Source organism: Rana temporaria, chromosome 1 (assembly GCF_905171775.1).
Source record: "Rana temporaria chromosome 1, aRanTem1.1, whole genome shotgun sequence".
Classification (NCBI taxonomy): domain Eukaryota; kingdom Metazoa; phylum Chordata; class Amphibia; order Anura; family Ranidae; genus Rana; species Rana temporaria.
Window position 1 is genome coordinate 453,667,148 of NC_053489.1, and position 576,716 is coordinate 454,243,863.

A 576,716-nucleotide genomic window follows, 5' to 3' on the forward strand; every position below is an offset into this window, starting at 1 on the left:
AAAAATAAAAAAAAGAAAGAAATGTGTAGCACCCTCTACCATAGGTAGGTGCTAGAAGTGAGGATTTTTGTGTGGTAGCTGCCAGGAAGGTAACTTTAGACAGACCTATGCTTCAGGCTAGGCCTGCTTGTTTTGATCTGGGGGCAGGGAGTGGTTAGTGTAGCAGTGGGTGTAACCACCTGTGCTTCAGTTCTTGGCCGCCTCCCCTGCTTCCAGGGAGAATGTTCTGGAAGAGGGGCAGGGCTGGGAGCTGGAGTGACAGGGAGCTCATGTGAGGCGCCCTGACCAATCCCCACTTGGAATTGACAGGGGGTATTCTTCATAAGCTCTGGTCCAACCCACTGAAAAGAGTTGTTGGCTGGGAGACGTGAAGAATGGAGTGCTAGATCACAGCAGGAGGCTCCCGCATCGACAGAGGAGCCTGGGAGAGCTGGGACAGAGCCTCATCATTAAACGGTCATGGAAGAGGTGTCCTGGAACAAAGGGGCTGGAGAAGTGATTGGAACGCGTGTCCGGTTAAGTTATTCACCAAGACAGGAGAAGGTCAGTGAGTGAGGCACAGTGGATATCTGGAGAAGGCATGCCAGGGGACCTGGGTGCAAGGCCAGAGGAGAGACTGTGGGGTTTTGTGTCAAATCGCTGTGGCCTGCGGATACAGGATTTGCAATTCGGGCTAGCTGGGATCAGTAGTCCACCAACAATTGCAAGCTGCTAAACAACTTGGCTGCAAGAAGGGGTACTGCAGTAACCAATTGCAATAAATAAATATTTAAAGGTTAAATTGTAAAAAAAAAAAAAACACTGACACTGTCTTAAAAAAGTGGTATTGGTGCAACCTTAGTAGATAGGTTAGGTATGAGGAGGTAGGTGGACGGGTCAGGTCTATGAGGAGGTAGATGTACTGGTCAGGTATAAGGGGGTAGGTGGAGGGGTCAGACCTCAAGATTCATCCACAGCCAATTTATTCAGGCACCCTTGTCCATGCTTTGGCCCTCACCCTCCTTCCTCCGCTCACCAGGCCCTCAATTCAAGGGCTGTCCCCTGCAACTAATCACTTGAACCAGGAGAAATTGCAGGTTATATAGAAGTCAACTGTAGAGGAAATAAACCTGATGAATTAATTCTGAATGATACCAGAAACGTCATTAACACAAGCTGCAAGCATGTCAACACAGGCCCTTAGGGATCTTACAGAGCAGCTAGAAGAGTTATTCCCTCTTCCAGGACAGCATTCAGCACATCAATACTGGGATTCCAAGCCTAAGGCTCCCCCTAGTGTACAGATCAGGGAACAACCTCTCTCTGGTCATATTCACAGAATTCATACATTATAGGTAAAGAGCAAAGCCTCGTACACACGATACGATTGTTGGCAGGGGATTGTCTGTTGACAGACTGTTGTTTTGAAATCTGATCCTTGGTACGCTCCTTTTGACAATTGTTGTCCAACTTTCGGCCAACAAATGTTGGATGACATGCTAGTAAATTTTCGGTGGACACGGTTTGGTGTCAGATTTTCTGATGGTCAGTACACAAAAGTCAAAAGTACAAACACGCATGCTCGGAATCAATGCTCACTAAACACGAAATTAGCAGAAGGGGCCCAAAGGGTGGCGCTCAAGAGCTAAAATTCCTTGTAGTACGTCAATGCGTTTGTGTTTGTTGGCTGACAATTGTGTACCGTTAGTATGCAAGACAAGATCCAGGCACACGCCCTGAAGGCAAAAATCTGACGCTCGGTTGGCCAACAATCGGATCGTGTGTACGAGGCTTTCGAGTGGGAAGAGTTACCAGTGTAAGGTAGAAGTGATATTTTATTGTCAGATTCGTTTACTGTATGTGGTACTGGCCTGATAACAAATCATTTGTTTCTATTTCTATTTTTTACCACACTGCTATTTACAGTCTCAGAGGTGAATGGGAGTGCCTGCTATTTGTGGAAAACAATGGCCCGGATTCAGAAAGAATTGCGCTCTATTTGCGGAGGCGCAGGGCAATGATTTTGCCCTGCGCCCCCGCAAATATTTTGCGCTGCCCTCGCTTCACGGAGCAGTAGCTCCGCAAATTGCGAGGGCGTGCCGGCAAAATTGCCCTGCGTAAGCGCGCGCAATGTAAATGATCCCGCCGGGGGGCGGGAATCATTTAAATTAGGCGCGCTCCAGCGCCGAGCGTAGAGCGCATGCTCCGTCGGGAAACTTTCCCGACGTGCATTGCGGCAAATGACGTCGCAAGGACGTCATTTGCTTCAAAGTGAACGTGAATGGCGTCCAGCGCAATTCACGATTCACTTACGCAAACAACGTAAAATTTGAACGTCGCAACGCGGGAACGCCGGGTATAGTTTAGCATTGGCTGCCCCTGCTATTAGAAGGGGCAGCCTTACGCTAAACACGTAACTTGCGTACGCAGGGGGCGCGCAACATTGTGAATCGGCGTAAGTATGCAATTTGCATACTATACGCTGACCACAATGGGAACGCCCCCTAGCGGTCATCGCAAGAATGCAGCCTAAAATCTGCGTGGCATAAGAGCCTTATGCCACGCAGATTTTAGGCTGCAGTCGGCGTAACGAGTTCTCTGAATCAGGAGAACTTGTTACGCCGGCGCAAGTCAGCAATTGCGCTGCCTAACTATGGTTACGCAGGCGCAATTGCTTACTGAATCTGGGCCAGTGGATTTAAATGTGGAGGCATTTCATGGTACATTTTGGTTAGCGAGATGCTATATAGGGGCTCAGAAGTAAATGGTAGTGACTGCTTTTCAGAATAAACAGTGGTTTTAAATAAACCTTAGCCATCTTATTAGCCAGTCTGGGATGTTGTATATGCTCATGGTAGGGTGGCCACGTGTCCCGGATTGCCCGGGACAGTCCCGCATTTTGCAGGTCTGTCTCGCGCACATTCATTCCAGGACAATACAGTGTCCCGGAATGAAACCGACACAGCCACCCCCCGGGCCAATCTGATGCCCCCAAAAAAGGCCGCCACATCAACACTTATCACCGATACACTGACAGTACTTGTCCTGGCCGGGAATGCCTGGAGGAGCACAATCCCGCTCCCTGCTTGTGATTGGAGAAATCATAAATACCGCCTCTTGTGTCCGATCACTGTGCTGTGATTCGTTACAGCACAAGCTGATTTTTGGGAAGGGAGGGTGTCCCTGAATGGTCGTTTGGAAATGTGGTCACCCTAGCTCATGGGCAATAATTATCATCTTGCAGAATAGACATAAAGGCCCGGATTCAGGTAGATTTGCCCCTTATTTCCGGAGGCGCAGGGCAGCGTTTTTGCCCTGCGCCCCCGCAAATTTACTGCGCTACCCGCGATTCACGGAGCAGTAGCTCCGTAAATTGCGTGTGCGCTGTGTAAACTTGCCCTGCGTAAGGGCGCCTAATGTAAATGATCCCGTAGGGGGCGGGAATCATTTAAATTAGGCGCGCTCCGGCGCCGAGCGTAGAGCGCATGCTCCGTCGGGAAACTTTCCCCGACGTGCATTGAGGCAAATGGCGTCGCAAGGACGTCATTTGCTTCAAAGTGAACGTGAATGGCGTCCAGCGCCATTCACGAATCACTTACGCAAATTACGTAAAATTCGAACGTCGCGACGCGGGAACGACGGGTATACTTTAGCATTGGCTGCCCCTGCTATTAGAAGGGGCAGCCTTACGCTAAACACGCCGTACGGAAACAACGTAAATTGCGTACGCAGGGCTCGCGCAACATTGTGAATCGGTGTTAGTATGCAATTTGCATACTATACGCTGACCACAATGGGAACGCCCCCTAGCGGTGATCGCAAGAATGCAGCCTAGATATGCGTGGCATAAGAGCCTTATGCCACGCAGATTTTAGGCTGTAGTCGGCGTTACGATGTTCCTGAATCAGGAGCATTCGTAACCAGGGCCGGCCTTTGCGGTGTGCGGAGAGTGCGATCGCACAGGGCGCCATAGCAACATGGGCGCCTGGCGACCGCACAGATTCTTAAATTCGCCCGTGTATTAAGTAGTGGGCGGGGGGCGTGCCGCACACTGGGGGTGTCAGGCCGGCGCCCCCCCCCCCCCCCGCGACGGAAGAGGACCTTGCTGGGTGGGATGGCGTGGTGCCGGGTGCCTGGCTTTGCAGGGGGGGGTGCCGTGCAAGCCGCATCCCAGCGAGCCGTCGGCACACCCGGGACCTGGCCGCAGTGATCCCCCTTCTGCTTAGGCAGCTCCGCGGGTCTGAGTCTCGGCTGCCTGTGACTGTCTCAGTCACGCAGCTGAGCAGTGAAGCTGCCTCCCCCTTGTCTGTACTGTGCTGTGTGTGCAGCACGCGGCAAGCAGGTTATCTGAGCCTGCTTGCTTTACAGGTCTGAAGGGGGGGGCGGGGTGTGTGTGTGTGTGTGTGTGTGTGTTCTAGCTGTATTGTGGGGTGGGGGGTTCTTTATTGTAGGGGGGTCACTCTGCACTGTAGGGGTTTATCTGTATTGTAGGGGGGGGGGGTGTTTTCTGTATTGTGTGTGTGTGGGGGGGGTGGGGGTTCTTTATTGTAGGGGGGGTCTGCACTGTAGGGGTTGATCTGTATTGTAGGGGGGGGGTGTTTTCTGTATTGTGAGGGGGGGTTCTTTATTGTAGTGGTGTTCTGTATTGTGGGGGGGGGGTATTTATTGTAGGGGGTCTGCACTGTAGGGGTGGTCTATTGTAGGGGTGAATCTGTATTGTAGAGGGGGTTCTGTATTGTAAGGAGAGATCTGTATTGTAGGGGAGGGGTATGCACTGTACGGGGGTCTGCGTAACATGCAGGGGGTCCAGAACTGTTAGGGGGTGTCTGTGTAACATACAGGTGTCCGGGGCTGTGTAATGTAAAGGGGTCCAGTGGTGCAGGGTGCTGTGTAATGTAAAGGGGTCCAGAGCTGTGGGGTGCTGTGTAATGTAAGGGGCCCAGTGGTGCAAGGTGCTGTGTAGTGTAAAGGGGTCCAGAGGTGCAGGGTGCTGTGTAATGTAACGGGGTCCAGAGGTGCAGGGTGCTGTGTAATGTAAAGGGGTCCAAAGGTGCAGGGTGCTGTGTAATGTAAAGGGGCCCAGAGGTGCAGGGTGCTGTGGAATATAAGGGGCCCAGTGGTGCAAGGTGCTGTGTAGTGTAAAGGAGTCCAGAGGTGCAGGGTGCTGTGTAATGTAAAGGGGTCCAGAGCTGTGGGGTGCTGTGTAATGTAAGGGGCCCAGTGGTGCAAGGTGCTGTGTAGTGTAAATGGGTCCAGAGGTGCAGGGTGCTGTGTAATGTAACGGAGTCCAGAGGTGCAGGGTGCTGTGTAATGTAAAGGGGTCCAGAGATGCAGGGTGCTGTGTAATGTAAAGGGGTCCAGAGATGCAGGCTGCTGTGTAATGTAAAGGGGTCCAGAGCTGTGGGGTGCTGTGTAATGTAAGGGGCCCAGTGGTGCAAGGTGCTGTGTAATGTAAAGGGGTCCATCCAGAGGTGCTGTGTAATGTAAAGGGGTCCAGAAGTGCAGGGGGCTTTGTAATGTAATGGGGTCCAGAGGTGCTGTGTAATGTAAAGGGGTCCAGAGGTGCAGGGGGCTGTGTAATGTAATGGGGTCCAGAGGTGCAGGGTGCTGTGTAATGTAAAGGGGTGCAGAGTGATGTGTAATGTAAAGGGGCCCAGGGGTGCAAGGTGCTGTGTAATGTAAAGGGGCCCAGAGGTGCAGGGTGCTGTGTAATATAAAGGGGCCCAGAGGTGCAGAGTGCTGTGTAATGTAAAGGGGCCCAGAGGTGCAGGGTGCTGTGTAATGTAAAGGGGTCCAGAGATGCAGGGTGCTGTGTAATGTAAAGGGGTCCAGAGGTGCTGTGTAATGTAAAGGGGGCCAGTGATGCAGGGTGCTGTGTAATGTAAAGGGGCCCAGAGGTGCAGGGTGCTGTGTAATGTAAAGGGGCCCAGAGTGATGTGTAATGTAAAGGGGTCCAGAGTGATGTGTAATGTAAAGGGGTCCAGAGGTGCAGGGTGATGTGTAATGTAAAGGGGTCCAGAGGTGCAGGGTGCTGTGTAATGTAAAGGGGTCCAGAGGTGCAGGGTGCTGTAAAGGGGGGCCAGTGATGCAGGGTGCTGTGTAATGTAAAGGGGTCCAGAGGTGCAGTTGTGGAGAGGGGGTACACAGTAGTGACAGAGATATTGAAGGATGCAGGGGGCACAGTGGGGTGTTTTTACATTTTACGGGGGGCAGATATAGGATCCGCCCCGGGTGCCAAATGCTCTAGGTACACCTGGCAGGCCACAGGCGGATTCTGCAGGAATGACAGCGTGGGCGGCTGTCCTTGCCTTGCTATGAGGAGCAGGGATGAGGAGCTCATATGCCATGCGCACTGAGAAGACAAAGGAGGGCAAGAATCCACAGAAGCAGGCAGCAGATGTAAAATCTTTTTTCTGTAAGTAAATTCTTTTTTTTATAAATGCAGTGTACTGCTTAATGCCTGTTTTTGTATTTTCTTTTTTAAATAGGGTGTTTCTTAAAGGAACGGTAAATACAAAAGTTAAAAAATACTTTATTGTAATTATGTTTGATATTTGATAGTAAATTTACAGGTAGTGTTATTATACCATGTGATTTACTTTATATGTGGCGTTATTATAGAGTGTGATTTGCAGTATATGTGGCGTTATTATACCGTGTGAATAAAAGTTGTATTTTTATCATAGCTTGTAATCTTTTTTTTGGGAACTTAACGGAATGGAAGGCTTTAAATGGAGCTTGTATTGGAGAAATGGGTGTGGTTACCGAGGGGTGTGGTTACTAAGGGGCGTGGTTACCAGGGGGCGCTGTAAAGCTTTCTCGCACAGGGCGCCTAAAGGCCTAAGGCCGGCCCTGTTCGTAACGCCGGGGCAAGTAAGCAATTGCGCTGTGTAACCTATGGTTACACAGGCGCAATTGCTACTTGAATCTGGGCCAAAGATTCTCTTCTGCAATGAAATATTACCTGTAAGCTTTTTTAACACTTTATATATACATAAACTGTATATATATATATATATATATATATATATAGTGTGTGTGTGTGTGTGTGTGTGTGTACATACAGTATCTCACAAAAGTGAGTACACCCCTCACATATTTGAAAATATTTTATTATATCTTTTCATGTGACAACACTGAAGAAATAACAATTTGCTACAATGTAAAGTAGTGAGTGTACAGCCTGTATAACAGTGTAAATTTGCTTTTCCGTCAAAATAACTCAACACACAGCCATTAACCACTTCCCGCCTATAGCAAAAAGATGGCCGGGCAGTGGTTCAGTTATCCTGACTGGGCGTCATATGATGTCCAGGGCGGCGCGCAGTGCGCCGATTGGTGGTCTGACACACCGCATCACTGATCTTGGTATTATTACCACGTGATCAGCCGTGTCCCATCACGGCTGATCACAATGTAAACAGGAAGAGACATTTATCGGCTTTTCCTCACTCGTGACTGACAGACGCAAGTAGAGGAGAGCCGATTGGTGGCTCTCCTGACAGGGGGGGTCTGTGCTGATTGTTTATCAGCGGATGCACTGAGGACACTCACAGCTGTGGAGATTGCCTGCTGTGTCTTACTTTTATACTTGGGATATTCACCATACTCGGCCTATACTTTTTATGGACCAATGAGGTCTCTATGGATACATCACTATACCCACGCCATGCCTGCTCTCCGTTTGGCCTCTGGAGGGGTCCCTTCCTGACTCCACCCCCTCAGCTCCCGGGTGAGGCACCTGCTGCTGCCGTCTTGGGACCGCACTTTTGTAGTCATGGTTAAGCTCAGTGGTACAGTGTTACACACCCCTGAAGAGCGAGCTGGATCTTGCGAAACTAGGCTAGTCGGGTAGTACAATGCCCGTGTACTCTGTCCACTATTATACTTGTGTACTAATATTTACTATTTATGTATCGTTTCAATTGGCAATTGTTGGTGTTATCCATGTATGTAACAATTTTACTTTACAGATGTAAACAATTTTACTTGAATAAATTATATACTGTACAATTACTGTTATCTTTACTGGCAGAAACGTTACCCACTTCATTTAAAGTCCCAGGGCGAATCCTTTTGTTTTGACTATCAGCGGATGCCCACTCAGGACCACCAGGATGCCGCCAGAACCACCAGGAATGGCCACCACACAGGACCTCCAGGGATATGCCAATCAGTGCCCAGGCAGCTGCCAATCAGTGCCAATTAAAAATGCCTACCAGTGATGCCTATCAGTGCAATCTATCAGTGCCAGCCATCAGTGCTGCCTATGAGTGCCCACCAGTGCAACCTATGAGTGCCCATCAGTGCTGCATATCAGTGCCCATCCGTGCTCATTGTCAGTGCCACCTAATCAGTGCCATCTCATTAGTGCCACCTCATCGGTGCCACCTTATCAGTGCCCGTCAGTGCAGCTTATCATTGCCCATCAGTGAATGAGAAAACTTTAATTTTTTTCAAAAATGTAATAACAGAAACAAAGGTAAACTTCTTTTTTTTTTTTTATCTAGTTTTTTTTTATTTGTTTAGCAAAAAATAAAAACCGCAGAGGTGATAAAATGCCACCAAAATGAAGCTCTATTTGGGATTACAAAATTCTAAAAATTTTGTTTGGGTACAGTGTAGCATGACTACGCAATTGTCATTTAAAGCGTGACAGCGCCGAAAGCTGAAAATTGGCTTGGGCAGGAAGGGGGGTAAGTACCTGGTATTGAAGTGGTTAATGTCTAAACCGCTGGCAACAAAAGTGAGTACATCCTTAAGTGAAAATGTCCAAATTGGGCCCAAAGTGTCAATATTTTGTGTAAACACCATTATTTTCCAGCACTCCCTCTTGGGTATGGAGTTCACCAGAGCTTCACAGGTTGTCACTGGAGTCCTCTTTCACTCCTCCCAGGGCCAGATTAAGAACATCATGGGCCTGGTGCTGAGGATTTTGGTGGGGCCTTTTATAAATAATAAATAAATGCGTGGGAATGACATGAACGCAGTCCGGCCAAGGGAAGTGACCAAAGGCACAGAACCCAGAAGGAAGACCGGGTGAAGATGGAAGTGCCCGGGCCCCGCCTGATTCATTACAGCGCAGCACTGGAGGGCTCAGTCTGAAAATGTAAGTGTACATTAATGTGCTAATATGCTGTGCATACTTGTACGTTGTGGCATAACCTACCCCAGGGCCTCTAAAAAGTAGAAATGTCAGGAAAGTTTACTACCACTTTAATATCACAGGATCCCAGGAGCCTCTCATGGGGCCCCTACTGACCCAGTGGCCCTTGGGCAGTGCCTAAGTGCACAGTTGGCAACATTTAAAAAATATTTTCAGGGACACTTTTTTATATAAGTGCTATATTTAGAGTAGCTGAGATCCCCTATGTTCCTCTATACATCATAGTAGTAATCACAAAATTAAAAGAGTACTAACAATGGGGCAGAACAAATATGAGAACTGAGATTTGCTTTAGTTGAACTAACAAAAATGTGTCCATTCTAGAGCTGGTAACATTGAGGATATTCAGTATAATTTTAAAGAACTGGTTTTGTGGGTAAGCGACATAGGGGAGGAGTATGGATGGTATATAAGTGGGTAGTATGTGCAGGTGAGGGAGAGGAATGTGGAGGGTCTAACAATGGGCACTATGTACAGGAGAGGAGTGCAAAGGGTACGGCAAAAGGCACTATGTACAGGAGAGTGTGGGGGTATGACAGAGGGTAGTACGTACCAGAGAGAAGTGTGGAGGGTATGATGGGGAAGTATGTAAAGGAGAGGAGTGTGGAGGGTATGACAGTGGGCAGTATGTACAGGAGAGGAATGTGGACGGTATGATAGTGGGCACTATGTATAGGAGAGGAGTGTGGAGGGTATGACAGTGAGCAGTATGTACAGGAGAAGAGTGTGGAGGGTGCGACAGTGGGCACTATGTACAGGAGAGAAGTGTATGACAGCAGGTACTATGTACAGGAGAGGAGTGTGAAGGGTATGACAGTGGGCGCTCTGTATAGGAGAGGAGTGTGGAGGGTATGACAGTGGGCACTATGTACAGGAGAGGAGTGTGTAGGGTATGACAGTGAGCACTATGTATAGGAGAGAAGTGTGGAGAGTATGACAGTGGGCACTATGTACAGGAGAGGAGTGTGGAGAGTATGACAGTGAGCACTATGTACAGGAGTACAAGCATGAGTGCGCTTTTTGTGCTGGTGCTCACCCGGTATCCAAGTGCTTTCGTAATCTTCAGTCTCACCCAGAAGAGGGTTTTTCAAAAAGCAACTTCACCAGTGATGCTTCCAAGAATGCTTCCATGGCTGCAGGCTTACCCAAACAAGCGGATGGCTTGCCAATTAACTGAAGGTTTCTCGTCAGGTTTTATGTTACCAGCTTTTGACGGGTCGGGATGCAGTTTAGTAGAAAATTTACAGTCAGTCAAAGCCGCACCTCAACTGGTAAGAGCAAAATTATTGAAAGAGGTAAAAGCTGGAAGGATGGAAGGTCCTTTTGAGCTACCCCCCTTTAATTTTTTTTGGATTTCTCCACTTGGCCTAGTTCCTAAGAAAGAACCGAATGAGTATAGGTTGATACACCATCTGTCATTCCCTGTGGGTGCTTCCCTAAATGACCAGATTGATTCCACCGTGTCATCGGTATCTTATACCTCTTTTGATTCTGCGGTGGATATGATTGGCCGTTTGGGTGAGCATGCGCTTCTGGCAAAAGCGGATATTCAATCCGCTTTTAGGCTTCTCCCTTTGAACCCAAGTTGTTTCAATTCGTTAGGAATTCATTTTGAGAACCAATTTTATTTTGACAAAGCCTTACCAATGGGCTGTTCATTGTCTTGTTTTTATTTTGAAGCTTGTTCAACTTTTTTGGAGTGGGTGGTGGGGCAAGTGGCCGGTTCGGTTTGTTAAATCCATTATTTGGATGATTTTTTATTTTTGGGTCCAGCGGATTCTGACGGTTGTTTGAAGTTATTGGAAGCTTTCCAGTCGGTTTGTAAATATTTTGGGGTTCCTCTTGCAGAGGACAAGACAATTCTTCCTACCACCTGTATAAATTTTCTGGGAATAACACTAGATACTTTGGCCATGGAGTTTAGATTACCTGAGGACAACATTTATGGTCTGTCTCAACTTCTCCAGCTGTTCATAAGGAAGAGTAAGGTGACCTTGCGGGAAATGCAGTCATTACTGGGGCAACTGGCATTCGCTACGCGGATATTACCCATGGGCAGGGTTTTTTCTAGGCGTCTGTACTCAGCAATTTCAGGCTTGAAACATCCGGCTGCTCATGTCAGGGTATCGGCGGAAATCAAAAAAGATTTGTTAGTCTGGATTCAATTTTTAGAGCATTACAATGGGAAAACAATGTGGCAACAAGAGTTTGTCTTGGATAGCGATTTCATGTTACAGACAGACGCAGCTGGTACGGTCGGGTTCAGAGCAGTATGGGGATTCCAATGGTGCGCGGAGGTTTGGACGGACAGGTGGGTTGCAAATGTTTTTTGTAAGAATATAGTTCTGTTAGAACTATTTCCTGTGGTAGTGTCTTTAGAAATATGGGGCCCTTTGTTTGCCAACAAAAGGCTTCTAGGAGGAAACGGACAATAAAGGAGTGGCGTTTGCGGTGAATAGTCTTTTATCTAAATCTCCTTTAGTAGTAGTTTTCTTAAGACATTTAGTTTTCCTTTGCTTAAAGTGGAACATTTGGATTAAAGCTAGGTATGTCCCGGGAAAGAATAACGAGATTGACGACTCTCTTTCTCGTCGGCAGATGGATCGTTTTTTCAAGCTGCTGATGGTGGCAGAGAAGGTCGGGGTGCCTCTCCCTTTGCACCTATGGGATCTAATCTGATTTATCAGAGCATTAAGAACTCAGTGGCCCCATCTACTTGGAGGAATTATGTTTCTTCATGGTTTTCGTAGGTGACATTTTTAAATTCAATGCAATTATCTGTGTCTGATCATTCAGAGCAGTTAATTCTTTCTTTTTTACACTCGTTGATTTTGAAGCGTTTTTTCTTGGTCCCACATTAGTAAGACTTTATCAGGTATATCCTTTTTTCTTCGCCTTTACAATTTGCCGGCTTGTCATGATTTTCTTCTCTGTCAGGCAGGTTTTAAAGGGGTATAGAAGAAGTTGGGTTACGCATGACAATAGGGTACCCATCACTCCGGACATTCTGTCTCGGATTTGTGGGGCAACCTCGTGAATATGTTCATCTGGTTACGAAGCAAGTTTATTTTCTTCAATTTTTTCTTTAGCATTTTTTGGAGCATTTCGTTTATCAGAGATTCTTCCTTCCTCGGGAACTAGTGGTGCGGGTATTCTAGTTTCCGAGGCCATGGTTTCTCGGGACGGGATTAGAGTGTTTCTGAGATTTAGTAAGACAGATCTTTTGGGTTTGGGGACATGGGTCCAATTAAGTAGATGCCAGGACGGTAGCATTTGTCCGGTGGCAGCTCTGCAGGCTTACTTAAGAATTTGCCCCCCCCCTGTCAGATTTTTTGTTCATTCATGAAAATGGAGCCCGGGTGTCGGTGTACCAATTTTCTGCTGTGCTGAAGAAAATCATTGTGTTTCTTCAGTTAGGGCATTTAAAAATAACTACCCACTCATTTAGGATCGGGGCGGCCACAAAAGCAGCAAGGATCGGTCTGGAGGAAGGTACTATTAAAAAGATTGGTGGATGGAGGTCAAATGCTTATACAATTTATATACGCCCGTATTAATTGATTATTTTCATTACAGGATACCAGCGCTCTGTTTGGATAGTAGGGCATTCTTTTATTTTCTGGGCTCAGAAGTGAGCAGCAAATAGAGTATATTTGGAAAATTTAGGACTGGACCCTGCAGTATTTTGTGTCTTTTGGTATGGATGCAGGGGTATGTTATGGGAGGATTTGATTTTCGAATTAGGTAGGTTATACTCAATATATTCTGCTCTGGATATTTTAATTTTACATATTGGTGGGAACGACCTTGGTAAAAAGAAGACTTTTGACCTAATTTCTGAAATGAAAGATACATTTAGGTTTCTGAAGCTGTCTTCCCCAAATTCGGTCCTGGTATTCTCTGAAATAATACCAATGTTACGTTGGTTGGAATCACTGGTTTTCAAGCCCTTGGAAAAACTGCGAAAGCGCATTAATAGATGATTGATGGAAAAATTCCTCGCCCCAGATCTGGGTTTTTCTTTCCGCCATTTAGAATTAGAGGGTGGTCTGCAAGGTTTGTATAGGAATGATGGGGTACACTTAGCGGAGATTGGTTTAGATATTTTTAACATGAACCTACAAACATGCATAGAGTCAGCTGCGGTCTGGGGGGGTGGTGACAGAAGGGCTGCAAATGGCACCCCTTCTGTCGGTTGGGAGATTTGAGTCAAGTTTTGATGCTTAATGATGGATCAGCTCGAGTCTCAGTGGCTGGGCTGGATTTGATGGTTATTAAAGTTGGTGTTTCAAGAGTTAAAGTTTTAAATAAAGTTTAATATGTTATCAACGGATTCAAGAAACCAGTGAATCAGGCCGTGGCCAATGTTATTCCAAAAAAAAAAATATATATATATATAACGTTTATGTACTGTATTTCATGATGGTCATATATGATGTTTAATATATGGACTAATTAAAGGGTCACTAAAGGAATTTTTTTTTTTAGCTAAATAGCTTCCTTTACCTTACTGCAGTCCTGGTTTCATGTCCTCATTGTTCGTTTTTGCTTTTAATGTTGCTGTAAATCCTCTCTGTTCTGGACACTTCCTGGTTGCCTGTTTCCTGATAACCACAGTGCTGGGAGATTTCTCACGGTGGTCACTAATGTGATTATTGTGTGTAAAACGAAACTGGATTGGTGCTGAGGAGTTTTAGACAAAGTATCACTGCTCTCTATTGGCTGACTGCCCTCTAGTGGCTCTCTGTACATCAGAGAACCAGGAAACAACAACAAAAACGAAACTACACTGCAGGCACATTATATGATTGTTTTTTATCTATTTTTTAATCATTTTTAAAAGGAATCAGTTAACTATTATGTCTCTATGCCCTGTAAACAATCATTTCAGCTAAAAAAAAAAATTCCTTTAGTGACCCTTTAAGCACGTTAATAAACATTTTATAAATATATTGGTTCATGGTGTTTTTATTTCTCTATGCATGTTTGGGTTTCCTTTTGCGTTTGGTGCATGTGATCCCATCCATCAGCCTGCACATTGTGGAACATACTTCATTACAGGTGTGTAATATAACTAAAGCTTTAGAGAATATATATTTTTAAGCTAAACTTCATATTTAACACTTCTAAAAAAAAACATAACTAATATATTAGGGCAACTGAAATCCAGGTTTGTAATTATTCCTTTATTTTTACGCAGATACAAAGATCTTACAAATATGTATACTGATCAGGTGTGGCAATATTGGTACATTAAAAAGAACAGAAATGTACACAATGATATTTTGTGTTTTAAACTCCATTTAGGGTGGAACTCCAGGCAAAAAGTTAAATACACATTTGAAATATATAAGTGTGAATTGTTTTACCTACCAAAGGATTTGCAACTCTAATTAATCAGCTGTGAGATGTGTGGTATACAGCACAGCAGACAAACAAATTTACTTGCAGTTTCTCCAGTCTGCTCTCTGTCTACAGGTATGTGAATCACAACTATGCTCAACAAAATTACAATAGGTAAAAAAAAAAACAACAACATTTAGGTATTTTAGTTGTGTAATTAGCTGCTCCTTATTAGGTATAAATATGGTTGCTTTTTCTTTTAGTGCAGTCCAAATAATAAATGGAGAACGGCCTATGCAAAGGTTTTTTCATAAGTGTATTTTTTGATCTGGTCTGAAATCCACTCCTTGTAGGCTGACACTCTGGTGAAGACCTGAGGCTTTCTATCTACCAGACAGTTCTTGGGCCCAAAGCTTGTGATTCCTTGAAGTTCCCAGGCAGTGCCTGTAGTAGATTTACAAATCAGAGCTCCTTCTGCGTCACTCTGAAAAGAAAGTTAGCACATAATACATTATATAAAATGATACAATGTAACAAAGCATAGTTATACCCCCCACCTTACACACACACACACACACACACTTGTTTGCTGCACGGAACTTAATCATTTTAAAGTCATTCCATTGCTAGGTTTTAAAAACAGCAGGACATGCAAAAGATGAGGTTTTATACTCGGCTGTCCTGCCTTTTGTTTATCTGATCTTTGCTTTGTTCAAGAGCTATGTGATGCATCCCCTGCCACGTGTTGTGGTTCCTTCCCCGATCCCTACATCACTGTTGTGTCATAGGAGCTGTCAGAAGGAACCACAGAATGCAGCAGGTGATCAGGTTGCTAATTGACAAGACTGTAAAGACTGGGACTTGTTTTGAGCTTCAGGCATACGGCGTTTCGGCGTTCGGCGTGGAGATGTGAACCATCTCTATAGCCGACAGTGTTAAATCACCCCTCCGGCGTATTGCAGGCTGCAATAGCGTCGCGCTACAGGCGACAATACGCCTAGGTGTGAATGGACACTAAAACAAGCTCTCATTCACCTCTGTATCTATAGGCATTGTATAGACATGTTTTATTAAAAAAAAAAAAAATATTTGACACATAAAATCTAACTACATGAATATAGTAAAAAAAAAAAAAAAAAAAAAAAAATAATCTATCCCTGCAATGATCACCCGTCTCTGCCCTTATATCACCCAATCCCTCCTTCAAATTCACAAGCTTGGCCCCCCTTTATATAACCCCCTCCTCCTTCACATTCCTGTTCTCACCACATCTTTACTACATTTCTGTCCTCAGCCCCCTGCCCTTATATCACCCCCTCCTCCTTCACATTACTGTCCGCAGGCTCTCTTCATATCACCCCCCCCCCCCTTTTTACATTCCTGTCCTCAGTTCCCCGGCCTTTAGGTCACCCCCCCTCTCTTTTAGATTTATGTGCTTGGCTCCCCTTCATATTATCCTCGGCTTCCCCCACATCCTTCACAGAAGTGACATAGCTCTCTTTCATGTCCTACCTACACAGAGGCAGTACAGCTTCAGATGGACAGTGGGAGGCACATCAGTTTAGAGCTGACATTGGAGGCAGGACAGTTGCAATTGGAGAGTGGGAGCTGCACAACTTTTCCTGGTAACCAGCTAGTTATTGGTTGCTACCGGTTGACCATCTGGAGCTGTCCTACTTCCGATGTTAGCTCGATCAGGATGAAAGCAGCTATGGTGGCTGAGCGGAAGAGTCGTCTCCAAAAGGAGGGACTGTGCCCAGTCCAGATGGCACTGGGACGCAGTCCGCCATTTACTGATTTCTGGTATAGGCGCGGAGGGTTAAGCTGAAAATACTTACCTTATTACTCATTTCAGCAGGGTTCCTCCAGCAATGCGACCAGTCCCCCGCAGCTGCTACCGTGTTTCCCCAAAAATAAGCCCGGGTCTTATATTAATTATGCCAACAAAAGACACAGTAGGGCTTATTTTCAGGGTAGGTCTTACTATGTAATGTGATGTCTTCTCCCCCCTCTCCCTCCCTGCCTGTCAGGATCCCCAGTGTGAACTGAGTTAAAATGCTTGTAAAATCCTATAATCCACTCTATTACAGTATTATATAATGTACAAAGTGTGTGTTTCTGTAATATAATTGTGCCAAATACCTTTGTTATAGAGCCGCTCTCTGCTTCTGTTACCCGCCGGAGCTCTCTTCCCCCGCAATTATATTACAGAAACACACACATTGTACATTATTTACTACTACAAAAGAGTGGATTATAGGATTTTACAAGCATTTTTAACTAGGGCTTATTTTCAGGGTAGGGCTTATATTGCAGCCCTCCTGGAAAATAACGCTAGGTCTTATTTTCAGGGTAGGTCTTATTTTTGGGGAAACAGGGTATGTAAGCTACAATACAGGGTTAATGTCCCTGATGATACTGAGGCTTCACCCATAGACCACCAAAGCTTTGGACAAATGAGGAGGGTGCTGGAACCAGCTGGAGCAGGGAGACAGATACATGATGCACCAGTTTTTCTATCAACGTGACATAACAAGAATTCAAGAATTTACCCTTGCAGTGTGTGTGGAGGAGGGGGACAGCATTTAAAATTGTCAGGGAGTTGGGCTTAAGGCCGTATTCACACCTGTGTGACTTAACGTTTTTTTTACTGAGTTTTTGCTGTGTTTTTCAGGCAACAGCATAGGACAGCCCATTCTCTTGACAGACAGCCCAAGAACCTGTGTAAAATACATGTTTTCCCCCTTTTTGAAAGCCTTGGAGATTACATATTGTTGACAGCACTCATATTGCCTCAAACTCTCAATCATAAGGCCATAACTGCCAGTGGATTCCCATGCACATCTTAGCGTGGTGCTAAAATTCTTAACAATTTGCAATATGCAGAACTAATACAATACAAGAGGCATACTAAAGCAGGCTACTAAGCATTGCACTGCAGCACACTAAAAATTGTAGCCAGTGAATGGTGGCCATGTAAGTACAACATTTCTACCCGATCATCAGTATCCCTAAGATATGCCTCTTGCTGTTACCACTAGGGTAGTGTACTAGGTAGGCCTATGTGTTACCATATGTAGGGATATGAAATAAGGAACTATTCTCCAATTGGCATGGAAACCATAACCACTTAAGGACCGCAGCACGACTATATACGTCGGCAGAATGGCACGGCTGGGCACATGGACGTATATATACGTCCCCTTTAAAAGCCCAGCCGTGGGTCACGAGCGCTGGCAAACCGGTTCGAAGCTCTGTGACCGCGCCCGCGGGACCCGATCGCCGCAAGTGTCCCGCAATCGGGTCACAGAAGCTGAAGAACGGGGAGAGGTGAGTGTAAACAAACCTTCCCCGTTCTCTGTGGAAATGTCAGTGATCGTCTGTTCCCTGATATAGGGAACGATGATCACTGACATCACACGTCCAGCCCCGCCCCCCCACAGTTAGAAACACGCATGAGGTCACACGTAACCCCTACAGCGCCCCCTAGTGGTTAACCCCTTCACTGCCATTGTCATTTTCACAGTAACAGTGCATTTTTATAGCACTTTTCGCTGTGAAAATGACAATGGTCCCAAAAATGTGTCAAAAGTGTCCGATGTGTCTGCCATAGTGTCGCAGTCACGAAAAAAATCGCTGATCGTCGCCATTAGTAGTAAAAAAAAAATTATTTTATAAAAATACCATAAAACTATCCCCTATTTTGTAAACGCTATAAATTTTGCGCAAACCAATTGATAAACGCTTATTGCAATTTTTTTTTACCGAAAATAGGTAGAAGAATATATATCGGCCTAAACTGAGGGAAAAAAAAGCTCTATTTTTGTTCATAGCACAAAAAATAAAAACCGCAGAGGTGATCAAATACCACCAAAAGAAAGCTCTATTTGTGGGAAAAAAAGGACGCCACTTTTGTTTGGGAGCCACGTCGCATGACCGCTCAACTGTCAGTTAAAACGACGCAGTGCCGAATCGCAAAAAGGGGAAAGGTCCTTAACCTGCATATTGGTCTGGGTGTTAACCGGTTAAAGTGGTTGTAAACCCCCCATACACCCGGGTGAAGTGAACAGCCTCAGATGATACACAGAGATTAACCAAATCTTCCTACAAAGGTTTTATATGTACAGTATATCTGCTGTGTTCACATTTATATACTGTTTAGAAAGTTGAGATCTTGTTAGGAGATTTTCTCTTCCTGGTTAACAAAGAGTGTGATGTCTGGGCATACAGCCAAGATAGCCAACATTGCTGATTGGAGGAAAGGCACACACCCCCTCTCTCTCCTCATAGGCATAGACTCTCAGAGCTGTTTTGTAATAGGAGTTGCTCTCTGTTAATCTATTTTAGCAACCTCCTTTGACAAAAGATTCTGTCTGCTTTTGTCTAAAAAGTAAAAAAATATGTCAGGAGTTCTCAGGCTGATAACAGAGGAACCGTTCAGAAGAGAGCAATGAGACATAGCTCATTGAAAAGAGATAACAAAATACTGCAGATATATGTGCCCAACTCAAATTTCATGAATCGGGTTTACATCCACAGTCTGGCTCGGGGTGGAATTTCAGGACCAAAAGCGGTAACCCCGAGCCTGACTCGGGATTGCCTCGCAGTGTTCGCAGGCATGGTTTACTTACCTTGTCCCTGCGATGCCGCCACGCTGGGTGATCGAGCGGTGTCCTCCTCGCTCGATTCACAGTGCCCGTGTGCCGCCGAGCTCCGTTCCCTGCAACGTTACGATGCACGGGGGTGGAGATCGGCGCCAAATTAAAAAAAGTAAATACACACAATACATACAGTATACTGTAATCTTATAGATTACAGTACTGTATGTAAAAAATACACCCCCCCCTCCCCCTTGTCCCTAGTGGTCTGCCCAGTGTTCTGCATGTGCTTTTATAAAATAAAAACTGTTCTTTCTGCCTGGAAACTTGAGAATGTCCATAGGAAACAAAAAGTATCCCTTTTTATGTCAAAAGTGGTTTTAGACCAGCTAGAAAACAGCGATAGTAAATTAGAATCACTTGCAGAATTAAGCGATAGAGATTTGTGGGGAAATTCATCAAAATATTTAAAGTAATAATTTGTATTATTATTATATTATTTTTTATAATTATTTATATTTATTTATTGTATTATAATTTATGATTTTGTGTTTCAAATTGTATTATACCTCGGATGTCTACTAGACTCTGGTTTGGACAGATTTAAGTCAGTTATTTCTAATGCCGCGTACACACGGTCGTTTTTCGGCATTTAAAATCATCGTGTGTGGGCTTCACATCGTTTTTCGGCTTCTAAAAAAACGAAAACAATTAAAAATGTTGTTTTTCGGGTTGTAAAAAATGATCGTGTGTGGGCTAAAACGACGTTTTAAACCCGCGCATGCCCAGAAGCGAGTTATGAGACGGGAGCGCTCGTTCTGGTAAAACTACCGTTCATAATGGAGTAAGCACATTCATCACGCTGTAACAGACAAAAAAGCACAAATTGTCTTTTATTAACAAGGAATCAGCTAAAAGCAGCCCCAAGGCGAATAGAACTTCCCCTTCAGAGTGCCGTCGTACGTGTTGTACGTCACTGCGCTTTGTTCATCATTTTTCAAAAATGGTGTGTGGGCAATGTCGTTTTTAATGATGAAGTTGGAGAAACATCGTTTTTTGGACATGCTGAAAAATTTCTTTTTTTTTTCATGCCGAAAAACGACCGTGTGTACGCGGCATAAGAATTACAGGCCTACAATATAAAACGCCAAATTTCCATGCAAAATAATGGTACCGCTTTCAGCACCTAAAATCTGAATTAATCATACGGCTAGGGAGGTTAAGGAAATAACTATTTACAGAGGAAGTTTTACTGCAGAAACAGACACAAGAGTCAGGAAACAAAGTGGCGTTTGTACAATGTTGTATCCTTATACTGGATCCACATTTGCAATCACCTACCAGGCAGTAAGTTCTAAATCAGGGATCCTCAAACTACGGCCCTCCAGCTGTTGCGGAACTACACGTCCCATGAGGCATTGTAAAACTCTGACATTCACAGACATGACTAGGCATGATGGGAATTGTAGTTCCTGAACAACTGGAGGGCCGTAGTTTGAAGACCCATGTTCTAAATCGTAATCATTAGGTAGCTAAACACAAAGTAATCCGCTACAAGGAAAAAACACCTGTTTTGGTAAATCAGATATACCAAGCTTAAAATAAAATTAAGCTACTGGATGTACAAAATGTACTTACTCTACAACTAGACTTAAGCTTCGAAAGTGAGTCAAATCCAGTGCATAACATTGATGTAGTTAGATGGTTCTCCCAATATCTGGGCTGGCTACAAATTTCAAAAGGCATGATGGGTATTGGAGTTTGAAACCTTGCCTTGGATGTAGCAGAATCCAGTCCACCTGCAAGCGTACATAGATTAATACCAATGCATAACAAACACAACATCTTCGGATTAGTTATATTAGTGAAAAAGACTAAAGTTCTATTCTTTTACATTACAAAGTGTCATCAGCTGTCATCTGAGCTTCATAGAAAAATATTCATACATAATAAAAATGTAATATATATAAAATATATTGCGCTAAACTGTTACAATATTGGATGGTGATGAATATATAAATGATCCGTGAATGATAATGATTAAGGCGGCCAACACACCAATGGATAAAAGATAAAATAAAGAGAGAAAAAAATGCAGCGCCAAAAAAAATAATGAAATAAGTGATCCACCAATCAAGGTGGTACTGAAGTGTAGTGAAATCACCTTATGGGATAGATCTCACATCCAATCCCAAGTGGAAGTGTAAAAAACACTGTGCAGAGAGAAAGATCATATATCAGCAAAATTGCTATATGAATAAAAATATTGTGAACCAAAACAATAAAATGAAAAGAATCAATCACTCTTAGGCCCCATACACACAATAGAATCCATCCGCTGAAAAATCCCAGCGAATGGGTTTCAGCGGATAGATCCTATGGTGTGTACACTCCAGCGGATCTGTTTCCGCGGATATTTATCCCCTGGGATGGATTTCCAGCGGATAAATATTTGATGACATGCTATCAAATCTATCCGCTGGAATCCATCCCAACGGATGGATCCACTGGTCTGTACAGACTCACCGGATCCATCCGTCCGAAGGGATCCCCCGCATGCTTCGTAATGATTCGACGCATGCGTGGAATTCCTTATATGACTGCGTCGCGCACGTCGCCGCGTCATAATCGCGGCGACGGCGCGACACGTCATCGCCAGAGGATTTCGGCGCGGATTTCGATTCGATGGTGAGTACACTCCATCGCATGGAAATCCGCGCAAATCCTCGAGAGGATTTATCCGCGGAAACGGTCCGCTGGACCGTATCCGCGGATAAATCATCTCGTGTGTATGGGGCCTTAACACATCTATGCTGAAACAGATGCAGCCAAAAAGTATAGTCCCATATGTATATGAGGATGGTCTTAAATTAAATTAAAAAAGTTTTAATTTAAAATCACAAAAAATAAAAACAAGACTTATTGCACTTCAAAAATATCCAAAGCGTGAAATACAAATGGGTATATGTAAAAAGAGTCCCAGTAAACAGCGCCACAACTTCATGCAAAAAAACACAGCACAGAGTAATCAGGTCTAATGTGCAGTAAAATGTTGAGAGTCCAATAAACCCGACCGGTTTCGTCTTCACAGACTTCAACTGGGTCATGAGACTGATGAGTCAACATCAGCTGGTAAGCGTATTTAAACCTTATTTACATGCCAAGGAATATCTGCCTGGAGATTTGATGTGTCTGACAGAGGGGATTAAGGACCTTTTATGCATCCATGAGAATTTAAAGACCATCCTCATATACATATGGGACTAGACTTTTTGGCTGCATCTGTTTCAGCATAGATGTGTTAGGCCTTGTACTCACGACCGGATCTGTGCGCTGGAAACTGTCTGCCCGACAGTTTCCGGCGTACAAGGCTGATTTGTGTTTTGTTCCGCTGGCGTGTACACACCAGCGGACCAAATTCCCGTCGTACCGGAACGCGTGCACGTAAACTACGTACGACGTCACTATAAAGGGGAAGACCAAAGTTAATGGCGCCGCCCTCTGTTCCTCTTTTGCTAGTTACGTGTTTGCTCGTGTTAGTGAAGGTTTGGTTAGAGCTGATTCGCGCTTCTCGGTCTCCAGGCTTTGACAGCGTGTATTCACGGGTTCAGTGCGTGTGCTTGCGGTAACGTAGTTGTCATTCGGCTATAGGCAAGCAGGTTGTTTCTGCTTTAGCAGTTGCATCCTGTGCGCTCGTATCTGTTTGTCACGCGTTTGTCGCAGGTAGTGCTGGATTTGCGAGTGCTTTCTGTTTCAGTGTGTTCTTGACTGACCAGCCGGCCGGTTTGAAGCCATGATGGAGCAGCAGCGTCAATTTTCGCGAGTTGGTGCTGTTTATGGGATGGCTGCTGGATATGTTCATTTGTCCAGTACTTTGGCCAGAAACAGGGGGCGGAGGCGTTTCTGGACCAAGAATTGGTTGCGCCAGCGTGACCAGTTCTCACATATGCCTCTGCTTAGGGAACTCCAGGAGAATAATCCTAATGACTTTAGGAATTTTCTCCGCATGACGGACCCCGTATTCAACCGTCTGCTGGATCTTCTGTCCCCCTATATCACGAGGCAGGACACTGTGATGCGCCAAGCCATCACGGCCGAGCAGAGGCTTATTGCCACGTTGCGGTACCTGGCGACTGGGAGGAGCCTGCAGGACCTCAAGTTCTCGACAGGCATCTCTCCGCAGGCGCTTGGGGTCATCATACCGGACACGTGTGCTGCCATCATCAAAGTTATGCATGAGGAGTATATTAAGGTAAGTTTCCTGGCTCTAATAATGTGGCCAACTAACTTTCTTTTTATTTTCCCAGATATGCTGTGTGTTTAACTAACGTTACCTTTTCTCCCTATGCATGTTGATATCAGCTTTACATGTTTTATTCTTGGCCTACCTGCATATTTGTCCCTTACCCAATATTAACCTGTCCAGCATGCTATCCTAGGGACAAACCCACCTTGCCATTTTTTCAAACAGGACTTTTTGGTTTTTGTGCCCCCCCCCCCCCCCTTCAAACTTTTATTGTCCCCATCAGAGGGCTGTGGAGTCTCTTAATGAAGTGGCCCTATATATTTCATTTCCCAAATTCTCCATGCACATTTTTCTAATGCAATTTTAATACTGTGAACTGTCACAAGGATGCTTGTAGGATGTATTTGTTACAAAGTACTAAATCTCTAATTTTGTTTGTCCCCACAGCTACCCTCCACACCACAGGAATGGCAGTCTGTGGCTTCCCAATTTGCCCAGCGGTGTGATTTTCCAAACTGCGGTGGAGCAATAGATGGGAAACACGTCCGCATTGTGCCCCCACCCCGCTCGGGGTCGTACTATTATAATTACAAGGGTTATCATAGTATTGTGTTGATGGCGGTGGTGTCGGCACAGTATGAGTTTCTATATGTGGACGTGGGGAAGAACGGCCGGATGTCTGATGGGGGAGTGTTCGCACGGACTGATTTCTATGATCGTCTCCAAGCTGGTGGTCTGGCATTGCCACCAGATGAAGATAATGTGGAAGGACTTCCGTTTGTGTTCCTAGCGGACGAGGCTTTTGGGCTTGGTCCTCACCTCATGCGGCCTTTTCCCCAGAGGACCCTCACCTCAGAGAGGAGTGTGTTTAATTTTCGGTTGGCCAGGGCTCGGAGGGTAGTCGAGAATGCCTTTGGGATACTCACCAACCGGTTCCGCCTGTTCAGGACATCGATACATCTGGCGGAATATAAATTGGACACCGTTGTATTTGCCTGCTGCATTTTGCACAACTTTTTACGCAGGCACTCCCAGACGTACCTACCCGACATCGGTTCTGAGGCAAGACTACCCTCAGATCCCCTTCCCGGGCTGGACACTGGTCGCGCTGGCTTGGCCCCCCAATCAGCTCGTGAGGTACGCGACAAATATGTTGAGTACTTCATGGGTCGGGGGGCCATTGCTATGCCAGATCATATTTCTTTCTAATTCGGCCCCCAAAGAAAGGAATATTCTAAAAAATAATAAATAATTAGACCATTGGACTTTATACAGTTGTTTGTCATTAATGCTTTTTCTCTTTTTCTGTCTTCCTGGTTCTCTAACTAACTTCTTCAATTGTAATGCATAATTGATTTCTCCACTTTTAGTAACTAACCACATTTTGCACATTATTCACTCATCTACAAACAGGGTATTGAGTCTAGAAATAAGAAGCAACTCCATTTGTAAATGTTGAGGTCAATTTTTTTTAAATTTTGCTTGTTCATGACCCCAAAAATAATTTTATATTTTTTTCATTACTCCCTGCTTTTGTACTTAGGAGTCTTCAAAATTTTTTTAAAATTTTCTTTTTTTTTTCAGGTAATTCAACCAAAAATATTATGCAGATTATACATTTATTAACAAGTTCACTTTTTTTTTCATCAAATATAGTTAGATTTATTGTTTACATATATATATATATATAGATTATATTTGGTGGGGTGTTTACCGCCTTAATTTTTTTTTTGGCCATATTTTTTAGGCACAAAAAACAATAATTTTTTAACCATTTTTTTTTTTTTTGGTGTGTTTTTATAAAAGAAAATTTTTAGGTGAGAATTTGGAGTCAAATCTCTACTTCACTAAATTCAGTGATTAGAGAGATTTATAATTCTATATATATATTTAAAAAATTTTTTGGCGTTGTTTATTCTTTATGGTCTAAACTTTATAGTATCCCAAAATGTTCAACATGGTCAAAAAGTAACAAAATCCAATTCAAAAAATATAAAAACTCACAACAGCAGTCAGTCATGGTGTGCTTTCACACTGGAACACGCCAAAATTGGAAGATACACACATTCAGTGCAAACTCGCCAAATGTCATTGGTTCAACAGACAAATGGCCACATGTGCTATCTGACATCATGGGTGATCAATGTCTGTGTTTTGTGGGAGCAAACCCTTCCTCTCAACTACTTGAGGATGGAGGAGGGGGTTGGACCCACAAAGCACAGACATTAGATATTCTGTGATGGCAGATAGCACATGTTGGCACACTGTGTGTGTATATTCAAATTTTGGCGTATTCATTATTCAAACTGTAAAAATGTTTGTGGGGGCGGGGGATGGGCGGGGGGTGTTTCAGTCTTTGACACGGCCCATCATGTCAATAATGTTCTTAAAATTAGATTCGATCACCATCATTCTTTGCCGCATATTGTCCATTTCCGTGCTGCATTCCAAAAGGACATTTGTTACATTCTGTTCCATGAGAAACATCCTTTCACGCATATTGTGCATTTCAGTGCTGCACTCCATTACCTGCTGAATAATTATAGCAGCACTTGCACGTGAAAATATTGGCACACCATCCTCCTCCCCTAAAACCACAAAAAAAAATGGCATTTACAATATTATTTTTCAATGAGGCCTATCTACATATGTTTTTTGGAATCAAGCTAGGGTGACACTGACCTGATGGGCTTCTCCTTTCCACCTCTTCGACATCTTCTATCACTCCTCCTTCTTCCACCACCTCCCCATCATCTTCTATCACTCCTCCTTCTTCCACCACTTCCCCATCATCTTGGACTCCTCCTTCATCCATCAATCCACCTTCTTTCAATTCGCCAAATTGTTCTTCCGCCACTTGCCCTTCATCTGCTATGACTTCTAAGTCCAAAATTACTTCTTCCTCCTCTCTTCCTTCCTCCTCTCCTTCCACATCCTCCTCTCCTTCCACATCCTCCTCTCCTTCCACATCCTCTTCTCCTTCCACATTCTCCTCTCCTTCCACATCCTCTTCTCCTTCCACATCCTCCTCCTCCTCCACATGTTGAGATGGCAGATTTTGGCCTTGTCTGGCCCTCTCTGCCTCCTCCAAATGCTGGCGACTTCTTTCCCCTGAAATAAACCAAAAAAAATGTAGACTCATCAGCACACAGATATTGGAGAGCATAAATCGCACACATTGCTTAGAAGAGGCTTTCATTTAGTTACTTTTATCTTTCACCAAACCTACATTTTGCAATTACTTCTATATGGCAAGCTCTGATCCTGCCCCTTTTTAGCAAAGTGACACACATGGATGTCCCCCCTAAACTGTATTTCTGGGAGACCCTACCAAAACCCATTTTTGATTTGGGGAGACACAGGTGCTCTGCATTGCAGATGTGAAAACATCTGCTTTATTACCACTGTTTTTAGAATGAATCCTGTTTGCCTTTCCCATTCTCATACTTTTTTTTTCTAGAACTAGCTTTTACACAATGTTTACAAACAAAGTTTTTGGCCAGTGAGCCATGTCCAGGTGTGTTGTTCCTGTAATAACCGAGCCTTTCTGATAAACTATGTGATGTTACGTTGTTTACTAAGAACACTGTTTGTAAATATGTAGTTATTTATGTTCTAAAAAATAAATAACAACATGTCTTTAAAATTACAAGCTGGCCAAGGAGGCAGATGGTGAAATATACATGGCAACACATTATTGCAGACAATCACCACCCCCCCCCCCCCCAACCCCAATATATATTTACTTACTTTTACGCAGAATTTTAAGTATTTTCTTCATCTGATGTGGCTCCCTCAATTTTAAGTCTGACCATCGTTTCCTCAGCTGTTCCTTGGACCTGGTGATCCCAAACATCCTCTGCATTCTCCTCGCCACCTTGTCCATAATATGTGCCTTTCGGCGGTTAGGGGTCTTGTATGGCCCTAATTCCCCATCATAGTCCTTCTTTCGCATGATGTAAACTAACTCCACCATTTCCTGGAACCGCATATTAGTGGCTTTATATCTTCTTTTCCTTGATCGGGACGTCCCTGCCTCTGTCCCTTCACTTGTGGCATGAGAGCATCGTGCCCGCTCGTGTGACATCGCCATCTTTCCTTTCCCACAGAGATTATGGGCGTGGAAAAGATGAATTCTTACGCCATGGGCGGAGAAGAGGGCGGCGTTTAATACATACGCGGAGTGTAGAGAATGCAAACAACGTGTTTACGTCCGTTACGCGGAGAATCTTCGAGCGCATCCAGAACATACACAGTTAACGCCATATTTCCTAAACTCATTGATTAGGGGCCTCGCAAAGGTGACGAGGGCGGGGTTTCATAAATACGCGGAGTGTTTAAAAGGTTTACGCCGTGATTACGCATCTTACGCGGTAATTAGGCGAGCGTGAGAAACGAGGAGCGAGAGACAGGAAGGTAAGGAAATTAAAAATGTGATCAGCAGAGGCCTTGAAAATGTAGACACATGGGATGGGGGTTTGGGCTGTTGGTTGCACCCTTTTTAAGCTATTCTGTCTATGGGGTACCACAATGTTATTTTGGTATCCAAATGCTTTTGGACACCTCACAAAATAGAGATGTGAACAATGCTGTACCTCATTGACAAGTTTTTGAATGGTGTATTCAGATCAGGCAAAGTATTGTTCAAGTGTTGGTTGTACAGAGGTCATTAGGAAGTGTCTTTTATGTCATCCATTGTCAGGGGCATGAGATTTACACAGGAAAGAGTGCCTAGATGAATACTGTCATTTGTAAGCATTGTTTATTTTTCAATATTAAAAATATTTACTGCAATGTTAACAATGGCTCTGCATCTAGCAAATCAATGTTTGGTACAACCAATGCGGCCGAGCTGACAATCATTGTTTAAACAAGAGAGACTGTGTTTGTAATTAGATATAGGTAATAAATTTAAAGACACATATTATATCAAGGTCAACGCTGATCCTTTTGAATATTTATTTTTCTTTGGTTTATGTTTTTGGAATCTAGACTCAAAAAAAAATATCATATTTCAAAAAGTAAAATGGACCAACTACAAACCAAGGAAGCTATAGAGGCCTTACTACAAAAATATCAGGACACGCCCATCCTGTGGAATTCAAAACACGCATTATATTGTAATAAAGATGTACGAGCGGCAGCACTAGAAGAGCTAGCAAACTATATGCAAACATGGGTGCCAGGATGCACTGCCAACATGGTGAAGGATAAACTTGCCAACCTCAGAAGCACATACAGGAGAGCATACAAAGCTAATAAAATCAAAAAATCGGGAGCAGCAGCAAGACAAGCAAAGGAACCCAAACTGTGGTATTATAAACAGATGGCTTTTTTGCGGGACGAAATGGAAGGCAGGAAAACGATGTCCAGTCTTTCTTCCAACCTTTCCTCCATGCTACCTTCCAGCGGACCTTCCCCAGATGACCACAGCCCTGCAGAGTCGGAGGAAGAGGGCCTGGCTGACAGAGATGCAGATCTGCCACCCTTCGATGAGGAGGTATAGTAGTTTCCTCTATATTTATGGCGTAAATAATTCTTGGTGGATTAATGATTAGATATTGTAAAAATAAAACCAAGCTGGAAAAAAGCAAACAAAAAGGTGTACAGACAAATAGGTGTCAGGGATGACAACTGCAGGGGTCAGAAGTAGAGTGTATTCAAGTAATAATGAACAGAAAATACTGAACGAAAAACATGAAAATGAGTGTGGTTTTATTTAGCGAAATTGTAAAAAAATTCTTTTTTTTTCCACACAGGAAGAAGAGATCAGCCAGGAGGTGGCAGATCCTCAGGTGTCTGTCAGCCAGGAGGAGGCCGGGGTCAGTGGCAGCCAGGAGGAGGCCGGGGTCAGTGGCAGCCAGGAGGAGGCCGGGGTCAGTGGCAGCCAGGAGGAGGCCGGGGTCAGTGGCAGCCAGGAGGAGGCTGGGCCCAGTGGCCTGCAGCAGGTCCACCCGGCCAGGAGAACCACCACCAGCCAGTCTTCTCCCCCCCAGGTGAGGCCATCAGGCCGAAGGAGGCAGTTGAGGCCTGTGGAGGAGGCAAGCCTCCGCATGATCCAGGAGGCAAGCGCCATCATGAGGGCCCCCCTCAACCCCACAGAGGCCTTCAGTGCCTCATTGGCCCATGATTTAAATGAAGGGGAGGAGGACCAGAGAAGACTGGCAAAGGCCCTGATGAACCAGGTCCTTTGGTGGATGCAGAGGGGCCTGCTGACCCCAGACACTGGGCTATGTGACCCGGCCCGGCTTGCGGAACACCATCCTCCTGCTGCCACATCAACCCCACCTGCAAGACCCCGTGTTCGATCCGCTGGAAGGCTGCCTGGAGGGAAGGCTGGAAAGAGGAGGAAACGTTGATTTTCTGCCTTCCATTTCCTTCCACATAAAGGACATCGTGTTTGTACTACCACAGTTTGGGTTCCTTTGTTTGTGTGCTGCTGCTTCATATTTTTGTGTTTGGCTACTGAGGCTTGGAAGTTTATCCTTCACCATGTTGGAAATGCAAGTTTGCATATAGTTTGCTATCTATTCTAGTGCTGCCGTTCTTTTTATTTTTTTGTGATGACATTTGCCTGAATAAAAGGCCTTTTGCTTTCATTTGAAAACATGTCTATTGTTTGATATACTGTGGGGATTATTAGGCAGCAAACCTTTAATAAATATACAATGGGTAATTTACAAAGGACACACTCCTTGGGGGGGGGGGGGGACATTTGGTGTGCCAACATGGTTTAATATTCTCTAATGAAACACCAAAAAAAAAAAAAAATTTTCAAAAAACATGTAAAAAAAAAATAGTTTAAATGGTGACATAACTAGAAACAAAAAAAAACATTAAAAAAAAATGCACATTCCTTTACAAAAATGACTACTCTAAATTATGGAGGACCACCAACCAAAACACACGTCTGGCATAGAAAACATTATTAAAGGATTACATCACAAGCAAGAAATGTGACATTTCAGTATGGGACAACTCTATTGAAATTGCATCAGCAAGAGAACGGGGTTATTCTAGCAAGAGAAGAATTAATAAAACGAGGCTTTAAAATGTGGTTTAGTGCGCCTTTTTAAGACATTGTTCTCTTGCTAGAATAAAAGGTTTCTAATGACGAATGTGCCATATCCCAAAGAAACGCGAGTTTTACCTGAACGAGCGCTCCCGTCTCCTCATTTGGACTGAGCATGCGCGGGGTTTTTGTACGCTGCTTTTGTGTACAGACGACCGAACATGTCTGACGGACACGATTCCAGCAGACTGTTTTAAAGCAAGACCAGGAAACAGTTGTTCGTTGGAAAACGGTCTGGCCGACGATTGTTTGCTGGAATTCTGTACGTTACTGCCTACACACGAACGAACATGTCCGCTGAAACTGGTCCGCGGACCAGTTTCAGCAGACATGTTTGGTCGTGAGTACGAGGCCTTAGAGTGATTGATTATTTTCATTTTGTTGTTTTGGTTCACAATATTTTTATTCATATAGCAATTTTGTTGATATATGATCTTTCTCTCTGCACAGTATTTTTTACACTTCCACTTGGGATTGGATGTGAGATCTATCCCATAAGGTGATTTCACTACACTTCAGTACCACCTTGATTGGTGGATCACTTATTTCATAAATTTTTTGGGCGCTGCATTTTTTTTCTCTCTCCATAATAAAAATGTATACAATATATTTCCCCGTAAGGCCCGTACACACGGTCGGACTTTCGTCCAACAAACTTCAAAATCTGTACGTTTTCACATTTGTCCGACCATGTGTACGCTCCATCGGACCAACTTTTTGGGGTTTCGTCGGACAAAAAGTTTGGTCTGCAAACGGACGAACTTTACGACAACAAAAGTCCGATGGTGCCTAGTCTGACCGTGTGTACAGCAAGCCATCGGACTTTTGTCCGAAGTACAAACACGCATGCCCAGAAACAATGTTAAAATCAACCAACAATAGCAGAAGTTAACCAAAGGGTGGCGATAAAGAGCAGAAAAACCACGCGATGTTGGTAAAGTATTAGAACCGTTTTCAGAAAAGTCAGAGCGTGTGTATGCTATGGGTGTGACCGGACAAATCACTTCAGACAAAAATCCAAGGGAAAGCTTGTCGGATGTCCGACCGTGAGTACGAGGCTTTAGAACCAATAAATTACCATTCTGAGCCGAAATGAAAGAACAAATTTTACATGAATTAAAATGTCATCTTTAAGACAAAAACTGGACGTTTGTGTAGATAGCATAACAGATTGGCAGTACCCCTTCATACATTATACAGTAGAGTCAGTCACTCTTATTTCTGTTCTAGGTAGATGCTGTCATGCCCCGTACACACGATTGGGATTCCCGGCGGTAAAAAGTCCGCCAGGAATCCCGGGGGGAAAACCGAGAACCTGCTCGGTCACTTTCCCTGTGTACACACCAGGGGTTTTCCTGTTGGGAAAACTGCGGTGAGAGCTTTGGCCGGGGATCCCGGCCGTGTGTATGCTCCACCGCCGTCTTTTTCATAGGGAAACTGCCTGGAAAAAGACCACCGGTAATCGCCGCAGAAAAAAAGAGAACATTTCTCATTTTTCCTGCGTTTTCCTGACTGCATACACACGGACAGTTTTCCCGGCCAAAAGCCGTCATGGCAGTTTTCCCTACGGGAAAACTGGTCGTGTGTACGAGGCATCAGACTAAATCACGCACCTGACTTTCCTAAGTTCCCATGGCTTTTAAAAGGGAGTTTTTCTTTATTAATATTAGGGGCAATTAGCTAAGCTAAGGATTATTTGCCTTAACCACTGTTATTTTTAGTAATGAGAGATATAAATAAACTCTGCATGGTTGAAAATTACCATGATAACAATTAAAATATCAATTTTTAGGTTAGTGGGCCTTGTTTTAATTCACTTTTACATTACAACGAGGAAGAGAGGAATGGGACACCAAATAGGATGTGGTCGACACAAATCTCATGGTGAATATCCCCAAAGGGGACACATACAACTATAAAAAAATCCATAAAATACATATACAAATACCACTGTTTTATGCTAAATGTTTTTTTGTGCCTTCCTGCATACTGCATTTCATTTTAGGGAAGCCAATTCATTTCAATGGGCTGTCCTATGCTATTGAAACACGCAAAAAAGGTACAGACACAATTTTTTTAAATTGCACTCAACAAACTGCATGGTACTGCGTTTCCACGGGTATTGGTGGGCAGCAAATTTCTGTGAAGGAAAACAAGCAATTTTGCATATGTTCCTGCGCCTTAACTGGCATGACCGAACCCTATAAAAAAAACTCACAGTAAAATAACATTGTATCAAAATAAAGAATTTGTGAAACAAAATGAACTCAAAAACATCCAATTCCAAACAATCAGGCCGCGTACACACGGTCGGACAAAACCGATGAGAATGGACCGAGGTTCAGTTTCATCGGTCCAAACCGACCGTGTGTATAGCCCATCGGTCTCTTTACCTTCGGTCCAAAATTTAAAACATGCTTCAAAACCGAACCGATGGACCACTACCTGATCGGTCCAAACCGATGGTTAGTACAGAAAGCATCGGTTCAAAACCCTGCACATGTTCGGAATCAAGTCGACGCATGCTTGGAAGCATTGAACTTTGTTTTATTCAGCACGTCGTGTGTTTGACGTCACTGCATTCTGACCGGATCAGATTTTGGACTGACGGTGTGTACGCATATCAGGCCGTCAGGCCACTTCTGCGGTGAACCGATGAAAACGGTCCGTCGGACCATTCTCATCGGATATATCGACCGCGTGTACGCGGCCTCACAGCTAAAAGTGCATGGACCTGCTTCGGTATGACACATGTAATATACGTATACAGTGAAGCCCTGTACACACGATCGGTTTGTCTGATGAAAACGGACCGATGGACCGTTTTCATCGGACAAACCAATCGTGTGTGGGTCCCATCGGTGAAAAAAAAATACAACATGTTTTAAAATTGTCCTATGGATAAAAAAACTATAGAAAAAAACAATCGTCTGTGTGGAAGTCCATCGCATGCTCAGAATCAAGTCAACGCATGCTCGGAACCATTGAACTTCATTTTTCTCAGCACGTCGTAGTGTTGTACATCACTGCGTTGGACACGGTCGGATTTTTGACCGATGGTGTGAAGGCAAGACTGATGAAAGTCAGCTTCATCGGATATCCGACGAAAAAATCCATCGGATTAGATTACATCAGATATCCATGTACTATATGTACAGGGCTTAATAGATCCAAGTGCTGGAATGTTCTGTTACATGAGCTACGTGTCTCACTGTGTCAGGACAAGGTCATCTAGCACCCAGAATGCCCCTCCCCCCAAGATATATCAGACATATGTGCCACCCATTCTGCCCCTTCCTTGTCCTGGCCCTGCTCTCACCTACCAACTGTAGTCTGGTGGGTGAGAGACACAGCTCGCTCATGTGTCATATCAGTGCTGGTCACATTTATATGTGAGTGCTCTGGTATTGTTTTTAGAGTTTTAATAAATGTGTTTTTACATTATAACACTATATGGAGCATTTTTTACATTGTATGAGATGAGCTAAAGTTGTGGAAGGGGTTTGGAAAAGATTAAATGACAGTAAGGTCTGGTGAATATGTTTGGAGCACAGGTCTTGGACACATTCTCTTGGTTACATTGACGTGGTAATGTGAAGAAACAGAACATAAACGCAGAAACTTGGATGTTTTGGACTTGATTTTGATTCACATGAACTTTATTTTCAGGTTTATTTTACCTTGAGTTTTTTATATTTAGTTTACTTTTTTGTTTTATAGATACAATTGCTTTTGATACATGTTGCAGAGTTCGAAAATGTATTTAATTTTGTTTGTGGGGATTTATAGGCCCTTTTAACTCAAGTGTTGTGTCTAATTTACTGTATATACATTTCACATTTCAAGTTCTATAATTCCAAAATATCACAGCTTGGCAGCCATCTTGTAGTTACCCTGTAAATAGGGAGGAATTAAAGTATACAGGTATGTAAACCCTCGCCTTGTAAAAGAACCCATTCAGTTTAAGAGCCGGTTCACACAGGGGCGACTTGGGATCCGACTTGAAGTCTCCCCAAGTCGAGCTGTTGAGAAAAGCAATTGAAGTGAATGGAGCCGTCTTAATGTACACTACTGAAGTCACTCCGACTTCAGAAAAGGTTCCTGTACTACTTCAATCCGACTTGTAGGCGACTTGTACCCATTGATTTCAATGGAAGTCGCCTCAGAAATCGGATCACTGTCTTAACTGAAGCAACTTTACAGGAAGAGAACATACATTTCTCAGGCAAACCCCTCCCTCCCCTCCCTTTGATTGGCCACTGGAAAGCCTCCTGTCCTGGAGGCGACTTCAAGTCGCCTTGTAAGTCGCCCCATGTCACGCTGTGGTGCGCGCTCAGGTAGTTTTCAGGTCCCCTTTGCAAAGTCGCGGCCAGAGTCGTGTCGCCCCTGTGTGAACCGGCTCTAAAGCAGAAATGAAAGGAAAAACATTTGTGTCTAAATATAAAAACATTCTAAATAAAATAGAAAATAGATCACATTCCCTCTGTTCTCAACTGCATATGAGCCAGGGAAGAAGAAGCAGCAGTACACTGATCTTCCCAGTGAATGGCTGTGCAATAGGGGTGTGTCAGGACAAGCCTGATTATTAAAAAAGAGCAAGCCGAGGTCCCAGCACAGCTAGAGAAATGACCACGGTCTGCTCTCATGGACTGTTGCAGTTTTTTTGCAGGTAACAAAAGGTGCATTTACTATTCATTTATTTTTAGGCGCCTGGAAAGCATTGCACCAGTAATAAGCAGATGGCTGGTGCTATGCGGGTCTCCTGCAAACTGTCAGTATAAGTTGTCTGCCCATACATTGTACAGGCAGGCATTTTCACACTGACAGGAAGAAATCAATGAACTACCAGAGCGCTCAACAGGACCGCGGTAGTTCCTTGAGAATTACAAGCCGCAAAGGATGTCGGGAATTTTAGTTCATTAGTTCCTTGAACCCTGTGAATGAATGACACGGCTGTGTGGGCGGAGCCCCACATGGCCGCATTTTTTTTCAAAACGTGACAGCTGATACAAGGAACTACTGCTGTTACATGGAGGCAGGTGCAGGAGCGGGAACATGTTACATGTTCCACCCTAAAAATGGGTGGGACATGTAACATGTTCCCAAAGGTGCACTTATTCTTTAAAGTCCATCAAAACGTCTTTAACCCAAAGTGCTAGAATTTATTTCTGAATTGTAAATCACCTAAATCTCCTGATTTTCAGCAAGTTTATATGGTTGTCTACATTCCCTTTGTGTGCAAAATCGAATTTCCTGTTTGTGTATTTGGCTCACTGCTTTTTTCAAGAAATTCTTCACAGAATTTCAGACATTCCCAGCACTGACCTTTAGGATTGGCACAGTGGATGAGGGAAGCAATATTATTTTTATTTTATTTTATTAAAGTGGTTGTTAACCCTCACATACACCCAGTGAAGTGACTAGCCTTAGATGATACAAAGATATGAAACAAAGCCTCCTACATAAGTCGTACCTATTTATCTACAGCTGTCTTTCCCCTACACCCATTCAAAGTGCATAACTTGCACAGGATCTCTCAGCTATGAAAAGCAGGGGGCGGAGAGCTGGAGTTACATCAGTGAGGAGAGCTCTGAGAGCTGATTGGATTGCAGGGACACACCCCCTTCACACAGCACACAGGAACAGAGCTGAGGCTGTCAAACTTTGGCTGTGCCCTCCCCTGTCACCATTTTTCTCTTGGTGGCAGAACATTTTGGCAGAAGTGACTCATGCTGATAGCAGAGGAACAGGGCAGCAGACAGAAATAACACTTAGTGCTCTGGACTGAGGCAAGTACACACTATAGAGGGATATGCTTGGTTCATGTCTGAGTTTTACAATCACTTTAACCGGTTGCCGACCGCCGCATGTACATGTACGTCCACAGAATGGCACGTACAGGCATATGGGCGTACAGGTACGTCCCTGCCTTTCTGCGGGTCGGGGGTCCGATCGGGACCCCCCCGGTACATGCGGCGGGCGGATTCCCGCGGGGAGCGATCCGGGACGACGGCGCGGCTATTCGTTTATAGCCACTCTGTCGCGGAGCTGAAGAACGGGGAGAGCTGTATGTAAACACGGCTTCCCCGTGCTTCACTGTGGCGGCTGCATCGATCGAGTGATCCCTTTTATAGGGAGACTCGATGGATGACGTCAGTCCAACAGCCACACCCCCTACAGTTGTAAACACACACTAGGTGAACCCTAACTCCTACAGCGCCCCCTGTGGTTAACTCCCAAACTGCAACTGTCATTTTCACAATAAACAATGCAATTTAAATGCATTTTTGCTGTGAAAATGACAATGGTCCCAAAAATGTGTCAAAATTGTCCGAAGTGTCAGCCGTAATGTCGCAGTCACGAAAAAAATCGCTGATCGCCGCCATTAGTAGTAAAAATAAATTAATTAATAAAAATGCAATAAAACTATCCCCTATTTTGTAAACGCTATAAATTTTGCGCAAACCAATTGATAAACGCTTATTCCATTTTTTTTTACCAAAAATAGGTAAAAGAATACGTATCGGCCTAAACTGAGGAAAAAATAAATTTTTATATATGTTTTTGGGGGATATTTATTATATCAAAAAGTAAAAAATACTGCATTTTTTTCAAAATTGTCGCTCTATTTTTGTTTATAGCGCAAAAAAAAAACAACGCAGAGGTGATCAAATACCACCAAAAGAAAGCTCTATTTGTGGGGAAAAAAGGACGCCAATTTTGTTTGGGAGCCACGTCGCACGACCGCGCAATTGTCTGTTAAAGCGTCGCAGTGCCGAATTGTAAAAACGCCTCTGGGCATTTAGCGGCGTATTGGTCCGGGGCTTAAGTGGTTAAAGAAGGAAAGATTGTGTGCACTTATAGCAGACAGACACTGCTCACATTTGTTTAAGGATGTTAACAGAATTGCTCAGAAACTACAGAACAGAAACCACAATGTATATAAATGACCTGGAGAGAACTGATTTTTCTCATTAGTGGAAATGTCCTTTGCTGCCAACAGACATTTTAAAAACCTATAGCACACAGAGGAATGCTATCCCTGAATAAAACATCCATACCTATGGCAGCCCAACCTGCCCAGTAGCAGAGCTCTCCTGGTGATGGGAATTCTTCTGAATCAGGAAGACAAACTGGTTGCATGTTAGTCACCTCCCTTGATAGATGCAGTAAAGCTATATCAAAAGATTGGTCATTGCTCTGTGGATAGTTGTAGTTCTCGTGTCTGATAAGAGCATCAATTCCAACACACATCTCTGCCACGTCAAGTCCAAAGCAAACCTTCAATGATTCGAGCTTCTGGTCTCTGCATGGAAATGATACAGCTGTTTAAAATGGAATACTGAACTGCATGTCTTCAATCAAGTTTTGTTGTTTCCAGTCAAAATGACAAATTATTTGAATCCCACCATGCCTCACAGGTATTTGTGTTTTTAGAGCATGACAACTGACCTGTTCAGACAATGGTGTCCTTAGTAATATATAATAACACACCTGACTGGAGGGGCTTCTATTTTACTTTTAAAATGGACCAGTAGCTTAAAAAATATACTTTTTACCTGAAAGACGTAATTACAACATACGCAAGGGCCAAAACAAATGAGTTTGGATGGTTATACCCTACCTGTCATTTTAAGCTACAGGATGCTTAAACTCAATGGGGCAGATCCACATACAATTAGATGGGCACAGCGTATGTGAGATACGCTGCGCCGCTGTAACTTACTTTGGCAGCTTTGAATCCACAAAGAATTTGCGCCGTAAGTTACGGTGGCGTAGTGTATCTCTCGCGGTGTAACGTCGCCTAATTTAAATCGGCGAGTAGGGGGGCGTGTTTCATTTAAATGAAGCGCGTCCCCGCGCCGAATGAACTGCACATGCGCCGTCCCTAAATTTCCCGCCGTGCATTGCGCGAAATGACGTCGCAAGGGCGTCATTGTTTTTTTTTTTTTTAAAGTGTATTTTGTGCGTGTACTCGAGAGAGGAGCCGGACTGCAGGAGTTGGGAGTAGGCAGGCCTCCCCCAGAGGCAATCTGCCACCTTTCTCCATGCCCCGGGTGGCAATGGCGGGTGTGTGAGGGGGTCCTCCCACACAGCCCACCCTACCTGCTCCGCTTTGAAGCCCAACGGGGCAGAGGGACTCCCTATAAGGGAGTGAGAGGATTTGCCCGCTCAACCAGCCCCGTTAGTCCTTCGCCTCTCTTTTTTAGAGACCGCGTGGTCAAAGTGCGTGCATGTTAACCCAATTTCAAGTGCGTGTAAGTGTGGTGTTTTTTGTGGGAGGGGGGTGGGCGTACTAAGCACAGGCTTACCTCGCATAGCACACCCACCGGGAGCCGGGCTGAGACCACCAAACTCAATTCACATGTAGCCGAGACCGGGATCCGAACCCCTAGCTGCAGAGGTGAATGGCTTATCAGCGCAGTGCCAATCGCGTTGAGCCACCGCAGCTCCAGGACGTCATTGTTTTGACTTGGACGTAACTTACGTCCATCCTGCGATTCACGGACGACTTACGTAAACGAAAAATAAAAATTCAAATTAAACGGGGGAACGACGGCCATACTTAACATAGCAGATCTAACTATACGCCATGAAACAGCAGCTTTAACTATACATCGGAAAAAGACGACTAGAGACGACGTAAAAGAATGCGACGGCCGCTCGTACGTTCGTGGATCGTCGGAAATAGCTAATTTGCATACTCAACGTGGAAAAACGTCAGGAACGCCACCCAGCGGACGCCGAAGAAATGCATCTTAGATCCGAAGGTGTACGAAGACGTACGCCTGTCGGATCTAACCCAGATGCCGTCGTATCTTGTTTTGAGGATTCAAAACAAAGATACGACGTGGGAAATTTGAAAGTACGCCGGCGTATCTGATACGCCGGCGTACTCTCTCTGTGGATCTGCCCCAATGACTGTCTTGACAGACTAAGGTCACGGCCAAGACAGGTTGCAGTGCAAGGTCAGGCAATAAGAACGGATTTCTAGACAGTACCTGCTTATGGATCAGGTCCTTAAACACAAGTGCATCCTCCTCTGGGATGGTCAATGCTTTGCTAAGATGGGATACTGCCAGGTCTACAGAGAGGGCAGTCTACTTTTTAACAAATGCCTCCTCAAATGGATACATGGCTGGTAGATGCTTGGGAGGGACAAAGAGCCTGTCAATGTTTTTGTCATAAAGAAAGACTGCAAATATCAGGCGCATCAGGAAGGTGTTGGCAGTATTTGGAGCCTTTAAAATAGTGTAGACTGAGGACAGTACTGGTATAGGCAGTGGTGGTGCCTACTGCCTCAAATATTGTCTGTTTTAGTTTAGGATGAATGGCATACTCCTTCGCTATAGGTTTGTCTGCCAAGGCCTCAAGCAGATTGGATAATGTTTTGGCCCATATAATCCTGCATTACTAGTATTACAAATCTCCCAGGGAAAAGCAAAGGAGGCTGCCATGCCCAATGGAGCTAAGGAAGACTCAGAGAATGGCGTGGATTCTAGCAAACGGAAAAGTTCCAAGCTGTGTCCCACACCTCAGGGAGTACACTGCAGACAACAAAGGAAGTGCAATGTGAGCTGAAGGCACCTAGTACAGTGGAACTGTCCATCATGTCTAGTTTAAGACAAGTCAGAACATAATGTAACTCAGGATATGAGGCTAAGCCATAGATATTTATGATCCTGATTGCTTAGGTAACAGGAGTAGGGTCAGGCATCCCAGGGTGACCAAGTTACTGTAGGTGGGCAGCAGGAATAATCAGATGACAGTTCATTGTGTCCTTTACCAATCTTTCTCAACCTTCTCCTCAAGTACCCCCAACAGGCCATGATTTAGAATTTTCTTTTAGATAAAATAGCTGTCCAAAATACCAAGCCATTGATTTAAAGCACCTGTGCAAGATAAAGGAAAACCTGCAAAAATGGGGGATACTCGAAGACAGGGTTGAGAACCACTGTCCTATACAACAAGGAGCAGCAGCAGGAAGGTGCTTCCTTGATTCTGACAAGGACCTTAAGTGCTGGGTGGCAACTTTCCAACTAGCAGATGACCTCATTGATCAATCCCTCAGCATTAAACCCTTCTGTGGTGAAACTGCTGGAAAGTGTAAATTTTACAGGCACCCAGTGGCCCTAGGTAACTCCCTGAGCTACAACCATGGTTCTAGACCTGCAGCATGACTAACTTTTACCAGTACACTCAGGTCTAGATGTGGCCACAATGCACAATGCAGGGATTAGGAAAAAAATAGAGTTATGTCTCGTACACACGACCAGTTTTCCCGTCGGGAAAACTGCCATGACAGCTTTTGGCCGGGAAAACTGGGCGTGTGTAAGCTCCATGGCAGTTTTCCCAACAGGAAAACCACCGGGAAAAATGATAACATGTTCTCTTTTTTCCTGCCACGATTCCCGGCGGTCTTTTTCCCGGCAGTTTTCTTATGGGAAACACTGCAGTGGAGCATACACACGGCCGGGTTTCCCGGCCAAAGCTCTCATGGCAGTTTTAATGTATGAGGCCCCGTACACGACCGAGTTTCTCGGCAGAATTCAGCCAGAAACTCGATCGGAGCCGTATTCTGCAGAGAAACCCGGCCGTGTGTACACTTTCGGCCGAGGAAACCGACGAGGATCTCGTCGGGCCAAATAGAGAACATGTTTTCTATTTCCTCGTTAGTCAACGGGGAAACTTGGCTCGCCGAGATCCTCGGCGGCTTCACAAGGAACTCGACGAGCAAAACGATGTGTTTTGCTCATCGAGTTTCTCGGCCGTGTGTATGGGGCCTCAGCCAAAACATAGCAATTATTCACATGAGCATATGGCATGATCATTTAATCCCGATGATAATGTACCCATTCACTTACTGATCCATACAATGAGCAGGGAACACAACCCATTGTGAATTTATTAGTGATCCTCCACACCTATGCTGGAATGGCAGGAATGGTTGGGTTTGACTCTGAAACCAGAAAAGAAAAACAAGCATGAACTTGCATGTAATAATGTTTTACGTTCTAACTCCAGTAACAGCTTCACTCGTAAATTGGTCCATCCAGTAATATAACCTCTGGTAAAAGCCTCCTGTTGGTAACATATTAATGTTTTCCTATGATACTGTAGCCTCCCCGGAAACACAATTCCTCACTTGTAATGTGGCCCCTTAGGTAACATAGCCATTCCTGTAATGTGGTACCTCTGATCAGATAGCTTCACTGGTAACTTAGAGATAATAGTAGGGGATTGGTACTAGACTTTATAGGCGCTGAGGTACACAATGTTATAGATAAAAATATCTTTATACAATGATTAAAAACGATAAACAATCAGACAAACAATGGTTAAAAAACTTTGCAAATTAAAGATTGCCTTGATACTGATGCAGCACACAACTCACTTTGGTAACATATGCTCAATGGCAATGTGGTCCCTGTGGTAACTTCTTCACACACCGATAATATGGTCCCTCTGACAACATAGCCTCACTGGTAATGTGGTCCCTTAGATAACATATGAAAACAGGTATAAAGGAAGAGGTATGGGGATTGGGAAGTGAACTAAGTGAAGATCGAAAATAAGAGAAGGGGTTACTAATGGCAACAATAAATGATCGAAAGTGTATTGATACAAATTGTTTAATTATGGTATCAAAAATTGAAAGTGTATATACAGTCACGGGTTGAAAGTATATGTCTAAAATTCCTATGGCTACAAAAAGGCTATTTTAATACAAATAATAACTGACAAGACTCACAAAAGACAACATATAACGACAACACCTGTCCGAAATGGTGTCGGCCTTCCTCGGCCACTTTTTTTTTACATCCCTTGCCTTCCCTCCCCTCCCCCCCTCCACCCCCCCTTTTTCCCACACACCAGTCTCAGTCACCAGATATTGCACCATTTGACTCCATAAGGTTGCGTTACTTGACGTGACATAGCTGATTCTTCAACTATTCTCACCCAACAACCTATTCCTATCCTATACCTAATACCTATCCTGTATTCACAGATACAAAATTATTTTTACCATTTTTTCATACACCACGGTGCATGTTACTGGTGCCTGATACATCTCAAACGTCCGGACAGGTGTTGTCGTTATATGTTGTCTTTCGTCTTGTCAGTTATTATTTGTATTAAAATAGCCTTTTTGTAGCCATAGGAACTTTAGACATATACTTTCAACCTGTGACTGTATATACACTTTCAATTTTTGATACCATAATTAAACACTTTGTATCAATACACTTTCGATCATTTATTGTTGCCATAAGTAACCCCTTCTCTTATTTTTGATCTTCACTTAGATCACTTCCCAATCCCCATACCTCTTCCTCTATGCCTGTTTTCATATGCCATTATGGTTACAGCAACTAACCATCACTTGATGAGTGATCAACTATAGATAACTGAAGATCTATAGATATCCAAATATTAGTGGTTTAACTTGCATCTCCCTCCCCTATTCCCCTATCCTTAGATAACATAGCCTCCTTAGTAAAGTGGTCCCTCTGGTATCATAGTCTCACTAGTAATGTGGCCCCTCTGGTATCATAGTCTCACTAGTAATGTGGCCCCTCTGGTATCATAGTCTCACTAGTAATGTGGTTCCTGTGGTATCAAAGCCTCACTGTCAATGTGGTCCCACTGGTATCATAGCCTCACTACTAATGGGGTCCCTCTGATATCATAGCTTCATTGGAAATGGGGTTCCCTTGGTAACATAGCCTCACGGGTAGTTTGGTCCATTTGGTAACATTCTCCTGTTGAAATCCTATGCTTTTAGTAATGTTACATTTGTTACTGGGTTGCGGTACCATTCATTTGGAATGACACCCCAACGCACCTCCAAAACGCAGCTACTTGCCGTGTACTGCAACACACAGTAATGCAATACCATGTGTTGTGGTGCGCTGCTTTGGAAAAAAATTGCGCTTGTTCATTTGTTGTGTGTTCTGGTGTGTTGGCAACCAATTCAAATAAATGGGCCAACATAATGCACAATTATAATGCACTTAAATATACCAAAATTATAATGTGCCAAAATAATGCACAACATAATGCTCCTTCATCCAAAGTGGATGCACTCTAATACAGGAGGTTTGTTTCTGGCCAGATCACCAGGTGAAAACAGAGGGGGAAAAAAGCCAAATAAAAGAAAACCGATGCAGCCACAACATCTAATGACTGGTAAGCTGTAATATATGACATTTTTGTTTTTGGGGTTTAATACTGTTTTTTGAAAAAATTACTTTTAAAAAAGATAAAAATAATCTATTACTCCCTGCAGTAATACCACATCACCAGAAGATGGAGACAGTGCTCACCTGAACAGATACTTGCCACATTGAAGAAAAGTGTTGCAAAGATTTTGTAGCCACAGATGGTTTGGATTGTGCATCACAGTTGCTTAACCAATCTATAAACAGCAATTTACAGTATTAGTTCATATCAAGCAATATATATTTTATATTGGTGTATTTTCCTAAGTAGAATATCTTTTTTTACCTTGTACTCATTGGAAATTGATTGTGTAGAAATTGAACTTTTCTGGGCATTGCAGGCACCTATCACATAATAGTAGGCTTTATTTACACAGCTAAAACCTGGATAAGTAACCCTATTTTTAAAGTGGCTGTAAACCCTTTACAACCACTTTAACCTACAGGTAAGCCTAGATTAAGGCTTACCTGTAGGTGCTTGAAATATCTCCCAGACCTGCACGGTCTAGGAGATATTTGCAAATCGGCGTATGCGCCGGATTTAGAAAGGGCACGCTGTGCCGTTTCTATCTCGGGTCATGCCGTTAAAGAAGGCGCATGCGCGGGAGTGACTTCACACAGAGCCGGAGTTCGTGGCCCCGGAAGGAAGAGGGGTGAAGAATGAACGCTCGCTACTAGTGAGGAAGACGGGGACATCGCGAGCTTCTCCTGCAGGTAAGTGTCACATAATGGACTACTATGCGATGCATAGTAGTCCATTATGCTTTACTTTTGCAGGGAAACAAAGAGGAAGTAACACCCAACAGGGTTTACTTCCTCTTTAACATGCCTGTTATTTTTTGCAAAGTCCATGTGTTAAACTACTAAAAGTACCCACCAGTGCCGCCTATGAGTGCCCATCAGTGCCGCATACCAGTGCTACCTATCAGTGCCCATCAGTGTTGCCCATCAGTGCCGCCTATCAGTGCCCATCATCAGTGCTTATCAGTGCCACCTCAGCAGTGCCACCTCATCGGTGCCTGTCAGTGCAGCCATATCAGTGCCCATCATTGGAGAAGAAAACGTACTTGACAGAAACAAATAAAAACTATATATTTTTTTCAAAATTTTTGCTTTTTTTTATTCGTTGTGCAAAAAAAAAAAAAAAAAATCGCAGAGGTGATTAAATACCATCAAAATAATGGTCTATTTGTGGGAACAAAATGATTAAAAAAAAATTTGGGTACAATATAGCATGACCGCGCAATTGTCATTCAAAGTGCGACAACGCTGAAAGCTGAAAATTGGCTTGGGCAGGAAGGTGCGTAAGTGCCTGGTATTGAAGTGGTTAAGGAAGCCAGTAAAATTTGTAAATAACAGTCACATGGCTGAAAATTCACATCCCCTATCCCTGGGTAAAGCCTAGTAAATTGAGCACTCGTGTATTCTAAAACTCTATATACAGCAACTACTTCCACAGTATTCAGTTGCAGCAACTTGTTAGAATGTGGGCAGATCCTATAATCATTTGTAATGCCGCGTACACCCGACTGTTTTTAATGTCATGGAAAAAACGACGTTTTTCTCAACGTGATTCTTGTCAAGCCTACCTTGCCTACACACGAAAAAAATACTTGAGCAAGGCGCGGTGACGTACATCACGTACGACGGCACTATAAAGGGGAAGTTCCATTCGGATGGCGCCACCCTTTGGGCTCCTTTTGCTGATTTCGTGTTAGTAACAGTTTGATGAGAGACGATTTGCGCTTTTCAGTATATGTGCTTTTCAGTCTGTTACAGCGTGACGAATGTGCCATCTCCATTACAAACGCTAGTTTTACCAAAACGAGCGCTCCTGTCTCATAACTTGCTCCTGAGCATGCACGTTTTTCCCCCCTCGTTAAAGCCTACACACGACCGTTTTTTTCATGACGAGAAAAAGTAGAGCATGTTCTAAATTTTTAATGCCCATTTTTCACTTCGAAAAAAATGCTCTGGAGCCCACACACGATCGTTTTTAATGAACAATTTAAAAAATTGCATTTTTCACGTCATGAAAAATAGTTGTGTGTAAGTGGCATATGATCTGTTTCTGCTTCCTGCATCAGGTGCTAATCCTGCCACTACAAATGAATGCCAAGGAACATCCAGACAGAAAGTGGTGTTTTGCTGGCCTGACTTCAATTTTGGGGGAGGGAAATTTTAGCATTTTCTACATTTGATCCTAAGGGAAAAATAGCCCCCTAAACATTTAACCATAATGCCTCGTACACACGACTGTTTTTCGGGTTGTAAAAAATTATGTTTTTAATGGTCTAGAAAAAACAATGTTTTTTTCAACCCGATCGTTAAAACGGCCTTGCCTACACACGATCGTGTGCTCTAGCAAAGCGCGGTGACGTACAACATGTACGACGGCACTATAAGGGGGAAGTTCTATTCGGATGGCACCACCCTTGGGGCTACTTTTGTTGATTTTGTGTTAGTAAAAGACGATTCGCGCTTTTCAGTCTGTTACAGCGTGATGAATGTGCTTACATTACGAACGCTAGTTATACCAGAACGAGCGCTCCTGTCTCATAACTTGCTTCTGAGCATGTGCATTTTTTTCACTTTATTAAAGCCCACACACGATTATATTTTTACAACGTTAAAAACTACATGAAAAATTAGAGCATGTTCGAAATTTTTAATGCCCATTTTTTACATCGTGAAAAAAGGTCTTGAGCCCACACATGATCGTTTTTAATGACATTAACAAAAAAACTTCATTTTTTACAACCCGAAAAACGGTCGTGTGTACGCGGCATATGAGTCAAAGAGCATTCACAACGGATGTCACTATCCACTTCTTATTATACTCCATTATGTTACGCACACTGCAGCCTGCATCTTGTAGCGGGCTGCGGTGTGGAGATTGTATTGGCCCACAGTCTTCTCTGTTCAAAATAGCACAGAGGGTTCCGTAATTGGAGTCCATTCATAGTGGAGCCATTATATGATTAGGACAGGTCACGTGGGTTCTCCTCCAATTCATTTTTTTATTGCGCTCCGCCAGCTCTAAAATTTTGAAGCCGCAAGCTGTCTTTTAAGATGACAAAACCATGCATTCTGAGTTTGCTAGAAATCTTTGCCAGGGGGATAACGGGGGCTTAAAATGGCACTTCACACTATCTGCATGCTGAAGACATTTAGAAAGTATAAAAGCTCTTCAACAATCAATACTGTATGTATCCCATACCTTGTGTACTACATTAACAACTGAAATAAATGACTCTTATATGTCAAATCTCCACCTGGCTATTCACTCACCCACTTTAACATTGTCCCATGGTTTGGGCTGCCTTGGGGGAGAGTAAGGGACATCTGTCAGATTAGTTGTCCAGTACCCATAGAAGCCTTGCTGTTGTCGCTCATTATTGCTGACAAATTTAACAACTGCAGTATTGCCTGTTGTGATCAGTGTTGGTGGAATTGTAGAACCGCAAAACTGACCTGAAAAAAAAAAAAAGAAAAAGAAAATCACATTATGAAGCTTTTGAATATAATTCTACACTGGTTTTATAAAAAAAAAAGTCCAGTTAACAATTTGTGAGGTAGAACTCCACGCAGGGCAGCCACCACAAATTTTTGGGCCCTTTACACAGCTCTAATTAGGCAGGGCCCCCATGGAGCAGAGAACCGGGGGGTGCTGACGAGAAAAAGTGTAATCTCTCCTCTCCTGACGCGAAATAATAAGCTGGGTGGGAATGTGGTCCCTGGGGACCAACGGGCCCCTTACAGGTGTAATGCAAAAAATAAATAAATAAAAACGGGAGGGGGGCCGGCCGGGCCTGTAAGGGGCCCTGAGGACCATTGGGCCCCTTACAGGTGTAATGCAAAAAAAAAAATGAAAAAAAAAAAAATGCGAGGGGGACAGGCCGGGCCTGTAAGGGGCCCTGGGGACCATTGGGCCTCTTTATAGGTATAATGCAAAAAATAAATAAATGAAAAAAAAAAAACGGGAGGGGGGCCAGCCGGGCCTGTAAGGGGCCCTGGGGACCATCGGACCCCTTACAGGTGTAATGCAACAAAAAAAAGGAGGGGGGCAGCCGGACCCCTGGGGACCATCGGGCCCCTTACCGATGTAATGCCTGTACCCCCCTGATGGCTGCCCTGACTCCACAGGTACATCTAAGTACTTGATTGAAAAACATACAGTACGCAAATGTTTTTTTCTATCAAGAAATGTTTGTGTTCAATGCTCAGTAAGCAGACTGGAGTGGGGTCATCCTTCACCTCACAAGACTAGCTCAACAGAATGATATATTTAGCATTTTTGTCTGGGGGTTAGTTTTAAAAATAAAGCATTACCTTTACACTAGTTTAAGAAGGATACCTTACATATTTAAAAAGCAGTTTTTGATCTGAGCGTAGTATGACAGAATCTGAGAGTGATCAGAAGATTTCAAAGGTTTCATCCTATTTCTGTGTAGCACCCTCTAGTGTGCTACTAGAATAGTGCAGGGAAATTTATTGGCTCATGGAAAAATTAGTCTTGAATCAAGGTCAAGTGTTTATTGCAGGTCAGGCAGGATGACTCATACAGGGAGGTCTCTGGTGCCTCCCCCTGATTCTGGAAGGGTCGAGGTCAGGAGGGTTAATCTGCATACTTAGGGGAACTTGGCCAATCCTCAGGCAGTGGGCCTGGCAGGGTGGCTGAGCTAGCCCTTAAATATGGAATAGCCATGACAGCAGGGGAGTTGGATGGAAGATAGAGTGCTAAGGAGACTGTCGGTGGCCCTAAAGGGGAACCCCTGGACTGGAGGGGGGTAAGTTTGGGCTCTGCCTCGTGCTGGAGCTCGAGGTGGCTTAGGAGGATCTTGACAGCAGTGCAGTTTGAAAGGAATCTTACCTAAGTAGCAGCAGGAAAAAGAAGGTCAGTGTGAGTACATCAGCACAATCTGGGATTGACTGCCACATGCAGAAAGCCTTTTTGGAAGACAACAGTGGGCCGGATTCAAGAAGCAATTGCGCCTGTGTAACCATAGGTTACACAGCGCAATTGCTTACTTGCCCGGCGTAACGAGTGCTCCTGATTCAGGAACCTCGTTACGCCGACTGCAGCCTAAGATCTGCGCGGCATAAGGCTCTTATGCCCGCATATCTTAGGCCTAGTACACACAAGAGGATTTATCCGCGGAAACGGTCCGGAGATCCGTTTCCGCGGATAAATCCTCTGGCGGATTTTGATCTCATGGTTGTACTAACCATGAGATCAAAATCCCTGCGGAATTCCGTCCGCGGTGAAGTGTCGCGCCGTCGCCGCGATGATGACGCGGCGACATGCGCGACGCTGTGATATAAGGACATCCACGCATGCGTCGAATCATTACGACGCATGCGGGGGATGGATTCGGACGGATTGATCCGGTGAGTCTGTCCAGACCAGCGGATCAATCCGTTGGACTGGATTCCAGCGGATCGATTTCTTAGCATGTCAAGAAATTTTGATCCGCTGGAAATCCATCCCCGGGGAAAAAAAATGCGGAAAAATATCCGCTGGATCGTACACACCAGGGGATCTATCCGCTGAAACCGGTCCGCGGATCAATTCCAGCGGATCGATCCTCTCGTGTGTACGGGGCCTTAGGCTGCATTCTTGCGGTGGACGCTAGGTGGCGTTCACGTTGTGCTCAGTGTATAGTATGCAAATTGCATACTAACACCGATTCACAACGTTGCGCGAGCCCTGCGTACGCAATTTACGTCGTTTGCATACGGCGGTTTTCGCGCAAGGCTGCCCCTGCTATTAGCAGGGGCAGCCCATGTTACGTATACCCGTCGTTCCGGCGTCGCAAAATTTTAATTTTACGTCGTTTGCGTAAGTGAATCGTGAATGGCGCTGGACGCCATTCACGTTCACTTTGAAGCAAATGACGTCCTTGCGACGTCATTTGCCGCAATGCACAATGCAAATTTGCGGGGGCGCAGGGCAAAAACGTTGCCCTGCGCCTCCGTAAATAATGCGCAAATCTCTTTGAATCCGGCCCATTGTGTTTAAATCTTTCCTTTCCCTTGCCCTGGGAGATCTTCAGTAGCAACCAGGTGGGATGGTGAAGAAGTAGCCAGGTGGGCTGGTAGTTCCTGGGACCAGTGTCTACAAAAGAGTTGGAGATACTCCGGTATGCAACCTACAACATTTTGTTCTACTTCCCAAGGGACTGAGAGTTCCTAGTCCTTAAGGGGCTTTTGGTTTTTTTTCTTTAGAGACTGTCAGTGTCTAGAATGGAAGACAGTTCATGATCTTGTACATAGGGAGGAAGTTGTCCCTGTTTTTTGTTATTTGGTTCAAGTTGGATACCCCATATATCCCTTCACCCCATCCAAGTTGTTACCCCTAATAAAACATAAAAACAAAGCCAAAGGACTGACTTCTTGTGTTTGGATGCAAGTGGGAATGCGTGTTGCCTGGCGTTGCAGGAGTAGGAGAGCCAGTTATTAGCAGCTCCAGCAGGGGTAGTGCTACAGTATTTTGGCATCCACAGTATAAATTCGGAATTACCTGGAAGACCACTTACCCAACATTTTTGCTCCAAGTTTGTCTCCATCAAAAATTTCTACATAGTCCTGGCAGCTCCCTGAGAAATTTGCAACCTGCAGTGCAAAGTTTTTGAAGACAAAATGGATTTGTTTGCCAGTCTGAACATTAATTTTCCACGTGCAGGCTTGGCTTGCAGGGTAGGAGGCATTAGGCCAGTTTGGTGACATAAGCTCCCCTTTGTCAGAGCTGAAATGACCTCCACAAGAAGTAATGCCTGGCGGGAAATAAACACAACACTGAGTTGTTCATCATCCATTTGTAAAAGACTTTAAAGCAGATATGTCGCACCCAAGCCCAAGGACATGCCAAGCCTTCTATGTTATCCTGTGTGGCCATGCACCCATAGGCGTTTAAAAGGCATATTAGAAGAGGAATGTTTAGAGGCTAAAATGATAGGACCCCAGCGCATTCAGGAAAGGAGCATTTGGGTAGAAAAAGGGCTGAACGTGCCTAAACGTGAATAAATGAGCATAAACGTTTAGCACGTTTATTTATTCCAAATGGCCAGAATGAATTCATATTCTAGCTAATGGAATAAATGGACGCTTAAATGCATCTAAACTTGCCTAAATGCATTTTATGCTGGTGTTTCCTCCCCTGGAGGAAAGGTATCCAGGGGAGGAAAAAAAATAAAAAAATGTCCTGTGTGCCTAGGGCCCAATTGACTGGAATATGCACATTTTTTTGCGCATTATTGTCCTACACACAACAGGCAGCCCATTCATTTTAATGGGCTGCCCTATGTGTGACACATGTGGCAAAGTAGTTCATGCACCTCTTTTAACAGCGGAGCTTTGTGTGGTTTCCGCGTGAAAAATCACATCTGTTTGTCACGGTTGGTGTGCCACATTTGTGAATGCAGCCTAATTAACAACAACTTTGATGCAAATATTGTAAACTGTGAAGTAAAAAAATGTATAAAAAAATAATTTTAAGTGCGGCGGTCCACACAAAAAGTGAACCTCCGCTTTTTGTAACCCTCCGGTGTCACATTTGGATAGCCACAGAATCTGCGGCTATCTACGCCACTCCCCCCCGTCCCTGCTGTGTTCTGGGAAACACAGAGTTCCCAGAACACAGCAGGGACCAGTGAAAGACGTGCGACTCGCGCATGAGCAGTAGGGAACCGGGCAGTGAAGCCGCAACGCTTCACTTCCTGATTTCCTCACCGAGGATGGTGGAGACATCGATTGCTACTCTTCTGCTGCCGACATCGCAGGCACCCTGGACAGGTAAGTGTCCATTTATTAAAAGTCAGCAGCTGTAGTATTTGTAGCTGCTGGCTTTTAATATTTTTATTTTAGGTGGACCTCCGCTTTAAACTCCAAGCATGACAGCCTATAAAACACTGGTAATTTTGATGGCAAATTTCAATTTAGTTTTAGGCATTTAGGTAGATTCACATAGATTGGTGTAAACTTGCGGCGGCGTAGCTTAGCGTGTTTAGGCTACGCCTCCGTAAGTTAGCTAGGCAAGTACTTGATTCTCAAAGCACTTGCCTGCTAAGTTACGGCGGCGTAGCCTAAAGCGGGCGGGCGTAAGGGCGCCTAATTTAAATGTGTCTAAGGGGGCGTGTTTTATGTTAATGGGGCTTGACCTTACGTTTTTGACGTTTTTCTTAAACTGCGCATGCGCCGGGCGCCTACATTTCCCAGTGTGCATTGCGGCTAAGTACGCCACACGGGCCTATTAATTTAGACGTGGACGTAAACGACGTCACGGACGACTTACGCAAACGACGTAAAAATTACGAATTTCGAAGCGGGAACGGCGGCCATACTTTAACATTACTATTCCATCTATTAGATGGAATAACTTTAGGCCTGATAATGCCTTACGGAAACTGCGTAAATGTACTGCGGCGGCCGGGTGTACTTTCGTGAATCGGCGTATCTACTAATTTACATATTCTACGCCGACCGCAATGGAAGCGCCACCTAGCGGCCAGCCTCAATATTGCAACCTAAGATAGGACGGCGCAAGCCGTCCTATCTTAGATATGTTTAAGCGTATCTCTGTTTGAGAATACACTTAAACATAAGTCGGCGTAGATTCTGAGTTAGGTCGGCTTATCTACTGATAAGCCAGCCTAACTCTTTCTGAATCTACCTAATAGTCTTTTGACTAAAATGCCATTTTGGTTTTAGTCGTTTTTTAGTCATCTGAATTGTTTTATTTTTATTCGTGTTTTAGTAGACTAAAATCTGCAGTACATTTTAGTCGACTAAAATATCCTACTTTTTAGTCGACTAAAATATCCTACTTTTTAGTCGGCTAAAATATCCTACATTTTAGTCGGCTAAAATATCCTACATTTTAGTCGGCTAAAATATCCTACATTTTAGTCGGCTAAAATATCCTACATTTTAGTCGGCTAAAATATCCTACATTTTAGTCGGCTAAAATATCCTACATTTTAGTCGGCTAAAATATCCTACATTTTAGTTGGCTAAAATATCCTACATTTTAGTCGGCTAAAATATCCTACATTTTAGTCGGCTAAAATATCCTACATTTTAGTCGGTTAAAATATCCTACATTTTAGTCGGCTAAAATATTCTACATTTTAGTCGGCTAAATCTCCAGTGCATTTTAGTCAACTAAAATCTAATGGGTTTAGTTAAATTTTAATGCATTATTCAAGCATTTCTCTAGAATTTCCAAGCTCATTATATACTCTATAAATCTAATAATATGTTATTATTTATGGTATTATAGTTTGAACAAACTACACAGACTTAGCAGTTATATAGGGCCAGATCCACAAAAGGGCTACGGCGGCGTATCTGCTGATACGCCGTCGTATCCCTGTTTCTATCTATGCAGCTGATTCATAGAATCAGTTACGCATAGATATCCCTAAGATCCGACATGTGTAATTGTTTTACACTGTTGGATCTTAGGATGAAGTACCGCGACCGCCGCTGGGGGCATTTTTTCGTCGTAAACCAGCGTCGGGTATGCAAATTATCACTTACGGAGATCCACAAAGGTTTTTCCCTTCGTGAAGTCGCCGTAAGTGTTAGTTTGCCGTCGCAAAGATAGGGCTGCTTTTACAAAGTGTAAAGTTAGTTCACCATGTAAAAGTATACCTGTCTTTCCCGCGTCGCTGTCAAATTTTTTTGTAAAATTTTTTTTCCGCCGCATCTCTTTTTTACCCGTCGCCATTCACAAAACTCGGCGCAACGTAACGCAAAGCACGTCGGGAAAATAGCGTCGGGAGCATGCGCATTACGCCCGGCGCGGGAGCGCGCCTAATTTAAATGGGACTCGCCCCTTTTAAATTGGCCCGCCTTGCGCCGGACTGATTTAGGATACACCGCCGCAAATTTCCAGGTAAGTGCTTTGTGGATCGGGCACTAACTTGGGCAATTTGCGGCGGTGTAACTTAAATCACAAAAGTTACGTTGCGCCCGCTGGTTGTGGATCTGGCCCTTAATGTCTTTATAAGTAAAATGTTCCTCCCTCTCATTTTCGTTCTATTTTCCTTCTGAGTCATTTTGGTTTAGTTTTCGTCACTGGAAAAATGCAGCTGACGAAAATTATGATGAAAATATTTTCATTAACGAAATTAACACTGCTATAAAATCTAGATTTTGCTGTACTTACTTGGAATAGTAATGGGGTCCACAAATTCCCAGGTTGCAGAAAATCCAGTATCCACTACCCTGTTGTTGGAAATAAATGTCACTGATAATGTGTTGCTGTAACTAACAAGATCTCTTGGCGTAAATGCTCCACAGTGTGCACCTATTAAATCAGAAGAATTTGTGATGCGTTAGAAATAAAAATAATCCTAGTAATCACAAATCATACAGAGAGTAAAAATTTGATGTTGTCTTGCTTATGGGGCTACAAGTCTACCTCTACCAGATCATATAGGTGACCAAGGACTGCAGAGGGTTCTTGTACAGAAAACGGGTTCTGTCACTGATTTTCCTGACAGGCGCATGTTGTCCATAGTCTGCAGTGCTGCCTAGTTAGTGTGTATGGGCCAGATTCACAGAGCAGATACGACGGCGTATCTCCTGATACGCCGTCGTATCTGTTGTTCTATCTATGCGACTGATTCATAGAATCAGTTACGCATAGATAGCCAGAAGATCCGACAGGTGTAATTGTTTTACACTGTCGGATCTTAGGATGCAATACCGCGGCCGCCGCTGGGGGGAGTTTGCGTCGTAATACAGCGTCGGGTATGCAAATTAGGAGTTACGGCGATCCACGAAGATTTGTCCCGTCGTTACGTCGTCGTGAGTGTTAGATTTCCGTCGCAAAGATAGGGCACCTTTAACATTGTGTAAAAGTACTCCACCATGTTAAAGTATGCCCGTCTTTCCCACGTCGCTTTTGATTTTTTTTTACATTTTTTCTTTTTCCCGGCGCAAGTCTTTTTTTCACGTCGCGATTCACAAAACGTCGGCGCGTCGTAATTTCGCGCAAAGCACGTCGGGAAATTTGCGACGGGAGCATGCGCAGTACGTCCGGCGCGGGAGCGCGCCTAATTTAAATGGTACCCGCCCCATTTGAATTGGGCCGCCTTGCGCCGGACCTGTTTACGATACACCGCCGCAAATTTCCAGGTAAGTGCTTTGTGGATCGGGCACTAAATCGGCGGTGTAACGTAAACGGGTTACGTTACGCTGCGCCGCCGGACTGTGAATCTGGCCCTATTTTCCTTGTGTCCTTTCTTTGCATTGTACCTACAGGTTCTGTCTACTTATCATCCTATAAATGGTAAACAAGCAGTCATTTATGACACTGGCCACCCCAGTTTTGTGAATAGCAGCTATAATCAGCATTTAAGGGACCTCACTGATTATGAAATAAATATTGAATGGTTATAATCTGGTCTTTCTAAGGAAAAGCCCAGCCAAAGGGTAGTCAGTGGATGAAATATGGATGGTTTTGAGTGCCTCTAAGCAGCAAACTACAGTGGGAATACTTTCGCATATTAGTATTGAGGTACAGAAATGCATCTGTGAGTCATTTACAAAAATCTAACCTAAGACTTGTTAACATGGGTGGCCAGGGGGGTGTAAAAGCAGGTGGATGAGCCACAGTTTTAGGCTGCATTCACACCTTTGCGTAGGAGATATGCGGCGTATTGCGTTTTTGAGCCTTGTTTTTTGCTGGAGGGGTGATTTTAACATTGTCGGCTATGCCCGAACGCCAAAGCCGCCCGAAAAAAAGGGTCCGGGACTTGCTTTGAGCTTCAGGCGTTTCGGCGTTCGGCGTGGAGATGTGAACCATCTCCATAGCCGACAATGTAAAATCACGCCTCCAGCGTATTGCAGGCTGCAATAGCGGCAGGCGTCGGGCGTGAAAACGCCTAGGTGTGAATGCAGCCTTACCATTAACCTAAACAAGGGCAAGCAGACAGTCAGGGCTGTACACGTGCTGTGACTGTGATGATTTGGCTAGCGTCAACAATTACATAACATGTTGCATTTGATGGGTAGTACTAATGCTGAACACGACCCATTCAAGTCAATGGTGCTCAGCCGCAATTTCCCATGGAGTTCAAGTACTTGCAGCATGGTGGGTTGGCCTTTTCATTGTTATAACAGGTGGTGGTGAGAAAGTGACATATTGCTTGCTTATTGCATGTTCAAAGCAATCCATCACATATCCCTTTAAAAAAGAGTGGCAAGGGCTTCCGAACATACAAATGAGTCCTTTAATGCAAAGAAAACCTGCACTGGAAAAAATACAAAGGCTGCCATTGCTGACGTCCTTCTTAGAAAAAGGAAGGAGAGGGGGATTGGGACTTTAAATGAGGCGCATATGTAGTACACCTCCATCCCTGGTTCAAAGACTAAAATGGGGGGAATTGTGGGATTTTGCATGATAATCCTTCTTTAGCTTTTTTCTGCTTTTATCCATTACGATTTTGTAAGTGCAACTTTTTATCTATTAAATGGTAATACTGGTAACGTACTTCACTATGTGGGTCCTGTTATTCCTTTCATGTATCCACTGAATATACACAATCGGAGGATTCTAGGACATACTAATTACAGCCCAGGATTTTCAAAGGCCCTGGCTAGGGTTTTAGCCACATGCTGTTTTACTAACACGCTCTGGTAAGCCTCCTAATTATAGGGTGTTGGTGGTGGTGGTTCCATAAGTCACATTTTACCTCATGTGTGTGCCGGTTCTTGTCATACTTCACCATTGAGTGTTTTTCTTGTGACACGCTTCAATACCGTGGATTCGTTGGAGGTCTCAACATTCATCCCCCCCCCCCCCCTGTGAGGATCGTTTAAAGGCCCTGGCTGGGGTTTGCAGCCGCAAGCATTTATTGCTTGCCATGTGGTAAGCCTCCAATTTTTATTAATTCGTGGTGGTGGTTATCGCATATGGTCTTCTCCAGATCATTTATTCACTACAATATGGACTATATCTATTGCGGATATACTGGGACTGAGTTTTCTATTTTCACAGCTTTCCATTGATTTTGGGTTTATTGGCATCAATTTTATACATTATATCTTACACCAATTTTACTGTTTAGTTATATATATTTAAATCAGCGCAACTTCTCCTTTTTTCCTAAAATGTGTTTTGTGTCTGTCTTTGGCTTTACAACTTTTTGAGTCAGTGGGGGAGAGTTAAAATTGGAGCACTCAAAATCTGATGCAGCTGTTCATGGTAGCCAATCAGCTTCTAACTTCAGCATGTTCAATCAAGCTTTGACAATAAAACCTGGAGGCTGATTGGTTTCTGTGCAGAGCTGCTCTGGATATTGCAATCTCCAGTTTTAGCAATTCTTCCCTTTTGCAAAGTGAAACCCAAATACAGGTGGTCCCCTACTTACAAACATTCGACTTACAAATGACTCCTACTTACAAACGGAGGGAGACAACATGAAGTGAGAGAAAATCTACCCCTAGGAATGGAAATTCTCTTCTGTAAGGCGCCTTTCACAGGGACGGCTGTTTTGCCGCAGTTAAAAGCATGTAAATGTTCTGTGAAATTCAAGGCTCCAGGTACTGCGATTAGCTGCATTTGTACATTGCGATTACGTGCCGGTTACATGCAGCCGCATTTAGCTGCAGTAGTCATTCCCATAGCAACCCTTTTTATTTTTTAGATTATGATGTGCTTCCTGTTCTTTTTTTTTTTTCTCACGCTGCTGTCCGCAGTTGACACAAAAGACTGCGATTACCTGAGGTTATGTGCATATAGCTGCGCTAAATCGCTCCTGGACGCATTAAATGCTATTTTTTATATTCGCACCAAACCGCATGCAACGAAATCGCAGCTAAATGATGTGTGTTAATGGGGCCATAGGAAAGCATTGTGTGCTTTTAGCTGCAGTAGAAAACTAGAAAATACGTAGCTAAAAGCACCATTCTATCCATCCGTGTGAAAGGGGCCTAAGAGTTATTATGGGAAAAGGGTGTCTCCATTGATGCTTTAACACCAAGTTTTGTTTCCACAAAAACCCAAAATGTTCAAAATCCAATTATCATTGGGACAGAAAGTGAGGTGAAATCTCCTGAACAGGGGCACAGACAGCAAAACAAACTTTACATGGGTGTTAACCCTTTCATATGCTTTCCAAAAAGCTTAAAGTGGATGTAAACCCAAATCATCTGTGCCCAGTCTTGCCACACAGAGTTAATCCAGCTCTGAGCAATCCTCTTGTATTGTTCAGTGAAAATTAACAGACTTCCAGATAAAACCCTGTCTAAATACGAAGGCCTTTCCTCTCTCCTTGCTTTGAGTGACAGGCTATTTACATATCTAGCTTGGACATGTTTATCATATGTTATGTTAATCATAATATGAGGTGATCCACAGTATAAAAAGTGAGAAATCCACCCCTCCCCCACATAACACATCCTGGTAATATACAATGACCTGTGGATCACCTCATATTATGATAAACATAACATAACATATGATAAACATGTCCAAGCTAGATATGTAAATAACATGTCACTCAAAGCAAGGAGAGAGGAATGGATTTTGTATTTAGACAGGGTTTTATCTGAAAGTCTGTTAATTTTCACTGAACAATAAAAGAGGATTGCTCAGAGCTGGATTCACTCTGTGTGGCAAGACTGGGCACAGATGATAGGAAATCTTATACTCTACATTGTGACATAAAAAAAAAAAATTGGGTTTACATCCACTTTAAGCTTTTTGGAAAGCATAGGAAAGGGTTAACACCCATGTAAAGTTTGTTTTGCTGTCTGTGCCCCTGTTCAGAAGATTTCACCTCACTTTCTGTCCCAATGATAATTGGATTTTGAACATTTACTGGTCTGCAAAGCCCAGGTTAGCGTTGAACTCCATGCTAAATACTAAATATTGGCTAAATACAAGAGCTAGAAGAGTGATTGAAAATTAACCACTTCCCAACAGCCGTACGACTATATACGGCCGCAGGGTGGTTCTACTTCTCTGGGGCGCCGTCATTTGACGTCCGTCCCTTTCCGCGTTCCCCGCGCTCCCGAGCACGCAGCGGGGAACTTCTGTGCTGGCCGTGTCCCTTGGACACAGCCAATCACAGATCGCCGTGAACGGCCAATCGGAGTGGCCGTTTGCTAGACAATCTGTGCGGCCAATGAGAGATGATCTCATATGTAAACATATGAGATCATTTCTCATTGCCGGCTCTCACAGACAGCGGTGCTGTCAGGGAGAGAGGAGACCGATCTGTGTCTCTTGTACATAGAGACACAGATCGGTCACCTCCCCCAGTCACCCCTCTTCCCCCGCAGTTAGAACACTATATAGGGAATACATTTAACCCCTTCCTCACCCCCTAGTGTTAACCCCTTCCCTGCCAGTCACATTTATACAGTAATTAGTGCATATTTATAGCACTGATTGCAGTATAAATGTGAATGGTGCCAAAAATGTGTCAAAAGTGTCCGCCATAATGTCACAGTCACAATAAAAATCACAGATCGCCGCCATTACTAGTAACAAAAAATAATAAAAAATAATAATTCTGTCCCTTATTTTGTAGGCGCTATAACTTTTGCGCAAACCAGTCGCTTATTGCGATTTTTTTTTTTTTTTTACTAAAAATATGTAGAATACGTATCAGCCTAGACTGAGGATAAAAATTTTTTTTTAAAAAAAATTGAGCTATTTATTATAGCAACAAGTAAAAAAATTTTTTTTTTTCAAAATTGTTGCTTTATTTTTGTTTATAGCGCAAAAAATAAAAATCGCAGAGGTGATCAAATACCACCAAAAGAAAGCTCTATTTGTGGGAAAAAAGGACGTCAATTTTGTTTGGGAGCCACGTTGCACGACCGCGCAATTGTCAGTTAAAGCGACGCAGTGCCGAATCGCAAAAAGTCCTCTGGGCAGGAAGGGGGTTTAAGTGCCCAGTAGGGAAGTGGTTAATAAGGCTTTACATCTGTTCAATAAGAAAACGCTTTGCATTTATTCTGAAAATGGCACCCATGCCAAATTATAGCTTGATGCTTTTCAGATTGCGTTCTGTAACCAGCAGGTGGAGTGCTGAGTCTTTTGTCCTGCTGGCAATGCCAAAGCCGGTTGACTTTAGGTGGGTGAGGTGCATCAGACAGATCTAGCCTTTCATTTTGCAGACATGTAGATCAGTAGGAACTTACCAAGGCTACTAAGCTCATCTGAGATAATGACTCTGTCATTGTTGCAGGCAGTGCTTTGCTCAAGTAGGAAACTGCTGAAATGAAGATGAATGACTTTGTCTGCTGGGGCTACAATATTCCAAAGGCAGCTTGCATCGTTCTTGTAGAAGGAAGGATAACTCATTGACTGGAAGGTGCCCTTGCTGTCACTCAGGTCTTTGGGGCTGTAACAGCCAGATGCTATTTCCAAAAAAACAAATAATAAAATATTAGAAAGATCACCTTTTTTTTTTTTTTTTTTTTACAGCCGAACGGTCTTTTTTATATAACAGAAGGAAAAACTTTTGAAAAAGTGCACGTGCAGTAACGCCATTAATTAGTAACTAATCATTGGCGAATCTTTGAAATACTTTTAACACAGAACTCCAGTTAAAAATATTAAGATACAAATTAAATATTAAAATAACAAAAACAACTTTTGCAGCAATATTCACCTTCGATACATACATTTTCCCCGCAGTGCTTTTTTCTGCTGCTAGTGGTCCTCTGTCTGATGGCCAGCATCATTCAACCAACTTCCTCTGACCCCAGATCCTGTCCCCAGCCTGTGACTGGACAGTGAACGTAGAAGCAGTACAGTGAAGAACTCATCTCTCTCACTCTGCTCTCGCCTTTTATTAGCTTGTTTCCTGTGAGAACATGAATATATTGGCTCCATGTACTGCTTCTTCCGCCTATACCATCTCTGCTATATAGGGATTGCAAGAGGCTGATACCAGGTCAAATTCAGCCATACACATGGAATGTGCCAAGTATACCCGGCACACCCTAATCACCCCAGGTGGCACTGATTCCCCCTGCAAAGGGGCTGGGAAATTCTCTGTCTCAAATGTGAGGCATCAGAGGTCTGTTTAGACCCCTGATATTTCACCAAAGCCTCCAACAAGGGTCCTAAAAATAGTAAAAAAAAAGTTAAAAATAGTATAGTAAAAAACTGAACTGCTGACACCATTCTCTGCCCTACTGACACATTCCACTGCTTTACTGACTGACACCATCCACTTTCCTACTAACACTAACCTCTGCCTTACTGACACGTCCACTGCTCTACTGACACCATCTACTGTTATATTGACTGACACCATCCACTTTCCTACTAACACTAACCTCTACCTTACTGACACGTCCACTGCTCTACTGACACCATTCACTGCTCTACTGACACCATCCACTGCTCTACTGACACCATCCACTGCTCTACTGACACCATCCACTGCTCTGCTGACTGACACCATCCACTGCTCTGCTGACTGACACCATCCACTGTCCTACTGACACTAACATCTTCCCTACTGACACGTCCACTGTTTTATTGACTGACACCATCCACTTTCCTACTAACACTAACCTCTGCCTTATGCCACGTACACACGATCGGTTCATCTGATGAAAACGGACCGATGGATTTTTTCATCAGATATCCGATGAAGCTGACTTTCATCAGTCTTGCCTACACACCATCAGTTAAAAATCTGATCGTGTCCAACGCGGTGACGTAAAACAAAACGACGTGCAGAGAAAAATGAAGTTCAGTGCTTCCGAGCATGCGTCGACTTGATTCTGAGCATGCATGGATTTTTGACTGATGGATTTCCCCATAGACGATCGTTTTTTTCTATCGGTTTTTTAACCATCAGAAAATTCTAAAACAGGTTCTATTTTTTTTTTCACCGATGGGAAAAAAAACAATGGGGCGCACACAAGATCGGTTCGTCCGATGAAAACGGTCCATCGGACAGACCGATCGTGTGTACAGGGCATTACTGACCTGTCCACTGCTCTACTGACAAACACCATCGACTGCTCTACTGACACCATCCACTGCTCTGCTGACTGACACCATCCACTGTCCTACTGACACTAATATCTGCCCTATTGACACGTCCACTGTTTTATTGACTAACGCCATCCACTGTCCTACTAACACTAACCTCTGCTCTACTGACACATCCACTGCTCTACTGCCACCGTCCACTGCTCTACTGCCACCGTCCACTGCTCTACTGCCACCGTCCACTGCTCTACTGCCACCGTCCACTGCTCTACTGACATTGTTCTCTGCCCTACTGACAAAGTCCACTGCCCTACTGACTGACAAAATCCACTGTCCTACTGACACTAACCTCTGCCCCACTGACACATCCACTGCTCTACTGACTGACACCATTCACTGTCCTATTGACCCTAACCTCTGCCCTACTGACAAAGGCTTTCTTTCTTCTATTTACATCTGATGATCCTGCCAGCAAGTCTGTTTTTCTAAAGAACAAGTTCTCCAGCAGTAAGTAGCTGTTTACATGGATGAGACAACCACTTAACACTGGCAGCGGTACTTAAAATGATCAGCTTATTTATTCATGTAAAGCCTTTATCCCAAAAGGATCAGCTGTAACTGAATATAAAGTGTGAGTTGGAGGATGGCTTCTATTGGTTTGTGTAGTTAAATCTGCTAATACATTTAATATGCCCCTCTACCTCAGACTAACAATGCTGCTGCCTGCTGTGCCTCCTCTGCTCAGAGTTGTGTCTCACTAATACAGGAGGTGTGTTACTGGCCAGATCACCAAGTGAAACCAAAGGGGAAAAGCCAATAGGGGGAAAAAAAAAAAACGGATACAGTCACCACATCTAACGATTGGTAAGGTGCAATATATTACTTTGATTTTGGTTTCCATACCGTTTTAATATTTTCTCAGTTTGTCCTAACCCCTGTCTGTCTCTTTTGCTGGACAGCTTGGCATTAGCGTAAGTTTAAAGACATTTAAAAGAAAGTTTAAAGAAATAGGAAAAAAAACGTTATTTTTTTATTTTTTTACTAAATAATATAATTTCAAGCAATAACCCCATAAAAGTAACCAATATTTTCTATAATACAGTCACACATATATAGTACTGTATGTCATTGGTATTTATTAGGGTTGTCCCGATACCGATACCGAGTATTTGCGGGAGTACTCGTACTCCCGCAAATACCCTTGATGCCTAAATAGAATACTTGCCCCCCAGTCCCCCCCCCGCCGCCGCCGAAGCCGCCGTATATCGAAAAGCCGCCGCGTTAATCACCGCGCGGGGAACATTACAGTCAGCTTTCGTTTGAATAGCCGTTTTCCCCGCCGCGCATAGACACTCCCCCTTGCTCGGGATTGGACGGATCTGTCCAATCACGAGCAAGGGGGAGTGTATACACAGCGCGGCAGGGAAAACAGCTATTCAAACGAAAGCTGACTGTAATCTGTTCCCCGCGCGGTGATTAACGCAGCGGCGGCGGCATCATCATTTAGGTACGGGGGACATGACTGCATGTGGGGGGACATGGCTGGATATGTGGGGGACATGGCTGCATGTGGGGGCACATGGCTGGATATGTGGGGGACATGGCTGGATATGTGGGGGACATGGCTGCATGTGGGGGGATATGGCTGGATATGTGGGGGACATGGCTGCATGTGGGGGGACATGGCTGGATATGTGGGGGACATGGCTGGATATGTGGGGGACATCGCTGCATGTGGGGGGACATGGCTGGATATGTGGGGGACATGGCTGCATGTGGGGGACATGGCTGGATATGTGGGGGACATGGCTGCATGTGGGGGGACATGGCTGTATATGTGGGGGACATGGCTGCATATGTGGGGGACATGGCTGCATATGTGGAGGACATGGCTGCATGTGGGGGACATGGCTGCATATGTGGGGGGACATGGCTGCATATGTGGGGGACATGGCTGCATATGTTTGGGGACATGGCTGCATATGTGGGGGACATGGCTGCATATGTGGGGGACATGGCTGCATATGTTTGGGGACATGGCTGCATATGTGGGGGACATGGCTGCATATGTGGGGGACATGGCTGCATATGTTTGGGGACATGGCTGCATATGTGGGGGACATGGCTGCATATGTGGGGGACATGGCTGCATATGTTTGGGGACATGGCTGCATATGTGGGGGACATGGCTGCATATGTGGGGGACATGGCTGCATTTGGGGACACATTTAAAAAAAGTATCGGTATTCGGTATCGGCGAGTACATAAAAAAAGTATCGGTACTTGTACTCAGTCCTAAAAAAGTGGTATCGGGACAACCCTAGTATTTATGAGTATTTCCGTTGTGGTTTTCTTCTCTTATATAAGCCAGTGCTGTTTCCTCCTTAGCGGTTATACACAACCAGTGAGATGTTATTGGAAGTAGTTATTCCCAGGAGCCAGCGGTGCAATGACTGCTCTATAGGTGAAATATTATACTCTCCAGAGTAGGTCACAGATTTCATACCATAAATTACAACTTCGGGGACGGGAGCCTTGTTAACATGCACAAGCGTCATACATAGAAAATAAACAATCTTTATTTTAGGCTTGCCTGATACTTATATACTGACATGAAGCTTCATTCTAAGAGAAAGCACTGACTTGCCTCTTCTAATTTCATCTGTCAGCCGTGTGCTATTTTTATCATACGTATATACTGGAGACCAAGCCTTCTCCCCTATGATTCATGCTACGGGGACACAAAGCAGTGTTTCATTTGCAAAGTTAAGATTTCATAGGAGGAACTCCCAAGAGCAATTCTGACTTTTAGAAGACATAGTAACAAGACATCCCTCAAAACAACCTGTCTCTTGTTTGATTTATATATTTGATTTTCAACAAAACATTGTCACTGTTGCTTGGTATATCACAAAAAAGTGATCCCAATGACATTTCTTGATGTGTTTTGAAAGTTGTCAAAACCTAACTCTTGACTTACTGGCTATGAAAAAGATAACAAAATGCAATTTTTTAGGAAACGTTTTTTTTTAATGTTCTAATCACTTCCTAGCACTATGATGTAGAGCTGTGGGCATGTTTTACAAATATACCAAGCTAATATTAATTGCTTTCAAGAAAAAAAATGTTTACAGAGCTCAATAGCACAATCTATTTACAAACACAGGTGAGTCTGAAGAGCGAGTTATACTCCCCACCCTCTCTCTGCCCATGGGCGCTCGCTGAAATTTTTTCAGGGAGGGGCGCTTCAGCAGCAGCGATACACAGTCGCATTTAACCCTTTCTTCAAATGCTAGCAGAGGTTAAAAGCGCCCCGCTAGCGGCCGAATAGCGCAGCTAAAACAGTGCCGCTTTACCGATAACGCACCAGCTGGCAGTGTGAAATAGCTCTTGAGATAATTCAGCTTCACTCCATGCCCATATAAATATAGCCTAGAGAATGTACAGACCCCCCTTCAGCACAGATGGACCCCACCTTCAGCACAGACCCCCCCTTCAGCACAGACCCCCTCCATTCAGCACAGATGGACCCCCCTTCAGCACAGACCCCCCATTCTGCACAGACCCCTCCATTCAGCACAGATGTGGACTCCCCCTTTAGCACAGACCCACCCATTCCACACAGACCCCTCCATTCAGCACAGATGGACCCCCTTTAAGCATAGACCCCCCCTTCAGCACATACCCCCCTTCAGTACAGACCCCCCCCCCCTTCAGCACAGATGACCCCCCATCCCATTCACTACCTCAGATCAGCCATCAGCATGGCATAGGCACAGCAGGTTTCCTCCCCTTGTGTACACATAAACACTGGAGGGGGAGGCAGCTTCACTCTGCTCGCTGTGCCTGTGTGAAATCCGGCCCTGGACCACTCAGGCAGCCCGCAGCCGCAAAACTCTTCAACACCTTCTCAATTTTCTAGGGGGGGGGGGTCAATTGCCCCCTTGCCCTATGGAGCGGACGCCCATGTCTCTGCCTGTTTTTTTTTTTGTGGCTATACACAATAAAATATATGACTTTGACAACATACACTATATTAACAAAAGTATTGGGACACCCGCCTTTACATGCACATGAACTTTAATGGCTTACCAGTCTTGGTCTGTAGGGTTCAATACTAAGTTGGCCCACCCTTTGCAGCTATACCAGTTTAAACTCATCTGAGAAGGCTGTCCACAAGGTTTAGTGTGTTGTTGCTGTAATCACTATCTGTTTTTGACTTATGTCTATCAGTACATTGTGTATTACGGCAATTGAGTAGCTGTTTTATTTTTGAATCCTGCTTTTCCATGATTGTTTGTAAACATTTACCCTTATTTAATAAAATGTATACTTTTTTTATATAATCCTCTTACTTCTTTATGGTATACTGTCTTGGCTTCCTGCCCGTACTATCCTTTGGGGCTTCTTTTCTTTTCCCAAATATTTTGGGATGTGGCAGGAAGTTTCAGGATTAGCCCAATCTCAATTTAGTTTCTCCTTTATATAATTTTTCACACCCATTGCAGCTATAACAATTTCAACTCACCTGGGAAGGCTGTCCACAAGGTTTAAGAGTGTGTCTATGGGAATGTTTGACTAGTTTTCCAGAAGCGCATTTATGAGGTCAGGCACTGATATTGGACGAGAAGGGCTGGCTCGCAGTCTCCGCTCTAATTCTTACCAAAGGTGTTCTATTGGGTTGAGGTCAGGACAGTCAAGTTCCTCCACCTCAAACTCGCTCACCCATGTCTTTATGGACCATGCTTGCTTTGTCCACTGGTGCGCAGTCATGTTGGAACAAGAGGAGGTCATCCCCAAACTGTTCCCACAAAGTTGGGAGCATAAAATTGTCCAAAATGTGTTGGTATGCTGACACCTTGAGAGTCCCCTTCACTGGAACTAAGGGGTCAAGCCCTATCCCTGAATAACAACCCCACACCATAATCCCCCCTTCACCAAATGTTTTGGACCAGTGTACAAAGCAAAGTCCATAAATACATGGATAAGTGAGCTTGGGGTGGAGAAACTTCACTGGCCTCAACCCAATAGAACACCTTTGGAAAGAATTATAGCAGAGATTGTGAGCCAAGCCTTCTCATCCAACATCAGTGCCTGAGCTTACAAATGTGCTTCGGGAAGAATGGTCAAACACATAGACACACACTTAAACCTTGTGGACAGCCTTTCCAGAAGAGTTGAAGCCAAGGGTGGGCAACTGAATATTGCACCCTACGGACTAAGACTGGGATCCAATTAAAGATCATGTGTGTGTAAAGGCAGGTGTCCCAATTCTTTAGGTAATATAGTGTAGGTGTTTCCTATATTCAATGTTTACCTTGCTGCAGTCCTGGTTTCATGTCCTCATTGTTCGTTTTTGCTTTCATGTTGCTGTAAATCCTCTCTGTTCTGGACACTTCATGGTTGTCTGTTTCCTGATAACCACAGTACTGGGAGATTTCTCACGGTGGTCACTAATCAAGGAGGTGTGATTACTGTGTGTAAAACTAAACTGGATTGGTGCTGAGGAGTTTTAGACAAAGTATCACTGCTCTCTATTGGCTGACTGCCCTCTAGTGGCTCTCTGTACATCAGAGAACCAGCAAACAACAGCAAAAACGAAACTACACTGCAGGCACATTATATGATTGTTTTTTTTATCTATTTTTAATCATTTTTAAAAGGAATCAGTTAACTATTATGTCCCTATGCCCTGTAAACAGTCATTTCAGCTAAAAAATTTTTTTCCTTTAGTGACCCTTTAAGAAGTAGAGACTCTTCACTTTGTAAACTCGGGTGAAGCTGTGCTCACATTAAATTCCCAATAATGAGCAAAATAAATTAAAAGTACAAGATTTTTGCTTGCACTTGAATGGTATATTAAAGCGTTTGTTACCCGAAAAAAATAAAATAATGTATCCTGTCCCTTTAAAGCATGTTATACAGCACAGTGCTTGTGCTGTGTAATTTGGCCCCCTGTATCACCTAAAAAACCTGGTTGATCCTGACAGTTTCTGCCCTCCCCTCTGTAAACTGACCACGGTATATCATGGCTGCTGAGCCCTGACACCGTGCTCAGTTTACGTGCCTGCGTCAGCCGCAGCTCCCCTGTCTGCTCTCCTCTCTCCCCCTCCATACCTACCTGTCAGCTCGTAATAGTGCCCCTCCTGCTGCTCAAATAACATCTATATTTTCATACTATCCACTCTGTGTCCCCTCTGTGTGTGATTTATAAAAAAAAATGCATATTATATCTCATTTCAGAGCGCCTCACTGTGATCACATGACCAGCTGCCTATCTCTCTCCTCTCCTCCCCTCCCCTCGTTCTGTCTGACATCAGTGGGAGAATCTGGGCCCTGCCCTCTGCAGCTGTCAGACGGGAAGAGGAGAGAGCCAGCCAGTCACATGAGCACGGAGAGGCGCTCTGAAATGAGGTATAATCTGCATTTTTTTTATAAATCACACACACAGGGGGACACAGGATTAGGACACAGAGCCAATAGTATGAAGATGTTAGAGTGGCTTAACAACCACTTTAACATAAGTCAAAAAAGTTAAGGGAACCTTCATTTTGTTATGTGAACAGCCTCTACTCCGATAGTATCTCAAGCCTGGTATCTTTTTCTACTTAATGCATGCGAGATCCAGCTAGATGAATCTCCTCTAGCTAGTTGAGATTCACTACCATTTCTAAATCATACCTCTAAAATGACAAGCTACTGGTGCTATGCTCCACAAGTCCTTCTTTGTAGAATAAGCTAAATACAAAAGTGTTAGGGGTGATAAATTGAAATGGGGCCCAGTGAATCACATGGCTAACATGATAAGTTAATACTTACAGTATACATCAAATATATTCTTTTTGATGGTGTCGTCTATCCAGTCAAGATGAGCAGATGCACGGGTGAACACACTAGGTTTTTTATCCATAATACACCCTATAGGGCCAAAACTGGTAATTCCATGAATTTCCCAGATTGAGCTGTTGGTAGTTGAAGGGCAGACAAGTGGTCCACCAGAATCCCCCTGGTGCATAAAAAAAATAAAAGAATCATACATATCAAAACATTACCTTAAGGAAAATAAAGACACCAGAATAAAGACAGAGATTAGGAAGGTCTTGTTTACACTTGTGTTGCTTATTTAACCATTTGACTTCTGGAAGATTTACCCCACTTTATGGTATACGGTGGTATTTGATCACCACTGTTTTTTGTTTTTTTTTCTGCGCTATGAACAAAAAAGACAGGACAATTGTGAAAAAAAAACAACAATATTTCTTAAATTCTGCTATAAAACATATCCAATAAAAAAAGAAAAAAAAAAACGAATTTCTTCATAAATTTAGGCCAATTAAATCTGAGGGTAGATCTAAAATGAGGGGAAGCTCTGCTGATTTTATCATCCAATCATGTGCAAGCTAAAATGCTGTTCTTTATTTTCTTTGCGTGTCCCCCTCAGATCTACAGCGACTGCACTTCCAGTGCAATTTCAAGTGCACTTTGCACTTGTAGTTTGCACTTGTAGTGCAAAGTGGATTTGCCTTTAGTAAATAACTCCCATACTGTCTACAAACTATGGTGTGTATATATACTGGAATTTTTACATTTTATTTATACTAGTAATGGCAGTGGTCAGCAACTTATAGGGGGACTGCAAAATTGCGGTGGACAATCTCACACTGACACTTTGTGGGAATCAGCGACACTAATACAGTGATCAGTGCTAACATTATCTACTGTCACTGTACTAATGACACTGGCTGGGAAGGTATTCATCAAAGGGTTAAATGTGTGCCTAACCAGTGTTGTTGTGAGTAGAGTGTGGTGCTTTTACTAAGGGATGTGCTGGATTTTATTCCCAGCCTTGCAGCAAAACAAAATACAACACATCCCTGCTGACAGGATTGAGCTCTGCATTGTTTACATGTGCAGAGCTCCGTCCAGTATGTCTCCTCGCCGATCAGCGGGTGCCAGTGTTCATCCACTGGTTGGCACCCGCTGATCTACTTCTGCTCTGGCTAATCACAGCAGAAGCAGCGGGCCCAGAGCATGCACACCCCTATCCAGAAATGCAAAATCACATATATATATATATATATATACACACACACACAGTATACCAAAATAAGCCCTACTGTGATTTTCAGCAAGGGCTGCAATATAAACCCTTCCCTGAAAATAAGCCCTATTATTAAGTGCTTCTAAAATCCTAGAATGTACTGTATTACAGTAGTATATAATGTAATCTGTGTGTGTTTCTGTAATCTATTTGTGATAAATACCTTTGTTACAGCGCAGCTTGGCGCTCAGCTGCCCTCCCAATGCTCTTTTCCTCTTCTCCCAGCTGTCAGCGGGCGATCTCGCCCCCCCATGCAGTGCTCGGAGCAGGGAAGAAAGGTCTGGCCAGTCACGGAAGCGCCAAGCAGCGCTATAAGAAGGTATTTATCACAAAAAGATTACAGAAACATACACATACACACATTCTAGGATTTACACCCACTTTTACTCAGTTCCACTGGCCACTGGGGATTCCTGACAGGCAGGGAGGGAGATAGGGAGAGAAAACAGCACAAGACAAGCACTACCCCGAAAATAAGCCCTACTGGGTCTTTTGTTGCCAAAATTAATATAAAATTAATATAAGACCCAGGCTTATTTTCGGGGAAACACCTGATGTGTACGTGATGCTGCGCAGAGCGACTGCCCTGTAGCAGTAATCTAATATAGGGCGGTCGGCAACTGGTTACGAACGATCAGCATTGAATCACTTTTCAGAGGGCATTTTACCGATGGTGAGGAAGAGTTCTATTGCTTACTCACTGCCTGTTTTAACACCTTGAACCCCACTTCAGCACACCGTAACTGCATGCATGCAGTTGTGGACATCTCAATTTTTTTGAGTGGGTTGCATTTAGTGGGCGGTACTGCCTGCTGAATGAAACAGTAGGCATAATTTTTATACACCCCCCTCACCTTTCTTTGCAGCTTAAAGGGGAGTGGTTGGGGGTGGTAAAAATGAGGCTTAACTGTATGTTTTTACTGCCCCCAACCACAAGTGCAAACGAAGTCTAGGAAAAACTATGGGTATATGCATAAAAACACAAACAATAAACTCACTCATCCCTGTCTTAATGGACCTTGCTTTGTGCACTGGTCCAAATCATTTGGTGGAGGGGGGATTATGGTGTGGGGTTGTTATTGAGGGGTTGGGCTTGGCCCCTTAGTTTCAGTGAAGCATACTCCTAAGACATCAGCTTGCCAAGACATTTTGGACAATTTCATGTTCCCAACTTCGTGGGAACGGGTTGGAGGTGGACCCTTCCTGTTCCAACATGACTCTGTACCAGTGCACAAAGCAAGGTCCATACAGACATGGATGAGCGAGCTTGGGGTGAAAGAACTTGACTGGTCTCAATCCGAAATAACACCTTTGGGATGAATTAGAGCGGAGACTGCAAGCAAGGCTTTCTCATCCACATCAGTGCCTTACCTCACAAATGCGCTTCTGGAAGAATGGTCAAACATTTCCATAGACACACTCCTAAACCTTGTGGACAGCCTTCCCAGAAGAGTAGAAGCTGTTATAGCTGCAAAGGATGGGCCAACTCAATATTGAACCCTACAGACTAAGACTGGAATGCCATTAAAGTTAATGTGCGTGTAAAAGCAGGTGTCCCAATACTTTTGGTAATATAGTGTATCTGTAGGGCCAGATTCACAAAGAGATACGACGGTGTATCTCCTGATACGCCGACGTATCTCTGACTTACACTGGTCGTATCTATGCGCCTGATTCATAGAATCAGTTACGCATAGATATGGCTAAGATCCGACAGGTGTAACTGTGTTACACCGTCGGATCTTATTTGCAATTTGAAAATGGTGCGGAGGGCGTTCCCGCTGATTTACGCTGAATAATATGTAAATCAGCGAGATACGCGAATTCATGAACATACGCGGACCCGACGCAATGTTGTTACGACGTTTCCGTAGCGGTTTTCCCGGCGTATACTTACCCCTGCTTCTATGAGGCGCAGCCAATGTTAAGTATAGCCGTCGTTCCCGTGTCGATTTTGAATTTGTTTACGTCGTTTGCGTACGCCGATTCAGAAACCCACGCGTCGCAAGTTACGCTCACGCCGAAACCACTGATGTCCTAGTGACGTCAGTGGGAGCAATGCACGCCGGGAAATTTCGCGGACGGCGCATGCTCATTTAAATCGGCGCGGGAACGCGCCTGATTTAAATGGTACACTCCCCCTAGCCACGGAATTTGAATTCCGCCGGGGGTTTTACGATCCGCCGCCGCAAGTTTGGAGGTAAGTGGTTTGTGAATTACCCACTTGCCTCTCAAACTTGCGGCAGCGTATCTTAAATCAGATAGATCAAGCGGATCTAAAGATCCGCTGATCTACCTGAATCTAGCCCGTAGTGTTTACTTATCTGTCTCCAAATCCCAAAGTGTGGGTTCTCTCTGGTGCTTTGTTCCTCTGTTATCAGCATGAGTCACTTATGAGAAGTTCTGACACATGAGATAACAGTAGCTGAAAATTTGTGTCGGGGAGGGAGCTTGTCTATTCATCGTACAACTGCATGTTCCGTTCCTCTGCCTTTGTGGGGGGGGGGGGGGGGTGTCCCTTTCTCCAATTAGCTTTCACACAGTGCAAATACAGTCTCTCCAGCCAACCCTAGGTACTGATGAATAATGAAGAAAGATTTTTAACATGATCTACACTTTTCAAAGAATGTAGAGAGGGCAAGACAGCAGGTATACAAGTAAAACCTATGTAGCAGAATGTGTTTAATCTCTGTGTATCATCTGAAGCTGTTCACTTCACTGGGTATACAGTATGTAAGGGTTTACAACTATTTTAATAAGGACATACACCATTGGGACATTTTCCCCCCCAGAAAATGAATAGTAACAGTTTTTGTAATCTGCAGAAATACATCAAGTATAGGTATGTACCCTGCAGAGTTTTCACTTACAGATTTTACAAAACATGCAATTTGACAGCTGGATATAGAGCTTTGTGTTGCTGCAGATAAGAACAGTGTTAAAGCAGAACACAGATTCCTAAGTTTCCCGCAAAGGTTTTCACACAGTGAAAGAAATTGGGGACATTTTATGAATAACACCGCTTCATAGCGTTCTTCTTTAAAGTTGTTCATTAGATTCAAAGATGTAGGCTCAAATGATAGACATATCTTGACTTTGTAAAAGCCAAGCTTGGCTCCTGCTTACTCCTGCATGCACTCTGTGTAAGTGCCGGTCTCTTGTCACATTCCGCTCCCTATCACAGATTGCTCCGGAAGTGACGTTTTTTCACCGCCATCTTGCTACACCCCAAAGTCCTGCACAGTAATGATAGAGTGAGAAGGGGCAAGCGGACATCTTGTTACACCCACCAAAGTTTTAGATTTCACAGTTATTTTCAACACAAAATGGAGTTTATATGCTTAAATACAGTATTTGGAAATCCGACCCACTGTTTACATGTTAAATGTGAATATAAGAGGTGTTCTGTCACATTAGCAACCATGTAAGGTCAGCGGGTTTACTGCTGCTTTTAAAATTTAACATGTAAACAGTCTGTCGGATTTAAAAACACTGTATTTAAGCATATAAGCTCCGTTTTGTGTTGAAAATAACTGAAATCTAAAACTCCGGTGGGTGTAACAAGATGTCCGCTTGCCCCCTTCTCGCTGAGGGAACCACCATCATTGAAAACAATTACCTTTTGGATGACATGCGAATCTAGTTTGTGCTTAACACATAGCATTCGGTATCAAATCGCACACGCGTGAACCGGCACTCAGTCAATGAAGCCACCCATGATTTTGCAGGACCAAGAAGTAAGATTGGGAGGCAGGAGGGACTTGATGTTGGCTAAACTAGAAGAGTTGTACATAACTTCAGATACCCACATTTCTGGTCTACTGATAATTTTGACATGCCGTTTTATTGAAGGTAAGCTCTGCCTATGCATTCCTAAGCTTAGTTGCCCAGATATGGAATGAATTTACCTAACAGTGTTTACTTGGGTTGGATGGGGTGATTGTTCATGCAGCTATTCCCTTTTTATTCCACAGCTTAAAAAAAACACCCAATGGATTTTAAAAACCTATGTTCACCTAGTCTGAATGTTGAGGCATTTCTTGTCCCTAGATTCTTAAATGTGATACACTGAGCAAGGAAAAATATACAAAATCTGGTTAAAATTATGGGTATGCAAAAATGTTAATATGTTGCACACAATAAATGGACAGTTCATTTGACAAATAAACATTACAGTTAACAAGAAAAAATGAATAAAAAAGAATAAAAATGTGATAAATGCTTTATATTTTTTTCATGCTGAATGTTAAAAAGGTTCCTTAATAATTGTCATCCAGTATTGTTTAGTGTCTTGATTTTTTTTTTAAATAAGCCTTCTGTATTAAAAAAAAACAAAAAACACTCACCTGACATACAGACTTAAGCTCATCAGGGAGAGCATAACCAGCACAGATCATAGATTCCTTTATTTGGAACCACCAATACTGAGGAGTTTTGCAAACTTCATAACCAATAACAGGTAGTACCACTTGATTTAATGCCTCAGCAGCTTTGGGAGCCGTTGAATTTCCTGAAACAGATTTAACAGATTTGTGATTTCAGAAACCATCTGAACTCATTGATTATATATATATATATATATATATATATATATATATATACACGCTTTAAATCATCTGTATGGTATATTATTTTGAATTGATATTCGCCTTGTGGCCTTTTTTGCACAGCAAGGTATGGGAGATGGACTCAGACTGGGAGATGGAAGGTCAACTCTATTGTACATGCTAATCAAGCTCTGCTTTAGGCTCTGTTCACATCTAGGCTTATGAGGGCGAAATCGAGGTAAAATCGTGCAAATAGAATTGGACGCCCGCAGGGCCGGACTGGCCTACCGAGATACCAGGAATATTCCCAGTGGGCCAGCTGCCTGGCTGCTCCTGGGGGCCGCTGTGAGGGCAGCGGCGCCTGAAAAAAATATGGCTGCGTAGCCGGCCGACATTCAACTGCGCATGGGCCAGCGCAGTTCCGAAGCTAGCCGTGCTCGGGAAAGCCCTACATGCTTGGAAATTTTCAAAAAGGCGGGCTCATGCACAGTGACACGGTGGTGCCGAGCGGCGTCATTTTAAAAAGTTAAGCAGTAGCGCGCCGCTCAGTAAGGTCTCATCTGGCGTGTGCCTCTTCCTACGTCCATCCATCCGCAGCCTCTGACCTCCTGTCCCCCCCTCCATAGCCTCTGAACTCCCATCCCCATCTCCACAGCCTCTGACCTCCCATCCCCCCCTCCGCAGCCTCTGACCTCCTGTCCCCATCTCCACAGCCTCTGACCTCCTGTCCCCCCCCTCCGCAGCCTCTGACCTCCTGTCCCCTCCTCTGCAGCCTCTGACCTCCTGTCCCCTCCTCCGCAGCCTCTGACCTGCTGTCCCCCCCTCCGCAGTCTCTGACCTCCTGTCCCCCCTTCGCAGCATTTTTACCGCGATTGTCGATTGACGCAGGAAAAGCGCACCACATTGGGTGTGCTATTGAAATCGACAGGAATGCACGGGCGTCCCGCGATTTGCCGTTATTGCGTAACGTGGGCAGAAACGTGGAGCTGTGAATGGAAACCTTAGGCACAATGTTCACAAGGCACATGCTGATAGCAGTATAGAGTGAGTAGAATTGATGATTTATTATTGTTTTTCCTTAATTGTCCAAACAACAGTCTGTGGACAGGGAGGTAACACCACTGTATTCCTTCAAGTTTAAATCTAACAGATATAAAAGACATATCTGAATGTAGCTCTGTATTTAATAATATATCATTAAATATATTTTAAGGCAAGCCGTAGCTAAATGGATAAAATGAAATTGGTATCAGCCTTTTTGTACAGCAGAGCTTAAACTTGCAGAGGGAGAAGAAGCATAAGGGGCCAGTCACTTGTTCTGCAGGGCTCATGTCCAAATAAAGGATCTAGGCCCCTTTCACATGGGGCAGACTCAGTTTTGATCAGCAAGGGAGTGTTCTGCTAACACCCTGCTGATCAGAGCAGAGCAGGCAGATGACAGGTTTTTAAGCAGACCGTATCAGATTGGAGGTAGGCGGGTGTAAACGGGCACAAGTCGGTTTACACCCGCCGTTGCACAGGGGTGAATGGATAATCAGATCAGGTCAGCCTGAAAAACTGGCAGGTGCTTTAGGGTAGAGCTATGTAAATCTTCAAACTGGAGGACAGAAATACAAATCCTTGACAGGTAAAACAGTTTCATGTATTTCATCTTTGTATTTATTTACTTGCCTGGATTGCAGATTTAACTTTAACAAACAAATCAGTATCACCACTCTTAAGCCTGGTACACACGATCAGATTTTCCGTGGACAAAGCGTAGGACTTATGTCCGAAGGTCGTTGGCTAGGAATTTGTCTTACAAACGGCACACAGTTGTTGATCAACAAACACAAAACTATGGGCTAGATTCAGGTACATTTCCTTAAAGTTACGTCGGCGCAGCGTATCATATTTACGCTGCGCCACCGTAAGTTAGAGAGGCAAGTGCTGTATTCACAAAGCACTTGCCTCCTAACTAACGGCGGCGTATCGTAAATGGGGCCGGCGTAAGCGCGCCTAATTCAAATGAGCATGAGGGGGGCGTGTTTTATTTAAATTAATGGTGACCCCGCGTATTTTACGTTTTTTACGAATGGCGCATGCGCCATTCGTGAAAGAATCCCAGTGCGCATGCTCGAAATTCGCCATTGCTTTTGACGTGAACGTAAATTACGTCCAGCCCTATTCGCGAACGCAAACAACGTAAAAAATTCAAATTTCGAAGCGGGAACGACGTCCATACTTAACATTGGCTGCGCCTCCTAATACCTGTAGCAGGCATAAGGTTACGCCGAAAAAGCCTAACGTAAACGACGTAACTAAATTGCGCAGGGCGTACGTACGTTTGTGAATCGGCGTATATAGGTCATTTGCATATTTTATGCCGAAAACGACGGAATCGCCACCTAGCGGCCAGCGTAAATATGCACCCTAAGAAATACGACGGTGTAAGAGACTTACGCCAGTCGGATCTTAGGCTAATGTCGGCGTATCTTGCTTTCTGAATACAGAAAAAAGATACGCCGGTGCAGCTTTGAATTTAAATCAATGCTGAATCTAGCCCTATGTGTTTTTTCTGCTCTTTAGCACAACGCTTTGGGCAACTTCTGCTAATGTTGTGTTATGGTTAGCATTGCTTCTGAGCATGCGTGTTTGTACTTTGGAGTTTTGTCCGATGGACTTGTGTACACACAATTGGATAATCCATCAACACACATTTGTTGTCGGAAAATTTTAAAGCATGCTATCCAACATTTGTTGGCAGAAAATCCGACAACAATTGTACGATGGAGCATACAAACGGTCGGATTTTCCGACAACAGCCTGCCATCACACAATTCCCGTCGGAAAATCTGATCGTGTGTACGGGCCTTTCCTGTGCTGGCTGACAATAGTGCATAGATCCCCTAACTAAAGTGCCAAAAATTAGAAATTCTTTAGCAGACCGGATCGTTCATATATATGAATTTCAACTGTGCATTTAGAAATCTGCCTGAAGTCTGGCTTTAAAATATCAACACATTTTTATAAAAGCTTTTGTGTCAAATGTTATTTTTAATATTAGAAGATGAAGTCGTTACTTGCCTGTTTCGTCTCCCCATCCAGTTGCATGGCATCGGTAATTTTCAGCTAAGACCTGATCTTTTGGTGGAAGACAGGCAAAATCGATAACATCATTAGCCACCACCTCACCATCCAGCCTGACCAAGGCAATATCATACTCCAGTCCTAGAACGGCAGGGTAGCCAAAGCCTTCATGGCGGTAGATGCCAAGAATTTTGAAGCATTGCTCCTTTGGCTCCACCAGTGTTAGGTTATGTTTGCCAATACACATTTGCCAGCGATATAACTCATCTGCATAACTTGAAAGATAAAAATCCAATGTAGTTACATCTACAAAGAGTTTGCCTAATATACCCATGAACACATAAACACCCATGTATGTGCACACACATCCACACACATTTGTTGACATATTTTATCACTTGTATATTAACAAATATGCAAATGATAAAATAATACTTTTAAATAATAATTTACGCCCAAACCTCCCTGTAGAGCAGTGGTTCTCAACAAGTACCCCCAACAGGCAATGTTTTGGGAATTTCTCTCAGGCCCCGTACACTCGAGAGGATCCATCCGCTGGAATTGATCCGCGGACCGGCTCCAGCGGATAGATCCCCTGGTGTGTACAATCCAGCGGATCTGTTTCCGCGGATTTTTATCCCCTGGGATGGATTTCAAGCGGATAAAAATTTGAAGACATGCTTTAAAATCTATCCGCTTGAATCCATCCCAACGGATTGATCCGCTGGTCTGTACAGACTCACCGGATCAATCCGTCCGAATGGATCCCCCGCATGCGTCGTAATGATTCGACGCATGCGTGGAATTCCTTATATGACAGCGTCGCGCACGTCATCGCGATGGGATTTCGGCGCGGATTTCGATGCGATGGTGAGTACACTCCATCGGATCCAAATCCGTGGAAATCCTCGAGAGGATTTATCCGCGGAAACGGTCCGGTGGACCGTATACGCGGATAAATCCTCTTGTGTGTACTAGGCCTTAGATAAAATAGCTGTCCAAAATACCAAGCCAAGGGGCCAAATTCACGTAGATCAGCGGATCTTTTGATCCGCTCGATCTACCTGATTTAAGATCCGCTCCTGCAAGTTTGCGAGCCAAGTGGGTAATTCACAAACCACTTACCTCCAAACTTGCGACGGCAGATCGTAAATCCCCCAGCGGAATTCAAATTCCGCGGCTAGGGGGAGTGTACTATTTAAATCAGGCGCGTTCCCGCGCCGATTTAAATGAGCATGCGCCGTCCGCGGAATTTCCCGGCGTGCATTGCTCCCACTGACGTCGCTAGGACGTCAGTGGTTTCGACGCTTACGTAAACGACGTCCATCCGTATTCGAGAACCACTTATGCAAACGACGTAAAAAAAAATTAATTTGACGCGGGAACGACGGCTATACTTAACATTGGCTGCGCCTCATAGAAGCAGGGGTAAGTATACGCCGGGAAAGCCGCTACGGAAACGTCGTAAGAACACTGCGTCGGGTCCGCTTACGTTTGTGAATTCGCGTATCTCGCTGATTTACATATTATTCAACGTAAATCAGCAGGAACGCCCCCGGCGCCTTTTTCAAATTGAAAATAAGATCCGACAGTGTAACACAGTGTAACACTGTCGGATCTTAGCCATATCTATGCGTAACTGATTCGATGAATCAGACGCATAGATAGGACCAGTTTAAGTCAGAGATACGATGGTGTATCAGGAGATACACCGTCGTATCTCTTTGTGAATCTGGCCCAAGGACTCTGATTTAAAGCACCCGTGCAAGATAAAGTAAAAACTGCAAACATGGCCTGTTGGGGATACTTGAGGACAGGGTTGAGAACCACTGCTGTGGAGCATATGTCCCAGCATTATTTTCCCATAGTGAGAAATTCACCAGAATTTTAACTGTTTTTTAGGGACAGCGGCTATGAGCTCAGTTCCTATTGACGTAGGCACACCACCAGAAATTAATCTCCCAACAACGCTCCCTATGCATTGTATGGGCAAGCTTTTGGTATTTAAGGCAGCAGCTTTGTTTTGTGCAGAAAGAAACTGATATATACTTATAGCACCCTGAGGTTTAGGCAGGGTGGCTACTGAATTTATCTGCCAAGTAATAGTTGTCTTGGTCAATTATTAAGAGGTCAATTGATTTCACTCTAATTCTGGAATTGTTGCACTTTTCTCTTTTGTCGCTAGGTGGCCGGGTACTTGGTGACACTAGATAAGACAAGGGCATTGCAAGGACAGATTAATAATGAATGGGGTATCTCAGCCAATGGGCAGGGATTTTTTTCTCCCTTGACCTGCTGGGAGAGCCTATTTATTTGGGTGAGGTCAGGTCATCGGGGTTCTGTGCCACCTGGACAGCTGTCAGGGTGGACATGTGTTGTGCTGCTTCGGGCTGCTCGGCTAGAACCTGAAGCCTATCCTGGGACATCTTGCTGCTAGGCTGTCTATGGGCCTATCCAGAAGCAAGAGAGCAACGTAGGGTTGGGATTTCGGCTTGCAGTCCAACCAGAAGAGACGGTTCTGCCGGGCCAGAGAACCTGTCATGTTCAGAGGTAGAGGGGATGCTGTTGCCACTAAGGGACCATCCACCTTATTACCAGGGACCACAGTGAGTAGCTGAAGCAAGTACCAGAGCAGTATTCTCACCAACCGGGGACGGTGAAGAATTGGGAAACTTCAGCCGGTGTCAAGTCAGGGACCTAGCCAGCAGAGTTGACGCTTGCAGAGCAGTATTGTGTGCCAAGCTAGAGACACAACAGGGAAGTAGGGGTGACTCTTGAGGAAGATACTGAGTGAGAAGTTTGGAAGATCTCAGGAGATCCAGTGGCAGTGGATCAGCAAGTCTAGTGAAAGACTGGGAACTTAATTGAGTGAAAATCTACAAGAGGAGATTGTAGAGGGAGTAAAGACATTTGTTACAAGACTGTTACCATAGGAGACAGCGGTCCTACTCATGCAGATGTGGTGTCTTGCTGGATGCCTTTCCCTGCATGGCTGTCTGCCTATAGAAGTCTTGAGTCTGGCAATTAACATTGCAACTACTTAAGGGTGTCCTGACCCTAAACCCTCTCTCCCACAATTCTGTTTAAGAGACAATAAATCTTTTTGCATTCAAGAAGTGTCTGGCGCCCATTAATCTACCTTGCATTACACCCACCATGCCTTGTAACCACACTCTACACAGAAGGATGACAGCTGTCTCTAACTCTGGAGGTCACCATTAGACCTTGCTACATACTGTATTCAAAAGAGGGACAGAAAATGGTTGGGAGGTGAAATTCTGCAGTCCAGCAGGCAGGGCTAATAACGCTAGTTGGGATTTCAGTGCCGGACTGTGTTTTCAGCCCTAACTAGAAGTTAGATTTTTTGCAGACCAAGAGGTATTTTTCTGTATTTGCTGAATTTTGTAATGGTTAAAACATGGGAAATCCAGCCCCATGCTGTGTGGGGCCCTTTCCCACATGACCCCCATTTATCCTATCCTTTCCATTTCCTGTCACCCCCCCTCTTTTCCTTTTCTTAGAAATGTTTACAGGTGCCGAAACCCATGCGTAACATGGTGTATATGGTAAGGTATTTTCCTCCCTTCGGTATGTAATTAGACAAGCTCATCATTTCATTTGCCATGCTTTACAAAGTTTTGTCTTTGTAATATTTACAAAGTTGCATATGGTCCTTGTTCTCTGTTTTAATTGTTAAAGTGGATGTAAACCCCATTCATGAAATCTGATTTGGGCACATATATCTGTAGTGTTTACTCATCTCTTTTCAAATTTCTAAGTCCCATGTCTTTCTGCTGCTCCGTTCCTCTGTTATCAGCATGATAACTTCTGACAGTGTAGCCAACCGCCCATAGATTTACCGGCAGCCCATAAAAAATCTGTAGCAGGAGAAAAGTGGCAGTAAAAAATGGTGGACTATCCACCACAGAGACCAACTGTATCTGAAAGAGAACCGCCCGCTGAAGAAGAGTATACCTGCTGCCATAACAACGGTATTCCTCTTCAAAGGGCCCCCCTCCCGCCGCTCTTCGAAGCCGTCGGCAGTGGCGGAGGCAATCCGGTCCTGTCCCTACCTGGGTATGGAGACGAGTGAGGGGAAGATGGCCAAAACGTCACTTCCTCCCAATGCTCCTAAAGGTAATGTTTTTTTTTAATTTATTCTTTTTTAATTGCATTATAGTGTAAATATGACATCTGGAGTCCTTTTTACCCCAGATCTCATATTTAAGAGGAACTGTCATGCTTTTTTTTCTATTACAAGGGATTTTTATATTCCTTGTAATAGAAATAAAAGTAACCCAAATTATTATTATTTTTTTTAAAGCGCCCCGTCCCGACAAGCTCGCACGCAGAAGCGAACACATATGTTAGCAGCACCCACATATGAAAACAGTGTTTAAACCACACATGTGAGGTATTACCGTAATTTTTAGAGCAAGAGCAAAAATCCTAGCCCTAGACCTCCTCTGTAACTCAAAACATGCAACCTGTAGAATTTTTTAAACGTCACCTATGGAGATTTTTAAGGACAAAAGTTTGTCGCCATCCCACGAGTGGGCGCAATTTTGAAGCATGACATGTTGGGTATCAATTTACTCGGTGTAACATTATCTTTCACAATATAAAAACAATTGGGCTAACTTTACTGTTGTCTTATTTTTTAAATAAAAAACTTGTTTTTTCCCCCAAAAAAGTGCGCTTGTAAGAACGCTGCGCAAATTCGGTGTGACAAATGGTATTGCAACGACCTCCATTTTTTTCTCTAGGGTGTTGGAAAAAAACTGTATAATGTTTGTCTGTTCCAAGTAATTTTCTAGCAAAAAAAATGTTTTTAACTTGTAAACACCAAATCTCAAGAGTCTTGGGGCCAGATTCACATAGAAGAGCGGCGGCGTAACGTATCGTAGATACGTTACACCGCCGCAATTTTTCATCGCAAGTGCCTGATTCACCAAGCACTTGCGATGAAAACCTACACCGGCGGCCTCCGGCGCAAGGCCGGCCAATTTAAATGGGCGTGTGCCATTTAAATTAGGCACGCTCCCGTGCCGGACCTACCGCGCATGCTCCGTTTCCGAACTCCCGTCGTGCATTGCGCGCCGTGACATCATTTTTTCGAACGGCGACGCGCGTAGCGTAATTCCGTATTTCCGGACGGCTTACGCAAACGACGTTATTTTTAAAATTTCGACGCGGGAACGACGGCCATACTTTATACAGCAATACGATTGCTGTGTAAAGTTAAGGCCCCAAAAAAAACGACTAACTTTGCGATGGGAAACTAGACTAGCGGCGACGTAGCGAACGCGAAAAACCGTCGGGAATCGCCGTAACTCCTAATTTGCATACCCGACGCTGGTTTACGACGCAAACTCCCCCCAGCGGCGGCCGCGGTATTGCATCTTAAGATCCGACAGTGTAAAACAATTACACCTGTCGGATCTTCTGGCTATCTATGCGTAACTGATTCTATGAATCTGTCGCAAAGATAGAAACAGAGATACGACGGCGTATCAGCAGATACGCCGTCGTATCTCCACTGTGAATCTGGCCCTTGGTCCTTAAGTGGTTAAATAAAGAATTGGGGAAAAAAACATGTGAACATATGCACGTATTGCAGAAATGTACTATATATACACATTATACTATATACAGTGTCTGGAAAAATTATTCATACCCCTTGAAATTTTCCAAATTTTGTAATTTTACAACCAAACACGTAAATGTATTTTATTGGGATTTTATGTGATAGACCAACACAAAATGGCACATAATTGTGAAGTGGAATGAAAATGATAAATGGTTTTCCAAATATTTTTACAAATAAATATGTGAAAAGTGTGGTGTGCATTTGTATTCAGCCCCCTTGAGGCTGGGTTCACACTACTACACTACTTTCATCCTACTTTGCTCTGCTACATTGGTCCTACATTTATCCTACATTGGTCCTACATCCATCCTACTTTCATGAACAGGATACTACTTTGGTCCGACTTCAATGATATTCAATGGGCCTGAAGTAGGATCAATGTAGGACCAAAAGTAGTACAGGGAGCATTTTCAAAGTCGGACCGACTTGTGTAGGACGCTACAAGACGCTCTCATAGGGAAACATTGAACACAGAGCAAAGTAGGATGAAAGTAGTGTAGTAGTGTGAACCCATCCTTAGGTTGGGTTCAAAGGTTTAGAGGTTTAAAGCAGGGCTAGCTTATAAAAAAATATCCCAAGCTTTGAACATCTCACGTGCAATCCATCATCTGAAAATGGAAAGAGTATGGAACAACTGTAAACCTACCAAGACATGGCCGTTCACCTAAACTGACAGGCAGGGCAAGGAGATCATTAATCAGAGAAGCAGCCATGAAGTAACTCTGGAGGAGCTGCAGAGATCCACAGCTCAGGTGGTAGAATCTGTCCACAGGACAATTATTAGTTGTGCACTCCACAAATCTGGCCTTTATGGAAGAGTGGCAAGAGTAAAAGCCATTGTTGGAAAAAAAAAAGCCATAAGAACTCCCATTTGCAGTTTGTGAGAAGCCATGTGGGGGACACGGCAAACATGTGGAAGAAGGTGCTCTGGTTAGATGAGACTTTTTGGCCTTAAAGCAAAATGCTTTGTGTGGCAGAAAACTAACACTACACATCACCCTGAACACACCACCCCAACTGTGAAAAATGGTGATGGCAGCATCATGTTGTGGGGATGCTTTTCTTCAGCAGGGACAGGGAAGATGATCAGAGTTGATAGGAAGATGGATGGAGCCAATTACAAGGCAATCTTAGAAGAAACCTGTTATGCCCTGTACACACGATCGGTTCGTCTGATGAAAACGGACCGATGGACCGTTTTCATCAGACGAACAGATCATGTGTAGGCCCCATCAGTTTTTTTCCCATCGGTATAAAAATAGAACCTGTTTTACATTTTTCATATGGTTAAAAAACTGATCGTCTGTGGGGAAATCCATCAGTCAAAAATCCACGCATGCTCAGAATCAAGTCGATGCATGCTCGGAAGCATTGAACTTCATTTTTCTCTGCACGTCGTTGTGTTTTACGTCACCGCGTTGGACACAATCGGAATTTTAACTGATGGCGTTTAGGCAATCGGTATCAGGATATCTGATGAATAAATCCATTGGTTCGTTTTCATCAGAAGAACCGATCGTGTGTACAGGGCATTAGAGTCTGCAAAAGACTTGAGACTGGGGCAGAGGTTCACCTTCCAGCAGGACAACGACCCTAAACATACAGCCAGAGCTACAATGGAATGGTGTAGAGCAAAGCATATTCATGTGTTAGAATGTCCCAGTCAAAGTCCAGACCTAAATTCAATTGAGAATCTGTGGCAAGACTTGAAAATTGCTGTTCACAGACACTTTTCATCCAATCTGACAGAGCTTGAGATGTTTTACAAAGAAGAATGGGCAAAAATGTCACTCTCTAGATGTGTAAAGCTGGTAGAGACATCCCCAAAAAGACTTGCAGTTGTAATTGCAGAGACAGGTGGTTCTACAAAGTATTTGACTCAAGGGGGCTGAATACAAATGCACGCCACACTTTTCACATATTTACTTGAGAAAAAAAACTGAAAAGCATTTATTATTTTCCTTCCACTTCACAATTATGTGTCACTTTGTGTTGGTCTTTGACATAAAATCCCAATAAAATACATTTACGTTTGTAACATGACAAAATGTGAAACGTTTCAAGGGGTATGAATACTTTTTCAAGCCACTATACATTATACTATAAACATATATATTTTATGTATAGATATACTGTTTATATAAATAAACACACACACACATATATATATATATATATATATATATATATATATATATATATATAGACACTACGGGGGAGATTACCTAAAACTGGAGCGTTCAAAATCTGGTAAAGCTCTGCATAGAAACCAATCAGCTTCCAGGTGGTATTGTGAAAGTTTAATTTAACAAAATGAAGTTAGAAGCTGATTGGCTACCATGCACAGCTGCCCCAGATTCTGAGTGCTCCATTTTTATTAACCACTTGACAACCGAGGACGTCCATTGACGTCCTCGACTTTGTGCGGTGATATCTAAATGATGCCTGCAGCTACAGGCATCAATCAGATATCACCGTCTTTAGCAGCCGATTCTCTGCACGATAAGAACGATCAAAGCGGCAGTTCCACAGCTTGATCGTTCTTATAGTCAGCGGGTAGGCCCGGAGAGAAAATCGGCCAGTGCTGGCTGGGAAGCATAGAGATGACTGGTGACCAGATGGTCACCAGTCATCTCTATGACCGTCAGAGGTCCAGGCGTGACGTTATGACGTCACGCCCGGTACCCGGAAGTAAACAAAGCCGCATTCGCAGCTGTCGGCATGAGATCAGTGAATTTTCTTTCACAATCTCATGCTTGTAAGCCTGGAGGAGAGATGTGGGGTCTTATTGACCCTACATCTCTCCATAAAGAGGACCTATCACAGTGATTCCTATTACAAGGGATGTTTACATTCATTGTAATAAAAAAAAAAAATGTGATCACTTTTTTCCTAAGTGTAAAAATAAAAGAATGAAGTAAAATAAAAATAAATATATATTTTTTAAATGCCCCTGTCCCCGGTAGCTCAGAAGCGTACACGCATGCAAGTCCCACCCACATATGTAAACGCCGTTAAAAAACCCCACATGTGAGGTACCGTCGCGTGCGTTAGAGCGTGTGCAACAATTCTAGCACCTCTTCTGTAACTCGAAAATAGTAAACTGTAAAAAAAATTAAAGCGTCGCCTATGGAGATTTTTAAGTACCGAAGTTTGGCGCCATTCCATGAGTGTGCACAATTTTAAAGCGTGACATGTTAGGTATCTATTTACTCGGTGTAACATCATCTTTCACATTATACACGCATGCAAGTCCCACCCACATATGTAAACGCCGTTAAAAAACCCCACATGTGAGGTACCGTCGCGTGCGTTAGAGCGTGTGCAACAATTCTAGCACCTCTTCTGTAACTCGAAAATAGTAAACTGTAAAAAAAATTAAAGCGTCGCCTATGGAGATTTTTAAGTACCGAAGTTTGGCGCCATTCCATGAGTGTGCACAATTTTAAAGCGTGACATGTTAGGTATCTATTTACTCGGTGTAACATCATCTTTCACATTATACAAAAAAATTGGGCTAACTTTACTGTATTGTTATTTTTTAATTCATGAAACGTTTTTTTTTCCCCAAAAAAGGCGATTGAAAAATGATTGCGCAAATACCGTAAAAAAATAGCGAGAAGAAAAGTTGCAAGGACCGCCATTTTATTCCCTAGGGCAGGGGTCCCCAACCTTTTGAATAGCGAGGGCCACTTAAGCAACTTGGTAACCAGTCGTAGGCCACAATGAGCGAAGCGGGCAGATGACAGGTCACGACTACTCTATGGGCCCTCCGATCTGCCCAGATGGAAGGGGATGAATTCCCTTCTGTTTTTTGGATTGGAGGTAGGCGAGCGTAAATGGACATCTGTCGCTCTGTAGAGGTGAATTGAGGGTCCCATTTGGTCGGGCTGATCATGTGAAAAAGGCCTAAGACTGCTTTTAACTGATGTGCTGTAGTTTACCCACACCACGGGTGCAGTGTAGTGCACCTGTGTCTATCCTGCGGGTTAGCTGAACTATGCCATAGACTCCTTCTGTGGCAAAGCCGGCGCTGTAGAGGAAACATCAGCTTATGGGGCTCTGGGGTCTGCAGCCGCTTTCTACCTCTACCACCATGTTCATTCACAACACTGATGCTGTGGTATGGCAGATCGGCAACCTGCGATCTGGGCTTGCCAACCCGCTATTCCAGAACAGGAGGTCGCGGGCCACATCAGAGGGCTCCACGGGCCACATGTGGCCCCCGGGCCACTGGTTGGCCACCCCTGTGTCTGCTAAAAAAAAAATAATGTTGGGGGTTCTGATTACGTTTCTAGCAAAAAAATTGTGATTTTTTTACATGAAGGAGAGAAGTGCCAAAATAGGCCTGGTGGTCAAGTGGTTAATAACTTGTGGTTCAGTGAAAACCACATGTCAAATCCACCAGGACATTCAGAGACACAAGCAGCTAAAATTATGTACAGTTCCTGACATTAACTATTAAAAATAAAAACACAGCTACGCCCCTCTTGCCTCTCAAGTCTTCCTGTTGATCTCCATTCCATCCTTTGAGCCTTCTGATTTTTAGGACTGCTTTACATATTAAAAGCCTAGTGGGGAATGCTTGAGAGATGGAAGGTGGAAGATCAAACTCCTTCTTTACGGGAAAAGTTGAGATTTGAATATGGCTTGAGCCAGCTATATCTTTGGATCCACTGTTTGTTTCAATGCACACTTTCACACTGACTATGCATTTTAAATTATAGGCTCAGCTGGAAATGCTCAGGGTAACTTCAGAGGACTCTACATAAAAAGGTAAACTTTTTCAACACACCCACAGAGCTATTCCATTATTTTATAACCCTCAATTCTTCAGCTGCCATGGATCTGGGTTTTAGGGGATTTCGTGACATATGTATTCACAAAAACAAACAGGTATTTCTGACCGAGCTCCCCTAAAAATCTATTTATCTTGGCATGGTTGAATTTATTAGTTTGATATAGTTTTTCTTATTTCTTTACAATTGTTTATATGTTTCCCCACATAAGCAGAAAGGTTAGAGTAGATGCTGTAATATAAAGCCCCTTTCATGATTTTGTCAGGATTTTTGCCTTGGCTTTGATGCGATTTTGTCACGACTTTGACATGGCTTGCAGCAATGGCTGTGTTATATTGAGGTCTATGGGCCAGATTCACGTAGAATTGCGGCGGCGTAACGTATCGTAACCGCAAGTTTTCATCGCAAGTGCCTGATTCACCAAGCACTTGCGTGAACACTTACGCTGGCAGCCTCCAGCGTAAGCCTGCGTAATTCAAAGGGGCGTGTGCCATTTAAATTAGGGGCGCTCCCGCGCCGGACCTACTGCGCATGCTCCGTTTTAAAAATTCCCGCCGTGCTTTGTGCGAAGTGATGTAATTTTTTCGAACGGCGACGACGTGCGTAGCGTACTTTCGTATTCCCGGACGTTTTACGCAAGACAAAAAAATGTTTACATTTCGACGCAGGAACGACGGCCATACTTTAAAAAGCACATACGTGTGCTGTGTAAAGTTAGGGCAGGTCAAACGACGCCTAAAATTGGATCGCCGTTACTGCTAATTTGCATACCCGACGCTGGAATACGACGCGAACTCCACCCAGCGGCGGCCGCGGTATTGCATCCTAAGATCTGACAGTGTAAAACAATTACACCTGTCGGATCTAAGGGCTATCTATGCGTAACTGATTCTATGAATCAGTCGCATAGATACTCTGAGAGATACGACGGAGTATCTGAGATACTCCGTCGTATCTCCGCTGTGAATCTGGCCCTATGAACCTCAAGTTGCATCAAAGTCGGACCAAAGTAGTACAGGAACTACTTTGAAGTTGCCGCGACTTAATGGTACTCATTGGAAATAATGGTGTACGTCTGGTCATGCGACTTTGCAGTCCCAGGTCACACAAGTGTGAAAGGGGCCTAACAATTAAAGCGAATCCTCTACTATATCAAATCTTATAGTCAACTACTTTGGAGCAATCAGGGTGAGTGGAACTTGGATTGTGATTTTTCCTTTGTAGCGCCAAGGAAGGCAAATACTATATTTGTTGTTTTGGTGATACTTTACACAGAAATGTTCACGATGGGTCACATTTACTCCCCTGTCTCCCAAGATCAAGTCATAAATCCTGATATGTATTTCATTAGTGTACTTAAACAAGCCCCAAATAACTCTATGCAGTTTTAAATAATACTCTTCTATGCAGGATCTAATTGGCAGCTTCTGTTAAAACAGTAAGACTATGTGATGAGCCATGTATTAAGCTATTTATCTTTATGACACACAAAGCAGTTGCTAAGCTTACAGAAAGGAGTAATATTAGAAACATAATCTAGTATGAAAGATGTTTATGTCAAATGAAGGACAGCCTTACTTAATAAAACAGTGGGCTGCTGTGAGGACCCAGTTCTTATGGATGAGAGTGCCGCCACATGTGTGGAAGAAAATGGTTTCGTTACGAGAACTTGGCCAAACCTGAAAATATGACATTGAGAAAATTGTGACAATAAACAGACATTAGAATGCTAACTATGGTATATATGCTACATATTTGTAACCTAGATTTATTTTCAATTATTATTCTTTTTTTTCGGCACAAGGGCAAGTATTTAGGCCTGATTCACACTTGTGCAGATTGCAGGTGCGTTTTGCATTTTTCAATACACATCTTTGAACCCTGGCCCTTTCCATAAAATGCACAGATGGGATCTACATCCTTAGGAAACCATGTTAACTGGACTGCGGTGGGTTTCGGTGAGGCCTGAATCACACTAGTGCGTTGCGTTTTGGAGCTCCGTTGTCTTTGCGAATTTCTCTATAAGGTGTTCTGCAGATCAACTACGTTTTAGCTGCAGATCAGGTGCGAATTTGGAGACCTGGGAGAGGGGAGGGGGAGGGGGGAAGTGTATTGAACTGAATGAGACAAATACTGAAGAGAAATGAACACATCTGCGAATTCAGCTGCGTACCCATAGAAGATAATGGGACTGAATTCGCACCTGAGCCGCACCGCAAGACATAAAAACCGCACACGGTTTGGAGGCAATGCGCAGTGCGGATGCATTGCACATATGTGAACCAGCCTCATTGAAAACAATGTATTTTGAAATGTCCTGCGAATTAGATGCGGTTTAAGCCGCACTCAATTCGCATAGGTGTGAACCTGGCCTGAAGCTGAAAATGCAGTAAAAAATGCATAGGTGTGAACCAGGCCTCAAACTGACACAGTGTCACTTGTGGTGCTGTTAGTTGAAACCCTCTGTCTTCTGACCCCCCTACTCTCTAACAAAAAAAAGACACAAGGCCATCCAGTTCAACCAACAAACAAACAGCAGCGGTAAACTTCTTGTACTGTGGGGATTAATACAGCCGCTTGACCTGTCATGGGCACTGGTCTAGATTCTAGAGCAGGGGTCTCAAACTGGTGGCCCTCCAGCTGTTGCGAAACTACAAGTCCCATCATGCCCCTGCCTGTGGGAGTCATGCTTGTAACGGTCAGCCTTGCAATGCCTCATGAGACTTGTAGTTTTGCAACAGCTGGAGGGCCGCCAGTTTGAGACCCCTGATCTAGAGCAATGTTTCTCAACTCCAGTTCCCAAGGCACCCCAACAGGTCATGTTTTTTGCACAGGTGATTTGATCAGTTTCACTGCCTTAGTAATTACCACAGCCGTATCATCTGAGGGAAAACCTGAAAACATGGACTGTTGGGGCGCCTTGAGTTGAGAAACACTGGTCTAGAGTACCAAATATGCTCCCTCTTTCTACCCCACCCATTCATAGAAGTTGTCCTATATGGAGGGGGATTTGGGGGGATGTGTGGAGGAACGAAAGGTCTGCCTCCTCAATTCATAGAGCGCTTTTTAATGATGTAAGCTATAAATTACCACTTGGGGGGCGGGTAGAAGACAGAGGCCCGGATTCACAGACACTGGCGCATATTTATGCCGCCGTAGCGTATCGCCTTTACGCTACGCCGACGCAGCGCAGAGAGGCAAGCATGAAATTCACAAAGGACTTGCTCCCAAAACTGTGCTGGGTTTCCTCGGCGTAAGCCGGTGTAGGTGGAAGTAGGCGTGAGCCATGCTAATGAGGCGTGACCCCATGCAAATGATGGGCCGAGCGCCAGACAGATACGTATTATGAACGGCGCATGCGCCATCCCGTGGACGCATCCCAGTGCGCATGCTCACAAATACGTCGGAACAACTGCCTAAGATGCGACGGATCACTGCCTACGGCGTGAACGTAACCTACGCCCAGCCATATTCACGTCCAATGTAAACTTTGTAAAATACGACGGCTTGAGTTCCCTGGTGCAGACCTTTGCATGTCTGCTGCTGAGTTACACCTCCTTTATGGGGAATAACTTTACGCCGGGGGTACAACTTACGCAAACCACGTATAGCATGCGCCGGGCGCACATACATTCGTGAATCGACGTATCTCCCTCATTTCCATATTTGAATAGAAAATTAATGGGAGCGCCACTTGCGTCCAGCGTAAATATGCGCCCACGATACGACGGCGTAGGCAAGTTACGTTGGTGAGATGAAGCCTATTTTTATGCGTATCTCAGCTTGTGGGTCCGGCGCACAGATACGACGGCGCATATTTGCACTTACGCGGCGTATCTCGAGATACGTCGACGCAAGTGCTTTGTGAATCCGGGCCAGAATATTTTAACTAAAACAGGGGACACTTCTGATCCAATGTATCTTGTACAGATTTATTTATATAAAAAATACTTAAACTAAAGCCTCGTACACAAGGTACAAATATCAGAAGGGCATTGTCGTTTGACGGGCTGTTGTCCAAAATTCTTACCGTTCTTACGCTTCTTTTGACAATTGTTTTCCAATTTTCGCCCAACAAATGTTGGATGACACAGGCTAGTAAATTTTTTGCAACCGACGGCTCCACGTACGATTTTCGGATGGTCAGTACAAAAATCCATCACACAAGTCGAAAGTACAAACACGCATGCGTGGAATCAAGGAACGACTGGGAAGAGTTTGGTCTCGTAAACTACCGTTTGTAATCTAGAATTAACAATTGTGACGCAGCAATTGATGAAATGTCAAAATTCTCATCTTCTTTAATGGGATAATAATGAAGCTGGTGGTGATACTGATGTAGTTATGGCAAATGTATTTTAAAAGGCATTTGTTTTGTACGATCTGAAAATCGCGAATCAACGTTCATCAAACTTCTACTAACATGAAATTAGCAGCAGGGGCCCAAAGGGCGACGCTTGAGAAATGAACTTCCTATTAATTGTCAAATAGGAAATTATTTCAGTAGACTCGTATAACATAAAAACTGCCATCATCAAAGAAAAGGGTGCCAAATAACTTTTCAAAATTATTTGTGGGGGGGGGGGGCGTCTGATTAAAGCACATGATTAAACTGAGGCTCTAATTGGCTTAAAAAAAGGGTGGGCTTGGGGCTCAGGGTACAGTGCAACAGCCCAGCTCCCTCTCATGCCTCGGCCCCTTTGTCTTGTCACATGCAAACTCCCGCAGTGATCGCCGCCTTCCATCAGTCTCTTGCGGGGGGTCGTGGCGTTAGTTTAGCACCAGTTGCCACTGATATCAGAAATATGAAATGTTGTGGTAACAAACGCTTTAACTGTAGTAAGGAACAATCAGGTCTCTGAGATAGTTATGCTATCTGCCTGAAATGTGTACATCTCAGGACTGGATAAACAGACATACAAATCCTGTGGCAGGTAAACAGCTTCCTTATGTGTTATTCCTTTGTGTATTCAGCCTGGAGTTTAGCTTTAACAAACAAAGAACAGAAATCTGAGAATATTGTAATGGTATAATACTTTCAAAGTGTCTTGATTTAGTAAATAGTAAAGCCTGACATAAAGGATGTAAACAGGAAAGCTCTAATATTCAGAACTCTGATATATATGCTTGACCTTGTCAGGTGTTTTAAAGTATCTGTTCATGAAGTGGCAGAAAGTAATTACACGTAGTGTTGTGAAATCCATGTAGTGCTGGTCATTAAAAATGATTTTTCTCCAGTGCACTAAAACTTCTCTGCATGTTAATGCTAATCCTTCCCTGGAGATAGGCAGTTAATAAGAGTTAATATGAGTTATATCACGGCCAAGCACTTGTGTACTTTGCATTTTAATTTTGTGATTAATCTCTTACCTGCATGGACACTTGCCAAGGCCAGGTGTGAGGAACAGCACGTTCTCCATTGACTATTCTGGTATTGATCTGGGGGGGATAAGTGGGCAGTCCACACTTGGATGGCCATTCTGCAAACAATAGAAACATAAAAGAAATTACAAAAACAAAACGACAGTACATGAAGTAATATGGGTATACATCTAATACTACATGGTGGATTGAAGTAAAGATTAAAGTAAAGATGACCTTTCTGGGACAAAATCAGTCATGAATCATACCATGTGGGGGTACAGGGCTTTAAAGAGAAAACATTTGTAAAACCTCAATTAAGCTATCACATAAAATACAGAAGAAATTGTTATATGAATTGATGTGTTGGACATGCTATGTCTTCTTTTGACAGCAATCATTATTTCAAGTAAAAACAGCAGGAATTTGTGGAAACTATCCAAGCCACCTCTGGCCTCCTCAAATGACCTGCTGTTATATTTTGTACCATATTCTATGCTGCCCAGTGAAATGTGCAAAAAAAGTCTTTATACTGGATGAAAACATCCTGGCAGTTTATCATCTGCAATCTCTTTTTTAACTTTCTCAACATTTTGAACCATTGCTTGAATTACAGACAGTTCTAGGTTACATATATACTGTATATCTATCTATCTATCTACTTCCTCAAACTAAATCTGTCCTCCTAACTTCTTCAATGGCACAACTATTAGTACCTCCCGAAATGCTAGGTTTAATCCTGGGCTCTGAACTCTTCTTTCGGCCCCACATCCATTTACTGTCCCAATCTTGCTTCCTCAACCTCCATACCATTTCCAGAATATGACCCTCAATAGCAAACAACACCACACAACTACTAATTTTCTCCCTGTTTATCTTTCACCTTGGCAAGTGCAACTCCCTTCTCCTTTTCATCCACCTTACCAACCATTCTGTGTCTGCTACCCTTCTCTGCCAATCTTTCCATTGGCTTCTGCTCACCCAACGAATAAAACTAAAATACAAACATAAACTTTCAAAGCCATGCACAACTCGGCCCCCAGCTACATCAACAACCTTTTCTCAAAATACCAACCAAACCACACTCTTCACTCTTCCCAAGACCACCTGCTCTCTAAAAACCCTGGTCACATCCTCCCAAGCTCATCTCCAGGACTTCTCCAGAGCCTCTTCCATCCTCTGAAATTCCATACGTCAATCTTTCCGACTATCTGCTACTCTGTTTGCCTTTACATGATCCCTGAAAACACACCTCTTCAGACAGACCTATTTTGTCTCTAACTAATAAACTGTACTATTACTTTCTCCGCCAGCACTAGTTTCAGTTATTACCTTTTGTATCACTTGACCTTACCTTTTAGATTTTTAGCTCTAACAACCAAGGCCCTCTGATCCCTCTAGTATTGAATTGAATTGTACCCTTACTATTTGCCTCCATTTTGTACTGCACAAAGTGCTACACAAACTGTTAGCGCTATATACACCCCGTATAATATTGCTGCATCAAACTGCAGGTTTGCAGTGGTAAATAAGTTAATGGGTGTTACCGATTGTTATATTATCCCAAGGGTTGGGTGTTTCCGGTGCATCTGTGGGAGGTGCCTGCAATGGATTGGTAGTCCAGTAGCCTCGGAATCCTGATCCTTCAGTGAAGAGGTCGCTAGAAAATCTGATTGTGATGATATTGCTCTGACTAGAAATGGTGCTTGGGATTGGAATTCCACAGAAAGGACCTAAAATGAACATAAAGCAAACATTCAAATATTTCTTTTTACTTACCATTTTCTGTCACATGAGGCAATATGCTAGTCATTAACTGAAATGAAATAAACTGGCAATCTTACTCAAATAGCTCAGTAAACTTTCATGACAAGACACAGTCTGAGCCTAAATAAGAAAAGCCTATGGGTGGTTCAGTCAAAAAAAAAAACATACAGATTACCAAAATAATTTTAATGTAGTAATCAGTTTTAGTATGTCTCAAATATTACTTTGAGCTACTGTATATCAATAAATTTAAGAAGTGTAATTCTGCTGTATAAAATATTTTAGACATCAAAAGATTTAAAGTAAACACACTTGATTTGCAATGCCTGCGTTTTCCTGTGTATACATCCTTCGTAATACATATATTTTTTTCAGCACAATGTCTACATTTGACAAACAGTAAAAAAAATATTTTATATATATATATATATATATATATATATATATATATATATATATATATATATATATATATATAGTTGATGAATTTATTATGATGATTTGAACCACAGGTATAAACAGTTTGTTGAATGAATGTGACAAACATCCGCTCAGCTACAACAAAAATGGCTACATTCTATGTTCTAGTGTTATAGTGCTGTCTTATACAATTGAGGTCCCCAGCTGGTGGCCAAAATTCCTTTATTTCCTGATTTAAAAACAAATACCGTATTTTGGTTACTGGGTGGCACTTTAATTATACTAAATAGTTCAATAACATGGAATATGGCAAGTGTCATTGTAGCTGAGCAGATGTGTGTCACATTCAGCATACTGTTTATACATGGACCCCTTTGCCAAAATATATTTTTTATTTTTCTAAAAAAAAAAAGCAGCTTTTTTTTGCTAGAAAATTGCTGTAAACCACCAAACAATTACATGGTTTCTGAAAGCAGAGGCCCTGGAAAATAAAATGGTGTCAGTTTCCATTATTCATGTCGTGCAATATTTGTGTTACCGTTTATCAAATTTATATCTTGAAGAAAAATGCACTAAAATGAATTAGTAAAAGTGAATGCATACCAAACATGTTAAGCCTTAAAATGATGTGAATTCCATCGGAGTTTAGATATAGAACATGTTCTATTTTTTTCCGATGGAATTCCATCGGAATTCCAATGTGATTTGGCCAGGCAAAAACATGATCGTGTGTACGCGGCATTAGGGTATGTTTCTTGCTGGTAAGGATAAGTTAAGAGTAAAGCCATTTGCTTCTCCAAACTACCATTAGTCCTGATCATTTTTCTCAATACCTAAGCCATTGGTTGCACAGTCTTTGAAAAAGTGAAAGATCAGTCAACCTGAACTCTGATCTTTCTCTTTTTTTTTTTTCAAAATAATTTTTATTAAAACTTTTTTGTATTGAATTACAAAACAAGGCCATAGCGGCATTCCCCCGGCCAGTCATTGCACATAACTACGTGCACAACAAAGAAAAAAAGAACATAAAAAACATCACACCTTAAAGCTAAGCATGTCTAACTATACACAAACTAAACACTCCTCAGGTCACCCGTGTCAGGACTACAAAAGGAAATGTTATTTCTGGAATAATCTTATCCCATTCCTTAACGTTGGGATTGAGAGCTACAGGAGCATTTGGGAGTAGATACAATTGTCTAGTTGTCTATGCTTCCCCTTCGTTCACCTATTCAGAATGAGGACCTCAGCTCCTAGTGTTGCAGGCGATTACAAAGGGGGGCCTATCTGAGTTAATCCCCAGAGGGCTGGTCGTCTGTGGTGGACTCCGAGTCTGTCCACAGGTGCCAAACCTTTTCATATTTGTTAGGGCATCCTTGAGACAGATACGTCGCTTTATAGAGGGGAATCATTGTATTGACTATCTGTTTCTTGCTGGTAAGGATAAGTTAAGAGTAAAGCCATTTGCTTCTCCAAACTACCATTAGTCCTGATAATTTTTCTCAATACCTAAGCCATTGGTTGCACAGTTTTTGAAAAAGTAAAAGATCAGTCAACCTGAACTCTGATCTTTCTCTTTTTTTCAAAATAATTTTTATTAAAGCTTTTTTGTATTGAATTACAAAACAAGGCCATAGCGGCATTCCCCCGGCCAGTCATTGCACGTAACTACGTGCACAACAAAGAAAAAAAGAACATAAAAAACATCACACCTTAAAGCTAAGCATGTCTAACTAAACACAAACTAAACACCTCTCAGGTGACCCGTGTCAGGACTACAAAAGGAAGTATTATTTCTGGAATAATCTTATCCCATTCCTTAACGTTGGGATTGAGAGCTACAGGAGCATTTGGCAGTAGATACAATTGTCTAGTTGTCTATGCTTCCCCTTCGTTCACCTATTCAGAATGAGGACCTCAGCTCTTAGTGTTGCAGGCGATTACAAAGGGGGGCATATCTGAGTTAATCCCCAGAGGGCTGGTCGTCTGTGGTGGACTCCGAGTCTGTCCACAGGTGCCAAACCTTTTCATATTTGTTAGGGCATCCTTGAGACAGATACGTCGCTTTATAGAGGGGAATCATTGTATTGACTATCTGTTTCCATGCACTCAGGGTGGGGGGGTGGCCGACTTCCACCTTAAAACTATGGCTTTTCTTGCATAAAAAAGAAGGATACCTATTAGAGTACGTGTTGCCTTGGCAAACGCCAGCTGCTCCACCAGGCCAAGGAGGCAAACACTAATTGTCAGGGGAATAGGGATGGTGGTTAGGCTGCGGATAAATTGAGTTACCTCCCGCCAAAAGTCCTGAATCTGTGGGCAATCCCAGAATATATGCGTGAAGTCCGCTGGAGTGCCAGAACACCTCCAGCAGCTGGCCAACAAGGCCGGGTATATACGATGAAGATGGGGCGTGTAGTAGATCCTGTGGAGGATTTTGAATTGGATTAAGTTGTCCCTAGTAGCAACCAGCTGCTGAAATGGATAGTCCCACATATCTTCCCAGTCTTCATCATCCAGCTCCTGCACCTCCGCCCGCCACAAACCACGCAGACCATCCATACCAACCTGGACGGATGGCAGGAGTGCTCGGTAAATTTGGGATAACGGCTTGGAGAGATCAGCATCACCTAGGAGAGTCTCCAAGTCATCAGGTTCCAGCCGAAGCTGAACCGACCCGATTTGTGAATTAAAGGCATGGCGGAGCTGCAGGAATCTGAAAAAGAAAGAGTTCGGGAGCTGGAATTTGTTTTTAAGCCTTTCAAAAGTAAATAACCCTAACTCATCACATATATCTTTCAAATACCTGATGCCCTTGCTGGCCCACAAACCGGGGTCCTGCAGAGAGTGGAACTCCCGCAGCCTTGGATTACACCAGAGTGGTGTATTAGGGGACCATCTGGCCTTCACCAAATTAGGTTTTATCACTACCGTGTACCATGCCTTAACAGTCGCTTTCATAGCCAATGTTAAAGGTACCTGGGAACCCCCCGACCCCCTATAGAGGGCGTTGCAAAGGGCGTCAAAGGATCCCAAGTGCGCTGCCTCCCGGACAACTGATGCATTGGTATCGTCCGACACCAGCCAGTTATGTGCATGGGTGAGCATTGCTGCTAGGTAGTAGTCTGGGCAGGCAAGTCCCCCCCGGTGTACACGGCCTACGCAGAATCTTCTTGCTGAATCTAGTTGGGCGAGATTGCCACAAGAAGGAAGCCACTGAGGAGTCCAGCTGCCGGAAGAGAGATTTGGGAATCCAGACCGGAGAGTGCCACAGGATATACAACAGGACCGGAAGTAGCTTCATTTTAATTATGTTAATTCTCCCAATAGGAGATAATGGAAGATTCGACCAAGCCTTTAATCTTAATTTACACCAATGCAGGACCTGAGGACAAGTTAAGTTTAATAAAGTACTGGGTATTGGAAGAGATATTAATCCCTAGGTATCTAATGGTGTCAGCCCACTGCAGAGGTGAGGTAGGATCCCTCAACTTCCCCTCTCCGGGGTCTATGGGTAAAATGAGCGATTTGTTTCAGTTGACTCGGAGGCCAGAAAGAGTCGCAAAGCTGTCCAGGAGCCAAAGGGCCCCGGCTCGCGAGGGACCAGGGTCCCTGAGAAAGAGGATTAAATCATCCGCGTACAATGCCAGTTTATTGTAGAAAGAAATGTTTGGACAGCCACACTCTGGAAAAACCTTCTCGGTTGCCTTTTATTGGTAAAAGTATTCAAACACCACACATCACAGCAAACACAGGGGCATACAGCTGACGTTTCGCACTATCGATCAGTGCTTACTCATAGCTCACAATGCCAGTTTCTCGACCACCGAGCCCACCCGTATGCCAGACACCTCGCTCGACCTCCGCAAGGCCTCAGCCAGGGGCTCCATCACCAGGGCAAACAACGCAGGGGACAGAGGACACCCCTGCCTTGTCCCCCTCCTAATTGGGAAGGAGGCCGAAAGCCTGCCATTTAATTTGATACGGGCCGTAGGGGCCCTGTATAATAAGCCGATCCATTTCCGGAAAGTAGGTCCAAAGCCTTCCAGAACCTGCATCATATAGAACCATCGGACAGTATCGAAAGCCTTTTCGATGACCAGGGACACCAAGACCCGGGAGGCAGTCTCATCAGGTGGGAGTTGGAGATGGGCAAAGACTCGTCTAAGATTTATATCCGTAGACTTGCCGGGCATTAAGCCAGTCTGATCTATATCGACAAGGGATGGCAAAACCTTCATGAGTCTGTTGGCTAATACTTTGGTGTGTATCTTCAGATCGTAATTCTGCAACGAGATTGGTCTATAGGATGAGCAGCAAATTGGATCCTTCCCTGGTTTGGGCAACAGCACTATATGGGCCTGATACATGCTATCTGGCAGCCTATCGAATTCTAAGCAATCTGCAAATAACAGAGTCAGTTTGGGGACCAGTAGAGCAGCATGCGCTTTGTACCAGTCCCCAGGTAGACCATCAGGGCCCGGAGATTTATTGTTAGGCAAGGAGTAGGTTGCATCCTCTATTTCCCGACATGACAGGGGTTTGTCAAATGTGCCCCTTTCCTCCTCAGAAAGAAGAGGCCAAGTGGTTCCCTCTAGTTCCTCCAACCCGGCATTTGCCGAGCCAGAGAAGGGGTCATCGTACAGGTTGCTATAGAAGCGATGAAATTCACTCAGTATACATTCGGGGTCTGTAATCTGGCAACCATCAGAAGTCTGAATTCTAGGGATTACTGTCTGAAGCGTGGGTTCTGCCACCAGGTTGGCAAGTAGTTTGCCATTCTTGTCCCCTGAATCGAAAAGCTTGGCAGCAAGCTTCCGAGCGTCAGAATGCACCAGCGAGGTGTAGTGGAGCTTCAAATCCCTTCTTAACTGGGCCAAAGTGGAATAATTCTCTGGCGTTGGATGCCCCATAAAGAGCTCCAATGCCTCCCCCTCACTCCGTTCCAATTGGGTGGTCTGCGTCAGAAAGCCGGCCCTCACCGCCTTGATAGAGGAGACATATTCCCCTCGGGCATGAGCCCTGCCCGCCTCCCAGACCACACCAAGGGAAGCTGACCCTTCGTTTGTCACCCAGTATCTGATCTTTTTCTTTAGAAAAGATCACATATCTAAGTACCTAGGCATTCAAATGATTGGATAGGATTAAAGGGAACCTGTAGGAGTAAGTATTACAGGAGTTGATTTACTAAGACTGGAGAGTGCAAAATCTGGTGCAGCTCTGCAATAAACCCAATCAACTTCCAGGTCAAAGCTTGATTTAACAAGCTGAAATTAAAAGCTAATTGGCTACCATGCACAGCTGTACCAGATTGTGTATTCTCCAGTTTTAGTAAATTAACCCCACAGTTTTTCTGAAACCATTCATATATCCATCCCAGTGGTACCTTTTGTAAAGCTTTTTCTTTCCAAAAGCATGTTCAAGGACCTACCAAGGTCAGCAGCATTTACTTGATATTCTGCCTCAGAGATGGCACAATCAAGTAAACCATGATGCCAGTGCACTTCTTGGCTGTATTCACAAATGTCTGACAGATCAGCCCCTGCTCCTGCCTCTCGCCTTGTAACTCGCTACAAAGTTAAAGTGTTGCAATCTGATCATTGAGAGAAACATGCACTAATATATATTTTTCTTTGTTCAGTCTATGGGCTGAACCCCCGACCACCCCCACCCCCCCAAAAAAAATAATAGGTAACTCCTCCATCCTTGCTATAAAGCCTGGATGGATGAATTCCCCTGCTGGATCGTTGTATCCTGAAAACCACCACCGGCAGCGTTCAGAATACATGAACAGTGGCTTCATCTGATTAAATACAGCTGCAGTTTGACTGAAAACTTCCCACCGGGATCCTTTGATTTTTCAGTCAAAGGATGTTGGGCAAAAGGGAACTGAGAGGGCCACCTACTATACAAATTATGGCCTGTTCATCAGGAACTAGCTGAAATCTGAACAATGTATGGCCAGCTTTAGGCAGTTTCTGCCTGTGTCTCCAAACAAAATAAGTATAACAAGAAAAAGGGCTACTTCGTCATGGTTCTTATAGGTGTGAGTACCTAGTAACTCAAGGTAAAGATCTCACAGGCACCAAGAAATGTTTATTCCATCCACCAGCTAATCAAATCTAAAATATCAGCTGTGGCCACTCACCCTTTAAGATCTGACAACCTAGCCCTCAATTTAACCATTGAATATTAAATGTGTTTTGATCAGTTGCTCATTTTAATAATACTATCATAATTTTTTTTCCTGGAGAAAGATTTGTCAGTCATAACTAGGAAAATGGCAAAATACATACTTGCCTTGCAGTATACACTTCCAATTATAGCAATCATTAACCTGAACAAGAACAATTAATTTAAAGGAGTTGTAAAGAAAAAAAAATGTTCACCTTAATGCAATCTATGCATTAAGGTGAAAAAACATCTAATGTGCGCCCAGGGGTGGGGCCGAGTGATACAGTGAGCGGCTATGGCCGCTCGCTGTATCACAGAGCGCGCCCGCAGGGACTCCCCACCATGCGAGCTCTCTCGCATGACTGTGGTGAGTTCTTGTGGGGAGGACCAGAGACAGCCGCCGAGGGACCCCAGGAGACATGGATCGGGGCCACTCTCTGCAAAACGAACTGCACAGTGGAGGTAAGTATAACATGTTTGTTATTTTAAAGAAAAAAAAAACCTATAGTAACTCTTTAAGGGGTAATTATTAACAATACAAGGACAGTACCAAAACCAGCAGATGACATGGCTCCCCAAATCATCACGGGCTGTGGAAAATGTTGCTATTCATTTGGAAATCAAGGTCCCAGAGTCTGAAGGATGAGTGGAGAGGCACAGAATCCAAGTTGCATGAGGTCCAGTGTGATGTTTCCACAATCAGTGATGATTTGGGGAGCCACGTCATCTGCTGGTGTTGGTCCACTGTGTTTTATCAAGTCCAAAGTCAGAGTAGCCTTCTACCAGGAAATTCTAGAGCACTTCATGCTTCTCTTTGCTGACCAGCTTTATGGAGATGCTGATTTCATTTTCCAATAGGACTTGGTACTTGCCCACACTGCCAAAGGTACCAAAAATTGGCCAGCAAACTTTCCTGATCTAAACCCCATAGAAAATCTGTGGGGTATTGTCAAGAGAAAGATGAGAAACACCAGACCCAACAATACAGAAGAGCTGAAGGCGACTATCAAAGCAGCCTGGGCTTCCATAACACCTTAGCAGTGCCACGGGCTGATTGCCTCCATGCCATGCAACATTGATGCAGTAATTCATGCAAAAGGAGCCCCGACCAAGTACTGAGTGCATACTATACTGTACATGGACATACTTTTCAGTAAGTCAACATTTCTGTAGGAAAAATACTTATTTTATTGGTCTTATGTAATATTCAAATTTTCTGAGATACTGAATTTTGGGTTTTCACCAGCTGTAAGCCATAATAATCAAAAATAAAAGAAACAAATGCTTGAAATATATCACTCTGTGTGTAATGCATCTATATAAAATATATGAGTTTTAATTTTTGAATAGAATTACTGAAATAAAACATTTTTTTTGATGATATTCTAATTTTATGAGATGCACCTGTGTGTGTGTGTGTGTGTATATATATATATATATATATATATATATATATATATATATATATATATATATATATATATATATATGTATATATATATATATATGTATATATATATACACACACACACATTTTCTATTTTTTACACTTTGTTTTTTTTGTACTGCGCCGTAGAAGATCACTTCTAATAGTGATCTATTGGTGACTGCATATAGCAATCTCTATAATTTAATAGCTTCCATCTCACATTCTTTTGGTGTAGATTGAAAACACTCACCGTATTTTACTGTCTTTTCTGAAACCTCTTCATACGCAGCTACATAATCGAAGCACAATTTGGTGGTCAGGTCTGGATCTTCCATGTTAAAATTAGAGAATTTAATGGTCACCCTTTTTCCTTGGGGAACCTGTATGTGCCAGAGACACAGCTGGTTGGGCTTATAAGAATAGGGCCAGTTTGGAGATGTAAAAACACCATTCTCTTCAGTGGAGCTCCCACCACAGGACTGAATTTCTGTAATAACAATATTGAAACATACACATATTTATATATATTTTTAATGTACTAGCAGAATGAAAGAAATTAGCAAAAGAATGCTACACAGGGTTAGGTATTGATAGAAGCAGGAAAATATAGAGTTAAGTATCATTTGTTGGCTGAGTAGATTAGTACTTAGACATCTCAGGTCTCTTTTTTAGACACAGTAGGTAGCCATGAACTGCCTTGAATAGTGGTAATTTTCATTCTGCCTGGTCAGAGGTGTGTAACATCGAATAATCGTGTTGTTTCATGTACAGCCAGCGTTACAGAAAATAACAGATTTATACAATAGACAGCAGCAATCAATAATCAAAGAATATTCAGTACATTTTAAACTGTATTTAAAGACAACATATTTACTTGTAGTTTTGGATGGGGTATGGAATGGTAAGAAAAAAAAAAACCTTGTCAGGTTATTTGCACCCTGTAACTCTTTACTTCCTGTCCCAAAGACACAGGGGTGTAAGTAAGAGATCTATCCAAAGCATAGAGATGTACCCTCTTAGATGTCACCAGAATAGGTTTACTCATTGACAGATTTCCCCTCACCTCCTGTTTCTGTGGCAACTAAAAAATAATTGATTTATCATAAGTTTCTGTACTGCAGACAACAGTCAACAGGGCCAATATAGGGGGACACAGACAGCAATAAATACCCAATAGATGTTCTAGCCTTTCTTTTTATCCAAAACTGAAAAATACATTTTTGACTTTCTATACACATTAAAGTGTTACTAAACCCACAACAGTAAAATGAGTCTGTATATGCAGTAAAGCATGCCTGTTATATACAATGTGGAACCTAAGGGGTTAATCCTCTGCATTGTGTAAAAAGGCTGTTTGATCCTGTTTGCACATCTTCTTCCACTGACTCCAAAATAAATCCTGATATTTACAAAGCCTGGGGACAGGCTGAACATGCTCAGTTTGGTGTGTATTGCTAGAGAGTTATTTTTTCTTCCCTGGGAGAGTGCATGTGATTAGGGGCTCTTTCACACGGAGCGGACCGTTTCCGGGTCCGCTCCGTGTGTCTCCGTCGGCTCAGCGGGGATCCCCACTCAGCTGTCGGCGGATAGGGCGGTCCCCGCACACAGTGTCTCTGCTCCGCTGTCCCCTATGGGGAACCTGATGCAGACGGACCGTCTGTCCGTCTGCATCAGTTCCGCTCCGCCGAACAGAAGAAAAATAGGGTTTCTTCCGTTCGGAAAAGCGGATCCCGACTGACGCGGACGCTAGCGGATGCTCCATCTGCTAACGGACGCGTTCCCATAGGGATTCATTACAAGTCCGTTAACGGACTTGTAATGAGCGGACCAACGGTCCGCTAGTGTGAAAGGACCCTAGCACTGTCTAGGCAGAGGGTCAGGGGTCCTGCATCCTGATAGGACAATCATGGGAGAATGATAACTCCTCCTACAAGCTTTAAGCAGACATTCATAGAAGTCACAAAACTGCTCTAACTGCTGATAAAAAAAGGTTTTTAGCAATTTATGTTTACTAAAATATTTGCATTTATATGTTCTGTGTACTGTGGGGGGCCAGATATAGTGAATGCATGGTCCTGGGTTTGGTAACACTTTAACATAACTGAATGCTATACAGAATTCAGAAATATCTTCTGAAACTCCGAAAACTAAAGAGCTACAATAATAATAATTAGCATAACATTGTGGTACATAGTGCCTATGTGAAATTTGATGCTATAAACTATAAAGTGATTGTGCTTTAGTAAGCACCTTCAATGTCATCCGGATAGACCTCTTGCCATTTGACTTCAAATCCATGATCTGATCTCACAGTGTCTGTAGAAAAATTCAGGAACAGTTTGTTGCTGGAGGTGATGATCGTAGGAGGCTTCAAATACCCACAGTAAGTCCCTGAAATGAAAAGGCAGAGAATGCTGTAATAACAAAAAGACAGCGCGTCAACATTAAATGCAGTCTACCCAACATTAATATTTTGATTACTGGTGAACGATGGCATCCTGAATTTTTATTGCTTTTACTGTTAAATTCGTATTCCAGAACACTCCAGCAGCTTAATCTTACCACCCAAAGCTTGAATCTCCATGTTGCACTAAACGTTTTGATTAAGCCATATAGATGGTGATGTTCCACAAAGGTAAAATGAATGGCAGTAAAAGCAGTGTTTTATGTAAAATTGAAGAGAGTAAAGTGGATCTAAACTAACATAAACACTAAATTGGAAAAGTGAAGATTTGCTGTTATTTGTTCCTTAGCAGTTACCTGAAAAATGTATATTTTGTCTTAAAGGGGTTGTAAAGGTAAAAAAATGTTTTCCTAAATAGCTTCCTTTACCTTAGTGCAGTCCTCCTTCACTTACCTCATCCTTCCATTTTGCTTTTAAATGTCCTTATTTCTTCTGAGAAATCCTCTCACTTCCTGTTCTTCTGTCTGTAACTCCACACAGTAATGGGAGGCTTTCTCCCTGGTGTGGAGTGTTGTGTTCACCCCCTCCCTTGAGGGGGGAGCAGGCGAGTAGGAGAGTCAGGACGCTCTCTACGTTGCAGATAGAGAAAGGAGCTGTGTGTTAGTGGGCGTCCTGACTCTCCTACTCGCCCCCTCCCCCCTCAAGGGAGGGGGCCAGCACCATACTTCACACCAGGGAGAAAGCCTGTGTAGAGTTACAGACAGAAGAACAGTAAGTGAGGATTTCTCAGAAGAAATAAGGACATTTAAAAGAAAAATCGAAGGATGAGGTAAGTGAAGGACTGCACTAAGGTAAAGGAAGCTATTTAGGGAAAATATTTTTTTACCTTTACAACCCCTTTAAATTCCTCATAAAAGGTCAGCAATAGGGCAAAGATCAGCTGCAGGAAAACCTCATGACTAGTCCTTCGTCCTCTACCTGTAATTTTTTGGCACTTTGAGGCCCGAAGTCCAGTTTCATCGGTCCAAACCGACCGTGTGTACGGCCCATCAGTCTGTTGTCCTTTGGACTAAAATTAGAGAACTTGCTTTAAAATCGGACTGATGGACTGATGACTGATCGGTCAAAACCGATGGTTAGTACACAAAAGCATCCGTTCAAAACCTGCACATGCTCAGAATCAAGTCGACGCATGCTTGGAAGCATTGAACTTCGTTTTTTTCAGCACGTTGTGTGTTTTACGTCACCGCGTTCTGACACGATCGGTTTTTGAACTGATGGTGTGTACGCACATCAGACCATCGGTCTGCTTCAGCGGTGAACCAATGAAAACGGTCCGTCGGACCATTCTCATCGGATGGACCGATCGTGTGTACGCGGCCTAAGAGTTAATTTTTCTTCAACAGTATTGTAGCTGTATTATTGCTTTTGCACGTACACAGTTGAGTATTGTCCGCAATACTTTTTTAATTTGAACAAATAACAAAATTTTTCAGGAAAGCTATCAGAGGGTCTACTGCCTTCTTCTAGGTCTAAGCAGTACTGATACATAGAGGTTTAGCAAAATGTTGAGACAAATCTGCAATTACGATATTCTAAGAAAGGGTCAAAACATAGAATAATAAGGAGTAGAAAAGTGGGCTAAGGAATGGCTGGGGTTGGGGAAGTGGGTCACAGAGGTTAAAATAGTAAATAAACAAAAAAAAAACTAAACTGTCTGGTTGCAGTTTGGGAAGCTGAGATCAGAATTTAGTCCAGTCTTTCGTCTAAAGGTAGTTGTTTAAGATACTTAGTGATTAGGAAACGTAATGGCATCCAGTTAGGGTTTACATCTATTTTAACCAATTTGATGCTGATCTGTTTCTATGTAATATCATTGGCTTTTTTATAGTGTTTAGTAGAAAAATTTACAAAATTTTACAAAAATTCTTTGTAAAATCTAAAGTTTGGACTCTTTTCTGTCACTGGATTAGAAAAGACAGACCCGTTAAAACGTTTTATGAAATCTCCAGTATCATTTATTATTAAAATATTGGAGGCAATCTGTGGAGATCTTCAGGTTTCATCTGTCCTTCACTGGATCATTTTGTCTGTATAAACCTGGTCCAAGGAGCAATAGTCTTTACAACATTACACATTTAGCCACACTCTCTGATTGAATCTAATAGAGATTCCTAGAAAAGGTATTGGAAAAAGGGGATTCATGGAGATTCCTATGGACAGATTCTTATGCTGTAATTGTTAACTAGATTTTCCTCTCAATAGGTGGCTTTGTAGTTAGGTGGTTTCCATTGCATGCATGTTTGAAGCCCTGCAGCCATTGATAAATTTGGCTGGTATGGACCACATTGTCATTTTTTTTGTTTTGTTTAAACCCTTGAGAAAGTAATATTAACACTACCAACAGTGGCGGCTGGTGCTAAATATTTATGGGGGGGGGAGGGGGTAGAGGGACGGCGATCACTGCAAGCACATTGGGAGGTGGAAGGCAAACAGGAAGGTGGAAATCGTCGCAAGCAGCCAACTCCCTGGCGTTAGACAGACGAGAAGGCCGCAGCGATCAAAACCCACCCTCCCACGGGAGACAGAGCTTACCTTAGGAGGCTGGGGGAAGGAAGAGCCGGGGCTGTTGCTTCTCCTCTCAGATGAACAGGAAGTATGACCTGAGACACGATTGGTCAGGGATTCCTAAAACTCCCTGACCAATTGAGTCTCAGGGCTCGCTTCCTGATTGGCTGGGAGGAGAAGCAGGAAGACTATAGTGCACTGCCCCCTGAGCGTACACTTTTTTGAAGCAAATAAGAGCCTCATGTTCTTAAAAAAAAACATTGCAATCCATGCATTCGGTGCCCTGCATGTAGATTAGAGGCCAGGTGCATAAATTAGGGGGTTGCGCCCCTGCGCCCTTTGTGGACAGGCCACCACTGACTACCAGTTTAAAATATCAGTAGATATGAATGCAGCGTGTCAGAACTTGTAAAGAGATCGGGCTAATTGACCACTGAACAGATTTTTTTTACTTTTTTATTTTTACACTGAAGATAACTTGAAAGAAGTTACTGTACTCTGCCCTTTGACTCACTGAGTAGATAAAAGAGGAGTGTGTTCACAGTTCTCAATTTGATCATCTAGTGGACTATGGGCCAACTCATGTTTTTTTATAATGCCTTTTTCACGATTGGGTATTCAAAGTGAACACTACATGTCAAACGAACTTACTATTCTTTTAGTAAATCAACACTATAAAATAATCCTGAAAAACCTCCAGAAACAGAAGTCTTCTGATGCTGCACTGTCATGATGTAAATGTAGTCAAATTTGTATTACATTTCATTAGGCTCGATTCACCCCTATGCATGTTGCTTTTGAGCGTTTTTGCAATGCTTTTTGCGGTGCTTGCTGCGTTTTTTGACGTGCGTTTTTACCGCGATTTTTTTTATTTATTTTTTTTAGCCAGTAATTTTTAGTTTTTTACATTTCCTTTAACAACCAGCTATAAACAGGTTAAAAAAAAACGCAAAACGCAAATCACGGCAAAATCACGGCACTTGCGTGTTGGATGCAGGTCCATTGAATTCTATTGCATGCAAAACGCTGCTTTTTGCAGGAAAAAAAGTCCCTGACCCTTTCCAAAAACGCAGAGGCACAAAAAAGCATTGATGTGAACATGTTCCATAGGAAACCATGTTAAAACAATTTCCCTGCATTTCTGCAAAATGCAAAATGCATAAAAAAAAGCATTAGTGTGAATGGAGCCTTAATGAACCGACTAATGATTTTTACAAATTTAGCAGATTTCTTGCATAGAGAATAAAAGATAGGTTTTGTGCTTGCTTTGTTGTTTTACCCCTAGTTTCATAGTATTTACCTATGGAATCAGCACTATCAGATATCTCCAGTTTGTCATTGCATGATCCTAGTTCCCCATCCACAGCAAATTGGGTAAATGCCAGTTTAATAAGAAAACCAGGAGTAACAGAGATAACCCAGCTACAGTGGAGATTCGAAGGGTAGGGGTCTGGATAGTTCATGGAATGAAGTAAGCCTTTACGACCTACTTGTAGAGAATTGCTTCCACAACCAGAATCTGCAAAAAATAAAACATAGAACATGTTTTTCAACTGTGAAGAAATTATGTTATCAGGCTTTATTGTTGTAAATTGATGGAAAACAGCATGTTAAAAAACATTTAAATTATAAATTAAAATGTCATAAGTATGTAAAAAATCTAGTAAATATATCAAATTACTGACTACTGTACTCAGATAATAAAAGTGGATACCAGTTTATAGTAAAGTATAACAGAACTTTAGACCAGTGGTCTCCTATCTGCAGCTAATATGCAGCCCTTTACTTGCCTTTATCTGACCTTTGAGGCACCTTTTCCTCCCACTGATACGAGGCACTATTCCTCCCACAGATCATATTCGCCAGCACATGACGGATCATTGAATAGTGTCCAAAATACTTATTTTATCTGCTTGTCCACCGCCCGCCTTCAAATGACGCTGGGAGACAGACCCTCTTGTTCTGGGCGGACGTCATTTGACGTCGCCCGGAACGTCACTGGGGACACGATGCGCGCGCCCGGTGGCCGCGATGGCCGCTGGGCACCTGCGATTGCCCAGTAACTGAGCAGGACCGTGTGTAAGAGGCCCTGCCTGGTGAGAAGTCATTTTCGGCCACCCACCCGCTTCTCAACTCGCTGGCTGCATGAGAGAAGAGGTAAGAAGTCAGCACCCTCGGCTTCTCACTTTAAAGTAAGATGTCATTACCGACAGCGCCCCCCCCCCCCCCCCGTTTCTCAACTTTAATGTGACATGTCACTTTCGGCAGCCCCCCCCCGCTTCTCACAACTTTAATACGACATGTCTTTTTGCTTTTTTGCTTAGGGCCTCAGGGAGGTCAGGATCGCAGGATCGGCACTGGGGAGAGGAGACCGATGGTTTGTCCCTTGTACATAGGGACAACCATCGGTCACCTCCCCCAGTCAGTCCCCTCCCCCCACAGTAAGAATCACTCCCCAGGGAACACATTAACCCCTTGATCGCCCCCTAGTGTTAACCCCTTCCCTGCCAGTCACATTTCTACAGTAATCAATGCATTTTTATAGCAGGGATCGCTGTATAAATGTGAATGATCCCAAAAATTTGTCAAAAGTGTCCAATGTGTCCACCTCAATATCGCAGTCACGATAAAAATCACTGATCGCCGCCATTACTAGTAAAAAAATAAAATAAAATAAAATGCTATAAATCGATCCCCTATTTTGTAGCTGCTGTAACTTTTGCGCAAACCAATCAATATACGCTTTTTTACCAAAAATATGTAGAGGAATACATATCGGCCTAAAATGAGGAAAAAATTTGTTTTAAAAAAAATGGATATTTATTATAAGAAAAAGTAAAAAATATTGTGTTTTTTTTCAAACTTGTCCCTCTTCTTTTGTTTATAGCGCAAGACATAAAAACCACAGGGGTGATCAAATACCACCAAAAGAAAGCTCTATTTGTAGGGAAAAAATGATACAAATTTCATTTGGGTACAGTGTTGCACGACCGCGCAATTGTCATTCAAAGTATGATAAAGCTGAAAGCCGAAAAATGGCTTGGGCAGGAAGGGGATGAAAGTGCCCTGTAGGCAAGTGGTTAAAATGATCACATCACAAAGGACATAGTGTAACTGTCAGGAGTCTGTGGTAGTGAGCTTTTGTAGATCGCCAACTCAGGGTTCCCCAGGGCACGGAGTCTAAGCCCCTGCCTGGTTCTTCACCAGAGCCTCAGATGGTGAGGATGGACTTGCAGCAAGCTGGAACCAGGCCCCAGCCCCAGGTACACTGATGGTTTGGAGACCACTCGCGTGCGCAGAGTACAAGCAGCAGATGAAAGGAAATCTAGAAGACAAGCCAAGGTGGAGCTGCGGTGGCTCAACGCCATTGGCACTGCGCTGATAAGCCATTCACCTCTGCAGCTAGGGGTTCGGATCCCGGTCTCGGCTACATGTGAATTGAGTTTGGTGGTCTCAGCCCGGCTCCCGGTGGGTGTGCTATGCGAGATAAGCCTGCGCTTAGTACGCCCACCCCCCTCCCACAAAAACTACCACACTTACATGCACTCGAAATTGGGTTAACATGCACGCACTTTGACCGCGCGGTCTCTAAAAAAGAGAGGCGAAGGACTAACGGGGCTGGTTGAGCGGGCAAATCCTCTCACTCCCTTATAGGGAGTCCCTCTGCCCCGTTGGGCTTCAAAGCGGAGCAGGTAGGGCGGGCTGTGTGGGAGCATGGAGAAAGGTGGCAGATTGCCTCTGGGGGAGGCCTGCTACTCCCAACTCCTGCAGTCCGGCTCCTCTCTCTCGAGTACACGCACAAAATACACTTAAAAAAAAAAAATGTGCAAAAAAAAAAGAAGACAAGCCAAGGTCAGGGCAGGGGCAGCAAACAAGCACAGACAGTAAACAAAGCCGGGGTCGGTACACAAGTAGTCAGACAAAGTAAAAACATAATAACAACGTGAGCTCGGAGAACTGTGAGGTATAGGTAAGAAAACAGGGAGGTGACCCAGGAAGTACTGTAATAGAAGGGAAAAGGATATAAATCCACAGTGGAGCAGGTGATGCCCAAAGCTGAACAGAGAAGCCAAACACCATATGTGAAATGGAGTCACAGATCTGCAGCAAGGAGGTAAGAATTTCACAACAGAAATCTTCAGGTCAGACTGTGACAGCAACATTTGGGAGCCTAAAAAATAAAAGGAAATCCTGCGAGCCACCACTTCCTAGATGCTTAAGCTGAATAAATTACCTGAAAAGCTGCTAGCGTTACACACGTCACATATATCGTGCAAAGACAGAATAATAAAACTATATACACTGCGCTAAAGTGATATAAATAAGCAGTGCACAGTAAATAATTTATACTCTATCCGAAAAGAAAATAATGAATACGTAAAAATATAATAAATATTAATACTGTATATTATAAGGTGAAAAACATAATTAAAGTGCCTGGTGCATAAAAGATAAAAGACAGTAATGTATCAAAGTGCTCCTGTGCTTTCATACAGTGTCCAAATCTGCCAATGATGACCGTGCTGAAAGACAATGCAATAGGTGAGTTAGGTCATATGACAAGGTGCTCATGTGCATACTGTATGAGTAGCAACTAGCTGTGTCACTAATCCTGTGATAATAAAGTCTGTGTAATCCAAAAGACTTAGGCCCCTTTCACATGTGCGGACCGTATGTCCGCATTTTCATCCATCCGTTTGCGGATGAAAACGGGACATACATTGGTCCCTATGTGATTGCGGGTGTCAGCGGATGAACATCCGCTGACACCCGTAATCACCCGCCTCCGCAAAGCTCCGATTTTGCGGACGGAAGAAAATCCTATTTTGTCTTCCGTCTGCGCATCGGAGGAACACGGACACACGGTCCGTGTTCATCCGATCCCCCCATAGGGGAGAGTGGAGAAAAGACAGGGCGGTCCGTGCACAGTGTGCAGGGACCGCCCTGTCAGCCGACAGCTCAGCGGGGATTTTATGGAGGATCCCCGCTGAGCTGACGGAAACACGGAGGCGGATCATTACTGATCCGCCCCGTGTGAAAGGGCCCTTAGGCCTCGTACACACGACCGAGGAACTTGTCGTAAATGAAACATCGTTTTCCTCAACGAGTTCCTTGTTAGGCTTGTCGAGAATCTTGACAAGCTTTCTTTGCGTACACACTCTCAAGACAAAATCATGTAGTTCTCAAACGCGGTGAAGTACAACACGTACGACGGCACTATAAAGGGGAAGTTTGATTCCACTAGCGCCACCCTTGGGGCTGCTTTTGCTAATCTCATGTTACTGCGTGTTAAGTAAAAGTTTGGTGAGAGACGATTTGCGCTTTTCAGTCTGTTACAGCGTGACGAATGTGCTATCTCCATTACAAACCCTACTTTTATCGAAGGTGCGCTCCCGTCTCATACTTTATTCTGAGCATGCGCGGGTTTCTAAGCATACACACGAACGTGTTTCTCGTCGTAAACCAGCCTGACGAGGAACACGACGAGGAAATTGAGACTCCCGACGAGGAAAAAGAGAACTTGTTCTCTTTTTTTCTCATTGAGTTCCACGACAGTTTTCTCGACGAAAAACATACACACGACCGTTTTCCTCGGCAAAAAAGCTCTGCCACCAAGATTCTTGATGGATTCTGTCGAGGAAAACAGTCGTGTGTACGAGGCCTTAATGTGTGATCCAAGCCGTGCTAATGGGTCATCACTCAGGTGCCCCCCTTAGGTAATGAATGCACACCTTGGAGCGTGCGACTTTAAGCAAGGTCAAAGCACGCATGTGAACCACCTCTGGACTCTTTAATAGTGTTAGGCTCCCGGTTTCCTCAGCATAAACAATCCTGGATATATGAAACAGGAAAAACTCGATAGTGCAAATAAAGTTTTAAACCATTTATTAAATAAAGCAAAATCCCCTTCAGGGTACTCACACAGATCAGGTGCGTCAGTGCACCATTCTATGATAAGCCTATACTGGTGTATACCAATGATGGTATCGGGATGATACAAGCGTCCTCCTCAGTACACAAGATCTACTTCAGGGGGAAATAATGCCAGACAAAGGGGTCCTGACTGGCTTCCGTCCCTTGTGATGTGATCATTCTACAATAAATATTTTGGACACTATTCGATAATCAGTGGTGTGCTGGCGAATATGTGCACTTGATCTGTGATGTTTCCAGTACCTGCTGGTTGTTGCTTCAGCTCCCGACAATTCTAAGCCTTATTTGGGAAAGTGTGCAATGGGAATATTGACCTTACTATTCCTCCCACTGACACTTAAAATGGTGCAAAATTCCTGCTACTGACATCAACAATGGAGCACTATTTCTCCTATTGATGCCAACAATGGGGCATTATTCCTCAAATTGACTCCGCTGGGCACTATTTCTCCCACTGACACCAACAATGGAGCACTATTCCTTTCACTGACACCAACATTGGCAACTATTTCTCCCACTGACACCAATGGTGGGGCACTATTCCTACCACTGACACCAACCATGGAGCACTATTCCTCTCACTGACACCAACATTGGCAACTATTTCTCCCACTGACACCAATGGTGGGGCACTATTCCTCCCACTGACACCAACAATGGAGCACTATTCCTCTCACTGACACCAACATTGGCAACTATTTCTCCCACTGAGACCAATGGTGTGGCACTATTCCTCCCACTGACACCGACAATAGAACACTATTCCTCTCACTCACACCAACATTGGCAACTATTTCTCCCACTGAGACCAATGGTATGGCACTATTCCTCCCACTGACACCGACAATAGAACACTATTCCTCTCACTGACACCAACATTGGCAACTATTTCTCCCACTGACACCAATGGTGGGGCACTATTCCTCCCACTGACACCAACAATGGAGCACTATTCCTCTCACTGACACCAACATTGGCAACTATTTCTCCCACTGAGACCAATGGTATGGCACTATTCCTCCCACTGACACAGACAATAGAACACTATTCCTCTCACTGACACCAACATTGGCAACTATTTCTCCCACTGACACCAATAGTGGGGCACTATTCCTCCTACGTACCTTTCATTGATGGGGCACTATTCCTCCCACTGACACAAAAAATGGGGCATTATTCCTCCCTCTAGTACCAAAGATGTATTGTAGCCAGGACAATTTCTATTTTCCAATGGCCACAGTCCATTGTTTAGAAGGTTTGGAGACCCCTGCTTTAGACCCCCAATTTACCTTGTGCTCCTCTATGAAATATTTCTAATCTCTATATATGACTATAATGATTATCTGGCCAAATTACAAGCACAGATCAGTAGTTTTTCTGATAATCTCAACTTTCTCGTTTGCGCAGATGAATTTGTCTTTCAGATCCAGCCTATTGGTTCGTAACTTATTGGTTACCAGGTTATTTTTTAGGTTACACTTGATGAATATAGGTCTTTATTTCAACCTAACAAATCTATTCAACCCAAACATTTTTTTATACTTCTTAAAAGTGATTTTTTTTTTAAATAAGGCTTTCAGCAAATAAAATGATGCTTGTTTTGTTCAAATGTGTTATTGAATTGCATTTCTATAATTCCCTAAGAATAGTTACTGAGTTTGATAATTGTAGTAATTAGCAAAGATAAAATAAATGTATAATCACCAATATAAGCAGTAGTGGTAGTAGCGGAGGCAGACGTGGTAGTAGCGGAGGCAGACGTGGTAGTAGTGGAAGCAGAAGTGGTAGTAGTGGAGGCAGAAGTGTTAGTAGTTGGAATAACACTCCCTTGAAATCCAACGTATTTAGCATGGAATATTCCTCGAGTCCCTTGTGGATTTGGTCTATAACGGACAATCATTCTGTTTCCAGAAGAAGCAACAGGATCAGGAATTTCTTTTCCACAAAAGTGTCCTGTAAGTAATACAGTATCTAGTTTAATGTATACAGGGAAAACTGTATTTATGAACTATAGTTCACACAGACGTTTTAGTAGTTAGTAGTGGTTTCTTTGCAAACAGTCTGTTGGGGGAGTCAGCAGTGATCTACTGCTATCCATATATGATAATCATCAATTATTTCATGACTATAAATCATGGTAGATCTGTCTGTCCTCTTTTTTTTTTTTCAGGTAGTTCTTTATTGAATAAGTTTAGGTGCACCTAATAGTACCAGCATACAGATTTGACAGCAGAAATATTGATTCTATCCTACAGGTAGATGTGGCACAAGTACAAGCCATACAAAATATTGTTTCTTTTTGATGAACAAATAACCAAAAGCAAAATCCTTACACGGCAAGGCATACCATGATAGATGTATAAATAATTTACATAATTTATCCAGGACTATGTAAACAGAGTGAAGCAGCCCATAGATTATGCAATGGAGATGGAAATATAGTCACCCCTCCCATAGTGATACTGTGTTCTGCCAGTGGGAAGCCTTCCCTGCCAGCAGAACACAATGATCACTGTTGCAACTGTAGTCTCCAGCAGTGATTGCATGAAAAAATTCCATCAGGGTGGTTGTACTGAAGTTGATCAATGGATTGACTTCAGTACAACCAGCCTGCCCATAGACTGAATCTTGGCTGGTTCCTGCTGAACCAGGTGAGATCCGATCCATCTATGGCTGGCTTTTGATATAAAGTACTGTATCTTATCCCTAGTACTATCTCCATAAATCATGGAGAATCAACTGAGCAGGAGTTAGCCCTGGAGTATCCAGCCAATTTTTCCAGGTAGACATACATTTCTTTGGGGAGTTGCGGTGTTGGTCGGTTAGTTTTTCCGCATATTAGGGTGGAGTTCACCTGTTCACCAAATGTGAGCTATCATTTAAAGGGCATTGTAAAGAAGCATTACCACTGTAATATGACTTGAGGGAGTAAATAATTCCTTGTCTACTGAAGGCATACCACTGGGTCTTGTGGAATAAGAGCATTAAATACGGATGATATTGTATCAATAATATCATTTCAAAATCTGATTATGAGAACATGTGTATTAAATTACCCACATCTCCATTAGATTTGGGGTACAGAGTGGAATCCCTCCTGCCCCATCGGTGTCATCTCCGGGCTGTCGCAACTACATTACTGTGCGACTGTTGGCTGAGGGGCTGAGCTGTGTGTCTCTCTCACACACAGCTCCGCCTAAGACATAATGCTTGCTGACAGTTCCGCTGTGTGCTCGGAAACTGCTCCTCCTCTTCCTGCCTCTCTACTCCTGTCTACCGCGCCCACACCCCAACAATTAACACAAGATTAAAAGCTGCAGGCAGCCTGCTCCTGAGTCTCCATCCTGGAGTGAGTAAGATCACCTTCTCTCCACCAGTGTATATATAAAACGTATTTAAGGAGGCTCAGTGAGGACTCTGATGTAAGGGGGGTCTGTGCGGACTCTGATGTACGGGGGGGGTCTGTGCGGACTCTGATGTACGGGGGGGGTCTTTGCGAACTCTGATGTACAGGGGGGTTTGTGCGGACTCTGATGTAAGGGGGCTCAGTGAGGGCTCTGATGTAAGGAAGCAGGGATTGGGAGGAGCTGGAGATCTGCACAGTGAGTAGAGAGTAAAGGGGGGGCATGATTGCAGGGACACTGTAATATAAAGGGGACTGCACTGTAAAGGGGCACTGTAATCATTACAGTGCAATCCCCTTTATATTTATATCACAGTGTCCCTGCACACTACAGCTTGGAGGACCGACATGAACCCCAAGCCCTGGAAAAATTGGCTGCTCAGTTTAAAATGCCAGGGCCTATTTTTTGTCCCAGTCCGGGCCTGGTCATGGCTCCCCAAGAGTTAAGCTACCTTAACTCTTGGGGAGCCATGACCAGGCCCGGACTGGGACAAAAAATAGGCCCTGGCATTTTGGGTGGAGAGGGAGGCACATGGCGCAGTTGTTGATACCCAAAAAACTGCCCTCTTGGCATATCAAATTCTGTTTGTAAAGTAATGAAGAATTTCAATTTATTCAAGGAATAAGTTTAAGAAAGTTTAAGAAATACAGGGGACTCCCAAGGCATGGCAGGAATGATCCAAGTTTCTCCTTGCATATGGAAATGTTGCACCGTGGCACATATATTGTGAAGTAATCGTTTCTTTTTTATGGGAAAAGGGGAATAACATTTTATTTGTCATAACAAATATATGCTCTTATTAGAAAAATAAGTCCCACTTCAGACATTCATGCCTGCTTTTCAGACACTACATGAGTTTAATTATGATTGATGATACACTAAATACAGGGGTTTCTAAGGGTTACTACTACATTTATAATAAAAAAACAAAACACACCTAATTTTTGTGCTCCTTTCTCTTCTCCATCAAAAACTTCAACCATCTCTGTACATCCAACTGATCCTGCAGTTGCAAGGTCAAATGTTGTAAAGGATAACTTAACTCTGTAGCCAGTATCAACTGTGATTTTCCACTGTAAAAATATAAAAAATATAAATAGAGAACAAATAAATCTTTAAAATGTATAATTACTGATGGCTTTTTATTAAATAGTAAGATAAGAATTGAATCATTTAAGATCACTATCTGGAAACAATTTGGCTCAAAACAAGGCTTTAGGCAGATCGTAGTTAGAAACAACACCACAAACTGGAAAAAACTGTGTTTCTGGTAACTCCCTCACCTCTCTGCTGACATTTTCCTTAAATAGTCACCTTGTCCCTGTTAACATTTATTTGCCCTCAGACTAAGGTGACCAGATTTTTAAAATGAAATCCGGGGACATATTTTTTCCTTACTAGTAATGGCAACAATCAGCGACTCTTTGCCCGTCGCCGCCCGCCTCACAGCCTCTCAAGTCTTACTCTTCGGGCCCCGGCTACTACTGGATGGGGAGCGGAGGAAGATCACTCTGCCAGGGAAGGCAAGGAGATAAGCAGGTGGCTGGCCAGGATTTGAGCCAAGGCAGAAGAACATGCGAGTGGAGATGAATGGGCATGCGCCCGAAACTGAAGAAATATTCCCTCCGCTCCGACCAGCACATGATCATCAGAAGGGGGCACAGATAATGGAAAAAATACAACCCCCTATGCTAGTAGGCACGATGGAGCGCGGGGGGGGGGGTGTAATTCTAATTTTTTTATTTTAATTCTGCACTGATTGTCTTTGAAATTGCCCCTGTCCCCTATTAAATCCAATCTGGGGACAAAACCAGGGACAGACTTGGTCCGGGGACAGTGTCCTCAATCAGGGGACTGCCCCCTGAAACTGGGGATGTCTGGTCAGTGGTCACCCTACCTCAGACATGACACCTCTACTGCAGCCAGCTTCTGCTGCAGGTACAGCCAGTCCACCCCTCTCCATCAGGTGTAGACTGCAAGAAGGAGGCAGGCACATGTGGGCTCATCTGGCATCTGACAACAGTGTGTAAGTGAGCTCCAGTGGCAGAAAGATCTGCTTAGGGGTAATGTGTCTTAGGTACGGTGGGCAGCAGAAGAGCGTGTATAACTCCTACGATTGTGCTCTGCCATTGAGTTGGCTGGGGTGGGGGTGAGTGTTAGAAAGATGAGGAATAGTGGCTTCCTTGAGATACAGGAACCCAGAGTCAGGGCTATACAAGTTCAAAAAGGCACAGGCACTTTCTGTCAGGGGTGCTGTATTTAGAAATTGTCCAAACTGTGTTTGGTTGCTAGGACCACAAACAATAGTTATTTTTTTGACAATCCAGTATAATCTTACTTGAAAAATCTGCTTTTATGTTTGTTGTCTGTCTGCTGACCATCTCTTTCCTCAACTTTCTGGATTCCCTGCATGCTTTGCAGCTTTTCCCCTGCTGTTTACTTTCAATCTCTAAGGACTAAATATCCCATGGTACTGTCTTCAACAGCTGCGAGTGGGAAGTCTGATTCAAAGCAATAGAAGACTAATGCCGTGTACACACGATCGGTCAATCCGATGAGAACGGTCTGATGGACCGTTTTCATTAGACCAAACCGATCGTGTGTGGGCCCCATCGGTTATTCATCCATAGGTTAACATTTTTTAAACTTGTTTTAAAATGAACTGATGGATACCTAACCGATAGAAAAAAAACGATCGTTTGTAGGCACGTCTATCGGTTAAAAATCCAATTCAATAAGCTTGAATAAGCACTGAAGCACAGTGTGAAATGCGTTAGCCTTTTCCTGATTGTTTGCTGTGGCGTGTGATGTTCTGTGACCAGTTTTAATAAAAAGGAACGTTTTTGGAGTGCGGCTGTCGTAGCTTCTTCTCTTCAATTCTGCAATTATTGCATTGCCGGCACCCACGGTTTGGTCCAGTGAGTAAAAGTTCCTTGGTTCATCTGAGCGGTTACTTTTCTTCTCATCCATGCTCAGAATCAAGTCGACGCATGCTTGGAAGCATTGAACTTTGTTTTTTTCAGCACGTCGTTGTGTTTTACGTCACCGCGTTCTGACACGATCGTTTTTTTAACTGATGGTGTGTAGGCACGACTGATCATCAGTCAGCTTCATCGGATAACTGATGGAAAAATCCATCAGACCGTTCTCATCGGATTGACTGATCGTGTGTACAGGGCATTAGAGTTTCCACAGCCATTCACAGCCGCTTGCATGTAATCGAACATACAGCATTTACCTGTGAATAATCGGCACTGGATGTAGAGTGTTTCCTTCCAGGGCAATCATCCACAGGTAATTGCAGCATGTTTGATTATATGCAGATAGCTGTAAATGGCTGTGAATGCTGTCAGCCATCTATTTCTTTAAATGGGGTGTCTGTTCACAGAAAAACTTCACTGAGTTCTCAAAGGAAATTATAGTCAGCCCAAAATGCTGGGGTGAATAAGGCTTTATATGTAATTATATATTACTGAGAATATTATGTCCACTGTTCCAACACAAGGCAGGCTTTAAGTGAGCGTGTATTAAATATTTTTATTGTAAGTGATAATTACATTATTAAACAGCCACGGGTGCTATAATTGGTAGTTGTGATTGATTTGAATGCAGCTGCATTCTTATTTCCATAAGACACAAAAGGGCGAAATAAGGTCACACCTGGTCTCAATTCCCATATCTAGACAGGCCAAGTCAATACAGCATTTCATGAAAGCCTTTCAGCGCTCAGGGAATGAGAGGAGAGATTAACCACATCACAAAGGACAGTCATTTGTCACACTTGTATAATTACCTGATACAGAACATCATTCGAGCTTCGATATATGCTTGGGGACTGGAACTCCCCAGTGTTGCCTTGTAAAATGCCTCCTCCTCCCACAATATCTGAAACAATAGATTAACCAAATATAATTAATCATAAATATACTCACAGGCATGACTACATTAAGTTTTTTTTTTAAGCAAACTGCTAGCACATGCTGTAATTTAATAAATTAATATAAAAAATTACTATAAATATATATGAACTAAGCTAACAACTATCAATGTGACACTAACAGAGCTTGAGATATTTATGACATTCACTGTATCCGTAGCTGACAACACAGTCCTAATTAAAACCTCATTAAAATAATAATAACAACAAATGCCCGCATTACTATTCCTGGATTATTTTTTTTTACCTTTTGTAAGTTCAATTTTTTACTCAAAGGGTAATGCCACTTGCCTAAATAAAAAATATAGCAAATAAAAAATATAGTATTTTCAACTGCGTCACAAGCCATATTGTTTAAAAAACATGAATGAATGGCACACTCTGAACAACGCTAAGTGCTTGGAATGTAAAGAACGGGCTCAGCCACAGTTTCACCTGATAGGCCATGCCCCCGACATGTTTTGCCCTGAAACGAGGCTTAGCCAGGTGGTGAAGCCTATGCGTATTACCTTCCAAGCATTTAGAGCTGCATCTGGAGTAGCATAGATGCCAGCACCCCATCCAGAGCGGCATAACAGAGCTATTATTTGAGCACTGCTCCATTAGGCATATAGAAGGTCACAAGCCATATTGTATTTTAATGTTATTACAAACTACCTTTCCTTTTCAATCTGCAGCCGCTGTAATTTTATGTAAAATTCAATGCGATATGGCAACCTGGAGATCTTCTGTACACATTTGATACAGTGGTTTGTGTGGTTAGTGACTGGCTGAGGGAGAAGTTGAACACAACTTCTCACCTTTGCTGCCTAAGTCAGGGCCAGCCCAAGACATTGTGCTGACTGGGTCCAAGAATGAAATGCTGCCCCCCCCCCCAAAAAAAAGAAAAAATCACACCCACAAAAGGCCACCACCTTCATTATTTTATAACATAATTAAAACCAAAATTAAATTTATCAGAAAATCTGATTTACATGCCACAGCACAAATCGATTATGAAACTAAGGCCCTGTACACACGATCAGTCCAAACTGATGAAAATGGACTGAAGTTCAGTTTCATTGGTCCAAAACGACCGTGTGTGGGCCCCATCAATCTGTTATCCTTCGGTCCAGAAATTTAGAACTTGCTTTAAAATTAAACTGATGGACTGCTAACCGATAGGTCAAAACCGATGGTTAGTACACAAAACCATTGGTTCCAAACCCGGGCATGCTCAGAATCAAGTCGACGCATGCTTGGAAGCATTGAACTTCGTTTTTTTCAGCACGTCGTTGTGTTTTACGTCACCGCATTGGACTTGATCGGTTTTTGAACTGATGGTGTGTAGGCACATCAGACCATCAGTCAGCTTCATCGGTGAACCAATGAAACTGAACTTCAGTCCGTTTTCATCAGTTTGGACTGATCGTGTGTACAGGGCCTAATTGTAAGTTGCAGCCCTATACTGTACATTATTATACACTGGAACTGATCTCTGAGGAAAAATCTCCTCACTGTCCACTCCCCACTATGCCACACTTTAACCGCTTGAGGACCAGCTGCCACAGTTGTACTGCAGCAAGTAGGCTCTCCTTGGCGAATCGCCAAGGAGAGCCACCAGAACATAGACACGGCGACCGGCTGCAACACCTCAGGCAGTGGCAGGTGCTGTGCAGGTGGACTGTGGACAGCTGCTCAGCTCACACTCACAGGCAGGCAGTTCACAGGCAGAGGCAGGCAGCTCACAGGCACAAGCCGAGGCAACGGTAGAGGCACAGGCAAAGGCAACTCTCTTCAGACGTGCTCCTTTCCCTCAGGTTCTGAGCCATGCTAAAGAAGATGGATAAAGGTGGATGGAGAGAATTTACTAGACGCAGAGGCTGAGAGCTCTGAATGCTGGGGCGGCTGCAGCCTCTGAGGCCACTGTTTGCCAGACGCCAGGCGGCAGGCAATTCTACCAACCAGTGAAGCGCGCAGCTGACCAGGATCGGACCTGCTGTGTACCAACCCATACCTGACAGATACAGCTACTAAGTGGCTACTACTGGGACCCTTGGTTGGGCCGGCCCTGACCTAAATTACTAAGAAACTGAAGATACAAACACAGATAATATTCTGCAAAGGATTAGAATTCAATATTTCAATCATTGCCAATATGGGGTATCTCTTCAAACTTTCTGTTTCTGCTGTCTAGAAATAAATAGTTGTTCAGGTTATTTCTATAAAGATATTAACAACCATGTTGTTCTGCTAACACCCCAGTGAAAGAACCAGCGCAGAGCTGGATGTTCCAGGAAATTACAGACAAGTGAACTGGGCCATTACAATGTGGCATATCATGCCTTCTACATATTATTGGCAGAGATTTCTGAGTAAATAGTGTTACATACATATACAGTAAGACCATGGCTCATTCCTTCTCATGTTCAGTCAAGACTTTAAACTTTTACAAGATTTTCCTCTCCAGATGGCTGAACAGAGTGATGAGAGTGGTGAGGGAGAGAAAGGTAGGGTGGGTATGCACAACTGACAAGGGTCGCTTTTAGGAGAACTTTTTTTTTTGTTGCAATGTGTAGACAAAGCATAGGTTTACTTTATGTCCAATAGCTACATTAAGAATGAAGTATGAAATATTAGGGAGGAAGGTTTTTTTTATAGGGTTAAAGGCTAGGATAAGTCTTTAGGGTGTAGGAAAAATGAACGGTGTACTTTAGTGGTGGAAAACCTAATTATGGACATTATGGGAAACTGTAGGATTCCATGTTGGTTTAGCACCTAAAACATTGTGCCAAGAATTATTACCCTGCACACCAATAGGTCCATGTACTGTACCCGTAGGACCAATTTTTGGGTGGAATCAACTTCATTTACTAGAGTGTTTCTGTACTGTAAACCTGTTAAAACCTTGGAAAGTGGCTCTCAATGATTGTCTTTTCAAATGGAAACATTTAACATTGACTACATATCAACTTCTCATCTGCCAGCTCTTTGAGAGGTCAAGAACACAACCTCGTATCAATAAGAGAGCTAATTGCCCTGCAAGAGAAAGTAGATCAGAGAAATAGGCAGCTGGGAAGGTGAGTATAAACACTGTTCTTTTGCAGATCAATCATTTTGACATTTTAACCTTGCAATAGGGTTGCTTTATCCATAGTTACAACACATTTAATAATATAGCAGGGCAGAATACAATGCATAATACAACTTGCCTACTGCTCTTACTAGTGTGTACTTCATCTGTATAATACATTTGTTCAGCAAGAACATTTTTTCCCCACAATCCAAAAATAAAAGAACTAATAAATTATAGTAGAGTTGTAATAATTATTCTTGGGCATCTTTGCTTACAGGATTTTCAAAATCTTAAGAACAAAGATGGATCTATGGGCTCAAATAGGTTAACTATTTGTCTTTATTCTGTAGGGATGCAGTATACCTCTATTCCCTCCCTAGAGGATTTGAATTTTTCCAGGCTTTTCCTTATTATCCCATAAAATATAGTGCCAGTTTACTAGCACACTTGTGTTTTATCTATGTCATTGTTTTTTTTTTGGGGATTTACTAAATTAAAGTTTACTTATGCTGGCAGAAAAAAATAATTCAACGTTTCGCACAACGTTAAAATATATTCATGCCTCTCCTTTGTGGCTATTTTTTTAAATAGATGTAGGCAAAGAGAAATCTGTCTTCTGAGACCTGAAAATATGTTAACAGCTGAGTTTCATTGGCTATTTATACTAATAGTTTTGCACATGTGTATAGCACTGGAGTAGTACAAAAAAAAATGTATTCTTCAAATCAATCCCTTCTACAGTTGGGTAAGACAAAATATTAGAGTTGGGCTTGAAGCCACCAGCATGTTTTTTGGATTGTTATTAGAAACTGGACGACAGAAGGATCTAGAGGAGCGTTAGTCAGCACTGGGTAAATATTCAAACCCCAAAGCGTAATGATTTAGATTGGATGTGAACTAAACATTTCAATGCTTTAGGTGAACATTTCGGGAGAGTAATGTTTTAAGGCTTTCTCACCCCTCAAATTTCCCTTCCCTGGACTAAATAAATAAGAGGTGGACAGGCTAAGCAACCTGTGACCAGGAACTGCTTTGGATCCAAATCTTATACATTTTTTGTTCACAAGTTCTTTTTGCACACTTGATATTAATTTGACTATGTTGTGGGACTGCGCTTTTTTTTTTTTTTGTAGCTGGGTTTGGATTGTTTTAAATCTGTGTTGCTTTAAGTGTTTATACTTGTACTCACCTGACACCTTGTTTGGATCCACAGCCTCATAACTTGCCCGAAATCCCTTGTCTGATGTTTTATCATTAGTAGTAAATTTTACAAAAAGCTTGTTTCCAACTGAAACTATAGGACCAGGAGTTAAGTGCCCACAGTATGTGCCTGTGTACAAATAAATAAAACATTGAATTACAAATGATATAAATGAAGAAAAAAAATTAATGTCTTTCATCAACATATATTTCAGTAGTTACCCACAATAGCCCTTGGCTAGGAAAGGGGCTAAAAGAGACAAAGGCAGACAACCTGAAAGTCACATAAATACACACTTTGCTGGCGTTTACTTTTATCCTATATCCATACAGTAAGTACAATATTTCACACCAAAACTGTAGAAATCAGGCGGCACATCAATGACTTTTCATCCAGATAATTTATTCAACATGTTTCACCCTTAACACGGCTTAAGCCCTGATTAAGCATGATTAAGCTCTGTTAATGGTGAAACACATTGGGGTTGTGGTTGAAGGTGGAAAGGATTGCAGCGTGAGCTGTTATTGATCTGCTTGCTAATAAACCACCTGGATGAAATTATATTGATGTTTCTACAGTTTCAACATTAAAGTGGATGTAAACCCACTCTCATCCTTTCTAGACTACTGCCATAGTGCTGATCTATAAGGATATACATGCCTCCTGCATGTATCCTTACCTGTCAAATGTCTCCCCTCTGTCTGTTATAAGAACTGAAAAACTGCAGATTCTGTGGGTGGATCTGTTGTCTGGAGCTCTGTGGTGGAGTTGTGATGTCAGTAGACTCCCCGCCCTCCTCTACACTCCCCTTGTCAACATGCATTTTGTCCTATGTATCCCTTACACTAAATTCTGCTGTGATCACTAACGTCCAGTCAAAATCCAGAAAAGTAACCACATGACTTCAGAAAAGTGGGGTTGGGAATTAAAAAATGAATGCCTGTCTCCAGGCTAGTGCATGAAATATGTAAATAACCTGTCACTCACAGCAAGGGGGCGGAACGGACTAAGGGCCAGATTCACGTACCTGCGCCGTGGCGTAACGTATCCCGTTTACGTTACACCGCCGCAAGTTTTCAGCGTAAGTGCCTGATTCACAAAGCACTTGCCTGTAAAATTACGGCGGTGTAACGTAAAGGCGTCCGGCGCAAGCCCGCCAAATTCAAATGGGGCGTGTACCATTTAAATTAGGCGCGCTCCCGTGCCGGACATACTGCGCATGCTCCGTTTTGAAATTCCCGCCGTGCTTTGTGCAAAGTGATGTCATTTTCTTGAACGGCGATGTGCGTAACGTACTTTCGTATTCCTGGACGTCTTACGCAAAAAATAAAAAAAATTGAAATTCGACGAGGAAACGACGGCCATACTTTAACATGGCTTGTCTAAATTTAAGCAATGTTAAAGCAGCCATAACTTTGCGACGGGAAAAAATTACTAGCGACGACGTAACAAACGCAAAAACCTTTGTGGATCGCCGTAAATGCTCATTTGCATACCCGACGCAGGAAAACGACGCAAACTCCACCCAGCGGCGGCCAAAGTATTGCAGCCTAATATCCGAAGGCGTACGAAGCCGTAAGCCTGTCGGATCTTAGCCAAAAGCCGTCGTATCTTGTTTGTGAATCACAAATTAAGATACGACACGGCAAATTTGAAAATACGCCGGAGTATCAGTAGATACTCCGGCATATCTCGTCTGTGAATCTGGCCCTGAGGTTTTTCTCTGTAAGTCCGTTTTATTTCACTGAACAATAAAAGAGTATTGCTCAGAGCTGGATTAACTCTGTGTGGCAAGACTGGGCACAGATGATAGGAAATCTTATACTGTACATTGTGACATCAAAAAAATAAATACAAATTTTCGAGTTTACATCCACTTTAAATAGAGTGGACTCCTTAAGCTTTGGCACCCAGATTGCCTTATGAAACTGAAGTGAATGGCATAGCGGCAAATGAGCTTCTCAGTATTGTACTGTATTTCACACTTTTATTGGTAAGTCTGAGTTAATTTATTACAATTTGTACAGAAACACTCTTCTGTATTGCAGACAGATTCCCAGTGATTTACAATTAAAAATAATACTTTATTGCATTAAGAAATGCAGACAACTCTCCTTTCTAAAGCTTTGATGGATAATTTTCTAGATAATCACTCAGTGGAAAGCCCTCTAGCTGGATTGCAGTGTCCCTATTAGTGTTTGTCATGCACATTTTAAGGCCATTTTAACTGCTTTCAATTAGATTTTGGCTGCAAAAATATCTGAACTTGGTGGCAGGTAATCTTGATCATGAAATTGGTGGAAATTACCGGAAAATTGCTATATGTGTGTCTCCAACATCAGAGCTTCAATAATTTAAGAAATATTAAATCCTGCATACTTTATGGACTAAGAGTGGGATGCCATTAAATTTCATGTGTGTCTTTGAAGGCAGGCGTCCCAATACTATTGGTAATATAGCATATATTTTGCTGAGAAATCACTTTGAAAAAACACCCCCCTAGCATTTCTGGCTGTGGTCATCTTGAGTAAGGGCTGATGATTGTAGCATTTACTCCCTGGAATACAGATGCCCTTAGCTCAGGCATGCAGGCAGGAAAGAGGGCTTAAATGAGAAACTCCCTCCTGAAGACTCCTGGGATGTATGACATCATTTACCTAGGCCTGGAAACCAGAAAGTAACTAAAGAAATGTCTATTACTGATATATTGCTAATATCCTATCTATTTACTAATGCTAGCAGCATAAGAATTAGAAAAGCAATTGTTTATTGAGAGAGAGAGAAGTTTTGCTCTTAGATACCAAGGTTGTTCACTAGTTTGTTCAATAGTTTGGACTAATTTTTGTCTCCAAGAATTTATAACTATGTAAGATATTGTTCACTTATCTGAGCTCACTCTAGTCTCCAAAAAAACAAATTACTAGATAAATTGTTGTTCCCTACTCTTATCCTCGCTTCTCGGCCTTTTGGCTAAGATCAAGTGTAGTATCTGTTCTTATCAGTTGCCAGGAGGTGGCGCTATGCTAACCGTCCCCAGTACACGGCGGGGTGGAAAGGGATGGCGGTGGCAGATGCAAAACCTGCTGGTGTGGAGGCGAAAGCCTTCTGATGTGGACGGAGAATCATGCGGTCGAAGCTGAAGGGTCGGGTCCCTGGCCTAGATTTTGTGGTGCCTGCCCCGGACAGTTTTTCGGGAGAGAACACTGGCTCCTCCTTCCCACCGGGGGAGCGGTTAGTATTTCCCGAATGTGATCAGGAGGGAGTGATGGGAGTAGTGGGAGTAGCCAGCTGACAGGCTCTCCCCAATCTCTCAGAGCTCCTACCTTCCTGACTGGGATGGGTGTTGCATGGTCTGGGCTGTTGGTCAGGGTTGAGAGAAAAGCCTGTGGTGATTGTGCCCTTGGAGTGGCAGTCCAGGGGTTCCGTACTTGCACAAGTGTTGAGGGGCACTTAGAGTATTGGCACCATGGTCACGTCACCAGAACACACTTTTTTCGCACCTGCCTCTAGGGCCGAGTCTTTTAACTGGGACCAGAGGAATTTTTGATTCCTGGCCAGAGGGCCGGCCATCGTATTGCACGATGGTCACTTTTCCCTCTTCCTCATCTTCCTTCTCCCCCACTTTCTTTATATTACCCCAGTGTGCATCACTTTTATGTCTTTTTTTGTTGGTTTGTTACACGTTTTGTCACTGTGTGATTGGTAGGGTGTAGGTCCTCAGGCCTGCCCTGAACGTCTTGGGAGTGGGTGGACATGGCCTTCTGACTTAGTTTGCCTGCTCTCCCTTCGGGGTAGCCCCACCTAGTACTTGGGTGGGTCTCTTTCGGCAGACCCTTCAAAGAATAGGGTCCGTCTGGTTTCGGCCAGATGGACCAAGTGAAGTACCTCAGTCCCCGTCTGGAGCCTAACGCCCGGGGGATCAGGGTTAGGTCCTTCCTTGTGGAGGACAAGTGTAACACCCGTTGCACGTTTTTGTGTTTCACTCTTTATGTGTGTGCAATTCTTTTTTGCACCGGATGGAGTTTTTGGGTGTGTTTCACACACCATGGGCGTTTAAAAAAAAAAACTCTTATCCTCCTCTGATTCCCAAAAACGAGTAACTATGCAAACCATTCCTCATTATTGCTCCCCCTGAAACAAGTACCAAAAATAAAAGTGGTCAACAAATTAACCCAAAGTAACCCAAAACCCATATAACATACCTTCAGTATCAATTCATTTAAAATAATAAACTAGAACTGTGGTCTCACATTAAAAACATGTGCTGCTACACTTGAACATAAGTGCATCTGCACTCATGTTAACTATTAGTCCCCCTGGAAAGTTCCACACATTTTATTACTAAAATTATACAGGATTTATAAAGTGCCAACAGTTTTTGCAACGTTTTACATTAAATTTTATATCTATATGTGGATGAGGAAGGCCCTGCTCAAATACCTGTTGATCTTGCCAGTGATCCCTAATGCACCTTTTTGTGATGGTGTGGCAAAGATGCTGCACTGGTCCTGAATTTAGAGCACAGTTGCCACTCTCTGCCTACACTACAGTGGGAGAAAAGATGTTGCAGGGGGTGTGGCCAGTATCAATATGGCTGCTGATTAACAAGCCTGAAGCTTGTCAATCAGCACCTGGCCACACCTAGTCCTGCCCACTGCATTCTGAATTAACAGCACTACCTCTTTTGTTGAAACCCCCCTACTGTGAGCTGCAGTGTCTGGGAGGGGGACTATGTGAGACACTATTAAACGGAGGATTTGACTTAGAGCACATAGTAACTGGATTTGGTACTTGTTTAATCTATCATAAAGGAACCTTTAGCTGTAATTTAGGTTTTTATCTTATTTTTGTATTCTTTTGATATTTGAAAGACCCGCCATAAAAATACTTATATAGAGCAAAAAGTTTACCTCTGTAAAATATGTAAGGTCATTGCAACACAGCTAATCAACATAAGTATGCCACCTCGAAAAGCTCATGGGCATATTATTATTCTTTAATTCTGTCTTTGTATCATTTTATACATACCCAGAACGCCCACATTATCTTCAACAGTGATGTGATCTGAACTACAAAGTGTGCTGCTCTCTACCTGGAACTCTGTGAACCACAAGTGGACTAGCTGAAAAAAACAATTTGTAGAAGTCAAGTAATCGCTATTTTATACACATGCATATATAGTATAATAAACTAAGAGGAGATCTTCAAAGTGAGAAAAAACTGTAATCATCTTTGTTGGTAAACCTTCCATTCATAAAAACAAGGAAAAGCAGCAACAGCCATATAACCTAGTTTTCAGGCCTAGATTAAACATGTGGCTGTGAGGCAGCAATAATAGGTAACCATGGTAAGTAATGGTTTTACTGCCCCCTCCAATTCCCTCTTAAAGCGGAGTTCCAACCACAATTAGCATTTTTTAAATGTATGTCCTTACATCCTGCGTTTTTATAATATAAATCCGGTCACTTACTATTTTACAATCCGCCACCGATCCGCATAGATATTCAAAAAAGATAGTTTATAAAACTATATCTACACTGTTGTCATTTTGCTTGTGGGCATTGTGAAGCCTACAGGCACTTACTTCCTGGAAGTCTTGGATGGGGAGTGATAATTGGACAGCGCACTGCATCCTGGGAAATGATGACACACATTTCCCAGGAGCATTAGAGGGAGATGATGTCAGAATCCTAGGTGCTTTCAAAGGCAGATTTTGTGGGACCGCATAGCAACAGGCATTTCCAGATGAGTAAAAAAAACAATTCTTTTTTTTTTTTTTTTACTTTTTTAGGTCTAATGAGCACAATAATGAAAACAAATTTTTGGGATGGAAACTCCACTTTAAGCTGCAAAGGCAGCTGGACGGAGTTGTACACATGCCATAGCTGTGATGCTTTCATTAACGGGTTCATCACAAATGATATCTTTTGTAGCATTTGACATTCAATACCATCAATGAATGTGACCCATTCAAGTTAATACGGACACGCCACATCTGGTGCAGTTTACACTTGCTTCAAAACATAGCTTCGGACACGCTTTTTTAAAGCTCTCTGAACACCAGTCAAAGCTCATGTCAATAAATAAAATGGTTAGCTTACAGTCCTGTTTGTTTACACCTGCTTTTGCTTTGATGAGGCTTCAGTGGAGCTTCGGTGGAGCTTTGACAGGGTTTACTTTAAACATAAAATCCCCCTTTAGCATCAACATTTATTAGATACAATTTCAGGTACACTATGAAGACAGGATTTATCAGGATGTTTAGAGCAAGCCAGATCTGTCTATTATCAATGATAACAACTGTACAAAGATCAACTGAACAGATACTGTATATTGGCCCATAACTGTTAGATCAGCAGGCCTGGACTTTGGTAGCCAAGGGCATTTATGATACATGATGTGTAGCACAATACTTTATTTACGTTGGTATTAAAGAATACATAGTAGGGTTGCCTTATTTAAAGCGGGATTCGGGGGCATAGTTTTTTTTTTTTTTGCAATCCACATTATATTACATTCAATATATTTTTACAATTATCAAAAAAAAACATGATTGGTACATAAAACAGTGTAAACACTTACCTGATATCTGGTCAGCGATCTTGTGGCCGTTTCCATGTTAGCTGTTGTCATGAGAAGCCCAGTTCCTGTGTCTTCCTGGATTTCCCTAGAGAGGTGCATGCTGGGATTTAGGCACATTAATGCCCAGAGACTCCTGGGAAATGAGTGTCATCATTTCCCAGGAGGCACTGGGGTCTTAGGACAGGAAGTTGAACCACCGCGGACTAGGAACTAGGTAGATTACGAAATTTGCCTAGTAACAGCCATATACAAGTGAGTAAAACATTTTTTTTTTTAAATTGTTAATAAAAAGTTTGTTTTTAGGGTGGAACTCCGCTTTAAGTGATAATTTAGTGGTGACTAGCAAAATTCCCAGAATATTTATACCTAAAAAAATGTTAAGGTTTGTCATGGGGCTGAATACAAATGCCCTGCTGAAACATGCATGTAGGGCAGGGAAAGAACCTGACAAACCAGCGCTTGCATGAGTTTGATTATAAAGAATTTCCTATTAATTGTCAAGAAATTTAATTTGCCTTTAAATTGTTTACATATTTGGGGATGAATAGCCACTAGATGAAGACTGACAAACTGTGAACTTTAGCTTTTGTCAAGAGGTATTGAATGTTTTAGTATATGTTTAAGTAATAGGAGATTCTTTGGGCTGCTCAGTCTTATATTTGATGTGAAGGATTTACATTTAATAAAAAAAATTCATTTTTAAAAAAATCTATTAGTCTCATTAAAAAATATTGGTTGCTCCATTGCGTTAGGGTAAATTTGTTAATGTACATATTGTGGTCTGGTTTGCCATAAGTATCAGAGTTCCAGCCTAATTCTAATTGCCCCCCCCCCCCCTAAACCACAGAACCATTATTTAAGACAATAACGATTTCATAAACTTCTTACATTGTAAACCTTTTCATGGTTGTTTGTTTGAAATCCCCTATTCTTGGCCCCAAACAATAGGTCTCCAAAAATAGATATATTACTTCAGTAATGATACATTCTATATTCATTTCAGGTTATTCTTCTTCTATTATAAATCTGTAAGCACTTACTTTGCCATCAGGAACTGTTATTTCCCACGCACATATTTTATTGTTCTCATAGCTTGAAGGGTAATTTAAACTGGAAAAGCTTCCCGAAGATCCAGAGAGATGATATATGGAACTGCAGTCTGTATGACACATAAAAACAGAAATACAATAAAAATCTATTTATGTTTGTTTGAGGAAGAGCCGAACTGTGGAACATTGGCCCATAAAGGCAAATAGAAGGCAAAGGACTAGTCCCTGCAGCAAATCTTTTATCAATTTTTGAATGTCTTTGTGTGTGGGTGACCATCCTAGTAGCAAGGCATTGCTTCCTCATGTCAGTACTGCTCCTCTAAATACTGGTGATCTGATGACTTAGGGTGAAATAATCAAGTAAGAGGTTAAGGTGGAAAAATTGGGTTACTCAAAAACTACCTGAAGCACTTAATAGTTCAAGTGCCACTGTGTTGTTACCAAGAGCTGTAATTTTATGCCATACCCACCAAACAGATTTTGCAGTGGTAAAATGTAGTGAAACGTGTCTGTGTTCCAACTCCCGAACGAATGGATGCAAGCAAACATTAATTTCATGGGCGCTGGTGAGGCTGCATTTGATGGGTGCTTGTGAGGCTACATTTGATGGGCACTGGTGAGGCCACATTTGATGGGGCCCTGGTGAGGCTACATTTGATGGGACCCTGGTAAGGCTACATTTGATGGGGCCCTGGTGAGGCTACATTTGATGGAGCGCAGGTGAGGCTACATTTGATGGGGCCCTGGTGAGGCTTCATTTGATGGGGCCCTGGTGAGGCTACATTTGATGGGGCCCTGATGAGGCTACATTTGATGGAGTGCAGGTGAGGCTACATTTGATGGAGCACTGGTCAGACTACATTTGATGGAGCGCTGGTGAGACTACATTTGATGGAGCGCTGGTGAGACTACATTTGATGGAGCGCTGGTGAGGTTGCATTTGATGGGGCCCTGGTGAGGCTACATTTGATGGGCCCTGGTGAGGCCACATTTGATGGGGCCCTGGTGAGGCTACATTTGATGGGGCCCTGGTGAGGCTACATTTTATAGGCGCTGGTGAGGTTGCATTTGATGGGGCCCTGGTGAGGCTACATTTGATGGGCGCTGGTGAGGATGCATTTGATGGGGCCCTGGTAAGGTTGCATTTGATGGGGCCCTGGTGAGGTTGCATTTGATGGGGCCCTGGTGAGGCTGCATTTGATGGGCGCTGGTGAGGCTAAATTTGATGGGCCCTGGTGAGGCCACATTTGATGGGGCCCTGGTGAGGCTACATTTGATGGGGCCCTGGTGAGGCTACATTTTATAGGCGCTGGTGAGGTTGCATTTGATGGGGCCCTGATGAGGCTACATTTGATGGGCGCTGGTGAGGTTGCATTTGATGGGGCCCTGGTGAGGCTACATTTGATGGGGCCCTGGTGAGGCTACATTTTATAGGGGCTGGTGAGGTTGCATTTGATGGGGCCCTGGTGAGGCTACATTTGATGGGCGCTGGTGAGGTTGCATTTGATGGGGCCCTGGTGAAGCTGCATTTGATGGGCACTGGTGAGGTTGCATTTGATGGAGCCATGGTGAGGCTACATTTGATGGGCGCTGGTAAGGCCGAATTTGATGGGGCGCTGGTGAGGCTACATTTGATGGGGCCCTAGTGAGGCTACATTTGATGGGCCCTGGTGAGGCTACATTTGATGGGGCCCTGGTGAGGCTACATTTAATTGAGCTCTGGTGAGGCTTCATTTGATGGGCGCTGGTGAGGCTACATTTGATGGGCGCTGGTGAGGCTACATTTGATGGGTGCTGGTGAGGTTGCATTTGATGGGGCCCTGGTGAGGCTGCATTTGACTAGCACTGATGAGGCTGCATTTCATGGGCACTGGTGAGGCTACATTTGATGGGCACTGGTGATGTTTCATTTGATGGGTACTAGTGAGGCTGCATTGTATGGGAGCTGGTGAGGCTGCATTGTATGGGCGCTGGTGAGGCTGCATTTGATGGGCGCTGGTGAGACTGTATTGTATGGGCTCTGGTAGGCTGCATGTGATGGGCGCTTATTAAAAAGGTGGTGTATGCATGAGCAGGGAAAAGGGGGTGGAGCCGGGGGGAGTGTCAGGGTGGAGCCAGGGGGGACGGCATTATGAGGTTTCGCCTAGAATGTCAAAAATCCTTGCACCAGCCCTGCTTCTGATAGTCAAATGTATACAATTTTAAATACTAACAACATCATACAAAGCCATCACCAACCTCAACTTGAAATATCACCAAAACCATTCCTCCCAAGACCTCTTGCTTGCTAGCTCTCTCATCACTTGTTCCCATGCTTGCCTCCAGACCTTATATAGAGTCTCTGCCATTCTCTGGAACTCCCTACCCCAATCTGTCTGACAATTTCATACTTTGTCCATCTTTGGCAATCTCTAAAGACACATCTCTTCAGAGAGGCCTATCCTGCCTCCACCTATAAAACGGTACTTCTACCTTCTCCACAAGCTCATCCCTCACAGTTATTACCTTTAGTACCACTTGCCCTTCCCTTTTAGATTGTAAGCTTTCACAAGCAGGGCCCTTCTAATCCTCCAAATTGTATTGTAGCTGGTTCCCAAAAAGTGTCACTTGGTGTCACCGTCGCCATTACTAAAAATTATTTTACAAAAAACATGTAGCAGAATACATACAATAAGCGCACCGTTCAGGAGATATTTACTGTTTACTGCGCCAATGATGTCATTGTTGCATGTGCTCAAAACAAATGGCCACCTGTGCCATTTCTTCTGGTGAGTGTGCCGTGACCAAAAGCTCCCACGCGCATGCACGGGAGTGACGTGATGCGGCTCCAGCCAGCCACAGAGCCAGAGTACGCGGCCCCTGCAGCCTACAGCGGGGACGACGCAGGCTTCGTTTGCAGGTAAGTGTCACATAATGTGCTAGTATGTGATGCATACCCACACATTATGCCTTTACTTTGCAGTGATGAAGAAAGGAAGAAAAGCCCACCAGGGTTTACTTCCGCTTAAATTTGAGACTACAATCAGGTTTTAAAAGTATCACCCAGGTTGAATTTCTCAATAAGACAATGGTGTTATCGCTCTGCTGCTGCCAGTAAGAATCAATTTCTCAGACCCCATTGGTCACTCTGACTGTAACTTTACAAAAAAAAAACACACACAATGAGGAGAAGCAAAAGAGCTGATCTATGAGTGACATGTGTATAAGATATTAAGGTTTCTGCAATTTCACCAGAATTTACATGACTGTGTGGCATCTAGATACTTCTTATGCCCCGTACACACGATCTGGCTTTTGCCCGGCCAAACTAACATCGTAATTCCGACGGAATTCCATCGGAGCAAAAGAGAACATGTTCTCTAAACTCTGATTGAATTCCTCTGAAAAAAAGTCACATGGGGCATATACACGGTCGGAATTTCAGATGGATGAAGTCAGTTGGACTTTTTTCATTGGAAATTCCGAGAGTGTGTATGGGGCTTTAGTGCAAGAAATAAATGATGACCCTGAAATGGATGATCCCTGATCAGAGACATCACTGGCATTGTCATGAGAAATACTGTGAACTCCTTGAGAGGTAAGAAATACATGTACCGGTAAGTATTTACCCACATTCCACATTACACACCCCTTAGCATGCACATAATAAGACAAAAAATATCTCATATAACGTGGTGATAGTTTGGTCACATGTCAAACTATAGATCAAAGTATGCTTCCATATGGGTGTAGAAACATGGAATGATTTTATACCACTCTTTTATCATAAAAATATGTAAATGGAGAACAGAAGTCCAAAGTAGAGATATACATAGGTCTACCCAAGATAAGAAAGCTTATTTTTGACACCGTGAAAGAATGTCAGCAAAATTCAGATAATCTTTATCTGTCAACCTTGGCTATTCTGAACATGAAGCAAAAAAGGTCAACCAAAGATGTTGTATCAGTGAGTTGCCGGAGAAATTTTCTGGAAAACCTAAGTAAAGTGCAGTTAAATATTAATATACCTCTATCTACTTGCTTTTTTGGAAGCTACAGCAGTCATTCCTGAACTCCAAAATACAGTCCTGATCAAAAGTTTAAGACCACTTGAAAAATGGCAAAAAATCATATTTTACATTGTTGGATCTTAACAAGGTTCCAAGTAGAGCTTCAACATGCAACAAGAAGAAATGAGAGTGGGACAAAACATTTTTTGAGCATTCAATTTAATGAAAACAACGAATAAACTGCAACAGGCTGTTTTTCAGCTGATCAAAAGTTTAGGACCACATGCCTTTAAAAGGCCAAATCTGAGCAAAGATGTGCATTCATTGTCATTTTCTGTCAGGTAGTCACACAATGTGATGGCAAAGGCAAAACAACTCTCCCTTTTTGAACGTGGTCGGGTTGCTGAACTGCATAAGCAGGGTCTCTCATCAAGACACTGGACGATCCTCGACCCAAATTAAGGCCCTTACTGGTGCTGACTGCAGCCCCATAACCATCAGACGGCATCTGAGACTAAAGGGCTTTAAAAACAAAAAACCTCTTCAAAAACCTCGTCTCCTTGAACACCACAGAACTGCTCGTTTGGACTTTGCAAGAGAGCACCAAACATGGGACATTCAAAAGGTGGAAGAAAGTTTTATTCTCTGATGAGAAAAAATGTAACCTTGATGGTCCTGATGGTTTCCAACGTTACTGGCATGACAAGCAGATCCCACCTGAGCTGTTTTCTACGCGCCACAGTGGAGGGGGCGCTATAATGGTCTGGGGTGCTTTTTCCTTCAGTGGAACAATGGAGCTTCAGGAAGTGCAGGGGCATCAAACGGCCGCTGGCTATGTCCAGATGTTGCAGAGAGCATTCCTCATGACTGAGGGCCCTCGTCTGTGTGGTAACGACTGGGTTTTTCAACAGGACAACGCTACAGTACACAATGCCCGCAGGACAAGGAACTTCTTCCAGGAGAATAACATCACTCTTTTGGCCCATCCTGCGTGTTCCCCTGATCCAAATCCAATTGAGAACCTTTGGGGATGGATGGCAAGGGAAGTTTACAAAAATGGACAACAGTTCCAGACAGTAGATGGCCTTCGTGCGGCTGTCTTCACCACTTGGAGAAATGTTCCCACTCACCTCATGGAAACGCTTGCATCAAGCATGCAGAAACAAATTTTTGAAGTAATCAACAATAACAGCAGAGCTACTCATTACTGAGTTCATGTTTGGAAGTTGGATTTCTGTTTTGGGGGGGTTTCGTTTTTTTTTGGAGGTGTGGTCCTAAACTTTTGATCAGCTGAAAAACAGCCTGTTTCAGTTTATTCGTTGTTTTCATTAAATTGAATGCTCAAAAAATGTTTTGTCTCACTCTCATTTCTTCTTGTTGCATGTTGAAGCTCTACTTGGAACCTTGTTAAGATCCAACAATGTAAAATATGACTTTTTGCCATTTTTCAGAAAAGTGAAAAGTATACTTACCTTACATTAGGCTTCTGTCTGTCTTGTTGCCTAGTAGAATGTGACATCACAGCCTTTCAGATGAGATCATTAGGAAAGCTGGCGGTCTTACATTTCACCTGAAGATGCTCCAGTACTGCACTGGATTTGGTCCCTCCAGAGTAGTAAATGCTTGGAATAGACTTCCAGCAGGGAGAATAAAGAGAAGCCCAGAGTTAGGCCCCGTACACACGACCAGTTTCCTCGGCAGAATTCAGCTTCCGACCGAGTTTCTGGCTGAATTCTGCCGAGAAACCCGGCCGTGTGTACACTTTCGGCCGAGGAAGCCGACGAGGAGCTCGGCGAGGAAATAGAGAACATGTTCTCTATTTCCTCGTTGTTCTATGGGAGCTCTCGCCCCACCGAGCTCCTCGGCGGCTTCAGTGCTGAACTGGCCGAGGAACTCGATGTGTTTGGCACGTCGAGTTCCTCGGCCGTGTGTACGAGGCCTCAGACGCAGGCTAGGCGTAGGGCTGGCATTACTAGGCAGCAGGACAAAATGGCAGTGAGAGGGGTTAAAATTAAGGGAGTGTATCTGGCCAGGGTAGGAGGTGGCCTAGGAAGTTTATTCCTGGGGGTAGGAGGGGCCAGGGTCCGGAGGTCAGTCCAACCCTCCCGCCCTATTTTTTGTGTTGTAATGTACTTATGTCGGTTTGGGGGTAAGGGGTAGCGTTTGGGGATCTTTGGAGGCATTCGAAATTAAGACCAATATGGCATAAGTGGGGGAACCATCATAGTATGGGTTCTTGGTTTAATGCTAGTTAACCAAGGTTTAACTGGCATTGGGAGATGGGTATCACTCAGCGTTGGAAGGTCGAGTCTGTGTGTTGCGACTGGGGACCTTGTGTGGCCACGCTGATACGATGAAAAATTTGGTGAGTACCTTCAATGATCCTCAACATGGTTAAGATGTATCTGGGGGAGTATTGTTTGTAAATAAATGTTAATAAAATGGCCGGTGTGGTCAATTTACTCCAAAATGGGTGTCGTCTGGTTATTTAAGATGGGATGTAGGGTATATGGTATTATAGGTAATAAGCAGTTTGTATCTGTCTTACCATAGTCAAGCAATCAGCACAAACTTAATGTAAACATGCTTGGCATAAATATAGGTCTATCCACTGGCAAAAAGGGGGAAAAAATGGAAGACTTAATAGATCACTTAGATCTCTTCTATGATTCTGTGTTCCTGCCACTTACTACTTACTACCGCAGCTTAGGGTGGAACCCGGGGTAAGAGAGAGAGGTACTGAGTTGCTGCTGTAAAGAGAAAGTGTTGAGGAAGAACATAGCCACCAGGCCAAAGATGTACCCAATTCCAGGCATTTCAGCACTTATAGTAGGCACTTTACCTAGCCAACAGCAGAGAGAACAACCTGGCCCCGTTGTTTTGTGATACTCACATGCCTCTGTCAGTAAGTGTCCATCAATGTTCATCAGTCAATTTTTAATGTATTAAAAGAATAATATATCCAAGCTGTCAATAAAACAGATAATTGCCTAATGCATTTATAGAATCATTACACTCCTGTGTGAATCCTAATATGCCTTGGGAGGCAATGGGTATATTGTTCCATATAATATTATCCAGAGGTGTAGCTTGAAGCTTGTGGGCCCCAATGCTGAAGTTGACCTGGCCCCTGAGCTGTTCTCACCCTGTGCTCCTCTCCATTCAGGAAATGGCTCACAGCTTGTACCCAGCCAATGAGAACGGAGGGTTGTGGACCGTGGATGGCAAAGTGGAAGCCCTGGAGCGTGGTTATGGGGCCCTTGGGCAGTTTGGAACTGGACTTTGTGGAAGATATGATAATATGACAGGGAGGTTGCAGGGAGCTAGAGGTGGGGTTGCGATTGTGACCCCTGCAACCACTTATGCTACGCCCATGATATTATTGTTAGTGAATACTTTCAATATTATGATTATTACAAATCACATGTATTTTGATGAATACTCCTGTACTAAAAAGCAATGGCCCAACCTTTCCTGGCAAAGATTTGATCTCTATTCCCCAATGACCAAATACCATATGAACTCTTTAATTTTCATCCATCATTCTTAATGAAGCACATTTAGAAGTGCCCAAAGGCAATGATCTACACTTAATTTTTCTCACCTTCCTAAATTGTATTCGGGTCAGTGGTAAAGAGGAGATCATGTTATACCCTGACTGCCCTGTGATTATGACTACTATTTTAGAATGACTGCAATGTCACCTGCTATTGTACGAGAGTGTAACTTAAGCAAAATATCCCTATTCACAGAATGTGTTTATAGTACATTGTTTTTTTTAACGAATCCGTTGTATAAAGAATCTCTTGTTTTATAATAGTTGCCTAAAGATTTTCTTCTATTACAATGATTGCCATGGTATATTTAGTTTTGCCTCTGCACAAATGAATTGTAGAGTAATTTGTGATTAAAATCTTTATTAGAAGTTTCTTTTTGTAACCAGCAGATGCCACTCTCTTCATTTATACTCATAGAGAGACCGTAAAACCTTTTAAGTACACAGTTAGTGGAACATTTTAGTTACAAGTCAGTAGTGGAAACTTTCTATTAACTGGCTAAAGTGCAAAAATTCATGTACAGTGGAACCTTGGATTACGAGCATAATCCGTTCCATCAGAATGCTTGTAATCCAAAGCACTTGCATATCAAAGCGAGTTTCCACATAGAAGTCAATGGAAACAAAGATAATTTGTTCTGCATTGAATTCTATTGCATGCAATACCACATGTGGCCAGAGGTGGAGGGGGGTGCTGGAGAGCCTCGGAAATACTCGGGGGCAGCTCGGCTGAACTCGGAAACCCTTGGAAAGGTGAAACACTCGGGACTAGAGTATTTCCATGTGTTTCCGAGTATTTCCGCGTGATTCCGAGTATTTCCGAATGGCTCAGAACTGCTCTGAGTGTCACCACCCCCCCTGCACTTCTGGCCAAATGCGGTACTGCACACCCCATTGGCTTGAATCCTGCTGGTTTTGTGAGACAACACTTGCAAACCGAGTCAGGATTTTTTTTTAAAGTTGCACGTCCTTCAAAACGCTTCTTAACCGCGTTACTCGTTAACCAAGGTTCCACTGTACTTAGTGGTGCCTGCTCATACCTCCAAAATGTGCTCTTAAGCACCTTGGGAGAGTTAAATTCTAATACACTCAAATAATAAAAAAAATTACATTTACTACCAGTTTTAAATGCTGGCCCACCACTCCTGCCTCTAGCACCTTCCCATTGACCATTAAGGCCACACATTCGAGCAGTAGTGGTGCGTCCATTAAGGGTGCACGGGTTGCCACCCCCTCTGTCACACCACCCCTTATATGACTAATGAATAGATTTATGCATTGCATGAATCTATCCATGACTGCCACCCCCTGTTCATGAATCCGGCCCCTTTTTGGATGCCGGGCACCTGAATTTCAGCGGTGGGGGTGTTTTTTTGGAGCACTTGATAAGAGCCATAGGCTCTAATAGGCTTAAAAAAAGGTGGACTCAGAGCACAGAGCATTGCGTTCAGAGCCCACCCAGGTGTGTTAGAAAAGCAAATGAATATTTGCTTTTCTAACACTGAACCGCCCCTCCGCCAATCAGGAAGCGCCGGTCTAATACCCATCACCTGATTGGCTGAAGGCAGAGGCGATCCTATTGGATGCCTAGCAGGATGGAAGAAGAGACGCAGGAAAGCATGGAGGACCCGCTGCTCATCCCACACAGCTTACTGCCATCACCTGCTGCCTGATCTGCCACCAAGATGGGGTAAGTGTCGGGCAGACAGCAGGCGGGCTGGGGTCACAGTGGCTGCATTTGATGGGGCACAGTGGCTGCATATGATGGGCACAAGAGGCTGCATATGATGGGGCACAGTGGCTGCATTTGATGGGCACAAGAGGCTGCATATGATGGGGCACAGTGGCTGCATTTGATGGGCACAAGAGGCTGCATATGATGAGGCACAGTGGCTGCATTTGATGAGCACAGTGAGGCTACAATTGATGTTCTTTTTTACAGTATTTTTCCATTTGTTTGCGCCCCCCTGTAAGGGTCTGACAGCCTGACAGTGAGCTGTCACTGCTACTGTAAAAATAACAGGACACATCATTTCCTGAGACCACCTCTATTAGATTAACTTGACTAATACTTTGCCTATTCTGGGCAAAATAACAGGCTCACATTAGCAGAAAGGAGCACATACCTGCTCTTCACAAAACCAGTAAAACATAATACTTATGATACTTTTAGATACAGGAGATTAATAGAGAATTTGAAAGTTATACACTAGGTTTAGTAAAATGAGTGTTTACAGGGAAATGCTGAAAACTGCAGTTTTCTTGCAGGATGGGAAACACTATATACAGTTGAAACTCACATAATCCTTGGGTATTACATTTCTCACAATAACAACTGGTGCCATGAACTACTACATACAAAGGAGGTTTGAGTAAGAAATGTTGTTCATTTCTATTATCAGAAATTACTATTCCTACATCAGCACTTTTTTTTTTACCTTGAACTAGCATAATAGGGCTCACAAGGCCCTTATGTAGCGCCTGGTTACTTAAAATACCGGTGCTTTTTAAATTTAGAGGGAGATCAGAGTGTAGTTAGACTCTGATCCAAATTCTTATGTTCAAAACAGGGTCTCTGTCTCAGCTTGGCTGTGCTGTGGGCTCATTCTGTTGTACTGGGGTGTTCTTCCCACCCCAGTGCAGTAGGTGGCAGCAGGGGAGTTTGGGTGCTCTTCCCCAGCAGCCAACCAGGAGGGTTGAGCCTCGCTGTGCATGCTGGGGGAGGGTATTTATGGGGCAGACGCCATTGGTTCTGGGTCTTCTTCGTCCAGTGTGGCACCCACCTTTAGGTCCAGAAACGTTTGAGCAGCGACGGGGACCCAGTGATCAACTGGGTTCCCACATTTGAGGATCCCAAGCGTTATAGCTGTACGGTGGGGAGTCCGTCTGAGGAGCGCCAATGAGAGGCTGGTGGTCCAATAGGATTTCGACAAACCACCAGGATCAAGGTAGCCAGACACTGAAGGATTGATCACCTGTCAGTCGGTACCTGGGCAACGTGAAGAAGGAGATCCAGGCGTAATTCACTTAAGGAGGATTGCCTCCGTTACTGCAATCAGAGAGGGCCTGTGGCAGAGGTGTCTCCCTGACGTTCATTTCAAGGAGGGTCTGTGGCAGAGACTTTTCCTCAAGTCCAAGTTCATTCAGGAGGGTCTGTGGCAGAGACTTTATCCTACAAATGTTCGAGTGATACTCCGGCTGCCAGGTCAGTGAGAGAGGCCTGTCCGGGTACACTAAACCCACTCACATAGGAGTGGCGCAGAAAAGTGTTACATGTGGGAAGCTTTTCCAAATTCTATGCCTGAATCTGCTGTTCTCCTTCTTCTTCCAAACTCTATCCTTTCATCACCAGTTCATTGTTTTTACCTGGCTGGGTAATAAAGAGCACAGAAAAGACACTTGTTGCCCACATTCCTTTACTATTGCTATATGCACCATTCACCCCTAGGAATTCGGAAGAGCCACAAGGTAAATGTGCCACCCAAAACAACCAGCAGCTCCTCCGGGGGTAGTGCTACACTTACAATTTCTTCTGAGGCTGGGTTCACACTATTGCAAGTTGGATGTTGGTTCCCGTCATCAAATTCGCAATAGCAGGAGATTTTGACCCACACTCTATGAAGCCGGTTCACTTATCTCCGCTGCGGCTCTGGTGCGAATTTGCACAGGGGTCCAGTGCATCTTTTGGTCCGTTTTAGGTCATAATTCAACCAAAAATTCAGGCTGCAATCGGACCTGAAACACTGGACCCCTGCTGTGAGTTGCATGCAAAGATAGCGGGAACCCGGCCTGAAAGTCCACTATTTATTGCAGGTTGAAGCTCTTGTTAGGAAACATTATAGATAACAGAAGGCTGAAGTATGATAACAGTAGCTTGATTATTTTTTCTGTTCTGAAAATACACACCGTCAGATGGTAATCAAAGTACAACTGTTGCTCATAGAATCACATATATTTTTTATGTTAGCTATGTATACGGTGCATCTTGTGAGTTAAAGGTCATGTAGTACTTTGTAAAACAGATTTCTTCAGTTAGAAGGGTCTATGCTTACTTGTTCTGGCTTTCTAGGTGTAGCTGATTGGTTAGCAAACAGGCACCAATGACAAAGGCTCTTTGTGCAAGTTTTAATTAGAGTGTTACTAAACCCACAACAGTAAAATCAGTCTGTATATGCACTTAAGCATGCTTGTTATAGTCACTATGGAACCTAAGGAGTTTATCCTCTGCAATGTGTAAAAAGCCTGTTTGATCCTGTGTTCTCTGATCCTCCCTTATTTTACTGTCCCCTAGCCATCTGCTGCTAGCACATGCTCAGTTTGGTGTGTATTGCTAGACTTTTTGTTTTTGAGGGTGCATGTGATCAGCACGGGGCCAATCAGCATTGTCCAAATAGAGGGTCAGGGGTTATGCAGCCTCATTGGACAGTCAGAGGAGAATGAAAACGCCTTCTACAAGCATTAACCAGACACCGATAGAAGTCATAAGACTGCTATATAGCTGATGACAAAGGGTATTTAACAGTTTATATTTGCTAAAATAATTGCATTTCCATGTTCTGTGTACTGTGGGGGACCAGATATAGTGAATACAGGGTCCTGGGTTCAGTAACACTTTAAGATCCCAATGTGTTAGGATTGTATTTAACCATAGACACTTAACTCCACCAAAATGATAGATGTAAAGGGAACATACATCGATAAGTGATGTCTATCATCTCTCTTTAATAAAGATAAGGGCCCGGATTCACATACATCGGCGCATAGATATGCCGCCGTAGCGTATCTCTTTTATGCTACGCCGACGCAACGCTGAGAGGCAAGCATGGAATTCACAAAGCAAATGCTCCCAACGTTGCGCCAGCATAACGAAAATTCGTAGGCGTAAGCCGGCCTAATTCAAAGTAGGTGGAAATGGCGTGCTTCATTTAAATGAAGCGTCACCCCATGCAAATGATGGGCCGAACGAACGGCACATGCGCCATCCCGTGGACGCATTCCGGTGCGCATGCTCAGAATCACGTCGAAAATACTCCCTAAGATACGTCGAATCACTGCCTACGACGTGAACGTAACCTACGCCCAGCCCTATTCACGTACTACTACGTAAACTACATAAAATACGACGGCTGTTCCCTGGTCCATACCTTTGCATGAGTTGCGCCTCAAAGATGGGGTTAACTATACGCCAGGACGTAAGCCTTACGTAAACCGTGTATATTAATGCGCCGGGCGCAAGTACGTTTGTGAATCGGCGTATCTCACTCATTTGCATATTCAAATCGTAAATCAATGGGAGCGCCCTCTGTGGCCAGCGTAAATATGCGCCCACGATACAACGGCGTAGGAAACTTACATCGGTCGTAGGAAGCCTATTTTCAGGCGTATCTAGTTCTGTGGGCACCGCGCACAGATACGATGCGCACATTTACACTTACGCAGCGTATCTCGAGATACGTCGGCGTAAGTGCTACGTGAATCCTATAAGTCTGCAGGGACTAATTAGGCAGAAAGGCCAGGCAACCTATACGTTTCCCAGCAAGCACTATACAAAAAGGGCCTGCATGCCACTAGGGGGCCCCATCAGGGTTGCCAGGCTCAGTAAAACCAGGGACAGTAAAACCTGTGTTTTTTTTACATCTGTTCCTGATATGTCCGAAACCAACATGCTTTTGATGTGAAAATCCCGAGATTTTAGCTGCCCCGCCTCTGCACTGCCTCCTGGCATGGTGGCCATCTGTAAGCCCGGGGGGCCCATAATCTTCTATTGCCTGGGGGCCCCATGAGTTGTCAGTCCGCCCCTGCCTGCATGTACTGTACTGGAATATGTTTCTAGACTCTGAAGGTACAGTTATACGGAAAAAGATTGACATTGTCAGTTTTTGAGTTAGTTTTTGAGTTAGTATGGCAAAACAAGTGACTACTTTATTTAAAACCCAATTGAAATGTACTCACAAGGAGAGTGCACTTTCCAATCCAGCGCACTGAATACAACAGTTTTACAATATCCAGAAGTATCCTTTTACATGGAGACATCCATCACGTGGAAAATGTAGAAAGGCCACTTGCCTCCTATTGGGCGAGCTGGCATCACGTGGCTCCGCCTCTGGTACATTTTATCACCTGATACATTCATATTCATAGGAATATGGGGGTCTCCAGATGAGGTAAGAGACAGCTTGAACAGGTGGTGGAGCACAGAGGTGATCACTATTGGGCACTTAATTCTAAGAGAGCACATGTATATGGTCATTTAATTACCTGCAGGCTACATTCCATATCCTTCCCACATTGCAGCCCTATTATTTCCAGCTTGCATGGTCTTTGTTTTCCACGCCTGTTTTTCACTATGTTCAATCAGTCCAGGACAGAAAGGGGTTTATTTCCAGATGCTACAAAATGTTGCAGACATCCTATTTAGAAGGTTACCCTTGCAGAGCTAACGAGAAAATGTAGGTCTTTTGGAAGAGGATTTATGCCATAATGCTCTAGAATCAGTCATGCAAAGCTCACTTAATACCACTCAGAGGCTCTCGCAATTATACATTATTCTTCATGCCCAATATACGCCTCTGCACCGTATGGGTATTCTGCAATCCCCCTCTGTGCTAAATGTGCCACTGTGCAAGGTGGCCTCATTCACCTTCTATGGCGGTGCCCTAAACTTCATCGTTACTGGGTGGGAGTGCTTAATACTATGTATATGATTTTTTTAATCACTATTCTGATTGAACCTACCTGGTGTATTTTAGGCATACTTGATGACCTCCCACTGACTGAGTTCCAGAAAGAAGCCATATTCCAAGCCTGCAGACTCCTCCTACAACAGTGAAAAACTGACAGGGCTTATACCCACAGAGAATAGGTAATCAGCATGGGAGACACCCTTAAGCCTAGTACACATGGCTGGATGTCGGCCAGCATTCAATAGAAACAGGCCAACATTTGGCCTGTGTGTACAGCAGCCGGTCTGACAGAAGCCAGTGACCGAAAAATGTCTCCCCCCCCCCCCCCCCCCTGTCAGGATGCAATAGCACTGCAGAGGAGATTGCTGTACTGCAATCGGATAGTTAGTACAGCGGCTCCTCCTGAGCTGTCAGTTTTTTTCCGTTCAACCCAGTGGTGTGTATGAGTATTTAGACTTGAAAAGGTAATTGTTCAGCATAGGGTATGCCTGGGAAAATTTGACAAGCTCCAGGGGGACTGGCTGGGAGTTCTGAGTGTTGCACCTGTGGACTTGGTGCTTGATAGAATTTTGGGCTGACCTTATTATATAACATATTATGGAGCTGATGGGGACCTCACCCCAAGTTGTCATACTCCTGTTACTGTATCCTACATCAATGTCTGTATCCTTTGGAATTTTTTATCTTTATTGTGACTATGTTCTATGAGTGATTGCTACTCTCTGGATGTACCATATCTTGTATAGTTCACAGGTACTGTGTTACCCCACTTCTGAACTGTATATTGGTTATAACTGCTTTGTTTGTTTGTTGAAGTTCAATAAACTTTATTTCTGATTAGGCCCCACGACTTTGAAGTAGTGTGAAAAGGGGCCTTAAAGGGTCACTAAAGGAAAAAAATAGTTTTGCTGAAATGACTGTTTACAGGGTATAGAGACATAAAAGTTAACTGATTCCTTTTAAAAATGATTACAAATAGATAAATATCAATCCTATAATGTGCCTGCAGGTTAGTTTCACTTTTAAACTGGTTTCATGTTCCTGTGAACTAGATAGACACACAGAACAAAAACAAACACATCCAGGGCAGTGTTTTGTTTTTAAAATGAATCTGATTGGTTCTGTTAAGTTTTAGACACACAGTAATGACAGCTTAGACCATCGTGAAAAGCTCCCAGTACTGTGGTTATAAGGAGCCAGACAACCAGGAAGTGTGGAGATCACAGCAGAATTACAGCAACTTCAAAGCAAAAACGAACAATAAGGACATGAAACCAGTACTGCAGTAAGGTAAAGGAAGCTATTTAGCTAAAAAAAAAAATTCCTTTAGTGATCCTTTAAAAAAATAAGTTGTATTATAACATTTATTTCAATGTTTTTACTTGTGTTTTACATGTATGTATTTACTTGTGTTTTATATGTATGCATTTACTTGTGTTTTAAATGTATGTATTTACTTGTGTTTTACATGTATGTATTTACTTGTGTTTTACATGTATGTATTTACTTGTGTTTTACATGTATGTATTTACTTGTGTTTTATATGTATGCATTTACTTGTGTTTTAAATGTATGTATTTACTTGTGTTTTACATGTATGTATTTACTTGTGTTTTACATGTATGTATTTACTTGTGTTTTACATGTATGTATTTACTTGTGTTTTACATGTATGTATTTACTTGTGTTTTAAATGTATGTATTTACTTGTGTTTTACATGTATGTATTTACTTGTGTTTTACATGTATGTATTTACTTGTGTTTTACATGTATGTATTTACTTGTGTTTTACATGTATGTATTTACTTGTGTTTTACATGTATGTATTTACTTGTGTTTTACATGTATGTATTTACTTGTGTTTTACATGTATGTATTTACTTGTGTTTTACATGTATGTATTTACTTGTGTTTTAAATGTATGTATTTACTTGTGTTTTACATGTATGTATTTACTTGTGTTTTACAAGTATTTTACATGTAAAATAATGTAATGTAAATAAAAAGGACAATGGTTCAATACAGAACACATGACCATGGCATCTTTTGCTGTATCATTTAGCAAAATGAGTAGACATGAATCATGAATCAAAGTCTTGAGTAAATTAGCAACATGCTGCCTATTTGCATAATAATCTATGCTATTTATCTTTAGTGTGATCAATCTTGATATGAAATTCATTTTTTTTTTGCTTTGAGCTGTGCTTTAATAGTTGGTTTTTTTTTTTTTTTTTTTTTTTTATCTATTTTTAAAATTCAGGGAATAGTACCCTGTCCCTCCAGTGGAAGTTAGGCTAAAACAACCCAAATGATCATGATCTGTTCAAATGGTCCATGATCAAATAGTTCACCATCCGACTGATGTTCTTTTAAACTGCTGCCATTATATCAAAGGACATATCTTCAGTTGTATTTCAAACAGGACAACCATATATCATTAAGTCTGCTGACTTTAAAGTTCACCTACAGGCTCCATGGACAATGTGGTAAAAACACACCTTGATGTATTGAATGTAAAATATTTTTTTTTAAATATGTCCTAAAAAAATGGCTAAAAACCAAAACAAAAGATCTTGATTCGGCTGCTGCCACATCCCCTGCTATGTGTCAATTATAATTTGCTCAAAGCGAAGCTCTTTGTGAAACCAGTCCATGGAACCCCACTGATGTGGAAGCCGTTTTCATGAAAGGTTATTTGATCTTACTAAAGGTTTCTTGGAACAAAACTAAAAAGATCTTGTCTGCGGTATGTCTTCTAATTACACTATACACATATATTACATTTATGTTATCATAGGATATAAAAATGGATTGAATAGCCACATTTTTTGCCTTGATAGTTTACAGTATATACCGTAAGAAAAAACACAAGGTGTCCCATATGACAACAAGATAAAGTAATGTAATAACGGCACCGAGGAGACACTCCCCCAATGCGGGGTTGTTTACCGTAACCAAAATCTACTGAGCAAATACACAAAAACCTGGGAGGGAACCCTTCAAGGGAAAAGGTCACCCCCAGAAAGGGGCTACTGTTGGTAAATCAAGGTCTATACTCGGTGGTACAAATAATCTCAATAATTTATTAAATATATAGTACTACAAAACAAGATAAAAAATGTCAATACATGTGATGACATAAAAAACGTGGCAGAGCTGATGGGTGAAAAGGTATGCTATCGCCTCGGCAATATAGTATGTCAGACTTACAAACAAAAAACATATAACAAACATATAACAATAAAACTCAGACAGTCCGGACACATGAGTGCTGCTTCTGTGATGGTTCACCAGGGTAAACCCCTATTGTAAATATTTTGATAAGTTATACTGTGGGTATATGCCTAATGAATGGGTGAACAAATCACAGAGGTGACACTGCGGGGAGGGGGAACAGGCTGAAATTGAAAATGCCCTGAATAGGTCTAGAATGAAGATGCTAAGTGGGCTGCTGTTGTATGACACAGCGGGGCACAAGTAGAGCCCGCTATCTGGCAAGATATGCCTTGCATGCAGTATCCAGAGCAATCAGTGTAGATGTTCAGGGTTTGAACAGGAATTGGGAATGGCAGTTCTACTGGTAGTAGTTGAACCCGGCGGGTTAAATGTATATACAGTCCCACTCCTGTGTCATGGACTCTGAGAGATCGAGGCAGTTCCCAGTATAAGTCACAGTTCCTGCGAGGAGAGTTCAGTGACGAGATATACTAGTCTGTGAAACTTGGCACAATTTGTAATTTGGAAAGATCTTACCAGCTGTGTGAGCCGCGATATGAGAAGTAACGGATGCTCTTCCAATTGCTTGCAGGGATTGCATTCAGATGTCTGACATTCCCAATAGATGTGGGGACATGTCACTGTGAGATGAAATCCTCAGAAGTGCGGCATAGGAGGCAGATAATTCACTTTGTTGTGTTTGTAGGCTATTGCCTGTGTCGGTGCACACTGAACCGGCCAAGATCGAGGAGAGTCCATTCAGCCGTGGAGATTTCCTCCGTCACCCGCCCCCAGCTGGGAGGGGGAGTGTGTGGATGTGTCTAGCGTCTGAGCGTGATGACGTCAACGCGTTTCGCAGATGACTTGCGTAGCTTCGTCTGGACGCTTGGAGGTGGGCAGTGCATCGCTCCTTCTTATGTGTGTTGTTGTGCACGCCCACTCTCCTGAACTGAAAGTTCAAATATTGATCTCGGAGTGTATGTTTGTAACAACATGTAATGTCCATAGAGACTGACAGATACAGATGTGGAATGCAACAAAAAGGGGGACGTTTTTTATATATCGGTGAGACTGTTCTGCTTGAAAAGTCATTGTTGCAAAATGTGGTCGTAGTGTATACTCCGCTTTATTATGTATACAGATAAGAGAGTAAGTCATTGCTCCTATAATAGGGTCTTTTACCACCGGACTATTCAGCCCGATATATATTTAATTAGTATAAGGGGAGACATTGACATGAAACGGAGAAGACGACCACATAAGCAGACAACAGGACGGACCCGATACAAGTAATAATAATGTTGATCAATCTCCTATCATGATTAGGGAGCGGAGGGATTATAAACAGATCTCCTTGGGAGGTAAGATGATATCAAGGATTGTGCTTAGATGATAACCATAGTGAGCAGGGGGACATAAGTTGTACAGTGAACGTCGCTGTATACAGTGAGTACAGTGGTCAGCGAGGTAAGTTTAATCTCACATGATCTCTCAGTTATATGTTAAGTAACCAACATACAGAATAATTATGGCCATTTCCAGTGGACATAATAAGCCATATGTAAAGTATGATAGAAAATAACGAAAAAGGTTTTGGGTGGGTGTGGTATGGGATGATTAATTGGAATGGAGATAGCTAGAGAAAGGATTGCATACTGAGTTCAGTGTTGATTCCCAGTGGCGCCAAAGATTTCAAAGTGTATATCCACCACTTTTCTTTCTGGACCAACACCTTATCGAAGTCACCTCTTCTCGCCGATAACCTCAGGGCATATATGCCTTTTACCCTAAGGCCATCGGGTTTGCCCCCATGATATTGTAAGAAGTGTTTGGCTATTGGACTGTCATGGAATTTTTCCACATATCCAGTTTTTTTGCGTTTCTCCTCCTCTTTTTCTTCGTTTTTAATGTCCCTGATATGTTCACCTATCCTCACTCTAAGTTGTCTCTTAGTCTTGCCCACATAAATTTTCGGACATGGGCAGGTGAGCATGTAGATAACTCTCTCTGTGGTGCAATTGATGAGACCCATAATCTTGTAGGTATTCTCACCCTTTGCATCGCAGAAGGTGTCTGTCCTCTCAACAAATGGGCACATTTGGCATTTGCAACATGGGAACATTCCATTACTGCGGGGGTATTTTGACAGCCAAGAAGTCTGTGGCTGTTTGGTAAACTCAGAATGGACTAAGAGATCCCCTAAATTTTTTGTTCTTCGTGCTACCATTTGTGGGCTAGTGCCAACAATTTTAGCAAGCATTTTGTTGCCGGTGAGAACCCCCCAGTGTTTCTCCAAGAGGTGTCTCAAATTCTCCCATTGAGGGCCGTATGTGGTGATAAGCCTCACTGGGTTGTTGTCACCACCGGCAATTGTCGGCATCTTAGTTTTAGTCCTAAGGAGACTGCTTCTGCTACGTTCAGCAGCTTTCTTTTTGGCAAATCTGATCTGCCTGTGGGAGTAACCACGCTCTCTGAACCTGTTATAGAGTTCCCTGCTTTCAATGTCATAGCTTGATTTGTCAGAGCAGTTCCGCTTAATCCTAATGAATTCCCCGATGGGGATACTATTTTTTTGCCAAAAAGGGTGGTGGCTGTTGGCCTGTAACAGGGTGTTGGCTGATGTCTCCTTTACAGTATATACAGTGGGGATCGAAAGTTTGGCCACCCCAGGTAAAAATTTTGCATAACGAAGACAAGGAAAGATGGAAAAATCTCCAAAAGGCATCAAATTACAGATTAGACATTCTTATATGTCAAAAAAAGTTAGATTTTATTTCCATCATTTACACTTTCAAAATTACAGAAAACAAAAAAATGGCATCTGCAAAAGTTTGGGCACCCTGCAGAGTTAATATCTTGTACTGCCCCCTTTGGCAAGTGTCACAGCTTGTAAACCCTTTTTGTAGCCAGCCACGAGTCTTTCAATTCTTCTTTGACGTATCTTTGCCCATTCTTCCTTACAAAAGTCTTCCAGTTCTTTGAGATTTCTGGGCTGTCTGTCACGCGCTGCTCTTTTAAGGTCTATCCATAGATTTTCAATTATGTTGAGGTCAGGAGATTGTAAAGGCCATGGCAAAACCTTCAGTTTACGCCTCTTGATGTAATCCCCCGTAGATTTTGAGGTGTGTTTAGGATCATTATCCATTTGTAGAAGCCATCCTCTCTTTAACTTCAGCTTTTTCACAGATGGCATCAAGTTACCATCCAAAATTTGCTGAAATTTTATTGAATCCATTTTTCCTTCTACTCGTGAAATGTTCCCTGTGCCACTGGCTGCAATATAACCCCAAAGCATGATTGATCCACCCCCATGCTTAACAGTTGGACAGAGGTTCTTTTCACTAAATTCTGTGCCCTTTTTTTCTCCAAACGTACCTTTGCTCATTCCGGCCAAAAAGTTCTATTTTAACCTCATCGGTCCACAGAACTTGTTTCCAAAATGCATCAGGCTTGTCTATACGTTCATTTGCAAAGTTCAAGCGCTAATTTTTGTGGTGAGGACGTAGAAGAGGTTTTCTTTTGAGGACTCTTCCATGAAGACCATATTTGTACAAGTATCTCTTTATAGTGGAATAGTGTACCACAACTCCAGTGTCTGCCAGATCTTTCTGGAGGGATCGTGCAGTCAAACGTGGGTTTTGAATTGCTTTTCTCACAATCCTGCGAGCTGTTCTGTCTGATATTTTTCTTGGTCTCCCAGATCTTGCTTTAACTTCCACTGTTCCTGATGACTGCCATTTCTTAATTACATTCCGAACAGAGGATATTGACATCTGAAAATGCTTTGCTATCTTCTTATAGCCTTCTCCAGCTTTGTGAGCGTCAACTATTTTCAGTTTCAGTTTTCTAGACAACTGCTTAGAAGAACCCATGGTGCCTATTGTTGGGGCAAGGTCAGATGAGTCTGGGCATTTAAAACCTTAGAGATTGACATCACCTGATCTTCCCAGACGATGATTGAGAACAATCCATGACACTAGCAGGTCTCAGCTTTGCAAAGGGAGCGGTGCATGCTATAAATTCTGCAGGGTGCCCAAACTTTTGCAGACGCCATTTTTTTGTTTTCTGTAATTAAATAATGGAAATAAAATCTAACTTTTTTTGACATATTATAAAAATGTCTAATCTGTAATTTGATGCCTTTTGGAGATTTTTCCATCTTTCCTTGGCTTCGTTATGCACATTATCACAAATTTTTACCTGGGGTGCCCAAAATTTCAATCCCCATTGTATACTTAGAAATCTCTGGTCAAATATAGAGCAAACAGACTGATAATACGATAAAATAAACATAACACAGTTTTTTTTGTTATTTCATCAACTACCGTATATACTCAAATATAAGCCAACCTGAGTAAAAGGACACAATTTTAACACAAAAAACTGGGAAAACGTATTGACTCGAGTATAAGCCTAGGCAGCAGCTACTGTAAGCGGAAAAGAGGGTCAACAATGCCCATTTGCACGCCTCACTGTGCCCATTGCAACCTCACTGTGCCGATTGCAGTCTCACTGTGCCATACCTCACTGTGCCCATTGCAGTCTCACTGTGCCATACCTCACTGTGCCCATTGCAGTCTCAATGTGCCATACCTCACTGTGCCATACCTTACTGTGCCCATTGCAGTCTCACTGTGCCATACCTCACTGTGCCATACCTCACTGTGCCCATTGCAGTCTCACTGTGCCCGAGTACCTGAATTCTTGACAGGCGTCCATTTTTTAAAAGTCGTGGCTTCCTTGTGGCGTTCCGTTCCGTGATAGGCATTTGACGCTGTGCTCTGCCTATCACAGAGGTCCTCTCATCCTCGGTCTCAGTTTCCCAGCAGACACTGTGTTCAGTGTTCCGCCAATAACCGACATTCTTTCATCCTCGGACAAGAGGGTCTCCGTGATTAAAAAAAGGGGGGATAGGGTTGGGACTTTACATGAGGCATATGATAGAACTACCACAGGCCTCCATCCCTGTAAATGGATTGAAGGGGGGAGGTTTTGGGGACTTTAGATGAGATGCGTTTTTAGCAGTATGCGATTAAATATATATATGGAATATAAAAATGGTTCCATAATAGCCAGGCTCAAAGTTACCAACCAAAGAAGCACTAAACCAAAATAACTTGTCTAGCTGTATGCATTAAAAACAGAGGTTTAGTTGCATGTATTTGCAAATACATGTGTGAGCTGCAGGCCCCGTCAAGGCACTCCGTGTACTGCAGTCCTAACTATGGATTTGAAAGTCTCCTAAATAGGAGCACATGAGTGCTAATAAATAGATAGGGGGCAGGTGATCACCTGACCATGCCCCTACCTATAGTTGGTCTAGCAAAAAAGATCACTGGAAAAACAAAAGAAATGCAAGAGTGGAACCAAACATGCCTACCAAACCAAAATACCACCAAACTAAAGGCGGACCACATCAACCTGGGTCAGCTAGTCAAAAAATGACAATGCATAATTAACTGTCGGTGGTAGATCTGTGGAGGCACTTTATTCCACTCCTGAAACGCATCTCCATCCCTGGATAGTGTTAAGAAAAAGGGGGGATAGGGTTGGGACTTTACATAAGACATATGATAGAACTACCACAGACCTCCATCCCTGTAAATGGATAGAAGGGGGGAGGGGTTTGGGACTTTAGATGAGATGCGTTTTTAGCAGTATGCGATTAAATATATATATATGGACAGAGCTTTTTTTCTCAGAAAATAGGTGCAGGAACTCAACCACGACCCCGTTCAGATTTCAAAAACAGTACAAGGGTCTTAAAGGGGCATTAAATACCAGGATTGCATTACATACAGAGTGCAGAGTTCAGGGGGTTACACACAGAGTGCAGAGCTGTCACTTGTAAACACAGAAACCAGACTTCTGTGTTTACAAGTGATTGTGGTGAGCGGGCACCAAAGGGTCTGAGCCAGAGGTGGTGGAACTGAGTTCCCCCAAGTTCCCCCTGAAAAAAAGCCCTGTATATGGAATATAAAAATGTTTCCTTAAAGCGGTGGTTCACCCTAAATTTTGACTTTGGCTGTATTAAACCACCAGCCATCGACAATAACTGATCCGTTTTTTTTTGTTTTTTTTAATCGCGATCCTTACCTTTGTAATGCAGCATTTTCGGTCCTGTCAATCACTTTTCCCCACGGGAGTGGGCGTGTATCACAATTTCCCCCGACCAGCGCTGTCTCCTGGGAATGAGTTATGAGAATCCCAGGAGACGCGCTGTGCTGTAATCCCGCGATATCTCGCGGGTCACGTGACTCAGCAAGCGGGTCATGTGACGTGGGCGGCGACGAGAATTCTCCATTTTTTTCACCGTATCCCGGAAGGACAAGCTGCTGGGCCTCACAGTGCCCACAGTAAAGATGGAAACGTCCATCTCGGGATTTTAAAACATATAGTTTTCGTGAGAAATGCAATGCAGCGGGCTGAAAGACTGGGAGACACGAGTGCTTATTTGAACAAGATAAGCGTGGCAGAAGCACCCAAAAAAAAAAAAACGAAAACCCGCGGAACCCCCGCTTTAATAGCCAGGCTCAAAGTTACCAACCAAAGAAGCACTAAACCAAATTAACCTGTCTAGCTGTATGTCTGTGATTGGCAGAACACTGAACACAGTGTCTGCTGGGAAACTGTCCGAGGATGAGAGGACCTCCGTGAAAGGCGGAACACAGTGTCAAATGCCTATCACGGAACGGAACACCAGGAGGAAGCTGCGACTATAAAAAAAATGGACGCCTGTCAAGAATTCAGGTACACTGACTCGAGTATAAGCCGAGGGGGGGGGGGGGTATTTTCAGCTCTAAAAAAAGGGCTGAAAAACTCAGCTTATACTCGAGTATATACGGTAATTTCATTGGATGGATGACCATAACATATAGACATAACTATACATGATGTACCCCCCCTCCCCCCATGCCAGATCATTAAAGTGGAATGACAGAGACTCTCCTGGCCACTAATGCCTGGTAAACACAATGTGATTATCAGACGAATGATCATATGTTTTTTTTTGTTGCATGCTAATCTCATATCGCAAATGAAGAGGTTACTAAAGTTACGTAAATTCTTGTACGACAAAATAAAAATTCATAAGTGATAAAATATATTGCATTTTTTGGTGAAAACTGAACTAATTAAACAAAAATCGTACGATCTGTTATCATACGCCAATTTTTTTTGTGCTTGTCCCATAATATTGAATGAACTGTCATGATCGGCTCTCGAAAGCTGTGTACTAACAATCAGTTAATCGTACGATTCATTTGAAAGTGGTATTTTTCATGCGATTTTCTGATTCTGTGTACAGTGCATCTGGAAAGTATTCACAGCGGTACCCTTTTTCCACATTTTGTTATATAACAGCCTCATTCCAAAATGGATTTCATTCATTATTTTCCTCAAAATTCTACAAATAATGATTTTGTTTGAAATCTTTGCAAATTTATTAAAAATAAAAAATGAAAAAAATCACATGTACATACTGTAAAGCCCTGTACACACAATCGGTTTGTCCGATGAAAACAGACCAATGGACTGTTTTCATCGGAAAAAACGATTGTGTGTGGGCCCCATTGGTTTGTTTTCCATCGGTGAAAAAAAAAATAGCAATTTTTTTAAATATTTCCTATGGATAAAAAAACGATAGAAAAAAACGATTGTCTGTGTGGAAGTCCATCAGTCAAAAATCCATGTATGCTCAGAATCAAGTCGACGCATGCTCGGAAGCATTGAACTTCATTTTTCTCAGCACGTCGTAGTGTTTTATATCACCGCGTTTTGGCACGGTCGGATTTTTGACTGATGGTGTGTAGGCAAGACTGATGAAAGTCAGCTTCATCGGATATCTGACGAAAAAATCCATCAGATTAGATTTCATCAGATATCCGATTGTGTGTACGAGGCTTTAGTATTCACAGCCTTTGCTCAAAACTTTGTTGAAACACCTTTGGCACCAATTACACTCAATTGGCACTCAAGTATTTTTGAGTATAATGCTATAAGCTTGGCACACCTATTTTTGGACAGTTTCCCCCATTCTTCTTTGCAGAACCTCTCAAGCTCCATCAGGTTCGATGGGGAACATCAGTGAACAGCCATTTTCAGATCTCTCCAGAGATGTTCAAGTCAGGGCTCTGGTTGGGCCATTCAAGGACATTCACAGAGCTGTACCGTAGCCACTCCTTTATTATCTTGGCTGTGTGCTTAGGGTCGTTGGAAGATGAACCTTCGCCCCCAGTCTGAGGTCCAGCGTGCTCTGTAGCAGGTTTTCATCATGGTTGTCACTGTACATTGCTGAATTAACTTTTCCCTCAATCCTGACTAGTATCCCAGTTCCTGCCACTGAAAAACATCCCCACTGCATGATGCTGCCACCACCATGCTTCACTGTAGGGATGGTATTGACCAGGTGATGAGCGGTTTAACACAGGTGGACTCCAATCAGGTTGTAGAAATATCTCAAGGATGATGCACCTGGGCTAAATTTTGAGTGTCATGGTAAAGGCTGTGAATAGTTATGTACACTTTTTTATTTTTAATAAATCTGCAAAGATTTCAAAAAAACATCTTTCATGCTGTCATTATTTGGTATTGTTCGTAGAATTTTGAGGAAAATTGTGAATTTAATAAATTTTGGAATAAGGCTGTAACATAACAAAATGTGGAAAAAGTGAAGTGCTGTGAATGCTTTTCCGGCTTTGGGCCATAAGGATGTATCGGTTGACAGTTTGATAACATAGGGCAGTACTAAGCACAGATGACAAGTCTATCTAGGCAGAAATCTATGCTCAATAACAGAGAGCAGAACTAAGTACAGAGTACGGCCCCGTACACACGTCCGAGGAACTCGACGTGCCAAACACATCGAGTTCCTCGTCGAGTTCTGTGTGAAGCCGCCGAGGATCTCGGCGAGCCAACTTTCCTCATTGAACAACGAGGAAATAGAGAACATGTTCTCTATTTGGCCCGACGAGTTCCTCGTCGGCTTCCTCGGTGAAAACTGTACACACGACCGGGTTTCTCGGCAGAATCCAGCTCCGATCGAGTTTCTGGCTGAATTCTGCCGAGAAACTCGGTCGTGTGTACGGGGCCTCCAGTGTCATTTTGGTCCGAAATCCAAGCACTATGCCTATGCCTAGAATTTGGGAGTCCCCAGAAACAAAGATGAGTTTCTTGTTATTTAGAAGCACTTATAGCTTGTGAAATAATTGGCTTTGCCAAGTTCAATTTAAATGTAGTCTCTTACTACTGAGATCCAAAGAAAAATGTGTACACTGCTACATGTGAGCGATCTACCACCAGTTCAGCTGCAAGCAGATGATGGTCGGGCTCATTGCACTCTGGCAAATCAGTCAACAGGAGAACATAGATCACTGATACTCTGAGCTTCAGCAAAAATCTAGGTCTGATCTTTATCGCATAGTTACATTGGTCCAGCTTTGGCATATCTCATACCTGATGGACAGCTAAGGAACTGACAATTGTTGTTTTTTTTTTGTCCATTCAAGTAGTCAAGGTTTACTGTATGTACCGCCATTCCTTTTCATGAAACAACTGTAAAATAAGCCTTAGGGCTCGTTAACACTAGCTGTTAATGGGCAGCAGGGCCGTCTTAATAGCATCATGGGCCCCTGGGCAAAGTAATGCTCTGGGGCCCCTACAATGATGATAGTGCAGGTAAACAGACATCAAGTAGGTAGGAGGCAAACTGCCTCCCCTGTGTATCTATCACTCTCAGTGCCATCATGGGGCTCCCAAATTTGGGGCAGCGTGGGCTCAAGGGCCAGCTGCTTTGGGGAAAGTGCAGGGGCCCTCCATGCAGCTGGGGCCCCTGGGCAGTGCCCAGGTATGCCCTCTCATTAAGACAGCCCTGATGGGCAGTAAAAACCCACGATTGAGTCGTCCTTTTACTGCCCCTCAACTGCTACCTCCTTTAGCTGCAGAGGCAGCAACTGGTGGTGTAAACATGTCTACAGAAGTGATACCCCTTTTTCTTTCAGTAGATGCAGCGCCCACCAAACAAATGAATGGGGCCGCACCGCATGTGCCCCGCAACCGTGTCAATTGCACATGGTTGTGGCATGCTAGTGTGGGATTCAATGGGTTAAAGCAGGCAATACAACACCTCCTCGCTGCCGGTCAAATGCTCTCTAAAATGAAAAGAATCAGGAAACAAGAAGAATCACCATTTTAGACTGTTGTCACCAGAACATTTGTCCATATTAGGACATTTAACCTCACCTCCTGTTCTGGTGACAATTCCAAAATTAAGAGCAACAAATCTGCAAAAAGATCTAATCCTTCCCCACTAGCATAGGTTTTAAATTTTAAATAAGAAAAGTTAAAGAGGTTGTAAAGGTTCAATTTTTATTTTCTAAATAGGTTCCTTTAAGCTAGTGCATTGTTGGTTCACTTACCTTTTCCTTCTATTATCCCTTCTAAATGTTATATTTCTTTGGTTTCTTTGTCTGAATTTATCACTTCCTGTTCCTCCTCCGTAAGCTGTTCTGGCTGACTAACCCCCAACCAGAACGGCTCGGATGATGGGGGCAAGCTTACTGAGGAGAAACAGGAAGTGAGAAATTCAGACAAAGAAAAAAAAACATTTAGAAGGGAAACCGAAGGAAAAGGTAAGTGAAGTAAAAATGCACTAGCTTAAAAGAACGTATTTAGAAAATAAAAAACAAACCTTTACAACCCCTTTAACAGAGGAACAAGTGATGATCAGTTATCATATAATGTGATTTTATAAAAATCATAACTATTATCAAAACTTACCATTGTCTTCTGATTTTGAATCCTTAAGAAAATTCACCACTATTAATGCAACACAGACTGCGGTCATCAACACAAAAAGGGCAATCAAGACTGCCTCCAGAGATGACAACTTTTTTGACTTCATCCTGTCTACGCCAAGAACTCAGGAGTGAATGGATTCACCCCAGAGATGACTGATGGAAAAGTGATTTAGGAGGAGAGCAGTTATTAGATATCAATGTAATATACTTATTTTTATCAGGTCTATCTATATTGCAGTGACCCTTGATCAGTTCACTATGGAGATTTGTGCTGTGAAAAGCAAGTTGCCATCCACCAGTGCTTTATTGTAATGTGTAACTGTTCAATATTTACAGAGGCCCTGTAAAATAAAGAAATAGTAGTTGTCATTTTTTTATTTCACTCGATATTTGCGTGACTGTTTATCAAATCTACTTTATATTTTCAGTAAAAAAGAAAGAAACACTAAAATTACATATTTTTTGCACATAAGAACTATTTCATCTCTAATTATTTTACAAATTAAACATGTTGCAGTGTTGAGTAAATAGATACCAAATACGTCAAGCCTAAAAACTGTGTGTGCCCACAAAATGGCAAAATGCCCACATTAGTGGGCATGCTCAGGGCAACAGGGGTGCTTTTAGATTTTTTGTTTTTGTCATTTTAATTAATTGTATTAATATTAGGCTTTTATATGGTTTTTAAGCATTTAATTTCATCACTATCACGAGGGGGGCTAAAACATTTTTTATTTTAGGGCATACAAATACAATAAATTACACAATTTTGGGTAAAATATAAAAGCTGAGATTGCACAGAGTAGATAGATACCCAGCAAACCTTATGTAGTGCTACCCAACAAGGGCCCCTGGCTCTTCCTTAACAGTACAGAGGCTCCCCACCACCTGCAAGCACCAGCCTAAACACACAGGGGCAGATCCACATAGATCTGCACCCGCGCAGCGTATCAGAGATACGCTAGGCCGCCGTACCTTACCTGGCGTTCTTTCAAATCCTCAAAGATTTTGCGCCGTAAGTTACGGCGGTGTAGTGTATTTCTGGCCGCGGAATTCAAAACGGCGATTAGGGGGCGTGTTTCATTTAAATGAAGCGCGTCCCCGCGCCGAATGAACTGCGCATGCTCCGTTTCGAAATTTCCCGCCGTGCATTGCGTGAAATGACGTCGCAACGACGTCATTTTTTAAACTTAGACGTGACTTACGTCCATCCCGATTCACGGACGACTTACGCAAAAAAAAGAAAAAATTCAAATTTCGACACGGGAACAACGGCCATACTTAACATGGCAAATCTAACTATACGCTGCAAAATACCAGCTTTAACTATACGCCGGAAAAATCCGACTAGAGACGACGTAAGAGAATGCGACGGCCGCACGTACGTTTGTGGATCGTCGGAAAAAGCTAATTTGCATACCCGACGTGGAAAACAACGCGATCTCCACCCAGCGGACGCCGAAGTATTGCATCTACGATCCGAAGGCGTACAAAGCCGTACGCCTGTCGGATCAAACCCAGATGCCGTCATATCTTGGTTTGAGGATTCAAACTAAAGATACGACGCAGGAAATGTGAAAGTACGCCGGCGTATCAGTAGATACGCCAGGCGTACTCTCACTGTGGATCTGGCCCACAGGCTCCAATAAATCAGTCTAGGGGATGTCTTTTTGTAATTTATTGCTTGAAAACTTTAACAGGAGAAGGGTTAGGGCAAGGGATACACCAAAAAAACAAACATAAAAAAATAACTCAGCATATTCCCTCACAAGTTCCTGAGAAATCTAAGGCCTCATAACTGAAGACCATGGGGCAAGTCTCTTTGTCATCTGGTTACCTTGCACTGATACACAACTGCTGGTAGCCAGTGCAGTTTCCAGAACACTACACAGCCACAGAGGCCAGTTAGGCCTCGTACACACGACCGGACATGTCCGCGGACCAGTTTCAGGGGACAGATCCGATCGTGTGTACAGGCTAGCGGACAGATTTCCAGCGGACAAATGTTTCTTAGCATGCTAAGAAACATGTCCGCTGGAAAGCTGTCCGGCGGACATGTCCGCTGGTTAGTACACCTAACCAGCGGACAGATATCTCCCGCATGCGTCGAATGGATTCGACGTATGCGTGGAAGTATTTTACTTCCTGGTTTGGTGACGTGGCGGCGTCAACGTCACCGCCACGTCACCGCGCTGTCTGTCCGCGGGGATTTCGGTTTGATGGTGTGTACAGCCAATCCCTAAGCGGACATGTCCGATGAAAACGGTCCGCTCCGTTTTCATCGGACTGTCCGCTCGTCTGTACGAGGCCTTAGGGTTTTTCACACAAGAACAGCTGCAACCTTCCAGCTTCCCCCAGGCATGTTACAGTGAGTGAGATAGCACCTCTCCATACCAGATTCCCTGTGGTGAGGTTCTGCAATTAGCAACTAGCAAAGTCTATCCAGTCCCCCAGCCCTGACATCGCTGAGACCTCTAGAGTAGCTGTACAGTCCATGGGCTACCTGAGAGCAGCAGCCCCTTAGGCTGGACACTTCTCTCCAGGGAATGGCTTGAAACTGATAAATATTCAGGCTGATTGATTTAAATCTCTTGCTCTAAACTCTGGAAGTTTCTTCCAGAGGCAGGGGGAAGCAATCAAACTTCCAGCCTGAGAAACCCTAAACAAATGGGGCCAAACAATTACTACTCCCTTGATTACCGAAGCAGCCAAACCTAAATTTACATAGCATTCTACACTAGGAGGGTGCTAAACTTAGGCTGGACTCACACTTGTGCGGTGCGAATTCCAGCTCTGTTATCTCTGCAAAGAGATAAGAGAGCTGTTCAGCAGATCATCTCAGTTTAGCTGCGAATTTGGAGACCTGGCAGAGGAGAGGGGGAGGGGGAAGTGTATTGAGGAGAAAGAGAGAAATTCTGATGAGAACTGAATACATCTGCGAATCAGATGCGTGCCCATAGAAGATAAGGGCCTGAATTTGCATCTGAGCCGCACCGCAATGCCTAGAAAACACACACGTTTTCTAGGCATCGCACATATGTGAACCAGCCTCATTAAAATCAATGGGCCAGATTCTCAAAGAAGTTACGCTGGCGTATCTATTGATACGCCGTGTAACTTCTAGTTTGCTCCGGCGTATCTTTGTTTTGTATCCACATTTATTTACGTTGTTTCCGTAAGGCTTTTTTCGACATATAGTTACCCCTGCTATATGAGGCGTATCCTATGTTAAGTATGGACATCGTTCCCGCGTCAAATTTTGAAAATTTTACGTTGTTTGCGTAAGTCATTCGCGAATAGGGCTTCGTAGAATGACGTTCACGTCGTAAGCATTGGCTTGTTGCGGGTTAATTTCGAGTATGCGCACTGGGATACCCCCACGGACGGCGCATGCACCGTTAAAAGAAAACGGCATTTACGTCGGGTCAAGACGTATTAACATAAAACACGCCCCCATCACATCCATTTGAATTGCGCGCCCTTACCCCGCCAAAGTTACACTACGCTGCCGTAACTTACGGCGCAAATTCTTACACTACGCTGCCGTAACTTACGGCGCAAATTCTTTCAGGATAAGGAAAATACGCTGTAAGTTACGGCGGCGTAGTGTATCAGAGATACGCTACGCCGGACGCAACAATGCGCCAGGCTACGTGGATCTGGCCCAATGTATTTTATAATGTTATGCAAATTGGATGTGGTTTAAGCCACACTCAATTCGCATAGGTGTGTACACGGCCTCTAAGTGATTCTAAACCTTCTTATGGGGGCACTCAAGTGGGCTCGATACCCACTCCCTCACCATAGGATCCCTTCATTGGTTGCCAGTAATAGACAGAATCACTTTCAAGGCACTATGTCTAATACATAAGTGTATTCAAGGCAACGCCCCCAATATCTATGCGAAAAAATAAAAGCCCATAACCCCAATCGCATTCTGCGATCCACCAATCAAAACCTCCTCCAGATACCCAAGGCCAGATACAAGTCCAAAGGAGATCGAAGATTTGCAGTCCAGGGACCCCGCCTGTGGAATGCACTACCAACTACCATCCGATTGGAGTCGGACCACTTGGCCTTCAGGAGAAAGATTAAAACCCATCTCTTCTGAGGTCAAGGGGTTCCTTACCCATGAAATGGATACAGCGCCCAGAGGCAATTCAGTTTGCATGTGTTGCGCTTTACAAGTCTCTCACTCACTCACTCATTAGCTTCTTCCCCAGCCAGTAAAGTGACACGAAGACCCAAAAGTGACCTTGCTTCCAGATCAGTAACAGGAAGAGTAGGTCAGTAAACTGACATTAGTTTGTCATTCCCCCATCTACCCCATGGCACCTGCCATGTTCGTCCAATAGGTGCACAGAGCATAAAAAGCATGGCAGGGGTGTGTGTGTTGGGGGGAGGGGGGGATGCTGCACAGCCGACTGACTACTTCCATCTGACAGCTGGTAGTTGGCTTGTTAGATATATGCAAGCTTCTGGTGGCTGCAGCTGCCAGGAGTGTTTGTAAAGCCCTCCTCCAACATCATTGGCAGCAAAAATATTAAACAAATTAACAGTTCACTGTCCTTCAGGGGAGCCAGACTGTGGCCAGTGGGATGAGAAAATGACTTGGTGCCAGTGAGAGTAAATAATGCATCAGTGTCAGTGGGAATAACAAGTGCCCGTCGGTTGGATTAAAAGTAAAAAAAATTACCTAGCACCTGTGGTCAGTGGTAAGAGGAATAATGCCCCACCATTGCTGTCAGACGACGGAATAGCTTCCCATTGTTGGTGTCAAAAAGGTGAATTATGCCCCACCATTGGTGTCACTTTTAGGGTGTAGTGCCTCATCAATGGTGTCAGTGGGAGGAATTCTTCATTGGTATCAGTGGTGGGAATAGTGGTTCATCGTTGGTTTCAGTAGGTGGAATAGTGTCCCATTGTGTCAATGCCCCAAAGCCCTGATTAAGGCAAGCAGATGGCTTCACCGGCCCATGGGACATAGTTATAGGTGACCACTGCTCCAACCTTTTCCCCTGCTATCCACAATGAAATGTATGTATGTAATTTGTGATACATGTTTACATTTTGGTTTATCATGCTAGACAATTTCCTAGCATGATAAACTTTCAATGTTAACAACTTATTTTTTTAAATCTTCTGTGCTTCTGCGCATCAAAAAGTTCACCATTCTAAATCTCATGTTTCTCTTTTAATAGAAAGCAAGGACACACCAGATACAACCACGGGTTGCAGGAAAGAAGATTGTTTGATTTCCCCATCAACACAGTCAGTGTTAATGGTCGAATCCTTCTCGCAAAGCTATTGCTATTGGCCATCTCTGCTGGGAGAACACAATAATTATTTCTAGCAGCTATAGCAACTGGCAAAATTTGCACGTAAAAATCTTGCATGCATCATGACCGGCCTAAGACAGAAAGGGGCAGATCCACGTACCTCTGCGCCGGGCGCAGCGTATCTAAGATACACTACGCCGCCGTAACTTTTTTCTTTTTTTTCGAATCCTCAAAGAATTTGCTCCGTAGGTTACGGCGGCGTAGTGTATCTTTGCCGGCGTAATGGCGCGGAATTCAAATGGATGTAATGGGGGCGTGTTTTATGTTAATACGTCGTGACTCAACATAAACAACGTTTTTTTTTTAACTGCGCATGTGCCGTCCGTGGGGGTATCCCAGTGCGCATTCTCGAAATTAACCTGGAACAAGCCCATGCTCATGACGGTGACGTCATTCTACGTAAATCCCTATTCGCGAACGACTTACGCAAACGACGTAAAAAATTCAAAATTGTACGCGGGAACGACGGCCATACTTAACATTGAGTACGTCACCATATAGCAGCTTTAACTATACGCCGGAAAAAGCCGAACGCAAACGACGTAAACAAAATGCGCCGGCCGAACGTACGTTCGTGGATCGCCGTAACTAGCTAATTTGCATACTCGACGTGGAATTCGACGGAAACGCCACCTAGCGGCCGCCGAAAAATTGCAGCTTAGATCCGACGGCGTACTAAGACGTACGCCTGTTGGATCTAGCCGAGATGCCGTTGTATCTTGTTTTGAGGATACAAAACAAAGATACGACGCACAAAATTTGAAATTACGCGGCGTATCAAGAGATACGCCGGCGTAATACCTTTGTGGATCTGCCCCAAAGTGTGTTATTCTCAGGATCACCAGGTAAAAATAAAGAGAAAAAAAGCCTGCAGAAAACAAACAAATGCAGCTGCGACATCTAAGGACTGGTAAGCTGAAATATATTAAAGTGAAGTTCCAACCACTTTTACAACTTTATCTTAAAGCGGAGTTCCACCCTAAAAATAAACTTTTTATTAACAGCTTGCCTTTAATATAAAAATTAAAATAAAAATCTTAATTTATTTTTTTTACTCACTTGTATATGGCTGTTACTAGGCAGATTTTGTAATCTGCCTAGTTACTAGTCCGCGGTGGTTCAACTTCCTGTCCTAAGACCCCATTGCCTCCTGGGAAACGATGACACTCATTTTCCATGAGTCTCTGGGCATTACTGTGCCTAAAAATCCCAGCATGCACCTCTCTAGGGAAATGCAGGAAGACAAAGGAACTGGGCTTCTCATGCCCACAGCTAACATGGAAACGGCCACAAGATTGCTGAGCAGATATCAAGTAAGTGTTTACACTGTTATGTACCGATCATGTTTTTTTGATAATTGCAAAAGAATATTGAATGTATTGTGGATTGAAAAAAAAAAATATGCTCGGAATCCTGCTTTAAACTTTAGCTTCGCCGTGGCCCAGCATGTTATGTCCTCATCTCCCCCGATGCCTTCTGGGACTTTTGTGTTTCACAGATGATGATGGGGCGTAGTAGGAAACCAACAGTGAAGCCTGAAGTTGGAATGGTGGCACCCAATCCAATGGACAGATCAGCTTCTAGTTTAAAACATCATCAGATGTTTGCTTATTGTAAAAAAATAAAAAAACTGGGGTTGGAGGAATACTTTTATAGCCTTTGAGACAGATAAAATATCTATGTAGGACAGCAACCTTTGGACTGATAACAGAATACACTGTACTGATTACTGTCCACATCTCTAGAAAATATGACATATTTTTTTCAGTTTGTTTGATGTGTTTTCAGGAATTAATGAGGATTTTCTTTCTGCACATTTTTGCAGTATTTTGATTGATTTCTACATCCTGCTCTCTTCTGACTTCAAAAACGTAACTGCATCAAGGGGCATACTGCAGGTATATACAGTATTGTTAACTAACACTACTAGTATAATCATGAAGAGGTTTTCTGTGGTGACCTGTCTGCTTGGTGTCAGAATGTGAATACAGCAACATAGACTGTAACCAGTGGCGGCTGGTGCTCAAATTTTTTTTGGGGGGGGGGGCGCAAACGAAAAAAAAAAAAATTGCAGCCTCACTGTGCCCATCAAATGCAGCCACTGTGCCATCAATTGTCACCACTGTGCCATGCCATCAATCGCAGCCACTGTGCCATCAATTGTCACCACTGTGCCATGCCATCAAACGCAGCCACTGTGCCATCAATTGTCACCACTGTGCCATGCCATCAAACGCAGTCACTGTGCCATGCCATCAAACGCAGCCACTGTGCCATCAATTCGCACCACTGTGACATGCCATCAACTGCAGCCACTGTGCCATTCCATCAAACGCAGCCACTGTGCCATGCCATCAAACGCAGCCACTGTGCCATTAATTGTCACTACTGTGCCATGCCATTGTAGTGGACGTGATAAAAATAGTCAAACTAAGATAATGAAATGCCTATTTCAATGCACAAACACATGCTTCATATCACATATGATCCTATATATATATATCGCATATGCACATAGGTTATTGATTGCTATAGGAATAATCACATATAATCGTAATGCATAATTTACCCCTTTGCTAATATAATGTTGTATTTCAGAGATGCACCACATGGTTTATCAGAACAGGAACTCAGTCTGCAAAAACAACTATTTTAGGACAGTGGAAAGTCCCTAAGAACCACAGAACCAGACAGATGCCAGACGCCAGGACGTCACAAGAATAATATTACATATTAATGAGAATGTTGAATATTAATGAATATTAATGATTGTGATCATGTGCTTTTGAATACGCTTGTAAACCATATAAAAGACACAGCTTGAAATAAAAAAAGCAGAAGTAACGGTCTTCACCCTGAGCTTTGAGTCTGAGTGTAGATTATTTACTTTTAGTTTGTACAAATGCTTCTTATCTAATTTGGCTCAGGAAACAGATACCAAACTCCGGGCATTTGGCTCGGGTCCAAGACAATTGGCGCCCAACGTGGGGCCTTCGGGCTTCCTGATTCGGACCAAGCCGATCGAGAGGGAAACGGGACGGAGACCAACGCGGACGGGGCACAGAGACTGATCACCTCTGAGAACGGTAAGACACTTTTAATTTTGTCTACTGTTCATCCCGCCCGTGGTTGGTTAGTTCCTGTTCCCGTGTCGGCTTGCCCTCGATCAGCAAAGCAGGCAGATAATATAGCTTGCCCGAGGGTCATTTATACAATTATAAGAACCTGCATAACTGGTATCTGCAGCCTGTATTTTGTTTCCTGTTGTTTTTGTTTTGTTCTGTCAAGCTTGTGACGGCTGTTGGGAATAAGGGGATTAATTATATAATCACGGATGAGAATTGACGTGGTCAAACTCCTCCTGGGGGAATAAATAATTGTGCTGTGAAGCACGGATGACCAGGAGGGGGCGTCAGGAGAACGCATAGTTGCGTGGGGATCCCGTGGGGACTAATAATCCTGTATTTCACTGTGGTTGTCACATATCTTGGTGTTTTGTATATATGTTCTGGCCTCTGATGTTTGGATGAGACAGGCAGAAAGAAATAGAGTCACAGATGCGATAACTGGCTGTGATAACGTGGTCAAACTTCTCTCAGGGTTGATGTAAAGTGTACCAGAGGGGAGTGCGCACAGCTCAGGGTATCAGGTACTCAGGTACTGCACAGGTGTGCACAAAGGTGTGCAGGGAAAATCCTGTGACGTTGTTCTGAGGTCTCATCTTTTCATCACATGAGCCAGGGATGTCATGTCCTGAATGTGTCTGTGGGCTACTGTTAGGAATTCATTCAGAGGGCTGGGAGCTGGTGAAAGTGATAACCCCAGGATACAGGGAAGAAATTCTTGGCCTGAAACCTTTGTTGGTAGATTTTCCAGATGTGTTGGTGTTCAGATTAAACGTACACTACCCAGTCAGAATTGCAGTTGGTGCATCATTGCCAGCAATAGAAGGTGAAGCTAGAGAGAGGGGATACTTACCTATTAGGTGTCCACTCCAGCCAGAACAGCCAGAAAAGTGTGAGGAGGGTGAAAAGGACAGAATCAGAAGTTTGGGTTTGCCTCTGGGACACGTAAATGACATTTAAAGGAACGCACTGAATGTAACTGCTGTATTGTTAAAGCTCATCCGTCCGCAGCAGACTGACACTTTCGATTTAAAAAAAAAAGGAGAAAGTGTCGTTTTAAAAAAGAGGAAGTGACAGCGCAGAAAGATCTCAAAAGAGCACGCAGCCAGAACTTCAAACTTGTATCCTAGACAGCCTTGTAATACAAAATCCAGAGATCTGAACGTGTATCCCTCCATTAGATAGCGATGGGGCAGAAGTTAGAAAAGCCGAGGGAAGGCAGTTTAGCTTACAGCTTGGTTTTAGAGAGTGAGGGAAAAACAGCAGTTAAGAGGATAAATGAACTTGCAAAAGTATGTGACATCAACATGCACATGGGTGGGAGGTTGCAGGCAGAAGAATGGAGGGTGTTGTTAAAATGGAAAAAAGGTCTATTGTCTGATCATGGCTTATTAGCTACAGCTGAAGCCTGGTACAGAGTATCGCAAGCTGTCCAAGTAGAGGGGTGGTCAGAGCAAGAGACAAATCAACATGGATATATTGTATATGTGTATCATAAACCAGAAAGTACATTGGAGTCTGGACGGCCACCACCCTATAATGGCGTCCGAGCACAGGACAGGAAACCCTGCCCCTCAGCAACCGCCCCCTCGCTTGATCCTCCCACCAGACACCGTCCCAATGTACCACCTCCTTTACCACCCATGGCACCTCCCCAGGGCAGTGGCCATCTTGCAACACCCAACACTGGTGACACAGGAAGACTCCCTATGACTGCTTCCTGTGACGGCCATATTGGTACACCCATACCTATATGCCCAGTGTTAGATCAGACCGGAGCATATTACAAGGAAGGTGTTAACCCATTAATGATGTTAGAAGGTGATGAGGATGAGGCAGAGGAAAGCAGTGACAGTCACTGCCACTCACCTGAGCCCCAAGAAGTACTAGTGACCAAGTCCTAATCATGGCATGCAAGCTGGCGGAAGGGAAGAAGGCTAACATTTATACGGACTCAAGATACGCTCTTGGAGTGGCCTGTGACTATGGTGTCCTGTGGAAGAATAGGGGTTTTCTGACAGCAGTGGGTACACCTATAAAACACAGCGCAGCAGTCAGGGACCTGATTGATTCTCTGCTACTTCCTACCCAAGTGGCAGTTCTCAAGGTAAAGGCACATGGCAGACTGAACACTCAAGAAGCACAAGGTAATCACTTGGCGGACACTGCAGCAAAACGTGCCGCGAAAGGTGTGCGAGAAGTTGTACGCAGAGTGGACGTCCAAAACATTCCAACACAAGAGACAGTACAAGCCACCATGATCTTGCAGAACCCTCCTGTGGATTGGGCACGCTTGAAGGAAATGCAAGAGGCAGCAAGTGAGGAGGAAAAAGGAACATGGACGAAGAAGGGAGCCATATTGAAGGATGGACTCATGGAAGTGAATAAGAGACCATGTTTACCACGGTCCATGTTCCCAGCTGTGGTGCAGTGGGCTCATGGTGCTTCTCACCTGTCGAAGACCTTGATGAATTCTTTGATCAATAAATACTACCTGGCCCCAGGAATTACCCCACTTACCAACAACTTCTGCAAGTCATGCGTCATCTGTGCCAAGTGCAACCCAGGCAGAACGGAAAAGACACCCATGAAACATCTAGCTAAAGCTCAATATCCCTTTCAACGAATACAGATTGATCATATTCAGATGCCGAAGAGTGGCCGGTATGAATACGCTCTAGTAATCGTTGATATGTTCAGTTCCTGGCCCGAAGCGTTCCCTGTGACCAACATGACAGCGAAGACTACATCCAAGAAGCTTCTAACGGAAATAGTGTGCAGATATGGTGTCCCAGAGGTCATAGAGAGTGATCAGGGGCCGGCTTTCACGGCCTCGTTAACCAAAGAAATATGGACAGCCCTAGGGGTCACACTAGCTTTCCACACCCCGTATCACCCTCAGAGCAGTGGGAAGGTAGAGAGATTGAATGGCACAATAAAATCCCGAATGTTGAAAATGTCTCAGGAGACAGGGATGAGCTGGCCAGACAGTCTACCCATTGCCCTGTTCAGTGTGAGATACACTCCTAAAGAGAGCCATGGTTTATCACCTTATGAAATACTGTTTGGTTCAGCCCCGAGATTAGGGTGTTATTATCCACAACAATTACAGTTACAATCCGATGTATTAACTGATTATGTGACTGCTTTGTCTCGTGAATTAACCCGTATCCATGCAAAGGTTTTCTCTTCCATTCTAGATCCTGAGTTAGATACAGGAACACACAAGCTGGTCCCCGGTGATTGGGTTCTGGTAAAGAAATTTGTGTGAAAACACCCTCTTGATCCAAGATATGACGGTCCCTTCCAGGTCCTCCTAATAACAGCTACATCTGTGAAAGTTGCAGGGAAGAACACCTGGATACACGCCTCCCACTGCAAGAAGGTCACCATACCCAAGGAAACAGATAAAGATAAATCATGATCCTATATATCCTTTGTCTGTGTGGGTTGACTGGGGCACAGCATGCAGCCATTACTAAGAAAGATGGGAAGGTCATTTTTTGGTATAATTCATCTGATACCCATATAGCCACGTTTGACTTCCACCCGTGTAAGATACTCCCATGTCCTGAGCATAACAGCAGGTCAGAACGGTATGAAAAAGGTGACGAAGAGGGATATATATGTGTCACTAAAGGGTCATGGGGAAAAAATTGTGACAGTTGGGGAGCAGCAGCTTGGAACACAGGGACACCCTGGGGATATAAACCTCTACCAGCTTATGACAGTAAAGACAGCCAGGGGGAGCCCTTGCTAACCCGTCTTACCCTCACCAAGCCAGGGCCCAGTATGACACGTGTCCTAAACATACGGAATCCGAGCCCATCCGATAAGGGAGAGTATGTGTTGGGGTGGTGGTTCGGAGGGGGTCACTGGGGTCATAGAGGGTCTTTCCGTCTAGAAGATATGTACAACAACAATGAATGGCAGCCAGCCAAGAACCTGCCCCCACCAAATCCCTTAAAGCCCCATGTACAGCCCCTGGAGGACATGGTTGCAATAGCAGATCCTACCTTCAAGGATACAATGGAGGTTGAAACCGGCCTTTCAGAAATCAATCTCTGGCTAGAATGGATGAGATATAGCGCCAGCAGACATAATAAAACCAACTGCTATGTCTGTGGTAGTGCTAGGCCACATTTGGGTACAGTCCCATTAGTTATACCTAAAAAAGAGGAAGAGTGCTTCCTAAGCCTCTACGCTAACATTTCCACCAACCAATTAACATGTGAAAAATGGAAAAAGGAATATCCCATAGACACCAGTGCTTCAATACCTAAGATAGCTGTCACCATATACCCTGGAAACTACACTTGTTATGCTCACCATAAAGGGAGGGGTAAAAACCTAGGTAACTTCTCCAAAGGTTACTGTGCTTCTTACAGTCATGTCCCGGCCAACTTAATACAGAATCAAAGTCAATCCCTGGGGGATGTGTATTGGATATGTGGAGACATGCAAGTGAGGACCAGATTGGAAGGACAATGGAGGGGAGAATGTGCCCTTGCAAAGGCCATCATGCCTCTGCACATCCTAACCCTAACGGAAGGTACTCACAACACACAGGGTAAGAGGACAAAAAGGGAAGCCCTTCCGGGAAGTTTTGACCCTCATGTGTATTTAGATGCCATTGGAGTTCCAAGGGGGGTCCCTGATGGATTCAAGGCCCGAGACCAGGTAAAAGCAGGTTTAGAGGCCCTAATCCCCATAATAACTGTTAGCAAAAATGTAGACTGGATAAATTATATATATTACAATCAGCAAAGGTTTGTCAATTACACGAGAGACGCATTCCAGGGAATAGCCGAACAGTTGGAGGCCGACTCTCAAATGACTTTCCAGAACCGGATGGCTCTGGATATGATATTTGCAGAGAAAGGAGGGGTTTGTACTATGATAGACAAAATGACCAGCACCACTTGCTGTACCTATATTCCAGACAACACCGGCCCGAATGGCCAAGTCACTGTAGCTCTTAAAAAGTTGAAGAATCTGTCAGTTGAACTAAAGAAAAATTCAGGCATCACAGATCCATGGGATCAATACTTCAGTTGGATGAACGGGTGGCAGAGGATTTTAACCCAAATAGGAGTAACCATATTAATCTTTCTATTTCTCCTCGCTCTGATAATTTGTTGCATACTCCCTTGTTTAAAGAAATGTATAGAGAAAGCAGTAGAACAAGGAATCCCTACGTTCGTGAACCAAGACATAGGGCACGAGGAAGATGAGTACGAAGAACCGCACATTCCACTACAGACATTCCCAGTCTCACATCATGAATAGGCAGGATGACAGGGACAGATAGGGTAGGAGCCTCGAGGCCGCGACCTGGGTCCAGTTGCAGCGAAAGCCATCCTCACCACTAGAGGCTCTGGGGAAAACCTGCTGGACCTTAGACTCCGCGCGCCTTGGGGTGGGGAAACTTAGATTAAAACAGGGACAGATTAAAATAGATTAAAATATACATTTCAAGGTGGGTGCTGTAGTGGATGTGATAAAAATAGTCAAACTAAGATAATGAAATGCCTATTTCAATGCACAAACACATGCTTCATATCACATATGATCCTATATATATATATCGCATATGCACATAGGTTATTGATTGCTATAGGAATAATCACATATAATCGTAATGCATAATTTACCCCTTTGCTAATATAATGTTGTATTTCAGAGATGCACCACATGGTTTATCAGAACAGGAACTCAGTCTGCAAAAACAACTATTTTAGGACAGTGGAAAGTCCCTAAGAACCACAGAACCAGACAGATGCCAGACGCCAGGACGTCACAAGAATAATATTACATATAAATGAGAATGTTGAATATTAATGAATATTAATGATTGTGATCATGTGCTTTTGAATACGCTTGTAAACCATATAAAAGACACAGCTTGAAATAAAAAAAGCAGAAGTAACGGTCTTCACCCTGAGCTTTGAGTCTGAGTGTAGATTATTTACTTTTAGTTTGTACAAACGCTTCTTATCTAATTTGGCTCAGGAAACAGATACCAAACTCCGGGCATTTGGCTCGGGTCCAAGACACCATCAAACGCAGCCACTGTGCCCATCAATTGTCGCCACTGTGCCAATTGTCACCACTGTGCCCTTTAATTGTCGCCACTGTGTCAATTGATGCCACTGTGCCCTTTAATTGTCGCCACTGTGCCCATTGTCGCCACTGTGCCCATTGAGGCCACTGTGCCAATTGTTGCCACTGTGCCCTTTAATTGTCACCACTGTACCCATTGTCGCCACTGTGACCATTGATGTCACTGTGCCCTTTAATTGTCGCCACTGTGCCCATTGTCGCCACTGTGCCAATTGTCGCCACTGTGCCCATTTTTGCCACTGTGCCCTGTAAAATGCCCCCGCCGGGCACTTACCTTTCCCGGGTCAGCCATTCTCCTTCCACGTCCCTCGATGTCTTCTCCCGCCCTCGATGACGCTTCAGCCAATCAGGTTACCGGTAACCAGAACCGGTGAACCTGATTGGCTGAGACGCCTGTCAGCCTTATCCAAGGAACGCACCACCGGTACGTCCCTAAGATAGGCATCAGGAAACCAACAAGTAGAGCTTCAACATGCAACAAGAAGAAATGAGAGTGAGACAAATATATATATATATATATATATATATATACACATAAACAGATGTTTTGCCTTTCATTTCTAGTTTAAACTAAATTGGTTGTTTGACAAGGTTCACATGTACTTTAACCTCTTCCATACAGGGCTTTTATACACACCTCCATACCGGGCCTATTCTGGCACTTCTCTCCTACATGTACAAATCATCATTTTTTTGCTAGAAAATTACGCAGAACCCCCAAACATTATATATGTTTTTTTAGCAGACACCCTAGGGAATAAAACGACGGCCATTGAAACCTTTTATTCTGCACGGTATTTGCGCAATAATTTTTCAAACGCCTTTTTTTTGGAAAAAAAATGTTTCATGAATTAAAAAAATAACAAAACAGTAAAGTTAGCCCAATTTTTCTGTAAAATATGAAAGATTATGTTACACCGAGTAAATAGATACCTAACATGTCACGCTTTAAAATTGTGCACACTCATGGAATGGCGCCAAACTTCGGTACTTAAAAATCTCCATAGGCAACGCTTTGAAATTTTTTACAGTTTACCAGTTTAGATTTACAGAGGACATCTAGTGCTAGAATTGTTGCTGGCACTCTAGCGCACGCGGCGATACCTCACATATGTGGTTTAAACAGCGTTTACATATGTCGGAGGGACTTGCGTGTGCGTTCGTTTCTGCGCGCAAGCTACTGGGGACAGGGGCGTTAAAAAATAAAAAATTCTTTCTTTTTTTTTTTTTTACATATTTATTTCTTTTTTTACACTTTTTTATTTTATTTTAGTTTTTTTATTATCACTTTTATTCCTATTACAAGGAATGTAAACATCCCTTGTAATAGGAATGTGTGTGACAGGTACTCTTTATGGAGAGATGCAGGGTCAATAAGACCCCACATCTCTCCTCCAGGCCTGAAAGCATGAAATCGGTGAAAAAAAATTCACCGATCTCATGTTTACCGTTGCTTAGCAGCCGCAATCGCGGCTTTGTTTACTTACGAGGACCCGGGCGTGACGTCATCACATCGCGCCCGGGTCCTCCGACGGTCATAGAGATGACTGGTGACCATCTGGTCACCAGTCATCTCTATGCTTCCTGCGAGCGCCGAACGATTCGTTCTCCGGGCCCCCAATGGCACGGGAGAGACCGGGGAAGCACCGGATGCCGGCGGGAGGGGGGGGATGTCCCCTCCCGCCGCCTGTAAGAACGATCTAGCGGCGGAACCGCCGCTATGATCATTCTTACGTTGTGCAGAATCGCCGGCACAAGAGAAGGATATCTGAATGATGCCTCTAGCTGCAGGCATCATTCAGATATCCCCCCCACAAAGCCCAGGACGTCATATGACGTCCACTCTGAACGGCAGAGGTTCTTTGTGGACGTCATTTTACTATGGGCCGGTAGGGAAGTGGTTAAAGATCTTATAAGGCATATATCATGTTCCCAGGACTCTCCTAAGTCTTTTGTGCCCTCACAAAATATGAACTTGGCTATATCATTATTCCGGAAAGGAGTAATTAAAAGACAACAGGATTTCAACGGCTCATTCTAAAGTTCAAATGCACAGAGGTTTTCAAACAAACTCACCCGAGCCTGGTAAGGCAGATCACAAAGCAAGCAGGCCGTCTTAATGGGTACCCAGAAGTGGCTTAAAGTGTAGATCCACGTACCTTCGCGCAATAATACGACGGGCGCAGCGTATCTAAAATACACCAACTTATTATTTTTTTTTCGAATCCTCAAAGAATTCGCGCCGTAAGTTACGGCGGCGTAGTGTATCTTTGGCGGCGTAATGGCGTGCCATTCAAATCTCTGTGATGGGGGCGTGTTCTATGTAAATACATCGTGACCCGACGTAAACAACGTTTTTTTTTTAACTGCACATGCGCCGTCCGTGGGGGTATCCCAGTGCGCATGCTCGAAATTAACCCAGAACAAGCCAATGCTCACGACGGTGACGTCATTCTACGCAAATCGCTATTGGCGAACGACTTATGCAAACGACATAAAAAATTCAAAATGCGAGGCGGGAACGACGGCCATACTTAACATTGGGTACGCCTCATAACAGTAGCTTTAACTATACGCTGGAAAAAGGGAACGCAAACAACGTAAAAAAATGCGCCGGCCAGACGTACGTTCGTGGATCGCCGTAACTAGCTAATTTGCATACTCGACGCGGAATTCGACGGAAACGCCACCTAGCGGCCGCCGAAAAATTGCATCTAAGATCCGACGGCGTACTAAGACTTACGCCTGTCGGATCGATCCCAGATGCCGTCGTATCTTGTTTTGTAGATACAAAACAAAGATACAACGCGGGAAATTTAAAATGACGCCGGCGTATCAATAGATACGCCGGCGTAATTCTTTTGTGGATATGCCCCAAATTGTTTTTAACTGTTTATAAATCAATGACAAAAAATCAAATACATCAAAACACTTCCCTTTCATCAGGGCTACAAGACAGAGATAAAACATAAAGATAAAAAAAAAGGCTTGTCTCTACATGCCACAGTGCCTATCAAATGCTGCCACTGTGCCCCATCAAGTGCTGCCACTGTGCCCATCAAATAGTGCCACATCAAATGCTGCCACTGTGCTCATCAAAAGCTGCCACTGTAACCCCCCCCCACCCGCTCGCCATCAGCCCAGCACTTACCCTGTCTCGGTGGCGGGTCAGGCATGCAGGTGATGGCGGCGAGCGGTGGGACCTTGCAGCGGGTCAGACAGTAGCTCCTGTGTCCTCCATTCATCTCCTCCCCACGTCCTGATAGGCGTCCAATCATAGTGCCTGTTCTTTCAGCCAATCAGGTCACAGACCCGAGCACCTGATTAGCTGAAAGGCGGTTCAGTGTTAGGAAAGCGAATATTCATTCGCTTTTCTAACACACCTGGGTGGACTGCAAGCGCAGGCTTCAAAAATACACCCTGCCACTGTAATTCAGGCGCCCGGTATCCAAAAAGGGGCCGGACAGCTGAATAGGGTGTGGCTGCGGTGGCCATGCATGAATCTTTCCATTAGTCATAGAGGAGGTGACGCCCGTGCACCCTTAATGGATGTCAGTGGCGCATGTGCTCTGAATGGATGGTAGTTTGCTTATTAGCTTATTAGTCCAGAATTTACTGTATCTTTAGATTTCAGTGGGATTTGCTGCTAGGTATGAATTTCAAACATGGTTTGCCAGATCGTTGGTAAATCAAACGCATGCATATTTTCTCATTGTTTTATGATATAGTTAAGCTATGATCACAAAGGTTTGCCTTGGCACCACTGATTTTCTGCCAGTCCCCTTTTCTTGAAGTTTCTTTTGGATGTCCCACATGTAAAAAAGAATACTGTGGCTTCCAATGAATAGTGCAAGAAAAAAAAAAGTTTTTTTTTTTCCACTCACTGTAAAATCTTTCTCTCGAGTAGTCCATTTTGTTGTGTTTTTCTATTTATGGCCAATGTCCTGTTACCACAAATATAGATGATTTCTTGTGAAGGACATTTTCTGTTACTTATATTTGCTCATTGCTTGCTACTCTTGAGGTTGTTAATGCTCGCAAGGTTATAGGTACTAGATGGGGTTATTTGCTTTTCTAGAGCTCAACTTTCGAGAGGCAGCAGCTATACCCATCAATAAGAATGACCATAGGCGTACGCAGGGGGTGTGCCAGGTGTGCCTGGGCACACCCTAATCCTGGGGTTTGCAACCTGTCAATGTTGGGCAGGTGATAGGTAAACCGCAATCCTTCTTTGCCGACCCTCAGAACCTGGACAGGAGAGGTGGCAGTGGTGGAATTTAGTGGAACCGATCCGTGTTTTCCTCCTGCAGCAGCTGAAAGTAGGCTTCTCCTTCTCTCCCTTTTGTCAATATTCAGCTGCCACAGGAGTCAAATATAGGGGATCAGTACTAATATATGCCACCCCTTCTTTCCCTTTTCCTTCTGTTGTCTGGATCCCCCGTGTGCTCCCTTGCTCCCGCTTCCCCCCATTGTTTCAGGATGAAGAGCGGGAAAGAGGCCGGTAAATATGTCAAATGCATATGTGTTGGGGCTTTGGGGTGCACACCCTAATGCAATAGGCTGCGCACACCTATGAGAATGACTGCCTGTGCCCCCAATGTACTAGTGAACAAAAGGATTCTATGGTGTATATAAAAGTTTATTTTCTATTATCATTATTTACTTTTTTATATATTGTCACCATTATGCATTGCCCCCCTTCACTTTCCTTACTGGTGAATGGTAAGCTCATGCTCTGACTCTGCTAATATACCTTGGTTTGGTGCTTCTTCCCTATCTCCTCTACGGTCTGCCCTTCTACATCTTCTGCTGAAAAACATGTAATTCTTTGAATTCAGAGAGCGTTTTGACCCAGCTATGCCTCATTACTTTGACCATGCCCAAAAGCCCATAAAGCAGTGGTTCTCAACCTTCTAGTGCCGAGACCCCTTGATAAAATTTCCCAAGTTGTGGGGACCCCTAAAAGTTAAATTATTTTTGTAGCGTGGGTTGTTGGCACCCAAGGCATGACAAGTAATTTGCGCCTAAACCACAGACATTTAACGCTCCCTGAGTCCTTTTAATGGCAACTATAATCACACTCACCGTGTCTCAGGCTTCACTGTGTCTCTGACTTTGTGGTGTCTCGTAGCAGTGACACTTATGCTAAAATCAGGAGATGGGGTCTCCTCCAGCCCCTCCCACTTCACATTCCTCACCAGTCAGCGGACCTCTAGTCTCTGCCCCCCAGCCATGCTGTGAACTGAATGGGCGCCTGCAAAGAGGCTGAGTGGGTGGCCGCGAGCTCCAGGAACAGCCCAGCTGGGCAGCCACAGACTCCAGGGACAGCCCTGCTGGGTGGCCGCAAAAAGGCTGGCAGAGTGGTGCGGGCTTCAGGAATAGCCCAGGATTCGGTGACCCCTGGCAAATTATCATTTGACCCCCGAGTGGGTCCCGACCCCCAGGTTGAGAACCATTGCCATAAAGCATCCACATGATAGAATGAGGAGTGCTTAGAGTTGATATGTAGGGGAGCCATCCATATTAATATGTAAACTGTGGTAGCTTTATAAAGGGCCACGAAGGCACTAAAGTGTTAAAGTGTTAAAAAAAAAAAAAAAAATTCCTGCATTAGTAATCAATGTATATACTTATTCCTTGTGGATTTGAAAAAAAGGGAAAAACGAAGAACAAAAAAAAAAAAAAATATTACACATACAAAAACTTCCACATATGATGCGAAACCAGAAGGAGACTTGTTGGGCAAATGAATGGCGGGAAAGTCTCGCTACCTTCCTCCGGTAAATGGTTAAGTCTGAAGTAAAAAAAAAAAAAAGAAAAAAGATATAAAGGGTGATGGGGAAGGTTAGCAGAACAGTTGGGCTATGACTGACTTGTTAAGATGGGGAATACTGTCATTTTACCGTATTCAGAGAGGAGTGGAAGGCTATTATTTTGGGTTGAGGGCCACAGGATTGTGGAAGGGGGATATGGTGTTGGGCACACATTTAGATTGCAGTGGACCAGTCCTTAGATGCTGTAGTTGCAATTTTTATTAACCCCTAGGTGCTGACAGTACGCAAATATGCGGCCTCTCGGCGGCTGGGCCTTGGCACTGAGTGGTCACATATCATATTTGCGTACCAATTCTCAGACACCGCTGTGCCCAGAGCACACGCCCTGCATGCTCCTGGCACAGTTACGGGCTAACGGAAAGCTTTCCAATAATGTTATGGCCATGACAGCCAATCACGGCATTCACATCTGAAACCTCTTAAAGGGCTGGGAGGCACTGGCACAAAGGGATTAGGCTAGGAACATTTTGAGCAAGTACATTAAATACCTGTTTGTCCTGCTGAAAATGCAGTATCCTTGTCACTTTCCATGAGAAACAGAAAACAATCTTACCTTTCTTGTGTAAACTGCTACTCTCCATACCCCCAAGTAAAGGAGGTGAACAAAGGCAGACATGTTTTAAGTCCAGCACGTGTGACCATGGCTCCTGGTATAGATACAGTGGAGAATGAGTGTAGCCATAAAGAGCCAGGATGTGTGCTGTATGCAGGATTACCAGATGCAAATAATGACAAAAATGCCTAAAAAATTAAACTAATACAGTCAACACATCTTGACTGGTAGGTTGCAATTTATTTATTTTTGTTTGTTTTTAGATACGCTTTAATAATTTTTACTGAATATGATCTTAAAAGTAGCTTGAAATGACTAGAATTGTATTTAGGAGATCAACAGGGATATTGTGGAAATGTACAGTATATATTAAAACCAATCTACTTATGCCTTGTACACACGAGCGGAATTTCCGACGGAAAAATTTAGACACGAAGCTTTTCATCAGATATTCCATCCGTGTGTATGCCCCATCTGACTTTTTCCTTCAGAAATTCTGACGGAATTAGATAGAGAACATGGCCCAGATTCACAGAGAGCAAGGCGCACATTACGCCGCCGTAGAGTAATCAATGTACGCTACGCCAACGCAGCGCAGAGAGGCAAGCAATGAATTCAGCAAGCCAGTGCTCCCAACGCTGCAGCAGCGTGGCGTGGGATTCGAAGCCGTACGCCGGCGTAGGTGGAAGTGGGCGTGACCCATGCAAATGAGGCGTGGCCCCATGCAAATGATGGGCCGAGCGCCAGACAGATACGTATCATGAACTGCGCATGCGCCGTGACGTGGATGCATCCCCCTGCGCCTGCTCACAACCACGTCGGAACAACTGCCTAAGCTACTCCGGATCACTGCGTACGTCCAACGTAAAATACGCCGGCTTGTGTTCCCTGGTGCAGACCTTTGCATGTCTGCTGCTGGGTTGCACCTCCTATATGGGGAATAACTTTACGCCGGATGTACAACTTATGCGCACCTCGCGTAACCTGCGTCGGGTGCACGCAGGTTCATGAATCTCCGTATTTCCCTCATTTGCATGTTTGAATGGCTAATCAATGGGAGCGGCACCATGTTCCCAGCCTAAATGTGCGCCCACCCTACGCCGGCGTAAGCAAGATACGTCCGCGGGGTGTAGCCTGGTTTTAGGCGCATATCTGTTTGTGGGTCTTGCGCACAGATAGGACGGCGCACATTTGCACTTACGTCGGCGTAACTTGTTATACGTCGGCGTAAGTGCTTTGTGAATCTGGGCCCATGTTCTCAATTTTTCCAATCAAAAAAATTCTATCGGAATTTCCGTTTGTCTGGATGCAATTCCAACAGACTAAAAACCATGCATGCTCAGAATCAAGTCGACGCATGCTCGGAAGCATTGAACTTAATTTTTCTCGGCTCGTCGTAGTGTTGTATGTCACCGCGTTCTTGACATTCGGAATTTGATGTGTGTATGCAAGACAGCTTGAGCGGAATTCCCTTGGAACTCCTTAGGAAAAAACGTTGGAGTTTATTCCGACAGGAAAACAGGGCATAACTGTAATGCCGTGTACACACGAAAAAGTCAGACGGAATGTTTTCATCGGATATTCCGACGTGTGTGTGCCCCATCGGAAATTCAGACGGACTTAGAAAGAGAACACGTTCTCTTTTTTTCAGATGAAAAAAATTCAGTTCATCTGTATGGAACTCCGACAGAGAAAAAAACACGCATGCTCAGAATCAAGTCGACGCATGCTCGGAAGCATTGAACTTAATTTTTCTTGGCTCGTCATAGTGTTGTACGTCACTGCTCTTTGGATGGTCGTAATTTGGTGTGACAGTGTGTATGCAAGACAGCTTGAACGGAATTCCGTCAGAAAAATCCATCTGAGTTTATCCCGACGGAAATTCCGATCGTGTGTACGGGGCATTAGATGCTAAATATTGCCAGGTAGCAGGTTCATTTTCACATATGAAAAATTAAATAGCTGTTTATAAATGTTTGAATAGATTTGTTATACAAACAACTTCTCTGTGGATTAGAATCTATTCACTAATTAGTCACTGTCTTGTTTTGTGCAGTTTTATGAATCTTAATTGCAATAATGCAAAGTTCCTGTGTGTTTTGCTGTCAGGATCAGCGTTTAAGGCTGATCTGTAAAATGAAAACTCTTTGACATATCTAGTGCAGAAATGATTTACTGCTGGTTTAGGTTTTCCTTCATAAGTAGAGTGGGTTTTCACTAGAAGCACCGACACCATACATAATTAGGTGACAGCTTTAACTGAGCCCCCTTGCTGCAGTACCTTACCTGAGCCATATTTGGTTATTGATGACACCACTATTCCTGCCCCTTCTTTTATATAGATGATGACAGCTTGGGGAATTCGGTGGAAGTACCATTTAAATCTTTGGGTCATCTGTTTTTTTTTTTTTTTTGCTGCGTGGATTTACAACCTGGGGGGTTTTTGGGCACCCCTATTCTTCAACTAGTGGATAAAAATTGGTGAAGAATTAAGAATTTGTTAGGGTAAAAAGGGGTTTATTTCTTTTACACCCATTTGGGGTAACTCTGTATAAGGAACTGGCAATGTTGGCTGGATTTACTCTTTAGAAAGAATGGGCCATTTTGCAATTTTTAAAATTTTACTGCAATCTCTATTTAAAGTCATTTCAATAGTTATAAGAAGAGTTATTCATGCCTAAGAATTTTTTACCAGCTTACATTGTACCAGACTAGCATAGTCATTTATTATTCATAGGACATATAGAACGTGTTATTCACTTCAAAGAGCTGATCTTTGGGATCATTCTTATGCCGCGTACACATAACCGTATTTCATGACGAAAAAAAAATGCCATTTTTTTAATTGGTCGTTGAAAAAGGGTCGTGTGTAGGCTCCAGAGCATTTTTCTCGATGAGTGTACGCTTTACCGACGGGGAAAAAAACGCACATGCTCAGAAGCAAGTTATGAGATGGGAAATTAGTATAATCAGCCCAAAGGGTGGCGCCATTCGAATGGAACTTCCCCTTTATAGTGCCCTCGTACGTGTTGTACGTCACCGCGCTTTGCTCGAGCTTTTTTTATCACGATCGCGTGTATGCAAGGCAGGCTTGAGAGGAATCACATCGAGAAAAACTTTGTTTTTTTCCATGACATGAAAAATGGTTGTGTGTACTAGGTGTGGCCAAGCTTCTGGAGATTTTACCCATCTAATTTAAAGATGTCTTTAACCCCTTAACGCCCACCGCACGACTATTTACGTCCGCAGAATGGCACGGACAGGCAGAAGGACGCTGCGTGCGGCGGGCGGGTTCCCTTGGGGAGCGATCCGGGACGACGGCGCGGCTATTTGTTTATAGCCGCTCCGTCGCGATCGCTCCCCGAGGCTGAAGCACGGGGAGAGCCGTATGTAAACACAGCTTCCCCATGCTTCACTGTGGCGGCGTATCGATCGAGTGATCCCTTTTATAAGGGAGACTCGATCGATGACGTCAGTCCTACAGCCACACCCCCCTACAGTTGTAAATACACACTAAGTGAACACTAACCCCTACAGCGCCCCCTGTGGTTAACTCCCAAACTGCAACTGTCATTTTCACAATAAACAATGCAATTTAAATGCATTTTTTGCTGTGAAAATGACAATGGTCCCAAAAATGTGTCAAAATTGTCCGAAGTGTCCGCCATAATGTCGCAGTCATGAAAAAAATCGCTGATCGCCGCCAATAGTAGTAAAAAAAAAAAAAATTAATAAAAATGCAATAAAACTATCCCCTATTTTGTAAACGCTATAAATTTTGCGCAAACCAATCGATAAACGCTTATTGCGATTTTTTTTACCAAAAATAGGTAGAAGAATACGTATCGGCCTAAACTGAGGAAAAAAAATTGTTTATATATGTTTTGGGGGGATATTTATTATAGGAAAAAGTACAAAATATTGAATTTTTTTCAAAATTGGCGCTCTATTTTTGTTTATAGCGCAAAAAATAAAAACCGCAGAGGTGATCAAATACCACCAAAAGAAAGCTCTATTTGTGGGGGAAAAAGGACGCCAATTTTGTTTGGGAGCCACATCGCACGACCGCGCAATTGTCTGTGAAAGCGACGCAGTGCCGAATCGCAAAACCTGGCCTGGGCATTTAGCTGCAAAATGGTCCGGGGCTTAAGTGGTTAAGTTGGTATGATATTGGAAAACATTTTAATGCTATTTTTAAAATAAGCATTATATGTCATTCATATACATGTATCTTTGGGAATCTAGAAGTTCTAGAAAATCCAGTGAATTTGAGATCAGGGGTGAATTTAAAGCCCCGTACACACGATCGGACCTTTGTCCGACCAAACTCACATCGGAATTCCAACAGAGTAACAGATAACATGTTCTCTATCTAAACTCCGATGGAATTCATCAGAATTTCCGATGGAATTACTCTGATGGGGTGTACACACGGTTGGAATTTGGATCCTGTGTACGGGTAAAAGGGTATCCACCGACAGTGGGTAAATGAATAGTAATAGTTAATCTGAATTTAAAATTGAGCAGCTGGATTATCCACACAGGGTAGCCCTGAACAAATGTAAAAGATTTTGGCAGAATGGCTTTAGGTTTCTCTACAATATTGATTAGAATAGGATGTTACAAGCTCAAAAATATTTAGGAGAGTCGGTGGACTGGTCCTGAGGATAGCAGTGGCTTATAGGGCCAGATTCAGGTAGAAGTGCGGCGGCGTAACGTATCGTAGATACGTTACACTGCCGCAAGTTTTCATCGCAAGTGCCTGATTCACAGAGCACTTGCAATGAAAACCTACGCCGGCGGCCTCCGCGTAATTCAAAGGGGCATGTGCCATTTAAATTAGGCGCACTCCCGCGCCGGACCTACTGCGCATGCTCCCTTTTGAATTACCCGCCGTGCTTTGCGCGAAGTGGCGTCATTTTTTCGAACGGCGACATGCGTAGCGTAATTCCGTATTCCCGGACGGCTTACGCAAACGACGTGAATTTTAAAATTTCGACGCGGGAACGACGGCCATACTTTATACAGCACATACGTGTGCTGTGTAAAGTTAAGGCACCCAAAACGACGACTAACTTTGCGACGGGAAACTAGACTAGCGGCGACGTAGCGAACGCGAAAAACCGTCGTGGATCGCCGTAACTCCTAATTTGCATACCCGACGCTGGTTTACGACGCGAACTCCCCCCAGCGGCGGCCGCGGTACTGCATCCTAAGATCCGACAGTGTAAAACAATTACACCTGTCGGATCTTAGGGATATCTATGCGTAACTGATTCTATGAATCAGTCGCATAGATACTCTGAGGCCTCGTACACACGACAGAGGAACTCGACGTGCTTGGCACGTCGAGTTCCTCGTCGAGTTTTGGGATGAAGCCGCCGAGGAGCTCAGCGGGCCGCCGTCTCCCATAGAACAACGCGGACAACGAGAAAATAGAGAACATGTTCTCTATTTTCTCGTCGAGTTCCTCGGCGGCTCCATCGAGCCAAAACTGTACAGACGACAGAGTTTCTCGGCAGAATCCGGGTTTTGACCGAGTTTCTCGGTGAATTCTGCCGAGAAACTCTGTCGTGTGTACGAGGCCTGAGAGATACGACGGAGTATCTCCGCTGTGAATCTGGGCCATAATTCCTTATTGCCAGTTTCACACCTATGGCAAGATTAGCAAAAGAGGAGGGGAGGAGGAAGAGGAAAGGAGCACATAGCAGTACTTGCAGATCATTGGTTTTATTAACCACTTCACTACCTCCTGTGGGATAATGAATGAATAAATGAATGAATAACTTATATAGCGCTACACATGCGAACTGAATCACCTCAATAAGCCACTAGTGGGGTTAAAAGGAAGCCTCTCTTCATTCCATAATCACAAAGACAGAGGTGAAGGTAGAAGGGAAGGAGAAGTAGAGGGGGAAGGAGGAGAAAGAGGAGCAGGAGGAAAGGGAAGAGGAGGAAGAAGAGGACACTAGAAATGCTTGGCTAGGCACATATTATATCTGTCCCCTTTTAGCATTTTAAACAAAAATATATTTAAAACAAAAGAAAAATCTGCCCCTCTAGGATAGACACTGTACAATATTTGTGGTTATTGTCTCTCAAATAATACCAGAGGCTTAACTAGAACCTTCAGGGCCCCGGTACAAGAATCCATGAAGGACACCCCCCTCTTCCCTCCCAGCCTAGGTCCCTTCCCATTGATCCTGGGGCCCTTTACTCCAATTGCAGGGCCCTTTATTATGGTCACCCAGTGGGCCGCCTTGGGTAGGTTTGCCACCTTTTCTTCAAGCTAAACCTAGCGCACAGCAATTTTGTTTTTGTAGTATACACTATACATATATTTTATGACTAAAGAACATTTCTAATCATATGGATTTAATCAAAAGAGTCCCCCCTTTATATCTGAATCCGCAGAGCTTCCCCTTACATCTCAATCTGCAGGGTTCCCCTTTACAGCTAAATCTGCAGAGTTCCCCTTTATATCTATACTCAGAGTCCATAGAGCAGGGTTCCCCTTACATTTGAGTCTCCCTTACTTTAGTTTACTCACTGGGAGGCAGGAGAGAGAAGGGAGAGAGGGGGGAAACTTCTCACCCACACTTCCCCTTCTCTGAGGCATAACACTGCTGAGGAGTGTGGGCAGGGCACACACAGGAGGAGAGGGAAGGAGGAGAAGCTTATCAACTCTCTCTCTCTCTCCTCTTCTATCCGTGCAGGGGAGGGAGAGGGTAAACTGTCAGCACTGGCTCTGGGCTGAAAAAGAGACACTCGCAGCTCAGAGCCCTACAGCCATGGGGGACCCCCACAGTGGCAGAATTCCAGGGCCAGTCACAAGTGCGACCCTTGTATTATCGCCACTGAATAATACAATCTAATTTCTATTTGAGATAAAATCTGCATCACCTCTCTCTCTCTCTGGTATTGTGGCCTAACCAACCTGCCTATGTACTGTCCAGACACTGAACAATATTTGTGGCTATAGTTTCCCAGATAATTCACTCTAGTTTTTATTGCAAGATAATACCTGCTTTAGGTACATATTAGCGATTATCACTAATGCGCAGTAGGTGGTTCTGATACTGCGCTCATTATTTTTATTATTTCAGATTTTTTTTTGTGATTTGTACACTTGTAGATTTGAGCAGCAATTTCACACACTTTTTAACCACTTCCTCCCCTATTTGAGATTTCCTTTAAACTCATTTGACTAGCGCAGAATAATTCTTTATAATACCTGCTTTGTCTTTTTCTATATTATGCATATAAAACTGCTTGCATACTGTCCTGACGCTAGCCATTTTCTACCAAACACATACCTGATGTCTATATTTTGAATATCATGGGAATGTGTGGTTTTGAAGTGTTTATGTGCCATTTGTTTTGTTGTATTAAACTTTTAACACAATGCAATGAGGTACTGCTAAAACAAATACAATTAAACTGGCCACTGGCCAATCTAGAAAAAGTTGAGGGCTTTTAGCTTTATTTTTTAAGTGTAATCTTTCCTTCGATTAAGGTCTATTACTGCTTGATTAAAATAGAGGTGTTTCCAACAAAACTATTGAAAAAGAGCCTTTTTTGTCAAGATGATATGAATGTGATTGAGGTGCTGCTGCTGTAGTTAAGTCAAGCTAAATGTAACAGTTAAAAATCAATTATGCATCCAAATGATGTGGCATGAAAATAACGTGTTGCTGATGCTGTCTGTAAAAATCGTACTGTTCTGTACCACCATATACAGCTTAAAGTGTATTCCCACTTTTGCAGACAAATTTGGGATGACAAAGTGAACCCCAAGATACTGAGGTCACCTGCACACTTTAACCATGTAGGTCATCTCTAAAATGATACAGTAGAAGGTGGCATCAATCGGCAAGACATCACTCCAACACCTCAAAGACATGTACCACAATAAACCATGCAAAAGAGAGAATGCTCCACATACAGTAAGTGCAAATATGTAAAATCACTGAAATGTACAATGGGTATAAATGGCACTCACAAACTTGTATATAGTAACTCATTGGTCATGCAGAGCGAACATTATGATGTATACTCACTCTGGGGCTGTGTGATGCGGTATACGGACCTCTACATTGGCATTACGGAGCTTCTTGGATACTATGTGCAGTGGGGTCCAGAGGGATGCCCAGAATATTTTAAGTTAATTTCGTGAAAAGGTGAACGTATCCTTGAAGATTTATGTAGAATTGTGATACACACTTCTGTAGGAGAAATAATAATACAAAGGAAAAAAAACTGCGCTAAACAAATATAAGTAACATCAATAAAGATCAGAGGCAGCAATTAAATGAGATAAACACAAATAACATAATACAAATAAAAACTGCGCAAATGAGAAGAACTAGCAACCAAGTGCCAGTATTCAATTTACAAAGAGTAAAGTCTTTGAACCCCAATAGTAATGAATAATAGGGGTATAAAAAGTAAAGTCCCATTGAGAAAGTCTGTTGATGACGAAACGCATCTGGGACGGCGTACACTGACGTCACCGCGCTCAACGGAAGGAGGAAGGGCTCCTATAGTGCCGGTCGGCATCTGTTTTTATATGCTTGAAAACGCTTCATGTTTGTAAGTACGTTTCTTCTTTGCTTTTATTACATTTTTACGGAATCACACTATGGTCCGTTTTTTTCTATACCCATGTACGGAGGACCTTTTATCTATGAGCAAGTGAGCTTACCTTTGGATATCTGCCCATTGGATTCCCTGTTTATCCGGTGTCTCAGTCCGTGGATGGAGTTTATATCTTTATGCTTATGAATCTGGTTGTTCCGGTAAGCGGCTTTCCATAAGGTGATGGTTTCCTCACAGAAGTCATATTCACGGTGGTGCTGTTTATTCTGTCTGTGGGTTCTGATGTGCTCCACTCTACACATTTGGGACTTTACCATTCATACCCCTATTATTCATTACTATTGGGGTTCAAAGACTTTACTCTTTGTAAATTTAATACTGGCACTTGGTTGCTAGCAGTGGCGGCTGGTGCTCAAAATTTTTGGGGGGGGCGCAAAGGAAAAAAAATTGCAGTCTCACTGTGCCCAAATGCAGCCACTGTTCCATGCCATCAAACGCAGCCACTGTGCCATCAATTTGCACCACTGTGCCATGCCATCAAACGCAGCCACTGTGCCATCAATTTGCACCACTGTGCCATGCCATCAAATGCAGCCACTGTGCCATCAATTCGCACCACTGTGCCATGCCATTAAACGCAGTCACTGTGCCATGCCATCAAATGCAGTCACTGTGCCATCAATTTGCACCACTGTGCCATGCCATTAAACGCAGTCACTGTGCCATCCATTGTCACCACTGTGCCATGCCATTACACGCAGCCACTGTGCCATCCATTGTCACCACTGTGCCATGCCATTAAACGCAGCCACTGTGCCATCTATTGTCACCACTGTGCCAAACCTTTAAACGCAGCCACTGTGCCATCCATTGTCACCACTGTGCCATGCCATTAAACGCAGCCACTGTGCCATCCATTGTCACCACTGTGCCATGCCATTAAACACAGCCACTGTGCCATCCATTGTCACCACTGTGCCATGCCATTAAACGCAGCCACTGTGCCATCCATTGTCACCACTGTGCCATGCCATTAAATGCAGCCACTGTGCCATCCATTGTCGCCACTGTGCCATCCATTGTCACCACTGTGCCATGCCATTAAACGCAGTCACTGTGCCATCCATTGTCACCACTGTGCCATGCCATTAAACGCAGCCACTGTGCCATCAATTGTCACCACTGTGCCCTTTAATGGTCGCCGCTGTGCCAATTGTCCCCACTGTGCCCTGTAAATTGCTTTCTCCCCCCCCCCCCCCCGCCCGGCACTTACCTTTACTGGAGTCAGGCATCCACGTCCCACGATGTCTTCTCCCGCCCTTGATGACTGACAGACGTCTCAGCCAATCAGGTTACCGGTAGCCAGAACCGGCCAACCTGATTGGCTGAGATGCCTGTCATCTTATCCAAGGGGCGTACAGTCTGTGCGCTCCGAGAATAAGCTTCCGGGACCCGAGGGCTGTATTGGGAAAGCCTATCAGAGCTGTTGGCTTTGATAGACATTTCCGTACAGCCAACCAGCTGGCGTTATTCAGATGGCCGGACATGAGCGCCGACCATCTGAATAACAGCAGCGATAATAACATAGATTCGTGCAATGCATGAATCTATGTTATTTCAGTGGCGGTGAGAGCCAGAGGGGGCGGCGCTCCAGCGCCCTCTATGGACGAACCGCCACTGGTTGCTAGTTCTTCTTATTGGTGCAGTTTTTATTTGTATTACTTCTGTAGGAGAGTTGTGTGTACCCTTGTACTGTAGGCGTCCAAGAAGGCCAAATTAGTTAGACTGCTTAAAGGAGAAGTAATCTCAGAAGGATCCGAACATCCAGCTGTGGTTTGCAGTAAAAACACTGTCAAAGTCTTATAAGAACAAAAGATGATCAGGACAGCCGCACTCCAATCCAACGTAACTTTAATGTAAAAAACTGGAAACAGGCACTACAAGTCACAGCAACGGAACCTAGGACAGCTGACGCGTTTCACACTAACTTCAGTGTTTACTCATAGCTGAAGAGTCAAAGTCTTACACCTGTATCCTCGTGGGTGCATTTATATCATCTAGTTGTAATCTGAGGTGATGGTACAGCTCTCGCTGCGAGCAGCACCATTTATTTTCTTCTATTTGTACTTGTACATACTACCTCTGTTTATATAAAGGCAGGAAAAAAGGATGAAAAAGAAACTGTGTTAGTGTGCCAGCGTTATTGTGGAGAGTGCCATTAATTAAAGTAAGGCAGCTGTATCTGTGTACACAAGGCACTCATTTAAGGTTTGTTAACTAGAGCAGCAGGATATTGGTTCTGCTAAATTTCCAGGCATTGGGGAACTTTCATAAAGCTGCTTCCCTGGTGTATGTGAACCCCCACAGCACATACAATACTATCTAGATCGGCTATTCTTCTTTGTTTCTGTCATATGTCCAGGGCTGTTCAAAGAAACCATCTTGTGTAGTAGAATGAAAGGACATTCTTTGAAAGATAAATAACAACTCCGGCTTTCAGAACTGCTCATTTAATATCACTGATACAAAGTGCTGAAAATATTTTAGAGGAAAAATAATAGTGCAACATTATCCTACCCAGTGTTGTGCAGTTGTCTTGTAATTCTACAGTTTAGGAATTAGCAGTCTTTGATAATGAAACCGGTATGAATTTTTATAATACAAAAACACCTTCGGGAATACCCTGTCAAGCTTACATTTTCAGGATGGAATGAGAAAATATCATATCTTCTCATATATGCTACTCAGCTAAAAATATATTTTTTTTAGATTGGAATAAAATAATGATGGGTTAGAATCTCTGTCAAGTATTGTATATGAATAGGTATATAAATGTGTATAATAATACACCAATATATACTCCTGCGCTAAAGGATAAGTGTAAATTAACATAAAATCAATAAATAAGTGGCAAAAAAATATTTAAGTTGTATACTCTTAAAATGTGACTGTGCCTTTAACCACTTAAGCCCCGGTCCAAAATGCTGCCTAAAGACCCAAGGGGTTTTTACAGTTCGGGACTGCGTCGCTTTAACAGACAATTGCGCGGTCGTGCGACGTGGCTCCCAAACAAAATTGGCGTCTTTTTTTCCCCACAAATAGAGCTTTCTTTTGGTGGTATTTGATCACCTCTGCGGTTTTTATTTTTTGCGCTATAAACAAAAATAGAGCGACAATTTTGAAAAAAATTCAATATTTTTTACTTTTTGCTATAATAAATATCCCCCAAAAACATATATAACATTTTTTTTCCCTCAGTTTAGGCCGATACGTATTCTTCTACCTATTTTTGGTAAAAAAAAAATCGCAATAATCATTTATCGGTTGGTTTGCGCAAAATTTATAGTGTTTACAAAATAGGGGATAGTTTTTTTGCATTTTTTTTTTTTACTACTAATGGCAGCGATCAGCGATTTTTTTCGTGACTGCGACATTATGGCGGACACTTCGGACAATTTTGACACATTTTTGGGACAATTGTCATTTTCACAGCAAAAAATGCAGTTTGGGAGTTAAACACAGGGGGCGCTGTAACATTTAGGGATCACTGTGTATGTGTTTACTAGTGTAGGGGGGTGTGGCTGTAGGAATGACGTCATCGATCGTGTCTTCCCTATAAAGGGAATGACGCGATCGATGCGCCGACACAGTGAAGCACGGGGAAGCCGTGTTTACACACGGCTCTCCCCGTTCTTCAGCTCCAGGGAGCGATCGCGACGGGGCGGCTATAAACGAATAGCCGCGCCGTCGTCCCGGATCGCTCCTGAAGCCACGGGGACCGCCGCATGTACCGGGGGGGGTCCCGATCGGACCCCCGACCCACGTCAAGCAGAGGACGTATATATACGTTGATGTGCCTGCCTGTGCCATTCTGCTGACGTATATGTACATGAGGCGGTCCTTAAGTGGTTAAATGTGAAAATCAGTGTAAGAGCGCTACCCAACATTAAATTCAGTGTAAAATAAATTAATGCGATTACAACACCGTTAATACCATTGTGAAACATAATCTAGCTAATAAATCAAATAATTCAATAAAGGACGATAAATTAAATGAATAAAATAGTCCACATAAAGTTCATAAACTTCCACAATCTTCATAATGCAGATTCAGATTTTAATTATGCAAATAAAGTGCCAAGTGCTGAAACACATATTCCATGCAATCCGTGCTCTGCCATGCAATTCCATGCAACCCTGCGCCATTTTTTTTTAATGGCGTGGAGTTCCCCCCAAAAATACATACCAGACTCTTCTCCGAGCAGGCAACCTGGCAGGCCGCAGGAAAAGAGGGGGGGGGGTGAGAGAGAGCGCCACCCCTCCTGAACCGTACCAGGCCACATGCCCTCAACATGGGGAGGATGTCCCCATGTTGACTGGGACAAGGGCCTCATCCCCACAACCCTTGCCCGGTGGTTGTGGGGGTCTGCGGGCGGGAGGCCTATCGGAATCTGGAAGCCCTCTTTGACAAAGGGGAACTCCAGATCCTGCACCCCCCTATGTGAATTGGTAACAGGGTACATTGTACCCCTACCATTTCACCAAAAAAAAACACAGGAGATAGTTTGTGACAATTCATTTATTAAAAAAAAAAAAAAAAAAAAAGGTATCAATGATGTAATCCTGTCTCGAGTGATCCGGAAAAAAGGTATCAATGATGTAATCCTGTCTCGAGTGATCCGGAAAAAAAAAAACCTGACACTAGGAATGATACCGCCATATAGGAGGCGCCCGGCCGAATGACGCTTGCATGGTGTGACAGCTCTTTTATAGATGAGGGTGGGGTCACCCGTCACATGCATGGATGACCCTTCTCTGACGCAAGGAGAAAGCCGGGGTTACCCAATGACCCGCCCCTCTGGTGCATTTTTAACATTTTGACACCTTTTTTGTGAAATGGTAGGGGTACAATGTACCTGTTACCAATTCCCATGGGGGGGCGGGATGTGGAGTTCCCCTTTGTTAAAGGGGGCTTCCAGATTACGATAAGCCCCCCGCCCGCAGACCCCCACAACCACCGGGCAAGGGTTGTGGGGATGGGGGCACTCTCTCATACCCCCTCTTTTCCTGCGGCCTGCCAGGTTGCGTGCTTGGATAAGGGTCTGGTATGGATTTTTGGGGGAACCCCACACCATTTAAAACAAAAAAGGGCGCATTGTTCCCCTTAATATCCATACCAGACCTGAAGTGCCTGATATGGAATTTGGGGGGACCCCCACGCTTTATTTATTTTTTAATTTTGGTTTGGGGTTCCCCTAAATAATCATACTATACCCAAAGGGCCTGGTAATGAACTAAGGGGGGAACCCAAGCTATTTTTTTTCAATGAATTTTATCTTTATTGCCAGGACTCTGCAATTCATTATAGCTGCGGGTAGTTTTAAATTACTTTCTTTCCTTTAGAAATGTCATTTTGTGCAGAGACTTTTCTAAGCACGGGAAACATGCGCTACTTTACAGGCATACTATAGACACCCCCAGGTACAAAATTTAAAGGAATATTTAACTTTTATTGTTTCACTTTAAGCATTATTAAAATCACTGCTCTTGAAAAAACTGCAATTTTTAAAACTTTTTTTGCATTCATACATGTCCCCTGGGGCAGGACCCGGGTCCCAAACACTTTTTATGACAATAACTTGCATATTAGCCTTTAAAATGAGTCCCATAGACTTTAACGGTGTTCACGTGTTCGAACAAATTTTTTGCCTGTTTGCATGTTCTGCTGCGAACCGAACCGGGGGGTGTTCGGCTAAACGCTAATTGCAATGAACATGGACATTGCAACATGTACATTACACCTTCTGTTCTACATGAGATAAAGTATTTTAGTAGATATTTTTCTTCCTTCTTGGTTCATGGCGCAACAATTGTTTTTTATACAATTTCAACGTTTTTTTAGCAATCATATTTTTTGGACATTTTATATGTGTTTGTAGTACTATGCACTGTGTATTATTATTATTACAGTTTTTAGCGCACTATTAACCTTATTCAATAATTATCTTGTGGTGTCAGAGCACATTTAAATAGCTGCAGCTGAATTCACGTATTTAATTAGGCTTTAAAATATACATATTAGCGCTTACGTTTTTTAATGAATTTATCGTTAACCATTTTTTTTTTAAATTAAATTAATAAGCTCTTTGCTATTCTAAATATAGGATGGGAAACTTCTTGCAATGGGCTGCAGGAAGCGATCCAAATGTTCTCCCATTCTATACAAAATTGAGTCAATCCCATTGATAATGGGTTGACCAGGGGGTGAGTTTTATCTTCATGTATTTTCGGAATTTAGTATATAACCAGTATTTTGGGGGCCTCATGAATGAGGTACCTGGTATCTCTCTTATCTAAAATGTTCTCTTTATGTGCCTTCTTGACAAATTTTGTTAGCTGTGTTTTGAATTTGTTAGTAGGGTCCCTTTTTAAACTTTTCACATGCATTTTCATCTGAAATGAATCTATTTAGTTCCTTGTGGTAATCGTCCTTGTCCAAAATGGCTATTGCTCCCCTTTATCTGACGGTCTAATTACTATGTTTTTAATTTTCTCTAGTTCCTCTATGCCATGTTGAATGTTCAGATCTTCTTTGCCTGGGTGAATAATCATATTTTCTATTTCCTGTTCCATCATTAATTAAAAAACATCTAAACATTGGTTATTGTCATATTTCGGGTTCAGCAAAGATTTATTCCTCAATCCACTATGTAAACAGATTGTATCAGATTCTACTCGATTTCCCTTTTTATTGGCAATTTTTTTTTAATCCTGCAAGTCCATGTACACCTCTAATTTGTTGATGTTTTTGGGTGGGGCATACTTCAATCCCATTTCAAGTGCCCTCATCTCATCATCTGAAAAGATGCCCTTGCTGAGGTTGAATATACCCCTACCTAGGTTTCCATTTTTCTTTTTCCCTTTTGATCCCTCTACATCCTCTCCTCTTACATTTTCTGGGGGTCCATGATGGTAATTCATGTTCCTCCCCTCGTAGATAGGACCCCATTTGGTGGGGGACCATGGCTGTAGTCCATACTCCTCCCTTCGTAGACTGGTCCCCTGTACAGAAGTGACAGGGTGGGTAGGGAGGACCATAGCAATAACCCCTGCCCCTGGTTCTTATATTGCCTCTCCATGGGGGTCCATGAATTACCATTATGGACCCCCAGAAAATGTAAGAGGAGAGGATGTAGAGGAGTCAAAGGGAGAAAGAAAAAGGAAAACCTAGGTAGGGGTATATTCAACCTCAGCAGTAACATTAGGCAAAAAGACGCAATCAAAGCCATAGAATGGTCTTTAAAAAAGAAAACTAACATGGATAAAAAACAGATGGAGTTCATTATAGAAGAAGAAGGTTGTTGTGATGAAGGTAAATTGGCTCCCACTGTTGCCAACATCTTTATGAGTAATGCCGCGTACACACGATCGGTCAAACCGATGAGAACGGTCTGATGGACCGTTTTCATCGGTTAACCGATGAAGCTGACTGATGGTCAGTCGTGCCTACACACCATCGGTTAAAAAAACTATTGTGTCAGAACGCGGTGACGTAAAACACAACGACGTGCTGAAAAAAACGAAGTTCAATGCTTTCAAGCATGCGTCGACTTGATTCTGAGCATGCCTGGATTTTTAACCGATGAACGTGCCTGCAAACGATCGGTTTTGTTCTACCGGTTAGGTATCCATCGGTTAAATTTAAAACAAGATTGCTTTTTTTTAACCTATGGATAAATAAACGATGGGGCCCACACACGATCGGTTTGGTCCGATGAAAATGGTCCATCAGACCGTTCTCATCGGTTTGACCGATCGTGTGTATGCGGCATAAGTGGGAGGAGGAAGAGATATTTAGGAACCCTAAGAAAGAACTAAGAATGTTCAAGAGGTATACAGATGATGTGTTACTGTAATATTATGGGAAGGTGCAGAGGACACATTTAAACAATTTTTTTAAAGTATTAATGTTAACAAATATGAAATCACCTTTTCATGCACATACAGTAAGAAATGTATTATTTTTTTAGATTTAAAACTCTTCATGGAAGGCATACACATTTTAAAGATACCAACTGAAATGGATACATTCTGGTCAGGAGTGAACATCATCCAAAATATCTTAATGGCATTCCAAAGGGACAAATAATGCCCATAAGAAGAAATTGTGATTCAGAACAGGATTTCAACACACAAACAGAATTACTGATGGGAAGATTTGAAGAAAAAGGTTACAAAAGAGAAACATTAGTTAAAGTGAAGGAGCAGGTTTAAAATATGAGCAAAGAGGAATAATTAGAGTAAAAAAACAGAACATAAAATAAATATGAGACTAATTTAAGCACAGTGTTTAATTTTTTTTAAAACAGATTGAAAAAACAATAAAAAAAATGGCCTATACTCAAAAGGGATCCAACACAATTTGTTTATAGGAGACCAACCATCTCTTAGAAATAAGTTGGTAAGGAATTTTGTGGGATAGATAGACACTGGAGGGGGGACACACATAGAAGCACCATTTCCCAAAATGAATCAATTTACTACACCTCTTTAATATTAAATCTCTGATGTAATATGATTAAGCTATAGATAGCATATTAATTAATTGCATAACCTTTGAGAAGATAAAAAGTCCAAGATGTACCAAGATGGAGGACTATAGGTGAGGTGAGGTTGGGTACACCTTTTGGAAATATACACAGGAAGAGGATATGACATAATCCCAAAGGCATCCACTGCAAACTAAAACCAGGTGTGAGAGGGAGGAGTTACACTATATATAGGGTTTACAACAACACCCGGAGATATACTTTGATAACGTCTTGTGGGAGGGACAAAACACATGAGGTGACCGCGGATGGTGAAGTAATTTCCAGCCGGCAAGATGCAAGTCGATGCTTACATAAGGCTTAAGGGGTTTTTATAGTTACGGCGTGTTTTAACGAGTAGATGCTACTTGTTTTTAATTGAAGATGCTTCTTGTTTTTAATGGAAAAATAAACAGAGTTACGCTATATTTCCTTTCTCTGCCATTTATTAATACCCTTATGAGCATACACAAGGTCAACTTGAGATACAGCCTGAAGGACCACAAAGCCCAGCCATCCACACAAGCGAGAAAGACTTCCATAGCATCTGGTGAGTGAGAGGGCACACAGGAGGAGAGCACGGATTGCATGGAATATCTGTTTCAGCACTTGGCACTATGAAGATTGTGGAAGTTTATGAACTTTATTCATTTAATTTATTGTCCTTTGTTTAATTATTTGATTCATTAGCTAGATTATGTTGCACAGTGGTATTAACTATGTCGTAGTCACATGAATTTATTATACACATTAATGTTGGGTAGCGCTCTTACACTGATTTTCAAGTATTGCCATATGGCTTTAAACAATACAGAAGTGGCTTAATTGCTAGCACTTCTGCCTTGTATGGAGCCCTATGGTTCAAATCTGGGTAAGGACAATAACTGCATGAGCTGTGCATGTTCTCCCTGTCCTTGTGTGGGCTTCCTCTGGGGACTCTGGTTTCCTCCCACACTTCAAAAACAATAAGTTAATTGGCTCTTGTCTGAATTGGTCATGCAAGATAATTTACTGAGTGTGCCCAACATGGCTGCCCCAACAGCAGATAGCACTTTAAGTCCGAAGGGAAAAAAAACACTAAATCTGCTGCCATCTTCCAGGATGATGAAGATGAAACAAGGTTGGACATTTTACCAAGATAATGACCCCACATACAAAGACAAGGAAGCTCTCAATTGGTTTCAAAGACAGAAAATAAAGCGGCTAGAATGGCCCAGCCAATCGCCTGACTTGAATCCAATAGAAAATCTATGGTAAAAACTACGGCTGTGGAATTTAACTATTAATTCATTGATTAATCTTAAATTCTTTTGATCAATCAAAAATTTTTCGATCGATCAAAATGTTTTTGATTGGTACTCACCTTTCCGCCGACTTCCGGGCCTTCAGGTATTCCGTTGGAGATCCGGTGACGTCACGGACACTGGCGGGGCTTGCCGTGTCCATCTGAAGGGCTCCTTTGCTGTGCCTTTATATCTGCATGCCGGCGGGACCTTACTATCTGCCACACGCAAGGGCTGTTACACTTCCCTCTATCACTTCCCTCTATCAACCTGGGATTCTACAGCCATCCACTGGGAGTTGTGATAGTTCCCTTCACGAGACATCTACATGCTGACGGACTGATGTTAAGCCCTCCTCATCTGGATTCAGCAGTGGTATCGTTTTACACATTCTTATACCAGTATCATACTTAGCTACATGTTTTTATGACTGCTTTTGGTACCGTTTGGTATTACTCGCACCATTTTTACAGTTTATGTAGCTACATCGATTTTATCTTCAGTGCAATATTTATTTTGTTACTTACTTGAAGACTATAAAAGTTTTAATGCTATTCCCATTGAGAGCTGCCTGTGTGTTTTTTTGTATCCTGCTATCCATTTTTCCAGTGGTTGGTAGATGCACTGGGAATCAGCTTGCAAGGAGATCAGCTAAAAGTAGTTGGATCTGTATGTGTGTTATAATTAATCGAAATTAGTCGATTAATCGATTAAAAAAAAATCGATTAATCGAACACAACATTTTTAATCTGTAACAGCCCTAGTAAGAACTAAAGATCATTCCTACAATGGGACAACTTTTGCAACATCCGGGGCAGCTCTGCCCTACGTAAACTATATGTCAGATGTACTCTTCTACCTGTACACCATGTTCTGGTCTCCAGGTTCCTTATGCTTCCTAATGTTCTTTGTTGTTTGATTTATGCTCCAATGTTCTGTTTGATACATATATTGTTACGGGTTTGTCAATGAAGCCCTTTATATACCTGTCTTGGAAATATGCAACTTGACAAACGTTTGTATTGTATTCTTGATTTTGCCTTAATAAAAACCTTTTGTGGAAAAAAAAAAAAGAACTAAAGATCAGAGCTCATAGAAAAGGCCCACAGAACCTTCAAGATTTAAAGACTGTGTGGAGGAATGGGCCAAAATCACACCTAAGCATAAGCAATGCATGCAACTAGTTTCTCCATAAAGGAGGTGTCTTGAAGCTGTCATTATTAAAGGATTTTGTGCAATTTTATTAAATTTCAGTTAGAGTGTACAATAACTTTTCCCTGTGTCATTCTCAGAAAGCTAGAAAAATGTGTTCTTTTGAGTCTAATGCTACACAAATGTTTTATTATCAGACTGTATATTACCTGTACCTTAAAAAATGTGACTTACCTTATTTATTATCTGTATGGCATGCAATATTTTGGTGGCACTAAACACACACGTCAAACTAGGCTCAATGGGCCAGATTCTCGTACAATTGCGGCGGCGCAACGTAACCCGTTTACGTTACACCGCCGCAAGTTTTCAGTGTAAGTGCCTGATCCACAAAGCACTTACCTGCAAACTTGCGGCGGTGTATCGTAAACACGTCCGGCGCAAGCCTGCCCAATTCAAATGGGGCGTGTACCATTTAAATTAGGCGCGCTCCCGCGCCGGATGTACTGCGCATGCTCAGTTTAGAAATTCCCGCCGTGCTTTGCGCGATGTGACGTCATTTTTTAGATCGGCGACGTGTGTAGCGCCCATTCGTATTCCCAGACGTCTTACGCCAAAACAAAAAAAATTGAAATTCGACCCGGGAACGACGGCCATACTTTAACATGGCTCGACTAAAGTTAAGCCATGTTAAAGCAGGTGTAACTTTGCGACGGGAAAAAATTACTAGCGACGACGTAACGAACGCGAAAACCTTTGTGGATCGCCGTAAATCCTCATTTGCATACCCGACGCTGGAATACGACGCGAAATCCCCCCAGCGGCGGCCGAAGTATTGCATCCTAAGATCCGACGGTGTAAGTCAAGTACACCTGTCGGATCTTAGGGCTATCTATGCGGAACTGTGCCTTTTATCTATATTCTCATCTTTATTTTTAAATTTGTAATTAAATTTTAATATTTTGTGTGTAATATATATATATATATATATATTATTTTTCATTATTGCATTGCTGTGTGTGTTTTCTAGTAACTGAAGTGCTATAAGCTTTTTAACCACAAGATGGAGCTGTTTCCTGGTGCATTGTTGTCAGATAGAGCACACTAGATTAAAGTTTTTTTTTTGAGAATTACCAATTATTATGATATTCTTAATCGATTTTAAGATATTTTTCTCTCTTATTATTATTATTACTTCTTTTTGTAACCTTTTAATATATGTTTCTGCTTGCTTCTCTTGAATTGGGAGGCTCGCTAGTTCTACTTCCCGTGTATGCACAGTTCAAACATATCCCACGAGTACAGGAGTATCTCCTCTTCTTTCCATCTGTGGAACACAATTAAAGCTGCAGCTACCCCCCGGTTGTCTTGTATATTGATTGAGATGTCGTGTGCTAACCACGCAACTGACAATGTTATTGATGACGAAAAATGTAGGGAGGAGTCTTGACATGTGACGTCATCACGCATCGGGATGCAGTGGCCATTTTGATGGTTGTAAACTTAAGATTCTTTTGCATTGATGCTTGATTTGATTTTATACCATGTGAGTGTACTACTTTTTATATAATAAACTTCATTGAAAATACTACACTATGATATGCCTCTTTTATTCCTCTATACCTTCATGGGAATATTAAGGATATCTTTGGCAGTGGAAGAGCATCTAATTAGGAGGAGCTGGGTGATTCAATTCCAGTGACCCCATTCCAGGATCATTTTGAACATGCTTGTCTGACCTTTCTTGGTGGGGGGTCCACATTGAGGAGTAAGAGGCAGTGTAAACCGGTGCTGGTGACATTTTTTTCTGGATACGCCTTCTATCTATCCATATTAATTGATACCTTTCAACCTATATTTGAAGCAGGATTGGGAATGCTTTTATATGGACTGATCAAATATATGTAAATTGGACTTTATAATCAGATTTTTGGTTCTAAGCGCAGAACCTATGTTATACTATTTTCTCTTATGTTGTTATTCCAGCATTTATGTGCCAGCAGCTTCTGTACTTGTACTACTTAACCTAGCGCAGCCTGTACATTAAAGTTTTGTATTATTTTTAGCTTTAGTTTGACTTTATCTAGGCACCTTAAAAATTCATCTTTCCTTTTTGGCTTTTCATTATACACTATTAAGGATGTGGTGCCCTAAAGTGTTACTAAACCCACAACAGTAAAATCAGTCTGTATATGCAGTTTATACTCACTGTGGATCCTAAGGGGTTAATCCTCTGCATTGCATAAAAAAGCCTGTCTGATCCTGTCTTCTCTGATCCTCACTTGCTTCCACAGTCCCCATACCAGCTCTTGATAGTACAGAGCCTCGGAGGCACTCTGCACATGCTCAGTTTGGTGTGTATTGCTAGAGAGTTTTTTTTTTATTTGGGGGGGGGGGGGGGTGCATGTGATCAGCACATGGCCAATCAGCACGGTCCAGACAGAGGGTCAGGGGTCATGCAGCCTCATAGGACAGTCAGAGCAGACTGAAAACTCCTCCTACAAGCTTTAACCACACACTCAAAGAAGTAGCATGTTATGTGTACTGTGGGAGACCAAATATAGTGAATGCAGGGTCCTGGGTTTAGTAACAATTTAAAGGGGTTGTAAAGCTTTGCGTTTTTTTTACCTGAATGCATCCTATGCATTCAGATGAAAAAACATCCGATGCTTACAAGCCCCCCGTTTACTTACCTGAGCCCTCGAAAAGTCCCGCACCGTGAACGCGCCGGTTACTGGCCCTAGTCTTCTGGGCTGTTCTCAGCTCTTCATTGGAGATTGATAGCAGCGCAGCCATTGGCTCCCGATGCTGTCAATCTAATCAATGATGCTGCACGCCAGGGGGCGGGGCCGAGTGATACAGTCGACGGCTATGGCTGTCGGCTGTATCACAGGAGCGCGCTCGCAAGCTAACCCCCATGGGAGAGCGTGCCCCATGAAGGGGGTTAGCTCTTGCGGGGAGGACTTGAGACAGCTGCCAAGGGACCCTAGAAGACCAGGATCAGAGCCACTCTGTGCAAAACGAACTGCACAGTGGAGGTAAGTATTTCATGTATGTTATTTAAAAATAAGCTTTACAACCCCTTTAAGCAACACATTAATATATTATACATTTTTTGTTCAACGTGGCATAGTCATGGCTGCTTGGCAACATGGTGTAATCAGAAGTGGAAAGTGTATGTTTGCTAAGCATTTGGGAACCTTCAGCAGCAGCTGAAAAGAAATGATTGCACATGACAGCTTGTCAGCATGATTAAGAGGTTTAAATTAATGAGTCATCTCTCCTCACAGTTGATGAAAACTTTTTTGTCTAATGCTATAGAATAAAAAAAAAAAAAAATGTTCTGTGGAATGCATTTAGATGTTGTTGTAGGAATAAAACATTGAGCCTTGATAATAAAACATCTGCACCATGGCTGTGGTTCAGGCTTGCCACTACCATGGGTTTGAGGTGAATCCTGCTGGTTTGCGAACCATATCTATTGTTCAAGTGAATAATTGTGCAGATTCACCAAGGAGAATATCTTTAAACCAGAATGTACTGTATGGACCTTGAACTACGGCCAGCAGGGGCAATAAGAGACTTCTGTGTTAGCCAGTCCCCTTCCTATAAAAGCGAGAGGGGCAGTTATACTGTCAATGAATTGGAATCTGTTGCAAGGAAAGCAATATGGAAAGCTGATGAACTGCATAGGGAGGTCAGCAGGGGTCAAGTCCTGGGGAAAAAAGTGTGGGAACTCCCACCCAAGATCCACTCCCCCACCAAAAAAAAAATGATACGCTCATATGCATAATTACTAAACCGCATGATTTTTTTTTTTCCATCCACTGTACCTTAGTAATCCTTTATGTTACTGGCCGCTTCCTGTATATGGATTCATCGGGTAGTGTGCGTGTATTCCGTCACTTGCTCGATGCCGCAATGTCTGTTTGTCATTGTTCCCAGGAGATTGCGGAGGTCTGCCGCGAGTTATCGCGGGATTTAGAAAGAACTTTAGGCAAGTTTCTAAATCCCGCGATAACTCGCGGCAGACCTCCACAATGTCTCCTGGGAACAATGACAAAAGCTCCCAGGAGACATTGCGGCATCGAGCAAGTGACGGAATACCCGCACACTACCCGATGAATCCATATACAGGAAGCGGTCAGTAACATAAAGGATTACTAAGGTTCGCCTGCCCCTGACAGTGACTCGAGCTGGACATCGCCGCTTAGTGAAGGATTGGCTCGGGCGGCTCGGCTGCTCTAGTCTTGCAAAGGGAACTGCGTTCCTGCTGTGAAAAAAGTGAAGGGACTCCGTTCCCACGCGTTCCCGCAGGACTTGAGACCTGGAGGTCAGTTAGGAAACTGTACGGCTGCAGCTGCTGCTCAGTGTATTCAAACAGCAGTGAGAGCTGCTGTCAAAATACTGTGTCCCGGGGCCGGGGGGGGGGGGATTTCTCCATTCAAAAAACCTCTTCCCAACCCCATAACACAAATACAGCAGCAGTGAATTTGGACCTTTGCGCCTAGCCATGTGTTCACGGCAGTCTGAGGTTGTGTGCTGAGAGCGCACTTTCCGAACACTGACTGAGCAGTTTCCAACATCTCCTAGTCACAGCATGAAAGGCTCCCAATCATGCCTATGCTGTGAGAGCCAATTCCATTAAAACCCATATAAAGGGCTCCTGGGAGGCAGAGTGAGGAGGTTAATTTGGATTTATATGGTACCACCATTAGCTGCACACCATAGGAACACTTTATTAAAAAGACAATTGGCAACTTACATTTGGAACATCAAACAATAGCATATCTTCATTATGTAGTGGCCTGCTTCCGTGTAGCCTGTTCAGTGTGGACTGGAAGGACATTGTGGTGACTGCCAGCCAGGTAATCTGCAGTTGTGAAAAGACCCAGGAAGTCCTGCGAACCATACTGGAATGCACAAGGGTGCTTGACAGGATGTGATGTCACCGCTAGTGGAACCTGAAGCAGATAAGCATGGTTACCCATTTCAGAGCCCTTCGGCTTCTTTGTCAAACCATTTGGTGGCATGGAGATAGTGTACATTTATTCACACTGTGAGCAGAGCTAACTCAGTGCAGAGCCAAACTCAAAGCAATATCTTACTCTCTGTAGTTCAGTTTTTTTTAAATGAATGGGTCATGCTACTTGCTACCTACACCAACTTCTATTCTTACCTTGCCACTCCAAGGTTCCTGCCACCTGACCTCTGACTAATATCTAAAGCTGGCCATAGACAGCTTTTTTTTGTTCTTACCTACTGTGCTTCCCAGGCAGGTAGATCATGGGTAGTCCTTAAAGCGGAGCTCCACCCTAAAGTGGAACTTCCGCTCATCGGATTCCCCCCCCCCTCTGGTGCCACAATTGACACATTTCAGAGGGATGGGGGACAGGTATCCTTTCCCACTTCTGGGAGTCTGGCCACGCCTGTGATGTCACCGCGGGGCTCCCTCCTCCTCTCCTGGCCTCCGGGCTAATAGGAGAGAGGAGGGGGCCTTGCACATGTGCAGTAGGGTTCCCGGCGTGAAGCCGAAAGGCTACACTGCGGGGTTCCCTTACCCGCAATGGCGGCAGCAGTGGAGCCTTTCGGCCTCACGCCGGGAACTTTACTGCCGACATCGCTGGACTCTAGGACAGGTAAGTGTCCATTTATTAAAAGCCAGCAGCTGCAGAATGTGTAACTGCTGGCTTTTAATAAAAAAAAAATTCCCGGACCTCCTCTTTTTAATACTGTATCTTCAAATAGAAATATATAGGTGGTTTGTGTAGTAACTGCTGAGCTTCCTCCTGGAAAGTTGTCATTGGCTATGAGTAGGGCTGCAACTAACGATTATTTTCATAATCGATTAGTTGGCCGATTATTGTTTTGATTAATCAATTAATCGGATAATAGCCTTAGAAAAAAAAAATTGCATTTTTACATTTTTTTGGGCCAACTTGTTGTTGGACAGATTACAAAACACAAATTGCCGCAAAAAACACATTACATGCTTTTCTGCAGCTTCTCCATTGAAGTATATTGTACCAAAAAAAAAAAAAAATAGCACCGTTTTGTGTTAAAAAGTCCTTGCCCTTTCCAAATATGCAGCAGCTGAAAAAAAAATCATGGATGTGAACGTGTCCCATAGGAAAACATGTAAATGAACTGTAGTGTGTTTCTGCAAAAAGCACCAAAAAGGTGTGAACCCAGGCCTGAGATGTTTAGTAACATAATGGGGTTAAAAAAACTAAAATAAGTACAAAAAGAGCAAATAATCGCTACTGTAAGGGGTTAATTTTTTTTTTTACTGTGGAACAGTGAAAGTAATATTTACAGTAGCGATTTGCTTTTTTGTACTATAAAGGGCTAATTTTAGTTTTTTTTAACCCCATTATGTTACTGGCCGATTAATCGATTATGAAAATTGTAATCGATTAATTTCATAATGGATCAGTTGTCGATTAATCGATTAGTTGTTTCGGCCCTAGCTATGAGTAAACTTTTTAATGCTAAATAATATCCAATGCATTGTTTAATTGATATTTATTACAGATCCGTGACACAAAGGCATTTATTTATTTATTTCAGGTATAGTTTCATTAATGTTTACATACTAATATAATAAAAATGTCCATGTCATTTTTCCTTTTAAACGTCGTGATAGTTTTAGCTCTGAAAAGTGTGCCAGAAAATATTTATTTCTTTAAAAAAAAAAAAAGGTTACTTTATCGCTATAGCTCTTGACACATATAATGACATTCTTCTTTTCAGCAACATCTGGTTTACAAGAGTTAACAATTTATTACATCATAATACATACAGACCGGATGATCCTTAGGCTTAGTTCACACATATGGCCCTTTTTGTTGGCGTTTTTGTTTCCTCCCAACGAGCAAGAGAAAAACAACAAGCACATTTGTGCCGATGAAAGATTTCCTTTCCGTGTTTTTCTTCTTTCAGCAAGAGAACGACACAAACATAAGTAGAACAAGCCTTAAAGAGTGATTTAAGCAATTGTCTGGAATAGCTTTCTGTACAGTGTTTACACAAAACATGGGTCAGGAATAACGGCATCTCTACTTTTTTTCTATAGCACAATGGAAACAATGGAGGCTGCCTTTTATTATAGGAGGGCAAATTAAAAATAACTATTATTTGTTCATCTCAAATACTCAAAGAAGAGAACATTTTGTGGGCTACATTTATTGAAATACTACAATCACATGGAGACTTGACAGAGTTTTTCTCAAATACAAAACTTTTCATTGTAAGGACACGTTAACTTCCCAAGACTGACACGATTCGTAGTAAAGTTCGTCTTGTAGATAAAACACCTTCTGGGCACTTTGAAAATGCAATGTCGTTAATCAAAAAAAAAAAAGTCATAAATATTTACACTCAAACGACTTTTTTTTATATTGCTCTTAGAGAAGAATAAGATTCTAAAATATATATTTATCTAAACTAATTAGAAATATCTGACCTAACAAGAAAAAACATTTTTTTTTGCTATTCCATAGAACAATGCAATTAAAAAACACAATATTTTATTGGTCAGTCAATGCAAATAAATGTTTCAACTGTGGAATAATGGGTAAAATGCACAATAATACCCAGCATGCATTTGGGTCACACATCACTGTTATGTTCAGCGTCTCCTAGGATTAGCATGGATTGATAATTCAGTGGGTCAGTTATTCGGATTAATCCTTCTGTGCTCAAGCTGGAAAATCCTCTAAACCTGCAGTTTTGTGTATCCTAGGAGAGGAGCAGGAGGTTTAGAAACATGTATTGCTTCAAATAAAAGACGTGTAAGCATTATTTTCCAACATACTTTATGATAATCTAAATATAAAAAAAATGCATTCATAACGTTGATCTTTAGAAATCTGCAATTGATATATGAATACAAAAATATGCTTTGAGTTTTAATTCAGATTAACTCAATGCATGAACTGTTTAGCTGCAGCCTATCAAATAGCCATTTTTTGGAGATTTTAAATTCATAGGGGTTGATTGAAGGCAAATAGGCTGTTTAATTTGCAAGGGATCTTGCCCCTGAACTTAGTGAAGGTAGTGAAGTTTGAATTTGCAAAGAATACCCAATCACAAGAAAAAAACAGCATTTGTGCTTGCACAAGATTGAATGATGGAAGTCAGCAAAGCTTCACCCTGTTCACTAAGCTTTAATGCCCCGTACACATCATCACTTTATGTGATGAAAAAAAACGACATTTTCTGTGAAGTAAAAAATGACGTTTTTGAAACTTCAATTTTCAAAGACGAAGTTGCCTACACACCATCGTTTTTCTCACAATGTTCTAGCAAAGCGAGGTTACGTTCACCACTTTTTCCATTGAAGCTCGCTTCATAAGTAGCTTCTGGGCATGCGCGGGTGAAAAAACGTCGTTTTAAACGACGTTCTTTACTACACACGGTCAATTTCTGTGAAGTAAAAGTTGACGTTTTGAAAAACGACACATAAAATTGAAGCATGCTTCAATTTTTTTGGTCGTTTTTTAGAAGACATAAAACGACGTTTTCCCCCACACACGGTCAATTAAAGTGACGTTTTTAAAAACGCCCTTGCAAAGTGCAAATTTCCCTGCAAAATAAACAGCCTATTGCCTTTAGTAAATTAGCCTCGCTGCAACAAACTATTGGACTTTTGGACTTGCAAAGTTGAACATGTTATACATGGTCCCACCCACTGCATATTGACTACAACTTAGCAGTCACACAATGCCAAATTGATAAGGCAGCCCAGATGACCACATCTACTGGTTATAAAATGGATCTCACAAGACTTGCAGACAGATAGAGCAATGCAAATCCAAAATATAAGATATCAGGTATTTCTGACATACAAACACGGGTCGAATCTTGGAATTGAGTCGGCCGATGTCTCCCGACATTCGGCTTGTGTGTACCAGCCTAGGCATAACTGATATGACAGCTAATAGGTGGATTCAGAAAGAGTTAGGCCGGCGTATCAGTAGATACGCCGACCTAACTCAGAATCTGCACCGTCCTAAGTTTAAGTGTATTCTCAAACTGAGATACACTTAAACCTATCTAAGATACGACAGCTTGCGCCGTCGTATCTTAGGGTGCAATATTTAGGCTGGCCGCTAGGTGGCCCTTCCGTTGAGTTTGGCGTGGAATATGTAAATGCATAGATACGCCGATTCACGAACGTACGTCCGCCTGTCGCAGTAAAGATACGCCGTTTCCGTAAGAGATACGCCGCCTAAAGATAAACATGCCCCCTAGGTGGCGTAGCCAATGTTAAGTATGGCCGTCGTTCCCGCGTCGAAACTTGAAAATTTTACGTTGTTTGCGTAAGTCGTCCGTGAATAGGGCTGGACGTAATTTACGTCCACGTCGAAACCAATACGTCCTTGCGGCAAACTTTGCCGCAATGCACACTGGGATATGTACACGGACGGCGCATGCGCCGTTCGTAAAAAACGTCAGGTCACCCCCATTAACATAAAACACGCCCCCCTCAGCCTAATTTGAATTAGGCGCGCTTACGCCGGCCCCATTTACGCTACGCCGCTGTAAGTTAGGAGGCAAGTACTTTGTGAATACAGTACTTGCCTATCTAACTTAAGGCGGCGTAGCGTAAATACGATACGCTACGCCGCCTTAAAGATGCGGTGGTCTTTTTGAATCCACCTATAAGACTTGGTTTTCTAGTCATCATATATGTACAGTAATATTACTCATTTTAATAAGCCAGCTATCTATACATCTGAAGTCTCAGATGTGACGTGGCAGTAATGTAAATTCGAATCATGTGATCTAAATAATTTTGTATTTTATATAATTTATTATGATTTAATAATAGTGTATCAATTTCACCAGAATTTTTTTGCATTTCTATATATATTGATATAGCAGTTATTTTGTTTAAATCTGGGAGACATTTACAATATATGTCTTGGGAAAATAGGGATACTGCATATTTGTAAATTTATGATCAAGATCTGGTTTATTGCATTTAAACCACTGAAAGATCAATTCTAATTGGTTATTAAATTACTGCACTTAGCACCTTCTTCTTTTCATGGCTGAGTAAGACATCAGCCATATTCAATACAAAGTTCTACTAATTCTTTACTTATTTGGAGTAAAATTAAATGATCTCTTCAAAGCCCATTCACTGCCCACCCTCCCAGATAGCAAGCAATTGAGCTACACATTTGAAAATGACTTGCTAAGCTCTTGCTAGACTTGTTAGGCTTCACAAGTTTGTTGCACAATTGCAGCAAGTCCATATTGCATGACTTCAGATCAACTTTCTTTGCAAACATTCTGCAACTCTGCTGCAAGTTCTGGTTCATCTATGTTGTGCAATAGTCATCCCACCACAGGGGTCACTGTGACTTGCAGAGCTCTTGCTGTAGACTCACCACTGCAACTTTACTCTTGCTAGAGACTTGCCACGCAAATTTGCTATGAATTGAAAAAGTTTCAACTAGAACTTGTGCTTCAAGTGCTCTGCAAGTGTACAACCTGTTAGTGGAAATGTGCAGCAAGTTCACAAGACTTACAATTCAACACTGAACACACAAATTTGTGACAAGTTATCCTTGCTATCTGGGCTATACTCAAATTCACAGTGCTCCCCCACCAGTCTTTTTTTTTTATCACTGCCATCTCATGCCATACTCTGTGCCTCTGGGTATACAGGAACATACAACCTTTTCTCATATTGTCCTGCTCATCCTCAACAGCCAATCGATAAACCTGAACACTTTCACATGATGAAGTGGATAGCATTATTTCCCCTATGTGAACCCTGACGCCAGCCAACACCGGGTAATTTGCTTTGGCTGCGTGAGAGGTAGAACAGTGATGGGCCGTACAGACGACCGAACATGTCTGCTGAAACTGGTCCGCGGACCAGTTTCAGCAGACATGTTCGGTCGTGTGTAGGCCCGAGCGTGCAGGATTCCAGCAAACATTTGCCCGCCGGGCCTTTTCCCAGCGGGCAAATATTCCTGGACTTGTTTTAAAACAGTCTGCTGGAATCCTGCCCGCTCGGACATGTTCGGTCGTCCGTACAGACCTACCGTACATGTCCGAGCGCCCGCCATCCCTCGCATGCGTCGAATGACTTCGACGAATGCGTGGAAGCATTTAACTGGCAGGGCCGCCCACGTCGCTGCGTCATCGTCGCAGCGACGCCGCGGACACGCCCCGCGTATTGTTTACGCGTGGATTTCTGTACGATGGTTAGTACAGCCATCGTACAGAAATCCCCGGGCAGACATGTACGGTGAAAACGGTCCGGCGGACCGGTTTCATCGTACATGTTTGCCCCAGTTTAGGGAAAACTGTGAAGGACAGTATAAAATTGTCAGGGAATTGATGTTTAAGAGACCCTGTCACCAATTTAAAAAAATAATAATATTTATTAGCAATGTGCCCAGAAAAGGTTAATTTCATAGCACAGCCACAGTTCCCCCATCCTCCTGCCATGTCTTAGCCCTCCACTCATCTGGGAGCTTCTAGTCCACAGCTACTCCACCCCCCAACATCCTGCACAGCCCTTTATGCAGCTTTTTGATCAGGCCTTTTGGATGTCTACATAAAAGAGGCTTTTTACAGGTAAATAATATTAATAAACATAAAATGCTAAATTTAAATAAAACATTCTAAATGATTTAGATGAATGGTCTGGCAACAGGATCTATTTGAGAGGTCTTGTTACTTTTTCCTGAATAGACAAGTAGACAGGTTCTCCTAAAGTCCAATGATCAAAAGCACCAATCATCAAATTTTGTTATAGGTTATTGCAAAAAAGTATTAACACTTAAAGGAGAAGTAGGGCCAAAGCTCCTGTGGGTCACATGAGTTCACTTTGTTCTGCACTCCTGTGACCTGTATTTAGCCAACAGCTAAGTCCACTTTCGGCTGACGTCACAGAGCTGCTCCAGGCTTTGAAGAGATAGTAACTTTAATGTCAGGATCCACCCAGATGCCTGGATCCACAGATGGCTCAGCCTCTCAGCGATCCACTGAGATCTTGAACCAACCACTCCAGCCCTCCTGCACAGCCGGGCACTCCAGTGCTGGAATGGCAGAACAGAGAGCTGGTGACTGAAGACCAAGAACTGAGCGATCAATAGTCTTTGATTGCTCAGCTATCGGTCTTAGGCCCCATACACACGATAGAATCCATCCTCTGAAAAATCCCAGCAAATGGGTTTCAGCGGATAGATCCCCTGGTGTGTACACTCCAGCGGATCTGTTTCCGCGGATATTTATCCCCTGGGATGGATTTCCAGCGGATAAATATTTGATGACATGCTATCAAATCTATCCGCTGGAATCCATCCCAACGGATTGATCCGCTGGTCTGTACAGACTCACCGGATCCATCCGTCCGAAGGGATCCCCCGCATGCGTCGTAATGATTCGACGCATGCGTGGAATTCCTTATATGATAGCGTCGCGCACGTCGCCGCGACGGCGCGACACGTCATCGCCAGAGGATTTCGGCGCGGATTTCCATGCGATGGTGAGTACACTCCATCGCATGGAAATCCGCGGAAATCCTCGAGAGGATTTATCCGTGGAAACGGTCCGCTGGACCGTATCCGCGGATAAATCCTCCCGTGTGTATGGGGCCTTAGAGGTGGCAGGGAACAGATGCAGCTTCACAGTGATGCTGAATCCATTTAAGTGAGAATAAATATTTAATGTTTTAATACCTATACTTTGGTAATGGCCTTTGCTATTCCTTCTCTTATCCCATCCAACAGTACCTGAGCATAGATGCTGTTGTAAGTAAATTAGCCCATATTGGAAAAAGAAAAAATGTGCATATATTAAGTTTTTGCATTTGAGTCTGCAGAGCATTCCAACTGAAAACAGTGGATCGTGGATGCAATACACAGGCTCTGGCAGACTAATCCTTCATCCCTAGGTCCTTGACAAGGTACGGACCTTCAAGTGGTATTAAACCCAAAAACAAACATTTATTATATTGCAGCTTACCAGTTCTTAGATGTGATGGCTGCCTTCTTTTTAAGGCTTTATTTTTTCAATTTTTATCTGGTGAGCCAGTCAGTCGGGCACCTTTCACAAATGCGGACCGTTTGTCTGTTTTTCATCCATCCACTGATGGATGAAAAATAGACATCAATGCATCTCTATAGAAAAACGGACGTAAATGGTTGATCATCCATTTACATCCACTTCCGTCGACATCGGTTTTCTGGAACGGATCAAAGCCCTATTTTTATAAAAAGCGGATGTAAATGGACAAACAGTCCGTTTTGCATGAAAAAATGGACTTAGGCCCCTTTTCTCATGGGCGCCTCCATCAAGGCGGAATCCACTTGCTCAGCTGATTCACGCTGAGCAGGCAGATGACAGGTCTGTGTCCACTATGTAGCGTGGACATGGACACAGTCCTGCTCTCCTCTATGGGGCAATCGGATGGAAACGCCTGTCCATTTCCATCTGATCCGATCTGCCAGATGGATGGGGAATAGAATCACCATCCTTTATTTTTTTTGGCAGACAGGATCGGATCATATACCGGCAGGTGTCAGCAGACAGATGTAAGCTGACAACCGCCACACCATATCAGAGACTGTAAGGTCCAATCCGGTCCGCCTGAAAAACTGACAGGCAGACCTGATCAGACAGCCTGTGTGAAAGGGGCCTGTTTGTTCAGCAGGAAGTCTGTTGTTCAGCAGGAATCGGCCAAGATTTGAAACTGTGTATGGCCTGCCTAGGACATAAGTCTGTCTATATATAAATGACCTAACTTTTTATGGTTTTAAACATGTTTTCTCGCTAATACGGAGGACTTTTTGACAACTGAGCAATACTAGGCCTTTTATTTTTAGAAAAGGCAGAGTGCAGGCTGGGATCTTCAGCAATATTTCTTATTGCATGTATCTAATAAGTGATGGGGGTGGGTAGTCTCGCTTCATAATGCATTAGAGCTCAATTCGTAAGAAATAGGTGACACGTGCTTTACTTACTCCCTGGTCATGGTCCAGTGCAATATTGGTGTATTGTGAATAAAAAAGAATACAGGAGCCCTCTACATGAGTCTATTTAGGGTGGCTAAGACTGACCCGGTAAATGGATAAAAAAACTCCTTTACCAGCAAAATTTAGAGGACAAATTATTATTATTACAATATAAGGAGATAGTACAGATACAATACCATTCAATGATTTGAATGGCCCTGCTCATGAGAGCTTACAATTTAAAAGATTCCAGGTAACTTTTTTGTTATCAAAGAAGAAGCATTTAAAGTGGATGTCTACTGAAAAAAAAAATATTAAAAGTCAGCAGCTACAAATACTGCAGCTGCTGACTTTTAATATCGGCACACTTACCTGTCCTGGAGTCCAGCGCCGTCCGCTGCAGAGGACGAGCGATCGCTCGTCACTCTGCTGCCCCCCCGCCATCCTCAGGGAGCGAACCAGGAAGTGAAGCGCTCCGGCTTCACTGCCCAGTTCCCTATGGCACATGCGTGAGTTGCGCTGCGCCTGCTGATTGGCTCCCGCTGTGCTCTGGGAGCCGAGTGTTCCCAAAGCACAACGGGGGGAGGACGGGAGGTGACGTCCTGCCCGCAGTCTTCCCGCAGACTGTGTGGCCGGAAGTGGGTGCAAATACCTGTCTTTAGACAGGTATCTGCACCCCCCTCCCCCCTGAAAGGTGTCAAATGTGACACCGGAGGGGGAAGGGTTCCGATTAGCGGGAGTTCCACTTTAGGGTGGAGCTCCACTTTAACTTATTTCACTTCCCTTTGACTGACTTGCACTATAAATTTACTTTGATAGTTTTAACTTCGGTGTCTGATGAATACCACAACAGAAATTAGGGGAATTCCAGACTTTGCCAGATTTACCTGATTTAGTTTGAATATAGAAAATAAGGCCCTAGCTTTATTTTTAAAGTGTATGTCCGGGCAAACACTTTCTGAAATTCATGCACATTTGCCAAATGTTTGGCCCTTTTGAAAATGTTGCAAGTACAGAAAAATAGCCATTGATCCTGTCAGAAATCCTGTGGGCTTATAAATTCCTGTGGTAAGCTGAAAACACTGCCTCTGCCACTTTGAACTGCCAGGCAGCATTGTCAGCCCTGCTTAAATTCTCCTCAGCTGAACTACAGAATACCTCCTATTATGCTATGCAGACAAGGGTAGGGGGATGTGTTCTGTAGTCCAGCAGAGGAAAATAGGGCAGGGGTTGACAACACTGCTTGGGATTTTTAATACCACAGATGTAGTATTGTCAGCTCATTACAGTAAATTAGAGGTTCACTGGATTTCTGGCAGGATTAACAGGTATTTTGTATGTATATTAAGTGTTTGCAAAGGGGCGATACATAGGGAGGTTTGCAATCACTGCAGAGATGTACAGCATATGTTTTTGTGTCCAGACATACACTTTAACATAATATATGAAATTCAGAACAACCTGTTATTAATAATGCATAAAAACTATCCAGGGGAATGATACGATCTTCACGTTAAAGCAATCCGATTCTGTTGCCACTGTTATATGCTAGAGTGGAAGATAAGCATCAAACAAACGTAAATAACAGTTATTCACATACCTTATGCAATAGAATGTACTATGCAGGTACTTGAATGTTCACCTTCACTTCTTGTACTGGGCATGTGTGGATGGTTAATGGGCAATGTCTCACTGAGAGACAGGTAAGATTGGCAGAGGGGCTAGGGACAATATAATATAAGCCATGGTGGCTGGTGCGTTCTTCTTTTAGGGGGCAGCAAGCAAACGACACTCCTCCAGCAGCGTGGCACGACACTGAAACAGCACCAACCCCACCCGTGCGGTGGGGCTGTTGTGTCCTCTCCTGCCCTCCTAGAGTGCGGGCAGTGGCTGCGGCGGCTCCGGTGTATGCTCCTCAAGCTTCCTCTACCGTGTCTCCTCTTCCGCCAAAGCGCTAAGCATCCAATAGGATCTCCTGATGCTTTGGCCAATTAAAAAACAGGTCTCACAAACCTGCCTCTTGATTGGCGGGGAGGAACTTTAGTGTGAAAATAGCAAAATTCCATTCGCTATGGTCACACAACTGGGTGGCCTTGAAATGCAATGATCTGCACTCCGAGGCCATCCTTTTTTGAAGCCTATTTGAGCCTCTTGCTCTAATCAGGTGCTTAAAAAAAACACACACACTCTACATTGAAATCCATGGTCTGGCGCCACTGATATGTAGATCAGGGCACCGGACGCATGGATAGGGGAGCCGGCGTCTGTGCGCCCTCAATAGACGGGCCGCCACTGATTATAAGCACAACTGCCATGAAGTTCGAAGGACCGTTGTCATCGGTTAACCGATGAACCTGACTGATGGTCCGTCGCGCCTACACACCATCGGTTAAAAAAACGATTGTGTCAGAACGCAGTGATGTAAAACACGACGTGCTGAAAAAAAACAAAGTTTAATGCTTCCAAGCATGCGTCGACTTGATTCTGAGCATGCGCAGGTTTTTAACCAATGCTTTTGCATACTAACGATCGGTTTTGACCTATCGTTTAGGTGTCAATCGGTTAAATTTTAAAGCAAGTTCTCATTTTTTTAACCGAAGGTTAAAGAACCTATGGGGCCTACACACGATCGGTTTGGACTGATGAAAACGGTCCTTCAGACCGTTCTCCTCTGGCGATCCTATCGTGTGCACGCGGCCTTAGGGCTTGTTTAGACTTGTTGTGCAGGTGTTAAAAATGCACGGTTGAGCTGCATTTTAGCACCATAAGCTGCAAAGGCAGCAGATGGGGGTGTTTACATGCTGTGGTCATGAAGCTTTGCGCCTGCACCAAAAACTAGCACTCCTGCAGTAAGCCCACTAAGCGCGGTCCATTCAAGTGAATGGGGAAGCACTGCAAACATTGCATTGCACACGGTTTCAGGGTTGAGACAACAGAGAAAATTCAGGTTTGCTGCCCCGCCAGACAGGGCAGTGCTTTGTGGCAGAGCTATGCAAGTCCCAGGACTGGATATACAAAAATACAAACCCTTTGGCTGGTATTACACTTTCCTTATATGTGCTTTATTTGTGTATGTGCCTAAAGTTCGATTTTAATCCAGGCAAAAGGATCCTGTTTCTCCAGCTAATGAATATTTCTTAAGAAATTCATGTTGTTGTTTGTTATATATTGCTATAATGCAGTACACCTTAACCTATTTAAAGTGAATTTCCTTTTCAATAACACAAACGTGGAAGGCCACATTCACATGGGTGACTAGTGACAGTGCAAATTAATCTGCTGATTCCCACAGCTGTTTCAGCCACCTGCGGCCCCCGAACCCTGTACACTTTATTGATTGGTCAGCGGCGGCTGCAGCTTTCTGCTCAGCCAGCGATTACCTGCGGTGATTTCTGCTGGACGTACCTTGTATGCTGCTGTCATTTGCACCTGTGCAAATGTAGACTAATGCTGGCCATACACTATACGAAAACTATTTTCTGAAAAATGAACATTCGGCCGTGAGAGCAAACGATAGTGCCACCATGTAATGACCAATAAATTGCTCAGTGGACATAAATTAATCAGTTTTTTTTACATATACCTAGTGCAAACAGTTCGGATGGGAAACACATTAACCTTTCAATTCACCGTTCATTCGGCAGAAAATTTCCAAACTTGTTCTTCGTTTTTTTTTGTCTAAAAAAAGGTCCCAACGATTATAAATGTTGTGCCCATTAACTGTCCGAAAAAAAAAAACGAACTGGTCAAATACGATATTTTGTATAGTTTATGGCCAGAACATAAGGCTGGGTTCACACTATGTGCGGCGTTTCGGCACAGTATGGGGGTCTAGTCAGGGCCGGATTCCAGACAAGGCCAACAAGGCCAGGCCTCGGGGCGGCAGTGGGTGCAGGGGCGGCACTGTGGCTGAGAGGAGAGGACACTTTCACTTTCATTTCGGGAGTTCCCCCTGTCATGCGGATGGTGAGAGGAGAGAAAACAGAGGGAAGAGGAGGTGAGATGGTTCTCGGCAGCAGCAACCCCCCTCCCGGTTCTCAATGTCATTTTTGGCAGCAGCACCCCCCAATGCTCAATGTCATTTTTGGCAGCAACACCCCCCAGGTTCTCAGTGTCATTTTCGGCAGTACCAATCCCAGTCCCCCACCCCCCCTCCACTTCTCAATGCATCTCAGTATCCTGCCGAAAAAGTCCCCCGGCGGATAATGTCCCCCCTGTACTGCGTAGACGAGGGCGGCATTGAAGGACCCGGCCTTGGGGCGGCAAAGGGAGTAAATCCGGGCCTGGGTCTAGTGCGTCCCAGTTCACCGTTTCAGATCAAAATTTTTGCCTGAATTCAGACCTGAAACTGAGCCAAAGAAGCACTGGACCTTTCTGCTGTGCGCTCCGCCCCCGAGATGTGTGAACCGGCACCATTGAGAGCCGGCCACACTCTCCTGTCATGCGAATTGGATGCAGAGAAACCCATATCCATTTTGCATTTGTGTGAACCCAGCCTAAACCTTTCTAAATTGAAACATTGCAACTGCACCCATCAGTTAATTATAATTCACTCTGGGTCCACTGAAACAGCGAGCTTGTAAGGCAGGACATACATTGGATAGTGACTTCTTGTTAGCTAATTGATGGGCTCCTTAGATGGATTTACTGCTGGTCATGATTCTCCATTTGAATCATGACTATTATTTTTTGCATGGAATGTTTCCTTAAAGCGGGAGTTCACCCGAAATTTTTTTTTTTTAACATTAGATTGATGCTCATTTTTTCAAGGGGAATCAGGTATTTTTTTTTTAAATCGAAGCAGTGCTTACCGTTTTAGAGAGCGATCTTCTCCGCTGCTTCCAGGTATGGTCTTCGGGACTGGGCGTTCCTACTTGATTGACAGGCTTCCGACAGGCTTCCAACGGTCGCATACATCGCGTCACGAGTAGCCGAAAGAAGCCAAACGTCGGTGCGGCTCTATACGGCGCCTGCGCACCGACGTTCGGCTACTTTCAGAAAATCGTGACGCGATGTATGCGACCGTCGGAAGCCTGCCGGAAGCCTGTCAATCAAATAGGAACGCCCAGTCCCGCAGCCCATACCCGGAAGCGGCGGAGAAGATGCATCTCTAAAACGGTAAGTACAGCTTCGATTGTAAAAAAAAAACACCCGATTCCCCTTGACAAAACAAGCCTCAATCTAATGTTAAAAAAAAGGTTTTTGGGTGAACCTCCACTTTAAGTGTTTTACCTTTTTTTCTAATACACAGTACACAAACCTACTCAATCCACTCTGAATCTGAGCACACAGATTGCACATATTTGCTACAATGTATAAAAGTGTTATCATCAATCATACTCATCATAAACATTTTTAAACTGAAAAAGGCCCATGTGATAAAGGCGTTTCTGGCACAGCATTTAACGGCATATACTTCACCATTTTAAGATCTATATTGTTTCATTGTTAATGCTTTTCATTTTTTTTTGTGATGACCATACAAATTTAACATTTATAAAACCTGTATCAAATATTGACTAAAGAAAACGGCAAGTGACTTTATTCTATATTATCCACCAAGCAATGAAAACCAAAGTAAAGTGATACTTCATTATAAAACAGAGTGAACTGACAGTCACCCTAAACCTTGTACGTAATCAAATAAAAAATGTCCATAACATTCTTAAGTGCAAAAAAAGAAGCAAGAATAAAAACTACCGAATGATGTGAATATGGATGAAAACTGTTCACATCTCGAGAGAAAGTCACTCTAACACTGATGACGCAGGAGGGTGACTACAGCAGTTGGGTCGTCTAAAATTCTTAAGAATAGATTGAAATACTCTGTGCTGTCTTCTTTTGTGCTTTTTCCCTGATGAGTCTGAACAAATCGATTTACGGTTTTGCTTTAGCTGAGCCCTAATCATTTTCTCATGTTCTCTGATTTGTCTCTGTAAGTGATTCTGTATGGCAATGCCCAAAGCTTCTGGGTCCATAGAAGCTCCATACACCTCCCATGTCATGCCCTGTTCGTCCCAGACTACATCCTTCACGCTTTTAGTTTGCTGCTTTGCTTGGCTTTTTGCTTCTGCGCTTGAACTTGGACTTGATTTTTTTCCGTGTGGTTTAGCTGGTTCAGAGGTAGGTAAAGTGACCAGAATTGGTTCCTTTTTATCTTCTCTAGCTTTCCTTAAACGTGGAGTGAGCTGAACCGCACCCTGGTTATAATCAGAGGCAGGTCTGGTTTGCAAGCTTATACTGCTTGACCTTTTGGCATGCTCACCATCTTCCTGATCCTTCCTAATGAGGACTTCAAGTACTTCTTCCACCTGACCTCCAGTAGCCCCAATACTGCTGTTAACCTCTACTTCAACGTGAAGTGGGGTTGGCCTCTCCTCCTTCTTTGGCTTTTTAATGTCAGTGGTGATGATAGCTTGGGTGGAACCCTGTTCATTTGTTATTTTAAAATGAAAGGGTTTACGATCTGAGCTACCTTCACCTGGAACAGTAAGTGTGTCTGTCTGTTCACTTTCTTGACGAATATTATGAAGCTGGATATTTTCTACTCCACTTAAATGGTGAAGCCTAGCTTTACCACCCATTTCATGGGCTGCTCTGAATTGAGCTTGCTCGCCAAACAAATCTTTTGCTCTATGGCCAGATTTAGGCTGAGTACTGTTATCTATATTGATTTGGTAAACAGGTTTCACATTCATTAGAATTGGGGAAGCATTACCCATTTGCATTTGTGGCATTGGATGACACAACCCTTGTCCGTCCATCTCATTTCTATATAAAACCTGTGAGTTCCTTGCTAGATCAGGATGCTGAAAAGGAGACCGTACCATATCTGCAGGACTTTTAGTGTGCAATTGTAGAGCCTGTGAACCCTTTGCATCTTGTCCCTGAAAACATTTTTTTGGAGCCAAGTGGTTTTGAGAGAGCTGTGAATGCAGTGCAAAGTTTGCACGGTCCATCTGAGGGTTTCCAGGGTTACCTTGATAAATGATACATACTTGTTCCTGTCTTTCCTTTAGTACTGGAGAATTAGCCTTCAAAAATGCAGCTAATATGCTTGGACTAGTGGAAACAGATTTATTCTCTACATTTGCTACAGCTTGTACTTCGGCGTCTTGAGTAGCTAAAATTTCTACCTGTGATGTCATAGTTCCCATTTCCCTAAACTTGCATACTAATTGCAAATCTAGTGCTTCGTGGTCTCCATTTGTGTTCAAATCATCTTCCGAAATGCTAACATGAGAACATTTGTCAGATGAAAGGACAGTTTGGATATTTTCTACCTTTTCTTCATCTTGAACTATATCCGTGGCATATATTTTTTCTTCCTGAGTGTCTGCTGACATTGTTCCTTTACTAGTTACAGTGATATGCCCATTCTTTACCTCATCCAGGTTTACAGTCTCCATGTTTGGTGACATTTCAGTTAGCTGGGTTGTAGTTGTACAGGTCTCTACTGTAAGCTGTGCTTTAACAACGTCTTCTAATACAGTTCTGTTTTTTTGCAGGTTACTCTCCTCTGTTGCTGGTTCATCACTTGTCAAGTGTGTTACATTGGTTGTTGCTACGGATGTGGCTAATAGTACTGTGTTATCATTAGGAGAGGCATTATAGGTAGGATCTTTAATAGTTTTTGTGTCTTGCTCTGATAAATTATCTGCCCCTGAAGGTGGCAAGGGTTCTGATTGGCTACTAGTCCGAAATAAAGGTGAAGTCTTCTTTGCTTCTTCTGGTTCACGTTCACATTTATTTTCATTATCAGAGCTTTTCACGGATGGATTGCAATTTTGATTTGATAAACAAACATTTGATATTTGTGTAGCATTTCCGTTACTACTGGGTGATGCCTCTTTAACCTGGTGAGACGTTGCCAAGGAAGAACTTTCATCTTCAGCAGATGTGGGTGATGTTTTGGCAGATCCCACAGGATCAGGTACAGTCCCCATGGAATCTTCCTTCCTTGGTTACAGTTTCTAGGCAGGATTGTCCCGAGAGGAAAGGTGGCAGGTTTCAAAAGCTGGTGAAGTTCTTAGACCTTTAAGAAAAAGAAAATATGTGTTATTAGGAAAAAAAATTAAATGACCAAAATTAGACTTATAAATCATTGTCACAAAAAGGATGGTCCAGTGGCGGCTAGAGAAGTTTTAGGATGGGGGGCGCCAGACCCGCCCTTCCTTTTTGACATCTCCCACTTTTTATAAGCCACACCCCTTATAGAATCCACCCACTCCATCCCCTGTATTACACTTGCTTCCACCCATAGTGTCAGGAGTATACAGCTCAGCATCACAGGACAGAGTATACAGCCGCAGAATCACAGGACAGAATATATAGCTCAGCCTTAGTTAGGGTGTATATAGCCCAGCATTACAGATAGGTGTATATAGCATTGATAGAAGGCACTAATGGGCACTGATAGGTGGCACTAATGGGTAATGATAAGCTGCATTTATGAGCACTGATAGGAGGGACTAATGTGCACTGATAGGCTGCACTGGCGATAATGGATAGGTGGTATTGATGAACACTGGTAGGCAGAACTCATAGGCTGCACTAATAGGTGGAACTGATGGGCGCTGATAGACAGCATTGATGAGCACTGATAGATGCCGATAGGCAGCCCTCATGAGCACTGATAGATGGCACTGATGGGCAGCATTGAAGAGCACTAATAGGTGGCACTGATAGACACTGTTAGGTGGTGCTGATAGGCAGAATTAATGGGCACTAATAGGCGGCATTAAAGAGCACTGATAGGTAACACTTGTAGGCAGAATTGATGGGCACCGATGAGCACTGATAGGCAGCATTGATGGACACTAATAGGTGGCATTGATGAGCACTAATAGTTGACACTGATGATTGGGGCACTAATTATCAGTGTAAACAATTTACTGACATTCTTTAAGGTTAACAGCAGTCCTTTCCTCACACAGACACAGCGTGGGAGGAAAGGGAGGCAGATAACTGGCAAGTCTGTTTACATGTGATCAGCTGATCACATGGTAAAGGAGCGCTGTGATTGCGCTGGATGCACGTCCTATGGGGCACGCGGCAGGGGGCCCATCATGGTTTCTTGCACCGGGGCCCTGAAGTTTCTAGTTACGCCTCTACAGCCTTATATTTGTATTTTACAATAAGACATCTCCATATATTTTTTTTCAGTTTTGTGCGGGTACGAGTATGCGATTTATCCACCAAATTCTTGTGTTAGTTTCTCTGCAGTGGTGTATATGTCTATGATGCTTTTGCAAGGCAAAAACACGTTTGCTGAACTTGCCAAATGTTTGTGGAACCTAATGCCCTGTACACACGATCTGAGTTTCCGTTGGAATAAACTCCGACGGGTTTTTCTGACGGAATTCGTTCAAGCTGTCTTGCATACACACGGACACACCAAATTCCGACTGTCAAAAACGCGGTGACATACAACACTACGACGAGCCTAGAAAAATTAAGTTCAATGCTTCCGAGCATGCGTCAAATTGTTTCCGAGCATGCATGTTTTTTTTCTCCGTCGGAGTTCCATACAGATGAACGGAATTTCTGATAGAAGTTTTTTCCGCCTGAATTTCCGACGGAAAAAGTCTGATGGGGCATACACAAGGAATATCCGATGAAAAAAATCCGTTTGACCTTTTCCATCGGAAATTCCGATCGCGTGTATGAGTCATAAGATTCAACTTTTCAGCAACCAAAACCTATATTATTAGGTGTGGGTAAAGTTGGTGATGTTAGTATTTTATTAAACTTTATGATGCCAGTTCGAGAAACATGTAGGCTGCTGTAACTGACTTCCTTTGAAAAAACTAGACAACTGGCTTCTGTCCCACTAAATTTTAAGGAGAAACTTACTGTTAGCTGCACAAATCCACCACTACTAGTATGCTTCATGCCCACCCAACTACAAGTCCTTCACAGTTTACACATCAGAGGATTTTTATTCTTCACAGGCTCAGAGAGGATTATTATTAACACTCATGTACACTACAGCCACAGTCGCTTTGGCCCAGGCATACTGTGTTAACTGTAATATGTGTTACTGTGCATGCCTGGGTCATGGTCACGATCCTGCCTGCACACCACCTGTAAGTCACTGCTTACAGCCTGCACTTTTATTATCATATTTTTATTATACAGGATTTATATAGCACCAACTGTTTGTGCAGCGCTTTACAAAATGAAGTCAGACATTACAGTTACAATACAATTTGGTACAAGAGGAATGAGAGGGCCCTGCTCGTTAGGCATGGTTGGGTACTATACTCCAGCAGTCTTCTGCTCACCACCACCACCTGTATACAGATGAAGGCATCTTTCCTGCTGGCCACTGAAGTTGCCAGCAGAAAGATGTTTAACAGAATGTTTGACACTCCTGATTTACATTTGTAAGATACTCTGATACTACAAAGCAGGGCCGATCCGCCCTATAGGCTCACTATGCAAGCCGCTTAGGGCCCCGCAAAGTTGCAGGGGCCCCCCAAATCATTTTCGGCCCCTCACCCCGCTTCCCAACTCGCTGGCTGCATGGGAGAAGAGGTAAGAAGTCAGCACCCCCCGCTTCTCACTTTAATGTAAGATGTCATTTTCGACATTCAGAACACCCCCTCCCCCCGCTTCTCAACTTTAATGTGACATGTCATTTTGCTTAGGGCCCCAGGGAGGTCAGGATCGGCACTGCTACAAACACCATCTGTTATAAGAGTTCCTGGTGCTATAATCAATGTTTATTATGGCCCAGATTCACAAAGGAGATACGACGGTGTATCTCCAGATACGCCGTCGTATCTCTGAGTTGTGCCGTCGTATCTATGCACCTGATTCTTAGAATCAGTTACGCAAAGGTTTCTATTAGATCCGACCGACGTAGGTCTCTTACGCCGTCGCATCGTAACTGCATATTTCCGCTGGCCGCTAGGGGCGTGTACACTGATTTACGCCTAGAAATATGTAAATCATCTAGATACGCGAATTCACGAACATACGCCCGGCCGACGCAGTACAGATACGCCGTTTACGTTAGGCTTTTCCCGGCGTAAAGTTACCCCTGCTATATGGTGGCGTACATGCGGCGTACCAATGTTAAGTATGGACGTCTTTCCCGCGTCAAATTTTGAATATTTTACGCCGTTTGCGTAAGTCGTTCGTGAATGTGGCTGGACGTAATTTACGTTCACGTCAAAACCAATATGTCCTTGCGGCGTATTTGGAGCAATGCACACTGGGATATGTCCACGGACGGCGCATGCGCCGTTCGTGAAAAACGTCAATCACGTCGGGTCATGGTTATTTTACATAAAACACGCCCCCCTGTTCCATATTTAAATTAGGCGGGCTTACGCCGGCCGATTTACGCTACGCCGCCGCAACTTACGGAGCAAGTGCTTTGAGAATACTGCACTTGCCCGTCTAAGTTGCGGAGGCGTAACGTAAATCGGATACGTTACGCCCGCCTATAGATACGCCGCTGTACGAGAATCTGGCCCTATATCTATTGTAGAGACCTCTTGAGTTACAAAAGCTATCTGTTACAAGGAGTTCTACTGATACTATGAACACCATCTACACTAAGGACATCTGGCACCACTAGCATAATTGGTTACAAAGGCCTCAGATGCTAGAAGCATGGCATTTATTATATGGACCACAGATACAACAGGCACTTCCATATTCCTGTGTCACTCACCAAACAATAGAAATAGTTGGTCTTCAGCAGAGAAAATGGTAGAATTCTTACGGACTATCAAGCTGCCATTTCTAGCCAAAATTCCTTTTTTCCCCCGAATAGAGTGGGGAACAGTTAGAACCTTTGTGTCCTTCCTGCTAGGAAGATTTCCCCTATGCCCCGTACACACGATCGGAATTTCCGATGGACTTTTTCCATCGGATTTTCCGATCGTGTGTAGCCCCATCGGAGCTTTTTCATTGGAAATTCCAATGAATTCCATCAGACTTTAGATATAGAACAAGTTTTATATTTTTCCGATGGAATTCCGATGTGATTTGGCCAGGCAAAAGCCTGATCGTGTGTATGCGGCATTAGACTTCTTTCCTATTGAAAGTTTTGTCACTGGCAGAAAGTGAAGTGAATCTTCAGCAATAAAAATTAAAAGATAACAGAGGTTCTAAGAAGTTGTTCTTCAACCTACCGGTACTCTACTAATTTTCATTAACACCGAGTCACTTTTAGGATCTTTGTCAACAAGCTTTGATGGGCAAATGCAACCTACTTTTGACATACTTTTGATATCAGTTTTAAACACGGACACAGTTTAGGATCATTCAAAATTAATTGACCGGTGCATTAGACCTGGTCTAGCTGCTTTTTCAATCCCATAGACTTGTATACTACATATACGCCATATACTTTGAAGTAAACATGTAGGTTGCTAAGACTATTAAGATATGTGTATATTTTGTACCATCTGGCTATACAGTGTGCTATAGGGATAAATAACTGTGAGGTGGAAGGGGATGAGTATGCATTACAATAGAGATCCAGATGGTCATTATGTGGAATTAGGGATGCTTCTGATTAGGAATTAAGCCAATACTTGACTCAAATCATCATCAACATTATTACAGTTTAACTCATCTTTTGAGGTTTCAGTTAAAATGTCCTTCTCACTCACTAAAATCCCACCTTGGCCTTTATCACACTTTTTTAATAAGTATTAAGTATAAGAAAAAACAAAGAAAACTACTTTTGGTGTGTTAATACATGACTGGAGAAGCACACCCAAATGAATATATTATGAATATAATCTTAAATTAACGGTAGAATTATTTTTAATAGAAATAACCAATAAAATGTCACTTATCAAATATTTTTTTCCCGAAATAAACGTACAGTTAGTTTTAGTTAAAGCTTAACTAACTCCCAGGGTGGATAACAATAAATAATTAAAAAAAATAAAAATAAAATGTTTTTTTTTTTATTTAAATCAGAATTTTTTTAATTTAAATTAGATTGTTATCAAATTTATATTAACAAAATGCTTTTGGAGTAAAAATCTATCTAAAGATAGTTTTTTTATTTAAGATACATTATTAATTTAGTGTATTCATCATGAAATGGAGCTTAGTAATGTAGCTGTATATTCTGCAATATTTACATTTTGTTAAACTCATTCAATGAATCCAAGCTCCGCAAGCTGAGATAACATGCACTGCATTGATGCATTCACACAATTTCACAGTAACCATGAGATAAAAGAGTTCAGGGATATCCCTTTATCCCACTGATTTGCAAATCTATATACACTACAAACTGAATTTTTTAATCGGTTCTGATATCGCTGTTTTATTAACCTGACAGCTTACTATTCTAAATAGGAAACCTTCATTTTGTTTGCAAATATTAAAGTTACCAACTACCAACAAGAATGAGTCCTTACACTTAAAGAGCACCTGTCATAACAGATCCATCATGGCAGCGCCTGTTGCCACCATGTCCCTCACCTTGCTGGGTCAGAGGGACAGAGATGACAGTTGCTCTTTAAAAATTATGATTTAATCAAGCCTTTTTACTAGTGATTTAAATCATGATTTAAATTGACTTGATTTAAATCAAATCCACCCTGCAAACTTCAGACATTTTGTTCAGTATTGGATAACTTAGAAAATATTTAAAACATGTTCTCTTATTTCCTATCCCTGTAATGCCTTTACAAGAAATGAGGCAGCTTTTTTTCTCTTGGATGGTATGCTAAAGCACAGTGTATTACAAACTGCTGTCTACATGGGATTTATCCAATGGTAGTTGCATGCCATTCCTAGGGGAAACTTCACAATGGTGACAATTGTAGACCATGTGTGCACACTGTAAATCAGCATGGCCTCCTACATTCTTAACTAGCCTTTGCTAGCCACGTTCGCTGTACCATTATTAGTATGGCCGCCGTTCCCGCCGCGAGGTTCGAATTTTTTACGTCGTTTGCGTAAGTCGTCCGCGAATCGGGAGTTACGTCGTTTACGTCCACGTCGAAATCAATAGGCCCGTACAGCGTACTTAGCCGCAATGCGCACTGGGAAATGTAGGCACCCGGCGCATGCGCAGTAGCAAAAAACTTCAAAAAACGTGAGGTCAAGCCTCATTACCATACAATACCATACCATACCCTCCAACCAATTTGAATTAGGCGCCCTTACGCCCGCCGCGATTACACTACACCGCCCTAAGTAAGGAGGTAAGTGGCTTTAGAATCATGTACTTGCCTCTCTTACTTAAGGCGGCATAGTGTAAACACGCTAGGCTACGCCGTCTTAAAATTGCACGGCCGTACCTGAATCTACCCATTTGTTTCCAGGCAATTTGCCCCTAATCTTTAAGACCTCATGCACACAGACGTATAGAGACTGCAACATTTTCTAGTGTAAAATCCTTGGCACGTCCCCCCACCCAGGGTGCTGAAGGTACTGCGTAGAGCCACTCAAAAAAATGAATGGTTGTATGTAGACGTACATGTACAAAAAAAAACAATTGCTGTTGATGTGTGTACAGCATACAGTATTTTCCCAAAGAAGTGTATTGGCGTTTACGACCATTCACTTGTGTGGGGGCTGTACGTGGCACTTGCGACTCCTCGGGTATGGAAAAGAGCCAGGGATTTTGCGCTAGATGTGTGCATGAAGCCTTAAAAGCTCAACTCCATCCTATACTGTTTTGTTTTGGATAGACTTGGGAAAAGTAAACATATCTGTCAATTTTATTTTGCTGTCACTGACCCTGTTGGGTAGATGTCTTCTAATTTCCTGTCAATATGACAGCCTGTGGCAACAGGACAAGAAATGAGGGGATAGGTTGTCAGTGGTACAGGAAGACGCAGAAATTAATAATCATTTAAGTTGTAAAGGTTGTAACCCTTGTTACATTTTTAAATTCCCAGTTGTAATCCAAAATCTGCACCCATAAATGATGTCAGTGCAGCATTGCCCCTGTTGGATATCTGTGTATTGTTATGTAGTTGATCCCCATAAGAGGCTGCTTGAGTTCAGAGTGGGACAATTGGATCATACGAATCTTCCAGGATACCTTACTTCAGAATTATAATGCATGGGCCTCACTAGTGCTGGCCATTGGGGGAACTTGTCTCAGGTGCCCTACTCAGTGCCATGTGGTCAATGACACCCCACACTTTATTGCTAAGTCCCTGCACAGCCAGCCAATGATCATTTTACCCTCCACTATTCAGGGACTTCCACATTGCATCCAAGTAGTTTGCTCACCATCAGATTTCAGATCACAGGGACAGTGCAGTTGAGGGAACTCCTAGGCTTCTCCTTGACTTTGACATATCATAAAACCCAGCCAGGGAGTAGCTTCTCTCACTCCACATGGGCATGGCTCTGCATGAGGTCTGGTGAGTGCTTCTGGGAATTCTGGAGAGATGGGATTCTGTGTGCTAGGGGATGATTTATGTTTTGGGGAGTAGGGATTTCGGTGATGGGTATTGGAGACTTCTGTGCTGGACAGTAGAAAATTTGTTGCTATGGGTAGAGGTTTTTATAGACTGGGGTAGCGGATTTTCTTGGGGGATGGGACAAGGAAGAAGTCAGCGGGTACTGCGGATGTCTGAATTTATAGACGAGGACAAGTAGGGGTAGGAATTTGCTTGGGAGGAGGAAGATTCTGTTGTTTTCTGCGGATATCTCTCCCCAGAAGTGGGTGCAAATACCTGTATTATACAGGTATCTGCACCCCCCTGAAAGGTGCCAATTGTGGCACCGGAGGGGGGAGGAATCCAATGAGTGGAAGTTCCACTTTAGGGTGGAACTCCGCTTTAAGAAGGGAGGAGATGAGGGAAGGGAAGGAGGGAGGGAGATACACACTCCTGACCCCTGTACTCTGTTTATTTCATACTCCTGACCCCTGCATGGTACATTACAAACTCATGACCCCTGGACCCGGTACACTGGGCTGTACATTGCATGCTACTAACTCCAGGACTCTGTACAAGAGGCTGTACATTACATGCTAATGACCCCTGCACTCTATATGCTAAACTATTTATAAAATGACTCTGGCACATGTGTGAGCAAGCTTAGGTTTTATTTAAGACCTATAAATTTGGGCAACCTGCTCCCGCTGTGATTGGACACAGAGGGGAAGATGGAGATCTTGTGTTTCTGTCAAGCAAGAACACGGAGCTCTGTCTTCCCCCAGTCAAAACACCCCCCTCCACAGTTAGCAAGCACTCCCAGGAAACACATTTAACCCTTTGATCGCCCTTGATGTACTGTTTTAAACCCCTAAGGCCGCGTACACACGGTCGGTCAAAACCGATGGAAACGGACTGAAGGACCGGTGTGTGGGCCCCATCGGTCAGTTATCCTTCGGTCAAAAATTTTGGAACTTGCTTTAAAATTGAACCGATGGACGCCTAACCGATACGTCAAAACCGACGGTTAGTATGCAAAAGCATCGGTTAAAAACCTGTGCATGCTCAGAATCAAGTCGACGCATGCTTGGAAGCATTGAACGTCATTTTTCTCAGCACGTTGTTGTGTTTTACGTCACCGCGTTGCACTTGATCGTTTTTTTAACTGATGGTGTGTAGGCACATCAGACCATCAGTCAGCTTCATCGGTTAACCGATGAGAACGGTCCTTCGGACCGTTGTCATCGGATGGACCGACCGTGTGTACGCGGCCTAAGGTGTGGAAAGGCCTGATGCACACCAGCAACCCTCTTAAACAGATACTTGGTTCCAGGTTTGTAACTATAGATCATGAGTTCCCCCATAAGTAAAATTATAATGGGGTCCTCCTGTGGATAGACATTGTCAGGCGAAAGCAGCAGTGCAAGGAATAACATTTTAACATTAGTAGTAGCAATAATAACATTCAAGATATTTCATATAATTACATAATCGTTAGTGTTCCAGCACAACAATTACTCTAATACCCTAATGCCGCGTACACACGGTCGTTTTATGCAATGTAAAAAAACGACGTTTTTAAAAACGTCAATTTAATTGATTGTGTGTGGGAGAAAACGTCGTTTTATGTCTTCTGAAAAACGACCAAAAAAAATTCAAGCATGCTTCAATTTTATGTGTCGTTTTTCAAAACGACGTTTCAAACGACGTTTTTGAACCCGCGCATGCCCAGAAGCTAGTTATGAAGCGAGCTTCAATGGAAAAAACGTGGTGAACGTAACCTCGCTTTGCTAGAGGATTGTGAAAAACGATGGTGTGTAGGCAACGTCGTTTTTGAAAATTGAAGTTTCAAAAACGTCGTTTTTTACTTCACAGAAAACGTCGTTTTTTTACATCGCATAAAACGACCGTGTGTACGCGGCATAAGACACTTATTTAAACTCTGGAATTTTTGCAGAACTACAAATCTCAACTGTCTTTTTAGGGTTTAGCTAAGAAGATATTCTTAGAATTTTCTAACAGCCATTGAAAGACTACATTAGGCATACAGAATTAAAACAGAAGTATGGCCAAAGCTCTTTTGACCCTACTTCTCCTGTAGGTCACAAGTGTGCACTTCGTTCTGCACTACTGTGACCCAGGTTTAGCCAACAACAGGCTAAAGTCCGCTGTCGGCTGATATCACTAAGCTGAGGGCAATAAATATACACTGCTAATACAGCTAAACAAATTCCTCTAAATACAAATGTTATATACCCTATGTATGTGAGCAGTGGCGTTGCTAGGGGGGTGCGGGGGGTGCGGGCCGCACCGGGTGACACCCACTAGAGGGGTGACACCATCCCGATTTAAAAAAAAAAAAAATTTTTTTTTTTTTTTAGCTGACATGACCAGAGGTGCAGGTGGCTGTGTAATGTAAAAGGGGTGCAGTGATGCAGGGTGTTGTGTAATGTAAAAGGGTCCAGAGGTGCAGGGGGCTATGAGATGTAAAGGGGGCCAGTGATGCAGGGTGCTGTGTAATGTAAAGGGGTCCAGTGATGCAGGGTGCTGTGTAATGTAAAGGGGTCCAGAGGTGCAGGGTGCTGTGTAATGTAAAGGGGTGCAGAGGGCTGTGTAGTGTAAAAGGGTCCAGAGGTGCAGGGGGCTATGTGATGTAAAGGGGTGCAGAGGTGCAGGCGGCTGTGTAATGTAAAAGGGGTGCAGTGATGCAGGGTGCTGTGTAATGTAAAGGGGTCCAGTGATGCAGGGTGCTGTGTAATGTAAAAGGGGTGCAGTGATGCAGGGGGCTGTGTAATGTAAAGGGGTCCAGAGGTGCAGGGTGCTGTGTAATGTAAAGGGGTCCAGAGGTGCAGGGGGCTATGTGATGTAAAGGGGTCCAGTGGTGCAGGGGGCTGTGTAATGTAAAGGGGTCCAGTGATGCAGGGTGCTGTGTAATGTAAAAGGGGTGCAGTGATGCAGGGGGCTGTGTAATGTAAAGGGGTCCAGAGGTGCAGTTGTGGAGAGGGGTACACAGTAGTAACAAAAAGATATTGAAGGATGCAGAGGTATGCAGGGGGCACAGTGGGGTGTTTTTACATTTTAACGTGGGGGGGGGTGCCAGATATTGGATCCGGCCCGGCTGCCAAATGCTCTAGGTACGGCCCTGGCCTATAGGCTCCTGAGATGTGAATTCGGGTTCTGGAGAAAGAGAGGTGGGAGGAGGGGGACAAAGAAAAATGGAGAGAAAGAAGAAGGGATAGAATGAACAAGAAAGATGGATAGGGAGAGAGAGAAAAGGGGAAGAAAGGAGAACAGAGAGCAAACAGTAGGGTAAAAAATATTTGAAAATTTTTATTGGGGGGGGGGGGGGGGGGTGACACCATATTTTACCGCACCAGGTGACACCAACCCTAGTGACGCCACTGTATGTGTGTACAACAACAATTATTCTTCATATTCGCATCGTACACATTCCTGGATGAGCTCTTGAATTTGGGTGCTGTAGCAACAACCAGCTGGATACTGATACAAGTCACAATGAGAATATTTGCCAGCACACCATGGAACAACATAAATAACGTCCAAATGGATGATTTATTGCATGATCACAGCACAAAGAGAGTACAACGTTTCGGAGCCACGCAGGACCCCTTCGTGAAGAAGGAGTCCTGCGTGGCTCCGAAACGTTGCACTCTCCTTGTGTTGTGATCATGCAATAAATCATCCGTTTGGACGTTATTTATGTCATTCCATGGTGTGCCGGCAAATATTCTCATTACTTTAACAATTAGACGCCTATGTGAAGCCAAGCTATCGACAAGAAGCCTCCTACAAAGTCCTATTATTGAAAAAAACTACATGTGCTAAAAAGATTACAATTTGCCAAAGAACGCATTGACTGGCCTATAGAGAAATGGCGCAACATTTTGTGGACCGATGAAAGCCAGTTTGTCAGACGACCCCCAAACACTGAATTCAAGCCACAGTACACTGTGAAGACAGTGAAGCATGGTGACTCACGCATAATGATATGGGGATGTTACTCATACTATGGTGTTGGGTCTATTTATCGCATACCAGGGATCATGGATCAGTTTGAATACATCAAAATACTTAGAGAGTTCATGTTGCCTTATGCTAAAGAGGAAGTGCCCTTGAAATTGGTGTTTCAACAAGACAATGACCCCTACTTTGGAGCTATATCAGCTTCAACTCTTCTGGGAAGGCTGTCCACAAGGTTTAGGAGTGTGTCTATGGGAATGTTTGACCATTCTTCCAGAAGTGCATTTGTGAGGTCAGGCACTGATGTTGGAGAAGGCTTGGCTCTCAGTCTCCGCTCTAATTCATCCCAAAGGTGTTCTATCAGGTTGAGGTCAGGATTCTGTGTAGGCCAGTCAAGTTCTTCCAACCACAAACTCGCTCATCCATGTCTTTATGGACCTTGTTTTGTGCACTAGTGCGCAGTCATGTTGGAAAAGGAAGGGGATTATAGTGTAGGGTTGTTTTTTAGGGGTTGGACTTGGCCCCTTAGTTCCAGTCTTAAGGCGTCAGCATACCAAGACATTAGGACAATTTCATGCTCCCAACTTTGTGGGAACAATTTGGGGATGGCCCTTTTCTGTTCCATCATGACTGCGCAATTGTTTTCTGTGTGTCCCCTTCACACTGCAATGCAGAGCACCTTACAGAACCATGGCACTGTACAGCAGTATGTCATGATTGAAGTGTACTTTTGTACAATTCAGATAAAGTTTGTACAAAAATATAAAAAGTAAATAATGCACCACACTGCCCCCTACCGCAGTTGGGAACGGACATCGAACGGAGAAATAAAGTGCTCCTACAGCTGTCTGTTCTAGTGTGAATTCACCCTAAAACCCCTTCATAGTTGCCATAGCAGATGGTCAAACCCAAGAGGTTAGGTTCAGGATTGCCATTACCCAAATCCCATTCGACTTACACTTGTGCGATCACAGACTTTGCATGTGTTCGCGCCAGATTGTATGGCTGAATTTGCATTGCATTCACACCAAAATAGGGCAGGACCCTTTTTTTGGTCCGCCCTGGTATCGGATTGCATTGGTGTTCATACCTATGCGATCCAATTCTTGCACCATTTGACACTGCGATTTGCAAAACAATCTGGGGGTATCATTAACTTTGTATTGACACCCACAGAGGTTTGCTTAGGGCAGTGTGAAATGCCTGTGTAAAAAATGCAATGCGGAAACCCACATAGGAATCGTGCTGGTTCCCGCATCGCATATGTGTGAACCTATCCTCAGTGCAGGGCAGCCATCAGGAATTATGGGTCCCCTTACACAGCTTCAGGCATGGGCCCCCTGGAGCAGAGAACGGGGGGGGGGGGGGGGTGCTGCCGCCTGAAATTGAGAAGTGGGGGGGGCCCTTTATTTACAAAAAAAAAGAAGAAATAAAGAAAAAGAAAAAAAAAAGGGGGTAGCCATCCGGGGCCCTGGGGACCTCTGGGCCCTTTAACCACTTAACCACCAGCCGCCGTCATATAACGGCGGCAAGGTGGTTGCTTAACTGGGGGTCGCCGTTATTTAACGGCGCCCACCAGAAGCAGTAATGCGCGCCGCCTCGGGCGCGCACACTGAAAATTCTGTGCGCGCCGGGTCTATGAGACCCGGCGCTACACAGATCTCGGTAACTGACCGACAACCGCGGTCTTTTACCATGTGATCGCGCCGTCCAATGACGGCGCGATCACAGGTAAACAAACCGGCGTCATTTGATGACGCCGGTTCCTCCCTCCTCTCGCTGTACCGATCGGTACAGTGTGAGAGGAGAGCGCGGATGGCAGCAGCAGTGTGGGATGGATCTGTGACTATTGCAGTCACAGATCCATCCATCCCTGCTCAGCCATCCCTGCATTAACCCCTGCAATACTCTGCCTTCCCTGTGCAATACTCTGCATTAACCCCCTGCAATACTCTTCCTTCCCTGTGCAATACTCTGCATTAACCCCCTGAGATACTCTTCCTTCCCTGTGCAATACTCTGCATTAACCCCCTGCAATACTCTTCCTTCCCTGTGCAATACTCTGCATTAACCCCTGCAATACTCTGCCTTCCCTGTGCAATACTCTGCATTAACCCCCTGCAATACTCTTCCTTCCCTGTGCAATACTCTGCATTAACCCCCTGAGATACTCTTCCTTCCCTGTGCAATACTCTGCATTAACCCCCTGCAATACTCTTCCTTCCCTGTGCAATACTCTGCATTAATCCCTGCAATACTCTGCCTTCCCTGCGCAATACTCTGCAATGCTCTGCCTTCCCTGCGCAATTACTCTGCAATACCCCCTGCGCAATAATCTGCAATACCCCCCGCGCAATACTCTGCAATACCCCCCGTGCAATACTCTGCAAAACCCCCGCGCAATACTCTGCAAAACCCCCGCGCAATACTCTGCAAAACCCCCGCGCAATACTCTGCAAAACCCCCACGCAATACTCTGCAAAACTCCCGCGCAATACTCTGCAATACCCCCGCGCAATACTCTGCAATACCCCCGCGCAATACTCTGCAATACCCCCGCGCAATACTCTGCAATACCCCCCACACAATACTCTGCAATACCCCCGCACCATACTCTGCAATACCCCCGCACCAATACTTTGCAATACCCCCCGCACAATACTCTGCAATACCTCCCGCACAATACTCTGCAATACCCCCGCACAATACTCTGCAATACCCCCCGCACAATACTCTGCAATACCCCCCACACAATACTCTGCAATACCCCCCACACAATACTCTGCAATACCCCCCACACAATACTCTGCAATACCCCCGCACCATACTCTGCAATACCCCCGCACCAATACTTTGCAATACCCCGGCCAATACTTTGCAATACCCCGGCCAATACTTTGCAATACCCCGGCCAATACTTTGCAATACCCCCCGCACCATACTCTGCAATACCCCCGCACCATACTCTGCAATACCCCCGCACCAATACTTTGCAATACCCCGGCCAATACTTTGCAATACCCCGGCCAATACTTTGCAATACCCCCGCACCAATACTTTGCAATACCCCAACACCAATACTCTGCAATACCCCAACACCAATACTTTGCAATACCCCGGCCAATACTCTGCAATACCCAGAAAAAAATGTGTTTTAACCACTTCCCGCCCACGTCATATGAGGTCCTTGACTTTGTGCAGGGATATCTAAATGATGCCTGCAGCTACAGGCATCATTCAGATATCATTTTTTTCAGCCAGCGATTCCCTACACCATAAGAACGATCATGGCGGCTGTTCCGCCTCTTGATCGTTCTTACGGGAGGCAAAAGTGGACGTCCCCACTCCCTTCGCCCTCCGGTGCTTCTTCTGACTCACCGCTGCGATCGAAGCCAGGATCGTTTTTTTTTTTTGTTTTTTTTCAGGCTTCCCAGCCTAGAGGTGAGATGTGGGGTCTTATTGACCCCATATCTCACTGTAAAGAGGACCTGTCATGCTATATTCCTATTACAAGGGATGTTTACATTCCTTGTAATTGGAATAAAAGTGATCAAAACATTTATTTTTGGGGAAAAACGTGTCAAACTAAAATAAATAAAGTAAAATGAACAATAAAAATAAAAAATAAATATTTAAAGCGCCCCTGTTCCCGCGTGCTCGTATACAGAAGCGAATGTGTACGTAAGTCCCGCCCACATATGAAAACGGTGTTCAAACCACACATGTGGGGTATCGATGCGAACGTTAGAGCGAGAGCAATCATTTTGGCCCTAGACCTCCTCTGTAACTAAAAACATGTAACCAGTAAAAACATTTAAAACGTCGCCTATGGGGATTTTTAAATAGCGAAGTTTGGCGCCATTCCACAAGCGTGTGCAATATTGAAGGGTGACATGTTGGGTATCTATTTACTCGGCGTAACTTCATCTTTCATATTATGCAAAAACATTGGGCTAACTTTAATGTTTTTTTTTTTAAAAAGCACAAAACTGTTTTATTTCCCAAAAAAATGCGTTCGAAAAATTGCTGTGCAAATACCATGCGCGATAAAAAGTTGCAACGACCGCCATTGTATTCTCTAGGGTCTTTGCTAAAAAAGCATATATAATGTTTGGGGTTCTATGTAATTTTCTAGCAAATAAATGATGATTTTTACATGTAGGAGAGAAATGTCAGAACTGGTCTGGGTGCTCCAGAACGCCTGATGGTGCTCCCTGCATGTTGGGCCTCTGTATGTGGTCACGCTGTGTAAAAGTCTCACACATGTGGTATCGCCATACTCGGGAGGAATAGCAGAATGTGTTTTGGGGTGTATTTTGTGGTATGAATATGCTGTGTGCGAGAAATAACCTGCTAATATAAAACTTTTGTGGAAAAAAAATAAAAATAAAAAAAAACTTGATTTTGCAAAGAATTGTGGGAAAAAATTACAACTTCAAAAAACTCACCATGCCTCTTTCTAAATACCTTGGAATGTCTTCTTTCCAAAAAGGGGTCATTTAGGGGGTATTTGTACTTTTCTGGCATGTTAGGGTCTCAGGAAATGAGAAAGGCCGTCAGTACTTCAGATGTGATCAAATTGATACATTTTCAGTAATTGGTACCATAGCTTGTAGACCCTATAACTTTCACCCAGACTAAATAATAACCCAATTTTTTTTTTTTAACCAAAGATATGTAGCAGTATACATTTTAGGCCAAATTTATGAAGAAAAATTCATTTTTTGCAAAATGTTATAATAGAAATGAAAAAAAATTCATTTTTTTACAAAATTTTCGTTCTTTTTTCATTATTAGCGGAAAAAATAAAAACCGCAGAGGTGATCAAATACCACCAAAAGAAAGCTCTATTTGTGGGAAAAAAAGGACAAAATTTCATTTGGTTACAGTGTTGTATGACTGAGTTATTGTCATTCAAAATGTGAGAGCACCGAAAGCTGAAAATTGGTCTGGTTATTAAGGGTGTTTAAGTGCCCAGTTGTCAAGTGGTTAATAAAAAAATAAATATATATATATATATATATATATATATATATATACAAATTATTATTATTTTTGCCATCCGGGGCCCTGGGCCCTTTAATAATAATAATAATAATAATAAATATATATACATATATATATATATATATATATATATATATATATATATATATATATATATATATATATATACACATACATACATACATACATACATACACACATATATATATATATATATATATATATATATATATATATATATATATATATATATATATATATATACACATATATATATATAAAATAAATAAATAAATATATATATAAAAAAATATATATAAAAAAAGGGGGGTTGTCATCTGGGGCCCTGGGGATCTCCAGGCCCCCCGTACCCCTAAAAAATAAAGAAAAAAAAGGGGAGTTGCCATATTGGGCCCTGTGGGCCTCCGGGACCCTGGGGACCTCTGGACCCCTTACAGGTGTACTGCCTGTACCCCACTGATGGCGGCCCTGCCTCAGTGTGTCAGTCTTTACAGAAAAAAATAATATTACTAGTTTGCATGGATTTACCCTTGAATTCTTCAAATGTCAACTTCTATATACTTAACAGCCCGTACAAAAATATTGCGATAACTTTTCCAGAGGTAGTCTAAGGCCCCATACACACGATAGAATTTATCCGCGAATACGGTCCAGCGGACCGTTTCCGCGGATAAATCCTCTCGAGGATTTCGGCGGATTTTCATGCGATGGAGTGTACACACCATCGCATTGAAATCCGCGCGGAAATCCTCTGGCGATGACGTGTCGCGCCGTCGCCGCGATTATGACGCGGCGACGTGCGCGACGCTGTCATATAAGGAATTCCACGCATGCGTCTAATCATTGCGACGCATGCGGGGGATCCCTTCGGACGGATGGATCCGGTGAGTCTGTACAGACCAGCGGATCCATCCGTTGGGATGTACTCCAGCAGATGGATTTGTTTGGCATGTCAGCAAATATTCGATCTGCTGGAATCCATCCCAGGGGAGATATATCCGCGGAAACAGATCCGCTGGAGTGTACACACCATAGGATCTATCCGCTGAAACCCATTTGCTGGGATTTATCTGCGGATGGATTCTATGGTGTGTACGGGGCCTTAGGCCCCGTACACACGAGAGAATTTATCCGCGGATATGGTCCAGCGGACCGTTTCCACGGATAAATCCTCTCAAAGATTTCAGCAGATTTTAATGCGATGGAGTGTACACACCATCGCATTGAAATCCGCGCGGAAATCCTCTGGCGATGACGTGTCGCGCCGTCGACGCGATTATGACGCGGCGACGGGCGTGACGCTGTCATATAAGGAATTCCACGCATGCGTCAAATCATTACGACACGTGCGGGGAATCCCTTTGGACGGATGGATCCGGTGAGTCTATACAGACGAGCGGATCCATCCGTTGGGATGGATTCCAGCAGATGGATTTGTTGTGCATGTCAGCAAATATCCGATCTGCTGGAATCCATCCCAGAGGAGATTTATCCGCGGAAAAAGATCCGCTGGCGTGTACACACCATAGGATCTATCCGCTGAAACCCATTTGCTGGGATTTATCTGCGGATGGATTCTATGGTGTGTACGGGGCCTAAGTGTTTTAACAAGAAGGTTTAAGAAATCTAAATTCTGCATTTGTCAATTCTGACATTTTAAATAAAGCCAAAATCCATTAAGAATGGTTGAGCTTTAACATGCACACATCATATGCCTAAACCAAGCATATTCACTAGAAAATGTCACATTACTTCAAGTGCACAGAATCATTTGCATGGCTTAATCAAAAAATACCATGGTCTATGATCCTGTTTATTCTAATACAACATCAAATGAGCTGTGCTGCTTTATTGTAAAGTTAAAAGTCTCATCACGTTGGGATTTAAAGCGGTTGTAAACCGCATATATAATTTTTTTTTTTTTTTTTACCTGCAAGGCAAAATGCATAATCAGCTAGTATGCACCGCATAATAGCTGATTATGAAATACTTACCTAAAAACGAGGTGAACAACACTTACCTGGTTCACGCCGAGCGAGATGTCATCTTGCTCCGGCGTGTCTTCCGGGTATCGCCGCTCCAGCGCTGTGATTGGCTGGAGCGGCGCCGCTCCAGCGCTGTGATTGGCTGGAGCGGCGATGACGTCACTCCCGCGCATGCGCGCGGGAGATTTAAAAATCGGCAAGGTCCGGCGGCTGCCGGATCTTCCGCCGTGGATCCCCCCTGCGCATGCGCCGCCCGCATTGCGAGGGGAATATCTCCTAAACCGTACAGGTTTAGGAGATATTCTTTTTACCTACAGGTAAGCCTTGTTATAGGCTTACCTGTAGGTAAAAGTGCAAATTTAAGGTTTACAACCGCTTTAAAGAGTACAGTTCAACAGTGCTGGAATGATTGAGATGTGCTGAGCTGAATACCAATGTGCTCATCCCCCACTCTCTGCGTATGATGATGAGCATAAACACTCAGCACAATGGTCAATGTACGTGAATTTACCCTGTGTGTGTCTACCATCATGATGATACTATATTTAGCAATCCATTGCTAAGCGTCTGTTAAAAGCATCCATTTGTAGTATTTAATTGGACCCATCATTAACTTTTTTTACAGCCATAGAGAAAAATACAACTGTATTGGATGATAATATATATATATATATATATATATATATATATATATATATATATATATATATATACGCACACAGTATACACACACTATCTTACCAAAAGTATTGGGACACCTGCCTTTACACACACATGAACATTAATGACATCCCAATCTTAGTCCGTAGGGTTCATTATTGAGTTGGCTCTTAAAGCGGCTGACGTACAATGACAGTGATTCGCCCAGGAAAGTCAACCTGGTCCTTAAGAGGTTAATGACATCCCAGTCTTAGTCTGTATGGTCCGTAGGGTTCAATATTGAGTTGGCTCTTAAAGCGGCTGACGTACAACGACAGTGATTTTCCCAGGAGAGCCAACCTGGTCCTTAAGCGGTTAATGACATCCCAGTCTTAGTCTGTATGGTCCGTAGGGTTCAATATTGAGTTGGTCCCCGCTTTGGAGCTATAACAGCTTCAACTCTTCTGGGAAGGCTGTCCACAAGGTTTAGGAGTGTGTCTATGGGAATGTTTGACCATTCTTCCAGAAGCGCATTTGTGAGGTCAGGCACTGATGTTGAACGAGAAGGCCTGGTTTGCAGTCTTTGCTGTAGTTCATCCCAAAGGAGTTCTATCGGGTTGAGGTTAGGACAATGTGCAGACCAGTCAAGTTCCTTCACCCCAAACATGCTCATCCATGTCTTTATGGACCTTGCTTTGTGCACTGGTGCGCAGTCATGTTGGAACAGGAAGATATCTTGGCATGCTGACACCTTAATGGAGTTCCCCTCAATGAAAATAAGGGGCCAAGACCAACCCCTGAAAAACAACCCCACACCATAGTCCCCCTCCACCAATTGTGTGTATATATATATATATATATATATATATATATATATATACAGCCCTCAAAATTTCCACTCGCCTGCTAGCATTTGGCGAGTGGATTTAAGCTGGGGGCGAGTGATGACAGGGCTGCATGACCAATGTCCCTTCAATCTGTGCCTACACTTAGAGCCCCGATGCGATTGGCGGCCGAAGAGGAAAGGTGCATGCTCGGGAAAAGTAGTCTGAGCCGCGCACAGGCAGAGCAGTACACAGGTGCTCTCCTTACAATTCTCATTAAGCCATGGGACCTAACAGTATGACCTCTCTGCGCCTGCCCCCCTCCCCCCGACCAATGTAGCTAGAGAGCAGGGAGCAGGAGTCAGGTGGAGGATTGCGAAAATTACCACTCCGGGTGTCCCAGGTAGGCAGTGCAGCGCTCACTGAAAGTTGCCCTGACATGAGAGCGGCAGCCTTCCAGTTTGTGCAGTTTTCTTCTCCTTGTTCTCTATGTAAGTGTCCAGCAGTTCAGCCTGAGCACTGCGAGCAGACTGGTCTCAATGTGTGCTGTGCGCTGTCAATGTGCGCTGTGCTATGGTGTCAATGGCTGTGCAGTTGTGTGGATCTCGGCGCTGGATTGTACTCCCTCCCACTGTGCTGCAGCTCCTCTCCTCACTGCCAGCCTGAATAAAAGGGGGAAGTGGGGACATGCAAGCGTGGAGCCGCATACACAGGCTCCTGATGATGAGAAGAATAGGAGAGGGAGAGAGAGGATGGATGGATGGGAGTTGCAGAGGAGACAGCAAGAGAATGGGGAAGAGATCCAGTTCTAGTGCCCTGTCCCTCTGGTCTGCCCCCAGTGCCCTGTCCCTCTGGTCTGTCCCCAGTGCCCTGTCCCATTTTGTTAAAGTTGTTTTTGGTAATATTTAATTGTGTAACTTGATTCTGCATAAAACATTTAACAGTGTCATTCCATGAGATAATCTACGAGGGAGTGTTTAGGGGCGCAATTAGGCGTGGAGCAGTGTATGAATTGGGTGGGGCAACTGGTGGCGAGTAACTCTTGAGGCCTGGCTAGTAGCTCAGGACTTGAAATTTTGAGCCCTGTATATATATATATATATATATATATATATATATATATATATATATATATATATATTTATAGTTGTCCTTATAAGTTTACATTGGCCATTTTTCAGAGAACATGAATGATAACACAGTTTCTTTCGCTCGTCGACTTAATTTGAGCATACGTGGTTTATTGTGCATCGGAATTGCATACAGACAGACGATTGGCATTTCCTCCCAGAACTTTTCGTGTCGGAAAATTTGAGAACCAGCTCTCAAGTTTTTCTTGGCAGAAATTCCAACCGAAAAATTCAGAATGGAGCCTACACACAGTCAGAATTTCCGACCAAAAGCTTACATCAGACTTTTCTTGTCGGAATTTCCGATCGTGTGTACACGGCATGAGGCTTTCCCACTTACTTCACTGTCCCCAGCTAGTGAAGCGTCTGTACTGGTACTTCTTCAGAACTTCATTCCTTCCAAACTTGCCTATGGTAACAGGAGTGGTTGTCCCTCCAGCAACTGCTTCTCCTTTACCCCAAGCAATGATCAGGCTCCCCTTGGGCCGAGCGTCTAACACATGTGGTTCTGCACCAGACTTCAGGCCTAACCTCTGCTGCTCCTCCTTTATGGAACCTTGAATTACTGGATAGGCCTCACATATGCCTAGAAACCAGTAGGACTCCTGGATAGGCTTCAGGCCTAGCAGCCAGGAGCCGTTTGACACACATCCACCTAGGCGGCAGCCCCGGGCGAGAAGAACCCCGATCAACTGACTTCTCCCAAATAAATAGCCTATACCAGCTTGCAAAGTGGGCAAAAGAAACTCCTGCTAATTGGCTGGGACAACTTATTTACTCATCACCCAATTTCACTGTAATCCATTATCCTAATGCCAAAGGCAACAGTGCCACCTATTGACAGAAGAGAGAGAACAAATTCAACTCAGACTTAGGACAGAAATCAGTGGAACCAAGACTACCAAGTAGCCATTTTAGTTACCACCTAGCAAAACTAGATTTATTAGTAGCCCTGTTTAGGATATATACACACACACAGTATACATACCTCCCAACTGTCCCTGATTTCGAGGGACTGTCCCTGATTTGGAGAAATGTCCCTCTGTCCCTCATTCTCCTCATTTGTCCCTCATTTTGGTCTGATCTATATAGATGTATATAAAATGCACTTTTTATCTATCAAAAAGTGTTTCCCAGCCCTAAACTTTCATCTGATTTCTAAATTGCTGCATTTGTAAATTCCAAAAGCCAATATAAAGGAATAGTAGTGGTAAAAAAAGCACTTGTGGGTTTAACCAATCTTATTTTTTGTACAATTCTCCTTTAAGGGGGCGTGGCAAGGGGTGTGTCCTATGCCTGCATACTTTTGCTGATAGGTGTCCCTCATTCCCATCTCAGAAAGTTGGGAGGTATGAGTTTATATAGTATATGTATTATGCTTTCAATAGAACATTTGGCAAACCAATAGCAGAAAAGAGAAGTCCATAGCTTTAGGTGCAGTGACCTTTAGTAACCAGTCACAATTCAGTCTGCTGAAGTCAGACTAGTACAAGACAGATTTTGATTAGCTACTATGGATTACTGCACTTACCAATAAGAACTCTTTATGTGACCTATAAATGCATAGTGCTTTCGCACATTTTTTATTTGTTATAGTCAGGAGTCAGTACTAAAAAAAATATTTTGGGGCAGATCCACAAAGATCTGCCCCGGCGCAGTGTATCTGAGATACGCTACGCCGCCGTAACTTACTTTTTGTGGTTTGAATCCTGGAAGAATTTGTGACGTAAGTTACGGCGGCGTAGCGTATCTCTCGCGGCGTAACGGCGCCTAATTCAAATCGGCGAGTAGGGGGGCGTGTTTCATTTAAATGAAGCGCGTTCCCGCGCCGAACAAACTGCGCATGCGCCGTCCCTAAATTTCCCGCCGTGCATTGCGCTAAATGACGTCGCAAGGACGTCATTGTTTTGACGTGGACGTAAATTACGTCCAGCCCGATTCACGGACGACTTACGCAAACAATTTTTTTTTTTTTAAATTATACGCGGGAACGACGGCCATACTTAACATTGAGTATGCCACCAAACAGCAGCTGTAACTATACGCTGGAAAAAGCCAACGTAAAAGAATGCGACGGCCGCTCGTACGTTCGTGGATCGTCGGAAATAGCTAATTTGCATACTCAACGCGGAAAACTAGGGGAACGCCACCCAGCGGACGCGGAAAAATTGCATCTTAGATCCGAAGGCGTACGAAGACGTACGCCTGTTGGATCTAACCCAGATGCCGTCGTATCTTGTTTTGAGGATTCAAAACAAAGATACGACGCGGGAAATTTGAAAGTACGCCAGCGTATCAGTAGATACGCCCGCGTACTCGCTTTGTGGATCTGCCCCTGTGTATTTTTTGCCAGGAAAATATAAAATTCTGCATATGAATATTTTATATGTTCATTTTAAGCCAGCAGGTGAGGCTCTATCCTCTTTGTCAAATGTTTTCTGTTATCTTTCTTGCTTAACCTATTTTTGACACAGCTCAATCACGCACATACTAAAAAAGCTCTTTAACCCCTTCACGTCTAAGAGAAAAATCTTAGTGCCGATTCACACAGGGGCAGCACGACTCTGCAAGCCAATCTGCACACGACTTCAGTGGCGGCTTGCAAAATGACTTCTGTATAGAAGTCAATGCAAGTCGCCCTGAAGTCGCCCCCAGGAACCTTTTTCTAAGTCGGAGCCACTTAAGTCGCTCCTATTAGAACGGTTCCATAGTACAGAACGGAGTGCGACTTGTCAGGTGGCTAAGTCGCCTGACAAGTCGCCCCTGTGTGAACCCGCACTTAATGCCTAAGCAAAATTTTGCAACTTTGACTTGTTAGTATAACTGTACACATCATCATAACTACTTTGTGCAGCCAAGTGGGATTATACAGGGGACACATTGGGCTTTCATTTGGTGGTAAATGGTAATGTATATCTCCTGATTTTTTCCTTCATTATTATGACCTTCCACCAAAGAACAACCCAAATAAAACTATCCTGCTCCTGACGATCACAGCGATACCACATATGTGAATGCTAGTTTTTTGTACCCGTAGTACATTTTGCTTCTTTTTTTTTTTATTCTACCTAAAACACACCGTCACTGACACTAACTGATACTGATACAAATTAAAAAAAAAATCTGTCCAAAAAAAATACTGACCCTGGCCTTGACCTTTGAACCTGACCCAAACATTAACTCTGGCACTGACCTAGATCCTTGATCTAGGTATTTTTTATTTAATTTAATTTAATTTTTATTTTTTTACACACACTTTTTTTCTCTCTTTTTATTGTATCTCTCTCCTCCATTTACAAAGAGAGAAAACATGGGGTGGGCTTCACACTGACTGATCACTGTTATAGCCAATCAAAGGCTATCACAGCGATCAGGTGACCCGGCATCGAGGATGAGTTAAAAAAGTTGTAAAGTCTCAAGGTTTTTCACCTTATTGCATTAAAGTGAAAAACCTTCTGTGATGCAGATTCCCCCAGAGACCCCCTTTTACTTGCCTGAACCCGTTCGTTCCAGCATTGAGGATGAGCCCAGCAGCTCCAGCTGCTGTCTCGAGTCCTTATTGAATAGATTGATAGCAGCCATTGGCTCCCGCTGCTGTCGATCAAATCCAGTGATACGAGAGCTGGGGGGGGGGGGGCAAGCCCTGCTGTCTGTGTCAAAAGACACAACAGCAGGACCCAGGAGCGCGCCCACACAAGTGCCCCAATGGAAATTGCCTCTCCGTAGGGGCACTTGCCAAAGAGAAGGAGCCAGGAGCGCAGCTGGGGGACCCAATAAATGGCGGATTGGGGTCGCACTGTGCAAAACCCTTGCACAGAGCAGGTAAGTATAACATGTTTGTTATAACAATCATGCTTTACTGCATATACAGACTGATTTTACTGTTGTGGGTTTAGTAACACTTTAAGCCATGGGTCTGGTGTCTGTACAGTGTGTGTGGACAGTGGAGAAAGCTTGATGAATCTCAGGAGCATGTGTATATTACTAGGCTGTTACCCTAACCCATAAAGTGAAACAGATTGCATGTAAGATTTGAATTTGCCTGTGTGTGGCAAGCCAGCTAAATTTGGGTGAAGTTTCCCTCTAGTGGTGGCGAAAGGTATAACGGGCTTTGACAACTATACCAGAGCTTGTTTTAAAGCGGAGTTCCACTTGTTTTTTTAAAAAGACAGCAGCTACAAAAAGTAATAAACAGACACTCACCTGTCCCACGGTCCAGAGATGCGGCCGCCCATAAGCCTCACTTCTCTCCCTCTCCTCTCCCCTGTCATTGCAAGTGTGGGCACCTGGCTGTAACAGCTTGCGGCTTCACAGCCGGGTGTGCATACGCCTTCTTAGTGGCCAGGCAATCTTCTGGGACCTGTGACGTGTCCCAGGAGGTTGCAGGGAGGGAGGGAGAGAGGAGGAGTCGCTGGGTACTTGTCAAAACTAGGTACCCACTCCCCCTTCAAAAAAATGACATGCCAAATGTGGCATGTAAGGGGGCAAGGAGTGCTTTTGGGTGAAACTCCACTTTAACTGCTCAAAATAAGCTCTACTCTCATTCCTCCTCCACCAAATAAGGTCCTTGCCCTGGTTAGTTAGTCACTGCAGGATCATGTCCTTGACATATGGTGGCAGCAGTGGGACATCAGAGTTTTTTGTGCTGTTTTAAGGTAGCTACCTATCCTCGGATTGGGGCACTTGGGGTCTTTGATAATCTGTAAGTGCTAAATGGATGGCAATACCTTGTTTAATGACTGACCCTTCTTTGTCCATGTACCCTCTGTTCCCCGTCCATGACACAAAGCTTAAACTAGAATATTTTTTAGTAAAAATCTAGATCCTCCAAACTGGTTTTCCAGAAAACAATTATTTGATCTAAAGAAACATCTCAATACACCCATCTACAACCCACAACAAACCCCACCTACCTCAAGCTGCTTTTGTAGTTAGTTAAAGGGGTTGTAAAGGTACAATTTTTTTCCCTAAATAGCTTCCTTTACCTTAGTGCAGTCCTCCTTCACTAACCTCATCCTTCCATTTTGCTTTTAAATGTCCTTATTTCTTCTGAGAAATCCTCACTTCCTGTTCTTCTGTCTGTAACTCCACACAGTAATGCGAGGCTTTCTCCCTGGTGTGGAGTGTCATGCTCGCCCCCTCCCTTGGACTACAGGAGAGTCAGGATGCCCACTAACACAGAGCTTCTTTCTCTATCTGCAATGTAGAGCGCGTCCTGACCATCCTGTAGTAGACTAAATTGTTCCAAGTATTCCTTCAGCAATCATACACATCATTTTACTAAAAAACCCTATTTTGTATCCCTTTGTCACCAGTTATTCTTTCTTCTTTTTTTAACACATGATTGCAAACTGCCTGTCTATTGGACCCTTATCCTATTCTTTATATCCAAGTCACTTCTTGAACCTTATGTTTGGCTTTCATCCTATACATTCAAGCTAAACTGTACTCATAAATTTGACTACAGTATAACTATAATATGCAGGTAAGCTCCGAAACAATCCTAAAGACCTATGTGTACATTGACATGGGTTGAGTTTAGGAGCTTTGGCAAAAAAATGCCCAAAACTCCTAAACTCAAGTTTAGGAGCTGTAGTGTACATGGAGCTTTAGTTTGTTTATGCCTGCTGCATTTGGGGAAAAAGGAAGTGAGAACAAATCTCTCCAAAATAAGGGGCAATCCCTACTTAGATAGTTGTTGCCGCAACAGGTGTCCAAATTCTCCCAACACTTTCTGCCCTGATGACAAGATCAACAGAATAAATGGAGATAATGAACATCCCCAGTGTGTAAACAAACAGGGGTTTGTAGCCCTTTCTCATTCCATCCAAAACTAAAAATAAAATATATATTTTTTGACTAGAGATACTTTTAAACTGGTTATGTATTTTCAAAGGCATACTAAAAATGTAAATAATATTACATGCTTAGCATAAATATGCTATAAAATATGAGGATATCATTTATATACTATATGCAGGTCAACATATATTAATGTATGCATGCCACAAGACTATACAAGGCACCAAGTGGTTCAAAAGGTTTTTCACCTTAATGTCTTTACCTCAATTACCTGCATTAAGTGAAAAAAAAAACAATACTTTGCTTCCCCCACCCCTAAATACTTACTGAGTCCTGTATCGATCCAGCGCTGTACCCATCTGCAGCAGTGATGGTCTCAGTTTCTGGTCTCACAGGACAGATTGATAGTAGCGGGAGCCATTGGCTCCTGCTGTTATTGAAGAGGAAGTGGCCGAGTCATGTGTGTCAATGGATGCACACAGTCAGGCTTGGAAGAGTGCTTGCATGTGTGCCCCTATAGCAAGTGGCTTGCTTTGAAGGCACACAGAGAAAAATAGAAGCAGGTAGTGTCGGTGGGTGAGCCCAGGAGAGGAGGTAAGGGGATGCTCTGTGCAATAACAGTGCAAAGAGCAGGTAAGCATAAACCTCTTTTTATTTTATGTAAAAAAGGAAGACTTTACTATCACTTTAATATTTTTTTTCAGACACTGCTAGTAACAGGTTAAAATTATGTGGTATGAGAATTATTGGGACAAAATAGTAACATTCTAAGCACTGTGATAAAGTTGATGCAAAAAAGACCATATCAATATAAAATTAGGGGTCATATTAAAAAATACAACTTGTTAACCAGGATGTTTTTTAAAAAAGTGTTATTGGAAGTTCCCCTGTATAACAAAATAAATCCCAATATTACAGTTTGTGGAGGATGTCATCATCTTCACTGCAATCACAATCAGCGCCAACGCTTGGATTACTAAGGATTCTTTTTTTATTTTTTCAATGTGTTAGGCCAAAAATTGTGTGCTGCAGGTTCTTTAAATATGGTACAAATCTTGCCATGAGGGCACAGGGTTTACCGAGTAGCGCAAACGATTGAAGTATAAGGTATGCGTTCGCTTCAAAAGCTGGTTCTTACAATTCATATGTTTCTGAAATCTCACACTTCCATACAGTAGTCTTATACAACAGATCAAGGCTTTTTCCACATGACATCCAAGTGGAAAGGTTAAACAGGGAGTTCTGAGTAATTGCCATCTGTTGCCTTCTAGGAAGTAGAAGACACAACCAAATCCATATTCTATCTTCTTAGTCCCGGGTGATTATGCAACGCTGATACATCAGGGTTTGCTGTTGTAGCAAGCAAAAAGTTAATGGTTTTAAGTGTTAGTTCTACATCATGTAAATGTATTTCCTTGTCAAGAATATCTTTATTAAATGCAAGAATAAATTGTACATGAAGCATACATTCGTTACAGTAATCAGGTGGTTATTATAACATAAGATTGACTAACAGTATCATCTTTCTTAAACAACAATAAACGGGAATATTTTAGCCATGTTCTGTGTACTATCGCAGGAAGAGTTTAAGTAGTTAACATAGCCAAATATGTAATCCTTACAACTTGTCCTAGTGGCTAGTGGATAATATATCAAAGATAACACGTCCTCCTTATTTAATGTAACCTTACTACCTATCAACTTTAAATTTCTAAAATGTGCTACCTTTTCAAAGTTAACGGTAGATACACGAGGGTACTACCTTATGCAGTATCAGATCAGGAAAAGGAAGAAGGGAAGAAAAGGAAGGAAAATGGGGGGGGGGGGTCAGGTAAGGAAGTCTGCAGGGATGGGCTAGGATCCGTCGTCAAAGCATGAAATGTACAACGGTTATTTTTGTATAGGAAGGCTACCATGGCATCATTACACCTTTATTAAAATTTTCTGGTATAGCATATTGTATCCAAGGGTTCCATATTTTTTCAAAGTTGGCGATCGTGTCCGTTTCTAACGCTTCCATTTTGGCGTGCGTCATAGCAATATTCATTCTATTTTTTGTTTCCGTCGTTGATAAAATTGGAGTTTTCCAAGCTTTTGCTATGGTTTGTTTGGCTGCCGTAAAGAGTTGTGTTAGTAGCTTGAAGTGCGTGTGTGTTAGATTGATGGGCTTTAAATTCAGTAGTGCCAATTTAGGGTCTGGAAGTATTCTCAATTTAGTCACCGCATTTACCATCTTGAAAATCTTATCCCAGAATTTCTGTACTATTGGACACGTCCACCAAGTATGAAAATATGTACCTTCGGTGATGCAACCCCTATAGCAATGTCCGGTGCAGTTTGGTGCATATTTAGCTATTCTGCTTGGCACCAGGTACCATCTCATTAATACCTTATAGCCCGCTTCCAATGCTATTATATTCGAGGAAGCCGATTTAGTGTTTCGCCATATTTGATTCCAATCCGAGGTATTAAGTTCTATACCCAGGTCACTCTCCCATTTCTGAACATAAGGAAGCTTTGTTGTGTTATTGTGGGATAGTGACTGCAAGTACAGAACCGAAATTGTACCTCTTACATGTGGATTATCTTTACATATACTTTCAAAAGGTGACATCTGTTTTTTCAGAGCCGAAGAGGTCAGATGTGTTTCCACAAATTTTTTTATTTGGAGGTATCGAAACAATTCTGATTGAGGTATACCGTATTTTTTACATACTGTCGGGAAGGGCATGACACCTGATGAATCCAAACATTTATAGACATATATACAGTCTTTCCTTACCCATTCCTTGAATGTGTTAGGGAAGATCCATGCCGGATAAAATGTTGGGTTTTTATAAAATGAAAGCAGTGGGTTGAGAGGGGACACCAGTGAATACTTGGATTTATAGCTATCCCATAGTGAGAGAGAATGTTTAATAATTGGATTGCAGATTTTCCCGCGTAGCTTGGGAAGAATCCATAGTAAGTTAGCTGGAGGGATGGGATCACACTCGGTTGCCTCAATCGCTACCCAGAGAGGTGTTTCCTTTTTTGCATGATATTTGGCCAAGGTTGAAATTTGCACTGCCCTATAGTAGTTTGTAAAATTCGGATATCCTAACCCTCCTTGAGTTTTGGGGAGATGCAAGATTTTCGCCTTTATTCTGGGCCTAGATGTGCCCCATATAAAGGTCGTCATTCTGTTTTGTATTATCCTCAGAAAGTAAGCCGGTATTGGACTCGGGAGCACTCTAAAAAGATACAACAATTTTGGTAATATTGTCATCTTAACTGCGTTGATCCTACCTAACCAGGATAATGGGAGCTGGGACCAGGATTTGAGTAAGTTTGTTATCTGTTTAAGAAGAGGGGGATAATTATAAGAGAATAAATCAGATGTATCAGCCGTTACGTGTGTTCCTAAGTACGGGATGCTCTTATCCGACCATGTAAATGGAAGACCTACTGTGGCTGCACTTAATTCTAGTCTTGAGAGGGATATGTTTAGTGCTACACATTTCTTGGGATTAATGGCTAGACCTGAGAACGTCGCGAATCTATCAAGTATTGGGATGAGATTAGGGCCAGTTACTTGCGGGGAAGAAAGAAATAAAAGAATGTCATCCGCAAATAGGCATAATTTATGTTTATGACCTCCTAATTCTATACCTAGGATAGTGGGGTCTGATCTGATTTTCTGAGCAAGCGGTTCGATAAGGAGGGCAAATAATACATGTAAATGTATTTCAATCAATATCCTCCCTAGTAAATTTCACCAAGACTATTTAATAACACAGTGCAAAGAGCAGTGGTATGCAGTAACCCATGGCAATCAATCATGAATCATCAATTAGCTATTTAAAAAGTGGGTTAATGAGATTTAATTTATTACTGTTATTAAATTAGCTCTTTGAATTCATGCACACATTCTTTAATGGAAGAACACTCCAAAATTAACATATTTCAAATTAATTTAACATATTAAATAGATACTAAAGTTGGAGATGCTTAATATGTATACATAAGATATGGTCACACAGCAGTAGAGATGGGTGAGAGGCTGAGGAGACATGGTCACACAGCAGTAGAGATGGGCGAGGGGCTGAGGAGATATGGTCACACAGCAGTAATAATGGGTAAGAGGCTGATGAGACATGGTCACACAGCAGTAGAGATGGGTGAGAGGCTGAGGAGACATGGTCACACAGCAGTAGAGATGGGTGAGAGGCTGAGGAGACATGGTCACACAGCAGTAGAGATGGGTGAGAGGCTGAGAAAACATGGTCACACAGCAGTAGAGATGGGTGAGAGGCTGAGGAGACATGGTCACACAGCAGTAGAGATGGGTAAGAGGCTGAGGAGACATGGTCACACAGCAGTAGAGATGGGTGAGAGGCTGAGGAGATATGGTCACACAGCAGTAGAGATGGGTGAGAGGCTGAGGAGACAAGGTCACACAGCAGTAGAGATGGGTGAGAGGCTGAGGAGACATGGTCACACAGCAGTAGAGATGGGTGAGAGGCTGAGGAGACATGGTCACACAGCAGTAGAGATGGGTGAGAGGCTGAGAAAACATGGTCACACAGCAGTAGAGATGGGTGAGAGCAGGGGTCAAGTCCTGGGGAAAAAAGTGTGGGAACTCCCACCCAAGATCCACTACCCCACTAAAAAAAAAAAAAATGATACGCTCATATGCATAATTACTAAACTGCATGCAAGTTCTTTCTAAATCCCCCGATAACTCGCAGAAGACCTCTGCAATGTCTCCTGGGAACAATGACAAAAGTTCCCATGAGACATTGCGGCATTGAGGAAGTGACGGAATACCCGCACACTACCCGATGAATCCATATACAGGAAGCGACCAGTAACATAAAGGATTACTAAGATTCGCCTGCCCCTGACAGTGACTCGAGCTGGGCATCGCCGCTTAGTGAAGGATCGGCTCGGCTGCTCCCGGCTGCTCTAGTCCTGCAAAGGGAACTGAGTTCCTGCTGTGAAAAAAGTGCAGGAACTCCGTTCCCACGCGTTCCTGCAGGACTTGAGCCCTGGGTGAGAGGCTGAGGAGACATGGTCACACAGCAGTAGAGATGGGTAAGAGGCTGAGGAGACAAGGTCACACAGCAGTAGAGATGGGTGAGAGGCTGAGGAGACATGGTCACACAGCAGTAGAGATGGGTAAGAGGCTGAGGAGACATGGTCACACAGCAGTAGAGATGGGTGAGAGGCTGAGGAGACATGGTCACACAGCAGTAGAGATGGGTGAGAGGCTGAGGAGACATGGTCACACAGCAGTAGAGATGGGTGAGAGGCTGAGGAGACATGGTCACACAGCAGTAGAGATGGGTAAGAGGCTGAGGAGACATGGTCACACAGCAGTAGAGATGGGTGAGAGGCTGCAGAGACACAGCCACACAAAAGTAGAGCTAGGTGAGAGGCTGCAGAGAGACAGAGTCACACAGTAGTAGAGTTGGGTGGGAGGTTACAGAGATACAGTCACACAGGGTAGAAAAGAGTCAGAGGCTGCAGAGAAACAGCCACACAGAAGTAGAGATCCGTGAGAGGCTGCAGAGATACAGTGACACAGGAGTGGAGATGGCTAATAGGATTCAGAGACACAGTAGTAGAGATGTGTTAGAGAGTAGACATCCATGAGAGGCCGAGGAGACACAGCCACACAGAAGAAGAGATGGGTCAGAGGCTGCAAATACACATTCACACAGAAGTAGAGATAGGTGAAGTGCTGGAGGAGATGGGTTAGAGCCTGCAGAGAGACAGCCACATAGGAGTAAAGATGGATGAGAGACTGCAGAGACACAGCAACAGGAGCGTAGAGATGGGTGACACCTAACACCTTCTCATATACATACATGTGCAAACCTAAATAAATCAGAAATTGTGCAGCTCTATCCTACCACTAGTAATAGATATAGGTGAAATGGAGGCTAGTTTCCCTTTAAGGTAATTAGTATTTTTTGGGCACTATGATGTATCTGTTATGCAGTCTGTAGAGTCTTTAATATAACCTTGTAGACTAATGGGGGGTGGTAAATGGCTGTGCATTAGGTAGTATGTTGATACATCGGGTGAGAAGTAAGTAAAAATTAAGATTTGTGAATGCTGATGTATGGTCCACAGTATTATGGCGCCCGTAGGTAATAGAGGGTACTAGCACCAGGCTTCATTAAAATGGCAGATGACCATATAAATATAAATAGTGAGAGTGTCATGGCGTCCAAAAAAATCCCCCTGAGGAAGCCTTGTGACCCTGTGGTGTAACGCGTTGTATGTGTGTGCGGGAGCATACTAACGTCACCACGCTCGTAGTCTGGAGAGGAAGCAAACACATATCGCTGAGCTGTTACAGTGTCATGGATACAGGCAGTTTTATGCAATTGCCGTGAAAGTGTGGTGCACTACAAGCACCAATCATGTGTGAGTAGTTTTAAGGCATGTAAACAATGTTTTTTATATTTAACAATATAAGCACTATTGTTGGCGATTCCTTCCTTTTCCCTATGGCCATGGCTATACCTTACATGTTATAAGGGCACTCATGCAGCAGCAGCAATAAGAAAGGAAGAAGGAGGGCTTAAGAGATTCATTTTTAAGTAAGCAAGGAAGAGTTTTGCATGAAGAGAAAGCACTATTTGCTTTGTCATTTTATTTTGGATTATGATTTGGATTATACTGGATTGTTTAGGACTTTATTTTGGGATTGCACTTGTTTAGTATTATATATGATATTTTGTGGAATGACAACAGATGTTTTGAGTTTAAGCCTGTCCTAATGTATAATTAAAGGGGTTGTAAAGGTTGTTTTTTATTTTCTAAATAGGTTCCTTCAAGCTAGTGCACTGTTGGTTCACTTACCTTTTCCTTTGATTTCCCATAAATGTTTTTTTTCTTTGTCTGAATTTCTCCCTTCCTGTTCCTCCTCAGTAAGCTTGCCCCCATCATCCGAGCCGTTCTGGCTGGGGGTTAGTCCCTGCAAGGATGTTGTCCCAAGGGAGGGGGGGAGCACGCTGATTAACCCCCAGCCAGAACGGCTCGGATGATGGTGGAAAGCTTACTGAGGAGGAACAGGAAGTGAGAAATTCAGACAAAGAAAAAAAAACATTCAGAAGGGAAATCGAATGAAACGGTAAGTGAACCAACAATGCACTAGTTTAAAGGAACCTAATTAGAAAATTAAAAACAAACCGTTACAACCCCTTTAATAGAGATATATGCACAGGTGTTAACTATATTTTTATTACACTAGGTATATATTTGTTTAGGTAGGATAACGTGGCGCAGCATTTCTGACTTATGTAGGGAATTAGAGGCTGCAGAAACAGCCAAAACAAAGAGAGGGGCTGGCAAAGATCCAGTCACATAGGGCAGAGTAGGGATTAGAGGCACAGTTATACAGAGATGCCGATTTAACCTCTTCGCCTCTCACACATGTTCATCCCCCATGAATCACAGCAATTTTGGACCTGTTTATTTGGCGATAACTTTGTCATTAGTTAAAGTGGAGGTTCACCCAAAAAAATCAATTTTTAACATTACAATCAGCCGAGTTGTCCTAATGACAATCGGCTGTTTTTTTTCCGTACATACCGACTTTCACCGCCGCTTTCGGGTATGTCTTGTGCGGGACTGGGCGTTCCTATCTGATTGACAGGCTTCCGACCGCCGCATACTGCGTGTCACAAGTTGCCGAAAGAAGCTGAACGTCGGTGCGCAGGCGCCGTATAGAGCCGCACCGACGTTCAAATTCTTTCGGCAACCCGTGACACGCTGTATGCGACGATCGGAAGCCTGTCAATCAGACAGGCCCAGTCCCGAAGACGACATACCGGAAGCGGCGGTGAAAGTCGGTATGTACGGAAAAACAAAACAAAAAAAACAGCCGATTGTCATTAGGACAACACGGCTGAATGTAATGTTAAAAAAATTTTTTTGGGTGAACTCCCACTTTAAGGTAACATATATTGTCTTTTCTAAGGACAAACAAGGCTTTCTTTTCATGATATTGTCTTGCAAGAGTTATTATTATTATTTATTTTTTTGCAATCCTCAGAAAATGCAACACAACAAAAGCATGCTTTTTGTTTTGTTTTATTTTTTTTGAGCAGTGTTTAAAAATAATGTTAGTGCACATAAAATGTGACACATTATTCTGTAATTGGTCCTGTTTACGATTACATTAAAATTATGATTCTGATACAAGGCATTGCAAAGTTATTTATCGATAGAGTTTTTGTGTTTTTCAATTTTGAACTTTTTTAAATAGGAAATGTGTAAAAATATTAACACACAAAACAAAAACATTAAATCGGAGTTCCATCCAAAAGTAGAAGTTCTACTTTAAGGCCTACGCCACGTCTCCTGTTTGTGAAACTGCGCTTTTGGGGAGGATGGGGGGGGGCAGGTACCCGATTTTGACAGGTACTTGCTCCCACTTCCGTACCGGTCGCCTAATGCCTCGTACACACGATCTGAGTTTCTGTCGGAATAAACTCCGATGGGTTTTTCTGACTGTCAAAAACGCGGTGACGTACAACGAGCCAAGAAAAATTAAGTTCAATGCTTCCGAGCATGCGTCGACTTGATTCTGAGCATGCATGTTTTTTTCTCCGATGGAAGTTCCACACAGACAAACGGAATTTCCATCGGAAAAAAAAGAGAATGTGTTATCTTTCTTTTCTTTTTTTTTAAAGTGTATTTTGTGCGTGTACTCGAGAGAGGAGCCGGACTGCAGGAGTTGGGAGTAGGCAGGCCTCCCCCAGAGGCAATCTACCACCTTTCTCCATGCCCCGGGTGGCAATGGTGGGTGTCCTCCCACACAGCCCGCCCTACCTGCTCCGCTTTGAAGCCCAACGGGGCAGAGGGACTCCCTATAAGGGAGTGAGAGGATCTAGCCCGCTCAACCAGCGCCGTTAGTCCTTCGCCTCTCTTTTTAGAGACCGTGTGGTCAAAGTGCGTGCATGTTAACCCAATTTTGAGTGCGTGTAAGTGTGGTGGTTTTTGTGGGAGGGGGGTGGGCGTACTAAGCGCAGGCTTACCTCGCATAGCACACCCACCGGGAGCCGGGCTGAGACCACTAAACTCAATTCACATGTAGCTGAGACCGGGATCCGAACCCCTAGCTGCAGAGGCGAATGGCTTGTCAGCGCAGTGCCAATCGCGTTGAGCCACCGCAGCTCCCCCGATGGAAAAAGTCAGATGGGGCATACACACGGTCGGAACATCCGATGAAAAAACTCCATCTGACTTTTTCCATCGAAAATTCTGATCGTGTGTATGAGGCATTAGGCGATCAGAAGTAGAAGTTCTCCTTCTCCCCTCCCTCCCGTTAGTCTCCTGGGACACATGACAGGTCCTAGAAGACTTTGGGACCAGTCACAGAGTGCATTGCAGTGCAGCGGTGCTCGTTAATGTGCAGTGGGCACCCAGCTGTCACAGCCGGGTGCCCATAGTAAAGATGCTGGCACTGCCGAGGGAGGACACAGGGTGAAAACGGCTGGGGTGAGTGCATTGCTGGATCATGGGACAGGTGAGTGTGTATTTATTAAAAGTCAGCAGCTACAGTTTTGTAGCTGCTGACTCTTACTAAACACAAAAATGACTGGAACTCTGGTTTAATAGGCAAAGGGTTCTAAAGGCTCAAGGTGTTTTAGTTTCAAGCAGTTTTCACTCAATGGTCTGAAGATGACTGCTCTGGGCATAACCTTAGTAAATGGATAGGTAGAATGCCCAAATAATTCAGTAAATCACAAAAATATCACCATAACAAAACAAAAAATAAATAAAAAAAAACAAATCTGCCGGAAAATATTCATTGAAGAGAGAAAGAGAAGTTAATTAGGGCTGATTAACCACTTTAGCTGCGGAAAGGTTTACCCCCCTTCATGACCAGGCCATTTTTTGCGATACGGCACTGCGTTACTTTGACAATTGTGTGGTAATGCGACGCTGTACACAAATTAAATTTATGACCTTTTTTTCCCCACAAATAGAGCTTTCTTTTGGTGGTATTTGATCACCCCTTGAGCAACAAACAAAAAAAGACAGACAATTTTGGAAATAAAAAACAATATTTTTCACTTTCTGCTATAAAACATTTTGAATTAAAAAAATCCTCCATACATTTAGGCCAATATGTATTCTGCTATATATTTTTGGTAAAAAAAATCACAATAAGCGTATTATGATTGGTTTGTGCAAAAGTTACAGCGTCTACTATGGGATATTTTTATGGATTTTTTTTTTTTACTGGTAATAGTAGCGATCAGTGACTTATAGCGGGACTGTGACATTACGGCGGACAACTAATTGACACTTTTTTTGGGACCAGTGCTAACAATATGCACTGTCACTGAACTAATGACACTGGCTGGGAAGGGGTTAACATCAGGGGCAATCAAAGGGTTAAATGTGTGCCTAAAATTTGCTTGGTCACTGTGGGGGAGGTGCTTGTGCTATGGGAAGGCAGAGATCCATGTTCCTGCTTAGCAGGAATGGGGTACTTTGATGCAGTGGTGGGCTTAAGCACAGTATGACCATATGGTGTGACCAAATCCCCATACTTCTTATTAAGAGAAGGTGTTTTTAAATAGCCTGTAGAGATTTAAAAGCAGTTTTTTTTTGCATGTACAGTACATGTTGCCGAGAATGTGTTTCTAGCACGACAGCATCGCGCTGATTCTCGGCGACATGGTGCCGACATCTCGCACTCGCTGGACTAGACAAAGCACATTCCAGCGAGCGCGTCATAGAAGCGACGGGATATCCGACTTGGATTCCCGCCAATTCTAGCTGCGGCATTTGGTATGCATCCTGAGAGGGAGAACTCCACGCCAAATTTTAAATAAAAAATCGACATGGGTTCCCCCCCCCCAGTAGCATACCAGGCCCTTAGGTCTGGTATGGGTTGTAAGGAGACAAGGGGGACATAGGGGGTCCCCCTACAATCCATACCAGACCCGTATCCAAAGCACGCTACCCGGCCGGCCAGGAAAGGAGTGGGGACGAGCGAGCGCCCCCCCTCCTGAGCCGTACCAGGCCGCATGCCCTTAACATGGGGGGGTTGGGTGCTCTGGGGCAGGGGGGCGCACTTCGGGGCCCCCCCACCCCAGATCACCCTGTCCCTATGTTGATAAGGACAGGGCCTCTTCCAGACAACCCTGGCCGTTGGTTTTCGGGGTCTGCGGGCGGGGGGCTTATCGGAATCTGGGAGCCCCCTTAAATAAGGGGGCCCCCAGATACCGGCCCCCCACCCTAAGTGAATGAATATGGGGTACATCGTACCCCTACCCATTCACCTGGAGGCAAAGTGTAAAAGTAAATAAACACACGACACAGGGTTTTTAAAATAATTTATTAGTCTGCTCCGGGGGCCCCCCTGTCTTCTTTAGCTCTTTTAGCAGGGGGGGCTTCTTCTTCACCGCCGTCTGGTTCTCTTCCGCTCTGCGGGGGGTCTTCTTCGCTTTCTGGGGGGTCTTCTCCGCTCTCGGGGGGTCTTCTTCTATCTTCTTCGCTCTCGGGGGGTCTTCTTCTATCTTCTCCGCTCTCCGATGTTGACTCGAGCCCCCCCGGTTCTTCTCCCGCTCTCCGGTGCCTTCTCCTTCAGGGCTGGCCGCCGCTATCTTCGTGTGTTAGCTTAATTACTAGCAGGTGGCCAGCCCGCTCTTCTGTGACGTCTTCTTCTTCTCTTCTCTTCTTCTGCCTTCTTCCGATGTTGACACGACGCCTCTTCTCGCTGCAATGACGGGTGCGCGGTTTGCATCTGATTTATATAGGCCTCTCTTGTGATGTCACAGTCCCATCATGCTCCGGTACCTACCCACGTGGTACCTCTTCTCAACGAGATTAAAAATGACATTAAAAAATAATTAACAGACCCATATCCTGGATAGGACGCATAAATACGGTCAAAATGATCCTGGTACCAAAAATACTTTATAAATTCCAACTGATCCCTATAGCCCTACCTCAACAATACTTGAAAATCTTAAACTCGCTACTTATGAATTACGTGTGGAAAAATAAAAAACACAGGATCTCCCTCGCTATACTAAAACAAGATAAACAACTAGGGGGACTGGCTATGCCCGATATAAGGAAATACCATATCGCGGCGGTCCTGTCACGGGTGGTAGAATGGGCCAGAGACAGACGAGGGAAAAGATGGGTACAAATAGAAAAAGCACAAGCCAATGCACAATTGGGTAACATAATTTGGATACCTGCACAATTTAGAGCACTTGATAATAAGACTTTTGACTTAACACGAGATACACTGAAACTGTGGGACAGAACACAGACACAACTGGACATAAAATATAACTCTCCACTAATTAACTTAAAAAATAATGCATATTTTGCACCGGGGGAAACATTTTTTTGGGGGAACTGGATTAGGAAAGATAAATTACACTTGGGTGATATAATAAAAGATGGTGAAATTAGGATTTATGAAGAGTTGAAATCTAATACTGATTCTTGGAATCTAAACAGGTGGCGGTACTCTCAGTTGCAACATTTTACTTGACACCTCCCCCGCCCATTAAGGATGGGGTGGAGTTGACTCCATTGGAGAAACTATGTAAAACTGAGAATTCAAAGGGTTCGGTCTCAAAATTATATAAATTACTTATAAAGATAGATGCACGTGGTGAACCCCCCTTTGTCCAGAAATGGGAAAGGGAGTTGGGTGTTGGTAGAGGGAAAAACACTTCGGATAGTTTAATACAAATGATCCACGCTTCTGCAATCGATATGCGTACCACTGAGACAAACTACAAATGTCTGTCAGGTTGGTACAACACACCGGACAAAACTAGTAAGTTTAGAACAGGCCAGTCGGCTGGGTGTTGGCGAGGATGCCCAGACAGGGGAACGATGGCCCATCTATGGTGGACCTGCCTGAAAATCCAAACATTTTGGGACTCGATTTTGAGCCGAATAAAAGATATAACAGGAAAAGAGATTAGAAAAGATTCCTGGGCTATCCTCTTTCATGGAACCCAAGAGGGAATTAAAAAGTATAGGCAATCTCTCACTCCGCACTTGCTAAACGCAGCAAAAAGGCTTATACACAAAAAGTGGCAGGATACTGAAAGTCCCCAGATATGGGAATGGATTGATGCAGTCGAGGAAACACAAAGGATGGAAGAATTGAGGGAGAGCGTTGTTGAGTCAGATGGAGACCCTAAGGAAAAATGGAAAAAGTGGCAAGAGTTTAAAAAAACTTGGAGTTATGTGGAAAAGTTGAGAGTAGGTTGCTGAAACATCTTGAGAATATAATGACCCAGGCCCCTTTAATTAAGAACTAAGGATAAATCTAGAAAGGTACTACCATAGCGGCAAAATATAACAACAAGAATCAATATGGAAGTAATTGCACTTGAATGTTGATAGAGTCCCGAGAGCCACGAGGGGGGTGGGAGGGAGGGGGATGAAGGGGGGAGCGAGGGGAGGGGATGGTTATTGTATTTTTGAGCCAAGTATGTCCAACCTCAGCTGAGCGAAGGCATCTTCGAATTATTTAAAAAAAAATTATATTATTGCAGTGCTCCCAATCTGTTCAAAGCTTGCATTGATACCCTTGCCACCTTTTTGGAGCACTGGTGATGCAGAAGAATCTAGTGTTCACCATAACAAAACTGGTGGCGGTAATTTCTTTGGATCCTCCTTGAGAATGACTTCACATGAAGCAACATGAAAAGGGGCTTACTCATTCCTGGTCCTTCAGCCATGGGCACACCAGTCATAAAGGCATAAAGGCAAAATAAGCAGAAACAAAAGAAGTAGACAAAATATGAACACACGCCCACCGAATCGGTCATATGTAAAGGTGCTCAGTATGTAACGGTAATAAGTAGCTTTCTACAAAATATATTATGTGGCTTTCTCCTTCGCAGAAAGTAATAAATCATTCAGCTCTCCACAGCACCAATCAATTGGCAGAACAGCTGGTTACAAAGAGCTGCTTGTGAACACTGAAGGTGGGGAACTGTTAATTAAATAGGAAATTTGAGTAAAAAGCCATTAAACCATATTTGATAAAAAAAAAAAAAAAATTGGTGTAAAATTTTTAGGAATTTGTACAATAGTAAATCCCAGTGATATAATCTCAGTGGTGTAAAAACAGTCTGGACTAGATAAGAGATTACCATACATATAGATCTAATTGTTCAGAAATGGGACCAGAAGGCTGCAAATTGTTATTCATTATGAAATGATGTTCCATGCACATCACGTAATCTTTCCTTTTCAGGCAAAATAATAAATGATTCCAAAAACGTGCTCCAACCCACTCAACTGTCAGTGACACACCTACCCAACTGTCAGCCTCCCAGTTAGTGACTGCCTGTCATTCACAAAGCTGGTGTTGTAATAATCTTTTCAGATACAAAATGCCTCCTCAATGCCTGTACACACGATGAGAATATCGGACAAATGATCATCTTTTTTTTTTTACATGCTAGTCTCATATCGAAAACGAATAGGTTACTAGAGTTACAAAAATTCTCATAAACCAGAATACAACTCCTCACAATGATGTAATGCAGTGGTTCTCAACCTGGGGGTCGGGACCCCCTCGGGGGTCAAATGATGATTTGCCAGGGGTCACCAAATCCTGGGCTGTTCCTGAAGCCCGCACCTCTTTTGCAGCCACCCAGCAAGGTTGTCCCTGGAGCCCACAGCCGCCCACTCAGCCTCTTTGCAGCCGCCCATTTAGTTCACAACATGGCTGGGGGGGCAGAGACTCTAGGTCAGCTGACTGGTAAGGAATGTGAAGTGTGAGACATAGTGAGTAACACTACCTGTGATTATAGTTCCCATTAAAAATCCCCACTACAGTTCTCAGATCAGAAAATGACCTTGATCAAGAGCACCTAAGTTGGCTCTCCCACCAGCACTGCCACTCATCCCAACTCTCCCACCAGCACTGCCACTCATCCCAACTCTCCCACCAGCACTGCCACTCATCCCAACTCTCCCATCAGCACTGCCACTCATCCCAACTCTCCCACCCCCCCCCTGCCACTCATCCCAACTCCCCACCCCCAAGGACTAGGGGAAGGAATAAAAATAGAGAATACGTGGAAAGGAAAGAAAAAGAGGGGGAACAACAAATAAAAAGGGAGAGAAAGATTACGAGAAAGAGCAAGAAAGATAGCTAGATTGAGGGATGGGGGAAAAAAAAAGAAGAAATTAGGGTAGAGAGATAAAAGGGAAAGAAAGGAGAACAAAGAGTGGTACATACTAAAATGTACCATAAGGGGTTTTAATACTTCACAAATGTAAGGGTTAGGGGCGCAAATTACTTGTTTTGCCTTGGGTGCTGACAACCCACGCTACGAAATTTTTTACTGTTAGGGGTCCCCCCAACTTGGGAAATTTTATCAAGGGGTCACGGCACTAGGTTGAGAACCACTGATGTAATGTATTGTAATGTATTGTTTTGTTTCTGAGCATGTGCTGTCTAGTTTACTTGTACAGACGAATACTGTAGTGATTAAACTAAAATCGTTTGTTCTGTTAACGTACGACAAACATTTTTGTGCTTGTCCCTTTGGATACTTTTGCATAAACTGTTGTGATCGGCTCTTGAAGGCTGTGTACTAACGATCAGATTATCAGACGATCACTCCAAAAGCCATATTTTTTATCGGATTGTCCCATCGTATTTACTAGGCTTAAGGCATGGTGAATCAGTAACGGCTAGTTTACACTTGCTTCAAAACATGGCTTTAAACAGGCTTTATTAAAGCTCTCTGAAGGCCAGTCAAAGCTCCTGTCACTAAATAAAATGGTTCTCTTACAGTCCTGCTTACACCTTGCTTTTGTTTGGTGCTTTGGTGGAGCTTTGATACTGTACCTGTTGCCGAGAATGTGTTTCCAGCACGACAGCATCGCGCTGATCCTCAAAAAACGGCGTGGGGGTCCCCCCACAATCCATACCAGACCCGTATCCAAAGCACGCTGCCCGGCCGGTCAGGAAAGGAGTGGGGACAAGCGAGCACCCCCCCTCCTGAGCCGTACCAGGCCGCATGCCCTCAACATGGGGGGGTTGGGTGCTCTGGGGCAGGGGAGCGCACTGCGCCCCCCCCCACCCCAGAGCACCCTGTCCCCATGTTGATAAGGACAGGGCCTCTTCTCGACAACCCTGGCCGTTGGTTGTCGGGGTCTGCGGGCGGGGGGCTTATCGGAATCTGGGAGCCCCCTTTAATAAGGGGGCCCCCAGATACCGGCCCGCCACCCTAGGTGAATGAATATGGGGTACATCGTACCCCTACCCATTCACCTGGAGGCAAAGTGTAAAAGAAAATAAACACACAACACAGGGTTTTTAAAGTAATTTATTAGACAGCTCCGGGGGCCCCCCCCTCTCTTCTTTAGCTCTTTTTCCAGGGGGGCCTTCTTCCGCTCTCTGGGGGTCTTCTTCCGCTCTCCGGGGGTCTTCCCCGCTCTCCGGGGGTCTTCTCCCATCTTCTCCGCTGTCATCTCGGCGCTCCCCGGTTCTTCTCCCGCTCGCTCTCCGGTGCCTTCTTCTTCAGGGCTGACCAGCCCGCTATCTTCGTGTGTTAGCTCAATTACTAGCGGCGGCCAGCCCGCTCTTCTTCTGTCTTCCTTTGTCTTCTTCTCTTCTTCCCATGTTGACACGACGCTTCTTCCTGCTGTTATGCCAGGTGCGCGGTTCACACCGATTTATATAGGCCTCTCTTATGATGTTACAGTCCCATCATGCTCCGGTACCTACCCACGTGGTACCTACCCTACCCGGTACCGCGCATCCGGCATAACAGCGGGAAGAAGCGTCGTGTCAACATCGGAAGAAGAGAAGAAGGCAGAAGAAGAGCGGGCTGGCCACCGCTAGTAATTGAGCTAACACACGAAGATAGCGGGCTGGCCAGCCCTGAAGAAGAAGGCACCGGAGAGCGAGCGGGAGAAGAACCGAGGAGCGCCGAGATGACAGCTGAGAAGATGGAAGAAGACCCCGGGAGACCGGAATAAGACCCCCGGAGAGCGGAAGAAGACCCCCGGAGAGCAGAAGAAGAAGGCCCCCCCTGAAAAAAGAGCTAAAGAAGAGAGGGGGCCCCCGGAGCTGTCTAATAAATTACTTTAAAAACCCTGTGTTGTGTGTTTATTTTCTTTTACACTTTGCCTCCAGGTGAATGAGTAGGGGTACGATGTACCCCATATTCATTCACCTAGGGTGGGGGCCCTTATTAAAGGGGGCTCCCAGATTCCGATAAGCCCCCCGCCTGCAGACTCCGACAACCAACGGCCAGGGTTGTCGGGAAGAGGCCCTGTCCTCATCAACATGGGGACAGGGTGCTTTGGGGAGGGCTGCAGGGCGCCCTGCTGCCCAAATCACCTACCTCCCCATGTTGAGGGCATGCGGCCTGGCACGGTTAAGGAGGGGGGCACTCGCTCGTCCCCACCCCCTTTCCTGACCGGCCGGGCCGAGTGCTCGGATACGGGTCTGGTATAGATTTTGGGGGGACCCCCACGCTGTTTTTTCGGCGTATGGGGGTTCCCCTTAAAATCCATAGCAGACCCAAGAGCCTGGTATGCTCTTGGAGGGGGAACAAATGCCGTTTTTTTTATTTTAAATTTGGCGTGGAGTTCCCCCTCAAGATTCATACCAGACACAGTGCTTGGTATTGGCAGGGATCCAAGTCGGATCCCCGTTCAAGATCGTGCCACGGCTAAACGCAACTGCAGCTAATCGCACTGTACAAATGCAGCTGACCGCTGTGCCTGGAGTCTTGAATTCCAGCAAAACATAAACATGCTTTTATCTGCGGCAAAACAGCCATCCGTGTGAAAGGGAAAAGTGTTTTTCTTTGAGGCCAAAAAGTAAAATTTTGGTCTCATCTGACCAGAGCACCTTCTTCCACGTTTTCTGTGTCCCCCACATGGCTTCTCACAAACCGCAAACAGGACTTATTATGGCTTTCTTTCAACAATGGCTTTCTTCTTGTCACTCTTCAAAAAAAGCCAGATTTGTGGAGTGCACCACAAATAGTTGTCCTGTGGACAGATTCTCCCAGGTGTGGATCTCTGTAGCTCTTCCAGAGTTACCATGGGCCTCTTGGCTGTTTCTGTGATTAATGCTCTCCTTGCCCGGCCTGTCAGTTTAGGTGGACGGCCATGTCTTAGGCCTTGTACACACTGTCGGACCAAACCGATGTGACTGGTCCGACGGACCGTTTTCATCGGTTCACCTCTGAAGTGGCCGTACGGCCTGATATGTGTACACACCGTCAGTCCAAAACCCGATCTGGTCAGAACGCGGTGACGTCAAACACACGACGTGCTGAATAAAACGAAGTTCAATGCTTCCAAGCATGCGTCGACTTGATTCTGAGCATGCGCAAGTTTTAAACCGATGCTTTTCTGTACTAACCATCGGTTTGGTCCTATGGGGCAGCGGGCCATCGGTTCGGTTTTGAAGCATGTTTTAAAATTTTGGACCAAAGGAAAACAGACCGATGGCCTATACACACGGTCGGTTTGGTCCGATGAAACTGAACTTTGGTTCATTCTCATCGGTTCGGTCCAACCGTGTGTACGGGGCCTTAGTAGGTTTGCAGTTGTGCCATACTCTTTCCATTTTCAGATTATGGATTAAACAGTGCTCCGTGAGATGTTCAAAGCTTGGGATATATTTTTTTTTAAATCCTACCCCTGCTTTAAATCTTTCCACAACTTTATCCCTGACCTGTCTGGTGTGTTCCTTGGCCTTCATGATGCTCTTTGTTCACCAAGGTTCTCTAACAAACCTCTGAGGGCTTCACAGAACAGCTGTATTTATACTGAGATTAAATTACACATGGGGGACTCTATTTACTAATTAGGTGACTTCTGAAAGCAATTGGCTCCACTAGATGTTAGTTAGGGATATCAGAGTAAAAGGGGCTGAATACAAATGCACACCACACTTTTCACATACCGTATTTATCGGCGTATATCGCGCACTTTTTTGCCCTGAAAATCAGGGCAAAATCGAGGGTGCGCGATATACGCCGATACCCGCTTTCCTGCGCCGAGTTTTGAATACTGCGCCGACATATACCGAGCGCAGTACACTCGGGTATAGTCGGCCAGTCTCGGCTTCTTCCACGGTCACGTCCTGGACGTACAGGACGTGAGCGCGACAGTTGCCGAGCCTGCCCGAGTGTACTGCGCTCGGTATATGCTGGCGCAGTATTCAAAACTCGGCGCGGGAAACGAGCAGGGAGGACGTGAGGACGCCGCAGAAGGACGCCGGACCCGCCGAAGAGGACACCGGACCCGCCGAAGAGGACACCGGACCCGCCGCAGAAGGACACCGAAACCGCAGAAGGACACCCGAAGCCGCAGAAGGACGCCGGACCCGACGAGGCCGCCGATGGACGCCGCGCAAGACACCAAAACTGTAAGTACAAAAATAACTTTTTTTCCACAGGATTGGGGGTCACTTTAGGGGTGCGCGGTATACGCGGGAGCGCGTTATACCGTGATAAATACGGTATTTATTGGTAAAAAAAAAATTGAAACCCATTTATCATTTTCCTTCCACTTCACAATTATGTGCCACTTTGTGTTGGTCTACCACATAAAATCCCAATAAAACACATTTACGTTTTTGGTTGTAACATGACAAAATGTAGAAAATTGTAAGGGGCGTGAATACTTTTTCAAGGCACTGTACTTTCCATACTCCAGGGGGTTACATCACCCTCTATCAAAGTGATTCTGGGGAATGCCAAGTAGCCCAAATCTTGCAAGATGATGCTCTAGCTTAGTGCAAGTAATGTCTTCTCACCAGATTTGGGTCATCCTGTTTTTCCTTGGATATTGTTAGAAGGGTTATAATATTATCCTCGCCTAAGTGCCATAAATAGAAGTCTAGGAGTCGGTTAAGTATATCTTTTAACTTTTTTTTTTACCCACAAGTCAGTGATTCTGTGTGCTGAAGCATGTTGGTATTCCACCTAGCAGTTTCAGGAGAGTTAAGCAATAGCAGCCTTCACTTTACATTACCATTGGTTTCCGTAAACGGTATGAATAATACAAGAACTATGAGTCATTTGCAGAGCTGCAAGTATAACTCATATATTTACAATCTCAAACTTTATAAGTAGAGGTCTCTCCAGTTTCTCACTGTCAGCCCCTCTTTTTTCATTTGCTTTTTTTTTCTTTCATGTGCTCTCTTTTATTTTTGATCAAATCCTCCTTTGGGTAAATAGATAACATTTAATAAAGAAAGCTAATGTAAAGCTTAAAGGGGTTGTAAAGGTACAATTTTTTTCCCTAAATAGCTTCCTTTACCTTAGTGCAGTCCTCCTTCACTTACCTCATCCTTTGAATTTGCTTTTTAATGTCCTTCTGAGAAATCCTCACTTCCTGTTCTTCTGTCTGTAACTCCACACAGTAATGCGAGTCTTTCTCCCTGGTGTGGAGTGTCGTGCTCGCCCCCTCCCTTGGACTACGCCCACTAACACACAGCTCTATCTGCAACGTAGAGAGCGTCCTGACTCTCCTGTAGTCCAAGGGAGGGGGCAAGCACGACACTCCACACCAGGGAGAAAGCCTCGCATTACGGTGTGGAGTTACAGACAGAAGAACAGGAAGTGAGGATTTCTGAGAAGAAATAAGGACATTTAAAAGCAAAATGGAAAGATGAGGTAAGTGAAGGAGGACTGCACTAAGGTAAAGGAAGCTATTTAGGAAACAAAATTGTACCTTTACAACCCCTTTAATTGTGGAGTCTCATTTTGTTTTATTTACATATTATATAAAATAAATAAATAAAACGAAAAAAAAAAAAGTAAAACCTAGGGCCATACTTTTTTTTTTTCAACCAATAGGTTAAATGAAAAAAAAAAAAAAAAGGAACCAATTCACTCGGTGTGCATGAGGCCTTAGGGCCAGATTCACGTACAGCGGGCGCAGCGTAACGTAACCGGTTTTACGTTACACCGCCGCAATTTTTCCGAGTTAGTGCCCGATCCACAAAGCACTTACCTGGAAATTTGCGGCGGTGTATCGTAAACAGGTCCGGCGCAAGGCGGCCCAAATCAAATGGGGCGGGTACCATTTAAATTAGGCGCGCTCCCGCGCCGGACGTACTGCGCATGCTCCCGTCGCAAATTTCCCGACGTGCTTTGCGCAAAATTACGACGCGCCGACGTTTTGGGAATCGCGACGTGAAAAAAGATTTACGCCGGGAAAAATAAAAGATTTAAAAAAAATTCAAAAGCGACGCGGGAAAGACAGGCATACTTTAACATGGTGGAGAACTTTTACACCATGTTAAAGGTACACTATCTTTGCGACGGAAATCTAACACTCGCGATGACGTAACAACGGGGAAAATCTTCGTGGATCGCCGTAACTCCTAATTTGCATACCTGACGCTGGTTTACGACGCAAACTCCCCCCAGCGGCGGCCGCGGTACTGCATCCTAAGATCCGACAGTGTAAGTCCAATACACCTGTCGGATCTTCTGCCTATCTATGCGTAACTGATTCTATGAATCAGTCGCATAGTTAGAAACAGAGATACGACGGCGTATCAGGAGATACGCCGTCGTATCTCTTTTGTGAATCTGGCCCTAAGTTTGTAAACCACTTGACCTCTGGAAGATGTATCCCCATTCATTAACAGACCATTTTTTGCTATACGTACGGCACTGCGTTTTACTGACAACTTTAGTTGCATGGTCATGGAATTTATGTAATTTTTCCCTACAAAAAGAGCTTTCTTTTGGTGGTATTTGATCAGCACCGGGATTTTTATTCTTTGTGTTATAAACAAAAATAGATCGACATTTTTGCAAAAAAATAAAAAAAATATTTTCTGCTATAAAACATATCAAATTATTTTTTTTTAAAAATCGAATTTCTTCATAAATTTAGGCCAATTTATATTCTGCTACATATTTGGTTTGTGCAAAAGTTATAGCGTCAACAAACTATGGTGTATATAATGGAATTTTTATTCTTTATACTAGTAATGGCGGTGATCAGCGACATTGCTGCGAACAATCTGATACTAATGCCGCGTACACACGACCGTTTTTCATGATGTGAAAAATGCAATTTTTTAAAATGATCATTAAAAACGATCGTGTGTAGGCTCCAGAGCATTTTTCTCGACGTGAAAAATGGCCATTAAAAATTTAGAACATACTCAGAAAAAAGTTATGAGATGGAAGCGCTCGTTTTGGTAAAACTAGCGTTCGTAATGGAGATTACATTTGTCACGCTGTAACAGACTGAAAAGCACGAAGACTGAAAAGCGCAAATCATCTCTCAACAAACTTTTACTAACATGAAATCAGCAAAAGCAGCCCAAAGGGTGGCGCCATCTGAATGGAACTTCCTCTTCATAGTGCCGTCGTATACATTGTAAGCCACCGCGCTTTGCTCAAGCATTTTTTTTCACGATCGTGTGTATGCAAGACAGGCTTGACAAGAATCACGTAAAAAAAAACGTAATTTTTTCTAGGACATTAAAAATGGTTGTGTGTACGCGGCTTAACTCACACTTTTGACACTTTGAGGGAACCAGTGACACTAATACAGTGATAAGTGCTAACAATAAACACTGTCACTGCACTAATGACACTGGTTGGTAAGGGGTTTAACATCTAGGACGATCTAATTGTAAATGTGTGCGTAACCAGTGTTTATGTGTACGCAGTGTGGTGGTTTAACTAAGGAATGTGCTGGATTTTATTCCCTGCTTTTCAGGGAAACAAAAAACAACCCCATCTCTGCTGACAGGATGGAGCGCTGCATTGTTCACATATTCAGAGCTCCGTCCTGTGTCTCTCCTCGCTGATCAACGGGTGCTGGCGGACATCCATTGGCCAGCACCCACTGATCAGCATCTGCTGTGACTAATCACAGCAGAAGCGGCGCGCCCCCAATGCAGACATAAATCTGCTGTAGGGTGGTCCTAAACTGGTTAAACATATCATTGAAAGTGTGGTGCTACAGTATATCTGTTTAGCAAGTAAAAAAAAAAAAAATATCCTATCTTGCCTGAAATCCTTTGAGATCATAACTTCTTGTGCCTCCCTGCTATTCTACGGAAATTAAGGAGAGTGAAATTTGTTCTGTAGTCCTAACACACTTTCTGTCCTAGGGTAAAGACAATGGGCTAGATTCAGGTAGGGGCACGCATAGTTACGGCATAGTTACGGTATTCACAAAGCACTTGCTCCATAAGTTGCGGTGGCGTAGCGTAAATGGGGCCGGCGTAAGCGCGCGTAATTCAAATGTGGAAGGGGGGGCGTGTTTTTTGTAAATCTATGATGACCTGACGTGATTGATGTTTTGTACGAACGGCGCATGCGCCGTCCGTGTACATATCCCAGTGTGCATTGCTCCCAAGTACGCCGCAACGACGTATTGGTTTCGACGTGAACGTAAATTACGTCCAGCCCTATTCGCGAACAACTTACGCAAACGATGTAAAAAATTCAAAAATCGAAGCGGGAACGACTTCCATACTTAACATTGCGTGCGCCTCATAGAAGCAGGAGCAACGTTACGCCGAAAAAGCCTTACACAAACGACGTAAAAAACTACCGCAGGGCGCACGTACGTTTGTGAATCGGCGTATCTAGGTAATTTGCATACTCTACGCCGAAAATGACGGAAGCGCCACCTAGCGGCCAACGTGAGAATGCACCCTAAGATACGACGGCGTAAGAGAATTACGCCAGTCGGATCTTTGGCTAATGTCGGCGTATCTTGCTTTCTGAATACAGAAAGAAGATACGCCGGCGCAGCTTTGAATTTACGCGGCGTATCTATGGATACGCCGGCGTAATTCATTGCTGAATCTGGCCCAATGTCCATCATTGGACACAGTACAGTGATTGAGTAGTCACCCCTGCCTTGGAGAATCACAGGGTGAAATTGAAGATAAATGTCTAATGCCTCGTACACACAACCAAAAGTTTTCCCCGACGGGATTCCTCTCAAGCCTGCCTTGCATACACACGTTCAGGCCAAATACCGCCCGTCCAAAGCGCGGTGACGCACACCACCTACGACGGGACTATAAAGGGGAAGTTCCATTCAAACGCGCCACCCTTTGAGCTGCTTTTGCTGATTTCGTGTTAGTAAAAGTTTGGTTAGAGACGATTCGCGCTTTTCAGTTATCGTGCTTTTCAGTCTGTTACAGCGTGGCGAATGCTATCTCCATTCCATACGCTAGTTTTACCAGAACGAGCGCTCCCTGTCTCATACTTGATTCTGAGCATGCGCGTTTTTTTCCCCCTCGGGAAAGCATACACACAACCGGTTTTCCCGATGGGAAAAAGTCCGTCGGGAATCCCGGCCGGAAAAAAGGAAGCCTGTTTTCATTTTTTTCCCACAGTTTTCTCGTCGAGAAAACTGCGATGGAGCATACACACGGCTGCTTTTCCCGGCTAAAAGCTGTTATGGCAGTTTTCCCAGGGAAAGAGGGAGTAGTCGCTCCAGGTGGGAACCCAAATGAAGATCCTCCGTAGCAGATAACTCAGGTGCAGGCAATGCACTCGGCAAGGCAGGAACAAAACAATGTCTCTGGACAGCCACACTCTGAACAAATTGTAGCCTTTATTAAAAGAAGGACAGCACTACAAGTCACAGCAAACAAAATAAAACCTGGCTGCTGACGCGTTTCGCACTGGAATTAGTGCTTAGTCATAGCATAGACTATGACTAAGCACTAATTCCAGTGCGAAACGTGTCAGGTGCCAGGTTTTATTTTATTGTTTGCTGTGACTTGTAGTTCTGTCCTTCTTTTAATAAAGGCTAGAATTTGTTCAGAGTGCGGCTGTCCAGAGACATTGTTTTGTTCCTGCCATGACAGTTTTCCCAACGGGAAAACCGGTCTTGTGTACAAGGCATAATAAAAGCAAACATAATATCACATCAAAGGACTGGTAAGCTGCCCATATATTACGGGCCAGATTCACAGTAGAAATACGCCGGCGTATCTACTGATACTCCGGCGTATTTTCAAATTTGCTGCGTCGTATCTTTACTTTAAATTCTCAAACCAAGATACAACGGCTTTAGGCTTCGATCCGACAGGCGTACGGCTTCGTACGCCTTCGGATCTTAGGTGTAATACTTTGGCGCCCGCTGGGTGGAGTTTGCGTAGTTTTCCGCGTCGGGTATGCTAATTAGCTGTTTACGGCGATCCACGAAGGTACACGCGTTCGTCGCATTCTCTTACGTCGTCGCTAGTCGACTTTTCCCGGCGGATAGTTACGGCTGCTATTTCATGGCTTATATTTAGACTGCCCATGTTAAAGGATTCTGGTTCTTGTTACAGTTATGTCCCCAAGGCAGCAAGACCTGGTTTACTTTATGTGCCTATAGCTATGACACTTTGGAAAGAAATTGTCTCTCTTTATAAATAGAGCTGATGAGGAATTTAGAAAGGCAGATAGGCCTCTAGTGGCTCAGATTTTTGTCACAATGCTAAAAATGGAGAGCAACTGAGAATGTGCCAGAGCAGGATTAGACAATGTATTACTGGATTTTAAACAGTATAGGCACTTCTTTTTAATGTTTTACATAGCTATACCTGCAGAAGGGGCCAACCTGAAGTGATCTAGCAGGACATCATTTTCTAACTAAAGTTCCACTTTAACTTGAATTTTTTTTTAAAGGTTTGTTGACACTATATACACTATTATTGTTTTAATTGCCTAAACCTGTAAGGGCCCTTTCACATGGGTATTCCAATCAGGTCTACCTGTCCATTTTTCAGGGAAGCCTGATCGGAAGCTCTATGGGCAGCCTGATGTAAACAGACTTGTGTCAGTTTATACCCGTCTAACTCAGGTCTGGGAAAAAAAATAAAAATGGAAAAGAACTGTGTCCTTTTCTGTTCTTCTGGACTTAACTGTCACATATCGGAGTTACAGTAGCCTCATGTAAACAGACAGATGCCTGTTTATGTATGACTATGACCAGGCCCGGACTGGGACAAATAATAGGCCCGGGCATTTTAGATTGATCAGCCCATACAGTCATGGACTGACAACTCATGGGGCCCTGGGGCAATAGGAGATCATGGGGCCCCCTGTGTCCCCGCCCACACTCAAGCCACAGCTACACAATCTCCAACTACATATTGCAGCTAAGCTGCATAGAGCGGACATTTAAATATTAACTGCAGCATAGCCTAAATGTAATTTACCAGCCCCTATCTTTACTAAAAGAACACAGTGAGGGATCGGTACGGAGGGGTGTGGAGTGTATGGAGGTGGGAGGTATGTACATGAGAGGGGTACGGAGTGTATGGCGGTGAGTGGTATGTACATGAGAGGAGTGCGGAGTGTATGTTGGGGGGTAGTATGTACATGAGAGGGGTGCAGAGTGTATGTTGGGGAGTAGTATGTACATAAGAGGGGTGCGGAGTGTATGTTGGGGAGTAGTATGTACATGAGAGGGGTGCAGAGTGTATGTTGGGGGGTAGTATGTACATGAGAGGGGTGCGGAGTGTATGTTGGGGGGTAGTATGTACATGAGAGGGGTGCAGAGTGTATGTTGGGGGGTAGTATGTACATGAGAGGGGTGCAGAGTTTATGTTGGGGGGTAGTATGTACATGAGAGGGGTGCGGAGTGTATGTTGGGGGGTAGTATGTACATGAGAGGGGTGCGGAGTGTATGTTGGGGGGTAGTATGTACATGAGAGGGGTGCGGAGTGTATGTTGGTGGGTAGTATGTACATGAGAGGGGTGCGGAGTGTATGTTGAGGGGTAGTATGTACATGAGAGGGGTGCGGAGTGTATGTTGGGGGGTAGTATGTACATGAGAGGGGTGCGGAGTGTATGGAGGGGGTGGTATGTACATGAGAGGGGTGCGGAGTGTATGTTGGGGGGTAGTATGTACATGAGAGGGGTGCGGAGTGTATGTTGGGGGGTAGCATGTACATGAGAGGGGTGCAGAGTGTATGTTGGGGGGTAGTATGTACATGAGAGGGGTGCGGAGTGTATGTTGGGGGGTAGTATGTACATGAGAGGGGTGCGGAGTGTATGTTGAGGGGTAGCATGTACATGAGAGGGGTGCGGAGTGTATGTTGGGGGGTAGTATGTACATGAGAGGGGTGCGGAGTGTATGTTGGGGGGTAGTATGTACATGAGAGGGGTGCGGAGTGTATGGCGGTGGGTGGTATGTACATGAGAGGGGTGCGAAGTGTATGGGGGTGGGTGGTATGTACATGAGAGGGTTGTGGGGTGTATGGGGTGGGTAGTATCAAATACACCACTGGCCACTGATGCATTGGTGGTCAGTGGCGATTAATTAACCCCTTTGTGCTGCATTAGTGACACCAGTGTCAGTGTTTATTAACCCTTTCATGCTGCACAATATAGGGGTTAATAAACACTGACACTGGTGTCACTAATGCAGCACTGAGGGGTTAATTAACTGCCACTGGTCACCAATACATCAGTGACCAGTGGCAGTACATTAACCCCCTCCATGCTGCATATTAAAAATACCATTGTAAATTAAACCCCCCCCCCCAAAGAGTTAATCACTTTAGGCAAATAACACAGCAAAGCCACTGTGACAACAGTGCCTTAGGTAAGGTTTTTAACCTCTTCTAACTTACTTGCACTGTTGCACAGGAACGGCGCTTCACTGGCTCTTCACAGGTCTTTGCAGCAGCCTCTCCTCGGCTCATCCCACCTCCCAGCCTGTGAATGACATCACGCCGGCCGGGACTAGGAAGCTCCTGTCGGGCGGAGATCGCTACGCCTGACAGGGAAGACAGACAGCAAGTAACACTTCAGTCCAGGAAGTGTCCCCCTCTCTCTCCTCACAGCCCGTTCACGCCATCTATCCCACGGCTGGAGCCTCTCTTAGTTCCCTCTGCATGCCTCGGCCCACAGGTACTCAGCCAAAGAGCCTGAATGGTCAGTCCACCCCTGGGGGGCGGGCCTGTCACCGAGCAACCACGGCCAGCCGGCGCTGCTCGCTCGGCATTGCCTCGTCCCCCCAGGAGTTGGAAGAAGATGATAGAAGGCCGGGAGAGGAGTGGAGGAGGCATGAGAGATCTAATTTAGAACAATCGGCCTGACAGCCAGGCGGCCTACCGGGCAAATGCCCGGTATGCCCTATGGCCAGTCCGGGCCTGACTATGACATACAGTAGAGCTACCTCGGGTCCACCTGTATCCGTCAGACACAAACTGAATGGGCACAGTAAAAAAAAAAAAAATGACATCTGTTCTGTTTAGCTGCAAATGTGCTTATGGATCCCCTACTAAACAATGAGGAGCAGCTTCATCTAAAAGAACACTAAGGGCCAGATCCACAAAAATGGGCGTATATTTAGGCGGGCGTAGCACATCTCATATGCGCTACGCCACCGTAAATCAGAGTGGCTCCTAGGGTATCCACAAAGAACTTGCTCCCATATGCGGGCGGGCGTAACGTAAATCTGCCCGCGTAATTCAAAGTAGGCTTGGAGTGGGCGTGTTGTATGGTAATCTGGTATTACCCCATGTAATTGACGCTTTTTACGAACGGCGCATGCACAAAATCACGTTGCAAATAGTCAATGCTTTCAACATGAACGTAATTGGATACAAAACAAAGATACGACGGCGCATCGTAGAACTTACGCGGCGTATCAATAGATACGCCGCCGTAAGTTCTTTGTGGATCTGGCCCTAACTTTCAGTAAAAGACAAATCAGAATTATCATGTGATCCATATATACAGCAGCCTAAAATGAACATGTACTTGCACCAGGGCTTCTGTTAGAAATCATGGGGCCCGGTACAGCCTTCCTGATAGGGCCCCCTCAACCCTGCCTCCACCCCCTGAGGTGCGGCCAAATAGCCTATGCCCCCAAAAAATGAAAAAGTCCCTCCTCTGTTCCCACCTCCTGGGCCCCTCTGTTGATGTGATGGGGTCCAAGAAAATGTATTTATTTTTTTTTAAAAGGAACTGCAGTCTGCTCACATAATTTGTAAAAAAAACAACTTTGCCATTCTGAAGCTTCCTTCCAACCACTTTCCATATTATTTTATATATACTGTGATTCTGTACTTGCCAAATATGCTGCATAAATCTCCCTCCACTGACTCTGGCTGCAACCATTTTAACTGTGGGCAGCTGGATTTACACAGACACACAGAGGCACACCTCCAGCTCTCATTGGCCCTTGTATGACTAATCCCCCTCCTCCCCTCCTGGCAAAATCTTACAAGAGAGACCTGTGCATGATGTCATAAGCCTAGGCTTTTTACCAAACAAGAAACAGTTTTTTTTTTTTACTATCCAAAGTTAAAACAACAAGAGCAGAAGATTTAATAGATGGAAAGATGAAAAAATGACTAAAGGTTCACTTTGAGCCCTGGTAAGCAAGTAGGATCGGGGGTGTGGTCTATTAAAAATCTATTTATTAATTTAGGCAGATACGATAAAGCTGCTCTGGGCCCCCCTGTTTAGCCGATGAGGCCTTGGCCCAGTACAACAGGACCAGTTGTACTGCCTTATTAGCGGCCCTGACTTGCACAGACAAATACCGATACTAGTATCGGTATCGGGACATCCCTAGTGGAGATCCATAAGGCATTCTGGACTACCATTAATGCATTCAGCAATGGCTTCACTGTGTAGCTCCATGGATTATTGAAGAGTACTAATAATTAGGGTTGTCCCGATACTAGGGTTGTCCTGATACCACTTTTTTAGGACCAAGTACAAGTACCGATACTTTTTTTCATGTACTCGCTGATACCGATTATCGATACTTTGTTTTAATGCCATGTGACAGTTTGACTGATGGGATACTAGTATCGGTATCGGGACAACGCTACTAGCAATACACTCACTGCAGGGTTTGCAGATGTTATATGAGGCGTGCCATGCATGGTAGGTGGTCGCCCCGTGTTGTGATGCTAATTAGCTGCCTCAGTGTAGTGCTCACAGCTGCTATCACCTACATGGGCGTAATATTAAATGTGCTCAGTATCTTGGGTGCAACCCCGTGAGCACTGCCTACTGGTAGGTGCTGGAGGACAATCCTTTAAAGAACTACTGTTGCTTCCCCCCTCCCTCCTTAATTTAAGTTATATGTCTGACTTTTGTTTTAAAAGTCAAGCTTGGCCCCACCCTATTCTGCCTCCCTAATGGCCCTTCATTGTGATATGCCGCCATAATATTTGCATATACTGTATCTAGCTACCTTTATGTATGGATAATTTTGTCTTGCAGTTTTCACTAGAGGCAGGCTGAGACTGTTTTTTCATCGTATGACAGATTTACATTAATGTCAATTTATGTGAATAATTATAATAAATAAACAATATAGTACAGAAATGTTGTATTTTCTAAGACGACACAAGCTGCTGTTAGTAAAAAACAAAAATAAATGTACATATCACGCCAATTGGCTAAAGAGGGATTATGCCATCCATGCCTACTTTACTCTCCAGCTATGGGTTTACTTTAGTGACAAAGGGTCATAATAGGGTTTACTGGAAAAATACAGAAAATTCTTGAATTTAAATTAATGACAAAAAATATCCAATGCTAAAAGCATAATTATTTGCAGTGTCATAAATTTTATTTTGTACGTAGTTTTCACAGCTGATATTTACAACATTGCTAGAGAGCTGTGACATAATAGGAGGAGCAATAAAGAACATACAACAGCTTCTATGCTCAAATTCTGGTTGATAGTATAGCAAATTAAATGGCATGGGTCAATTTGATGGCTTCAATGTGTGCATGTATTCCGTAAATGCCAAGTGTCGCACACAACTGAAAACAATGAAAGCAGAGAACTTCATGTTTTGAATAATTTTTCAACTAATTAGCAGCTTTAGTGTGAATATAATGGCAATTAAGCCTTCCATGGCACGTTTGGTGTCAAAACAAACAGATATTTTAAAATATATTTTTCACTAATTAATATTTCTGTCTGTGACTAGAAAATTTAAGAGTGCACTCTTTTTTTTTATATATATATATATTTACAAGAGAACCGTCTTTATTTTTTAACCCTTTACAGACCGGAAGATTTTCCCCCTTAACGATCAGGAAATTTTTTGAGATACGGCACTGCGTCGCTTTAACTGCGACGCTGTACCCAAAAAAAATGTATGTCCTTTTCCCCACAAATAGAGATTTCTTTTGGTGGTATTTGATCACATCTGTGGTTTTTATTTTCTGCGCTATAAAAAAAAGTGCGACAATTTTGAAGAAAAACAATATTTTTTACTTTTTGCTATAATAAATATACAAAAAACAAAAACAAAATTTCTTCATCAGTTAAGGCCAATATGTATTCTTCTACATATTTTTGGTAAAGAAAATCGCAAAAAGCATATATTGATTGGTTTGCGCAAAAGTTATAGCGTCTACAAAATAGGGGATATATTTATGGCATTTTTAAAATTTTTTTTTTTACTAGTAATGGCAGTGATTTTAGCGGAACTGTGACATTGCGGCGGACAGATCAGGGACTTTTGACACTTTTTTTGGACCACTGACATTTATACAGTGATCAGAGCTAAAAATAGCCACTGATTACTGTATAAATGTCACTGGCAGGGAATGGGTTAACACAAGGGGGAGATCAAGGGGTTAAGCATGTTCCCTGGGTGTGTCTCTAACTGTTTAGGGGCTGGGCTGACTGGAGGAGGAGAGAAATCGCTGTTCCCAATCACTAGGAACAGCAGATCTCTCTCTAACTCCCCTGTCAGAACGGGGATACGTCTGTTTACATTGACAGATCCTCATTCTGGCTCTCGCTCCCATGATCTCGGGTAGCTGGTGGAAATCGCGGCCTGCCGGGCCATGCGCATCAGGTCCCCCGCCGTACAGCGGGCGCCCGCCTGCTATGGCTCTTAAAGAAGCCAACGTATAAGGTTGGTGGCTGGTTGGCTAGTGGTTAACTTATACTTTATTACTAGTAAAGGCAATCTAATAGTTTAAAACAGCTAATTCTCAACCAGGGTTCAATGAAACCTTAGGGTTCCTCCAAAGGTTGCTAGGGGTTCCTTAAGCTATGGCTGATTGACTTCCCATCTGATGATGTCTGACAGTTACAAGCCAACACCATTTGGCAAAGCAAGAGGCACACCAACAATATTTTACTAGTCTGTAAAAGTGGCATTCAGACCTCCACTGTATGGGTATCCTTTCCGGGCCACCAAATGTAAAGAGCATGCTTCTCAATGAGTTGATTTGAGCAGGGGTTCTGGCTGGTGGAACTTGGTCACTTAACAAAGGGAAGGGAGGGCAGGACAGCTTGTCTTGATTGAAGGTTTATCTGCTGACAAACACTCAGAAAGAAAATATTTAGGCTATGCTTACAACTGAGCATAGCGATGAGTTTTGCAATGTTCATGTTTGGAGCAACAGCACATTGACTTGAATGGGCTGCTTATCACATGACAAACATGCCAAAGAACCTCAAGGATCAAATTTTAGCACTGAATCAAGTGTGTTTGACTATATGGGAAGACACGCGACTACTACCCTTGTTTGGGTAGTTGTTTGAGTAGTTAAGAAATAACGGCATTGCAAGTATGTTGCACGCTTAAAGTGGAGTTCCACCCATAAATATAACATTACATCAGTAGTTTTTAAAAAATGTCATTAGTCCTTTAAGAATTTTTTTTTTTTTTTTAGATGCCTTCAAAGTGTTGTTGCTAGGCAGAATAGTTAATCTTCCCACTTCCTGCACCTAGGTGCTTAAGCTTCACCGCACAGACTCCTAGGAATGTAGTGGGTGTAACTTTCCAGGAGTCTGTGCACTCTCCAGTCTCGAAGAATCATGTGACTTGGACAGTACAGGTGCTGAAACCTGATCTGAAACCTATTACACTGCTTGTACAGCACTGAGCATGTGCGAGATCTGCAAGGATGAAATCCAGGAAGTCATACAGTCTGGCTTCATGATGCCCACACTTAAGATGGCCCCAGTCGATTTCTATTTTATAAAGTCTCTAAATGCTGTAACAACCTAACAAAACGGACCTTAGTTTACAGACTAACTTTACTAGAATACATTAAGCTTGTGTATTACAGGGGTATTTATATTTAAAACGTGAAATTGTGTCCGGAACTCCGCTTTAAGCTAATTTTTCCGCAGCATTTGTGGAAACACAGGCATACGCGTGAATTTCTGACTGCATTTCTGCTATGCTCATATGTGAACATGTTTTCCCTCTAAAAGTCCAGGGCCAATCACAGACTGAGAGGCAACTAGCTGATCTGCCAAGTGATAGCTGATAGCTAAAATCCTGCTTGAATAAAGCAAGAGGGTACCTAAGACAGACAAAAGGACAAGCCAAAAAACGGCAACTACAAAAGAGCAACAGCTAAAAACAGGCTTTAATTAACTTAACAGGTGTCAGGGAATCCCATGGGGCCATTACCTAATACTTGTGGCCCTAACAGGAGCATCCAACATATTTTATACCCTGGGATTTATTGAGGTAGATTGTTCGAGCAAATCACAGTGTTCAACAAGCAATAGATCACTATGGCAATGATATATTGCTGCAGGGGTAGGCAGGGCAGAGCTGCATCAGTTCTACTCCATTTAACTATGTCCAGTCCGGGGCCTTTTCTAACAATCAGTATTTTTGCTAGAAAATTACTTAGAACCCACAAACATAATATATTTTTTAAAAACCAATAGCAAATATATACAAAAACTTCCAAACAGGGTCTTTGTTATTCACAAAAGCAGCGCTATCATCACTCCTCTGGTGTGACCGATAAATAATAAATGTGAAGGACAAGTGACAAGTAGTGCTTCATAAGTCCAGATAAACCCACAAGGTGCTTCTAATAAATGATGTGCTTATCCACTCCAGTTTTCTCACACTGTACATCACACACTCCTTCGGGGGTTTGTACTCACCAGAAGGTTGAGTTTATCAGGCTCTGACAAACTAGCTCTACCACTTGTCCTCCTCATCCAGGATGTAGCCGATATGCAGATCAATCTCCCGGTTTCCTCGGGTCATATAGGAAAAAAGACTCTCAATAGTATAGTCCCGTTTTTTCCCTCTTTATTCCAAACACTTGGCAACATCCACAAAGTCCATAAAACAGGTATTCAGCATTTATAATATAGATTTTACGCTATTCCCAGCCAATGATCATTCCATGTGCTATAAGTACCGTCCACCGTTACTACACAACACTACTTCCTGGACATGGAGTGCAAATGCAACACACAACGTCACTTCCTGATGCCGTAAGGTCGCGCTCTGACATGTTTCGTCAATACCACTTCCTCTGAGAGCATGACCTAACGGCGTAGCATCACAATTTATATACAAGCCCAGTTAAGACAGTGCGTTAACAGCTCATGTACCTGCCTGTGTTTCTATCGCTAAAATGGAGGTACACGGGGTAACATTTCACTGGGGAAACAGATTTTTCTGTCACAGCAGGGTCTATGTATTATACATGTATTCCATCCCGCTGATTTACACCATAGGGATAGAGAGTAACCTAATTATGAGCACGTTTAATCATAATTCCTCAATATTAAAATATAGCATGCACATTTTCATCAGCATAATAAATTATACTTTATCATTTGTTATTATAATCATAAATAAATTCATTCTGAGTAAATTAATCCCATCCACTAATTCATTTCAGATCACTGACAGTCAGATATTTTATATCTGCTCTAAATTTAAGAAAATAATTTAAATGAAAATATATGAAAATTACAACCATATTAAATCCCAATTCCATAATTGCTAAACAGTTAATAGTAAAAATTATAATTTAAATTACTAATCCATAAATGTAATAATACTTCTAAAATCAATTGCTTAATTCCTTGATCATCAAATAATTACTTGAAGAGTATATTTAATAAATCTGTATATTTCCTCTCCCTCTTACAGGTAAGTGGTAATACCACATTATTTTGCATATAAAGACCAAAATACAAGGGAATACAGACCCTAAAATCCAGAGATAAAATCAAAGAAATAAAATTTGAGATAGCCCTATTCTATAATACTAAAAACTCCCCCTTTAATACTAGTAATCACTAATAAAACAATTAATGTCTAATTCGACATTTAACCCCTTAGGACAAAGAGTATCTAATAAATAAATCCAGAGAGTTTCTCGTTTCGATAACTCTCTTACCATATTACTTCCTCTCCATGCTGGCTTGATGTGATCGAAACCCCAAAATTTGAATCTAGTGAGATCTTGGCCGTGATGTAATTTGAAGTGGCGTGAGACATTATGGTCCTTAAAGCCTAGCTTAATGTTTTTAATATGTTCTCCTATTCTTACTTTCAAACATATTTTGGTTCGGCCTACATACATCAGTCCGCATGGACATACTAAAACATATACCACATGTATTACATTGCACGTTATAAATTCCTTAATTGCAAACTCCTTCATATTCACAGTGGATCTGAACCTATCAATACCTCTAACTGGTTCAGAAATTTCTCTGCAAGCTTTACATCTACGACAGGCGTTAAAAACATTTTTATCCCAAAAGGATGATGGTTTAGTTGGAGGATCTAGGACCTGTGGGACATCTGCACTATTGAGCATTACCTCAAAGAACAAATTATAGTTTGAAGCCTGAGGTGGGAAGTAGCACCTCAGGATGCTTTGGATGACCCTGAGTCAATTTCGGAGTGGTTTAACTTTTTTAATGGGGTGGGTTTAAAATTACAAGATCTTATCCTGCAAAGGAAAAATAAAAAAATGGTTAATCTAGAGAATAAGATAAACCAATTACAGAAGCAATTAGACCCCATTAAAGATTTACAACAGATCATTGATTTTAACAATCGTATTAAGAAGAAATTAGAAAAAAGTTGATAGAGATACTCAAAAGAAAAAAACTAAGAAATTTTATTGGAATATTAATGATTTTAAAAATAATTCAGTATATTTTTGGCATAATACAAATAACACAACAAATGTTAAAGAAACACGCATGGAAAGGGAATTGACCTCCACTCAAGGAGATACAACTCAACAAAACATGCCAAGACCTTCCCAGCCAACACAAAGGAATTAGAACCCCAATAACCAAAAAACACTCAAGTTTAACTACCTGACCACAAGGAGAGAAAATCAGGGGAGGGGCAGAGGAATAAGGGGACGTGGTAGTTCTAATGGGAATCCTCAATATGTGGCATATGATGACACTTATCATATCCCTGTATCAAATAGGTTTGAACCATTATGGAACTATGGAGATAGAAATGGTCCAAACTCACTCCATCCTTTTTTAGGGAGAGGAAGGGGGAACAGGAGGAGAAGACAAGGTTATCCACCATAGAGGGGCAGACCACCATCTCAGTATCCCCATCAGTACCCTCATCAGTATCCACCTTACCGATCCCTCTCCCAACAGAATTGGGAGAGGGATCGTGCACAACAACAACAAAACCCAAGGATGGAAGAAGCCGAGGCTGCAGGGCTGGAGCACGAGTCCAGCAAAAAAAGAAGATTGGGTGCAGACTAACTGAAATTTATAATCTGAGTGGAGTGGAATTGACACATAAGGAAACTAATATATTACAGCTTGGCTTAAAATGTGGCCTCAAGAGGCCAATTAATAAATTTGACGTGTATGTCGATGTCCACAGATATATGAGGAAAAAAAATATTTTCTGAATAAGACATCTAATCCAGTAGGGGTGAATGCTAACTCATCAGTAGCTGTTGACAGTGGACTAAAAAATAAATCCTTGTTCAACTCCCCCAACACAGCAATACATCACCTTGAAGTGTTTAAGGGGTTGGTATTAAGGGACTTGAAGAAAATTGTCAATAAGAAAGGGGCCAACCCGAGGGGCCAATCCGAGACCAGGAATGACGTAATAGTGAGGCCAGCCGAAAAAGGGGGTAGTGTGGTGACCTTGTCCAAAGAATTTTATATTAATCAGTTAACAGAAATGCTTTCAGATGGAGAAACCATGGTGAGATATTTTTGGTAATGTCAGATGTATCATCATTGTATACGGTGATACAACATGATGACTCCCTTTTGGCCCTTAATTGGGCCCTTAGTCAGAGGGAAGATATACCTCATCACCAAAAGATCTTTTTAAGGGATGTTTTGGAATTTTGTCTCTCGCATAACTACTTTTGGTTTAATAACCACTTTTTCTCTCAAAAGAGAGGCGTTTCTATGGGCGCAAAATTTGCACCCAGCATCGCCAATCTATTTATGGGAGAATGGGAGGACAAATATGTGTTTTCAAATAGAAGGATGGAACTATTGTTCTACAAGCGCTTCATTGACGATTTGATGTTTGTATGGGAGGTGTCGGAAGCATCTTTATGCAATTTTCTAACCTACCTCAATAATATCCCCAATAACATCAAACTTACCAGTCAGTGGAGTCAAGAGAATTAACTTCCTGAATGTGAACATATACAGGACTGGGGATCTGTTGGAAACCAAGGTCCACTTCAAACCAACAGACAGGAATTGTTTTTTGCCAATCCAAAGTGGGCACCATCCTGCATGGCTTAAAAATATTCCTAAGGGACAGCTGATGCATGTCAAAAGGAACTCTTCAACAGTTGAAAATTATGAATCCCAGTCGGAAATATTGAAGGAGCGTTTTAGAGAAAAGGGTTATGATTCACAACAATTTGACTGAATCTCTGAAGAAATAAAAGCTATTCCACGCAAAGAGGTCTTGAAAGATGTGGTAAAAGTAAAGACCACTGGGAATCATGAGTGGGGTTTTATTTCTTCTTTTCATGTGCAATATAAAGAGGTTGAAACTATCCTCCAAAATCATTGGCATGTATTATGCCTGGATAAAATTTTGAAACCTGTACTTCCTGCAATACCTAAATAAAGAGGGAAAAAATGGGACTATACTATTGAGAGCCTTTTTTCCTATATGACCCAAGGAAACCGGGAGATTGATCTGCATATTGGCTACATTCTGGATGAGGAGGACGAGCGGATAAGCTAGTTTGTCAGAGCCTGATAAACTCAACCTTCGGGTGAGTACAAACCCCGAAGGGGTGTGTGATGTACGGTGTGAGGAAACTGGAGTGGATAAGCCACATCCTTTATTAGAAGCACCTTGTGGGTTTATCTGGACTTTTGAAGTACCACTTGTCCTTCACATTTATTATTTATCTCTTATGAACTGTTTTATAAGAAAGATCGGTCACGCCAGAGGAGTGATGATAGCGCTGCTTTTGTAAATAACAAATGCCCTGTTTGGAAGTTTTTGTATATAGTTACTATTGGTTTTTATTTTATGGTGCAATTTATTGCTTTTAAGTGGCTGCTAATTTAAAATTTAAAATGTATATTTATAATTATATTTCAATTGATTATATTAGTATTATGATCAGTTAATAAGCTTTTACAGAGAAATGTAGTGCTCCATAGCGCCGGGATAGTGAAAGAAGGCCAGGGACTTCACTATATTTATAATATATTTTTTACCTTCAATGCATGAAGGTAAAAAACCTTTAATTTATGCCTGTACACACGGCCGTTTTTCTTGGCAGGAAAAAAACGAAATTTTTCCCAACGGGATTCCTCTCAAGCCTGCCTTGCATACACACGTTCAGGCCAAATATCACCTGTCCAAAGCACAGTGATCTACACCACCTACAACAGGACTATAAAGCGGAAGTTCCATTCAAACGGCGCCGCCCTTTGGGCTGTTTTTGCTGATCCTTGTGTTAGTAAAAGTTTGGTGAGAGACGATTCGCGCTTTTCAGTCTTCGTGCTTTTTAGTTTGTTACAGCGTGATGAATGTGCTATCTCCATTATGAACGCTAGTTTTACCAGAACGAGCGCTCCTGTCTCATACTGAGCATGCACGTTTTTTTACCCTCGGAAAAGCATACACACGACCGGTTTTCCCGACGGGTAAAAGTCCGCAGGGAATCCCGGCGGGAAAAAAAAGAATACACGTTCTCTTTTTTTTCTCCGCAGTTTTTCTGCTCCATGTTCAAAACACACTGCCTTTGCAATCTGCTGTGAGTACAGATACATTGTTAATGGCACGCTAAATGCAAATCGCAAATGCAGTGTGATTTGGTACTGTGCATTTTTAAAAAGTAATGTACACACTCGTTTTGTGTGGTCCAATGTGGTTTGCAGCCCATTCAAATTAATGAGCTGCCAAATCTCACTGCAGGGAAAGCAACAGGAATGTCAACCTCGTTCCTGTGCGATTCTGGTGTGAACCGACCCTTAAAGTTAAACTTCAGCTAACATTTTTTATTCTAGAGAATGTGAAGGATGGATAAAAGCCTTCAGTCTTTTACTGCTGTCTGTGTTGTAGTAGAGATGGTATTAGGTGAAAGAGAAATCTCCTCAAAATACCAGGCCAAGAAGTGATAGAAAATCTACCAAATGGTGACACCAATAAGAATTCCAACAAAGGTTTTAGCTCATCCCTGCTTAATCAAAAAAAGATGTAGTGAAGTTGGAGTTTAATGTCTTTATAGGTTTTTGCACAATACAAGTACATTCTATTCCGTTAACAAACAGGGCTCAACTGTTTACAGTGCCTTGCAAAAGTATTCACCCCCTTGGCTTTTTACCTATTTTGTTACATTACAGCCTTTAGTTAAATTGTTTTTAAATCTGAACACAATAGTCTAAGTTGGTGAAGTAAAATTAGAAAAATATATACAATATTTCAGAAATAAAAAACTGATAACTGGCATGTGCGTATGTATTTACCCCCTTATTTATGAAGCCCATAAAAAGTTCTGGAGCAACCAATTACGTTCAGAAGTCACATAATTAGTGAAATGATGTCCACCTGTGTGCAATCTAAGGGCTGGATTCAGGTAGTTCCGCGCATTTTTACGGCGGCGCAGCGTATCGTATTTACGCGTAGCTGCCGTAATTCAGAGAGGCAAGTGCTGTATTCACAAAGCACTTGCCTCCTAAGTTACGGCGGCGTAGCGGAAATGGGGCCGGCGTAAGCGCGCCTAATTCAAATGAGGATGAGGGGGCGTGTTTTATGTTAATTATTGGTGACCCGACGTGATTGAAGTTTTTTACGAACGGCGCATGCTCCGTCCGTGGAATTTCCCAATGTGCATTGCTCCAGAGTACGCCGCAAGGACGTCATTGGTTTCTACGTGAACGTAAATTACGTCCAGCCCCATTCACGGACGAGTTACGCAAACAACGTAAAATTTTCAAATTTTGACGCGGCAACGACGGCCATACTTTACATTGGCTACGCCACCTAGGGGGCAGCTTTATCTTTACGCGGCGTATCTCTTACGGAAAAGGCGTATCTTTACTGCGACGGGCAAGCGTACGTTCGTGAATCGGCGTATCTAGTCATTTACATATTCTACGCCGAAATCAACGGAAGCGGCACCTAGCGGCCAGCGGAAAAATTGCACCCTAAGATACGACGGCACAGGCCCAGCATAGGAGGCTGCCATATCTCAGCCCCCCAGAGTGCACTACAAGTCCCAACATAGGAGGCTGCTCTTACATAACAGGAGAAAGAGCTGGGGGGTGTACTGGGAGGGGAGAGAAGGAGGCACAGGTTTGAGATGAGGGGGGATTTTTTTCTAAACATGAGGATTTATGCTGGAAGGGGAGATGAGGGAAGAATTTGTGATGGGGAAGGATTTGTGCCGAGAGATGTAATTTATGCTGGGAGGGGAGGATTTGTGATGGGAGGGGGAATTTATGCTGGGAGGGGGAGATGGGGAAGGATTTGTGCTAAGAGGGGGATTTGTGCTGGGAAAGGGGAGGTTAAGGAAAGGGTTTGTGCCGAGAAGGGGGATTTTCACTGGAAGGGGTTATATGAGGGTGAGGATTTGTGCTGAAAGGGAGTATTTTTGCTGCTAGGGGGGAGATGGAGGGGGCGGGGGTCTGGAAGGGGTGTGGTTTACAGATGATAGGGTGGGTCTTAAATAGGAAGGGGTGTGGCTTTGACAGGAAGGGTGGGTCGTATTTAAAATTAGGGGGTGCATGAATTTAGTCAGGACAAGGCAGCACAAAACCTAAATACACCACTGCCTGGAGGAGCTGCAGAGTTCCACAGCAGAGACTGGAGTATCTGTACATAGGGTGACAATAAGCCGTACGCTCCATAGAGCTGCTTTATGACAGAGTGTCCAGAAGAAAGACATTACTTTTAGCAAAAAACAAAATGGCACGTTTTGAGTTTGCGAAAAGGCATGTGGGAGACTCCCAAAATGTATGGAGGAAGGTGTGCTGGTCTTATGAGGCAAAAATTTAAAGCGGGGGTTCACCCTTAGAGGGCACTTTTCCCCCTTAGATTCCTGCTCGTTATTACTAGGGGAATCGGCTATTTATTTTAAAATATGTGCAGTACTTACCCGTTTACGAGACGCATCCTCTCCGTCGCTTCCGGGTATGGGCTTCGGGAATGGGCGTTCCTTCTTGATTGACAGGTTTCCGAGAGGCTTCCGACGGTCGCATCCATCGCGTCACGATTTTCCGAAAGAAGCCGAACGTCGGTGCGCAGGCGCAGTATAGAGCCGCACCGACGTTCGGCTTCTTTCGGCTACGAGTGACGCGATGGATGCGACCGTCGGAAGCCTTTCGGAAGAATGTCAATCAAGAAGGAACGCCCGCTCCCGAAGACCCATACCCGGAAGCGAGGGAAGAAGATGCAGCTCGAAAACGGGTAAGTACTGCTCATATTTTAATATAAATAGCCGATTCCCCTAGACCGAACGAGCAGGAAGCTAAGGGGAGATTTTTTTTTTTTTTTTAAATGGGTGAACTCCCGCTTTAACTTTTTGGCCATCAAAGAAAACACTATGTCTGGCGCAAACCCAACACATCACATCACCCAAAGAACACCATCCCCACAGTGAAACATGGTGGTGGCAGTATCATGCTGTGGGAATGTTCTTCAGCAGTCGGGACTGGGAAACTAGTCAGAGTTGAGGGAAAGATAGATGGTGCTAAATACAGAGATATTCTTGAGCAAAACCTGTTCCACTCTGTGTGTGATTTGAGGCTAAGACAGAGGTTCACCTTCCAGCAGCACAATAACCCCAAACACACTGCTAAAGCAACACTTCGGTGGTTTAAGGGGAAACATTTAAATGTGTTGGAATGGCCCAGTCAAAGCCCAGACCTTAATCCTATAGAAAATCTGTGGTCAGACTTAAAGATTGCTGTTCACAAGCCTAAACCATCCAACTTGTAGGAGCTGGAGCAGTTTTGCAAGGAGGAATGGGCAAAAATCCCAGTGGTAAGATGTGGCAAGCTCATAGAGACTTATTCAAGCGGCTTGCCTCCTATTGTTCCAGCTTGCTCCTATGTTCCCCTAGTGCTGGACTCGAATTACTAACATTATGTTTCTGAGCACATTGTGGGAGCTGTAGTCTTCTGGATAGGCATTTTTGAACTGTAGAACTGACTATGGACTATATCTGCCAGCAAACCATCTGCTCCACAGGAGAATTGTGAGAGAGACTAAAAAAGGGATCTGCAGACCAGGCCACATAACCGGACGATTCACTGAGTCAGCAGACTGATCGCCATGTCTGCCCATCTGCAGCAAGAAGTGTTTGACCGTCCCCTCCGGGAGGCCACCGAGTTCCATCAGGATTGGTGAGGGGGCCCACAGATTCCATTGCCTTTCATAAGTACTACACTCTGAACACTGTGCACAGACATTACCTTGGATTACATATAGGATTGTTACAGGACAGAACCAGCTATCTTTTTCATCATCACTTTGCTATATTAAGAAATTCTTGTTCTATGAGCTCCAACTTGTTGGTGAATGCAGGGCCACGCTATTAGGACATTGTTTATTGCGCTAAATTGCTTTAAATGGGGACACTTTACTGGTAACTATAGTACGTTATCTCTCATTAGGATTATAATGGTATTATAGGCCGGACCGGGATTCTTCTTTAAAGCAGAAACATTCCTCTTATATTGATTAATAACTTTCTCAAGGTATCCAATTGTGACTCTGTATAGTGTTATCATTTACTTGTCATTGCTAACCAGTGGTGCCCCCTATCCATGCCGCCGCCTCCCTATTCATGCGCCCGGCCCTTTCAGGATGCAAGGTGCATGGATTCCTATGGCGTTTTTTTTTTTTTTTTTTTATCACCTGATAAGAGCCAGATGCCTCGTTTCCACTGAGCGCATCGGTTCGGGTCACTTAGAATGGAACGGGTTAGAATGGACCGGTCTATTCTGCAGAGCATTTCCACTGCAAATCGGACCATCCAGGACCATGCAAGGTTTAGAAAAAAAGCCTAGCACATCCACCAATCAGTGAGATGTATTTGTAGGTCCGCCCTAATGGAACCGTTCCATTCTCTATGGCCCCACATCTGAAGCAGGACCCAGAATGGTCCGGTACGGTTCGCTTTTATGGCACGCTTTCATAATGGAAACACCCAAAAAAGCGTACCGTACCGAACCATACCGAACCGATCCGCTCAGTGGAAACGAGGCAAGAGACTCTAATATGCTTCAAAAAAGGGTGGGCTCTGACGCAGAGAGTGCACCTTGACACCCAATTGTGTGACCATAGCAAATTAATTTTCGGTATTTTCACACCACAGTGCCTCCCAGCCAATCAGGATTGTGGCATTGGGTACTCGAGAAAGAACTCGCCACCGGGAGAGATCATGTTTGAGGGCCACCGTCAAGCTGTCTTGGGATTAGCCGGGTCCATTGGTGATGCTAGATGCTGACCCATTGTAAGAGGAAACGGGTATAGAGTTAGTCCCAGTAGTTGTGCCTACAAGGATGTTGCTGAAGAATGGGGGAGAATCCCTATCAGTGTACGAAACATCACCAGTCAGCCTGAAGCCTTGCATGGTGCTAGGGAAGGTGAATGCGGCTACCCATTACAGCGGACGACTTGGTATCAGGAGATACAGGAAGAGGACCTCATATTCAAAGTCCAAATCTTTCTATTAGATGGAGATAAAGGGTTGAAGCCCAGATAGCCAGGTGGGAAGAGATGTTCTCCAAGAATGACATTGATGTAAGTTGTGCTAAAAGTGCACAACACAGAATGGGTGAGGACAAGCCTTTCAGAGAGAGAGCTCAGCGGATCCGTCTGAGTGACCTTGAGGCTCTTCGGGAGCAGTTGGCCAAACTGAAGAAGTCTGGGGTTCATTAGAGTCAAGGAGCCCCTATGCACCATTTGTGATAGTGCGTAAGAAGAATGAAACTATTTGGATTTGTATTGATTATAGAACATTGAACCATTCCTGATCGATACACCACACCCCGCATAGAGGATATCTTGCAATGTTTGTCTGGAGTAAAGTGGTTCAGTAATTTAAGAAATGTGTTCTTGTATTTTAATTTTGAATTTGCTTTATCAAAAATTGTCCAACTAATCCCTTATATACCTTTATATGTATTTTACATTAAGGATCTTTAATTACAGGTTTACCGGTCCTTTAAATAAAATCATAGGCTTTTGGTATAAGTACAAATGTATTTTCTGGAGAGTAATGCAATGAATTATTTTGAGCTAGATTTGAAAAACCCTATGATTCCTTCTTATCTTTTTTTCAAGTGGGTTTTCAAGCTGACTTTGATTCCTTGCAGCTATGAGCCACCATCTGAATCAGAACAATCCATGAAGCATGACACAGAAACCTATTTGCCTTGGAGACTATAATAGAGAAATAATGAGCAATTTGCTACAGTGACTTTTCTACAACATTACTAAAATTGGCAACTGAACAGCTTTATTTTGCCATTTTTGTCAGTTTTTGTTATCCTTCTGAAGCTGCTTAAAAGAGAAGTATGTGATTTTTTTTTATCATACTCACCTAGCATCAGTCCAAACTGAACGATCAAACACCGCTGATTGCTCAGTTCTCAGAGCTCCCTGAGCAGAGAGCTGGTGACTGTCAGTCACTGTTGTCTGCTCTGCACCAGCCACCCTATGCGCTCATCGGAGCGTTGGGCTGTGGAGGAAGGGGGAGCGGCAGGCTCAGGCTCTAAGCAGCTTGATGAGAGGCTGAGTCGAGGGCCAGTCCAGGCATGTGGGAGGATACCGATCGTATGGTTGCGATCTTTCCCAAGCCTGGACTGGTTCTGTGACAACACTAGGCTTCAGCCCGCTGTCTGCTGAAATCAGGTCAGAGGAGTACAGAATGAACTGCACTCCTGTGGTCCAAAAGGAGCTTTGGCTGTACTTCTCCTTAAATGTTTACAGCATTTGCTGTACTAAATGCATGATTTCTGATGCAATATACATGCAGACATATGGATCTATGGGACCAGTGTAAGGGTATGGCATCCAGGCCTCTAAAACTGCAAGGCCCCAGCAAGCATGTTTTCTGTCACTGTACTTTTGCCAGAGGCATAAAAGTAGTTACAGTGATGAGGACATCAACAGCTAAACCAAAATCTTCAATTGGTGTTGGAACTGGCCTCTAGTATAGCTTGGATTCTGCCAAAGGCCCTAAGGGCTCATGCATATTATGGCTGCCGATGTGTGCTGTAAAGGGAGTGGTCATCATAATTGACGCATCACATGTTTTTCCTTTTTCTTTTAAATTTTACTTATATTTCACTTATCTTTATTTACTAGAGCAGGTTGCAATGCAGTGTACTTGTATTCGGCGTTTTTTAATTTTATGCTTGCAAGCAGTTTTTTAGCTCTTAATAAACCCCCCTCTCTGTTTGATATACCGTATTTATCGGCGTATACCGCGCACTTTTTTGCCCTGAAAATCAGGGCAAAATCGTGGGTGCGCGGTATACGCCGATACCCGCTTTCCCGCGCCGAGTTTTGAATACTGCGCCGACATATACCGAGCGCAGTACACTCGGGTATAGTCGGGCAGTCTCGGCTCCTTCCGCGCTCACGCCCTGGACGTACAGGACGTCAGCGCGGGTAGCCGAGCATTGCCGACAATACACGAGTGTACTGCGCTCTGTATATGTCGGCGCAGTATTCAAACTCGGAGCGGGAAACGAGCGGGGAGGACGCGAGGACGCCGCAGATTCCTCTCAAGCCTGCCTTGCATACACACGTTCAGTCAAAAAAACGCCAAAAAAACGAAAAAAAAAAAACGCTCGACCAAAGCGTGGTGACGTCCAACACGTACGACAGCACTATAAAGGGGACGTTCCATTCAAATGGCGCCCCCTTTGGGCTGCTTTTGCTGATCCTCGTGTTAGCAAAAGGTTGGTGAGAGACGATTCCCGTCTTATACTTGATTCTGAGTATGCGTGTTTTTTTCCCCTCGGAAAAGCATACACACGAGCGGTTTTCTGGACGAGAAAAAGACTGACGGGAAACACAACGGGAAAAAATAGAGCAGGTTCTATTTTTTTTTAGCGGACAGTTTTCTCGTCGGGAAAAGTGCTATAAAGCATACACACGACCAGTTTTCCCGACTAATCTAAAAATGGCAGTTTTCTGGTCGGGAAAACCGGTCGTGTGTATGAGGGTCTTGTGCGGTTACTTTTGCCCATAGACCTGCTCTGGGTGTGAGGACATTAGAACCAGTCCGCCGCTGGATAATGGGGGAGCACCATTTGCCGGTGGAGCGGAGGATTGTGTGAGTATACAGCTTTCTCCTCTCACCTGGACAAAAAGAGCAGTTGACCGATGCAGTGCAAGCACAGTCCCACTGCATGGAAAAACTTTTTTGGGCCAGAGTTGGGCTTTAAACATTTGACTGATGCTCACATCACTTGGCCCCCATTCATAGCTGAGCATTGTGCCTTCTCGCACCTGTATCTCAATGCCTAACACTCATAAAGGGCGACATTTTTGGCCCCATTGACAAGTGCACATAAAAAAAAGAATACAGGGACAAAAACACTTGATCCTGTCTCAAAGATGCTGCTGTATTACACTTCACAAATAAAAACGTGTAAAAAAGCCTTAACATTGCCTACATATGTTATGCTCGAGTGTGAATGGGGGCTTAATTGTTGTACTCAGATTATTGGTGGTGGTGCTAATGAGATATTCCTATGATGCGTTAAAAAGGCAGATGTCAAAAGCCTTTGCTGTGTTCTGTAAATCTAATTAAAATTTTACGTGCTGGAATACACAATATTTATTTTAAAAAAAGCACTATGTCGAACATAAGTAAACTACTGTACATCAGACACATTTTGCTTGGCTTGAATTTTATGTAAAGATAAAGAGCAGCAGATGCACAGACGAAAAGAAATTACTGAAGACTTGCTGAAAGGCTGACACTGGAAAACTACAGTTTGAATGAATGAATGAAAAACTTATATAGCGCGGCACATGCGAACTGAATCGCCTCTGGGCGCTTGTTGTTCCTGTCTCCTTTGATATCAAAAGAGATGCGTCTTGATCTTTCTCCTGAATGCTAAATGGTTTTCCTCCAACCGAATGCTGGTTGGTAAAGCGTTCCATAGTTTCAACTGTAATGATGGGGCTGCACTGATGAGGCTGCACTCATGGGCACTGATGAGGATGCACCAATGGGCACTGGTATGCTTTATGTTAATATTGCTAAAGTTGTTGTTAATATTTATTTTTGGAACTTAATTCTGTATAAAACATTTAACAGTGTAATTTCATGAGATAATTTACAAGGGCATGTTTAGGGGCAGTTTTAGGGATGGGGCAGGGTAGGGTTTGGGTGGGGCAACTGGTGGCGAGTAACTCTTAAGGCCTGGCTAGTGGCTCAGGACTTGAAATTTTGAGCCTTGATTATAAGACCCTGCTTTACTCAACAAATTTAATCCAGACACCCTGGACAAATTCTGGCAATGCTCCAGGGAAAAGGTTACCCTGCTACATATCTGGTGGACATGCCCACTAACACAACCATTTTGGACGCAAGTCCAAGAATTAATCTCACAAATTTCAACACACTACCTGGAGCATAGGTGTCGAACACAAGGCCCGTGGGCCGAATCCGGCCCTTCAGGCCATTTCATGTGGCCCTCGCACCTCCAGCCCTCCTCTGCTCCTTCTCCAGACCCTTACTTTCTGCTTTTAAGCAATGCATCCAGCTTCTTCCCAGCAGCAGCATAAGGAAAGGGGGGTGCACTGTGATGTAAGGGAGAGTGGGGGACTCACCTTCTGATGGTGGGGTGGCTCTTGACATCTAATGTAAGGGTAGGGGATTCTGCATCATTCCACCACTTCCATCCACTCATACTGGAAATCTCTGGTGGTATAATGCATGATCAACGCAGCTAAGCTGTGTATACCATCACATTGGGAATCCCTCCACGTTCTGACCATCTCCAAATGGCTTACTAGCATAGGTAAAATCACAGAAATGGAAGAACTCATCCATATTGCATGGGACTCTCCATCAAAATTCTCACAAAACTGGGCCTGTTGGATCCATTTCAGTTCCACAGTTATATACTTCACCCTGATGGGATTAAAAAATGCCAGCCCCCATTAATAGAAAGTTGACTACTTTCACCAAGACTCATACTTAGAACATTCCTGCAAACTGAGACAAAGGACCTGCCACCCTTAATTAACAGATGTGCCTAAGAGGACTATTTTGAAGGAAATCTGGCATGCGCAAACCTCAATACCGATTTCCAATTGTGCGCTGCCCTATGTGGAGACCGAGAATGATTCCCTCGGCTCCCCCACCATTCTTATTCCCTCTCCCTCTAGACCCCCCCTGCTCCCTCACACCCCCCCTTCTACTCTCTTCCCCCCACCCCCTTCTCTCTTTTTCTTTCTTAAAGCGGGAGTTCAAACAATTCCTTTTTTTTTCCCCTTAGCTTCCTGCTCGTTTTCTCTAGGGGAATTGGCTATTTGTTTTAAAACATGAGCAGTACTTACCCGTTTTCGAGATGCATCTTCTTCCGTCGCATCCGGGTATGGGTCTTCGGGAGCGGGCGTTCCTTCTTGATTGACAGTCTTCCGAGAGGCTTCCGACGGTCGCATCCATCGCGTCACTCGTAGCCGAAAGAAGCCGAACGTCGGTGCGGCTCTATACTGCGCCTGCGCACCGACGTTCGGCTTCTTTCGGAAAATTGTGACGCGATGGATGCGACCGTCGGAAGCCTCTCGGAAGACTGTCAATCAAGAAGGAACGCCCATTCCCGCAGCCCGTACCCGGAAGCGACGGAGAGGATGCATCTCGTAAACGGGTAAGTACGGATCATATTTTAAAACCAATAGCCGATTCCCCTAGACAAAACGAGCAGGAAGCTAAGGGGAAAATGTTCTCTCTAGCGGTGAACCTCCGCTTTAAGTTTATCTCCCCCTTTTTTTTCTCTCCATCCATGCCATATTTCCGCGCATACATATTTTTAACATTACTTTAGCGCACAAGCGACCCGTTATCCTTACATCCAGTACGTCTTCATCAGCTTGCTTTTGGAAGGATATGCGGTGAGTGATATCTTCTAACCGATTAGATAGTGTCTATAAATTCCTTGTTTCTAGGGGAGCATTTACTACATAATTAAAAGACTATATTAAATAGTGGCTTCTGGCAGATTACATTTTTACTTTATCAAATTAAGAAGTATATCTACAGTACACTTTTAAGTGAACCTGAACTCCATTTTAAAAGATAAAAAGTAAAAATCCTGGTTAATGGCCCACACACACAAATCCGAAAATCGGACGAAAAATACTGCTTTCAAATCAATCGTACGATAATCAGATCGTTAGTAAAGTGCTTGCGAGAGTCGATCACGACAGTTCATCCTACTATAAACTAGAAAAGCCTTTTTGGTGCCCCTCTATGATTTGTTTGCCTTTATCACTGAGGTCTAAGGCCTCGTACAGACGAGCGGACCTGTCCGATGAAAACGGTCCGCGGACCGTTTTCATCGGACATGTCTGCTTGGATCATTTGGTCTGATGGCTGTACACACCATCAGACCAAATTTCCCGCAGACAGACGACGCGGCGACGATGACACGGCGACGTGCACGAACCCGGAAGTTCAATGCTTCCACGCATGCGTCGAATCACTTTGACGTCATGCGCGGGTTCTCGGGCCAGCAGACATGTCCGATGAGTCATACTGACCATCGGACATGTCCGGCGGACATGGTTCCAGTGGACATGTTTCTTAGCATGCTAAGAAACATTTGTCCGCTGGAAACCCGTCCGGTCGGCCGGAAAATTGACCGGTCGGCCCTACACATGACCGAACATGTCTGCTGAAACTGGTCCGATGGACCAGTTTCAGCGGACATGTTCGGTCGTGTGTACGAGGCCTAACTTGCCCTGACTTCATAGTTGAGCCCTACCAACAGTCCACTGAGACAGCTTTAGTAGCTAGTAGAAAACTCTCTTTGGACAGGGGATGGCAGCTGGTAGCCCTTGGCCATGGAGTGTCCATTACCATGCAAAATATTACAACTTGAAATTATCACAGTATGATTGTCACTGATTGTTTTGCTTTTAAAGTGATATTAAAGCTTTGTTTTTTGTTATTAAATAACAAATATGTTATACTTACCTGCTCTTTGCAGTGGTTTTGTACAGAGCAGCCCCGGTCCCCCACCAGCACTCTTGGCTCTTCCTCCTCAAGCAGTGCCCCCAGAGAAAGCCGCTTGTCCTGGGGGCACCACTGCATGCTTGCTCCAGAGCCACTGCTGTTTTAGCCAATGAGGAGGGAGAGTCCCTATACAGCCGAGTCTATCGTTACTATCGATGGATCAGAGGGGGTTCAGGTAATGATTGGGGGGCTGGGGGGCTCTGCACACAGAAAGTTTTTTACCTTCATGGATAGAATCCATGAAGGTAAAAAACCTTCAGCCTTTAGAGCCACTTTAATGATGAAAGTAAATATAAAAAAAAGGGTTGACCTCTTCTGTTCGGCTTCTGTATTTGGCCAAGTCCCAAAGTATATCAGAGGCTCCCTGTACATTCCAGCAAGCACAGATGTTCCATCACCCACCGTTCTAAATAAGACATCTGGTTATGTATGTTATGGTAACGAACAGCAGGCAGATATAATTTCTTCATGGCTTTATCTTGATAAAGCAAATATCAGTTGCAATGAGTTCTTATTCACCCTGGAGAAGAGACGTTTGAAAGAAGATATGATAGTGATATACAAATACCTCAATAGTGCTTCTAGCATAGGAAAAAACTATTCAAGTTCAGGGAGTGGTTGTAAACCCTCTCCTATACCCAGTGAAGTGAACGGCCTCAGATGATACACAGAGATGAAACAAATCTCCAAACATAAAGTTTTACATGTATATCTGCTGTCTTTCCCTTTCTACATTCTTTAGAAAGTGCACACTGTGTCACAAATGTTGTTTCCTCTTTCAGCAGTCGGTGTGGAGTCTGGGCTTACACTGTGTGTGTGAGCTGATTGGAGAAAAAGGAAAGCCCCCCCCCCCTCCACATAGGCAGAGGAACGAAGGAACATGCAGAGCTGTACAGTGCATAGACAAACTCTCTGCTTATCTACCTCTAAGCTCCCGCCCTGACAGAAATTTTCAACTGCTGTTATATAATGTGTTGGAGAACTAGTCAGAAGTGACTCTGCTAATAACAGGGGAACAGAGCAGCAAAAAGACATTGCACTTAGAGTGTTGGAGAGAGATAAGTAAACACTACAGATATATGTGCTCATGTCAGATTTCATGAATGAGGTTTACAAACACTTTAAGAAGACACGTGGCTGCTTAATGAAATTGTAGGAGAAGCAGTTTAACCTTTAGCTGCGTGGGGGTTCTTACTGTCAGAGCAGTAAGGATGTGGAACTCCCTTCCACGATCAGGTGTGTCAATGGGAAGTGTTGATAGTTAAAAAAACCTCAAATGCCGCGTACATGCGATCGGAATTTCCGACAACAAATGTTCGATGTGAGCTTTTGGATGGATATTCCCACCGTGTGTATGCTCCATCAGACATTTGCTGTCAGAATTTCCGACAACAAATGTTTGAGAGCTGGTTCTCAATTTTGCCAGCAACAAAAGTTCTTGTCGGAAATTCCGGTCATCTGTATGCAATTGCGACGCTCAAAAATCCTACGCATACTTGGAATCAATTCGACGCATGCTCGGAATCATTTAAATACATTTTTCTCGGCTCATCGTAGTGTTGTACGTGACTGCATTCTTGACATTCGGAATTTCAGACAAAAATTGGGTGACTGTGTGTATGCAACACAAGTTTGAGCCAATATTCCGTCTGAAAAAAATCCACGGTTTTGTTATTGGAATGTCCGATCGTGTGTACGCTGCATTAGATAGGCATCTTAACAAATGCAATATACAGGGATATTGGAATTGGTATTGACACACACACACACACATCTGGATGGACGGTGTCTTTATTCAAGCTCACCAACTATGTAAAAACATCTGCCTAGTGATGTTGTACTTTTGAAAAACTGCATCTCACCACCCAGCAAAATGGACAACTGCCCAAATTCTAAAAGAAAGCATTTTCGAGTGCAGGCAGTGTGAACAAACCCTTATTGTTACATTAGACACATACACAGGGCTTTTTTTCAGGGGGAACTTGGGGGAACTCAGTTCCACCACCTCTGGCTCAGACCCTTTGGTTCCTGCTCACCACAATCACTTGTAAACACAGAAGTCTGGTTTCTATGTTTACAAGTGACAGCTCTGCACTCTGTGTGTAACCCCCTGAACTCTGTACTCTGTATGTAATGCAATCCTGGTATTTAATGCCCCTTTAAGACCCTTCTACTGTTTGTGAAGTCTGAACGGGGTCGTGGTTGAGTTCCTGCACCTATTTTCTGAGAAAAAAAGCTCTGCACACACATACTGTATTTATAAATGTTCTGCAATCTGCACATTATGGAGGTTTCAGGCTCATGCGTGGTATAATTCTATTTCTTTTATCTAAGAATCAAGACATGGTGCAGCAGTTGAGGAAGTCCTCACAGCGGTAAGTCCAGTAACCATAATGATTTTTTTTGCTAATTAATGAATCTCCTTCTCTTTCTTATCTCATGATTTTTACATATTATGAATGCCTTTATGATGCTATGCTATGTCAGACATTTCAAAGTAAAACCAGCCTATTAATATTAAATATCTACGTAACATCACCACTACGCTGCAATGCAACACGGAAAATGACTATATGCTGCACTTATAGTACAGTGCCAATAGCAAGCCATGGAAGGAAGATATAGGGCTAGATTCAGGTAGCCCTGCGTAACATTGTGCGGGCGTAACATATCTCCGATACGTTACGCCGCCGTAAATTAGGGCGCAAGTTCCGTATTCATAAAGAACTTGCGCCCTAAGTTACGGCAGCGTAACGTATGTGGGCCGGCGTAAGCCTGCCTAATTCAAATGGGGATGATGTGGGCGTGTTTTATTTAAATTATTATTGACCCCACGTACTTTACGTTTTTTACGACGGGGCATGCGCATGCTCGAAATTCCGCCGCAAATCGTCATTGCTTTCAACGTGAACGTAAATTACGTCCAGCCCTATTCGCGAACGACTTACGCAAACGGCGTAAAAAATTCAAAAATCGTCGCGGGAACGCCGTCCATACTTAACATTGCGTACGCCTCATAGAAGCAGGAGCAACGTTACGCCAGAAAAGCCTTACGCAAACGACGGAAAAAGTTTCCGCCGGGCGCACGTACGTTTGTGAATCGGCGTATCCAGGTCATTTACATATTCTACGCTGAAAACGACGGAAGCGCCACCTAGCGGCCAGCGTAAATATGCACCCTAAGATACAACGGCGTAAGAGACTTACGCCAGTCGGATCTTAGCCTAATTTCCGCGTATCTTGCTTTCTGAATACAGAAAGAAGATACGCCGGCGCAGCTTTGAATTTACACGGCGTATCTATAGATACGCCAGCGTAAATTCTTGCTGAATCTAGCCCACAACTTTTTTTAATGTCCCTTGGAAATGCTAAGCACAATATATCAACCCGCATAGGTCCCAACTGTTCCTCATTTGGATGGACTGTCCCTCTATTTGGATCAAATCCCTCTGCTCCTTGTGCAGCCTCAGTTGTCTCTCTTTTTGGTATGATATGTATATCTCTATTACCATTTGATTACCAAAAGTTTTTTTGCTGCACTAATCTATCTTCTATATTACTCTATTTGGTATTTTAAAAAGCCAATACAAAGGAAAACGAGAAAATAAAAAAAGCACTTGTGTGGTTTAGCCAAACATGTATTGCATAACAGATATTTGTGGTCCGTGTAACTGGAGCCATGGTGGTGACCTGGACTTTGCCTACATATGGTGTGCTAAAGGGTGTCCCTCTTTATCATTTCAGAAAGTTGGGAGATATGCAACCAGTGTCTAATTGAGAGCAAGCAGATCATAGTGAAATGGACAGAAAGGGAAGAAAGAATACCACGCATGAGCCTGAAACCTAGTTCTTATGCACATGGCTAAGGATTAGGGATGAGCTTCGTATTCGAGTTGAACTCATGTTCGACTCGAACATCGTATGTTCGATCGTTCGTCGAAATACGAACAAAACGGGTCGTTCGCTCCAAATTCGAGTTACGTTTCACAGACCATAATTCACTGCGGCATCGCTGGCTGATGATTGGCCAAGCATGCACTATGACCCGCATGCTTGGCCAATCACAGCTTGCAAAAAACGGAGAGCCATAATTGGCCAAAGCCAGGGTGGCTTTGGCCAATTATGGCTCAGGGGGTTTAGTACACGCCCCACACTATAAAAGGCCGCCTGCAGGTCGGCCTTGTGTAGTGTGTTGCTGCGTTGGTTAGAGAGAACAGAGAGAGTGTCATTTTTTGCAGGTAGATAGAGCAGGCAGGCAGGCTAGTCAGTTAATGTTACAGTGTGTAGACTGTAGAGGATATATATGCATCCCAGGTGTTGTATATAAATTTATACACTGTATAGTTTAGCAAGAATAGTTCTTCCTAATTTACTGGCAGGCAGGTGATTGTGCTAGCTGCAGTATTCTTACGTGGTTTATTGCCTGTGTCCTCTGTAGTTTGCACATAAAGCTACTTGGTGTGTACTGGCCGTGTGCTCTGTAGTTTGCACCTAAAGATTCAGGAGCAGTGATTTTAATGATGCATAAATAAAAAAAAATTAAAAAAATTAAAAATGTCTTTAAATATTGTACCTGCTGGGTGTCTATAGTATGCCTGTGAAATGTCTTTGAGAACCCTGGTCTTGACGGAGGGAACATGTATCAATGGAAAACAACCGTTTTTAAAACTTTTTTTCCATTGATACATGTTCCCTGGGGCAAGACCCGGGTTCTCAAAGATTTTTTATGACAATAACTTGCATATTAGGCTTTAAAATGAGCACTTTGAATTCATACGTTCAAGTCCCATAGACGTCAATGGGGTTCTAAATGTTCACGCGAAAGTTCGGTCCGTTCGAAGGTTCTGGTGCGAACCGAACAGGGGGTGCTCGGCTCATCCCTACTAAGGATGACCATAGAGTGTAATTTCCCTCGTAAAATAGAACACAAAAAGAAGGCTCATCCTATGAATACCATGATAAAATGATATACTGATAGACTCAGTGAAACATTTTAAATTGCTTCCAGGGACACTATGCCCCAGCAAATGCACATTGAAAGTATTGCCCCCTTTTTATGAAGATGAGATTAGGATCCTTGATTGCAGACGATTTCTCTGAAGAGCAATAATGGGAAAATGGGAAAATGTAGGACTCTGCCGTTCACCTAAAAACTACAACTGCAGGTGTGAACAAATTTTCCTTGAAGGTTAATTCCACTAAGGCTTGGTTCACACTGCCGCGACCTGAAAGTCATGCAACTTCTGGTATGACTTTGCCTGGGGATGCCCTGGAGATTTACTGGGGAATTGAATACTACCTGATGCGACTTTGAAGCGACTTTCAGGGAATGCCTGGATAATCTTCCTTTAATCTCCAATCAAAATCACATAAATATAGATAAGCATCTGACTTAGATGCGTCTTCCATTAAAGTCTATGGGCACAAGTTGGATCCCAAGTCACGGCAGTGTAAACCGAGCCTTATGCCACGTACACACACAAGGAATTTCCGATGAAAAAAGTCAGATGAACTTTTTTCATCGGAAATTCCGATCGTGTGTGGCCCCCATCTGACTTTTTTCCGTCGGTGTTTAGAAATAGAACATGTTTTATCTTTTTCCGATAGAAAAAAAAACGATAGGAAATTCCTATCGTCTGTGTGCAACTCCGACAGAGAAAAAACCCACGCATGCTCAGAATCAAGTCGATGCATGCTCGGAAGGATTGAACTTCATTTTTCTCGGCTCGTCGTAGTGTTTTACATCACCGCGTTTTGAACGGTCGGAATTTGTTTTGACAGTGTGTATGCAAGACAGCTTGAACGGAATTCAGACAAAAAATTCCATCAGATTTTAGGCCATCGGAAATTCCGATCGTGTGTACGGGGCATTAGACTAGGTTCACACTAGTGCAGCTGTGATTTGATCCTCTTTTAAGTGTGATTTTGTAGTGCGTTTTGACCTGCTTTCATGCTTCTTTTTTTGTAGAAGGAGTACAAAAAACACACAAAAAATGCATGTGTTTTACATGCATTTTTGGTGCATTTTGTTAAAGTCTATGGGGCCAAAATCACACTGCAACTGCACCAAAGTAGCACATGTACCTTTTACAAAAATGTGCAGCACTGCATTAATGTGAATGGGCACTGAAGTCACATCGGAAATCGCACTAGTGCCAGGCCTTAGTATGATAGATGAAGTCTGATGGTCATTGTCACCACAATCTTCCTATATCACTTTTGGCAGTGAGACTTACAGTCAGTTCTTGACACTTGTCCCTCTCCTTAGATTTTTAGTGTTCCTGCCCACCTATAAATGTTTCTGATCCTCCTGTTGCATATTACATACTGTATATACTCAAGTATAAGCCGACCCGTATATAAGCCGAGGCACCTAATTTTACCACAAAAAAATGGTAAAACGTATTGACTCGAGTATAAGCCTAGGGTGTCCATCTGCATACCTCACTGTGCCCATGTGCATGCCTCATTGTGCCCATGACTAGACTTACGTTTAACATGGGAGTCTATGGAAGGGGTGCACTACTTTGAAAAATTGTTGCTCTCTGGCCGTAGGTCCTCCGGACAACAAACTTTGCACACTTATAGAGATAGAGTGGGGCTATATGTGTGCAAAGATTGGGGTCCAGGGGACCTACGACCGTATGGTCCGGAAGATCAGGCGCAAAAAGGTGGCTCAAGTATAAGCCGAGGGGGGCGTTTTCAGCACAAAAAAAATGTACTGAAAAATCTTGGCTTATACTCAAAATTCAAGGTTGCCATGCACCTCTCAAGAGAATATCTAAAGACAGGAATTAGTTAGATGGTGGCCAGTTGGCCACTCAGGGGGTGGAAGGGAAATTAAAAGTAAAGAACACCAAACGTGAAGTTGTCCTTTAAATTTCATTGTAAAATTGTAAATTTGGTTGCATATATTTGCAAAAAGCTATTTATTGGTAGGTTTTCCCACCTGAATGATAGATCATATAACTACTGAAAGACATGATTATTTTTTTTTTTATGGTCCATTTTACTCTGAGTGCAGCTGTTAAAAGCCAAAATGTATTTTCATAAACTGGCCTAGTTAATTGAATTTAGAGAAAGCAGCCTACTTTCTATGAAAGAAATGTTAACATACAGAGACAATGGCTTAGGGAAAAGTCAAAAGACATTTAAAACAACAAGCCTTTTGCTGTAGGTCAGACTTAAAAAAAGCACAGTGTAAATCATTTTAATAAGTGTTGAAATTTCCCCTTGGCCATTGCAGTTTACATCAAATCAGTAGGTTTATCTGAAAAACAAACAAGGGTTTTCTGTAAGGTAGGGTGACCAGACATCCCCGGTTTCAGGGGACAGTCCCCGGATTGAGGACACTGTCCCTGGACCAAGTCTGTCCCCGGTTTTGTCCCCGGATTGGATTTGAACAGGGGCTGGGGCAATTTCAAAGACAGTCAGTGCAGAATTAAAAAAATTATAATTCTGAATTACACACCCCCGCTCTGCCGCTCCTACTAGCTTAGGGGGGTGTATTTTTTCCATTATATGTGGCCCTTTCTGATGACCATGTGCTAGTCAGAGCGGAGGGAATATTTCTTCAGTTTTGGGTGCATGCCCATTCAGCATTCATGCCCTGTTCTTCTGCCTTGGCTCAAGTCCCGACAAGCCGCCTGCCTGTTTACCTCCTTGCCTTCCCTGGTGGAATGATCTTCCTCCCCTCCCAACCCAGTAGTGGCCGGGGCCCGGAGAGTAAGGCCTCGTACACACGATAGGTTAAACAGAGGACACCGGTCTGATGGACGGTTTTCATCGGTCAAAACCGATCATGTGTGGGCCCCATAGGTTATTTAACCATCGGTTAAAAAAAAGCCAGCTTTAAATTTAACCGATGGATTCCTAACCGATAGGTCAAAATCCACACATGCTCATAATCAAGTCGACGCATGCTTGGAAGCATTGAACTCTGTTTTTTTCATCACGTCGTTGTGTTTTACGTCACCGCGTTCTGACACAATCGTTTTTTTAACCGATGGTGTGTAGGCGCAATGGACCATCAGTCAGCTTCATCGGTTAACCGATGAAAGCGGTCCATCAGACCATTCTCATCAGATGGACTGATCGTGTGTACGAGGCTTAAGACTTGAAAAGCTGTGAGGTGGGCGGCAACGGGCAGAAAGTCGCAGATTGCTAGTGAAAAAAAAATATATGTCCCCGGATTTCATTTTAAAAATCTGGTCACCTTACTGTAAGGTAAACTGTAATTGGAAATAATCTAATCATGCATTTTGCCAAACGCTAGCAGTCTCTCTAGTCAGCATGTAGCAGAATTAATTCCACAAACTGGCACATGTCTGTGTAGTGTATAAATACATGGAAAATAGGTCACACATTGACCCAAGTGCTAAGTAGGTTACATATTATATTATTCACTCTTCAATATAATCAACGAGCAGTTTTTCCAAATTACAGATTCGTGGATTAAACCTAGCATGAGAATTCCTACAAGAGTCAGTTAAACCTGTAAGAGCTAATTTTTTCAACACAGGAAACATACGAGATGAAAAATGCTACATGTGACACAAAAAATCTGTTCACAGCACTATGCCTGTCATGGGAAATGTTACCCCAAGCTTCACTTGGACCAATGGCCTTGGATTTGGTCAAAATATAGCCACTTGAACATTTAGAGGTTTATTTATAAAGCAGTGGTATGCCCTTTCCAAGAAATCCTCAATATATTTGTAGACAGGCGCAATCCATTTTCTCCACTGCAAGTGGAGCTCTCCCGCAGCTGCACTGTTGTCAGAGAGAACATCAAGAGGAACAGGGTTCCTCTATGGCTTCCTGGGTCACTAGGGAAGCAATCTTGTTGGATGCTGGCACCCCATGTGACTCAAGCAGCCATCTTGGGTCAGGCGGCTCCCAGGTTTGGCGCGCATTTTGCGAGTTGACAGAATATGGAAAGATGGCATCTGTAAGGGACAGTTCTAGCATTAGGGAAAGCTTCCTGATGAGGGAGGAAAAGCGTTGGGTCGCTGGTCTTCTGGTTATCTCTCAACATGGGCACTAGGGTGACCACGTGTCCCAGATTTTGCAGGCCTGTCCCGGGCACCCTTATTCCAGGACAATACAGTGTCCCGGAATGAAACTGACACAGCCACCCCCTGGGCCAATCTGATGCCCCCAAAATAGGCCGCCATATCACCGTTTTACTCACTGACAGTACTTGTCCTGGCCAGGAATGCCTGGAGGAGCACAATCCCCACCCCCTGCTTGTGATTGGAGAAATCATAAATCCCGCCTCTTGTGTCCAATCATTGTGCTGTGATTCGTTACAGCACAAGCTGATTTTTGGGAAGGGAGGGTGTCCCTGAATGGTAGTTTGGAAATGTGGTCACCCTAATGGGCACAAGACAGCCAGGCTGCACTCTGCCCCTCTCTACAGACGCTGTAAGTCCAACTGGGACCCGCTCGGTTCCTGTTGCTGGAAACCAAGAGCGCACCTAGCTGGGCAGTCTTACCACCAGGTTTGTTGTGAACTGTTGCTGCATTACTTCAATACACGTTTTATATTGCACCTGAATGTGTGAATTATTGCTGCAGCACCCCACCTACACATTTATAAAGCACAGCACTAATGATAGATGTGCTTAATGCTCCACCAGCTTCGGGACAGTGAAGTTGGAGAAGTATTAAAATGAAAAAACAAAAAAAGTTAGGTAAAGCCCACTCAGAAGACATGTCAAAGTTACATAAACAGCTCCCCTCCAAATACAGAGCTAACACCATCAGCGCATCCCAGGCATGATGGAGTACTTTTTATGAATGGTCTGTAAAATGCAGGCTATGCTGTTTAACCTGCCTGGCGGTATTCCCGAGTCTGACTCGGGGTTAGATTTTCCTGCTGCGAGCGGTAACCCCGAGTCAGACTCGGGCTTGCCTCGCTAGATCCACAGGCATGGTTTACTTACCTTGTCCCTGGATCCAGCGATGCCATTGCGCTGTGTGAGCGAGCGGGACCTCGCTCGATTCACACAGTGCCTCTGTGTGACGCCAATCTCCGTTCCCTGCGACGTTACGAACGGCGCCAAATTCAAAAAAGTAAACAAACACTTTACATACAGTATACTGTAATCTTATAGATTACAGTACTGTATGTAAAAAAAACACACCCCCCTTGTCCCTAGTGGTCTGTCCTGTGTCATGCATGTCATTTTATATAATAAAAACGTTTCTTTCTCCCTGCAAACTGTAGATTGTCCATAGCAACCAAAAGTGTCCCTTTATGTCAAAAATAGTTTTAGAGCAGCTAAAAAACAGAGATAATAAATTATAATCACTTGCAGAATTGTGCGATAGCGATTTGTGGGGAAATTCGTCATAAAAAAAAAAAAAAAATGACAGCAACAATTCTGCAACTGAGCAAATTTCAGTGATTTTGATTTGATTACATTATTGAATAATTTTTATTATAATTATATTATTATTTGTTATAATTATTTATAATTATTTATTATATTATAATTTATAATTTTGTTTTTAAAAAAATGTCATACCAGGGATGCCTATTAGATTCTTGTTTGGTCAGATTTAAGTGAGTTATTTCTAAAAATTACAGGCCTACAGTATAAAACGCCAAACTTCCTTGCAAATAATGGTACCGCTTTCAGCATGTTTTTTCTGAAAGAATCATACCGCCAGGGAGGTTAATGAAGTGCTAATAACATCTGCTGTTATAAATGAGCACTTTAATTTCTTTTTTTTTTTTATAATTGACAATTTTTATTGAATTTAGCATTTTCAATACAAAAATATAAAACACATAAAGGGGTAGTAGAGACAAACATATCCGGTAAGGGCATAAATGGTCTCAGTACAACAATTTAAACACAATGGGGCAGATTCAGATAGAGATACGACGGCGTATCTCCTGATACGCCGTCGTATCTCCTGATACGCCGTCGTATCTCTGAGTTCCGTCGGTCGTATTTATGCGCCTGATTCATAGAATCAGGTTCCGCATAGATATCCCTAAGATCCGACAGGTGTAAGTGACTTACACCGTCGGATCTTAGGCTGCAATTCCAGGCCAGCCGCTAGGTGGCGTTTCGTTTTTTTTACGCGACGAATATGCAAATGAGGATTTCCGCCGATTCAGAAACGAACGACCGCCCGGCACATTTTTTTTACGTCGTTTGCGTTCGCCTTTTTCCGGCGTATAGTTACCCCTGCTATGTGAGGGGTATCCTATGTTAAGTATGGCCGCCGTTCCGGCGCCGAGTTTTGAAATTTGACATCATTTGCGTAAGTTGATTCAGAAAAGAGCTGGACGTAAATTACTCTCACGTCGAAACCAATGACGTCCTTGCGACGTCATTTGGAGCAATGCACGCTGGGAAAGTTTACCGACGGCGCATGCGCAATTCGTTCGGCGCGGGGACGCACCTGATTTAAATTTTACACGCCCCCTAGCCGCGGAATTTGAATTCCGCCGGGGGATTTACGATACGCCGCCGCAACTTTAGAGGCAAGTGCTTTCTGAATAAAGCACTTGCCTCAAAAACTTGCGGCGGCGTAACGTAAATCAGATAGGTTACGCGGATCTAAAGATCCGCTGACCTATCTGAATCTGGCCCCATGTCCGGTGACATAGTTAGCTAGATCACAACACTGCACAGCCCAGGAACGCAATATTGGAAGTGCAGCAGTAATAGATTTTTTATTTTTTGGCAGACATTCCATAAACATGTGCAGTCATAGATAGACTGCGTAGCCTGCTGCATCAGAGATAAAGCGAAAAAAAGGGGGGGGGAGTAAGAAATGAAAAGTGAGAGAGTAAAAGGAGGGAGAGAGAGAGAAAAGTCCCCAATGGGCTCGTCTCTCCTGGGCTCCAAGTGCACATGGTATACAGAGTGGGGGGGGGGGTGGTTTCATAGAATCAGGGTGGGTCCATCCGTTGATGCCAAGGATCCCATGTTGCCTAGTGTAGATCTAGTCGATCCCTCAATCTAGCCGACATGGACTCCATGACCTCAAAAGTCCTTGATCCTGGCATAAAGGTCAGAAAGTGTTGGGGGATTACGTTGTTTCCATTGAAGGGCCACTACACATCTATATGTGTGGTACATTTTTTTGCCAAACTGGGTAATTTAGGGGGGGGGGGGGCAATAAGAAAAATGTGGGTGAGAGAGGGATATCCACTTCAAACAGCCAATGGAGAAGCTCCCTGGCCGATCGACAGTAAGGTTGAAGGACTGGGCGTCTCCAATAGACATGATATAGCGCGCCCCGGTCCTGGAGACATCTCCAGCAGTGATCCGAGGCCGAAGGAATATATAGCATGTAGGCGAGATGGTGTTAGGCACCAGTAAAAGAGCACCTTGTACGTGTTCTCATTGTAGAGCATACACATAGAGCTCTTGGCCGCCCCAAGACCATTGTTCCGCTCCAAGATGTTCCTCCCATCTACGCATGTATCTATGTTACCCCTGAGAGACCATATCATAGGAGTTTAAAATTATACATATGTCTGAGGTCAGTCCTTTTTGTGTGGGGCCAGAGAGGATTAAGCACTCGAATGGGGATGGCTTGGAGAATTGGAGGGTTAGGGTGAAAGTAAGTGCATAGTGCTAAATCTGAAGGTAGCCAAAGAATGCACTACGGGGGGCTAATGCTTAGTTCTGAGTTTGTCAAAGGGTAGTAGGACCCTCGACTCCGGGTCCACCAGGTATCCATAATGAAAAAGATTCCTCTGAGCACTTTAATTTTAAATACCTATACAAGCACATTTCATTTTACACACACATAATATATTGCAGCTTACCAAAGCTTTTCCCCCCTCTGTTTTCACCTGAGGATCTGGCCAGTAACACACCTCCTGTATTAGAGTGCCTCCACTCTGGATGAATGAGCACAGCACCTTTGGACAGAAGCATTGTCAGTCTGGAAGGGGGGAGGGAAGCAATTAGTTAGTGTATTTAATCTGCTAGTACATCTAGCACTTTGTGTACTGGCAGATTTAAATACAAATATATATTGAAGTCAAACTCCAGCTAATACTTTATAAGTAGTTACAGCGAACATATTTTTTATTTTGGGATAAAGGTTTTACATGAATAAAGCTAGTAGCAAATGGCTTTTCTCCTCTCTGTAACTGATACATTCTGCTGGAGAGCTTGTTCTTTTTGAAAAACAACAGACTTATGCCACGTACATTACGATCGGATGGAATTCCATCAGAGAAAAATAGAACATGTTCTATATCTAAACTCCAATGGAATTCATCGGAATTTCTCCGATGGGGCTACACACAATGGGAATATCCGATCGTGTGTACGCAGTATTACTGGCTGGAGCACCAGATGAAAATAAAGGAAAGAAAAGGAAAAACAATTATTCAGCCATCACATCTAATGCTGGCCATACACTCCACGAAAAATCGTCCGAATGAACTTTCGAAAAACGTAAGTTCGGTCATGAGCGCAAACGATAGTGCCATCATGTAATGACCGATAAATCGTTCAGTGGACATAAATAAAAAAAAATTGGTTCCTTTTTTTTACATATACCTAGTGCAGAAAGTTTGGACGGGAAAAACATTAACCTTCCGATTTATCGTTCGTTCGGCAGAAAATTTCCAAACTTGTCCTTCGTTTTTTCGGCTCAAAAACGTCCAGACGATTATCGATTTTGTGCCCATTAAAGCGGAGGTTCACCCTAATTTGCAAGTCTGCTTTAAACACAAGGGCTCAGACTATCTATAAACAGTTTGTTTTCCCAAAAAAATAAAATCGTTTCCATACCTTGATTTAGTGGTCTGAGGCAGGCACTTCCTGGTCTGAGTCCCGCGGGAGTGGGTGTGTCGCTTCGTCTGCGTTCGCCGCAATGATTCCTGGGTTCACAGCGTGACGCTGCCCAGGATAGGATTCTATACAGCGCAGCAGAAGAAGTCTCGTGTTAGTTCTGTGCATCACATGACTCACAGTCATGTGACGAGGGCGGATACAAATCCGCCATTTTAACTGCTGGCACACACCTTGACATCAGCTGCTCAGTGCGTTCTGAGCTGATACCAAAGATCTGTCGTCACAACGGGGCGGGTCCTTTTCAGGACGCCGTTGTGATGGTAACTGTGCAGTGTTGACGGCGCGGCTCGCCGTCAACACTGCGCATGCGCAGGATAACGCGGTGAATGCTGGGACATCAGCATTCACCGCATCCCGTAAGACAACACAGGAGGGCTTCAGACTGCCCACAATTAAGATGGCAACGTCCATCGTACATTTTTATAAAATGTTGTTTTCGGGGAAATGAATATGCTGGCGGCTTCGGCTGCTTGGACCAAGATGGGTCCATATGGCTTCGGCTGTATGGACCACAGTTTACTCTTTTCCCTGCCAGGAGCCTAACGCCCCGGGGGATCAGAGCTGGGTCCTCTTCGGAGGACCACTTGACGATGCACCCGTCACAGTTTTTTGTTGCACCTCTTTATGTGTGTGCACATTTTTCCTGCACCGGGTGGAGTTTTTGGGCTGTGTTTTGCACGCCACAGGCTTTTCAACAAAAAAAAAAAATGAATATGCTGGCGGCTACAAGGATGGGACTGGTGAGTCAACGAATTGCTAGATGAAAAGCAGCAGATTAATCTAAAAAAAAAAAAACTTTTTCCCGCGCAACCTCCGCTTTAACTGTTCGAAAAACTAACAAACTGTCTGAACGACCGATTTTCCACTTACAGTAGTGTATGGCCAGCATTAGGATGGGTAAGCTGCAATATAATAAATGTTTGCTTTTGGGTTTAATACCACTTGAAGTTTAGTGAAAAATAAATTTAAAAAAACATGACACTTACCATGAATGAAGATGAATGAAGAGCAGAGGGCTTGGGATTCCAACTGATCAAAGCGGCCGCAAACACACAGGATTCTCCTAGTTCATGGTAAGTTCCGTCCCTAATGCTGTTAAAAAAAAAGAAAATAAAGGAAAGTGCATCAAGCAGGGTTTTTATTTATTACAGCACAATAAAATGCACCAGTGTCAGTGTGGCCTTGGCTGAAATGGCTTCATTAATATAACATGATTTCTGCAGTATTTCAGTCTGGTCACAACACTATTTGTGTATTACATATTATTATTATACAGGATTTATATAGTGCCAACATTTTGTGCAGCCCTTTACAACATGAGAGCCGACAGTACAATTAAAATACAATTCAATACGGGAGGAATCAGAGGGCCCTGCTTTTTAGAGCTATGACAAGTTTGTGTAAAAAGAATATTTATGAAAATCAGACTAATCCAGGTGAAATAATGCTGTTCTGGTGACAGCGCCTTCCCATGAGAACACATTAAATGGTTTGGGCACAAGGCCTGGAATATTTTAGCTGCTAATAAGGTAAGCATTAAACAGAACTCAGGGCATGTGAGAAGCATAAATATTTAAATGTAAATGCTTTGGTCGTATCAGGAATGCTCTGCATTTCACTTCTTAAAGTGGAAGTAAACCCTTCAATTTCATAGTTACAAAAACAGTTAACATTCCCGGCATGCCGGATATGCTAGCTGTCACAATTGTTTGTGCTCTCAACCAAACTGCCAAACCATCCAATGGCTGGTTTCATAACAGGTCACATGTACAGCATTATGGCAGTTGCAGATTAAACAGAGGTCACGATGGCCGCTTCCTTGGCTGAAAACGATAGGAGGGTTTACTTCCACTTTAAGTGCAGTCACCGTGAGATTCTAACCTATCTTAATGGTGTGCATATATAGGCTTCCTTCCCTGCATCTTTCTGTCATGGAAAGGTCACTCATACAAAGAAGACTAGCTGTGTGACTGTCCCCTGGTAGTTCATTAGAGGTGGCTTAGTTTCATGGTATAAGCACTTTTCTGTTGGTGTTTTCTGCAGCCAACATCAGGAAACCTGCTCATGATGGTGTGACCTCGCTAGGCTTCAAGAAGTGACCCAAGTGTGGCTAGCGATACCTTTTCACTGACTCGTGTGTTTCAAAGAATATTCAGGATAGATTGCATGACAGAACTGTAACTTCATTTATTCAAAAAATCAATGCACAGTTCTGTTGGATGGAATCAGTGAGGTCTTTGGCTGCAATTGCTGTCTTATGCCACGTACACACGATCATTTTTCAGCATGAAAAAAAACGTAGTTTTTCAGCATGTCCAAAAAATGACGTTTTTCCAACTTCATCATTAAAAACGACGTTGCCCACACACCATCGTTTTAAAAAAATGATGAACAAAGCGCGGTGAGGTACAACACGTACAACGGCACTCTAAATGGGAATTTCTATTCGCCTTTGGGCTGCTTTAGCTGATTCCGTGTTAGTAAAAGACGATTTGCGCTTTTCTGTCTGTTACAGCGTGATGAATGTGCTTACTCCATTATAAACGGTAGTTTTACCTGAACAAGCGCTCCCGTCTCAAAGCTTCCTTCTGAGCATGCGCGGGTTTAAAACGTTGTTTTTGCCCACAAACGATCATTTTTTACAACCCGAAAAACAAATTTTTTTAAAACGACGTTAAAAAATGCAGCATGTTTGAATTTTTTTTTTGTCGTTTTTCAGAAGCCGTAAAACGATGTGAAGCAGACACTTGATCATTTTAAATGACGTTTTTAAAAACGTAGTTTTTTTCATGCCGAAAAATAATCGTGTGTACGCGGCATTACTGAAGTTCGTCTTAAGGCCGGCCATAGACAGAGTGGATTTCTTTGCTGCAATCACAGGTTGATTCCCCCAGAAACTTGACTGGCCAGCACAGACTCCTGACCTCAACCCAATGGAACACCTTTGGGATGAATTATGCTGCGTACACACAACCGTTTTTTCATGACGTGAAAAATGCAATTTTTTTAATTGGTCATTGAAAAACGACCGTGTGTGGGCTCCAGAGCATTTTTCGTGAAAAATGGCCATTAAAAATTTAGAACATGCTCTAATTTTTCTCGTTGTATTTCACATCGTGAAAAACGGTCGTGTGTAGGCTTTAATGACGGGAAAAAAACGCGCATGCTCAGAAGCAAGTTATGAGACTGGAGCGCTCGTTCTGGTAAAACTAGCGTTTGTAATGGAGATAACACATTCGTCACGCTGTAACAGACTGAAAAGCGTGAACCGTCTCTCACCAAACTTTTACTAATACAAAATCAGCAAAAGCAGCCCAAAGGGTGGCGCCATCCGAATGGAACTTCCCCTTTATAGTGCCGTCGTACGTGTTGTACGTCACCACGCTTTGCTTAAAGAGGAGTTCCACCCAAATTTGAACTTCCTCTTATCCCACTCCTCACCCCCTTACATGCCACATTTGGCATGTAATTTTTTTGGGGGGGGAGTGGGGGCTTCAGGAAGAGTGGGACTTCCTGTCCCACTTCCTCCTTCCTGTAGGCGACTAAGCTTAATCGCCTACAGGAAGGGGCTGCTGTAGGCGATCGCCTAGGACACGTCACAGGTCCTAGGCGATCTCCTGGCCAATTACACGGCGCAGCGCCGGGCCGCGCCGCTCGCGCATGCGCAGTGCCGCTCGCGCATGCGCAGTGGGTGCCCGGCCGTGAAGCCGAAAGCTGTCACGGCCGGGTGCCCACACTGAGAATGAAGACGCCGGCCGGGGAGGGGGGGAGAGGAGCGGAGCCCCGGCCGGCGCGTCGCTGGAGCGCTGGAGCAGGTAAGTGTCTGTTTATTAAAAGCCAGCAGCTACACTTTTTGTAGCTGCTGACTTTTAATAAACATACAAATTGGCTGGAACTCCCCTTTAAGCATTTTTTTTTTCACGATCGTGTGTAGGCAAGGCAGGCTTGACAAGAATCACGTTGAGAAAAACGTAGCTTTTTCCATGACATTAAAAACGGTCGTGTGTACGCGGCATTAGAGCGGAAACTGCAAGCCAGACCTTCTTGTCCAACATCAGTGCCTGACCTCACAACTGCGCTTCTGGAAGAATGGCCAAACATTCCCATAGACACACTCCTAAACCTTATGGACTGCCTTCCCAGGAGAGTTGGAGCTGTTATAGCTGCAAAGGGTGGGCCAACTCAATATTGAACCCTACAGACTGGGATGCTATTAAAGTTCACAACATCTTCACATCACCTTATCTGTTTTATTTTTATTTTTCCTTTTATCTCATAATAAATATTTATTTATTTTGTTTTATAAATACAATTTTTTCATGTGTTTGCCATTTTTCAGCCTTTTTTTTTTTTTTCCCACGCACTCTTTACAACAGGACTTCTGTCCCCTAACTGTTCACTCCATCACTGCACATTCAACACCAACACCCAGAACATGTTTTCTCCATTCACTCATTACTCTCTCACACACTCACCAGCACATTTTACTGAACTCCCATTTACCCCTTTTCTCCCAGACCCTTCACTTTACACACTATGTTTCTTTGCACGTCCCCTTTTTCGTTTTTCTTTCCCCCTTTCTCCTCCCTTTTCTTCCTTTACCTGTTGACCATCTATTTAGTATTTTGAAGGTTGTAATCCCTCCTTTATTTATTTATATACTTTTTTAGGTTTTGCTGGGTCCGTGCTTCTCCTTTTTTGTCAGCTGGTTCTGTTTGTCTCCCCTCTTCCCCCCCCCCCCCCATCACCTCTTGCCCCTCCCTGCCCAGTGTAGGACCTGTGAGTGCGACCTCTCGTAGGCATGGAGGACGCCCACCTACTTGCAGCCTGTTCTTTTCCATCGACCCTCCTATTCTGTGTGGTTCTCTGGGGGTGCTGTTTCTCGGTGATAGGGTCCTGTGGTGGACCCATGGTTTCAGTCTTTGACATTGATTTTTTGGTAAATATACTTACCTATGCCAATATGGCAAACAATAATTGTATAATTTACTGTGTAAATATTTTTGTTTTCTGTTTTAACAAATATTATTTATATGTATCTTTTTTCAGAGTTCATGTTTTCAATCATTTCCCCCTGAAGAGACCTCCATTATCAATGGTCGAAACGCGTCGGGTTTCTAGTACAAGTCTACTTTTTTGTTATAGTTATAGTTGTATTTATGTATCTACTTTTAAATCGCATTTTGGAACTCATGTCTTGATCCCACTAGAACGCTTTTTTCACCATGTATCTTTTTAATAAATTATTTCTTGAACTTTGGAATCCATTCTAATTTTTTGCTGCAACTCAAAGCCCCTTGGGGTACCTGTCCTTCTATCAAAATTGCTATCAGGGGTGTGCAGCACCTATAACCCACAGCTAGTATCGTTTTCCCTTTGCTATTAAAGTTCATGTGCGTGTAAAGGGAAGTGAACCAATTCTTTTGACAATATTGTGTATATATATATATATATATATATATATATATATATATATACACACACACACACACACACATATATATATATATATATATATATATATACATACATACACACACAGTATCTCACAAACGTGAGTACACCCCTCACATTTTTGTAAATTTTTTATTATAGAAATGACACTTTGCCTCAATGTAAAGTAGTGAGTGTACAGCTTGTATAACAGTGTACATTTGCTGTCCCCTCAAAATAACTCAACACACAGCCATTAATGTCTAAATCGCTGGCAACAAAAGTGAGTACACCCCTAAGTGAAAATGTCCAAATTGGGCCCAAAGTGTCAATATTTTTTGTGGCCACAATTATTCTCCAGCACTGCCTTAGAAGAGAAGTATGGGTTTTATTTATTTTTTAGATTCATACTTACCTCGGCGGATGGAGCATCAGACCAATGCTCCATCTGTCCCCCAGCGTCTCTGCACTGAGAACCGAGCCACCGAACATCGCAGATGGCTCGGTTCTCACAGATCCCAGAGAGGAAAGCTGCTGACTGTCAGTCAGCGTCTCTCCTCTCTGATCCTCCATGCTCATTGGAGCGCTGAGCTGTGGAGGGGGGGCGGCAGTCTCAGAGGCTCGCTGAGACTGCCATCAATCAGGGCAGCTGGCGGATCTAGACTTGGAAGTCGTGATGACGCACTGCCCCGACTGATGGCAGTGAGGTCAGCGGAGAGCGGACTTCAGACCACTCTCCGCTGAAAACGGGTCACAGAAGTGCAAAACAAATTGCACTCCTGTGACCCAGAGGAGAAGCCCAGCCTAAAAAGCTCAGTCTGGACTTCTTCTTTAACCCCCTTGGGCATGGAGTTCACCAGAGCTTCACAGGTTGCCACTGGAGTCCTATTCCACTCCTCCATGACGACATCACAGAGCTGGTGGATGTTAGAGAGAGACCTATAATCCTTTAAATCTAGATTGAAACTTTTTAAACTCATCTTTTTCAATCAGGCTTTGTGTATGGAGGAGGCAGCAGGCATTCTTCAGTCTTCAGTTGATGTCTAAAAAACGCAATCCTGTGTCACAAGCAGGGATTCTCTAATAACCACATTTGTGGGGTATATCGGTGCACTACTGCAATGTCTGCATAAAAAGATGAAGTACTACCCAGGTGGGGGGTGTGCTCCCCGAAAACAGCTCATTTTGATAAATTTTCATTCCTTATAAATCATTTTATGGATCTACTACATTATGATGTACTTTACTATTTACATACAGCATGTTCCCTAACACCAACATTTACATGACTGATTGCACATAAATGGAAACATTGTTTCTTTTTCTTCCTCTTTTTGTTAGATTTTGTTGTCATAACATGCATTTTAGGTCTGACAGATGACACACTAGTATGGCATTAACTGCTGCACAGTATAATATGATAAATCCCGCACCCAGCTATAAACCTCTTCTGAGGCTTAGCACTGCTCTATAGATTGTAGGTTCTCATAACCTCTGGCACATATGAGCTCTACTTACCTAAATCAATTATTTCCATACATAATTCATCAGCATTACCCACCTGTCTCATTTTCTCTTGAAACTTTTATAATTTCGTATAGCAAAACGGAGAAAATTGGTTATCAAGGCATTCTGTTTACTCTGTATTCTCACAGCATACAAAGACATTCATTGGCTTGCCTGCTTATTTATGTATGTAGTAGCTAGAAGGCACATTTCTTATTCACATCTTCACCAGACTCACAGCTCACCTGCATGACATTGCCTGTACGGTAGTTCTTTTTCTGGTGGCTAGTATATAAACGCAGTGCTAGCTGCTTGGTAATTTGGGTTTTCTGTTCTGCGCCTTGACTCCAAGAACAACTTCAGCCCCTCTGACACGCCTGGCTAAATGAAAATCACTGCAAGCACATAGAGCTGCACTATTCTGGCCAAAATGAGAATCACATTTTTTTTGCTTAGAATAAAGATCACGATTCTGGCAACCTAAAATCTTTCACATTGTACCAAAAACAAGTGGGCTAACTTTACTGGCTAGTTTTTTTTTTTTTTTTTTAATTCATTAAAGTAATTTTTTCCAAACAAATTGCATTTGAAAGACCGCTGCGCAAATACAGTGTGACATAAAAAATTGCAACAACCACCATTTTATTCTCTAGGGTCTCTACTAAAAAATATATATATAATGTTTGGGGTTCTAATTTTTTAGCAAATTATTTTTTTTTTTGTTTTAACTTTAAACCAACAAATGTCAGAAAAAGGTTTAGGCCCGGATTCTTAAAGCACTTACGCCGACGTATCTTTATATACGCCGCGTAAGTGCACAGATGCGCCGTCGTATCTATGCACCTGGGGCCAGATTCACAGCAGAGATACGACCGAGTATCTCAGATACTCCGTCGTATCTCTCAGAGTATCTATGCGACTGATTCATAGAATCAGTTACGCATAGTTAGCCCTAAGATCCGACAGGTGTAATTGTTTTACACTGTCGGATCTTAGGATGCAATACCGCGGCCGCCGCTGGGTGGAGTTCGCGTCGTATTCCAGCGTTGGGTATGCAAATGAGGTTTTACGGCGATCCACAACGTTCCTCTTTTTTATGGGGGCGATTCCCATTTAAATTAGGCGCGCTCCCGCGCCGGCCGTACTGCGCATGCTCGTGACGTCATTTTCCCGACGTGCATAGCGCGAAATTACGTTACGCCAAGCTTTGTGGATCGTGACGGGTCAATAAAGTTGCGTCGAAAAAAAAAAAAGATACGGCGAAAAAAAAAAAATTCAAAACAAAAAAAAAAATCGCGTCGCTGGACAGAAGGGTCTGCTTTTACATGGTGTACTAACTTTACACCATGTAAAAGCAGCCCTAATTTTGCGTTTGCAAACTAAAACTTACGGAGAAAAAACGAAGCTGAAAAGCTTCGTGGATCTCCGTAAGTGCTAATTTGCATACCCGAGGCAGCATTTCGACACGAAATGCCCCCAGCGGCGGATGCGGTACTGCATCCTAAGATCCGGCAGTGTAAGTCCCTTACACATGCCGGATCTTCTGCCTAACTATGGAAAACTGATTCTGTGGATCAGTTCCATAGTTAGGAACAGGGATACGACGGCGTAACAGCAGTTACGCTGGCCTATCCCTTTTGAGGATCTGGCCCTAAATTCATCAATTAACTTCTGTATCAGACAATACTGGTCAAAGACAGGATTTAAGGCCATTTGTTAAATATTTAGAAATAAATGATTAAGCACACAGCCGATGAAGACCAAGACCCCTTACACATGGGGCAGGCTCCACCTGTCCGTTTACACTCGACTGCCATCTGATTCACCAGACGCACAGCGAGCAATGGCGCTTAATGAAATGTTACTGTGCAACGCTTCAATAACATTAATTTCACACAAAAAAAGTGAACCGTGCGATACGTCACAATTGGCGTATTGCCACTGCTGTCATTCCACCGCACACCAGCCTTGTGAATGTACCCTGAAAGAGCAACAAATACAGAAAAGAAGAAGGCAGGGGCGGACTGACAACTCCTGGGGCCCCCGGGCAATATAAGATTATGGGGCCCCCAGGCTTACAGATGGCCACCAAGCCAGGTGGCAGTACAGAGGCGGGGCAGCTAAAATCTCGGGATTTTCACATCAAAAGCATGTAGGTTTTGGACATATCAGGGACAGATGTAAAAAAAACACAGATTTTTACATACTGTCCCTGGTTTTAATGAGCCTGGCAACCCTGATGGGGCCCCCTAGTGGCATGGGGCCCTCGGGCAGTGCCCGAGTTCCTCAATGGTCAGTCCGCCCCTGGAAGAAGGGTATACAGGTGGCAGTGATTAACATACTTTACATGTTCGAGGTATCTTGATTATATGACCTGTCCAAGGTTTTAAAGTTTAAAGCGGAGTTCCGCCCGCCCCTTTAAAAATTAAAAGTCAGCAGCTACACATACTGCAGCTAATGCCTTTTAACATTTACCTGTCCTGGAATCCAGAGATGTCATTACCACAGTCGATGTTTACATCGGGTGGTTGGGTGCTGCTGCTGCCATTGCGGTCAAGGGAACCTGGCAGTGAATCCTTCCGGCTTCACGGCCGGGTCCCTCCTATGCGTAAAGGACACTGTGCCTTCTCACTGGCTCAGCAGAAGGGGAGGGAGGAGGGGGGCTGAGCTGCTGATGTAATTTGCGGCGGCCTGGTCTCCTGGAAGTGGGGACAGGTTAACTGTAAAAAACAGGTACTCGCTCCCACCTGAAAGGTGTCAAATGTGGCACCGGAGGTGGGGAGTAATCAGATAAACGGAAGTTCCACTTTTGGGTGGAACTTTAACCACTTCAGCCCCAGAAGGATTTGCCCCCTTCCTGATAGGGCTATTTTTTGTGATACGGCACTGTGTCGCTTTAACTGACAATTGCGACGTTGTACCCACACAAAATTGATGTAATTTTTTCCCCCCTTACTTTTCTTGGTATTTGATGACCTCTGCGGTTTTAATTTTTTGTGCTATAAACAAAAAAAGAGCAAGAATTTTGAAAAAAAAAATACAATGGGCTAGATTCACATAGATCAGCGGATCTTTAGATCCGCGTGATCTATGTGATTTAAGATCCGCTGCCACAAGTTTGAGAGGCAAGTGGGTAATTCACAAAACACTTACCTCCAAACTTGCGGCGGCGGATCGTAAATCCCCCGGCGGAATTCAAATTCCGCGGCTAGGGGGAGTGTACAATTTAAATCATGCGCGTCCCCGCGCCGATTTAACTGCGCATGCGCCGCCGGCGAAATTTTCCAGTGCGCATGCTCCAAAGGATGTCGCTAGGACGTCATTGTTTTCGGCGTTAATGTAAGTTACGGCCATCCGTATTCGCGACCGACTTACGCAAACGACGTAAAAAAAACAAAATTTGTCGCGGGAACGACGGCTATACTTAACATTGGCTGCGCCTCATAGAAGCAGGGGTAAGTATATGCCGGGAAAACCGCTACGTAAACGTCGTAACAACACTGCGTCGGGTCCGCGTACGTTCGTGAATTGGCGTATCTTGCTGATTTACATATTTCTCAGTGTAAATCAGCGAGAACGCCCCCCGCGGCCATTTTTAAATTGCAGTTAAGATCCGACGGTGTAACACATTTACACCTGTCGGATCTTAGGCATATCTATGTGTAACTGATTCTATGAATCAGGCGCATAGATACGACCGGCCTAAGTCAGAGATACGACGGCGTATCAGGAGATACACCGTCGTATCTCTCTGTGAATCTAGCCCAATATTTTGTACTTTTTGTTATAATAAATATCCCCCCCCCAAAAAAAAAAATGTCCTCAGTTTTGGCCGATATGTATTCTTCCACATATTTTTGGTAATAAAAAATGGAATAAGCGTATATCCCTCATGGCGGTATCCCCAAGCGTGACTCAGGGTTGATTTTTTCTACCAAAATCGGTATCCCCGAGTCACGCTCGGGGTAGATATGCAGAGCCTGCAGCGCGCGCTGGCTTACCTTCTCCTGGATCCAGCGATGTCACCGCGCTGTGTGAGCGAGCGGGACCTCGCTCGATTCACACAGCGTCCTCCTGTGCCGCCGATCTCCGTTCCCTGCGACGTTACGACGCACGGGAGCGGAGATCGGCGCCAAATTCAAAAAAGTAAACAAACACTATACATACAGTATACTGTAATCTTATAGATTACAGTACTGTATGTAAAAAATACACACCCCCCTTGTCCCTAGTGGTCTGCCCAGTGCCCTACATGTACTTTTATATAATAAAAACCTTTCTTTCTGCCTGAAAACTGTAGATTATACATCAGACAGGAGGCTCATATCTTATGCATTAATCCTTCTTTATTAATGCTCACAGCAGAAGTGTAAAAACAACTAACGTATGTAATAAAAGAAAAAAATGGTAGAACCACACCTCCCAGCAGTCCCATGGCCTAAACCACTCCCATATTGGTCTCTATAAATGGACTGCTCTCATCTAGGATCTTCCTCTTTCTTTCTGCTCACGGCGGAGCAAGTTAAGTATACATCAAATATCTGGATATATATTAATATTGATTTTATATTGATAATATTTATTGTCATTAGATATATAGCTGTCTTAGTACGGTCTACAGATACCTTGTCTCACCACACAAGGCTTCATTCACCAAATAACCTCCTTTGCATCCTCTTTTACCCTTTTTTCCTCACTATCTCTGCGCTGTACCTTTTTTTTTTTTACCCCTGTTCCGCTGGGACCGCGATCACCAGCGGTCATACGCGCCTTTTCTCTTCACCTGTTTTTCTTCTCCCATGCGGCGCGCCATCTTGGGCAATCTTCCTCCTCTCTCCTTCCCATAGAACGAGCGCGCGTCGCAAAGGAGGCGGATCCACCGCCTCGCTCTATCTTCACAGAGCCGCCCCCGCCGTCCTATCGCTCCACGTGCTGGACTCGGGAGGCGGGTCCCATCGTTCATTTCAACCAATGGACGCCTGGGAGCCGTAGTCTCGCGAGACTTCGCCCCCAGAGCGCAATCGATCCCAGGCTCTCCTCCCGTCGCATGCCAGTCAGCGCTGGTGACCGGAGGGAGAGCCTGGTATAGTTTCTCAGACGCAAAATCTTTTCTGCCACTATTTGTTCTGGGAATTTTATTCCCATCCCTGTGCCACAGTCCTCTACTCCCTATTAGAATCCCTTACAGAGCCATCGCTCTCTATTTACATACAGTTTACTACTGCTGTCTCATTATAACATGACTGAGGAAAATTCCCCCTCCCCATTAGAGCAGGACTTGGTTCTAGAACCAACTCATCTCCTCAGTACAACCCAATTACAGGACATCATTAATCAATCAGCACTGACATTAGCTGCCGCTTCCGGACCATCCCAATCCACCCATCCCCCTGTGACCGTACCCCTCGGCACAGAACCGACCACTAAGAAAGGAAAATCTTCCTATAAAAGGAAGAATGTGGTGACGGTCTATGACTCCCCGGCAGGGGAAGCTAATAATATGCGGCGAGCAGATCCTTCCACGGACTGCCACCCCACGCATCCTACAGATCCCTTTCAACCTCTGAGCCTCAGAGAGTCAACAAAAAGGCACGGTTTAGCTAAAAGAGCCAAACCAGACTCATACGTTTTAGAGTCGGACGATGATTCATCCGCCGAGTCGGATAAATCAGATGTCTCAGGATCTGATTACTATGAGGAAGAGGATGCGGGGGCTTCGGCAATCCTCCCGGATGCCAACCCTGACGAACAGGGCAAAGACGTGCTAGACGCCATGGGGGAACCCCTATTTAACCCAGACACTATTTCCCATCCTCGCTCTGGGGACTGGTCCCCACTGCCCCACGTGTCCCAATATGTAGAACTCTGGGCACGCAAAACTTTAGATAAATCTAATCGCAATAAACTTAGAGCGGAGTGCCCCCGCCCGCATATCCCCATGAAGGCGGTTGTCACACCTACAGTGGACCCCATTTTAATGAAATACCTGCTGAAATCAGGCAAAATGCCTAAGAAAGGAATAGACCGATCCTTTACAGGTATCCAAGACCGCATCCTGGACCTGTTCGGGCCTTTGACCAAAATCCTGAACTTAGCGGAACAATCCGCGACAACAGGCCAAGGGGTTGACCTAACACAACTGCGCGGTTGGGCCCAAAGAGCCATTTGCCTTACGGGCAATGCCAACACCGCCTGTTCAGTTGAACGCAGGCGCTCTATACTCATGCGCCTCGACCCACAGCTAGCCCATCTAGCGGAGTCCGAGCCAGGCCCCTCAGCAGGGGGCATGCTTTTTGGCGAGTCCTTAATAAAGGACATTAATAAATTTGTCGGTATGTTCAACAGTCTGGACAAAGCACAAACATCCCTGAAAAAACCCAACAATGCCAGAGTTTTTCCTCGGGCCGGCAGATACAGGGGCCGCTCTGCCGGCCGATACAATTCGGGCAGACCTTTCCAGAGGTCTTCCGCTCAACCACACTATACCCAGGCTCCCACCCATTATACCACCACCGCGCAACCGGCACCATTCTTCCCTCCCCGTGGGAGACCCTGGAGGGGACGCGGCCAGAGAGGATACCCTCGTTCACGCCCGTATTCCGGTGAGTACCACACCCATTCCCTTTCCCCTCATACCGGTGGGAGGTCGCCTAATGTTTTTTACGCTCGCCTGGTCTGCGATTACGGCAGACTCCTGGGTGCTGAATACAGTAGCAGGTTTCCAAATAGACCTTGTGTCCCCACCGACTCTGGGGGTATCGCCACCCCCTATCCATTTTTCAGAGGAAAATGTGACCCTCATAGACTCCGAACTTCGGGAATTGATAGCCAAGCATGCAGTCACCGAAGTCACCACCCCATCCCCGGGTTTCTTCAGCAACCTCTTCCTAGTCAAGAAGAAGGGGGGGGGTTACCGCCCGGTCATAAATCTCCGGGACTTGAACCAACATGTCGCCTATCGACATTTCAAAATGGAAGGCATTCACTGCCTCCGAGACCTACTCACCCCCGGAGACTGGTTAGTGAAGGTGGACCTAAAGGACGCCTACCTCACAGTCCCCATGCACCCGGACTCCCAACATCTCCTCCGTTTCAGATGGTGGGGTCGCATCTGGCAATTTACGTGCCTACCGTTCGGCCTGTCCTCAGCCCCATGGTGTTTCACCAAACTGCTGAAACCGGTCGTGGCAGCGTTGAGGAGCAGGGGAGTGCGTCTGATCATTTATCTAGACGACCTCCTCATACTAACTCACTCCAAGAATATGGCCTATCGCCATATGAATTGGACCATCGACCTGTTACAAACCCTGGGCTTTATTATCAACCGAGAGAAATCGGTTCTCGTCCCGGCTCAGGAGATGGAATTTCTGGGTTTCTCGATAGACACCCATCTCGCTATCCTTCGACTGCCCAGCGCAAAGCTGGCCCTAATCCGAAAAGAGATCAGGGCGGTTTTACGCAAAGGCTTCCTATCCCTACGCATCCTGGCACGCATAGTGGGCCTTTTGGCTGTGTCCATTCAAGCCATCTTTCCAGCTCCCTTACATTACCGAGCCCTTCAGAGGTTAAAAATCCTACACCTGCGCCAGGGCCTTCGTTACGCGGACGAAGTGTCCCTATCCCCAGAAGCTCGGGCCGAACTGCGCTGGTGGCTCCGTCACGCCACCGACTGGAACGGCCGGACGATTTTCAACGCACGGCCGGATGTAGTCATAGAATCGGACGCGAGCCGACGGGGCTGGGGCGCCCGCTTGGGGATGAGATCCACGGGGGGGATCTGGTCCAGGGAGGAATCCCTGTTGCATATCAACGCTTTGGAACTCTCAGCGGCTCTCTTCGCCATTCAGAGTTTCTTAGCAACACGGACCAATTGTTGCGTATTATTGCGCATGGACAATATCGCGGCGGTTCAATACATCAACCGCCTGGGAGGTACCAGATCCAAGATTCTAGCGGACATCTCCGCCGAGATTTGGCACTTCTGTCTGTCTCGAGACATCTCTCTTGTAGCGGAATACATTCCGGGGGTCTCCAATACAATAGCAGACTGGAACTCTCGATATCTGGTAGATTCCAGCGACTGGGGTTTAGACTGTTCGGTCTTCACCCGAATAGAATTGCTCTGGGGCCCCTTGGGCATAGACCTCTTCGCCTCTCGCCTCAACCACCAACTGCCCCGCTTCTTCAGTTGGAGACCGGACCCAGGGTCCTCAGCTGTGGACGCTTTCCGCCACTCTTGGACAGGAGGTGCGCATTATGCGTTTCCCCCATTCTCTATGATCCCCAGGGTCCTTCTACAAATTACCAATCGGGGAGCTACGGTGGTTCTGATCACACCGTGGTGGCCAGCTCAACCTTGGTTTCCCCTGCTATTGGACTCGATCATCGACCTTCCCAGACTTCTTCCCCGATTCCCTCGTATCCTGTCCCACCCAACCAAGGGCATTCATCCCCTGGTGGAGGAAGGCACTCTGACGCTCCTAGCATGGCTGGTATCCGGGTGTCGGACCCGGGTGACGACCTTTCAAGCTCAGCTAGGGACCTCCTCACCATGGCCTGGGCCCCCGGGACTCGGTCGGCATACCGATCAGCCTGGCAATTTTGGGTACGTTGGTGCGACCAACGGCAAGTTGATCCCTTACGTGCCCCTGTAAATGTCATCGCAAACTACTTGGCAGACTCTTTCTCCTCGGGCAAGGCCTATAGTTCCATCAATGTCTACAGGTCAGCCATATCGGCCTACCACTATCCAGTGGATTCCATGCCCGTAGGCAAACATCCCCTGATTTGCAAACTTCTGCGGGGTATTAGGTTCAAACGTCCCCCGCGACCTAGGTATCAGTCCACCTGGGACGTTTCTAGGGTCCTTACCATGCTCTCGGACTGGGGAGACAACGATTCGCTGTCCCTTAAAATGCTGTCCTTCAAGATCACTATCCTGCTTTGCCTGGTTTCTATAAAACGCGTTTCCGACGTCAGAGCCTTGGACATTTCAAGACGCCAATTTTCACCCCAGGGTGTCAAGTTCACGATAGTCCGCAGGACGAAGACCGGTCTACATTCAGTCTTCTATCCCTTCTTCCCTTCACACCCACGACTCTGTGTGGTAAAATGTCTACAGGTATACGAAGCGTACACTGCGGACCTCCGTAGTCCAAACTCCTCGCAATTATTAGTTTCTTATGTCAGACCCCATCATCCAGTCACAACTGCCACCTTGGCACGTTGGGTTAGATCCACCATGGCTCTGGCTGGTATAGACATCACCCTGTTTGGAGCACACTCCTCCAGAGGGGCCATGGCTACCAAGGTGATGGCGACCGGAGGCTCTCTCTCTGATCTGCTTATGGCGGCCGATTGGTCCTCTGAATCAGTCTTCCGCCTTTTTTATTTCAGACCAGAAGATCATGTTGACATGTCTGTTTTATGATGTTGATTGTTATGTACTGTTTTGTTTTCATTTGGAACATACATATATTTATGCTGTGTTAGCTTTGAACTTGCATAAGATATGAGCCTCCTGTCTGATGTATAATTCGAGATTTTCCTAGCTTGTGACGGAAAATATTGATTATATGAAGACAGGAGGCGAGTATCTTCCCTCCCTTCCCAACCCTTTCACGTTTTGTGTTTTGTTTCAGGTTACTGACTTATCTATTACCTGGAATTCTCGCTTAAAATTATGGTTAGGGTGATGTTCCCCTGTTCGGTTTAATCAGCAAGTCTACACGACACCATGGCCCAACGCAGTCGGGACTTACAGCCTACTCTTCTTTGGAAGTCTTCGGTTACGGTTAAAGGGGCCGACTGGTCGTAGAGCCGATAATCAGAAGTTAGAACCGACACCTCGCATTCACACAAGAAAGAGGAAGATCCTAGATGAGAGCAGTCCATTTATAGAGACCAATATGGGAGTGGTTTAGGCCATGGGACTGCTGGGAGGTGTGGTTCTACCAGTTTTTTATTTTATTACATACGTTAGTTGTTTTTACACTTCTGCTGTGAGCATTAATAAAGAAGGATTAATGCATAAGATACTCGCCTCCTGTCTTCATATAATCAATATTTTCCGTCACAAGCTAGGAAAATCTCGAATTGTCCATAGCAACCAAAAGTGTATTTTTATGTCAAAAATGGTTTTAGATCAGCTAGAAAACAGCGATAATAAATTATAATCACTTGCAGAATTGTGCGATAGCGATTTGCGGGGAAATTCGTCATAAAAAAATAAATAAATAATGACAGCGACAATTCTGCAACTGAGCAAATTTCAGTGATTTTGAGTCGATTACATTATTGAATAATTTTTATTTTAATTATATTATTACTTGCTATAATTATTTATTATATTATAATTTAAAATGTTGTTTTTAAAAAAATGTCATACCCGGGATGCCTATTAGATTCTTGTTTGGTCAGATTTAAGTGAGTTATTCCTAAAAATTACAGGCCTACAATATAAAACACCAAATTTCCTTGCAAATAATTGTACCGCTTTCAGCATGTTTTTTCAGAAAGAATCATACCGCCAGGGAGGATATTGATTGGTTTGCGCAAAAGTTATAGCGTCTACAAAATAGGGGATAGATTTATGTAATTTTTATTATTTATTTATATACTAGTAATGGCAGCGATCTGCGATCTTTATCAGGACTGCGACATTGCGGCAGACAGATCGGACACTTTTGGCACTATTTTGGGACCATTGACATTTATATAGAGATCAGAGCTAAAAATAGCCACTGATTACTGTATAAATGTCACTGACAGGGAAGGGGTTAACACTAGGGGGTGATCAAGGGGTTAAATGTGTTCCCTAGATGTGTTCTAACTGTAGAGGGGATGGGACTGACTGGGGGAGGAGACCGATTGGTGCTTCTACTTAGTATGAACACATGATCTGTCGCCTCTCTCCTGAGAGAACAAGGATTTGTGTGTTTCCACAAACAAATCCGCGTTCCCGTTCTGTCACAAGTGATTGTGGGTGCATCGGCTCCGGGGACATGCGGCGGCGTGCACGCGCCTGCTTTGACGTCTTAAAGGAGCAACGTATAGCTACGGTGATTTGCGCAGCCGTGCCAACCTGCCGCAGTATAACTGCAGCGGCTGGTCGGCAAGCAGTTAAACACCATATTTTCATCGGACACTTAAATTAGAAATAGAAAGGAAGGTGTAGTCGTTTTATACAGTATAGAGGTATAGGTAACAAACCATGTCTTTTAAAAGAAACGTTGAACAGAAAATGCTGTCAAGAAACTCAGCTGGAAAGGAACTATGCATGACTGTGGAAGAGATCAATGTTAAAAAAGAAAAAAAAGGATAGGGAAAAAAAACATGGTCGATGAACAACAGGCAGTGACAAAAGGCAGAACCACAAGGTAGTGGTGATGGTAATGGTATAGTAGTTTTGCCTACGTTTCCTTTCTCTATTATGGACAAGGCCAGGGCCGGTGCAAGGATTTTTGCCAACTCAAGCGAAGGTGCATTTTGCCGCCCCCCCCCCCCCAGCGCGCACGCACGCACAGGGCACAACACATCAGGGTACAGTGCACATCAGGGTACAGTGCACATCAGGGCACAGCACATGAGGGTACGTGAGGGCACAGTGAACATCAGGGCATAGCACATCAGGGTACAGCACACAAGGCCACATCAGGGTAAAGTGCACAGCACATCAGGGCACAGGTCACAGTACATCAGGGCACAGCACATCAGGATACACGACATTGAGGCACAGCAGACTGGGGCACAGGACATCAGGGCACGGGACATCAGGACACATGGCACATCATTGCACGGGGCACTTGGCGCACATCAGGGCATATTGGAGCACATCAGGGCATATTGGAGCACATCGGGGCATATTGGAGCACATTGGGGCACAGCGTTTACCTGGCAGCCAGTATGCAGGAAGCATCTGTGATAAGTTCTCTCTCATGTCACCTTACCCCTCTCCTCTCTTCTCGTCCATCCCAGATGATGTCACAAGCAAATGCCAGTGTGGCTGCAGCGCTTCCCTCCCTCCCTCCTCTACACTTCACCGCCGCCGCCGCGTAGCCAAGGAGGACGAGACAGACAGTGAGACTGTCTGTCATACAATGACACACACACTGACCTAGCGCTAGCCCTGGTCTTACCACCCGCAGCAGCAGCCCTGAGCCCACAGACACACACACTCTACGATCGGGCGGGCGACTGTCCTGGTGACCCGCTCAGTTTTCCGCCCTGTTCCCCTGGCGGCGCTGGCGCCATAAGGCAAGTGCCCATGATGCTTGCGCTGGCCCTGGACAAGGCTAAAAAATACAATATTTATTCATTAAGGTTCCTAACTCACAATCATACATTACATACACATACTAGGACCAATTTACACAGGAGCCAATCTCTACCAGCATGTCTTTACAGCAGGGGTTGACAAATTTGCTTGGAATCTAGGAGCCAGCTAAAAAAGTTAGGAGCCAGAAAACGCACCCTGTCCCGACGAGCTTGCTCGCAGAAGCGAACACATACGTGAGCAGTGACCGCATATGTAAACGGTGTTCAAACCACACATGTAAGGTATCGCCGCGATTGGTAGAGCGAGAGCAATAATTCTAGCCCTAGACCTCCTCTAACTCAAAGCATGCAACCTGTAGAGTTTTTTAAAATCTCCATAGGCGACGTTTAAGGGGTAAAAGTTTGTCGCCATTCCACGAGCGGACGTCATTTTGAAGCGTGACATGTTGGGTATCAATTTACTCGGCGTAACATTATCTTTCATAATATTAAAAAAAATGGGGATAACTTTACTGTTGTCTTATTTTTTAATTAAAAAAAGTGTAATTTTTTCCCCAAAAAAGTGCACTTGCAAGACCGCTGCGCAAATATGGCGTGACAGAAAGTATTGCAACGATCGCCATTTTATTCTCTAGGGTGTTAGGATAAAAAATATATATAATGTTTGGGGGTTCTAATTAGAGGGAAGAAGATGGCAGTGAAAATAGTGAAAAATTACATTAGAATTGCTGTTTAACTTGTAATACTTAACTTGTAATACCAACGGCCACCACCAGATGGCGCCAGCTTACACATCTGGTGGTAATAACTTGTAATACCAACGGCTCGCCACCAGATGGTGCCAGCCCCCCTTCCAAGCCAAGTCGCCAGGACCCTATTTCTAGTCGCCATGGCGACCTGGCGCCCGGGATTTGTCGAGCCCTGCTTTACAGTGTGGGAGGAAACCAGGGTACCCAGAGGAAAACCCACGCAAGCACAGGGAGAACATGCAAACTTCCAGCAGGCAGTGCTGTGGTTGGGAGTTTAAAGTACTGCATGTCTAAAAGAAAAGACAGTTCCTAGATCCAAGTGGGGATAATTGTATTGCATAAACCTGATTCATGTAAGCTACCATTATAAGTGCTATGTATGTAAAAAAAAAAAAGCTTTACATAATTAATGAATATCCCCCACCCAGCTGAATGGTATGCTCCAGTATGCCCCGTGTCTATGTGTGTATGTGGGGTGGGGGGTATCAAAGCCTAATGCCTAGTACACATGGGCCGAATGTCCGGAGACATAGGCTGGTTAAAAAAAAAAATACGGCCGACATTCAGCCCGTGTGTATGTCAGCTGGTCCGACAGAAGCCGGGCATTTAACCGCCTTCTGTCAGATGAGCATGCTGGAAAACGACTCCCGATTAGCGCTCTTAGCCAATGATGGAAAGCGCTGATCGGAGTGTTCTGGCGGGAGATCAGCTCAGCGAGGGAGATCGCTGTACTAATGACGTACTGTTACCGTGTTTCCCCAAAAATAAGTCTGGGCCTTAGATTCTTTTTGGCAACAAAGTTGGGCTTGTCGTTTGCTGTCTTCTCTCCCCATCTCCCCCCTTGCCTGTCAGAAATCCCCAGTGGCCAGGGGAACCGAGTAAAAGTGGCTGCAAAACTCCAGAATGCACTGTATTACAGTGTCACACAATGAAGTCTGTACCTTTCTGTAATACATGTGTGACAAACACCTTCCCATAGTGCCGCTCTCATGACCCGCCGAAGCACTGCAGGAGGAGGGGGCCTGAGATCCCCCTGACAGCTGTCAGAAGAGAAAAGCAGCAGGTGCTTTCATGGCCTGCTGGAGCTCCCCCCCCCCCAATCTGAGCACTGCAGTGTAAATAGCAACACACTGATCTTACCAGTGAAAGGCTGTGCATTGGGGGCGTGTTGGGACAAGGCTGATCATTGGAGGAGAGCAGGCTGAGTTCCCAGCACAGCTAGAAAACTGACCACAGTGAGCTCTCCTGCTTAGTGTGGTCAGTTTTTAATAGGAAAGCAGAGGGACTGGCAGGAACACCAGGGATTTCACATAAAGGAAGCAATATAAAAAGAACAGGAGACTTTTTTTTTACACAAGTACATGCTACAGCAGGCACATATCAAAAATATGAAATGTCGGGTTTACATACTTTTTAAAACTGCAATAACATTTGAAAGCGTACGATGCCTTTAACTCACGTTCTGTCCTAGGGTAACAACCATACTGAGCAGCACTGTCACCCTAGGACAAGGAGTGCCTTGGGACTACATAACACCTCACTCTTGTCTCTGTAACAAGAGGAGGTGTTTTGTAGTCCACAGATTTAGCAGGGAACATTGCTAAATGACAATAGTTCAGAAGCAGAAAGTACACAATGGCCCAGATTCAGTAAGCAATTGCGCCTGCGTAACCATAGTTACGCAGCGCAATTGCTGACTTGCGCCGGCGTAACGAGTTCTCCTGATTCAGAGAACTCGTTACGCCGACTGCAGCCTAAAATCTGCGTGGCATAAGGCTCTTATGCCACGCAAATTTTAGGCTGCATTCTTGCGATGACCGCTAGGGGGCGTTCCCATTGTGGTCAGCGTATAGTATGCAAATTGCATACTTACGCCGATTCACAATGTTGCGCGCCCCCTGCGTACGCAAGTTACGTCGTTTTCGTACGGCGTGTTTAGCGTAAGGCTGCCCCTTCTAATAGCAGGGGCAGCCAATGCTAAACTATACCCGGCGTTCCCGCGTTGCGACGTTCGAATTTTACGTCGTTTGCGTAAGTGAATCGTGAATGGCGCTGGACGCCATTCACGTTCACTTTGAAGCAAATGACGTCCTTGCGACGTCATTTGCCGCAATGCACGTCGGGAAAGTTTCCTGACGGAGCATGCGCTCTACGCTCGGCGCGGGAGCGCGCCTAATTTAAATGATTCCCGCCCCAGGCGGGATCATTTACATTGCGCGCGCTTACGCCGGGGCAATTTTGCCGGCGCGCCCTCGCAATTTACGGAGCTACTGCTCCGTGAATCGAGGGCAGTGCAAAATATTTGCGGGGGCGCAGGGCAAAATTCGTTGCCATGCGCCTCCGCAAATAGAGCGCAATTCTTTCTGAATCCGGGCCAATGTTATCAACTCACAAGATTTCTTACTGGGTGAACAACTACTAAACAGATACAATAAAACACTTTCAATGGCATATTTAAAGTAGAATTCCTGCCCAACACTAACTAGTCCTAAAAATGTCCCTTCCCTGGCTGTGGTGGTCTGGGAACGCACTTACATACATTCTGGGATTGTCCGATTGCAAAAAAGTTCTGGAATGAAATTTTCCTCATGGCATCTAAAATATTTAAGATAGTTATCATTCCAGACACGACTATTGCACTTTTAAATATAAAACCAGTTCATATTTCTTGCACTCAATTTAGGCTCTTTCTCCAGATCACCACAGCCGCAAAGCAAACCATCGCCAAAGCTTGGAAAACCAATACATTAATGATCTCTGAAGCTAAAAACAGAATAAACCAAGCAATGATCCTTTCCAAATCAGAAGCCATAACCAACAAAACTATACAAAATTAGAGAAAATATGGAATCCTTGGATGACGTATTTTCTTCCTATGATCCCTGACAATTCCCTATTAAGACCTTGATATACTATAATACTATAAACTTATACAACAATATGAGTGGAAACAAGTACTAAACATGAACATTTGTCTTCTGTACTAACAACTTAATAATATTCTTATAATATAGATGCTCCGGAGAACTTTCTTACCCTAGACTCTTTTCTCTCTTTCTTACCTTCATTCTTTCCCTTTTACTATTATTCTGTCCTTTTTTTCTATTTCCCTATTGTTTTGTATTACCATATTTAAATGGTAATGTATTATACATAAATACAATGGGCTAGATTCAGTAAGAATCGCCTATCTTTAGGCGGGTGTAGCGTATCTCATATACACTACGCCGCCGTAACTTTGAGAGGCGAGTCCCGTATTCTGAAAGAATTTGCGCCCGAAGTTACAGCGGCGTAGCGTATATGGGCCGGCGTAAGCCCGCCTAATTCAAAATAGGCTGGTAGGGGGCGTGTTGTATGCTAATTAATCGTGACCCCACGTAATTGACGCTTTTAACGAACGGCGCATGCGCGGTCCGTGAAAGTATCCCAGTGCGCATGCTCGAAATCACGCCGCAAATAGTCAATGCTTTCGACGTGAAGGTAACTTACGCACAGCCCTATTCGCGTACGACTTACGCAAACGACGTAAACAACGCAAAATTTGACGCTGTCCCGACGTCCATACTTAACATTGGCTACGCCTCATATAGCAGGGGTAACTTTACGCCGGAAAAAGCCTTACGTAAACGACGTAAAACAATGCGCCGGGCGCACGTACGTTTCTGAATCGGCGTATCTAGCTCATTTGCATATTCTACGCGGAAATCAATGAAAGCGCCACCTAGCGGCCAGCGTAAATATGCACCCTAAGATACGACGGCGTAGGAGACTTACGCCGCTCGTATCTAGGCAACATTGAGGCGTATCTGATTCTATGAATCAGGCGCCGAGATGCGACGGCCCGCATTCGGAGTTACGACGGCGTATCTGGAGATACGCCGACGTAACTCCTTTATGGATCTAGCAGAATATTTAGTTATTACTTACAATACACTATACAGTAATTATACATTTTTGAAGTTGTTATTGAATTAGTTGACTTCCAATTAGCTTTCTTCTCCATAGTGACTATATATTAATTGAATATGCCTGGAACTAAGGGCCAGATTCACAACCAGCGGGCGCAACGTAACTTTTCTGATTTAAGTTACACCACCGCAAATTACACAAGTTAGTGCCCGATCCACAAAGCACTTACCTGGAAATTTGCGGCGGTGTATCCTAAATCAGTCCGGCGCAAGGCGGGCCAATTCAAATGGGGCGAGTCCCATTTAAATTAGGCGCGCTCCCGCGCCGGACGTACTGCGCATGCTCCCGACGCTATTTTCCCGACGTGCCTTGCGCAAAGTTACGTTGCGCCGAGTTTTGTGAATCGCGACGGGTAAAAAAGAGTTGCGGCGGGAAAAATAAAAGATTTGAAAAAAATTCAAAACCGACGCGGGAACGACGGGTATACTTTTGCATGGTAGAGTACCTTAACACTTTTGTAAAGGTACCCTATCTTTGCGACGGCAAACTAACACTTACGGCGACTTAACGAAGGGAAAAAGCTTTGTGGATCTCCGTAAGTGCTAATTTGCATACCCGACGCTGGATTTCGACGAGAAATGCCCCCAGCGGCGGCCGCGGTACTGCATCCTAAGATCCGACAGTGTAAGTCCATTACACCTGTCGGATCTTAGGACTAGCTATGCGTAACTGATTCTATGAATCAGCCGCATAGTTAGAAACAGGGATACGACGGCGTATCAGCAGATACGCCGTCGTATCCCTTTTGTGAATCTGGCCCGAAGTATATGAGCACATATTTACATATTACATTTTTCAATTGTTTATATTAACTTAACATTTCATTTTTGAGTTGATTACCTGTTTATGTAAAATATCTAATCTTCAGATATGTATAATTCCATCCAATCTATTATCATATACTTAACTAATGTTACCATTTGTTGTAACTATTTATTACTAATTGTAACTGTCTTTATTATTTAATATTCAATAAACAAAATTGACAAGAAAAAAAAAATGTCCCTTCCCCACCTCCTGCTACCTATACTGACTAACCTGTGTAAAATAATGTGTATACTTACACCCTTTTTCAGGTCACGCTGTAATCTGGCTCCCCAGTGTCATCGATTTCAGGGGAGAGGATGGACTGACAAAATAGTGACATGGGAGCCTATGGGTGACATCACTGCTCCTGGATTTCTCAGCCGTTGTCAATCGCTCGCTCTCTCTCCCCTGCAGGCGCTACTCATTGACACATGGGATCACGTGACTGGACCAGAGTGGGCGGAAAAAAGGTAAGTGTGCACATTTTTTTTAATCAGTGTTAACCCCAGTTCGTTCTTATGAATCGCACAGGAAAGCGCAGCACCTTCCTTTGCAATTCACATGCAATTCAGTGCAGTGCAATTTAAGCCCTTCATTTTGAAAGGGCTTAAATGGCACCGCATCGCAGCAAAAGTATGCATGCACTACTTTTGGAAATGCATTGCACTTTTGTACCATGTGATCGGGTGCAGGCATTGAGTTTGCGACCTGTGTTTGGGGTGTCATTATCTTAAAGCGGAGCTCCACCCTAAAGTGGAACTTCCACTCATCGGAACCCTCCCCCCCTTCGGTGTCACATTTGACACCTTTCATGGGGGAGGGGGGTGCAGATACCTGTCAAAGACAGGTATTTGCACCCACTTCCGGGAGTCCTCACTGCGGGGAGTCTGCGGGTAGTGCGTCACTTCCCGCCCCCGCCCATTGTGTTCTGGGAAACACTCGGCTCCCAGAACACAACGGGAACCAGTGAGGACGGCGTTGCACAGAGGCTGCTCTAGGCTTTGTGAGGCCTTAGGCAAAACTTGACATTGGGCCCCACTCACACCCATGATGCGAAAAATAATTCAAGGACAAGAGCCTCTTCCCCACAACCCTGGCCAGTGGTTGTGGGGTCTGCGGGCAGGGGGCTTATCGGAATCTGGAAGCCCCCTTTAACATGGCGGCCCCCAGATCCTGCTCTTTAACAACTAAGGGGCGGGGGCCACCCGGTGATGTCGCCTGGTGAACCCGCCCCCTTGTGACATCATTGACTGAGGGTATGCTGGGTCATTGATGTCACAGGGGGTGGTGTCACTGATATTCACTTGTTGTTGCATTGGGCAAGTTAGGCGGCCGCGAGGACCCTGTGAGTGCGAGGCCTTAGGCGACCGCCTAATTGGCCTATTTAAAGAGCTGCCTTTGGCGCTGCATGACTCGCACATGCGCCGTAGGGAATCGGGCAGTGAAACCGGAGTGCTTCACTTCCTGATTCCCTCACCGAGGATGGTGGTGGGGGCAGCAGAGTGACAAGCAATCGCTCGTCTTCTCCTGCAGACGTCGCTGGACTCCAGGTCAGGTAAGTGTCCTAATATTAAAAGTCAGCAGCTGCAGTATTTGTAGCTGCTGACTTTTAATATATTTTTTTTTCGGCGGAGATCCGCTTTAACATTAACACCCGCTGCAGATCGCAACTGCATCGCATTTTGAACTCGGCTGGGGAAACGTGCATGGAGCGTGGGTTTCCCACACAGCATTTTTTTGTGAGCCTAACCTAAGACAAGAATTTCCAACCTAACAGACCAAAAGGGAGCAGATATTGTTAGCGTGATCCATATTGTTCCATTTTTACACTTGTGTCTTTGGTCTAGGTAGGGTAAAAGACCCAGCACAGCTGGAAAGTGAAGCCTTATCTATCTGATTGAAATAGTTTTACAGAAAGTATGTGAACTCCCATGGGAATGCACTGGCCTACATTTAGTCAAGTTCTTTAACCCTCGTGAAATATGGTGACATCATGCTATGCTAGCCCGTGATTCATCTAATAGGAAGTTATTTTAGAGGTCAGGTCCATATAACAGAATGAAAGTCTATGTAATATTCTCGACTGGGAGCAGGAAAAAATTATTCTGGTAAACAAATGTATGGTGCAATATGCTCATTAAACCAAATAGTTTACGTGCATAAATCAACAGTGATGTGACAGAGTTGATGCTTACTAGAGTTGCACGATTCTAGCTATAATGAGAATCCACATTTTTTTGCTTAGAATAAAGATCACGATTCTCACGGTGTGTCAACATCTTCTTTCACATTATACAAAAACTTTACTGTTTAGTTTTTTTTTATTAATTAAAGTGTATTTAAAAATAAAAACAGCGTTTGAAAAACCTCTGCGCAAATTCGGTGTGACATAAAATATAGCAACAACCACCATTTTATTCTCTAGAGCACAGGTGTCAATCCCAACTTCTGATGGTGGGGTGTTCCATCTTTATCATTGAATCTAGTTACACAAGGGCTTGAGTCTCCATGCAAAACCAACATCTCCCTAAAACGGTAACCTTTGCAGCTAAGTTAGGAAACAATGGCCCGGATTCAGGTAACACTTACGCCAACGTATCTTTAAGTGCACAGACGCGCCGTCGTATCTATGCGCCTGATTCTTAATGCAAGATACGCCTGAAATGTGGCTTCGTCCGACCGACGTAAGTTCCCTACGCCGTCGTATCTCGGGCGCATATTTACGCTGGCCGCAAGGGGCGCTTCCATTCATTTACGCGTCGAATATGTAAATTTATTTATTTATTTATTTATTAAAATTCTTAAAAGTACAAAAAAAGTACAAAACGCAGTCAGTTACCCGTAGGCCTCGATGCGCCGTAGGCCTCGATGCGCCGAGATGCGCCGATTCACGAACGTACTTGCGCCCGTCGCAGTAAGCTACGCCGTTTACGTAAGGCGTAAAGTTATTCCACCTATAGGAGGCGCATCCCATGCAAAGGTATGGACGACGGAACAGCCGTCGCATTTTACGTCGTTTACGTAGTAGTACGTGAATGGGGCTGGGCGTAGGTTACGTTCACATCGTAGGCATTGAGCCGTCGTATCTTCGACATGATTTTGAGCATGCGCGCGCATGCGCCGTTCGTTCGGACCATCATTTGCATGGGGTCACGGTTCATTTAAATGGATCATGCCCACTGTCCACCTACTTTGAATTAGGCGTGCTTACGCCGAACAATTTACGTTACGCTGGCGCAACGTAGGGAGCGAGTGCTTTGTGAATACTGTTCTTGCCTCTCTATGTTACGTCGGCGTAGCGCATATGAGATGCGCTACGCCGGCAGAAAGATGCGCCACTCTACAAGAATGAATGAATCTGTATCGGAAAACCTCTAACTGGAAAACAGAAATAGCAGAGGCGTTATCTACAGATGAGCAATGGCTCTCAGTGGTATGTCCTAGGGAAGAAGCTTGCCTACAATGAGTATTTTTAGTGACAACTTCATGGGGATGAATAATGCAGAAGAAAATGTTTGCATCTTCCAGCATTTGACTGACATACACAAATAGCAAATTCTTACTAGAAATTCCATGAGGTTTTTACTAAATTACGTTTTTCTAACTTACATTTTTATTTTTTTGTTATGGTAAGTAAATTATACAGTTCATAAAAACTCATTAAATGGTGATAACAAGTGCAGGACAGGAAACGCTCTATATACAGTGTATTTGTCTGTGCTATTATAGTAAAATGCCATGTTCGCTGTTAAGCCAACCTCCTGAGCGTATCTGATGCATCTATTATTTTTGTAATTAGTTTTTTCTCTGAAGTCAGCTTACACTGTAGGAAAAAAAAGAGAATAATCCTTTTAAACAACAGAATGTAATAATTAAGAAAGAAGTGAAGCATTTTAATTAAAGCGGACCTTTAGGCCGGATTCACACCCATGCAAATTGGTTGCGCCTTAAACCGCATCCAATTTGCATAACATTATAAAATACATTGATTTCAATGAGGCTGGTTCACATTTGTGCGATGCATTCGCACTGCGCATTGCCGAAAAAACGTGTGCGTTTTCTAGGCATTGCGGTGCGGCTCAGGTGCAAATTCAGGCCCATTATCTTCTATGGGCACGCATCTGATTCGCAGATGTGTTCATTTCTCTTCAGGATTTCTCTCATTCACCTCAATACACTTCCCCCTCCCCCTCCCCTCTCCCAGGTCTTCAAATTCGCAGCTAAAACGAATCTGATCTGCTGAACAAGCGAATTTCAGCTCTCTTATCTCTGCAGAGAAATAAGAGAGCTGAAATTCGCACCACACTAGTGTGAATCAGGCCTAAGGCCTCGTACACACGACCAGTTTCCTCGGCAAAAACCAGCAAGAACCTTGTTGGGAGATATTTTTTGGTCGAGGAAACCGGTCGTGTGTACATTTTCGTCGAGGAAACTGACGAGAACCTCGTCGAGCCAAAAAGAGAGCAAGTTCTCTATTTCCTCGTCGGGAGTCCAAATTTGGCTCGCCGAGGTTCTCGACGGGCTGGTTTACGACGAGCAACTCGGACGTCTGTATGCTAACAAACCCGCGCATGCTCAGATTAAAGTAGTAGACGGGAGCGCAACTTCAGTAAAAGTATCGTTTGTCATGGAGATAGCACATTCGTCACGCTGCCAACATTCTATAGCATCGTTTAAATGCCGCGCATTTCAACCATCTTTAGAATGTAAAAAAATGTACATTAAATGTATTCTTTTGCTGCTTATCTTCACACAGATTATTGTCAATTTTGTTTCACCTTTTTAATGCTGATATCATGAATATAGACAAATCTTTTCTCTCTGCTGTTTTTTTTTTTTTTTTTTTTTTTGCAAACAAGTTTTTCATTTAAGATAATTTATATTATGAGTTTATTGTAATCATTTTTTTTTTCTTTTTCTGGAAAGTAACCACCATTGTAACCTTCTTGTTTTGTCTTATGTGATCTGTCCCTTAATAATATTACCTTTTGACATTATTTGTAAAGTTAACCTTCCTTCTCACAAGGGACATATTTTTGCTGATGAAAAACACATAGACAAGTATGAATTTCAAATCCAAAAAAGACCATTTATTTCGGTCATGAACAGAACAAATAAAATAAATATATATATAATAAATGAAAGACAGCACTCAATACCCTGCTGGCATTTGTGCAAAGCCAGGTGGGGCACAATGTTACATCATGAGCAGCTGGATCCTCGAATTGGGACATTGAGTGGCTCATCCAGGAAGGAGCACAATCTGGTCTTGGACTCCCAGAGGTCTGGAACAGGAGCAGGTCAGGCAGATGTCCCAAGGAAGTGATCCCACAGCAGACTGCCTTCTGTCACACCACCTGGAAGCAAGGGAGTCACTTCTTGGTCTTCCGGACAGCCTTCTTCCTTGCAGCCTTCACTGCAGCCTGATCTGCAGCCTTCTCTGCAGCCTTCTCTGCAGCCTTCCTTCTCTGCTTGGCTGGAGGTGGTGCCAGTGGAGTAGTACTTGTGCCAGGAGGAGGAGAAGGTGTAGGAGGCAAAGTTTCTGGAGCAGGACGAGGAGAAGAATTCTGATTTGCGGAAGTTTCGTGAGCAGGAGGAGGATGAGGAGAAGGAGTTAGAAAAGTTAGAAGAGTTTCGTGAGCAGCAGGAGGAGAAGAAGAAGGAGTTTCTGAAGTTTCCTGAGCAGGAGGAGGATGAGGAGAAGGAGTTGTTAAATTTATAAGAGGATCAGGAGGAGAAGAAGAAGTGTGATGAGTTTCATGAGCAGGAGGAGGATGAGGAGAAGGAGTTAGAAAAGTTAGAAGAGTATCAGGAGGAGAAGAAGAAGTCTGAAGATTTGCAGGAGCAGGAGGAGGAGGATAATTATATGGTGGGTGACTACGGCCGGGGGTCCAAATCACTGTTTCGTCAGTGATTAGGCCCCTCACCCCCTGATTGAGCAGGCTTATGAGGAGGGGCTCAAATCGGAGGCGCTGCTCCTCAGTCATTTGCCCCATTTTGGACATGACCAGGCTGCCATAACTCTCCTCGGTGGTGGTAGGCTGCTGGAGGGCGGCCTGTGCATCACGTATCAGGGCCAGTGCTGCTTCACTGACCCTCATATCCCTCCTTTCCCTTCGATTAGGTATGCGGATGGGAGGCACCTGGCACCTTGTGCTGCTGCTGGGCCCTGCCACCTCCTCTGTGGCACTAGGCCCTGCCACCTCCTCTGTGGCACTAGGCCTTGCCACCTCCTCTGTGGCACTAGGCCTTGCCACCTCCTCTGTGGCACTAGGCCTTGCCACCTCCTCTGTGGCACTAGGCCTGGCCTCCTCCTGCCTGGCACTTTCCTGAACCTCCTGGCTGGTGTCCTCCTGTGTATCAAAAAGGGTCAGTTTTAAAGTTGTTTTTAAAATTCACACACAATTTACAGCTCCTGACTATTGATATATTTTAGGCAATATTTAGAAAAGCTAATAATTCTGACACCAGGAGTTAGCATTATTTTTACAAATACTTTTGTGGCAACTACTGACTAATGATATGGAAACCACATTTCGCCCAATTTTTTTTTTTTTTACATATTAAAGAGGAGGTTCCACCATAACCCTAAATTACAAATAAAACATTTTACTCAAAAAATTACATTAAAATAATGTTGAAGTTTTACTCGCCCTAACTAGCTGTTGCTATGTGGACATAAAAAATCTGCCTCTTCATCCGCCGTGGTGTATTATGTTCCTCCTCCTACACTGGGTGTCAACTTGTGAATGGGACGCGCTGCATTCTGGGAACTGTGTGTGTCCCCAAAAGCAGCCGGCCCATTCACAAAGCGCCACGCTGTTTGCATATGCGCATTATGAAACGGGCAGTGAATCCGTTTGGCATCACTGCCTGTTTCCCTTAAAGCGGATGTGCCACGGGAAAAATATATTAAAAGCCAGCAGCTACAAATCCTGCAGCTGCTGACTTTTAATATAAGGACACTTACCTGTCCTGGAGTCCAGCGCCGATCGCAGCAGATGACGAGCCGATCGCTCGTCACCCTGCTGCTCCCCCCTCCATCCTCGGTGAGGTAACCAGGAAGTGAAGCGCTCCGGCTTCACTGCCCGGTTCCCTACGGCGCATGCGCGAGTTGCGCTGCGCCCGCCGATTGGCTCCCGCTGTGTGCTGGGAGCCGAGTGTTCCCAGCATACAACGGGGGACGGACGGGAAGGAAGGAAAAAACCCGTCCTTTGCCCGTATCGTAGGGCCGGAAGTGGGTGCAGATACCTGTCTGTAGACAGGTATCTGCACCCCCCTCCCCCCTGAAAGGTGTCAAATGTGACACCGGAGGGGGGGAGGGTGCCGATCAGTGGGACTCCACTTTAGAGTGGAGATCCGCTTTAACTATGGATGGTTGCGCTTGGAGCTGCTAGGATTGAGTATGGGCCTCGGCGGGGGCTGACATCGCTGGCGGCTCGGAAAGTTACGTGTCATAATTTTAAAGTCATATATATATATATTCGCAAGCACACCAGGGATCATAACGTCCAAAGATTTAATGCATATCTATTATTTCAAAAAGAGCAACGTTTCGAGGCCACGCAGGACCTCTTCGTCAGGCATCTTTTTCCCTGACGAAGAGGTCCTGCGTGGCCTCCAAACGTTGCTCTTTTTGAAATAATAGATATGCATTAAATCTTTGGACGTTATGATCCCTGGTGTGCTGGCGAAGATATATATATATATATATGATTTGCTTTGCGGTTCCCAGCCGGTGATCGTTTCAGCACCCTTTTACTACTTGGCCATTTTGCCGGAAGGTGTGCAATTGGAATATTTTAGAGATAATTTTAAAGTCATCAGCTACAGTGTTTATGATTTTCATACTTGTCAATTTTACTTTTTAGAAATGTAACATCCGCTTTAACATCTCTTTGTCAGCAATTCAACACCACCAAATAACACATTTAAAGTACTATACCGGGCTCCAGGCAGGCAAATCAGGCTGTTCCTCCAGGGTGGAACGCTCCTCTTGATTGTGCGAGGGCTCCCCTTCAGGAGGATCAGGTTGGCTGCAGGGAAGGCTGGAGGGAAGGCTGGACCTTGCTCTTCCCCGTCTGGGAGGAAGGCTGGAGTGAGATCTTCTCTGTCTGGGGGGAAGGCTAGAAAGTGACTCCCTAACTTCCAGGTGCTCATCCAGAAATGACAGTCTGCTGTAGTACCACAGCGATGGGACATAGACCTGCTCTGCTCCTGCTCCAGACCTCTGAGAAGCCAGGACCATGTTCCGTTGCTTTCTGTATGAGCCTCTCAATGTCCCAATCCGAGTATCCAGCATGTCAGTTGTAACATGGGTCCCCACCTGTCTTTGTACAAATGGTAGCAGACTATTGAGTGCTGCCTTTCTTCGTTCTTTATTTTTTGACCTTGGGTCTTTTGTGGCCCAAAGAACGGGCAGCTCTCTTAATTTGTCAATAAAAATGGCAAGAAAATCTGGGTCATTGAACTTATTCATTTTTCTGCAAGACAAAAAATATGCAAAACACACAATCAGTCTAGAAACGGTAGTAATCTTTATCCCCATATAGCCTTTAAATGTCTTTGCAGTATAGGCAGGGCCGCTGATAGAAATCATGGGGCCCCGTACAGCCTACCTGACGGGGCCCCCTTCAGCTCCCCCCCTGGCCCTGCCTTGAAACTGTATTTACGGGATTGGCGTCATTGTTAGGCACCTGGAGCAGACAACCGGGGGAGGGGGGGCTGCCGCAAATTGAGTAGCGGAGTGGGGCCCTTTACAAATTAATATTAAAACCGAAAAAAAATAAAAAAATATATAAATTAATTAATTTTTTTTTTTTTTTTTTTAAAGGGGGGGGGGGGTTGCCATTCAGGGCCCTGGGGACCTCTGGGCCCTTTAATTAAAATACAAATAAATCATTTTTGTGAAAAATGGAAGAAAAGGGGGTTTGCCACATCTAGACCTCATGAGCCCTTTAGTATATATGGAAGAAGAAGAAACTAAATAAATTATAATAATTTCTAGAAAATAAATAAAACAAGGTGGATTGCCATCCGTGGCCCCTGCTGGCCCTGGGCCCCCTACAACAGGGCCAGCTGTACTGTCTTATCAGCGGCCCTGAGTATAGGCCAATGACGACACAAAATCAAAGTATAGCTACACTCTCGTCGGTCAACCGTCTTCCTCCGCACCCCCCAACGTACGTACGACACGTGTGTATGTTATCACGCCCCTTAGCTTTCGTCGCGCAATCGACAAGAAGTAATTATGTGAGCAGGTTGTGAGATTCATGCCTAAAACGACGAGATTCATGCCTAAAACGACGAGATTCAGGCCAAAAACGACTAGGTTCATGCTAAAAACGACGAGGTTCATCATGCTAAAAAATACACCTTTCATGCAAAAATAACGACATTGCCCACACAGCAGATTTTGAGAAATGTTACAGCAAAGCGCGGTTACGTACAGCCCGTACGACGGCACTATAAATGGCCATTTCCATGTCAGATCTTGGCTGACTGACATCGAAATTTCTTTATTTTCTTGCTTTCTGCTCGGTTAACAACATATATAGCTAGCCGCCAAACTCAAAGTTTCAATAAAACGTTACGTACCGTCGTATGACACGGTCGATAGTTCCGTCTCCTTCTACAGATTGTGAACGCCGCCTTCATTCACGTGGTATCCCTTTATACACGCGCATGCGTGACGCTCCGCCCGTCTCCACACCCCTGACGTTCTTTTTAGTCTTTTCCCCGCCCCTTCTCTCTCCTTGACCCCGCATCAACAAGATGGCAGCAGCACCCGAGCACCCCAACATGCCTGCCCCAGCCCACAGACACACTGGCACATCTCGCCGATATAAAGCAACCAACATGACATTCCAGGAGATGGTGGAGATGGTCCAGATCCTCCGGGAGGAGGATTATGACGGGAAACACGGGCCATATCTCCACCCTAATAAACTCAAGGCCCTGATCATGTCAAAAGTTGAAAGGAGGATCTTCAGGAAATTTGGGATCCGAAGGTCTCGGGAGCAGCTGAGAAAGCGCTGGTCGGACCTTAAGTTGAGGGAACAAGAGACCCTTCAGAAAATCCGGAGAGAACTTAGAAAAAGTAAGTAATTTTTCGGGGTAATCCTGTCTTGTGTTTGTAATTCTCGCCATGTGATTTTTATTGAAGGTTGTACTGTATTATGTATTTCATGTTAGTGGGCCCAAATATTTGTCGTGAAAGTCGTCGTTAATTCACAGAACGACGACTCGTACGACCAAAGATTGTGCCCATCAACATTTTATTTCTTTTTCCAGATATTTTTATAAAATTTGTATTTTTTAGTCCTTAGATATATATATATATATATATATATATATATATATATATATATATATATATATATATATATATATATAGATAGATAGATAGATAGATACAGAGAGAGAGATTAAAGGGCTCATGAGGTCTCCATGTGGCAAACCCCCATTTTATTTTTAATAAAAAAACAATTACAAAATTCAAATTAAAGGGCCCAGAGGTCCACAGGGCCCTGAATGGCAAACCAAGCCCCCCCTTTTTCATGTTTAAATAAATGTTTAGTTATTTATTTATGAAAACTACTTTTTTAAGTTTTTAATTTTTTAGTTTGATTCTTAATTTGTAAAGGGCCCCCCTCCGCTTTGTAATTTTGATTTCAGACGGCAGCCCCCCCCTTTTTTCAGATCCAGGTGCCTACCAATGCCGCCAATCCCGTAACGTGCTGCAGAGACAGTTTCAATGCGGGGCCAGGGGGGCAGCTTAAGGGGGTCCCGTCAGGTAGGCTGTACAGGGCCACATGATTTTGCTCAGCGGCCCTGGTGAGATCCAATGAGGATTTAATTTAGATGTGTTTTTAGTAATCCAAATTAAGTGAATATACAGGAAAAGGATAGTGTGCTCATCAGTTGGGGACACATGCGGTCAGTAGCACAATTGTTGGCCATCCAAAAGAAATTTTTTAGTGGCGAACACAAAGGTGAGGTCATCCAGTGGATACTTGTTTGGCTTCCATGTTTAAAAAGACAAAAAAAGGTACACAGATTTTGCTTAATCTTTGGCAATGCCTACAATCCTGTGTCCTGCTTAGAGGGTTGTTAAAAACCAACAATAGTCCCATAATTTATTGTAACAATTATTCATATTCCTCTTTAAGGACTTCAATATTTTTCTATAATGTTTGAAACACCTTTTCTTCATTCTTGTAGGGCGACAGGAAGCAGCAAGCCAGGAGGCAAATGAAGGACAACCCCCGCGGGATCAGGATGAGGCTGCAACCACATCTGGTAAAGTATCATCTAAATTTGTTTAGCTAGATGTAGGCCTGCGTAATTGTACTAAATGGTTTTGTCCCCCATTTCACGGGCAGGTGGTGGCTTGGACAGGCAGACGACACAGATGGTTATCAGTGAAATATGGGCATGCAGAGAGGAAGTGGAGGAGATCCATCTTGCCAACAGGGAAATAAAAAATCGGACCAGGAGGGTTGAACATAAACTTAAAAATTTGTTGGACATTTTGGGGAGAGTGTAAATGATTTTTGTAGTTAGGATGGTCAAAAAAAAGTACAAAGTGATTTGTTTATTTTTGATAATCCCAAAAGAAAAAAAAAAAATATATATAAAGTGATTGTTGTGAATCAAAAAAACCAAAAAAAAAAATATAAAGAGATTTTTATCTTGTTGTGAATCAAAAAAAAAATAAAAAAAAAAAATATAAAGTGATTGTTGTGAATCAAAAAAAACCAAAAAAATATATAAAGAGATTTTTATCTTGTTGTGAATCTAAAAAAACCAAAAAAAAAAAAAATATAAAGTGATTGTTGTGAATCAAAAAAACCAAAAAAATATATAAAGAGATTTTTATCTTGTTATGAATAAAAAAAAACGAAAAAAATATATAAAGAGATTTTTATCTTGTTGTGAATCAAAAAAAAAATAAAAAAAAAATATAAAGTGATTGTTGTGAATCAAAAAAACCAAAAAAAATATATAAAGAGATTTTTATCTTGTTATGAATAAAAAAAAACCAAAAAATTATATAAAGAGATTTTTATCTTGTTGTGAATCTAAAAAAACCAAAAAAAAAAAAAAATATAAAGTGATTGTTGTGAATCAAAAAAACCCAAAAAATATATAAAGAGATTTTTATCTTGTTGTGAATCAAAAAAAAAAAAAAAAAAAAATATAAAGTGATTGTTGTGAATCAAAAAAACCAAAAAAAATATATAAAGAGATTTTTAGATTTTTATCTTGTTATGAATAAAAAAAAACCAAAAAAATATATAAAGAGATTTTTATCTTGTTGTGAATCAAAAAAAAAAAAAAAAATAATATAAAGTGATTGTTGTGAATCAAAAAAAACCAAAAAAATATATAAAGAGATTTTTATCTTGTTGTGAATCTAAAAAAAACAAAAAAATAAAAAAATATAAAGAGATTGTTGTGAATAAAAAAAACCAAAAAAATATATAAAGAGATTTTTATCTTGTTGTGAATCTAAAAAAACCAAAAAAAAAAAAAAAATATAAAGTGATTGTTGTGAATCAAAAAAACCCAAAAAATATATAAAGAGATTTTTATCTTGTTGTGAATCAAAAAAAAAAAAAAAAAAAAATATAAAGTGATTGTTGTGAATCAAAAAAAACAAAAAAAATATATAAAGATATTTTTAGATTTTTATCTTGTTATGAATAAAAAAAACCCAAAAAAATATATAAAGAGATTTTTATCTTGTTGTGAATCAAAAAAAAAAAAAAAAAATAATATAAAGTGATTGTTGTGAATCAAAAAAAAACAAAAAAATATATAAAGAGATTTTTATCTTGTTGTGAATCTAAAAAAAACAAAAAAATAAAAAAATATAAAGAGATTGTTGTGAATCAAAAAAACCAAAAAAATATATAAAGAGATTTTTATCTTGTTGTGAATCAAAAAAAAAAAAAAAAAATATATAAAGTGATTGTTGTGAATCAAAAAAAAAAAAAAAATATATATAAAGAGATTTTGATATCTTCAAAAATTTGTTTAAAAAATGTACAAATCACAAATTGGTAAGAAGATTGTTAAAATAAATAAAATAATCGTAAAAAATAAAGTGTGTGGTGTTTTGATTAAAGAACCTGTAACTTTACATGTGTTTACTTTGTGTGTTACCTGGGAAATGGTTGTGAGTTGGCAAGGAAAATACACTTGACACTACATGTAGTACATTATGTAAAATGATGAGGCAACTTCAAAAAACACAAGCGACCAAATTTAAATTTTTGGGTACACTGATTTATAATGTGATAAAACAAAGCTAAGCCAAATTGGCTTGTGAGGGAATGGCCCCCCTACCCATAAAATACTCCATATATTGGTCACGGACTGCACGGCCACTTTGGGGGGGCAAGCCAGTACGGGCAGGTTCCAGGCCCGGCAAGATTTGCTCGGGATTGTTAAGTCCAGCCTCAGGCCCAACCATGGCCATATAGTTTGTGGAATTTCGTCTCAAAAAATTATGTAAAATGCAGCATGCAAATACGATATAGTTCCATTTGTACTCCGCCATATGGATCGAGGTTAGGAACAGGCGGAACCGGCTGGCCATTATCCCGAAGGCATTCTCCACCACCCTCCGGGCTCTGGCCAGCCGGTAATTAAAAACACTCCTCTCTGGGGTGAGGGTGCGCTGGGGGAATGGCCTCATTAGATGGGGTCCCAGGCCAAAAGCTTCATCAGCCAAGAAGACGAAGGGGAGTCCTTCCACGTTGTCCGCATCCGGTGGCAATGCAAGATCTTCGTCTTGGAGTCGTTCCCCGAACTCAGTCTGCCTGAAAGCTCCCCCATCCGACATCCGGCCGTTCTTGCCCACATCAACGTACAGAAATTCGTACTGTGCTGACACCACCGCCATCAGCACAATACTGTTGAACCCCTTATAATTGTAGAACTCAGAACCAGAACGGGGTGGAGGCACGATGCGGACGTGCTTTCCGTCGATGGCTCCCCCGCAGTTGGGGAAGTTCCAACGCGTCTCAAACTCCGCTGCCACAGTCTGCCATTCCTGTGGCGTGGACGGAAGCTGTGTAATAGAAAAATAAAATATTTTAGAAATATTTGGAACATAACATTGCAAGCACGTTAGACAAAGACATCATAATTATTCTAACTTTTAAATTAAAAGACCTTTTTACAACTAAAATATAATGCACAATTAGCACTTACATCACCCCCTCTGATGGATCAATGATCAAATTTGGGAGATAAAAAAAAAAAAAAAAAAAAAAAAAATTATTCCTAAACTCCCAAACTCATCTAGCCCTCTCCAAAATGACTATTAAAGTCTAGGTTCACCAATATTTGTTCAACTTTTTCTGGGTGAACCTACACTTTTATACACATTTTGGAGAGGGCTAGATGAGTTTGGGAGTTCCTTTTTTTTTTCCACCATGAAACTCCCAAACTCATCTAGCCCTCTCCAAAATGACTATTAAAGTCTAGGTTCACCAATATTTGTTCAACTTTTTCTGGGTGAACCTACACTTTAATACACATTTTGGAGAGGGCTAGATGAGTTTGGGAGTTCCTTTTTTTTTTTTCCACCATGAAACTCCCAAACTCATCTAGCCCTCTCCAAAATGACTATTAAAGTCTAGGTTCACCAATATTTGTTCAACTTTTTCTGGGTGAACCTACACTTTAATACACATTTTGGAGAGGGCTAGATGAGTTTGGGAGTTCCTTTTTTTTTTTCCACCATGAAACTCCCAAACTCATCTAGCCCTCTCCAAAATGACTATTAAAGTCTAGGTTCACCAATATTTGTTCAACTTTTTCTGGGTGAACCTACACTTTTATACACATTTTGGAGGTGGGGGGGGGGAACATTACAATAACACAATACATTGTAAAGTGACTAGGCTAGGTGTGTTAGGGCCCAGGATAGCATGCTGGGGAGGTAAGTGAAGGGAAATAGGCATGTGGGCCTTAAAAAGGGACATCAATAAGAGCTTAGAGCATGCATGGGGGCAAAGGGGACATTCACAGTACATTACAAGCATGGTAAGTAGGGAGGAAGGGAATAATTACAATACATTAGCATACATTAAAAACATTACATGTGATCTTAAAGGAGAAAACTTACCCTCATATAGTCATCCTGCAGAACCTGGATGATGGCAGAACAGGTATCTGGGATTATGAGGCCCAGAGCCTGGGGGGAGATGCCCGTCGAGAACTTTAAGTCCTGCAAGCTTCTCCCAGTTGCCAGATACCGTAAGGTGGCAACTAGCCTCTGTTCAGCGCTGATGGCTTCCCGCATAACAGTGTCCTGCCTGGTAATATAAGGCGACACCAAAGCCAACAGCTGCTGAAAGACAGGATCAGACATCCTCAGAAAATTCCTGTAATCTACAGGATTATTTTCCTGGATCTCCCGCAGCAGAGGCATATGACAGAATTGGTTCCTACGGAGCAACCAATTCTTGGTCCATGAACTCCTCCTCACCCTGTTCATGGCTGGGTCTAGGTCTAAAGCAACAAGACCTGAACCATACATTTGCATAGCACGAAGTCGCCTACGACGATCAGGTGCCTGCAACATGGCTAGAAACGACCGTGTAATCAGACCGCACAATCAGACCGCACTGAAGAACAGCAAGTGCTAGGAAGAACGCAGTGAAAATCTTAAACGAGCGCACAGAACCGCAATGTAAAACAATACGACCTGACCGCACGTCCCGATAAACAAGCTACGATCCCACAAGCACAAACTGAACGGCAGAAAACGATATGAAAGCACGACGAATGAAAAACGCGAATCGTCACTCACCAAACTTTTACTAACACGCGGAAACACGATATCAGCAAAAGCAGCCCCAAGGGTGGCGCCAAAGAATTCAAACCTCCCATTTATAGTGCCGTCGTACGTGGTGAGCGTCACCACGCTGGAGAACGAGTAAATTGTTGTCTATTACGTGTGTACGCACAGCAAGCCCGTCGAGCCTCGGAACAAGTCCAACAAGGAACTCGACGAGGAACTCGATGTGTTTCGCCCGTCGAGTTTCTCGGTCGTGTGTACGAGGCCTCAGAGTTTCATTTTGTATGCAATCAGGCAGGTCCTTGCACTAAATGGTTTTGGTAAATCTGAAGAGAAAAACCTGCAGGAAAACTGATAGTGTGTATGGAGCTTCACATTTATTAAATCTTCTGCCCTTGTTGTTGTTTTAACTTTGGATAGTAACATTTTTTTTTGTTATGCCAGTAAATACCTTATACAGCCCACTTCCTGTTTATTGTCTGGTAAAAAGCCCAGGCGTGTGACATCATGCACAGCTCTTTCTCACTCTCATGAGAGTTTGCAGTGAGGGGATGGGGGTGACTGATAAGAGGGCCAATAAGAGCTTCTGAGGTGTGTCTGTGTAAATCCAGGAAGTGGACAGGCAGCAGCTTCAGCTGCCCACAGTTAAAATGGTTGCAGCCAGACTCAGTGGAGGGAGATTTTTGCATAATAGTTGGCAAGTACAGAATCACAGTATATATAAAATAATATGCAAAGTGGTTGGAGGGAAGCTTCAGAATGGCAAAGTTGTATTTTATTACAAATTTTGGTTTATTTACTAAAGCTAGAGCATGAAAAATCAGGCTCAATTCTGTATAGAAGCCCATCAGCGTCCAGGTTTTATTGCCAAAGCTCAATTGAACAAGCCAAGGTTAGAAGCTGATTGGCTACCATGCACAGCTGCACCACATTCTGAGTGCCCGAGTTTTAGTAAATCTCACCCATTCTTTAAGCAGACTGCAGTTCCTCTTTAAGAACTGACAAAAGTCACATATTTTAAAGTATAAAACCTTTCAGCAATGCTTTGCTAATGTAATACTGATTTATCTAAATTCACAAAACTAGTTTGAGTGAGTGAATGAGTGAGTGAGTGAGAAACTTATATAGCTCAACAAATGCAAACTTAATCGCCTCAAGGCGCTGGAGTCTGGCTCACAAAACGGACACTGCATCCCACCTTATTAAAATAAAACATTTTAAACCCATGGATATCAGGCCTTATTGTAAATATAACCTATTACCTCTCAGAGGCCCGGGTTGTTTTGCTAAATCCAGGGCATCTGTGGTCTGCACTGTATGGACTTGGCACACCAACAGTATTGGGGTGCACTGCCCAATGCAGTTCCAATGCCTTATTTCTTTGGCATCAGTTCACACTAATGCAATAGGTTGGTATCCTCTAAAAAAAGAAAATAGGACGGATTGTATTTTTACTCCCATTTCGAGGGACTGTCCCTCATTTGGAAAAAAGTCCCTCTGTCCCTCTTTCCTCCTCTTTTGCCCCTCATTTTAGTCTGATCTATATAGTTATATAAAAAAAAACCACTATTTATCTTTCAAAATGTGTTTCCCAGCGCTAAACCTTTCATCCAATTTCTAAATTGCTGCATTTGTAAACTCCATAAGCCAGGGGTGCCTAATCTTTTGAAGAGCAAGGGCCATTTAAGCGACTTTATAACTGGTTGTGGGCCACAATGAGCAGAGCGGGCAGATGACAGGTCCGTGTTTACTCTGCATATGCAGAGATCGGTTGGAGGTAGGCGGGTGTAAACAGACATTTACATCTGCCGCTCCATAGAGGTGAATATAGGGTCCGATTGGGTCGGACTCATCGCGTGAAAGGGGCCCAGGGCTTCTTGTACACGGATGCACTGCGGTTTACCCACACTGCGGGTTCAGCACAGTACACTGTGGCGTTCCTGCAGGTTAGCTGCACTTTACCATAGACTTCTATTATTTCCTGCAGGTGTGGTTCACTTTCAAAAAATGCACCAAACCCACAGGTAATAACAGAAGTATATGGCTCAGTGCAGGTAACCTACAGTTTCAAAGCAGCCCAGTAACCCCTGCAGAACTGATATGACCATACATACACTGTGATTTTAGTAATAAGCTTACCTTTAAGAACCAGTGGCGGCCCGTCCATAATAGCTCCTTGCCACTGTGCCCAAGTTGCCTCAGGTACTCTGCAGTCTCGGTGGTAAGGAAAGAGCACATATGAATTGCTGTATTTATGTCAAGATACAGGACTGGGGAATCATTTCACTTGATGGAGGGACATTACTCTTGCTTACAAAGGCTTTTCTTACTGCTTAGGTAAAGTAGGGAGTTTTTCTGATTGTTGACCACAGAAACTATTACCATTTTTCTTTTCATTCTCCCATGATTCAAACTTTGTAAATGGATTAAAAGGATTCCAAAAAGTATGATAATCGAGATTTTGCCTGTACAGTCACAGTGTCAATTCCTCTGTATATACAGTACAGTAACACAGGTTTGGCAGAAATAGCGTCCGGCACCCGCCACCGCTTATGACAGTTTCTTTAGTCATTGCATTGTTCAGCGAAAATAGCGGACGCCCCCCCCCCCCCCCCTCTAGCTTCTTAACTTTATTTTTTAAAATGCTTAGCTACAAACGAGGATGGGGCGGGGTCTTGCGCCCCCCCCATCCTAAAACTTCACCAGCCGCCACTGTTAAGAACAGTCTTCTATTCAGGTATTGCCAGCTGTTGCTGTCCCAGGCAGAGTGCATTTGGTATCACTCTGCCTGTGACAAAAAGCCAGTGCTATACAGGACTGTGCAATGACTTATCTAGCTCTGCTCCACAGCCGCATGCTTCCTCCATTGCTGGCTTCATTCACAACACTGATGCTCTGGGATATAGGGTCGGCAACCTGCGATCTGGGCTTGCCAACCCGCCATCCCAGAGCAGGAGGTCATGGGCCATATCAAAGGGCTCCACGGGCCACTGGTTCCATAAGCCAATATAAAAGAATAGTAGTGGTAAAAAAAAAACACTTGTGGGTTTAACCAATCTTATTTTTGTACAATTCTCCTTTAAGGGGGGCATAGCAGGAGGTGGATTGGTGAATCAATCTTCAGAGGGGGTTTGACAAGCGACAAGGATGTGTTATGTTGCCTCCTTACTCAGTATTCAGTTGATTGGGTCTTATTTTGCAGGCGGTACTGCCCACCATGAGCGACAGTGGGGAAAAAATATGGCACATGTACACCCTGTTCACTATTTTTGCAGCATACGGGGTAGCAGTCGTGTGCTTTTGCTGCACCCCAACTGCAAGAATATAAGATGAAGCCTTAGGTAGAGGGGGACTTGACTGTGTAGTAAGTACTGGACAGGTTAGAATTTATTTTGTGTTTTTTTTTTCTTTGGCGCATTTCCAAAAAAGTTTATTGTTGCCTATGCTTATTTATTCATGTTGGAAAAACAATAAAGCAGGTTTGGAACATGACTTGTAATACAGAATCATTATAACTAGATTAGCCACCTAAACCTGGAGGACCAACATGTTTGTTATGCAGGAATGTCTCTAGAAATTTTGGTCACGGCACGATCCACTCACAATTTTCCACTGACCACCTAATCAGGGCCGGATTCCAGACAAGGCCAACAAGGCCAGGCCTCGGGGCGGCAGTGGGTGCAGGGGCGGCACTGCGGCTGAGAGGAGAGGACACTTTTACTTTCATATCGGGAGTTCCCTCCTGTCATGCGGATGGTGAGAGGAGAAAAAACAGAGGGAAGAGGAGGTGAGATAGTTCTTGGCAGCAGCAACCCCCCTCCCAGTTCTCAATGTCATTTTGTCATTTTTGGCAGCAGCACCCCCCAATGCTCAATGTCATTTTTGGCAGCAACAACCCCCCCGCTTCTTAATGTCCTGCCGAAAAAGTCCCCCGGCAGATAATGTCCCCCCTGTACTGCGCAGGCGGGGGCGGCATTGAAGGACCTGGCCTTGGGGCGGCAAAGGGAGTAAATCCGGGCCTGCACCTAATGTCAGGGACAGAACTGGACTCCAAACTGTAAAGACTGTCAATGTCAGATTATAGCACCAGTTGTTATCTACATGAATGTGCCTGTCATTGCTTCAGGTCACTGCAAAAACCAAATTATCCATCTTACCACAAGAAATCTCCACTAACCTAAAGAATTCCCCATAATATGTACAATCAGTATACTCACAGCTGTAGATTTACAAAGCTGCCGGAATTTCCTCATCAGCACAAACGTCAACTGCAAGTCATAATGAGGACCACTGCCGGTCAAATGCACCTGTCAATAAAATGAGTGATCTCAGAAGATCAGAATGTATGGAAAAGCATGCTGTGTTTGCTCATCAATACAAGCCCAAAGCCTGCTGAGACAGGATTTAAAGGTGAAGTTATTGCAGGAGTGAAGCCGTGCAAGTTCAGCTGAACTCGCAGGATTTCACTCCCGCTGGCAGTCCCGATTTGGGCCGCGATTATAGAGACATCTGTGCAGGTTTCTGCACAGATGTCAATGTAAATCGCGGGGCCGAAATCGCAAAAAGAAGTACAGGAACTACTTTTTGAAATCGGTGCAGCGCCGCAGATGCGGCGTCGCACCGATTAGGACAGTGCCATTGCCGGCAATTTGCGGCAAATACCGCCGTTTTGACATGCGATTTGACATGCCAAATTGCATGTGAAAACGCACCAGTGTGAACCAGGCCTAAATGAGAGAAAAGCTATCTGTAAATGGAGAGCAGGCAGATAGATGAAAGTTCCGCCTCCTTCATTCATAGAGCACTTTTTTTTACTGTGGGACCTAATAGTACGGCTCCTAAAGCCTCGTACACACGGTACGATTGTTGGCAGGTGATTGTCTGTTGACAGACTGTTGTCCTAAAATCTGACTGTTAGTACGCTCCTTTTGACAATTGTTGTCCAATTTTCTGCCAACAAGTGTTGCATGACACAGGCTGGTAAATTTTCGGCGGACAACGGCTCCACAAATCTGTCACACAAAAGTCGAAAAGTACAGACACGCATGCTCGGAATCAATGCTCACCAAACACGAAATTAGCAGAAGGGGCCCAAAGGGTGGCGCTCAAGAGCTGAAATTCCTCGTAGTACATTACTACGTTCATCTTTGTGGCACGAAAAATTGTGTAACGTTAAGAATGCAAGACAAGATCCTAGCACACGCCCTTTTGACACTAATCAGACGTTCGGTTGGCCAACAATCACACCGTGTGTACGAGGCTTTAGACAGAAGAGGCAAGAAAGGGTGGGCATAATTGGCATTTTTGACATGTACCGTATATACTCGAGTATAAGCCGAGTTTTTCAGCCCTTTTTTTAGGCTGAAAATGCCCCCCTCGGCTTATACTCGAGTCTGTGTACCTGAGTCCGTGACATGCATATTCAGACGGCGGGCGTCCAGTGTTAAAAAGTCGCACCTCTTCCTCCTCCTGTTCCGTGATAGGCGGAACACTCAGTTTTCCAGCAGACACTGTGTTCAGTGTTCCGTCTATCACAGACGTCCTCTCGTCCGTGATAGGCGGAACACTGAACACAGTCTCTGCTGGAAAACTGAGTGTTCTGCCTATTACGGAACAGGAAGAGGAGAAGGCGTGACTTTTTAACACTGGACGCCCACCGTCTGAATATGCATGTCACGAATAATCAGGTACACAGATCGACACAGTGAGGTCAGGCTGCAATGGGCACAGTGAGGTCAGGCTGCAATGGGCACAGTGAGGTCAGGCTGCAATGGGCACAGTGAGGTCAGGCTGCAATGGACACAGTGAGGCATGCACATGGGCACAGTGAGGCATGCTAATGGACATTGTTGACCCTCTTTTCCACTTACAGTAGCTACCGCATTCTCACCCTAGGCTTATACTCAAGTCAATAAGTTTTCCCATTTTTTGTGGTAAAATTAGGTGCCTCTGCTTATATTCGGGTCAGCTTATACTTATACGGTACTTGTCAGAGGTGCAGCCAGTCACCCATATTAACCCTGGCAGCAATAGAAGCTCACTACTACTGGAATATCCAGGGACAGAAGACTTACGATTTCAGCCTTACACAACAGCCACACTCCTCATTCATGGTAAGTACCGTCCTTGATTCGTTTTTTTTTTCTCTTTTGTTTATTCATTAAACCTCAGCTTACTTCATTCATTAAACCTCACCTCCATAAATCATACGGACCAGGCAGTGCAGGGTTTTAGGCCCCTTCACCCTGAGGAACTGATTGGGTCTGTCTGTCAGTTATTCAGGCAGACCTAATTGGACCATTCATTCCCCTTTATGGAGCGGTGGATGTCAGCGGACTTGTGTCCGCTGACACCCGCCAGCATCCAATCCGGTCCAGTAAAAACAGACATGGGTATCTGTTCCCCATCCCTCCGGCAGATCGGATCAGATGACAGTCATATTGAAACTGCCAAGCGGTCAGTTTCCATCTGACCCCCTCCAGGCTATGCACAGCGGACATGGACCTGTCATCTGCTTGCTCAGCGGGGATTAGCGGAGAGCTCCCATGCTAAGCAGGTGGAACCGCTTGACGGAGTCCGCCTAGGGTTGCCACATTATACCTTTAATCCAGGACACATATTCATCACACAGGTTCACAGGTTGATTTAATGTAGATAAGGCACCAAGTGAGTTTGATTACCACCTTAATCAGCCACAGAACCTGTGTAATGAATATGTTTTTAGTCTTATAGGGATGATGTGGCAACCCTAAGTCTGCCCTGTCTGAAAAGGACAAGCCGACTTCTAGCTATCAGATGGAAGCAGCCTGGCGCCTCCACCAGATTGCTTCCCCCCCCCCCTTGTAATGGGCGCCCCCTACATGTATCTCAGTCTCCTCTTGTCCTTCTGTGGGCCCAGGTCGGTCTCTCCCCGTTCTTGTTGCTGACCCAGAAGCAACATGTAAAACGTCACTTTCAGGTCCCTCTCTCCAGCGTAACTGGGAAAGAATGTAATGCAGTGCAAGCACAGGTGAGACTTTTACGGTCTTTAACCACTTAAGGACCGCCTAACGCCGATATACGTCGGCAGAATGGCACGGCTGGGCACAGGCAAGTACATGTACGTTGCCTTTAAGATCCCAGCCATGGGTCCGAAGCTCCATGACCGCGGGACCTGGAGCTGAAGAACGGGAAGAGGTGGGTGTAAACATACCTTCCCCGTTTTTCACAGTGGCAGTGTCATTGATTGTCTGTTCCCTGATATAGGGAAAGACGATCAATGACGTCACACGTCCAGCTCCGCCCCCCCTACAGTTAGAAACACATATGAGGTCACACTTAACCCCTACAGCGCCCCCTAGTGGTTAACTCCTAAACTGCAATTGTAATTTTCACAGTAATCAATGCATTTTTATAGCACTTTTTGCTGTGAAAATGACAATGGTCCCAAAAATTTGTCAAAATTGTCCGATGTGTCCGCCATAATGTCGCAGTCATGAAAAACATCGCTGATCGCCGCCATTAGTAGTAAAAATATATATATTAATAAAAATGCCATAAAACTATCCCCTATTTTGTAAACACTATAAATTTTGTGTAAACCAAACGCTTATTGCGATATTTTTTGACCAAAAATAGGTAGAAGAATACGTATCAGCCTAAACTTGTATATCTTTATTGGGGATATTTATTATAGCAAAAAGTAAAAAATATTGCATTTGTTTCAAAATTGTCGCTCTATTTTAGTTTATAGCGCAAAAAATAAAAACCGCAGAGGTGATCAAATACCACCAAAAGAAAGCTCTATTTGTGGGAAAAAAGAACGCCAATTTTGTTTGGGAGCCACGTCGCACGACCGTGCAGTTGTCAGTTAAAGCGACGCAGTGCCGAATTGCAAAAAGGGGCAAGGTCCTTAACCTGCATATTGGTCCGGGTCTTAAGTGGTTAAGGACCCTGGACGTCTCATAAAAGAGAATCTATCACTAAAAAAATAACACTTTTTGTTCCCTATGTAATAATAAAAAAAAAAAAAACGTTAGGTTAAAAAATAATATATTTTTTAAAATTTTGAAAAATTAAAACCAAGCACATATAATCCTGCCTGCCAAGATGAGGCCCCCCCCACCTCTACATATATGCACCTATAGACAAACACAGGCATCGGGGGCACCTACACATAAAAACATTGATTGCAATACACATATTGCCACACATGCCAGAGTGAGAGCAATATTTTTAGCACCAGACCTCCTTGGTAACGCTAAACGGATGACCTATAGGGGGGCTTCTAAAAGCGTTGCCATTTCACGGACGCACATTTCACGGACGCACACAAATTTAAGGTTTGATATTTTTGCTTTATCTATTTAATATTGTGTGATATAACAACACTGTAACTACACTGTTATTCTGTAGGGTGTCTTCTTTTAGAAAATATATACAGTAAAACAGGGTTTGACAAATTTGCTTGGAATCTAGGAGCCAGCTAAAAAAGTTAGGAGCCAGAAAACGCGCCCCGTCCCGACAAGCTCGCGCGCAGAAGCAAACACATACGTGAGTAGCGCCCGCATATGTAAACGGTATTCAAATCACACGTGAGGTATCGCCGCAATCGTTAGAGCGAGAGCAATAATTCTAGTTCTAGACCTCCTCTGTAGCTCAAAACATGCAACCTGTAGATTTTTTTAAACGTCGCCTATGGAGATTTTAAAGGGTAAAAGTTTGTCAGTATTCCACGAGCGGACGCAATTTTGACGCATGATATGTTGGGTATTAATTTATTTGGCGTAACATTATCTTTCACAATATAAAAAAAAAATTGGGATAACTTTACTGTTGTCTTATTTTTTTATTAAAAAAAGTGTATTTTTTTCCCCAAAAAAGTGCGCTTGTAAGACCGCTGCGCAAATACAGCATGACAGAAAGTATGGCAACAATCGCCATTTTATTCACTAGGGTGTTAGAATAAAAAATATATATAATGTTTGGGGGTTCTAATTAGAGGGAAGGAGATGGCAGTGAAAATAGTGAAAGATTACACATTAGAACAGCTGTTTAACTTGTAATGCCAACGGCCACCACCAGATGGCGCCAGCTCACAGAAGGAAGAGCTTGGGACTTCACAAGGCCGCAAAGCCGCCAGGGGCGGACTGACCATTGAGTCACTCGGGCACTGCCCGAGGGCCCCATGCCACTAGGGGGCCCCATCAGGGTTGCCAGGCTCAGTAAAACCAGGGACAGTATGTAAAAATCTGTGTTTTTTTTAGATCTGTCCCTGATATGTCCGAAACTGACATGCTTTTAATGTGAAGATCCCAAGATTTTAGCTGCCCTGCCTCTGCACTGCCTCTTGGCGTGGTGGCCATCTGTAAGCCAGAGGGGCCCCATAATCTTCTATTGTCCGGGGGCCCCATGAGTTGTCAGTCCGCCCCTGAAAGCCGCGCCCTCAATTGCGGCGGGGGAGGTGGGGGCACAGGGAGACACAGGATCCTGTCAATTACCGGCCGCCGCAGGCGCCAGGTCACAATTTCTTGTCGCAATTGCGACCTGGCGCCCGGATTTTGTCAACCCCTGCAGTAAAACCTTGGTTTGAGAGCCATTACATTCACGTCTACACACATATTCTCTCTTGACTCTGTCCATTTTCGACCCCCATAAAAAGGTAAATAATAACTTACTAATTTTCCTCAAACTTATCTCCCCAGGAGGGAAGATATTTTATATTTGATAACTTGTTTCGAGAGGGTTTTGCAAGACAAGCAATTATTTTTTTTATAAATTTTGACATGATATACAAGCGATGTCTTGATATAGGTCACAACTGAGTATAAAAGAGAAGAGAGGAGCCTCTAAGTGTAGCAATATGGTTACATTTAATGAAGGTACAACATTTAGCAACTTATTGCTACACTATATATAAAAGAATGAAAAGAAAAGGGGGCAATTTTACCCCCCTTTTCTCCATGGGAGAGCGACGGGGAACAGTGGTTCTTCCTGGGGAAGGGGGGGGGGGTTTGTTCCCCCCCCCCTTCCTCCTGTGAGGAGAATGGCCAGTGGCCTCTGGGTGACCTTTCCTGGGCTGAGTAGTTTGCCCGGGAAAGGTCGGTTTAAATTTAGTATCTTGCCCTCCAGGTGACCTCTCTCTGAGGGAACCTGGCGGGCTTTTTTGAACTTTGAATGACCCTCCTGGGCTTCTGGTCAGAAAGCCCGGGAAGATCCAGTTTAAACTGGTCGGAACCTGTGGATTATAGCCCGTTCTGGGCTATTTAAAGCGGGTTCCGTCCAGTCCAGGCTCATTCGCCTCAGAAGACTTGGAGCTGTGGTGTTCTTCCCCCCCCTCCCTCCCCCTTTTTTGTTAAAAAAAAAATTAAAAAAATACCTTGTCGCGGTTATTGGTATGTGGTAGTGTCACCTTTGCAAAAAAAAAAAAAAAAAAAAAAAAAAAAAATTTTTGGTTTTATATATATATAATAAAGTGTTTTTTAAAAAAAAAAAAAAAAAATCTTTTAAAAGCAAAGGGGGACTAGCTATGCTCATATTATTTTATCCAGGAAAGTTATCTGCTATAAAGTTGGGCACCGTTGTTCTAGCTGGGTAATTGTGTTGGCAACCTGAGCTGTAATGGCAAGGTTAGCTTTAAAAGCTTTATATTGATGATTATTTATTTACACGCTGTTGATATTAATTATCACAATATTTTGAAACCAATATTAAATAAACCGCGGCCTTTAAAATCCAGCAGTGGTCTTTGTCTCTTATTTATTTATTTATTGTTTGCTTAGTTATTGAAGTGTAAGGTTATTCCCGTCTGCTATCCCATATATTGCGCTAAACAAATCTAAGTGTGTATATAGTGTAAATAGGCAGCCAACATACCAGTGGATAAGTGTAAGCAGAAAAAAGAAAATAAATGTAGCGCCAAAACTATAAAGAAAGGGGTAACCACTGAATGGTTGTGAGGATGTGACCTCTGTAGTGAGAGTTATATTAAGGAAAAAACCAAACTCTGTGAATCAATCTTACATGTATACCAGAGCTAGATTAACTCTGAGTGCTAATATTATACCTGTGTGGCATAAAAGAGCATACAAAAGAAAATTCTTATGTAATAGGTGATTATAAGTGTGAATAAACACAAAAACAAATTAATTAAAAGTTCTGAAAAGTGGGAAGGGGGGGGGGGGCACTTCCAGAGCTTCCCCAGAGCTGACTGTTCGTCACTTCAGTTGGAAAACACCTCTTCCACATCAATGGAGAATCCTTTCCCTCAGAAAATGCACATCTTCAATTCCTTGGCATATATAAGTTAAGGTACTCTTACCAGCTTTAGTTGACCCACAGCTCACCGTATGGTGGGTAGGTCCTCAAGGCTTATATATGCTGGCCGTCCTTCAATTGCACCAATGGGTAGATGGATATCCCGATTCCGATATTCCGGATGGATCCCAGAAGGAAAGTTGGTAACACCAGCCACAGGAACGTCACGTGAGATGATAAGGAGGGGAAACTCCCGATTTCATGAGGGATATGAGAAAAGAGGGAGAAAACACCTCCTCATAGTGTAGAAATTTATTTAAAATTCTTGATCAAAAAATGTTTTGACATAGACAAGGAGAGCTTTTTAGCTGGTATATCCAATATACTTCTAACTTAGATACACCCCTCGTACCTGGTTCACCTCTCCAATGAGGGACAAAGTGGTCTATAATTTGGAACGAAGTTCCCTCGACCAAGTAGTGTCTTGGTACAGTGTGTTTGGGGTACCCTGCCAAAATCTTTTACCAAGACACTACTTGGAACACCACAATAAGAAGGTCGAGGGAACTTCGTTCCAAATTATAGACCACTTTGTCCCTCATTGGAGAGGTGAACCAGGTACGAGGGGTGTATCTAAGTTAGAAGTATATTGGATATACCAGCTAAAAAGCTATACGCCCCACGGGCTTAACGTGGAGTGGGACGTGAATTCATTCATAAACCAATCATGAACCTCCATCTTGGTTATTTATTAGTACAAGTTAATATCTCCTTTATTGTGTTTATTTTTATATATAGTGGATGGTTTTGTTAAATCACCATACATCTATTATAAGTATGATTGCTTGCATCAACTAGTTAATTGGGGATGTATATTACCTGTGATCAATCTGTATACACTATCCCGGGGACCTAATGCACTATATTTACTGCTTAGGATTCGTTTTCACCATAGAGGTTTATAGCTGCTGCTTACGCCTCTCATTCATCAATGATTCCCTTGGGACGCATTAGATGGAACGCATACGTCATCACGCCCGACGTCAGCTGACGCGCACACCGTCGTGGCTAAGTGACAATGCGCGCATCACCGCCTGCCCCCTCAGCGATTTGTGTCGTGGATGTTGAGTCCGGGACTCGGATTCGCTGCTAGGTGGGGGGTGGAGCAATTCCCTTGTCCCGCATCCTCATATTGGACAGAGGCTGTCATGTGGGACGGGAGGAGATGACGTCACATATTGCAGCACTGCGATTGGTACCCTCAGCCGCGCCCCCGTTGTCCCACCTCCGGTGGTTGGAACGCAGGAAGAGGAAGTAGCAGTGGGTGAGACGCACGCCCGAGGGGAGCGGAGTAGCAGGTGTAGATCACAGGTAAGCTAATCATATGGCTATATATAGGTGCAGGTAGAGGTGTGGGTCAGCTCTATAACCCTGTTGATGTCTGTGAAGACGAAACCGGTCGGTTAAATTTTGATCCATACCACCAATACTGTGCCAGTTCATGTTATCTGCCTGCTGTGGTTTTTTCTTTGATGTGCCGTGGTGAACGAGTGTCTTTATCGTTTGGGTCTTTTTATAATTTTACTATTTTTAACTTTGGACGATTTCCTTGCTGTGTAATATTTTTTATGAGATTTGGACTATCTCCTTGTCTATGTCAAAACATTTTTTGATCAAGAATTTTAAATAAATTTCTACACTATGAGGAGGTGTTTTCTCCCTCTTTTCTCATATCCCTCATGAAATCGGGAGTTTCCCCTCCTTATCAACTCACGTGACGTTCCTGTGGCTGGTGTTACCAACTTTCCTTCTGGGATCCATCCGGAATATCGGAATCGGGATATCCATCTACCCATTGGTGCAATTGAAGGACGGCCAGCATATATAAGCCTTGAGGACCTACCCACCATACGGTGAGCTGTGGGTCAACTAAAGCTGGTAAGAGTACCTTAACTTATATATGCCAAGGAATTGAAGATGTGCATTTTCTGAGGGAAAGGATTCTCCATTGATGTGGAAGAGGTGTTTTCCAACTGAAGTGACGAACAGTCAGCTCTGGGGAAGCTCTGGAAGTGCCCCCCCCCCCCCTTCCCACTTTTCAGAACTTTTAATTTATTTGTTTTTGTGTTTATTCACACTTATAATCACCTATTACATAAGAATTTTCTTTTGTATGCTCTTTTATGCCACACAGGTATAATATTAGCACTCAGAGTTAATCTAGCTCTGGTATACATGTAAGATTGATTCACAGAGTTTGGTTTTTTCCTTAATATAACTCTCACTACAGAGGTCACATCCTCACAACCATTCAGTGGTTACCCCTTTCTTTATAGTTTTGGCGCTACATTTATTTCCTTTTTCCCCTTTTTATTGCTACACTGATAAAAACGAACTGATGGATTTTTTCATCAGATATCCGATGAAGCTGACTTTCACCAGTCTCGCCTACACACCATCGGTTAAAAATCAGATCGAGTCCAACGCGGTGACGTAAAACACAACGACGTGCAGAGAAAAATGAAGTTCAATGCTTCCGAGCATGCATCGACTTGATTCTGAGCATGCGTGGATTTTTGACCGATGGATTTCCCCACAGACGATCGTTTTTTTCTATCGGTTTTTTAACCATACGAAAATTTTAAAACAGGTTTTATTTTTTTTCACCGATGGGAAAAAAACTGATGGGGCCCACACACGATCGGTTTGTCCGATGAAAACGGTCCATCGGTCCGTTTTCATCAGACGAACCGATCGTGTGTACAGGGCATTAGAGGCAGTTCTGTTCTGTTCTCTTTTATACCCTGTAAAAAATGCTTTGATATACAAGTGCTTTGGATTACAAGCATGTTTCTGGAATGAATTATGCTCGCAATACAAGGTTTTACTGTACCGTTTTGGGGGTTTATGCAATCTTCAGGCCTAAAAGTATTTTTTTAAACATGTGTGCAAAAAAACCCCAAAAAAAACAATGGGGTAGATTCAGGTACATTTGCGCATTTATTACGGAGGCGCAGCGCACCGTTTTGCCGCTGCGCCTCAGTAAATTACCTGCGCTACGCTCAATTCACGGAGCAGTAGCTCCGTAAATTGCGTGTGCGCACCGGAAAACTGCCCGGCGTAAGCGCGCGCAATTTAAATGATCCCATAGGGGGGCGTGGATCATTTAAATTAGGCGCGTTCCCGCACCGAGCGTAGTGCGCATGCTCCGTCGGGAAACTTTCCCGACGTGCATTGCGGTAAATAACGTCGCAAGGACGTCATTTGCTTCAAAGTGAACGTGAATGGCGTCCAGCGCCATTCACGATTCACTTACGCAAACAATGTAATTTTTCAAAAACGCGACGCGGGAACGACGGGTATACGTAGCATTGGCTGCCCCTGCTAATAGCCTTATGCAAAAAAACGACGTATGCAAACGACGTAAACTGCGTACGCAGGGCGCGCGTACGGTTGTGAATCAGCGTTAGTATGCAATTTAGTATGCAATTTTAGTATGCTACCGGAACACCACCTAGCGGCCTGCGTAAGAATGCAGCCTAAGATATGACGGCATAAGGAGGCTTATGCCAGTCATATCTTAGGCTGCAGTCGGCGTATCGAGGTTCCTGAATCAGGAGCATTCGATACGCCGGCGCAAGTAAGCAATTGCGCTGCGTAACTATGGTTACGCAGACGCAATTGCTCTCTGAATCTACCCCAATGAGGCAATGGAGTTGTGCACATGTTTCAGGCACTGCTTTGCTTCGTGGCACGGCAAAAATGATTTCCCCGTCACGTTCAGCGAGCCTTAAAGGGGAGTTCCACCCACAATTTCACTTTTTAAATATAAATACCCCTGTAATACACAAGCTTAATGTATTCTAGTAAAGTTAGTCTGTAAACTAAGGTCCGTTTTGTTAGGTTGTTACCGAATTTAGAAGTTTAGTTTAGTTTATAATCTAGAAATAGACCGTGGCCATCTTAAGTGTGGGCATCATGAAGCCAGACTGTATGACTTCCTGGATTTCAGCTTTGCATATCTCGCACATGCTCAGTGCACAAGCACTGTAATAGGTTTCAGTCAGGTTTGCAAGGACTACTGGGAAACATGATGCCTATCCCAGAAACCCTTGCAAATAGCCTAGGCAAATAAGGAGGAGGAAGTAATGAAGGACTACAAAATAAAGGTATTTACAAGCAACAAATTAAATAAAAATTGTCCATTCTGAACACTATGAGATTAGAGCATGCAGCACAGACAAACATAAAAAAATGGGTGGAACTCCACTTTAAATGTAACAAAAGAAACATTTTAAACAGTGCGTATGCTGTAATGGCTGGAGTGCCATCTTTTATCCAATACAACATTATAGTTCCCGGCTTATCTTCTCACAAGGGTGTTTTATATGTCAGGGTCACACTGCTTTCTGCTACACATAATACAAAAGTCCATCTAAAACGAGGCTCTATTATTTAAAAAGCTAAAAGCACTTTTCATACAGCCATTGGATGTCTACTTTTGTTAATCTTGTCAACCTAGAAGGATTAAAAAAAAAAAAAAATCCAAGTTATAGATTTGCAGTGAAAGGCATAATGGAAGGCAGATGCCCAGCAACGCGGTATGATAAAGCACGGTTTCGCTTACCTGACCCAGATGCAATGATTATGTTGTACAATTTAACTGCGAGAGAGAAAAAGCAAAGCCCCTGCTGATAACCCACTTTCAAACGCACATACTTTATTGCTGGCCTCTGCAAATGAATGTACAGATCTTGCACATATATATTCTCCCACTGCGTACCTGCGCTCTTCCCAGGCTCACAAATTAACAGCCTGTCATTGATTAGTAAATCCTTTATGAACCTCTTTGATACTCAGTATGTGCTCTGCGACTTTGTTTTTTACTTCACTATCCTCAAGATCCTCTTTGACATCCTTGCGGTGTGACTGAGTCATATAATATTTATCTCTGCTTATGTAATTAAACATGCAATTATGCAATTAGAGATCGGAACAGGATCTTCCACATTGCACACGGGCGGATAAAAATACTCTTCTTTGTGCTAGATCTTTCTGCCTGAAGCTTGCAGAAAAATCCAACCTAAAAAAAAAAATGCTTGTTTTGACATGTAATTATGTGCATTTATGTGCATATGGTATTTAGAAGTGTATGCGTATAAACACATTCTGCTGCTTAGAGTATTCATTTATTCTGCACACTGGAACCTAATTGCACACATACACGCATTTATGTGCATAAATGATGTCAATAAGCTCACCTCTGGATACACCTGTAGCACCCTCTAGTGTGTGCTAGAAATAAAGCAGGCAAACGACACTCTGACTCACTCTGTAGAGTCCTAATTGGGCTAGGGTTTATTAGAGGTCAGGGCTGGGTGACTCATCCTGGCAACCCTCTGGTACCTCACCCTGGTCTGGAAGGTTGGAGAACCTTCTAGAATTAGAGGGGGGGTTAGGAGGATCTGCCATGCATATTTATGAGGCCTCGGCCAATGGCCAGTAGTGAGCTGGCAGTGGACTGAGACAACCCCATAAATAGACATGGATCATGCCAACAAGGGAAATGTCCAAATTGGCCCCAATTAGCTATTTTCCCTCCCCGGTGTCATGTGACTCGTTAGTGTTACAAGGTCTCAGGTGTGAATGGGGAGCAGGTGTGTTAAATTTGGTGTTATCACTCTCAGGCCTCGTACACACGACAGAGTTTCTCGGCAGAATTCGGCGAGAAACTCGGTCAGAGCCTGATTCTGCCGAGAAACTCTGTCGTGTGTACACTTTCGGCCCGATGGAGCCGCCGAGGAACTCGTCGAGAAAATAGAGAACATGTTCTCTATTTTCTCGTTGTTCTATGGGAGCTCTTGGCCCGCCAAGCTCCTCGGCGGCTTCAGGGCTGAACTGGCCGAGGAACTCGATGTGTTTGGCACGTCGAGTTCCTCGGCCGTGTGTACGAGGCCTCACTCTCTGATACTGGTCACAGGAACTTCAACATGGCACGTCATGGCAAAGAACTCTCTGAGGATCTGAAAAACAGAATTGTTGCTCTACATAAAAATGGCCTAGGCCAGTGATGGCGAACCTTGGCACCCCAGATGTTTTGGAACTATATTTCCCATGATGATCATGCACTCTGCAGTGTACTTGAGCATCATGGGATATGTAGTAACAAAACATCTGGGGTGCCAAGGTTCCCCATCACTGGCCTAGGCTATAAGAAGATTGTCAAGACCCTGAAACTGAGCTGCAGCATGGTGGCCAAGACCATACAGCGGTTTAATAGGACAGGTTCCACTCAGAACAGGCCTCGCCATGGTCAACTAAAGAAGTTGAGTGCATGTGCTCAGCATCATATCCAGAGGTTGTCTTTGGGAAATAGATGTATGAGTGCTTCCAGTATTGCTGCATATGTTGAAGTGGGGGGGGGGGGTTCAGCATGTCAGTTCTCACACCATACGCTGCACACTGCTCAAATTGGTCTGCATGGCTGCTGTCCCGGAAGGAAGCCTCTTCTAAAGCTGATGCACAAGAAAGTCTGCAAACAGTTTGCTGAAGACAAGCAGACTAAGGACATGGATTACTGTAACCATGTCCTGTGGTCTGATGAGATTAAGATAAACTTATTTGGTTCAGATGTTGTCAACCCATTAAGAAGTACAAAGAAAAGTGTGTCTTGCCTGCAGACAATAATGGTGGTGGGAGTGTCATGGTCTGGGGCTGCATGAAGCACTCATGGGGAGCTACAGTTCATTGAGGGAACCATGAATGCCAACATGATCCCCCTCCCTTCAGAGACTGGGCCGCAGGGCAGTATTCCAACATGATAACGACCCCAAACACACCTCCAAGATGACCACTGCCTTGCTAAAGAAGCTGAGGCTAAAGGTGATGGACTGGCCAAGCATGTTTCCAGACCTAAACCCTATTGAGCATCCGTGGGGCATCTTCAAACAGAAGGTAGAGGAGCACAAGGTCTCTAACATCCACCAGCTCCGTGATGTCGTCATTGAGGAGTGAAAGATGACTCCAGTGGCAACCTGTGAAGCTCTGGTGTTGTCACAGGAAAAGATATAATAAAATATTTACAAACATGTGAGGGGTGTACTTTTGTGAGATACTGTATGTGGTATCGCCATACTCAGGAGTAGTAGAAGAATATGTTTTGGGTTTTAATTCTACGTATGCCAATGCTATGTGTGAGAAATATCTTATTAAGTTTACGACTTTGTTTAAATAAATGAAGTTTCATTTTCTTTCTGCATTTTCCAAAAACTTGTTCAAAAGACTCACTGTGCACCATAAAAATATGTTAGGATGCATGCTTTCCAAAATGTGGTAATTGTGTGAGTGTTTCTACTGTCATGGTGCTCCAGGGACTCCAAAAATGTGATAGGTGATCAGGAAAATAGATGTGCAATTTATGCCCCTGGAATGCCTGAAGGTGCTCCTTGGATTTGGGGCCTCTCTATGTGGCTGGGCTGTGAAAAAGTCTCACACATGTGGTATCATCATACTCAGAAGGATAAGCAGAATGTGTTTTGGGGTATAATTCAAAGTATGCCTATGATATGTGCGTTAGAAATACAGTATCCGAATCATTGTATACTAATGGCGAGCAATTCTCCCACTGTCAGAATACAATAGTGCAACGGGAGGAAGGAATTCCCCCATCATCACAGTCTGGAATTGGGTGATTTTCTTTCCTTCAATTTGTGGTCAAAGGAAAGAAAATTGCATAATCTATGACTTACTTTAGTTCAAATAAGCAGCTACGGAGGTAAGGTGGGGTGGAAATAGGTGGTGATCAGCTTTTTTGACTATGCGCTTCCATGAACAAATCAGTGAAGGAGGCACATTTATCAAGATCCATCCTCCATTAACACAAATAGAGCTTTATTTTTGTGGTATTTGATCACCACTATTTTTTAATTATTTACATTTTAAAAAAGACTGAAAATGTTGGAAAAATATATATATATATATATTTTTTTTTTTTATTTTTTTTTTATTTGTAAAACAACTGGCCCACACGGACCCCAACAATATTGAATCATACATACATTGCAAGAAAGAATTCCAGGTGGGAACATACAAAAATATATAATAGCACATACATGGTTGCACTGCACGCCCCTTCCTGACCACATCTGAGATCCATCAGGGGTCCAATTCTGATAAGCCTCCGTGGGCGTGTCTCTGTGTCACTGAAATGTCCCTCACTGAAACTCATCAGGCTTGTATCAAGGCCCGGCAGGTCCAGCCGACTCTGCGCTTTTCAATTTTAAATCAAGGAATAGAGAGCGAGAGAGAGAGAGAGAGAGAGAGAGAGAGAGAGAGAGAGAAAGGGAAAGAAAGAGGAAGAAAGAGATGTTAGGTCTGAGGGTAAAAAGGGGGGGGGTGGCCGGGAACTGCTCCCGGTCGGAAGGGGAGAGTAAGTGACAAGGGGGGGGACATCAGGGGGGGGGGGGGGGTGCAAGACATGGACCACTGCCTCAGTGCTCTTAGGATCCAGTAGGCCTCACAGGCTGACCTCGCCTGCGTCCTGTACTTCTCCTCTGAGGTTTCGTCCCTCATCAGAGTATCTGAAAATATTACATAATTGCCAGGTCTATTTGTAAGCCTCCTCCCTCTGTTGGCTAGTGAGGATCAGATCCTCCATCATGCCAATTTCGTCAACCTTCCTAAGCCACTGAGCCACCGAAAAAATATATATATATTTTAACTTTCCTCTATAAATCATATCCATTAAAAAATATAAAAAATATAATGTCTTCATATATTTAGGCCAAAATGTATTCTGCTAAATGTCTTTGGTAAAACAAATCCCAATAAGTGTATATTGATAGGTTTGTGTGAAAGTTATATCTTTTACAATCTATGGTATATATTTTGGAATTTTTATTATTTTTGTTTATACTAGTAATGGCAGTGATCAGCAACATATAGTGGGACTGTGATAGAGCAGCACACAATCTGACACTAAGGCCACGTACACACGATCGGTCCATCCGATGAGAACATTTAACCGATGAAGCTGACTGATGGTCAGTCGTGCCTACACACCATCAGTTAAAAAACAGATCGAGTCCAACGCGGTGACGTAAAACACACGACGTGCTGAGAAAAATGAAGTTCAATGCTTCCAAGCATGCATCAACTTGATTCTGAGCATGCGCGCGTTTTTAACCAATGCTTTTGCATACTAACCGTCGGTTTTGACCTATCGGTTAGGCGTCCATTGGTTCAATTTTAAAGGAAGTTCTAAAATTTTTGACCGAAGGATAACTGACGGTTTGGACCGATTAAACGGTCCTTTAGTCCGTTTCCATCGGTTTTGACCGACCGTGTGTACGCGGCCTAAGATTAGATGCCCAGCGCATCCCCTCCCCTTAAATTAGATGTCAAGAGCCACCCCACCATTAGAAGTTGAGTCCCCCACTCTCCCTTACATCATAGTGTACCCCCTTTCCTTATGCCACGTACACATGATCCGAATATTGTACGAAAAATGTTGTCCGAGGAAGAATCGTCTGATAATCGGATCTTTAGTACAGGGCTTCCGTGAGCCGATCATGACAGTTCATCCGATATTATTTAATCGGACATGCACGAGAATTTTCCTCGTACGATACTAGATCGTACGATTTTCGTTTGGTCAGTACAGTTGTCGTCCGAAAATACAACACAAATACATTACAACACATGACATCACTTCTGATTTTTTTTTTTCTGTCGTACGAGAATTTTCGTGACTTTAGCAACCTATTCAATTTCTACTTGCGACTAGTAAACGGAAAAAGTCGGACGATCTGTCGTCCGATTTTCGGATCGTGTGTACGTGGCATTAGGCTGCTGATGGGAAGAAGCTGGATGCATTGCTTGAAAGCAGAAAGTAAGGGTCTGGAGGAGGACCAGAGGAGGGCTGGAGCTCTCCTGCAGCTGCAGGAGAGGTGCGAGGGCCACATGAAATGGCCTGGAGGGACGGATTCGGCCCGCGGGCCTTGTGTTTGACACCAATGATTTAGAGGGATCCCACAGGTATGTTATATGCATAGTTACATGAATCTATATACAAATGCCTTAGTTAAAAAATGCCATCAATGGAATTCTTCTTTAACACTGTATGTTCTGTACATGACAGTGTTAAAAACCGTCACCTGCATGAAAAAAAAAAAATCAATATACCAACCTTGAACTGATTTTTTTTTTCAGAGCTCACAGGGGGATTAAATAGTGGCCCATAAGCAGAGCCCTATGACCTCCTTGCCTGGTATAATACAAACTGTGGCCCAGATTCTCGTAGATGGGCGTAAATTTGGGCGGGCGTAACGTATCTGATTTACGTTACGCCGCCGCAAGTTTTTCAGGCAAGTGCTTTATTCACAAAGCACTTGCGTGTAAAGTTGCAGCGGCGTAACGTAAATCACCCGGCGGAATTCAAATTCGGCGGGTAGGGGGCGTGTATAATTTAAATGAAGCACGTCCCCGCGCCGAACGAACTGCGCAAGCGCCATCCCTAAAAAATCCCAGCGTGCATTGCTCTAAATGACGTCGCAAGGACGTCATTGGTTTTGACGTGGACATAAATTACGTCCAGCACCATTCACGGACGACTTACGCAAACAACCTAACTTTTTAAATTTTCGATGCGGGAACGACGGCCATACTTGACATTGACTGCGCCTCATAGACCCAGGGGCAACGTAACGCCGGGAAAAGCCTAACGTAAACGTCGTAACTTTACTGCGTCGGCCGTGCGTACGTTCGGGAAATCGCGTTTCTAGCTAATTTGCATACTCGACTGGGAAATCGGCGGGCAAAAAAAAAATTGCAGTTAAGGGATATCTATGCGTAACTGATTCTAAGAATCAGTCGCATAGATACGACGGCGCTAGGCAGAGATACGACGGCGTATCTGGAGATGCGCCGTCGTATCTCTTTTGAGAATCTGGGCCTTTGCTTTTACTAACGCAGATCAACTTTAAGTGGTTGGATATCCTTACAAATACTTAGTGAAGCGACTGGCCTCAGGTGATACACAGAGATTAAACAAATACTCCTAAATTTTACCTGTCTATCTGCAGTCTTCTCTTCTCTACATCGGTTCAAAGTAAAGAATTTATAAAGCTTGTCTGAGAGTTCAGAAAAAAGGTGGTGGAGAGCTGAAGTTATACTCTGCAGAGCTCAGTGAGGAGAGCTCTGAGGCCCCATACACACGAGAGGATTTATCCGCAGATACGGTCCAGCGGACCGTATCCGCGGATAAATCCTCTCGAGGATTTCAGAAGATTTCTATGCGATGGCGTGTACACACCATCGCATTGAAATCCGCGCTGAAATCCTCTGCCGATGACGTGTCGCCGCTATTATGACGCGGCGACGGGCGCGACGCTGTCATATAAGGAATTCCACGCATGCGTCAAATCATTACGACGCGTGCGGGGAATCCCTTTGGACGGATGGATCCGGTAAGTCTGTACAGACGAGCGGATCCATCCGTTGGAATGGATTCCAGCAGATGGATTTGTTGAGCATGTCAGCAAATATCCGATCTGCTGGAATCCATCCCAGGGGAGATTTATCCGCGGAAAAAGATCCGCTGGCGTGTACACACCATAGGATCTATCCGCAGAAACCCATTTGATGGGATTTATCTGCGGATAGATTCTATGGTGTGTATGGGGCCTCAGAGCTGATTGGAGGGAAGAGATGCACCCCTTCACACAGCACACAGGAACAGAACTGAGGCTGTCAATCAGCTGGAACTCTCACCCAGTCACCATGTCAGGAAAACTTGTCAAAAGTGATTCATGCTGATAGCAGATGAATGTAGCCGCAGACAAAAGTGACACTTAGAGCCCATTCACACAGGGGCAACACGACTTCCAGTGCGACTTTGGGAGGCAACTTGGACACGACTTGAGTATGAATAACAGCGCGACATGAGGCAACTTACAAGGCAAATTCAAGTTGCCTCCAGGGCAGGGGGCTTTCCAGTGGCCAATCAAACAAGAATCATCTCTGTGGGAGGGAGGGGGAAGGGAGGGGTTTGCCTGAGAAATGTATGTTATCTTCCTGTATTGTTGCTTCGTGATCCGACTTCTGAGACGACTTCCATTAAATTCAATGGGTATAAGTTGCCTACAAGTCGCTAGGAGTCGGATTGAAGTAGTACAGGAACCTTTTCTGAAGTCGGAGCGACTTCAGTAGTGTACAATAAGACGGCTCCATTCACTTACATTGATTTTCTCATGCAGCACGACTAGGGGCGACTTGGGGAGACTTGAAGTCGGATCCAAAATCATCCTTGTGTGAATGGGCTCTTAGTGCTCTTACTTGAGACAAGTAAAGAGATATGCTTTTTTCATATTTCATGTCTGAGGTTTACAACCACTATAACTCAAATATTGCTTAATGGCAATTATCATATATCACAAGTACACTACAAGTCCTCGTTCCAATGGCTCTGATGGCATCTCATATGTCCCAGGGAGTCCACAGAGACAGTGCCGGCCCAAGACATTGTGCTGCCTGGGACCAAGAATGAAATGCTGCCCCCCCCCCCAGAAAAAAAATCACGCCAACCAAAAGGCCCCCACATTCATTATGTTATATCATGATAACTAAAGGGGACCCGTCATGGCTCTATACATGTATAAAGGAGTATAAAGAGGACCTGTCATTGCTCTATACATGTATATAGATAGAGGACCTGTCATTACTCTTTACATGTAAAGGGATATCAAGAGGACCTGTCATTACTCTTTACATGTAAAGGGATATCAAGAGGACCTGTCATTACTCTTTACATGTAAAGGGATATCAAGAGGACCTGTCATGGCTCTATAAATGTATATAGGACTATAAAGAGTACTTGACATGGCTCTATACACATATAAAGGAGTATAACGAGGGCCTGTCATGGATCTATAGATGAATAAAGAGAACCTGTCATGGCTCTATACATGTATAAAGAAGTATAAAGAGGACCTGCCATGGCTCTATACATGTATAAAGGAGTATAATGAGGGCCTGTCATGGCTCTATACATGTATAAAGGAGTATAACGAGGGCCTGTCATGGCTCTATACATGTATAAAGGAGTATAATGAGGGCCTGTCATGGCTCTATACATGTATAAAGGAGTATAACGAGGGCCTGCCATGGCTCTATACATGTATAAAGGAGTATAACGAGGGCCTGTCATGGCTCTATACATGTATAAAGGAGTATAACGAGGACCTGCCATGGCTCTATACATGTATAAAGGAGTATAATGAGGGCCTGTCATGGCTCTATACATGTATAAAGGAGTATAATGAGGGCCTGTCATGGCTCTATACATGTATAAAGGAGTATAACGAGGGCCTGTCATGGCTCTATACATGTATAAAGGAGTATAACGAGGGCCTGTCATGGCTCTATACATGTATAAAGGAGTATAATGAGGGCCTGTCATGGCTCTATACATGTATAAAGGAGTATAACGAGGGCCTGCCATGGCTCTATACATGTATAAAGGAGTATAACGAGGGCCTGTCATGGCTCTATACATGTATAAAGGAGTATAACGAGGGCCTGTCATGGCTCTATACATGTATAAAGGAGTATAATGAGGGCCTGTCATGGCTCTATACATGTATAAAGGAGTATAACGAGGGCCTGTCATGGCTCTATAGATGTATAAAGAGAACCTGTCATGGCTCTATACATGTATATAGAGGACCTGTCGAGACTCTTTACATGTAAAGGAATATAAAGAGGACCTGCCATGGATCTATAAATGTATATAGGAGTATAAAGAGGACCTGTCATGGCTCTATACATGTATAAAGGAGTATAACGAGGGCCTGTCATGGCTCTATAGATGTATAAAGAGGGCCTGTCATGGCTCTATACATGCATATAGGCATATAAAAGGACCTGCCATGGGCTCTATACATGTATCCAGGAGTATAAAGGGACCTGTGAATTGCCGGCGGCCACAATGTCTTTTGCGCAAACTAATCAATGTACGCTAATTGTGTTTTTTTTTGGTACCAAAAATATGTAGAAGAATACATATTGGCCTAAACTGAAGAAAATAGTTTATTTTTTAAAATTTTGGGGATATTTATTATAGCAAAAAGTTAAAAAATATATATATTTATAGCACACAAAATAAAAACCGCAGAGGTGATCAAATATCACCAAAAGAAAGCTCCATTTGTGGGAAAAAAAGGACATCAATTTTATTTGGGTAGCGGAGCTGGCAGAACGGGCTGGCGGGCATCAGTATGCTGCCCCGCTAAAAGTGCTGCCTGGTACCCATGGTACCACCCGGTCCCATTATAGGGCCGGCCCTGCACAGAGATGACCTCAGCATATTTTACTAGAGTGGCTGCTTGTTACTATCCCTACACAGGGATTGTCCTACCTTTAAGGCTTTGTCAGATAGTAACCCACATTTAAAACGTCAGTTTTGACACATTTAAATGCCGCGTTTAGAAGCGTTTCAAACACCATTTTTTTTTTGTTTTGTTTTTCTTTTAAAGAAACGCTGTTAAACCCAACTGCCTAAAAATGGCAATAAACGAGACTGTGTACATGGTCACATAGGATAACACTGAATGAGTTCAGGGGCAGTTGAAAAAAGCGTCCAACTGTCTCTGAAAGTACGTTTAGCAGTGTCCCGTGTACATGGGGTCTAACATGATAACTTGATACCTTCATACCGTCTAGCTTTGCATTGAACATTTGTATTACAATGTGTTACATTATCCATCTATCTAACTATATATCTAGCTGCCTATCAAAAAAACATGGTAGAAAAGTAGTGGATGTATCCTGCTAATAATCTCCATGAGGTCTAATACCCAACTTATACAGCCAACTAAGCCATAGATGGTTTGTAACAGTTGCATTTTATTATTACTATACAGGGTTTAAATAGTGCCAAAAGTTGGAGCAGCGCTTTATGCCGCATACAGACGGTCGTTTTTTGTGATGAAAAAAAAACGACGTTTTAAAAAACGTCATTTAAAATGATCGTGTGTGAGCAAAATGTTGTTTTATGTCTTCAAAAAAACGACCAAAAAAAAATTCGAACATGCTTGAATTTTTTGTGTCGTTTTTCAAAACGTAGTTTTTTACTTCACAGAAATTGACCGTGTGTAGCAAAAAACGACGTTTAAAACGACGTTTTTACACGCGCGCATGCCCAGAAGCTAGTTATGAAGCAAGCTTAAATGGAAAAAAGTGGTGAAACGTAACCTCGCTTTGCTAGAGCATTGTGAAAAAACGATGGTGTGTAGGCAACTTCGTCTTTTAAAATGATGTTTCTAAAACGTCGTTTTTTTTCATCACAAAAAAACGACCGTCTGTACGCAGCATAACAATATAAAGGGAAACAATACAGCAACAATACAATTCAATACAAGAGAGTTAGGAGGGCCCTGAACCTGGGAGCTTACAATCTAATAGAGAGGGGCTGGTGGAACAAAAAGTAATAAACTGTGAGGGATGAATTTATGGGAGAATTAAATTATTTGGTTATTAGCTGAAGGCAGGATAGGCTTCCCTAAAGAAATGAGTTTTTAGCTATTTCTTAAAAGTGGTCAGAGTAGGAGATAGCCAGAGAGATTGGGGTAGGGAGATCCAGAGGATGGGAGAGGCCCTGGAGAAGTTCCGGAGATGGGAATGGGAGGAGGTGACGAGGGAACAAGAAAGCAGGAGGTCGGGGGAAGCGTGGACAGGATGGTTTGGGTGATATTTGGATTTCAAATTGGGCGGGTAGGGGACGTGTTTCATTTAAATGAAGCGCGTCCCCGCGCCGAACGAACTGCGCATGCGCCGTCCGTAAAAACTCCCAGGGTGCATTGCTCCAAATGACGTCGCAAGGACGTCATTGTTTTCAACGTGAAGAAAATGGTGTCCAGCCCCATTCACGGACGACTTACGCAAACAACGTAAATTTTCAAAATTAGATGCGGGAACGACGGCCATACTTAACATTGAGTACGCCACCATATAGAAGCTTTAACTATACGCCGGAAAAAGCCGAACGGAAACTACGTAAAAAAATGCGACGGCCGCTCGTACGTTCGTGGATCGTCGGAAATAGCTAATTTGCATACTCGACGCGGATTACGACGTGAACGCCACCTAGCGGACGCCGAAAAATTGCATCTAAGATCCGACGGCGTACGAAGACGTACGCCTGTCGGATCTAACACAGATGCCGTCGTATCTTGTTTTGGGGATACCAAAACAAAGATACGACGCGCAAAATTTGAAATTACGCGGCGTATCAAGAGGATCTGCCCCATAATCTTTAGGGGTCCTACCTAAAGTTCTCGCAAAAAAAAATAAAAAAATATGCAGATTTTTACATGTATGTGAAAATTGTCAGAACTGGCCTAGTTTTGAAGTGGTTTGGGGGGGATATGCAGCTCAGCTTCGTTCTTTTACCATCTCCCAGCTGTAAGTGTAACCTAAGCCCAAGCAAATCATAGTATGTGTCTGTTTATAATTTCTATTGAATAAAGGCATGGAATGGATTTGTTTCTGACTAGGTGGTAGAATGGATGATTTCTCCTTAGTTGTATCTAGATTTCTTCATGTTTGAAATTGCTGATGGACAGGAAGGAGAAAGCAAACACTTGGTATAATACATGATTTACAGAGAGAGATTAATATATAAAAGCCAGCACTTGTCAGTTCAAAGTCCGCACACAGCCTTCCATAGATACAAAACTATGAGCATACAAATATTATAACACAGCCTGACCTCTAATCCAAAGAAGGAGCCAGTCATTCACTTGTCAATGATAAGCTTCTGGTCTTGGAAAAAAAAACACAAATAAAAGGGGGAGGCAGAAGAGGATCAGTGTTTGCAAGAAAACAGTACAGCCGTTTTTTACCACACAATTAGTGCCATTTATTGTCATTTTTAGTTACTGTAGTTTGTTGCCGTACCACAGGTGTATGCAATTTTAACAACTTGCCTACTAGGCACTTTTACCCCCTTCCTGCAAAGTCCAATTTTCAGTGCTGTCGCACTTTGAATGACAATTGCGCGGTAATGCAACGCTGTACCCAAACAAAATGTTATCGTTGTTTTCACACAAATAGAGCTTTCTTTTGGTGGTATTTAATCACCTCTGGGTTTTTTATTTTTTGCTAAATAAATAAAGACCGGAAATTTTGAAAAAAAATAAATAAAAACTTTTCATAGCTTGTTATAACATTTTGCAAACAGGTAACTGATGGGCACTGATGGGGCGACACTGATGGGCATTGATGGCTACTGTCAGACTGCACTGATGAGGTGGCAGTGATGAGGAGGCACTGATGAGGCTGCACGGATAGGTGGTGCTGATAGGCACTGGGTGGCAATGATAGGTGGCATTGATGGGCACTCATAGGTGGCATTGATAGGTGACACTGATGGGAACTGATAGGTGGCACTGATGGGCACTGATTGGCAGCACTGGTGGGCACAGATTGGCAGCACTGGTGGGACTGCACTGATAATCAGTGTGGATGTCCCTTTTACAAAAGCCAGTTATCGGTTCTCTTCTCCCTTCCTCATGCTGTCTGTGTGGGGAAATGAAAAACCTGTAACCGGCTTCTGTTTACATTGTGATCAGCTGTGACTGGACACAGCTGATCACATGGTAAAGAGCTGCTGATTGGCTTTTTATCTCAATCTTTGATCAGCAGTGTCCAGAGTGCTCCTCAGACTGAATTGCTAGAGTCCTTCATATTGCTGGTGCGGGGTTTAAAACAGAATACTCCCCCCCCCCCCCTGCCAGCGAAACATCCCCCTTGCTCGGGTGAACTGTCCAATCCCGAACAAGGGGGAGTGTCTATACGCAGCGCGGCACGAAAGACTACAGCTATTTAAATGAAAGCTGTAATGTTCCCCACGCGTATTAACCAAGCGGGGATGCGGCGCGGCAGCATGTATGGTAAGGGGGACATGGCTGCATATGGGGGGGACATGGCTGCATATGGGGGGACATGGCTGCATATGGGGTGGACATGGCTGGATATGGGGGGGACATGGCTGCATATGGGGGGGACATGGCTGCATATGGGGTGGACATGGCTGGATATGGGGGGACATGGCTGCATATGGGGGGGACATGGCTGCATATGGGGGGGGGGGACATGGCTGGATATGGGGGGGACATGGCTGGATATGGGGGGGACATGGCTGCATATGGGGGGGGGACATGGCTGGATATGGGGGGGACATGGCTGGATATGGGGGGGACATGGCTGCATATGGGGGGACATGGCTGAATATGGGGGGGACATGGCTGGATATGGGGGGGACATGGCTGGATATGGGGGGACATGGCTGAATATAGGGGGACATGGCTGAATATGGGGGGGACATGGCTGCATATGTGGGGGACATGGCTGGATATGGGGGGACATGGCTGCATATGGGGGGGACATGGCTGCATATGGGGGGGGACATGGCTGGATATGGGGGGGGGACATGGCTGGATATGGGGGGGACATGGCTGGATATGGGGGGGACATGGCTGCATAGGTGGGGGGACATGGCTGCATATATGGGGGGACATGGCTGCATTTGTGGGGGGACATGGCTGCATTTGTGGGGGGACATGGCTGCATTTGGGGACACATTTAAAAAAAAGTATCGGTGTTCGGTATCGGCGAGTACTTGAAAAAAAGTATCTGTATTTGTACTCGGTCCTAAAAAAGTGGTATCGGGACAACCCTAATTTTTAACAAAAAAAAAAGAGACTTTAGTATCACTTTAGGAGCGATCAGAGGGCAACATAAGTGTAAACAAGGCCTAGCGATAGTGTTATTGATAATTGCATTAAGGAATATGTAGAACTTACATTGGTAAAGCAGCTCCAGAAAAATCAGTAACGTTGACCACAAGCAGATTTCATTAGAACCAATGTTAGTGAGCCACACTATAACACATTGCTATGGGGAGAACTAGTAGCCCGCAATTTTCAACCACATTAACTAACAGGTCAGCATAAAGCCCATAGCTATAAATCAACTACTGTAGGCCCAAACAAAGAAATCACTTCCCTCGGGAGTAGTCACCCTTCACTATAATTAACAAGCTTGCTTCTGGTGCCTTATATCAACCATAAAGCCAACATAATATAAAAGTGCAAACATAAGATAAAAGATGTAATGCGTGTATTTCGTTTTGTGAGCTCTGGCTAACAGTGAAACTACTGCTGGAGGTTAGTGTTTGGTAATCCGGGCAAGATTCATTAGTTGTTCTCTCCAACCATATACAGCGCCGTGTATCCTCCCCGATGATTTAAGAGCGTGAAAGTACTCTTTCAAGATTTACTACTTTATTGTGCAATAAACAACAACAACAACAACAGACCATTAAATCGACAAGTACTTCTCAAATCTGTTCTCAAGTACATAGTAGCAGTGTATGCTTTCTAGCTTTCTTTATGGATATGGGACTGAAATAAACTGTATGATCCAATAAAGTTGATGTACAGTGATTTTCTTTTTTTAGGGCTTGTTCACAATTGCAGTCAGTCGAGAGTAAAAATAGGAGGTTTAGCCGGCGTTTTACCATTTCCCAACAGCTCCCCTTAACCACTTGCTTACTGGGCACATAAACCCCCTTCGTTCCCAGGCGAAATTTCAGCTTCCGGCACTGCGTCGCTTTAACTGACATTTGCGCGGTCGTGCGACGTGGCTCCCAAACAAAATTGACGTCCTTTTTTCCCCACAAATAGAGCTTTATTTTGGTGGTATTTGATCACCTCTGCGGTTTTTATTTTTTGCGCTATAAACAAAAAAAGAGCGACAATTTAAGAAAATATATATATATTTTTTACTTGTTGCTATAATAAATATCCCAATTTTTTTTCTCAGTTAAGGCCCATATGTATTTTTCGACGTATTTTTGTAAAAAAAAAAAAATCGCAATAAGCGACTGGTTTGCGCAAAAGTTATAGCGCCTACAAAATAGGGGACAGAATTATGATTTTTTTTTATTATTTTTTTTTTACTAGTAATGGCGGCGATCTGCGATTTTTATTGGGACTGCGATATTGCGACGGACGTATCGGACACTTTTGACACAAATTTGGGACCATTCACATTTATACAGTGATCAGTGCTATAAAAATGCACTAATTACTGTATAAATGTGACTGGCAGTGAAGGGGTTAACACTAGGGGGTGAGGAAGGGGTTAAATGTGTATCCTGGGTGTGTTCTAACTGTGTGGGGGGAGGGAGGTGACCGATGCTGTGTCCCTATGTACAAGGGACACAGATCGGTCTCCTCTCCTCTAACAGCACGTGGAGCTCTGTGTTTACACACAGAGCTCCACGTCCCTGCTGTGTTCCCGACGATCGCGTGTACCCGGCGGACATCGCGGCCGCCAGGTACACGCATCGGCTTCCAAGCGATGCGCCGGGACAGTGTTTACCTGCTGCGCGCCCCCAAGAGGCGAGCGCGGGTAATGCACTTTAAATGACGTCCAAAGACGTCCAGTTGGCACCTGAGAGCCGCGCTGTTGACGTCTTTTGTCAATAGCGCGGGTCTCAAGTGGTTAAAGTGGTTGTAAACTTCTGACATGAAAAATGAACAAAGCATATCTTTCTAGAGCAGTGGTTGTCAACGTATGAGCAAAAGGGAACCTCGAATGCGACCTCTTACATGACCAAAAGGGGCGCACATAACGTTCAATATATGTAATACTTAATGGAACTGTTAGAAACTGCAGATCTAATAGAGGAAATGAGGGTCAGAGAGTGTGGACATGCTACATTTTTGGCTGGGGATATGTTGCAGAGGACAATATGAATCTGGGAACATGTTACATTAAGGCTATTAGAGACCAATATTATTCCCCTAATCAATGCTCCCTCTACAGGCTGCTAAGGTCCAAGGGCTGCACATCATTTACCAAAGGAGTGCGTTGGGCACCAGGGTTCTATAGGGTGCACTAAATCCAAACAGTATTAGTATAGTATGCCTCTAACCATAGCACTGAGTTTGATTTCTGTTTGCAGTCTGGTTCCTTTGTTATCTGCACAAGTAATTTCTGACAAGTTGTGCCAGCTCAAAGAGATGGAGGGTGACAGGGGAGCCCAAGCACACTGCCTGTGATTGACACCTACAGCTATGCATGTTCCCCAATGAGATTGTGTAGAAGAAGGTGTGTTCCTTCCCTTCACTCAGGTCTCAGATTACACTCAGCTCCCTGCTCTATGCTAAGAAGTATGTGACATAAGATATCTGCCACCTGCCTTCTAGATATAAGAAATGCTGTGTGAAATGTGTACTTTAAAAAAATTAAGAGAAGGATGCAGATATCATCTCTGTGTACACCTCCTGAGGCCAGTCACTTCACCTGGTATATGTAAGGGTTTACAAGTGGGAAGGATACCCCCTACATTTGTGGTCAGTGCAAAGAATGAGGTTACAGCTTTACACTTTAAAACTGCCCCTTTTCAAACTTGAACCCTTAAAATATCTTTCAGGTCTAAGAGAACCCCTGCTAATAATTCTTATATCTACAGTTCACAGTATATCAGCGTAGTGGTCATTAGAAAGAATGTCCCTTAAATTGATGGTCTGTAAGAAGAATGCTCTTTATACTGGTGATCAGTGGGAAGAATACTCACCCTACATTGGTGTCTCGTGGGAAGAATACTCCCCTTACATTGGTGTTCAATGGGAAGAATACTCCCCTTACACTTGTGTTTCGTGAAAAGAATACTCCCCTTACATTATTGGTCAGTGGGAAGAATACTCCCTTTACAATAATGGTTAGTGGGAAGAATATTCCCCTTACATTGGTGTTTCATAGGAAGAATACTTATTATATATTTGTGGTCAGTGGGAAGAATACTCCTTTTACATCAGTGTTCAAAGGGAAGAATACTCCCCCCTACATTAGTAGTAGGTGGGAAGAATACTTCCCTTACATTGGTGTTCCGTGAGAAGAATACTCCCTTTACAGTGATTTGACGGTCATTGGGAAGAATACTTCCTTTACAGTGATGGTGAGTGGGAAGAATATTCCCCTTACATTTGTGTTTCGTGGAAAGAATAATTCCCTTACATTTGTGGTCAGAGGGATGAATGCCATTACACTGGCATTCAGTGAGAAGAATACTTTCCTTACATTGGCATTTTATGAGAGGAATACTCCCCTCCCATTGGTGTCCCATGAGAGGAATACTCCCCTTACATTGGTGGTCAGTGGGAAAAATACTCTCCTTACACTGGCGTTCACTGAGCAGAATACTTCCCTAACATTGGTGTTCCACAAGAAGAATACTCCCCTTACATTGGTATTTCGTGAGAAGAATGCTCCCCTTACATTGGTGTTCCACAAGAAGAATACTCCCCTTACATTGGTATTCCGTGGGAAGAATGCTCCCCTTACATTGGTGTTCCATGAGAAGAATACTACCCTTATATTGGTATTTTGTAAGAAGAATAATACCCTTACATTGATGGTCAGTGGGAAGCATATATCCCCCTATATTGGTGTTCCATGAGAAGAATACTCCCCTTACATTGGTATTCCATGAGAAGAATACTCCCCTTACATTGGTGTTCCATGAGCAGAATACTCCCCTTACATTGGTGTTTCATGAGAAGAATGCTCCCCTTACATTGGTGTTCCATGAGAATAATACTCCCCTCCCATTGGTGTCCCATGAGAGGAATACTCCCCTTACATTGGTGGTCAGTGGGAAAAATACTCTCCTTACACTGGCGTTCACTGAGTAGAATACTTCCCTAACATTGGTATTTCGTGAGAAGAATGCTCCCCTTACATTGGTGTTCCATGAGAAGAATACTCCCCTTACATTGGTGTTCCATGAGAAGAATACTCCCCATACATTGGTGTTCCATGAGAAAAATACTCCCCTTACATTGGTGTTCCATGAGAAGAATACTCCCCATATATTGGTGTTCCATGAGAAAAATACTCCCCTTACATTGGTATTCCGTGGGAAGAATGCTCCCATTACATTGGTGTTCCATGAGAAGAATACTCCCCTTACATTGGTGTTTCATGAGAAGAATACTCCCCTTACATTGGTGTTCCATGAGAAAAATACTCCCCTTACATTGGTATTCCGTGGGAAGAATGCTCCCCTTACATTGGTGTTCCATGAGAAGAATACTCCCCTTACATTGGTGTTTCATGAGAAGAATACTCCCCTTACATTGGTGTTTCATGAGAAGAATTCTCCCTTTACATTGGTTTTCCATGAGAATAATACCCCCCTTACATTGGTATTCCATGAGAAGAATGCTCCCTTTACATTGGTTTTCCATGAGAAGAATACTCCCCTTACATTGGTATTCCATAAGAAGAATACTCCCCTTACATTGGTATTCCATGAGAAGAATACTCCCCTTACATTGGTATTCCATGAGAAGAATACTCCCCTTACATTGGTGTTCCATGAGCAGAATATTCCCCTTACATTGGTGGTCCATGAGAAGAATACTCCCCTTACATTGGTATTCCATGAGAAGAATACTCCCCTTACATTGGTGGTCCATGAGAATAATACTCTCCTTACATTGGTGTTCCATGAGCAGAATATTCCCCTTACATTGGTGGTCCATGAGAAGAATACTCCCCTTACATTGGTGGTCCATAAGAAGAATACTCCCCTTACATTGGTGGTCTATGAGAATAATACTCTCCTTGCAATTGTGTTCCATGAGAAGAATACTCCCCTTACTTTGGCGTTCAGTGGGAAGAATACTCTCCTTACATTGGTGTTCCATGAGAAGAATACTCCCCTTACATTGGTATGAGAAGAACCCCCCCTACATTGGTGGTCAGTGGGACGAATACTTCCCTTACAATGGTGGTCAATGGGAAGAATACTTCCCTTACATTGTTCAGCAGGAAGAATTTCCTAGATAGCTAAAAAATATCATGGGTATCAATGCTTACATTTTTTAAGAGGCAGAGATTGCTCGTTACTTAAAGGAACTCCAAGAAACCTCTGTAGGAACCCCAGGGTTTTACGCAACCTGGTTAAGAAAGGCTGCTTTAAATGGATAAAATGTTTTTTTCTGGCTTCTTGTCCTTCACACGTAGAGGGAACTTCTCCAACCTAGACAGCAATAAATACACATCACCGGATCTAATCCTTTCTCAATCAATCCGCTTTAACAGACTTGTACCACATCTGGCCTTGTAGAAAACATGACCAGGTAACAGGAGTAACGGTTTAGGGAGCACAGCTTTAACATATCAGAACTCATTCTCATCCTTTGATTGGCAGCTCATAAATGAATGTGTACAGATGCTTCTCAGCAATATTTATCCTAACCTACAAAATCCATCTGCCAGATGCTTCCATGAAATGCTGAGCACATCATGAAATACTCTTCTGTTCTAATGCCTAAAACATTTTTAATCCGCCTATATAATTTTAACATATTTTTATACTACTTTCATGCTTGCTGGCAATGTATTCTCACGCTGGTTATTGGCCCAATGGCAATAAATACTAGAATTTTCAGTTAGCCACAGGGCCGCCATTAGGGGGGTACAGGCAGTACACCTGTAAGGGGCCCGGAGGTCCCCAGGGGCCCGGATGGCAACCTCCCTTTTTTTTATTCTTTTTGTAAGGGGCCTGGAGTACCCCAGGGGCCCGGAGGTCCCCAGGGCCCCGGATGGCAACCCCCCTTTTTTTATTTATTTTTTATAAAAAATAAATACATTTTAATATATATTTTTTTATTTTTTATTAAAGGGCCCAGAGGTCCCCAGGGCCCCGGATGACAACCCCCCCTTTATTTTATACATTTTTTTTACCGTATTTTCCGGCGTATAAGACGACTTTCTGGATGCAAAAACATGCATCCAAAGTCGGGGGTCGTCTTATACGCCGGGTACGGTCTCAGTACTCACTTTTTTTTTCTAGCGGTGACAGTCTCCCATGCTGCGAGCGCGAGCGTGAATGATTTCAAAGCCGCGCCTTCTCTTCAGAGTGTTCTGTGATAGGAGGAACACAAATCTTCCCAGCAGCGCCTCTGTTCTGTGTTCCTCCTATCACAGATGCCTTCTCATCCTCGGACAAGATGAGAAGACGTCCGTGATAGGCGGAAAACAGAACAGAGGCGCTGCTGGGAAAATTTGTGTTCCGCCTATCACAGAACACTCTGAAGAGAAGGCGCGGCTTTGAAATCATTCACGCTCGCAGCATGGGAGACTGTCACCGCTGGAAAAAAAAAGTGAGTGTTTGCGGTCAGACACAGTGGGGGCAAGTGATGGCACAGCAGAGAGGGGCAAGTGATGGCACAGCAGAGAGGGGCAAGTGATGGCACAGCAGAGAGGGGCAAGTGATGGCACAGCAGAGAGGGGCAAGTGATGGCACAGAGAGGGGCAAGTGATGACACAATGAGAGGCAAGTGATGACACAATGAGAGGCAGGTGAGGGGCAAGTGATGGTACAGTGAGGGGCAAGTGATGGCAATGTGGGGGCATGTAATGTAATGGCACAGTGAGATTTGAAAAAGCCTGTTTCTGTCAGTGGTTCTGGCTACCCCTCAGCTTCCAGAAGACTAGTAAGAAGGGGGTAGTCTTATACAGTGAGTATATCCCAAAATCAACATTTTTCCTGGAAAATTAGGGGGTCGTCTTATACGCCGAGTCGTCTTATACGCCGGAAAATACGGTATATATTTTTTTTATTTATTTTTTATTAAAGGGCTCAGAGGTCCCCAGGGGCCCGGAGGTCCCCAGGGATCTGGATGGCAACCCCCCTTTTTTTGTAATTTATTTTTATATAGGGCATCACAGTGGTGTAGTGGTTAGCACTTTCACCTAGCAGCAAAAGGATTGCTGGTTCGAATCCCGACCACGACACCATCTGCTTGGAGTTTGCATGTTCTCCCTGTGTCTGCGTGGGTTTCCTCTGGGTACTCCGGTTTCCCCCCCACACTCCAAAGACATGCTGGTAGGTTTATTGGATCCTGGCCAAATTGACCCAGTATATATATGTATATATGTGTGTACGACTGTGTGTCCCAAGCATGTCAAGATCCTATGGGGTAAATGAGCGCACCAGCCAGGAAGACACTGGCTGCAAAAAGCACCTAGAGGCGATTCAGGATTCAGTTCGCATGTGTAGTGCTATACAAGTCATTCATTCATTATAATTTTTTTTACAGATATATATATTTATTTTGTTCTTTTATTAAAGGGCCCAGAGGTCCCCAGGGCCCCGGATGTCAACCCCCCCCCCCCTTTTTTATAAATAAAATAAATATTTTTTTTATAATTTTTTTAATTTCTTTTTATTAACCACTTAAGGACCGCCTCCTGCATATATACGTCGGCAGAATGGCACGGCTGGGCACAAGCACGTACCTGTACGTCCTCTTTAAGTGCCCAGCCATGGGTCGTGGGCGCGCGCCCCGGTCCGAAGCTCCGTGACCGCGGCTGCAAGACCCACTGACCCGATCGCCGCTGGAGTCCCACGATCGGTCCCCAGAGCTGAAGAACGGGGAGAGCTGTGTGTAAACACAGCTTCCCCGTTCTTCACAGTGGCAGCTTCATTGATCGTGTATTCCCTAATATAGGGAAAGACGATCAATGACATCACACGTCCGGCCCCACCCCCCACAGTTAGAAAAACATATGAGGTCACACATAACCCCTACAGCACCCCCTAGTGGTTAACTCCTAAACTGCACTGTCATTTTCACAGTAAACAATGCATTTTCACAGCATTTTCCGCGCAATTGTCAGTTAAATCGACGCAGTGCCGAATCGCAAAAACTGGCCAGGTCCTTTACCTGCATAAAGGTTCGGGTCTTAAGTGGTTAAAGTGCCCAGGGCCCCGGATGGCCACCCCCCCCCCTTTTTTTATAACTTTTTTTCTTATTTTTCTCAATTAGCGGCAGGCACCCCAATCCCCCCCCCCCCCCCGCTTCTCAATTTGAGGCGGCAGCACAAAGCTTTAAAACAAGAATCTTTATTTTTGCCATGTAGCTGTCATTTCAAATCGTTGCGGTTTTGCATTGATTCCCAACACCATAGATATTACCCAGCAATAAGGGTCAGAGACAAAACTACTACTGCTCTTTATTTCTGTTGCGGAGAGACTGGTTCTTACACCATCAATATAAAATTATGCTTTAAAATTAGACACGTAAGCATTCCTATGGAGCAAACAGTTGTTTTTCATGTATGCATTTCACACATTTAATTTAGATTGCAAGCTTTTGCGGTCAGTACTCGATGACCTTTTAATTTTGTATTTTACATCATGTTAATCCTTGTATTTTAGTTTTGTAATTTCACTATATTTCTCATCCAGTAATGGTGGTTCTAAATATATAAGTGAAAAATAAAACAACTGTATGGAAATTTTGCAGTCTGGGACCTAAAAATATCATAATATAATACAGGGCTTGACAAATTTGCTTGGAATCTTGGAGCCAGCTAAAAAAGTTAGGAGCCAGGAATGCCCCGTCCCATCGAGCTTGCGTGCAGAAGCGAACGCATACGCGAGTAGCGCCCGTATATGAAAGTGGTGTTCAAACCACACATGTGAGGTATTGCAATGATTGGTAGAGCGAGAGCAATAATTCTAGCCCTAGACCTCCTCTGTAAATCAAAACATGCAACCTGTATAATTTTTTAAACCTCTCCTATGGAAATTTTAAAGGGTAAAAGTTTGTCGCCATTCCATGAGCGTGACATGCTGGGTATCAATTTACATTATCTTTCAAAATATAAAAAAAATTGGGCTAACTTTACTGCAGTCTTATTTTTTAATTAAAAAAAAATGTATTTTTTCCCTAAAAAGTGCGCTTGTAAGACCGCTACGCAAATACGGTGTGACAGATTATTGCAGCGACCACCATTTTATTCTCTAGGGTGTTAAAATAAAAAATATATATGATGTTTGGGGGTTCTAAGAGAAGGAGATTGTTGGGCAATGAAAACAGACAGAGAAGCCCTATTAGCATTGCTGGTTGTCTTGCAATACCAACAGCCACCACAAGAGGGCGCCATATTCCAGAAAGAAGCATAGGCCTGCAGAAGGCCGCAAAGCCGCGGCCTCAATTACTGGCCGGCGCGATCGTGCGCGGGCGGGGGGATGCACACAGAGACAGGCTACCCCAGCTGTGCCGCCCCAGGTCGCTAATTCTAGTCGCAATTGCGAGCCCTGATATAATATAATATGTTTATATTTCATCCTGTGATGCATCTAAAACTGAAATATCTTGTTATATTCAACTGCCATTGCTTTAAGTGCAAGCATGCCCTTGTACTAAATATAGCAAAATGCCTCTCAAATTCTCTATAGTATATAAAAATGGAAATAAAGGAAAAGACTCTTATAAACTATGTAGTCATTTACAACCTACGCTAGTAAAATTATTTACAAAATAATTTCATCAAACAAAATGCTACATAGATGTACTATAAATATAAAGGCAGTGCCTGACTCCATACTATTTTGCTGGATTTATTGTATGTGAGACAGATTTGTTCACACCAATTAGTTGACAGCAACAACATCTCAGTTGTTATACTATGCTATATTGTAAAAATAAGTATTGGGACACCTGCCTTTGCACACACATGAACTTTAATGGCATCCCAGTCTTAGTCCATAGGGTTCAATATTGACTTGGCCCACCCTTTGCAGCTATAACAACTTCTACTTTTCTGAGAAGGTTGTCCACAAGGTTTAGGAGTGTGTCTATGGGAATGTTTGACCATTCTTTCAGAAGCGCATTTGTGAGGTCAGGTACTGATGTGGATGAGAAGGCCTGGCTCACAGTCTGAACTCTAATTCATACCCCCTTCCTCTAAGTGTACTGCTTGGACCTTAGAAGAACGGGGTACACCTCAAAAGCTGGTGTTAAAAATGTTAATGTTAGGTCAAATTAAAAAAAGAATAATAATTGAAAAGTGACCCAAAACCATTAAAAAGTAGGTGGTAGTCAAGCCCAACCTATTTGCTTTGTAGACACACTGGTGGTTAGAACCCTTGTCAAGTTTTGATTGCTGATTTTAATGCCACTGGAATAATTTCCCCTCACTTCCTTTCCTGTGACATACGGTCATAGAAACAATTAACGGGAAAGCTTCAAATGAGGACACAACAGTAAAAAAAAAGAAAAATTAAAATAGCCTTTATCAACCTTTTTAACATGGAGGAACCCTTGAAGGGGTTGTAAAGGTTTGTTTTTTTATTTTCTAAATACAGTAGGTTCCTTTAAGCTAGTGCATTGTTGGTTCACTTACCTTTTCCTTCGATTTGCCTTTAAATGTTTTTTTTCTTTGTTTGAATTTCTCACTTCCTGTTTCTCCTCAGTAAACTTGCCCCCATCATCCGAGCTGTTCTGGCTGGGGTTAGTCAGCCAGAACAGCTTACTGAGGAGGAACAGGAAGTGAGAAATTCAGACAAAGAAATCAAAGAAAAAAAACATTTAGAAGGGAAATGGAAGGAAAAGGTAAGTGAACCAACAATGCACTAGCTTAAAGGAACCAATTTAGAAAATAAAAAAGAACCTTTAACAAGCAGGTTGAACAAAAACCTTTACCACCTCTTTAGGTACTCAATTGTTTTTGTTATCAGTAAAAGGGTTATAGATGACTCCAAGGAATAGGTTGAGGTTTAGGGCTAGTGGTTAGGTCGAATTTAGGTTTACAACTAGGGGTTAGGTAAATATAAGGCTTAAGCCAGCATTAGATGGTTCAGATCTCGGCTGGTTTGTCAGGTTATCTATGGGTTATCTATGGGCAGGCTGATTGTATTCAAGTCGATCCATGGATTGACTTGGGTACAACCAGCATGTCGGATGTTCGGCATGTGACTATAGCTGTTGGCAATAAACACTGTGTTCTCCCAGCAGGGATCTACGACCCCCCTGCAGGAAAACGTTAGTGTTTAGGGTTTATGTTGAAAAATGTTACTTAGTTTTAGGGATTAGGCTGAGCTTAAAGGCTTCGGCTAAAGTTTTGCTTAGATCTAGGAGTTACTGAAGATTGAGTTAGACCCCTTTCACACTGAAGCGTTTTTACAGCGTTTTAGCATTAAAAATAGCGCTATTAAAACACTCATAAAACTCTTTCTATGCATTTCAATGGACCCTTTCACACTGAGTCCTGCAAACAGCTTCTTTGAAGCAGCTTTTGGGTGCTGAAAAAAACGCTCCAAAACACCCCTCTCCATTGAAATGAATTGAAAGCGCTGAAAAAACGCCTTGCCCTTTCACACTGAGGCGTTGCACTGGTCGGGGCGTTGAGAAAAGTCCTGCAAGCAGCATCTTTAGGCCCCTTTCAGACTGGGGCGGGAGCCGCGGTGCGGTATAACGCCGCTAAAAATAGCGGCACTATACTGCCGAGATTGCCGCGAGAATCGGCCGCCAGCGGTGCGGTATTAACCCCCGCTAGCGGCCGATAAAGGGTTAATACCGCCCGCAATGCGCCTCTATAGAGGCGCATTGCGGGCGGTATTGCCGCGGTTTCCCATTGTTTTTGTCATGGATCTTGAGATATTAAAGTGTTTCTACTTGACATCTGTTACACAGGAGAGGGACCTTACAAGCTGTTGGCTTATTCAATGCAAGGACACCTGCTTTTAAGATGCTAAGTAAGCTGAATTGTGAAAGACATTTCATTGTCCATTATGTGATAACCCTGTTTTAAAGCCTTTTGATTATCAGGTGTGTGTATCTTCTGTCGGAGACAGTCCGTCTGGCTAGAATTGTGGATTGAAGGTTAATTGAATCTATTATGTGTGTTTGAAGATGTATGTGTTTACGCTAAGGGTCTTTGAATTGTTCTAAAGGTCAGAAGCCTCCTGTCAGGAGTATTATTTTTGTTGCAGGTAGATGGAGGAATCCTCTTCTGCGGCTATTGTATTCTGATAGCTGCAGCTGGTGCCTGTCAAAATATGCGAACAGCGGCTGCATCTGTTTAGATGGTGTTTCTGTTTTGCAAACAGTTTTTTGCTCAACTACCGGTATATACTCGAGTATAAGCCAAGTTTTTCAGCACATTTTTCTGTGCTAAAAATGTCCCCCTCGGCTTATACTCGAGTCACCTTTTTGCGCCTGATCTCCTGGACTTTGGGGACCCGGGAGACTTTGGACTTTGGCGACCCTGGATCCCAAACATGTAGCCCCACTCTTCTTCTACAAGTGTGCAAAGTTTGTTGTCCTTGGGGACCTACGGCCGGGGAGCACCGATTTTTCAAAGACGGGCACCCCTTCCATAGACTCCCATGTTAAACGGTCATTTCTCCGGTGAATTTGGGGACCTGGTACCGGCCGGTCGTAGATCCCCTGGACCCAGAACTTGGCACATTCCTCCTCTACAAATGTGCAAAGTTTGTTGTCTGGGGGACCTCTGGCTGGGGAGCACCAATTTTTCAAAGCCAGGCACCCCTTCCATAGACTCCCATGTAAAACGCCAGTCTAGTCACGGACACGTGAGGCATGGGCACAGTGAGGCATGGGCACAGTGAGGCATGGGCAGTTTCCTCTATGATCATCTGTAAGTACATACCTTTCAAACTGATAATTTTACTTTCAGTAGATGATGACCCCTGTAGGAGCAATCTTTAGATGCTCTAATTCCATACTGATAATGCAAATGCACGAGCCTCTGCACACCAAACACTATGCAATCTAATGAGGTCCAGTACAGATGCATCCCAAAAAAGTTGTGGTAGTTCCTCCAATGAATAATGTATATCCTCTGCAACATTTCCTAAACTTTGCTAACAAACCAGTTGTCTACTTGACCACAGAACCTCAGAGTCCTAGATATTTTTTTCTTTATATTTAAGCATCAAAAGATATTTTAGCAGTGATACTTTTCTCCTTCTTCAAGTGAGAAGAAACACTTTTAAATCTTTAAAGTTCTTCTAAATAGAAGTGAATAGATTCAAGTTAGTCCATTTTTTACTAGTTAGCAAATTTCCTGAAATGTGGTCAAAGTTCACCGATCTAGAAATCAAATGTGTTCTTTTGCTTGGATTATAGATTATTCTCGTTAGCTGTCAATCTAAGAGATCTATTATATATATTTTTTCTGCAGAGTTCTGCAAATTTAATAAAGGTTCCAAATGCACAATTAACCAAGGTTTTCTGAAAATGCCTCTAAGGAAAAAGCTGCCCAGAAAGGAAATAAAAAGTGGAATAGTTGACCACAGAAAATGTAAATTATACAACTTCATATAAAGATCATTAGTAGGCCTGTAGGCTCTCCAGCTTTGATGTAAAGAAAAAAAGTAATCTGGAAATCAATGGGCTGCCACTAAAACTAAAAACTATTACCAGCCCAATTCCTCCATTGGAGTGAGTGGCCTTCACAATGTTTACAGTCTTGAGCACCACACCAGCAAGTGCAAGGCAGCAATCTCAAGATTAAACTGGCAGAAATGAACAGATTCCTCCATCCACTGCCACCGACCATATTTGGATCGCTGCGGCTGTCTGAATATCCCAACAGTGAGTACATCCGATAATATGCAATCCCGATTTGGCTGACAATTTTCTGTCTGGCTCAGCGTTTTTTTTTAAATTGGCATTTATTAGATAGGTGGTGCCAACAGGGCCACTTATGGCTCAAATTTTGGCTGATTCAGCAGGAACTGACCAAAATGTAAGACATGTATGGCTAGCGTAAGTTGTGCTCCAGGAAATGTATTCCTTGGATCTGTTCCATTTTAAAACTATAACCCTAAAGACAAAAAACTGCTTCACAAAAAAATTATTTAGGATACACTGTACTACCATTGTGTAAGCCAAGGTAGAAATGGAAAAGGGGATTGCTGTGGTGCTTACAAATAATAATGGAAACCAAATATTACATATTTTTTTTCTAGTTTTAATAACGAGAACAACGTTAAAAAAGCACAACAGAGCTGAATTATTCAACATATTTATAGTAAAGGTGATCAAGACACAGACGTTCAAGTTTTTGGCAGAGAGTTCAAATTCGTATATTAACCCGACATGTTTCGCCTAATAGCTTCATCAGGGGATATACAAATCAATCGAGGTATGCGTAAAACTGTACAAAAATACAAAGGAGAATGAATATAAGTAACTGCCTATTAAGAAAGATTTGGGATGAGGTTCTAATTTATGGGGTGTTCTACCATTAGCCGGTCATACTCAATATAATAACTGTACTACCATGTTATCCTAAATTGTGTGCCTCTGCTGCTTATAGAATGTATTTATTAACCAAGCTGGACAGATTCAGTTGATAAAGGGCCCTGTGCAAATTTCAGGGTTCTTGCATCTGGCAGAAATACATTACAAATTTTTGGGTACATACACATTGATGGACACAGTGCCGGTCCTGAGGAGCTGCGGGCAGAAGTTATTAGGCGAGGCTGTGGCTTTGGCCTAGTCTGCGGCGTCTGGCCTCGTGGACTAGGCCGAGTCCACGGCCTCACCTAAAAACTGCTGCCCACAGCTCCTCAGGACCGGCGCGGTGTCAGCGCTGGCCCTTGGGAGCTGCGGGCAGGAGTTTTTATGCAAGGCCGCTGCTTCGGCCTAGTCCTCGGTGTCCGGTCTCGCGGACTAGGCCGAAGCCGCGGCCTCGCCTAAAAGCTCCTGCCCACAGCTCCTCAGGACCGGCATGGTGTCAGCGCCGGTCCTGGGGGAAAAAAATCGAACAAATCGATTTTTTGAAAATATGAATCGACTTGACCTACCAACTCGATTTTAAAATCAAATACATTTTTTTCCCAGCCCTAATACACATCTATGAAAAATGTTCCCCAATTAATGCCATAGTGTATTCTAAATGGTTTTGTTTACCGCTATTTTTGGTAAATGATAAAATCGTATCTCAGAATACTCCATCATGTATTAAGCCCCAGTATATGCACTGATGCCTCTGCTAAGCTAAAGTCCTTGCTTCCTGCTCATGTCGTGTCTGTTTAGTATAGGGACAGGACCTTTATATACTGTAGTAAGGCAGGGAGGTTATTTCCACATGAGCATAACAGTGGCTTTACAAAGTATACTGAACTTTCAGGTTTGTTTAATTTTAACTTGAAGCCCAACTCCGTGCACATTGATTTTTACATTTTAAGAGGATTATTATCTTCTCTAACTGCCGCTAGAACAGTCAGAGTTTTTACTTACTTTATTACAGAATGTACAGCGGGAGCCACACTTTCGGCTCCCAGCTGTATCGCAATGGGGACTATTACTAACATCAATCATTGAGTTTTGCCTTCTTCCCCTATCTCTCCTATCTCGCCATTTAAAAAGCATAGCAAAGCCATTTGGATGCGGCCAAGCTTTATAGTCTTATTAGACAAGATAATAATTGTATCAATAAAAGGAGAAGTAGGACCAAAGCTCTTTTCACCTTACTTCTCCTGTGGATCACAGAAATCCACTTATTTATGCACTCCTGTGATCTGTATTTAGCCAACAGCAAGCTTAGCCAGCCCTGACTCTGGAGAGATCCCAACTTTAATTTCAGGATCCATCCCCTTCCCAGCCGATGCTCCACTAAGCCCTGGAGGAGCAGAGCAGTGAGTAGTGACTGTCACTCACCAGCCCTCTGCTCACTGAAAACCAAGAACTGAGAAATCAGAGGTCTTTCATCGCTCAGTTCTAAGTCTTAAAGGCAACAAAAGGACTAATGCAAATTGGACCAATGCTGCATCCATCTAGGTGTGCATGATGTTTTTCTTATTAATCACACACTTCTTATTTAAAGCAGTGTTCCATCCCCCCCCCCCCCCCCCCCCCTCTTCAAAAATTACAAGTCAGCAGCTACTGTAGCTGCTGACTTTAAATATTAGGACACTTACCTATCCTGGAATCCAGCGATGTTTCCATCGGCTGTCAGGTGCTGCCACCGCAATTGCCGGTAAGGGAGTCCCGCAGTGAATCCTTCCGTCCCTACTGCGCATGCACACGTGCTGCCCTGCCTTACTGGCATAGGCAGTAGGGAAAGGAAGAGGGAGGAGGAGGACTTCTGATGTGGAAATGGGGACAGGGTACCTGTCAAAAACAGGGAAGGAAGCAGATCACTTTTGGGAGGAACTCTGCGTTAAATGGTTACTTTTTTACTTTTAAAAACAAAAACCTATCTACTGCTCCTTTAATGCAGCTATCATCCCTGTAAATATCCTCCTGACTAATGCCTGCCATAATCTGCTGAAATTTAATACGTGGGTGGCCTGTTGGCATCACCTGTCAAATTAAAAACAAGATTTTTCAACTTTTGTCGAAGACCAAGGTGGATAATTGTGCGCTGAACAGTGACTGCATCCAATCAGATGCAGCCACTGTTGGGTATTCTGCAAGCCCTTGGTGCAGTGACTGTCCGAATGCAGTTGTTTAGTGTTAAAAAGAAAAGTGTTGCATTAATCATATCATAAAGTGCATATAGTGAAATAAAAAATCCATAACACATATTGAATCCAAAATAATTATACCAATTCATATCATCAGGCCACCATGCATGAGAGGTAAACTGCAATAACCAAACGAAAGACAAAGAACAGTCCCAATATATGATCCTTAAAGCGGAGTTCCGCCTTCCTCTCCAAAAAAAAAACAGCAGCTACACATACTGTAGCTGCTGACTTTTATTTTTATGACACTTACCCTCCTGGAGTCCAGTGATGTCGGCACTGCACCCTATGTTTCCATCGGCTGTCGGGTGCTGCCAACGCCATTGCCGGTAAGGGGACCCATCGGTAAAGCCTTTCGTGTTCACGGCCGGGTCCCTACTGCGCATGCCTGTACGTCAGTCAGTGCATGTGATCATGTGGGCGAACGCCCGGTGCATGCGGGGGGGAGTGCGCGGGCAGGTCCAGCGGACTCAATGTCCAGATACCTGCGATTGCTCCTCACGCAGATTCCCGTTCTGACAGGGGAGGAGAGAGAGATCTGCTGTTCCTAGTGATCGGAACAGTGATCGCTCTCTCTCTACTCCCTGTAAGTCCCGTCCCCCCACAGTAAGAAAGCACCTCCCTAGGGAACACTCAACCCCTTGATCACCCCCTAGTGTTAACCCCTTCCATGTCAGTGAGTTTATACAGTGATCAGTTCATTTTTATACCACTGATCACTGTATTGGTGTCACTGGTCAACAAAAAGTGTCACTTAGGGTCAGAATTGTTCACTGCAATGTCGCAGTCCCGCTAAAAACTTCAGATTGCTGCCATTACCAGTAAAAAATATTTACTTTTTTTTGACGTTTTACAAGCATATCTGCGGTCTTTATATATACTTTAAAAAGTGCAGATCGTGTTACAGATGTTCTCTTCCTGTTCAGCACTGGGAGTGGATTATTAGCATACAGCCAAGAGAGCTGATTAGAGTAAAGGCACACACCCCCCCACTCCACATTGGCAAAGGAAGAAAAGGAATGTGCAGAGCTCTGCTGTGAGAAGTCAAGCTCTCTGCTAATCTATTTTTAGCAAAGTCCCATGACACAAACTTCAGGCTGCTTTTATCTCCCATCTCGGAGAACTTGTGAGAAGTTAACAGGCTGATAACAAAGCTACAGAACAAAAGAAACACATGGGACTCTGGTGCTTTGGAGAGAGATAAGAGAACTCAACAGATATATGTGCCCAGCGAGAACGCCCCCCGCGGCCATTTTAAAAATGCAGTTAAGATCCGACGGTGTAACACATATACACCTGTCAGATCTTAGGCATATCTATGCGTAACTGATTCAATGAATCAGTCGCATAGATACGACCGACGCAACTCTGAGATACGATGGTGTATCAGGAGATACACCGTCGTATCTCTCTCTGAATCTGGCCCTTAGTCTTTCCTGCAACACATGGTTGCAGGAAAGAAATTAGCACAGACTATGGCCTTCCTTGGGAGGGTCTGCAATGGCACCTAAATTGTTGCCTGTGAAGCTTTGAATCTGGGAGGTAAATGTCACAGTGGTTAGTGTAAAGTGTATGGAAAAGGCTGTTTTGTCTTAAATGCCACCTTATGCAAAAGACATACCTCTTGAAATCCAATTTGTATAGACGGTAAAGAAACTGGTCGATTTGAAAAGATCAACTCACCAGGAAGACCCAGCAAAGGAATTCAATGTAGTTTATTGTAGACTGGTACAACACAAATGATGCTTTCCCTAGGCAAAACGTGTATGGCTAATTATCACAAGCACTGATTAGATGAATTGCTTACACGGACAGGGCCCTGTTGGACCATTCTGAGTCCCTAAATAGTATTTAGGAGTGGATGCTCGTTAGCTTAATAAATTTGCATCAAACACAAAAAGCACAAAACTTTCAAATATAAAACGTAAAAGTTTTAGCCACATTCTAGTTGTGATTTCTACAATTTAATATACCGTATTTTCCGGCGTATAAGACAACTTTCTAACCCCTTAAAATCTTCTTAAAAGTCGGGGGTCGTCTTATACGCCGGTAACCTAACATCTTACCTTACCAGAATCGCGGCCGTACGATTTTTCAAATGCCGCACCTCCGACGTCTTCTGTTCCGTGATAGGCGGAAACAATCAGCTTCCCAGGAGGCACTGTGTTCAGTGTCCGCCTATCACGGAGGGCCTCTCGTCCTGTGTTTAGTGTCCGCCTATCATGGAGGCCCTCTCGTCCTCGGATGATATCACGAAACAGAAGACGTCGGAGGCGCGGCTTTTGAAAAATCGTACGGCCGCGATTCTGGTAAGGTAAGATGTTAGGTTACACGGCCGCGATTCGCATGGGATAAGGTAAGGGCACAGTCTGGTCATGTAATGGGGCACGGTCTGGTCATGTAATGGGGCACGGTCTGGTCATGTAATGGGGCAGGTCTGGTCATGTAATGGGGCACGGTCTGGTCATGTAATGGGGCACGGTCTGGTCATGTAATGGGGCACGGTCTGGTCATGTAATGGGGCACGGCCTGGTCATGTAATGGGGCATGGTCTGGTCATGTAATGGGGCAGGTCTGGCATGTAATGGGGCACAGTCTGGTCATGTAATAGGGCAGGTCTGGCATGTAATGGGGCAGGTCTGGTCATGTAATGAGGCAGGTCTGGTCATGTAATGAGGCAGGTCTGGTCATGTAATGGGGCACGGTCTGGTCATGTAATGGGGCACAGTCTGGTCATGTAATGGGGCACAGTCTGGTCATGTAATGGGGCACAGTCTGGCATTTAATGGGGCACAGTCTGGCATGTAATGGGGCACAGTCTGGCATGTAATGGGGCACAGTCTGGCATGTAGTGGCATAGTCTGGCATGTAATGGTGGCACCGTGAGGTGAGGCATGACTAGTAGGAAAGGGGGTAGTCTTATACGGTAAGTATATCCCAAAACCAACATTTTGGCTGGGAAATTAGGGGGTCGTCTTATACGCCGAGTCGTCTTATATGCCGGAAAATACGGTACTTTTCCATCCCTTTGCTTTCTAATATAGGAGACCACAAATTGTCTTATAACAAAATATCAACCAGTGGCTGGTGGTTCTTTGACCAATACACCTTGGTATTATCTACCGGTAAAAACAAAACACACTGCAATAGCAGCCCCCCCAAATGTAAAAGCCCCTTTAAGATACAAAAGCTGCTCCTTATTTTTTTTTGAGTGGAGATTGCTTATTATAAAAATGCTTTTAAATTGACATTCTGACAGGATTCCCTGTCCTCTCATTTGAAATCATAACAAACATGTCCAGAGGACCCCTTTGTAAGTTCTCTGGTGGGGGAGTGCAATAATAATCGGCCATACTGGATGAAGCTCAACAGTGGGATAAAAGAACGTGCAATTTTTAGTCACTCATTTGCTCAACTTCAAAAAAATACCCGTATTTGCCGGCGTATAAGGCGACTGGGCGTATAAAACGACCCCCTATTTTTCAATTGAAAACATAGCTTTTGGGCTATACTCGCCGTATAAGATTACCCCCCTTCCAAGGCAACACCATTTAGAAAAAACATGGATTCCACCACATATTCGCCACCAACCTAAGTGTAGGCACATGAGCATACACAATAATCATTGCTATTCATTCCAACAGGCGTTAAAGTCTTTAGTTGACTGACCACAATGCACAGGGAATTATTAAATGAGAGGTCCCAATACTATGAGCCCTCGGAGTCTTTTTTACAGTCAGGGGGACTCACCGGCATTGTCCTAGCCAATTCCTCATTCAACATTGTTCTCCATGACACCTACTACATAGTTGCCCACTTCCACTATGTCCTATCTAGTTACGCTGGATGTGCGGTAATACTGTATGTAGCTTTGGCTACAAACAGCAGGGTTTGACAAATTTGTTCGGAATCTAGGAGCCAGCTAAAAAAGTTAGGAGCCAGAAAACGCACCCCGTCCCGACGAGCCCGCCCGCAGAAGTGAACACATACGTGAGCAGCACCCGCATATGTAAACGGTGTTCAAACCACACATGTGAGATATCGCCGCGATTGGTAGAGCGAGAGCAATAATTCTAGCCCTAGATCTCCTCTGTAACTCAAAATATGCAACCTGTAGATTTTTTTAAACGTCGCCTATAAAGATTTTAAAGGGTAAAAGTTTGTCGGCATTCCACGAGCGGACGCAATTTTGAAGCGTGATATGTTGGGTATCAATTTACTCGGCGTAACATTATCTTTCAAAATAATAAAAAAAAATGGGGATAACTTTACTGTTGTCTTATTTTTTTATTAAAAAAAGTGTAATTTTTCCCAAAAAAGTGTGCTTGTAAGACAGCTGCGCAAATACGGCGTGACAGAAAGTATTGCAACGATCGCCATTTTGTTCCCTAGGGTGTTAGGATAAAAAATATATATAATGTTTGGGGGTTCTAATTAGAGGGAAGATGGCAGTGAAAATAGTGAAAAATTACATTAGAATTGCTGTTTAACTTGTAATGCTTAACGTGTAATACCAACGGCCACCACCAGATGGCGCCAGCTCACACAAGGAAGAGCTGGGGACTTCACAAGGCCGCAAAGCCGCGGCCTCAATTACCGGACATCACAGGCCCCCCGCGATCGAGCAGCGGGGGAGGTGGGGGCCTAGTCCGCCGCGATCCTGGGGAAAAGGCGCTCCGCAGTCTAGGCCAAAGCCGCGGCCTCACCTAAAACATCCTGCCCGCAGCGTTCCTGGGAAAAGGCAGGATGTTTTAGGCGAGGTTGCGGCTTCGGCCTAGACCGCGGAGCACCGATCCTATGGAACAAAATTATTTATTTTTTTTGCCCACCTTCCAAGCCAAGTCGCCAGGACGCTATTTCTAGTCGCCATGGCGACCGGGATTTGTCGAGCCCTGGCATGCAGTATACACTGCTGAGCCAATCCCGGTAAACAATGTATTCTATTAATGAATACAAAGCCTGCTCGGATTGGCAGAGGCTGTAACATCATCAGCCCTCTAATCTCTGACTCTCAAAGCCAATCCGAGCAGGCTACTGTATGTAGCCTGCTCGGATTGGCAGGCTCTATATTCACTAATAGAATACATTGCTCGCCGGGATTGGCTCAGCAGTGTATACTGTATGTAGCCGTAGCTACATACAGTATTACCGCACATCCAACGGACATCCGGCGGGCTGACATCCAGTGTGCAGCATTTTATACCCAGCGTATAAGAAGACCCCTGATTTTTGGGTGTTTTTTTAAAGTGTTTTTACGCCAGGAAATACAGTAATTAAAAACATATGTATCGTTCCACTTTCTTAATTTTTTTTTTATAAGGCTACAGCCTAGGGCATACGTGTCAAACACAAGGCCCGCGGGCCGAATCCAGCCCTCCAGGCCATTTCTCGTGGCCCTCGCACCTCCAGCCCTCCTCTGGTCCTCCTCCAGGCCCTTACTTTCTGCTTTTAAGCAATGCATCCATCTTCTTCCCAGCAGCAGCATAAGGAAAGGGGGGTGATGTGGTGTAAGGGAGAGTGGGGGACTCACCTGATGGTTAGGTGGCTCTTGACATCTAATGTAAGGGGAGGGGATGCGCTGGACATCTAATCTTACAGATAGAACTGGCCCTTCTGAGGGCAATCACAATGCTGATGCGGCCCACAATGAAATTGAGTTTGACACCCCTGGTCTAGGGAGATGAGTTGAAATTACAAGCTGACTTAGTTGTAATATTATAACATGCATATATAAAATTACAATAGTTCTTTACATGTAGCAGATCTATTTAATATGATGGCGTGACCGTTTCCTAAAATTGTGGAAGTAAGAGAATAATAGGCTGCAAAGCAAAGATATATAATTGCAAATAAGCAGATTCTTTGTGCAGGCATGGTCCATTTATATTTGTGAATGCAGCTCTGCTACATAGAGTAACAGCTTTAAGCAGCTTTATGTGTATGGAAACAAAGAAAATACATTTGCATATACTCCAGTGTTAGAGGAAAAATGTGCATTGTTAATAAGCTTGTGTTGTCTGCACTTTAACTGGGTTAGACTGCATGCCTGTGTAGTGTGCTGGAGACAGTCCTCATCACATGAATAGTAACCCATATCCTAAGGGCGTTTTAAGTGTGCTTCTACCTCATGCATCTGCAATTTTTATATGATTTTTTTACACATTGTAAGGGGTTAGCTCGGTAGCGGGGGTGTGTGACCTCCTGAGTGGGTTCACTACACACTGAATTATACAGAGAGGCAGCCGTGGGTGGTTGAAAAAACAAGGGTTATGGTTTATTCTTCCATATTGCTGGAAACAAGTGCAAGCATCCAAACAGCATAAACAAAACAAAACATAAAATAAACCCTGGCCACTTGGGCAGTGTACTTCACAACACAGGAACCTACCTACGGAGTCTGGCACAGCCTACTGCTGGGCAGACACTGCTGGTCTTCCGGCAGAAAACAATAGTCTTTTTGGTTTTCTTATCACACAGCAAAAATATCAACAACCACTTCACCTTCAGAAGTCTTCCTCAGCTCACTGCTCTCCTTAACTCAACAAGCCTCAGGATGCAGCATTCAGTAGTAATCCTCTGGACAACTTATAGAGGCCTTAATTTCCTCATTCTGAACAGCTGAAGCTATCCAACGTCCTTAAACCTTTCTGGCTACCTCTGCAGCCGACACCTGATAGTAATTGGTGAATTTTCTAAACAAGGCAGAAATGTATCTCCCGTCTGTGACAACACCCCAGATTTACCTGACTTCCTGTCACAACATGTAAAAAGTGGCACATTAGATATGTATAAGATTTAAAGAATATATTTCTATATTTATTGCACATTATGTGCTGTTTAAAATACTTTTCAGGGACATTTTGTTACTGAGACCTACTCATGATATCCAAGATATCCATGTATAACCAGGAAAAATCCAGCTGTGACATGGCTTTATATTGGCACCTTTTTACATAAAAAAATGGCTTCAGGATAAAGCTTTAAGTGGTTGTTAAGGCAGAAGGCTGAGCTTCCCACCACTCCTTCCTCACAGCATTTCACTAACAGCAGACTGATTTCAGAACCACTTTATTTGCTGACACTGTTAAAGCTTTACCTGTAAAAAACTAGGTAGTGTAAATTCAATCAATCGTATGAATATTTTTGATTTTAATTCTCTAGCTAGATGTTTCCTGCTTTTCCACAGTTTTATTTTACCACTGCAGAGGCACAGTTCAGAAAGATCATTGTCTTTTTACACTCTAAAAGCCTGGAATACCATCCTATGTATTGTACTGAGTAGAAGTAAAACTGCATTGGATTCAACTTCTGAAGAGGTAAACTGCCTGTGGGTCTCGTCAATTAAGCAAGCACCATGTTATCCATAGACACTGGTTCTCAGGAGGTATGTCTTTATATATGTATATATATACATCCCTCAAAATTTACACTTGCCTGCTCGCATTTTGCGAGTAAATTTTGAGGGCTGGCGAGTGTGGGCTGCCTGGGAGCAGGGGGGGCGAGCAAGGAGAGGAGAGTCGCCGCTGCTGTTGCCGTCTGGTTGTTCAGAGCGCTGGGAACATAACAGCTTTCAATTCAATAGCTGTGTTCCCCGCCGCGCGCCGTCATATACAGCCCCTCCCCCTTGTCCGGGCACTTTGATAGACAGACCACCCATCCCAGGTTTGGACGGGTGATCTGTCTATCAACGTTTCCCAGACAAGGGGGGAGGGGCTGTATATGATGGCTCGCGGCAGGGAACACAGTTATTTAATTGAAAGCTGTTATGTTCCCCGTGCTTTGAACAACCAGGCGGTGGCAGCGGCTCCGGCTCCTCTCCTCTTTCTTACCCAGCACAGGTAGGCTGCAATGGGGACACTCGCTGCTATGGGGACACTGGCTGCAATGGGGACACTGGCTGCAATGGGGACATTGGCTGCAATGGGGACACTGGCTGCGATGGGGACACTGGCTGCAATGTGGACACTGGCTGCAATGGGGACACTGGCTGCTATGGGGACACTGGCTGCAATGGGGACACTGGCTGCAATGGGGACCAGTGGCTGCACTGGGGACACGTGGCTGCACTGGGGACACATGGCTGCACTGGGGACACATGGCTGCACTGGGGACACATGCTGTATTGGTATAAATGGGCAGGCTGCATTTTTGGGCACGGATAAAGTTGTTGTTAATATTTATTTTTATACCTTAAAGGGGTTGTAAAGGAAAAGTTATTTTTTTTATAATAAACACCCTTTACCTGCAGACATTCCTCTTTTCACTTCCTCATTGTTCGTTTTTGCTCAGAACTTGCTCTATTTCTTCTCTCTTCTGTTCACTTCCTGCTTGTCTGATTGTAACTCACCACCGTGAAGGGAGGCTTTACTGCGGAGGTCAGTGACGTGCTCGCCCCCTCCTGGGAACTACATCTGTGTGGCAGGACGCTCTCTACGTGTTAGAGACTTCAAGGAGGTGTGAATTACTGGGTGTGCCGCAATGCATGCTGGGAAATGTAGTTCTTACATGAACGAGCGCCGCAAACCAGGAAGTGAATGAGAGAACAGAAACTAGAATGCCGGAGGTGATATAGATGAGGGAATTTAATAGATATTTACTAGTTTTTTAACAGAATCATTACACTATTCTGTCTGTCTACCTTGCAGACATTAATTTTAGGCAAAACATTTTTTTCCTTTACAATTCCTTTAATTCTGCATAAAAAATGTAAGTGGCATTTCATGAGATAATTTATGAGGGCGTGTCTAGGGGTGGGATTAGGAGCAGGGCATGGTAGGGGTTGGGCGGGGGAATTGGTGGCGAGTACGCCTTGAGGCCTGGCAAGTAGCTCAGGACTTGAAATTTTGAGCCCTGTATGTATATATATATATATATATATATATATATATATATATATATATATATATATATATTTTTATATAATCTACATTAGAAACAGTTTGATGCAGTTTGTCCCTAGCCATTGCCATATTTTTTTTAGTCTCCTGCTCAACATAGTTTTAAAGTGGATGTAACCCCCCCAAAAAAATGTTTTCATTAGGACTCATATCTGTTACAGCAATGGATGTCATTTCATCTGTGCCCAGTCTTGCCACGAAGAGTTAATCCAGCTCTGAGCAATCCTCTTATCTTTCTTCAGTAAGATAAAAACAGACACACAGAGAAATAGATATCTGTTTCTTCCCCCTTGCTGTCACTGACAGGTAATTTCCTTGTCTTGTACATGAGCATGAGAGAGGCATTCTGTGTACTTCACATCCCCCCTCCTTTCTTCTCCAGCTCTCCCAGGATTGGCTGCTCCAAACCTCAGCATGATTGGGCATGCTGAAGTCATGTGGTGACTTTCCTGGGTTTTGACTGGATGTTAGTGATCATGGGGCATAATCCACGAGACCAGCAGAAGCTCAGTGTAAGAAAAAAATCTATGCTAGGCCTGGGTGGACTGTCATCACGACTCAACTCACCGAGTCCTAGAAAACAGACCTGCCCACAGAATCCGGAGTATTGCAGGGCTCCAAACAGCTAAAGGGTAGATATTTGAGAGGTAAGGATACATGCAAGAGGCATGTATATCCTTATATATCAGCACTATGGAAGTAATTTAGAAATGATGAGAAGGGGTTTACATCCACTTTAACTCATCGATAAAAAAATGGAACCCATGGTTCATCTATAAAGCCTCGTTAGAGTGGGCCAGATTCTCAGTGGAGATACGACGGCGTATCTCCAGATACGCCGTCGTATCTCTGAGTCCGGTCGGTCGTATTTATGCGCCTGATTCTTAGAATCAGTTACGCATAGATATCTATTAGATCCGACAGGCGTAAGTCTCTTATGCCGTCGGTCCGTAACTGCATATTTACGCTGGCCGCTAGGGGCGTGTACGCTGATTTACGCGTCAAAATATGTAAATCAGCTAGATACGCAAATTCACAAACGTACGCCCGGCCGACGCAGTACAGTTACGCCGTTTACGTTAGGCTTTTCCCGGCGTATAGTTACCCCTGCTATATGGTGGCGTAAGTGCGGCGTACCAATGTTAAGTATGGCCGTCGTTCCCGCTTCGAAATTTGAAAAAGTTACGTCGTCCTTGCGGCGTACTTTGGAGCAATGCACACTGGGAAATTCCACGGACGGCGCATGCGCCGTTCGGGAAAAACGTCAATCACGTCGGGTCAAGCCTGATTTACATAACACACGCCCACCTCTTCACAATTTGAATTAGGCGGGCTTACGCCGGCCTATTTACGCTACGCCGCCGCAACTTTTTTTTTGAGAATACGGCACTTGCCTGTAAAAGTTGCGGAGGGGTAACGTAAATAGGATACGTTACGCCCACACAAAGTTGCGCCATTCTACGTGAATCTACCCCATAGATTACATAGACAGATTTAAATCCATATTACCCTAACTCTTACTTTTATTATCGTTTTTTTTTTTTACTCGTTTAATTTCTCTCAGATTTTTTGGTGTTTTTTTTTAATACTCATTTTATATTTTATATCTATTTTTCCCTTAAGTTCTTATTCAATTTTTTTATGCTATAAAATATATTTTGCACAGAATGTTTTGAACCAACAAGAAGATTTGATAAAGCCTGCACCAAAATTATATTGTATGTTATGTTTATAACACGTGTATGAAAATCTATCCTATTCAATGATTCATACATATATGTATATTATTTGTAATCAACATTTCTTCATGTGACTTTTCAATAACAAGTTTGTAATAAAAAAAAAACTGTTTTATTACTTGTTGATCCTGCCAGTATATTTTTCACTTCCTGTAACAGGGTGACAACACTGTTGATTCTGCAGTAAATAACGTTAGTGGGCTGGATTCAAGAAGCAATTGCGCCTGTGTAACCATAGTTACACAGCGCAATTGCTTACTTGCCCCGGCGTAACGAATGCTCCTGATTCAGGAACCTCGTTACGCCGAATGCAGCCTAAGATATGCGCCCGCATACTTTAGGCTGCATTCTTGCGATGGCCGCTAGGTGGCGTTCCCGTTGTGCTCAGCATATAGTATGCAAATTGCATACTAACGCCGATTCACAACGTTACGCGAGCCCTGCGTACGCAGTTTGCGTCGTTTCCGTACGGCGGTTTTCGCGTAAGGTTGCCCCTGCTATTAGCAGGGGCAGCCACTGTTACGTATACCCGTCGTACCTGCGTCGCGAAATTTCAAATTTACGTAGTTTGCGTAAGTGATTCGTGAATGGCGCTGGACGCCATTCACGTTCACTTTGAAGCAAATGACGTCCTTGCGACGTCATTTGCCGCAATGCACGTCGGGAAAGTTTCCCGACGGAGCATGTGCTCTACGATTGGCGCGGGAACGCGCCTAATTTAAATGATTCCCGCCCCCTACGGGATCATTTAAATTGCGCGCACTTACGCAGGCATTTTGCCGGCGCGCCCACGCAATTTCCAGAGCTACTGCTCCGTGAATCAAGGGCAGCGCAGTAAATTTGCGGGGGCGCAGGGCAAAAACGTTGCCCTGCGCCTCCGTAAAAAAAGCGCAAATCTACCTGAATCCAGCCCAGTGTAGTCAAGTGGCCCTCAGAATAAGTCTGTCCCAGCCGCCACTTTTGTTGGACAACTTGGGCTACATTAGAGGAATTAAGCTCAGTGTACAATATTCGTCACTATAGTGGGCCCTTAAATATTGTAGGACAAATAAGAATCTGGGTGGAGAATGTACAAGTGAATGATATAAAACAAAGGGCAGTTATAAATGGAATATGTTCAAACTGGGCTAAATTTAGTTGTAATATATCACATCCATGAGTACTTCTGCCCTTTTCAGTCTTTTTTATTAATGACCCTGCGAATAGTGCACAAAGTAAGGTCACCTTTTTGAAGGAGAAACTAAACTTTGGTGGGTTATTAACACTCAGCAGTAAGAACCTGGAAAAATGAAAACGAAAGGAAGACTAGGTCAAATAAAATGTAATATACAAACATACGATACAGTATATATGGGGTCAATTTAAAAATAAAAAATAACTTTGTGAATGTCTCATCATTTGTGCAAGCGTAACAAATACGTTTTGTAATGCTTGTAATGCATATAATATTTTCCTTGCTGCCTTTCAACAGGAAAATTTTACATTTCCTAACATTTAATTCTAAAAGAAAAATAGCTTAAAGTGATTCTAAAAGCTAAAGGGTTTTACCTTCAGTGTGCAGTTCGCCCCTCAGCCCCCTCTAATACTTACCTGAGCTAGATCTCGATTCAGCGATGTGCACAAGAGCAGCGGCTCTCCTGAATTACTCCCTTCTTTTTGGCTGAGATGCAGCAGGAGCCATTGGCTCCCACTTCTGTCAATCACAGCCAGTGAGGAGGGAGGGCCTAGGCCCCACTCTGTGTGTCTAATGGTAGCGAGCGCGTATGAGTGCCCCCATTGCTTGATTTGGGGGCATTTAGCAGTGGGAGGAGGAGCCAGGAGCACCAGCAGGGGAGCCAAGTAGAGAAGATAGGAGCTGCTCTGTGCAAAACAACTGCACTGTAACATATTAGTTATTTTAGAAAAAAAAGAAAGCCCTTTAATATTGAGCTGCACGATTAATCGTTAAAGAATCGAGATCGTGATTCTACCCCCTCCCGATCTTAAAAAAGCATTTCCCAGATTCAGTGCAGAGAGGTCTCTGCTTAAGCCAACAGCTGTCAAAAAAAAAAAACTGTCAGTCTGCCAAGTTTCTCACAACATGGCTTAGGTGAGATAAAGAGAAACATTGTACCGTGTTTCCCCGAAAATAAGCTCAAGTCTTAAATTAATTTTGGCAACAAAAGACACAGTGGGGCTTATTTTCGGAGTAGGTCTTACCATCCAAAATGCTTTCTTCTCCCCCCACTCTCTCCCTGCCTGTCAGGAATCCCCAGTGTGAACTGATTTAAAATGCTTGTAAAATCCTATAATCCACTCTATTACAGTAGTATATAATGTACAATGTGTGTTTCTGTAATATAATTGTGCCAAATACCATTGTTATAGCTCCGCTCTGCACTTCTGTGACCCGCCGGAGCTCTCTTTCCCACAATTATATTACAGTAGTATATAATGTACAATGTGTGTTTCTGTAATATAATTGTGCCTAATACCATTGTTATAGCTCCGCTCTGCGCTTCTGTGACCCGCCGGAGCTCTCTTTCCCACAATTATATTACAGAAACACACACATTGTACATTATATACTACCGCAATAGAGTGGATTATAGGATTTTACAAGCATTTTAAACTAGGGCTTTTTTTCAGGGTAGGGCTTATATTGCAGCTCTCCTGAAAAATAACGCTAGTTCTTATTTTCGGGGTAGGTCTTATTTTTGGGGAAACACTGTAACACTTAGTCCTTTTGGATCAAAGGAATGAACTTCGGTCTGTAAATTAGGTCAATTTAACCACTTAAAGATTAAGGGCCAGATCCACAAAGCAGTTACGCTGGCGTATCTATTGATACGCCGCGTAACTTCTAGGTTGCTCCGGCGTATCTTTGTTTTGTATCCACGAAATAAGATACGCCTGAAGCTGGGCTAGATCCGACTGGTGTACGTCTTAGTATGCCGTCGGATCTAAGGTGCATATTTACGCTGGCCGCTAGGTGGCGCTTCCGTCGATTTCCGCGTCGAGTATGCAAATTAGCTAGATACGCCAATCCACAAACGTACGTCCGGCCGGCGCATTTTTTTACGTTGTTTCCGTAAGGCTTTTTCCGGCGTAACTTATGGCGCAAATTCTTTGTGGATACGGGAAATACGCTGTAAGTTACGGCGGCGTAGTGTATCTGAGACACGCTACGCCCGGCTTACAAATGTGCCGCGCTACGTGGATCTGGGCCTAAACCTTTTTCAACACTTGTTGCTTACAAGTTAAAAGTGACTCAATTGCGTGTTTTTACCACCCCCCAACCACAAGTGCAAACCCTTAGTAAAACAGCCACACTTGTAAGCATTAGAGCTGCACAATTAATCGTTAAGAATCAAAATCGCCATCTTTTTCCCTTTCCGATCTTCAAAACAGCATGTCACGATCTTCTTAATAAGTGCAGAGAGAAAAACAAAATCCAGGCAGCTTGCCAAGTTTTAGCACAACACCCAGAATAAGAAGAAACAAAGTATCTTTTCATTCTTTTATCAAAGGAAAAAACGTGTAGATGAGGGAAGTTTAAAGACCAAACCTTTTCTGACATTTGTTGCTTACGAATAAAAATCATTATTTTCTGCTAGAAAATCACGTACAACCCCCAAACATTTTATATATTCTTTTAGCAGAGACACTAGAGAATAAAATGGCAGTTGCAATATTTTATGTCACACTGTAAATGTTAAAAAAAAAAATAAACAGCAAAGTTATGTGAGATCGTGTGAATACCCGCGCTATGGTTACATGTTGTACTAACTGTGATTAAACATCCAAATAAAACATTTAATTAAATACGAAGCTGCTGCTATCGTGTAAGGTTCAGAGCCCCAAAAAAAATCAATGATGAAAATGATAAAACTGAGCGCTGCTCCTATGTAACAAATATCACACTATTATATAAAGCACCAGTGCGATTATAAAGTTAATTTTAGTTCATCTGTGCATATAAAGTGTCAAATGTAGTATTCCTGCTTGTGAGGATTCCAGTGCCACTCTGTGCTCCCCTCCTGGGTCCCCACTCACCACCAATATGCTTTAAAAACGCAAGATCTTTGTCCTGTTTCAATGGATGGAATATTTCCTTCCTGCTCCTCCCGTGGTCAGGTTTCCATTGTAGTGGTATAAGGTGCAATATACCAATAAAGAGAAAGATATATAGTGTAATACTGCTTGGGTTTATTGAATATTTAAAAACAAATGCACTTACAGCATAAAATTATCAAAAAAGCATGTGGATAAAAATCGCAGTCTCGGCGTGCGTTACAGCCTTCAGTAAGTATCGTATGTCTCGACTCCGCTTGACGCGTTTCGTCCCTCCCACTGGACATTTTCAGCAGCTTCTGAAGATGCCCAGTGCGAGGGGACGAGACATACAATACTTACTGAAGGCTGTAACGCACGTGAAAACTGCGATTTTCATTCACATGCTTTTTTGATCATTTTACTTAGTGATTAAACAGAAAAATAGTAGCTTTGGGCCAGATTTGTATCTCAGATACTCCGTCGTATCTCTCAGAGTATCTATGCGACTGATTCATAGAATCAGTTACGCATAGATATCCCTTAGATCCGACAGGTGTAATTGTTTTACACTGTCGGATCTTAGGATGCAGTACCGCGGCCGCCGCTGGGGGGAGTTTGCGTCGTAAACCAGCGTCGGGTATGCAAATTAGTAGTTACGGCGATCCACAACGTTTTTTTTCGCGTTCGCTACGTCGCTGCTAGTCTAGTTTCCCGTCGCAAAGTTAGTCGTCGTTTTAGGTGCCCTAACTTTACACAGCACACGTATGTGCTGTATAAAGTATGGCCGTCGCGTCGAAATTTTAAAAATTTTCCTTCTTGCGTAAGACGTCCGGGAATACGGAAGTACGCTACGCACGTCGCCGTTCGAAAAAATGACGTCACTTCGCGCAAAGCTTGGCGGGAAATTCAAAAGGGAGCATGCGCAGTAGGTACGGCGCGGGAGCGCGCCTAATTTAAATGGCACACGCCCCTTTGAATTACGCGGGCTTACGCCGGCGTAAGTTTTCACGCAAGTGCTTGGTGAATCAGGCACTTGCGCTGAAAACTTGCGGCAGTGTAATGTATCTACGATACGTTACGCTGCCGCACTTCTACGTGAATCTGGCCCTCTATGTATAAAGAAGACACATTTTTAAACTATACTATTTAGACTCCAATTTACACAGGGGCAACACGACTTCCAGCATGACTTTGGGAGGCAACTTGGACACGACTTGAGTATGAATCATCAGGCAACTTACAAGGCAACTTCAAGTTGCCTCCAGGACAGGAGGCTTTCCAGGGGCCAATCAAACAACAATCAGCTCTGAGGGAGAGGGGTGGGAGGGGTTTGCCTGAGAAATGTATGTTCTCTTCCTGTATTGTTGCTTCTGTTAAGACAGTGATCAGACTTCTGAGGCGACTTCCATTGAAATCAATGGGTACAAGTCGCCTACAAGTCGCCTAGAAGTCGGATTGAAGTAGTACAGGAACCTTTTCTGAAGTCGGAGCGAATGCAGTAGTGTACAATAAGACGGCTCCATTCACTTCCATTGATTTTCTCATGCAGCGCGACCTGAGGCGACTATAGGCGACTTGAAGTCGGATCCAAAGTCGTCCCTGTGTGAATGTCTATTTTCTGTCCGTGTGAATCCAGCAGCAGATCTATGGACATTCTGTATATGATCTGTGTTTCCATTTAGTACTGAGAAGCGCTCACTATATCCAAGCACTACATGGATTGAAACACAAAGCTGGAGGCATGGTTACCGGGCAGTAGAAAAGATAAATATGATTATTTATATACTCTGGGGGATTAGTATTAAATCACGTTATTATCACCACATGCCTTCATACTTTAACCTACTCCAATATAAATCCTTCTTTTCTTCCAACATAATACCATGGGCATCCTTACTAGGGAAGAGATAAAGAAGAAATCTTAGATATTAAGCCGTTCAGCTATAAATACTCGCCATGTGTCACTTAAAGCAAAACTCCAGTTTTCTTAAGAGAGAAAAAAAAGTCATGTCATGTGCAGCAACTGGAGTTTTTTATGCACTGGAAAAACGTCAGTCACCAGTAGTGTTGAGCGGAATACGCCATATTCGATTTTGCGATATATCACGAATATATAGCCGAATATTCGTGAAATATTCGCTAAAATCGAATATATCCCTGCTGTATAACTATATTAAATGGGTGTGTTTAACATCTGCCTACACTTAGGGGGATATTTACAGCGGAGAGTTGATACTGCTATCCACTCTGTGTAGGACATATTCCATTCGTAAAATGCAGATTGCAGTGACAAGCCTGTGTTATGGAGTTGTCTCTGCCTAAACCTTCCTCTTCTTTTTTTCTCAACCTGACCACACTAATAAAATCTGGGGAGTAAAACCAATAGAATTATAAAAAACATATTAAAAAAGAAGTATGGGTTCACAAACAACAAACATACATACTCGATCCAATGCAGCATCAACCAATGCTGCAGCTGCCCCCCGTCGGCTATACACCGAGAACTGTGCGTTCAAACATGGCTGATGGCTCAGTTCTAGGTCTTCAGCACTTCACAGCACCAGGCTGTGGAGGCGGCAGGAGCGGCTGGCTCAAGTTCTCAGTGGCACACTGAGAAGCTGAGCCAGCTGATAGTCAGGTATCTGGGGAGATTCTGACATTAATGTCAGGATCCCTACAGAGCCTGGGCTCTGCGACATCAGTTGACAGCAGGCTTTAGCCCGCTGTTGGCTTAATCTGGGACATAGAAGTGCAGAACTTAGTGGACTTCTGTGATCCCGAGGATAGCTTTAACAGCAACTTGCTTCTTTATTGCATCTAAGGCCCCTTTCACACTGGGGCGATTTGCAGGCGCTATTGCGCTAAAAATAGCGCCTGCAAACCGACCTGAAACAGTGGCTGCTGTTTCTCCAGTGTGAAAGTCCGAGGGCTTTCACACTGGAGCAGTGCGCTAGCAGGACCGCTCCAAAAGTCCTGCTAGCCGCATCTTTGGAGCGGTGACAGAGCGGTGTGTTTACCGCTCCTCCACCGCTTCTTACCATTGAAACACGGTGTGTTTACCGCTCCTCCACCGCTTCTTACCATTGAAACAATGGGAAACCACATCTATACTGCCGGCAATGTGCCTCTGCAGAGGCGCATTGCCAGTGGTATTAACCCTTTTTCGGGGGTAAAACCGCACCGCTAGCGGTCAAATACCTCCGCAATTCCGCAATTTACCGCCACTGCACCTCCCACCCCAGTGTGAAAGGGGCCTTAGGAGTGTCCGTGGTTTGTGTATTCCCCTGTGGGTCAAAAACCCGCACCTACTTAAAAAATAAAAAATAAATCATCAGTGGCTGCCCTCTTGTTGTCCATTGGTCCACCAATGATGTCTGCATTATACGAGGTCAGGTGCATTTTTTTGCATTGTTTATTTGTTGCCATGATAACACCGTGAGCGTCATCACACCGGTTGACTGATTGCAGAGACAAGGTGGGGTCGGAGATGAAGTCGATGCTGCAGCTGCAGGAGAGGTGCTAAGGCCACACGAAATGGCCTGGAGGGACAGATTCTGCCTGCAGTCCTTGCGTTTGACACATGCGATATAAACAATGGTAAAAAGGATTTTCAGAATCTTACAAGATCTCACAATTTACAATCAAGATCTCCTATGAAGGTATTGGTAATATAGCCTTCTCAGGTCAACTGTGCCCCTCCCAATATGGATATAAATACCTTTCTTTTATATGTGGACTCGTTTTTAGGTCAGCTTGCAGAGATACATGCGCCAGGGCTTTATGGGTTGGGTGGGGGTCCTCTGCAGAAAGGTAATTTGAATGGTGGTTGGAGGTGGTTTGAGGTAACAGGTCATATAAGTGGTGGTTGGAGGTGGTTAGAGGTAACGGGTCATATGAGTGGTGGTTGGAGGTGGTTAGAGGTAACAGGTCATATGAGTGGTGGTTGGAGGTAGTTAGAGGTAACAGGTCATATGAGTGGTGGTTGGAGGTGGTTAGAGGTAACAGGTTATATGAATGGTGGTTGGAGGTGGTTAGAGGTAACAGGTCGTATGGATGGTGGTTGGAGGTGGTTAGAGCTAATGGGTCATATATAAGGTGGTTGAAGGTGGTTAGAGGTAACAGGTCATATGAGTGGTGGTTGGAGGTGGTTAGAGGTAACAGGTCATATGAGTGGTGGTTGGAGGTGGTTAGAGATAACAGGTTATATGAATAGTGGTTGGAGGTGGTTAGAGGTAACAGGTCGTATGGATGGTGGTTGGAGGTGGTTAGAGCTAATGGGTCATATATAAGGTGGTTAAAGGTGGTTAGAGGTAACAGGTCATATGAATGGTGGTTGGAGGTGGTTAGAGGTAACAGGTCATATGAATGGTGGTTGGAGGTGGTTAGAGGTAACAGGTCATATGAGTGGTGGTTGGAGGTGGTTGGAGGTAACAGGTCGTATGAATGGTGGTTGGAGGTGGTTAGAGGTAACAGGTCATATGAATGGTGGTCAGAGGTGATTAGAGGTAACAGGTCATATGAATGGTGGTTGGAGGTGGTTAGAGGTAACAGGTCGTATGGATGGTGGTTGGAGGTGGTTAGAGGTAACAGGTCATATGAGTGGTGGCTGGAGGTGGTTAGAGGTAACAGGTTGTATGGATGGTGGTTGGAGGTGGTTAGAGGTAATGGGTCATATATAAGATGGTTGGAGGTGGTTAGAGATAACAGGTCATATGAATGGTGGTTGGAGGTGGTTAGAGCTAATGGGTCATATGAATGGGCTGCACTGGTTTCAGACTCCCGAAGCAAGTGAAGTGCTAAGCACATGTGTAAAGCACACTCTTCTTCTTTTGAAATCTAGTGTATTTTTTTTTCAAGCCTCATTATAACTAGAGTTTACACAGGGGTGACCTGGGATCCGACTTCAAGTCGCCCCAAGTCACGCGGTCGAGAAAATCAATGGCAGTGAATGGAGCCGTCTTAATGTACACTACTGAAGTCGCTCCGACTTCAGAAAAGGTTCCTGTACTACTTCAATCCGACTTCTAGGCAACTTGTATCCATTGATTTCAATGGAAGTCGCCTCAGAAGTCGGATCACTGTCTTTACTGCAGCGACTTTTCAGGAAGAGAAAATAGTTTTTAGGGAAAACCCCTCCCTCCCCCCTCTCTCCCACAGAGCTGATTCAAGTTTGATTGGCCACTGGAAAGCCTCCTGTCCTGGAGGCGACTTGAAGTTGCCTTGTAAGTCGCCCCATGTCGCGCTGTGGTGCGGGCTCAGGTCGCTTCCAGGTCGCTTCCAGGTCACCTTCAAAGAGTCGTGTTGCCCCTGTGTGAACCGGCTCTTAGACTTTAATTGTGGGAAACATGTACAGCTCAAACAAAAACATAAATACAGGGAGTGCAGAATTATTAGGCAAATGAGTATTTTGACCACATCATCCTCTTTATGCATGTTGTCTTACTCCAAGCTGTATAGGCTCGAAAGCCTACTACCAATTAGGCATATTAGGTGATGTGCATCTCTGTAATGAGAAGGGGTGTGGTCTAATGACATCAACACCCTATATCAGGTGTGCATAATTATTAGGCAACTTCCTTTCCTTTGGCAAAATGGGTCAAAAGAAGGACTTGACAGGCTCAGAAAAGTCAAAAATAGTGAGATATCTTGCAGAGGGATGCAGCACTCTTAAAATTGCAAAGCTTCTGAAGCGTGATCATCGAACAATCAAGCGTTTCATTCAAAATAGTCAACAGGATCGCAAGAAGCGTGTGGAAAAACCAAGGCGCAAAATAACTGCCCATGAACTGAGAAAAGTCAAGCGTGCAGCTGCCAAGATGCCACTTGCCACCAGTTTGGCCATATTTCAGAGCTGCAACATCACTGGAGTGCCCAAAAGCACAAGGTGTGCAATACTCAGACACATGGCCAAGGGAAGAAAGGCTGAAAGACGACCACCACTGAACAAGACACACAAGCTGAAACGTCAAGACTGGGCCAAGAAATATCTCAAGAATGATTTTTCTAAGGTTTTATGGACTGATGAAATGAGAGTGAGTCTTGGTGGGCCAGATGGATGGGCCCGTGGCTGGATTGGTAAAGGGCAGAGAGCTCCAGTCCGACTCAGCAAGCAAGGTGGAGGTGGAGTACTGGTTTGGGCTGGTATCATCAAAGATGAGCTTGTGGGGCCTTTTCGGGTTGAGGATGGAGTCAAGCTCAACTCCCAGTCTTACTGACAGTTTCTGGAAGACACCTTCTTCAAGCAGTGGTACAGGAAGAAGTCTGCATCCTTCAAGAAAAACATGATTTTCATGCAGGACAATGCTCCATCACACGCGTCCAAGTACTCCACAGCGTGGCTGGCAATAAAGGGTATAAAAGATGAAAAACTAATGACATGGCCTCCTTGTTCACCTGATCTGAACCCCATTGAGAACCTGTGGTCCATCATCAAATGTGAGATTTACAAGGAGGGAAAACAGTACACCTCTCTGAACAGTGTCTGGGAGTCTGTGGTTGCTGCTGCACGCAATGTTGATGGTGAACAGATCAAAACACTGACAGAATCCATGGATGTCAGGCTTTTGAGTGTCCATGCAAAGAAAGGTGGCTCCCAGTTGATGGTGGCTTCACATGTGGACTCTCTGATCAGAAGTGCATTCTTTGATCAAAAGTGCGAGTTAAAAACCAGGAGTTTGAAACAGGAGGTAAGACAGGAGTCTTCATTCTTTTTTTCAATCACTGATCCAGAACAAGCTTGCAGCTAATAAAGTTGGAACTCTTGCTATATAGATTCAGCGGTGCAGCAGACGCTCTCATCTTAGTCTGCTCACCCCAGGGATAGTGAGAGCAGGACGCTCTCAAACGAGTCGGCTCTCCCCAGGGATAGTGCAGCCAGGCAGGGTCCACCACACCCCCCTAGCCAATTGATCCAGGGTTGCACCGATCGCCGTTAAGGGGTCAGGAAGGAATTTTTTCCCCCGATCGCTGCAGATTGGCACAGCACGCCTGGGGTTTTTTCGCCTTCCTCTGGACCAATCGGGGAGAGAAGACTCAACGAGTGACGGCTCACTTGGACAGTCTTCCACCCATCACGTCCGGCGTCTCGCGGCTCTTCCCGCATCCGCGCCAGACCAGGCCTCATTCGCGGCCACCGCAATTAGGAAAGACTGACGACAATGTGACTGGCGACAATGGCTAATCTGCGATACTCTGCGGACTCTATTCGGGGTCTGAGACAATTCGCAACAGCATTACCAGCCGTCACCAAAAAGGCCTTAAAAATAGAGCAACTTTTGAGATTCGATCGACGATCGACCATCAAAAATTTTAACTATTTAACCCAGCTCGAGCACATATCATGTGCTTTGATCAACACAAGATCGGCAGTAAAACACCGATTAGAAATCCACGATTTCTTACTACAAAACGATCTAGACTGCCTCTTTATTACAGAAAGCTGGCTCTCAGACGACTGCAACACCATTCTCGGAGAATTGGTGCCAGAAAACTATCGCATTATAACGGAAAACAGAATAGGGCAAAGAGGAGGAGGCCTGGCGGTAATCCACAAGAATCGCATTACAATCACTAAGCCAGCCCTTCAAAATCCTCTTCCATTCATGGAAACCCTTACTCTTCAACTTCAAACTTCCCCCCAGGAGACTGTTCACATTCTCCTCTGCTATAGGCCACCTGGGCCAAAATCGCAGTTTTTGCCATCATTAACGGAGTTTATATCCACTTATACCCTTAACAGCAAACACCTTTTGCTGCTCGGGGACTTTAATCTGTGGGCCAACTCCGCACAGGATCCCATTGCGGACGCCTGCATTGATCACCTGGAGGGATTAGGGCTACAGCAACTTATATGCGGGCCAACACATGCTTCAGGTCACACACTCGACCTAATTTTCAGACAAAATCTGAAAATAAGGATTTTAGAAAATGAACCATTGCCATGGACAGACCACCATGCAATTAATTTCATAATCTCCAAAATTCCCCCAGTGATAAAAGCACCCAAGCCGGTGACAATACACTGGGCTAGATCTCAGAAGAAGCTCCATTCGGAACTCTTCAAATCTACCTTGGGAAACAGAATCAAAACAATCCATCCACATCAAACAGCCGCAGATACACTGGATGCCATAAACGCAGCCCTGCTACAGTCAGCCGATTTAGTAGCACCGAAACGCAAAGCCTGCATCCGAAAAAGAAAGTCCGGCTGGTTCAACAACCAGCTGTCGCTTCTGAAGCAAGAGCGCAGAAGGGCGGAAGCCGCCTGAAAAAGAAGCCCTGCAGAGGATAACCTCATCATCTACAAGGCAATAACAACACGATATCATAAAGAAATCTTCAAAGCCAAGAAACATCATTTTTCTATGGCGATTAACAGCGCCCTAAACCGCCCCCGCGAACTCTTCAAGATGGTCACCCAGACCATGAATCCAGGATGTCTTGAAGTCCCCAACTCAGACACCCAAGAGTTCTGCAATGAACTATCGGATTTCTTCATCAACAAAATTGAAAGAATCCGGGAAAGCATCATGCAAAACAATACCCCCCTCAACCCCACCGTCAATCAACCACAAAACATCCACAGAAACGCTCTACAATCAACAAAGTTCACTCTGGAACCGATCTCCATCGATACCACCAAAAATATCATTGGTGCTTTGCGGAACAGCACATCGCCCAATGATATCATCCCCACCAAACTGCTGAAGGAATGTGCCGACATCCTGGCACCACCCATCACACAGCTTATAAACCAGTCATTTAAGGAAGGCACAGTGCCATCCCTGTTGAAAGAGGGCACAATCCAGCCCATCTTGAAAAAACCTAACCTGGATCCCAAGGACCCAACTCACCGCCGTCCCATAACAGGCCTAAATGTTCTCTCCAAGATAATGGAGAAAGTAGTGGTACAACAGCTGCAACAGCATCTAGATACCCACAATCTACTGGATCCATTACAATCAGGCTTCCGTCCCGGACACGGGACAGAAACGGCCTTACTCAAAATATGGGACGATGCCCTCGAGGCCGCAGACGAAGGAGAATCTTGTCTCCTGGTTCTGCTGGACCTAAGCGCAGCCTTTGACACGGTAGACCACAAACTGTTACTGATGCGACTAGCCAAGGTAGCAGAAGTCGCAGAAGGTGATTTACCATGGTTTTCTTCCTTTCTTGAAAACCGATCACAAACAGTTAAATTGGGTTGTTTCACGTCGGAAAAGCGCACGGTGTCATGTGGAGTCCCCCAAGGATCCCCCCTGTCACCGGTGCTTTTCAACATCTATCTTCGCCCTCTCTTTGATATTATCAGTAGCCAATAACTACTCTATCACTCTTATGCAGACGATACGCAACTGTATTTTCGCATCTGCAACAAAAAGGATCATCGTCTCAGTTTAGAGAAATGTCTCTCTTTGATAGAAAACTGGATGACTAAGGCCCCTTTCAGACTGGGGCGGGAGCTGCGGTGGCGGTATAACGCCGCTAAAAATAGTGGCGCTATACCGCCGGAATTGCCGCGGGTATCAGCCGCTAGCGGTGCGGTATTAACCCCCGCTAGCGGCCGATAAAGAGTTAATATCGCCCGCAATGCGCCTCTATAGAGGCGCATTGCGGGCGGTATTGCCGCGGTTCCCATTGTTTTCAATGGGAAGGAGCGGTGAAGGAGCGGTATACATGCCGCTCCTCTCACCGCTCCAAAGATGCTGCTGACAGGAGATTTTTTTGTCTCCCGCCAGCGCATCGCCTCAGTGTGAAAGCCCTTCGGCTTTCACATTGAGGTAGCTGGGCAGGAGTTTTTCAGGCGGGATAGCAGCGCTATTTTTAGCGCTTTACCGCCTGAAAAACTCCTCAATGTGAAAGGGGCCTTAGAGTTATCTTAAACTCAACAGTTCAAAAACAGAACTCCTTATGTTTCACGCCAGCCGAAAGAGTCAACTGGCAACAACCTGGACACCCCCGCCCATTCTGGGCCAAATCATCACCCCTAGCTCCAAAGTCAAAAGTCTCGGGGTCATCTTCGACACCTTCATGACAATGGACGCACAAATAGGGTCAGTAGTCAGCGGAGCGCACCATCTGTTGCGCCTACTACGCAGACTTATTCCATTTATCCCCAAAGAAGACGTAGCAGTCGTGGTGGGAACAATCGTGAATTCCAGACTGGACTATGCTAACGCCCTGTACCTCGGACTCCCAAAGTACCAAATCTCCCGTCTGCAAGTCGTTCAGAATACGGCCGCCAGACTGGTGACTGGGAAAAAAAAATGGGAATCAATCTCACCTTCGTTGAGAACCCTTCACTGGCTGCCAGTAAAAGACAGAATTGCATTTAAAGCACTCTGCCTGACACATAAGTGCATCCATGGGAAGGCTCCGCAATATCTTTGCGACAAGATAGAACCTCACAATTCGAATCGCGTTCTGCGATCCACCGACCAAAATCTGGTCAGGGTACCAAAAACCAAATACAGGTCCAAAGGAGAAAGAAGGTTTGCTTTTCAGGGTCCTAGACTATGGAACGCTTTACCAACCAGCATTCGGTTGGAGGAAAACCACCTGACTTTCAGAAGACGGATCAAAACTCTGCTCTTTTGATGTCATGAGACACGAACAACTAGCGCCCAGAAGCGATTCAGTTCGCATGCGCCGCGCTTTATAAGTTTTTCATTCATTCATTCATTCATTCATATTGGTCACTGATTTGTTTTTGTTTTGTTTTTGAATGTCAGAAATGTATATTTGTGAATGTTGAGATGTTATATTGGTTTCACTGGTAAAAATAAATAATTGAAATGGGTATATATTTTTTTTTTGTTAAGTTGCCTAATAATTATGCACAGTAATAGTCACCTGCACACACAGATATCCCCCTAAAATAGCTAAAACTAAAAACAAACTAAAAACTACTTCCAAAAATATTCAGCTTTGATTTTAATTAGTTTTTTGGGTTCATTGAGAACATGGTTGTTGTTCAATAATAAAATTAATCCTCAAAAATACAACTTGCCTAATAATTCTGCACTCCCTGTAATATATCATTACTCACTCTATATTAAAGCAACACTGTGCAGCTCATTGGCCAAGAGATACCATGGGAAAGCAGATGGAACATACCCTTAATACTTAAAATAAAATAAGAGACATCAGACAACTTGTTGGATGATAAAGGCCGCAAGGGTTTATTATTGGTTTCAAAAGGTAAATAAATAAATAAATAAATAAATAAATAATTTAAATATTTACATAAATAAATAACTTAAATAAGCCTTAAGCTAACCTGGCCACACGGCTCAGGCTGCCAATAAAATTACCCAGCTTAAAACAAATACCATAGCATTAGCTAAAATTAATATTATTATCATAACAAAAACTCATGTAAAATAAATGCAAAGCTCGTCCCCCTTTGATAAGACAAAGGTGACCCTACCACATAACAAACACCGCGACAGAATTAAAAAAGGGGGGGGGGGGAGAACACCACAGCTCCTAAGTCTTCTGAGGCGAATGAGCCTGAGCTATCAGAACCCTGCTTAAATAGCCCAGAAACGGGTTGGTTCTGGCCAGTTCAAACTGTATTTTCCCGGGCTTTCTACCCCAGCTGCAGAGGTCATCTGTCGGGCAAAGAGCCTGCCAAAATCCCCCTGCAGTAAGAGGTCACTGCAGGGGCAAAAGAGCCCGCCAATTTTCCTGAGGGAAAACTGCTCCCCAGGAAAATAGAACCATAGGATCCATCGCTTTCCCATGAGGAAAAGGGGGGCAAAGGCTGCCATCCCCCTTTTCCTATCATTCTTTGCCTATTCATCCTTCCAGGTTTATTTTCAGTTGACTGATGTTTTATTTTATTGTCTTTGTTTAGCTTTTCACGTAATCAATTATTTACAGATTTTATTTCTGTATGGGCGCTCTTTTGAATGCCTACGTCAGTGTTTACTTTTACATGGTACACTGTAAAGAGGTCCATATTTTGCTTTTCATTTAATCTGCCCAGTTACTATCTGAGGTGGTTTAGAAAGCTGTTTGTATAATTCCCGTGTTTTAATACCCATTCATCCACAAAGACAGGCACAGCAATTGACGAATCATCTGTGTCAATCACATCCAACTCCCCATAAGCCCTCGCTAAAGATATTTCTTGCCAGCCGTTTTTGCCTTCATTTTATAAATCCTTCTTTTTTTTCGAGTCGGTTTAAAGCTACAAAATCACACAGGCTCCTTTCTTTCTCTCCTGTCATTACCCTTTTTGGTTTTTACTTTACCAGATACATCGAAAGTGACAACCCAACCTCAAAGGATTTTTCTTACCATGTAAATACATGAAAGCACCATTTTACCTTGAAGAAGAAAAATGTTGTTGCGGCAGATAAACCACTACGTTCATGAGAAAAAAACAAAAAGATTCCAAGATAATGATATTCAATCAGAGAAATGAAAAACAGGGACGTGATTGTATGGAATATAAATTCCATTTAAAACATTCAGGAGATATATTCAGCTGTGTATCAGACAAAAATAGTACGTATACTGTAATTGTGATTTTTTTCTTTGTTTAAAACAGTTGGTGCCATATGTTTAAGGAGGCCCCATGCACACTACTGGGCTAGATTCAAGTAGCCCGCCGTAAGTTTGTGCGGGCGTAGCGTATGTTATTTACGCTACGCCGCCGCAATTTACACGGGCAAGTGCAGTATTCACAAAGCACGTGTTCCGTAAGTTGCGGCGGCGTAGCGTAAATGGGTCCGGCGTAAGCGCGCCTAATTCAAATTACTATGAGGGGGTGCGTGTTTTATGTAAATGGGTGGTGACCCGACGTGATTGACGTTTTTCCCGAAAGGGGTATGTGCCGTCCGTGGAATTTCTCAGTGTGCATTGCTCCAAAGTACGCCGCAAGGACGTCATTGGTTTCGACGTGAACGTAAATTACGTCCAGCCCTATTCACTAACGACTTACGCAAACAACGTAAAAAATTCAAATTTCGACGCGGGAACGACGGCCATACTTAACATTGCGTGTGCCTCCTAATAGCAGGAGTAACCTTACGCCGAAAAAGCCTAACGTAAACGACACAAAAAAATAGCACCGGGCGTACGTAAATTTGTGAATCAGCATATCTAGGTCATTTGCATATTCTACGCCGAAAATGACGGAAGCGCCACCTAGCGGCCAGCGTAAATATGCATCCTAAGATACGACAGTGTAAGAGACTTACGCCAGTCGCATCTTAGGCTATTGTCGGCGTATCTTGCTTTCTGAATACAGAAAGAAGATACGCCGGTGCAGATTTGAATTTACGCGGCGTATCTATAGATACGCCGGCGTAAATTCTCTCTGAATCTAGCCCACCATGTGTGATTACATGCAACCTGCTGCAGGCTTCAGCCTGTCATTGATTTGTACAGGCTTCCTGTCCGCAGCTGCTCAGAACCACCTAGCCATGCCCACCGCAGAAATATGCCAATCTGGGCTCTTATCAGCCCCAATATGGCGGAATCGTAGCACCTGGTTGCTAAGCAACTGATGCTGCAAATCTGTACTAAGTAGACTTTCAAAAGTGCCAAAAACTATCAGAAGGATCACCATCAATGCCAAAATCAATACTTTATATAAAAAAAACAATAAAAAAAAAACACAGTTAAATAAGAGCAAACCTTTAAAGAAATAAACACGTTAATAATGACTTGGTGTGGTAGTTATATCTTAATAATAATAACACAATAATAATATACTATACATGTGTGCATTGAAAAGCAGTGACACTATTGTATCTTTAGCAAGGCTCATATCCTGCCATTCTCACTGATTACCATAACCAGACTGCTGACTAAAAACAATACAACAGCTACAATTATCTTTGGGTAGTAACTGCCAGTAATACATTTATTCATACAGATTCCAATTGTTTGTTATCTTCTTCATAGCAAGGGAACAGAGAAATAAACTCCCGCCAACCGTCACATCATTACAGGACACAATAGAAATGTGGAAGTTGGAAGGAGGAACCCCAATGCTCGCCGGGGGAACCTCGATAATCGACACTACCAGAAGTGTCAATTTCTGCACAGACTTCATGGGGCATTCACATCTCACAATTTGGGACTGTGGGCAGAATCTCTGCGATTCTACCTGTGATCCCAAACTTCCAGCATGACACACAGAAGTTTTATCCCTTTGATCTAAGAAGGAAGAGTTACAAAGTTTCTACTTATCTACTCGCACATTGGGGCAGATCCACATAGATCTGCACCGGCGTAGCGTATCTAAGATACGCTACGCCGCCGTAACTGACTTGGCTTTGTTTCAAATCCACAACGAATTTGCGCCGTAAGTTACGGCGGCATAGTGTATCTCTGGCGGAATTCAAATCGGCGATTAGGGGGCGTGATTCATTTAAATAAAGCGCGTCCCCGCACCGAATGAACTGCGCATGCTCCGTTTCTAAATTTCCCGCATTGCGCGAAATGATGTCACAAGGACGTCATTTTTTAAACTTAGACGTGACTTACGTACATTCTGATTCACGGACGACTTACGCAAAAAAATGAAAAAATTCAAATTTTGACGCGGGAACGACGGCCATACTTAACATGGCAAATCTAACTATACGCCGCAAAATAGCAGCTTTAACTATACGCCGGAAAAAGCCGACTAGAGACGACGTAAGAGAATGCGACGGCCGCGCGTACGTTCGTGGATCGTCGGAAATAGCTAATTTGCATACCCGACGTGGAAAACGACGCAAACTCCACCCAGCGGACGCCAAAGTATTGCATCTACGATCCGAAGGCGTACGAAGCCGTACGCCTGTCGGATCAAACCCAGATGCCGTCGTATCTTGGTTTGAGGATTCAAACCAAAGATACGACGCGGGTAATTTGAAAGTACGCCGGCGTATCAGTAGATACGGCGGCGTACTCTGTCTGTGGATATGCCCCAATGTTGTTAAAAACTTGGCCGGTTGCTTGGGTTTTTTCCCTTTTTATTTTATTTTGGGAGGGGGGGGTTAGGGGGTAAAAAAGATTAACTGAAACAGAACGAGATAGATTAAGAGAGGGATAGAAAGTTTCTCCCCCCGGCTCGAGGACAATAGGAGGCCTTGAGGGGAGGGGGACTAGATATCTAACTGTCTGAATGTGTTTATTTGGTAAACTTAAGGATTAGGAAGTGGAGTAATATGAACAGGGATGGGCCAATGACGGTCAACAATATGAAGAAATATGAGACTGTGGCAGAGGCGAGGTTATATGCTGAAGAGAATGTATGAACTGAACCTCTGATAATGTTATTGGTAGATACCTGTAATGTCTGTGCCATTTTGTTCTATTCTCTGTTTGTTTTAAAATCAAATAAAGGAAGATTTGAAAAAAAAAAAAAAACTTGTCAGACTGCCAGAGTGAGCAGAAAAGTCTCTACCAGGGCGCGGCTCCCCCAAGCTGTTAAGAAAAAAAAAAAAAGGTCACTTTAAGAGAGACCAGGCGTCGGACAGGCGGCGGTCTATGAGAAGCTTCCCAGCCTGCAATCATCTGATTGCAGGCTGGAAAGCTGATTCGCCCGTATGCAGGGCGTGTGCAGGGCGCACTCGATGCGCCCTAAACACTCCCCACTCTATAGTAATTTGTCTCCGTCCTCTAGTGCATTATTCCTATTGGCAGGGACCGGAGAATGGTGGGCGGTGCTTTTCGATGCTCCTCTTCCGGTTTCCCAGCTCACTGCGCTAGTGTGCTATGGATTGTGGACAGTAAGGGACCCGTGGAGTGGACTGAACTGGAGCTTATCCCACCCTGGGGATCGCTGACCCTTCACAACATGGGACTGAATTCCCCTGGAGCAGCCAGCAGCAGCGAGGTCACAGATCACAGTAAGTTTGTGTGAGTGTGGATCGGGAACAGGTGCACTGTGTGTTATAGAGAGGTGAGATAATGAAGACAGCAATGTGTGGGCAGCTTTGTACTTTCACTTTCTCCACTCCTCCCTCTCCCTAACCTCCCTGCTTGGAATGTGTGGCTGTGAACAAGTTGGGGGGGGGGGGGGTGTTGGGTTCTTGTGCCTGTGTGTGTGTGCTATACTGAGACATGTGAGAACGCTGACTGCATGCATGCTAAGAGATGGGGCACAGTGGCTGCGCTTGATGGGCACAGTAGCTGCGCTTGATGGGCACAGTGGCTGCGCTGGATGGGCACAGTGGCTGCGTTTGATGGGCACAGCGGCTGCGTTTGATGGGCACAGTGGCTGCGTTTGATGGGCACAGTGGCTGCGTTTGATGGGCACAGTGGCTGCACTTGATGGGCACAGTGGCTGCTTTTGATGGTACAGTGTCTGCGCTTGATGGGCACAGTGGCTGTGTTTGATGGCACAATGGCTGCGCTTGATGGGCACAGTGGCTGCATTTGATGGGCACAGTGGCTGCGCTGGATGGGCACAGCGGCTGCGTTTGATGGGCACAGCGGCTGCGTTTGATGGGCACAGTGGCTGCGTTTGATGGGCACAGTGGCTGCGTTTGATGGCACAATGGCTGCGCTTGATGGGCACAGTGGCTGCGTTTGATGGGCACAGTGACAGTGGCTGCGTTTGATGGGCACAGTGACAGTGGCTGCCTTTGATGGGCACAGTGACGGTGGCTGTGTTTGATGGCACAGTGAAGGCAATGATTGGCAAAGTAGCTGCGTTTGGGCACAGTGGCTGCGTTTGATGGGCACAGTGGCTGCAATTGATGTTTTTTTTTTTTCAGTTTGTTTGCGAACCCCAAAAATGTGGAGCACCAGCTGCCACTGGTCTCTACACTTGTTACATGAAAGAATCGGGAAACTCTGCAATATAGATCGTGAGGGGAGTTGAATCGAGATCGTGATTTTTTAACGATTAATTGTGCAGCTCTACTGTATGCTATTATTATTTTTTATTTTCGATATGAGTTCCTTTTTTTAGGTTGCATAACACTTTTTGTATATAATAAACCCCACAGTGGCTGCGCTTGATGGGCACAGTGGCTGCGTTTAATGGGCACATTGGCAGCGTTTGATGGGCACAGTGGCTGCGTTTGATGGGCACAGTGGCTGCGTTTGATTGCACAGTGGCTGCGTTTGATGGGCACAGTGGCTGCGTTTGATGGGCACAGTGGCTGCGTTTGATGGGCAGAGTGGAGGCAATTGATGGGCAAAGTAGCTGCGTTTGGGCACAGTAGCTGCGTTTGATGGGCACAGTGGCTGCGTTTGGCACAGTGACTGCATTTGATGGGCACAGTGGCTGCGTTTAATGTCACAGTAGCTGCGTTTAATGCCACAATGGCTGTGCTTGATGGGCACAGTGGCTGAGCTTGATGGGCACAGTGGCTGCATTTGATGGGCACAGTGGCTGCGTTTAATGGCACAATGGCTGTGCTTGATGGGCACAGTGGCTGAGCTTGATGGGCATAGTGGCTGCATTTGATGGGCACAGTGGCTTCACTGCCCGTTTTGTTTCTTACTGCGCATGTGCGAGTGGCACGGGCGCTTTGTGAATGGCTGACTGTCTTCTGGGACACACACAGTTCCCAGAAGACAGCGCGTCCAAATGTCCCAGAAGACATCGCGAGGAGGAGAAGACTACCGCGGAATAGGAAGTGGCAGATTAGGACGATCTGCCTAGCAACAGCCATTTCTGGTAAGTATTTTAGGTGAACCTAGTCGAGCAAATCAACACATTTCTGCCCCCTCCCCTCCCATTTGCAAATACTAACCTTCCAGTTGCTAGATTCTACTGCTAGGAGCACACAAGGTGAAGCTCTGTGTAAGCTTCAAGAGTGACCTACATAGGAATACATACAAGTAGCAAAAGCATTTGATAAATACATCTGGAGTAAAATGAATGTATATATATTTTGGGAGCCTCTATACTGCCATGGAAGATTAATATCTTCTGTTGCGTAGACTTTGCATTAATGTAGAATTCCAGCCTAAACCTAACCAGTCTTATAACTGACACCCCCTGTTCATTAGAAGTTGATCAATCGATTGACTTCTCTTTAATGGTCCTGCTGGAAAATTTCCATTCGATCAGTGCTTACATTTTCACAGCAAAAAATGCATTTAAATTGCATTGTTTATTGTGAAAATGACAGTTGCAGTTTGGGAGTTAACCACAGGGGGCGCTGTAGGGGTTAGTGTTCACTTAGTGTGTGTTTACAACTGTAGGGGGGTGTGGCTGTAGGACTGACGTCATCGATCGAGTCTCCCTATAAAAGGGATCACTCGATCAATGCAGCGCCATAGTGAAGCACGGGGAAGCCGTGTTTACATACGGCTCTCCCCGTTCTTCAGCTCCGGGGAGCGATCGCGACGGAGCGGCTACAGTATTCACAACGCTTCCCTTTTTTCACATTTTGTTATGTTACAGCCTTATTCCAAAATGATTAAATTCGTTATTTTCCTCACAATTCTACAAACAATACCCCATAATGACAATGTGAAAGAAGTTTGTTTGAAATCTTTGCAAATTTATTAAAAATGAAAAAAGGGAAAAAAATAATATGTACATAAGTATTCACAGCCTTTGCTCAATACTTTGTGGAAGCCCATTTGCCACCAATTACAGCCTCAAGTCTTTTTGGGTACTATGCTACAAGCTTGGCACGCCTATTTTTGGGCAGTTTCTCCCATTCTTTGCAGAACCTCTCAAACTCCATCAGGTTGGATGAGGAGCGTTGGTGCACAGCCATTCTGAGATCTCTCCAGAGATGTTCAATTGGGTTCAAGTCTGGGCACTGGCTGGGCCACATTCACAGAGTTGTCCCGTTTCCACTCCATTGTTATCTTGGCTGTGTGCTTAGGGTCGTTGTCCTGTTGGAAGATGAACCTTTGCCCCAGTCTGGGGTCCAGAGTGCTCTTGAGCAGGTTTTCTAAGATGTCTCTGTACATTGCTGCATTGCTCTTTCCCTCCATCCTGACTAGTCTCTCAGTTCCTGACGCATAAAAACATCTATACGGCATGCTGCTGCCACTACCATGCTTCACTGTAGGCAGGGCGGATCCTAGGCAGAGTGCTTTGCACCCAGTCGCCTGCAGAGATGGGGGCGCCAAAGTGCCAGGGTTCTCCCATCCTTCTGGCAGTGCTCGGGGGAGGGGCCGCTCCTCTTCCTGACATGAAGGGTTCTAGTTTTCAGAGTGCTGATGTGCAGGAATTAATTCCTCACACTGGGAGTCTGAGATCCCGTAACTCCAGTTGGAATGCCTTCCCCTCCCATCTCTAATTCAGGCTGGAGAGAGCGCCTCAAAGAAGCTACTTGCAGGAAATTTTTTGACGTCCTGCCAGCGCACCGCTCCAGTGTGAAAGCACTCGGCTCTTACACTGGAATTGCAGATGAGGATTTTTTCAGGCGCTATTTTTAACACTAAAGTGCCTGAAAAATGCCTCCAGTGTAAAAGGGGTCTAATGGACCATCTCCTGTACTATTGTCTGCAGTCTCTGACCATCTCCTGTACTATGTCTGCAGTCTCTAATCATCTCCTGTATTATGTGTGCAGTCTTTATCATCTCCTATATCATGTCTGCAGTCTTTGACCATCTCCTTTATCATGTCTGCAGTCTCTGACGTCTCATGTACTATGTCTGCAGTCTCTGACCATCTCCTGTATCATGTCTGCAGTCTCTGACCATCTCCTGTATCATGTCTGCAGTCTCTGACCGTCTCTGGTATCATGTCTGCAGTCTCTGACCGTCTCCTGTATCATGTCTGCAGTCTCTGACCGTCTCTGGTATCATGTCTGCAGTCTCTGACCGTCTCCTGTATCATGTCTGCAGTCTCTCACCATCTCCTGTATCATGTCTGTAGTATGTCTGGGGGTCTTTCTAATAGACTCTCTAACAGAAGCCCTCTCTGTGTCCATCAGAGAAGTCCCAATAAAATACTATGCTTCTCTTCTTGTATTTTGTTTATTGTTAAGAGATCATGTAAGGATCCCAGGGTAATGAAGACTTTGTGGGGGAGCACTTCTGTGGTTGAGTCATTGCCATAGAAACATTTGTAGAGGGGAGGAGTTATTAAAATGACCACGCCCATGTTGTGGCGCCAGAAATATTTCTGCACCCAGGCGCCTGTGACCCTAGGATCGGCCCTGACTGTAGGCATGGTATTGGCCAGGTGATAAGCGGTGCCTGGTTTCCTCCAGGCATGACGCTTGCCATTCAGGCCAAAGAGTTCAATCTTTCTTTCATTAGACGAATGAATTTTGTTTCTCATGGTCTGAGAGTCCTTCAGGTGCCTGTTGGCAAACTCCAAACTCACAAGCTGTCTTGTGCCCTTTACTGAGGAGTGGCTTCCATCTGACCACTCTACCATACGGGAGTGCTGTAGAGATGGTTGTTCTTCTGGAAGGTTCTCCCATCTCCACAGAGAAATGCTGGAGCTCTGTCAGAGTGACCATCAGGTTCTTAGTCACCTCCCGACTAAGGGCCAGATTCACGTACCCGCGGCGCAGCGTAACGTAACCCGTTTACGTTACACCGCCGCAAGTTTTCAGTCTAAGTGCTCGATCCACAAAGCACTTACCTGGAAATTTGCGGCGGTGTATCGTAAACACGTACGGCGCAAGGCGGCCCAATTCAAATGGGGCGGGTACCATTTAAATTAGGCGCGCTCCCGCGCCGGACGTACTGCGCATGCTCCGGTCGCAAGTTTCCCGACGTGCTTTGCACAAAATTATGACGCGCCGACGTTTTGAGAATCGCGACGTGCGTAACGTACTTACGCCGGAAAAAAAAATTTCAAAAGCGACACCGTCGTATCTCTTTTGTGAATCTGGCCCTAAGTCCCTTTGCTCAGTTTGGCCAGGCAGCCCTCTCTAGGATAAGACCTGTTGGTTCCAATCTTCTTCTATTTATGGATGATGGAGGCCACTGTGCTCATTGAGACCTTCAATGTTGCAGACATGTTTCTGTACCCTTCCCCAGATCTGTGCCTCAATATAATCCTGTCTTGAAGGCCTACAGACACTTCCTTGGACTTCATGGCTTGGTTTGTGCTCTGACATGCACTGTTAACTGTAGGACCTTACATAGACAGGTGTGTGCCTTTCCAAATCACGCCCAATCAACTGAATTTACCACAAGTGGACTTCAATTAAACTGTAGAAACATCTCAAGGATGATGAGTGGAAACAGGATGCCCCTGAGCTCATTTTTGAGTGTCATGGCATAGGCTGTGAATACTTATGTACATGTGATTATTTTTTTTATTTTTTTTTTATATAAATTTGCAAAAATGTAAAAAAAAAATATTTTTACGTTGTCATTATGGGGTATTGTTCGTGGAATGTTGAGGAAAATAATGAATTTCATCAAGTTTGGAATAAGAGTGTAATGTGGAAAAGGTGAAGCACTGTGAATACTTTCCGGGTGCACTGTACATGGGCTGCGGCTTGTCATGTGACTTTATGTTAAAAGTCACATGACAAGTCGCACACATGTGAATAGAGCTTACATTTTACTTTGTGATATATCAGGAATTGACTCATCCAGACTAGACTGCATGGTCCACTTTAAAAGAGGAGGCCATTTCAAATCTTGTTATTCGCTCCCATCACGCACAATTACGGCCCTGATACTGCTGACAGGAGTGATAACACAAAAGTACTCACAGAGCAGGCTAAATAAAGCATTGTGTACACCTGAATTTAGAGATGTGAGCGAGTGTATGAATGGTTGGAGAAAATAATAACAGCTTTGTAAACTGAGCTTGCGGCCTGGTACCAAACACAAATCTACATTAGCTGAGGTGGAAATGTCTATGTAATGACTGTCATTTGTATTGAAGTTTCAGTTCAGCTTTTCGCTAGGCCAGATTTACAGTGCATTTCCTATATTCACAACAAACCTTTGTCCCATCACCTTGTATAAAAAGAGAAATAACGTTTGTAGTATGCCACTTCTGACCCTCTGACAATGCTAACTGCCTGGCTGTCATGCAGATCGCATGGCTTGTGCATTTAATGAGTCACTGAGGAGTTTACTTGCTCTATATGTTTTTAGGAGCCATTGACTCAATGTTTCTCTTGTAACAGGTTTTCTGTATATAAATATATGTTCTGTACATATGATTAAAAGGGAATGTCTTTTATTCTAAACCTTATGATTATATAGGGGTGACAACTTTGCTGTCATAGTTCTGCCATTTCCTTTCCTATGTCCAGCCCAACTCCAGGCACGAACATTTCACAGCATTATTATTACCTATCTCTTTAGTATTTTACATACAGTACTGGTTTTCTTTTAACAGTGATGCCGCGTACATACGATCATTTTTCTCATAGTCTAATGCCGCGTACACACGATCATTTTTCTCATAGTCTAATGCCGCGTACACACGATCATTTTTCTCATAGTCTAATGCCGCGTACACACGATCATTTTTCTCATAGTCTAATGCCGCGTACACACGATCATTTTTCTCATAGTCTAATGCCGCGTACACACGATCATTTTTCTCATAGTCTAATGCCGCGTACACACGATCATTTTTCTCATAGTCTAATGCCGCGTACACACGATCATTTTTCTCATAGTCTAATGCCGCGTACACACGATCATTTTTCTCATAGTCTAATGCCGCGTACACACGATCATTTTTCTCATAGTCTAATGCCGCGTACACACGATCATTTTTCTCATAGTCTAATGCCGCGTACACACGATCATTTTTCTCATAGTCTAATGCCGCGTACACACGATCATTTTTCTCATAGTCTAATGCCGCGTACACACGATCATTTTTCTCATAGTCTAATGCCGCGTACACACGATCATTTTTCTCATAATCTAATGCCGCGTACACACGATCATTTTTCGGCATGAAAAAAACAACGTTTTAAAAAAAATGCAATTTAAAGGAGTTGTAAAGGAAAAAAAAGTTTTGCCTAAAATTAATGTCTGCAAGGTAGACAGACAGAATAGTGTAATGATTTTGTTAAAAAAACGAGTAAATACCTATTAAATTCCTTCATCTACATCACCTCCGGCATTCTAGTTTCTGTTCTCTCATTCACTTCCTGGTTTGCGGCGCTCGTTCATGTAATAACTACACTTCCCAGTATGCATTGCGGCACGCCCAGTAATTCACACCTCCTTGAAGTCTCTAACACGTAGAGAGCGTCCTGCCGCACAGATGTAGTTCCCAGGAGGGGGCGAGCACGTTACTGACCACCGCAGTAAAGCCTCCCTTCACGGTGGTGAGTAACAATCAGACAAGCAGGAAGTGAACAGAACAGAGAAGAAATGGAGCAACTTCTGAGCAAAAACGAACAATGAGGAAGTGAAAAGAGGAATGTCTGCAGGTAAAGGGTGCTTATTATAAAAAAAAAAAATCCTTTACAACCCCTTTAAAATGATGGTGGAGACAATTGAGAGACTTACTATACAGCCTCAAGGCCAGGTCCAGTTTCTGCCAAGGCATTGTTGGGACATAGTCCCTGTCCTCCCCTATTCTTAAGGCATTATCATTTACCCTTGTTTATTTTTCTTTCCAGTATATTACTTTATAACACTCACTATGAATGGCTGAAATGCCAGGAAACACGTAGAGTGCCACTAGATGCCAACAGTTACCTGTCTCTATTTCATGTTTTTCAATTGATTTATTTTACCATCATGTATATCTGTCATATCTTTTTTTTATTTGTATTGCATGCTATGAGCAGCATATTTAGAGTAAGTCTTGTGACTACCTATGTATTTGATACAAAATATCTGAAATGTATTCAAGATTGTAATAAATCATGTACTGTAACTTCATTTGTATGTTATTATTCCCTTTGGCAATGGTGTTCCCTCACTTAAAGTCCCACACACTCTTCTCTTCTATCTACCAAATCAGGGATGGAGGCCGCCATGTGTTTTATTAGTGTGTGTGTGTGTGTGTGTGTGTGTGTGTGTGTGTGTGTGTGTGTGTGTGTGTGTGTGTGTGTGTGTGTGTGTGTGTGTGTGTGTCAGGTCACATTCATTTACTGTTGAAGAAAGTTTTTTTTTTTTTTTAAACATTTTTTAGATATTTATTATTATAGCAAAAAGTAAAAAATATTGTTTTTTTTTCAAAATTATCGCTCTATTTTTGTTTATAGCGCAAAAAATAAAAACCGCAGAGGTGATCAAATACCACCAAAAGAAAGCTCTACTTGTGGTAAAAAAAAAGTCTGTATTGCAAAAAATAGCCTGGTCATTAAGGGGGTAAATCTTCTGAGGCGGAAGTGGTTAATTTAGGCCAATATGTATCCTGCTACATGAAAAAAAAAAAACGATATATATAAACTAGTGCTGTCAAACGATTAAAATTTTTAATCGCGATTAATCGCATTAATGTCATAGTTAACTCACGATTAATCTATCTAATTTATGACAAATTTCCCCACAAATATCGCACAATTCTGCAAGTGATTATAATTTATGATCGCTGTTTTCTAGCTGATCTAAAACCATTTTTGACATAAAGGGACACTTTTGGACAATCTACAGTTTTCAGGCAGAAAGAATAGTTTTTATTTTATAAAAGTACATGTAGGACACTGGGCAGACCACTAGGGACAAGGGAGGTGTGTATTTTTTACATACAGTACTGTAATCTATAAGATTACAGTATACTGTGTGTATTGTGTTTGTTTACTTTTTTGAATTTGGCGCCGTTCTCCGCTCCCGTGCGTCGTAACGTCGCAGGGAACGGAGATCGGCGGCACACAGACACTGTGAATCGAGCGAGGAGGACCCGCCCTGAGCGAGGAGGACCCGCCGAGCGAGGAGGACCCGCTCGATCACACAGCGGGGTGGCATCGCCGATCACACAGCGGGGTGGCATCGCTGGATCCAGGGACAAGGTGAGTAACTTGCCTGTGAATCCAGCGAGAAGGTAAGCCGCGCCGCTGCACACTCTGCACGTCCACCCCGAGCGCTCCCGCGTTAATCGCGCGATAAAAATATTGACGGCGTTAACATGGGTTTGCGTTAACGCCGTTAATATCGCGTTTAACGCACAGCCCTAATATAAACATTTTTTAAATTATAATTTTTTTAAGTATATCGAGAAAACAAAAAGTAAAAGACATTCAGGGAATATAAGCGCAATGTTCACAAAGATCACTTTTTAAACATTATGAAATAATCATGAGCATACCTACCTTGAATGACATGGGTTTGATGAATGTAGTATTACTGCTGGGACATTATAGCGCTTAAAAACGTGGACATAAATCATAAGTAAAAAAACAATATTTTTTACTTTCCGTTATAAAACATATCCAATAATAAAAAAAATTATGTTCTTCATAAATTTAGGCCAATACATTTTTGAAAAAAAAAAATCCCAATAAGCATATATTGATTGGTTTAGGCGAACGTTATAGCGTATACAAATTATGGGATATATTTATGGAACTTTTTTTTTAGTTATGGCGGCGATCAGCGACTTATAGCAGGACTGCGATATTGCAGCAGACATTCTGACAGTTTTGACACTTTACGGGAACCAGTGACACTAATACCGTGATCAATGCTAAAAATATGCACTGTCGCTGTACTAATGACACTGGCTGGGAAGGGGTTAACATCGAGGGTGATCAATGGGTTAACTGTGGGCCCATCAAGTGTTTGTGTGTTAACTATGTGCTGTTTTTACTAGGGGAAGTAAAGATTATAGTCCCTGTTTTGCAGGAACACAGAATTCATTCCTTCCCCCCTGTCAGAACTGAGATATGCCTTGTTTACATAGACATATCTCAGTCAGGGGCGGACTGACCATCGAGTCACTCGGGCACTGCCTGAGGGCCCCATGCCACTAGGGGGCCCCATCAGGGTTGCCAGGCTCAGTAAAACCAGGGACAGTATGTAAAAATCTTTGTTTTTTTTTTACATCTGTCCCTGATATGTCCGAAACCGACACGCTTTTGATGTGAAAATCCCAAGATTTTAGCTGCCCCGCCTCTGCACTGCCTCCTGGCGTGGTGGCCATCTGTAAGCCCAGGGGCCCCATAATCTTCTATTGCCCGGGGGCCCCATGAGTTGTCAGTCCGCCCCTGAGCTCAGTTCTCTTTGTATGGCGGACGATCAGTGGGTGCCGGAGGACATCGAGTGCCTGGCACCAACAGATCGGCTTCTGCTGTGAATTATCTATGGGATGGACGGCAAGCAGTTAAGCTATAACGGCAGCCAGATGGGGTTGTACAAATGCCGCAGCATTGCATTCCACAAGTTTGCAGCCCAGTTGTGTAGTCTTTACACATTTGAAACAGGCGGTGAGGAGGCGATATGCCAGCTTTTTCTTTGTTGTCTTGGGCAATACAACTCAGACTGTACTACTGCCTCGCTGTGGATATTGCTGCTGCAGTTCTGTTAGACGCTATTGGTTTTGAATCTCCTCCCCCCTCCATACTCAGCCATTCACAAAGGGCAAGTCCGCAGGCAGAATTTTTGGAAAATGGCGAGAAGGCAACTGAGTGGAGGGGGGGAGTGAAGACACAACACTAGCTGGCCATACCGATATAGACCTATGAGGCCTCGTACAGACGACCCAACATGTCCGATGGGATCATTTGGTCTGATGGCTGTACACACCATCAGACCAAATTCCACGCAGACAGAATACGCGGTGACGACGATGACGCGGTGACGTGGGCGAACCCGAAAGTTCAATGCTTCCACGCATGCGTCAATTCACTTTGACGCGATGCGCGGGTTCTCGGGCCAGCGGACATGTCCAATGAGTCGTACTGACCATCGGACATGTCTGGCGGACAGGCTTCCAGCGGACATGTTTCTTAGCATGCTAAGAAACAGATGTCCGCTGGAAACCTGAACGGTCGGCTGGAAAATTGTCCGGTCGGCCCTACACATGACCGAACATGTCTGCTGAAACTGGTCCGACGGACCAGTTTCAGCGGGCATGTTCGGTTGTGTGTACGAGGCCTTAGAGTCCTCCTTTTACACTAACAGCACAGATGAAGAAATCCCCTACTGGCTGTCAAAATGTCTAAAACAGCGGCTGCATCTAACTGGATGCAGCCACTGTTCGACCCAACAATTTTTCAGCTGGCTCCTTCACGTTTTCAATGGAGGGATCTCGAGCAGGAGGTGGCTGACAGGGCCACCCACTGAAAAAATGTGTACATTGCATAGCCAGCTGAACTGCAGCAGTGATCTCTTCAGCAAGCCGGTTGTATAGTGGGAACTATCCTATCTAGGACAAGAAAAAGGCGTTCATACTGTAAAAACAAAAACACAGTGAAATGATTGTGCCTGGAGTTAGGCTGCATTCACACTATAACGCGGCATATTTTGTCGCGACAAATTGCGCCGTATTGTACCGCAATTTGCCGCGACAAAACGGGTCTTTTTTTTTTTTTTACAACACATTGTTGTCTATGCCGAACGCCGAAAGCCGCCTGAAAAAAAGGGTCCGGGACTTGTTTTCAGGCGGCAGGCGTACAGCGTTTCGGCGTGAGATGTGAACCATCTCCATAGACAAGAATGTAAAATCACCCCTCCAGCGGCACGAGCTTCGGGCGTAAATACGCGAAGGTGTGAATGCAGCCTTAGACTTTAAGGGCCAGGTTCATGAAGACTTACGACGGGCGTATCAATAGATACGCCGTCGTAAGTCCGAATCCCCGCCGTCGTTTATTTAAGCGTATTTTCAAACTGAGATACGCTTAAATGTTGCTAAGATACGACCGGCGTAAGTCTCCTATGCCGTCGTATCTTAGCTGCATATTTACGCTGGCCGCTAGGGGCGTGTACGGTGATTTACGCCTAGAATATGTAAATCAGCGAGATACGCCTATTCACGAACGTACGCCCGGCCATCGCAATAAAGATACGCCCTTTACATAAGGCGTTTTCAGGCGTAAAGATAAACCACCAAAAAGATGGCGCAGCCAATGTTAAGTATGGACGTCGGAACCGCGTCAAATTTTTCACGTTTTACGTTGTTTGCGTAAGTCGTCCGTGAATGGGGCTGGGCGCAAGTTACGTTCACGTGGAAACCAATGAGTCTTTGCGGCTTAATTTGGAGCATGCGCACTGGGATACGTCCACGGACGGCGCATGCGCCGTTCGTTAGAAACGTCAAATACGTGGGGTCACGAGTATTTAGCATAGAACACGCCCCCAACCAGCCTATTTTGAATTACGCGGGCTTACGCCGGCCCAGTTACACTACGCCACCGTAAGTTAGAGTGAATACAGGACCTGCCGCTCTAACTTACGGAGGCGTAGTGTATCTGAGATACGCTACGCCCGCCTATAGATAGACACATCTCTGTGAATCTAGCCCTAAATCTATTAAACACTGAAGGAAATAGATCAGAAAAAAAAGACATTTAAAATATATGCCCAAGCTAAATGGGTGTGATTTCAGAGGATACCATAATTAGTCTTATTGCAAAACATTGGCGCATAGCAAGGTTGCAGGGTGTGGGTGGAAATCAGTTCTCACAGGAGATAATTGGGCATGAATGAATCTTTCATACTTCACCTCACCTGTCCATCCCATTTTAAAATATGGAATTTAACCAAATAATCTGCCAGACATGTGATTACTGAGGGAAGCTAAAAGTGCTTGTTGAATTGGCCCTAATGGTTTTTGAATGGACATGTATCAGTATCATAAACATGTATTATCACTATGAAGCAGCAGCCATATTCTTGTGTTTGTTTTTACATTTATTACAGAGGCAGCATCAGCCAAAGGTACATAATATTGCAATACATTTTTTATTAAAGTGGTCATAAACCCAAAAGCAAACATTTGCCTTTAATACAGTTAACTTATTCTTAAATGCGATGGCTACATTAGGCTCGGTTCGCATTAGATGCATTTTTAACCACTTCCATACCGCGCCTATTCTGGCACTTCTCTCTGTAAAAATCATAATTTTTTTACTAGAAAATTACTCAGAAACCCCAAAACATTAAATATTTTTTTTTTTAGCAGACACCCTAGGGAATAAAGTGGCGGTCGTTGCAACTTTTTATCTCGCACGGTATTTGCGCAATAATTTTTCAAACGCCTTTTTTTTGGAAAAAAAATAATAAAAAAACAGTAAAGTTAGCCCAATTTTTTTGTATAATGTGAAAGATGATGTCACGCCGAGTAAATAGATACCTAACTTGTCACGCTTTAAAATTGTGCACACTCATGGAATGGCGCCAAACTTCAGTACTTAAAAATCTCCAAAGACGACACTTTAATTTTTTTTACAGGTTACCAGTTTAGAGTTACAGAGGAGGTCTAGTGCTAGAATTATTGCTCTCGCTCTAACGCACGTGGCTATACCTCACATGTGAGGTTTGAACGGCGTTTACATATGTGGGCTGTACTTACGTGCGCGTTCGCTTCTGAACGCAAGCTATTCGAGACAGGGGCGTTTTACAATTTTTTTTATATATTTTTTTATTTTACTTAATTCTTTTTATTTTTGCACTTCTTTTTTTTTATATATTTTTTTTTTGATCACTTTTATTCCTATTACAAGGAATATAAACATTCCTTGTAATAGGAATAGTGTGTGACAGGTCCTCTTTATGGAGAGATGCGGGGTCAATAAGACCCCACATCTCTCCTCCAGGCTGGAAAGCATGAGATCAGGAAAAAAAAATCACCGATCTCATGCTTTCAGCCGCGTTTGCAGCTTTGTTTACTTCTGGGTACCCGGGCGTGACGTCATAATGTCGCACCCGGGCCTCCGACGGTCATAGAGATGACTGTTGACCATCTGGCAAAGTCGCATTACAAGTCGTACCCCATGATTTCCAATGAGTGCCATTCATATTTGTGCAACTTCAAGCCGTACCGACTTCAAAGTAGTCCCTGTACTACTTTGGTCCAACTTTGATGCGAGTTAAGGTCTATAGACCTCAAGTTTAGAGGCACTCCCTGAAATCGTGGTAAAATCGCGGCAAAGTCACGGTAGTGTGAAAGGGGTCTAAGTCTGATGTTTTCAACAGAACAAACTGTCCTGCAGATGTAGCAGTTAAAGGGCTGAGACAAATACCTGTCACACCGACAGGGGTGCTTACAATGATCAGCTTTTATTTACTTATGTAAAATCCAAAATGAAAAAAAAAAAAAAAACTGTTGCTGTAGGTGCTTGTATAACTGCTGCTTGAGTTGGAGTTTGGCTTCAGTTTGTTTATGTATCTAAATCTACCAGTACATATAACATCTCCCCCAGGCTATGAATGCTGCTGTCCACAGGCTTCACTTTAATATAGGAGATGTGTTGATGTCCAGATCACCAGGTGAAAACATTTTGGGGACCAGTGACACCAACACAGTGATCAGTGCTTAAAAAAATGCACTGTCACTGTATAAATGACACTGGCAGGGAAGGGGTAATCACAGGGTTAAAGGGGTTGTAAAGGTAAATGTTTTTCCACCCTAATGCATCCTATGCATCAAGGTAAAAAAACATCCGACAGATGTAAACTAATGACAACTAATGACAAACTGAACACAGTCATGAACCAGTATTTGCATTATTGTGACCTCTCTCTATGCCAGCATCTCTGTCCAGGAACTTCATACTGACCCTGAATATTAACTAAACAAAGAAGATCCTTGTTGAGAGAAAAGTAGATCATGTATTATAAACATGTAAAGCGCTGCGTAAATTGATGGCGCTAAATAAGTACCTGTAGTAATAATAATAATAATAATAATAATAATAATAATAATAATAAATAAATAAGGCAATTCTAGGGGAAGTAACGTGACAACAAATATTTACCTTTAGCATGCATGCACTTATCAATAAAAAATTATCTTTTTTAACCACTTGCCGCCCGCCAATGACATATTGACGTCGGCAAAGTGGTTGTAGAATCCTGACCGGACATCATATGACGTCCTCGGGATTCTGAGCCGCTGCGCGCCCCCGGGGGCGCGCATCGCGGCGATCGTTGTTGCGGGGTGTCAGTCAGACACCCCGCAACACCGATCTCGGTAAAGAGTCTCTCACGGAGACTCTTTACCACGTGATCAGCCGTGTCGAATCACGGCTGATCACGATGTAAACAGGAAGAGCCGTTGATGGCTCTTCCTCACTCGTGTCTGACGGACGCGAGTATAGGAGAGCTGATCTGCGGCTCTCCTGACAGGGGGGGGGGGGTGTCGCACTGATTGTTTATCAGCGCAGCCCCCCCTCGGATCGCCACATGGACCACCAGGGAAGCCCACCCTGGACCACCAGGGAAGGGCAGGAGGAAAAAAAACGGGGCAAAAAAAAAGTCTAAGAAAAAAAAAAAAAGTTTGAAAAAAAAAAAAAAAGTTTGAAACAAAAAAAAAAATAAGTCTGGAAAAAAAATAAAGATGCCAATCAGTGCCCACAAATGGGCACTGACTGGCAACAAAAGGAAAACAGTGCCGCCCCACAGTGTCCATCAGTGCCGCCCCACAGTGTCCATCAGTGCCGCCCCACAGTGCCCATCAGTGCCACCCCACAGTGCCCATCAGTGCCACCCCACAGTGCCCATCTGTGCCACCCCACAGTGCCCATCAGTGCCGCCCATGAGTGCCCATCAGTGCCACCCATGAGTGCCCATCAGTGCCGCCCATGTGCCCATCAGTGCCGCCTATGTGTGCCCATCAGTGCCGCCCATGTGCCCATCAGTGCCGCCTATGAGTGCCCATCAGTGCCGCATATCAGCGCCCATCAGTGCCGCATACCAGCGCCGCCAATCAGTACCACCTCATCTGTGCCCGTCAGTACTACCTCATCGATGTCCATCAGTGCCATCTCATCTGTGCCCATCAGTGCCGCCATAACAGTGCCCATAATTGAAAGAGAAAACTTACTTATTTACAAAAAAATTTACAGAAAAAAATAAAAACGTAATTTTTTTTCAAAATTTCCAGTCTTTTTTTAGTTGTTGCGCAAAAAAAAAAAATCGCAGAGGTGATCAAATACCACCAAAAGAAAGCTCTATTTGTGGGGAAAAAAGGACGCCGATTTTGTTTGGGTACAGTGTAGCACGATCGCGCAATTGCCATTCAAAGTGCGACAGTGCTGAAAGCTGAAAATTGGCTTGGGCGGGAAGGTGTATACGTGCCCTGTATGGAAGTGGTTAAAGAGAGGGAGGTGCAGAGCAGAGCAAAAAGGGGGAGGTTAAAACATGATACCAGACCAGGGGATCAATTCACTAATGGTTCTTGTGTGCAACATTTGTGCTTTTTTTTTATATATATTAAAATTCTAGAAAGTAAGAATATAATAAAGTAAAATATAAAATTTGCTGTAAATATCACAGATTTGGTAAACGCCACCACAACTTTGCAATAAAACATTTTAAGAAAAGTAAATTCACAAAAAAAAGTAAAAAAAAAACGCATTCGATATTTTCAGAATATACAAAATAACAAGAAGTGGAATGCTGTCAGATAGGGAATGCAGACAGCAATAGAAACACAAATTTACAACAAGCCACAATTTGCCTCTGCAGAAAAAAATCATTTTCAAAATTTCAAACCCTGCCTCCTGAAACCTCTCCTCTCAGCACCTCTGTAGGCAGAAGGCAGGCTTTGTGAATTGTGTGACACAGTAGTATTTACTCACAGACAGTGGTGGCTGGTGCTCCATTTTTTTGGGGGGGGGGGGGATATGTAGATAAATAGACAAACATGTAGATAGATATGTAGAAAAATATGTAAATAGATAGATAGATAAGCTAGATAGACAGACAGATAGATAAATAGATAGGTAGACATGCAGATAGATAGATAGACAAACATGTAGCTTGCATATCTATCTACATATTTATATATCTATCTATCTACATGTTTGTCTGTCTATCTATCTATCTGCATTTCTATTTATCTATCTATCTACCTATATATTTGCATATCTATCTACATATCTATATATCTAATAGATAGATAGATAGATAGATAGATAGATAGATAGATAGATAGATAGATAGATAGATAGATAGATAGATAGACATGTAGATAGATAGATAGATAGATAGATAGGTAGACAGATAGATAGATATGTAGATAAAGAGATAGACAAACATGTAGATAGATATGTAGATAGATATGCAAATAGATAGGTAGATAGATATATAAGATATATCTACATATTTATCTATCTACATGTTTGTCTATCTATCTATCTATCTATCTATCTATCTATCTATCTATCTATATATCTATCTATATATCTATCTGCATGTCTTTTTATCTATTTATATATTTGCATATCTATCTACATATTTATATATTTAATAGATAGGTATGTAGATAGATAGACAAACATGTAGATAGATATATAAGATAGATAGGTAGACAGGTAGGTAGATAGATAGATAGATAGATAGATAGATAGATAGATAGATAGATAGATAGATAGATATGCAAATAGATAGGTAGATAGACAGACAGACAGATAGATAAATAGGCATGCAGATAGATAGACAGGTGAACAGATAGATAGACATGTAAATAGATAGATAGATAGATAGATAGACAAACATGTAGATAGATATATAGATAATGTGGTGGATGATTCTAAAATCCCTATTTTCAAATTAGGCTAATTCTTTTTATTATTAAAATCACTAAAATGTTTCTCTTTCCTATATACCTTATCCTGTTTATTTGTTTTTTCACTCAGATCTCCTGAAAGCATGGACTCTTTATGACACGTGGATTTCCAAGAAGAACATGGAATAGGAAACCATCCCTATATGAACTGACCAATGAGGGCTTCATGCCAAAGACAAGCCACACATGGGGAGGGTAAACTGGGAGTAAAATGTATGATGTGATGTGATTCTGTGGTTTTAATAAAAGAGCCAGCAGGCTCTAGTCACTTCCTGTTGGGACTGAGATGAGAAAAGGTGAGGATGTGAAATCTCTCTCTGGTTTGCATGCTCTCACCTTATTAATTGGAAATCAAACGGCAGAATGGGTAATCCTGAGGTTGTATCAGGGCCTCATCCACATCAATATGTAGATAGATATGCAAATAGATAGGTAGATAGATATATAAGCACTAAAAAAAACCCCACAAATGGGTCATCTCATAATGCAATCACATGATTGCATAGGCATCATGCTCCCCCATAGTGCACTTGTCCGGCGCCCATACACAGAAAGAACTTTTTTTTTTCTTAAAGAACCATTTTAAAACATTTTTTTTTAAAGGACCTTTAAAAAAATATATATATATATATTTTTTAGTAACTAGCACTGGGGGGGCAGCACCCATGCGCCCCCTATAGACGGGCCGCCACTGCTCACAGAGCATGGTGATTACGTGTCACAAAATTCAAGGAAGTAAATGTGTGGGGATCTTCATAAAGTATGATCACAATCTTTGAGATTCAGATTAAAGTGGTTGTAATTGACAAACATTAAATATTTAATATAGTGTGTACTTGTCCCAATCCAGAGCACCAAGTGTCATTTCTGTCTGCTGCTTCCTTCCTCTGCTATCAGAATTAATCACTTATGACAAGTTTTCCTGACACAAAGAGAAAAATGGTGACGAGAAGGGCTCTCCAGCTGATTGACAGCCTCAGCTCTGTTCCTGTGTGCTGTGTGAAGGGGGTGTGTCCCTTCCCCCCCCAATCAGCTCTCAGAGCTCTTCTCAGTGATGTAAGTTCAGCTCTCAGCCCCTTGTTTTTCAGAGCTGAGAGATCCTGTGTAAATTCTGCACTTTGGATGAATGTAGGGGAAATACGCCTGCAGATAAATGGGTACACCTTATGTAGAAGGATTTTCACCTGGGGCCAGTCACTTCACTGGGTATATGTAAGGGTTTACAACAGGCATACTCAACCTGGGGCTCTGCAGCTGTTGCGGAACTACAAGTCACATGAAGCATTGCAAGGCTGACAGATACAAGTATGACTCTCAAAGGCATGATGGGATTTGTAGTTCTGCAACAGCTGGAGGGCCACAGGTTAAGCACCAATGGTTTACAACCACTTTAATAGGAGTAGGCTAGAAATAACGGAGATACATTGTGGAAATGAATACGAGGGGGTGCTGCTAAATATTGAGTCTTACCCAGAATTTTTTTTAGCTAGGAAGCTTTAAATTGCAGTCGACATGTTTCGCCAAATTTGTTACACAGCTTCTTCAGGAGTATATGCATCAATCTAAAAAGCAGTAGAAAATTCATAAGAAATTTGTACTGATTTTACATGATCAAACTCTTTTTATAAAACAATAGATACCAAATTATTTTAGACAAAATTCAGTTAAAACAAATTATTTCAATTTGTTGCATCCAGCAGAACATTGGGTAATTCCTGATTATATATGTATTTTTGCATACCTGTAATTATTTGATGATAATTGATACCCATACAGTAGCTGTCCAGATTTTAACTGTATGGGTATCAATTATCCTCAAATAATAACAGGTATGCAAAAATAAATATATATAACGATCATGAATTAGACATGTTCTGCTGGTTGCAACAAATTGAAATACTTTGCTTATAATTGAATTTTGTATAAAATAATTAAATAATTATGTATGTGTTATTTTGTAAAAAGAGTTTGATTATGTAAAATCAGTACAAATTTCTTACGAATTTTCTACTGCTTTTTAGATTGATGCATATACTCCTGAAGAAGCTGTGTAACAAATTTGGCGAAACATGTCGACTGCAATTTAAAGCTTCCTAGCTAAAAAAGAATTCCGGGTAAGACTCAATACTTAGCAGCACCCCCTTGTATTCATTTCCACAATGTATCTCCGTTATTTCTAACCTACTCCTTTTAAAGTGGTTGTAAACCATTGGTGCTCACAGACCTGTGGCCCTCCAGCTGTTGCAGAACTACAAGTCCCATCATGCCTTTGAGAGTCATGCTTGTATCTGTCAGCCTTGCAATGCTTCATGTGACTTGTTTCTCCAAGTTCCTGTTTCTACAAGAAAAAGGTGCGAACAGTTATATGCAACAGTTAAACTTTGGGTTGCCAATTTAAAAACTGCCCATTTCGGTGTTGAAAGTGAGAAACCCAGTGGAAGGCCTGTTTCTGTCTCTGTGCCTGCAAATATGAAAGCCACCCATGACATGATCACGGAGGACCGCCGAAAATCAGCCAAAAGTATTGCTACATATCTGGGAATATCACGTGAGAGACTTGGTGCCATTATCCACAACGACTTGGAAATGAGAAAGCTTGCAGCAAAGTGGATCCCAAAACTTTTGACAACCGAACAAAAGAGGACAACACCTCGTCACACACTTCAGATGAAACAATGGCAAAACTGTCCTCCTTAGGCTTTCTTAATGCCCCATCCACCCTATTCGCCTGACCTGGCTCCTTCTGACTATCATCTGTTCCCCAATCTCAAAATACACCTAAAGGGACAATGATTTGGGAGTGTTCCAGAGGCAACGTATGCGGCAAATGAGTGCTTACACCAGCGAAATAATTATTTGCAGGGACATAAAGTGATTGTAAAGTCTATTTTTTTTTTTAATAACAAACATGTTGGGGTAAATCCACGTACCTCCGCTGCGCCCGGCGCAGATGTGAGATACGCTACGCCGCTGTAACTTACCTGGCTTTGGTTTGAATCCTCAATGAATTTGCGCCGTAAGTTACGGCGGCGTAGTGTATCTCTCGCAGCGGATTTCAAATTGGGCGGGTAGGGGGCGTGTTTCATTTAAATGAAGTGCGTCCCCGCGCCGAACGAACTGCGCATGCGCAATCCCTAAAATTTCCCACCGTGCATTACGCTAAATGACATTGCAAGGACGTCATTGTTTTCAACGTGAACGTAAATGGCGTCCAGCCCCATTCACGGACGACTTACGCAAACGACGTCAAATTTTCAAAATTAGACGCGGGAACGACGGCCATACTCAACATTGAGTACGCCACCAGATAGCAGCTTTAACTATACGCCGGAAAAAGCCGAACGGAAACAACGTAAAAAAATGCGACGGCCGCTCGTACGTTCGTGGATCGTCGGAAATAGCTAATTTGCATACTCGACGCGGATTACGACGTTAACGCCACTTAGCGGACGCCGAAAAATTGCATCTAAGATCCGGCGGCGTACGAAGACGTACGCATGTCGGATCTAACACAGATGCCGTCGTATCTTGTTTTGGGGATACCAAAACAAAGATACGACACGCAAAATTTGAAATTACGCGGCGTATCAAGAGATACGCCGCGTAATTTCTTTGAGGATCTGCCCCGTTATATTTACCTCTTCTGTGCAGTTGGTTTTGCACAGAGCAGCCCCGATACTCCTTTTCTTGGGTCCCACTTTGCTGTTCCAAGCCTCTCCTTCCTATCGAGTGCCCCACAGCCAGCAGCTTCCTATGGGGGCACTAGAGCCGAGTGACAGCTTTGTGTGTCCATTCAGACACAAAGCTCTGACCTGGCCCCACCCCCTCTCTCCCCTGATTGGCTGACTGCCTTTGATAGACAGCTGCGAGAGCCAATGGAGCCGCCGCTGTGTCTCAGCCAATCAAGAGGAGGGTCTTAGACATTCGTGGTGGCTTAGATATTCGTGGACATCGCTGGAGAGAGATGGGACTCAGGTAATCAATTAGGGGGTGCTGGGGAGGCTGCTACACACAGAAGTTTTTTTTATCTGAATGCATAGAAAGGGGGAATACAATATTATTATTATTATTATTAGAGGTCGACCAATATGGGTTTTTCTCTGGCCGCTGCCGATATTTTCTAAATTGCGGCGGCCGATGGACAATTTTTTTTTTTCCCCCCGATATGTTAGGCCGATTAAAAAAAAAAATCCCCATCATCTCATAAAATCTATCAGTTAGACCCCTTTCACGCTAGGGCGTTTTTCAAGCGGTTTTGGGCTAAAATAATTTCCCCACAAAAAATAATTTCCCCTTTAAGACCATTGGGCAGAAGTGATGTTTGATGTCGCTTCCGTCATTGAATGTTATGGAGCCGAGTGGGGGTCATCCTTCCCTCACTCTCCGCTGCTACCAGCCGCTCCGGTGAGCGGCGGAGACGACCGGAGCACGGCAGGAGGGAAGGGCCACCTCTCCTGCCATCGATAAAAGTGATCTTGCGGTGAATCTGCCACTGAGACCACTTTTACCTGAAAGTGGACCGCCCGCCATTGAAGAAAATATCGGGGGTTATGCCAGCTATCTGCTGCCATAACCCCGGTATTCTATGTCAAAGTACCAACTTACAATGACGGCGGTTTGCAGAAAGTAGTTAAAGAGGAAGTAAACTTCCTCTGCTGACATTTAAACCTATGGTGTACATATTTCCTAAATATGCGCCCTTTAGGAGATAATTACATTACATGCAGCCAGTGACATCACTGGCACATGCGCTCTGAAGTAATGACCACAGGTGCCGTTCCTTCCAAGCCCTGTGCCGCATGCTCCGGCCAATCACAGAGCCGGAGCCCGTGAACCCGGAAGCAAGACTGGTGAAAATGGAAACGGCTGCAGCACTGACATTGCGGCGCTGGAACATCTTTGTTTTAAAATAACTTGAAAAAAAAACGACGTTTTAAAAAAATGTCATTTAAAATGTGTGGGCTTCACATAATTTTTCGGGTTCTGAAAAACGACACATTTTTTTTTCGAACATGCTGCATTTTTTAACTACGTTTTAACCACTTAAGGACCTTGGCTGTTTTTCAGATTTGGTGTTTACAAGATTAAAATAGTTTTTTTGCGAGAAAATTACTTAAAACCTCCAAACATTATATATATATTTTTTTCTAACATCCTAGAGAATAAAATGGCGGTCATTGCAATACGTTTTGTCACACCGTATTTGCGCTGCGGTCTTACAAGCGCACTTTTTTTTGGGAAAAAACTTTTTTTATTAAAAAATAAGACAACAGTAAAGTTAGCCCAACTTTTTTTTATATTGTGAAAGATAATGTTACGCCGAGTAAAATGATACCCAACATGTCACGCTTCAAAATTGCGCCCGCTCGTGGAATGGCGTCAAACTTTTAACCTTAAAAATCTCCATAGGCGACGTTTAAAAAATTCTATAGGTTGCATCTTTTGAGTTACAGAGGATGTCGAGGGCTAGAATTATTGCTCTCGCTCTAACGATCGTGGGGATACCTCACGTGTGGTTTGAACACCGTTTTCAAATGTGGGCGCTACTCACGTATGCGTTCGCTTCTGCGCGCAAGCTCGTCGGGACGGGGTGCTTTAAAACAATTATTTTTTTGTTTTCTGATTTATTTTTATTTATTTTATGAATTTTTACAGAAAAATAAAAATGGGTCACTTTTATTCCTATTACAAGGAATGTAAACATCCCTTGTAATAGAAAAAAGCATGACAGGTCCTCTTAAATATGAGATCTAGGGTCAAAAAGACCTCAGATCTCATATTTAGACTTATATGCAAAAAAAAAAAAATATTGCTTTAAGAAGCATGGGCGGAAGTGACGTTTTGACGTCACTTCCGCCCTGCTATGCTATGGGGACGGGTGGGGGCCATCTTGCCCTCACTCGTATCCCAGCCGAGGAGAGGAAAGGACCAGCCTCTCCCGCCGCCGATAACGGTGATCTTGTGGCAAAATCCGCAGCGGAGACCACCGTTATCGTTTACAGGACCGCTCAAAGAAAAGATGGATATCTCGGTTGTGGCAGCAGCTGCTGCTGTTACCGAGATATCCATCTTTAAAATACCGACGTATATTTACATGAGCGGGTCCTTAAGTGGTTAAACAATGTTGTTTTTCGGGTTGTAAAAAATGATCGTGTGTGGGCTAAAACAACGTTAAAAACCCGCGCATGCTCAGAAGCAAGTTATGAGACGGTAGCGCTCGTTCTGGTAAAACTAGCATTCGTAATGGAGTAAGCACATTCATCACGCTGTAACAGACAGAAAAGCGGGAATCGTCTTTAACTATCACCGAATCAGCTAAAGCAGCTCCAAGGGTGGCGTCATCCGCATGGAACTTCCCTTATATAGTGCCGTCGTTCGTGTTGTATGTCACCGCGCTTTGCTAGATCATTTTTTTAAAACGATGGTGTGTGGGCAACGTCGTTCTAATGATGAAGTTGGAAAAACTTTGTTTTTTTTCATGCCGAAAAATCGTCTTTAAAAACGTTTTTATTTAAAAGGGCCACACCAACTCAATGTATGTAAGTGGAGACAACTTGTCAACTTTAAAGGGGTTGTAAAGGTAAATGTTTTTTCACCTTAATGCATCCTATGCATTAAGGTGAAAAAACATCCGATGGGACCGCCCGCCCCCCCCCCCCCCGAGCCCCCGTTTTACTTACCTGACCGTTCGAAATTCCCGGGCGTGTCCATGTGATGTTCTTGGGTTCCCAGCCTGGCCGTTGATTGGCTAGGCTGGGCGGATTGATAGCAGCGCAGCCATTGGCTGGCGCTGCTGTCAATCACAGCGGATGATGCGGCACGCTGGGGGGCGGGGTCGAGTGATACAGTCGGAGGCTATGTCCGCCGCTGTATCACGGGAACGCGCTCGCAAAAGCTTTCCACCATGCGAGCTCGTTAGCATGAAGGTGGAAAGCTTTTGCGAGGAGGAGCCGAGACAGCCGCCGAGGGACCCCAGAAGACACGGATCAGGGCCACTCTGTGCAAAACGAGCTGCACAGCGGAGGTAAGTATAACATGTTTGTTATTTAAAAAAAAAAAAAATTTTACTTTAGTAACGCTTTAATGTATATCAATGAATGACATTGTAATGTTCATATTTCACTTTATTTATTATGTATTTTATGACATTTCTTTAGAATACATAATATTATTGCTTAAAGAAGAAGGAAGAAGGAAATACGGATATATTCCGAAACGCGTCGGGTGCAAGAACCTCTTAAAACAAATTCTATAAGTATTATGGTGACTTCGATGACATTGTGAAAATGTTTGAGCTAATTTATGCATTGTTATATACATGTGGTTTATACAAAAAAAATTTTAAAGAAAATATTGAATAAATTATTATACTTTATATATGTTTCAAGAAAAATGTGTGCCTTAAAAGTCCACCCAAGGGGATTCTGTTTCTCTTTATCTAATTGGATGAGGCAGATGGAGCGACCATCTCTGTCTCCTCCAATTAGCGAACTCCTTGTATTAATTGAAAAATATAAGGAAGTTCTCTAAGGGCTAATTTACACGAAATGGCTGCAGGAGGGGGCGGCGTGGCGCACGATTCAGCGAATCACACACCCCCCTTTTTTTTTTTTTACACTAAACTTTATTTTAAGTACACTGTATCCATGTCTCTGTACAGCAGCGCAATGCGTCCTGCTGCTGCACAGTGACATGCGATCCTTATTTTAGAGCTGCGCGATTAATCGTTTGGAGATCGCAATCTCGATTCACCTCCCCCCGCGATCTCCAGGCTGGATGTGCAGCAATTTTTTTATCTCTCCACCGGATCCACGGAACCAGCGTGGAACGCAAATGATGGATAAAGGAACTGACGTCAGCTATCAGAGATGCGGCGTGATGCCTGGGCAGTACCACCACGCTTCTCGGCCGGCGGGAAAACGTTACGAAACACATAGCGCAGCGGTAAGTGCGCACTGTGTGTGTGAGTGTGCACCAGCAGGCCAGGCAGGCAGCATGATCCGATCATGACTCCACTCCAGTCTCCAAAACACAGTGAGTTGAGTGAGCTTCCTTGCGTTAAGCAGTAAGTGTGTACAATGTACATTATATCAGGGGTTGACAAAGTTAGGAGCCAGAAAACGCGCCCCGTCCCGACGAGCTTGCGCGCAGGAGCGAACACATACGTGAGCAGCGCCCGCATATGTAAACGGTGTTTAAACCACACATGTGAGGTATCGCCGCTATTGGTAGAGCGAGAGCAATAATTCTAGCCCTAGACCTCCTCTGTAACTCAAAACATGCAACCTGTAGATTTTTTTAAACGTCGCCTATGAAGATTTTAAAGGGTAAAAGTTTGTCGGCATTCCACGAGCGGACGCAATTTTAAAGCGTGACATGTTGGGTGTGAATTTACTCGGCTTAACATTATCTTTCATAATATTAAAAAAAATGGGGATAACTTTACGGTTTTATTTTTTAATTAAAAAAAGTGTATTTTTTTCCCAAAAAAGTGTGCTTGTAAGACCGCTGCGCAAATACGGCGTGACAGAAAGTATTGCAACGATCGCCATTGTATTCTCTAGGGTGTTAGGATAAAACATATATATAATTTTTGGGGGTTCTAATTAGAGGGAAGAAGATGGCAGTGAAAATAGTGAAAAATGACATTAGAATTGCCGTTTAACTTGTAATGCTTAACTTGTAATACCAACGGCCACCACCAGATGGCGCCAGCTTACACATCTGGTGGTAATAACTTGTAATACCAACGGCTCACCACCAGATGGCGCCAGCTTACACATCTGGTGGTAATAACTTGTAATACCAACGGCTCACCACCATATGGAGCCAGCTCCATATGGCCCCCCTTCCAAGCCAAGTCGCCAGGACCCTATTTCTAGTCGCCAAGGCGACCTGGTGCCCGGGATTTGTCGAGCCCTGCATTATATATCATGAACACCAGTGACCACAGTGAGTCAGCTACCCCAGCCAGGCCCAGACCCTGCAGTCATTCTATTAAAGGGGGGCATGTGAGCCGAGGAGTGGACTTAAAATACCGGCAACCACTGTCTCTTATTATGAATATTACCACAGTCAGCTACCCAGAGTCTGGGGTAGCTGACTGTTTTAATATTGAAAATATGGGTAGCTGACTCAGACTGTGTTAATATTCATAATAAGGGACAGTGGTTGCCGGTATTTTAAGTCCACTCCTCACATGCCCCCCTTTAATAGCCTGTCTGACTGTCTGGCTATTAAAGGGGGGCATGTGAGGAGTGGACAACCACTGTCAGTGTCCCCCTTATAATATATTATGAATATTACCACACAGTCTGAGTCAGCTACCCATATTATCAATATTACCAGTCAGCTACCCCAGACCTTGCAGATGACACTGCAGTCAGGCTATTAAAGGGGGGCATGTGATGTGAGCCTGTGAGGAGTGTGGACTTAAAGCGGAGTTCCGGACACAATTTCACTTTTTAAATATAAATACCCCTGTAATACACATGCTTAATGTATTCTAGTAAAGTTAGTCTGTAAACCAAGGTCCGTTTTGTTAGGTTGTTACAGAATTTAGACACTTTATAAAATATAAATTGACTGGGGCCATCTTAAGTGTGGGCATCATGAAGCCAGACTGTATGACTTCCTGGATTTCAGCCTTTCAGATCTCGCACATGCTCAGTGCTGCACAAGCAGTGCAATAGGTTTCAGATCAGGTTTCAGCACCTGTACTGTCCAAGTCACATGATTCTTCGAGACTGGGGAGTGCACAGACTCCTGGAAAGTTACACCCACTACATTCCCAGGAGTCTGTGCGGCGTAGGTTAAGCACCTAGGTGCAGGAAGCGGGAAGATTAACTATTCTGCCTAGCAACAACACTTTGAAGGTATCTAAAAAAAAAAAAAACATTTCTTAAAGGACTAATGACATTTTTTTAAAACTACTGATGTAATGTTATATTTATGGGTGGAACTCCACTTTAAAATACCGGCAACCACTGTCCCTTATAATATATATTATGAATATTACCACAGTCAAATAAAAAAGTTTTTGAGAATCGTGAGAGAATCGTGATCTTCATTCTAACCAAAAGAATCGGGATTCTAATTTTTCCCAGAATCGTGCAGCTCTACCTTTTTGCAATAAAATGTCGGCATTTCTCACAGCTCGCGCAGCTCTGCGCTGTGTTGCAGTGTGAATAGGATGCACAGGGAACCAGTGGCGTATCATCTATGTGTGTAGGGTGTGCGGTGCACACAGGCCCCCAGATTCAGGGGGCCCAGTGCCCTGTCACACTCTACACACATGGAGTAACACAAATTCAATGTGCACAGATACTGCGCCGATGCCCAGTCTATAGATCCGGCCGCTGCCCACAGCCACTGAGGTGCCTGACCAGTGGCGGAGTGATCTGCAGCCTTGTGTGCTGCGCCGGGTCTGGGAGTCGGGACGTATCTTCAGACAAGGGAAAATCTCGCCCACTGCCCCATGCAGTGCGACATGCCGCCCAGACTCCGGAGAGGGGCGGCCAGGAAGACACCATTGTAAGGGGAGAGTAGGGAGGAGTGTATGGCAGCCAAGGAGAGAGTGTCAGGGGGTGGAAGGCTGTGCAGTCTCCTCATGCTGTGTTTGGAGGACTGATGGCAGCCCGCTCTGCTGGGACTTGTAGTGTCCTCGGAGAGATCAATTGTTTTCTGTGTGTCCTTGCAGTGATCAGTATTTTACAATGCGGTAAAACGCCAGTCACCGTACATGTGAATTCAGGCATGTCAGAGGTGCTGAGTAAGTAATGCCCCTCCCCCTTCAGTATACAGACAAGTCACTGGAGCAGCACCGGAAACAGGACAGGGCTAGACTGTATGTAGCACAGACTACTAGTACATTTCTGTATCCCCAGCAGCACTCCAGATGTAAGATATGAAGGACCAGATGTAACGGAGCGAGACCAAATGTACCTTTCAAATCAAAAATGAACTCCTGGAGTTCAGTTTTTAAATTGTCCTTTTACACTTTGTGTCATTGCAAGAAAGAATCAAGCATGAAGGTGAGCACTGACATAATACAAGATTTAACTGCTTATGTAGTCCAGGGGTAAGAGCTTTTTACTTACAGTATCTCACAAAAGTCAGTACACCCCTCACATTTCTGTAAATATTTTATTATCTTTTCATGTGACAACACTGACAAAATGTCACACTTTGCTACAATGTAAAGTAGTGAGTGTACAGCTTGTATAACAGTGTAAATGTGCTGTCCCCTCAAAATAACTCAACACACAGCCATTAATGTCTAAACCGCTGGTAACAAAAGTGAGTACGCCCCTAAGTGAAAATTACCAAGTTGGGCCCAAAGTGTCAATATTTTGTGTGGCCACCATTATTTTCCAGCACTGCCTTAACCCTCTTGGGCATGGAGTTCACCAGAGCCTCACAGGTTGCCACCATGACAACATCACGGAGCTGATGGCCAGTCTGAATATAAGCCTTGTTTCACACTTTGAACCGCATGTGAATCGCACAGAAACTGCAACTGAACGGGCTCAAATCGCATTGCATCGCACCAAAAGCGTGCATACATCTTTTTTGGAGCCACACCGCAACCGGATCGCAACGCTGTTTTGTACCATGTGATAAACGCACTGTGTTTGTGACCCGCATTGGAGGTGCCATTAAATGGGTTGTAAACCAACATGCCTTTACTTACCTTCTCTGTGCAGTTGTTTTACACAGAGCAGCCCCAATCCTCTTCTTCTGGGGTCCCCCGCCGGCACTCCGGGCTCCTCCTTTTCATCAGGTGCCCCCAGGGAAAGTTGCTTTTCATGGGGGCACCCGTGCAGACTTGCTCCCGAGTCCCACTGCTGAGTTCATTGACAGACAGCGGGACATTAGAGTGCTCCAATGTCACTGGATTTGATTGACAGCAGCGGGAGCCAATGGCTGACAGGAGGCTGATAAATAAAGCTTCTACTTTTAGGCCCGATTCACACTAGTGCGGTGCGAATTCCAGCTCTCTTATGTCTGCAAAGAGATAAGAGAACTGTTCAGCAGATCAGCTCCGTTTTAGGTGTGAATTTGGAGACCTGGGAGAGGGGAGGGGGAGGGGGGAAGTGTATTGAGGTGAATGAGAGAAATCCTGAAGAGAAATGAACACATATGCGAATCAGATGCATGCCCATAGAAGATAATGGGCCTGAATTCGCATCTGAGCCGCACCGCAATGCCTAGAAAATTCACAAGTTTTTCCGGCGATGCGCAGTGCGAATGCATCGCACATATGTGAACCAGCCTCATTGAAATCAATTTATTTTATAATGTTATGTGAATTGGATGCGGTTTAAGGCGCAACCAATACGCATAGGTGTGAACCCGGCCTCAGGTGGAACTCCGCTTTAACTTTGTGTTGACCTCCGCAGCGAATCGCATGGGCAGTGCGATCGGAATGCGGTAAACGTGCTACGATCGCGTGGTTTCCGGCACCGCATTATTGCGAACCTAGGCTGTCATTTTATTTTTTTTCGCATACAAGAAACCTTCTGAGCCTAAAAATAAAATCTATTGATCAGGCGTTTGTATTTGCGTTCTGAAAAGCCAAGCGATAGAAGCGGAGATCGTTAGTGTGCAGAACATTCACGTGATGCAGGAATACAAAGTAAACTTTTTTTTTCCGCCACCCTCCAATTAGCACAATTTAGGAAAACGTTGAATTTCTTTTTGGTGAATGAAAGATTTCCGATGGGTAGAAATCCTTCACAGCAGGCGATCCCGCGGCGCCGGCTACATCCCAAGCCAGACAACCTGCACCTAGACTTCCATAGAGAATTGATGTTACCTGGCAATCCAGAGCAGGCATGGTATGCTGGCAGCATCTGGGCCATAGGAGAGCATTAATGAGAGCCATCTCTTCTCATACAGTGCAGGGGGGGGAGGATGTTCTATGCAGCAGCAACCTGTCTGTGTGCTGATCACTCTATGCAACTCCCAGTGTACATGGACCCCTCCTGTCACTAGCCATTAGCATTCCCACTGCAGACAATTCTGCACAAGAACAATGCATCAAGCCATGATCACCTGTGTGTACACTACTACTACCACCCAGCACACACCCAGCACACCATACAAGAACAACAATACCTGCATAGTGATGGACATCATTACTATACAATAATCCTCCCCAGTGTCATCAACAAGCAGCTGTAGGTGATGTGTGCTTGCTGAGGGGGGGGGCTCTACCCATCACATCTGATCAGTATCAAAGCATGTCTCTTACCCTGGATCCTGGGCACAGGGAAGCTGGCATTGACCTTGTAGAGAAATGTATCATCTTCCCACTGTATATGATAATCCAAAGGTAAAGGAGGTGTCACTGATGAGATCCTAGCTGAGGCTTCCCTTCCATGGAGGGCTGGTGATATCCCGGTGCCCTATTAGTGTCTTGTGCTTTTTAGAAGCGTTTCTCCCTGGGCAGGAGTGAGCACAGCAGATGTACACAGGGAAGCGATCGGGCTCATGCCACGCCCCCCCGTGATGCTGCCTGTCACTCGGAGTGGGCGGGGCCATCGCTGCATCTGTCTCCTTAGGCTGCTGTGTGATGGCTGGATCAGCACTCTGCTACTACAAGTCACACTGAGCAACAACTACACAGAGCAAAGTGTCACTACAGTGTTTTATCCTATGAGATCCCCAGGAATGGCAGCAATTACTTTACACTATAGATTCTTTTATGTGCTCTTGTGTTGAGCCTGCGTTGGTCTGTATCAGAGACAGTGGCCCAGATTCAGGTAGGGGCGCGCACTGATACGGCGGCGCAGCGTATCGTTTTTACGCTACGCCTCCGTAAATTACTGGAGCTACGCTGCATTCACGGAGCATTTGCTCCGTAATTTGCGGCGGCGTATCGTAAAAGGGCCCGGCGTAAGCGCGCGTAATTTAAATGATCCCGTAGGGGGCGTGGATCATTTAAATTAGGCGCGTTCCCGCGCCAAACGTACTGCACATGCTCCGTCGGGAAAATTTCCCGACGTGCATTGCGGTAAATGACGTCGCAAGGACGTCATTGGCTTCGACGTGAACGTAAATGGCGTCCAGCGCCATTCACGATTCACTTACGCAAACGACGTAATTTTAAAAAATTGCGACGCGGGAACGACGGGTATACTTACATTGGCTGCCCCTGCTAATAGCAGGAGCAGCCTTACGCAGAACCCGACGAACGTAAACGACGTAAAATGCGTACGCAGGGCGCGCGTAGGGTTGTGAATCGGCGTGAGTATGCAATTTGCATACTCTACGCTGACCACTACGGAACGCCACCTAGCGGCCATCGTAAGAATGCAGCCTACGATACGACGGCATAAGAGCCTTATGCCAGTCATATCTTAGGCTGCAGTCGGCGTAACAAGCTTTCTGAATACATGCCGGCGCAACTAAGCAATTGCGCTGCGTAACTATGGATACGCAGACGCAATTGCTTACTGAATCCACCCCAGTGGATGAGTTGAGCCTGCGTTGATCTGTATCGGAGACAGTAGGCCAGAGTCACAAAGCGCGGCGCTTCATTACGGCCGGCGTAGTGTATCTCAGATACACCACGCCGCCGTAACTTACAGCATATTTCCCGTATTCTCAAAGAATTTGCGTCGTAGTGTAACTGTGTCGGCGTAAGGGCGCGCAATTCAAATGGATGAGATGGGGGCGTGTTTTATGGTAATACGTCTTGACCCGACGTAAATGATGTTTTTTCTGAACGGCGCATGCGCCGTCCGTGGGGGTATCCCAGTGCGCATGCTCGGAATTAACCCGCAACAAGCCAATGCTTACGACGTGAACGTCATTCTCCGCAAAGCCCTATTCGCCAACGACTTACGCAAACAACGTAAAATTTGGCGCGGGAACGACGTCCATAATTAACATAGAATACGCCTCATATAGCAGGGGTAACTATATGCCGAAAAAAGCCTGCCGGACGTACGTTCGTGGATCGCCGTATCTAGCTAATTTGCATACTCGACGCGGAAATCGACGGAAACGCCACCTAACGGCCAGCGTAAATATGCACCTTAGATCCGACGGCGTACTAAGACGTCGGATCTAGGCCAGCTTCAGGCGTATCTTGTATTGTGGATACAAAACTAAGATATGCCGGAGCAAACTAGAAGTTACGCGACGTATCAATAGATACGCCAGCGTAAACGCTTCGTAGATCTGGCCCAGTGTGAACAAGAGATCTAGAATGTATTTTATTTTTATTTATTTTTTATGTGTTCTTATGTCGAGTCTGCGTTGATCTGTATCGGAGACAGTGTGAACAAGAGATCTAGAATGTATTTTATTTGTATTTATTTTTTATTTGCTCTTGTGTTGAGCCTGCGTTGGTCTGTATTAGAGCTGCACAATTACTGTGATCTTGATTCAACATCCCTGACGATCTCCAATGCAGAGTTTGCCGATTCTTTCATACAACAAGTGGGGGGTCTTTTTCTGCTCACTCAGCTGTCAAAAGAAAACATCCGGGCAGTCTGCCAAGTTTAGATCAAAGGGATAAACTTCTGTGTGTGTAAAGAAAAAATCCAGGCAGTCTGCCGAGTTTTTAACAACATGAAACATTGTAACTATCTTCCTTCTTGGATGAAACTTCTGTGTGTAAATGCAGGAAGTTTAACCACTTAAAGCGGAGCTCCAACAAGAAAAAAATAAATCAAAAATGCTGCAGAAAAAAAAGAAAACATTTATTTATTTTTAATTTACATACCTGAAGATTAAGGAAAAAATAAAATAAAAATATATTATTATTTTTTTTATATAAAAAATAAATTAAAAAAAGGTGGGTTGCCATCTGGGGCCCTATGGGCCTCCGGGCCCCTGGGGACCTCCGCATCCCTAAAAAAACAAACAAAAAAAAAATTTTTTTTTTAAAGGGGGTTGCCATCCGGGCCCCTGGGGACCTCCGGGCCCCTTACAGGTGTACTGCCTGTACCCCCCGCAAGGCTTCACTGCCTGATTTCCTCACCGAGGAATGCGGCGGGCAGCCGAGACCCGAGCGATTGCGGGCACCCTGGATAGGTAAGTGTCCTTATTAAAAGTCAGCAGCTACAGTGTTAGTTAGTCATTTTTTTTTTTTTAAACCGGACCTCCTCTTTAAAGTCCAAATCTTTTTCTGACACTTGTTTCTTAAGTTAAAATCAATATTTTTTGCTAGAAAATTACTTGAAACCCCCAAACATTGTATATATTTTAGCAGAGACCCTAGGGAATAAAATGGTAATTGCTGCAATATTTTATGTCACACTGTATTTGCCCAGTGGTCTTTCAAATGCAATTTTTTGAAGTGCAAAGGAGGGCTCGGAGGTCTTTTAGACCCCGATCCCTCCATAAAGAGTACCTGTCACCACCTATTGCTGTCACAAGGGATGTCACATTCCTTGTGACAGCAATAAAAGTGATCAAAATGTAAAAAAATAAAAAAACACAATTTAATATTATAAAAAATAAATAAATAAGAAAACAAAAAAAAAAATGTTTTAAAGGGTGAACCTCCTTAATCGCGCGATTAATCGTGAGTTAACTATGACATTAATGCGATTAATCGCGATTAGAAATTTTAATCGCTTGACAGCACTAATATATATATATATACACACACAAATTATTATTATTTTTTATAAAAATAAATTACAAAAAAAGGGGGGGTTGCCATCCGGGACCTCTGGGCCCTTTAATAAAAAATAAATAAAAACAAATATATATAAAAAAATAAAAATAAAAATGTAAAAAAAAATATATAAACAAAAATAAACATAAAAAAGGGGGTTTGCCACATGTGGCCCTGGGGACCTCTGAGCCCTTTCATAAAATATATATATATATATAAAAAAAGAACTAAAAAAATATATATAAAAAAAAGGGGGGTTGCCATCCGGGGCTCTGGGGACCTCTGGGCCCTTAATATATATATATATATATATATATATATATATATATATATATATATATAAAAAATAAAAGAAAGAAAAAAATATATAAAAAAAGTTTTTTTTTATAAAAAAAAGGGGGTTGTCATCCGGGGCCCTGGGGATCTCCGGACCCCTAAAAAAAAATTGGCCCTTTAATAAAAAATAAAATAAAAATATATTATTTTTTTTTTATATAAAAAATAAATAAAAAAAAGGTGGGTTGCCATCTGGGGCCCTATGGGCCTCCGGGCCCCTGGGGACCTCCGGATCCCTAAAAAAAAACAAACAAAAAAAAAAATTTTTTTTTAAAGGGGGTTGCCATCCGGGCCCCTTACAGGTGTACTGCCTGTACCCCCCGCAAGGCTTCACTGCCTGATTTCCTCACCGAGGAATGCGGCGGGGCAGCCGAGACCCGAGCGATTGCGGACACCCTGGATAGGTAAGTGTCCTTATTAAAAGTCAGCAGCTACAGTGTTAGTTAGTCATTTTTTTTTTTTTAAAACCGGACCTCCTCTTTAAAGTCCAAATCTTTTTCTGACACTTGTTTCTTAAGTTAAAATCAATATTTTTTGCTAGAAAATTACTTGAAACCCCCAAACATTGTATATATTTTAGCAGAGACCCTAGGGAATAAAATGGTAATTGCTGCAATATTTTATGTCACACTGTATTTGCCCAGTGGTCTTTCAAATGCAATTTTTTGGTAAAAAAAAAAAAAAAAACAATTCAAAGAATAATAAAAAAAAAACAGTAGCCCAATTTTTTTTTTGTTTTAATGTGAAAGATGATGTTAGGCTGCAAGAATCGTGAGAGAATCGTGATCTATCTTCTAAGCAAAAAAATCGTGATTCTCATTTTAGCCAGAATCGTGCAGCTCTAGTCTGTATCGGAGACAGTGTGAACAAGAGATCTGGGCCCGGATTCAGAAATAATCGCCTATCGTTAGGCGGGCGTAGCGCATCTCATATGCGTTACGCCGCCGTAACTTAGTCAGGCGAGTAGTGTATTCAGAAAGAAGTTGCGCCAAAAGTAGCGTATATGGGCCGGTGTAAGCCCGCCTAATTCAAAGTAGGCTGGTAGGGGGCGTGTTGTATGGTAATGAATCGTGACCCCACGTAAATGACGCACCTAACGAACGGCGCATGCGCGCGCAAGCTCAGTATCACGTCGAATTTTCTCCGTAAATTACGCCGGCTCAATGCTTAGTTGATGTGAACGTAACCTACGCCCATCCACATTCACGGACAACTTACGCAAACAACGTAAAATACGACGCTGTTCCGACGTTTCCGACGTCCATACCTAACATGACTTACCCCTGCTTTATGAGGGGTAAAGTTACGCCGGTCGGACGCCTTACGTAAACAGCGTATTTTAATATGCCGGGCGCAAGTACGTTCGTGAATCGGCGTATCTAGCTCATTTGCATATTCAACGCGAAAATCAACGGAAGCGCCACCTAGCGCCCATCGTAAATATGCACCCCAAGATACGACGGCATAGGAGACTTACGCCGCTCGTATCTTGGCCAAATCTATGCGTAACTGATTCTAAGAATCAGGCGCATAGATACGACGGCGCACATTCGGACTTACGACGGGCCCTAGAATTTATTTTATTTTATTTATTTTTTATGTGCTCTTGTGTTGAGCCTGCGTTGATCTAGAAGATAATTTCTTATGTGCGCTTGTGTTGGGTTTACTTTGATTTGTATGAGAGACGGTGTTAACTACTAGCAGTTTTACTGCTATAGGGAGGCAGGTATGCACGGCATGACACACACACACATAAATATATATATATATACAGGGCGATTATAAAGTAACTCCTTATTTAAAAAATCGTATAATTAACCTTTTAACCACTTAAGGACCCCCTACCGACGATATACGTCGGCAGAATGGCACAGCTGGGCACAATCACGTACCTATACGTGTCTCTTTAAGGCCCAGCCTTCCCCGTTCTTCATTGTGGCAGTGTCTGTTCACTGATATAGGGAAAGATGATCACTGACGTCACACGTCCAGCCCTGCCCCCCTACAGTTGGAAACACATATGAGGTCACACTTAACCCCTACAGTGCCCCTAGTAGTTAACTCCTAAACTGCAATTGTCATTTTCACAGTAATCAATGCATTTGTATAGCACTTTTTGCTGTGAAAATGACAATGGTTCCAAAAATATTAATAAAATTGCAATAAAACTATCCCCTATTTTGTAAATGCTATACATTTTGCGCAAACCAATCGATAAACGCTTATTGCGATTTATTTTACGAAAAATAGGTAGAAGAATACGTATAGGCCTAAACTAAGGAAAAAAAACGTTTATATATATATATATATATATATATATATATATATATATATATATATTTTTGGGGGATATTTATTATAGCAAAAAGTAAAAAATATTGAATTTTTTTCAAAATTGTCGCTCTATTTTTGTGTATAGCGCAAAAAATAATAACCACAGAGGTGATCAAATACCACCAAAAGAAAGCTCTATTTGTGGGAAAAAAAAGAACGCCAATTTTGTTTGGGAGCCACTTCGCACGACCGCGCAATTGTCAGTTAAAGCAACGCAGTTCCGAATCGCAAAAAGGTGCAAGGTCCTTAATCTGCATAATGGTCCGGATCTTAAGTGGTTAATCATTATTTTTACAAAAAATGTATATGAGAGGAAAACACATAACATGGAGTTTTATTTAAAATTCGATATGTGCACCAGCTTTCGCCTGCAGCTTCTGAAGCCGCTTCACAGGAACTCTTGTGGGATGGCAGAAATAACTTCTCGTAGTCGCCCTTCAAGTTCTTCTAAAGTCTTTGCTTTCGTAGAGTAAACTTGTTCCTTCAACCAACCCCAAAGAAAAAAGTCGTAGGGTGTTAAATCAGGGCTTCTGGCCGGCCACTCATGCGGACCACGTCGACCCAATCATCTCCCAGGAAAATGTTCATTCAGCCATTCACAAACAATAATAGCAAAATGTGGAGGAGCACCATCTTGCATAAAAATCAAGTCTTCAATATTCTCCCAGGTATTGACAACTGTCCAGATTTCATCTTGCAGCAAAGTGAGATACCTTTCAGCAGTCATAGTATCGCGAAAGATAAAAGGACCCACAATCCTATCTTGTCATAGATTAAAGGTGTGTTCCAGTCATTTTTAATGTTTACTAAAAGTCAGCAGCTACAAAAAGTGTAGCTGCTGGCTTTTAATAAACATACACTCACCTGCTCCACGTTCCAGCAACGTGCCGGCCGGGGCTCCGCTCCTCTCCCCCCCTCTCCAGCCGGCGTCTTCATTCTAAGTGTGGGCACCCGGCCGTGACAGCTTTCGGCTTCACGGCCGGGCACCCACAGTGCATGCGTGAGCGCCGCTGCGCCATCCGATTGGACAGGCGATCGCCTGGGACCTGTCACGTGTCCCAGGAGATCGCCTACAGGGAGGGGCTGCCAAAAGGCGAAACTTAGAGCGGCAGGTCCCGTATTCAGAAAGAACTTGCGCTCTAAGTTACGGCGGCGTAGTGTAAATGGGCCGGCGTAAGCCCGCCTAATTCAAACTAGGCTGGTAGGGGGCGTGTTGTATGTAAATGATTGGTGACCCCACGTAAATGACGCGCTTTACGAATGGCGCATGCGCGCGCATGCTCAGTATCACGTTGAATTTTCAAAGTAAATTACACCTGCTCAATGCTTAGTCGACGTGAACGTAACCTACACCCAGCCCCATTCACGGACGAAAAATACGACGCTGTTCGTACGTTTCCGACGTCCATACCTAACATGACTTACCCCTGCTTTATGAGGGGTAACTTTACGCCAGTCCAACGCCGTTCTAACAGGGTATGGAATATCGCAGTCCCACTATTAGGCTTCATTTCCATGGACTTTTTTACAGCCACTTTTTTTTGCCTTTTTTACAGCTTAAAAACGCCTGTCCATTTTTTTATTTTTTTTTTTTAGCTGGAGCTCAAAAACGCATCGGTAGCGTTTTTTTATTTTTTTTTTGAGCTGGAGCTCAAAAACGCAGTGGGAGCGTTTTTGAGCGTTTTTGAGCGTTTTTTAACGTCTGGAGCTCTAACACTGGAGCTTCAGAACGCACTGGTCCTGGGTTTTTTTTGCAGCTTAAAAACGGCTCAGCCATCTACAGCTCAAAAACGTCATGGTGGTCATGAGGCCATAGACTAACATGGAGAGTCGTTTTTAAGCTGCAAAAAACGCTCAGAAAAGTAGCTGTAAAAACGTCCATGGAAATGAAGCCTAAGACTTGATGTCCGCCGCCACCTGCCAATTGTTCAGTACACAGGCAGAACAGCAATCTGCCAATGTAAACAAGGCAGATCGTCATTCTGACAGGGGTGAAGGAATGGATTATGTCAGTGATATGCAATTAGCGGACCTCTGCCTCTGCCTTTGGGTGTCATGCTTGTGGCTTGTTATGCCTCATGGGTCTTGTAGTTCTGCAACAGCTGGAGGTCCGCTAATTGCATATCACTGGATTATGTGTTCCTGCGAACAGGGACTAGAGTCCATTCTTACCCTGGTAAAAACAGCACGCAGTGTACACCAAAACATTGGCTAGGCACACAGTTAACCCTTTGATTGCCCTAGATGTTTATCCCCTTCCCAGACAGTGTTTATTAGTACATTGAGGAAGGGTTCACACTTGCTGTGGCCACGTCTCACAGCAGGGTCCGGTGCGTCCAGGGCAGGACTTAGGGTGGTGGGGGCCCCTGGGCTTGAGTGTTGAAGGGGCCCCCTGGAGCCGAGAATTGGGGGGGATCAAAGTTGTTGAGCGGGGCGAATTGAAGTTGTTGAGCGGGGGGGAGCGCATTAAAGTTGTTGAGCGGGGGGGAATTTTGCAGTTGTTGAGGGGGGAGTGCCTCTCACCTGTGCCAACAGCCGGGGCCACAGACTGTCATTAGCCCGGCTGTCGGCTTTCTTCCCTTCAGCAGCCACAGTCCTCCACACACCACTCCGGTTCCTCCTGCTTCCGTACTACCTCCTCTTGCAGTGCGGGAAAATTAACCCTTTTGCGGGACTGCGGGAAGAAGCTGTCTGTGCGTGTTGGGAGGTATGCGCAGGGCCGCCATCAGGAATTTTGGGGCCCCTTGCACAGCTTAAGGCATGGGCCCCCTGAAGCAGAGAACCTAGGGGGGGGTGGGGGTGCTGCCGCCTGAAATTGAGAAGCGTGGGGGCTGCCGCAAATTGAGAAGCGGGGGGGCCTTTACAAAAAAAAGAAGAAATAAAGAAGAAAACAAATATATATAAATATATGTAGCCATCCGGGGCCCTGGGGACCTCTGGGCCTTTTAATAAAAAGAAAAAATAAACCTCTGGGCCCTTTAATAATAAAAAAAAAAAACATTTATAAAAAATACATAAAAAAAGGGAGGTTGCCAAACCCGGGGGCCCTGGGGACCTCTGGGCCCCTGGGAACCTCTGGGCCTTTTAATAAAAAATAAAAAAATAAACAAAAATAAAAAAATAAACATTTATAAAAAAAATAAAAAAGGGGGGGTTGCCACATGGGGCCCTGGGGACCTCTGAGCCCTTTAATAAAAAAATATATATATATATATATATAAAAAAAAAATAAAAAAGGTGGGTTGCCATCCGGGGGCCCTGGAGACCCCTGGGCCCTTTAATAATAATAATATATATATATATATATACACACATATATATATATTATATATATATAAAAATAAAAAATATATAAAAAAAACATTTTTTTACAAAAAATAAATAAAAAAAAGGGGGGTTGCCGTCCGGGGCCCTGGGGGCCTCCGGGCCCCTGGGGACCTCCGGACCCCTAAAAAAAAAAAAAAAAAATGTTTTTTTTTTTTTTTTTTTAAAGGGGGCCCCCTATTGGGTGGGGCCCCTGGGCTTGAGCCCAGTCAAGGCCAATGGTAAGTCCGGCCCTGGGTGCGTCCCTGTTCACTGATTCAGGTGCGAATCAGGTCCGAATTTCTGCCTGAAATCGCACCTGATTTGGAGCCAAAGACACACAGGACCAGTATTGCCAACCGTCCGTAGTTTTACGGACAGTTCGTAAAAATGGGCACTTTTTTCCCCTGTTCGTAAATGTCCGTGGTTGGGGGAATGTGCCAGTAAAAATAGCCAAGATCGGTTCGGCTTGGAATTGCGCATGGAGATTGGAGACAGGGGGTGATTGGAAGCAGGGGGTGATGGTGGCTGCGGTGGCAACGGAGAGGGGGATGGAGGCAGGGGGCAATGGTGGCAGGGGGAGATTGGAGGCAGGGGGCAATGGTGGCAGGGGGAGATTGGAGGCAGGGGGTGATTGGAGGCAGGGGGCCTGGGGGAGATTGGAGGCAGAGGGAGATTGGAGGCAGGGGGAGATTGGAGGCAGAGGGAGATTGGAGGCAGAGGGAGATTGGAGGCAGGGGGAGATTGGAGGCAGAAGGAGATTGGAGGCAGAGGGAGATTGGAGGCAGGGGGATATTGTGGCACCGCAGAGGAGGATGGAGGCAGGGGGTGATGTGACTAAATAATTTGCCCTTATTATATCAAATATAACAAAAAATGTTTTACCTTTTTAATATCTACCTTAAATCACATTGCTATTTGCCTAGCGTACTTGTTTGTAGCCTAAATACTGAAATTTGCACCTAAAAATTTAATTTAGTAACTTTTGTGAAATGTCAGTAAAAACTTGGCTGCGCCAGTAAATTTCAGGTGTCGTGCCAGGAAATTTTAATCTGGTAGGTTGGCAACACTGCACAGGACCCTTTCCAATTGTGGACTGCGGCTTCCCCGAATATGTCTGAACAGGCTCTATTGAGAGTCGGTCACACTCTCCTGTCATGCGAATTGGAAAACCCAAATCCAATTCGCATACATGTGAAGCCAGCCTGACGGTGCATATTTTTAGCACTGATCACTGTATTAGTGTCACTGGTTCCCAAAAAGTGTCAGTTAGTGTCTGATTGTCGGTCTGATTGTCGGTCACAATATGGCAATCCAACTAAAAGTCGCTGGTGGCAAGTCATTACTAGTAAAAAATAAATCCAGTCTGTATCCCATAGTTTGTAGATGTTACAACGTTTGAGTTTGAGTAAACCAATCAATATACATTTATTAGGATTTGTTTTACCAAAAATATGTACAGTAGCAGAATACATATTGACCTAAATTTATGAAGAAATTTCATTTATATGTCATTTTTTTCCCCACAAATAGAGCTTTTTTTTGTGTTATTTGATCATCGTGTTTTGATTTTTTTGCGCTATAAACAAAAAAGACTGCCAAATTTGAACAAAAAAAAACTATTAAAAAAAATGTATTAAATAATATTTTCTGCTATAAAAAATATCCAGTAAAAAAAAAAATGTAAAAAATCAAATTTCTTCATAAATTTAGGCCAATAAGTATTCTGCTACAAATTTTGGGTAAAAAATCCCAATAAGCGTATATTGAGTTGATTTAATAAAACTGGTGCAAAATCTGATGCAGCTGTGCAGTAGCCAATCAGCTTCTAACTTCAGCTTGTTCAATTAAGCTTTGAAAAAGAAACCTGGAAGCTGATTGGTTTCTTTGCAGAGCTGCACCAGTTTTTTTTAACTCTCCAGTTTTAGTAAATGAACCCCTTTCTGTCTACAAACTATGTGATATATGCTGGAATTTCTATTTATTGATTTATTTACCATACACATAATTGCAGCGATCAGTGACTAAAACTGGTATAGGGCAGTCAGCAAGTGGTTAAATGGGTTGTGTTTGTTGGTGGTACTACCCACCAAATGCGACACACGATTTAATTTTGGCTGTGACCGCAAAGCAAATCTTTAGAGGGATTTGTTTTTTTAGCCCCTTTAGCTAATTTAAATACAATCCACCCCTTCCAGTCAAGGTCACACCCCTTCCTGTTTAAGACACTCTGAGAGAGCCATGGGGGGGTTCCCTTAATCTTCAGAGATTTTTTCTCACTTGGCTGTTTGACTATTGGGCAGGAAATAAAGAGAAATCAATGGATGGCAGAAAAAAAATTAACAGGGGCTATAACCATCCCTTACTCTGTCCAAAATGGAAAAAACGTGTTGCCTATAGTTCTACTTTAACCACTTCCCGACCGCCGCATGTACGTCCACAGAATGGCACGTACAGGCAAATGGGCGTACATGTACGTCCTTGCCTTCTAGCGGGTGGGGGGTCCGATCGAGACCCCCCTGCTACATGCGGCGGTCGGATTCCCGCGGGGAGCGATCCGGGACGACGGCGCGGCTATTCGTTTATAGGCGCTCCGTCGCGATCGAAGAACGGGGAGAGCCGTATGTAAACACGGCTTCCCCGTGCTTCACTATGGCGCTGCATCGATCGAGTGATCCCTTATATAGGGAGACTCGATCGATGACGTCAGTCCTACAGCCACACCCCCCTACAGTTGTAAACACACACTAGGTGAACCCTAACTCCTACAGCGCCACCTGTGGTTAACTCCCAAACTGCAACTGTCATTTTCACAATAAAGAATGCAATTTAAATGCATTTTTTGCTGTGAAAATGACAATGGTCCCAAAAATGTGTCAAAATTGTCCGAAGTGTCCGCCATAATGTTGCAGTCACGAAAAAAATCGCTGATCGCCGCCATTAGTAGTAAAAAAAAAAAAATTAATAAAAATGCAATAAAACTATCCCCTATTTTGTAAACGATATAAATTTTGCGCAAACCAATCGATAAACGCCTATTGCGATTTTTTTACCAAAAATAGGTAGAAGAATACGTATCAGCCTAAACTGAGGAAAAAAAACATTTTTATATATGTTTTTGGGGGATATTTATTATAGCAAAAAGTAAAAAATATTGAATTTTTTTCAAAATTGTCGCTCTATTTTTGTTTATAGCACAAAAAATAAAAACCGCAGAGGTGATCAAATACCACCAAAAGAAAGCTCTATTTGTGGGGAAAAAAGGACGCCAATTTTGTTTGGGAGCCATGTCGCACGACCGCGCAATTGTCTGTTAAAGTGACGCAGTGCCGAATCGCAAAACCTGGTCTGGGCATTTAGCTGCCTAAAGGTCCGGGGTTTAAGTGGTTAAGCACAAATTTCTGTTTAATTTATGGAGTGTGGCCGCTTTATGGGGGCACCAGACCGATTTGTCTTGTGGCCCAGTCCACCTCATAAGACTGCCGCTGCACTAAAATTGTAGTGCAAGCCAGCGGGCACGCTTTTCATGCTACCCCCCAGCCCCTACAAAGTGCTGCCCTAGGCCTGGGCCTTGTTGGCCTAGGCCAAGATACAGCGTTGCACATAGGCGCTTACAGGCTTATTAAAAGAGGAGCGTTTACAGGCTGAAAAATCCCCCCCACCAAAGACGCATTCAGAAGAGGAGCTGAAGAGCAGACAAAATGCTAGATGCGCTTAAACGCTAGATTCACCTAAACATTGGCCATTAATGTATTCCAATGGCCAGAATTAGGGTTGTCACGGTACCGATATCCAGTGACAAGTGGGCGGAGAGCGGGGGCTGAGAGGGGGCAGAGAGCGGGCTTAGAGGAGGTGGAGAGCGGCCTGAGAACATGCTGAGGGGCGGAGAGTGGGCGGAGAGCTGTCTGAGAACGTGCTGAGGGGCGGAGAGCTTCCCCTGATACTTTTTTTTCCCCCAGCAACGAGCAGGTGGAGAGTGGGGGCTGAGAGGGGACAGAGAGCGGGCTTAGAGGAGGCGGAGAGCAGCCTAAGAACGTGCTGAGGGGTGGAGAGTGGGCGGAGAGCGGGATGAGAATCTGCTGAGAGGGGCGGAGAGCAGCCTGAGAACGTGCTGAAGGGTGGAGAGTGGGGAGAGAGCAGGATGTGAAACTGCTGAGAGGGGTGGAGAGTGGGTGGAGAGCAGAACAAGCAGGACCGAGAGCAGAGCAGTCCTCGGGTAAGAAAGTAAAATTAGCAACTTAGGTATTAATTGAAAGATCGGGGGTGTGAATTGCGCACTAAATAATACACAAAAAGCTAAAGTTGGGCTAAAAATAACCTAAAGGAAAATACAGACTATAGCTATCAGATTCAGATATACAGTATACAGCATATATAGTATATATATATTTTAACTTAAAATTATCCAGAGAGCCACTGGTCAGGAGGTATCTGGAGAAATCGCAGAGTGTCCACAGACATCCAATTGTATGTTGCTGACATTTATTTCCGGCAGTGCTAATGTATTAGGCAACTCTGTAACACCTTTACATACAGAGTCACAGAAAGATTCACAGACCATTACATGAATTTGTGTCAAGTTGCGCTATTTTGCATGGACGGGAGACAGATTTCTAATGAGTGTCTATGATACTCTCTATGAACATTGCTAGCCTCTGCTGCAAAAGGGATAAGGAAAATAATGTAATGTTTGGTGTATTTTGAGGCCATCAAGATGTGTCTGTCTGTCTTAAAGGGGAGGTGTCAGGGGTCTGTTAAGACCCCTGCTATCTCTCCAAAGACCCCCAACAGGCCTGATTAAAAAAATAAAAAAATAATTGCAATAAATATTTAAAAAAATAAAATAATAAAAATGAAAGGTAAATAAAAAAAAACACACTGATAATCCACCCCCCCCTCTAAAAAAAAAAAATTGTAAAAAAAAAAAAAAAACTGCCATCGTCACATGACATTAAAAAAAAAGTATCGGTAATCGGTATCGGCAAGTACTTGAAAAAAGTATCGGTACTTGTACTCGGTCTCAAAAAAGTGGTATCGGGACAAGCCTAGCCAGAATAAATGAATATTTGCCAATGGAATCCATTAGCGCTCAAGTGCTTGATGCGCCTAAACATGTGTGCATCCGCGTTTTTTAGGAAGCTTTTCTGCTGCCAGGATAAAAGGTGTTTGGAGGGGCTAAACATACTGAGATCTAAATAGACCACTTTCCTAGAAGTGTAGTCAATTTAAATGACTTTTGCCAAACCCCTTTACTGTACCACCTAAACTTAAAAAAAATATATTAATAGCACTTACTGAAACAAAATGGAAAAAAAAGCCCTAGAAAATAAAAGTATACCAACAGAAGGTGTTGTGATTATTGGAAGTGGCTCCAGGTTGCCTTTCACTTGGAGTGACACAGATAGTGAACTGACAGATAAATCATTAGCCTGTCCCTTTCTTTCCCTTACAACGCCTACATGAGCTGTCACCTCTGGTCAAGGAACCATGTTTCTTTGTTTGTTTTACCTCCTCACACCACTCTAAGTGCTAGCCAAATCAAATGCAGCTATCAAACAAACAACTATTAACCAAGCGTGCTATGTTCATAAGCTATTTCCGTCTTAATCAAATCACTGCAAGAAATGTATTATGCCGCGTACACACGATCATTTTTCGGGTTGTAAAAAACAATGGGCCTGATCCACAAAAACCCTGCCTAACTTAATTTTTCCCGTTTAAGTTACACCGCCGCAAAATCTCTACCTAAGTGCCCGATCCACAAAGCACTTACCTAGAAATTTTGAGCGGTGTAACTTAAATCCGTCCAGCGCAAGGCGTTCCTAATTTAATGGGGCGAGTCCCATTTAAATTAGGCGCGCTCCCGCGCCGGACGTACTGCGCATGCTCCCGACGTCATTTTCCCGACGTGCTTTGTGCGGTTTTACGTTGCGCTGGGTTTTGAGAATCGCGACGGGCGTAAAAAAAAAATAACGAGTTGCGGCGAAAAAAAAAAAAAAGACAGCGACGCGGGATAGAAGGGTCTACTTTTACAAGGTGTAAACAGTTTAGGCCTTGTAAAAGCAGCCCTAATTTTGCGACGGAAAACTAATACTTACGGAGAAAAAACGAAGCGTAAAAGCTTTGTGGATCTCCGTAAGTGCTAATTTGCATACCCGACGCTGGATTTCGACGAGAAATGCCCCCAGCGGCGGCTGCGGTACTGCATCCTAAGATCCGACAGTGTAAGTCCCTTACACATGTCGGATCTTCTGCCTATCTATGTGAAACTGATTCTGTGGATCAGTTCCAAAGATAGAAACAGGGATACGACGGCGTATCAGTAGATACGCCGTCGTATCCCTTTTGTGGATCAGGCCCAATGTTTTTAATGGTCTAGAAAAAACAAAGTTTTTTTTCAACCCGGTCTTTAATGCGGCCTTGCCTACACACGATTGTGAAAAAAATATGCTCTAGCAAAGCGCGGTGACGTACAACTCGTACAACGGCACTATAAAGGGGAAGTTCCATTCGGATGATGTCACCCTTTGGGCTGCTTTAGCTGATTTTGTGTTAGTAAAAGACGATTCGCGTTTTTCTGTCTGTAACAGCGTGATGAATGTGCTTACTCCATTACGAACGGTAGTTTTACCAAAACGAGCGCTCCCGTCTCATAACTTGCTTCTGAGCATGCGCGGATTTTTCACGTCATTAAAGCCCACACACGACCATTTTTTACAACCCGAAAAATGACAAGTTAAAAACGTCGTTAAAAAATAGAGCATGTTCGAAAAAAAATTTGGCTGTTTTTCAGAACCCGAAAAATGCTCTGAAGCCCACAGACGATCGTTTTTAATGACATTAAAAAAAAATTAATTTTTTACAACCCCAAAAAAATGATCGTGTGTTAGAGCTGGAGGTTACTAGGGCTGACAGTACGCAGGATTTTTTTTGAAGCTTCCTTATGTAGCTATCTCCCCAACTTCGAAGGGCCTGATAGTGACCCCCAGAACAAGGGAAAACTGACATTCCTCCTCAGGGTGAAGGTTACTAGGCATAGTGGGTGTGGTGCAAGATGAAAAGATTGGGCGCCAGTCACTTTTTGTAAAAATTAACAAAGAGAGTTTTTTTTCTCTTAACAGGAACGTTGGGGAGAGAGGGTTTAGGGCACAGGACACCCTTAGGCAAATGCAATAGCAATTAGGACAAAAATAGAACTAGGCAGACAGCAATACAGAACAAGGTCCTTTAAAGGAGTTGTAAAAGGAAAAAAAATGTTTGCCTAAAATTAATGTCTGCAGAGTAGACAGACAGAATAGTGTAATGATTCTGTTAAAAAACAAGTAAATACCTATTAAATTCCTTCATCTATATCACCTCCGGCCTTCTAGTTTCTGTTCTCTCATTCACCTCCTGGTTTGCGGCGCTCGTTCATGTAAGAACTACATTTCCCAGTATGCATTGCGGCACGCCCAGTAATTCACACCTCCTTGAAGTCTCTAACACGTAGAGAGCGTCCTGCCGCACAGATGTAGTTCCCAGGAGGGGGCGAGCACGTCACTGACCACCGCAGTAAAGCCTCCCGTCACGGTGGTAAGTAACAATCAGACAAGCAGGAAGTGAACAGAACAGAGAAGAAATAGAGCAAGTTCTGAGCAAAAACGAACAATGAGGAAGTGAAAAGAGGAATGTCTGCAGGTAAAAGGATGCTTATTATGAAATGTTTTTTTTCTTTACAACCCCTTTAAGCTGAATGCAGCAATCTGTATCTTGTAGCAACCTGTCTCCTATGGCAACAAATTATCTCACAGTATCCTACTGTAGATCTCCCAGTTTAACTCACAGTAACCCACTGTAGATCCTTAGGCTCAGCTTGCTGTCTCTCTCACTAGACTTCTTGGACTTTCAGCCACCTACTGGATTCCCAGAGCTTCACTCACAGCTAACTGCTGTACTTTATCTTCAAACTTTACTTACAGCTGCCCTCCGTACTCCTTAAAGCTTTACCCACAACTACCTGCTGCCTTCCTGGATGAGTCTCTACTGAAGCTTTCCCACCACTTCACTGTCCCTGGCTAGTGAAGTGTCTACTCTGGTATTTCTTCATAACTTTATCCTTTTCAAACGTGCCTTCAGTAACAGTAGTGATTGTCCCTTTGTGGCAACTTTACCTTTACCTCCTTTACCTCTGACAACAATCAGGCTCCCCTCAAGCTGAGCCTCTTACACGCGTGGTTCCACCCCAAGCTTCGGGCTTAACCTAAGCTGCTCCTCCTCCTTTGAGGAACCCTGAACAGTTGGATAGGCCTTAAATGGACCTAGCAGCCAGAATGCCTTCTGAATAGGCCTCAGGCTTCAAGCCTAGCAACCAGGAGCTTCTAAACACACACCCACCCAGGCCGCGGCCTCGGTAAGGAAGAACCAGATCACCTAACTCTTCCCAAATAAATAGCCTATCCCAGCATACACAGAGGTTTAAGAAACTGGTGCTGATTGGCTGAGACAACCTAGTTACCCATTACCAGAAATTATGGCAATACATCATTCTAATGCCAAAAGCAACAGTGCCACCTATTGACAGAAGAAAGAGACTACCCCAAACTCAGACTTAGGACAGGAATCAGTGAATCAACTTACCAATTAGCCAGGCTAGTTACCACCTAGCACAACTAGATTTGTTAACAGCCCTGTTTAGGACCAGGGTGCTTTAAGGGAGATTTAAGGGATTCAAAACATACAATATACAGCCTAATGGGCATACCCAAAACATAACAAAAAAAAAAAGGAAAAAACTGCGAAGAAACAAAACAAAAAGTACTCTCAGACCACAAAAGCAGAATACATTGCAGTACTCATAAATCAAAACTCAGGGTGGCGATATTATAAGAGGAAGGATCTATGGCACTACCCTAAAAATCAGCACCAATCTAGGTTAAGGCATGCACAGAAAGCAAATAGGCATGTCACCACCATTACACAAACTTCACAGGAAAATTACTATCATCAGCCGGGCGTGGCAGAGTCACTGTTTGTAGATGGGGAATCCATATATCCCAAACTTTATGAAACTTTTTAGCACATCCATAAGCTAAATAGGTTGCTCTGTATATTGGTAAGGCTGAGTTGACTAGATGCTTCCAAAAATTCAGTGAGGGGGCTGAGAAAGATTTCCATTAAAGAACAATTGCTTTACGTGCATAAAAGAGTAGAATGTTTTCATAGAATTATGCCGCATACACACCATCACTTTATGTGATGAAAAAAAACGACATTCTCTGTGAAGTAAAAAACGACCTTTTTGAAAGTTAAATTTTCTAAGACGAAGTTGCCTACACACCATCGTTTTTCTCACAATGTTCTAGCAAAGCGAGGTTACGTTCCACCACGTTTTTCCATTGAAGCTCGCTTCATAACTAGCTTCTGGGCATGCGCGGGTGTAAAATCGTCTTTTTAAACGACGTTTTTTGCTACACACGGTCAATTTCTGTGAAGTAAAAAACGACGTTTTGAAAAACGACACATAAAATTGAAGCATGCTTCAATTTTTTTTGGTTGTTTTTTACAAGACATAAAACAACGTTTTCCCCCACACACGGTCAATTAAAGTGACGTTTTTAAAAACGTCGTTTTTTTTCATCACATAAAGTGATGGTGTGTACGGGGCATAAGTCATACGTCGTAAAAATTGTCGTGTGTGGGCTTTAACGACGTGAAAAAAACACGCATGCTCAGAAGCAAGTTATGAGATGGGAGCGCTCGTTACGTAAAACTAGCAATCGTAATGGAGTAAGCACCTTCATCACGCTGTAACAGACTAAAAAGTGTGAATCGTCTTTTACTAACACAAAATCAGCAAAAGCAGCCCAAAGGGTGGCGCCATCCGCATGGAACTTTCCCTTTATAGTGCCGTCGTATGTGTTGTACGTCACCACATTTTGCTAGAGCATTTTTCTTTCACGATCGTGTGTAGGCAAGGCTGTTTTAATGATCGGGTTGAAAAAACTTTGTTTTTTCTAGACCCGTAAAAACTTCATTTTTTACAACTCGAAAAACGGTCGTGTGTACGCGGCATTACTCTACCGAACCTAAAATAAAAGTTTTGATTTTACATACACTTTAAAAAAACAACATAGGTGTGACAGCACCGTAAAAGTGAAATAAACAATTATGGTGATAAACACTGATATTGTAATAATATGAAAAAGTCCAAAAACATAAAATGAATGAATCTACGTTGTGCAAAAAAACACAAAACAAAAACAAGCTTATGTGATGTCTTCAAAAAACCTCCATGAACGGAGTGCTCCCACCACCTCATGCAATGGGTCAAACACGCCTTGCACCCTGTGCAAACATTCCCTCCCAGGGATCGTCTGAGAATCTTGGTGGCTCAAAGGATGAAAGTAATCAAAAGCAAGTAGGTACTTCTTCCACTGTGCTGCTTCAAACTTTAAATCCGCAATGACTACCGGTATGTTCAGCAACACATGAAAAAAAAAATGAGAGAAAGTGCCTCCTATAGTGCAGTATCCGAGGGGTTAAAAATAAAACCACTCCACCCCAGCTAGCATTGAACTCACATTTAAAGCGGAGTTCCAGCCACAATTTCACTTTTTAAATATAAATACCCCTGTAATACACAAGCTTAATGTATTCTAGTAAAGTTAGTCTGTAAACTAAGGTCCGTTTTGTTAGGTTGTTACAGCATTTAGACACTTTATAAAATAGAAATTGACTGGGGCCATCTTAAGTGTGTGCATCATGAAGCCAGACTGCATGACTTCCTGGATTTCAGCCTTGCAAATCTCGCACATGCTCAGTGCTGCACAAGCAGTGTCAGATCAGGTTTCAGCACCTGTGCTGTCCATGTCACATGATTCTTTGGGACTGGGGAATGCCACGACTCCTGGAAAGTTACACCCACTACATTCCCAGGAGTCTGTGCGGTGTAGGTTAGGAAGCATTAAGCACCTAGGTGCAGGAAGTGGGAAGATTAACTATTCTGCCTAGCAACAACAATTTGAAGGCATCTAAAAAAAAAAAAAAAAATCGTAAAGGACTAATGCAATTTTTTTTATAACTACTGATGTAATGTTATATTTATGGGTGGAACTCCACTTTAATGAAATTTTAAAAGCATTAAAATGACATGACAGTCTCACTCAGTAGTAGTAGTAATTGTAGTCCACCGCCAGGCCCCACCTCTACTAGTTTCACCACATCCCATGTGGCTTCATCTGGAGGAATGAGCCATGCGGCTAGCTGAGTATTTATTATGACACCCAAAGTGCACGGTATATAGAATGTGCTTACCAGAGCTATTAGACCTCTTTAAAAAAAAAGTCAGATGTGCTTGAGCAGGATAATTCCTGCAGACATGTATATGGACAGGAGCATGTACGATACCTAACCCTCAGAGTATTATGGGTAGGACATGTAATACAAACAAATAGCTTCCATAGTGCAACACTATTTTATTAAAATACAGTTTAAAAACATCAGTCAAATGGCTACTCACATAAAAGGTGCCTTTAAACCATACTCTATCGATATGTGGACCTGGGGGCGGAGGGATGAGGGAGTACTGGGAGGAGAAGGTCAAATTTTGGCAAGACAAAAGTTTTGATGCCTATACAGAAATGTAACAACTTTACTGAAAATCCAAAAATATGTCAGCAAATTAAGTAGTGGTGCTGTGAGATCCAAATTTAATATCTTGTATGACTTCCATGAGCTTGAAGGACAGCATCCATGCGGTTTGACAAGGATTCATACAATTTATTGATGAAGTCATCAGGAATAGCAAAGAAAACAGTCTTGCATGCCTCCCAGAGTTCATCAATATTCTTTGGTTTCATCTTCCATGCTTCCTCTTTCATCCTACACCACATATGCTCAATGATGTTCATGTCTGGTGACTGGGCTGGCCAATCCTGGAGCATCTTGATCTTCTTCGCCTTAAGAAACTTTGATGTGGAGATGAAAGTATGCGATGGAGCACCATCCTGCTGGAAAATTTGGCCTTTTTTATGGTTGGGAATATAAGATGTAGCTAAGATTTCTTGGTATTTTAGACTATTGATGTTGTCTTCCACCCTGCAGATCCCTCGCACACCCCCATACTGGATGTAACCCCAGGCCATGAGTTTTCTGGGTAAATCTCGGCTCCATGCCGGTTCCAGTAGGTCTCCTGCAATATTTGTGGCGACTGTGGTGTAATTTAACAGAAGATTCATCTGAAAAATCCAGCTTCTGCCACTTTTCCAGAGTCCATCCTATTAGCAGGCTGTGGCCCTTGGCAAATGCCACACGGTTTTTCAATTGTCTTTTGTTTAGTGCTGGCTTATGGGCACTAATTCGACCATGGAGGCCATTTCGAGACAGAATCCGACAAACTGTTCTGGTTGACACAGGGACTTCAGGTGACCAGGTCTCGTGGAGCTCTGCTGCAGTGGAAAATGGGCTGGCCTTGGGTTTTCGAGCCAACAAACGGTCCTCTCGAGCAGTTGTCTTGCGGGGTCGGCCTGACCTGGCCTTGTCCAAAACATCTCCAGTCTCTTCAAATCTTTTTTTTATCCTCTGAACTTGACGCTGAGACACATTGAAGGTGTCTGCCACATTCGCAGTGGATCTGGTCTTCAGCCTCTTGATAATCAACACTTTAGTCTCCAGGTGAATCTTAGGCATGTTTGCAGAGGTCTAGTTGCAGTTGAGAAGGTCTAGTTTATTGGTGTTCTTTTTATACACACCTGAGACCAAATTAATCCATTATTAGTCACAGTTGAAGCTCATATAACAAGGCGACAACACTTATGTCTTGGCAAAAATTGACTCAATGGGCTTTACCAAGCTGTGAATATTAGAATACTTTTTGTCAGTTTAGTTTTGCACTGAAACATTATTACAAAAGCTGTTGGGATTAAAATGATCCATTTCTTGTAACAAAATCTTGATTAGAAATATATTTTAGCGGCACTTCAGGTCAATTTGTACACAAGCGACAAGACTTTTGTCAGGGACTGTATATTTTTTACATATTACACAATATACTCGTGTATAATTTTATATTTACATGAATATATGTATTAATATCTGTAGTCCCACCCCCTCCCCATTATTCCCAACCCTCTTGCTAAAATTATCTGGTATTTAAGTATAAGTATACCATCATTGTTGTTGTTATTATTATTATTATTATTATTATTATTATTATTATTATTGTCATCATTATTACTATTATCTTATATATACTGCCATTGTAGTCATTTTAGATTGCTGGGCCATTTACTCTTAGTACATCCCATATTTATTGTTTTGCGATCAGATCCAGTATATAGTCTTATTAGTTTTATTAATGAATTATTGTTAGTGATAATTTATTAATTCTATTTGATTAAAGGGGTGTTCAAGCCTTTTTTTAAGTTTATTAAAAGTCAGCAGCTACAAAAAGTGTAGCTGCTGGCTTTTAATAAACAGACACTTACCTGCTCCACGGTTCCAGCGACGCGCCGTCTTCATTCCTAGTGTGGACACCCGGCAGTGACAGCTTTCGGGCTTCACCGGGCACCCACTGCGCATGCGCGAGCGGCACGGCGCCGTCCGATTAGACAGGCGCTCGCCTACAGGGAGGGCCTGCAATAAGGCGATTAAGCTAATCGCCTTACCAGCCCCTCGGCGGAAGGAAGTCCCACTCCTCCTGACCCCCCCACTACCCCCCCCCAAAAAAATTACATGCCAAATGTGGCATGTAAGGGGGGAAGGAGTGGATTAGGCAGAAGTTCCATTTTTAGGTGGAACTCCACTTTAATGTTATTTATTTTACCATCTAGTTTTGTCTATAATTATCCTCTAAACCAGTGGTCTCCAAACTGCGTCCCGATGGCCGGATACGGCCCTTTGCTTGCCTTTATTCGGCCCTTGGGGCACTATCCCTCCCACTGATACGAGACACTATTCTGCCATCTGACACCGACAATGGAGCACCATTTCTCCTACTGACACAACTAATAGAGCACTATTACTCCTTATGATACCAGCAATGGGGCACTATTCCTCCCCCTAATACCAGATGTTCACAAACAATGATGCCAGGAAAATGTCTACTCCCACTGGCCAAAGTCCGGCCCTCCAAGAGTCTGAAGGACAATAAACCGGCCCTTTGTTTAGAATGTTTGGATACCCCTGCTCTAAACCACTACCTATTTTTTATATATATATATATATATACCATTACTAATCCCCACGGTTTCCATAAGTTGGGTGTAAGTATAGAAATTAAATTAGCATAGAGGTTATAATAATCTTAATATAGTATGCAGTATTAATATAATATACAGTCTAATAGAGTTTATATATAGCCTTAAATCAATCACCTTGTCATTCCTAGTTGTGTCACCAATGTTCTCATTAGTACTATAGCTCGGCCACTCCCCCATGCTGCTGTGCTCTAGCTTGTGTGGTCTCCATGACGACCTGAGCTGATTACCACTCCCCCACACTCCCCCTTACCTCATGGTATAAATTACCACATCTAAGAGGGCCACCTATCAAGCCTAAAGAATGGACATGCATGTCCAGATCGCGAAGCGTCGCCCGCCCCCCTGAATCCCGGAAGTGACGACAACATCACATCACAGAGCCTCCACGATCCCCATCCCAGCCGCCGGTCAGCGCTGTACACATTCAGTGCAGATAGGACTGCTACAGGACTCAGATCTCAACCATCAGCCCGTGATGTACACACTCCACCAGGACTAATACAGATGAAACACATTTAACCCTTGACATGCCTGATTATCTCTACTCAAATGTGAGTGTTTTTAATCCCTTTATATTAAAGATGTTTTAAATATGCTGCACTTAGAGGGTGCCATTCTATTTTTTCTTGTTTAAACCGGCACTGCGGCTGCTCTCTTTCATTGGCCAATTAGTTTTTGTTAACAAACCACTCCCCCTAACAACAGACTATATTTACCGTGATGTATAGTGACCAGGCACGGCCCCTGAAGACATAAACCACACGAGACGTACGTCGGCGGCGGTACCTAGTCACGTGTATTATGCCCCACGTCACTTCCGGATCATCTGGTTAGTGTCTATGGCCGGTGGCACGCACAGAGCCACGGAGGTGGGAAAGCCAGCGATTCCCAGTAAAGCCTGCAGCCCCAGTGCCGAGTTTTTTCATGTGTTGCTGAACATACCGGTAGTCATTGTGGACTTAAAGTTTGAAGCAGCACAGTGGAAGGAGTACCTACTTGCTTTTGGTTACTTTCATCCTTTGAGCCACCAAGATTCTCAGATGATCCCTGGGAGGGAATGTTTGCACAGGGTGCAAGGCGTGTTTGACCCCTTGCAGGGTCCTTTAAAGGAGGTAAGCAAGCATTGCATGAGGTGGTGGGAGCACTCCGTTCATGGAGGTTGTTTAAAGACATCACATAAGCTTGTTTTTGTTTTGTGTTTTTTGGCACAACATGGATTCATTCATTTTATGTTTTTGGACTTTTTTCATATTATTGCAATATCAGTGTTTATCACCATAATTGTTTATTTCACTTTTACAGCGCTGTCACACCTAAATTGTTTTTTATTGATTTCTGTGGGAGCACATTAGTGACAGCTGCAGTAAAAAGTTATCACTACTATATGTTTTTCTAAGTTTTACATTGTATACCATACTAGAAAAACTACAATTTCTGGGGAAATTGTGTGAAGTGTTCTTGCCTCCATGGGGGCTCATAATGTTTATGCTGATCATGGGGTGGTCATAATGTTTTGACAGATCATGGGGTGGTCATAATGTTTTGACTGATCATGGGGTGGTCATAATGTTTTGGATGATAATGGGGTGGTCATACATTATTTGGCTGATCATGGGGTGGTTATAATGTTTTGGCTGGTCATAATGTTTTGGCTGATCATGGGGTGGTCATAATGTTTTGGCTGATCATGGGGTGGTCATAATGTTTTGGCTGATCATGGGGTGGTCATAATGTTTTGGCTTATCATGGGGAGGTCATAATGTTTTGGCTGATCATGGGGAGGTCATAATGTTTTGGCTGATCATGGGGAGGTCATAATGTTTTGGCTGATCATGGGGTGGTCATAATGTTTTGGCTGATCATGGGGTGGTCATAATGTTTTGGCTGATCATGGGGAGGTCATAATGTTTTGGCTTATCATGGGGAGGTCATAATGTTTTGGCTGATCATGTGGTTGTCATGATGTTTTGGCTGATCATGGGGAGGTCATAATGTTTTGGCTGATCATGGGGTGGTCATAATGTTTTGGCTGATCATGGGGTGGTCATAATGTTTTGGCTGATCATGGGGAGGTCATAATGTTTTGGCTGATCGTGGGGTGGTCATAATGTTTTGGCTGATCATGGGGTTGTCAGCTTTTGTCAGCTCCCACTCTATTTTTGAACATTGAGCTATAATTCCCCTCAGAGCTGTGTGGGAGGAACTATAATGGGAACGAATACTGAAATAACAAGGAGACCAGTTTTTTTTAAAGATTAATAAAATGTTTTATTAATAACTTTATATATTGTGGAAGTAAGTGGCCGTAGCTCAAAATTGTTGGTATAAAATTTGTATAATTACTTTACTATCAAAAACTACTTTACCGTACTTGCATAACAATCACTATATTAATTTAGTCCAGCCCTAAAAGCTCGGACTAACCTCTAGACACCTTACAAGAACATCCCCCTCACAAGAGGGGATTAAACCACCACACAATCATGAGCCACGACAAGGGAGGGAGGGAGGGCGTGTCTTCACTCTGTCACCGCCGCTCACTGAAGAAACTGTTGTCGGTCACTCTTATTTATAACCTCTCATCACCAACTGTCAACTTGTTCGTGCCTCGGTAGGTAACCAATCCTAATTCTCTATATTTTTTTTTTTTTAATTTACTAACTTTACTAACTATTTTGTCATTCCGTCTCCTTCCCATATTGCTGGGAAACTAATTGTTTCCCCTCTCCTATGGGAACGAATACTGAAATCACAAGGAGACTAGTTTTTTTAAAGATTAATAAAATGTTTTATTAATAACTTTATATATTATGGAAGTAAGTGGCCGTAGCTCAAAATTGTTGGTATAAAATTTGTATAATTACTTTACTATCAAAAACTACTTTACCGTACTTGCATAACAATCACTATATTAATTTAGTCCAGCCCTAAAAGCTCGGACTAACCTCTAGACACCTTACAAGAACATCCCCACACGCCGGGCCTTAGCTAAGGCCCGGCACCCCCACCCCGGCTACGGCCAATTCAACACATGTCTGCAAATCTAATTTGAACAGATCCAGGGCCACATCCGTCAAGTGAACGTTGTCAGGGCGATAAAAACCCGGGAAGGCCACCCTCCATATCTACATGCCGAAATGAAAGACCTCCCACCGTTGGCATAAATTTCGCCACCGCCCGATTAACTTTTTTCCTAACCTTCTCCATGAACAGTAGTTCAGGAGATAATAACCAGGATAATCTTGTAATAATTTCGGAGAAAACAAGGACTGTACCCGGGAGGACCAAATGTAACTGGTACAAATCGCACTTAATCCTGGTAACTAAATCCAAAGTCCTATAACGACCCAAATCGTTTCCGCCTAAATGAAAAATGATCACTCTAGGGTGAGGCCACGCCGAATACATGCGGTTCAAAGCAGGGCGCAAGTCGAACCACGACATTCCACGCCTGCCAAACCAGCAAACAAAAAACTGGTCCCTATCTAAACCCAAATTACTCCCATATGAACGTACCGAAGCACGATGTTGAGCCCAAAATATGTATGAATGGCCCAAAATCCAAGCAGCTTGGCAAGGAGTACCTGCAACATATCAGAAACAAATAGTTGCGACATATTTAGAAAAAACACATATCAGGTCTAACATATGACTTAAAACAGTTGGACTTCCACCCACCCAGCTCCTGGATCGCAGCATCGGACAGACCAAGCTTAGAAGCTTCAGTAGCCGCACCGATCCGGAAAGAGTGACTAGTAACTCGCAAATGGCCAAGGTTAAGCTTGACCAAACATTTATGCAACACAGCTGAAAATTGAAACTGGGTAAGCGGTAGTCCATTTACATGAATAAACAAATTAGACCCAACAGCAGGACGAACTGAACAATAAACAGCTAAAAATTTACACGCACAAATGGTATCATCGCAAACTGCTGAGATTACTACCATCCTACCTTCCCCCAACTGATCAGTCTTACTACATCTCACCAGCACACGAATACTATTACTGCATAACTCCACATCCGAAAAGCGAAGACCAGCACCCGTATCAGCTGATCTAGGCAACAGTTCCGAAATTCTAAAAGCACCAAAAAAACAAACACTGAAGGACGCCTTAAAAAGCCCAGCCTCATAAACAGAGGAACAAACCACGTTCGTCACCGAAATCAAGGCCCTCAACAGCTCCACTGTAACCGGAACACGTGTATCGGCCACAAACGTACTTTTTCGATACCCCTTCAGCACCTGTTTCACTGAAAAAAAACTACTACACGCAGGTAGACCACGCCACTTAACAAAAAAGGAAATACCGGACAGAATCTTGACCACATGAGAATACGAATAGCCTGAACACATCAACTTATCCAGAAATGCCAGGACCAATCTCTCATCATATGCCTCCGGAAGATGCCCTGTAGAGAACAAAAAACAAACCCAACTATTCCACGCGGCATTATAATTCGCCCACGTGGAAGGGGCTAATGAGTTACTAACAGCCTCCTGAACCTTCTTCAAACGATGGACCAAAGATGAGGCGGGCACTGAGCACCTTGAAGATCCGCATCCGGCACCAACGTCCTGAAACGCTCCTGTTGGGACCGGGACAACGCATCAGCAATATGGTTAACATGGCCCGGAACATACTTAGCCTTAACCCAAATATTCAAAAGAAGACATCGAAACACAATTTGACGTAACACAGCAATCACAGGGTGAGATTTAGAAGACAAACAATTTATTGCAAAAACAACACCCTTATTGTCAGAATGAAAAAGCAACCTGGAGTTCCTAAAATAATCCCCCCACAATTCCAACGCAACCAGAATCGGAAATATCTCCAAAAATACAATATTAGCCGTCAAACCTCTCTCCAGCCAATCCCCCGGCCATTCAGAAGCCGACCAGTGCCCATCCCAAAAGGCGCCGTAACCGACAGACCCCGAAGCATCCGTAAAAAGGGAGAGCGCAGACGCCTCACAGAACGGGGCTTGCCAAAAACAGCAACCATTAAAAGACGCCAGGAAACAATCCCAGACCTTCAAATCTTCTCTCAAATCCGATGAAATCCTTATATAATGACGAGGGTCTTTCACTCCCGCTAAAGCCCTATACAAACGCTTGGAAAAAACCCTCCCAACAGCAATCACCCTAGTCGCGAAAGCCAATAGACCTAACAGTTTTTGCAACGTACGCAACGTAACTTTAGGCCTACCTAAAACCATTGAAATCAAAAACCGCATATGATCAATTTTTTCACGAGGCAAGCGGAAATCCATCTTCTGAGTATCTATAGTGATACCCAGGTACTCCAGCGAAGTAGTAGGCCAGACAGATTTCTCTTCAGCCAGAGGCACACCAAATTGTCTACAAAGTACTCTGAATGATGTAAATAAAAACAAACATTCCGCCGAAGACGCACCTATGAAAAGAAAGTCGTCCAGATAGTGCGCCAACGTAACCGAACCTGATACAAAGGAAACCGACCATTCCAAAAAGGAAGAAAAAACTTTGAAATAACAGCATGACACGGAACAACCCATCGGCAGACAACGATCGAAATAAAATCTACCATCAAAGCAAAATCCGAGAGAATTAAACGCAGATGGATGGATGGGTAACAGCCGAAACGCCGCCTTAATATCAGCCTTGGCCAAATAAGCAGAACCACCAACCGAACGGATCAAACTGATAGCGTCATCGAACGTACTGTAAGACACTGAACAAACACCCGGGTCAATATCGTCATTTAAAGACCCGCCTTCCGGAAACGACAGATGATGTATCAACCGGAAACTTCTACCGTCTTTCTTAGGGATAATACCCAATGGGGAGATCCTAAAATTATCAAACGGGGGAGAAGAAAAAGGGCCCAACACTCTACCAGCCACAATTTCTTTTTCAATCTTACTCTTAACAACACTTCTAAACCTGCTAACCGATGGCAAATTACTGACCATCGTACACCCCTCCCCAGAGAACGAGGGCAGCAAAAAACCGGACTGAAACCCCTCAATTAGCAGGACCGCATCCTGGCGCTGAGGCCACATTTGAAGGTACGGCAACATTTCTGCCAGCTTCACTGGAGTTACCGCTTTTACGAAAAATATCCCTGGGGGGGGGTTGCACGTTCGGCTGCATTTTCTTAAAACACCTAGAAGCAGGGTGCACGCCAGAACAATTAGCACATTCGTGCCTGAAACGGCAAGTCTGAGGCCATTTACACTGGCCCTCGTTAAAACTAAAGCAGAGACCTTTGCGAAAAGGCCCTGCTTGAACAGAAGGGGACCGAACCACAGGTTTCTGAGGCAGCAGCAAATTGAGCCACAACCCGACATCTTTGGTACCCCACTGCAAATTACCGTGCACCGCCAATTTCTGCCTGAACGATTCATCATAGTAAAACCATGATAAACCTGGGAAATTCTTATAGGCTTCTAAAATTATTTCTACATGATGGAACATTTTCGAAGAAATAACCGGATGCTTCTCACCCATGACTCCAGCATATATACAAAATGCCTGGAGCCAATTATTAAAAGAGCGAGGCACAACTTTATTTATTGTTTTGTCCTGCTCCCTCTTCAGGGACCTGTCATCCGCTGCCGGCAGGAGGGACAACACGTCTACAAATTCCCCTTTCCATATTTTGGACTTTATAGCAGATGACAAATGAAATCCCAAAGGGGACATCTCGCAAGCCATCGCTTCCCTCAAACAAACTTCAGGGACAGTAGGCTGCTCGTTTTCAGCCAAGCGCGGATTTATGATTACCGCATTATCATTAGCAGACTGAGTGAAAACTTGACTCGTCCCTGCCGGCGCCATAGCAACCCCTGACAAAGCATTACAATTAAACAACTTTTGTAATTGTCCTGTCATCAAAGAAAAACTGGAAATCAATTCAGATAAATTAGAAGCAGTCTGTGACTCACCTCCCATGCTATGTATAGGAGTAGTCTCGCTTGTCACCACAGGGATATGACAGGTTGCAGGCACAGAAACAGGTATCTGACTGGCACTAGGACCTGCAGGAGAAAAATGATCAGACACATTCGATACAGCAGCTGTTTGATTCAAGCAATAACGATCAGTCACAACACGACAAACAGCCTCACTCAGAGTCCCTTGGACCGGAGCTGTGGATCGTGACGCAGCTTTCTGAGAAGAGGCCTTCTTAGTCTTCTTGCTAGCAGCCGGCGGCGACGGAGAGTAGCAGTGCCGGGTCTTCTGCAGCCTTTTACTCGGCCCCCTTCCTCTCCTGACACCGCTGTCAACATTCAAAACCGGCGCTTCCTCCGCCGCGTCACACGCGTCATGTGACGCAGTTACATCCGCCCCCGAACGAGGCGGAGCATTCCGTTCAACACATGAGTCTATAGGGGAAGGAATAATACCGGACACCGAGGGCGGGCCATGGGCAGGAAGGGACAGGGAAGAAGGCAACACCTCAGATCTCGCTTCCTGATCAGTCGAAAACGGCGGTGATAACGACAGACAGCGTTGGATCCATTCGTCCCCGCCAGGCGCCGCGGCCCGATCCATCAATTGACGCAGCAAGAATTCCATCGCACCGAACGAGGGGACGTGTCTTCACTCTGTCACCGCCGCTCACTGAAGAAACTGTTGTCGGTCACTCTTATTTAAAACCTCTCATCACCAACTGTCAACTTGTTCGTGCCTCGGTAGGTAACCAATCCTAATTCTCTATATTTTTTTTTTTTTTTTTTTTTTAATTTACTAACTTTACTAACTACTTTGTCATTCCGTCTCCTTCCCATATTGCTGGGAAACTAATTGTTTCCCCTCTCCTATTCTCCTCAGAGCTGTGTGGGAGGAGCTACAATTCCCCTCAGTGTTGCCAGGAAACCAATGTTTATGCAGGCTCTAAGCACAGTCCAGAGTATTTTGCCTCTCCTGAATACTTGTCATTCTTCAAACGTATTTTAAAAACTATCCTACAGCGAAGAGCTTTATATTGTGAGAATCACAAGACCCAGACCTACATTTTGATGCATAGTATGTCTCTGAAATATTAAAATTGAAGGCACAGTCGCAGTTTAGATATTTCCCTTAAAATGTTAGGTGTCTAGAGTGTAATTTCAATGGATGTCAATGGATGGCGTGAGTTGCAAACAAATGGCCATATTGTGAAAACAATCAGGACTATGGCTTAGCCGTGGACATGTGTAGTGGCAGCAGGGATAGCTGAATTTGTATATATACGATTTGTGTAGGTGGGCTTAAAAACGAGGGAGTGGTGGCAGTTTAGAAATCCTGTCCTGATTTTTCAGATTTTTAATTACTGAAACAGAAAACAGCAGGATCAAAAGATTACCATCCAGTATTCATAGGCATCATAAGTCTAGTCATACAAACAGAAATTGCTTTGCAGTTGTTTGCTTGATAAGACATTACCTATGGGATATTTTCCCTATTGTATTAAATAAAGACCTACAAAATGTATTTGGAGGGTTAGAGGTCCGTCATGTGGGTTTTAATGTTTCATTGCATTGAGGTGTAGCACTACCCCCGAAGGAGCTGCTGGTTTGTTTTGGGTGGCACGTTACCTCGTGTTCCTCCGCCGTCTAGGGGTATTTGGTGAAAGTTGCAGTAATGAAATGCCCACAGGTGTCTTTTTCTGTGCTCTTTATTACCCAGCAGGGTAAAAACAGTAGAACTTGGTGAAGAGTAGAGATATAGTAGAAACAGAATAACAGATTCAGGTGCAAATAATAGGGAAACAGTCCTGCTTCCAACGACAACTTATTTTCTCGCCACTCCAGCCGAAATGGGTATAGCGCACCCGGACAGGCCTCTCTCACAAGCCTGGCAGCCAGAGTGTCACTCGGAACTTGGGGATAAGTCTCTGCCACAGACTCTCCTTATGGTTAAAACAACAGAAATAATCCTTCTTAGCCGATTCGACACCTGAATCTCCTTCAGGTAGTTTAAGTAGGTTACCGACTGATAGGCGACCGGCGTCCAGCCTCTCAGCACCCGGGTTACCTTGATCCCCGGTGGATGATCGAAACCCTCTTCGGAACGCCAGCCTTTGTTGGCACTCCTCAGGCAGACTTACCACCGAATAGCTTCCTCTTACAGGACTAACGCCTGGGATTCCCTTAGATTCGGGACCCAGTCGATCACTGGGCCCCAGCCACAGCCGATCACTGGGCCCCAGCCACAGCTCAAATGCTCCAGGCCAACGTGGTCCTGGAACATGGAACACCGCGTAGCACTCACATCCCGGCCCGAAAGGCCATTTCGCCGGGGTGCCGTGGTATGGCTACCCTGAAGGTGGGCGCCACACGTGAAGAAGACCCAGGAAAATGGCGTCTGCCTCATAAATACCCTCTCCCAGCATGCACAGCGAGGGAACCCCTCCTGATAGGCTGCTGGGAAAAGTATCCAAATCCTTGACTCCACTGCTGCCACCTGCTGACCTGGGGTGTGATCAGCACCCCAGAAACAACAGCATGAACCCACAGTACAGCCAAAGCTGAGACAGATGCTTAAAAATTTGAACTGATTAACATGGTCAGAGTTACTTAACTCTCTGACCTCCTCTAAATTTACACTAGCACTGGTTCTGGAAGTAACCAGGCGCTACAGAGGTATACCTCAATATGTTGATATCAGCCATATCAGATTTAGAGACATGCAACCTAATTCATAAAACAGTTCATAAATGGTGGGTAAACACTATATTAACCAGTCTGTCGCTCTGTGACTCTACCACACTTTTAACAAAATATGATGGGAAACAAAGGTGGAATTAGTGGTTGTGCAAAGTAAACAAAATCCTTAGTTTTAACAAAAAAAGTCTTTCATTCCATTAAATGAAATTTAACTTAGGCCTCATGCACACTGATGGGAGAAAATCAGCATTATAAACCCTTTCCAAAGGTTTGTTTTTTTAAAACCAGTTTTGGTGAGTTTAGCAGTGTTTGGGTGTTTATTTAATTGGCCAAAATTTTTATTTATTCTGGCCATTGAAATAAATAAATGCTGAAGTGCTAGCGTTAAATAAGTAAATAAACATTTATTAAATATATATGTAGCACTACCCCCGTAGGAGATGCTGGTTAGTTTTGCGCCTGCACGTTACCTCAACATTCATTGTCTAGGGGAAGAAAGTCTGAAAGAACTCCACACAAGATGTAAAACCTCTAGCTGTCAGGTTTTATTCTTTTACTCAAAACTTTTGAAGAAGGTAGAAGGATGAAGGGGGAGGGAAGGTTCAGGTACACAGTACAGATCACTGGGGGTAAAAAAAACGAAACTCCAAAGTCATTCACCACTCCCTCTTGAGTGGGTATTGCTCACCCGGATAGACCCCTCACACATGGCCTAGCAGCCGTGATGAAGCAAGAATCAGTTCGAAAACCGTCTCTGCCACAGACTGATTGAGAACAAATTGAACAGTCCGGAATCCTCTACCACAGGATGTAATGCCCGAACTTCCAGCCGTACAGTTTAACCCTTTCATGCCTATGCCTATGTATGACATTTGGTGTTTACAAGTTAAAATCCATATTTTTGGCTAGAAAATTACTTAGAACCCCCAAACATTATATATATATTTTTAGCAGAGAATCTAGAGAATAAAATGGCGATTGTTGCAATATTTTATGTCATACGGTATTTGTGCGGCGGTGTTTTAAACACAACTTTTTGGGAAAAATTTACTTTCATGAATTTTAAAAAAATGAAAAAGTAAAATTAGCCCAATTTTTTGGCATAATGTGAAAGATGATGTTATGCCGAGTAAATAGATACCAAGCATGACACGCTTTATAATTGCGCGCACTCGTGGAATGGCGACAAACTACGGTAACTAAAAATCTCCATAGGCGACGCTTTAAACTTTTTTTACGGTTACCAGGTTAGAGTTACAGAGTAGGCCTAGTGCTATAATTATTGCTCTCGCTCTTACGATCGCGGCGATACCTCACATGTGTTATTTGAACACCGTTTTCATATGCGGGCGCGACTTCCGTATGCGCTTTCTTTGCTGCGCAAGCTCGCGGGGAGGGGGGCGCTTTAAAAATTTTTTTTTTTTGTTTTCTTATTTATTTATTTATTTTTTCTAATATTACATTTTTTTTTTTTTTTTTTTTACATTTTGATCACTTTTATTGCTGTCACAAGGAATGTAAACATCCCTTGTGACAGCAATAGGTCGTGACAGGTACTCTTTATGGAGGGATCGGGGTCTAAAAGACCTCCGAGCCCTCCTTTGCACTTCAAAGTATTCAGATCGCCGAAAACGGCGATTCTGAATACTGTGTACTTTTTTAAATCCGGCGCCATTGGCAGCCGAGAAACCCGGAAGTGACGTCATGACGCCGCTTCCGTGGTTTCAATGCGCACACTGAATCAAAGCCGTTTACGGCTTTGTTTCAGAGCGCGCCGAGACGCTGGAGGCGCCGGATCGTGGATCGGGTCTCCCGGTGGGACGGGAGGCCCGGTCAGAGCGGCGAGAGGCGGCGGGAGGGGGGGGATGTCCCCTCCCGCTCCTCCGGCATAACAACCGAGCGGCTTTTAGCCGCATCGGTTGTTATGTTTGGAAAGCCGATCGCCCGCTCTAAACAACGGTACCGGGATGATGCCTGCGGCTGCAGGCATCATCCCGGTACAACCCCTGAAAGCCGAGGACGCATATATGCGTACGCTCGGCGTGAAAGGGTTAAAGAGCCTTTAAGCCAAACCGGCAAACTGTAGGACAACTTGAGTTGTGGATCCCTCCTTATTAAGGTCACCAGGCCTATCCTGAGACATAAGCCTTCCGCTTGGGCTCCTCCAGAGCAGGTCCTCCCCTGGTTTCCTTCATTAACCACTTAACGACCGCCGCACGAGTATATACGTCCGCAGAATGGCACGGACAGGCACATGGGCGTATATATACGCCCCTGCCTATTCGCGGGTCGGGGGTCCCATCGGCGGTCGGTAAGTGGTTACGGGCGTCCCAGGGAGAGGAGGCGGCTATTCGATTCCAGCCGCCTCCTCTGGATCGCTCTCAGCCAATGAGCGTCCTGCTCAGCCCCTTCCTGTGCTAAATGTAAACACAGGAAGGGGAAGTGAAGTCCTCTCTCCTCGTGTGGGTCTTTTTCGTCTGGATCCAGAGGAGAGAGGACTTCTGTAACGTGAGTTGCACCAAACACAACACTGACACGTTACACATAGGCACACAACCCCCCCCCCAGTCACCGCTGATCACCCCCCCCCATCCAACTGTCACAGTGTCACTATTGCAGTGATCATTTATTTTCTGATCACTGCAATTAGTGTCATTTGTGACATAAAAAAGTGTTAGGGACATTAGCTTTAGGCCCCCTACCCCCCCTAATAAAGGTTTAACCCCTTGATCACCACCCTAATTAACCCTTTCACCCCCTATTGCCAGTGTCACTAAGGCCGGGTACACACGAACAAACAAGTACGGTGAAAGCGGTCCGTCGGACCGTTTTCACCGTACATGCCTGCCAGAGGGCTTCTGTACGATGGTTGTACACACCATCGTACAGAAGTCCGCGCGTAAACAATACGCGGGGCGTGTCCGCGTCGTCGCCGCGACGATGACGCGGAGACGTGGGCGGGCCTGCCATTTAAAGGCTTCCACGCATGCGTCGAAGTCATTCGACGCATGCGAGGGACGGCGGGCGCTTGGACATGTACGGTAGGTCTGTACTGACGACCGTACATGTCCGAGCGGGCAGGATTCCAGCGGACGGTTTTAAAACACGTCCAGGAATATTTGCCCGCTGGGAAAAGGCCCGGCGGGCAAATGTTTGCTGGAATTCGGCCCGCTCGCGCCTACACACGACCGAACATGTATGCTGAAACTGGCCCGCGGACCAGTTTCAGCATACATGTTTGGTCGTGTGTACGGGGCCTAAGCGATCGGTTTTCTGATCGCTGTATTAGTGTCACTGTTGCCGCTAGGCAGTTAGTTTTTTTTGAGGTTCGCCGCCAGGTTTATATAGCGTTAGGTACCCCCATAAATAAAGGTTTTAACCCCTGATTGCCCCTAGAGTTAACCCTTTCACCAGTGATCACCGTATAAGTGTCACTGGTGACGTGGTTAGCCAGTTAGTTATTTAGTTATTTTAGGTTCGCCGCCAGGTTTTTAGAAAGCGTCAGGTACCCCCATATATTACCTAATAAAGGTTTTAACCCCCTGATTGCCCCCTAGTTAACCCTTTCACCAGTGATCACCGTATAAGTGTTACGGTTGACGCTGGTTAGTTAGTTTGCTGTTTATAGCATCAGGGCACCCGCCGTATATAACCCAATAAAGGTTTAACCCCCTGATCGCCCGGCGGGTGATATAAATAAAATTTTAGCGTCAGTCAGGGTCTGCGTCGCCCCAGGCAGCGTTAAGTTAGTGCCAGTACCGCTTACACCCACTCGCAAAGCATACACTCCCCTTAGTGGTATAGTATCTGAACGGATCGATACCTGATCTGATCAGATCTATACTAGCGTACCCAGCAGTTTAGGGTACCCAAAAACGCATTGTTAGCGGAATCAGCCCAGATACCTGCTAGCACCTGCGTTTTCCCCCTCTGCCCAGCCCAACCCACCCAAGTGCAGTATCGATCGACCACTGTCACTTCAAAAACACAAGACACATAACTGCAGCGTTCGCCGAGACAGGCCTGATCCCTGCGATCGCTAACAGTTTTTTTTGGAAACGTTTTCTACATTTGCTTTTCAATAGTCAGGTGCTTTTTTTACCCGTGAATCATCACCATTGTACCACTAAATTTAGAGTCCAAAATGGCAAAGCGAACGTACAATGATGAACAGGCCTACTTGTTCATGAGCTTGACAGATAGTGAAGAGGAGGTCACGCATCTGTCAGAATCTGGCTCAGAATATGAACCCATTTACGACAGCGGCTCCATGTCAGATAGCTCGGACGACGGAGTTGTGGTCCCTGCTAAGGCCAAGCGTACCCGACCCCGTTCTGATGTTGTTGAGCAGCAAGAACCGCAGGACCCTTGTATGGAGCAGAGAAGTACTAGCGCCGCTATTCCTTCTGGTGAACTGGCAAGCACCAGCGGCCTAGTACACCCTGGTCGTTCATCCAGCACTGCAGTATCACGTGGTGACATGGCGAGTCCCATAAGTGCAGTTCAAGCTGGCGAGGTGGCAAGCACAAGTAGTGTCCCGCTGCCACCAAGAAGAAGACAGAGACAGGCCCGTCGTGCCCATAGTGCCCTTCCTGCAGAATTCGCCTATCCTGATTGGGTCCCCACCACTTCTGCAGAACCTGTACTTCCCCCATTCACTGGCCAACCCGGTATTCAGGTGGATACAGCGAATTTTATGCCACTTGATTTCTTTTCGCTGTATTTCACGGAAGATCTCTATAGATCTATTGTGGACCAGACTAATTTATATGCTGGTACCTACATCGCCGCTAATCCCCAGTCTCTCCTTGCCAAAGAATGGAAACCTCTTGAGGTTTCCGAATTTAAGACCTTTCTGGGCCTTACCCTCAACATGGGCATACACCCATTTCCGTCGTTGCGGATGTATTGGTCCACACATCCCATCGACAATATGCCCGTGTTCTCTGCTCACATGGCCAGGAGACGATACGAGGCGATCCTGCGGTTCCTGCATTTCAGTGACAATCCACTTTGTCGTCCACGTGGAGACCCTGAATTTGACCGGCTCTACAAAATTTGGCCCCTCATAAACCATTTCAACGAACGTTATGCAGCCTTGTTTAATCCCCAGCAGGTTGTATGCGTTGATGAGACCCTGGTTAAATTTTCTGTCCGCTTGTCTTTCAAACAGTTCCTTCCCAGCAAGCGTGCCAGATACGGGGTCAAGCTCTATAAGCTCTGTGACAGGGCCACAGGCTACACATGGAGCTTTAGGGTTTATGAGGGAAAAGATAGTGAGGTAGAGCCGGAAGGATGCCCAGATTACATGGGGAGCGCTGGCAAGATCGTTTGGGACTTGGTGTCACCCTTATTCGGAAAGGGGTACCATTTGTATGTGGACAATTTTTACAGTAGCGTGCCACTTTTTAGCCACTTGTTTCATCATCAGATTGGAGCATGTGGCACCGTGCGACCTAATCGCCGGGGCTTTCCCCAGCGGCTTGTAGATGCCCGTCTTAGGCTGGGGGCGAGAGCCTGCTACCAATGTAAAAATGTGCTCGCTGTGAAGTGGCGGGACAATAGGAATGTTTTCGTTCTTACCACCCTTCACGCAGACACGACAGTACAAATTCGTACGGCGACTGGTGTTGTGGAGAAACCCCTCTGTGTCCACGAATATAACCAAAATATGGGAGGGGTGGACCTCAACGACCAGTTAATGGCACCGTATCCTTTTGCCCGTAAGGCGAGACGCTGGTACAAAAAAGTGTCTCTACATTTATTTCAATTGACTCTACTGAATGCTTTTGTCTTATGCAAAGCTTCAGGACAGAACGGATCCTTCCTTCAATTCCAGAGGGATATCGTCACAGAATTCCTGTATCCAGGCGGTTCTGTACCTCACCAGCCCCTACCAAGTGCAGTAAGCCGACTGCATGAGAGGCATTTTATATATGCCCTCGAGAGTACCCCTACCCAAAAAAACCCCCAAAGAAAATGTCGTGTCTGTAACAAGCGCGGATTTAGGCGTGACACCCGTTATTGTTGTCCCCAATGTCCTGCCGATCCTGGTCTTTGTATTGGTGAATGTTTTGAACGCTTCCACACACGAGTGACGTATTAGCGTAGGGTAAAACATTTCACAGGCTAGGCACACTCACACAGGGTCTCCCAAGATGCCATCGCATTTTGAGAGACCCAAACCTGGATCCAGAAAGTTCAACAGTTACAGTTACAAAAAAAAGTGTTAAAAAAAAAAAAAAAAGTAAAAAATAAAAACACAAAAAAAATATAAAATAAAAAAACCAAAAATAGTTGTCGTTTTATTGTTCTCTCCCTCTCTACTCTCGCTCTATTGTTCTGCTCTTTTTTACTGTATTCTATTCTGCAAAGTTTTATTGTTATGTTTTTTCATGCTTGCTTTTCAGGTATGTAATTTACTTTACTGTTTTCAGGTATGCCATTCATCTGTTGCGCGGACTTATTTATCTTGACAGCAACAGCGTTTGCTCCCACGATATATAAAGCCGCGACTCCAGTGCTGTAGGAGGTGATTTCACCACCACAGTTAAAAAAAGAGCATATATGCCGAAGCATGGGGGCATTAGGGGCGGAGGAGCGATTTTGCTCCTAATGCCGCGTATATACGGTCGACATTCCTATGGAGGCTTGCCCGTGGAAAAGTCTGACCGTGTGTATGCGGCATAACTTTTTATGCCGCATACATACGATCGAAATTCCGACGGGGGCTTGCCCGTGGAAAAGTCCGACCGTGTGTACGCGGCATAACTTTTTTGTGGGAGGATGCCCCCATGCTTCGGCATATATATATTTTAGGTACAGGTTGCGTTAAATGTTTTATTTTTTACTATGTTTTTTTTTGGTATTTGCTTTGCAGGTATGGTATGATCTTACTGTTATACTGTAATGTTACTTTGTTTTAATGTTACCATCATTTGCTTAGCAGGTACGCCATTCAGTTGCAGCGCGGATTTATTTAGCGTGACAGCAACAGCGTTTGCTCCCACGATATAGAAAGCCGCGACTCCAACGCTGTGGAGGTGATTTCACCACCACAGTTAAAAAAAGAGCATATATGCCGAAGCATGGGGGCATTAGGAGCGGAGGAGCGATTTTGCTCCTAATGCCGCGTACGTACGGTTGACATTCCTACGGAGGCTTTCCTGTGGAAAAGTCTGACCATGTGTACACGGCATAGAAAAGTCCGACCGTGTGTACGCGGCATAGAAAAGTCCAACCGTGTGTACGCGGCATAACTTTTTTGCGGGAGGATGCCCCCATGCTTCGGCATATATAAATGGTGCATGTATGCCCATCATTAGAAGTGGGTGGATGAAGGGAGGTATTCTAATGGTGGGCATACCCACCGATCAATCTTTTTTTCGTTCAGCCAACAGGCTGCATGAAAAAAAAAGATTACAATACATGTCCAACAAGAACCATCAACATACTGGTATGTTGCTGGACTTTGAATGGTTATACCAGAATGATGCCTGCGGGTTTAGGCATCATCTTGGTATCATTCTTTTCAGCCAGCGGTCGGCTTTCATGTAAAAGCAGTCCTAGTGGCTAATTAGCCTCTAGACTGCTTTTACATTCTGTCGGAGGGAATGTCCCCCCCCCCCGGATATAAACAGCGCCATTGTGAAAATGGGAAAGCATTTTATCACACCGATCTTGGTGTGGTCAGATGCTTTGAGGGCAGAGGAAAGATCTAGGGTCTAATAGACCCCATTTTTTTTTAAAAGAGTACCTGTCACTAACTATTGCTATCATAAGGGATATTTACATTCCCTGAGATAACAATAAAAATGGTAAAAAATAAATAAAATGGAAGGACCAGTTTACAAATAAAATAAAAAAAGCGAAATAAATATATAAAAAAAAAAAAAAAGCATCCCTGTCCCCCCTGCTCTTGCGCAAAGGCGAACGCAAGCGTCGATCTGGAGTCATATGTAAACAGCAGTTGCACCATGCATGTGAGGTATCACCGCGAAGGGCAGATCGAGGGCAGTCATTTTAGCAGTAGACCTACTCTGTAAATCTAATGTGGTAACCTGTAAAGGCTTTTAAAGGCTTTTAAAAATGTATGTAGTTTGTCCCCACTGCGCGTTTGTGCGCAATTTTAAAGTATGTCGTGTTTGGTATCCATGTACTCGGCCTAAGATCATCATTTTTATTTCATCAATAATTTGGGCAATATAGCGTGTTTTAGTGCTTTAAAATAAAAAAAAGTGTATTTTTTCCCCAAAAAATGCGTTTGAAAAAACGCTGCGCAAATACTGTGTGGAAAAAAAAATTGCAACACCCACCATTTTAATCTGTAGGGCCTTTGCTTTAAAAAAATATATAATGTTTGGGGGTTCAACTTAACTTTCTTGCAAAAAAATATGTTTTTATGTAAATAAACAGTGTCAGAAAGGGCTTTTTCTTCAAGTGATTAGAAGAGTGGGTGATGTGCGACATAAGCTTCTAAATGTTGTTCATAAAATGCCAGGACAGTTCAAAACCCCCCCAAATGACCCCATTTTGGAAAGTAGACACCCCAAGCTATTTGCTGAGAGGCATCGCGAGTCCATGGAATATTTTATATTTTGACCCAAGTTGCGGGAAAGATAAATATATTTTATTTATATATTTTTATATATATAACGTTTTGTAATTATTATTTTTTTGGTCATTATTCAATCACTTGGGGCAAAAAAATTAAATATTCCATGGACTCAACATGCCTCTCATCAAATAGCTTGGGGTGTCTTCTTTCCAAAATGGGGTCATTTGGGGGGGTTGTGTGCCATCTTGGCATTTTATGGCCTTCAAAACAGTAATAGGTAGTGATAGGTAGTGAGGAGGGAAATCAAAATTGTATGCCGTTAGAAATCTTGAAGGCAGTGCTTGGTTTTCGGGGCCCCGTACGCGGCTAGACTCACAAAAAGTCCCACACATGTGGTATCCCCGTACTCAGGAGAAGCAGCAGAATGTATTTTGGGGTACAATTCCACATATAACCATGGCATGTGTGAGCAATATATCATTTAGTGACAACTTTGTGCAAAAAAAAATCAGTTTGTCATATTCTCGCAACTTGTGTCAAAATATAAAATATTCCATGGACTCGACATGCCTCTCAGCAAATAGCTTGGGGTGTCTACTTTTCAAAATGGGGTCATTTGGGGGGTTTTTGTGCTATTTTGGCATTTTATGGCCTTCGAAACCTTGATAGGTAGTGAGGAGTGAAATCAAAAATTTGTGCCCTTAGAAATGCTGATGGCGGTACTTGGTTTTTGGGGCCCCGTACGCGGCTAGGCTCCCAAAAAGTCCCAATCATGTGGTATCCCCGTACTCAGGAGAAGCAGCAGAATGTATTTTGGGGTGCAATTCCACATATAATCATGGCATGTGTGAGCAATATATCATTTAGTGACAACTTTTTGTAAAAAAAAAAATTTTTCTTTTTTTTTGTCATTATTCAATCACTTGGGACAAAAAATAAAATATTCAATGGACTCAACATGCCTCTCAGCAGTTTCCTTGGGGTGTCTACTTTCCAAAATGGGGTCATTTGGGGGGGTTTTGTACTGCCCTGCCATTTTAGCACCTCAAGAAATGAGATAGGCAGTCATAAAATAAAAGCTGTGTAAATTCCAAAAAGTGTACCCTAGTTTGTAGACGCTATAACTTTTGCGAAAACCAATAAATATACGCTTATTGCAATTTTTTTTACTAAAGACATGTGTCTGAATACATTTTGGCCTAAATGTTTGACTAAAATTTAGTTTATTCGATATTTTTTACTTTTTGTTTTAAGAAAAATCAATTTTTTTCAAAATTTACTGTCTTTTTCCGTTTATATCGCAAAAAATAAAAACCGCAGAGGCAATCAAATACCATCAAAAGAAAGCTCGATTTGTGGGAAGAAAAGGACGCAAGTTTCGTTTCGGTACAATATTGCATGACCGCACAATTACCAGTTAAAGCAGCACAGTGCTAAATTGTAAAAACACCTCTGGGCACCAAGCTGCATATTGGTCCGGGGCTTAAGTGGTTAAGGCAGCTTCCTTCTCGTAGATGGACAGCTTGAGATCCCTCTTGATTTGTAGGCCCCAGTCAGCATAACTGGGCCTAGTGATAGAGATGCAGTCTCGAGCCAACATGGTCCCGGGGCTGGAAATCACGCAACACATACCTCCTGCCAGGAGGGCCACGAGACAAAGGACCCCAAAATATGGCGTCTGCCCCTTAAGTATCCCTTCCCATTTAACACAATTTACACGTGTTAAACAGCATTCAGCATTTTTGTGGTCAAAACATCCTCTAAACTCCCCTGCTACTAAACTGCTAAAAATGTCCATGTGTGCATGGACAGTGGACACATGGCAAAATATGTGAGTTTAACAGCAGCAGTGTGCATGAGGCCTTACTGTATGGAAAGTGCTTGTAAATGGATATCTGAAACACCTGAAAAGATAAACTGATAACCTTGGGTATCTGTCACTATTTAAAATTTATTGTACTGTTATCATACTAATCTGTGAACCTTATCTTGTTCCTTTTTCCAACAGTCTGTTTATTGAACCTTTACATGGAAATTTTGCATGAATGAGCTTAAAGTTGAGTTTTGCCTTCCCCTCAAAAAGTCAGCAGCTACACATACTGTCCTGGAGTCCAGCGATGTTGGCTCCGCAGCTGATGTTTCCATCGGCTGTCGGGTGCTGCCGCTGCCATTGCCAGTAAGGGAAACTGGCAATGAAGACTTTAGTCTTCACAGCTGGGTCCCTATTGCGCATTGCGCGAAGCGTGGCTGCACTATCCTACTGGTCTGACATTAGGGGAAGGAGGAGGGAGGAGGAGGGCCTGGGCTTCGATGTACCTTGTCGCGGTGAGGTTTGACAGAAGTGGGGGGTAGGAGACAGATAAGCGGAAGTTACTCTTTTGGGTGACAGATGATAATAACACACTGAAGCTTAATAGCAGCAACAGTGGGACAATTACATGTGCATATGCAGAATGTACAATCACTTTGGTAAACTGATATATGTCTCACAAAAAACATTACTGCTGCTTTTCTACTGTGTATTCTGGTAACGTAGTGAAGATTATAGATAAGCAGATACTGTTGGTCCTGGCTCAAAGACAATATATGTAAGCTCAGTTGAATACCGTATTTATCGGCGTATACCGCGCACTTTTTTGCCCTGAAAATCATGGCAAAATCGTGGGTGCGCGGTATACGCTGATACCCGCTTTCCCGCGCCGAGTTTTGAATACTGCGCCGACATATACCGAGCGCAGTACACTCGGGTATAGTTGGCCAGTCTCGGCTCCTTCCGCGCTCACGTCCTGGACGTGCAGGACGTGAGCGCGAGTGTTGCCGAGCCTGCCCGACAATACACGAGTGTACTGCGCTCTGTATATGTCGGCGCAGTATTCAAAACTCGGCGCGGGAATCAAGCGGGGAGGATGCGAGGACGCCGCAGAAGGACGCCGGACCCGACGAAGAGGACACCCGAAGCCCGCAGACGGACCCGGACCCGACGAAGAGGACACCCGAAGCCGCAGAAGGACGCCGGACCCGACGAAGAGGACACCCGAAGCCGCAGACGGACGCCGGACCCGACGAGGCCGCCGATGGACACCGCGCAAGACACCAAAACTGTAAGTACAAAAAAAATTTTTTTTACACAGGATTGGGGGCCACTTTAGGGGTGCGCGGTATACGCCGGAGCGCGTTATACCGCGATAAATACGGTAACCATTATGCAAAAAAATGAAAGATGTTTTAGGAGGTATAACAATTAATAAAAACAAATAAGATAGCAGGATGTTTAGCCAGCTTTTAAGAACAGGCTGAAAATACAAAGTTTTCCAAGAAGGTAGGCACTATGGTGTGCACAAAGCAATAAAGACAGGGATGAGTGAGTTTGGGGGGGAGGTACTTGACTGGCATGCACAGAGTCCTGACCTCAACCTGATTGAACACCTTTGGGATGAATTAGAGGGGAGACTGCGAGTTACTCCTTCTCGTCCACATCAGTGCCTGACCTCACAAATGTGCTTCTGGAAAATTAGTCAAACATTCCCATAGACATTCCCATAGACACACTCCTAAACCTTGTGGACAGCCTTCCCAGAAGAGTTGAAGCTGTTATAGCTGCAAAGGGTGGGCCAACTCAATATTGAACCCTACAGACTAAGACTGGGATGCCATGAAAGTTCATGTGTGTGCAAAGGCAGGCATCCCAATACTTTTGGTAATATAGTATATACAGTATATATATTTGAAAATTGGTCAGTCTAGATGTAATGACTGACTATCTTAATTCTTGATGCCCTAAAATGCCAGGACAGTATAAATACCCCTCAAATGACCTGGGATGTCATAAAAATTCATGGGCCAGATCCACGAAGCGCAGCACTTCTCTCCGTCCGGCGTAGTGTATCTCAGATACACTACGTCGCCGTAACAAACTTTTTTTTTTTGTATCCTCAAAGATTTCCCGCCGTAAGTTACGGCGGCGTAGTGTAACTTAGGCAGCGTAAGGGCGCGCAATTCAAATGTATGTGATGGGGGCGTGTTTTATGTTAATACGTCGTGACCCAACGTAAATTACGTTTTTTTTGAACGGCGCATGCGCCGTCCGTGGGGGGTATCCCAGTGCGCATGCTCGAGATTAAACCAGAACAAGCCAATGCTTACGATGGTGACGTCATTCTACGCAAAGCCCTATTCGCAAAACGACTTACGCAAACAACGTAACATTTTTAAAATTCGACGTGGGAACGACGTCCATACTTAACATAGGATACGCCTCATATAGCAGGGGTAACTATACGCCGGAAAAAGCCGAACGCAAACGACATAAAAAAATGCGCCATATCTAGCTAATTTGCATACTCAACGCGGAATTCAACGAAAACGCCACCTAGCGGCCAGCGTAAATATGCACCTAAGATCCGACGGCGTACTAAGACGTACGCCTGTCGGATCGAGCCCAGTTTCCGTCGTATCTTGTTTTGTGGATACAAAACAGAGATACGACGGGGGAACTTTGAAATTACGCAACGTATCCATAGATACGCCGGTGTAATTCGTTTGAGGATCTGGCCCCATGTGTGTGTAAAGGCAAGTGTCCCAATACTTTTGGTGATATAGTGTATGTAAGGTCTACATCCACTTTAATATTCACTTGAATGGGCTGCTAATGCATGAGAAAACACGCACATACGCACACAGCAAAATAAATTACATGCATCATTTTTTGCGACACAGTGACACAGTGCACCACCATGGAGCATGTTGCTACATCTAGCAGTGTCCAGCATCTTATTTGCATTAAAGTGGCATTGAAAATAACATGTGCGTTATTGCACTTATTACTGCAAAGCATTTGATTAAGGGCCAGTTCACACCAGATGCAGTTCCGTAACAGTTTTGTGTGCATTTTTTCTGCACTGAAAATGCATGCACAGTGTTTTCCGTGTATTCCAATGACTCTAGTTGGCTCTAGTTCACACCATGCAGTCAGTTTCTGGTCAGTTTCCGTTCCGGAAACTCAATGCATGGTGTGAACTACAGTCAACTAGAGCCATTGGAAAACATGGAAAACACTGTGCATGCATTCTGTGCAGAAAAAAAGAAAAGAAGAAAAGAATGCGCTGAATTACACAATGCTTTTAAATGCTACAATAAAATCCTCATTTGTTGCTGCTGATATTGTTACATAGTTATGACAAGCTTTTTACTTTATTATTTATTGTTATCTAATGTTTTGTTTTGTGTTGTGTTTTTTAGGCAGATCTCCATCTCCAAAAATAACAACAGCTATTTTTTTGGGGGAATTAATTTGCTAATATTTTAGACTGCTTTCATTTTTTTTTTTTTGGAGTGTGTGAAGTTACCACAACAACATCATTATTTATTATAATTTACCCACAAGGAGGTTGTTGTCCCTTGTTAATTTTAAAATGTTTGGTTTTGAAATGTGTCTGCCTACTCACTACCGATCTCTCTATTCCCAAAAAAATACACATGATCAAATTTTGCCCGCAAACCAAAAAAACATTTATTCTGGTCTAATAAAAAACAAAAAAATTAAACACTGCTGGCAAACAAGGGTTCACAAAGCCAACAATCAAGGCCGTGAGCCAAAAAAAAAAAAAAAACATTAGGGGCACCATCTCATCGCTTGGACTTGGCAGTCTTCTTCCCTGCAGTCTTCCATGCAGTCTTCCCTGCAGTCTTCCCTGCAGACCGAGACCTTGGAGGCTGGGTTCCTGGAGGCGAGGTTGTGGCAGGAGCCAGAGCAGGCTTAGGAAGAGGAGAAGCAGGGAAAGGAGCAGGAGCAGGAGAAGGAGCAGAAGCAGGAGGAGCAGCAAGTACAGGAGGAGCAATCCGCACAATGTCAATGTCGTCATCGAGCTGCCCCAGTGTGGCCATGTTTATGGCCTTAAAGATGAGGGTTTCACAGCGCACACGCTGGCCCAGCTCCAGATTATGGAGCTTGGCTGCGATGAGCGCTGCAAAACCCTCTTCTTCTCTGGGTGGCTCTCGGATGGCCGCAGTTGCTTCGCGAAGCAGGGCCTGGGTCTCCTCCTCCATTTGCATAAGCCTCCTGGCCCTTTTCGCGGGAGTACGGAGAGGAGGGATCCGGGAGATTGTATCACGCCGGCGTGCCTCCTGTGTCCCACTGGGGCCTGCCACCTCCTGGCTCCCAGTGGGCTCTGCCACCTCCTGCCTTGCAGTTGGACCTGCTTCCCCCTGGCTCCCTGTGGGGCCTGCCTCCCCCTGGCTCCCTGTGGGGCCTGCCTCCTCTGGGCTTTGCTCTGTCTGTGTATAAAAAAAGGGACATAGTTTATTTGTTGTCTTCATAAATCACACACATTTTGAAAATCATGACAGATGCAAATTGAATGCTAATATATATTACACACAGGGCCACCATCCAGAATTATGGGACCCCTTACACAGCTTCAGACATGGGCCCCCTGGAGGGGGTTGCTGCCGCCTGAAATAGAGAAGCGGGGGGCCTTTACCCAAAATAGAAACTTAGTAAAAAAATATATATATTTATTTAAAAAATTATTATTACCAAAAAGGGGGGTTGACATCCGGGGCCCCTTCCAGGTGTATTGCCTGTACCCCCCTGATGGCGTACCAGAAAATTACACACAATCATTCTGACCCCTGCATTTTTCAATCTTGTCCCCATCATGTTTTGCCACTACTGTCTATTGATATGTTCAACACTTTTTGTTCAATCCTTTTAAATTTGGAACACTAGTAACATCAATTTGACATCATTATTATACTTTGATTCCCCCAAATTGTTATTAAAATGCAATACCTGGCTCCATGGCTCACAATCTGGGTCCTCCAGAAACTATTGGGCCCCGTACACACAAGAGGATCTATCCGCTGGAATTTATCCGCGGACCGGTTTCAGCGGATAGATCCCCTGGTGTGTACGATCCAGCGGATATTTTTCCGTGGATATTTTTCCCCGCGATGGATTTCCAGCGGATCAAAATTTCTTAACATGCTAAGAAATCGATCCGCTGGAATCCAGTCCAGCGGATTGATCCAATGGTCTGTACAGACTCACCGGATCAATCCGTCTGAATCCATCCCTCGCATGCGTCGTAATGATTCGACGCATGCGTGGAAGTCCTTATATTACAGCGTTGCGCACGTCGCCGCGTCATCATCGCGGCGACGGCGCGACACGTCACCGCGGAGGCAATTCAGCGGGGCTTTTGATCTCATGGTTAGTACAACCATGAGATCAAAATCCGCCAGAGGATTTATCCGTGGAAACGGACCTCCGGACCGTTTCCGCTAATCGATCCTCTCGTGTGTACTAGGCCTTGCTCTTCCTCCGAGGTTGGCTGCTCTTGCCTGCAGGGAAGACTGGAGAATTGACTGCCGGGAAGACGGGAGCGATCTCTTGGGGGAAGAGTAGACAGGGATGGCCTGGACTCAATGTGGTCGTCCAGGAACTGCAGGGAGGAGGGAGGACTATGATGCCAAACATGGCCCTCACAGGTATCCCAACAAAGTGAAGGCCGAAATAATGCAGAAAGTGGTGAGGAGTCTCCACCAGAAATTTGGGGAACGCAGGACCAAAGAGCAACTCAGGAAAAGGTGGTCTGACCTGAAGTTAAGAGAGCCTGAGCAACTGGAGAGGATAAAAAGAGTCATTAGAAGAAGTAAGTAATTTTCCTGTGCAATCATTATTTTGGTTTGTTCTTTGTGGCATGTGCTTTTTCTTTCAGGTTGTACTGTATGTATTTTATGTTTGTGGGCACAATAATTGGTTGTCGGAGTCGTCATTCATTCGATGACTTAAATAATAAAAGACGATCTTTGTGAGAAATGGCATCATGCCTAGTTCGCATGGCCAAATGGGAGTTTAGACACTGTATCAGACAAAAAGATTGTCTTTTTATTATTCCTGATCAAATGAACGACGACTCCTACGACCAATTATTGTGCCCACAAACATGAAAGTTGCGACATATTTTTTGATTTATGTGAGATCAATTGTGGAATTAATGCAGATGTGTTCCTAACTAGATTTTAATATTAAAAAACAAGTCAATATACAGTAAAAGGAGAGTCTGCTCAGCAGTTGGTTACACATGTGGACTCAGTAGCACAATTGTTGGCCACAAGAACAACCAATTTAGGGTGTCACACAGAGGTGAGGTGATCCAGTGGATACTTGGTTAGCTTCCATGTAGAAAACTAGACCAAAGATCCAAAGAATTTAAAGAGCTTTGGGAATGCCTACAATCCTGTGTTCTGCTTAGAAGGGTTGTTAAAACCAACAATAGTCCCACCATTTGTAAAAACAATGATTTATATTCCTCTTTCAGGCCTCTAATTTTTTTTAAATCATGTTTCCCTTTTCTTCAATCTCGTAGGGCGCAATTAAGTGTCAAGGCAGGAGCACCAAAACACACAAGCCACACCCCCGTGGGATGTTGAGGAAGGGGAACCTGCCACCACATCCGGTAAAGTATCATATACCACAGCTTCAGGTAATATAGATGTAGGCCTACATAATTTGAATACATGGTTTGGTCCCACATTTCAGGAGCTATTCGTGCTGGTGATGGATTTCTCACGTATAGTGCCCGGCTGTTGATTGCAGAAGTGTTGTCCTGCAGGGCAGAGATCGAAGACATCCGTCTTGCTTCAAGGGAGATTCGAGAGAAAACCAAAAGGGTGGAACAAAAGCTCAAAAATGTGATCGATGTTCTGGGGAGGGTTTGAAATATGTTTTTAGAAGGTTTTATTTTTGTTTGTTTGCATGTTTTTTACTTAAACATTTATGTCTTAAAAATTAAAAAAAATGATTTTATATGTAAATGACCAAAAACAAAAAAAAAAAAAAACTGATTTTATATGTAAATGACCAAAAAAAAAAAAGATTTTATATGTAAATGACAAAAAAAAAATAAAAAAAAATAAAAAACCTTGATTGTATATGTAAATGACAATAAAAAAAAACAAATTTTATATGTAAATGACCAAAAAAAATAAACTGATTTTATATGTAAATGACCAAAAAAAAACAACCTGATTTTACATGTAAATGACCAAAAAATATAAAAATAAATAAATAAAACCTGATTTTATATGTAAATGACCAAAAAATAAATAAAAAACCTTGATTGTATATATGTTAAAAAATAAACATATTTGGATACTCCAAACTGTGTGGCTTGTTCTTATATCAATGCTGCCTAATAAAAGAAATCATCTCGATTTGTGGTGGTAACATTGACAATGATGGGTATTTAGTAGATCCACAACACATGGCACTATGATAACCTAGTAGAAAGCTACAATAAACACAAATTATAAATTACTACAATAAAATATAAAAATAGACTGTTTCTTGCAGAAAAGAAAAGATTTTATTCAGCCAAGATCTGGCATTGGAATGGCCCCCCTCCCCATAAAATAATCGACATATGTTTGCCGCACAGCACGGGCGCTTTGGGGGGCCAAGCCTGTATGGCTAGCCTCACGGGCCGCCACCAGAGCTACATCAACGGCCTCATCAGGCAATACTGTTAAATAGGTCGAAGAATGTCTTTTGAAAAAATTATGCAAAATACAGCAACATACGATTATATGGTTCCACTTGTATTCTGCCATGTTTATGGCGGTCAAAATAAACAAAATCAGCTGGCCATGATGCCAAAAGCGTTCTCAACCACCCATCTGGCTCTGGCCAGCCTATAATTAAAAACCCTCCTCTCAGGGGTGAGGGTGTGTTGGGGAAATGGCCTCATGAGGTTGGGACCCAAGCCAAACGCCTCATCTGCATCAAATACGAAGGGCAGCTCCTCTTCGTTCTCCTCCGCAGGTGGCAATCCAAGGTCCTCCGACTGAAGCCGTTGGGCGAACTCGGTCTGAGCAAAGACCCCGCCATCTGACATCCAGACATTTTTCCCAACATCCAGGTAAAAAAACTCATAGTTGGCAGACACCACCGCCATCAGTACGACGCTGTGGAACCCCTTGTAATTAAAATAATGGGATCCAGAATGGGGTGGTGGCACGATGCGGACGTGCTTGCCATCAATGGCTCCTCCGCAGTTCAGAAAGTCCCTACGCTGTGAGAAGTCCGCTGCCACAGTCTGACATTCCTGTGGCGTGGTGGGGAACTGTAGAGAAAAATAATAAAAAAAGTCAAACAAACATTGCTAACAGAATATCACAAAACATTCTGGGATCCAAAAAAAAGGAGATCATTAATTTCAAGTATTATTTTAAGAGCCAGAAATAATAAGGGATCACTAAGCAGATTAATCACCACCTCTGATGGCCAAAAAAAAAACTGCTTATGGGGAGGGGGGGCCCGAGATGAGTTGGTGAAAAAAAAAATAGGGGGGGGTTGGGCGTGGTCTAGAATGGAGGCCAAAAGAAAAGGGGGATATAGGGACACAAAAAATGCAGCACTACAATGGAGGCCAAAAGAAAAGGGGGATATAGGGACACACAAAATGCAGCACTACAACGGAGGCCAAAAAAAGGGGGGATATAGGGACTAGGCTAGGTGTGTTTGGCCACAAAATAGAAGGCTGGAGAGGTTGGCGTTTGAAAATATGCATGTAGGCCCAAAAAAAAAAAAAAAAAAAAAACCTTACAGCATGCATGGGGACAAAGGGAACATTCACAGCATATTACAAACAGGTTAATTAGGGACTGTTTGAAAACAAAAATATTAAGGCATGCAATAAATACATAGGGGCAGATCCACAAAGCACTTACGCCGGCGTATCTCGAGATGCGCGGCATAAGTGTAAATATGCGCCGACGTATCTATGCGCCATATCCACAAAACGAGATACGCCTGAAAAATATTTTTTTCCGACCAACGTAATTTTTCTGCGTCGCGCATCGTGGGCGCAAATATACGCTGGACGCACCATTGATTTGCTATGCAAATATGCAAATGAGGGAGATACAGCGACCCACGAATGTATGCGCGCCGCGCATAGGTCATACGTGCGGTCTAAAGTTACCCCTCATAAAAGCAGCTTTAACTTTGCACCAGACGTGTGCAGGTCAGCTTCAGCAGCACCGTTAGGGACGAGCTGAGCATCCACACTTGCAGGACAACAATCTGTATGCCAACATGCCAGGGGCATCCATGGTCATAGCTATACTACTGGCTTTAGATGCGCGTAGAAGGAGGAGGGCACGGAGGAGGGCACGGGAGCGGATATACCGACCGCGCATAAACGTCTTTGGCATGGGGGATTCGGAGGTGTATCGCATCTTCAGATTCAGCCCTACTGCCATCCTGGAATTAACCACAACCCTGAAAGATGACATCACCAGCCAGACACACCGCTCACATGCAGTGGAGCCACTAGTGGCTCATTCCAGCGTACAAGTGGAGTTGTGGCTGGGATGGCACAATCATCCATTAGCAGATGTGTGCACCAGGTTGTCCCCGCAATCCTCAGACGCATGGCCAACCAAATCATCAGACCCACCCAGGAGCATCTGCGGGTGAAGGCAATGCGGGATTTTGTCAGAATTGCAGGATTCCCACGCACTGTGGGGGCCATTGATTGCACACATGTGGCACTACGGCCCCCCCCATGACACAGAGCACATATACCGCAATCGGAAGCATTGGCATTCCATCAACGTACAGGTGATAGCCGATGCCCAATGCCTCATATGGCACGTCCGTGCCAAACACCCAGGGTCCAGCCACGACAGCTACATATACCGTCAAAGCCCCATCTCAAGAGAATTTGAACAGAACGTGTATGGGGACAGCTGGCTGGTTGGTGAGTGACATGGGTGTCAGGCATGACTGTCCGCCCCCATGATGCAGACATCACGAGGGGCACATGCATGACTAACATCCTCCTGTCTTTTCCCTTCCAGGTGACTCTGCATATGCACTTGGGCCCCATTTCATGACTCCATTCTGGAATCCTGAAACCCCTGGAGAGCAAAGATACAATGATGCACACGCACGTACCCGTGGAGTGGACCTTTGGCCTCCTGAAGTCCCGTTTCCGATGCCTGGATAAGTCTGGGGGGCCCTGTTGTATTCCCCAAACTTTGTGTGCCAGATCATCGGTGCATGTTGCATGCTGCACAACTTCGCCATGAGAAAGGGCCTGGAGATTGACCTACGTGATGACCTGACCCCCGAACCAGACATTCCCCCCCTGCCCAAGGCTACCCCGTCTTCTGAGGGAAGAGCAGTCAGGAGATGCCTCGTAGTAGGCATCTTTGCATGTTAAACCCACACATTCTTCATGGCACAAGGAGAATGCACGCATGCACACCACTGTGGTCCCTAGCACACACACCCCACATCCTCATCACATTGGATTAGCCCAAGTCCACCATTCAGGACTTGGGAGCAGCAACGCCGCGCCAAGGCTCCAATTATGTTGCTGAACATTCATACACCATTCACACGGACCTGGGGATCACTTCTCCCCGGTCCTGGGGATCACTTCTCCCCAACAACCGAGGGTGACACCCCTTTTCCAGCAGGAATGTCACCCCCACATTCATACACCATTCACACTGTAGCCTGCACTACTAACCGTGTGCTTGGGCTACCAAAAATAAAAAAAACTCATAACCTGAGTATAATAGAAAACTAAACATAAAACACTCATAACCTGAGTCAAACATAAAAAGAAACCAAAAAACTTAACGCCGCTGACGTGCCCCACGCCTGCCGTGGCCACAGCCCTGGCCCCGGCTCTTCATGGGAGACTAATTGGGGGGGGGTAATTAAAAGAAGGAGCATCCCCTGGTCTCTGCATGCCTGGCGGTCTGCCCTCCAACGCCAGGGTGATGCGGGTGAGGATGGCATTGGTGTCCTCCTGCAGCCACACCCCCGCCTGGATGGCTGCAGTATTGTCCCTGACAGCCTCTGTCAGGGCTTGTACCTCCTCACCCACGCCTGCTGTGGTGGTCTGCAGAGCAGCCAGGCAGGTGACCACAGCTGAGGAGTTGCAGTCCATATCCTTCACAGCTTCCTTCACGGAGGCCATGCTTTGGGCCATGCGGTCCATACTATGGACAACCTCACCCAAATGGCCGGTCTGGTGGGCCTGGTCCCTCCTCAGGTGTTCAGGAAGAATGTCTGCCACCCCCCTTGTCTTCCTGGTCGCCTTCCTAGGTCTAGATGTGGCTTGGGGCCTAGGAGAAGGAGAGACCCTTGGGGGGAAGCCCTGTTGGGGGAGGAGTGGGAGGGGCTACCCCTGATGGTGGGTTCACTGGTGCCAGCAACAGGGGAATACTCCTCCAAATGGAGCCTCACCTCATTGCCACTGGTGACCTCCTCCTCCTCAACCTCCTCCTAAAGAGAGGTGTGGCCACTCCCTTCCACAGAGGACTCCGGGCTTGCCAGGTGGTCAGAGGCAGCCTGATGTCCGTGGGATAGTGTGGACTGGCCAGATGGCCCAGCACCCTCCTGCACATCTGTGGATGACACAAAACATTCACAGGTTGGAGGATCCACACACTTGTCACATGTTTCCTTCCACCCCCACACATGCTACACACCAGATAGGTAATAAAACACACTTACCTGTCCTCAAGGCCTCCTCAATGGAGTCAAAGCCAGGAACTCCCTCCACTTGATGCCTGTGGAGGCACTGGGCAACCACCCGCTTCTCAGCAGTGAGCGTCTCAGTAGCTGCTGGTCCCCCTCCAGTGCCCCTGGCATGAGTGGTCATCCTGGCCAGCTTACCTCGGACCAGGCGCCGCAGATCATTAATCTTCTTTAATATGTCATTGGGGCTCCTGGTCTCACTCCCCAATGCATTCACATCATCTGCAATCTGTACCAGGATCTCCCTCCTCCTGGCCTGGGTGATGTTGCCACTCTCTGGCCCATGGAGATACCGATCATTCTGGGCCATGGCCCTGATAATGATGGCCTTCTCCTGTGGGCTATAATTGAGGTTTCGCTTCTTCCGTGCTGCTGGAGCAGACATGGCTTTAACACAATCACCTGCACAAAAAAAGAACAAAAGCACCTTGCTTCAGGGGGGGAAACAAGAGGATGTACTTTTGCACTGGACGGGCGCATGTCTGGGCGTATTTATGCCCTGGGCGTATCTCACTAATTACGCCGGGCCTAGTTCCTATCTCACTGATTACGCCGGGCCAAGTTCTGAGCATGCGCAGAGAGGCGCTGAACATAGTCAGCGTCACGGCGCATGCGCCGTCCGTTCGGCCCTTCATTTGCATGGGGTCACGGCTCATTTCAATGGAACACGCCCACTTCCTTCCTACTTTCAATTACAACGGCTTACGCCCAGGAATTTACGTTGCGCTGGCGCATCGTCAGGCGCAAATACTCTGAGAAAACGGGACTTGCCTTTCTAAGTTTATATATGCGCCGATGTACGTGGATCTACGCCAGTGTTTCTCAATTCCAGTCCTCAAGCCCCCCCAACAGGTCAGGTTTTCAGGATTTCCATTATTTTGCACAGGTGATTTGATCAGTTTCACTGCCTTAGTAATCACCACAGCCTTTTCGTCTGAGGGAAATCCTGAAAACCTGACCTGTTGGGGGGGCCTGAGGACTGGAATTGAGAAACACTGATCTACGCCATCGTTTGTGAAATTAAAGGACACCACTTACCTTAACATAGTCCTCCTGCAGAACCTGAATTATGGCAGAACAGGTATCCGGGATTATGACGCCCAGAGCCTGGGGACAGATGCCCGTCGAGAACTTTAAGTCCTGCAGACTTCTCACTGTTGCAAGGTAGCGCAACATAGCAACTAGCCGCTGCTCAGCAGTGATGGCTTCCCGCATAACAGTGTCCTGCCTGGTGATATATGGCGACGCCAAAGCCAAAAGCTGCTGAAATATGGGGTCAGACATCCTCAGAAAATTTCTGAAATCATCAGGGTTGTTTTCTTGGATCTCCCGCAGCAGAGGCATATGAGAGAACTGGTCCCTGCGAAGAAACCAGTTCTTGGCCCACAAACTCCTCCTCACCCTGTTCATGGACCGGAGCCGGGATACAGCACAAATCCCAACACCAAGCACAGCACGATCTTGGCGACGAGAACGTACCCGCAACATGGCTAGAAAACGGTCGTCAAATCAGATCGGACTAAAAAAAACGCCCTGAAGAACAGAAAGGCCTCTGAAGAACAACCTGCAAAACAGGAACGTGCAGACAAGAACGCACTGCCAAAACAGATACGAACTGAATACAAGCACTGTAAGACACATACGAACCCAAAAGCACAAACTGTATGACAGAAAACAAAATTTAAAGCACGAAGACTGAAAAGCGCGAATCGTCTCTCACCAAACTTTTACTAACACTCAGCAACACGATATCAGCAAAAGAGGCCGTCTTCCGCATGGAAATTACCCTTTATAGTGCCGCCGTACGTGCTGTACGTAACCGCGCTTTGCTAGAGCTTTTTGAATAAACGATGGTGTGTGGGCAACGTCGTTTTTTATGATGAAGTTAGAAAAATTACGTTTTTTTTCATGATGAAAATTCAGCTCATCATTTAAAGCCTAAGTTAAATTTACTTAAAGAAATTATGTACTAAATAAAAACAAGGAACAAGACTGCTGTGTCTTCTTTTAGCAAAAATATTTATCCTCCTATGTCCCCAAACCCTGCTGCCGTAATCTTCCCGTACTACGGGGGCTTAAAGAACTAAGGAAACTATCACATGCACTCATCAAGAGTGCCTAGCTACAGGTAGTCTGCCTTTCCTACCCGGCTTCTCCATCCATAGAAGCTGGTGCTACAGCTTTTATAAATAAAACATGTTTTATAATTGAAGGTGGCAGACCTTTCATTCATCTGTCCATCCTGTTTGTGGTAAAATTTTGCTTAATTTGTTTACCTCTTCTGACCAACTCTGGAATATGGAGGCTCTAGTCCGTGTAGCGCTGTAAAGTGAAAAAAGTGCAGGAGACGTTCTGAGATGTCAGATGGTTGATGTCAGATGTCATGAACAATAAGTATTTATCATGAAAATGGAAATAATTCCTTTTTTTTTGTTTGGTGGCCTGTACAGTTGAAAAGTGGCTGTGCATATGAACGCATATCATGGCTATAATGGTTCACATTGTGATGTTGCGTAAATTATCCAGGCATTAAAGTGGCATTAAAGTGGTTGTAAACCTCTGATTTTGAGTTTTACTTATAGGTAAGCCTAAAATAAGGCTTACCTATAGGTAGTGGAAATATCTCCTAAACGTTTTCCAATTAGGAGCTATTTACCTTGTGGTGCACTGATGATGTCATCATGGCGCATGTGCTGTGAAGAAATGGACCTCTGTGCAAGTACCATGGCTGACAATGCATACTAGCCCATTATGCTTTTACTTTGCAGGGGAACAAACAGGAAGTAAAACCCATCAGAATTGACCCATTTAGATAACAGAGGAACCAAGCAGTGGAAATAAATCATACTCAGTGCTTTGGATAAAGACATGTACAGTATAGAAGGATATGCTTTGTTCATATTTCATATCTGCAGTTTATAACTACTTTATAAATCTGAAGTCTAGTAAAATACCAGCACCAGTCCTATGTAGCCAAATCCCAGCCAGACATCCATCCCAGTCACTCAGAGACAGAAACCAGTGCATTACTTTGTTTTGTTTAGTTGAGGGGGTTAAACTTGGATGGGGATTTGGAAACTATGGGATGCCCAGGAAGATTTAGTACACTACTGTATATATGCTTCACTCTTCTCTCTCTAGCAAAAACACTTGCTTCTCGCCATTTTCTCCTCCAGCACTTCACTTGCAGCAGATTGTTCCTTCACCAGCACTTCCCTTGCTGCACACTGTAACTCCTCCAGACTAGCTAGTACCGCATGGGTAGGCACCCACATGTACATATAATGAAGTGTATGTTCTGCTGGATGCTGGTTAATATCATAGTCCTTTCCTAATGGTGTCAGATACGCCCCTTCCAATGTTTCGATGATGAAAGACTGAGGTTGCTACTGTGAATGATCACACCAATCACCCTTCCCTTCCTGTCCCCCTGGCCATTCAAAGAACTACTAGTATTATTTTTCCAGCATGTATGATGTTCTGAGAGTAGAGCAGAGCTGTCCTGTCTCTCATCTGCCCCTACTCCATTCATTAAAAGGCCCTGCATTGTGGCAAAACACTAGGAGTTCCGTAGTGAATGGCTGAGGGGACAGGAAGAGGAAGGGGAGTGGTGTGATCCTTCAGCCCCTCATCCTCACAGAACGGAAATATCACCACTGTGGGCATAATCTGGCATCATTGAGGGGAGGATTACTTTACTAACCAGCAGCTAGCATTAGGCCTCATGTACAAAGAAGAATCACGTTCAGGAGATGAACGTTTTGACAAAAAATGCAAATATAGCAAAAACATGGCACCGTTATTTTGCTACGTTTAGTGTTTTTCTACTGCCAGGAGAGTTATGCCTTATACATATGATGAGATTCCCCCTTTTTTTTTCCATGCTAATCTCCATATCGAAAATAAAGTGGTTACTAAAGTTATAAAAATTCTCGTAAGACAGAATAAAAATTAAGAAGTTATGTAATGTATTGTATTGTATTCTCAGACGAAGACTGTACTGATTAAACAAAAATTGTACGAACTGGTATCGTAAGAGAAACATTTTTGTGTTTGCCCCTTCAGATAATATCGAATGAACTGTTGTGATCGGCTCTCGAAAACTGTGCATTATTTTTCGTCCTATTTTCTAATCGTGTGTACAGGCCTTTACGTTTAGGCCAGTGTACATGCAGATTTTTTTTTTCTACCAGACATCAGCTTTAACATTTGGAGCCAAAGTGGGGCTACTGTCCCAGAGTTAATTTTTCTATGGGCAACTGTCCAAAACCTAAGGCACCTACAGTTTGTTTACATTTTTTAAACAGCAAGAATGTATTACTATGATCTTACCCATGAGTTATAACTGGGAAGTAACTGCCAAATATTAAATTTTTCTTTTTTTTTTCAAGACACCCTTTTTAAAATGTTTTCCATATCATCCTAAGCAATTGGCTACAAAGTTCCGTCGCCCTCTGAGCTTACATGCCACCTTTTGCTATACTTTAGTTATATAAATAAATGAATTATGTTCACACCCAAATTTGAAAAGAATGTGCAAAGTAAATATTAAAAATAATTCCAATTTACTTTTTTATAATAAAACCTTTTTAAAATGTTTTCCATACCATCCTAAGCAATTGGCTACCAAGCTATGTCACCCTATAAGCTTACATGCCACCTTTTGCTGTACTTGAGTTTTATAAATAAATAAAATATGTTTCTTTCTTCTATTTAAATGGGTGGCTCCAATAACACGTTAGCTCTTTCTGACGTTAGCATTTGTCAGGGAAATCAGTGTGTAAAGTTCAGAACGGTACCTAATGAGAAGACCTGACAGATTTCATGCTTTTGCAGTACAGCCAAGAGAAGATTACTTACTTACATAGCAATTTTGCTGGATTTCAGAATCTTAATTCAGTCGACTGGCTCACATTGTAGCTTTGGGCATTTATCCTAACAGTGGGGACCCAGAGCAGATAAAAAAAACAAGTCAAGTGTAAACAATTTGTTTTACACTGTCTGTGTAGCAATGATATACATTTGTGTATCTCGCTTACATTTCTATATATAAATGTAAATGTTTCATGTGTGTAAAACGTAAGCTGCTATTAAGTAATGTAAATTCTTTATACATTAAAGACAAAAGTTAATTATCCTGCCCTTATCGAAGGATGATGAAGCTTTTAAACCTATTTAGCTAAAAAGCTTCAGTCTACCCTAAGTCAAATGATTTCAAGCTTGCTTGAGTATGCACACTGTACATGTTGTCTATAGTGAATTGAAATATACGAGCAATTAATTTTATTATGGTTATTGTTAACTTGGAAGGGAATATACAATGGATCTGTAAATAATAATTGTACATTTAAGCATGTATCATACTAGATAAAGGCTCAGTCTACCCACAACTGGTATTTCAGTTAAATAGTAGATGTTGAGGTGTAAGGCCTCATACGCACTGGGCGCTGATAACAACTCACCTGGACATTTATTCCGGCAGCAAAAAAACGCTTAACGCTGGTAAATGTGTGTACCTCTTTTAGCCATGTCAAGCACTTGGGTGTTTATATTTCATTGGCCAAAATAAATAATTTATTCTTACTATTTGAATGAAAAAATGCTCAAGCGTTAAATGTGCCTAGCGTTAATGTATGTTTAGTCGCGTTTGGTGTTTTTTTGCCAAAACACTTCTCTCTTGAATGCGATTCTTCTGCGGTCGCGATCACCGCCGGGCCCCCCGCGATCGCTCGTTACAGAGCAAGAACCGGGAGCTGTGTGTGTAAACACACAGCTCCCGGTCCTGTACAATGTATGAACAGCGATCAGTCATTTCCCCTAGTCAGTCCACCCCCCCTTCAGTTAGAACACACCCAGGGAACATACTTCGCCTCCTAGTGTTAACCCCTTCCCTGCCAGTGACATTTTTATAGTAATCCATGCATTTTTATAGCACTGATCGCTATAAAAATGCCAATGGTCCCAACAATGTGTCAAAAGTGTACTAAGTGTCCGCCATAATGTCGCAGTACCGATAAAAATCGCTGATCGCCGCCATTACTAGTAAAAAAAAAATATTAATAAAAATGCCATAAAACTATGCCCTATTTTGTAAACTCTATAACTTTTGCACAAACCAATCAATAAACGCTTATTGCAATTTTTTTTTTTTTACAAAAAATATGTAGAAGAATACGTATCGGCCTAAACTGAGGAAATTTTTTTTTTATATATATATATTTTTGGGGGAAATTTATTATAGCAAAAAGTAAAAAATAGAATTTTTTTTCAAAATTGTTGCTCTATTTTTGTTTATGTCAAATACCACCAAAAGAAAGCTCTATTTGTGGGAAAAAAAGGACGCCAATTTTTTTTTTGGGAGCCACGTCGCGCGACCAAGCAATTGTCAGTTAAATCGACGCAGTGCCGAATCGCAAAAAAGTGGCCTGGTCTTTGACCAACAATATGGTCCGGGGCTTAAGTGGTTAAAACAAAGTGGTATATATAAAAATACTACGTATTCACAAATGTTGCTGAATTAAAATCACATCGCTTGTTTGAATGATAATAAAATGGTGCCCATAACATGGGGTAAAAAGATGGGTTATCGTCTAACGCGTTTCAAGGATTTTCCTCTTCCTCAGAGCCTTATGAAACCAGGTCTGGTCTGCATATTAAAATGTAGAGGACTGGATGAATGATATAGCCTCAGGGGAAGATTCTCCTTCACTGTAACTGTAACTGGAATGTTCCTTCTTCATTACAGCACTCAATCTTTAAATGTAGTGGCAGCATTAGTTTTCTCCCCTCTGTTTTCACCTGGTGATTTAGCCACACCTCCTTTCCTGCTGCCTGTGCTACTGAACACCACTCCAATCAGTAGAAATCATGAAGTCCATTGGGAAATCACAAGAGGATTGTTGTTTTCCAGAAGGAAGGAGCTAAAGAAAAGAAAACTACAGTGAAGGAGAATGCGCTTTCCATTTCTTTTTCCTGTTTAGTATTTTGAAGTTTTTCTCAACGCGATTCCTCTCAAGCCTGCCTTGCATACAAACGATCGTGAAAAAAAAATGCTCAAGCAAAGCGCCGTCACGTACAACACGTATGACGGCACAATAAAGGGGAAGTTCCAAAGGGGAAGTTCCATTCGAATGGTACCACCCTTTGGGCTGCTTATGCTAATTTCCCCGTCTCATAACTTGCTTCTGAGCATGTGCATTTTTCCCCCCCTCGTTAAAGCGTACACACGACCGGTTTTCACAACGTAAAAAACGATGACGTGAAATAAAACGAGAAAAAATAGAGCAGGTTCTCGTCGAGAAAAATGCTGTGGAGCCTACACACAGTTCGACAGCTCCCCCACTGCGGTGGCAAGGAGTTCTGCCTGGAGTGTCATCCGCACCATGGATCGGTAACTAAAGTCCCCCCCTTACCCACCCACAGATTGGTGGGGGTTTGAGGGTGGGCAGCAGAGACCCCTGGGGGTCTCCCCCACCATTCCACTTCTGTAAAGATCATGAGGTGGTGTGTGTCCTGCCCTAGTGGTATGGGGGGTTCCACACTACTGTGTGGTGGGTATAGTGCAGTTTGGGGGCCCCAGTGCAGAGAGTGCAGTGGTTTAGAGCGCACAGCAGAGTCCCCTTAAAATTTCACCCTGCCTGGTGGAGTACAGTACCTGGGGGGGGGGGGGTCAAAACATGTAGCCCTTTAGCTACATGTTTGCTTTATTTTTTGCCCTGTTTTTACTGCAAATCTCTGCTGCTTTGTCTTGCAATTTCATTGCATATTTTGGGATACAATCTCATGCTTTCTGCTGATGAAGTGGGTCCTCCAATGTTAACTCTTGTTTATAAACTTTTTTTAAGGGAATCCTGGAATACTGGAAGGTACACGATTAACCTCCATGCTATCTCCTCTCTAGAGCATTAGGTCCAGTTTGGCCTGCTGAGCTGGATGGATCCCATATAATTAGATCAGGCCCTGCAATCTCTTGACACAATCACCCAAGTCCTGACCTGCACTGTGTACTTGTGTGATTGTTGCAGCCGAAATTCTGCCAGGAACAGAAGGATTATTATGGTAGGGGTGTTGGAATGATTTTTTTTCCTCTGGAGTAGTACTATTGGGCACCGCTGTTGTGCCAGCCCCATTAGCATTGTCTGACATAGCCAATCCCACTGGCGGTGCGTCCATAGTGGGTGCAGGAGTGCCACCCCCTCTCTCCCCTGCTCCCGTCACTCAAGTCAACAATATGTAGCGCCCCCTTTACTTTCAGTAAGGGCACTACGCTAAAGTTAGTGGGAGAATAAGAGAGATAAGTTGCTCTCATTCTTAATTTGTTAAATTTGTCTGTCGCCAAATCTGGATTGTTCTGTGGGTCAGACTGCGTTCTAGGGATGCGGTTCCATCCCTGAGCGGCAGGTGGCGCCAGAGAGGTCCAGGCGGAGCCGCTTCTTCTCAGCAGCCAATTAGAGGAGTTTTCCCTTGCGGGGCATGCTGGGGAGGGGTATTTCTGTGGCTGAGGCCGTTGTTCTTGGTTCTTTGTGGGTTCCTGGTTCCAGGTGCGGCACCCACCTTTAGGGTGTGCGCACATCGCGGGCCCCACCACTATGGCCTACCTGGCCTGGGGTCGCGCGCCACGTGGAGTTCCAGACTCTGGGCCCTCCTGGTCTGGAGCAACTGATGCTACCAAGGGGCCCCAGTGACTTACTGGGCCCCCCTTCTACTGAGGAGATCCCAGGCTGTATGCCGTTCAGTGGGGGATCGGCATGAGGAGAACCCGGAGGCAGGTTATCCAAAAGGACTTGAACGAACCATTGGGGATCTGGTGACCGGAACATTGACAGGTACACTTCCACTGTCAACCGGTGGCCCTAGCACAATTTACTGGGAGGAGGATTGGCTCAACCATTCAGCTCATCCAAGTTCTAGGCCTGTGGCAGAGGCCCCACTAGAGCCAGGTCTGTGGCAGAGACCTGTTCCTCCCAGCAACCTTAAAGTGGCACTCCGGCTGCCAGGCCTGTGGCAGGGGTCTGTCCGGAGGCACTTCACCCACTCTGGCTGGAGTGGCGACGAACTGTACTACCATTGAAAGCAGGATTGCTTTCCTTCCATCCAAAGCCTGATACCGCAAAGTTCCTTTACTTCATCAACCTTTCCTGTCTACCTCACGTTGATGTTGGTCGTGTTGGACCAAGAAATAAAGCATTCAGAAAACCTTATCTACGAACTGGACATTCGCTTATTACTTTACGCACTACCTTCACCCCTAGACAACACATAGAGGTAACTTAATATGCCGGTCCCAAATCAACCAGCGGCTCTTGAGGGGGTAGCGCTACAAATACATAGATTCATGCATTGCTAGGTTATCTGAGGGCCCATCCAGAAGCAAAAGAGCAGCGCAGGGTTGGAAAGTGACGATTCTGTCAGCCGGAGAACCCGTCGTGGTCGGAAGTAAAGGGGAAGCTGTTGCCACTAAGGGACCATCCATCTTATTACCAGGGACCACCATGAGTAGCTGAAGCAAGTACCAGAGCAGTATACTCACCAACCGGAAATGGTGAGGAATTGGGACACTTCAGCAGGTGTCAAAGCCAGGGACCGAGCAGGCCAGTGGGGTGACGCTTGAGGGGTATCTGCCAGTGCCAAGCTAGGAAGATACTCAGTGAGAAGATTGGAAGAGCTCAGGAGATCCAGTGGCATTGGATCTGCGGGTCTAAGTGATAGACTGAGAGCTCAGTTGAGTGAAGATCTAAAAGGGACATTGTGGAGGAAGTGAAAGAGTTCATTGCAACCTGTGTTGGAAACTGTTCAAGATTGTTGTCATAGGAGACAGCGTGTCTACACATACAGATGTGGTGCTGGTTGGGTGCCTTTCCCTGCATGGCTGTCTACCTATCGAAGTCTCTGACTCTGTTAATTAACATTCCAACTACTAAAGGGTGTCCTGACCCTAACCATCTCTCCCCCCCAGTTCTGTTCAAGAGAAAAAAATCTCTTTTGCATTCAAGAATTGTCTGGCACCCATAAATCTACCTTGCATTACAACTACTATGTCTTGTAACCCACTCTATATAGAAGGATGTCAGCTGTCACTAACTATGGAGGTCACCATTAGGCCTGGAGAGGCCTGGAACTTGGCTACATTTATGAAGAAATTTGATCTAATATTTTTTTATTTGATATGTTTTAGAGCAAAAAGTTAAAAATATTGTTTTTTTTTTGCAAAATTGTCGGTCTTTTTTGTTTACAGTGTGTTATAGTTTGGGTACAGTGTTGCATAACTGAGCAATTGTCAGTTAGGCCTCGTACACACGACCGAACATGTCTGCTGAAACTGGTCCATGGACCAGTTTCCGCGGACATGTTCGGTCATCTGTACGGCCGACCGGACAATTTTCCGGTGGATCGGACAGGTTTCCAGCGGACAAATGTTTCTTAGCATGCTAAGAAACATGTCCGCTGGAAGCCTGTCCGTCGGACATGTTCGGTCGTCTGTACGACTCACCGGACATGTCCGCTCGGCCGAAAGCCCTCGCATGCGTCGAAGTGATTTGACGCATGCGTGGAAGCATTGACCTTCCAGGGTCGCGCACGTCGCTGCGTCATCGTCGCGGCGAGGGCGCGGCCACGTCACCGCGTTCGCTGTCCGCGGGAAATTTGGTCTGATGGTGTGTACAGCCATCAGACCAAAATCCGCCAGAGGACATGTCCGATGAAAACGGTCCGCGGACCGTTTTCATCAGACATGTCCCATCGTGTGTACGAGGCCTTAAAGTAACACAGTGCCGTATTACAAAAAATGGCCTGGTCATGAAGGGGTAAATCTTTTGGAGCTCAAGCGGTTAGTATAGCCAAAGGCAAAACAAAATCTTACTTCTATTATTTGTTTTCCTATTCTTTAAAGGTTGTCATTACAGGCCAAGACTATTGTAAATAGTTCATTATTTGCATTCAGCTTGTCTGCAGCCATTACTATACTTGGTAGAGATGTACTTTCAGACATTTCTACATATCAGAACAAGAAGGGCATAAAAAATGTTTAAGGAATTCAGAAATATAGCTGTCTAGAGACGAAAGGTTTATCCAGCATTATGCAGGATCGTCCTTCCTTTATTTCTCCAGTGACTAGATAGGTACAGTACACTATGCAAACCATCATCCATGTCTCCTGGCGTGGATAATATTAACCACTTTAGCCCTGGAAGATTTGGCTGCCAAATGACGGGCCACTTTTTGCAATTCGGCACTGCGTCGCTTTAACTGACAATTGCGCGGTCGTGCGACGTAGCTCCCAAACAAAATTAACGTCCGTTTACTCCCACAAATAGAGCTTTCTTTTGGTGGTATTTGATCACCTCTGCGGTTTTTATTTTTTGCGCTATAAACAAAAATAGAGCGACAATTTTGAAAACAATGCAATATTTTTTACTTTTTGCTATAATAAATATCCCCCAAAAATATATATAAAAAATGTTTTTCCACAGTTTATGCCGATACGTATTCTTCTACATATTTTTGGTAAAAAAAACCCGCAATAAGCGTTTATTGATTGGTTTGCGCACAAGTTATAGCATCTTCAAAATAGGGGATAGTTTTATGGCATTTTTATTAATATTTATAATTACTAGTAAATACAGTGATTTTTTCGTGACTGCAACATTATATCGGACACTTTTGACACATTTTTGGGACCATTGTAATTTTCTCAGCGAATAATGCTATAAAAATGCACTGATTACTGTGAAAATGACACTGGCAGTGAAGGGGTTAACCACTAGGTGGTGCTGTAGGGGTTAAGTGTTCCCTGCATAGTGTTTCTTACTGTAGGTGGGATAGGCTCTGTGTCACATGACACTGATCTCCGCTCCGAGTACACGGAGCCGAGATCAGTGTCATTGTCACTAGTCAGAGAGGGGAGATGCTTGTTTACACAAGCATCTCCCCACTCTATACCTCCGTGAGACGATCATGGGGGTGTTCCGTGCCGATCGAGTCCGCGGGACTTGCGGTCCGACTCACGGGGAAGGCGGCAGGGTCGTGAGCGCACCTCCGCCGGCGCGCTCGTGACTGCACTGCAGGCATTTAAAGGGCCACGTACAGGTACGTGATTATGCCTGTCCGTGCCATTCTGCCGATGTACATCTACATGGGCCGGTCCTCAAGTGGTTAAAGTGCTAATGTACTTTAAAAGTAAAGTTATCTATTAACCACTTTACACCCAGGCAATTGAAAAAAGACAGCCACAAGGTGGCTCTCAATTGCCGGGAGGACATCTATGGACGTCCTCCACTCCTCCGGCCACTGGGGGGCGTGCACGCGCTCCCGCAGCATCACTGAAGTGCCGATGTGCGTGCCTGGCGGCCGCGATGTCCACCGGGCACCCGCGATCGGCAGATACACAGACAAGGACGTGGATCTGTGTGTGTAAACACACAGATCCACGTCCTGTCAGGGAGAGGAGACAGATGCTGTGTCCCTTGTACTGTACATAGAGACACAGCATCGATCACCTCCCCCAGTCAGTCCCCCCCCACACAGTTAGAAACACTCCCAGTTTACACATTTAACCCTTTCCTCGCCCCCTAGTGTTAACCCCTTCACTGCCAGTCACATTTATACAGTAATCAATGCATTTTTATAGTAGTGTTCGCTGTATAAATGTAAATGGTCCCAAAAATGTGTCAAAAGTGTCTGATATGTCCTCCGTAATGTCACAGTCCCAATAAAAATTTCAGATCGCCGCCATTACTAGTAAAAAAAAAATAATAAAAAAAAAATCATAATTCTGTCCCCTATTTTGTAGACGCTATAACTTTTGCGCAAACCAGTCATTATTGCGTTTTTTTTTTTTAATAAAAATATGTAGAAGAATACGTATCGGCCTAACCTGAGAAAAAAAATAGTTTTTTTTTTTTTTAAAAAGTGGGATATTTATTATAGCAAAAAGTAGAAAATATTGTGTTTTTTTTTTTCAAAATTGTCACTCTTTTTTTGTGAGCCTGGTTTTGCACTTTCCAGCTTTAGTAAATAAACCCCATTGTGTATGAGGAATGCCTGTACAGTAAAGGTTGGAAAGCTATGAATGGAAATGCAGCCTGTATAATAACAGTGCAGAAATATATTTACCGTATTTATCGGCGTATACCGCACACTTTTTTGCCCTGAAAATCAGGGCAAAATCGTGGGTGCACGATATACACCGATACCCGCTTCCCGCGCTGTCTTTGAACCACTGCGCCGACATATACCGAGCGCAGTACACTCGGGTATAGTCGGGCAGGCACGGCTTCTCTCGCGGTCACGTCCTGTGCGTCCTGTACATCCTTTACGCGAGAGGAGCCGAGCCTGCCCGACTATACACGAGTGTACTGCGCTCGGTATATGTCGGCGCAGTGGTTCAAACACAGCGCGAAAAGCGGAGATCGAGCGGGGAGGACTCCACGATGGCCGCAGAAGGACGCTGGATCGGACAGGCCGCCGATGGACATGATGGACGACGGGCAAGACACAGACGAGGGGCATCCAAACTGTAAGTACTTTTTTTTTTCAGGAATTTTCCTTCAAGTTCGGGGGTGCACGCTATACGCCGGGGCGCGTTATAGCAAGATAAATACGGTATATATATTGGAAATTGTAAAGGAAAGTACATTTTGATTGCTACATCATATTTGCATAGGTATAGAATGTTTTTAGATAAAAGGTTTTAGATAGATCTCTAGCATGCATGTATAATACAGTGTACGTCTGAAAAACATTAAAATTGCTTTACTGAATGTGGTCACATAATTGAAAGAATTTTAAATGAAAGATCTTTTAAAAAAAAAAAGAAAAGAAACAACTCTGCACAGATTATCAGAATGACTTTTTCCATTATGCTGAAATTACCTTGCTAGATTTGTGATTTTCCAAACCAATTGCTTGAGTACTCATCACTTTAAAGACATCAGTATTTCGAAAATACATTTATGATTAACCTTCATGGTTGAGATGTTACAATACAAAAAAAGCCGACACTATACAGAAGCAACTCAGTGAATTATTTAATTATTTGGCAATGCAAAGAGCTTTTAGAGAAAGCAGCTGTGACATCTTTCAAAATGACCTACTGTTCTAGGACAAATCACAATGGCCCAGATTCACAGAGAGCAAGGCGCACATTACGCCGCCGTAGAGCAAACACTGTACGCTACACCAACGTAGCGCAGAGAGGCAAGCAAGCCAGTGCTCCCAACGCTGCGCCAGCGGGGCGTGGGTTTCGAAGGCGCACGCCAGCGTAGGTGGAAGTGGGCGTGAATCCATGCAAATGAGGCGTGACCCCGTGCAAATAATGGGCCGAGCGCCAGACAGGTACGTATCACGAACTGCGCATGCGCCGTGACGTGGACGCATGCAGAGCACCCCCCTGCGCCTGCTCACAACCACGCCAGCACAACTGCCTAAGCTACGCCGGATCACTGCGTACGCCGTGAACATAACGTACGCCCAGCCAGACACACGTCCAACGCACAATACGCCGGCTCGTGTTCCCTGGTGCAGACCTGTGCATGTCTGTTGCTGGGTTGCACCTCATTTATGGGGAATAACTTTACGCCGGACGTACAACTTACGCGCACCTTGCGTAGCATGTGCCGGGCACACGCACGTTCGTGAATCGGCGTATTTACCTTATTTGCATGTTTGAATGGCTAATCAATGGGAGCAGCACCATGCGCCCATCCCATATGAGCGCCCACCCTACGCCGGCGTGTGCAAGCTACGTCGGCGGGGTGTAGCCTGTTTTTAGGCGCATGTTGGTTTGTGGGTCTGCCGCACACATACGCCGGCACACATTTGCACTTACGTTGCCGTAACGCATGGGTCTTCAAACTACGCCCCCCCAGTTGTTCAGAAACTACAATTCCCATCATGCCTAGTCATGTCTGTGAATGTCAGAGTTTTACAATGCCTCATGGGATGTGTAGTTCCGCAACAGCTGGAGGGCCGTAGTTTGAGGATCCCTGCCGTAATGTGTTATACGTCGGCGTAAGTGCTTTGTGAATCTGGGCCAAAGTGTTTAGAATGTTTCAGTGAGAACAGTCAGCAAAGCTCAGTGTGTTGTGTTAGTACTTACATGTATGTAGACATACAGTGCCTTGAAAAAGTATTCATACCCCTCAAAATTGTACACATTTTGTCATGTTACAACCAAAAATGTAAATGTATTTTATTGGGATTGTATGTGATAGACTAACACAAAGTGGCACATAATTGTGAAGTGGAAGGAAAATGATTAATATTTTTCAAAATTATTTACAAATAAATATATGAAAAGTGTGGCGTGCTTCCCCCCTCACTCACACAGCTATTTCGCCTGAACTCCCCCCCCCCCCCCTCCTGACAGAGGTCCGGAGACTACTGTCTCAATGGTCTGGAGGCCTCCACTCATGAGTGGGTAGGTGCAATATACTAAAGATGACAATACTACCCAAATTCTTGTACCTCCTTCAGGCCCTCCCGATTCATATCCCAGGAGAATACTTTACACCTCTAAGTGTAGCAATAAGTTGCTAAATGTTGTACCTTCATTAAATGTAACCATATTGCTACACTTAGAGGCTCCTCTCTTCTCTTTTATACTCAGTTGTGACATGACTCTGCTCTTATATCAAGACATCGCTTGTATAACAAGGCAAAATTTATTAAATCATTTTGCTTGTCTAGCAAAACGCTCTCAAACCAAGTTACTCTCAAACCAAGGTTTTACTGTACCGGTATGGCGATTCGTGCAGCCGAACCACTTTGCCCCAGTATAACTGTGCGACTGGTTGGCAAGTGGTTAATGTACATTGTTCTTTCTATTTCTAATATGTGGATGATGGCACTGTAATTATTTTAATAATTAACCTCTTCCATACAGGGCTTTTATACACACCTCCATACCGGGCCTATTCTGGCACTTCTCTCCTACATGTACAAATCATCATTTGTTTTGCTAGAAAATTACGCAGAACCCCCAAACATTATATATGTTTTTTTAGCAGACACCCTAGGGAATAAAACGACGCTCATTGCAATGTTTTATCTTGCACGGTATTTGCGCAATAATTTTTCAAGCGCCTTTTTTTTTTGGAAAAAAATTGTTTCATGAATTAAAAAAAGAACAAAACAGTAAAGTTAGCCCAATGTTTTTGTAAAATATGAAAGATTATGTTACACCGAGTAAATAGATACCTAACATGTCACGCTTTAAAATTGCGCACACTCTAGGAATGGCGCCAAACTTCGGTACTTAAAAATCTCCATAGGCAATGCTTTGAATAATTTTACAGGTTACCAGTTTAGATTTACAGAGAAGATCTAGTGCTAGAATTGTTGCTGGCACTCTAACGCACGCGGCGATACCTCACATATGTGGTTTAACCGCTTAACGACCGCCGCATGTAACTATACGTCTGCAAAATGGCACGGACAGGCAGAACGACGTGCCCGCACGTCGCTGCCTTTCCGCGGGTCGGGGTTCCGATCGGGACCCCCCGGTACATGCGGCGGTCGGTAAGCCTCAGGGATCAATCCGGGATGAGGGTGCGGCTATTCGTTTCTACCTGCCCCCTCGCGATCTCTCCCCAGAGCTGAAGAACGGGGAGAGCGTATGTAAACACGGCTTCCCCGTGCTTCTCTGTGGCGGCTGCATCGATCATGTGATCCCTTTTATAGGGAGACACAATCGATGACATCAGACCTACAGTCACACCCCCCCTACAGTTGTAAACACACACTAGGTGAAACATAACTCCTTCAGCACCCCTTGTGGTTAACTCCCAAACTGCAACTGTCATTTTCACAATAAACAATGCAATTTAAATGCATTTTTTGCTGTGAAAATGACAATGGTCCCAAAAATGTGTCAAAATTGTCCGAAGTGTCCGCCATAATGTCGCAGTCATGAAAAAAATCGCTGATCGCCGCCATTAGTAGTAAAAAAAAAAATAATAATAAAAATGCAATAAAACTATCCCCTATTTTGTAAACGCTATAAATTTTGCGCAAACCAATCGATAAACGCTTATTGCGATTTTTTTTTTTACCAAAAATAGGTAGAAGAATACGTATCAGCCTAAACTGAGGAAAAAAAATTGTATATATGTTTTTGGGGGATATTTATTATAGCAAAAAGAAAAAAATATTACATTTTTTTCAAAATTGTCGCTCTATTTTTGTTTATAGCGCAAAAAATAAAAACAGCAGAGGTGATCAAATACCACCAAAAGAAAGCTCTATTTGTGGGAAAAAAATTACGTCAATTTTGTTTGGGAGCCACGTCGCACGACCGTGCAATTGTCTGTTAAAGCGACGCAGTGCCGAATTGCAAAACCTGGCCTGGGCATTAAGCTGCCTTAAGGTCCGGGGCTTAAGTGGTAAACAGCGTTTACATATGTCGGCGGGACTTGTGTGTGCGTTCGCTTCTACGCGCGAGCTACCGGGGACAGGGGCGTTTACATTTCCCCGGGAACTCGCGATCTCATGATTACTGTTGCTTAGTAGCCGCAATTGCGGCTTTGTTTACTTACGGGGACCCGGGCGTGACATCATCACATTGCGCCCGGGTCCTCCGACGGTCATAGAGATGACTGGTGACAATCTGGTCACCAGTCATCTCTATGCTTCCTGCCAGCGCCGGACGATTCGTTGTCTGGGCCCCCAATGGCACGGGAGAGCCTGGAGAAGCACCGTATGGCGGCGGGAGGGGGGGATGTCCTATAAGAACGATCAAGCGCCGCTATGATCATTTTTTATGTTGCACAGAATCGCCGGCAGAAGAGAAGGATATCTGAATGATGCCTCTAGCTGCAGGTATCATTCAGATATCCCGCCACAAAGCCCAGGACGTCATATGATGTCCACTCGGGATGGGAGATCCCCTCTGTGGACATCATATGTCTATGGGCCGGTATTGAAGTGGTTAATAATAATAAAAAAAAAATCAAAGTACCCTTTTTTACTAATCGATATATAGTTGTTGCATGACCCAGCTCTTTCCCAGTCTGTCTGCAGGGAAATATAAGCAGAACGAGTTTCTAGTCATCTACTGCTGGTCACATGTTAAAAAAAAAACAGCCTTTGGAATACAGAGTAAAAATCAATTAATATCAATAAACTGTTTAAAATCGTCATAAAATCTATATTTCTAATTAAATCTTTATTATTTTTTGGCAATAACATGGTGTGTGCAGATTTCTGCCAGTCACAGGCTGTGTCACACTCCTCCAGCCTGTGTCTTAGAATAAGAAGGAGGTAAAGCCTCCATCAATCTACATGCAATATCCCACCCCCATTCTGTTTATCTGGTTAGTGGGCATGAAAGTGGAGGGAGTGGGTTGTCCTTTACCACTGTTTATACGCCCACATGTGTTACTCTATGGGCTGCTCAGATGTGATTGGGATGAAATGCTCATCATTTAAACTCACTGGGGTAGATTCAAGAAGCAATTGCGCCTGTGTAACCATAGGTTACACAGCGCAATTGCTTACTTGCCCCGGCGTAACGAGTGCTCCTGATTCAGGAACCTCGTTACGCCGACTGCAGCCTAAGATCTGCGCGGCATAAGGCTCTTATGCCCGCATATCTTAGGCTGCATTCTTGCGATGGCCGCTAGGTGGCGTTCCCATTGTGCTCAGCGTATAGTATGCAAATTGCATACTAACACCGATTCACAACGTTGCACGAGCCCTGCGTACGCAATTTACGTCGTTTACGTACGGTGGTTTTCGCGCAAGGCTGCCCCTGCTATTAGCAGGGGCAGCCCATGTTACGTATACCCGTCGTTCCCGCGTCGCGAAATTTGAATTTTACGTAGTTCGCGTAAGTGAATCGTGAATGGCGCTGGACGCCATTCACGTTCACTTTGAAGCAAATGACGTCCTTGCGACGTCATTTGCCGCAATGCACGTCGGGAAAGATTCCAGATGGAGCATGCGATCTACGATCGGCGCGGGAACGCGCCTAATTTAAATTATTCCCGCCCCCTACGGGATCATTTAAATTGCGTGCTCTTGCGCCGCGCACTTTGCCGGCGCGCCCGCGCAATTTACGGAGCTTCTGCTCCGTGAATCGAGGGCAGAGCAAAAAAATTGCGGGGGCGCAGGGCAAAATCGTTGCCCTGCGCCTCCGTAATAAATGCGCAAATCTCTTTGAATCCGGCCCACTGAAAACTAAACATGTGCAGAGCTGCCACCACTGCTTTGCACTGCTCTGCAAAATCCCTAGCTGCATTGGGGACTTAAACAGAAGGTGGAAACAGAAAACAGCAGGATCAATCAGGTTGTTTGCAGAATACAGAAAACAAATGGCATAGTGACTAAGTGAGTATGAACAGCATGTAATACACCATTTATTGATAGTTTTTTATGATATTAGTTTCAGTGACACTTTAAGGACAAATCAGGGACATTTTGGCTAGGGCTTGTCCCTCAAATATACCATCAAGAATAATTCAGTATAAAGCATCTGCATTTACTTGATTAAAAAAGACCATGTTGCAAGACCATTAACCTCCATTAAAATCTTCCCATAAGATTTGCATTTAATGTATGTTATACGTGGTATTTACCTATAAAAGTCTCCCTTGCGTAGACATTCACAAGCCATGAGAATGCTGCTGGGCTCCTCCCAGGCAGCTACATAAAAGGCTATGTTGGGAGGTGAAGTAATTAGACACTCCCAGAAGGGGAGAGCGTTAGGATGTAAAAGGAGTAAGGAGGCTTATAAGCTTATCTTCAGCTTCATATAGGGCTTATACAACCTGGTGATCTATTTATCACTTGCATCAATTCAGACAGTTTAACTCAATGAATAAACTCATGTTGAGGAGACAGACGTTGAAGCCTTTCAAATGTTCTGTTTAACATCCCTGGTGGTATTCCCGAGTCTGGCTCGGGGAGAAATTTCAGTACTAATAGCAGTAACCCAGAGCCAGACTCGGGATCGCATAACAGTGTCCAGGCAGTGTTACTTACCTTGTCCCCTGGACCCTGCAATGTCTCCCCGCTGTGTTTGCGAGCTGTCTCCTCGCTCGATTCACACAGTGCCCAAGTGCCGCTGAGCTCCGTTCCCTGCGACGTTACGATGCAGGGGGCGGAGATCGGCACCAAATAAAAAAAAGGAAAAACACAGTACACATACAGTATACTGTATATCCTGGCACCGCCCATCACACAGCTTATAAACCAGTCCTTCAATGAAGGTATAGTGCCCATCCACTTAAAACAAGGTATAATTGCACTTCGCCGGTGCTTTTCAACATCTATCTTCGCCCTCTCTTTGAAATCATCAGCAGCCAAAAACTACTTTACCACTCTTATGCAGATAATACACAACTCTATTTTCACATCTGCAACAAAAAGGATCATCATCTCAGTCTAGAGACATGCCTCTCTTTGATAGAAAACTGGATGACAAAGAGTTATCTTAAACTCAACAGCTCCAAAACAGAACTTCTCCTATTTCATGCCAGTCGAAAGAATCAACTGGCAACAACTTGGACACCCCCGCCCATTCTGGGCCAAATCATCACCCCCAGCACCAAAGTCAAAAGTCTCTGGGTCATCTTCGACTCCTTCATGACAATGGATGCACAAATAGGGTCAGTAGTCAGCGGATCTCACTATCTACTGCGCCTACTACGCAGACTTATTCCATTTATTCCTAAAGAAGACATAGCAGTCGTGGTGGGAACAATTGTGAACTCCAGACTTGACTATGCCAATGCCCTCTATCTCGGACTCCCAAAGTACCAAATCGCCCGTCTGCAAGTCGTTCAAAATATGGCCGCCAGACTTGTGACTAGGAAAAAACCCTGGGAATCAATCTCACCTTTGCTTAGAACCCTTCATTGGTTGCCAGTAAAAGACAGAATTGCTTTTAAAGCACTCTGTCTGATGCATAGGTGCATCCAGGGGAAGGCTCCTTAATATCTATGCGAAAAAATAAAAGCTCACAACTCCAATCGCGTTCTGCGATCCACCAACCAAAATCTGCTCCAAATACCCAAAGCCAGTTACAAGTCCAAAGGTGAAAGAAGATTTGCGGTCCAAGGTCCTAGACTATGGAACGCTTTACCAACCAGCATTCGGTTGGAGGAAAACCACTTGGCCTTCAGAAGAAAGATAAAAACTCATCTCTTTTTGATGTAAAAGGAGACAGGAACAACGAGCGCCCAGAGGCGATTTAGTTCGCATCTGCTGCACTAAAGTGTCCCTTTATGTCAAAAGGGGTTTTGGAGCAACTAGAAAACAGAGATAATAAATTAGAATCACTTGCAGAATTGATCGATAGCGATTTGTGGGGAAATTCGTCATCAAACACTGAAAGTAATGACAGCGACAATTCTGCAACTGAGCAAATTTCAGTGTTTTTGATTTGACTACATTATTGAATAATTTTTATTATTATTACATTTTTATTTGTTATAATTATTTATAGTTATTTAATATATTATAATTTATGATTTTGTGTTTCAAACTTTATAATGCCCGGGTTGTCTACTAGACTCTTGTTTGGACAGATTTAAGTGAGTTATTCCTAAGAATTACAGGCCTACAATATAAAACACCAGATTTCAATGCAAATCAATTGTACCACATCAAAAATCTGAAAGAATCATACCGCCAAGGAGGTTAATGAAGGATATTCATAGGTTAAAAAAAAAGTTGATGTTGTAAGCCACATGAAAAGATGTGTACAGCATGTCAGAATACTGAGGAATGATACCAGAGAGAAGGAAAGGGAGGGGAGATACAAAGTACGGTGAGAGAGAGAGTTCAGCTTAGACAGAAGAACACAGAGCAATATTAAACCAAATAATGTAACGCAGATAAAATGATAATAAATCACATAGTGTAACACAACAACCTCTCTTGACATTAAATGTTAAATAGCATATTGCAATTGAATACAAAATAATTCATAGAAAAGGAAAGAACACTGCAAGTAAGCATTTAGAATACTTGATTTCTGTACTTTTTTTTCTGTAATTTTTTAAGTTGGTGACACGGTCTCTTTATTATTAAAATGTCAGAGTAATTCAGTGATTTAATTTGACTTTTATATACAGTATACAGTATATGTTTTATGATTGTTTGCCTTCATGTAGGCACCTACCCCTTGGCAGCTAGACAAACAAAGCTAGAACATTGCAGCTGATCTTGTCATGGACACATCAAAAAATCGTTATCCTTAGATTTTATCCTATGTGATGATGCAGCTGCAAGGCATAGATTCTAATGATAAATATTTTATGGCTATTTCTCTGTCTTCAATTCTAGAAGTTCAAGGCTTTAGCTTTACCACAAACAAATCATGTTCATATCCTACAAATGTATCAATATTCAGTGCCTTGAAAAGGTATTCATACCCCTTGACATTTTCCACATTTTGTCATGTTACAACCAAAAACGTAAATGTGTTTTATTGGGATTTTATGTAATAAACCAACACAAAGTGGCAAATAATTGTGAAGTGTAAGGAAAATGGGAAAGTGGATGAAGCCAAATACAGGGCAATTTCAGAAAAAAAACTATTATGCCGCGTACACACAAATTGGACATTCCGACAACAAAACCGTGGATTTTTTCCCGTTGAATTGTTCCCTCAAACTTGTCTTGCATACACACGGTCACACAAATGTTGTCTTAAATTCCGAACGTCAAGAACGCGGTCATGTACAACACTACGATGAGCCGAGCAAAATGAAATTCAATGATTCCAAGCATGTGTCGAATTGATTCCGAGCATGCATAGGATTTTTTTGCGTACAGACGATCTGGATTTCGACAAGAACTTTTGTTGTCGGAAAAATTGAGAACCAGCTCTCAAACATTTGTTGTCGGAAATTCTGACAACAAATGTCCAATGGAGCCTACACACGGTCAGAATATCTGACCAAAAGCTTACATCGAACATTTGTTGTCGGAAATTCCGACTGTGTGTATGCGTCATTAGAGTCTGCAAAAGACTGGGGGTGGAGGTTCACCTTCCAGCAGGACAATGACCCTAAACATACAGCCAGAGCTACGATGGAATGGTTTATACTGTATCAAAGCCTATTCATGTGTTAGAATGACCCAATCAATATCCAGACCTAAATCCAATTGTGAATCTGTGGCAAGACATGAAAATTGCTGTTCACAGACGCTCTCCATCCAATCTGACAAAGCTTGCGCTATTTTGCAAAGAATGATTTGTCTGGGGTCTGTTACGGCGATCGTGTCTGTGCCGTAAAAGTATGGACATGGCGTGACCCTGATCTCTGTAAAGAGCCTCGGCCGCAGTCTTTAACTATGTGATCGGCGGTATCCAATCACAGCCGGTCACATGTAAATACGGAAGTGCCGTGAATCGTCTCTCCTCGCCTCACACTGACAGAGCTGGGCAGGTAATCAGGTGATCAGTGCCCTGATTACAGGAAAGCCCCAGCAGTGCCCATCAGAGCAGCCTTTCAGTGCCTGCTCATCAGTGCTGCCCAATAATGCCCATCAGTGCCTCCCATCAGTGCCTATCAGTGGCGCCCATCAGTGCTTCCTATCCATGCCGCCTATCAGTTCCCACCAGTGCTGCCCGTTAATGCCCACCACTGCCGCCTATCAGTGACCACCAGTGCCACCTAATTAGTGCCCATAAGTGCCACCTTATCAGTGCCCATAAGTGCCGCCTCATCATTCCCCATCAGTACAGCCTATCAGTGCCCATCAGTGCAGCCTCATCAGCACACATCAGTGAAAGAGAAAAATTACTTATTTACAAAATTTACTAACAGAAACAACGAAAAACTTGTATTTTTTTTAAGTTTTGTAATTTTTTCTTTTTTTTTGTAAAACAATTAAATCCCAGCAGTGATTAAATAGTACCAAAAGAAAGCTCTATTTGTGTGAAGAAAAAGACAAAAAAAATATTTGGGTACAGTGTTGCATGACCGTGCAATTGTCATTCAAAGTCAGACAGCGCTGAAAGCTGAAAAATGTCCTGGGCAGGAAGGGGGTGAAAGTGCCCTGTATTGAGTTGGTAAACAATAAGAAAGCATTCCATTAATCAAAGACTAATCAACACAAAGGGCACAGTACAGGGGTGGGGGAAGAAGGGCATAATACTGTGATCAGGAGGGCACAGTACAGGTTTTAGGACACTGCTCAGTACATGGCCATTCTGGGCCAGCTTAGTAAAAAGCCTACCTGGCTCGGCAAGTCCAGGACATTTGGCGAGTTGATTATAATGCAAGACTACCATGGGGCCCCCATGTACCTGGGGCCCCTGGGCAGTGCCCAGGAGGTGCCAATGCATTAAGACAGTCCTGCTGCCACTAAAATGGGACACTGGATTCTTAAAGCTGAAGTCTGAAAAGCTCTTTCAAGTTGATTTTGAGTGGAGGAAACTGCTTTTGCATTTGGTAGTCCTAGATTGGGGGCCAGACGCTTGAAAGTTCCAAAGAGTATTGAGTAGGACAGAAACTTTAATCCGGTGTCCAGGCTTTGTCGGTTTACGGCAGCCTGTGTGAGTGCACAGGTGTGCAGGGGCAAAATAAACTTCATGAAAGTTACTCCAGTGGCAGGTGGAGGTTGAGTTGGTGCATTTGTTGCCGTGTGGAAACTGTTGAAGACTGCAACCCTTGTGAAGGGGATTCCTTGTCCAAGGACTGGGAAGTCTGCGTTTTTTATTGCAGGATTTGCTTCTATAATCAGTGAAGTTTCCTGCTGATTAGTTTGTGTCTGAGGTTGGGTGGTTGTCTGAAAGCCTTGGATTGTTAACAGGTTTTTCCCAACACCTCAAGCTTGCTCCCTCCAGAGACTTCTGGATGCAATCCAGCCCCCTGAACTTGCTAGCCTCCTCAGTATCTTAGGCTGCATTCACATCTAGGCATACAAAATCGCGGCGTTTTGTCCCGCGAATTGCGGCGACAAATAGCGGCGTTTGGTACCGCGATTTGCGGCGACAAAACGCTGCGATTGTCCGCCTAGATGTGCCCCTAGATTGTCCCCCTATGGAGATGGTTCCCATCTCCTATGCCGAACGCCGAAAGCCGCCTGAAAAAAAGGTCCGGGACTTTTTTTCAGGCTGCAGGCGTTCGGCGTTCGGCGTGGAGATGTGAACCATCTCCATAGAGGGCAATGTTAAATCATCCCTCTGGAGTCTCGGGGCGGCAGCGGCGTCACACTACAGGCGTATATACGCCTAGGTGTGAACGGGGACTTAGGCTGCATTCACATCTAGGCAGACAAAATCGCGGCGTTTTGTCCCGCGAATTGCGGCAACAAATAGCGGCGTTTTGTACCGCGATTTGCCGCGACAAAACGCCACGATTGTCCGCCTAGATGTGCCCCTAGATTGTCCCCCTATGGAGATGGTTCCCATCTCCTATGCCGAACGCCGAAAGCCGCCTGAAAAAAAGGTCCGGGACTTTTTTTCAGGCGGCAGGCGGCAGGCGGCAGGCGGCAGGCGTGGAGATGTGAACCATCTCCATAGAGGGCAATGTTAAATCATCCCTCTGGCGTCTCGGAGCGGCAGCGGCGTCACACTACAGGCGTATATACGCCTAGGTGTGAACGGGGACTCAGGCCCCGTACACACGATAGAATCCATCCGCAGATAAATCCCAGCAAATGGGTTTCTGCAGGTAGATCCTATGGTGTGTACACGCCAGCGGATCTGTTTCCGCGGAGAAATCTCCTCTGGGATGGATTCCAGCAGATCGGATATTTGCTGACATGCACAATAAATCCATCTGCTGGAATCAATTCCAACGGATGGATCCGCTCGTCTGTACAGACTTACCGGATCCATCCGTCCAAAGGGATTCCCCGCACGCGTCGTAATGATTTGACGCATGCGTGGAATTCCTTATATGACAGCGTCGCGCCCGTCGCTGCGTCATAATAGCGGCGACGGCGCGACACGTCATCGCCAGAGGATTTCAGCGCGGATTTCAATGCGATGGTGTGTACACGCCATCGCATAGAAATCTGCTGAAATTCTCGAGAGGATTTATCCGCGGATACGGTCCGCTGGACCGTATCTGCGGATAAATCCTCTCGTGTGTATGGGGCCTCAGTCTCACAGATCCTCTCTTGTGGTCTCCCAGACTATTGTAGCTGTTCAGACTTCCCAGACCTTGGACTGGCGTACTCACTGAAAACACACCTACCAAGTGAGAGTGATCACCCCCCCCCCCCATCAGAATTTCTTGGTTTGAAGAAACATATGACTCACCTGCTTCCTCTCATGTGTCATCACTGATGCTTGGTGATTGACCTAATAATGTCACATGTGGATAAAGAGAGTGGCCCTGTGTAAGCTCTAACTAGAGTGATTGAAAGGATAGGTGAAGGATATAGAGTGCACCTTTCATTGGTTTGATCCAGTTTGAACATTTTCTATGTCATACATTTTTCATTGGACATTTAAAAGTACAAGAGTACAAACTTATGGCAATCATTTTCTGGAAAGGGCAAAGTGCCACAGAGACATTTAGCTTAGTGGTAACTGGCAAATAAGGAAGGATATATGGCCTGGTAATGAAATGATAAGCATTGAAGGCCCGTAAAGGCTCCAAATTTCCCCTCGAGGAGGTGCGGTAGAGCAACAATAATTAATGGTATATAATCCCTCAGAGACTTTAAAAATATAAGAACTCCCTTCTCTGGTGCAAACAGTAAACATCTATAAATCATTGGAGTGTGGGTAGATAGCCTGTAAGATAATGGAGTTGTTAATGTAGGGAAATATAAAGGGGGGGGGGTAAAAAAAAAAACAAGAAAGGGGTGAAGAGAGGGAGTAGGGTAAAGGGTTGGAGTCAGGCCCAGCTGGATGAAATATTTCAGTAGGGTACAACAGAGACTTCGAAAGCCCTAGGGCTTACCTACACCACACTGCACTGCGACATGTATTGAGGTGTATTGTGTTTGCTGTCAAATTTTGCAGCGCACCACAATGGCCATCTTACTTTGAGGTGTGCTGCAGTACATTGTAACACAGGTCCCATGGGAAGGAGGCAATTCAAATTGAATGGCACAACCATGCACCAACATGTTCACAATGTTTTACCGTGGAGATAGGTGGGGGATGGGTGCGCTGGAAAACAATATTTATATAATGTTAAACTGTACAAATATATAAATGAGTGAAACACCTTTAGATATTGATAGATCTAGTGTGAAAGTCCATGTGCGCTTAGTTGAATATATAATCTGGCCCAAATCCCTATACCAAATAATTGGTGGGAACTGGGCTCAAGTGAACCAGTCCAATAATAATGAGTGAAATTGAAGAAAGGAAAGTCCCAAAGTAAATCCTCAGGTTAAACTGAAGAATTGTGCTTCCAGTGTATTCCACCTTCACCATATAATCAGGCACCCGAAGTGGATAAGTGAAATGGCTCCTTACCGGATGGATATGTCCCTTAGTTTGGTATCAAACAAGGAGACATTAATGGCTTGTGACAGGATCACCTGTAGAGTCTGCTGTGTCCTAGCAGAGATGTTAATGCCAGTCATGGATGTCCCAGTGTTAGCATGAAAAACAGAATAGTGCCAATATAGTGTAGTACGTTTTATTGCAGATTAAAAGCTTTACATAAAGGGAGCCAAGTGGCCGCCTACCGTAAGAAGTGCCTGAGACCCGGCACTGAGGCTGTATCGCGTAGGGTTATGTGTCACAATGTATACCGCAATGTATACCGCTGTCTCGTCCTCTCGTCGGTGGAGCGTGCGTTCCACCTCGGCGATATCCGGAACCAGCGTTAGCAGGAAGTGACGTTACGTGCGTGGTTGGGTGCCGCCCCGACGTACGTTTCGTTATGAACGTCCTCAGGAGGCGTGGTATAGGGATTTGGGCCAGATTATATATTCAACTAAGCGCACATGGACTTTCACACTAGATCTATCAATATCTAAAGGTGTTTCACTCATTTATATATTTGTACAGTTTAACATTATATAAATATTGTTTCCCAGCGCACCCATCCCCCACCTATCTCCATTGTTATAATCTTCTGATTATTTTTGGGTAGCTGCTTTTTTTCTATTTATTTATTATAAGATATTTTTGGCGCGAGATAGCACATACACAAATGTTTTACCGTGCCTTACCACAAGTTGCTGGTGTGAAAAAGCAGTTTCATTTGCAAAGTGTATTGTTTTACTGTATAAAATCAAGCATCAGGTTTGATAAAAAAAATTATTCTAACATACTGTTAACAATAACATTTGGATTGTGCAGTTCCAATGCATTTTCTTTAGCTAACTTGAATAATGTGTTTGAGATGCTTTTGGAAGCTTTATCACCTTTTTTATTTCAGAATACTGCTGAGTCTCACCAGTTGGGTCATTCTTATGCAAATTATTATGGAAAATACATCTCAAGGTTAATGTGATGGCTGATGGCAAAGTAGAGGCAAAACTAGAATCGGAGAGTAGATTATGGCAATAAGTATGCAAGATAATAACTGTTCATGTTTAACCTTAGGTTGGCTCACCTTTTATCATTGCACAAATCCTCAATACGCTGGCTTTTCACAGATACTTCATTTTTAAGAAATGATTATAAATGATTTAAGTCGGGGCATTTATGCATTTCAACTTTCCCAAAGATAAATGATTACCCAGTTGCTGCAGCATTCAGCCTGCCATTCATTTTAATGAAGTCCCTTACTTTTGATTGTGTTCTCCCACAAGTTTAATTTTATTCCGGCAACTCACTTGTCTGCAAACTTTGTAACAATTGCAGTTCTACTGAAATGGTTTTGCTAAAAAAACAGGCGCATTGTGAAAGTGTGGTGAGGTGCCACTTACAGTAGGGTGACCAGATTTTTTAAATTAAATCCGGGGACATATTATTTTTTTTACCAGTAATGGCGGCAATCAGCAACTCTCTGCCTGTCGCCACCGCTGCCGCCGCCCGCCTCCCAGCCTGTCAAGTCTTAGGGCTCTTTCACACGGGCGGCCCGTTCAGGTCCGCCTGCTAGTTTTTTAGGCAGACCTGAACGGGCGCTCCGTGCTCCTCTATGGGGCCGCAGATGTCAGCGGTGTCATGCCCGCTGACATCCGACCGCTCCGATCCGCCAAAGTGTTAGGGAGGAAAAAACTACTTTTCCATTCCGTCTGGTGGATCGGATCGGGTGAACACGAACAGATGGTCCGTGTTCATCCGATCCCCCCATAGGGGAGAGCGGAGAAAAGACAGGGCGGTCCCTGCACAGTGTGCGGGGACCGCCCTGTCTTCCGCCGGCCGGCTCAGCGGGGATCAACGGAGCGATCCCCGCTGAGCAAGCGGAGGTTCACGGAGCGGATCAATACTGATCAGATTACTGTAATTCAGATTTTTTTTTTATTAATTATGCACTGACTGTCCCTGAAATTGCCCCACTCCCTGTTCAAATCCAATCCGGGGACAAAACTGGGGACAGACTTGGTCTGGGGACAGTGTCCTCAATCTGGGGACTGTCCCCGGAAACCGGGGATGTCTGTTCACCCTAACTTACAGTAAATGGCACTGGTAAAAAGAACACTATGTGGCTTCCTTTAACTACTTCCTGTTTAAATGCGTGCACTCTAATAACTGCTGCATCTCATCTGCTTTTTTAATGACAGTGGAACATGCTTGTACAATATATATTGGCAAACAGCATATAGTTTCCATTGGTTAAGCCTTAAGCCTTAACCTGCATAATGGTCTGGGTCTTAAGTGGTTAATGGCTCCCAAACAAAATTGGCGTCCTTTTTTTCCCACAAATAGAGATTTATTTTGGTGGTATTTGATCACCTCTGCAGTTTTTATTTTTTGCGCTATATACAAAAATAGAGCGACAATTTTGAAAACAAATGCAATATTTTTTACTTTTTGCTATAATAAATATCCCAAAAAATATATATTAAAAAAAAAATGTTTTCCTCAGTTTAGGCCGATACATATTCTTCTACTTATTTTTGGTCAAAAAAATCGCATTAAGCGTTAATTGATTGGTTTGCGCAAAAGTTATAGCGTTTACAAAATAGGGGATAGTTTTATGGCATTTTTATTTAATATATTTTTTTTACTAGTAATGGCGGCGATCAGCGATTTTTTTCATGACTGCGACAATATGGCGGACACATTGGACACGTTTGACACATTTTTGGGACCATTGTCATTTTCACAGCGAAAAGTGCTATAAAAATGCACTGATTACTGTAAAAATGCCAATGGCAGTGAAGGGGTTTACCACTAGGGGGCGCTAAGGGATTCTTACTGTAGGGGGCGTGGCTGTAGGTGTGACGTCACTGATCATCGTTCCCTATAACAGGGAACAGACGATCAGTGACACTGCCACAGAGAAGAACGGGGAAGGTGTGTTTACACACACCTCTCCCCGTTCTTCAGCTCCTGTGACCCGATCGCGGGACACCGTCGGTGATCGGGTCCACGGGTCCCACGGGCGCGGTCACGGAGCTTCGGCCAATGTATATCGGCGTTGGCCGGTCCTTAGGTGGTTAATGCTTTTATCAATCGAGCATCATGCCCCCTTCCCATACATATTCATATTTTTCCCTTTTTCCCTTAGTTTAGTATTTAAGTAATTTTCCTGTTTATACATATCATTTTGTTTCCTTTGATAATTAATATTTGTACTTGGCTGGTATTTGTTCCTTTCAGCCCATAGTATTGATTGTTTATATACACGTTAGTGGTCTGATCAGCCGTGTTGTCGTGAGATCGTGGACGTAGACCAAATAACATACTCATAATGAGGTTTATCATGGCGGCCTCGTTATCGCAAGATCACCTCCGAAAATGTACAAAAATGTAGAGATGACATGCGTGCTTACGAGCCCAAATATATTGAGGTTTGGGGCGCTCATGTGATGTCATATTTTAGGTATCTGGTTTGTTTTCTAGTGCTGAACATGAGGCGTGGAACGCATGGCGATGGCCATGATTCAGTGTCAAAAGCATACCAGTGAAAAACATATTATATCATCTGCAAAATGATTGGCATCAAATGTGTATATATATATATATATATATATATATATATATATATATATATATATATATATATATACAGGGCTTTTTTTCTGGGGGAACTTGGGGGAACTCAGTTCCACCACCTCTGGCTCAGACCCTTTGGTGCCTGCTCACCACAATCACTTGTAAACACAGAAGTCTGGTTACTGTATTTACAAGTGACAGCTCTGCACTCTGTGTGTAACCCCCCCTGAACTCTGCACTCTGTATGTAATGCAATCCTGGTATTTAATGCCCCTTTAAGACCCTTTTACTGTTTTTGAAATCTGAACAGGGTCGTGGTTGAGTTCCTGCACCTATTTTCTGAGAAAAAAAGCTCTGTATATATATATATATATATATATATATATATATATATATATATATATATATATGCGCAGTGTGTGAGCTGGCCCACACCCCAGTTGAAGTCCTCTTGAATGAAACACATCGCGTCTAGCGGGTTAGCGTGCCATACATTGCGCTTCTTTTATTTATGTGATCACATCAAATTTTATTGCTATATTTTGTACACATCAGCATTGGTGTCTGTACTTATTTTTAATAAATATCCAGTAGTTTTTGATCTATACTTTGGAGAGCCTTTTCTTTTTATAAATCATTCCATGGACATCTATGGTGGTTAAGACATTGGTATATCATCTTGGAGTTCCAGTGATGGTAGATCGGAGTTCTGGCCTCTACATTCATTCCCTGGCTTGGACTATCTGAGTTGGATGTGTCCATGATCATTCTATCGTGTGTATGGGGCCTAATAGTTTTACACTGCCGGATCTTAAGATGCAGTACCGCGACCGCCGCTGGGGGCATTCATCGTCGAAATTACGCGTCGGGTATGCTAATGAGGAGTTACGTCGATCCTCAAAGCTTTTTCGCGTTCGCTACGTCGCCGCTACGTTAGATTCCCGTCGCTTAGTTACACTTTTGTAAAGCAGCCCTACTTTTACACAGCAGGCGTACTGCTGTGTAAAGTATGGCTGTCCTTCCCGCATCGAATTTTTAAATTTTACGTCGATTGCGTAAGCTGTACGGGAATACGGAAATACGCTACGCGCCGATCAAAAAATTACGTCACGTCGCGCAAAGCACGTCGGGAAATTTGCGTCACAAACATGCGCAGTACGTCCGGCGCGGGAGCGCGCCTAATTTAAATGGGACTCGCCCCATTAGATTAGGAACGCCTTGCGCCGGAGGGATTTGAGTTACACTGCCGCAAATTTCCAGGTAAGTGTGTTGTGGATCGATACCTAACTTAGGAAATTTGCGGCAGTGTAACTTAAATCTGTTAAGTTACGTTGCGCTGCGGGGCTGTGGATGTGGCCCTTTATTTCTAGATACCTACTTTTCACCCCAGTTGAGTACAACACCATGCTTGGATGAACTTGAACTTGAACCTTATTGTCACACCTTATTCTGCTTTTTATTGTGACTCCAGTATGCAAAGTGATTTTTGTATATGTTTTTGTAATTTTTCATGTAGTACCAGCACGCTGTAACTGTATTATTGTTCACTCACACAACTTTTAGTTGTGCATATTTTTTTTCTTTGTTATCCACACAGTGTAATTTCACACACTGACACACATTTTTTTATTTATTTTTATCACTTATCCTTGGCAGGATTGCCATTGGTATATTTCCTGTCCTGTTTATATAGCGCTACACTTTTTCACTTTCAAACCAATTTGGTCACATTGCAGTGTTAGCAGCTACTTTTTGTCCCTATTTTTGGTAGCGCAGTAATTCCACCCACACATTGCATATTCAACATTTATTATTGCTGCCACCAATTTGTCCTAATTAAGGTGGATGTGTTTGATTAGAGAACCACCCATGCTTTCAACACGGATAGTGTATTTGTTGCTATAGGTATCAATACAGAATTAGGTGGTCTTTTTCTTATGCCGCGTACACACGACCGTTTTTCATGACAAGAAAAATGCAATTTTTTTAATTGATCATTAAAAACGATCGTGAGTAAGGTCCAGAGTATTTTTCTTGACAAGAAAATTGGCCATTAAAAATTTAGGCCCAGATTCACAAAAGAGATACGACGGCGTATCTCCTGATACGCCGTCGTATCTCTGTTTTAGGGTCTTCCTAACAATGCGACTGATTCATAGAATCAGTTACGCATTGTTAGCCCTAAGATCCGACAGGTGTAATTGAATTACACTGTCGGATCTTAGGATGCAATACCTCGGCCGCCGCTGGGGGGAGTTTGCGTCGTAAACCAGCGTCGGGTATGCAAATTAGTAGTTACGGCGATCCACGACAGTTTTTCGCGTTCGCTACGTCGCTGCTAGTCTAGTTTCCCGTCGCAAAGTTAGTCGTCTTTTTTGCTGCCCTAACTTTACACAGCCCACGTATGTGCTGTATAAAGTATGGTCGTCGTTCCCGCGTTGAAATTTGAAAATGTTTTGTTCTTGCGTAAGACGTCCGGGAATACGAAAGTACACTACGCACGTCGCCGTTCGAAAAATGACGTCACTTCGCGCAAAGTACTGCGGGAATTTCAAAACGGAGCATGCGCAGTAGGTCCGGTGCGGGAGCGCGCCTAATTTAAATGGCACACGCCCCTTTGAATTACGCGGGCTTGCGCCGGAGGCCGCCAGCGTAAGTTTTCATGCAAGTGCTTTGAGAATCAGGCTCTTGCGATGAAAACTTGCGGCGGTGTAACGTATCTACGATACGTTATGCCGCCGCGATTCTACGTGAATCTGGGCCTTAGAACCTGCTCTATTTTTCTCGTCGTTTTTCACATCGTAATTTTTCTTGTCGTGAAAAACGGTCGTGTGTAGGCTTTAACGACTGGGAAAAAACACGCATTCTCAGAAGCAAGTTATGAGAAGGGAAGTTTGTATAATCAGCCCAAAGGGTGGCGCCATTTGAATGGCGTGTTGTACGTCACCGTGCATCGAGCATTTTTTTTCACGACCGTGTGTATGCAAGGCAGGCTTGACAAGAATCACGTCGAGAAAAACTTCGTTTTTTTCCATGACATGAAAAACTGTTGTGTGTACGTGAAATTAGATAAAAAAAATTGATGTTAACTACTTGCCGACCGCCCACCGTCGTTATACGTCATCACTTTAGAGATGAATATCTCGGTAACGGTAGCAGCTGCTGCCACAATCGAGATATTCATCTCTTCTGTGGGCGGCCGTGTTAACGATAATGGCGGTCTCCGCGGCGAATCCGCCGCGAGATCGCCGTTATCGGTGGCGGGAGAGGGGCCCCCCCCCCCTCCCGCCGCTGTTCCGCGCCCTCCGCCGCTTACCGGAGCCGTCGGTAGCGGCGGAGGAGATCGCGACCATCCGGATGGTGAGCGGGGACGAGACTGAAGGAAAAATCTCCTTCGCCCGTCCCCATAGCTCCGCTGGGCGGAAGTGACGTCAAAACGTCAGTCCCGCCCAGCGTCTTAAAGAAACATTTTTTTTTTTGTCATTTGAAAAAATGACATTTCCAAATTTTTTTTTTTTTTTTTGCATTTAAGCCTAAATATGAGATCTGAGGTCTTTTTGACCCCAGATCTCATATTTAAGAGGACCTGTCATGCTTTTTTCTATTACAAGGGATGTTTACATTCCTTGTAATAGGAATAAAAGTGATAATTTTTTTTTTTTTTTTTTTCAGTGTTAAAAATTGTAAAATAAATAAAAATAAATGCGAAAAGCAAAAAAAAAATGTTTTAAAGCGCCCCGTCCCGACGAGCTCGCGCGTAGAAGCGAACGTATACGCGAGTAGCGCCGACATATGAAAACGGTATTCAAACCACACAAGTGAGGTATCGCCGCGATCGTTAGAGCGAGAGCATTAATTTTAGCCCTAGGCCTACTCTGTAACTCAAAAAATGCAACCTGTAGAATTTTTTAAACGTCGCCTATCAAGATTTTTAAGGGTAAAAGTTTGACGCCATGCCACGAGCGGGCGAAATTTTTAAGCGTGACATGTTGGGTATCATTTTACTCGGCGTAACATTATCTTTCACAATATATAAAAAAATTGGGCCAAATTTATTGTTGTCTTATTTTTTCATTTAAAAAAGTGATTTTTTTCAAAAAAAAGTGCGCTTGTAAGACCGCTGCGCAAATACGGTGTGACAAAAAGTATTGCAATGACTTCCATTTTATTCTCTAGGGTGTTAGAAAAAAAAAATATATAATGTTTGGGGGTTTTAAGTAATTTTCTAGCAAAAAAAAATGGTTTTGTCTCGTAAACACCGACTCTGAAAAACAGGCCCGGGGCTAAAGTGGTTAAATGAATTAAATCTTGAATGGGATATAGCTTTCTTGGAGCAGTACATCTAGAATCGCATGGTCCCTAGAGTTCTACGCTAGGATGTACTAGAGCTGCACGATTAATCGCGAGAGAATCGAAATCTCTATTCTCCCCGTCTGCGATCTCCCCGCAGGATGACCCGCGATTTTCATATGTCGCCGGCGATTCCACGTAACCAGCGTGGAACGCAAATGGCAGATGAAGGAACTGACATCAACAACCGGAACTGACGTCAGTTATCAGAGATGCAGAGTGATGCCTGGGCGTGGGCGGTACCAATACGCTTCTTGGCCGGCGGGAAAAAGCCGCCACTGCTGTCCGAGTTGCTGACAGCGCCACCTGTGTGTCCCCAGAGAGCCACTATGGATGATGAGAGAACTGTGTTTTGTGTGTCCGCATCCCCTGCAATGTCACCCAGGATGTCTTGTGACCCCCAGCCAGGTGACCCTGTATATGGAGAAGATGCTAAGCTGTGTTCTGTATATGGAAAGATGGCACAAAGATGGTTTTAAACTGTGCTCTGTATATGGGGGGTGGCAGAGAGATGGTGCTGGGCTGTGCTCTATATATGAAGGGATGGTGCTGGGCTGGGCTGTGTATATGGATGGATGGCATAGAGATGGTGCTGGGCTATGCTCTTCATATGGATGGATGGCATAGAGATGGTGCTGGGCTATGCTCTTTATATGGATGGATGGCATAGAGATGGTGCTGGGCTGTGCTCTGTATGTATATCGGGTGATTGCACAGAGATGGTGCTGGGCTGTGCTCTGTATATGGGGGGGGGGGGGGTGGCATAGATGGTGCTGAACTGTGATCTGTATATCAGGGGGAATGGTGCCGGGCTGTGCCCTGTATATCAGGGATGGCACAGATGTTGCTGGGCACTGTATATAGGGGATGGCATAGAGATGGTGCTGGGCTGTGCTCTGAATAGGGAGGAAAGGCATAGTGGGTACTGGGTTGTGTTCTGTATGTTGAGGGGTGGCACAGAGATGGTGCCTTCAATTGGCATTTCCATGTGCCCCAATTGCTAGATATTAATAATATTATTAGTATTTATACAGCACCAACAATTTGCATACTGTACATTTCTCATCAGTCCCTGATCTCATGGAGCTTACACTCTAATGCCGCATACACACCATCACTTTATGTGATGAAAAAAAAACTACATTTTCTGTGAAGTAAAAAACAACGTTTTTGAAACTTCAATTTTCAAAGACGAAGTTGCCTACACACCATCGTTCTTTCACAATGCTCTAGCAAAGCGAGGTTACGTTCACCACGTTTTTCCATTGAAGCTCGCGTCATAACTAGCTTCTGGGCATGCGCTGGTGTAAAAACGTTGTTTTAAACGTCGTTTTTTGCTACACACGGTCAATTTCTGTGAAGTAAAAAACAACGTTTTTAAAAACGACACATAAAATTGAAGCATGCTTCAATTTTTTTTTGTCGTTTTTCACAAGACATAAAACTACATTTTCCCCCACACACAGTCATTTAAAGTGACGTTTTTAAAAACGTCGTTTTTTTTCATCACATAAAGTGATGGTGTGTACGCGGCATAAGTCCCAAACTCACATACACATATTAGGTCCAATGTAGACAGGAGCCAACCTGCCAGCATGCTCTTGGAGTTGGAGGAAACTGGAGTATCAGACTAATAAAGGAGGAGTGGACTTAAAATACCGGCAACCACTGGCCCTTATAATATATGTTATGAATATTACCACAGTCAAATAAAAAAGTTTTTGAGAATCGTGATCTTCATTCTAAGCAAAAGAATCGTGATTCTTATTTTGGCCAGAATCGTGCAGCCCTAGGATGTACATCCCCAGCAAGGAGACCCTGGTTTAAATACTTCAATGAGGTTGGTCTAAAGTTTCTAAGCTTTTTGATCGACAAACGATTGAGACTAACTACCATTGATACAGAAATCAAGGATCTCAGAGAGAAACTCTCCCCTCATAAAACCACAATTGAGTATTGTTCCCTCTCCACTAATTTGAGGAGTTATTTAGAGAAGGAGGAACGGGAACTGAGATTAAAGAAACAAAAGGAATGCAATCGTGATGTTAATGATTATAAAACCAGTTCAGTTTTTAGCTGGCAGAGAACGAACATTATATCTTCTAATATAGGAAAAGAAGCATCTGAAATGGAAGCTTCCAATCCAATCACACAGATTAATGATAAAAAAACATTATCTACTGTAGATCTACTCAACCATTAACCAAGGGAGAGCAAAGGGTCATGGTACCCCCAAGGGTCCTAAGATTAGACACCCTGGTTTCCGCACCCCTATCAATTATCATCAAAATAGGGGGACCTCCCATAATAATAATGGTAGAGGGAGAGCGTTTTTTAGGAATAGGGGTAGCGGGTGCCAACTGGGACCCTCAACACCATAATCGCTTTTCGCCACTTGGAGATGAATATCCACAAGAGACACACAACAATTTTTCATATATGGATAGAGAAGAAGACTCCTACTCTACCTGCATAACACATAATCTTGTGTATGCAGCTGTGAGACATTATTTAAAGCGGTGGTTCACCCTAATAACAACAATCTACCATTAAATCAAGCATAGTAGCGCGAGCTACAGTATGCCTTTATTTTATTTTTTGGCGCCGTACTCACAGTTTAATGCCATAGTGAAGTTTCAGACTCCCTGCGGGGAATGGGCGTTCCTATGGAGAGGGAAGATGATTGACGACCGGCTATGGCGCGTCACGCTTTCCGAGTAGGTCTCGGCTCTTCACGGCGCTATACGGCGCCAGGGCACAGACTAGGCGCAGGCGCCGTGAAGAGCCAAGTCCTATTTCGGCTATTTCCGGAGAAGCGTGACGCGCCATAGCCAGCCGTCAATCATCTTCCCTATGCAAAGGAACACCCATTCCCCGAGTGGAGTCTGAAACTTCACTACGGGATTAAACTGTGAGTACGGGGCCAAAAAATAAAATAAAGGCATACTGTAGCTCGCGCTACTATGCTTGATTTAATGCTAGAAAAAAAATGTTTTAGGGTGAACCCCCTCTTTAACTAAAAAACACTCTCCCTAGAGTCCAGCAAGATTACATAATAGAACTCTTGGAGTTTGCGACCAAGCATAATTATTTTTGGTTCGACAAGAAGTTCTATCTACAACAGAAGGGAGTCGCCATGGGGGCTAAATTTTCCCCTAGTTTGATGAATTTGTTCATGACCCAAGGATGCCTTGTCTATGCCTTTATGAGACCGGAATTGATTTCCTATGGAAGGGGGATTTAGGCTCTCTACAAAGGTTTATGGCACAGCTTAACAATAATAACAGGGGCATTTCCCTAAGTTTTGAGGCAAGTGGCGAGAAAATCAATTTTTTGGATCTTGAAATCATGATTATTAACCATCAGCTTGAAATAAAAAAATCTAAACATATTTTAAACCAACCGACCAAAATGCTTATATACTGGTTGATAGTTACCACCATGGTCCTGGCTAAAATCTGTCCCCTGCAGTATATTTTTGCATCTACGATAGAATTGTATGAGCTTAGCAGCTTATATTGGTCAATCTCAAATTTTGAAAAATAGGGTTTATAGAGAAGGGTTACAGGGCAAATTATATAGATACTGAAATACAAAGAGTATCTAGGATTGATAGAAATACATTATTAATGGACCATCCCAAACAAACTCATGACAATAGGTTTACATTTTTTGCCAAATTTTCCGTCCAACAACTAATCAAGAACATCTTCAATAGACATTGGAAAGTCCTGGTCCAGGTTTTTGGGTCCAGTCCAACCATATCAGGCTGAAGTGATATATAGGGGTATTCTCCCCTGGGGGGGACAGATTGCTCCTAACATTATAGCTCCCCCTAGTAGATCATCATTCTTCCATGATCTAAAGGGATATTATCCCTGCCGCAGGTGTAATGTGTGTTTACACAACAGCTGCGAAAGGAAGAAATCCCAAACCTTTGAATCCACTGTCACCAAATGTAGTTACCAGATGAAGCACTTTACCACTTGTGCTACTCACTATATTGTGTATTTGTTAACCTATCCTTGTAAAAAGCAATACTTAGGGCGTACTATATGACAGTTTTCAGTCAAGGTTAATGAACATTAAGCACGCATAAAGAAAGGCCGGACCAACCATAGTGTCCCTAAACAATATTCACAATATCATAATAAAGATCCGTTTGGTACCCGTTCCAGATCACCATTAAATTCATTCCCCATTCGAGAGGAGATTTCAGTCTTGGAGAAGTGTCCTGTTTAAAAACTTTCTGGATTTATGAGCTTAAATCCTATTCACCCTTTGGCATGAACGTCGAATCGGCCATTAATGCTTTTATCAATCGAGCATCATGCCCCCTTCCCATACAAATTTATATTTTTCTTTTTACCTTAGTTTAGTATTTACGTAATTTTTCATTTTGTTTCCTTTGATATTTATATTTGTACTTGGCTGGTATTTGTTCATTTCAGCCCATAGTATTGACTGTTTATATACTCTTTATTGGTCTGATCGGCGAGATCACGGACGTAGGGCAAATAACATACTCATAATGAGGTTTGGTTCTTACTCTATGGAGGGTTATCATGGCAGCCGCATTATCGCTATATCACTGCCAAAAATGTACAACAATGTTTGGTTGACATCTTAGCGATGACAATCGTAGTGATACGATATATGTTTATGTTAGTTGTTGTTTGTACCCATAGTAGGGCCCAGAAACAATGGTGTGCATTGATTCCCAGTCAAAAGCTCTCCTCGCAGTCTCCTTCCCGTTGGGAAAACCGGTCGTGTGTACAAGGCATTAGTGATCATTAACATAACATACTAATAAATGCAAACAAAAAAAACTTACAAAAAAAAGTTTTTTTTAAAGTTTTCTATGGAATGACACACTTATGAAAATAGGGCTGGAAGCCCATCAGTAGCAGATCGGATAAAATGTAAGCAGTCAAGCATTTACCAACACTAGCAACAACAGGACCCCCGGTGGGAGCATGACTGCTGCAAAATGTCTACTCTGAGTGTTATCAGAAGGCCTTATGTAGCAGTTGCTGGGTTTTCTGGAGGATCCAAACCCGAATTTCATGAAGCATAGAAAAATCTAACTGTTGGTGTCCTGCAATAATAGGGTAGATCTACCCAAAAATACAGCAAAGATATTACACTAACCCTTAGGCCTCGTATACACGACCGAACATGTGCGCTGAAACTGGTCCGCGGACCAGTTACCGCGGACATGTTCGGTCGTGTGTAGGGCCGACCGGACAATTTTCCGGCCTAGCGGACAGGTTTCCAGCGGACAAAAGTTTCTTAGCATACTAAGAAACTTGTCCGCTGGAAGCCTGTCCATCAGTACGACTCATCGGACATGTCCGCTGGCCCGAAAACCCGCGCATGGCGTCGAAGTGATTCGACGCATGCGTGGAAGCATTGAACTTCCGGGTTTGCGGATGAGGCGGCATCAACGTCACCGCCACGTCACCGCGCTGTCTGTCCGCGGGGATTTTGGTTTGATGGTGTGTACAACCATCAGACCAAAATCTCCGAGCGGACATGTCCGATGAAAACGGTCCACGGACCGTTTTCATCGGACATGTTTGCTCATCTGTACAAGGCCTCAAAGGAATCCACAATATGTACAATATCAACATAATAATGAAAAATGATTTCTGTGCTGTAAAATGCAAAAGCATATCCAGTGCAGAATGAATATGATATGCAGGCCAGAGGTCTCTGGGTTCGGGCATCTCATGTCTAGCCCTATAGGGCAAATAGAATAGGGGCCTTAGGTTGATCAAGCCCACTGTGAAATGTAAGGTTCCTGTAAAAGGGAAAGTGCACTGGAGGGTAATTCAAGGAACCATAGATCTCAGGGATCATATGTAGTAAACCTGGGCACAGTCAGCAAAATAGCAACCCTGTGACTCGCCGAATGTGGCAGTCAGAATGTTAATGTGTACAGAATCACTCTGCATTTTGCAGGTAAGTCTAAGTCTGCCAGGTAATGAACTGTCCCATAGGGAATGTGGCAGTGACTGAAATAGGCAGGTGGAGAAATTCACTCATGAAGCTGTAGAGAAAGTTGCATCTTTTTCTTTGGAGAGCTGATTCCGTCTTTGGGTTGGGTGATTGCGATGGGTCCTTTGCGGTCTTATCCTATGGGCAGCATCAGGCAAGAACACACAGGGGGCACAAACGCCTAGTGCATTACCCAGGACTTATTAAAAGAAACCAAATAGCCAATAGAATACTCTGCTCATAGGCTACATATACAGGGGCCACTCAGATTGCACAGTAGGGGCCCCTGAGGACGGGTATTGGCTGGAAACGCATTGGGCGGTGCTACTCGCGTGACGTCACTCCGACACGAGTGCCGATTGCGACAGCGTTTACATGTGAGTGTTTTATGCCTTATTTTGTAATGTGCATGGATGTTTTAAGCTGGAAATTTGAATAAACCTTACTGTAATATGATCCAAAGGAGATCGAAGATTTGCAGTCCAAGGACCCCGCCTGTGGAATGCACTACCAACCACCATCCAACTGGAGTCGGACCACTTGGCCTTCAGGAGAAAGATTAAAACCCATTTCTTCTGAGGTCAAGGGGTTCCTTACCCATGAAATGGATACAGCGCCCAGAGGCAATTCAGTTTGCATGTGTTGCGCTTTACAAGTCTCTCACTCACTCACTCACTCATACCTTGTTTCCTTTTGTCTGGTATGATATGGTGGGAGTGACCGATTGTTCCCTAAATATTCATTATTTGAGATCCTTGGAGCAAGTGGAAGTTGAAGGCAGTGTTGCTGTTATCTGTATACTCCCTGCTGTGTTCACTGGATTGGGATGGGCTCATTACCAGTATCTGTCTGGTGAGTTTGCATTGCAAGCAGGGAAGAGATGTCTCTTGATTATTTCATTCTATGGTGGAGAAAGAGACACAAGCATTCATCATCATTAGGAAGCTTCTTTGGAAGACCTACACAGGTATCCTCAGTAGACAAAAAACAAATAAAATCAAGCGCTCACAAAAAAATGAAATGTAGGAGATGGAAATATGCATATAAGGAGAAAGAAATGGTGAAACTCATGTGAAAGCTGAAAAGATTGAAAAATGAACATGGAAAGAATTTTTTAGGGGGGAGGGGAAGGGGGGGGAAGGGGCTGTGATCAATTCAGCTGTCCATGAGAGAGTTGATATATAATCAAAATTAGTATACTGAAGTAAAAAAGTTTTTTAAAAAAAGGGAGTTTTTTTAAAAAAGGTGATTGAAATTGTTTGTGATAAAAATTCAGTCCATTAGAGGATTCATGAGACTGTAGCACAAAATGTTTAAAATAGAATATATACACTCTTGCTTGGAGGGCTGCCAGCTGTCGAGAAGAAGTGGTTCTGGAACAACAATAAGAAAAACAAAAAAGCGGCGCCCTCTAAGCGTAGTAAGAAGTTTAATGAGGACAAACAACAATAAATCATATAGGAGGTTACTCACAAAATTACAGAGATTAAGGGTATTAGAATAATGGTGTCATCTGAGACTTGCATCTGGAGTGAGAGGACTCTGCTGATGGGATCTTCTTGCAGGCTTCAGGCAGCGTGATGGTAGATCCACACAGTGGGGGCCGGGGGCGGTATCTCTGGGGGTCCCTCGATGGTATTACAGCACTGTTTGTTAGGAGAGACAAGCAGGCAGGCAGAGACGCCACATTCGGCGCAGTGGAACGCAGCCGTGGAGCGCAAACAGCTGAGCGTCACTTCCGGGTACAGTCTCAGGGCGGTGCACGCGTTCGAGACATGCGTGTCTCTTCGTCAGGCTCTATGGGGGTCATCTTGATTGAGGGACAGAAGAACAGCTCGAACGGAGCTGATTGGTTAATACTACAATACCCGGAAATCATGTTTACATAGCAGGCAATCGAAAAACGGAGAATCGAAAAACGGAGAATCGAAAAACAGTATAACAATATATGGGAGATCTCACGAGGGACTAGTACAGAACAGGTTTAAAAATATAGATATCAATCAGCAAAAGTTATAAAATTGCAAGAAGAAATAAGAATTAATTAAATAAAAAACCATATACATATAAAATGTACATATATATATGTGTGTAGTTAGCAATAACAGAATTCAAGCATTAGTTTTTGGAAAATAGATGTATAGATATATGAAGTGGACTACTCATTGCTGGCTTGATGTTAGGAACAGACTTTCTTTTTGAATTGATACACAAAAAAAGGGGGAGAGCTTTTTGTAGAATCTATTTGACTAATACTAAAAAGGTTATTTTACAAGTGGGTATGGAATGTTCACGAATTACATAAATGCAGATGCATGCCCATATAAAGAACAAACATTGTTCTGTATATGTATATATATCTCTCAGGAAAAGCACACTAAAAAGTGTGAGAATTAATAAGATATTTAAAATATATAAATAAGAGAAGAAAAAGAATTGCTATATACCAGACATGATTTTAAGGATAAAATATACAGAGAAATATTTATGAAAAAGGGAGTGTACTGTATGTTATTGTTCGGTTGAAATTGGAAAAAATAATTCATTAGTTAATTGAAAAAATATTAATTAATACAAATGTTGATAAAAATATTGATAAAAATTGGAAATTGATTGAGAGAAGAGTATTATAATAAAATATTGATTTCCAATCCTTCATTCAGGCCTCGGGGAGATAAACAATCCAAAGTGAAAATCCAATAATTTTCACGTTCGCAGAGCCTTTTGTATCTCTCAGCCTGGGGGAGAAGTCTGGATATGGCCTCTATGACCCACACACGGAGTTCTACAGAAGATTGTTGGTGGACCTCTTTAAAATGCCTAGCCACACTATACTTTTCCAGGCCTTTTTCAACGAAATTTCGGTGTTCACCAAACCTCTTCCTTAGTGTCCGAATGGTGCGGCCCACGTAGAAGAGGCCGCAGGGACAGGTAAGGCAGTATACCACATATTCGGAAGAACATGTAAAAAAGTCAGGGAGGGTATACTGCTTACCTTTACAAATGAAGTCTTTCTGTCGATGAGTTACATGAGGACAGGTAAGACAACGGGCTTTTTTACATTGGTACATCCCTTTAATATGGAAGAAGGTCAGGGAGGCGGTGTTGCTGTTCCGTTTTTTATTGTTCTTTATTTTACTGGGCGCTATACTTGCCTTTATGTTTTTAGCTCTTCTATAGCTTACTATGGGGCGTTCGGCTAAGGAGGATTTTAGATGTGGGTCCTCTTTTAGAATAGGCCAATGTTTAACAAGGATCCTCTCCATTTGTCTAAATTGGCTGTGAAATTGTGTGACAAAACGCACTATAGGTGTTGTCTCGTCTTTTTCAAACTTATCTTTTAGTTTCAGACCATGTGTGATATAATCCTTATGTCTAGACATAAGGATTATATCACACATGGTCTGAAACTAAAAGATAAGTTTTCTGAAAAAGGATATTCTGTGGATCTTATTGAAGGTGCCTTTCAACATTACTCACACACAGAACTAATTCCCAGAGCACAAAAGACACAGGATGAAAAAGACGAGACAACACCTATAGTGCGTTTTGTCACACAATTTCACAGCCAATTTAGACAAATGGAGAGGATCCTTGTTAAACATTGGCCTATTCTAAAAGAGGACCCACATCTAAAATCCTCCTTAGCCGAACGCCCCATAGTAAGCTATAGAAGAGCTAAAAACATAAAGGCAAGTATAGCGCCCAGTAAAATAAAGAACAATAAAAAACGGAACAGCAACACCGCCTCCCTGACCTTCTTCCATATTAAAGGGATGTACCAATGTAAAAAAGCCTGTTGTCTTACCTGTCCTCATGTAACTCATCGACAGAAAGACTTCATTTGTAAAGGTAAGCAGTATACCCTCCCTGACTTTTTTACATGTTCTTCCGAATATGTGGTATACTGCCTTACCTGTCCCTGCGGCCTCTTCTACGTGGGCCGCACCATTCGGACACTAAGGAAGAGGTTTGGTGAACACCGAAATTTCGTTGAAAAAGGCCTGGAAAAGTATAGTGTGGCTAGGCATTTTAAAGAGGTCCACCAACAGTCCTCTTTAGAACTCCGTGTGTGGGTCATAGAGGCCATATCCAGACTTCTCCCCCAGGCTGAGAGATACAAAAGGCTCTGCGAACGTGAAAATTATTGGATTTTCACTTTGGATTGTTTATCTCCTCGAGGCCTGAATGAAGGATTGGAAATCAATATTTTATTATAATACTCTTCTCTCAATCAATTTCCAATTTTTATCAATATTTTTATCAACATTTGTATTAATTAATATTTTTTCAATTAACTAATGAATTATTTTTTCCAATTTCAACCGAACAATAACATACAGTACACTCCCTTTTTCATAAATATTTCTCTGTATATTTTATCCTTAAAATCATGTCTGGTATATAGCAATTCTTTTTCTTCTCTTATTTATATATTTTAAATATCTTATTAATTCTCACACTTTTTAGTGTGCTTTTCCTGAGAGATATATATACATATACAGAACAATGTTTGTTCTTTATATGGGCATGCATCTGCATTCATGTAATTCGTGAACATTCTATACCCACTTGTAAAATAACCTTTTTAGTATTAGTCAAATAGATTCTACAAAAAGCTCTCCCCCTTTTTTTGTGTATCAATTCAAAAAGAAAGTCTGTTCCTAACACCAAGCCAGCAATGAGTAGTCCACTTCATATATCTATACATCTATTTTCCAAAAACTAATGCTTGAATTCTGTTATTGCTAACTACACACATATATATATGTACATTTTATATGTATATGGTTTTTTATTTAATTAATTCTTATTTCTTCTTGCAATTTTATAACTTTTGCTGATTGATATCTATATTTTTAAACCTGTTCTGTACTAGTCCCTCGTGAGATCTCCCATATATTGTTATACTGTTTTTCGATTCTCCGTTTTTCGATTCTCCGTTTTTCGATTGCCTGCTATGTAAACATGATTTCCGGGTATTGTAGTATTAACCAATCAGCTCCGTTCGAGCTGTTCTTCTGTCCCTCAATCAAGATGGCCCCCATAGAGCCTGACGAAGAGACACGCATGTCTCGAACGCGTGCACCGCCCTGAGACTGTACCCGGAAGTGACGCTCAGCTGTTTGCGCTCCACGGCTGCGTTCCACTGCGCCGAATGTGGCGTCTCTGCCTGCCTGCTTGTCTCTCCTAACAAACAGTGCTGTAATACCATCGAGGGACCCCCAGAGATACCGCCCCCGGCCCCCACTGTGTGGATCTACCATCACGCTGCCTGAAGCCTGCAAGAAGATCCCATCAGCAGAGTCCTCTCACTCCAGATGCAAGTCTCAGATGACACCATTATTCTAATACCCTTAATCTCTGTAATTTTGTGAGTATCCTCAGTAGAACTGATTTAAGGAGGCTTTTTGTTTTTTGGTGAGTTACTTTTTATCCATTATTTTTGCTTTTGAAAGATTTTTTTCACTTGAAATTTTATGGACTTATACCTCCAAGAGGACTTTTGAACTTTATTTGCTGTTTGCCAGGTGTGTTGGGAGCTGCACAACAGAGCTGCAGTTTTTTGTATATAGTGCAAAAGAACACAAAGGGGGCACAATTGCCTAGTGCATTACCCAAGATTTATTAAAAGTAACCAAATAGCCAATAGAATACTCACAAAGGACAAAGGTAACATGCATGACGGTAGACTCCAATAGTTGACCAGTGTGGCAATGAATGACCAGACTGTGGCGATGCTGGCAAGCTGACATGTTTCGGAGGTGCATGCCCTTCCTTAGAGCTCAGGAAGAGCTGGGGTTGTTAGATTGCAATGTCGCCTCTAGGAGACCTCTGATTCTGACATTTTGCCCGCGGCTGTGATTCTCCAAGTCATCTATGAGCAAATGTGAGTGAGTGAGTGAGTGATGTTTTGAGTGTTGTGAGACGCTGGTGTTTCATTTAACAGTATCACACTATCGGTCTTCTCTCTGTCTCCCTTTCTTTGCATATCTGAACACGTGAATACCTGGTGGAAAGCATTTTTTGACCTGACAAGTTTGATCAATACATCATCAAGCTGGTTATATCTCTCACACATTGTGTGTGTGTGGTTTGGCAAAGTGCTTCTGAGTTGCCTTCATGGTCACAGCAACAAGGGACGATATATATATAGAATTTGGAACTTCATTCTTTGTATTATTTTGTCTTTCTCCTCCAGTAATTTTGATGTGTTGACACCTTATTTAATCAGTTGATATAGCGCATTATCCTTTTCACATATTTTGCTTGGTTTAGTTCACCGTTATAATTGCTGCTTTATCATTTATTTATTGATTAAGTAATATAATTAATTTTTCACTTAGTAGCGCTGTAGACCTTCCACATATATATATGAGCAAATGTAGCTGTGATATTTGCTCATTAAGGTCCTGTCGTGTTGTTTTCAGGACATTGAGGGATTATGAAACAGTAGTGTTACTTTTTTTCTACCACTTGCAGCCTTGCATCAGTTGCAGACACGTCTTGTTTTAGTCCTTGCAGTTCACTCCTTAAGGCTGTCTGTACGCTGAAAGCCAGGGATTTAAAGTCCGCCCTGGTGGGGAGTTGGTGTAAAAAGGACCAGACAGTCTGTTCATAAAGTGTGTAACTAGGGTGTCTGTCATGTAGCAAAGCAATATTAGTACTCACCACGCCCCGCTTGTTAAAGAGCAACTCCACTTTTGTTGAGAAAAAAACATCCCCCCTCTGAGTGATTTATGTACATTGCAAGGGATTGTAACAAGCTTTGTTGCAGATTCCTACCTTTTGTTATTCTGAATAAAGCCTTGCGTGTGTCTCTGTGCCAATGGGCACAGTGAGCCTAATGGGAGTGGTTCCATAATTATCAACTGGCTGCTGCACTTGCATGCCTCTAATGAGGAAAATTGCATCCCTTTAGATGTGATTTTCTATTGGGAGTATCTCACCAAAATTGTTATTTTTATAGCAGGGGATGCCTAAATTCTGACTTGTATCTTAGTGTAGACTTCTGGGAAAAATCAGTGAGCCAATCACACATGCAGGTAATTTCTGGTGGATGTTTTGTACACATTCTGTGTACAGATCACCACCAGGTAGGCATATTGCATTTTACAGAAAATTACAGAGCTGAAAATTGAAAAGGAAAGGTAATGTTTTTAAACTTTTTATTTTGAAATAAACAAATGCAATACAGATAAAGACAGTAGCATATACAAAGGAAAACGAGTAGTACACATAACAGCAGCAGGTAGAGTAGTTTCATATTCAAATACTCCTGGACCATACCACATCACCAAAGAACCCTGACAATCGGATAGTATTAAGATGAGTTAAGACCAATCGACTCAAGGTCTCACACCTCCCAGCACCCCTAACGGGAGCAATCCCTAAGGGGAGACTTCGGCTACCTTGAATAACATGAGCCCCTTCGACGTAGAAGGGAATACCACCGGGGCGGGTGGAACAGGACTGAACCAGGCTGAGGACTACTAATTCTCTACCCAATACATATAACAGTAATCTTTTACAACTCACGTAAAGTCTACTAGGGGAGGGAAGGGGAATAGGAATGAAACAGAGGCCCAGAGAGGGCAGAGAGAAAGAGGTGAAAAGGAAAGAAGCAGAGAACATCACTATTTGGTCTGATTTTGTTTTATGTAGACGGAATTGAAGGGCCAAGGGGAATGCCCACCAATCGGGCCCAAGGTTCCCAGGTGATCTCAAATATATTTGTAGTGTCTAGCACTATGCTGGATAGCTTTTCCTGAGACATTATCGAGGATATTTTCCTTTTTGCCTCTATGAGGGAGATTCTTGGTCGTTTCCAGGCTTTAGCTATTGTAGGTTTAGCCCCCAAGAATACAAAGTGTATCAACCTGTGGGAAGGTTTGGAGATTTGTCGGATCTGGGCGTTAAGCATGGCAACCATTGGGGAATCTGGACCCCCACCAGCCCATCAATTAGATGAAATTTTTTTTTTTTTGTATAATCTTTATTTTCATTTTCAAATCAAAAGACAAAAACAGTATGACTTCACAACAAAGCCACAACAATCAGGGAAGGAGGGGAGGGTAAGAGGTCAGGAGGGGAACAGAGAACAAACACAAGTGGGGGAAAGGGAAGGGTACTGAGGGGAGAGGGAGGCACCAGGGGACATGTTTAGTATAGCCCAAGCATAGACAACCATCACATTTCGCAGGGGAGAGCGGCCATCCGTAATGTGCGGATGACAGGGCACCCCACCCATCTCGGCCCGAACCGGACGTTCGGTCCACGTGGCCAGGCCTCCCTCCTAAACTAGAGGGGGGGTAGGGCAGCCAGCCGCGCCACTCTAGGAGAAGTGGCACATACAACTCCCCTGCGCATTAAGCATGTTAACAAGTTTGGAGTACCCAGAGCGGTTAAAAACCAGAGAACCGTCTAGGTAACCCAAAAACAAAAAGAGAAACATAAGGCTCCCAGGTGTCCCAGAAGGGGAAACTAGTTAAAACCAAACAGATACATAAATAACAATGAGAAATAAGGGGGTTGAAAAAAGAGAAATGGAGTCAGAAAAGGAACAGAGGAAAAAAGGGAGAGAAGAAGGGGATGGATTAAGGAAGAGAAGTGTGTGGAACAGCCCTCAACGAGATCATCTGCATGGTAAATCACTATGAAGTGGAGCTTGTGGTATTAGATTGGCGGTGCGCCTGAACAAGTCTCTCGAAGGAAGGGTCTGCCAAGACTATCAGTGCAACGTCCAGGCTAGATGAAATCATAACAGTGTCATGCACGTGGGATCTCCACTCGGCCCAAACAAGATCACATTTTTTGCGGGTGCCTCTACAGTCAGCTAACCATCTCTTCGCCTCCATGATCTGCCCCACCTTCCCCAACCAATCTTGCTCGCTTGGAATACGTGAGCTCTTCCAGTGTATCGGAATGAGTCGTTTTGCTGCGTTGAGGAGGTGGGGGAGAGCACTTTGCTTATAACGAGATAAGGGCATTGGGTAGATGAAATATTTTTTTCAAGAAGGGACGTATTCTGGGGCATTCCCACCATATGTGGGACATCGTGCCTGTAAGCTGACAACCTCTGAAACACAGAGGGTCCGCTGCAGGGAAAATCAAGGCCAGTCTGGAAGGGGTGTAATACCATCTGGAGATTACTTTCAGACTAGCCTCCATGAGAGCGGTGTTCAGGATACCTTTGAAGGATTTGAAGCAGGCTGTCTGCCAGCTCCCCAGATCCCACTGAAATTGGAAATCGGATTCCCAGGCCTCCATAAAGGGCACTTTTGAGACAGGGGAGGAAAGCGACAAGTAGATCACCAAGATCCCTCCCTTCTGGTCCATGGCATGACCGCACCACATTTTATAATCGGTAAACTTTGGTGGAAGAGGTTTATCTGTCCATAGAGATTTTTCTATTTGAACCCAATCAGGTGTCTTGAACATGAAGTAGAGCTTATCTATTGATAGTTGGGCTAGTCTGGCTGCCTGGTAGTACTTGTAGAGATGGGGAAGGCCCAGACCCCCCTTCCTCACATATAAAGCCCATTCAGGTATTCTATAGCCCACCTTTCCCCAAGTAAACTCCAGCAGTTTACTTTGGAAGGATTTATTATGGTCCCTTCTGATGGGGATGGGTAGAGAGCGGAAGAGATACAATAGTCTGGGGTGCTTTTGTGAGCTTTTGGTCCGAAATTCCGACAGTGTGTAGGCTCCATCAGACTTTTTCTGTCGGAATTTCCGACAATAAAAATTTAAGAGCTGGTTCTCAATTTTTCCGACAAGAAAAGTTCTTGTAGGTAATTCTGATCATCTGTATGCAGTTCCGATGCACAAAAAAAACGCATGCTCCGGAATCAAGTCGACGCATGCTCGGAAGCATTGAACTTAATTTTTCCCGGCTCGTCGTAGTGTTGTATGTCACTTGCGTTCATTAGGACATTGCGTGTGCGGTCAGGCATTGAAACAAGGGCGGAGGCGCCCTACAGAGTCCATTGTCACCTACCCCCAGGAGTTTCCTCCAGTTCAATGATGAAATGTGGCAATCCGTTCGGAAACCATGGGGTGTCATGGTCCGCTGAGGCCGACTGAGGAGATTATCTGAAATGGATAAAATAGTTAGGTGATGCACAATAGGAAGAAAAGTAGGGAGGAGAAGAGGAAAGAGGGACGGAAGAGGGGGGAGTTTTCCCCGCCTGAGGTTAACTAGAACCTGGGGAGAGAGAAAGATCCCATGTACCATCTCACAAAAATATGTGAGACCAAAAAAGGAAGGCCAAAAATCTTCAATCCAGAATGGAGGTCCTATCCCCCAGAAACCTGCAGGTGTCAAAGGGATAGGAGTAGGCACATGTGAGCCACCCCAGACCAGGGCGCTCTACAATATTTAGTAATAAAACTTCTAGTTTAAATAAGGTAAACTAATGTGCAACAGTTACAGCAAATATAACTTGTATGTGCGGTCCGAGGACCAAAAGACCCCTCCGCATTGGATGCCCCCTCTCCCATGTAACAGAGGGGAGGCGGGACCAATGGGTCGCCAAACATTGCCAGGATGGTTCCAGGGAAATTTTCATTAGCCAGTTCTACATGACCGCAACCTCCCCACAGAAGTGGGAAAGGGGGCCTTAAAGAGACCACCGCTGGGAGGAACAAAGTTCACACAAACAGGCGGGTGTTTGTTGGATTCTGAAGAGGTGGAGGACACTTCCATTTCCATCTCCTGGGAGATTATCTTTAGGCTGAGTAAGAGCTTTTCACCCATGGCAAAATTGGAGAAGGCTTGGTTCTGGCCCTTGTATGAAAATTTTACCGCGAACGGGAAGGTCCATCTATATTTGATGTCTCTCTTAGCGGTTTTAGGGTTCTTCTGCGTTGGATGATGAAGGGGGAAATATCCACGAAAATTTGTACTGGGTGGCCTTGGCAGGCACCTTCCTTAACGGCATAAAAGTGGGGCTTCGCAATGATGTCCCTAGGGGAACCATCCTTCTTGGGGGGTCCCAGGCCGCTATCCGCTCTGTCCAGCTCAAGGCATGGTTGCGAAATATTTGGGAGCAGTGACTTCATCAGGTCCTGAATGTTCACAGCGTGAAAAAAAAAAAAATGTAATTTAATCTATCATATAATGTGCCTCTAGTTTCACGTTCGGTTTTAAATGTACATACATGAATTTCCGGGTGAGAGGTGAGTCGGGAAGACTCACAGAACAAAAACAACAAATCCAGGGCAGTGTTTTGTTTTTAAAATGAATCTGATTGGTTCTGAGGAGTTTTAGACACACAGTAATGACAGCTTAGACCACCGTGAAAATCTCCCAGTACCATGGTTATAAGGAAACAGGCAACCAGGAAGTGTGGAGATCACAGCAGAATTACAGCTACTTCAAAGCAAAAACGAACAATGAGGACATGAAACCAGGACTGCAGTAAGGTAAAGGAAGCTATTAAGCTAAAAAAAAAAATTCCTTTAGTGACCCTTTAATGAAGAGGAACAGGAAGTGAGAAATTCAGACAAAGAAAAAAACACTTAGAATTGAAATTGAAGGAAAAGATAAGTGATATTTAATGTATGTTATTCATTCAAATAAAGGTAAAATTTAGGGACATTGATAGAAATCTAAAATATAATCAACATAGTTTAAGTCCAAATGGATTCCCCAGTTTATATGTAATCTATATTAGACTCTTGTGTTGCCACAGAGGCCTGTTTTAATATTTATATTCTTGTGCATTTGGTATGTTGCTTTGTTCCTCCCTCTGTTTTCTGCTCTTAGTTTGACCAGCCCTTGGTCAAACACTCCCAGCCTCCTAAAGCCTATGCCACTTTTATGTGTACCTCATAGAGCAACAAACTCTCTCTTTAGAGTTAAAAGACTATTGTTCCATAAGGCGTGTTCACCTCCAAGAAGTGCCCAAAAAACATCTTTGCAATTGTCGTCGGGTGTAATATACGGTGGGTTGTGTCAGGATAGGAAACTGACCAATCAAAGAATAATATTATTACAGCAAGCATTGAGTAAATTGTATTGTGATCGTGATTCATCAAGAAGTCATCATTAAGGATGTTTATTTCTTGTGGGTTTGGGTGTCATTCAAAAATAGACGTCCAAATGGGTTTTCCAGGAACTGCTTTTCCACGGTTTCGGTAAGTTATCAGAAATATTTTAGCAATATGCCAGTGTACATGTAAAGGGAAGAAATAAGCACAGAATAAAATCCTTATAATTAGGGTTGTCCCGATACCACTTTTTTAGGACCGAGTACAAGTACCGATACTTTTTTTCAAGTAGTCGCCGATACCGAATACCGATACTTTTTTTTAATGTCATGTGACCGTTTTCAAACCACAATACAGACCAAAGATATTTTCTTTAGAATTATGAAGAACTGGTACATCATGGTGTGGGGCTGTTTTTTAGCATACGGTACTGGAAAACTACATATCATTGAAGTAGTGATCACTGTCAGTGCAGCTCATCGGTGCCAGTGCCCAAAAGTGCAGCTAGCCAGTGCCACCTATCAGTGCAGATCAGTGCCCATTAGTGCATCAGTGCAGGGAGGCAGCTTATTAGTGCATCTCATAAGTGCCACCCAATCAATGCCAGTGCCACCTATCAGTGCCATCCATTTATGAGTGCAATTCAATCAATGCCAGTGCCACCTATCAGTGCCATCCAATGGTGCCATCCAATTTGTGTTCGATGTCACAAAAAAAAAAAAAAAAAGTATTCTATTTTGGTATCGGGAGTATTTGTGCGAGTACGAGTACTAGCGCAAATACTCGGTATCGGTCCCGATACCGATACTGGTATCGGTCCCGATACCGATACTGGTATCGGTATCTGGACAACCCTACTTATAATGAAGCAAATTTTGTTCTTTATAGGTATATATTTTATTGATTTTTAGAAACCGACATATATATAAAAAAAAATATATATTTACATTTAATTTACATACCTAGACATATAACATCACATATCACATACATTAAACATAGTACATATCAAATTTTCTTCCTACGGAGATCCTTCAGTACAAATAATTCCAGGTCTCATCGTATATATTTGCAGCTCTTCCCTACTTATTTAGACATACATTTCTTAAAAGTCCATAGATCCAATTTTGTTCTAAACAGCCATCTTGCCATCTCACAATGTTTCAATTCTGGAATAAACTACATTAAATATGACGTTAAATCTTTTTAGTGAGTAGACATTGCCTGCCGATCTTGCTGAGTTAGCAATCTACCATACTCACCATACAGATTGGGTCTCAGGAGGTATGTCGATTGCATAAAGTAATCTTTAAAGCAGAACACTTGTTTAGAAATAATTTTATGTAATAGTAAAGAGGGGTCATCTCCCTTCTGAAGTCCTTCAATCTCCCGGAATTCAAAGAAGCACAGACCAACCCAACTCTTTGCATATAATAACACTCTAAGGCCCCGTACACACGACCGAACATGTCTGCTGAAACTGGTCCGCGGACCAGTTTTTAGCAAACATGTTTGGTCGTGTGTACGGCCGACTGGACAGGTTTCCAGCGGACATTTGTCCAGCCGACCGTTTTCCGGCGGACACATGTTTTCTAGCATGCTAAGAAACATGTCCGCTGGAAGCCTGTCCGTCGGACATGTTCGGTCGTCTGTACAGACTCACCGTACATGTACGATCGGCCGCCATCCCTCGCATGCGTCGAAGTGATTCGGCGCATGTGTGGAAGCATTGAACTTCCAGGGCCGCGCACGTCGCCGCGTCATCGTCGCGCAGATTTCTGTCTGATGGTGTGTACAACCATCAGACAGAAATCTCCGGGCGGACCGTTTTCAGCGGACAGTCCGTCCGTCTGTACGAGGCCTAAGTGTGTGACTAGCTACTGTATATTACTATTGGTGGACATAGTTCTCAAGCCTACAAAGGTGGTGCAAAGAACAGCGGATCAAACCTCCTACTGTCATTATTTTCAATTTTATCTTATATACTGCGTTCTAAAATATGTACAGAAAATATGCACAAGCATAACTAATTTCAGCAATAGTTTATTTAAAAAAAAAAAGATCTGAATACTATGGCTCTCCTATGAATAATTTAAATGACATATTATGTGAAAAAATACATTATATCACAAAGCCAGCTACTGTATGTCTGCTTTTCCTGGTCAACCAGATTGTTCATGGCTCTCGTTCAGGATGGCTTGTAACTTTTTAATCAGTACTAAGTGCTGCATGCTGTTTAGCTGCAAGATTAAATTGACTCTGAGAATAGGTTTTACAGCTCTTTCCTAATCTGTGGTAGATATTTTCATGATAAAAATGAAACACTCAACCATGCTTTAAATAGGTTGTGTTATATTCACAATGTCATTACTTTGTGAGTTCTGTGCGTTAGCTTGTGGTGCAATTTCTTTTTTTTTGTTTGTTTCTTTAATATGTCATAACCAAGACGTGTAGTAAATTTGTTTAACTTATTTAAAAGCACTGTGTAACAAAATTAATTTAAAGCAGGGATTTCAGATTTCTAATGATTTATGCTTACTCATAGTGTATATTACCAGACCTCAGATGGGATGACTGCTTGTTTTTTTTTTTTAATTTGTACCTGATGATCTTTTCAGTAACACACTTCATGACAATGCTCATTGTACTGCATCCTAAAGTGTAAGTAAACCCCCCTATTGTTTTCAGCCAAGTAAGCTGCCATCTTTGCCTCTGTTTAATCTAAAACTGCCATGATGCTGCACATGTGATCAGTTATGACACCAGCTATTGCGTGGTTTGACAGTTTGGTTGAGAGTACAACCAATGGGAGTGTTAGGCCCCGTACAGACGAGGGGACAGTCCTCTGAAAACGGTCCCGGGACATGTCCCCTCGGAGATTTCTGTCTGATGGTTGTACACACGATACGCACTGACGTGGCCGCGCCCGCGCCGCGACGATGACGCAGCGGCGTGCACGGCCCTGGAAGTTTAATGCTTCCACACATGCGTCGAATCACTTCGACGCATGCGAGGGATGGCGGGCGATCGGACGTGTCCGGTGAGACGGACAGGCTTCCAGCGGACATGTTTCTTAGCATGCTAAGAAACATTTGTCCGCTGGAAAAAGTCCGCTCGTCCGGGAATCCGGTCCGGTCGGCTGTACACACGACCAAACATGTCTGCTGAAACTGGTCAGCGGACCAGTTTCAGCAGACATGTTCAGTCGTGTGTACGAGGCCTTACATTTCCGGCACGTGCCATAAATGAAACTGTTTTATGGATAGGTTTACTTCCGCTTTAAGTAATGTTTGGTGCGTGGGAGAGAAAGCAGTAGAACAATGGTTCCCAACCTGGGGGACGGGACCCCCTCGAGGGTCAAATGATGATTTGTCAGGGGTCACTGAATCCGGGGCTGTTCCTGAAGCCCGCACCACTCGCCCAGCATTTTTTGCGGCTGCCTAGAAGGGCTGTTTCTGGAGCCCACGGCCACCCACTCAGCCTCTTTGCAGCCGCCAATTCAGTTCACGGCATGGCTGGGGGACAGAGACAAAAGATAAGCTGACTAGTGAGGAATGTGAAGTGGGAGGGGAGACTCTATTTCCTGATTTTGGCAGAGGGTGTCACAGCTACGAGAAATGAACAAGAAATTAGGATAGTGAAATAAAAGGGAAAGAACAGAGAACAAAGAGAGAGTGATACATCCTAAAATGTACCATAAGGGGTTTCAATACTGTACGAGTGGAAGGGACTCAGGGAGCGCTAAATGTCCATGGGTTAGGGGTGCAAATTACTTGTCTTGCCTTGGGTACTGACCAACCATGCTTCAAAACAAATTTTACCGTTAGGGGTCCCCACAACTTGGGAAATTTTATAAAGGGGTCGCAGGATTAGAAAGGTTGAGAGCCACTGCAGTAGAAGATCAAAAGGGTGATGGAAATGGGAAGCACACACAACTCAATGTGGGAAGTGATGCGGCTTGGGGTGGGGTGCAAGAAGGTTTTGGCAAAAGAGATTCTTTTGTTCAATTTAGTGTGTGATTCACTGGTCTCAACCTCATGACTCATGACCTTACTTGTGCAAACCTACCACTCTACCTCCAGAGATGCTTGCGGTGTGCTCTAAAAATAAGGGCCTGATTAGACGTAGTTTTTTTTGGAGTTAAAAGAAATGTCAGAAGTTTTGGTCTAATATGTAGTATGGCTACTTAAAATGCTGTTTGGTATTGCCACTTGTTGATAGGACTCCCACCAAGGATGCTGGATGACAAGCAACGCATACCGCTTATCAGTTTCAGGATGAGGGTGAGAATCTGGATGTTGGTGAAAGGGACAGATGCAGCAGAAGGGGGGGGGGTACAATGCCTGGGGGTAAATTGTGGGAGACAGGTCTTGTTAAAGGGGAGCAGGGTGAAAGGGAGGTGAAGTGGGAGCAAACCTGGGGGAGAGAATGTGAATTGAAGAAAAAATGTGGGGTGATTGGACTGGGGGTGAATGCAAGTGGGGTGACTTGGG

At 43.6% G+C, this 576,716-nt stretch overlaps 2 protein-coding genes, 1 long non-coding RNA gene and 1 pseudogene across 3 annotated transcripts; 2 read left to right on the plus strand and 2 right to left on the minus strand.

Moving 5' to 3' along the window:
* Positions 1 to 14,310: 14,310 nt before the first annotated feature.
* On the minus strand, positions 14,311 to 161,479 carry LOC120916904 (ovochymase-2-like). The gene is made up of 25 exons (XM_040327850.1): positions 161,277 to 161,479; positions 133,047 to 133,165; positions 130,453 to 130,546; positions 125,413 to 125,553; positions 121,025 to 121,116; positions 118,169 to 118,304; positions 115,532 to 115,780; positions 109,194 to 109,412; positions 105,172 to 105,312; positions 103,172 to 103,408; positions 94,679 to 94,864; positions 93,141 to 93,250; positions 89,349 to 89,449; positions 77,319 to 77,596; positions 74,052 to 74,215; positions 68,424 to 68,610; positions 59,792 to 60,010; positions 53,799 to 53,939; positions 50,167 to 50,403; positions 46,919 to 47,101; positions 43,733 to 43,824; positions 41,270 to 41,364; positions 37,466 to 37,710; positions 20,725 to 20,885; positions 14,311 to 14,972 (listed from the first exon to the last, which is right to left on the minus strand). Exons 1-25 carry the CDS (start codon positions 161,398 to 161,400, stop codon positions 14,781 to 14,783), a joined length of 4,143 nt encoding a protein of 1,380 aa, XP_040183784.1. The 5' UTR covers positions 161,401 to 161,479; the 3' UTR covers positions 14,311 to 14,780.
* On the plus strand, positions 128,375 to 128,551 carry LOC120925146 (annotated as a pseudogene).
* A 59,849-nt stretch (positions 161,480 to 221,328) lies between the features above and the next one.
* On the minus strand, positions 221,329 to 463,799 carry GPRIN3 (GPRIN family member 3). The gene is made up of 3 exons (XM_040327852.1): positions 463,559 to 463,799; positions 315,914 to 316,019; positions 221,329 to 223,908 (listed from the first exon to the last, which is right to left on the minus strand). Exon 3 carries the CDS (start codon positions 223,817 to 223,819, stop codon positions 221,621 to 221,623), a length of 2,199 nt encoding a protein of 732 aa, XP_040183786.1. The 5' UTR covers positions 223,820 to 223,908; positions 315,914 to 316,019; positions 463,559 to 463,799; the 3' UTR covers positions 221,329 to 221,620.
* Positions 350,356 to 351,297, plus strand: LOC120916929. The gene is made up of 2 exons (XR_005744146.1): positions 350,356 to 350,968; positions 351,052 to 351,297. It is a non-coding gene; the product is annotated as an uncharacterized LOC120916929 (long non-coding RNA).
* Positions 463,800 to 576,716: the final 112,917 nt, after the last annotated feature.

Coding starts and splice junctions, on each gene's coding strand:
- GPRIN3 (XM_040327852.1), bottom strand. CDS start 223,819: ATGGGGACTGTACCTGATCCTGTGGGATCTGCCAAAACATCACCCACA.
- LOC120916904 (XM_040327850.1), bottom strand. CDS start 161,400: ATGAAGTCAAAAAAGTTGTCATCTCTGGAGGCAGTCTTGATTGCCCTT. Junction 109,413..115,531: donor TACCACTACTGCTTATATTG/GTGATTATACAT, acceptor TATTTTTTGCAG/ATTCTGGTTGTGGAAGCAAT. Junction 74,216..77,318: donor TGGATGGGGAGACGAAACAG/GCAAGTAACGAC, acceptor AATCTGTTTCAG/GAAATTCAACGGCTCCCAAA.